At 44.4% G+C, this 576716-nt stretch overlaps 3 protein-coding genes across 3 annotated transcripts; 1 reads left to right on the forward strand and 2 right to left on the reverse strand.

The window, feature by feature from the left end:
- Positions 1-2978: 2978 nt before the first annotated feature.
- CAPZA3 (capping actin protein of muscle Z-line subunit alpha 3) lies at positions 2979-3863 on the reverse strand. The gene has a single exon (XM_074983735.1). It carries the CDS (start codon positions 3861-3863, stop codon positions 2979-2981), a length of 885 nt encoding a protein of 294 aa, XP_074839836.1.
- A 2248-nt stretch (positions 3864-6111) lies between these two features.
- Positions 6112-120050, forward strand: PLCZ1 (phospholipase C zeta 1). Its single transcript, XM_074998916.1, has 13 exons — positions 6112-6240; positions 8467-8625; positions 13321-13555; positions 55756-55957; positions 59544-59688; positions 65284-65436; positions 80201-80428; positions 90078-90234; positions 91921-92037; positions 107679-107851; positions 114659-114791; positions 116957-117106; positions 119968-120050. The coding sequence occupies exons 1-13, from the start codon at positions 6112-6114 to the stop codon at positions 120048-120050; spliced, it is 2064 nt and encodes a 687-aa protein (XP_074855017.1).
- A 4878-nt stretch (positions 120051-124928) lies between these two features.
- On the reverse strand, positions 124929-469038 carry PIK3C2G (phosphatidylinositol-4-phosphate 3-kinase catalytic subunit type 2 gamma). The gene is made up of 32 exons (XM_074983736.1): positions 468370-469038; positions 463881-463963; positions 459915-460072; positions 456809-456920; positions 436385-436487; positions 427521-427591; positions 422646-422709; positions 402813-402935; positions 387086-387119; positions 374648-374843; positions 363574-363696; positions 351326-351457; positions 337882-337996; positions 335052-335182; positions 329705-329893; positions 307791-307884; positions 306300-306394; positions 266161-266341; positions 261272-261379; positions 258439-258531; positions 253182-253311; positions 251686-251822; positions 240946-241115; positions 208361-208517; positions 195579-195688; positions 185609-185801; positions 184945-185066; positions 180421-180529; positions 168694-168769; positions 159837-159931; positions 131109-131234; positions 124929-125081 (listed from the first exon to the last, which is right to left on the reverse strand). Exons 1-32 carry the CDS (start codon positions 469036-469038, stop codon positions 124929-124931), a joined length of 4452 nt encoding a protein of 1483 aa, XP_074839837.1.
- Positions 469039-576716: the final 107678 nt, after the last annotated feature.

Here is a 576716-nt window from a genome sequence, read left to right on the forward strand (position 1 = left end):
GTAGTGTAAATGCTCATAAAGTTATTTCGAAATAACAGCTGTTATCAAAATAACTTTGCTGTGTGGCTGTAGCCCAGATGTGCCTGGTTACATGATGTGTGGTATTTATACTTTACCTTCTGGGATGTTATGTCTAAAACACTTTTCTTCAGGGCTTGTCTGGTTTCTATGGCATTCCATTTGTTGGATGTAACCCTGTCTTCCTTCTATTCTGCCTGGAGCCTAGACAGTCTTCATGGCTCTATTTATAAATTGCTGCTACTTTTTCCAACTTCTCACTCATTTCCTCATCTGCATTCTTCTCCTTTTCATCGCGATCTGCAAGTCCCTGAAACCTGTTGTTTAACTGCCAAACAAAGGCTTTCTGTATTTCAAGGGATTTTAGTTTGTTGGTGTCATGATGTCTATGTCCCTTGTTTGATGGACCATGCTTCTCAATTTTAGCTTGATGGAGGCTGTCACAAAATGGTGGTCACTGCCAATATCTGCACTCCTCGCTTTCCCATCTGTCATTAAACATTGCTATTTGATGATGAATGGCAATCTGGTTCTTATCTCTGCCATTTAGAGAACACTATGTAAACACGCTCATTTATACTGCAGAAATCAACAAGCCTCTCTGTTTTTATTCATGGTGCCACATCCATGTCTGCCCATTGCTCTGTTGCTATTTGTGTTGTCCTTACTGACATTCACGTCCCCCATGACAACAGTTAGGTCATGGCATGGTATTTTCTCCAACTCCTATAATGTAAGGTAGACTTTGCCCTTCATCACTGTCATTTTTGGGGTGACACAGGGTGATGTTATTATGTTTCCCTTTCTATCTGGCTCTCGTAAGTTTGATGATGATGATGAATTTCCACTCAAGCAGGGAATGCTCCACTTTCTCTTCAAAAAGATAGCAACAGCTTCGTGGCATTGTCCATCATCCTGTCCAAACTACAGCAAAGTTTCTCCCAAGGCTATTGTTAATCTTCCAGGTCCTACCCATCTGTTCTTGCTGACACCCAGGATGCCTAAATTGTAACAGCTCATCTCTGCTGTGACCTCAACCAGCTTTCCTGCTTCCTACATTGTCTGTACATTACAAAAACAAGTTTGTTTTTTGTCTTGGCATACAACACTTCAATCTTTGGGCCAATAGCTTCCTTTCAGCTTTCACTACTGGCAGTCATATGGGTCATTTATTCCTGAAGAGCATCACACGTAATAACGGTCAATTTTCCCATTGCTGTTTCCATAACAATTGTTTATGCGACAGTGTTGTTATCCTTGTGCCTAACACCTAATCTGGAGGGCCAAGGTGTCTGTTTTGTCTGGCCCCTCCCCTCAGACCAATTGCCATGGCTGAACTTGCCAGGAGCAACACCCCCTCCCACCACCGACGTAGACCTGGGGATCATTAGGGTATGCAAGCACCCATGAAAAGGCCTGGACACCAGAGGACAGCTCTCCTATAATGACAGGTATTAAAGCTTCTTCTTTTCTACTCAGACACAACACTGGTGGGACCTCACATAGTTTTAACACTGGCTATAATAGATTTATGCCTCGTTTCCATGTCTCAATTTAGCTTATGTGACTGCATTATGAATGTCTCTTATTTAGATAAACACTGATATATCAGAACAAAATTCAAAGATTGAACTTCTTGAGTGTCAATGAAATTCTGAAAATCTCATACTTGTACCTTAATATTCTTATTCTATAAGTATTACCAGTTGTTCCAAAATGAAATAAATATATAATGTGAGATTAAGTTCAGCTGTTTTCATTTAGAAACATGAGTCAATTTAATACTGGTGAAAAATACTGGTAAAAAATATCGGATCAGAAAATCAGAGGTGGAAAAAGTACCCCAAAAGTTACTTGAGTAAAAGTACAGCTGCTTTGAGGGGGGAGGTAGGCATGTACTTTGGTACAAGTCACCAGTGTCCCTCTGGAACATTACTTGAGTAGAAGTGCATACATGCACACGCATGCACACACACAAACACAGCACATCTTTATTCTACTCAAGTATCCAGAAGTGAAACCAGCTGCACTTTTAGGCTACGTCTACACGTGAAGCCAACATCGAAATAGCTTATTTCGATGTAGCAACATCGAAATAGGCTATTTCGATGAATAACGTCTACACGTCCTCCAGGGCTGGCAACGTCGATGTTCAACTTCGACGTTGCGCGGCACCACATCGAAATAGGCGCTGCGAGGGTACGTCTACACGCCAAAGTAGCACACATCGAAATAAGGGTGCCAGGCACAGCTGCAGACAGGGTCACAGGGTGGACTCAACAGCAAGCCGCTCCCTTAAAGGGCCCCTCCCAGACACAGTTGCACTAAACAACACAAGATACACAGAGCTGACAACTGGTTGCAGACCCTGTGCCTGCAGCATGGATCCCCAGCTGCCGCAGCAGCAGCCAGAAGCCCTGGGCTAAGGGCTGCTGCCCACGGTGACCATAGAGCCCCGCAGGGGCTGGAGAGAGAGCATCTCTCAACCCCCCAGCTGATGGCCACCATGGAGGACCCGGCAATTTCGACGTTGCGGGATGCGGATCGTCTACACGGTCCGTACTTCGACGTTGAACGTCGAAGTAGGGCGCTATTCCGATCCCCTCATGAGGTTAGCAACTTCGACGTCTCGCCGCCTAACATCGAAGTTAACTTCGAAATAGCGCCCGACGCGTGTAGCTGCGACGGGCGCTATTTCGAAGTTAGTGCCACTACTTCGAAGTAGCGTGCACGTGTAGACACAGCTATGCTCAAGTAAAGTTTTGGGCACTTTTTCCACCTCTGCAGAAAATTGATCAATCTAGATCGGTACCAGCTGAATAAGAAAAAGTTGAGAAAAAGACTGCCTTAAGAAAGCTTCAAAGTGGCAACCTTATGGAAAGGGGCTTAATATTTCCCATAGTCACCCAGAAATAAGCCAAACAACTAAATAAATCCAGTTTCCACCGTGATTATTAGTTTTATTTCAGTAAACCCAGCAGCATCTCATGAGTGGAAATATTGGCTTTCATGCTTGGATTGGTCAGCAGTTTATTCCAATTAATTACAGTGCGAGTAAGTGGGAGCTGCCTTCGTAGCATTTTTCTCCAAATTTCATCTGTCAAAGCTTGGAAGTTTTCCAGAACTGCAATGTGAAACTTGTTCTCTTCTGTTTCTATAAGTTTCACAAAATCTATGGCCAACTGTGCTGGATCAATTACATGCAAGGTCTCTTCCACAGTCTTGCAGACTGTCATGTGGAGATTAGCATCTTTAAAGTAGTGCACTTGCACATTAATGGTCCCTGTAACCTGGGTAATAACTGGAATCTGGGAAAAAGTCCATTCACCTTTCCAAAGGCTATTCCAGAAGCCCAAAGGTTTGTACTGATGAACTGCAATACAGACCACAAATATCTGCCTGTTTTTCAAGGTTTTTCTAAACACATTGCAGTCCCCCAAAGGAAAGTGATTATTCATGTATGCCTTTAGAGCACTGTTTAGAGCTGTTCTCCATAACTCTGCTTCATCCCACACTACCCTATGAAGTTTAAATTTGTTTGATATTCCACTGAAGTGATCAAATTTGAAAGAAATTTTGTTTTTAGGGTCCAAAAAGCGATTTCCTCCCAGATCATTGTAGCGAGTCACCAGAACGTTGACTCCTTCTATTCTGACTGAAGTAAAATTATTCTTATTGTGATGGGCACAGACTTGGGCTGCCTCTTGCCTCATCAGGTCATCGTCCTGGACTAGGATACGGAGATCTTCAAAAACACTGTAGAATTCACCTGGAGGTGCCTGATGCAGTAGTCGGCATATGACCCACACTTTCTCTTCTTTAGACAAATCACATTTGTTGGGCATTATGTTTTATTCCTATGATGGTGAAATTGAACCTGAAATGAAAGCATGAATACTATGCTAATGTGGAAATTTTATTAAAAAGCATTTTAGACTTTAGCCCTTTTGAATTACTGATGAAGTGCTACTCTGTGCAGCGCTGGGGGCGGGGAGGATGGCACTGAGGGCTAGCTGCCTACAGCCTGTCAAGTCACAAGGCCAAGGCCAGACGAACCTGAAGATGTCACAGCAAAAAAAGTTCTTGATAACATTAATAACGTGTTTGTGTGCTTTAATGCTGCATTTGGAAAGATGGACAAGTATTAGTGAGATCTCAATAATTACTGAATTATAAAATAATAATATAATATAATACAATATAATATAATTCAGTAGAATCAGCACTTCAAGAAAAATTGTCACAGTGGAAAATAGCTGCTGGCAGTACAGGAAAAAACTACTTCTATAAAGCTATGGCAATGCTTATATTGTCATAAGAACAGCCATACTGGGTCAGATCTAAGGTGTACCCAGCCCAGTATCCTGTCTGCCAACAGCAGCCAATGCTAGGTGCCCCAGAGGGAGTGGACTGCACAGGTAATGATCAAGCAATCTCTCTTCTGCCACCCATCTCCAGTATCTGACAGAGGCTAGAGACACCATTCCTTACCCATCTTGGCTAACAGCCATTAATGGACATAACCTCCATGAATTTATCTAGCTCTTTTTTAAACCCTGTTATAGTCTCAGCCTTCACAGCCTCCTCTGGCAAGGAGTTCCACAGGTTGACTGCGCTGTGTGAAGAACTTCCTTTTATTTGTTTTAAATCTGCTACCCATTAATTTCATTTGGTGTCCTCTAGTTCTGATATTACAGAAGATGGCTGAATCCACAACTTAGGATACCAGAATAAAAAATGGGGAGCTTCAACATGAATGTTTGAGATAAGCAGAAACATAGATGTACTAAAGCAGATACAACACATTTGATAAAGCAACAATGAAATAAAGACTGGAAAATAATTGATAATAATTCTAACAGGGACCTAAAAATGCAAAACAGGTGAAAGAAGAACAGACTGAAAGATCTCTAGATACATCTACAGCAGTGGTTCCCAAAGCTTTATTCGTCCACTACTACATTCAGAGGGACTTGTTTTGAAATCAACAAAGGGCCCATGAAGTGCATATACTAGCTCCAGACTATGTACCACCCATGACCTCACATGCAGCAGGACTACAGCCACTATGGACCTTGGGACAGGGTATGTTGGGGGAGGGCCAGATTTGTGCCCCTAGAAAGGATGGCACTTCGAGTAGAAGGTACAGGCTGTATCATGCAACATGCCTGTCTGCAGGCCTCAGAGAGCAAGAGTGGGAACTTCCATTCCTGTGGTACAACCAAGTTCCTATCCATGTGTTATGGCTTAAACCCCATAAACATAAACACTAGCTAGCCATAAGAGCCCTAACACCTGCATTTAGATGCAGGAACCAAAGAGAGCAGTAACCAGGGCAATCTTGGCTACAGCCCCATAAGAATGTTAAAAGTGTTGTCGAGCCAGAAAGTGCACACCCACTAAACTGCTAAGAGGTAAAAACACTGTAAGGTCCCGCCCCCAGCTAAGTTTCAATCAGGGGTCTCTCAGCCTCAAAAACACCCTGGACCTTTCCCCCCTGCTGGAGCAACATCTGCTGTGGCCCAGACGTGAGGCACTCCAGGATTCAAACTCCCTGTTGCAGAAAGGGACATAAGCATGCTAAATAGCCCTTTATCCATATAGATAGATACACACACACACAAAGTAAATAAGTTTAATAGAGTACTATTATCCCTAACCAGCTCTGTGATAAAGCCAGTCCCATTCATCCCGTCCCGCCTTGGCCTTGTGAGTTGACAAGTTGTAGGCAGCTGGCCCTCAGTGCCATCCTCCCCACCCCCAGCGCTGGGCAGAGCAGCAATCCCATCAGTAATTCAAAAGGTCCCAGGGCTCTCGCCTTACTGCGGCAGCAAGCTCTTGCAACTGCCAGGTGCCAGAGCAATTGCTCTCCTTTTTTTCCCTCCTCCCCGACCTTGGCAGGCCTGCTCACGAGCCACACTTGGGGAATTCCTGAGCCAAGGCACATGAAATGGGGAAAACAAGTGACTTTGTCAGGAACGTGAGTGGTTCAGGAGGTAAGACAATAGCTCTTCCCCCACCCCCGCTGCAAGTGACCCTGGACCGTAGCTGGCTAGGGGAGGGGAGGAGCAGAGGGGCTAGGAAGTGGGCTGCATGGCAGGGGATGGACCCCGCGGCGAGACGTGGGCTGACGAGGCGCTGCCAGCTTTACCCACGGGGACGGTTGGGAAGAGCTCCGGGGCAGGGAACAGTCAGAAGACTGACCCACGTGGTCAGGAGCCCGTAAGTCAACACGCGACGGAACCCTCTTCCCCAGAAGGTTCCAGCCCCTGGGCTGGTACGCGACTACGGCAGGTGAATTGGGCCACTCGTGGGTGACAGCGTGAGCGCGAGAAGAGCTACGTCACCTTTCTCGCGGCTCTGCCAGCAGCAGGTCTGTGGTACCCACCACCAGAAGGGAGGGGCCGGGGAAGCGACTCTCCCGCGTCATTAGCCTCAGGTGTGTGCCACGTGATCCGCCCCTTTGTGGCGTCACAGGCCCCGCGTGCCGGGCAGGCGCTAGCGCGCCGTCCTCGGCGTTGCTTGTCAGCAGTCGGGCGGGAAGGGGCGGGATTCCCGCGCGCTGGGGGAGGGTGGGGACTAGGCTCCCTGAGGGTGCCGGCCCCGGGGGATGCCGCGCTGGGAGCTGCTGCTGACGCCATCGCAGTGACGGGAGCCTGGAGCGGCGCAGAGCGATGCAGAGCCCGTCATGGAGGCCAAATATCCTTATCATCGCCTCACCCCCGCCGCGCGGTCAGAGCGCGACACTCCCCCCCTCCCACTACTGCCGGGACAGGGCTGAGAGGGGAGCCCACCCCCGCGAGAGAGATCCAGGAGCCTCCCCACTTGTCAGGAGACCCCACACACGCTGTACATAGAGTGTAGGAACAGCCCGTCTTCCCCCACATCTCCCGTCATCCCTTCTGAGACTTGAACACCCATGAAGCTCTTCTATCCCCTCCGTTAACAACCCCAGATCTTCTTCCTTGTCACTGAGCTTTGTGAGTGCCCGACCCCATCAGTTGGTTCACACTTGCCTCGCTATTGCAGCTGAACTACTGCACCTCCTCAGCCTTTACTCCACTGCCCTACTTTATTCCATGCATTTTCCTTCCCTTTTCACATTTACTACCACTGTCAGTCTTAAGTCTTCTCTTCCCGCATATTGTCTGGTTTATGCTATTTCATGTCTATTATTTCCAGAGCCCTACCACATTCACAGTCCATTTTTGTCAATTTCGTGGTTATGAGGTTTTAAAAATCACCAATTTCATGAGACCCCTATTGAAATCTGCATGCATCTGATGACGCGCGTCTTTATCCACGAAAGCTTATGCTCCAAAATATCTGTTAGTCTATGAGGTGCCATAGGATGTCTTGCTGTTCTCAAAGATACAGACTAACACGGCTACCTCTCTGATACTGTTTAAATGTGATATTTCATAGGGTGTTTTAATTCTTGGAGTCCTGACCCAGAAAGGAGTTGTGTGGCAGTTGCAAGGTTTTTGGAGTAGGGGTTGTGTACTGTTATCCATACTTACGCACTGCTGCAACTGGTGGCATTCCCTTCAGAGGTGAGCAGATGGAAATGGAGCATCTTTTGGTCAGGAGCCCAGTTTTAAAGGCAGAGTGGCTGCCAGCAGCACTGCAGAAATAAAGATGGTATGGTGTGGTATTGCCAACCTGACTTACGCACTTCTGTCCACAGAGCTAGTCCCTTAGCAATTGCCACTCTCTGGCTGCCCAGATCTGAAGGCAGCAGCACGCTTACTTTTGTGGCACTGCTGGTAGGGCATTGCCTTTAGAACTGATTACCACTTTCTAGCCTTCCAGCTTTGAAGGAAGCACAGAAATAAGAATAGCAATATCATGACCCTCCAAAATAATTTGGAGACCCCTTTAATCAGTGCTTTTTTTTCCTACAAGAAAAGGTGCTGGAACTCAAGTCTGATGATTCCTCTTAGGAGTTAGGGTGTTCAGTCTTAATGCCCCAGTTCCCATGCTGCTTGGGACTGGTGGGGACTCCTATCCTGGTCCCTGTGCTGCTGCAGAACCAGCGGTGAAAATTTTTCTGATGTTCTAATGGACAAAGGGTGCCAGAACTCCATTCCTGTGTTCTGACAGAGAAAAAGCCATGCCTGTAATTCTGTTTTGTATCGGGACCCCCAATTTGAAAGACACTGATGTCCCCCATGTGAAATCTGTGTAGTATAGGGTGAAAGCACACAAAAGACCAGATTTCACAGCCCATCACGCGTTTTTCATGGTCGTGAATTTAGAAGGAACCATGTTCCTTTTTACCTATTTTCCCTTTAAACTGTCGTTCTTCCTCCAGTGCTCCTCTAACCTAGATTGTAATAAAATAAATAACAGAAATATTTTTCTGTTAATTGTTTGGAATGAAAGACAGAAGAAGCATAGTATGTTTGGCTTAAAAACAAGTATGTTTTCCCATAAAAGATACTTTAGTGGGTTATATATTTCCTTAACATATTTCTCTTTACATGGTTTTTGTCCATCATTCAGGATGAGTTTAGAATGGGAAGGATTAATTTAGAGAAGACGTTGAAATTACTTGTTAAGCTGAACGTCCCTTTTGACTATGTTCATGTAAAATACATTTTTAAGGTGAGAAAATAGCCAAGTATTAATGTAAGTATATTCAGAATGACAAGACAACTAAGGGCTATTTGAGGCTACAGGGATAGTTTTGTTAGATGTGCCAAATTAATGGCTGAGTGCAGAGCTGACCCTACCAATGCTGGTGTCCTGTGCAGCCCAGCACTGGCACGTGTGCGCGCGCAAGGGACATGGGGAGGATGCTGCAGGGCAGAAGCTGTGGGGGAGGAGAGGGCAGAATTAGGGTTGCTGACTCCCCTGGGCTGGAAGCCATTGCCACAAATAGTCTTAGGTCCATCCATTTGGGAGAATTAGTATTCCTAGGCAGGAGCCCAAAAGTTCACCTGACAGCCCTAGGTGAGTAGGCAGGAAGTGCAGGTGCTGTGAGCACGGGCTGAAGGAGCAGAAGCCAGCCATGCAGCTGGTCGGAAAGAAGTGGTGCTTTGAAGGGGAAACAGGTGCTTCTCTCATGCTGCCAACTGTGCAGCTGCCCTCTAGTCCAGAGTCTTCAGTCCTGTGTTCATTCCGCTTGCTGTTATCTGGTGAGTAAGGGTTGGAAGCAGCCCACGAGGGTGGTGGGGGGTGGGAGCCCAGCTGGGGGTTGGGCCAGCTGTAGTAGCTGGTGCAGAAGCTGTGGGTTGTGGGAGGGGCACTGGAACCCATCCACGGTACCAAGCTCTGTGAAGACTCATTAAATTTGGGGCAGTTTGGTGCTTCAAATTTCATAGTGCCGTATGCCACTGAATGTTTTTTGTGTTGGTAGGAATGGCCTTGGACGAGTGGCAGAAAGCCTGTATTTTTCTGTAGCATGGGTATTTCATAGGCAGCAACAATACAGTCTTTCTTACTGCCTCCTCAGCATGTTTTGGGTTAGATTGCCCCTAGGTGGTAGGAGGAGAATTCAGTCTTCATAACTTTAATGAAACTAAGAAGTGTATTGGTTTTATGACATTTACAGCTTACTAGAAGGAACTGGATTAACTACCAAATTTATTTAACACAAGCCACTAATCAACAACCAGGTCACAAAGGGTTTACTACAGTGTTTGGCTTTCAAACACTCTTAGGTTTCAAAATATATTTTACTAGTAGGCTCTATCAATCAGATATGTGTTCATTGTCATTACAAGAATAATGATTTCAAATGGAATGTGCATAGTTTTAAAATAGCACTGATATGTCTCTAGTTTTAAAATATACTGAAGGGCAGGTAGATTTCTTTGTAGAACAGTAGGTAGTATCATATTCTAAAGAGAGTGACCTGACTCTTTTGGAGAATGATCCACACTGAACCTACTGAAAAAAATCTCTTCCTATTCCTCTGTTTTCCTACTCTGAATTTTTTTCTAGAAATAATGTGATTATTCTTTTTGTAAAGTGGGCATTTTGTAGAACAGAAAATTCATGACAATATTGGTTTACAATCATGCAAAGTGTGTTTATGAGATAAGTGTGCTGTTGCATTTCACTTTTTTTAAGGTGTTAGTTTTGATGTATAAGGTCATATGTGGCTTGGCTCATGTCTGCCTGAAGACTGACTTCTCAAATCAGAAAACTAATATGATAGTTCAGGTTAATTAAGGTGTTCAAGATAACAATCTGCAAATTTAAAAAGAAAGACTGAAGGCAGGGCACTTTTGATGGAGGATTTTCAAGTCTGGAATTCACTTCCTGGTGCAGTTTGACAAAGCTGGAGTCTGCTCACCCCTTGGACCAAGGCTCACCCCTGCTTTGACCCTCTTGAGTATTAGCAGATTTTTGTGTTTATTATTTTATGTGCTTTCTGTTACATTATTTTTGGAGAGAAATTTTAGGTGAATGACTGCAGACTGAAAAAAAAAAGAATTATTACTTGAGGGAGTGGTCTGTTTAGAATAGGAACAATCTAATTGGGTGCAGTACCATTGCATATTCAGTGCTGTTTAGAAGAGAGTTGAAGGGCTGTGACTAAACAGTTCATTCTGTATGAGAGGGCGTGTACGCAGATCTTCTACCAAGATGCAGCTTTTCTTTTTCTTTTTTAACTTTAATTTCTTTTTCTGTCATACTATTTTAGGTAGTATAAGAAAATGGGGAGATTACAGTTTGCTAAAGAATAACACATTTTCTGGAGCTTTTTCATTTCAACTGGAAATTCTTTTGTTAAACTTACTACTTTTTCTGAATAGCAAAGAGGTGAAGTGTATTAATAAAACTGAAGATATAATAAGGAGGTAGAGACATACATAGAAATCTATACTTTGCAGTGATGTTATAGCCATGTCAGTCACAGGATATTAGAGAGATATGTTGGGAAAGATAATATATTTTATTGGAACAATGTTTGGTGGCGAAATAGACAAACTTTTGAGCTTACATATATCTGAAGAAGAATTTTTTTTGTAACATTGAAAGCTTGTATTTCTCTCACAATGGAAATTGATCCAGTAAAAGATGTTACCTCACCGATCTTGTCTCTTTAGTATAAATTTGCAGTAGTCTAGGTTGGTTCTTACGTGGTGGCCCCCATTAGTGTAGTTTCCAAATGCTTCTGTGAAGCTAGGAAGTCTGGTTTTTTTTCCCGTTTCATGGATGGGAAATGGAGGCAAAGAGAATTTATTCTGCTTGCCCAAAGTCACATGGAAGGTCTGTGGCAAAGCCAGGAACTGAACCTGGATCTTTTGAGTCCAATTGGACTTAAAACCCAGAGCATTATCCAAATTTTTGAGGTTGTAATTTTGCAATTTCTCAATCAGTGCTAAATGTTACTAGTTTCTTGTATCAAGTTTTCTTTGTTATTTTAGTAAATCTGTTATAGAATTTCTTTTGAACAGTCACCATTCAAGCAATCAGTAATTATATGCTAGTTATATACTACCTGATTATCTTTAGAAGGCCTCAAAATACTTTTCTGTTGCATTGACTTGGGTTACTTAATACAATTTTTTAGTTTTATAAGTTTGCAGTTTTAGAAATCTATTTCACTAATGACTAGATTACCAGCTCCTTCCTGAGTAAAGCAATATTGAATCTTTCATCTCGAGGACATTGTTTCAAATCTTTCACAGATTGGTAGTGAATAAAAATCTTCATCAAATGATAGCTGGGCATTTTCCCTGTCAGGCTAGTTTTCACTAGACACTAACCACCATAGCTGACATGATATTAGGCACTAATTATTGTCATCCATGGTCATCTCAGGACCTAGGAAATTAATAATACTAAATATCTTTCCATACTATGGTGCTCTTTGGAGAAGAGAGCTGAAGCAGATTGATGGAGAGTAGTGCAATTCAATTTTTATTTATATTTCCTGTGCTGTTTTTGTTTTGCAAATAAACAGACCTTGTTCAGTCACAAAGTACATTATAGCACCTATTATGAATAATCAATTTAAAAAATTAAAGAGAAAAAACCTACACTGGGAAAACCGAATTCCATATATTTAGAAAATTTTTAAAGGAATAATTTTGGTGAGTCTTTGAAAAATATTTATGCTATAGATACTCAGAGTTGTCTTCATTCTAGTTTTTATTTCTACCTCTTTTTTCACCCTTATTTTCTAGTGGCTTATGACAATCAACCATTGAAATGAATCCATATTCTAACATCTGGAAAGCTCCATTTACAGAGAGTGTATAATTAAGAAATTCTAAAGGCTTATCTACACTAGCTCCCTCCTTCAAAGGGGGCATGCCAATCAGCCCAATCAGAGAATAGCAACGAGGTACCGTGTTGCATGTACAGCGCCTCATTAGCATAATTCCCGCCACATGAACTTCAAAGTTGCTAACGTCGAAGTGACAGAAAGCAGTGTAGCCATGGGCACTTTGAAGTCCCCATGCAATTTTGAAATTCCCTTACTCCCAAAACGTTTTGGGAGTAAGGGAACTTCGCAGTTGCGCAGGACTTCGAAGTGCCCATGGTTACACTGCTTTCTGCGACTTCGAAGTTAGCAGCTTTGAAGTTTGCGCAGTGGGAATTATGCTAATGAGGCACTGCATATGCAGCATTGCACCTTATTGCTATTATCTGATTGGGCTTTTTTACTTCCCTCCTTCAAAGGAGGAGGCTAGTGTAGATGAGTCCTAAGTGTATGAATAGTTGGTCAAAACTTAAATGATCTTAATCTCTTAAAAGTTCAGCAAAGTCATATATTTAAACTTGCAAAAAACAATTTAGATGTGATTGCCATAGGAATTTGATCTTATGATGATTTGGTCATACTTAACTCACTTATTTGAGGAATATGTACTCTTCCTAATTTTAAAATAGAACTTTTACAGTATTTACAGAATGATTTAAAATAGTAACTTGATGCGCAAGCATGTGTTTATTTTTTCACTATCATGATAAACTTTCTTTGTGGTACAGCATTATCAAATTAAAATACATATTTCTGTATAAGATTTTGTGAATTCATGCATTTTAATCTAATTCATAGAATATGTAGAAATATTTTGCAATTGACAATATGCAATTTATATTATACAATACAATGTAAACTTAATTGCATAAAATAACAGAGTTTTGAAGAGGCAAGGCAAAGATTCTGAAATTTGCTATCTGCATCATCAGTTAGAATAGAATAGTATTGCATCATGTCCATGCACTGGAAAACTTGGCTCAATGTTTTAACTGATATAGTGGTTCTTAACGATACACTTTTACATTTTAATGCCGTAATTTTCATATATATTTGCACGCAATCATTTCTGTTTTCAGAAAACAAGTAGTCAGCGGAAGAGTGGAACTATAACTATAGAAGAATTCAGGGTAATTTATCGAACCCTTGCACACAGAAGTGAAGTCCTTGAACTCTTCAACAGTTATTCTCCAAACCGCAAAATTCTGCCTGAAACAAACCTGATCGAATTTCTCAGAAAAGAACAGTTTGAAATGAATGCTGATGAAGCAATGGCCTCTGAACTCATTGCACAGTATGAACCCATTGAAGAAGGTACACTGTATCTTTAACATAATGTTGGATTCTCAGATTTTGTTACTGTTACTATTTATGTATGTATGCATATTCATTTTAAATACTTATCTGATGATAGCATTGTTATGAAAACTTATGAAAAACTGTCAACTGGGTAACGTGTCTGCTTCACAAAGAGAGAATTTGAGATCTTTTAGCACATGGACAGAATATCAGCTGTTTTTCAAGTTCAGATCCTTAAACTACTATGTATATATTATAAGCAACATTTAGTAAATTTACCATAAATTTATACAGGAGATGACTGTAATATAGTGCATGCAATTTCCTGTAGGTAGGTGATTCAGATTTTAGTATTGTACCCTGAACAGATATAAAAGTTGTATGGGGTCTCCTGTGTTGTAGTATTTTATGTAAAACCATGCAAAGTGACTAGTTAAAGCCCTGAATATTTTGTTAGGCTGCTGAGAAATGTGAAAGAGCCTTTGCTGTGCTGGGCTGGCAAACTGTGACACTTACTGGTGATTAATAAAGCAAAATGAGCTTTGGTTGCTTAGTTCAATAATGCACTAAAGAGGTGAAAAATAAAAACTGTGTATCCTAAGTCATATAGCCTCAAATAATATTCCTCTTCAACATTAGATTACAAGAGAAAAATAAATATTTTAAAAATGAATTTGAAGTGTGTAAAAAGTAAAATGAAGATTTGAATCATTACTTATTCTGTAGCTTGAGACCTTTTTAATTTGTCTTGATAAAATGTGATGACTAAGGACAATAAGTATGAAAGCAAAAATAGAACTAAATTGTATATAAATTACTTTAGCTTAAGAGATCTGTTTCACCACCATATTACAGTAAAATGAAGGCTTTTTTGTGAGTTCTATTATTTTACTCTTAATAAAAGAATTTGATTTTGTTGTGTTACTTGTAAGTCAGTTTTTATTAGTCTGTTGTTATCAGTGAAGTACAAGATAGGGTAGAGCTTACAAGTCTGAATAATACTAAATTTTGATACATTACATCAACAAAGTCATTGTTCAAGTTTGAATTTATTACTTTTAGAATAGTAGTAACTGCCTTTCAAATAGTTTCAAGCATACTTTTGTAGTGGGTACTTCTGTGATTTGAGTGTTGTAAGGTTAATTTACACATAAGACTCACAAGTTGAGTTGAGTGCTTTTGGCAACTAAACAAAATTGATACAATCAAAATCCTGTATACCATGCAACAAGCTGAATCTAAATTCTTCATTAAAGGTCCAGGCCATGTGCAAACTCATGTAGTACCTAGAGATGCTAAGATCTCATCTGGGGTGAGTGAAGTCTCTGCTCCACAGGCTAGGGTGAGAGCCAGTTGGCCTTTAGCTCATGTGGTAGAGTGCAGGACTTTAGCCCTTGTACTCATAGGTTCTATCCCTAGTGCTAGCAACCCAGGTGTGTCAGCATTACAATGGGTGCATTGGCTGGGAAGAACTGCTGGAAGGTCTCAGAAGCTTGGGATGTGCTTCCTCAGTCCAGGGATGCATGTAGTACTCACAGACAGTGAGATCTCATCTGGGGTGAGTGAAGTCTCTGCTCTACAGCCTAGGCTCAGAGCTAGCTGGCCTTCAGCTTGTGGTGGAGGGCAGGGCTTTAGACCCTGTGCTCACAGGTTCTATTCCTGGTGCCAGCAACTCAGGTCAGTCAGCATTACACTCAGTAAACTGTGTATTTGCATTTTCAGGTTACTCTGCAACTATGACAACTAGAAATATATGTACTAATTGAAACAAAAACAAAGCTTAGACTCTGAAGCATAATTCTTTGAGGGAAGGGGAATTACACAGCAAATGCTATGGGCACTGAAAACACACCCCCCTGAATATAATCTGTGTATTTTATAAAGCATAGCCACAACAATAAAAGTTAATTAATAATTAATTACATTGTTTTCATTGTATTGACAATACATCTGTTTGAACTCTTCTTATGGGATGTTCCATTAAGAGAACTGCTAGTGTTTGCTATCTAATGTATTTGATTGCTCAGTATTCTGAATGCAAAATGGATCATAACATAAGAATGGCTACATTGGGTCTGACCAGATTTCCATCTAGTCCAGTATCCTATCTGCTGACTGTAGCCAGTGCCAAGTGTCCCAAAAGGAATGAACAGAACAGCTAATCATCAGGAGATCCATCCCCTATTGTCCACTCCCAGCTTCTGGTAAGCAGAGGCTGGACACTGTGTAACAGGGTTGGACTTGCTGCTGTAGCACCTCCTGCTGGTTACTTTGGGAATTAGCTCACTCATCAGCAGGGCATCCCCTTCAGGCTGATGTGTCATCTGTAACCTGAGAAAGATTCTCACCAGCAATCACAGCGTACACCACAATTATACAAATCCTGGAATGTTTCCTTGCAGTAAACCACCCTGCCAACTTTGTCCAGATATTTATTGTGGGGATACCATCACTGGACCTAACCATGTTAGTTACAAGATCAAAGGCATATTCTCATGCAATTGCAGAAACATTATGTATGGTATTATGTGCTAACAATGCCCTGACACCATGTACATTGGACAGACTGGGCAAACCTTCACCAAAGAATAAATAGACACAGAGCAGACATCAAGAAACTCAATACGCATAACCCTGTCAGTGAACACTTCAGTGGAGTGGGCCATTGTGTTAAAGACCTGAGAACCTCTGTCCTGCATCACAGAGAACAGCAAATTAGAGCATGAGGCTTCTGAGTTAGAGTACATGTTCAAATTTGACACACTAACACGTGGTATGAACAGAGACATCAACTAGTTCACGCATCACAAAGACTGCTTCCTATTTTTTATGCTTGTTATTATCTCAGGCAGGACAATTGACATACCTCCACCTCTCACTTCCTTCCTTCTATCCTATTTGATTTGACTGTTTTTATTGCATTTTTTTTTTGGTCCTGTGAACTTATATAAGCCAGTCTGTATTAGAAATAAAATTGATCTGAAGAAGTGGGTCTGTCCCACGAAAGCTCATCACAGAATAAATAATTTTGTTAGTTTTTAAAGTGTTACATTTATGCTGGTTTGCTTTGCGTCATCTGTGGCCACTCTACTCTTTCTTCCTGCTCTGGTCTGGATCCATGGTGTCCTCTTTGTGACATTGCCTTCTGGCAGTCCCCACTAGCCATCTCTAGCCCTCTTCTGGGTGGTATTAGCAGTCCTTCCTCCATACACGCACCATTGTGTCTAGTGTCACCTCAGGGGCAAGCCACATTCCATAATGGCCACTCCTTGGTGGAAAGGAGTGGTGTGAGAGAGAAGAGAGAGAACTTAGGCCCATCAACTACTCTGAGTCCCAGCCCAGGGACCCTGTGATGTCAGCCTTGTTCTCTCTTCTCCTACTGTACTGCCTCCTGTTTCCTGGGCCACTTCCCCTGTGACCCCTTGCACCCTACTGGCCAGCTGTCGGGCAGGTATCATGTTGGAGCCTCTTCCTAGCTCTTAGCTTGTCCAGCATTGCTCTGAATAAGGTGCTTCTCCTCTGCAGGGAGCCCATCCCTCACCCTCCATGGTCAGAACCCAACTGAGCAGCTTCTTGTATACTGGGCTGCTACAGCAAGCTGGTCTCCGATTGGCCAGAGCTCTGTGCAAGCTCCCTCCAGCCAGCTTTAACCCCCTCCCTGCAGGAGTGGGGCAGTCACCCCATTATATGCACCATCAATATTCTGATCAAAATTCATTTTAAAAGCACCCAAAAATGTTTACTTAGTTGGATTGTTCAGTTAGCTGAATACCTCCCAACTCTTATGGAAGTGAATTGCTTGTGCAATATAAACCACAATATAAATGCTCTTTACTTTTGTGGTGTGAAATTAGTTTTAAAGACTAATTTAAAAAAAAAAGTAGAGATTTTTTTAATTGAGGGCTAATCCAGGATGGATACTTAGAAAAAATTAACAATTAATATAGTAAGACACATTGGTCCTCTTAAAGTGCACTTTTACACCCAAAAATGTTTTTGTAAATATAGCATGGATACTAAATTTATTATGCCTTAGTGACTCCTGATTAATTTTTCTCAATTACATGTAGAAGAAAGTTTGTGAAAAAGCCAGCAGTGCAAACTCAGCCTGGAATTTGAAGCTTAGTCTGGGTTCCTTCTAGCAAATGCGTAACCATGGCTATGTCTACACTTGCCCCCTTCTTCCAAGGGGCATGGTAATCAGGGTGATGGGAAATTACTAATGAAGTGATGTAATGAATATGCAGCACTTCATTAGGCAAATTCTGCCCCGTGGCAACTTCGAAGTGTCAAACTTCAAAGAGCCAACATGCATGTAGCTGCAGACACTTTGAAGCAAAGGAGAAGTAGCGCAGGCATGCTGGCAATTCGAAGTTTGACACTTCGAAGTTGTCTCGGGGGAGAATTTGCCTAATCAAGTGCTGCATAGTCATTGCAGTACTTCCTTAGTAATCTGCCATCACACTGATTACCATGCCCCCTTTGAAGAAGGGGGCAAGTGTAGACATAGCCCATTAGTGATAAAGATTCTATTGTTGAAATTCTGACTCCTTAGTTATACTTGTGTGACTTGACTGTTATCAGATTATTTTCAATAACACTTGTCTTCAGTGTGATTTCATAATTTTTTTCTTGTTTCTTAGGCTATGCAATATGGGTTGGACTAAAGCTTGTGCATAGTTTTGTTTGTGGGTTTTTATTTTATTAAAAATATATATATAGGTCTACTAAAATAAATGTTTTAGCATAAACATTGTCATATTATTTTTTGCATACTCTTTTCGTCCTCTTTTAAGTCCTGACATTTTTTTCTTAGTTCCATTTTGTTTTTCCTTTCTCTGTATGTCCCCTATTCTTTGATATTCTTCTTGCCCAGTGTCACTTCCCTTCCAGTTTTGAGCCATCCACTGGAAATAAAGGGAAAAGAATGGGTAATTAGAAGTCCCATTAGTTCTTCACACTGCCGCTCAACTCAATGGCTGTCTACACTTGGCCATTATTTTGAAATGGCCATGCTTAATGGCCAAATTGAAGAATACTAATGAGGCACTGAAATGAATATTCATCACCTCATTAGCATGCTGCTGGCTGCGGCACTTTGAAAGTTCTGCGTTTCGATTGTGCGTGGGTTGTCTACGTGGGGATCCTTTTCCACTGACAGGAATAAGGGGATTTTGACATTTGCAGGGCCCTTTCGAAAAGGACCCCCATGTAGATGAGCCAAATGTGATTGAAACACAGCACTTTCGAAGTGCCATGGCCGGCAGCATGCCAATGAGGTGCTGAATATTAATTTCAGCACCCCATTAGTATTTTCTGATTTGGCCATTAGCATGGCATTTTCGAAGTTTTCCCCTAGTGTAGACATAGCCAATGAGCGATGAAGTACTTATGTGGAGATGGAAGATCTTTAGGTGTCCCTCATCCCTTTCTGATTAAACATACTGCCCTGGGTATAGCATCTGAGAAGACCATGGATTTGTTTTGCATGTGACAGCCCACCTATTTCTGCTACAGTTTAGAAGGTGAAGGCTGCCTTGAGTGATGTAGCTTCTTTAGTGAGCTTCATTACTCTATGTGACAAGAGGCAAAATATGCAACTCAGCTGAGAAAGTGACATTGGAGCTGTGCAGCTCTGTATGGGAGCTGAAGTTCACACGTATCTCTTGCAATTAATCTATGTGGGCTGCCATCTGCTAGGAGATAGTTCTCCCAGCCTGAAGGGCAGAGTCTGTCACTGTGATATAGGATTGGAACTTAAACATCATTAACAAATATGATGAACAAGTAGTCCTGTAGCACCTTAGAGACTAACAAATTAATTAGGTCAGGAACTTTCATGGGTGAGACCTACTTAGCTCATGGCCTAATACGTTTGTTAGTCTCTAAGGTGTTGCAGGACTACTTGCTATTTGTGAAGCTGCGGACTAACACAGCTACCCCTTCTGAAAACATGAAGAAAGAAGTCATACAACACAGGTCCTTCAAAATGAAATAGTTATTCTATGTATAATAATGTTCACATTTGATTGTCTTTTTCTCACTAAGGTATTTTGGTGGCTTCATTTTCAAAAATACTAATCTGCTAGACTGCATCAGAATTTTTATTTTTATCTTACAAGACTGAAGCTTATGAGCACAGAGCAGTTTATATGCTACATGTGAACTGTAGTCTCTGAACATTTTAGCCACGTCTACACGAGGAGGTAAAATCAATTTTAGATACACAAATCCAGCTACAAGAATTGTGTAGCTAGTGTCAACTTATTTAAAATTGATTTTTGTCACCATCCATGCAGTGGGATGTTGATAGGAGAAACTCTCCCATTGACTTCCCATACTCCTCGCAACTGCCAGGCGTGCTGAGGTCAATGACTGCATCCTGACAGTTCGATTTAGCGCATCCCCTCTAGGCCCACTGAATTGAAACCTGGAAGATTGATCACCAGCACATTGATATTCCCATAAGAGCCGATGTACCTTCTACAACACTTTCCAGAACTGTTGAGAGCATGTTCTTCCATCCTTCTGTTATGCCAATAGTCGTATTCCCTTCAGCTGTGTCTACACATGCAAAAAACTTCTAAATAAATGGCCCATTTTCGAAAGAACGGGAGGAGCGTCCACACATGTAAACCCATCTTTCAAAAGAAAATCAAAAGAATGGGATGCAGACTTCAAAATCCGAACCCCGATCCCGTATCGGGAAGATCACTCCCTTTCGAAATAATAAATTGAAAGAGTACACGTGTAGATGCTCCACAGTCCGCTCTTTCGAAATACAGGCCCGCCATGGCGGTGATCAGCTGGAGCACAGGGCTGCTCCAGCTGGCAGCAGCAGGGCTCTATGGTCCCTGCGTTCAGCTGCCTTAAAGCCGCATGCACGTAGGAAACCCGTGGCAGGAAGCTGAGAGCGGGCTAGAAGCAGCCTGTACACACGCTCCAGCCTGATGCTCCAGTGCCCACATGGCAAGCAGCCAGCCCCCCTGCGAGCCCCACGCCCCCCCCAAAGCCCCCACAAGGCTCCCAGGACTCCCAGGGAGAGGAAAAAAAAAGGGCCCCCTACTAGACGGAGAGGGAGCTCCAGGCCCTCCTCGGCCTCTGGCAGGACGAGAAGGTCCTGCGCCACATGGGCATGAAGTGGCGCAATACCGCAGCCTTCGGCTGCCTGGCAATGGGCCTCCACACCAGGGGCCACCTGGAGTGCACTGCGGAGCAGGTACGCTCCAAAGTAAAAGAGCTGCACCAGGGATATGCCCAGGCCAGGGACCAGGCTGGATGTTCTGGGGCAGGACCAGCGACTTGCCCCTTCTACAGGGAGCTACAGAGCATCCTGGGGCTCCAGGAGAGTTAACCCCCATGGCTTTCCTGGACATCTCTGGGGAGGAGCTGCAGCTGGAGGAGGAGGAGGAGGAAAAGCAGCCCGGATTGGGGACCCAGGAAGGCGAGGGGACCACAGACTGGTCCAGTGAGAAGGGGGAGCTGACCATAGTGATTCCCTCCCGCTCCTCCAGCTGGGCGACCAAGGGCTGGACTTCTCTGGACGTCACTGAGGGACCCTCAGGTACATCCAGGGAGGGGCACTCACCTACTCCACAGGGTGGGGGCAACACAACGGCTAGGTGCCCGCGCATGGAACTGGTGGTCCCGGGCTGCACACAAGCCAGCCCCCACATGGGATGTGGCACCCCGCAGTGCCACACCAGCAACGCCCAGCACCCGCCCCCAGTGGACAGTGCCATAAGCCGCACAGGGAGAGACCCCTGGAATCACACCCAGGCTGGGAGACCCAGTCCCGGGGGCAGGGTTGGTCAGTGCTTCCTGGAGGGGTCAGTGTCCCTTGGGGGGGCGGGGACCCCATGGGGTGCGCTCGGGCAGGTAGGCCACAGACGGGTCCCCTCCGTCCGGGGCACACTACTGACATGCTCTTCTCCTCTCCACACAGCTGCACCATCCGTGGGCCAGGAGAGCCCCACGCCATCCCTTCTCCCGGAGAGCCCACCCACAGCTGTCGGAAGTGTCCGGACTCCACCCCAGGCAGCGTGCCATCGGGGCCGTGGCTGGAGGGCCCCCCACTGGGCCGAGGAAGACCCAGTCACCCAGCGCCAGGCCGAGGTGGCTGAGGAATGCCTCCAGCTCACCCGGGCCGACATGGAGTGGTGGAGGGTGGCCTAGGATAGACTGCTGGACACACTTGAGCGCATTGGCCACACCATGCGGGAGCACACGGCCACTGTGGCCCGCCTCCTGGCCCCCCCAGCATCTCCCCCTGCTGGCCCTGCCCCCTCTACCCCCACCGAGCCTGCCCCTTCTGCACCCACTGATCCTGCCCGCTCCGCCCCTACCAGGCCCACCCGCCAGCAATATTTGCTGGTGCTACCAGCACCCTCCCCCCCCGCCAGGGACCCTGCACCCAGGGGGGCAGGGGCTCCAGGGGCCAACGGGGTTTGCGGCTCACCACCCCTGCCCCGGAATGAGTACCTTGCCCCCCTCCGAGTTAGGTTCCCCCCGACCCCTCTGAGTTAGGTTTCCCCCTGTACATGTTTATGAACACACAGTTTTATAAACGTTTCTTTATTATTCACCACTCCGTGCTGTGCTCCTCGGTGGCTGGTGGGTGGTGGATGTATGGGTGTGGTGCTAGTGGGGGTGGGGGTGGCAGGGATGGTGGGTGATGGATGTGCGTGGGATGTGCGCGTGCGTGCGGGTCAGAGGTGGCCATCAGCAAAGGCCTGCCTGAGGGCCTCCCAAATGTGATGGCCGTCCCGGTGGGCCTGGCGGATGGGGGCGGCACCTGGCTACTCATAGACAGCGCCAGCTGGAGGGCCCCCCCGGGGACATAGGCATCCCCCTTTCCCTCCACAATGAAGTGGAGGACGTAACAGGCGGCCACCACCTGGGGCACGTTGGGGACCCTGACCTCCAGCCACGTGAGGAGGCACCTCCAGCGCCCCATTAGGCGCCTGAAGGCCCACTCCACCACATTGCAGGCATGGTTGAGGTGCTCATTGAACACCTCCTGGGTGGGGTCGAGGTGTCCCGTGTAGGGCCTCATGAGCCACAGCTGCAGGGGGTACGCCGCATCTGCCACCATGCAGAGAGTCATGGTGACGTCCTCTGCCACGAGGATCTCACTCTGGGGGACAAAGGTGCTGGCCCCCATGTGGTAGCAGAGGCCGGAGTTCTGGAAGACCCGGGCATCGTGGGTGCAGCCAGCCCAGCCCACATAGAGGTCGGTGAACCAGCCCCTTGTGTCCACCAGGGCCTGCAGCACCACCCAATGGTAGCCCTTCCTGTTCATGTACTGGCTGGCGCAGTGTGTTGGGGCGCGGATGGGGATGCGTGTGCCATCCAAAGTGCTGATGCATTTCAGGAAGCCCAGGTCCTGGAAGCTGGCGACGGTGTTGTCCACATCCCCCAGGCGGACGACCCTATGGAGCAGCATCGCGTTGATGGCCCTGAAGACCTTCAGAGGGGGAAGGGGGACACGTGCTCTAGTGTGGGTGTGGCGGCCATTGCCCCCCACCTTGGGCCCATTCTGCCCCCCTCCCGTCCGGCCCCTGGCCCGTGCAGCCCCTGCCCTCTCCCGTCCAGCCCCTGCCCCATCTGGCCCCTTGCAGGGGAGGGTTCCCCTTGCCCCTGCCCCCTGCCCACCCGGCCCCACCTTACCTCTGTAAGTACAGCCCTGATGGTGGCCTTGACCACCCCGAACTGCTGTCCCATGGAGCGGTAGGAGTCTGGGGTGGCCAGCTTCCAAATGGCAATAGCAAACCGTTTCTCCAGGGTGAGGGCTGGCTGCATGCAGGTGTCAGAGTGCGGGGGCGAGTCAGTGGCAGATCTCCTCGAAGGTCTGCCTTGACATGCAGTAGTTCTGCAGCCACCTTTCCTTGCCCCACTCCCCCAGCACCACGTGCTCCCAACAGTCGGTGCTGCTGGGGTGGGTCCAGAGGCATCAGGGCACCCGGGGGAGTGCCCGGCGGTGCCCTGGTGGGGGGAGCCCCATGGCCCTGGGGGGACCATGCAGCCACCCAAAGAGCTCAGGTGCAGCTGCGGCGATGGTGCACAGCACTGCCAGCAGGGGGTCCATGAAGAGGGCGTCCTCCTGCAGGAGCTGTCACTGGGCCTCCATGGTGGGCACGAGTGGGCTCTGCCGTGCTGGGACAGGCTGGGCAGCACTCGGCTTGTGTGGAGGGGAGGGCGGAGGGAGGGGCCCTTTAAAGGAGGCGGCTGGCTGCAGCTCTGGAAGGGCTTCTTGGCCATGCGACCCCGTCCGCAGCATTTCCTGCCTCCCTTCTTTTGAAAGAGGGCTTGGAGCCGTGTGGACGCTCTCTTTCAAAAGACCTTGATGGCACTTCAAAAGAGCAGATTGGAATGCCGATCTGAAAAATGGTGGCGGGTGCTCCCTTTCAATGGCCACTTTTTTGAACGCCAAACTTCGATTTTCGCCCTTTCGAATGGGCGCTTATGTGTAGACACAGCTTTCTTGTGTGGCTTGCTTTGTTTATGAGCCAGCTGGCCTTTTCAACTTGGAGCTACTCTTGGCTCTGTATTAGTGTTGCACCCCTTCCAGCTACTAAAGGTTCTCTGAACTGTTGCTTCCTTACCTGAAGCACTGCTGACAGCAAGCTGAGGAAAATCAAAGCACAGAGATAGGACCGGAGAAGAGTCAATATTCCCAGATAGGGCAATATGGAGCTTGACTCCACCCTTCTTATTGTCTTGGCATAGAACTCCCTTGAGGCCTGCCTGGTAATAAGAAACAGAGATATTTTTGATTCTGTATTAAATATTTCTCACTGTCCATTAGAAGTGAAAAAATTAAGGTTTTCTTTCAAAACAGAAATCTTGGCCGTGTCTACACAGACAAAAACTTCAAAGTGGCCATGCAAATGGCCATTTTGAAGATTACTAATGAGGCACTGAAATGCATATTCAGAGCCTCATTAGCATGCTGCCGGCTGCGGCTCTTCAAAATTACTGCCTTTCACTCCCATGCGGCTCATCCAGGTGGGGGTCCTTTTCGAAAGGACCCCACCAACTTCAAAATTCCCTTATTTCCACGAGCTCATAGGAATAAGGGGATTTCAAAGTTGTCGGGGTCCTTTTGAAAAAGACCCCCCTCTGGACAAGCAGCGCGGGAGTGAAACGCAGCAATTTCGAAGAACTGTGGCTGGTGACATGCTAATGAGGCGCTGAATATGCATTTCAGCGCCTCATTAGTAATCTTTGAAATTACCATTTGCATAGCCATTTTGAAGTTTTTTGTCAGTGTAGATGTAGCCCTTATGTTGAAATTAGTCATCTTATATTGGCTGCGATGTAATGTGTTAATATTATATTAAATGAAATTGTGTGTATAAAATGTTAGATTGTGTTTGTAAAACTATTTTAGTGAATAATAGGGCAAAAACATTAACAATAGTTTGGTCTGACTACCCAAGAACCTTCATGTCATTAGAATTTATTCTTGTCATTATGCAATATATTTCTATAGTTTCAGAGGGGTAGTTGTGTTAGTCTGTAACTTCGCAAATAATAAGCAGTCCTGTAGCACCTTTGAGCAGTGGTTCCCAAACCTTTTCAGTAACACAGCACACTTCAATGAGACAAAAAATTCCACGGTACACCCACTTTTTCAGTTGACTGGATTGCTCATAAACATCATATGTACTATGGTTACAGTCTTACTAGAGAGGTTTGCAACATAGCACTGCATACAACAAGCTAAACAAGAATCAAATGGGATGTTGAGTAATCAAATAATCGTTGAAAATTTCAGGGGTTACATAATTACTCGCAGATTGGGGGATGAGGTGGCTCCAGAGAGCAGGCTCTTGCCTCCGCCAGCCCTTTGGAGCTGTGATGCAGCATTTAAACTGTGTCCCAGCTCCAACAAGCTCCCACCCATCCTTCCTCCTTGCCTTGCCAGAGCCACTGTGAGGGGAAATTGCTGAACTCTGTGCTACCTGGAACTCAAGCAGCCTTGCTACTTGAGCCCCAGCAGGCATTGGGTCATCAATTTCCCCCTTGCAGTGGTCCTGCAAAGAGAGGAAATAGACCAAATTTCATGGCACACTTGCATAGTTCTCACAACACATTAGTGTTTCATGCACACCAGTTGAAAACCATAGCACTAGTAACATATTTATTAGGTCTTGAGCTTTTGGGAATAAAGTCTTCTTCCTTCTGTAGATGAAGCAGTGGGTTTTACCCATGACAGCTCATGATGCAATACATTTGTTAATCTCTAAGGTGCCACAGGAAAGCTTGTTATTTTTGAAGCCACAGACTAACACGGCTACCCACTGAGACTGAAGAAGTGGATTTTACCCACGAAAGCTGATGACCTAATAAATTTGTTAGTCTCTGAGGCAGTGTTTCTTAAACTATGTTCTGTGGAACGCTGGTGAACAATTCGCAGGTGTGCCATTCGCATTCAGAAAAATAATTCAAATTATATATTTTCTGTTATTAAAACCAGATACAATGTTACTTATTTATTGATTTTGCTGGAGATGTTGCTTTTGGGGTTTTTTTTTTTTTTTTGGTCTGACAATTATTTTTGAAGAAAATTTTTGTAGGTTTTCTGCATTAAAATATTGTTTTGGTGTTCCGTGGTTTCAAAAAGTTTAAGAAACACGCTTCAGGTGCCACAGCACTGCTTGTTATTATATGTGTTTATCCCTGTGATGTCTAGTTTTAGTTTTAATTTTAAATACTAAACCAAATACCTTTTTATTCATCTGTGAGGAAGTTATCTTAATAACATGAAATAATCTTATTTAATGAACATCACTGTGGCTCATGCTTCTGTTATCAAGAGATAATCCCACTCAGAATTATTTAATCAAAAATTCCAAATATGATAGACATGATAGCTAACTCACATGTGTTGTATTATTGGTCCATTTTGTGCAAGTGGACTAAATTCTATACAGAATATTCTTAATCAGAGTGCTCTGTTGGAGTCCTGTGTCAGCTTAACTTTATTACAGTAAGTGAAAAGTGCAGATTTTGACACTGGAGTGATTGGTTCTCCATTAGTAATAGCCATTTTCTGATAATCTTGATAGCTTTGATATGTTAAAGTGAAAACAATAATACTGTAGTGACCAGGCTCTATATATCTACACTTCATACACTATCTGTGAATGTTAATGTCTATGAAGGTAAGAGACTTTCTGAATATATGTAAGTATGCATCTGATGAAGTGGGTCTTTGCCCATGAAAGCTTATGCTCCAAAGTATCTGTTAGTCTATAAGGTGCCACAGGACTTCTTGTTGTTCTCGAAGATACAAACTAACATGGCTACCTCTCTGACAGATAATTCTAAGTTTACTAATTGTATGAACAAGCTCATATGTATGGGTTGTTTATTTCATTAACAGTAAGTTCTCAAAAATTGCTTTCACCATTCCAATTTCAGGCATTAAAATACAATATGATTAAGTGATAGGGTGTGCAAAGCACAGTTCCCTCTTACTTTTTTCCATCTGTATGCAGAATAAATTTGTTGTGTTCATTGAAGCATGTGCAGATGTGTACGACCTATAGAAATGTGCTGCCGGTTGTAGGCTGTCAGCTAATCAGCTGCACCTGAACTGGTAATTGCCCAACCACTCAGCTTTCAGAGAACACTGGTGCCAAAGCTTGCGACTTTTAGGAAGTGCTTCATCATGAATGGGAGACTCATACCTGACTGCTGTCCCACCCATTAACATCCACATTTGACCTCTGCTCTCTACAAGCCCTTTGTTATCTCTCATTTATAGTTAAAAAATCAAATAAAAATAGCAACGAAGGGTCCTGTGGCACCTTATAGACTAACAGAAAAGTTTTGAGCATGAGCTTTCGTGAGCACAGAAAGCTCATGCTCAAAACTTTTCTTGTTAGTCTATAAGGTGCCACAGGACCCTTCGTTGCTGTTACAAATCCAGACTAACACGGCTACCCCTCCGATACTTGGCAAATAAAAATATTGATTCATAATGTGAGATTAAAGAAAATGAGTCCTACATGCCTTTAAGATCTGTATTTTTCATGTATTCTCCTTTCTCCAGGATTGGCTTGGATGGGATTTGAGGGGTAAGATGTGGATCAATGAATGCTTATTGTTATTATTTGTCAAATGCTAGCATGCCAAAGTTCAAGTTTGGGAGACTGTTATGTTGAGCATTACACAGAAACTTTGAAAAACACAATACTTACTCTGAAGATCTTACAAATTCATATTTTGTAGTGATAGCAGAAGAGTAGCACCTTTACATTTTTAGCAACTAACAGTTTGTGCAGAATTTAGCTATCCAGCGGTTACCTGCAGGTGAAATTTCATCATTAGTTTACCCTGAGAAGGTCTGCTCTTTTTGCAAAAGGTGTTATATGTATATCAAATGGTAAATATAACCTTTAGAAGGTTTGTTGATAATGCTAAAGGCAAACAGCAACAAAGAAAGTAAAATCTATTTTCTTACAGAAGTGGTGAAAACAAAGTATTACTTTGCTTTTAGAATGCAAGTTGTAGTTTGTCATAGTGCCATCAAATTTAATTTTCCAGAGTTCTAGTCTGATAGTATTTTAATCTTTCGAATATTAGTTGTTACTTTCAGTAATTATTTGAAAGCGGCTCTTAAGGATTAATGTAGCGGAGAGATAACAACCATCTCTTTGACGAGATTGAAAGGATTCTATAAAGCATTTGTCAGTCCATCTAGAATTCCCAATAAACAGCTTATCCATCCAGATGATTGGCAGTTTTGGCACACTCCCAATTATAAGTACTAAACTTCTGAAGTGCTGGCTACAGATATTCAGAAAAATATGTCAGTCTAGTTATTGTTGGTTACCAATACTTTTAATGCAAGTTCTGTGAGAGATACCATAGCACTGTGTACTTTTTTTCAACCAGAGAAATATATCTGAAATGCAAACAATAAAACAAATAGCATTCTAACTCAGAGGCCGTGTCTACACTAGCCAAAAACTTCGAAATCGTCATGCAAATGGCCATTTCGAAGTTTACTAATGAAGTGCTGAAATACATATTCAGCACCTCATTGGCATGTGGGCAGCCTCAGCATTTCGAAATTTACGCGGCTCACCGCCGCACTGCTCATCCAGACAGGGTTCCTTTTTGAAAGGACCCCGGCTACTTTGAAGTCCCCTTATTCCTATGAGCAGATGTAGATGTAGCCATAGCCAACCATTACAGTTCCTGTCTTCTACCACATGCAGGCTATGGCTACATTAGAGAGTTTTGTCAACACTGTGCATTTACACACAAAGTGCCTTTTATTTCCAGTGTACCGACAAAACCCAGCACTTTCCCTGACAGGATTCTGCCTCTCTGCTACAAGGCATAACACCTTCTCTGACAGATTTCTGGCAATAAACCAGCTGTATAAACACGCACAGGGGGTCTCTTTTGACCCACAGTTGTCTGCTGTGCTTCTGGGTGCCTGTTTTGTCAAGAGAACAGCTGGGCAGTCTGGCTGCTCTGTTGACAGAACTGAGCTCTATCTTGGTTGCTTTGTGTATGGCTGCACTCTGTCAACAGTAGTTTTGTCATGAAATCTCTTCGGACAGTGACTTTTGTTGACAGAATGCTTCAGTGTAACTGTCTGCCTTAGAGGCAGACTGTTATTTGGGGGACTTGAGTAGGATTTGGTGAAGCAAGGGAAAAGAGCCTACTTTTCCATCATCAAAATGCCAGAGGGATTTAATACAGCATAGAATTGGAAGTGGTTTCTTTTCTCCTTATTCCTAGACAAATTTCAGAAGAGATACTGGTTTTCATAGGGGCTACCTCTACGTTAGTGAGATCTTTTGCAAAAGCTGGGGCCCTTTTTTTAAAGATCCTGTGGAGCATCTACACATGACTTGTTTATCTCATTTTTTGAGGAAATTTGTTACATATAATTAGTATATTTTAGTACTCCCTTAGGTGTAATTTAGAGTAATTAAAATGCTTAGATAGTTACCCTGGGTGATGGGTAATTTGTCCCTCATATATGAGGTGGCTATTCTCAATAATGATCACCACATGTGGTGATTTTTATATATCAGAGAATGGTGCATTACAGAAACTTGCTTTATCTGCAAGTTTAAAAAGAGGCTGATGGTAGGAAGGGACCTCATGCAACTTCTAGAGCAGGTCAGAAGCCCCATGTTGGCACCAGCATCCTCTACAGATCCTCAAGCTCCGTAGTGTCTTTCAGAGCCAGTTTAGGATGTTGCTCCCAGCTTAAAGTTTGATGCTTACCCGGTGAGGTAGAGGGCTCATTCTCCTTCCTAGGTCGGGTGACCCACATTTCCCTATGCTGAATATGGGACACCTGGTAAAATTACTTGTATTCAAGAGAATACAAAGGCAATCCAATCAGAACTATGTAGTACAAACATTCAAATTAATATAAAATTGACTGAGCCCCTATTAAATAGAACTGCGTAGCTGGAGTCTACACCTCAAACATCCTCTCTCATACACAGGGATTGGGGTGGCCAACCAAACTGAACCAACCCCAGGCTTCTCTATCCCTGGCTGGGCCTCTGGGATGACATATCTCACTTGGTGCCACATTTTCTTGAGGCGTTATATGGGGGCCATGCAGAGTCACAGGCTCCTCTCCCATCCCCACATTTCTGCTAGGGTTTGTACCAGAACAAGGCCAGCAACAGCCTTTTGGCACTGTGCAGGAGGGAAGAGACGGGAGCTGCTTCCAGCTGAAGGACGGATGGGGGAGTAGGGATGACTTGGCCCATGTCTTTGCAGAGATTATCTCTTCCCCCACTCCACTCAAAGCCATCCCATCCATGGACAAATCAGGGTGGCTGCCACACACTGCACACTTTTCAGGACACGGTGGTGGCTGCCCCGCTTGTCCTATGGAGCGGGAAGGATTATAGGGTCTGGTGCAGTGGCAGTAGCAGGGTTCCCATCCCCTGCCCACCACTCATCACACGGACTGCAGGAGCTGGTGCAGCCCTCAGCTCCACTCCGTCACACTGCACCACCTCTCCTGGCTCGCTACACGCAGCTTCTCAGTGGCAACAGGAAGTCCAGTGTTCTGGCCCAGGGTGCTCCGCTTCCCGTCACCACAGAGAAGTGAGGTGCAGCTGTCTGGGAGGGCAGCACAGCAGGCTGGAATGGCGTGGAGCAGGCTGCTGGGCCACTCCAGCTCTAGCCATCTGCATGGTGAATGGGACCCCTGCTTCTGCGCCAAGCTCCCATAATTATCTGGGCAGCATTACTCTGGGGATGGGATAAGGGTTGGGGCAAGGCGAGGAAAGAGTGGAGTGGGGAAGGGAAGAGAGGGGAGGAGCAGGACCCACAGTACAGGGGGGTGGGAGAGGGATTGTCCCAGGCCCACACCCTCTTGGGATGGCCCTGCCTCCACGCCCCCCCCCACCCCCAGGGCTAGAAGTAGCTTGTCCCTTCCTGCTCATAGAAAGGCAGCCAGTGCTTCCAAATGGCTGCTGAGAACCAACATAACCCTGCCATGCATCTCCTGTCCCCTGGCTACAGCATAGTCAGGAAGGGGTTAAGCCCTGACCATGCACTGTGTATCAGGCCCCAGGGAATAGCAGAGTTTCAAAGAACCCGGCCACAGAAGTGCATTATCAGGGGAGGGTGCGTAGGGACAAAGCACTGCCTGAGGCGGGGTCTAGGGTGGGAGCAGAGGGTGAACAGGGGCAGTGGCTGGCCCTGCCTAGTTTCTGCCTGGGAGGCTGCTGTGGAGTCTGCAGGGTCAGGGCACAAACAGGTTGATAATATCTTCCTGCCATTCCACAGCCTAGCTGGGGAGCAAAAAGCTTCCCTGTGCCAGCACTGTGTGGGGCTTTTGCACATGCGGGGCTTGGCTCCTCCTGGCTACTGTCCAGTGTGTCTTCAGCTGTCCGTGGCTACGAGCCCAGCCAGAGGGGAAGGAAGGAGCTGATTGCTGGCGAGCTGAATGATGACCAGGGGCTGGTTCTCAGCACACTGCAGGAAGCAGGATGCGCCCTACTTGAAGGAAGAGGGAGGAGCAGCAGGGCTGAGGATATGAAGGGCACAGCAAGGAGAGGAGACTGAGAGGGAGATCATGTAAAGAGTTGATGAGTGGGCAGCAGAGGTGACGTGTAACCAGCCACACCACTTGCCCACACTCACCAGCCACAACAGCAAGCAGCCTATACTGGTTGGATATGGGACGTGGAGTGTGTGTGCGTGTGGACAGGAGGGAGGCTGCTGGCCAAGAGGAGGCACATAGCAGGGACTGTACTAATAGACCAGCAGGGGCAGCAGCTGGCCCCCTCACACTGCAGCTTTACCCAGCCTCTAGCCATTCATGCCCACCCACATTGTCAGCCACTGGAGCACCACCATTCACTGCTGGTAGGTGGGAAGGCGGCGGGTGAGCAAGGATCCAGCCAGCAGTAGGAGCCACTAATATTGATAGGAGGGGAGAGACAGGAAATACGGGACCATTTGCCCACTTTTAAGAAAAAGTAGGGACATCTACAGGAGGGTGAAATACGAGACTGTCTCTTTAAAAATGGGACATCTGCTCACCCTGTTTCTAGGGCCTTCCAAGGAGGAGATCCCACAACATGGACCAAGTCCATTCTGGGACTCATAGAGATTCCTTTTTGTCTTCTAATGGCAGTGGTGAATGGCATCATAATTTTTCCAGCATGCACAATGGACCCTTTAACCATTCATTCCCTGCTACTTCAACAAAATCAGCTGGATGCTGGATGCTGACTCCGGTACTGACACCATAAGCATTGGTCCTGACTACCTCTATGCTATTGGCATACCAACTGGCATCAGACCTGCTCTGCCCCTCTATTCCTGATTCCCCCATCATTCAGGCGCATTCAGCAGCTTCTCCTGCAGTGCTCTCAGCACCATCTGGTCTTCTTGCCTAGTAGTTTGTTCATTGTCACCATATTCTTTTTTGCATGAGAGCTAGAACTGTGGCCAACATCTTTCTGGTACCAAGGGACCCATCAATGCAGGTGCTGTCTTTGGCACTGATGATGTCTTTGCTGCAGCCCTCATCTTCATGATCAGTATTGATTTTGGAGCTGGCTCATCATTTGCCCCAGTACCCAGTGGACCTGCAATGTCTCTTTTGGTATTGAAGCACCAACTGCTCATTCATTCCTGGTACCCCAGCCATCACTATGTTGGTTTACAGATGAGGGTGGTAGTCTGATTATATTGTCAGGGCGGTTCTTCTGCTTCCCATGGGACATCCAGGGCTCATTAAGATTGAGTTTGGTGTCATCTTCTCCTTCTCCTTCACCTTCAAAAGAAAAATTCCTAGGACCACCATCACTACTCAGATTGGCACCATTCCCTCAGTAGGGATAGGGGCCCTGGCATAATGCTTACTGGACACCAATGCTTTACACCTATGTCCAGTGAATGCCTGGGGCATTCCATACTCTTCAGGATTGTTCTTTGCTGCAATTCAGGGGAAGGTTTCCCATTCTGGCTGCTGTTTCTCTTACTGAGCCATGCCTATAACAGGTATAATTTGAGATCACAGAATCACAGGGCTGGAAGGGACCTCAGGAGGTCATCGAGTCCAGCCCCCTGCTTCAAGCAGAATCAACCCCCACTAAGTCATCCCAGCCAGGACCTTGTCCAGCTGGGACTTAAAAATCTCAAGGGATGGAGAATCCACCACCTCTCTAGGCAACGCATTCCAATGCTTCACCACCCGGCTGGTGAAGTAGTTTTTCCTAATATCTAACCTACACCTCTCCCTCTTCAACTTCAGACTATTACTCCTTGTTCTGCCATCTGAAACCACTGAGAACAGTTTCTCACCCTCCTTTTTAGAGCTCCCCTTCAGGAAGTTGAAGGCTGCTATTAAATCACCTCTAAGTCTTCTCTTCTGTAAAATAAACAAGCCCAAATCCCTCAGCCTGTCCTCATAGGTCTTGTGCTCCAGACCCTTAATCATTTTTGTTGCCCTTTGCTGAACCTGCTTCAGCAAATCCACATCCTTTTTATACTGGGGGGCCCAAAACTGGACACAATATTCCAGATGTGGCCTCACCAGTGCCGAATAAAGAGGAATAACTACTTCTCTAGATCTGCTCGAAATGCTCCTCCTCGTGCACCCTAGTATGCCATTAGCCTTCTTGGCTACAAGGGCACACTGTTTACTCATATCCAGCCTTTCATCCACCATAGCCCCTAGGTTCCTTTCCATCGTACTGCTGCTGAGCCAGTCGATCCCCAGCCTGTAACAATGTTTGGGATACTTCCGCCCCAGGGGCAGGACTCTACACTTCTCCTTATTGAACCGCATCAGATTTCTTTTGGCCCAGTCCTCCAATTTATCCAGGTCCCTCTGGATTCTCTCTCTACCCTCCAACGAATCTACCTCTCCCACTAGTTGTGTGTCATCTGCAAACTTGCTGAGGGTGCAATCCAGTCCCTCATCCAGGTCATTAATAAAGAAGTTGAATAACACTGGCCCCAGAACCGAGCCTTGCGGCACTCCGCTTGAAACAGACCGCCATCCAGATATTGAGCCCTTGACCACTACCCATTGGGCCTGACCATCAAGCCAGCTTTCTATCCATCTTATAGTCCAAGGATCGAATCCATATTTCCTTAACTTATGGACAAGAATGTTGTGGGAGACTGTATAAAAAGCCTTGCTGAAGTTGAGGTATACCACATCCACTGACTTCTCCATGTCCACAGAGTTTGTTACCTCGTCATAGAAGCTAATCAGATTGGTCAGGCAGGACTTGCCCCTGGTGAATCCATGTTGGCTACTTTTGATCACTTTCCCCTCTTCCAGGTGCTCCAAAATGGATTCCTTGAGGATTCCCTCCATTATTTTCCCAGGGATTGAGGTAAGGCTGGTGGGTCTATAGTTCCCTGGATTGTCCTTCTTTCCTTTTTTAAAGATGGGCCCTATGTTTGCCTTCTTCCAGTCACCCGGTATCTCCCCTGGTCTCCAAGTCTTAAAGGATAATGGCCCAAGGTTCAGCAATGACCTGTGCCAATTCCCTCAGTATCCTGGGGTGCATTAAATCCAGACCCATGGACTTGTGCACATCTAGTTTTTCTGGATAGCTCAGAACTTGATCATTCCTCCTGAGCTGTTTCAGACTGATCCTCTGCCTGCATGAAAACCTACAGTCTGCCTGTATGTTTGAGTTCTTTCTGGAGGCCCCTATTTGTATCAGACTCTTTCTCACCTGTGCTCGGGGATTTTAAATCATATGAGGAACTTCTGGGACATAGGGCTTCTACCTTGGACATTCAGTCTGAGTCATGCAGGAGACTGTGCATAAGTTGTTGCATATTCCTCAGCCACCAACTCCAGGGAGGGTAGTTGTCCTGATAGACAAAGCTCTCTTGGAGCCTGTAAAGTCTACAATTTCTTTCCCATTTATAGCTAAGAATCCTGAGAAATAGTACTGTTGTCCCATGCAGGGCTCTGAGGGCTTCTATTCTGTTGTGGTAAAACCAGTAAGCAACAGATTTAGATAGGGGAGATATAAATTCTCTCCCAGGAAAGAAAGAATGCAAGAGGCTAAGGTTGTTAGGTAGAAAAATTTGCACAACTTTATCATTATTGCTGTGTATTGCAAATATTATTGCCTAAAAATAATTTCCTTAATTTGTACACTATGTCCAAATTTACAGATAAGTTGCCAGAATACTCCATGGTAGAGTTTTATGCATTCATTTCAAAGGGCCATTTGGTGGCTAACACTTAGTTGCAGTCAGCCCTGAACATGGTGGATACTTCTTCCAGAATAATGGCATCAGCTGTGATTATAGAGGATTTACCATTCAGTGGTTGGTTGTTTTTGGAGAAAACTCGTGAGATAGTACATTTATATAAGGATTCTGACTCTGCTTTATGTTCAGTGGGAATTTATACCCCAGCCACCAGGAGGCATGATTATGGTGATTAACAGCATCAGTATTACTCACAAATGTTTTTCTGGCAGTAGTTCTTCTATCATGACTCCTCTAGGGAAGGAGGAAACGAAAGCAGAGAGGGGTGGCCTTCTGGGTACAATTTTAGCCAGCTAGCTAGTCCTCCTCCATCATCAAGCAAGCGGCAATTTTGACATTCAGATCCAGGAGAGCATTCCAGTTTAGTGTCTCCATATCTTTCATTCATATGTCACTTTTATGGATCTTGGAATGCAGTAACCCAGGCAAAGAGGATCATAAACACCATCAAAGTGGGTTACACCCTCCATTTCCTCTGCTTCCCTTCTCCCCATTCTAGTTATAATGGGGCATACAAATCACTGTAATTGTGAGTTCAGCTGTAACAAGTATGTGGCAGTACATAAGATATCACAATAAATATAGTAAAAATGTCAAGGGGAAAAGGTACAAAAAGGGGAAATAGATTAAATTAGTCAAAACAGAACAGAAAGCCTACTGATCTAACTGAAGAATTGTGTTAAAACTGTGTTTGGTAAATAAGAAAATGTGGATGGAAAATTAATGTACTAAAACTGGGTTGTCAGAAAATGTCTAGCTGTTGAACAAAATAACGAGGGAATGGGCTATTCCACTCACTGCTCCCTTTTTTTGTCCAGGAGAAAATAAGATCAGACAGAGGCTACTGAAGCAAGCTTCACTATCATAGTGGCCCCCACTGTTATTCAGGCTTATCTGACCTCAAAACTGTGGTAACTGGTCTCTGTTTTCCAGATAATGCCAGGAAATATACATGGTGAGACACATCACCTTTGTCTGATAAATGTTTGGTATACACAAGAGTGCTTCCATCCAAAAATCCTTGTTGGGTCTGAAGCACACATCAAAACCTTGCAATAATCTAGAAGCAGTTTAGATACCAATAGTTGCCCAAAATCTGAGGTGGCGTTGAGTGATTCTGCAGCAGAGTTCTGGTGATCAGACTTTCTCCTGGCCTCTGGGGAGTTAGGTGTTAGTATCCTGGCTCATGAAAACCCTCTCAAACTTCTTCCAAGTTTTTCCAAAGCGCACACACTAACTTAATTTTTTATATGTAATTCAACACACACTACTTATAATATGAGGTTGGCAACAACAGCCAACAAACTAACAACAGCCAAGAACCTATAACTTCTGCTCATCAGGAAGGCAGCTCCTAGCAAAAAAACTTACAAATACAGGAACCCAGGCTCTAGATCCATCGTTCAAAGCCCTTCTCATGAATCTGTCCTTATAGTAACACACTACAGTTGTTTTGTGTGCCTAAGCCAGGCCACATTATTCCTATATGGTGTCCTAGATGTCATTTTATGGGGCTCACGGGCACAAAATGGATGTGAATTATGTTAAATCCACTTCTCTCATAACACTGCCCTCCTTGAAGGTCTCATAATATGAAGACCTTCTCTTATAATGATTTTATTAATGTTATTAATGAGGCAGCTCATCATGGGTTCAAGGATTTCAACTGAGACTGATCAGTAACCTTCTTGCAGGTGCCCTTAAATTTTGTCTCTGATCTTGCCTTGTTAGTGGACAAACTCAATATAATCTCCCACTGGAAAAGGATCCTTAAAAATGTAAAATCTGCAGCCAGTTGGTTTTCTTTACTAACCAGCACATTAGAACCAGGAATAAGAATGCACAAGATATTTGTGAGTTATGTTAAATCCAGTTCTCTCATAACACGCTCACTCTTCCCTGAGACCCCAGACTTTCAGCATTCTAATCCTGAGAGCTATCCTTATGAAACTAAGCCAGAAAGAGGAACCCGGCTAACATTATCCCCTGTGCCAACTCTAAGACGAATCTGAAACACCTCCAGTTTTGAAATAGGATTGGATCATAACGGCAACGAAAACAGTTCTAGCCCATCTGAATTCACTTAGTGTGACATCCTGTCTCCTCAGTATTCACCAATGCCATATAATTAGGATGTTTTGTACGAAGTATGCCCTGCGAGGTATCATTCTACAAATCTTGGTCTGTTGGACATTAATATCTCATTGGATTGTATGTGCTATTGTAGTATGTGACATTTTGACGTTTGGCTATGTATGTTACTAAAACATGTTGCAAGTTTGAAAACACCCACCAACAGCCTTCCAGGTACAATAGTAAAAAGGCCAAACAATATTAATGGCTTACTGAGAAAAGGCACACAAGCACAAGAATTGCCAAAGGAGATCTCTAGTTTCCTGCAGCCCTAGGATTCTATGATTCTAAATGTGTACAATAGAAAGCTCTCAAAGAGAGATCTATACAGTGGGAACTGTTTGACCCAGGTCACAGCAAAAGAGCTTTCCAGTAAGTGTGAAGATGATATAAAAAGGGGGAAATGACACCATGAGGGTATCTCACTTTCCTTACAACAATACATCTGGAAACACCTGAGGAAAAAAGACTAACAGGGGTACAGTGATGGTCTCAGGCTAAAGGGATTTCCACCCTGTGTATGGAAACCTGGGAAACAGAAGCTGCAAAGCCAAGGCAGTTTGGGCATTAAGAATCTGCCAGCCTGTTTATTACTCAGTGTGAGACTCTATTATTTCATATCCTACCTATCTAGTATGTTAAGCTCAGTCTGTGGTTTGCTGTCATATAGAATCACTTAAAATCTATATTTCTGTAGCTAATAAACTTATTTTATGTTTTACTCTAAAACAGTGAGCTTTGGCTGGTGTGCTAGAGGAAAATCTCTGTTTGGTTACCCCCCAGTGTACATTGTTCTCTTCACATTGAGGGAGAAGAGGAAAGGGTATTAAATCCATACACTGACCATATTTAACCAGGGCCAGATGGTACTGCTCTGGATTCCCAGTCTGGGAAGTTGGTAGACAGCCTGTGTGTAACTCATTCAATGCTGATGAACAGTTTAATTATTCCTTGGATGTGAGACAATACTTGACGTTTTACTTGGAAAGCGCTAAGCCATTTTGTTCATCACATCTTCTTGTTTCCTTTGTGGATCACATAAAAGGTCAAGCAGTCTCTGTGCAGATGATTTCTAAGTGGATAGCATTGAGCACCATGAATGAGATGGCTCAGATTTTGCCTCAGTAGAACTTGAGAGCCCTCCCATTGAGGTTCCAAGTGACTCTGATCACATTTTTCAGCGACATTTCAGTATTGGACATTTGCAGGGCTGCTACTTGGTCTCCCATGCATCCTTTTAACCAGCGTTATAATGTTACAACTGTGTCCAGGTCACACACACATTTTGAGAAGGCAGTCTCGCAGTCACTCTTCTATCAGGCTCTAAGCCCCACCACTTTCTAATACTGCTTGAGAATCACCTGAGAGGAATACATGTCTGCCACCACTTAAAAGGATCATAGGACTGGGGAACCCATAAGGTTAGAAGGCTCTGCACAGGGCATCCAGTTTAACCCCTTTCCAAGAATAAAGATTTCTTGCACCTAAACTGTCCAAGATAGTTGGCTATCTAACCTCCCTTTGAAAATGCTCAGCAAAGGCACTTCCATGATCTTCCTAGTCAGCCAGCTTCATTATTCTTTTGCTCTTACAGCTAGGGATTTTTTCCTAAATTCCCAGCCATTCACCCCAAATGGGCCCTCACTTGTAAAGCTGACAGATCCTAGTCAATGGCAGGTAGGATTGAACATTGAACTTTAGGGGCTAAATTTAGAGCTAAATGCCAATTGCCCTTTAGCTTAGGCTGTAGTGCAGAGGTCACACTCCCTTCTCAGTGGTGGTGGTGCCTTTGGTGTACGAGATTGAATTAAAATCTGCTATGCTGTAGTTTGAACCCACTGCCTCTTGTCCTGCCCTGTGTGGCAAGAGCAAACAATTTTCTCCCTCTTATGGTATTCTTCAAATATTTGAAGACCACTAGCTCGCATGTCTCTTTTCCAGACTAAACGTATCCAGCTCCCTCAGCCTTTGCACATATAGCTTACATTCCATTCTTTGATCATTTTTGTCACTCACAGGGATATCTGCCTCATCACTATAAGGCCTTTCACAAGTTTCTGAAGTAGCTATTACTTCTTCTTCAAGTGTTTGCTCATGTCCATTCCAGATTGCATATGTGCGGGTGCATGCCCAGTCACCAGATCCTTTTTTGCCCTAGCCAGCAGCCACAGGGTCGGTGAGGCATCCCCTGGAGTGGTGCTGATATGGCAACCGATATATGCACCACCCAACTCCCCCACATCCCTCCTGCTCAGTTCCTTCTCCTGTCGCTGTCGGTCATTGAAGCTCTTGCTTTCTTTAGCTAGTAGCCTATTTTGTTGTAAATAGTTCTGGAAGAAGTGTAAATAGTTTTAGTGCTTAATAGTTAGTCTCAGTGTTTTAACTAATAGCTGAGATGGGGCTTTCCGTCCCCCTTAATGCCTTGGCTCTGGGGAATGCCTGGTTCCCTAGGCTTTAAGACTTGTTCAAACTGCAGCAAATGTAAGTTCAAAAGTGACCCCCATTCAGCCTCTTTGATTTACTTGGGGGAAGGACACTTGTGTGATCACTTTCCAATTTGTAAGGCTTTTAAGACTAGAACTTTGAAAGATAGGGCCCGGCCCCTTCAAGTCGTCTTAATGGAGGCAGTTCTTAAGCCTCAAGAGTCTCCAGCAGGAACGGAGAGTGGAGCCTCTCAGGTGCAAAGTGCACCGGCACTGCCAACCACGGTGCCACCTAAGGACTCCCAGCACTGAGAGCAGCTACAGGCACCATCACCTTCTCGGTGCCATAGGAGTCAATCTCTGGTGCCGATGAAGAGGAGGAGGCATGAGAGGCATCGCTCACCAGAGTCAAAGTGAAGTGGCTGCAAGTCCAAGGCTCCAGCTCTGCAGTGCCGAAGGGCAGGAGGCATATCCTTTGAAGCTGGTGCAGAGTGGGACCCCACAGGTGCTGGACTTACCCTCAACACCAGAGGCGTTTCAAGCAGCACAAGGAATTCCGCAGATGATGGTGCTGGCTCCCCCTCCATCTATGGAGGACAGGCACTGTAGCACTAAAATGGAGCAATCTGGGCTCATGGATGTGATAGTGGCACCAACGCCTGCACTCACATCGATTTTGATGCCAGCACCGACACCATAGTCAGTACTGACCACTCCAGTGCCAACCCAGCAGACCATGGGTCAGTTTCAGGTGCCCTATACTCCAGTACCAGCACCATCCTCAGCTTACATGATTTCGGCACTGACTCCAATGGCCCCGCCGTGGTCATCTGCTTCTGAATTGGCATTGGAGTCAGACTCCTTTTACTTAAGCTCCAAACAGAGCGGGAGCTTGAGAAGGTCACACCATAGTTGTCACAGTCACCGTAGTCGTTGCACGGACGATACGTGTTGGCTGCTGGCTTCACAGCAGTGGCCCTTCTGGACTCCGTGGGAATTTCATCAGGCACAGGGCCAGGCTGTTGGAGTGTCTTTAAGGGTGCCAGAGGCCCCACTGATCACATGCTCGGCACCATTAGCATCACTGGGCGACCCATCACCAGAACAAAGACAGGAAGCGTTGGTCATTGTGGAGCTGCCTGCTTCTACTTTGTCAGCGTCGACCTTGGCACCATCGTCGGCGCAGTCCCGGTGGGACTGGACCCCTTTGGTGCTGGTGCCTTCTGTAATTGTACTCCAGTGCTGATGGGGCAGGCACCAGCCCAGGCACTGCCACAGACTCAAATGCAGGGAGTGGTAAGAGCACCGTTTCTGCCTCCTGTGGTGGGGTGTTCTGGCCAGCCAGTGCCTATGCCAGCTTTGCCTATGGTGTCTCCCGTTTTGTCCATAATTTACATGGGAGGCCAAGTGCCTGAACAGGTCACTAGTGCCCTTCCTTTCCAAATGGACGTGCAAGGGATATCATCTTCTCCCTCCCCAGATGAGGCAGTGGCATGCTCATTGGCCTCACTTTATTGGAGAATGGCAGGGCTTTGCAACAGCTCCTTAGGAGAGTGGCCCAAAACCTGGGGGTGCAAGAGGAGTAGGACCTCGTCACAGACATTTTGTCCTCCTCAGACCCCACCAGGATGGCTCTGCCCATAAACAAAGCAATTGCCACTATGGCTAAAATGGTTTGGCAGACCCCTGCTTCTGCCCTTCCTACGGCCCGTAGGAATGAGAGACGGTACTTTGTCCCATCCCAGGGCAATGAACATTTGTTCATGCACCCCCCACCTGACTCTCTGGTAGTGGACACTGCTAACCATACTGAGAGCCAAGGGTTCCAGGGCCCCTCTGTGAAAAATAGAGAAGCTAAACACTTGGACCTGTATGGGAAGAAGGACTATTCAACAGGAGGGTTGCAATTAAGAATTGCTAACCAGCAGGCTCTGGTTAGCAGGTATGCTTATAATACAGAGAGCTCCCTGTCTAGGTTCTCTGAGATGGTGCCACCTGAAGCCAAGAAGGACTTCACAGCCATGGTGGAGAACAAATTGATTTCAAGGGCAGCCCTGCAGGCAGCATTGGATGCTGCCACGAGGGTTATGGCCTCTGGAGTGGCGATGCACAGGGGAACTTGGTTGTAGGTTTCTGGCCTGCCTTGTGATGTCCAGCAGATGATCCAGGACCTTCCTTTTGATGGCTCTGCCCTATTTTCAGATAAGACAGATAAAAGACTACATAGTCTGAAAGATGCTAAGGCCACCCTACACTCCTTGGGCCTGCACACACCTGCAAACCAATGCAGGCATTTTAACTCCTGTCTTCAGCAAAGACAGTTTCCACAGCCACAAAGGGATGGCAGTAGAAGGCAGAAAAGGAAGGGTAGGCACCATTCAGGCCAACAATCTCAAGGCCACCAAACCAGCCCACAGAAACCCAAGCCTCAGTTGTGACGGAATGGTTGGGAGCATTGAGTCGATCTCACCTGCTCCAGAATCCCCACTTTTTTCATTTTGTCTATCCCCCTTTTACCACCCATGGTGCAGCATCACCACAGACCGGTGAGTCCGGTGTATGGTAGAGAGGGGATATGCTATTCAGTTCTCTTCCTACCCCACTTCCCAACCCTCTTACCTGTCTCTTTTCAGGGACCCCTCTCATGAGATCCTGTTATGGCAAGAATTGTAATCCCTCCTGGGTTCTGGGGACATAGAAGAAATTCCTCCCAGGTTCAAGGTACAGGGGTTTTGTTCACAGTATTTCCTAATTTTGAAACCAAAGTGGGGCTTGAGACCCATCCTGGACCTAAGAGGTCTCAATGAGTTCATGAAAAAGATAAAATTTCATATGATATCCCTGGGTCTCATACTCCCGATGCTGGAGCTGGGGAATTTGTTCGTGGCTGTTGACTTACAGGACACATATTTCCATATTTCAATCTACCCTCCTCACAGGAGGTTTCTCAGGTTCATGGCAGACGGAAGCCATTGTGAGTTCATAGTCCTGCCTTTTGGTCTGTCTGCAGCCCCAAAGGTCTTCACCAAATGCATGTCAGTAGTAGCAGCGCACCTACATAGGCAAGGAGTACAGCTTTTCCTGCACCTGGATGACTGGCTAGTCAAGGGTCGTTCCAGGGAGCAGGTGATCCAGCATGTACAGTTTATCCATCAAACCTTTGTAAGCCTAGGTCTCTTGATCAATGAGGCAGAGTCGGTGATGGTCCCAACTCAGCAGGTCCTTTACAAATCATGAGTGGTGTCTCCATCTGGAGGTCATTCGTGCTATTTTCCAGAAGTTGGGGTATACCCAGGTGGATCTGTTAGCATCCCACCTCAATGAGAAGTGCGGGACGTTTTGCTCCTACTGCAATCAGAGCCCGGGGTCTTGGGCAGACGCCTTCACTTTCCCTTGGTTGGGCAGGCTGATGTGTGCATTTCCGCTGACTCTGCTAGTTCACAGGGTCCTCCTCAAGATTCAGTCAGAAGGTGCATTGATCATCTTGGTGGCACCAGCATGGGCCCATCAGCACTGGTACTCGACCCACGAGCACCTGTCATTCTGCAAGCCAATGACATGGCCAATCTGACCAGACCTGCTGATGCAGCAAGAGGGGAGACTGCAACATCCCAATCTCCAGGCGCTCTACCTCACAGAATGGATGCTCCGTGGCTGAGGTACCGGAACCTGGCCTGTTTGGATCCCATAAAAGTATTGTTAAAAAGTAGAAAACCCTCCACAAGGATGATTTATTTGGCTAAGTGGAAAAGGTTTTCGGTGTGGGTGTCTCACAAAGGGCTATCTCCCTTGCAAGTCCCCATCCCATTGATTTTAGATCACCTATGGTGTCTGGTACAGGAGTCCTTGTCCCTCTTCTCCGTTAGGGTGCACTTAGCTGCTATCTCAGCCTTTCACCTGGGTCATGGAACATCTTCTGTGTTCTCAGACCCTGTAGTCAAAAAGTTTCTAAAAGGTTGAGAAAGACTCAAGCCCCAGGTTTGGGCACCACTGCCCCCATGGGATCTCAATTTGGTGTTAGCCAAGCTCATGGGGGACCCTTTGAACCCCTGGCTCCCTGCTATTTCTGAGTTACATAACAGTGTTTTTGGTGGCAATCACCTCAGGCAGGAGGGTATCTGAGTTGAGGGCACTTTCAGTGGGCTCCTGGTATACAGTATTTCACAAGGATAAGGTTAGGCTGAGACCTCACCCCGTGTTTTTACCTAAGGTGGTCTCCATGTTTCATGTTAACTAAAACATTTCCCTAATGGTATTTTACCCAAAGCCCTATGCCTCCCTAAGGGAACAATGTTTACATGCCTTGGACGTTAGAAGGGCACTGGCCTTCTATATGTATAGGACTAGGCCCTTTACAAGAATGCAGCAACTCTTTGTGGCAGTTGCCAATAGGATGAAGGCCTTTCCAGTCTCCTCCCAGCAGATTTCCTCCTGGATAGTAATGTGTACCAAGGTGTGTTAAAAGCTCGCAGGGGTTTCTCTCCTCTGGTTAGGGCACACTCCAGGAGAGCGCAGGCGTCATCTGTGGTGTATTTGGTGCAGGTGCCTATCCAGGACATCTGTGGGATGGACTCCTGGTCCTCAATTCATACATTTACAGCACATTATGCTTTGATGCAGCACACACGGGAAGAGGCTGTGGTGGGAAGGGCTGCCCTGCAGTCCGTTAGGGGCTCCAACCCCACCTCCTAGGCATTGGCTTGTATTCACCCAACTTGGAATGGACATGAGCAATGACTTGAAGAAAAGACAGTTACCTGTTCTGTAACTGGTGTTCTTTGAGATGTGTTGCTCACATCCATTCCAGAACCCTCCCACCTTTCCCACTGTCAGAGTAGCCGGCAAGAAGGAAGTGAGCAGGTGGCGGGTCGGGCAGTGCATGTATGGGCCACCATACTGGTGCCACTCCAGGGGATGCTGCACCAACCCTATGGCTGCTCGCTAGGGCAAAAAGCTTGCGGTGACTGGGAATGCACCCGCACACACCCAACTTGGAATGGACATGAGCAACACAACTCGAAAAACACCGGTTACAGAACAGGTAACTGTCTTGTGTCATGCATTGTCTTAGCCATAATCTCACTGGTATGAGCACCCAGAAGTGCTCCTTCCTATTCCTTATGCATCACGTTCACAAGCACACCGGAACCCATGGGCAGCATATTGCCAGCAATTCTCCAAAACTTTGAACACCGCTTCTCAAAGTGATACCTTTCCTTCTTTAGGACATCTGTATCTCAGGATGAAATTTTTGAGAAGCAGGAAGCTGGAGCTGATGAAGAGGTATCTCTTCCTTTCAGTAATCTCAGCTCCAGATAAAACAATTACACTCCTCTCCTCCATCCCTAGTGGATGATTTTAAATAGTTTCAGAACCAGGTTCAAGAGAATTGCTCAATGGTTGCAGATCCTTCTCGAGGTTACAGAACCACATCGTAAGCTGCTTGACATCCTCTGTACAGCTTCATCTGTCTTCATAAGCCTGTCAATGAAGCAGTTCTGGATCCTGTAAGGGATATATGGCACATGCTAGCTACAGTTCCACTTAGAACATGTATACAAACTACTTTGTCTCAACAGATGGCTCAGAGTTTCTTTTCTCTCCTAATTCTTTGATGTTCATTGCTATTAATGTAGGCATAATTTATCATGTTAAATTTATTTCCTATGAGAAAGATCATAAGTGCTGGGACCTATTTGGTTAAAAACCTTATTTGTTGACCTCTTTGCAATTCAGAGTTGCCAGTTACCAGGTGTTAATGCCTAAATAGCGATATAAATTACTCTAAACTGAATTATTTTGTGAAGCATTCAGAGGCTGAGCATACAGAGGAAATCCAGGCAATTATTGCAGAGGGCCAGCTGCTCACCAGACCATTGCTACAAGCCTCCTTGATGCTGCTGATACAGCCAACTATTCAATCTCAGCATCAGTAGTTATGAGCAGGACTTCCTAGCTTCTGCTCTTGGGCTTTCTTAAGGAGGTACCAAATATCTCCCCTTTGACAGTTTCAAGATGTTTGCTGACAGTACTGATAAACCTTTGTGCACATTAAAGGACTCCAGGGCTACTTTGCATTCTCTTGGGTTTGACATACCTTTCTGTTAGAGAAGGTTGAACAAATCAAAGATGGCTCAGAGATCCCACCCTGGTCAGTTCCCCACCACCTGGAGATCGTGTGAAATGCAACAAAAAAGAGAAGGAAACCTTCGAGTGAGTCTCCAGTGTTAGAACCTTCCACCTCCACGTACCAGTTCTGGTGTAGTGGTTGAGGGTAGGAGTTACCATCCCCATCCTTACTAGCTGGATAACTTCATCTCCTTTCAGTGACCACTTTTACCACTTGAGAAGCTCTTGAACGTTTATCACTACAGACAAGTGGGTTTTGGAGGTGATCTCCACAGAGTACTTTATCCATTGTTTTCTTTTCCACTGACCAACCCCCTTCTGGACATTCCTTTGAAAAGAAATGCATTTTCTCTGTATATGAGTGTTCTTGAACCAGATCTTTTGCCACACAAATTCCAGGTACTTCACAGAGCCAAAAAATAATGGCAGTTAGAGACTCACCCTAGGTTTGAGCCTCAAAACTTATGTGAAGGCTCAAAAATTCAACATGGTGACAGTTGCAACAATAATGCTATCATGGCATCAAGGAGATTGGTTCTCAGCCTTCAGCCTTCAGGATAAATGTTTTCATATTGTGACCCATCCATTCCACAAGTGATTCCTACGTTCTACTGTCAGTCAGGACCACTTCCAGCACAAGGTGCTCCTCTTTGGATTTTGAACTGCACAGCATGAGTGACAACTTTGTACTAAAAAGGTAAGTAACCATTTTATATTAGATTTCAAAAGCTGCCCCCCATGTACTAAATACTCAAATTTTTCCCCCTGTAAAAATTTCACTACAAAATTTTATGCCATCCATAAATATATTCTGCACATATGAATTCATCCACATCTTCAATCATTATAGAGGACTGCTTAGGTATTCTACCAGTACTAGTACAAAATCACATTTTGTATTAACCCTGTTTACCAAATTGCTCTCCTGATTACAAAAGATCCCTTTTTTTTTACAAAGTTATGTGGGGTCTTGGTACCTTACCTGGGATCTGAAAAAAGATCACCTCCCCTGCAAAACTTCTATGTATTTCTAGGTGATATTTTATTATGGTACCCTTCAAGAACAACTGCTACATAGGTATGGAAAACAAGCACCAAAAAACAATGCAAAAACATGGATTTGCAAACTTTCATCAAGAGCAATTTCAGTATAGTACAAACAATTTTACATGCAGTAATGAATAGTGACACTGAATTAAGGAAAATTAGGAAGCTTCAAGAATATTTAAAAGATTTAAGCAAAACAAAGTTACGGTAAAGTAATTTTTAAATTACTGGGGATTGTAGATTTATACATATTTATATCAACATGGGCATGACTGCGTGAGAACACTACTGGCAACTTTAGCCACAGGGAAAAGCAGCCAGAAAAGCTACACACACACATAAATTCAGAAAATAACAGATTTACCAACTTGAATGACTTTTTATTATTTCAGTAGAGATGTACAGTAGTTCTTACAAGAAAGATTAACAATATATATAGTTTTATGTGTGTGTGTGTGTGTGTGTGTGTGTGTGTATAAATGGCTTAACAACAATAATATGGAGCAAAATTGTGGGGATTGTAAAAATGAAAAAATATATGAATCAACAATGCAGGTCAGGTATTGAAGAGATAAAACGGAATGCTTTGCTAGTGTTCATAAAGCATGAGTTTCATCCATCATGTGTAACACAAGCAGGATAATTACTCAACTTCACTTGGTACTCTGTTCAGGTTTGGGCATCATATTTTTAAAAAGACACTGCTGAGAGTTCATCAGACAGGAATAATATAAAAAAGATTTAAAAAAACAAAATTTGTGACAGAATTATATGAGGCTTGGTTCCCCCCATCAGCTAGTGACAGATAAATTAAGAAAACTACCTAGAAATAGCTAACGAAAAACAGGAAAGCTATGAAGAGGGCAGATCAGTTATTCACAATAGTGAAAGTGGAACAAGAAGTAATGGTCATTCTGCAGTTGTCAACATGCAAGCTGACAGGTATGCTTGTACAGAGCTCCATTATAATGAGTGGAGTGACACATCAGCACAGCTGCTTGACCACATCCTGTCAGTTACAGGATTGGGATCCAAAGCTACTTCTAGAAAAATACGTTAGGTATTAAGAAAAACTTTTGAATTGTAAGAATAGTTGGATAAGGGGATGGCAATAGTTTTGTGGAATCACTATAGCTGGAGATATGCAAGCCCAACCCAGCCAAGGGATTTATTATATATAATTAAATTCAGGCTATCACACCTCAGGAGTCTCTTTCTAAACCAAATGATTCTAATAATTTATGGCGAACTCTTCCTGTTTCAAAACACCCAGTAGCCTTTAAACAATATCTCAGATTTTAAAGCAGATATCACTCAGTGGTTCTAGAAAGGATAGTCGCAACAGCAAATCCTATAGTAAAAGAAAAGGATGCATTTATGGGAGCCAGATAGTACAAGACAAGTGGATGAAAAGAGGAAAAAAGAAACACAAACTTGCTCCAACTCATAATGAATCTTTCATCATAAAATTCCAGAATATCCCAAGGATAAAATAGATTGGTGATATTTTAAAGAGAAGGGTGTAAAACTGGTGGTTTTCAACAAAAGATGACACACAGGGGTTCTTTAGTAAATCTGGGAGCAATAGCTTTCTTATGCTGGGCAGAGCTGCATCAGAAATTATATTTCACGGAAATGAAGGCCAGAAGGGACCGTTAGATCATCTAATCTGATCTTCTGTGTATCATAAGCCATTACATTTCACCCAAATATGTTGAACCCAATGACTTTATTTAACTAAATCATTTAAGTTCTCAGGAGTTTAAATTGTGTGCCATGAGCAGAGGAAATAACAGAGGGTTGCCATCTGTGCCTAAGATTCCTGCAATGGCAAAGAGTTGATTATGTGAAGCATGTGTAAATGGTTAGCAAGTGAGCCACCTTTCATGCTGCAAAGGAACCATGTAAGATCTTTGACAATTTTTGTTTACTACCTCATGTGAGCAAAACATGTCTGTTAAGTGATTATAATTAATTGTGATTAATTGTGCAATTAATCATGCTGTTAATAACAGAATGCCATGCATTTAAATATTATGGCTGTTTTCTACATTTTAAAATATATTGATTTCAATCACAACATAGAATGCAAAGAGATATGCTCACCTGATATTTACTTTTGATTATTTACACTATAAAACAAGATAGTATTTTTCAGTTCACCTCATACAAATATTGTAGTGCAATCTTTTTATCATGAAAGTTGACCTTACAAAAGTGCAGGTATGTGCAAAAATAGCTGCATTCAAAAGTAAACAGTGTATAACTCTAGAGACTAAAAGTCCACTCAGTCCGACTTCTTGTTCAGGCAATCTTTCCACATTTGCAGGAGATACTGCTGCCAGCTTCTTGTTTAAAATGCCATCTGAGAGTGAGAACAGGCACTCATATGGCTTCACTGTAGCTAGCACTGCAAAATATTTACATACCAGATGTGTTAAAGATTCATATGTCCCTTCATGCTTCAACAACAATTACAGAGGACACATTCATGGTGATGATGGGTTCTGCTTGATAATAATTCAAAACATTGTGGAACAATGTTTGTTCATCATCTGAGTCAGATGTCACTAGTAGAACGCTGATTTTATTTATTTATTTATTGGGGTACAAATCCTATAGTTTCCTCACTGGAGCATTGCTCCACACCTTGTCTGTCTCTGATTTTGGAAGGCACTTCATATTGTTAAGTCTTGAGTTGAGTGCTGTAGTGAATTTTAGAAATTTCAACTTAGTATCTTCTTTGCATTTTCTCAAATCTGCAGTGAAATTATTCTTAAAATGAAAAATATGAGCTAGGACATCATTAGTATTCCCTGTAACTGAGCACTTCAGCAGCTGTACAGGAAAGATTCAGGTGCAGCCGAGCTGATTAGCAGAGCACCCAGCCACCCCCAGGGTGAAGCATGTGTATCTGTTGGTCGTGGTGCACATCCCAAAATTTATTCTACCCATGGTTGGAAAAATTAGAGGGAACCCTGGTCATTATGCAAGACTGCTATATCATGAAGTATGTGGAAGAATGGGGTAACAGAGCAGAAGGCATACAATTCTTCCCCAAGGAATTCAGTCACAAATTTAATTCATGTGTTAAAGAGTGTCATGTGCATGGGAGCATTTTCTCTGGAATGGTGGCTGAAGCATGATGTGGCTTAGAAATATTTAGCATATCAGCACATAAATACCGTGCTATGCAAGCTACAAAAATGCAATGTGAACACCTAGTCTCATTTTCATATGACCTAGTGAGTAAGAAGGGGACAGGTTTATCTTGTTTGTCTTCCCAATTGGCTGAACATGAAGTAGGATTGAGTGAAATTTTAGTCTCTAAAATTTTACATTGTTTTGTTTTTAAGAGCAGCTGTGTAACAAAAAAAAAATTCTAGATTTGTAAGGTGCACTTTCATTATAAAGAGATTGCATTATCGTACTCATATGAGATGAATTGAAAAATTATTTCTTTTATAATTTTTACGGTGCAAGTACTTGCTGTGAAGATCATAATAAAAATGAGCACTATGTTCTTTGCATTCTGTGTTGTAATTGAAATCAGTACACATGAACATTTAGAAAAACAAATAGGTAATAAATTTCAATTGACATTTAATAGTTTAAGTGTGATTAAAACTGTGATTAATTACAATTTATTTTTAATAACTATTAATTTTTGAGTTAATTCCATGAATTATCTGTGATTAATCAGCATCCCTAGGCAAAACATATCATCCAAGTATCTAAAATAGAGGATGCTCTGTACCACCTCAAAGCCTCAGTCTACGACAGCCAATAGCCCATATCTAGCTGTGTCTGAGCTCTGATTCTTCTGAGGAAGCTAAACCCCTACCTGCCAGATTATAAATGTGCATCAAGGTTAAAAAATCTTCCTTACCTCAACAGGCAACCCTTTGCAATCCTGAAGCATGGGATTAGATTATAGTCACCAACTATACAGAACTACAAGGCTACGTCTACACGTGCAGCCAACATCGAAATAGCTTATTTCGATGTTGCGACATCGAAATAGTCTATTTCGATGAATAACGTCTACACGTCCTCCAGGGCCAGCAACGTCGATGTTCAACTTCGACGTTGCTCAGCCCAACATCGAAATAGGCGCAGCGAGGGAACGTCTACACGTCAAAGTAGCACACATCGAAATAGGGATGCCAGGCACAGCTGCAGACAGGGTCACAGGGTGGACTCAACAGCCAGCCGCTCCCTTAAAGGGCCCCTCCCAGACACAGTTGCACTAAACAACACAAGATACACAGAGCTGACAACTGGTTGCAGACCCTGTGCCTGCAGCATAGATCCCCAGCTGCCGCAGCAGCAGCCAGAAGCCCTGGGCTAAGGGCTGCTGCCCACGGTGACCATAGAGCCCCGCAGGGGCTGGAGAGAGAGCGTCTCTCAACCCCCCAGCTGATGGCCGCCATTGAGGACCCGGCAATTTCGACATTGCGGGACGCGGATCATCTACACGGTCCCTACTTCGACGTTGAACGTCGAAGTAGGGCGCTATTCCTATCTCCTCATGAGGTTAGCGACTTCGACGTCTCGCCGCCTAACGTCGAAGTTAACTTTGAAATAGCGCCCGATGCGTGTAGACGCGACGGGCGCTATTTCGAAGTTGGTGCCGCTACTTTGAAGTAGCGTGCACGTGTAGACGCAGCTCAAGTGTTATAAGTAGGTTGAGGTCAACATAGAACCCTATTCTTCACAAAGCCCATGAAAAAACGGAATTAAAAGGGGGACCCATAGATGTATAGACACCAGGGCCTGATGGGACTACCTTGAGCATCTAACAGCTTCCCTACATACACTGGCCACAGAGGCTTTCCCACAAAATGGATTAAAGCATATATTTCAGAAAAATATCTCATCTTTTTATTATTACTTATTATCTATTTGTAATAAGGCAAATAATGAATCTTCTCTTAGAATCCCCATGTGATGATGAGTCTACCACCTTCCCAGTTAAACTGTTCCAATGTTCGATCACCCTCATCATTTTTCAAGGCTGAATGTTTTCAGCTCCCACTTCTCTCCTGTTGGATCTTGTAATGGCTTTGCTGGCAAGACGGAAAAGATGATTACCATTAGACACCATTTCCCATGCACAACTATCAGTTCACTGCTCAATTTTTTTTTTAATAAGGTGAGGTACCTGAGACTCATGTGATAAGGCTTGTTTCCCAGATGTTGGGCATCCTTTGAGCTCTCTTCAGTATTCCCATATCCTCCCTGAAGTGTGGGTATCAGAAGTGGACACACTGTTCTTGTAGTGGTTTTACCAATTCTGTGTGCATAGGCAAGATCACTTCTTTACATTTATTTGCCATTCCTTTTTTATGCATCTAAGGATTGCATTAGCCCTGACTGACACAGCTCTCGTAGAAGTAATTATCCATTATGACCCCTTTTTCTGAATCACTGCTTTGCAAGATAGAGTCTTCAGCCTGTAGGTTTAAACCTACATGATTTATTCCCAGGTTTAACCAATTTGGGTCTGTATGGATCTCACTTCTCTTCATCCAGAAGGGCTAGCACTAATAGGATGCTCCTGGTAGGTATAGGTCGTACACATTGACCAAGACCATGATGTCAGCCCTGAGAGACTGTAACTGTATCATATAAATAATAGTAATAATGCTTACAATCAAATGTTGATATCCTGTATAGAAGGCCCCAGTGTTTCCCATAATATAAAAATATTAAAGAGAAAACATGACAGATGTATCAGCATAGAATTCATGCAATTACAGCTTGTGTTTTATAGATTTGAAAGGCTTTAGATAAGTTTCCACCAGGCAACATAAATACTTACTTCACAAATCAGAACTTAATAATGCCTTGGGAAATATGAAGTCCAATTGACTAATGTGCCAAGTGTCTCCAATTGCCACTGATTTTAATTAAAGTTACACAATTAGCTCGTCTAACAAAATTGATGTGTGATGGTACTTAGGCAGAACACATTGACAGAGCACTTTAGTCTGTACTTCAATTTTGTCAAACATGGCATTTAGAGGAAAAAAATCTCTCTTCTATAGTATCTCTCAATTGGTATAATAAAAACATTTATTTCAAATAGTTTGGATTTGTCTTTCTCTTAATTCATTTCCAGAGAATTAACTGTCATTATGGATTGGGGGATTTTGTGATTTGCCTTCTGACTTATTTTTTACTTAACAGGAAACTAAGTATTTTACACAGTTCCCTGAACTGTAAAAATCATACAAAATCATCTGCAATAACTGCTTTACAGAGAAGAAATTCAGTGCTTTTTTGTTTAAAATATACTTTTTCCTCAGGTTCTACATTGTCCAGCCCATCTCAGATCATCAACTTCTACTACCTGAGGCTTTACCTCAAAAGTTGTCATACGTGAAGATCTAATGTACCCATTCAGTGGCCTGTGCAGCCGAAGAAGATCTGACAAGTTCTGGGCTTGCACAATATCATTTTACACATCAGCAGGGGTGCAGAAGCAATTTTTATAGTGGGGTTGCTGAGATCCATTGAACCAAACTTTACGCCCTGTAGATAAATAATAGAAAACACTTTAAGCAGGGGTCCAGCAGCACCCTCTGCAGCCCTAGTTTGAGCACCTATGTACATCATTCTCGGGCTATGTCTACACTAGGCAAAGTAAGTCAGCCGCGGATACGCAATTCTTGCTACAGCAATTGCGTATCTCGAATCAACCTATTTTTGCTTGGCTTAGTTGGCCATTTTTAGTGAAGAAGATCGATGGGAGAGTTTCTTCTGTAGACCTCCCTTACTTTTTGAGTCTCAGCAGGAATACAGGGATTGCTCGCGACCCGTGAGAGGTTGAGTCTGTGCGACCCTACCAGCTGTGCAAAATCGAACCCTGGAAGATGAACGCTAAGCAGGTCAATCTTCCAGGCTAGTGTAGACACATCCTTAATCTATATTAAGTGCCAAGTAGTGTTTATAAAGTGTAAACACATTTTAAAACACTACTCATTTGTCTAGTTTATACAAGTGCTAAAGCTGAAAAAATACTTGGTATTCCTTTTTTGTAGCTTTAATCAGTGTGATCACTGTGGATTCTTATTCTGATAGAATACTTCTAATCATCAACCATATTACGGTTTGGGCATTGCTTCCCTAACACGTGGTTCTTTATTCTTTAGCCTGGAACTAACCTGAAGAGGTCAGGCAAATGCTTTTTTTTGCAATTTGGTGGACCTAGGTTCACCATTTTACAGTATTTTCATCCTCTTTTACATAGGCCTTGGAAAACACAGGTAGATTACAATCAGAAGTTTGTGATCTCACAGACCTGTTGAAAATAGACTATGTTAAAAAGTATAGTGCTGCATTTTTCAGATTTTTTGATAGTATGGACTGACTTGCTGCAGGCTTAACTGTGTGATGGGACTGGCACCAGACCATGTAGTTGTTCAGACCAGTTGTTCAGAAACTCTGTATTAATGGACTTCTGGGAGTGAAAAGGTGTCATTTGCCACCAGCATAATGCAGACTGAGATGTTACATGTTACATTTAGTTGCCATCTAATGGGATCACCTGTCATGACATCAGTTTTAAATAATATATTTAATGCCCTTGTTATTCTAGCTTTTGGGGAGCAGTAAGTATATTTTGCTACAATTTTGGAAATTTTGTAAGTGCAATATATAATGCATCTTTGATAGTGTTATGATCTGAGGTAGTTTGGCAAAGAGAGTATTAATTAATTCCCCTGTTGTTACAATGTATGATCAGAGTTTACTAATTTCTCTTTTCAAAGTTTAGGAAGAACCATCTTCTAGTGCAATTCTAGACTGAATCAGTATCATTCAAGCCTTCTCTGACTGACACTTTGTAGAACTTCTTCCTGAGCTCATCACAGACCAGGACATTAATTTCTTATTTTGGATTTGTAAACATATTACCCACACCCCAAAAATTTACAGTAATATTTTTCTATCTATTGGAGTACTATTTTTTAAAAATGTGATCAGAGAATTTTACACAGCTTTGGTTACTGATGTACATAGAATTACAAAATCAGACCTCATTCAAATCTTTCTTTCATCATTTGGAACTTTAGTCCAGGACTGCAAGGCCGTGTCTACACTAGCCAAAAACTTCGAAATGGGCATGCAAATGGCCATTTCGAAGTTTACTAATGAAGCACTGAAATACATATTCAGCGCCTCATTAGCATACCGTTGGCCGCAGCACTTCGAAATTGATGCAGCTCACTGCTGCGCAGCTCATCCAGACGGGGCTCCTTTTCAAAAGGACCCCGGGAACTTTGAAGTCCCCTTATTCCCATCTGCTCATAGGAATAAGGGGACGTCGAAGTAGCTGGGTTCCTTTAGAAAAGGAGCCCTGCCTGGACAAGCTGCGCGGTGGCGAGCCACGTCAATTTCGAAGTGCTGCGGCCAATGGCATGCTAATGAGGTGCTGAATATATATTTCAGCACTACATTAGTAAACTTCAACAGGGCCATTTGCATGGCCACTTAGAAGTTTTTGGCTAGTGTAGACACGGCTCAAGAGTTTGATGTCTGTCTTCATATTTCTGATTAATTTAAAAACTAAAAGAAATAGTTGTGGTGCATGACCTTTAAGACATTCAGAGCAGAACATTTTAAAAAATATTAGTGCCAGGAAAATTACATATCTAGAAATGTCATTTAAGTTGACTGCTGCAAATGTAACTTTTTTGCTTTCTTTATTTTCACTTCTAGTGAAGAAAAGAAAACAGATGTCATTTGAAGGATTTTTAAGATACATGAACTCCAACGACTGTTTGATATTTAAAAAAGATCACAGAACTGTTTACCAGAATATGAGCTTCCCATTACGTGATTATTTTATTTCTTCTTCTCATAACACTTACCTCATATCTGACCAACTAATAGGACCAAGTCACCTTTGGGGTTATTCAAGGTATTTAAGTACTTATTTCTGCAATTGTAAGCAAATTATTTTACAAAGTATCTCAAGCTACACATTTATCAAGTTTTTCATGTATGTGTGTTTAGTAATAAGGAATAACAGATTGTATCTAAAATAATGATGGAAACTAGAATAACATTACTTGAATATGACCTAGTGAAATTTTATTTTGTGAGCACACATTCTGATTTATTTGCCATCCCATCTGTTTATCCTCTAAAAGCTATCCAAACCAAAGTTTTTCATTGGCTTCACATATGCTACAGTCTCTTTCAGCAAATAATGACATCTGCAGGACATTGTGCTGTATGTTACTACATTGCAGTATTTAATCTCCACATCAACGAAGACATATAATTAATCTTCTATTCACTCAAACAAATATGCAATCAAATTCTGGATGCAGCTGAGGAGGTGTGGGGCCCATCTCTATGCAGGGCTATGTCTTAGTGTACACAGGAAGAGCAGTTATAATCAATTCCAGCTTGTTTGGTACCCAAATGAGCCATTCATCAAATAGAGCTTGATAGGATGCTCTGGCCATGCCTCCTCACCACCTCCCAATCTGGAGTCTGGATAGGAGTGCAGAAGCCAGGTACATTGGCCGGGGACACCATTGTGAAGAGAAATGTGGCAGGTTCAGGAAGATGAGAGAAATGGAATGAGGAGAAGAAAATGGAGGGAGAAATTGGGATTTGTGAAACAGTATGCAGGGAGGTTCAGGAGACATGAATGTGGAATACAGGAGTCTAATAACACTCCAGTCTCTTTGTACTGCTGTGGTAAAACAAAGTAAACACAACTTAGCTGACCAGTTTTCCTGGGCTGCTTTCCACTGCTCCAGAATGGGGTAAGCAGTTAGAACACACTTGTATAACTGGAGCTAAGACTTAAATGTTTAAAAAAAGTTTTAAGGTAGACAGTATGGCCACATCTACCCTCCAGAAATTTTTCGAAAGAAGCCCTTCCGGAAGATCTCTTCCTAAAGAACCTCTTTCAAAAGAGTGCATCCACGCACAAAAAAAGCAGATCAAAAGGGTGATCTGCTCTTTTGAAAGAGAGCGTTCACTCAGCCCCTGCTCTTTTGAAAGAACAGGTCAGGTATCAAAAAAATCAGGTGTCATGAGGACTGCTCTTTCGAGGGAAAGGCCCTGCAGAGCGTCCACACGTTTTAATTCAAAAGAAACTTTTGACAGACGGCATTCTTCCTGAAACGGGAGTAGAAGAGCGCTTTCAAAAAGAATGCTTCATTCTTTTGATTTAATTTCTAAAGAACGCTTCTTGTGTGCAGATACTCTGTGGGATCTTTTGAAAGAGCCCCCTTCTTTTGAAAACTCTTTCAAAAGAACTTGCTAGCGTAGACGCAGCCTATTGCTATATTTAATCTAGCAATCCTTCAAAAGAAGTTTTCTTGGAAGATCTCTTCTGAAAAAGCTTCTTTTGAAAGACTATGTATACACACCAAAAAGCAGACTGAAAGATCGAGCCACTCTTTTGGTACAGAGCGGCCACACAGCCCCCTCTCTTTTGAAAGAATGGATCAGGAATTGAAAAATCCAGAGCCATGAGGACTGCTTTTTTGAAAACAGGGCCCCCAGGATATCCATACACATTTTTTTCTGAAAGAACCTTTTGGAAAAAAGGTGCTCTTCCTCATCTGGGAGAGGAAGATGGTTGTTGGGAAAAAGTGCTGCATTCTTCTGATTTAACTTCGAAAGAGCGCATTTTGTGTATAGACGGTCCCCGGGTGTTTTCTGAAAAGGTCCAGCTTTCTCAAAAATACTTGCTAGTGTAGACACAGCTTACATAACTTCAAAACACTAGAAATATCACATGGCAAAAATATCACATGGCAGCATTCCTGTAGTTTAATATTTAGTGTTCATGTATTCTAGTTTAACAAGGAAATTCCTAGACAAAAATCACATTAGAATGGTGTTAAGTTTGAGAATACATATTAGTATGTTATGGTAAAATACATTACATGGATGGTGTAATTATCTCAAATCAAAAATTATAAACCAAAGAAATTCAGAATTACACTTAAACTTAAAAAAAATCCAGACATATTAAGATATGAAAGTGCACAGTCAGGGCACCCAAACTTTTCCTCTTCTTTTTAGTGAAACCAAGAAGAGACAAAAACTAATGTCTTTAGAAATTAGTTTAATCTACTCTACACCACAGAATCTAAAATGCCTCAGTCACAATGGGTGCATCTACACTAGCCAGCTACTTCGAAGTAGCTGGCACAACATTGAAATAGTACGTGTTGTGTCTACACCTGCCGTGAGCTATTTCGATGTTGAAATAGACATTAGGCAGCGAGATGTCGAAATTGCTATTCCTATCTGAAGATGGGAATAGCGCCCTACTTTGATGTTCAACATCAAAGTAGGGCGTGTGTAGACGATCCGCGTCCTGCTTCGTCGAAATAGTGGGGTCCTCTATGGCGGCCATTAGCTGAGGGGTTGAGAGATGCTCTGTCCAGCCCCTGCAGGGCTCTATGGTCGCCATATGCAGCAGCCCTTAGCCCAGGTCTCCTGGCTGCTGCTGCTGCTGCTGCTATAGCTGCGGGTCCATGCTGCATGCACGGGGTCTGCAAGTGGTTGTTGGCTCTGTGGATCTCGTGCTGTGCAGGCCGAGTGTGTCTGGGAGGGGCCCTCTAAGGGGGCAACTTGGGGCTTTGCTGGCCCCTTATTTCGATGGGGAGTGCTCATGTGTGTGGACGCTCTGCATTTCCTTCTGGGGCGGCTCCTTTTGATGTTCCCTGCCACTACTTTGACATTGAACATCGAAGGCACCAGCCCTGGAGGACGTGTAGACGATATGCGTCAAAGTAGCCTATTTCAATGTTCTTACGTCAAAATAGGCTACTTCGACGTAGTGTGCTAGTGTAGACTTAGCCAATGAAATGGTTATTGAATGGCACTGCTATAGACTATGGTCCTGCCTTTCTTCACTTTGTGGTGTGCTGTACATTCTTGGTAAAACCGGCAGGAAGCAGTCTCTGTATTCCTCAGCATGCAGGTATGATAACACTGTCTGTCTCTTCCATGTAATGCTCAGAGTTAAGGGAAGGCCTCCTCATGCCCTCATTATCTGTGTAAACACCAGGCCCATTCTGGCCCATTGTAAGCTTTATTACTGGTGGTTTTATACTTTATGTTCATAATCTAGCTTGAATTTATTCAAACATACAATCTACAATACTATTGTAAATAAAACTTCAAACATTTCCAATTTTTGCCAGATAGTCGTTGTTCAAGAAAAAGTTCTACTTAAATTAAAACTTTGGCCATATTTTATCTGTTAGGGGTTCATATTCATAGACTCTATTTTTCCCCAAGAGGCTCTGATAAAGCTTATTACAAGCCCAAGACAGATGAGAGAAAATATACCTCAATGTCTTTATCCATATCATTCTATCAGAATTTTCTTTTCTTTTATGATAATTTAGATATGCTAATATTTTTATAATAACTCAGACTATGTTATTTATAATCAGGTTGAGAACAAAATGCTTATGAATATGGTATCTCCTTTCTGATTGTTTTTTTTTGTTTTATTTTTAAAGTGCTCTGATGAAAGGATGCCGTTGTTTGGAAATTGATTGCTGGGATGGATCACATAATGATCCTATTGTATATCATGGTCACACTTTAACAAGCAAAATTACATTTAAAACTGTCATGGAAGTGATCGAAAAGTATGCCTTTGTGGTATGTACATATATTTGCTCTACTGTAATAACTGTTAATATTGATTATCACACTAGTAATTTAGGGTGCCCTGGAAAAAATAAGATGGACAGTGCTTGAGGTGAGGGGTTCTGTAGCAACAAACTAGATTAAAAAAACCTGCAATACTTCTTAGCTCTGTAACATTTTAAATGAAAGGCAGTCTTGTTTAGCTGACAGTCACTATAGTATAAACTTTGTGGACTCAACCCAGAAGACCTTGCTCAGCATATTCAGGCAAAGTTTGTATTTAAAGTCAAGTAAAAATTTAGCATGAGCAAGGACTGATATGTATTGAGTAAAGATTTTAAGAGCTGATCCAATAAAGTTTCTTCTCTTTTTTGTGTGTTTTTATGTCTTTGCTCATACTTTGGTGACAACAGTTCTGTCTTCTGTGGTGTTGAAGCCTGCAATATGGAGATAAAAGTATTAGATGGGAAGATTAGTTTGAATCTTCGTATATTTTCAGTTTCCTCTGATAATATCCCACCAATTTTAAAAGCAAGTTCTGAAAAAAGCTGTCCTGTCTTATCTGTCAGATGACATATTATAATGTTGTGCTTTCTGCCTATCAGTAGCAGAACAAATGGAAGTTAAAGTTCTTTTGACACTGACCCATTCTTCTATATTGCTGCTGGGCAACACCTTCCCATGAAATCAAGTGAATGGTCCTGAAAGGTCCTTTAGGATAAATATTTGATTTAGGCTGGTTTGAATTATACCAAATAATCACTCTCTCTTTCTCCCTCTGTAAAAATAAACACAATTCAAAACGGCCTAACTCAAGCTGTATAAAAACAAGCAGCCCTGTAGCACCTTAGAGACTAACAAATTTATTAGGTCATGTTAGTTTAGGTGTGTATACATACACACACACACCTTGTGCCTTTTCAAAGCGAAGTCGCCTAATGTCTCTAAAGCAGAGTTTCTCAAGCAGGTGTATGAATACCCTTGGAAATGCTCTGAGATCTTCCAGGGGGGTACATCAACTCATCTAGATACCTGCCTACTTCTACAACAGGATACATAAAAAAAAAACAAGGAAAGTCAGTACAATCTAAAAGTTCATTCAGACAATGACTTGTTTCTGCTGCTTCATATACCTTACGCTGAAATATAAGTACAATATTTCTATTCCAATGCATTTGATTACAAGATGGTAGAAAGTCAGCAAGTTTTCAGTAGCAGTCTTCTGTGATATTTTGCATGTTTTCGTAGGTATGTAACTTTTAAGTGAGGTGTAATTTGGTTGTATGTAAAGCAGATGTGACACAGATTACCTTAGGACCATGTTTCTCAAACAGTGGTACCTATGCCTTTAAGGGTACATGAGAGAAGTCCGGGGTACTTAATTTTTCGTTTTTTTTAAAAGGAGTACTTTATAAAAAAATTGAGAAACACTGCTGTAAAGAACTTAATAAGTCTCTGATTTTTAAAAGCTGTTTTATACAAAACTGTGCCCTTTTTTCATTGCTATAAATATTTTCAATGCGTTGTTTTGCAAAATACAGAAGCTTGTATGTTACTGCAAAGTAGATCTGTCCTAACAGGAAATAGTTGTAATCAGCTGAGAAAATGGCTTCTGAATCCTATGTGATGATGATCTCTGTTATCATGCTGTTCATAAATTTCAGTAGGTTTATCATTTTTCCTCTTTCATGTTAGAGCATTGTTATGAGTAAGGAGTGACTGCAGGGTGCTGCAAAGTGGGCAGTATAATTATGTAATAAGACGGAATACTATGCAACATACAAAGTCTCAGCCCATGATCAGAGCATTAGAATGCAATGCCATCTGACCATATTTAACTGACAGTTTCATCTTGAAATCTAGATACTTTAAGAAAACATAAGCTAAAAGTAATGTCACAAACCTCACCTGTCCCTGCATCCTCATACCCTCACAAAATTGGGTGACTGGGCAACAAAATGGTAGTGAATGATGGAGTCTGAATTAGCTGTTACCACTGAAGAGAGAGATCTTGTGAGTCATTGTGGCTAGTTCTCTGAAAACATCCACTCACTGTGCAGCAGCACTCAAAAAAAGCAAACAGTGCTGGAAATAATTAAGGAAGAAATACATAAATCAGAAAATATCATCTTGCCTCTGTATAAATCCATGGTATCCCCACTACTTGAATTCTGTGTGCAGATGTGGTCACCTCCTCTCAAAAAAAGATGTTAGAATTGGAAAACATTCAAAAAAGGGTATCAAATTGATTATAGGTATGGAAAGAAGAGATTACTAAAACTGGAATTTTTCAGATTATAAAGAAATGATTAAGAGGGGATATGACAGAGGTCTATAAACTCATGACTGGTGTGGATAAAGTAAACATGGAAAAAAACATTTACACCTATCCATAGCACAAAAACTGGAGTTCAAAAGATGAAATTAATAGACAGAATGTGTCAAACAAAAAAGAGGAAGTATTTCTTCACACAACACACAGTCAATGGCTACATCTACACGTGAAGCCAACATCGAAATAGCTTATTTCGATGTAGCAACATCGAAATAGGCTATTTCGATGAATAACGTCTACACGTCCTCCAGGGCTGGCAACGTCGATGTTCAACTTCGACGTTGCGCGGCACCACATCGAAATAGGCGCTGCGAGGGTACGTCTACACGCCAAAGTAGCACACATCGAAATAAGGGTGCCAGGCACAGCTGCAGAGAGGGTCACAGGGCGGACTCAACAGCAAGCCGCTCCCTTAAAGGGCCCCTCCCAGACACAGTTGCACTAAACAACACAAGATACACAGAGCCGACAACTGGTTGCAGACCCTGTGCCTGCAGCATGGATCCCCAGCTGCCGCAGCAGCAGCCAGAAGCCCTGGGCTAAGGGCTGCTGCCCACAGTGACCATAGAGCCCCGCAGGGGCTGGAGAGAGAGCATCTCTCAACCCCCCAGCTGATGGCCGCCATGGAGGACCCGGCAATTTCGACGTTGCGGGACATGGATCGTCTACACGGTCCCTACTTCGACGTTGAACGTCGAAGTAGGGCGCTATTCCGATCCCCTCATGAGGTTAGCGACTTCGACGTCTCGCCGCCTAACGTCGAAGTTAACTTCGAAATAGCGCCAGATGCGTGTAGCCGCGACAGGTGCTATTTCGAAGTTAGTGCCGCTACTTCGAAGTAGAGTGCATGTGTAGACACAGCTAATCTGTGCAGCTCCCTATAGAGGATGTTGTAAAGGTCAACACTTTAACCATTTTAAAAAAGAACTACATCGGGGTGGCCAACGCTTTTCACGGCAATGTTTTACATGTTCTGGGGGCCAAACACAAAATAGCCCCAAACCCACCTCTATCCCCATGTTAAACTTTTCTCAGCCCCAAACCCACCGTCATCCACACGTTTAACTCCTCTCAGCTTCAAACCCAGGTTTAACTCCTCTCAGCCCCTAACCTGCCACCCCATTCCCAGGCTTAACCCCTCTCAGTACCAAACCCAAGATTTACTTACCTCAGACAACGCCCGCCGTCCACCGCCGCTTCTTTGCAGTGGCCACCAACTCCTCCTCAGTGCAGCTGCATGGCTCCCCCAGCTCTCCTACTTCTCCCTCACCTGCAGTGTTGGCGCCTCCCTGCCCTGCCGCTCTGAAATAATGGCACTCAGTTTCATTGGTTTAATGGCTGGATCTCTCCTGCCAGCTGTTAAACTAAATAAATTGACTTACATTATTTCAGCGTGGCAGGGCGGGGAGCCGGAGGAGGAGTGAGTGGCGGCAGCATTCAGAGCCACATGCTACTCTGGAGCTGCAGGTTGCCAACCCCATACCCCACGCTCACTTTGATAGCTTGGATAAAATGACACTGCTGCTGGCTTTGTGGGCTGGAGGAAAAGACTTTGTGAGCAGAGTTCTGGCCCACAGGCCACTTGTTGGCTATCCCTGAACTAGATAAATTCATGGATGTTATGTCCATCAATGGCTGTTATCCAGGATGGGCAAGGATGGTGTTCCTAGACTCTGTTTGGCAGGGCTAGGAATGGCCAAGTGGGTAATTATTTGATGATTACCGGTACTCTTTAACACCTCTGGGGCATCAAGTTTTGGCCACTGCTGGTCTGACCCAGTACACCCATTCTTATTTTCTTATGTTCAATTATTGTGGTCCACTTTTTCCTATTTTTCAATGATATTTTTCTCTCCCTTCCTGCTTTGTAAAATACCCCCACAATCAAAGTGAGAAACCTACTAACCATAAAATGATCTGAAATATAGAAAGAAAAATTGAAAAACAGAAATATTATTTTCTCTAGTCTCTCTCAGTTATAGTAACCATATATGTTACATTTAACATAATTTATAAAATACTATTTTTATCCCTCTAAAAGATGGTAGCTAGTGAAATACCTTTGCTTAAAAGATGTCAGGTATATCTTCCAGATACCAATGTCTAGGCCAAATTAAAATTCTTTTTAGGCTTCAGGGACCTAGAAATAGCAGTTTATTTTGTTTTTCTTGTATTGCTTTCCCCTTGTTTCTCATTACTAAGAATATTTGCATCTAGACAGGATCATTATTTCTAAGGAATTCATCCATTCCTCTTCACTTTAAGTAATAATTATCTAGCAGCAGGCCCTAATAATTCCCAGAGCAACTTGTGATATTACTTTCAGGTCACAAAAGAATGATTTTTCAGGTGGGTAGTGATGAATAGCCCTGAAGAAATGAAGAATATTTATCTTCAAAAATGCTGGAACAAAGGAATAACAAATAGTATAGAAAACAAAGCACTGAAATAGTACAAGTGTATAAATGAATGTTGACTTTTTTAGATGTCAGCAGCTTTGAAAACCTCTGCTGAATTTAGCCTAAATAGTCTTCCATGCTTTAGTATATTTCTTCAGGTATGTTTTTGCTTTGTTTCTGGTTCACATAATGACCTTTTGCATCTCAATCTTCTTATCTGTTGAGAAGCTCTGTGGTGGTGACAGACAGTAGCTTGCCTGTAGCTGTCTTGGCATACTGAATTGAACACTGCTGAATTGTTTTGGCTGAATTTCTTACATGCTCAACAAACACTGTTCCTGCTACCATCTTTTAGGTTCTTAGCTGTTTTAAGAGCATTTTTCTGTCATCTTTCTCCACACTTAACATTAATAGGTACATAATAGAACTCTGGTAAATTTGGTTGTCAGCTACTAATCCTGGACAAATAAACTTCATTATGCCCTATTTTGCAAGGTCAGAGCATAATCATTTAGAATTGTTCCTGATAAAATACTGTGATCAGGTTAACCAATATTCATTTGGCTTCCCTTGTCATAGTGTTTCCTCTGGTTATGTCTACATTGAAAGTTATCCCTGTTTCTAATGGCCCTGATATTAACTTTAAACTTGAAAATTACTCATCTAGATTCCACTTTTAGATTTCCTTTTCCTTAAACATTACTGAGCTCAATGCTGCTGTGTTATTAATCTGGAATAACTAACCACTATTTTGAATATTTTAAAATTAATAAAAATACAAATACCCATGTGCTTCATTGTAAGATATATTGCACATCCAGTAATTCTGATTTTTAATGATTAATTATTATGGCCTTGAAATTGTATTTTCAGGCATCTGACTACCCTCTTGTACTGTCTTTGGAGAATCACTGCAGCCCTAAGCAACAAGAAGTAATGGCAGACTATATGGAAACTATTCTAGGTGATAAACTTCTCACTACAATAGTCACTGATCTGTTTCCTACAGATCTACCTTCCCCGGAGGTAACAATCTTAGTTTTCTCTCTGTTAAAAATAGGAACTAATTCGGGCTTTATGCAATTGTTGTGATAATCTCTTGAGGCATTTATGAAAACTGATGTGTTTGGTGTTTAAAGCATCTTTGTGCTTTGGCTGGTAAAACAAAAATAATTACATATAATAGAAATAATGAAAAAGAAAAGGTATAAAAACCATATCATGCAGGTTGATATGTTCTTGTTAAGAAAATGATGTTTCATATAACAACTTGAAATGTATAGCTGAAAAAACATAATCAGTATTTCATAATGTTTGGACCTTCCAGTTCAGACATTCATAATTTAGTATTTTCCTTAGGCTTTGGACACATTAAACCTTTTATTTCGTATGCAAATGTAATTAATTAAAACTGTTTGCTGCAAGTTTATTTTAAAAGTTCTGACTTGTGGGCAGCTCCATAATGTTCCACATTTTTATTATTACGTTTATTATAGAAGCACCTAGAACAGTGATTCCCAGCCTTTTCACTAGTGAGGACCCCCAATCATGGCTCAAACCATTCACAGACTCCCATCAAAACCAATTCTAGCCATTATGTACACTTCATTAAATGAAAAAGGAAACCACCACATAGATTTTAAGACAGCAATTAATATTATTGGAAGATATTTAACTTAAAATAATACTTTATTGCAACTTTGCAATTTATTTAAAACTTATTTTAGATGATCGTTTTTATTTATTTTTTATTTTTTTATGGATCTCCTGCAATACCTGAGTGGGCCCCCAGGCTGGTAACCACTAACCCAGAGGCACTAACCAAAATGAGGTCCCTGTTATGGCAGGCACTGCATAAAACACATAGGGGCAGACTGTGGAGCCTATATTCACATTGCTAAATCATGAGCATTCCGATTGAAATTAATGAGAGTTCTTGTTAAGCAAATTACAATTATATACAAGTAAGAGTATGACAACTTGGCCCTTAGGAAGAAACAGTCCTTTCCCTGAAGCGTTCACATCTAAATAGACAAGACAGACAGTGGGAGAAAGGGAGTCTTATTAGGCCCAGTTTACAGATTGGAAATATAGTCACAGAAGTTACTTCTACACTAAAAAGTTTTGTTGACAAATGACAAAACTGGTGGAGCATCCACACTAAAAATGAGTTCTGTTGACTTTAAATTGACAAAATGTGGCACTTTTGGCAACAGCCTGCTGCCTGTCCCCCATGAAGCAGAACACCTTTCTCTACAGAATTGGTCAACAAAATTCTGTGTGTACACTCTGAGGCTCCCTCTGTTGACAGACAGAGCTTCTGGGTCACTGGGCAGCCTTATCTGCTGTGCTTCTGGGTGGCTGTTCTGTTGCTTTTTTGATCTGCTTTCCTGTCTGGCTGCAATCCGTCAACAGAAGTCTTTTTCTCGACAGATTGCTCTAGTGTAGACATAGCTGGAGAAATTAAGTGGTTTACCCTACTTTATACTATCAATCTGTGCTGCAGCCAAGAACTGGCTCTCTTTTGAGTCTGAGGCTGGTGTCCTAACTATAAAACCATTCTCAGTGTGCTTAACCTCAGGCTATATCGTCAACTGGTGGATTGTGATTCCTAGGGTGGGTCACTAATCACGTTTGGGGGAGGAGGGAGAGTTATAAAGCATTGGAAATTTTACTGCACTTTCATGCAAGGAAATTCTCACTCCTCTACTCCCTGCAAACCTTTGCCATTTGAGATGAAGTATCCCTTGAAACACAAATACACAAATACTTTCATTTTTGAAGAGATTTGACCTTTGTATTTGCTGCAGGCTTACCATCATAGTATTCTTGACTGTATTTGATTTTGAAACCATAGGAAAAAAAAGCACCATTTACATTGGGTGCTCTGCGCTGCCTCAGAGTTTCTCAATGAACAAACATCCTTTATTAGTCTTGGTGCTGCCTAGGAATTCTTTTCTCTACAGCAAGAATTGAATCAGTTAAAGGGCCTCTAAAATAAAGTCGTCTATATGGAGTGCCCTTCATAGGCTGATTACTTTGTGTTGCGGGGAGTTATCTTGCTTTGGTCAACCTATAAAGCTACTCTCTAAATAGAACATTATGGGGGTTCCATATTTGTTTTCCTGAAATGTTTCCTTATCAACTATCTCAGTTTGCATATAAAAAGATTCCCCGCCTCTACACCAAATGCTGGAATTTGCAGATTCAGCCTTTAATCTGAGTCAAGGTGAGTTCTTTTTTTTTTTTGTGTTTCACCAAAAGGAGTCAAAATTTTTCATGGCAAATTAAATCGCAAGTGTTACCTTTGTAATCCCATTGTCTTCCAATTCTGTCCTCAGTGACACCTGAACAATTTCAATGCCTGTGATTAAGTCACACAAATGGAACTTAGTAAATAATTCTCATGATGGTGAACAAGTAGGACTGAAATCAACTCACTATCATTAGCTAGGTTCATTAACGCAAAAAGCAACAAAAAGCTATTTTGAAACTTTGCCCATTAGCTATGTCTCTGAATGTAGACAGAACAAATCTGCTGAATAATAAAATGCATTTTTAGATATTTTCTTTTAAAACTAGAACCACTTTTTGGGCCACTTCAAAAGCCTTTATGTTGGCTTCAATAGGCTTTGCATCATACCTGTTAAGTCTTTGAAACTATTTATCAAGTGTCCAACATGTAAGTGGGCCAGATTCTCAGCTCAGCTAGGGAAGTGATATGACCACAGTTCCTGGATTTAGAATTAACTCAGTGGAGGATTATGTCAACTGCGGTAAAACAATGTAGCTGGTTCCTACACCAGCTCCTTACCACCCTGCTTCCTAGGTGTGGGGAACTAGCTGGTGGATTGGAGTCTGGCCTCTGATCCTTATTAATCCATGGTCAGTTGTTATAGCTTATAGGGTTCTCTGGGCAGAGGAGAAAACTTGGGCCTGTGTAGTTAATTTGTGTAATTGAGCAAAGGCACTCTTCTTCAGACATTACTGTCTTCCATTTTGGAAAGCATAAAATATTTATTTTGAATGAATTGTTTAAAATGTAGGGTTAATTAAAATTGGTAATAACTGCTTAGATACATATACTAGAGTATGCAGAATGGGTAAAAAATCATTCATGAAATGGCTTAGTTGGTGTTATTGGACTTATATTGATGATGAGCTTTGTCCAATATACTTGAGAACTAACTTTGAAATGTTTGCTATAAACCCCTCATCCTATCAAGTGGGAACTCATTCCTTTCCTTTTAAATTTTTCAGTTACTACAGTAGCAGAGTTTAGAAAGATTAATGGTTAAATTAATAATAAATGTGTTAATATAGCTATTTTGTAGTTAAATTTACATACTATTTGGGAGGGACACATTGAATTCCCTCTCCTTTCTTGCAAATACTCTGTGTAACCTACATAAACTAAAAGGTAAACATATCTTTTTTTATTTTGTATTTTTTGAAACAAAGAGAAAACAGGCAAGAAGAGTAATGTTGCTTGTAAGGAAACGGTTATGATGGTTTAATTTGATAGGGTTACAGGGTCGTAAGATTTCTTTTTAAAATTTTAGTCAGCAGGGTGAGTACATCAATATGCATTTATTTCATCTAAAGTGTTAGCTATCATCTGTTGGCCTTTAGCACTTCACATGTTGTGTAGTTTCTCAAATTCTTTTCTAGATATTCATTAGAAAACAGTGCCATATTACCGTAGTTCTCAAACTTTTTACCCTGGTGCCTATTTCTGTCAAATTAAATGAGCTGGCTCCCCACTTCCATGTATGCTAGAGACAATATTAATTTCCATCAACTGCTAATGAAATACTAAAATATGAAATTATGCCATTTACAAAAGTGTTACTTTAAGATGTTTCAGGGACTGGATGAGCACGTGCAAGGAAGTCATTGGGGAGGAGAATGGAAATCTGGGTTGTCGGGAATTGGGTGTAGTGTCCTGGAGTGGCTTATGTTGTCTTCCTCTGCTTCCACATACCTCCACATCAGTGTCCATCAAGGGCATCATTTCAGGTTTCGATGCAGGGGAATAGAGGTGACAGCCATGCTGGGTCCCATAGCAATGTGGGAGGAGGTCAGACTCTATGCCCTCAGAAGGCTAAGGAAGGGCTACTCATAAGCTGGTGGAGTGGCAGAGATGCACAGTGCTGCTCCAGCCCCTGTGAATTGCTCCTTGTGGCAGTTCAAAGAACCAGGAGATCGCAGCTGCCCTTGAAGGGCTGGCTTAGGAGCAATTTCCTAGCTTGATCTCTGCTGTCATGTGTATGTGTGTGTACAGGGGCTGGGCTTCCCCCTTCCCTTTGTGTGTGTGTGTGTCCAGGCACGCCCCCCCCCCGTGTGTATGTGCTCACACCTGTTTTAAAAACACCTCTGTTAGTAACTGATGGGTGAAATGCCATGGTGGCACACATCTGAGCAAGCACACATGACCTCAGTGCTGGTGCACAAGAGAAAGCTCACTCCAGTCATGGATGAAAAGTATTAGTCGGAAGAGTACTCCAGCCTCAACCCCCTGCCTCCTGAAGGCCCTCCCCCACTCCATCCCTCTGTCATGAACTCCCACACTCCACCCAATTTCCTACATGTACTGTTTTATCGCAGCACCCCCCACTCCAAGTGCAGGGGAAGGGTTGTGATAGTACATGATCAGTAAGAAATTTGTAACTTTCACCTCGGTTAGGAATAAATACAAAGAATTGGAAGGAGGTTCCAATCTGAGTGTTTCTCTAAGGATTTGAGAGCACAACCATCACCTCCATGACATTCACTGAAGGTACCCCAGTCTGAGAGACTCTTCTATCTTCAGCAATGTTAAAAAGCAGCCCTTTTTTATGCTGGTACACATTGTTACAGCATATTGGCACCCTTTTTTCAGAGCACTCTGGACAGGGATCCTGCAGCTGCAAGAATGGCTTAGCACCCCAGTGGGCTCCCAGCTGTAAGGCTGCAGGGTCCCCCTGCCCCTGGCTGGGGCATGAGCACCGGCATCTCTTTTTATTACAGAAAACATACTGTAAAAAAGTAAACAGGAGCTAAGATTACTTACCAGTTGGAAGAAAGGGATAGTATGAGACACACAGCTATAAAATGGCTGTCTGTTTACAGCAAGGATTTGTTGCTTCTGCATAGCAATGAGTAGCAAAGCTGTTCTGGGGAAAAAGTCCTTAGAATTCAAAAGTGCATTTGCTATCCTGCTGAGGAATCAACATTTGTGTGTGAGGCCTGGTCTATACAAGGGAACAAAGTCGATCCCAGATACACAATTCTAGCTATGCCATTAACATCGTTAGCATTGATGTACCAGGATTGACTTTATTTCCAAGTGTAGATCGGGGTCTTTGGGCTTGTGCCAATGTCCCTGCTCCATGCAATAGCATGGAGCACCAGGGTTGATGGGTGAGCCCAGAGAAACGGATTTTGCCTCATGTTCACAGACATGGCAAAATTGAACTCCCGAGGATGATCGCAGCACATCAATCATGCAGTAAGTATAGACCTATTAATCTGACCCAGTCCACTGTAGAGGAAAGAGCCTCTCAGACGAGTGTGAAGCGGAACTAAATGGAAGAATAGATGTCCCATCCTGGGGTGCTGTCATTCCCTGCAAAATTGGAGAGTTAAGCAATGTTTGTTTTGTGACAGCAGGGAAAGATCCCAGCAGGTGATCATTCTTTAGCTCTGCTGCTTTTTCACTGAAGCCTTCTTTAGGTGATAGAGCAAAGAGTAGCCAGCTTGAGGTGGGAGAAGGGGAGTGTATAGAAGAGTGAAGTAGCTTTTCAATAAGATTGGCTCAGGGCAGGTGAGGTATGATAGGGGAGCTTCAGAGAAAAAGCAGAGCCAGAGATGCATAAATAAAGAGTCCTGCATTCCTCACACTCTTGGGTAGAAGGGAGGCTGGAACCAATGTCCTATAATAGCAGGGTTCAGGGGGTGGGGCTGTTCTGTCATGCCTCTCTCAAATAATACTCCAGGTGCACATGAAACTTTTGACTGTCCTCCATTTTGTCATCCTTACCTCTCTACCGCCCAGGCAGCCTGCTGCTGCTCCCTCTGCTTCACTCCACATACCAGGATGACACATAGCAGCATGCTAGGTGCATGGGAAAGACGTCAGTCGGAGTGTAACCAAGCAGACATAAAGCTTGGTGGTTTGCATTGCAGTGGTTTGCATTTTCTTATTCTTGAGTTTATAAATAAAAAAAAAGAGTTTGAGGCCCTTCCAAAACTCTGTTTAGGTCCCACCATTGTTGTCAGACTGAACAGTTAGCCAGCTTTAACCCACTACGTAGAGCTTGCTTTCATTGTTGGTGAACAGTGTTCCAGTGTTTAAAAATCAGTAGATAGACCCAAAACAAAATTGAACACAACTCTTGTGCCATAGAGCTCTCTTGAATTACATATTTTTCTCCTTTGATATTATTGATATAGAACTGTTCATGAATTGGCAAACAATGATTGTGATTCACTTTGGAAAAGAAAGAATGAAAAACAGTGTGTAATGTTTTGTGTCTTATTTAACACACACACACACACACACACACACAAATTAAAGACATTTCATTTTTTATTAGAAGCATTCTCTCCATCTTCTCCTATTGAGAGAGAAGGCTTCCAGGCATTTTCCGAGAAGCAATGACTAGTCCTTGGCTCAGTAACTGGTAATCTTGCTGATCATTGCCCTGACTTTAACATCCATTTTAGGGAACACTAATGGAAAAGCTATACAAAAATACCTCTGATAATATCTAGAAAAGGCTCTCTTTTTGAGCCCTGACTTCTTGATTTTAGATCAGAGTATGATAGGCATACTTAGTGGTTGATGGTAACTTTTTAGTGATGGAAATATTAAGAATCCATGCTTATTTTATGTAGATATCTCAGTAGGCAATAGTTGTTGTTGACATCTTTACAAACCCTAACAAAGCCAGACTGAGTAATATTAGCTTGGGTCTGTTCTTCTCCTGGTGTTGGTCCAGAGAGTAATACTGCTTCAACAATCCTCTGCTGTTGGATGCTACTGTAATCTGTTCTGATCTCTTCCCTCGCATCCCCCAACCACACTAGTTTACTTGACATTTAAGGAGCTAATAAGATCTTTTTGGGTCCAATATCAGCCATATGCAACAACACTCAGCTCTCCTCCATTTCATCGACTCAGAAATGCACGGCAATTCATCCTTCCTAACAGATATCTGAGATTGAGACTTTAATGTCAGGCATAGCAGGACGAGGAGGAGGATCATAATCACTGCCTGTTGCCATGGCAGCAGCAATCAAGAATGAGTTTGCCACTGCTGACCAGCCTCACAATAGGAACAAAATGCTAGAATTAGGAATATTCACAGGAGGCTTATTTTCATTGATTTTTTTTTAGAAACCTCTACACAGGCACTAAAAGTAAATTTATAAAGAATGTTTCCAGTATACTCATATACACGTCCTTTCCTCCTTGAAATCTAAATATAAACTTGGTTAAAACATAGAAAAAACATGGCTCTCTTTCTCAGGAGCTTTGATTAAAATAAGTTTCCCTCTGCCTTGCTCCTTTCCCCTACTCTCTTTCTTTCCAGTTCTATTTGGTACACAAGCACAATTAAAAATGGTGCCATTAAGAAAATGTCTGGTATAATCTCTTGAAACAGCTTCCATTAGTTTGTCTCCTGTGCATTCAAAGAAAGTCATTAGCCAAAAGGCACATGGAGATCTTAAATATTTTCCTAAGATTATGCAAATATTCTTTCAAAATCAAGATATACGTCTTGTGACAGGGTTACTGCCCTGAGTCATGTTCTCCCTTTCTTTCTCAGCAATATCTTAAAATATCCCTGATCCAGCTCCAGTTTAGTTGACCAGAAATGTCTTTGAGAAGAAAGCGATCTCAAATGCAAAGTCCTAATAGCAAAAGTCCTTTCTTCTAGTGTGTCCTGGATGGAGTTGGGTGGTGGTTTTCCATTCCTCCTCCACACCTGGGAAAGGAGGAGCTGCATCATTCTTTTTCCTCTGGAAATGGGGAGCATTTTGTAAGAAAATGGGATCTGACATAACTCACAGTGATCTTGGACACTTTGTCTCTCAAAAGCTGGAAGCAAGGATACCACATCGGAATAATCTGGCCTTACTTAAGCAAAGAGATCAACCCCCACCCCACAGCAAGCTTCAGTTTTACAGACTCAGGTGGATAAAATGAAAGGACAGGTTCATGAGAAGGAAAGGAAATGTGGAAAACTGTCTTTGATTCTAGTTGTCTCTGTTTGTAAGGTCTCCTGGTCCCCCACTCCCAAAAAGCTGCTTTAGTGATAAGGAGAATAATGGATTGTTATTGGACATTGCTAGGGAAATTGTTGGCCTATGAGGGGCTATTATGAGTTATGTGCTTTGTCACCAGAAAATCTGTGAAGAGTTTAGTGAGGAAATGTGCTTTGGAGCAATCCAAAACTTGTCTGTGGACAGGAATGTAGCACGGGGAGCATCAACCTTTCCAAGGTGGAGTGCCAAAATTTGACCTTTTGACCTCTATGTATGATCCCAGTGCCGGTGATACTTTTTAAAGTCAGCAATAGTCCTACTTACAACAGCTTAATTGATAAAGAAATGAAGATGCAGGGCTTTATCATTTAGGTGGTGGTTGGTAGCATCAGCTGGTCTTTTCTTAATCCACAGGCAGCATGGCTTTGAGTAAACTCTCAGCTGCATGGGGGAGGAGGGGCGGGACTGAGCTCCCACCTTGTGTGCCAATGAAAATCGGCTCATGTGCCTCTCTTGGCACCAGTGCTGGGGGTTGCTGACCCCTGAGCTAGCACCCAAATTTCTCAGCAGCTGGAAAAAAGAGGTACACCTAGAAAGCTGGTTGTTGATTCCTCAAATCCATTTCAGACTTTAGGTAAATGTAGGCATTTGAATTGTGCTAACCCTATTGGTACAGCATATATGTGTATGTGAGTTTAAGGCATAATAAAAAGTAGTTTCAGGTAAAAACACTCTTGTTTGTGCCAATCACTTATTAGACAGAGGATCTGTGTCCCCCACTCATGTACCCTGGCATCACTTGGATAGAGACAATTATGTTACTGCTGCTTTGGGTTCTAAAAACGCTGAGTAACCATGGAAGTTGCAAATTCATTGGTAAAGAGACCCTCTCTATTTCTTTTCAGAGAATCTTTTGTGGCAGTCTTTCCTTCCCATGGAATCTCTTGATTGGTTTAATTGATGGATTCCACACAATGGAAGTGGGGCCTTATCCCTACCCTGCATCATAAGATTTCTAGTCCAATGTCCCTTAAGGAATAATAAACTGTTTTCCCTGCCCTAGAGGATACATTATCCCACACCAGGATCATTTTCTTTGCCCCAGAACTTGCCTTAGCCATTTCCCAGGCCCTCCTTGATTCCAGAATTACTGCAATGGGGTGGCCTGGTATTAAAGAATGAGAATAACTGGTTACACTATTATTTTCAAAAAGGGTTATTTTAATTTGAGTGATTGCTCTTGTGAATTCTGATGTGCACATGTTTGTGTGCTGCATGCATGGTTATAGAAAGATTTTTTCCCCAGTGGTACTGGTTGGGTCGGCTGTAGCACCTCTGTGCCAATGTCATCAACGTTGTCTATAAATACCCCTGCCAACCTGACACCCCACTCAGCTTCTTTTTTTCACCTACTGATATTTGTTGGAGCTTCTATCACTGCTTCACAGTGGATGGCACTCCCTAGTAAGGGATTTGTTGTTGGTTAATCAGTAGCTGATTGCTGCTGATAGCCGTTGTTAATCTTTGAGGGTTTTTTCCCTTCACTTCGTGGATCCACTTGCTATACACCATCAACAACCAAAACCTGTGGCAACTGACTCACTAACTACCTGCCAAAGAAGAAATCAGGAAGAAAAGATGGCTATGGATTGGACATACCCTCAGAAAACCAACCACCACCATCACAAGGCAAGCATTAAGTTGGAACCCACAAGGGAAAAGGAAAAGAGGGTGCCCAAGAAACACCTGGCTTAGAGACCAGAAAGCAGACACTAAATTGATGGGATATACCTGGTCAGAACTGGAAAAGATTGCCCAAGACAAGGGATGCTGGCAAATGGTTGTTGATGGCCTGTGCTCCAAGATGTAGGGGGAAGAGGCTTAGTTAGTGGTGCCCCCGTGTGTGCGGTGGCCACAGGGTTTTAAGCAGTGTGAGAGATGGGGGAAGCCCATGCTCAAGGGTGACCTTCACTCTGCTTGTCTCAAGTGCTTAGGGGAGAGTCACCTGCAGGACAAGTGTTCTATTTGTAGATCATTCAAACTTAGGACAAAGAAAGAGAGGGATAAGAGACTGCAGATGATCCTTATGGAATCAACTCTACAATCCCAAGAGCTGACTTCTCTTTCATTGGTGCAGAGTGCATTGGCCTCAGTGTGTGACACCTTGGCACCTGGGCCAGACATTAAGCATCAGCACAACTCCCAGGCATTGAAGACTGTCCCCGGCACTGGTCACACTCCCTGGTGCAGAAAACAGGAGCTTGACACTGCTCCCATTTCCCAGTGTCAAAGAAGAAGTGTGTGGAGAGAGGCCACTCCCTCGCTGGAGGCCAAATAAGGTCCTGGAGGCACCACCTTCCATCAAGACCATGGCGGCTGCACACCCAGTACCAAGCTTGGCACCTTTGACTCCAGGCCCACAAGTGGGTCCATTGAGTCCAGCATTAGAGTATTCCCCAGCACCCATGATTTAGGAGGACTCAGACCTTCCTAACACAGCAGATACCTTCAAGTCTGCCAGGTACTTGGTCAAATTGATGATTCCATCTGGTTCACTCTGTCCAGGCTTGGACCCTCTCATGAACTCTCCTCTAGACACACCCGCCCTTTTGGCGATCCTCCACTACGAACTCAGGGACCTGGAAGAGTGTCTTCGACCAATTCCAGCACCAGTTTATTCTGCAGAGTTGGAACACATGTTTATGGTACTGACTATGTCACCTGTCCCAGCACCAGTGCCAACACCAGCACCAAATGTGGTACTGGCACTGGTCATGGCACTTGCAACAGCATCTGTGCTGGCACCATCTTCCTTGCTGGCTGGTGTGATTGGCACAGGGTAGTCCGCCTCCACACTGCAAGATACATAAGAGGCATTGCTAACAGTTCCACAAGAGGTGGGAAGGCTGGCGGCACTGGAAGTCCCTCCTGTGGCACCAGGGTTTAGTGTGGCTTATCTGTCTTTGGCACTGTCAGCTACCACACATAGGGGCAAGCTAGAAGCCATGACATTTAGGAGCCGATCATGTAGGCACTGTTCACCAGCACCATCTGGCACTGCTCCACCTTGGTCTGCTTTGGAATATACCTCTGACTCCAAGGTGGACTCCATGATGCCACGCAGCCCCAAGTACCAGTCCAGGTCATGGCACCATTCCAGGCACTGTTCTCGTTGCTATCCTCAGGAACCTCCTCTGGCCCCAGTGCAGACCTAGCCGCCACAATGGCAGGCACTGGTACAGTAGTCATTTTGGACTCCCTGGACCTATCAACAGGTGCAGGTCCAGGATACACCTTCGGGGCCCCTTCAGTGGCACCTTAGGGGTGGGAGGCCCCTTCAGATGCTGCCGGGTCTCTGGCCCTAGAACCCATCCAACAGACCACCAGTTCTCCTGTTGCCTCTTTGCAAAGGGTGACCCAGCCCTTGGCTCAACCACTCCCTGAGCTTAAAGAGCAGGACAGTATCCCTCCCCTGCTGGCTTTGTCCTTGTCCTCAGTGGACAATGTAATGGTGGGTATGTCCCTCTCACCATCATCTATGGAGAAAAAGGCCCACCAGGACCTCCTTTGTAGAGTGGCACAGGGACTTAACTTCCCTGCCAAGGAATAGGTGGAGGAAGTAGAACCTATACTGGATGTGTTGTCCTCAGATGGCCTGGCTTGTGTCACCCTATCACCCATTAAGACCATCACAGCCTCATTGAAGGTCCTGCGGCAAACCACAACTTTTATCCCCCCCACAGCTATGAGGGTTGAGAAGTGGTACTTTGTGCTTCAGTATGGGTAGAACATCTGCATACCGACTCTCTGTCAGGGTCACTGGTGGTCAGTGCTGGTTGATTTGTTTCCTAACAATTTGGGAAATATGAAGGGAAGGAGTTAGTATCAACCAGTTGTAAAGATACCCTGGAGGCAGAGGATTTCTACCCTATTTTAAAATAAAAGGCAGAATCCTAATTTTAAAATTGAGGGATACGTAAGATTTTCAAAGCCAAAGACGTTTTTTACCTTTGTGTAACCCTGAGGCTGGATCCCTCAGGGGAAAGGGTGCAAAGTCAGGGTAGGGTGGAAGTGGTGGTGGTGAGAATGGGCAGAACTTGGGGAATATGCATGGATACCTTTCCCCAGGCCACTGGGACTCCTGGGCTGTATTGTGGAAATGTTTGGGCTGTAGATGGCCCACGGGCTCTGATTTTGAGACCCCCTGGTTTAAGTGTTGAGCCAGGCCTAGATTATTCTTGATCTTCATCCCCATCCTCAGTGCTTAGTGCTTAGTGTTACCACTTCTTTTTTCTTGTTTTCCTCCCAACTCATGAGTGCAATATTCCCCCCCTCCTCCCTGAAGACTACCTGCAAGATAGGACTCATATTTTCGGCTTACGATTTCTGAATTCAGTGGAGGCCATTGGGTGCTAAGCACTTTTAGAAATTGGAGGAATTCATGCCAGTACATAAATGGGAGCCAAGTTATTTGAAAACTCTGGCTCCAGATGGGATTGTGAGTGCCTTTGAAAAATCTGTCCCTAAATGTAATTTCCTAAGTACTTTGTATCTATTATGAAAGTTGTGATTGTATTAGCAACATAATGCTGCATTCTTCTCTGAGCTAATGAACATTCGCTGGGGAAAAAAAGCCATACATAAAGAAAAGGCCCTTGGGATAACCCTAGTGTCCTTGCCAAAATTCCATCTTTCATTTAGTAAAATTTATGCAAATATTCTGCTTCATGGTTGTCTGAAGAAATGGTGCTATAGCTTTCTCACATTCACTACTTTGTCTGTATATTACTTATTGGCTATATCTACACTAGCCCCAAACTTCGAAATGGCCATGTAAATGGCCATTTTGAAGTCTACTAATGAAGTGCTGAAATACATATTCAGCGCCTCATTAGCATGTGGGTGGCCGCGGCACTTTGAAATTGATGCGGCTCACCGCCGCTCAGCTCGTCCTGACGGGGCTCCTTTTCGAAAGGACCCCAGCTATTTCGAAGTCCCCTTATTCCTATGAGCAGATGGGAATAAGGGGACTTCGAAGTCGGTGGGGTCCTTTCAAAAAGGAGCCCCGTCGGGATGAGCCGCGTGGTGGCGAGCTGCATCAATTTTGAAGTGCTGCGGCTGCGCACATGCTAATGAGGCGCTGAATATGTATTTCAGCACTTCGTTAGTAAACTTTGAAATGGCCACTTACTTGGCCATTTTGAAGTTTGGGGCTAGTGTAGACACGACCATTTACTTAACAGAAACGTGCTTGTAAGGTTGTTCTACAGTGCTCTATTACTCAATGAAATTGTTTCCTGTTTTAACTGCAGACTTACTCGCCATACCTACTAATAGATACTCTTGTCTCAAACGTAGCTCTTTTTAACTGTACAGTGATTTCAAAAAGGGAAATGTATAACAATCACTAAGCTGCATAATGATTTTTGATAGTTACATTTTTCACATTACATTTTTTTACAGTTTGGCATCTCATCAAGTAAGGTGCTGTCATTTACTTAGAAATGAGTTGTAGCCTGCTTACAAAATTATAGCTCACTAATGCCATCTTTGTGGTCTGATAATGGTTATTAAACTTGACTAAATGTGTGAATTTTGTACATCTGTAGAAATTCAGTGATCTGAAGTTCTGTCTACTTTTTCTGTCAGGAATATAGTTATCAATTTTTAGGTATTGTGTACTTTTAAAACTTACACTTACCCTAGGTGTCAATAGATTCCTAAATTTATAGCAGCATCTGATCCATAGACCACAACAAGAACTGCAGATAAACATATATCTGCAGATTTGCTGGGATCAAGAATCTAATCTCTATTAAGTTAACTTTACTGAAGATATACAGTCAAAAATGAGGTTGTACTACACTTATAAGAAAATAAGTAATGGGATGATGATAGGTTGATATACAGGGCAGCAGTGTACTGTGGAAATAGGACACCAAAATGCCTGCCTTCCTTAGTTAAAACCACTTCCATAGGTGTAGTCACATAGAAGCATTGTTCTCATATGTATGCACATTTTTGTTTATGAAAACAAGGCAATACTTCATGAACAATGTCACCATCTATTCTCACTTTTGTGTTCAAAACACTTCTCGTGCTGCCATTGATAGTCTGCCTCTACATTCTCGCTGACTTAGTATCAGTATGGAGAAAGTTTCTTGCTTATCGTGTTACGTGGCAATAACGTTCTTTTGGTAGGTAGGGTTGAATATTTATTTCTTCTTACACCACTTTTATTCCTTGTTCCAGCACTTGTATGTTTTTCATAATGGCAACATTTATATTGTTGCCTTTCTTTTGCTTTGTTTTGTTTTTTACATTGTCACAAAAGCCAACTTGATTGGTAAGATATTTGGTTGTTCATTATTCTATGGTGCTTATTTGGAACATCACTCTACGTCTTCAACAGCCTTAATTCTAAAAAGAATTACATCTATAAGATACATTTTGAAAGTAGGTGTTTTAATATTTTGATATGAAAGTGTTTTACTAAATGCATTACGATTGCTTTCTACTGTTTTACCTGTTTGCACAGGAATTAAAATTCAAAATATTGGTTAAAAATAAGAAAGTTGGAACACTTGAAGAAACTGTTCAAAGGAGAGGTCTTGACAGTCATGGTGAGGTAGGGGAATTTGTAGAAGAGATAGGGCAATCTGAAGATGATGAAACTGATGAAGGCAGGCCCTCAGCACCAACATCTCCTCTGATAAAAAGAAGTGCAAGTAGGAGATCTCCACCAACCCAGCGAAAAAAGTCTAAGGTAAAAGTTTGCTGTCTCATAGGAAATCAGGAGGCAACCAGAGAGGTTATTTTCTTTAGTTGGTTGAAATCTGTTTGAAAGCAGCTTATGATAGCAAAGTAAGCAAAATTTAAATGGGAGGCTTTAATCACAAATGAGTGTTAAAACAAAATATCTAAAATAGTATTTGTCGTCTCATGGCTGCCTTCACTTCCTCATTCCTCCACTCAAGATACAGCATATTTTGGAATCCAAGTCAAATTCAGTCCTTCCTGGTTCTTGCATGCCAAACTCTACTTTTCCTGTATTTTTCCATTCTGAACATTGTCCTCACCTGCTAGAGTTGGGGTTGGGAACCTTTTTTGGTCAATGGCCACTGACCCACAGAAAATCAGTTGGGGGCCACACAAGTGAGAAACAACCCTCCTGCCCTGCTCCCCCCCCCGCACGCCCCCCCCCCCCCCAGAAAAACCCTTCACTGATGTGGTCCCTGACTGAAAAACAAAACTGAAAACGAACAAAAAAGAAATAGGAAAGGAGACATTCCCCTCACACAACAGCCGGGATGGGTGGGTCGAACAGGGCTAGTACATATTATGGGCCCCTCTAGGCTCTGGGTTGGGGCCAAAATGAGGGGTTCAGTGTGGGAGGGGGCTGCCACAAAGCAGACTTGTGGGGTGGGTTCTGGGCAGGAGGGTGAGTGTAGCAGTGGGCTGGGGATTGAGGGTGCAGTGGGAGGTGTGCAGGAGCAGGCTGTGGATGGGGTTCTGGGTGGGACAGGGAAAGGAGACTGGGGGGTTTGGTCAGGAAGGGTTGCAAGAGTGGGCTGGGTGTGCAGGGTCAGGGTAGGAGGAAGGGCGCAGGAGGGTTTGGGGAAAGGGATCTGGGCTGGAGGAAGCAGAAGCAGGGTGGAGGTGGGGAGTCTAGGGATGCAGAGTGCAGGATGGGGATGGGATAGAGCTCTGGGCAGGAGGGAGCATGCAGGAGTGGTCTAGGTGAATGGAGTCTGGGTGAGGGGGGCATGCTTACCTGTGCAGCACCCTAGGGATGTGCATGCCCCCTTCCCATTCCGGGTGCTGCCTGCCACTGTTCTGATTGGCCAAAATTCCAGCCAATCAGACCGACGGGATAAAGCCCCCATGCTGTGCTGCTGCTGCTCCTCCCTCTCTCCCTCCCACTCCCCCTCCCTCTCCCCTGGCTGGGGGAACAGAAGCAAGTGGCAATGGCACTGCATGGAGCTGCTTCCTGACCCCCACCCCTGGCAGAGCTCATGGGCTGGAGCCAGCCCTAGCTTGCCTGACTCTGGTCTATGAGGCTCAGGTCTGTACATCCCCTCACCCAGGGAAGGGATCCCTGAGACTTGGGGGCCAGATCCAGGCATGTCAGGGCTGGGGGTCTCCCACCCCTGTGCTAGAGGCTCCAAAGGCAATATTCAATGCTGTTGACATTGCACTGATTATGCCAATTCTCCTTAAGGGAATGTCCTTGAGGAGAATTGGGAGAATAACATTTTCAGACACACAGAAGAACATAATTTGTTGTGCAAAAGTCAAAATGGTTTCTTTAAAGGGAAATCATGTCTCACTAACCTGTAAGAATTATTTGAAAAGGTCAAAGCAGATCCAATGGATATAGTGTACTTAGATTTCCAGAAAGCTTTTGACAAGGTCCCTTATGAAAGGCTCTTGCATAAATTAAGTTGTTATGGGATAAGAGGGAAGTTCCTTTCATGGATTGAGAACTGATTAAGATCCAGGAAACAAAGGGTAGGAATAAGTGGTAAATTTTCAGAATGGGGAGGAGTAACTAGTGACATTCCCCAAGGAATAGTCCTGGACTAATCCTATTCAACTTTTTCATAAAATGCTCTGGAGAAGGGGGTAAACAGTGAGGTGGCAAAGTTTGCAGATGACACTAAACTGCTCAGAAGAGTTAAAACCAAAGCAGACTGTGAAGAACTTCAAAAGGATCTCACCAAACTGAGTGATTGGGCAACAAAATGTCAAATGAAATTTAATGTAGATAAATGTAACGTAATGCACATTGGAAAAAATAATCCCAACTATACATACAATATGATGGGGGCTAATTTAACTACAACTAATCAGGAAAGAGATCTTGGAGTCATCGTGAATAGTTCTCTGAAAACATCTACGCAATGTGCAGTGGCAGTCAAAAAAAACACACAAAACAAAACAAAAAAAAACAAAAAAAAAACACTCAACCAACCAACCAGGATGTTAGGAATCATGAAAAAAGGGATAGAGAATAAGATGGAGAATATCTTATTGCCCTTATATAAAGCCATGTTATGCACACATCTTGAACATTGTGTACAGAAGAGGTTGCCTCCTCTCAATATCTATATCTATATCTATAGCTATATATATATGTAAAGAGAGAGAGAGAGAGAGAGAGAGAGCAGCTAAAATGATAGGGCTTTGGAACGGGTCTCATATGAAGAGAGATTAGAGACTAGGACTTTTCATCTTAGACCAGAGAAGACTAACAGGGGCTATCATAGACGTATATCAAATTATGAGTGGAGAGGAGAAAGTGAGCAAGGAAAAATTATTTACTTTTTCCCATAAAATAAGAACTAGGGGACTCTAAATGAAATTAATGGGCAGCAGGTTTAAAACAAATAAAAGGAAATTTTTCCTCACACAGCGCACAGTCAAAATATGGATCTCCTTGCCAGAGGAGGCATGAGAGCTAGGACTATAACAGGGTTTTACAAAGAGCTAGATAAATTCATGGAGGTTAGGTCCATTAATTGCTGTTAACCAGGATGGGTAAGGAATGGTGTCCCTAGCCTCTGTTTGTCAGAAGCTGGAGATGGATGGCAGAAGAAAGATTGTTACCAATTTGGTTCACTCCCTTTGGGGCACCTGGTATTGGCTACTGTGAGCAGACAGGATACTGGGCTAGATGGACTTTTGCTCTAACCCAGTATGGCCATTCTTATTGTCTGTATGCCTTTTAATGAGGGCAGGGAAAGGGATAGTTCCACTCACATCTGTCCCTGTTTATACCTCCCCCCACCATTCCCAGTCAGACCAAACAATTTTTCCAAACAATTTTAAAGAACCTCATTCACCTAATTTTCTGCCTTCTGTTTTTATGCACAGGACTAGGTAGGGTTGGGGCTTCAATAAAAAGTAATTTTGGTCCTTAAGCTAGACAGGAGTTTTGCTTTCTCATTTATCAACATACCAAAAAGAATGTTAAAAGAGCCTCTACTCTTAAAGGTGACACTCGAAATGGCTTGTAACACCATGTTTACTTCCACTGATTTTATGCTGTGTTCTCAGTTAACAAACAAGATAGACATATAGACTCAAAGAGTATACAGCTGTAAGAGACCATTGCAGTCATCTTGTCTGACTTTGTGCAGGCCACAAAATCTCACCCACCCACTCTCGTAATAGACCCATCACCTCAGCTAATTTAAAATGTGCGAGTGTCCTATGCCCCGGCTGCAAAACAAGGAAATAAACCCCACAACCTAGAGTCTCAATCAATTTGACCTCATAGGGGAAAGAAATTCCTTCTTGACCCCAAATATGGTGATCAGTTGGACTCTGAGCATTTTGGGAAGACCCACCACCTGGACGTTTGGGAAAAAATTCTCTGCAGTAACTCAGCCCTCGCCCCCAGCATCTAATATCCCATCTCTGGTTACCGGCAGTTGCAGATGGATCACATGCCATTCTAGGCAGTCTCATCTCATCTCCTCCATAAACTTATGAGGCTCTGTCTTGATCATTCTTTGTCATGGAAATCTGCAGCTTCATGAGGTACGGAACTGCTGGTTTCTCCTATTTCCAGGACTCAGAGATAGTCAAGAGTACGCCACACCTTCTGAGCTGCACTGAGATTACTGCCCAGATTTCCAGTGCTGTGCACAGAGGCAAAAGTTTCCTTGGCATCTCTCCCTCTCTCTCTCACATTGTTTGTTTAATCCGATATTTTGTCACCTTCTTTCTCTCCCTCCAGCTTGGATTCTTCCAGCCAGGGTGTGGGTCTTCAAGGGAGGACTCTGAAGAAAGCCTGAAATTCCTCTAGTTCAGTATTAGATCCCTAGCAAGTCTTTAAAAGAGCGTGCTCTATGCTGAGGTACCACACTTTAGCACTGATAAGACCAGGATGCCTGGTAAGGACAAGTGAAGGTATCAGAGGTCTACTCCCTCCAATTCTCAGCCTTAAGACCCTTGTAAAGCTTCAGGGTCACAGCCAAGGAAAGCCAGTTTTCATTCTTTCTGACAGTACGGAGGCCAAGCAAGGCCAATTTCTTGTCCCATTGGGTTAAGAGGAGCAGAATGTATCATGCATCAAATCAAAACATATACTTGGAATCCTCGATTGACAGGCAAATTGGCTGTCATACATGGAGTCTATCAGAGTGGTCTCTAGCCAGGGGAGATCCAGCCTAGCCCAGCCCAGCCCAGCCCAGTCCAGCAGAACATGCCTATGAGGATTATGGTTGCCAAGGGAAAGTGTGCTGCTCTACCAGGGTTTTGAATCTGGGCCAGGTCTGCTGATGTATTCTCCCTGTGCTGCAGTGACATCCTGATATAGACTGTTCCCTTCAGTCCCTCACATAGGAAAATGAAATTGGATGGGGGCCATGCAATTTTAATTGCCCAAAATTGTATCCATCAGCATTCGAACCCTGACTTTTTAATGCTTTCTAACAAAATCCATATCTCTGTCTCAAGGCTCCATTACTCATGGAGTAAGATCTGGAGTTGTATTGTTTTCTGCTTTCTTCTTCAATTTTACAATGTAAAATCAATATTTTTTATAGAATCTAATATTCCATGTGGTAGTATGTTACAGCCCTAGGGGATGATCATTTTAAAGAGTGAATTTTCATTTTTTAGGATTTTTTTTAGTACCACTTTGGAACTATTGTCTGTTTTCAAAAGAAATGTAACATTATACTACTTACTACTTTTTTATGCGCCATGGAATTATTTGAAATACGCTGGATTTGATTAATCTCTCCTCTTGGTGCAAATTAGGTGTAACTTCACTGAAATCAATGAGAGACAGCAGCATAAAACTTACCAGAGGAGATCTGAATGCAAAATTCTATCAAAGATGTTTCGAAATGCTCAGCAGTAGCATTTTACTTTTAGTATGTTTTTCTGTTGCAAAGGAGTTAGAGATGAAACCAAGATGAAATCATTTTGGTTATTGACCCACCAGTGCAGTCTCATTCCCTACAATTTTATAGTGTTTTATTTTAAATGTCCAAATGACAAGGCATACCCCTTTTTCCGCAGACCAGCAGTTCTCAGCTGGGGGCCTGTGATCCCTGGGGATCTCTGAGTTGTTTCAGGGAGTCTGCAACATTTCTGGATGAAGCCTGAAGTCCTGAGACCTGGTGCACTGCATGGGCCTGAAGTCTACAGCTGTGGGGCTGAAGCTGGGACCTGCAGGGTTGAAGTCTGGACTCACAGCTGCCTCCACTTGGGGAGGGAGAGGCCACAAGACTGAAGCCCTGAAGCCATGTTGGCTGAAGCCCTGAGCTGTGGTGCTCCTGCAGGGCAGAAGAAGGGAGCTGCAGGGCTGGACGCAGGAGCCATCAGCCCTGTGCCCTGAGCAGGGTTAAACCTGTGAGCTGGGAGCCACTGTGCCCCCTTGGGACTAGAACCCCAAACCCATAGGCAGAGCTGAGGATGTAGAGGCCATGTTGTTGCTGGCCCCCAAATTGCAGTGGCTGACCCAGAAATGAGCAGTCTTTGGGAAGCTCCTCACTCCCCCTTTCCAAGACCAGCATCTCATGAAGTGAGTCTGTGCTCACGAAAGCTCATGCTCAGAACTTTTCTGTTAGTCTACAAGGTGCCACAGGACCCTTCGTTGCTGTTACAGATCCAGACTAACAGGGCTACCCCTCCGATACTTCACTCCCCCTTCTCTGTCCCAGCACCCACTCCTGCCCCTGCCCCTGCCCCTGCACACTCTGCTCCCTGGCCAGGTTGGAGAGTGGAAGCCAGAGCTAAGCAGCGTAGGGTGGTTGGTGCCATGGACCTGGTACCTGTGGTGTCAGTTGCAACTGCTCCTCAGCTTCCTGCCACCTTTGATTGAACAGCCAGTGGAAGCTGTTAGGGTTGGTGCTGGAGTCCTTGAGGCGGGTGGCTGTGCCCAGGAGCTGGCAGTGCAGCACCAGGGCTGGTGGCTGGCACCCTTAAATAAAACACAAAAATCTGAGGGGTGCTGCAGCACCCACCCCTATTTCCCTTGCCTATGTTGCTATCCTTCTCCCTGCAACCTGAGTTACCCCTGCCCTTAACTACCCTGCCTGCATCTTGAATGATTTACATATTTTTTCAGCTGCCTCTCCCCTTTGTGTTACAATTTTTGGTTGCCCTTCTCAATCCAGACAGGCTGGGTGGCCTGCTGAGATGAATCAGAGGGTGGAAGCAGTGTTCCTCTTCCAGTGAGGGCGTCATTGAGAAGAGCTAACTTGAGCTCCACTGGGCCCCGTCCTCCCAAATAGGGGTCAAGCTATGGCTATGCCTGATGTCTCTTATTCCATCAAATGGACAGAGCCCCAAGGCACCCACCCTATGTCATGGGGCTCTGGAGTTTTTATAATATGCTAGGGAGTGGGGGGCAGGTCATGAAGAAAAAGGTTGAGGACCCTTGCCATAGACTAATACATTGTCAGATAATTTTCCATTACCTCTTTCCTGAATTTTCCTTTTTCACTTGTATTCCATTATTCCTACCACATTGCACAACTTAAATTATTGCTTTTGCATATCACTTTGTGCATCTTTCAGGTATTGTAGACTGCTGCTGTGATAACCACTGTTATTATTTACCTAAGCTTTAACACACACACATATACACACACACTTCTAAAAGGTGTTTCTTACAGATAATAAACTCTCATAGCATCTTCCATGTGAGTTGCTATTCTGCTCATTGATAAATTCCTTCCCTGTGTACTGAGCTTGCTCCGTTTTGTCAATATACTTCTAGTTCAGCTGCTCAGAACAGAATGTGATAGTCCAGTGAATTTGATTGTTTCAAGTATCTGAAGGAAGAAATCTTAGGAAACAAGAACTTCCACAGATGTGGTAAAAAGTAATGGATCTTTCCTCTCTTGCACCACAGTGGTTGCAAAATTACACCCACCAAAACTAATCTGAACCATAAACATATTTAATGCAGAATGCCTTCATGTAAGGTGAGAATCTTGTACTTCTCCCTTTGAAGAGGACTATCAACATAAGTAGTAGAAAAGACAACTTGAACGCAGAATGGCCTGGCAGCGTGTGTATGAGCCTTAATGACTTTTCATCTCTCATAGACTTCAGACTCTTCAATCAAGCAGCATAAAAGCACTATAAACCATGATCCAACACATGACTAATGCAAGCTCTTATTGTCTAGTGAGGGAAATTAAGATCTTTTATGTTTCTTAATTACAGATCTCTTATAATTTCTTTCAAACAGGGGAACCAGAACTATGCAAGAGACTGACTGGTATGATCCATATTCATTTTTCTGTTTTCATTCACAGTATGGGATTTAATTGACCATGAAAATGACATTCAGGACTGTGACCTCCTCAACCATTTGACACACAAATAGAGAAGTCCAGAAAAAAGGCTTTTATCCACTTGTGCTGATGAGAAGACTGTGCCCAGTACCCATAGTTATGGAGTATGCTATGGTTATCCATGATTATGCCACTTTCAGGCTGAATTTTTGCAGTGCATGATAAGTCTGAGATAGTTTACACACTCAGAAAATATCCGACTAATTCAGAAAAAGCATGCCTCCAAAGAAGTGTCAAGTTCACCCGGTCAGTCACTATGTTGACTCCCCACTCAATAGTGCATCCAGGTCAAGGTGATGGTCCTACATTTGAAAGGTCTTCTGGATTGGATCTGTGTTGCCTGAAGAACTTCTCTCTCTGTGACCAGAACATGCTATGTTACTTGCATTACCAAAGAGCAGTTTAGCTGGCAACCACACTAAGTCTTGAGATTGATGGGGCTAGACTTTTATTGGTCTACAGAATTCTTTTCTTTTTCAAGATCAAAATGACCTCAGAACTCCAATCTACAAGATATGGCTTTTGTGATTTTTATCACAGGTGTCATGATCTCTTAAAACCAGGAGATGTGAATACATCACACTAATCTTCAATTTTTTAAAAAAATAATGTTAAGTTTCTAGTCCTCTTGTTTGCAGAGAAATGCTAGGACATTTGAATGGAAAAAATTGCAATCAAACAGAAGGCAGATAGAAAGAACTCCAAATATTTTTTTTCAAAAGCTCATCATTTTAAAGCCAGTATCATAATTTCAGGATGGCAGGGGTGACTAATGATTTTTAAACAATCCTCTACACATCAATTCACCAGCTTTCCATACCAATAAAAATATTAACAATAAAGAAGCAGCTTATAACTTATACCATTGGCTAGAACTGAGAAGGAAAGGGCAGACTCATGATTCAGTTTTATTTTTTTAAAATGCATAAGATTCTCAGGTATCACAGTGCTAGATGAACATTGAATTATAGACAGGCAGATACAATTTCAGCTGCACAGAACTGCATGGGAAATAATTATTATATCCCTGTTTCTGTGCTTGGTAAGTAAACTGATGTTGTTTTTCATTATTTTGTTCATTTATACACATTATTTGTATGCAATCGGTATTTTGTATTTACTAAATAAAATACAACTAGGGTCCTACCAAATTCATAGCTGTGAAAAATGCATCAATGATTGAGAAATCTGGTCTCCCCTGTGCAACATGGTCCTCTGTGTGCTTTTGCCTTATACGGCACAGATGTTATGGGGGCATCCAGCATTTCTTAAATTGGGGGTCCTGACACAAGAAGGAGTTGCAAGAAACCCACAAAAGTATTCTAAGGGGTGTTGGAATGTTGCCAACTTTACTTCTATACTATCTTTAGAGCTGGGCAATCAGAGTGTAATGGCTGTTGGTCCCATGCCCAGATTTGAAGGCAGTACCACCTGGGCAATAGCAGAAAAGTTAGGGAGCAATACCATACCATGCCACCCTTGGCTCTGCGCTTCTGTCTTCAGAGCTGGACAGTGGCTGCTGATTGAGGGGCAAGCTTTGAAGGCAGCAGAACAGAAGTAAGGGTGGCAACAGCATATCCTGCTGCCCTTAGTTCTGTGCTGCTGCTGCTGCTGCTGGCAGCATCTCTGCCTTTGTCAGCTGGGCTCCCAGCCAGCAGCCTCTGTTCTCCAGCTCCCCAACTCCAAAGGCAGTGCTGCCGCCAGCAGCACAGATCTAAGGGTCAGCTGTACCACCACCCTCCCTACAATAATTTTGCAACTGCTTGCCCTCAACTCCTTTTTTGGTTGGAACCTCTACAATCACAACAACATGATAGCTCAGATTTAAATGCCTGAAATCATGATATTTATTATTTTAAAAATCCTATGACCACAAAATTGACCAAAATGGAGCATGAAGTTGGTAGGGCCCTAAATATAATTCACTGCCTGCTCTGGCCTGATGCATTTAGAGATTCATGTGGCTTCTCTCATTTTAGCTTCTTTATGCATAAATTATTGAAAGTTATTTTCTGTATTGGCAGCAACAGTAATTAAATACAGGAAAATATTAAAATATATATTCCTCAATTCCTCATGTTATACCGATAGGTGAAGAAGGTAAAGCTGGCCATGGAGCTCTCAGAACTTGTGATTTACACCAAAGCTGAAAAGTTTAAAAGCTTTGAGCATTCAAAAGAGAATCAGAAGTTCTATGAAATGAATTCAATTGGAGAGGTAAAAGCACGAAAACTTGCCAAACAGACAGGTAATTTCTTTTTCTTTAATCAGATCAAAGTTGTACTATTGCCACAGTTCATTGCTTAGCTGTCAGAACAATCAGTAAACATTATGAAACACATAGGCTCTGCTTTATTGGTTTGTTTTATAGACAGTTTTAGACATATTCTGGCAATAGAGTTGCAGATCTGTATTTGTTGCTTTATTAAGTGAAATGAAATAGTTTTTTTCTAAATAAAAATATGTAGTTCCATATTCTTTTAAATTCATATTGCCTCATAAAAACAAACATAATAAAAGAACCATATGAATACATTCTGTTTAATTGCAAACAATAATGGGAGTGTTTGTACCAAAAGGTTCTGAATAATTTTATCATCTGTACTTGAACATACATGGAACACATTTTTACTATAATGAGCTATATTCTCCCTTTGATGTTCTTGTACACTCCAATTGCACCTTAATAACTGCATGTTCAGTTAAAGGGTCACGGATCCCCAAAGCATACAGCCAGGCTGAATTAGGTAGAATTACCGTTCTAACCTGGTCTGCATCATTCTGGCCCCTAAGCACCATTTACTATAGCCTCAGGCTGGTTTAAGTTGAGCCAGGTGCCAGTAGACCTCTGGGAATGTTAGGACAGTTAGATATCACTGTTCTCAAGCAACGTTCCCTCTAATCTTTTCCATCCATATCTGGATTTTTTTCCATCAATGTGCAGAGTATTTTTTTGTGCTCAAAGGTATGTGTGAATGGGCACCACCCACAGAAACACAAAAACACACGAGTGCACAGCTTAGTGGGAACACTGTTCACAAGAAAGAAGTTTGGCATAGATGCTTCTCTGGCAGTTCCAGGCCACCTAAGAATCCCCCTGCACTGTGCAGATCCTTCAGTGCCTGGTAAGTTTAGAAAAGTGGTGCCAGACTGCCCTTACGGAGCACAGCGCATGCCCTTAAGTTGTTAGCGTCATGATCCTGAAGAAATGAAGTTCTGTTATTAATTACTACATAAGAAGAGCCCCAACTAGTCACTATAAACTTCGCCCTCCCTGTCAGTGTGCTTTAGGCCTGTTCAAGAGGTGTATGTGTCTAGGAGTGAGATGTCCTAGCTTGGTAACCGTTGAATAACTGGCCTTTCTCGAAATACTGTGAACAAGATTATCCCTTAACTGTTGTAGGTTTCGTGGTATAGACACTTTTTCATTGGGCCAGATTAGTCATTTGTTGTATGTAGGGCATGAGACTGCAATCAAAAGGGAACAACTCCTAACTAATACCAATGAGGGCTAGAATTTACCTAGAGAGCACTTGTAGTAGTGATTTCTTAGCACATCTGTTTCCAGTCCTCCCCATTCCTGAGAAGGTTTTGCATATTTTTAGTGTAAAACATACACATTAACCCAGATCATCACCAATAAACAGAGTGAAATATCTTCCAGAAGAAAACATATAGTTCACTGCATTCTTAGGAATAGTTACTAATACTCTAGTACCAAATTATATGGATTTTAAATATGAATTTAGTCTTTTTTAAAGTAGTGCGCATACTTAGGTAACATTAGGGAAACATTTTAAGGAAATACAAACATCACTATTCTGTTAATTGTATCAGGACTAAAAAACACATAATCTTATTATTTCTTTGAAACATGATCTGTTTGCGAGTACTTTGTAGTGATGCATCTTAACATTTTTATGCTCTTTTTCAGCTAATGAATTTGTTTTGCATACTGCCAGATTTATTACAAGAATTTATCCCAAAGGGACCAGAACTTCCTCTTCTAATTATAATCCTCAAGAATTCTGGAATGTGGGATGCCAGATGGGTACGTATTAGAATCCAGTGTGTGCTATTTAGAGTCCGGCACAGACTATTTAGATATATATTTTTGCAAATTGTTTGTCGAATTATTGCATATCACATAACATTTAGGTAGCTATTTTCCACATAATCCTAAGTATTACTACATGAGTTTCCACATAATCCTAAATATTACTACATTATGTTAAACTCAATATATGACTGTGGCCTTGCCTGCCATTATTAAGGATTTAGGACACGGATTTAGGACAGTAATACTTTTTCAATCAGTTTATTTTAATGACTCTAATCTCAATACAAACATCCCATAGTTATTGCAGTTGTAGGGTAGCAGTAGATCTTCAATTCACTTTTTCTGCTTTGAAGGGTTTGTAATTTCTAACAATTTCTCCCTTTTAATGTCAAAACAAAAAAAACAGTCCAATAGCACCTTAAAGGCCAACAAAATAATTTATTAGGTGATGAGTTTTTGTGGGACAGACCCACTTCTTCAGATCATAGCCATACCAGAACAGACTCTGTTCTGTTCTGTTCTGTTCTGTTCTGGTATGGCTATGATCTGAAGAAGTGGGTCTGTCCCACGAAAGCTCATCACCTAATAAATTATTTTGTTAGTCTTTAAAGTGCTACTGGACTGCTTTTTTGTTTTGATAGGATATAGACTAACATGGCTATCTCTCTGCCCCTTTTAATGGTTTGTCAATTCTCATTTCTCTGGTTTTTTTTCTCTTTTTTGTGCATTTAAAATCATTAATAAAATCATTTACTAAATCCGTTACTTTCTTCAACATTACGTGAAACTGAGAAAACTTTTTCACAGCTATGTTGGCTCTTATTCTCACTGTGCACTGCCGAAAATGCATTCAATTTAAAGAGGCAGTCACTTTCCCAGAACCATTTTTTAATTTATCATTTACATTTTTAATAGTTTGTATTTTCCACAGTTACTTTCTCAGTATATTATAACTACAAAACTTAAAAAAGGAGCAGTATGAACAAAGCTTCAGTTATAACAGAGCCCCATTCCTGTGCTGGGTCTCTGGCTGGAACCAAGACAGAAATTAGTATAGTTGATTTTGGTCCATGCCATCGCACAGGCTTGTATGTGATATATTTTTGTCTTCAGATTGTTATAGGTATATTAGTGGTGTTACCAATTCCATCTCAAAGTTGTCTGGCCAGGTTTCATCTCTAGTTGGTCTTCATTTCATTCTTGCCATGCTGTTAGGGGTTGACATACCTGAGATTGTAACTGACTGATACACTTCTAGTGCAACCTGGATTTTCATTACAGACCAGTTAAGTTTGTTTCTTAAGTGGTTTGGCAATAACGTTCTCAGTTTTGCACCTCTCTGGCCCACCATGTCAGAGGCTGATTAAATTTGCTTCTCATTGATAAGTCACCTATATCTCAATCACCATTTTCTGTGGGATAGATCCATCTGTTGGATCTGAACCTTTCTTAGTCCAAAAATCTTTTAACCTTTCTAACTAGATCCTGAAGATTTATACTTCTGAATCATTTTTTCTAAAGGGTTGGATCCCACAGGTTGATCCCTTATATATGGAGACTTTGGACTATGTAGCAGGGTCTCTGGTGGTCTGGATGGCTTTGCACTTAGCATCCACTCAGTTGTGAGGTGATAGCAGGGGAGCCATGGTCCACCCATTCCACTGGACTGTGACCCAGAGCCCAAGAAGCGTCAGCAGCATTGACCCTCTGAGTTGCTGCGTAGCACTTCTTCCTCTGCTTCTGATATCAGATAAGGAAAAATAAAAAAGGAAAACAATCTGTCAGCACCAACTGAGCTCACCAGAAAGTTGTGGTACTTCAGGGAGGTGTCTCGAGCTGCTTTTGTCAGGAGCCTGCAGGGTAGGTCAATACTCCTCTCTGAGCTGCGTTGCCTCCTTTTAAACCCTATCTCCAGTTGGCCCATGATCTGCAAGATGAGAGAGGTGGTGCTAGCAGGGCCCAGTATTATCCTTTAACCTCTTCTATCCCAGTGGGATTTCTGTATCCTGTCAGAGGCTTCTTGATAGAAGTATAAAAATAAAAAGCTGAAGAGGATGGCTCAGTCCCTTTTGCTTTATCTCTTGACTCTACCTTTGAAGAAGCATAGTTAAGTGCAGAAGATATGGGGACAGGTTGCTAATTTTTTGTATATGTGGATTCCAAGCCTTTCAGACCCACATAGATGCCCTCAAATAATCATTTAGCTGTGTTGGTTTCACCAGATATGACTCTGAATTCTAAGGCTCAGTTATCAAAGCTCCACTCAGGAGGTCTTCCACAACTGTGTCTTTTTCTTCCTTGGTTTCACCAGCATTATGACTTGAGTGTCACCCTGGAAACTCCTAAGTACAAGTGACCTTTGACAATACTTCCAATTCAGGTACAGTGAGCACCCAGTCTTTTGAGGGTTATGAGACTTTGAGGCCTTCCTTGTGTAGTACCCGGAGACGGAGACCTCATACTAGGGTGAGTGAAGTCTCTGCTCTACAGTGCTGTCTGAGGGCCAGGCAGCCTTTAGCTCATGCAGTAGAGCAGCAGGCTTTAGCCTCTCTGATTGAAGGTTCAGTCCCTGCTGATAACCCGGGTCTGGTAGCATTATACTTGAACTTGACCTAAGCTGTGTAATATATGTATAGATCATGAAGGCCTCTTCCTAGAGTCTGTATGGTGATGGTAACTGATGTGTCTGGTAAGCCAGGAGACATTTTGCCTTTCAACTTAATGGGCCAGGCCTGCAGTCAAATTACCACAAAAGACTGTGGTTTCTGGCATTTTCCATCCCTTAGTGGCTTAGAAAATCAGTGGCAGTCTTTCTTCCTAGAGAGCCTTGAATCTGAAGGTAGAAAAGATAATACCAATAAACCTTGAGTAAATAAATCATACCTCTTTTACCTTTGGATAGAAGCCATCACAATGGCTTCAGTGTCATCTCTTGACATTGGCATCAATAATCCTTTTATCCCTTCTTTTTTTAGTGAAGACTTGGTCTGAGTTCTCAGTTTAAGAGAAATCATGGACTATTAATTTCTGTCAGAGCTTCCTACATAAAGTTCTTACCGCTTGTGTGGGAAACGAATACACATGCTCTCTTTTCATCTGTCTACAATTCCTTGGCTTTTTATCAAAAGCTTTGTACTGGTTGCTGTGTATTTTAGAGAATGCATTCACCTCTACCCTGATCTAATGAGTGATTCCTCAGTGTGAAAAGATTTGAGTAATCACCACGTTCATGTTATTTGGTCCCTAGATCACATTTTGGGGTGGAGGATGTCATGTTCTGGGGTTCAACTGGCACCAGTAAGGTGTTATATCATTACTTGCCCTGTAATCCTGGATGTCTTAAATGCTCTGAGGCTCTGGCTCACAGCCTGCACACTAGCAAACAAGGATGTAGATTACGTCTTAAATTTCTCTATTCTGTACATCCTCAGATCAGCAGTTCTGACTCCACAGCATGCCTGCAGCACAGCAACCTCACCTGACTTCTACCATCTTTGGTTGCTACTTGAAGGGTGACTGCAACACACATTCCTAATCTTGAATTTATCCAATATGTTTTGCCCTGAAGTGTTCTGTTCATCTGTGCCCTAGAAATGGGACAGAAATGATGGATAGAAATGTTAAGGTTTGAATAGACAAAAGCACATCACAGGTTATTAATTTAAAAGGGGGAATAAACATCTGCCTTTAAGCACTACATGAACTTATAAAAATAAAACAAGTTTAGTAATAAAAGGACATCTATTTGGTGTCATGTAAAGTTAGAAAGGGTAAACAAACACAAGTAAAAGTCCCCTTTCTAATGACTAAGACCTAGCTACAATGTTTGTTTGCAGTCCTTATCAGTCTTCTGTTTACAGGAGACTGCAATCCCCTGGGTTGAAAGACCCATCTTTCTTTTTCTCCCGTGCCTTGCACTTATCCTCTCTTATCATATCTTCCTAGATTTACAGTTTTGTTCTCAGACACATGATGACCTCCTGTTCCTCTTATCCTGTGGACTTCCCAAACTTATTCATTTATATGTAAATTCTAGCACCTATTCATAACTTTCTGTACATATCCTGTGTGTACATCATGCAAAAATATCAGTGATCATCAAGTTATTAGTTTTCCATTTAGATGCAGATTATGACATCGGTATGTTAGGTTTAGTGAGCATCTCCCAACAAGAGGTGTTGACCCAGAGTTGTCAACTGCAAGTGGGCTTCTGTGTCACAAAGGATAAACCTAGAGAAAAAGTCCATCTCAGCCCACTCCCCATTTATGTTATATATTTGCAGCAAGCTTTCTTCCCATATAATAAGTAGGAGATAATAATTTCAGTAGGCGTTGGATCAGACCCTTAGCTGTTGTCAGAAGAATGGACTTCAAAGTGATGATTTATCACTTCCAGAATCAGCAATTGTTTGTTGTAGCTGAGATATACAAAGCAGACAATGGTTTAATTGGGACAAATTATAGTGATATACAGAATGTTTTTAGATTAAGCAATGAAAAGTCAAATTAGGAAGAGAATTTTATAACAGGAAGCAGAGCATTTCTCCAGTTACAAAGACGATGAATACTCAATTTTCTTACATTCATAGATTTTGTAAATTTTTCTGTAAGATCAATTTCCCAGCATGGAAAAAGGTTATCTTTTATTAACTAACATGCTGGTGATTTAATATTCTAATAAGTCACAAATGCCAAGTGACTTCTTTAATCCAAGTTCTTTCACTCCTTCCCCGCCCTCCGCTCCAAATACTGGAGATTATTTGTTCTCAATGTGATATCTTTGAGCAAACAGAATCCAACTAGCAAAATTTAAGAAGTGGCCTGTTTCAGTATTTTTAGAGGTAGGTTTTTGACTGTGTAATTGACCTGCTTCAACTGTGTTCACATCTGCAATGACCACAAAGGGAGTTGCAAGTAGAAAGAAAAGAAGTCTGTTTCTGCTGAGTCACAATGGCTACGGCTATACTAGAAACATCTGTTGATAGGTATTTCTGTCGGAAGAGATCTTCCAACAAAACATCTGTCAACAGAGTGTAGCCATACACTAAAGTGGTTGTAAGAATGATCTAGTCTGTTGACAGAGTGGCCGGACTGCCTGGCCACTCTTTCAACAACACAGCCAACCAGAAGCAGAGCAGACAGGCCTGCCCAGTGTCCTGGATGCCCTGTCTGTTGACAGAAGGTCCCACAGAGCATCCCCACAGCATTTTTGTTGAGAGGCTCTGTTGACAAAGAAGCTGTTCCTCATCTGGGAGAGGCAGAAGGTTGTCAGCGAAAGTGCTTTTTGTTGACACTCTGTCAACAAAACACATTTTATGTGTGGACAAGTGGCGAGTTTTGTTGAAGCAACTCACTAGTGTAGCCATAGCCAATGTGTAGTGGGGCAGTGAGCTTGAGTGACAGGGGTTTTGAGTGATTTTCATCGATTGATCCTAAACATCCTAAAAAACATGTAGATGGCTGAACTCTAACCCATGTGGGTGACATGGGACAAACATATCTGTAATAAAATATTTCACCTTTGTTTGATGAGGGTGCCCCTCTTTGCTAGGTCCTTTCAAACATTTAGAACTTTTGGTGAGGCGTGGATTCATCTATGAATCACTCCAGCTACTCTGAACATGTATTAGCTTGTACAGAACATCACTATCATGGAAAAATGTAGTTAATGGGAGCATGACATAAAACTAAGATGCCTAAAAGGAACTCTTAAGTCCAACACTGGCTGCCTGTCCAGCACTGGCTCCTCAAGGCACCTCTTTACCTTTGGGCAGTAGTTTATTCTTATATTTGGTGCAGACTGATAGGACACGCACACACACACAGAAGCTGCTCACTGGGCCTATCCACCAACCCGAGTTCAGGCCAATTCAGTTTGCAGTAGCTGTCCTTGCCTTTTTCTGCAGCTTTGTGTGAGTTCTTTGTGAAGCATAGAAAGGCAATGTCCTACTCCTGAGGAGAGCCAGCAGCTGGATCAGGTTTCCTGAGAGCTCTCTGGGTGGATGGTGTGGCAAAGGAGGGGCCAGCTTCTCTTGCCTGCCCATCCTCAGCCAATCAAAGTTTCCAGGGCAAGGCTAGCCATCAAGCACCACTGTTGTTCTGTGGAGTTCTAGTGAGTGTAGGTTATAGAGCAAAAATTATTATAATAATCCAAAAATTATCATGGGTAAAGACTGGATTTTTCAAAGTTGATACATACATTGTATGTTGTATTGTACTAACTACTGCTCATCTGTCCACCTTAAGAGGGAAGTGACACTGTCTTGTCAATAAGATGCTAGATTGCAGTACTAATAATCCTATACATTGGGAAAAAATCCTAAAAATTAGAATTGCATGTTTTTAACAAAACATGGAAGCCAGTAAGAACTGTGAGCCTGATTCTCTGCCACCTTGCATCTTGTCAGGTCCCACCCTTGGGCTGCCACGCTCCCAACAGCCACATCCCGACTGCCGGGAACTGCTTGTATGCACAAGTCTCCTGGCCAGAATGTCTATTGCCCTAACCCTGAGGCTGAAAGATATACTGTATAGAGTTAAAACAAAACAGCAGTCATGTAGCACTTTAAAGACTAACAACATAAATTATAAATTATTTTGTTAGTCTTTAAAGTGCTGCATGACTGTTGTTTTGTTTTGATAGAATATAGCCTAACATGGCTACCTCTCTGTTAATGTATAGAGTTATAATGCACCTAGGATTCCCCTCACAAAGGAAAATTGTAAGGATCTGCCAGGTTGATGACAAAGCAGCCTGATTAGCTTCACTACTGCTAGAATATACCCCAATTTAATTTATGAGGGATTATAGCCAAGAAGCCATATTAACAGAATCATCATTTCATCAAGGTTATTTTTTTTGGACAATCATCATCAAAATAATTATTTCTCATTCACTAAATCTGCCTGCAGGAGATTAAAAAGGTACTGTGAACATGAAGTTTAATCAATTTAAAAAAAAAAAAAGACAGATAGTGTTAACAGCTTCAGTGGCTACAGCTGCTTCTCAATCTCCCTGCTAATGTCTGTGGATTATCATCTTATTTTCCCAACATCTGTGTTAGCTACCCTCACAAAGATGAGGATAATAATGAAACTGACCATAGACTACATGCTGTCAAAATCACAGAGTAACTGAAACATTTTTTTTTCCTCGAGCCTTTCAGGTTCAACAAAATTAGGTGTTACAAGAAACAATAGCAGGCAAAATAATTTTAGGCAGAAGTTTATTTTCAAATTGACATGTTCCATTGAATACACAAAACAGTAACTTAGATTTTTGTTATAATAGTTCATTATAGATGGTTGTTTATTCTTCTCATGCAATACTCTTTCCCATAGAAAAAGGATCCTCATGGAAACCCATTTTCAGCTATAATTGTTTAATGGGCAATGAATAATTTATAATAATTAAATGTTTTTGCTGTAGGGTTATTTACACTTGTAATTAGGAAAAATGACAGTAATTAGAAAAATTAAAATGACCAAGTGCTTTAATTCTTCTCTTAAAAAATTCTTTGTAGCTATAAAATTTAATTGGTCCAGATTCTTCTTCTGATATTGCCTGTGCCCACACTTCGTCCCAAGTCCTACAAGCAGTTTACATGGGAACAACTTCTCACAAGAGGGCCGTGTCTACACTAGCCCCAAACTTCGAAATGGCTATGTAAATGGCTATGTAAATGGCCATTTCGAAGTTTACTAACGAAGCGCCGAAATACATATTCTGCGCCTCATTAGCATGTGGGTGGCCGCAGCACTTCGAAATTGACGCGGCTTGCCGCCATGCGGCTCGTCCCGACAGGGCTGCTTTTCCAAAGGACCCCGCCTACTTCGAAATCCCCTTATTCCTGTGAGCAGATGGGAATAAGGGGACTTCAAAGTAGGCGGGGTCCTTTCGAAAGGGAGCCCCATCAGGACGAGCCGCGTGGCGGCGAGCCGCGTCAATTTCAAAGCGCCGTGGCCGCCCGCATGCTAATGAGGGGCAGAATATGTATTTCGGCGCTTCGTTAGTAAACTTCGAAATGGCCATTTGAATGGCCATTTCGAAGTTTGGGGCTAGTGTAGACGTAGCCGAGTAGGCCCATTCAATTCTGTCAGACACCTCTTGTTTGTAATCATTATAGGTACTGCTTAATTTGCAGTTGAATTGTTGATGGGACTCAAGTGGTTAGGTGCTGGCGAGCAAGCAATTTTTTTACTTTCCTAACTGAGGTGGTAAGTCAAGAGGTGCTAGTTCTGTGAACAGCCAAGTCTAGATGGGCCGGAGCTCAGCACTGGCAAGCCCTGGCCCAAATAAAGCGCTGTATCTAAACTAAGTGTTGACAGGATGAGATCTTTTGCTTTGAAATGCTTCGTCAATGAGCACAGACAGTAGAAGGAGTGGTAGAGCAGAGTATAGGGTTCTTCGTAGTGAAACTGAGTTCCAAAGATGGAACAATCTTTATGGTTTAGAACTGTGTGCCTGCCTTTCTGAGTAGAGGGGGGATTAAAGTATTTCTCTGAAGTGTGCCCAAGCTATTAATACGGGAGACAATTCCAAGGTCTCTAAATCTTTGTGATTAACAAGAGTGCTGGTGTTTGAGTGACTCCTGAGCGACTAAGAAGTATAGCTGCAGAGATGGAAAGCTTCCTTATCTTTCTCTGTAGAGGACTGATCATATGAACTATGATTTGGCAGTCTTGTGACAGATAGCACACAAAAGCAAGTGTGTCAACAACTGAAAAAACATATTGGGTGTGAGACTCATTTCACTAATGCTGCATTTATACTACATTCCCCTTTTGAAAGAGGAATGCAAATGAGTGAGATCAGAAGTGCAAATGGACATGGGTTTACATATCTTGCACCTCATTTGCATATTCTCCCACGATCTTACTTCTGAAACAGCCTTTTCTGGAAGCAAAAACAGGCATGTTGATGGTGTTCCTTTGAAAATAAACCCTTTTTCAAAAGAACCCTTATTCCTGAAACAAAATAGGAAGGAGGGTTCTTTCAAAAATGGGGCTTATTTTTGAAGGAACACCATTTGCATGGCTGGTTTTGCTTCTGTAAAAGGCTGTTCCAGAAGTGAAACCATGGGAGAATATGCAAATGAGGTGCAAGATATATAAATCTGCATCTCATTTGCATTTTTGATCTCACTCATTTGCATTCCTCTTTCAAAAGGGGAATGTTGTCTAGATGCAGCCTCAGACTGCCATGATACCACTCTGGCAGTGTAAAGGGATCATTGAGGATCAGACCCAATTTTTTCCTTGCCATATATAAACAATGCACCCTTGTCATACACTGAAAAAGTTTATTGCATGTTACCAATTCAAATGCTGTTTGTTCTCTAAACCTTGTAGATGACTTCTTAACTCTTCTTTTCTTTTCCTACCTTCAATTCATTCCTTTTTTTAGGATAGACTGGCCTCCCAGCTTTGTTGGATTGCTTGTACAGTATCACGTCAGGTTGTAGGCATTGCAACCTAGTGGTTAGAGCAGGAGCCAGGCCAAATTGTCAGAATGGAGTTGAATGGTAGAACTGGCGTTATGGACAGGAGACAAGTTGATGGTCAGCCAGAAATCAGGCCAGAATGAGAACTGTGGTCAAGAGACAAGCCAGAGATCACAGCTCAGTGTTAGGGATGGAGTGTCTGGAGGGAAGCAGAGACTCAGCTTAGCACAATACCGGGTGCAGATTAGAGCAAGGACTGGTACAAGAAATAAACCTGTCTTAGCTGCTGGCATAGAGTGCATTGAGTGGCCACTGTGCTGCTACGGCTACAAGGGTGCCTAGTGATTGACATCCTTTCCCGTCCAGTCAGGGAGCACAGTCACATAGTGTGAGTTTACTGGGCCCACCCAAGATCCTCTCTTTGTCAGGTAACAATGCCAAGAGCCATCTGAATTCCTAACACATAATTGTATATTTACTTACTATTCACTGAAAGCTTTTAATTAAAAAAAATATGTTATTTGCTGCCCATGAACTTGTTCTGCCATCACTTAGGTCTAACATTGCTCATTTGACATGTCTTTGATATCTGGGAGATTTGCTCCCAGAAGTTGTCTTTTGGGAACAGAACTGTACCTTAGTGCACCTTGATTATTTCAAATTGTGTCCACTGAATGCCATATGAGCTTCTTGCAGCATCAGACGTTTGAAGGCTGCCAGGGAAAACCACCTTTCAAGCTTTGTTTTAAGGAAAACTTAAGGGTGAAATCCTCTTAGCTGCCTGAGATTAAGTCTTCTAATTGCACAAAAACTCTGAAAAGACCAGCTCTAGGCTCCCTAAGAAACTTCAGTGCCCACTGTGAAGGCCTGTGTGGTGAGGTCATCCTCTGAGTCAGAGACTAATCCATCTGAAGCAAGCTCCTCGGTAGCTTGGTATGGCTGGTAATACCAACAGTCTTTTGGTACTGAATGGGACAGCTAAGCCACAAGTTTAACTGACGAAAGTGTAAAAGCACTAGAAGCTGCTGAAGTTGTTCCTACACTCAGACTCTGTGTGTGGATAGGTTGGTAGCATTGATGTGATTCTTTTCCTAAAATTTCTTCTTCTAGAGGAATAGTACAAAATAGTGCTACAAAATAGTAAAAATCCTTCAGGCTTTAGAAACAACTCAGATTTAGTTTAGTGTGGCTAGAAATCACATTACAGAAAATTATTTCAAAGTTCCATCTTCAAGGTCAGAAAAGTCAGGAAAAGAGACTGCACAACGTTTAATCTCTCCTGGCTAAGATACGTATCAAGCCAATGCCACTGGGGAAAAGAGCACAGAGGTTTTTAATTTAGGTACTGCCAAATTCCCTGACATCTAAGGCCGAAAATTTAACATGGCAATATTTTTTTTCAAAATTGCATCTCTACGTATACTCTGTCATACTTGTTTTAGACCAGCCAAGTATGAAAACAGACAAGCTCTCTGAAGTACACAGTAGATAGCTTTCCCTTTCTCCACCCCTGCCCCCTGCTGCCCCAATAAGGTTATAGCTGTCCCAGTCCCCATTCTGGCCCCTGGATATCCCCTTGAGGTTATCCAGTACAATGGCCCCTGCTAGCAGACCCCTCCCTTTCCATTGTATGAGGAACAGTTGCATTCTAGGCATATCCCATTGTCCTGGCAAAACCAAACACTTACCTTGCTTTAAGTTATGATAAGAGGAAGCTGCCTTCCAAATTTTGTGGTTTTAGCTTTTGCCCTTTAAGACTTCTTGAACAAACAGACAGATGGACACATAGTCAGACAGACAGACTCACTGACAAACTCCCTGCCTTGGACTGGAGCAGGTGCCACAGGTATTCACAAACTGCTTAGTGGCAATTATTTCATCGCTTTGAAGATGAACAGCTGGCTGATCATAGACAGCATACTGGAAGGAATCCATGGATATATTATGCCACTTTTGGTGTGCTACGCCCCTGATAAACTATTCAATGTCACAGATTTTCCTGGAAAGTGCAGTACGTTGAAATCCTGACAGGCACGACTCAACTCAAAACCTTCTTTTAATTGAACTCTAGTTAGGGTTCAGGGCATTTTACATCTGGTAGGAATTGCCAGAGCTGGCAAGTATCTGTGAGGATGATGTCGATGGAGGGCTCATAAAGGGGATCACTCACCATGGTGGTCACACAGTGGCTGGGCAGGGTGAGGCAGATTCTTTTTTTCCAAGCACCTCCCTAAGGGCAGCCACTCGGATGCTGCAATTGTCTGCCCTTTCTGTGACTCAGTCCTCTGGCTAGGTGACATGTTTTGTGCTCTTTCTTCTTGGGGTATAAAAACATCCAGCAATGGGGCGGTCCCCTGGGCTAAGTGAATGGATTCCAGGTCTTTCCCAGGCTTGAAGTCTCAGTGACCTGACCCTTCTGTCTTCAGAGATGCCTCTCCTTTGGACTCTTTGTTTTGGGAGGTGGGGGGTTAGCTCCACTGTGTTGCCCCCTAGGTGTTGGTGGGGAACTCAGCTCACCCTGTCCTGGAAATGGGTTTTAATCCAGGGCTCAGGGTTAGCAGCCATGTGCTGTACCACTAAAGTGCTATACAGCTGCAACCCCAGACTGCTCCATACCAGACCCCTCTTTCTCAACAGATAAAATGAAGGCATTACATACCTGGAATCAAAGATAAAGTCTCAGAGCTTCTGAGACTCACCAGCCCCTTTATGTTTGGCAACATTCTGTACAGCTGAGCCTCAGATAGCAAGAGCTTCTTCTGATGGGCTCAACATGCAGGTCACTTCACTCCCAGTGTTTGCTGCCTTCCTGAGAGAGGCTGCTTTCCTTCTGAACTATTGCTCCAAGCCATGCTTACTTTGCAGGTGAAGCTACCCGGGTGCGTTATCCCTTCTCCACTTCTGTGGGGTTTGCACACTCTAGTACAGGCCCTGAGCAGCTGCAACGTTTAACTATCCACAGTGTATGTCCACATCAAACAAATTCAGTGGACCCTGAAGTCTCTGTGTTCTCAAGCCTTAGGGAGATCCATGCCATCTTGGTGCTTAACTACAAAGCTGTTGATGTTCTGAAGAAAGTTCAGAATAGAGTAATAGAAATGATTGGGAGGCTGGAGGAACTGACTTAAGAGGAAGCATGTGAATAGTCTACAAATGTTTAAAACAAGCAGGGGTGAGCAAACTTTTTATGTCGGGCTCCACTTTCTGTCTCCCTAACCTGTCTAATGTAATCCAAACTGTTGGAAATTTTGGTTACGTTCATATTAATAAAACCCTTTCAGCAGGTGTAAGAAAATATGTCTGTAGAATGTAAAAACTTTATTATTCAGGATACAAATGTGAATATACGTACATAAAACCAGAAACATATTTAAATATTTTTAATGAGAACGATGAGCCTGACATCCAGCAGCTGACTGTGCTGTGCCCCCCTCTTATGAAATTTCCCCCCCCCCGGGGGTCTGCTCCCCACTTTATGCACCCCTGGTTTAAAGCACACACCCAGGGCGAGAAGACTGCCTTAGTACTGTTTATGTTCTTGTTGCTATTCCATAACCAGATCTTTATTTCAGGTACATGTAACTACTTGAAAATATTCGTTAAAAACAATGTTCTCTAATATTTTAAACGTTTTGATGCCATAGTTTTCCTTTCACATTCTGTCCACTTTAGATGTGCTCGAGAATTTTTTGCACCATTTCCTATAGATCTTCAGAACTGCTGCGATAGTTCATGCTGACCTGTTTCCCTTTGCAATTGAGAACTGACTAAAGGTGACCGTACACATTTGGTTCAACAGATGATTAGAGAAAGGCAGTGGAGTCCACATGTTCTTACTCCCCTTGATGACTTTTGGTTTAGTTTCAGTATTGCCAGGGCATCTGTCATGTGATGGCACATTTAGAAAAAAAAATGAAGAATCAGGGAGGACAATAGTAACTTGTTTTCTTTCTTCAATCCAGTCAGTTATGGTGGGAATTTTTCAGGTACTATTCATAGACAGGCACAATCAAATTATAGACATGACAGGACAGGCCAAGCTGGCCAGTCACATTGCTGGTATTTCCACAGAATGATTAGGAAATAAAAGCTGAGCATGTACGTGTATTGTAAAACAATAATCTCCAGCTGAAATATCTCAGTTACACACACATACCCTTATTAACTTTAATGGCTAAATTAAGGCTCTTATCCTCAGTACACTTTTGATTTTTAATTTGAAGCAAAAATACAAAGAAAAATACAGTACTGATGCTCTGGAGTATCAATTCACAATAAAATTGCTCTGTATTGTATCACAGTAGTAAGGTACTTATAGTGAGCCACCATCAAATATTCCCTATTGCTTGTTATGCTTGTTAAATCAGGTTTGCTGTTCAGCAGTTTATGAAGCTGGCAACAATCTCATTGTCTGCTATCAAGTAGTTTGTTTCATGATGCAGAAGTTACAAAAACCTTTACATTTTTAGTGCTATTTGAAGCCGTCACTGATTCGCTTCAGATGCACACTTTAAACTATACCATAGCTAAAGATGTGCTGACCTACTTTTTGGGATAACTCTTTGGCAGTGGAAGTTCCAGTTTGTTCATTGCTGGCACTGGATTCTTGCTTTGAAAATTTGAATCCTGGCATGAAAGAATTAAATGAACTCTAGGTTTCTCGCAGTACACATTACTAGGGCGACCACATCTCCCTGTCCCAAATATGGGACAGGGAGATACGGGGTGTGGAGGGGCAGCTCCTCCAAGCCCCGGGGAGTTGAGAAGGAGGAGGCAGTCCCCAGTACTCCTCAGGAGCCTGGGGAAGCAGCCGCCGCCGGTGCTTCCCGAGCCCTGGAGCAGCGGCAGGGACACGGCAGCCACCCAAGTTCCCCCTGCTTCCCCAAGGCTCGGGGAACAGACTCCCACCAGCAGCTGTACAGCTGTTTGCAGAAAAGGTCAGCGGTGGGAGGCCCAAATATGGGACAATTAGTCCCTTTTAAAAAATAAGTAGGGACGCCTTTGTGGCGTCCCAAATACGGGACTATCCCACCTAATAAGGGAAGGATGGTCACCCTACGCATTACAAACAAGAGGATTGTTGGTAAATATCTCTACAGAAATCAAAAGTGAACAGGTTAAATTATGAAAAAGATTTTGTAAAGAAGAAAGATCCAAACTTCCTGTAATTTCTCTTTGAGACAAAGAATTTTGAAATTTGCTGCATATTGATTCAGTAGGTTGTACTCTCTCACAGAACACAGAATAAGTTTCTCTTCCTGAATTATTATTAGAAGTATTTAAAGCTATTTCATTTTTTTTGCTGCCAGGGCATCAAGTAAGTGCCTCTTTATCACTATGTTGTTTAATACATGTCATATTAGTGTGTTACTTATTTGACTTGTGAATTTTCCATGACGACAGCGAACAGAAAACTCCAAAATGCTGGAACAGACACATTTTCATTAAACAGGTCTGTTGCGGTTGTGGCTTTATCTCATGAATTATAATATCTTGCTAAGAAGTGTGCTGTTTTATTTCCCCATTGCAAGTTCATCAAACAGAAAATGTTCTGAGCTGCTGGGAAGAGAAAAATTTGACAGGTGTGAACTAATAAAAATCAGCATTTTAAGCTCTGAGGATGTATTTTGTTCACATAGCAATTAAAAAGTGTATGCAACCATTCCTCACCATGCACAAGCATATTTGCAATGCAATTTTTTAATTTAACTTCCACCTTCTTGGTCATCCAGGCCGTATTGTGCCGTATTGTGCCAAAAGTGACACTATTGCTGATTAAATTGGTACAATTGCCATGTTAGCCCACAATCGTGTCGCTTCCTCTTCCTCTTCCACAGCAGAACTTCACTCCATTTATAGATGCAGTGTGGATGATAGAAAAAGAATGTGGAAGTATGTCCCTAAGTTTGCATTTGTAAGCTATATCGAAAGTACGGTATGCAGTGCAATAGAGGAACAGAGAGTAACTCTCTGAAGTTCACACACTGGAACTCATAGTGCCTGGATAATCCCTGAGTGCCTGCTACCAAGTTGAAAAAATGTTATGTCCCACTTGTGAAGACAACAGCATCTTGCATGTGACAGTTAATTATTATTTCATTTTTACTATCTATTTAGACATACAACTAAAGTTAAATGAATTCTAACATGTTAACACCTAAAGGCTTCAAAATATGATTTTTCTTACAGTGGCTTTAAATTTCCAGACACCTGGACTACAAATGGACCTGCAAAATGGAAAATTTTTGGACAATGGTGGTTGTGGCTATCTTCTAAAACCAGAATTCATGAGAGGTACCACTACTGACTTCAATCCATATAATGTAGCAGGAGACAACACTCCACTAACTCTTTTAATAAGGGTAAGCATGGTTTATTGGGAATCTCATTTATAACTTATGGAAATATCTTTTATTTAATTAGCTGAACTGTATCAACTGATTCTCCTTCATATTTATTATTGGTACATTTTATTTTTTTCTTCAAAAGCTCATTTTGCTGTAATCTTGTTGGTTAACATAGAAGTGTAAAGTTCTTAAGTGGCATAGTATCATTGGACTCTATTCAATACTGCCCATATGGTTTCCTACTTTCATTTCACATCATTTGGATTAAAGACACTTCTTTCCCTTGAAAAGGTAAAATGTTTGAGGAAACAAACGACTTGTACAAAATAGTGTCTAAAACCATAAACCTAGCTTGTACTGAGGTAGATATCTGATTACCTTATGAAATGAATGAGCTGCACTTGTATAAAGTTATGTTTACATCTTTAGTATACAGTGCCGTTGTTGTACACTGAGGCTGTTCTACACTAGCAAGTTCTTTCGAAAGATCCCACGGAGGGGATACACACAAAAAAGTGCTGAGGGCTGACTGCCCTTGGTCCTGCCCCTTCTTCCTTTGGCTCTCTGCACAGAGCTGCCCTTCCATACCTTGCCTCAGGGTCTGTGGTGCCTGTTAGCTCCAACGGTGACCACCTGGCACCTCTGGAATGACTGAGAAATGATAGACAGATTAGCAACTACTTTGAAGACACAAGCTGTAAAGCCAAGGGGTGGCCCTAAACCTAGAAGTGAGATGGAGAATTTTATTAGTTTGTTCTGTGGAGTAACCTGAAGTGCTTGGTACACTCCAAGGCTACGTCTACACTAGCATGCTACATCGAAGTAGCCTATGTTGATGTAAGGACTTCGAAATAGGCTACTTTGATGCGTATCATCTATACATCCTCCAGGGCTGGTGTCGTCGACATTTAACGCTGAAGTAGTGACGGAGAACGTTGAAAGGAGCTGCCCCAGAAGGAAATGCAGAGCATCCACACACACATATGCTCTCTGTCAAAATAAGGGGCCAGCGAACCCCCAAGCCACTCCCTTAAAGGGCCCCTTCCAGACACACTCAGCCTGCACAGCACGAGATCCACAGAGCCGACAACTGGTTGCAGACCCTGTGCACGTAGCATGGACCCCCAGCTGTAGCAGCAGCAGAAGCAGCAGCAGCCAGAAGCCCTGGGCTAAGGGCTGCTGCACGCGGTGACCATAGAGACCCGCAGGGGCTGGACAGAGTGTCTCTCAACCCCTCAGCTGATGGCCACCATGGAGGACCCTGCTATTTTGAAGTAGCGGGACGCAGATCGTCTACACACGCCCTGCTTCAAAGTTGAATGTTGAAGTAGGGCGCTATTCCCATCTTTGGATGGGAATAGCGATTTCGATGTCTCGCCGCCTAAAGTTGATTTCAACATCGAAATAGCACATGGCACATGTAGACGCGACGCGTGCTATTTCGACGTTGTGCCAGCTACTTCGAAGTAGCTGGCTAGTGTAGACGCACCCCAAGTGTTTGGTACACTGCCAACCATTGCAAATAGACAATGTGCAGCCATCAATATTTACATTTATCTTAAGGAGACTGGGTCTTCTTTCAACTATGATTTATAAATTTACACTGAGCTAAAAACTGATGAAGTAAAACAGGCTTTTATGGTCACAGCAAGGGCAGGATGAAGCACTATAAGCACTAATTTGTCATTTGCTCTTCATTAAATATTAGGTATATCACATATACTATGATAACATTAATTTGGTAAAGACTGACTTGTAAAGATTTGGATGGCATCCTCTGTGCTTTACTGTCACACAAATCTGGGCTTTCATTTGAAAAAGCTCTTACAATAGATATTATTATGAAAGAGTCAGTTTCTTCTTTTTAACTCCAAATAGAAACTTTCAAATTCTCGATCATTAGAAAAGTAGTTCCACAGTGAAAAGGTATCTCTGACCATACTGTATACTACTTATTTAAATGCTACTGAATTAGCATAGAATTAATGGATCATTGATGTTTCATTTCTGTCAGTGAAATGAACTGCAGGAATAAAACATTAATTAGATAGGGATTGTAGCCTGATTACACAATGTGTGTGCCTTATTCAGCACATCGTACTAGCTTAGTTGTGAGCACACTGATTACATGATGGACATGAATTAATGATTTCAATCTCTCATGCGTATACATTAATTATATTATTCGTTATTTATCTAGCATTACAGGAGATGAGGTGAAAACCTGGGCTGTGGTCTAGTGGTGAGACAGGATGATCAGTAGCATAAATGAAGTAAGGGTGCATGGAAGAGTGAGCACTCACAAGCAGAAATTTAGGCTGATAGTAGAGTTTAAGAATGATCAGGCTAGGTAGTGGGACATGCAAGGCAGCAGTGACATTTCAGAGATGCCGTGATAGAGCGGAGTGATGGACTGGAGGCTTCACAAGATAGAAGTGATAAGGTTAGAGTGTGGGGAAGCCGGCAACACTGGGGCTGTGGTTATACTAGCCCCCTTCTTTCGGAGGGGGCATGGTAGTGAGGCACTTCAGCAGATGCTAACGAGGTGCTGCCATGAATATGCAGTGCCTCATTAACATAATGGTGTCCACGCGTGCTTCAAAAGTGCTGTGTAGAAGGGGGCCTTTGGAAAGGACCCCCTGATTTTGAAAGCCCTACTTCTCAGAACCAAATGGGAAGAAGAGGCTTTCGAAGTCAGGGGGTCCTTTTGAAAGGCCTCCGGCTACATGGGCAGCGTGCATTTCAAAAGCAGCACTATTGAAGAGCGTGCAGCTGCCATGATGCTAATGAGGTGCTGCATATTCATGGAAGCACCTCATTAGCATCTGACGAAGTGCCTCATTACCATGCCCCTTCTGAAAGGAGGGGCTAGTGTGGGCCACAGCCTGAAAGATAGGAGAGATGGCGGTTAGAGAAAGGAAATTCAGCAGCATGAGTCAAAGACAAAACCGACAATAAGAAAAGAGAGTGAATTAATTACCAGGCTCATAAATGGGGGAAACCAGCTTGCTATTTGCACAAGGCACAAGTAAACTAAAGAAACAATGTCCCCTTTATGAAGGTTATTCTCAGGTGCTTCATTAGCCAAGAGAAAAGCTGAACGGGGATTAATGTGAGCTTGTGGAAATTTACTAAACCCTGTGCATTGCTCTGTCCATGTGGCTGAGTTGCTTCCAGCCTAACTCCCACGTTTCCTGTATCCCATCTGCCAACAGTGGCCAGTGCCAGGTGCCCCAGAAGGGGTGGACTTAAGATGATCAAGCAACTTGCCTCTTGCCATCCACTCCAGCCTTTGACAAACAGGGGCCAGGGACACTATTCCTACCCGCTGGCTATTAGCCTTTTATGGACCTAAGCTCCATGAATTTATCTCGCTCTTCTTTGAACTCTGTTATAGTCCTAGCCTTCACCACCTTCTCTGGCAAGGAGTTCCAAAGGTTGACTGTGCGCTGTGTGAAAAAGGACTTCTTTTTAATAGTTTTAAACCTGCTACCCATTAATTTCCTTTGGGCCTTGTTGACCCTTGCCCCCAAATTTGAAGGGGGCATGTTAATTAGGGCGATGGGAGATTACTAATGAAGCACTGCGGTGAATATGCAGCACTTCATTAGGCTAATTTTCCCCTGCAGCAATGTCGCAGCATCAGACTTTGAAGTGGTGGCATGCACGTAGCCATGGGCACTTCAAAGTGCCTGCACTACTTCGAACTGCCTTTACTCCACAAAATTTTGAGGAGTAAAGGCACTTCGAAGTAGTGTGGGCACTTCAAAGTGCCTGCAGCTACATGTATGCTGGCACTTCAAAGTCTGACGCTTCGAAGTTGGCACGGGAGAATTAGCGTAATAAAATGCTGCATATTCACTGCAGCACTTCATTAGTAATCCCCCATTGCCCTGATTAACATGCCCCCTTCGAAGCTGGGGGCAAGTATAGATCCAGCCTTGGTGTCCTCTAGTTCTTATATTACAGGAACAAGTAAATAACTTTTCTCTATTCACACTCTCCACACCACTCATGATTTTATATACCTCTATCTTATCCCCCCTCAGTCTCCTCTTTTCTAAACTGAAAGGTCCCAGTTTCTTTATTTGCTCCTCGTATGGGACCTATTCCACACCCCCAATCATTTTAGTTGCCCTTTTCTGAACCTGTTCTAGTGTCAAAATATCTTTTTTGAGGTGAGGAGACTATGTTTGTACACAGTATTCAAGATGTGGGCTTACCATAGTTTTTATACAGGGGAAGTAGGATATTCTTTTTCTTATTTTCTATCCCTTTTTAAATAATTCCTAATATCCTATTTGCTTTTTTGACTGCCACTGCACACTGTGTGGATGTTTTCAGAGAACTATCCACAATAATCTCAAGATCTCTTTCCTGATTAGTTGTAGCTAAATTAGCCCCCATCCTATTGTATGTATACTTGTTTTTTCACAATGTGCGTTACTTTACACTTATCCACATTAAATTTAATTTGCCATTTTATTGCCCTATCACTCAGCTTGGTGAGATATTTTTGAAGTTCTTCACAGTTTGCTTTCGTCTTGACTATTTTAAACAGTTTAGTATCATCCACAAACTTTACCACCTCACTACTTACCCCTTTCTCTAGATCACTTATGAATAAGTTGACTTCGACGGGTCCTAGGACTGACACTTGGGGAACACCACTCATTACCCTTCTCCATTCAGAAGACTCCTGAAGGCCTGCTCCACCACATTTCAGGCCTGGTTGAGGAGCATGTTAAATGCATAAGCAAAGGCAGCAGTGGGTATGCAGCATCCACCACCATGCAGATGAGCATGGTCACATCCCCCACCCTGATCTCTTAATGACAGACATATGTCCCAGCCTCCATGAGGAGGTAGAGCTTGGAATTACGGAACACACAGGCCTTGTGTGTCCATTCTGTCCAGCCTACATAAATGTCAATGAAGCAGGCCTTGCTGTCCACTAGTGCCTGGAGTCCTACTGAGTGGTAGCCTTTTCTGTCGATGTACATTCTGGTGCTGTGTTCTGATGTGCAGGTGTGGTAAGCGTCCTATCTGAGGCACCCAAGCAATTTGGGAAGTTGAGCACAGCGAATCCCATGATGGCTGTGTCCACATTCCCCACACAGATGACCCTGTGCAGCAGCATTGCTTTGATGGCACATAAAACCTGCATGGGAGGGAGGGCATGCAATCTCATGACGGTCTGATGGGGCGTGCCTGGGACATAGCCTCCCCCGACTCTTCTCTCCCCATCCCCTCCTGGCCATCACCCCCCCCCCCGGGCACCTTCTCCGTGCCCCCTTCCAGCCACCTCCCCCCTGTCCTTCTCCCACTGCTCTCCCAGCTGCCAAGTGTCCCCCTTGGCTGAGATCCACCTTACCCGTCCTTATACTGGGTACATGAACTGAGCATGCCTAACGTCCATTATGACAACCCCAATTGTGGTCTTGCCCATGCCAAACTGGTGCCCCACAGACCAGTGGCTGTCCAGGGTGGCCAGTTTCCAGAGGACGATTGTCCCCTATTTGTCAAGGTATAGGGTGGGCCTCATGAGGGTGTCCCATGCCTCAAAGTGGGGGCGAGCCTGCAACAGAGCTCCTGGAACTTCTGCTTGCTCATTCAGAAATTCTGTCGCCATTGGGCATTGTCCCAGTCACCCAGCACCAGTCACAGCTGCTGAGATGTCCCCAGAGGTGCTAAGCAGGTTGGGGTGGGCGCTAGTGAGATCCCGGGTCAAGTAGCTCCAGGGTCCCAGTGGGAGAGATCACCCACATGAGGAGCTGGAGGATGGCAGTGAGCAATGTGCAGAGGTGGCCGACCAAGGCATGGAGGATGACTAGCTAAACGACAAGGAGCTGCTGCTGGGGGTCCATCGGGACAGGCTTCCATGCACCATCCTGTCCATGCTGGGGGGCTTCAGGGCTTGTGACAGCTCAGTGGGCCTGAGTGAGTGCAGGGCGGGGATGTTTGGGAGGAGCCCTTTAATTGAGTGGCTAGCTGTGGGCCCTGGAAGGGCTTGGCAGCTATGCCACCCGCTCCCTGGCATTTCCTGGCCTGTTCTTTCCCAAGAGTGGCCGTGGGTGTGTGGAACCTCCCTTTCGAAAGGGCAGATCGAAAGCTTAAAAGCCTTTTGTGTGTAGATGTGCTCTTTCGAAGGATGGTCTTCCAGAGGATATCATCCGAAAGATCATCTCTCAAACGAGCGCTGTAGTGTAGACGTACCTTATGAGTCTAGAATGAACCTTAGGTGACTTGAGGTGTCTAAAAGCAGATGAAACCCTCAGAGAGGTTACTAACATTTGACTGCAGAGGTGAAGGAACTGAAATGGTACAGGGTAATCTCGCTTATGTGCACCCTCTGACATCAAATGCTAATGTCACTCTTCTGCAGCCTCAATGGATGCATCTTGGGTAGCAGTTTCATGAATCAGATGACAGGGATTAGCAAACCCATTAGCGGGAATTCACATAGGTTATCATTAATTAAACAGCAACTTTCCATAGCTAATGATTGAATGAGATCTGCTTAAAGTGCTTGAACTTTGATAAAAAACCAAAACCAAGAATCACATTATTTTCCAGGAATATTATTTGGCTGTGTAGCTTTTAAGATAATTAAACTGAGAAACAAATTAGCCAGGAACTGAATTAATTTTGAGGCATGGTTTCAATTACATTTCAGCTGGTATATAGTCTTTTGAATAAATTCCTATGCAGCTCCTACTTCATATGCTATATTGTACTGAGCAATTGTTGACTGTACAGCTTAATGCTAAAATTACATTTTCTAGCCCAGATGTGGTCTTATGTATTATTTTTATTTTACAGATTATTAGTGGTTATCAGTTACCACCTAGTAACCTCTCCAGGACGAATAAAGCTGATCCTTTAGTCCAGATAGAAATTCACGGTGTTCCAGAAGATCAAATAAAACAACAGACTTGTGTCATAAAAGGCAATGGTAAGCACAACATAGTCTAATGTCTACACATCATTTCAATAATGTTTTTGCAGAATAGCGTTCTATCATATAGAAGATGTTTCTCCAGTAATTCACTCCAGAGTAAGAAGGTGTGCTGCAGTGACTAACTGCAAAAGTGGGCACTAGGCGTAAAGACTGCTCAACAAAAATAACAAGCATGGCAAACTGTGTCCCAAGAAGATTAATCTGAAAGAGGAAAGTAAATGTGAAGGTTGAAAGTAGATTTTTTTTCTTGAACCCACCTTTAAGTAACCAGAATGTTTGTATGACCAATGATGGATTATCAGTCACAGAGACTGAAGTCTACTGTTTACACATAAAACTGATAACACATGGACAGCTTCCCCTGGCTTAACCTTACCTATTCCATTGTGCTGCAACCTGGCCTGACATGGAGGAACTATCTCCACCAGTCACAGTGTAGTTCCTCAGTGCAGAAAGAAGTGACTCAGTGAAAGTAGTGCTGGTGCAGAGCTGGCTCAGGAGACCAGCTGGCAGACTCTATGTTCACAGACTAGTGCGTACATACCATCTTAGTTCCTGGGAGCTCAATATAAGTGGGGTCAGCACAAACTATACCCACCAAAGTACATGTCTGTGTGCTCTTCACACGTCATCTGGTGGAGCTTATGCAGCATTGTCTCTGTGTGGAAATAGTCCTCGTTGCTGAGCAGAAGACAGGTGTCACTAAGGGAGAACCACAAAGCAGGTTTTTTTTTCTTTTTGCGTTCACTATGGCTGTGGTCACACACAGCCAACACTTTGAAATGGCCACATTAAAGGCCAAATTGAAGAATACTAATGAGGCTCTGAAATGAATATTCAGCAGCTCATTAGCATGCTGCTGGCTGTGGCCCTTGAAAAGTGCCACTTTCGAATGTGCACAGTTCGGCTACACGGGGGGTCCTTTTTGAAAGGACCACGCATGTCCTCAGCTGAGGGGAAGAAGGGGATTTCGAAATGCATGGGGGCCTTTCGAAAAGGACACCCGTATAGCTGAGTCACTCCTGTTTGAAAGCGGCACTTTCCAAGCACCGTGGCTGGCAGCATGCTAATGAGGCACTGAATATGCATGTAAGAGCCTCATTAGTATTCTTCGATTTGGCCATTAGGATGGCCATTTCTGTGTTTTGGCCAAGTGTGGCTGGAGCCTATGAGTCCTTTGTTAGAAGCAGCATCCGTTCCTGCTGCCCCATAACACTGGGTTGTTACAGCACATTGACGTACCATGTTGGGGCAGACCATTCTCACAATGCAGTACCCTATCAATGCTTCCCAATCGATTTGGTGTACTCTGTGTTGAATGCTAATGAAGAATTTTCTTCTGGGAACCACTAATTCTTTGGAGTGAAGCAAGTAGCTGCCTCTTACTTTTTAACAGTTGCATTTTATTCCCCTTTTCTTCTTTTTCTATAAGGCAGCTTTCTTAGTAACCATTGTCTCAATAAGGAGAGCAGGATACATGATCACTGTGATTTCTGATTCTCCCTGTAAGTTTATTCATTGAAACAAGAACTCATTCTGTGCCCCAGTTTATCTCCTTTGTACCCTCGTTTGTCTAGTGCTTGCCTCAATCCCAAAGCAATAAAAGAGAAACGTTGGCACAGTCTTGAGATTACTAGGGCTAGAACAAATTTTATTTGACCACCACCTCTAAACCAGGAACTCATAGTCCCTTTTTGTTCTCTTCAGTACAAGTGGCTCCGTCTTCTGATTTGGATTGATCAGTGTGTAGGTAACGCATGACAAATGTTTATAAAAAGTGCCCAGAGGGTCTAGTCTTGTTGTAGCTCACTCCCCTTGCAGAGAGGGACACTAGCTTTGCTGACTGAAGACTGGAAAAAGTAAGAACTGCTTTTTGGTTGTCTTTACTCCCGACTCTACAAAAAAGGTCTGAGCCTGCACCAGTGCAGCTAGGGGGAATTGTGCTATTGAGTTCAATGGGCACAGAATCATGCACAGAATCATGCACAGAAGGAGGTGCAGCCACCAAAGAGCAGTGGAAAGCATAGCTCAAAAATGAATGGCAAGAAATGAAGTTCTCAGTCTTTTTCCAATCAGTTGATGTGTTTGTATAGGATGCTGTATGTATTACAGTTGTTTTCTCTTTCTCTTTCCACCCTGTTCTGCCCCACCCCCTGCAGCTCTGTGCCCTAGGTGGAATGAAAGTTTTACTTTTAACATTCAAGTTCCAGAACTGGCATTAATACGCTTCTCTGTGCGAGATCAGATATCGCTGGCTGCAAACGAGTTCCTTGGCCAATATACTTTACCGCTTCTGAGCATGCATAAAGGTATTATTACTTCCACCAAATGCAAACTACATACTACAGAACAAAAATCTACCAAAGCATAAGCTTTTACTATTTGCCTATTATATGCTGTAGGCTTATTACACATGAAAAAATTGTTATTAGAAGCAACAGATGTGGAGTGGCATTCATCACGTTTATGGGGCATTGTTAGCTATGACGATTAGAGTCTCAGTGAATGCTGACCTACAGTACTGAAGCTGAAGAAAATATTACTTATGGGCAGTGGTACCTATGGCAGTATTAATCCTCTTACATTATACATAGCATCCATTCAGAGTGTGTTATAGCACCAGCTGTTAGGAGGCATGACTGTGAAAAGAACAGTCAGTCAAGACCAGTATAAAGGCACCAGATTGCCCATGTTTTACTCAGTCCAGAACCTATAAAAGCAAGAGGGGGTAGGCAATAAAGACTCAGGCAAACTCTTTTTGTGACTTTTCATAATGGACACAGATGGAATAATTACTGGTAATTTCCCTTTGTTATATTAGTATATCTCCTTCTTTCCTATCTGATGAATAAAATCCAAACAAATATCAGATGTAGAAGCCACTATTTCAGGAAGAGGTTGGCTTACCTAAACTGGTTGCTTATTGCATTTGATTTCCAAAATAACTTCTTACAAACACACAGCCCTAACCTGCGCTGGGGAATTAATGTGTATAGATTTGCCTGCTATGCTTTGCTTCCCTACAGACGTCATCCATCAATGCCTCAGTACTCTCTTGTTGAAGATCCATCTTGTTAAATGATTTTCAAGGCACATTGGGAAGGAGCTATAGGCCCTTTGGTAACCCAGATGGATACAGTCTATGAGCCAAACTGATATAATTGTTACACAGATTTCAACTTTTCTGTGGCTATAAAACACCGAGAACTTCTGATTGATAAAAAATTCCTTCTTTTGGGACAGATAAAATGTCAACAAAGTTATAAACATCAAGAACACAAGTCATTTTCTTGGCAGCAGATAAGAGTTCAGATCAAAATTAGGCAATTCAATGTGCTGATTAATGTTATTCATTTATATGTGTAGCCTGCCCAGCTCCCTGAAAGGTGGGAAAAAATCTACATAAACAGAAAAGTAATCAAAACAGAAAAGGCTGTGCTTTACATCACCATTAAATTTGGCCCAAACAATAAGTCTTGCAGTTCTTTCTGAAGGCTGTGCTTGGGTTCAGAATGAGTTCCGAAGTTAGGGACAATCAGCTGTTAAGTCTATCAGGTGATTTCACCCCTCTTTTTGGAAAAAAGAGAAAGAGGTACAATAAAATTTTCACAAGTGATTTAGTGACTCTAGAACCTCAAATCCATTTTTACTTATGTGTCTATGACTATCTCTACACTACCCCAGATGATCAACCTGCTCGGGATCGATCTTCCAGGGTTTGATTTTGCGTGTCTGGTAGGGACATGCAAAATCAACCTACCGGGGTTGGCATTTGAGCCCTGTATTCCTCACTTCTCACGAGGACTCGGGGAGGGTGAAGGGAGAAACTCTTCCATCACCCTTCTTCAGTGAGGATAGCCAGCTAAGTCGATTACAGATATATCACTTTTAGCTACACAATTGCCAGAGCTGGAACTGTGTATCTGAAATTGACTTACTTTCTCTGGTGCAGACATAGTTTAAGGGCTAGGCTACATTACTGTACTATATTGGTACAACTGTATCATTGCTCCTTTGCCATTGTATTGAATTGGACATGGTACATCAATAGGAGAGATCTTTCCTGTCAGCATAATTACTCCACTTTTCCCAATGACATAGCATGTTGTGGACATCACTGTAAGTCAATGTAACTCACATACTCAGGGTTAAGTGCTTTTTCATACCACTGGGCAATGTAAGTTACATGGACAGTGGTGGTAACATAGACAAATCCTAAATTATAGAACTTTTGAAAATATGACAGCAATGCGTGAAAATGTTACTTGCAATGTTTGAGGCTGCAAACCACTGAGGTAGCAGTGGGCAGCTTTGGTTTTATATCAGTCCTAGTGATTTCCTTTCCCCCCCTCCACTTACTTCCTTTTGGCTAGTAAGTTATAAAGCTGATTATGAAGTCTTTCCCTGGGTTGGAAAAGAGGAGATCAGAGAAAAAAGATGTTGTTGTTTGCAGAACACTTACTATTTTACAAGCTAAATCTGCACACCTATTTCTTCATCTGTTTGAATGTACATAATATTTTGTGAAACTGCAAGAAACCAGTTCTAAATTTCCTTTGTGCATATAAAATGAAGCCAAATAATGGATCTTAAATATGGTTGCGAAACTTTGCTTAAGTTTATTTGTAGATATTTTTGGATTGCCAATGGGCCATTTTTAACAGGGCTAGGAAACCTTCCACTTCTATTTCTCACCTCATTTTGTTAGCTCACTACTATTGCAGCATAGTTTCTTTTACCAGAACATTGTCATTCTTCCCTCACAGGTTAATCAATATGGGATGTTCTAAAAGTAATCTTATGGATACCAAGTGCACCCTTTCCAAATCCTTGCCAGTCCTGTAGCAGAAGTCTGTAGGGCCATGTAAATCACAACTTACACATCAGTGAAGGTGTTGAAGCTACGCTAACATTAGTTGTGTTTATCACCACTGAATGCCAGGAGAATTAAAATGCTAGAAAGTTTAGAGAACCATTGTATTAACACGTGTTACTGTATATATCTGTATGTATGTATTTTGATTTACTTGAATGAAAGGATTTGTTTAGACAACTATAAATGATACTTCAGTTGTATAGTAAATATGTCCACTATTGTTTTTTTCAATTAAAACACCATAAAGTCTACATTTGTATTTAATAAATCAATTTAACGTTATTACATTTACAGGTTATCGCCACATTCCTCTGTATTCCAAGCTTGGTGACAGACTTGATCCTGCATCGCTCTTTGTGTATATTTGGTACTATTAATGATGGCATTAGCAGCACTCCTAAGCTGGCATATTCCCCAATAAAAAGCAACCATCATGTAGCATGTAAACAACAGCGAGTGTCCTGATTTTCAGAGGTGCTGAGTATCTGCCGTTTCAGTTGAAATCAGTTGAAATATTTGTGTGCTACTTAATGCTACTCAAAATGAATAAAAGTTGTAGAATTGGACCATGTAGTAATTTAGAAGAAATCACACACAATTAACTTTTGCAGCATATTTTCTTAAATCTAGTCAATATTTTGAGATTTGCTATAAATTGCAAATAACCATAATGATAACTAATTGTTGCATAATAAGGAAGTAGCATTTTAATATTTTTGATCTAAAATTTCGAAGGGACCAAAATTATGGGCAAAATAGTGTAGCCTTTTCCATTTGCACTGAGAAACTTTTTCTCATTCCATGTTAATCTGTTCAAGAAAAACAAAAACAGGAAACATATGCACACAGTTAAAACATAGTATTTTAAATACACAATGGGTCAGTTTCTGATCTATAGTGTATCAGTAGCCAGTGTAGAAATTATCAAAGCTTGAGTGATAATCTAGACCAGGGGTGAGCAAACTTTTTACATCTGGCCTCACTTTTTGTCCCTGCAATTAGCAGGGCCCCAGCAACTTGTTAATGTAATCCAAACTGACAGAAATTTCAGTTATGTTCATTAAAAAATTTTTTTTCAGCACAGGTAAGAAAGTGAGTATGTAAATGTAAAAACTTTATTAATGGGTATGTAAATATGAATACACAAATATAAAAACAGTAACATATTTCAACATTTTTAATGAGATGGATGAGCCAGAGACCCAGCAGACGATCACGTCGTGCCCTATTTAGGAAATATCACACTTCCTCAAGGGAACCTGCCCTCTCCACTTTGCTCACCCCGACCTAGACAATGTGCAGTGTTGCTAACATCAGGATCTCAAAACAGTAACCACCTCCTAGATACTGCTGTGGGCATCTTCCCCCAGGACAGCCCTTGCCCACACATCAAGAGATTGTGTTCTCTCACTCTTCTTATAAAACAGATTTTTGTGCTATGTGGACATAAGGCTCTATCTGCACAGAACTCACTGCAGGTCTGGGGCCAAGCCTTGATAACTTACCAAACTGTTGTACAATTGCACATTCATACTTATATCAATGCTTATCTTTACAGTTGGATTTTTATTGTTATTTTTAGATGTTGTTTTTATTAATGATCCCTTTACACAAAATGTGTATTTTTATCATATGGAAAATTATACTCCTCTGTATATATCATAAAGCAAAGATTTGAAAATCTTACAGGAAATTGGAAAATTGCCAACATTTATTTAGTTCAAAAGCAAATTAAAGAAACATAGACAGTAAATTGAAAAGAATTAGAATCACTATTGAACTTTGTAGTCAGGATAATTTGATAACTAAAAGTTGGATATGATGTGTCTTTTGTATTTTTAGAGAGAGAAATCAGTTACTTCTTTATCTTAGAATACCTATAATGTAAAAACTTGGCCTTGTTGTGATTTGTAGTGTTTCTGTATGTATCACAGCCAATATCTTTTTTCCTAAGGTAAATATTGTATGGCTTTTCTTCAGCACTGAGGAAGCATGCTCGTGTTTTTTACTTAAGAAGGTTCTTTCTCCTTACTGAGACATTATAATTTCCCCAGGCAACATGGTGGCTGTGTTCCAAGTACTGATCAGCACTGACATAACCAATCTGTTTGGGGCTGAGAAGAATGCTGGTTTATTTGGATTCATGACATTCTTAAATGACACTCATACTTCCACTTCTACAGCTTTATACACCATAAGCTGCTTAAGCCTGATTTGTGTGTCGTCTAACTTTTGTCCGTTGAGAGAAAAATAAAATTCCCCACAGCTCTGGGCATTATATTCCTCTGTCAGCCAATTTTACAACATTCAGGGTAACTCTCAACTCTAGCCAGATACATATTATAATAGTAATATTTACTTTGGAGCAAATAATAAATTAACACTTTTTTACTGTTATAGTTTTGACCTTGATTCTGGAAATAAGAGCCTAACTTTACTCATATGGGGATCATGTAGGCTATTGATGTTAGTGCAAGTCAGGGAGTTTAATGGGACTTAACGTGTGAGTGAGTGTGACTTGTCCTGCATTGGGCAAAAACATCTTGAAGGAAAAAGCTCATGAACTACTTCCACTGAACATAATGGGACTAGTCACCTGCATGAAGTTAAGCATGTGTATAAGACTACATAGGACTGGAGCCTGTGTATGTGTTGTGTAGTTCTTTGATGCAGCACAAACGTATGATGGGGTAACACTACTGAACGTATATTCCTAATAATATGATCTTACTCAAATTAATCTTTCAGCACAGCAACGATTTATTATATATTCAGGTCAAATATAGTGTTCATTTACATTTTATTTTTGGAAATGTTTAAAAGTTTATGGGGAGCACTGGATTATTTTTCACACTATATGGCTACATCTACACTTAGGAAAAACTTCAAGATGGCCATGCTAATGGCCAAATCGGAGAATACTAATGAGGCGCTGAAATGAATATTCAGCACCTCATTGGCATGCTGCTGGCTGTGGTGCTTCAAAAGTGCCATGTTTTGCTCACATGCGGCTCGTCTGCATGGGGGTCCTTGATAGGGTTGAAAGTTTATTCTCGTTTAGTCTCTTTTAAACTTTGAATTTTAAGCTTAACAAGGTAACATATTAACACTGATTTTATTGATTAAACTCTTTAATTGAATATATGCCTCCTGTTTTAGAGTTTAGTGAATTTAGTAAGTAAGTAAGAGACAGTTTGCTATTGTGTCTATGTTAACGAGATGGTGTTGAAGGCTGGTGTTAATGAGATGGTGTTGAAGGCTGAGGCCTTAATTGTTCAATTTACAGTACCTTTTACTCTGCTTTTCTCTGAGAGTCCTTGTAAGAATTGTTTACGTGTGAAAGTGGTATGTCTGTGTTGAGCTAAAGGTGTGAAGGTTACCCCCAGAGCCAAATGGTCAAGGAAGTAGGGGCGAAGCGTAGGTGAAGACACACTCCCTGGCATCAGAGAAGGACCATCAGTGCATACCCCAGTCAAGAAGTGATCAGACTGGCAGATTGACGACTCTAAAGCATGAAGCAGGCACCCATAAGGACAATCGATTACAGGATGAGCCTTTCGGAGATGTTTTGAGAACTATTGGTATTGGAAAGATAACACACCAGTCACAGACTGACAGCAAACCTCAATGGAGGAAAGGATTATAAAAGCATAACATCCTGTTTGAAAGGACACTGCAAACTTCAAAGTCCCCTTATTCCATCTCAGCTGATAGGAATAAGGGGATTTCAATGTTTGCAGGGTCCTTTTGAAAAGGACCCCCCTGTAGCTGAGCTGTGCATGAGTGAAACGCAGCACTTTTGAAGTGCCGCAACTGGCAGCATGCTAATAAGGTGCTGAATATTCATTTCAGTGCCTCATTAGTATTCTCTGGTTTGGCCATTAGCGTGGCTGTTTCAAAGTTTTTCCTAAGTGTAGATACGGCCTATAACATTTATCTATTTTCAGATATTTTGCCAGAATGTATTTCCAAGTATTGTGCCAGAATAAACCCAGTGAGATAAACTAGAATGAACCTAGTGAGATAAACTACATGGTCTTAAAGATACACAATAATATGCCACATCAGGAAGTTGGAGCTTAAAAACATAGGGTGTATACCAGCAATGTAGTTTTAAATTCTTGCACCTTTTCGGGTTTTAAATTCTGCACAAATAATTAAATTTTAAATGTGAAATGAGCAAGAATTAAATGTGATGTGTGCTAGAAGTTTAAAATAGAAGCTGTCATTCTACTATGATCTCTCAGGTGAACATCCTATCGTTCTGGGACATATTGGCTGGATCTACGTGAGCCCCTGCCTTTTGAAAGGGGCATGTTAATGAGCAGGTTCAAAACATGCTAATGAGGCGCTACAATGAATATGCAGCACCTCCTTAGCATAATGGAGGCCGCAGTGATTTGAAAGTGCGGCTTTTCGAATTGTATGCCACCTGTGGAGACGGGACCTTCCAAAAGGACCCCCCCAGTTTTCAAAAGCCCTTCTTCCTAACACCAGATAGGAAGAAGGGCTTTTGAAAACTGGGGAGGTCCTTTCAGAAGGTCCCGTCTCCATGGGCGGTGCACAATTCGAAAAGCCGCACTTTCGAATAGCCGCAGCTGCCATTATGCTAATGAGGTGCTGCATATTCATTGCAGCATCTCATTAGCATCTTCTGAAAGCTCATTAACATGCCCCTTTTGAAAGGAAGGGGCTCGTGTAGACACAGGGATTTAGAATGAATATAACTATCTGGACATCAAAATAGTTACAATTGGGTGAATCCAGCCCAGCACACTCATTGTGAGTATGATCCAAAGCCCGCTAATATGGATGGGAAGCTAACATTGACTTAAATGGATTATAAATCAGGCTCTAGCATTGCAGGTTTAGGATACATGAAACAAATCTAGCAGTATACAAACAGCAGTGATCAGTAGGAACAAAAACGTTGCTTGTTGCCATAAGAAATGTTATGCAAGATAGTGGACACTGTATTCTGTAAATGAGATGAGATAGCTGATTAGGCCTTTTTTACACTTACGTTAATCAGTACTTGGTGCAGGTTAAAGTAGTAGTTCTAAGAAGACAGTTAAATGCCAATGGACCATGACCAAGTAATTTTCTTGTGATTAGTAGTTCAATATATATGGTTAGCAGATTATGCGTGTTATATTCTCCAAGGCAAATATTTCGGCTGCTATGCCAAAATTGCCCATGAGGAAAGGGAAAAAGAAATGTTAATGAATGAATATTTCCGCTGTCTAAGGCAATGTTCAAATTATACTGTTCCCCAATGGGTACCACGTTTCTTCATTTAATGAGACAGTGTTCAGTTGAATGTTGATAGCTCCCACAAATAGTCCTTTACTTTTCACGATAAGCTGTAACACACGTCCTTGGAGCTCTGTGACTGCATCATACACTACCTGCAATCATACATGGGAAAGCAAATGAAGTACAAGCAAACTGAATATTTTTGAAACCAAGAGCACTTTTTTTTGTTTCACTTATATCTAAAGGTTACTCCCACCTGAAAGTAACTGACAAACAGGAAGCATCTTAAGTTACAAGACAAGTCATGCTCAAGTCAATGGAATTACACCAGTAATATGTTTAACCTTCAAAACAAAACAGCAGAAATGTCACACTTTAACCTTATGTATTCAAAATTTAAAAAAATCCCAAAATAGAACAAAATGCTTGTTGGTTTAGGGTACTGAAGTTTAAAGACTGAGCATTTACAAGAAAGTTTAATATCAGTTTAAAATACCACCATAAATTCAACTAGTAAAATTAAAAAAAAACTATGCAAACTACTAAAGTATTAGATATTTTAAAAATCCTCTAGTTTTTAAAGGGTTCTTTTTTCATGAATCATGCAGTTTGTCATCAGAACAAAGAATTTCTCTGTTTAACAGCTGATCCAACATGCACTTACACAATAATCAAAAGTATTCTTCCCTCACTTCTATATTTACTTGCAAATAAATCTCTATTGTATAAGTATTTGTTTAAAATTATTTTTCTATTCAGTAGAACTTGCAAAATATTTCATAACTGTTCAAGGCAAACAAACACACAACCAAACCACTTAACCCCTGCCCCCACCTCCAGAATAGAGATGGGGTAACATTCCTTTGAAAACAGCCTGCATAAATGTTACGCTCGGGATACACAAATCCTCATGACACATTTACATGAACATATAGTTGGCAGCGAGCTGGGTTGTGCATATCCCACAAATGTGCCTGACATAGGGTGTGTCTACATGTGCACAGTACTTCGAAAAGCCCGGCCCTCTTTCAAAAGAGTGAAGTGAGCGTCTACACGTACCATGTACTCTTTCGATGTGAAATTGAAGGAACACAGCCCAGACATCGAAAGCTGGACCCCGATCCCGTATGGGAAAAGCGCCGCCCATCGAAAAACAACATTGAAAGAAGGCACGTGTAGATATGCCATGGCCCGCTCTTTCGAAACAGGAGTCCTCCATGACGGTGCCCAGTCCGAGCGCGGAGACGCCCTGCCCCACCAAGCGGAGCTCTATGACCTGCGTGTCCAGTCACTCTAAAAGCTGCATGGACCCAGAAACCTCGTGGCAGGAAGCTGAGAGAGGGCAAGCTGCAAAAGCACGAGCTCCAGGCAGCACACCCTCTCAGCCGCACCCAACCACAGCGACAGGCACATGGCCAGTGCCCGGCAGTCCCCCAAGCCCCAGGGTCCCTCCTCAGAGACCCCACAGGGCTCCCAGGGGTCTGTCCCTGAAAAAAAGAAAAGGGCCCCCTCCTGGATGGACCATGAACTGAGAGACCTTCTGGGTCTCTGGAGGGAAGATGAGGTCCTCTGGGAGATGGGGGTAAAGTGGAGGAATGCCGCTGCCTTCGCCTACCTTGCCCGGGCACTGACCAGCCAAGGCCACCTGGCGCGGACCCTGGAGCAAAGTTAAAGAGCTCCAGCAGGGCTATGCCCGGGTCTGGGACGAGGCCAAGCACTCAGGGCAGGCCCCACCACCTGCCCCTACTACAGGGAGCTCCATAGCATCCTGCAGCCCCGGGACAGCTCCCCACCGAAAGCAGTCCTGGACAGCTCGGCAGACCAGCCTGAGCTGGAGGAGCTGCAGGACCCAGGACCAGCCAGCCCAAGCCAGGGGGCAGACACCACACAGGACTGGTCCAGCGAGGAGGGCGACCTCGTCATTGATGTCCCCTCGCGGTCATGCAGCCAGGCCACAGGGAGCCGGGTATCCCTGGAGATCCTCGAGGTCCCCCCCAGTAAGTGCACAGTGGGGCCAGCACCCCTGTGGGCAGGGCAGGGGTGGCACACCTGCCAGTGGCCTGGGCACAGGCCTGGAGGCCCAGGGCCACACACCCCCTTCAGCCACAGCCTGGAACACACCTGCTGCACCTGCCAGCGCCACCCAGCACCCAGACCCGTGGACAGTTCCAGGCACCCAGTTGCCCAGTGGGATGCCCATTGGGCAGCCCACACCTCGGGATGGTTCCACCCAGGGGGGAAGCCCGTGTGCACTTGATGCCACAGGGGTTCCATGCCTACCATGTCCAGGCCCTGGGAGGGTTGGGGGAGGCAGGGCCCCAGGGGGACAGGGTCCCGGGTGGAACCGGGGACAAGGTCCTGCTTGGAGACTGACATGCTATCCATCACCCCTTGCAGGTGCAGCAAGTGAGGGCCCACGCTGTCCATTGGCATCAGTGATCCCCGAGAGCCCCCCGGAGGCATCAGACAAGGGCCAGGCACCCTCAGCAGCAGTGTTACACCAGGTGCACAGCTGGAGGTCGCAGCGGTGCCTGGTGGATGACCCCCGCCAACCTCCGCCAGGCAGAGCTTATGGAGCACTGGCTCCAGCTGGAGGAGTCTGACCTGGTGTTACAGAGGGAGGCCTGGGACTGGCTCATATCCTGCCTGGACACCATCCATGGGACTTTGCAGGAGCACGTGGACAATGTGGCCCCGCTCCTGGCCCTCCGCACCCACCCCCAGCTGCCCAATCCCCTGAGCCCCCCACAGAATCCCCCCCAGAAAGGTCCCACCCAGGGTCCCCTGCCCACCCCCACCAGGGTCCTCCACCCCACCTCACACAGAAGCCTCCCCGCCGTCCCACCACGCCCATACCTTCCAGTGCTCCCTGCCCTGTCCCAGCCCTGCTGTGGCACCTGCTCCTGGGGTGAAAGGGATCTTGGGGCTGACATGGCTCTTGGCCCACCACCCCCTTGCCTGAGTGACCCTCACAAGTCTGACCCCTTCCCCACCCCGCCTCCGAGTTCATGCCCACCACCCAGCTACATACCCCCCCACACACATTGTACATAGTTGACTTTTACACCACAGTTTTTTCCAGTTTATTATTGATAAAGGTTTATATTGTGCACCACTGGGAATAGTGATTTTGACGACTCACTGCCTAACATCGATTTCAACGTCGAAATAGCACATGGCGCATGTAGACGCGACGCATGCTATTTCGATGTTGTGCCGGCTACTTTGAAGTAGCTGGCTAGTGTAGACACACCCCTTGTGATAGCTTTAACAGGGACCAGTTCTTTCATTCAGAAGACTTCAGAGGCTTCTGTTTTGACCAGCTCCTGCATGGAAGTGAGGAAGGGCCCCAAGGACAGATAGCTTCTTGCACCTGTTCTTTGCCATGCATATCCAAGCAGATACCACTCACCATCTAGTTCATAATTTTTTCATGTCCCTTTCACTGTGGAAAATAAAGAAACTTAGGAATGGCTTTTAGACAGAATAGAAGCAAGCACAGAAACACAGTAAGAGGTCATGTAATTTAATACGAATATAATTTGATTACTGATGCCGCAGTAATGTGACGGTACTAATATGTCATGGTTAAAATACAAAAATTACAACCCTAATTCTTTAATTTGCAAGCTGCACAGCTGAGGAACCTTTTCATTACTGATGCTTTGTACACGAAAGTGTTTGGAGGATGAGATCTCTCACTCCTGGGGCCAAGAGAAACTGCAGGTGTTGAGGAATGACAGTTTACAGGGGCCAACTATAGTTTACATTACTTTCAATCACTCCCGGGCTGTGTCTACACTAGCCCCAAACTTCGAAATGGCCAAGCAAATGGCCATTTCGATGTTTACTAATGAAGCACTGAAATACATATTCAGCACTTCATTAGCATGCGGGCGGCCGCGGCACTTCGAAATTGATGCGCCTCGCCGCCGCGCGGCTCGTCCCAACAGGGCTCCTTTTCGAAAGGACCCCGCCTACTTCAAAGTCCCCTTATTCCCATCAGCTCATGGGAATAAGGGGACTTCAAAGTAGGCGGGGTCCTTTCGAAAAGGAGCCCCGTCAGGATGAGCTGCGCAGAGGCGAGGCGCGTCAATTTCGAAGTGCCGCGGCCGCCCGCATGCTAATGAAGCGCTGAATATGCATTTCAGTGCTTCATTAGTAAACTTCGAAATGGCCATTGGCATGGCCATTTCGAAGTTTGGGGCTAGTGTAGACGTAGCCCCTATGAGTTGGGGCTCAGAAAGCACTGCAAATTCAGAGGAAACAAGAAATATATAATTAATGTGTATGTGGGAAAAGGTTGAAGGATGTGGGTTGGATACACAGTATGGGGTTACAGTTATCAACTGCCAAAATCTCGTACTCTATCCTCTTCAATTTTCAAATCACTGCTTAATAATAATTCTTGCCACTTATGCATTCAAAGCAAACAGAAGTGGAGTGCTCAAGGACAGAAAGCAAATCAGTGAGAGCTGTTAGAAAATTCAGGTGTTCCTGACTCCAAAGGCCATGCTGACATATGAGGCATCTAATGACATTTAATCTCCAGCAAGGGGCAATTTTTCCTCTTGCCTGAGCAATGGCACAGTTTCTAGATTTTCTGTCAATAGCCAAACTGCATATTTGCCTATATTCTTACGGAAAAAAAAAGATAAATTGAGAGCAAACATGAGCCCACAATTTACACAATACACAGCTGATGCTACACATTTTGCTATAGTCTTGGGACCTTGAAGGGGAACTTATGCAACAGGTCCTCCTTCTTTTCACTTTTTGGATGTGAGGGCTTTGAAACTTCATGGCTGGGAAATCTAAAGGTTCTTCAGGTTTACTTCCTTTTGATCCCTTAGTGACACCATGCAGTTCCTTCCATGAAGAGGCTGGGACTTCTGGGCCATATCTATTTATTCCTTTCCCTGTTTTATCGGCCTAGCTATGCATCTCTTTTCTCCATATTCTTTGTCCTCATCCTCTCTTTAAAGCATCTTTCTAAACCAAGATTATATTGGTTTTAAAGCAAAAATGTACAAAATTCAAAAGCATCAGCAAAAAATGTGCCAGAATAACAGTGACTCTAAAACACATAATCTGTTTTGCTTTACTGTCACAGTCTTCCAGATCTTCGCAGTCTCATACATGAGGAAAAACCAAAACAAAAATAAGGGTTACAGTTTTCTGCAGAGAGTTATACGAAGTGCAAAACTATAATCAAATCTACCTAGGAGACCACATTTCAGTTTTCTCAGCCTCCAACAAAGAGCAGAATTAAAAGTGCAATTTTCTTCCATCTCTTTGGCTTAAATATAAGCTTGTGAATTCTTACTAAAAGAATTGATGTAGTACTTGATTAAGCCTCCTGGACAGTAAGTAACTTAAAAGAAGGCTGACTTGTGTTTTTGTTGTTTTTTTCCCTGGAGGCTCACAAAAAAATAACCCCTGCTTCTACCTCTGTCCAGCACCTATGGACATGGAGAATGCATGCAGCACTGCATCATGTGGGGTGGAATAATCACAGGTGTTCTTAAACAGTGTAAGAAACTTCATTTCAAACCACAGGTCCCCATCAAGGTCAGCTCAGTTCTTCCTTATGAACGAGGCTGAATACCATGCAGATAGGTCCCCTAGTCTTTCATTATTGTGTCCATCCGACACTCGGTCATTCTTGCCATTCCCACATCAGTTTGCTGTCATGTGTGTTTCATTTACAGCATTCATGGAGCTGTTGTAGATGGATACTAGCATAATACTTAACCCATGCTGACATTTAGAATAGGGAAAGCTAGTTTGTCCTCTCCTTTGTGCAGGTGCATAGGAATTATTAGAGTCATCAATATGTTGCTTAACATTACAGGTATGAATGTGAATAAAGCATTAAACTTAATGTTAGTGCAATGGATATTGATCCTTAGTGGTCTAACATGGAATGATAAAGTAGAAAATTGAACAGCACTAGTTAGCCAACTATCTTCCTAAAGAGAGAGATGGAAGGAAACTGCAGTATCCCTGAAAACTGCAAACAAAATGGTCGACCATCAGTGTTTACACTTCAGCTTTGGATTTGTGCCCACTTCTTAATTGTACCAGCTACTGCAGCTCTCAAAGCTCTATTGCTATTTCAGCAAATGACTTGGACAAGAAGAACCAGAAATGCTGGAAGAAAAGAGGGCAGCACTCACGATTTCATTATACGTAGGGTCAGTGCTTTTTGGAACGGCTTTTGTTTTCCTCTGGCTGACTTCATCAGGGTCTGGTAAAAGATAAAATTCAGCATGTGCAGTTGGGGCAGAGCCATCTGGGAGATGCTGTAGAACAAAAGGTTTATAAATATGAATGTCTGTGTTTCTCTCAAGGAAAACAAATAGAGATGTACCAAATTAAAGCCCACACGAGGAGACTTACTACACTGACCAAGTTATATTGGTATAAGATGGAGTGCTAACCAATTTATACAACAGATGGACACACTACTTCAATCCCATATTATGCTGGGAAAAACTAATTGAAAAAAATAAAAACAAAACTCACCACACTTCAGCCTTGTAGTGGAAAAATCCTTATGCATCAATCCACTTTAACTCATGTGAAACTGGCATACGATATAGCCCTTACATTTCTCAAAGCAATGCATGGAAACTGTTAGCCAGACAGCTCCTACTGACTTTAACCCCTAAAAATGAGCCAGGTTCAGTGTTGATATGGGGACAGTTGACTGTTTTTAAGCATGTTTCATAGGGGATGCTAGCACAGAATCCAGGAGCATTTTCATCTGCAGTAAGGGCAGGAAAGGATACTCATATAAATCCTCTCCCACAGCGGGGCTCACAGTCCCCGTGGGCCCTGGAGCGAGGTGTGTGTGTGTGGGGTGGGCAGCTCCACACCTGGAAGGGGTGGGGCAAACTGCAGAAGGCGCAGGACTTAGGACAGTCAGCGGCACTGTCTTCTCTTGTACCACGCAGAACAATGCTGCTCATACTTCAAAGGGGCCTGGAGCTCTGGCCACTGTCACCACCAAAGTAGCAGTGGCAGCAGCTGGAGCTTCTGGCCCCTTTGAATCACTGGGTCCTGGGGTAACTACCATCCTCTGTTGGCAGGCCTGCTCTCCCACCTCCTACCACAGCTGGAAACTCTCTTTTGTCACCCATTGATACAGATATCTTGACGGTTGGGCAAGAAATCAGCAAGGACAGGAAAGGGCCAAATGAGAGAGAATGGTTGTGGAGCACAAGAAGGAAACTACTGCTGGAAATATGGCTAGAGGAGAGGTTGTAATTCGGCCCTTAGAAAAGGAGATGGAGATTGCAGATAGTTAGGGTTGGTTGTCTGGGAGAAAGTCTGGTCTATATTAGATTGTTAAGGAGTCTGATGGAGAGAAGAGCACAGACTAGGAGTTGAAAATGAAAGTGACCAATGAATATAGGAACCAGATCAGATCAGTGGGCCATTTAGAAGAGCATACTAGCTCTGAAGCCCCTACTTGACATTTCACAGGAAGACACAAGAAATCCATAAGTGAACAATTGCGGAATAGGGCAAAGTTTCTTCCTATTCGGCTAGCGTTGGCTTATGTTTGTGCACAGCAGTGCCTGTTTTCCTCACTTATAGGCTCTCCCAAACTATGGACCATCAAAACGCTGACAACACAGCATGTAACTTAGGCAGCACCTCATGTAACATAACAGTGAGGGTGTTTTTTTCAAAACATCAGCAATGTTGAAGGTATTTTGAGTCTTTTAGAAATAAATATGCTGCTCAGTCTGCAAGCACCAGAAAGGCATGGGCACTTAGGGACAGAAAGTGAAATGAAACTCCATGTAAACAAACCAAAGAATCAAAAAGAATTGTCTGAGTGGATGAGCTCAGATCATTATTTTGGCAGCACATTCATCTCTATATTCCTCACTTCATCTTCTCCTGCCTCATTAGAAAGTGCTTGCTCTGATTTTCATAATTCACAGTAGGGCTCTAGAAATTTTAGGTTTTCCTACAATAACAACAACAGATCTTGTAAATGGAGGTGCTACAGGCATCCCAGCAATGTTACATCTATACAGAATGGGAGGAGTGTGCACCTATGTATATATAAATTAGTTGGCAACACAAAGTGTCTGTTTTTTTATTCCTTGAAATGATCCCTCACAGTGTAAGACTCGGGCAACCATATAGCTTAAAGTTAATGCAGTTACTTATAGCACACTGTTGGCATTATACAAATCATCAACATCTCCTCCACTCTGCCAAGAGTTTAGGAAATGAAGTGAAAAAGATTGTAATCAATTTTAAATACACAAGAAATTCAGATAGGAAGGATGCAATTATGCAAATAGGACTTCACTAAGGCAATGAGGCAAACAGACAGTTGTATAGTACAGAGTATTGCATTGTTAAATTGACACAGAATTAGGCTTCATACAACCCAGTGAAAAGCCCCCCTCCAGGGGTTTAAGGACTGTCATCATATTTAAAAATCTGATCATACTAGCACCTGCCAAAGTAAACTCAGCAGTCTTCCTCCCACTAACTGGTCAGGAACAAAACAATCTAGCTTTGAACATTAGTCCAGTGTGCACAGGCTCTGACAAGCATTCCCTGTAAGCTGAGTGCTTGGGCAGCTGCCCAGGAGATATTCTTCAGATGCCACCCAGCTGGTTAGCAGAGCACCCACGGCTGGCGGTATATGCTTTTGTTGGTGGTGTACATCTGCCCATGTCTTGGTGCACATAAAAATTTTATTCCACCCTGGATGGAAAAAAATTAGAGAGAACACTGGTTCTGACCCTCACTTCACCCTTTCCTCAGCGAAGAAAAGCAGATGAGCGTTTCAGCGCGCACTGAAGCGTCAACATAATTCAGATCAAAAGGGAGAGTGGATTCCAAAATGCCGGGTCCCACACAGAGAATGCTCCGGCAGCAGCTCCCTCTCTTTGCAACTGGGAAGGGAGGAGGAGATCCACCTCAAGTCAAAATAGTAAGAGAGAGAGGGAGCTGGGCTAGTCTATACGCTATCAAAACAAAAAGCAGTCAAGTAGCACTTTAAAGACTAGCAAAATAATTTATTAGGTGATGAGCTTTAGTGGGACAGACCCACTTCTTCAGGCCCTCAACCTTGATTACTGCTTTTGGTTCTCTGTGCCTTAAACATTGAGTCTGTTCTGGTGTGGCTGTAGTCTGAAGAAGTGGGTCTGTCCCACGGAAGCTCACTCAAGTCAAAAGGAGCAGCTTCTACCCGTCCAGAAACCGAGTCGGCATTCAGAGTGCTCATGTCACAGGGTGAAAAATTCTATAGTCACAAAATGAAGTATTATGTTCTGCCTTAGCTCCAGTGGCTGAGTTAAGTAAAGTTGGGTAATTAATTGATTTTCCTGATAAGTAGAGTTGGGTGATTAATTGATTTTTGGTTTGGCCTGAAAAATCAGAGAAGATATTTTGTTGTGAGAAAGAGACAAACACCCTCTCCCACACCCCACCACCACAATGGGTAGAATAGCGGTTGGGGCACCTGCCTGGAAGATACAAGACCCATGTGCAAATGCACATCCAGAAGAAGGGTCTGGAGGGGAGACCTTCCTCCTACCACATACAATGCCCTACCCACCAGGCTGTAGACTCTTCTTTTCTTAGGCTCTCCGCTGACACAATCCCACCAAGGTATAGGCTTCGCTCTCAGACCTTTCCTGTTGAAGATACTTAAATATCCATTAGGTCAGGAGGAGAGAATGAGAATGATCTATAGCCTGGTGATTAAGGCACTAATTTGGGTAATAGGAGATGTGAATTTATTCCTTCTTTCTGACTGATTCAGAAGAGAGTTTGAAATTACATCTCCCAGGTGAACGCCATAGCGATCAGGAAGATGTGATGGAGGCGTCAGGAGGGCAATATGACCCACAAAGCAGCTACACTAACAGGCCCCACATTTTGTTGGTGCTGTTGATTCTACAACTAGCCTTTGAAAGGACTCACCTAAGCCAGCATCTGGGTTCAGTGAATCATAGACAACTTTAACATTCCCAAAGAGCCCTGTTTAGGGATGACTGGTCCACATAATTTACTACAGTTGTCTTTGAAAAACATGATATTCAGACATGAATTTATCTTTGGACATACAGAACTGAATACAGAACTGAAGCACAAATCTGAAGAACAGACAATGCTGAATGACAAACAGGTCAAAACTAATGTGAACACATTGGAGATAGGATCTGAATGTTCATTTTGTACTAGATTGGAAAATCCTTGTATAATCTCTGTTGCATGAGGTATTTGGGATGGCTTTTCTCAATTTGCACAGGAACTCGATATTGCCTTATGAAGAACCTGTTTCAATGAGTGATTTCAGGAGACAAGGCGCACAATCAGACCTGACAAGACTACAAAAGAGGCTGAAGTTTCTTCATTCAAAATCATTATTGTCAGACACACCGTCCTACTACAGGGAACTACAGGGAAATTTTGTCAATTTGAGATCTCAGTGGGATTAACATGATAGAACTCTCAATAAATCTTTTTGAAGTTGAGCAATCATCTGAACAGGGGGAAAAGGACATAGCACAAGCAAGTATTACCTTCCTAAGAACATTGTGCACCACTGCTAGCTTTTTATGACATTGCATCTAGTAGCAAACAGTCTGATTCTCCTCTGCCTTCCTCCTGACTCAGAAAGTCCCAGTATAACTCCATCACTAGTGGAACATAAAGTTCAAGTAAATGAGAGGCATATCAGACCATATTGCCAGTCTCAGTCACTCCAAAGTATCTCTGCTAGAGACTGTCTAGTAACGACTACAGCAGAAAGGGATCTAGAGATTATAGTGGACCACAGGCTTAAATATGAGTCAACAGTGTGATGCTGTTGCAAAAAAAGCAAACATGATTCTGGGATGCATTAACAGGTGTGTTGTGAACAAGACACGAGAAGTCATTCTTCCGCTCTACTCTGCGCTGGTTAGGCCTCAGCTGGAGTATTGTGTCCAGTTCTGGGCACCGCAGTTCAAAAAAGATGTGGAGAAACTAGGGAGGGTCCAGAAAAGAGCGACAAGAATGATTAAAAGTCTAGAGAATGTGACCTATGAAGAAAGTTTGAAAGAATTGGGCTCGTTTAGTTTGGAAAAGAGAAGATTGAGGGGGGACATGATAGTGGTTTTCAGGTATCTAAAAGGGGGTCATAAGGAGGAGGGAGAAAACTTGTTCTTCTTGGCCTCTGAGGATAGAACAAGAGGCAATGGACTTAAACTGCAGCAAGGGAGGTTTAGGTTGGATATTAGTAAAAAGTTCCTAACTGTCAGGGTGGTCAAACAGTGGAATAAATTGCCAAGGGATGTTGTGGAATCTCCATCGCTGGAGATGTTTAAGAACAGGTTAGATAGATGTGTATCAGGGATGGTTTAGATTGTACTTGGTCCTGCCATTGGGGCAGAGGGCTGGACTCAATGGCCTCTCGAGGTCCCTTCCAGTCCTAGTGTTCTATGATTCTATGTAAATCCAGTATAAACATTGGGTCACATTTTCAAACACCCAAGGAATCAAACTGGATGTATTTGCATGGAGGCCCCATTGGATTAGAAATAGTGGATGTAAAATGTCATTTGACTCTCCCTTTACAACATTTTCCACCGACTCCTTTGTTGGATTAGGAGCAACTAAAATATCAAAAGGAAGTCGGCAGCTATTTTCACAATTCTGCTTGTTTTGGAACTTGCTGTGGTGTATTAAGCAGTTGGAAAATTTTTAATGCACACTGAAATCTTTGGTCAGTTTCTTTCACACACTGACCATCGCAGGGTCAAACTGGCAGATCACTTTGTCAAAAAGAAGTGCAAGAAGTCATTTGGAAGTTCCAATGTAAAGCTTCTGATATTAGCAGATCAAAATGCCTGGTTTCTGTCCTGGGCCAAGGCTGTGGGAAGTGCTGCATATACCTGTGGGATATTTGATTACATGGACCACATGGCTGCGGGTACCCCATTGCATGGCTGGAGCCGCTTTGCAGCATGCAGACGTGGCTGCCCCATCACGTGGCAGGAGCCACTTTGCTGTGCGCAGCTGGAGGTACCGGTGGCTCTGGTGGAGGAGGTGGCAGCTCCTCTGGGCTGCACCATTGGTAAGTCCTTAACTTACCTGGTGGAGCAGGGAGTTTGGGGACCAGGTTGGGTGGGTGTTGGGATGGGGAATGTGGGGGGAGCTGCAGGCCAGTGGGTGTTGGGAGCGGGCTGGGTGGGGGGGTGTTGGGGAAGCTGCGGGGGGGGGGTGTTGGGAGTGGGCAGGGCCGGGGGTGCAGGGAGGGCTAAGGGTCTGGGGGGAACTCAGCAATGGGGTAGTGAGTGGTGTCAGGGAGGACTGAACTGGTCTGATCCTCCCTGCTGTGTGTCATTTCTTCTTGCTCACATGGTTCTCCGCAAGCCCTGAGCAGGGGCAGCAGCAGCAGCAGCCAACAGGCGCTGGGCAGGCAGTGTGGACCCCCAAGCATGACAGTGGGTGGGTGGACTGAGCAGCTTCTGCCCACTCATTCTGCATGAGATGAGGGTCTGGGATACTTTGGTCCCTGGATTATTCTGGGTAATCCAAATGGCGTATGAACCATGATTTGGTCTCTGGCATCCAAGGGAGCATGACTCCTTACGTCACCCCAGGGAAGACAATCCTATCAGAAAATTCCCCACTGCCTGGTGGGTAGGTTCGGGAGATCCAGAGGCTATGGGAGTAAACCCAGGCAGAAAATCTGGAGTGGGGACCCTAAGGTGGTTAGCAGGGAGGATTCGGCAAACCTGCTTTCCAGGATCTTCTTGCAGTCACCTCAGTTCCAAACGTACTGACTTCTGTCTTTCCTTTTTATTCAATGGGGGCGACCGAGACGGGGGCAGGACTGCTTGGGCAACACACTTGCTCCACATACTAGTCTAGGCAATGCAGTGTGTAAGAGGGCACCAAATGGAGAGGACACTCCATCCTTGCTGATAGCATGGAAACAACATGGGCAGTGGCCATTACGGGTTATAAGCCCTCCTCAACTGGCAAAGAGGAGGATGCCACGGGTCACTTTCGTTGGTGGGAGGAGTCATTGCACTCCACTGGTCAGCTACTGCCCACCACAAACCGGGCAACTCTGAGTCAATAAGGGGCGGACCCACCACAGCTGCCTTCCTCATTGGGTGCATGGAGATAGACCAATAATCGAAAAGTAAATGTAAATGATGTATCTGTCAAAAAACAAAATAATAACTCAACTAGCCTTCAGCTTGGTAGCTGGAATGTGCGGACCACGTGTCAGGGACTAGAATCTGCCTGTGACCTTACAAATGCTAACTCAATATGCAAAACAGCAGTCATAGATCAACAGCTACGCAAACAGAATGTCAACATTGCTGCTCTCTAGGAAACCAGGTTAGCAGATGCTGGGTCAGTGAAAGAAACCAACTGCACTTTCTTCTGGAAGGGCTTACATTCAGGGGAACACCGCTTCTATGGAGTTGGATTTGCTGTTTGGAACAATCTGCTGAAATCTACAAATATGCCTATAGCTGAATTGGAATGTATTATATCCCTGAAGATCTGCACCGAGTCAAGGATATGTCCACATCATCAGTGCTTATGCACCCATGTTGGCGTTGTGCACTGAAAACAAGGACCTCTGCCTGCCATCCCCTTAAAGCCCCCCACTCCCACAGGCCTGTCCTCAGGCACAGAGAGAGAGAGCACCAGCATTGAGGCTGTGGCCAGTGCACGGGCTGCAGTCCTGGCCACTGTGCTCCAGTGGCTCCAGCTGGCCAGTCTGCTAGCCACCCTCCCAGAGGCCGTCCTCAGGGCGCAATGTTCCCAGATGGTCCCACAGGTCACCCGCTGTTTGTGGAGCTTCCCCACAAGCAGCGACTGGTGTGATCAGCTGGTGCTGGAGGACTGGGGAGACGACCGGTAGCTACAGAACTTCCAGATTACCGAGGGGACATTCCTGGAACTGTGCCACTGGCTTGCCCCAGTCTTCCAGCACCAGGACACCTGCATGAGGCTGGCACTCCCCCTACAGAAAAGGGTTGCCATCGCCCTTTGGCAGTTCAGGGTGGGCAAGGCCACTGTCGGGGCCATCCTCATTGAGGTAAGCTATGGCTGGGTCACACCCACACTGCACGCGGGGAGCAGGGGCACCAGCAAGGGGCACTATCGGGGAGTGGTAGGGCATCTCCCACCGGGGATAGGGGTGGGGAGTGGTGGGGCATACCCCACCAGGGACAGGGGTCGGAAGTGGTGTGGGGTGGGTGTGCAGGTTGCAGCCCAGGCCACACTGATGACTGTGCTCCCTCACTGCCCCACAGGTCGTCCGTGCCATCAACAAGGTGCTCCAGTGGCAGCCGATCCGCGTCGGAGACCTGGATGATGCCACGTGGGGCTTCCAGGAGCTGGGCTTCCCCAACTGCTTCAGGGACCTGGACAGCACCCACATCACCATCAGGGCCCCAGAGCACAGTCGTGGGGCCTATGTGAATTGGAAGCCCAAAGCCACCCCATGGTCCTGCAGGTGCTTGTTGATGCCAATGGCTGGTTCCAGGACATCTGTGTGGGCTGGTCCGGCTGCATCCATGATGCCAGGGTTTTCAGGAACTCGGGACTGGGATGCTGCATAGCTGAGGGGACCTTCCTCCTGCAGCCAGATCTGCCCATTGGGACACAACAATGCTGCCATGTATTGTGGCAGATGTGGCCTACCCACCACAGGCCTGGCTCATGAGGCCATACATGGGGCACATCCAGCCAAGCCAGGACCGTTTTAACGAGCAGCTGAACCAGGCCCGTGATACTGTGGAGCGGGCGTTTGGCTGCCTCAAGGGGCGCTTCAGGTGCCTCCACATGAGGCTGGAGGTGGGCCTGGCCAATGTCCCGGCAGTGAGTGGGGCCTGCTTCACCCTGCATAACCTTGTGGTGGCCAAGAACAAGTCCTACTTGCAGGGGTGGGCTGCCCAGCTGGGGCATGGGTACAAGCAGCCCCTGCCGCCCTGTGTCACCTGGCCCAGCAGGACGGGGTGCAGCTTCAGGAAGCCCTGTGCCATGCCTTTGAGTGGGGCTTATGGTGATCCCCCCACCCACCCTGCACACACACCACCACCATCCTGCATGCACACACACACACACACACACTGCACACTCCCCCCCACCACACACGCATGGGGAACATGGGGTAGAACACAAAAATAAACATTTAATATAGATAACAAAGTTGAGTCGTTTTTTAAACAACTATTTACAGGGGGGTGGAACAGGTAATGGGGGTGGGGAGTAACTATTTACAGGGGTGGAGCAGCCCCGGGTGGGCTCCCAGGGAGGGGGGGCAGCATTAGTCCTCCCAGGGGCTCGATGGGCATGGTCCCTGTTGCCCACGCCCTGCCTGTCCCCGCCCCCCCGTGTCCGGGAGCCCCATCGGGGCTGGTGCCATGGGCAGGTAGGGGAGCACCTGGGGTAAGGCCTCTTTGGGTGTACAGGGTCAGCACAGGGGGAGCGGGGGGGGGCGGAAGCCACAGCCTCCCCCTGGCCGGCCCTCGCCAGTGGCATGTGGACCAGCTGAACGAGGTCAGCTGGGGGCAGGTGGGTCGGGACCAGGACAGCGAGGTTGGGCATTTGGGACGGGGGTTCACTGCGGGTGGTGGGGTTGGAGGGCGGACCGGGGAGTGGGGGGAGGTTGGAGGCAAGGAGGCCGAGCAAGGGACAGGGGAGGTCAGAGGTGGGGAGGTGGGGGTCGGGCAGGTAATGGGTGGTTGGGGGACGGTGGGGTGGGGCAGGAGAGGCGGCTGCAGGAGTGGGTGTTGATGGGGCGGTGGTTGGGGCCAGGCGGCCAGCTATGGCCTGCATCAGCCACTCCCACAGTATGCTGGAAAGGTCCTGCAGCGCTGCGGTGTGTGCAGCCTCCCCCTTGTCATCTTCCCCACCCAGGTGGTGCCAGCGGATGGCCCAGCGGTGGGCCCACGCAGGGACAGCACAGGGTCTGTGTTGCTCCCCCTCGCCCTCGGTGGTGGGGCTGGTCTGGCTGCTGGCTACAGGAGCTTTGGAGACAAAAGAGGAGAGCAGGAGGGGGCATGAGTCCCAAGCACTGAACCTTGTTCCCCCACTGCCGGGTGTCCTGTGATGCACATGTCCTGAGGTTCCCTGAGCGGGTGCCAAGGGCACGGGCTGCCCCACGCTGCTCCCCCAGGTCCCTCCACAGCCAGCCAGCCTGTGGTGCTGTCCCACCCCCGTGGTGCTGAGCGCTGCTCATCAGCCCCCCGGCTGGGCCTGGGGAATGCAGCTGCCTGGAGTCCACAGGCCCCTGGAGGTGGCTGGTGTGTGGGTCACCTACCTGTGGGTCCCTCCAGGAAGCTGGGCAAGGTACAGGTGGATGGGGCCCAGCTGGAAGGACCGGATGGGATGTTGATGATGAGGGCCCCTTTGCTTGAGCCCTCACCATCGCTGGTGGTGTCCAGCCTCCATGGGCGCCTGGTGCCGGGCGTGGGTCCAGGACAGTCCTCCCCTTCTGTCTTCATCTCAGGCTCCTGCTCTGATGCCAGGACCACTGTGTCCAGCAGCACGGCCAGGGGTCCCACCTCCTTGGGCCCAAGGAGGCGGTCCACGTCTTTATAGTAGGGGCAGCTGGTGGGTGCTGCCCCTGATCTGCTGGCCATGTCCCGGGCCCTGCAGTATCCCTGGCACAGCTCCTTCACCTTGGACCTCACCTGGTCTGGGGTCCAGGTGGGGTGACCCCACCCGGTGAGGCTTGTGGTGAGACACTGGAACGCCCCTGCGTTCCTGCGCCTGACCCCCATCTGGTGCAAGACCTCCTTGTCTGCCCAGAGGGCAAGGCAATCCTGCACCTCAGTGTCAGTGAAGGAGGGGGCCTGGCACTTGGGGGGGCTGGCTCCCCTCCTGGGAGGGCTGCCCGGTTTCTTTGGGAGGGCCCGCGGGTGGGTGGGGGTAAGAGGCATTGGCCATTGTGCTGAGGAGGGGGTTCGGCTGGCCAGAGAGTGGTTGCAGGGAGCTGGCTGTGCAGCAGCCTGGGCTCCCCGCTGCCTGCACACTCTCAGCTTTCCCGCCTGAGGGTTTCTGGGAGCCTGCATCCTGAAACATGGCTGGATGCTGGAGCCATAGAGCTCCGCTTGTGTTGGGAGTGGCACTGCTGCCTGCCAGGTGATCTTGGCAATGGAGGACTGCCTCTTTCGAAAGAGTGGGCTACGGGGCATCTACACTTGCTCTCTTTTGAAATAATCTTTCGAAGGAGGGCGCTCTTCCCATCCCAGGAAGGGAGGACCAACTTCAAAAGAACGGGGGGAGTTCTTTCGAAGTTCATTTTAAAAGAGCACCGTGCGTGTAGACGCTCCACGGGTTCTTTCAAAAGAACTCGGTCTCCTGATCTGGATTTCGAACGTACTTGCCAGTTTAGATGCACCCTATATAACAAAGGAATGCAATAAGCCAAAAATCAATACCCCCAATACCAGAGATGCGCTGAAATGCTCTGTCTTTGCAGATGATCTCACTCAGAAAATGGAACACAAATCTGACCAACAAACCATTCATGAAACATGGTCCATGCTGAGAGATGCAATATATGAATGTGCCAGATCTGCCTTTGGAACATTTAAATTCTCTAACAAAGACTGGATTGATGAAAATGCTGACATTCTCAGGCCTCTTCTTGAAGAAAAACACAAGGCACATCTGAATAATAGAAACAGCCCATCTCAAAGTGTTAGAGATCAACTTTGACATGGAAGATCTGTTTGTCAGAGAGAATCCAGGTGGTGTGCAAGCAAGTATTGGGCTGATCTATGTTATAACACCTGCAAAAACTCTCAGATCAAGTGCATCCAGAAACACAATGTGGCTTCAGGGCTGGCAGGTCAACAATGGACATGATCTTCTCACTTTGACAACTACAGGAAAAATGCAGAGAACAAGGATAGCTGTTATTCATAGAATCTGTGGACTTAACAATGGTGTTTGACGCACTTAGTAATCAGGACTATACAGAGAATTAACCAAGATTGGCTGCCCACCTACCCTATTCAAGCTCATAACACCCTTTCACAAAAACACCCTTTCACAAAAACATGAAAGCAACAGTGCAATATGATGGATCTACATCAGAACCATTTGTGATGAACAGTGGAGCCAAACAAGGGTGTGTTCTTGCCCCTATCTTCTTCAGCATATTCTTTTCAGTTCTACTAAATTGCGCATTTCAAAACTTACGCAGTGTGGTATTTCTCCACACAAGATTAGATGGCTCTCTCTATATCCTGGACAGGTGAAAACTAAGGTCAAGAAAGTCCTCATTAGGGAACTCCTCTTCGCAGATGATGCAGCTCTCGTTGCTTATAATGAAGGCACACTACAGTCACTGATGGATTCTCTATCCACAACCTGCAAGTTGTATTCCCTTGACATAAACATGAAGAAAACTGTTGTATTCATCCAAGGTATACTTCAGTGACCCAATGTCATTCTGGATAACAACCATTAGATGTGGTTCAACAATTCTGTTACCTTGGATCTACTGTCACCACAAACCTATCCATGGAAGAAGAACTGAACATCAGAGTTGGAAAGGCAGTGACTATTTTTGGCAGACCTATGAAACAAGCATGGAACAATCCTAAGCTGACAGTGAAAACAAAGATACTAATCTACCAGGCATGTGTATTGAGTATCCTGCTTTATGGTTCTGAGGCATGGATCACCTACTTGAACCAGAAGAAAAAATTGAACAGCTTCCATGTTCGCAGCCTCCACGGAATTATGAATATCAACTGGCAAGATAAAGTTTCAAATGCAGATGTCATATCAAAATCTGGCATACCCAGCCTCACAGAGATCCTCAACAGCGGAAGACTACAATGGCTTGGTTATGTTACAAGAATGGGTGACGAACATCTTCCCAAAGAAATGTGCTCTGGTGAACTGTCATGTGGGTTGCGAACAAGAGGAAGATCAAAGCTTAGATTCAAGGATACATGCAAAAATGTCATGAAAAAATTCAACATCAATCCAAAATCCTGGGAATCTACACCATCAGATCAAAAGAACTGGCAATGATTGCTGTGACTGGGCACATCATCTTTTGATAGTATATGTGTGGGCCACACAAAAGAACTTTGTCTTAGAAGGAAACACTCTCAGACTCAACAATTCAGAAATAGACTGACATGCGGTTTTTGCAATCGACCGTGCAAATCCAATATTGGCAGATAAGCCATGAGAGAAGCTGCAGACTCAAACACTCACCAGCACTGCTAACCACTGTCTCTTGAGATGAAAAGGGGCCATAACTATAATTATTTGATTCCACACATTAACTGTTTGGTGTAGTCTTCAAAGCTTGAGTTTGTAAGTAAGCACCACATAAAAACCATGGCTTTGGACTTGATTATTCTCTAGTTGAAATGTGAAGTAACTTCTTTAACCCATTTCACATGACTTAGACACTTAGGGATTTAACTGTCAATGATGGTCCACAAGCCTCCTTTGAAAATGGACCCTGGGCAACTTTTGAAAATGTGAACTTACTCCAGTTTTAAATTGGAGCAAAATTTGGACCAAAGCTTGCCTGCAGAAAAATACAAAGGCTATAGACTTGTTAATGTATGCAATCAAATTCCCAACAGATCTTTTCACAGCCTAGATTACAGAGAGACACCAGACATTTTTGACTTGCTAATAGCCAAAGGTTAGTACTAGATTTAAAAGCTGTCTCTTTGTGTTTCCTTGGTAATACAGAAAAACTACTATTGTTCAGTTATTTGACATAAAATTACCTGACTACTTGATGCAGAGATGGCCAGTGTATGCAAGACATTGTCCAAAAAGTTCTGGATGCACTGATAAATCCATCTAATTTATATGTCACAGCAAGATCTAAAATAAGCAGAATCCTGAAAATAGTAACCATCCTTCTTTTGATATGTCAGTTTTTCCTAAAACCACAATGGAGGTGGTGGAAATGTAATAAAGGGAGAGTAAACAACTTTCCAGATATACTATTGCTAATCCAGTGGAGCCTCCATAGGCAACAAACGCATCCAATTTGATTTTGAATTCTGTGTGTCTTCATTGCAGTTTCTAAAATGGCACGCTCTGGTGCAAAGCTGCTGCTAAGGAAGATGATAATGGATCAATGGTGTAAAAACAGTAGCATACCAGGTACAACCTCAGATGCAGCATTTCAAGACCATTTAAGCTTTGTGCCAAAAAGTTGGCAAACTCCAGGTGCCAGTCAAAGGAAAAGAGATACTTCTTTCCACATCCCTAATTTAGTATTAAAAACATGTTTCACAAAATATGCCCTCTGTAGCCAAGATCCATAATTCAGTCCAAGTTGGATTTCCAAAACTCAAAGTTGTAATTGGCACATTTTTACAGAAATCCACATGGACAGGTTGTGGATTTGCATAATTCAATACGGGTTGTGCCTCTCTTGTCCAGCACCCTCAGGACCTGATCAGTGCCAGTTGAGAGAATTTGCTTGACAATCGGAGGTCAATATTTTCGAGCACGTTGCCCACACTTCCACTGCTTACTGGACTAGAAGACTTTAGGTGGTAAATTACAGCTAAATAACATCACAGAACACTGAGACACAGGATTGGTATCTGTGAACACACTTTAGGGGACCATGGGAAACTCGGTGACACCCATGATAAGTAGTCATCTGCCTACCTAAATCATGCTGGATTGCAGTTTGCCAGATGAGAGAGTCCTGGATTAGAGAGGTTCAATCTATACTAAACCCACTAGTTACGTTTTGGGAAAAGAGAGAACAACTGCATTTGGATAGCCTGTTGCTTCCCCTTATGACTTGCTGACTGCCCTACACTCCTTTATGATGGATTTTTTTTACACTAAAAAAGCCATTAGGGTTTCTTCTAAATTTGGCATATTTAAGAGCACCGAAATTCAGGCTGAGAGTATCATTCCTGAGTCTCTTTATCTTGTGAATCTAAAGGAAAAAAATATGAAAATAAAAGCTAGCTATGAGCAGACACGGTATCTTTGTTTGACAGCACCTCTTCTTCAATGGAATGCTTTCTTCTGGCAGTTAGTCCTCAAGTCGAACACTCCTTCACTTTTTGGCCCCAGCCTAAAAGCTGTTGATGCACCATCTCCCGGTATTCCAACTGCCTTCCATCTCTGGATGAAAAACTCTGATGGTTCTTGAACTAAAGCACGTTAAAATAAAACTATGGTAAAAATCCATACTCACAGCATCCAGGTCATCAGAAAAATAGAACAGGCTGAATGTCTCTAGTCCGGTACTTTCCAGTCCGGCAACATGGGTAGTCCAGCATGATTTTAGTTAGCTGGATGTCCACTTATCATGGAGTCAGCCAAATTTTCCAATGTCCCATAAGGTTTGTTTACAGTCACTAGGCCTAGCTCTCAGTGTTCTGGACTGTTATTTAGATGTAATGTACTCCTCAATGTCTTCTAAGAGTCCAGTAAGCAGTGGAAGTTTTGGTAATGCTGCTAGATAATATTGATGTCCCATGGTTTGGCAAAGTCTCTCTCAGTCAGGTCATGAGAATGCTGAATTAGAGAGGTTCAAGCTCTATCTAAAACCTGATTAAATTAAATCCTAGTGATAAATGCAGAGGCTTCATGAAAAGTGTTAAATACACACACCACTTAATTTTTCTTAGTAACAAAGCCCAGTTTATACGCAACTGAGTTAATTCTAAATTTACAGCCCTAAGAAAAGAAAAAGTACATTACATCAACCAAAGTGTTAAAATCAAGCCTGGATTAATAAGCCCCAGAGGATAACATGCTAAGAACACTGCAAATTAGAGGAGGTGGTCTTATTAAATAAGGACTACGATATTTTTTTTTCAGATTTGTACATCGCAATGCACCAAATGCTTCCTGCTCCCCTCTGACAATATATTTTCTCTTTCCTGTTAATTTAAAATCATGGTGCAGTAATAGACTTGGAAAAATACATGATAAAATCATTTCAAATTGTTTAACAGAAATATTAGAAAAAATCACTTTAAAAGTAATTACTGTAATAAGTGATAATTAGAATACTAGTCCATTCTGTTTTCTTTCGGGCGGGGGATCTTAGAGCATAAGGGGACCATTTGTTGAGGTGCTAAACAAAACCATTGTGCTGATTGCATGAAATGAGGTATTGTTCCAGTAAATGTTGCTTTCTTTTATAAAACTGTAAACATGGTTTACTGCTTTCTCTTTGTTCCCTATGACTGTTTGTTCCCTCTTTTGTTTGCTTTTCTGCCTGTAAGTTTCTTTCCCTTCCTTTGATTGTTAGCAACTCCACTGCTTGTGTTTTCTTTTATGAATAAAGAGAGAAGACACATGTGATGATGGAGCTCAGAGGCACACATGGGCAGCAGGTAATGGAGGCTGGGGTAAAATAAGCCTTGCAAAACCTCTGCTTATGCTCCCTGCTACAGCCACAGTACCAGGTTGCGGCAGGGCTCAGAGCTCTCTGGAAGGCCTGGGTCAAGGCTTGGTCCTTGCTGGCCGGTGGGTCCTCTACACTGCTCTGAGAACTAGTGGTCTGGCAGGAGTTGGGGCTGTGCCAGCAGACTGGCCAGCAAGAAGGAGAGGAGGGATTCAAGGTGGAAAGGATGGAACAGGGTAGGGTCTTGGGCACAAGAGGAAGAATGGGGGGCGGGTAACTTCCCCAAATGGGAGGTGAATGCACTGCCCATGCTGCCACAGGCATTTTCACTTGCTTGAGCAGCATGGGGAAAGGGGAATGTCATTCCCAAAAGAGAGCAGCAAAACCAAGAGAGCTGCGGGCTTGGGGTTGTAAGACTGACAGATGCAGATTGGCTTAATTCAGTGTTGGAATTCTGAAAGCAATTCTCTTAGCAGTTACTTCCTCTTCTTTAGAAAAAAAAATGATGCTGGAGATGAAGGTGGGAGAGCAAAACTCCCATTGCCTTTGCACCTGTTCTGATGATCGTGAGGTGCATTGTCATGTTGCTGATCTGTATCCCAAAACTGGATTTATGTGTGGTGTGCAGGGAGATACAGGTCAGATTTGCCCTTGGAAGCTTTCCTGGTATAGCTACACAGCTTTACGAGCAAAGCTTTCCTAATGTGGACACAGCTTTACTGGCAAAACCATGCTTATTCCAGCCCTCTCCCACAGCTGAAATGAGCTAGCCTGGCAAAACTGCACTTTGTGTTTACAGCAGGGGCTTTTGCAAGCACAGCTAGGCTGGCCCAGGGTCGCATCTCTTCACACCTTTGCATGATGAAGCTATGAGGACAAAAACATGTAGAGCATGTGTGGTCTCAATGCTTGCAAACCATGAAGTTCGAATATACTTCACTTGCCAAAGAATGGAATTGTTCACGGGGGCATTCTCCTAGGGCACGTCTACACGGGCAAGTTTCTGCCAGTGAAATGAAGTGAAGTTACAACATCGCTCAGAACGTGCTGCAGGGAAACCACCGTTGGGTGTTCATACTATCCTGGTGCTTGTGCAATAGTGAGCTCAAACTTGCAGTGGCATTGAGTGTGGGGCACTTTGGGCAGCTATCCCACTCTGCATCTCTCCCTCTTCTGCTCAAGATGTTGTGCGAAGGTGGTGGGTGTTTGATCTTGGCATCCTGTAACAGGTGATTGATAGACAATGGCTTACTCCTCAACACATAGCCTCAAAAAACTCCCTGTTTGCAACACTGAAGGTAGGGAATTTGCATTCACCTCCCCGCAGCAGCCTGAGGAAAAATCACTTCATGATTTATTGTTCGAAAATGCAATTTATCGCTGGCACATTGTTCAACAAGTACTCAGAGTCCCCAGGTTTCCCATCTGTCACATCTCCCCCCCAAGAGAAGTTACATACATTCTTGGCCCACAATAATACACAAACCACTCATTTAATACAAAGGACTCCAAAGATACTTAAACTTAATTTAGCAAGATCTGCCAACGAAGAGGGAGAACAATTTCCTACAAAATTACAGAAAATTGCCAGGTCTGTCACAGGGATCAGGAGTGAAAAAAGTATTAAATAGAGAGCTGCACTGAGAAGGACATGTACAGTATACTAAAAGTGGGAGTGAGGAGAAAAATGTTTCTGCTTCTTCTCTCCAGTAGTTGCATCTATGCCTGAATCTCCTGCTGCATTGTCACTGCTGTGCACAAACTGGTGTGGTGGTGCATACACCCTGTAGTGGGAAAGCAGAAAACCTGCTTTACTGTGCAGAAACTTGCCAGTGTGGACAGAACCCTACAAAGCAAATTGAGACAGTAACCAGACTTCCCACGTATGCTACGCCTACACAAGAGGATGTTCCTGGCAAAATTTGGCTTTTGTTGGGAAAAACCACTGAGCATCTACATGCAAAATGTGCTTTGTTGACAGTTTGTCAACAAAACCTGGCACAGCCACTGGCAGTGTTATACCTCTCCTGGTTCAGGCATAACTCCCCGCTCTCCAGTGTTCTGTCAAAAACACAGCTGTGGAGGTGCTCTGGGGCCCTGTGGCTGACAGACAGGGCTTCCAGTTCACTGGGCACTCCTGTTTGCAGAGCTTCTGGTCAGCCGTTCTGTTAAGAGAGGGCTGGGCAGTCTGGCTGCTCTCTGTCGACAGAGTGGGTTGCTCTTTGGATCTCCTTTTATATGTAGATGCAATCTGTTGACAGAAGTTTTGCCAGGAAATCCCTTCCAACAGTGACTTCTGTCGACAAATTATTCTTGTGTAGATGTAGCCTTAGACTCTGGAATAAAGACATCATTGAGCAATTTGTTACTTCGGCACAGGTCTAGTCTAGTAAACACCCTCATTCATAGCAATGAGACAAAAACAGGGATAGATCCTGCACTGATATCAAAACCTTATTTTGGTTAACAAGGGATGACTGGGATGGACTTTATTAGGCCCAAATCCAGGGTCTTAAGGTGGGGAGTTGGATGAGATTGAAGACTCATGGGTTTTGAATAGTTCTCTACAATTTTTATTTTAGAAGACTGGGAAGAAGCCCCTCTATCTTGTATCATTGTTGTGCAGTGGGATATTCATTTACGACTCAGAACAATGTCTATGAGACTTGTCGAGGTAGATTTTCTCTAGATTGGGGCATTAATCTACAGTATGTGAATGTGTGAGCACACATATGCATATCTACAGATTTTACTCTTCTCCCTCCCTTGAACAGAACATAATGGCAGAAAACACCCCAAAGAAAACCTTACTGTTTTATGTTTCTTTTCAGCTCACTGTCACTGACCCTCAGATGGAGGAAAGGAAGATCAGTTTCTGAGACAAGAAAATGCTTACAAATGCTGCTGTTTCATTTCTGTCCTATGGGCCCACAGATATTTTCTTTTCTTCTTATCTGGGTACAGATGGAAACTGAATATAAAAACACAACAATGCAAGAAGCAGAAGCAGCAGAATCTTTATTTGACCCTTTAATCAACCTTTTTTGTCTTCCGCTTTTGTTAATCAATACATTTTGATTTATTCAAATTTAGATTCCAGAGTCCACAGCTGCCTTGTCCAATCTAGTTTTAAATGTCTCAAAGTATGGAGATTCCTCCACTTGGTTTGCTTGTCTGTTCCACAGCCTGATACCAATCACAATGAATAAGTATTTTCTGAGATGAAGCCTGAAATTTACTTTCTTTAATTACATCTTACCACTTCTAGTTATGCCCTAATTAACATTCTGAATAATTCCTCTCAATCCCCACTGTGGGTTGCCTTTAAAGTATTTTCAAACTTTTGTGCCAATTAGTCCATTTTTAACAGAGCTGCATTTGGCTACTAAGATTACTTCTCATTAAGTAGTCCTGGCAATAGCCCTACTTATCATTGATTCTCAATTTCCTCCAGTTTTACAGCATATTTCTGTTAATATAGCACTTATATCTAGGGCAGGCGGTGGCAGTCTTCAGCATGTGACACATGGGAGCTGCACTGGCTGGGAACAGCAAACTTCAGCCACTGGCCCAGTGGATGATCAACATAAACAAAACGGCTTGTGGGTTGTGTCCCACCAACAGATTATACTCATGGGCTGCATGCTGAAGGGTGCTGACCCTTGATCTAGAGCTATTCGGAAAAATATTGTCCAAATTTTTTTCAACAAAAAAAATTAAAAACATTAATTTCAACCAAAAATTCTGAGGACATTTTTAAATGAAAAAAAAAAGAATTTTTGAATAAATTTCAGTATGGAAAATTTTGAGAATTTTTTTTAAATTTTTGATTTGGAAAACTGGACATTTTTTGAAAATGCTGTGATTCTATTTTTACATTATTTATACACTATTTCATGGTGAGTCTTATCAAGTGTGAAATGCAGCTGAAACATTATATTTTTGTCATGTACTAACTTTAAAAAAATATTTAAGGGCAGCCTTTACTTAGTATTGATTGAAATATCTTTTCTAAATGAAACAGTTGACACTTGAGTTCATTACCAAAGAGTTCCAAGTCATGATGGTAACGATATTTCTGTATCCCTTTAATGCTTGAGATCAGTATTCCCCATGTGCCATTACGGTAAAGCAATTGTTTGTCCAAACCGATTCTGATTGCATGAGCTTCTGTCTAGATATCTTTAGATATCTTGGTATTACTATTCAGTCTTCACTAGTGTTTTTGTTTTTCCAGTTTAATATGAAGTGCAAATTCTATCTCAGTGACTTTTCCATCCTCCACACATGATCAGTAATATTAAGTGAGGTCTTTCAACAAATGTTAGTTATTCACTGAATGATTTATTCAAAATTAGCTTTCAAACAATAAAGGTGGGCCAGTACTGCCCAAACATTTGATTAATAAGGCATTTGTCAATAACAGTACAATTAACTGAATGATGCATTTGCCAATACCTCTCGGCAGCTCTATTAAACAAATTGGGACCTAACACCAATCTCTGTGGCGCCCTGTCCTCATCTTGAAACATTGCTGATCAAAGTTTTCTTTTCCTTATAGCTCTTCAGCCAATTTTCAGGCCAAAGAAAAGTGCTCCTATCCAAGCTAATTTGCACTCCCTTTAAACCTCCATTCTCCAAAAAGCCAACTTCTCTGTACATTTGCATCAGTGCAGGAATACTACTGGCATTTCTTTTGGCTTTTAAGTTGCCTTACTCTGGAAGTCTGAACTATTATTTCTCCTCCTTTCAAACTACTGGTCTCATTCTCTCACCAACATTTTTCTCTCTCTACAAGGCTTTTGTTCAGTTCTAAAAGAGTTTTTATCCCATTCATTTTCCATACCAATCTTTGGGCATTTTGCCATTCTGCCTCCTGTGCATGGTACTTCCTCCCTCTTTGAGTTGGCCAGCCAATGACATGTTTTTCATTCAAATGCCTCTGTTATGAAAAACTGGAGATAATAGTCATGAAATGTAGCCATGAATTTTACAGATATATGGCCCTGTGTTTACTTGCTTATTGTTGGGTTTCTGGTGGCTTGGGTCTGCAGTAACTACAATAAGTGGTGTAGATCACTGATGTTTAACAAACAAGTGTCACAGCCTTTGAAGTGTTGTCTGTGTACAAACTGGGCACAACATCACCCATGGCAAGAGGAGCACCATGTGGACACAGAGGACAGATTTACCTGGTTTTAAAAAGATACATGCTCTGAAGTCCACGGACATGAAAGAGACAGGCTATGTAGAGAAACAGACTATAACTCAGGTCCCAGAAAATCAAAGATACTAGGGATAAGTCAGCCTTATCTATGTCCTAAGGGGAACACTATATTTAGATTAGATGATATGCATGTAGGTCACTTGGTTACATTAACCGTTTTCTCTCTTAATGTTATATTCCTATAGGGAAATAATTCATAGTTTATTCTGAAGAAGCTGTTCAGTATCACTGCACTTACCTATTGTCCATACCTCTGAAGGAAAGTCTACAACACTGGGCCTTCAATCCATCTGTTTTTTTTTTCTATTTTTATCAGATGTCAGTTATGGGCCCCTGCAGAGGCAGAGCCGTTCTAAAAGTCAGGATTCTGCTCTGAGGGAAAGTAAGGGTGCTAGACCTTTCACTTGAAAGGGATGCTCCGGGAGAGACTGAGTGGAGTCAAAGGTCGAGTGAATGCAGTAACCATGACAGCTTCTCTCCCAGGAGATCCATAAGAAGTGAGTTTGTAGTCTGGAAAAAGCTGGAATAAAAAATAAAAAAAAGAACCAAAACATTCCCCTGACCATTAAGTCACACTCTCTAGGTTCTATCAAAACAAAAAGCACTCAAGTATCACTTTAAAGACTAGCAAAATAGTTTATTAGGTGAGCTTTCGTGAGACAGACCCACTTCTTCAGACCATAGCCAGACCAGAACAGACTCAATATTTAAGACACAGAGAACCAAAAACAGTAAGCAAGGAGGACGAATCAGAAAAAGATAATCAAGGTGAGCAAATCAGAGAGTGGAGGGGTTGGGGGGAAGATCAAGAATTAGACTGAGCCAAGTATGCAGACGAGCCCCTATAGTGACTCTAGGTTCTACCGTGCATCCCATCTTCTTTGTTTCTCTCTCTCTGAACCCAACCCTGTAATCAGCCCCATCCATGCAGGACTGGGGTCCCAGATTACAATCACTTCAGTGACAAGAACTGCATTTTTCTTTTGGTCCTGATGCTATATTATGAATGAAGCGTAAACATCAAAACAAGAAGAAGGACAAAGACCAGAACTGTGCAAGAGGGAATTCTCACTCCCCTCCCCACCACTAATTTAGTGCGCCTCTCTAATTGACTTCAACGTGCTTTTGGACCAGGTCCTTACTGCACTGCACAGAGGAACTTTTATGTGGTTTAAATTTCATAGAGTTGTGGTTTAAGGATAATTTCCTTCTTTCCCTCCTTCCCAAACCAGTTTATTCTCATTCCATCTACCCTCTTTTGCAGGGATTTGCATGGGGATGGATGGCCCAGGGCAAGAGTACAAAGAGGCTGGATGTCTGAATGCACCTAAACTGATTACTAATCTGTCATCCCACTTATTGCCCATCACAGCACCACTAATGATTGGCAGTGCGAAAGCCTACCAAGGGCCAGAGTTTCATGAAACCAACAGCGCTTTCAAAAAGGGAAGTTTGGGGCTGCTTTGTGATGTATTTTGTTTTTTTAACTCTTAAAATTCCTTTTCTGCCCAGGCAAACTTATTCAGAATTCATCACACACACACACACCCCTTTCTGAACTAGAAAAACATTTTACATTTATTGGCAAAAGACTCAGAGATCACTCAGCAATGCTTTTGCCATCAATTTTCTCTCCTCAGGCACCCTGTTATGTTCACTAGCAGTGGTAGACCAAGCTCAAAATGTTCAGTGGTTTGGTTCAAGTAAGGACCGAAAACTTTAGCTGCTTCTTAGACTATGGTCTCAGAGAAAGCCAGGTCATGTCTGGAAGATATGCTGGTCAATAGGCAGTATTCTTATCTGTTACTAATCATGGAGCTGACATTCCCGTATCATGCAAGAGCACTCTCTGCATGAAGAAAAAATAATGGAATATATTAAATAAACCTTTTCTGAACTTCTGAAATGGGTTGGTTCGGCTAACATAGATGTTTGCACATGTACAGGTAAATTGACAACTGAGGCAGTTGTCAGGTGAATTTCAGGTTCCTGACTATCCCACCCGCTCTGTGAAAATCCATGCTTCGTGATTTACTGTCTTCTTACACATGCAAGTTCTGTTTTGGAGCAGTGTGTTTAGATATGAATATATTAACATAGACTGGTCATGTTCACAATCTATATGGGGACAATTTCTTTTTCATTTGTGTTTTAAAACAGAAAGGCAAATGGTGGAAGGACAGCTTGGCAGGTCAGGACGCTTCCCCACCAATGTCTAGAGCACACTAAAGATGGATGGAAGATCTAGAGCACCCTAAGGACAGAAGGTGTCTTTTGCTAGATGGGAGCTTGGAGCTTGCTCTCCCCACTCTCCCTCCCAGCTGTGAGGTGCATTCAGCACCCTACATGATCATCTGGTTTAGTTGTCATGAGGGAAATACACAGAGTAGCACCATTAAGCCTTTCACCACCCTGGACACTCCCTGCACTTACATGGAGATCTCTTCCAGCAGAAAGCAGGATTTCTGGCACAGGACTACTCGACAGAAAGATGCAGCCTGAGATTAGTTCTTATTCCTGGAAGGCAAGTCCTTTCAGATGCCGGAGCAAACTCCCTTTCATTGAGCTCTGTCTCCCACTCCAGAGTCAGGAACTATCTGTCAGCCGTTGTGGTGCTGCCCCTCTCTGTCTGCTGCTGTACCCTGTCTCTGAGGCAATCTCTACCTGTCTCTCTCACTCTCCTTCCCATTGCTGCCCGAACTCCTTCTATACTTCCCTTCCCCCTCCCAAGGTTTACTTCTTTATTCATAGCCTTCCAACTTCACCAGACCTCTGCACTAATGTGGTGTTACCAACCTTAGGCTGTCAAATATAATAAATTGGGGCCTCCCAATGTTTATGTTTACAAAATCATAAGATTTCAAAAATAAAACTTTTTGAGTCTTCTTTGATCTTCTGGCTTTCACACCTTTAAGGACAATGTTTTTAAGCTTTTCTTGCCTACTATGAGAGCTAGAAATGTACTTTTTATTTAATAAAAGCTGAGAATCTGCTGCATTCACATGATGATTGGGATTAAAAAAACAACATTTAATACTGATCATGAGTCATTCAATAAAATCATGAGAGTTGGCAGTACTGTTAACATGTCAGTCAACACTAATTTAACAAATCTTCACTTCTCTCTCACTGTTTATTCAGAATGTTTAAGCAGAAATGTGCCCAAGCATTTGGAATCAATTCTACAGCTGTTTGCATGCATTGCTGCTCAAATCATCTTATTAGTCAAGCTGTTGGGGAAGATGCAGGAATTCCCATGGTGAAACTATGGCCACAGTAAACTAGGAGATTAGAGGAGATTAATGGTTCCTTCTAGTCTTAAAGTCTGTTAAACTAGTTCACTCTGCAGTTATTCTTCAAAGCATATTTCAATAGACTCTTTTCAGGAAGGTCTTAAAGAACTTCTTTCACTGATGATTGAAATATTTCTTGTATTAGGGGACAACAAGACGCATCTTGATGCAGAACTAAATTCTTCAGAGATTAGGCAAAAGACACATACTTTTATTTCTCCAACCTTTGTAGGTATTACAAAAGTTGGTAAATAAAGTATCACGGGCTGAACTTCCACAGTAATAGAGTTGTTAATCCTTACCTCTGCTAACAAAGCCAGGTTTCCACAAACCAGATCAACTATACTCAAACACTTCTTTGCTTTCTCCTGTGCTACCACATATGTCTGTGGCAATCATCTTTTAAAAATCTGCAAAGTTACTGCATACCTTCTTTAAAACACAACTCTGTGATGAAACCTACAGAACACTTGCCAATGGCTATAAAAATGGTAGCTTCACAGATACCCTGCTCTTCCACAACCATTTCTTTTTCTCCACCCATTGTCTCTTCTTATATGATTGATCAACAAGCTCTTTGGGGCAGGACAGGCTTCGTGTGTGTGTGTGTGTGTGTGTGTGTGTAGGACCTAGCAAAATGTGGCCCTGATTCCCAAATGAAGTGTCTAGGATCTATCACAATGCAAATAATAATTGATAATGAATATTTCCTTCTATGATTCAAATTCATCCACTGAAACTTCAGTGAGTTCAACAAAGTTAAAGCAAGAATGAGTGTGGTCCATTTAAAGGTTAGAGCAAGAATGAGTTTGGCCCAATTAAATTATTTAAACCTTTGAAAGCATCAGATACACCATTTTAAAGGATAAATTAAAGGGGGGGGTGAACTAGTGTAAGCATTTACTATAAATTATTCAATAAAACAATGTGGCAAATTAATTTCTGCACAGATGAACCACTAAACTACTGTAATGAGTAAGACAATGAGAAGGACCTGAAATAGATTTAATGTGTTGAATAAAATATGAACTCAGGGTACTTTTTATCTTTGTTCACCTCAAAATGAGATAGATTGAGCTAGGGATTGGAAGGTTGAAGAGATTATTAATGGAATAAAGAATTTCTTCTAGGTCATTAACCTGAAGGCCGCCCAGCATGACAGTGGCCCAGAGTAGCTACCATGTCACGACTCCTTGGCAACTTTTGTTAAATGAGTATGAAGGGCATAAATGTTCACATTAAAATGATCACAGGCCAAGGTTTCCAGAATTAGTTGCCTTAAATCAGCTTCTGATAATCCATTGTTGGATGCCTAGTTTTTGACAGTGATGAGCAACCACCACTCCCACAGAAATGGTCTCTTGCACTTGCATAAGCTTACTTATTCAGCTGCCTAAAAATGTTTTCAGGAGCTCAACTTTAAGTACCTACTTTCAAAAATCATTTGACAATTGACATATTTATTGACAATAGACTGAACCAAACCCACAGTTCATGAACACCTGCACATGGCTGCTTAGACCCATTGGAGGTCTCATTTAAACAGACCATTGTAGTTACAAAGGCCAGGAGATTGGACATTAATTTCATTAAAAAGTCCAAGTATTTGAAAGTATGGAAACACAAGAGTTAAGTCACATCAGGTAGTTTTAACACCATCCCTGTTCATCTGTAAACCATTCATGCAAGTTCATCAGAAAAACTTACACTTACAAACCACATGCTAACACTATATTTTGCCCACAACTGATACATGCAAGTAGGTACTCTAAATAACCACAGATGTTTAAGATGTACCACCCAACCAATCACTACCTTATATGAAACAGACACATATGCAACCTCTCAGCATAGTACAGAAAAAAATTCAATGCACGCAGTAATACCAAGAACCTAATCATTTGACCAAAATTCCCTCCACAAGCTTTACTTGCTGCTCAGCCTGAAGAAAATGCCTCATTCCCCAAAGGACTTTACATTGTACACTAAGGCTACATCTACACAAGAAGCAGCTGTTGACTGAAATGACTGTCTGAAGGGATGTCCTAGCAAAACTTCTGTTGACAGATGGTATCTACACAGAAAATCAGATTGCAAAAGCAATCTGCCCTGTTGACAGAGAGCAGCCAGACTGCCTGTCCCTTTCTTGACAGCTGACAGGAGCCTCTGCAAACAGGGCTGTCCAGTGCCCTATCTATCGACAAAAGGGCACTGAGTGTCTACATGGCTGTTTTGTCAACAGGAAACTGCCGACAAAGGTGTTATACCTGAATGAGGAGAGGTATAATGATGCCAGTAGATGTGCCAAATTTTGTTGACAGACTGTCAACAAAGCACATTTTGCATGTAGGTGCTGTGTGTTTTTTCTGACAAAGGCCCAGTTTTGCCGGAGAAATCCTCTTGTGTAGACGCAGCCTAAAGTTAAAAAGCTTGGTCTTTCTCTGAATAATGTGACAAGCACCTTCTAGAATCTCAGCTTTCAGGGTGGTATATGGAAAGATAAAGACTTTATACATGAAAATGAATACAATGAATGGAAAATCAGAAGCTTGGAGAATTCATAGACTATATTTACACTTGGCATTTAGGAAACTTGCATGGTATTTCAAAATATTTTTTGAAATAGCGGGCATGCTATTTTGGCATCCCTCTACCCTTCACTGCAGGAGGGGTAAAGGATCCCTTGAAATAGCCCAGCCCTTGAAATTTGGTACTTTGTAGACAGAGGCAAATCCAGATATAGCCTATTTTGAAATTGACTTGAAATAGGATACACTATTTGCGTAGTGCAAATTGCATGTCTTATTTCAAGTAAAGGAAGGGCACAGTGTAAATACAGCCATAGAGAATAGTAAGAAATACCTAAGCTTCATATGACTCATGTAACTAACCAGCCAGCTAGTCTTGTTTTATACAGGCTGATACTTGTGAGCAGTCTTCAAACTGAGTTCCATTTAGAATGAGTCATTGTAATTCAATCTGGAACTGAAAAAGGCCCGAATGAACACAGCAAGGTTTGCTGTCCAAAACAAACATCACAGTTTCCTAGTCAAACAAAGACAGTGAAAGGATCTTCTGGTCACTCCATTACCTGACATTGAAAGAGCAGTTGGGGGATTCAAGAACCTATGTAGGCTGTTAATATCAAAGAGCAGACCAACCTCCTTAGCAAAGGCACATTGTGCCCTCACAAGATCTACAGCAACCAGCATCACCTGAAGCTTGTCAGGACAGAATCTTGCCAGGTTACTCCTACCACAACCAGACTAGTGGAAAACAGATGTACCATCAAGATCTGCTGAGAGAGAGAAGTAGAGCCGAGCACTGACGCTGTATTGATGGCACCACAGCCTAACTCAGTGCCTTCTCCAGTAACTTCACCAAGGGAGTCATTTCAGAAAAACTGTGAGGGAGTGGAGATTTTTGTCAGAAAATAGAACATAATATGTGATTATAGTCTGGGAGAGGAGGCGAATGCAGAAGAGAGATCAAAGAATAATTGAAGAGAGCACTATGCTCACTTGTCCAAGAGCAAATGATGTTCCTATGCTCCATGTGTATTTTGAAGAGGAGAGCTGACATAACTCTAGAATCCCATGTAAAAGAAATCTACGGGGACATAAACAAGGTCTCCAGCTGGGACCTTACCAAGAAAGTGACAGAGCCACTGACATGTGACTCCAACCACTTCTGGCACGACTGAAAAACTCAGAGTCAGTAAAACCAAAAGCTGCTGAAAGAGCCGTCTTGAACATTTAATCTTTGTGCATTGGCAGTAGGAGTTCATCACTGGCTATGAAATTAATGATGCTAGTTTCTGTACTACACCCTTCCCTCAAACTCGGTTGCAAATGATCAAAGGAAGACAACTTATGCTAAATGAAATGCATTGTCATGCAACCTTCTGCAAAATGTATTAATCAGCAAAAGCCATTGTGGAGATTAATATTAGCACAGCACTCTGCTAACATAAAGCCTTATGTGAGACCTCAGTTACGATAAAAGGACTTACAATATTTCTCATATGTTTCAACAAGATTGTCAGGTGGGTGCTCTCATAAGATATAACTAACTGCACTTCAGGTTTCTGGTCAGTAGACTTAGCACCTGAAATAAGCAAAACAAATGAATTCCCAGTTAATGAACATATTAAGGAAAATGCATAGCTAAAGCTTTAAAATAGTATTTCAAATACAGTAACATGTGGAACAAAATATTTCCTGTTGAAGGCAGGTCTTGAATTAGAAAACACAAGAAGTGAGCTTTTTACAAATATTAGAGAAATGGCTTGAATGTACCATTTATTCTTTCATTACATACTTGAAACATTGCTCCACTAAGAGTGAAATTTTAAATTTTCTGTTTGTTATCAGTCTGAATTTCAGCTGGAATGTCATGACAAAGTTTTCCATACCCTAGAAGTATTTTATAAAAAAATTAATAACATTGAGCTGCTGTTTTTGTGATTTTACTACCTATTTTAAAAATATTACAAAGGTTTTTAATTTCTTTCAGTTTGCAATGAAAAGGCATGCAAATCAGTGCAGAATTTTGCTCACATTTATAGACACACAAGAGTTTGCAGAAAGATTCCAAAACAGTTGTAGATTCATGACAGCTAAAGATTCTAGGTATAAAGTAATGCAAAAGATTACTGTATTTTTGCCAGTTACAGGCCTGATCTCATGGTCCTGATAGTTTGCACAGATTCTGATTTATATGCAGTTAGAGTCTGATTCTGTTCACACTAAAGCCAGTGAAATTTGATCACCTCAAATGAAGCACTGTCAGGTTTTTAAACTTAACCGTGACACGGCATGTTTTCTTAGTTCTTTTAGACTGAGCCAAATGTCTTCACTGCCAAAAAGTTGTGGGTTATTTTTTTTAAATGTGGGATAGCAAATGCAGGTGAGCTGTCGTGCTGTAATGTCTACTGGAGAGACACGGGCAACTTTTACCATGTCATAGTTACGTCAAGGTCAACATTTTGCCTCCCACTTGTGGTTGACCTCATGTTGCTTGAAGTAAAAATGACAGTCTTTTGTCTCCACTGGGGCTCTGCAGAGAGCTAGCTAACCCTTGTTACTTATCCTACTGTGAAAAACCAAACCACCTTCAAACTCTGTGTAAATGACTTTAACTTTACTGAAACAAGTAGAGTTTCATTTTAGTAACGTTAGGACTGAATTTGATCCGTTATATCCATTTACTAAAATGACAAACAAGTGAGACAAAATAAAACAAACAAACCAAAAAAAAAAAGGGTCTTCTAGCACTTTAAAGACTAACAAAGTGAATTATTAGGTGATGAGCTTTCGTGGGACAGACCCACTTCTGAACACAGCTCATCACCTAATAAATCATATTGCAAGTCTTTAAAGTGCCACAGGTCAGCTTTTTTGTTTTGTGATGATGCAGACTGACATGGCTACCTCTCTGTGAAAAAAGTGAGAGCTTGCTCCTATTACAATTTATTTGTTTTGTTGTAATGCCTATGAGCTCCAGCCCTGGGCAAGTATCCCGCTGTGCTCAGTGCTGTACAAACCTGAAAGAGACAGTCACAACCCTGAAAGCATCCAATCTAAGAATCAGCCAAGAGGCAACAGATGGATACAGACAGATAGGGGAGCAAGAGAAAAAATGAGACAAAACTATCTAATGCGACAAGACACGCAGCAGGTAGGGAAGGGGTAGAACACACAAGCAGAGTGAAAAATGGGATGGCAGCAACTGTCGTGTTTGGTCTGCCACTTCGGGGGTTGGAGTGTTACTTAGGAGAGGAGCTGCGAAAGGAAAAGAAAATTGAGGACATGACGAGTGACAAGAATAGGGCAGAAGAGAAGTAGGACATGTGAGGAGTGAAGCTGAGAGGAAAAGACTGAGAAAAGAGGAGGGAGGGCTGGAGCAAACAACCAGTCAACACAGAGCAGAGAAAATCCAAGTGCTTTGTACACGTTTGACCAGAACATACAACGGCCCCAGCTTTGGCTGCTCCTATTCCTAATGGCTGGAGTAGCTGGCTGGTTACACTCTATGGCTCTCCCTCAATGCCACAGGATGGGAGTGGTGACAGCATCTAGGTCCTAGCACCATGAGACTGGGAAGGTGTTGGCAGGAGGGATTACCCTGGTTGGCTCCACTATAACCACTCCTTCCCCAGGGTAGCAATCCCTATTTTGTGTGTATCTGTTACTACCAGTCTGTGGTGGGTTCCTCTCTGGAGATTATACACACACCCTCCATGTGGCCTGAATCCTACTGTACCCAGACTGACCGAGTCTCTGGTGGCCAATTCTGAAAGGGCACTGGGGAAGGGATGGCCTTAGTTGGGCGACAGTTTAGCATTTCTCCTACTAGAGCAGACGTTAACCACCTCATGCCAATGCAACTATTCAAGTATGAGTGAAGTTCTGTTCTGCTGACATGATTAGCAATAAAAGCATCTGGCAAAGAGTGTAGCCTCTGACGTGTCGTAGGAATCTACCACTTCGTGATGCACCTGCTTTAATCTCATTGTATTTTCAAAAATGATTTAGACACTTATGAGCCTGAGTCCCATTAAATTTCTGAGAGATTCAGGAGCCTGTATAATTTTTGAGCGTGAGTTGTAGGCTTCTGAATGAGTTAGGCATTTTTGAGCAGCAGGCCTAGATAGCATTGAAAATCTGGGCCTTTATTTCTCTCTGTCTCAATTCCCCATTTTTGTAATTGGCCTTATCTTATTTGGCAAAATATTTTGAGGCTTAATACATAAATATTTGGGATGTGCTTAGATATTCTGAGGATGGCAGTAATTAATTAGATGGTACAAATAGTTTCATAATTTTGAGAAAGTTCAGATTCAAATCTGAACTTCATAGTTTTTCTGCAAATTTACAGAGAACCCAAACCCCAGATGTGCATGTTCCTGAATTAGTGATTTTTTTTTTTAATCTAAAAAAAGGGTGCTGTTTAAATAGAAAGATGAGCATCTTTGAGATGGCCTATGCCACCACACAATGTAAGGAAAAGCTTTCCTAAGTACTTATGACCAGAAAACACCACAGAATATGTTAAAACCTGCCTAAGTATTAAGTAAAGATGTGGCCTTCCCGCTGCTGTAGTAATTAGCACATCAGTTTTTTTTACAAATAATTTTATAAGCTGACCACATTTTTAGGACTTTCAACACTAGAACAATTGTATTTTAACAATCTCCTCCAATTCTCTTCCAGTGATGTATAGAGACTAGGCTAGCATCACTAGGATTTTCTTAAACAGTGACAGGAAGGGAAGGAAAAACATCCAATTAATTGCAGATTTTCATTGGTTCGGTATTTCTCTTGGGTAATTAGAAACACATGGAAAATGGTTAAATAATTTTCCATGACTAGCCACGAAAACTGTGCTCAAGCAGATGTAGCAATACAGAGGATGGAACACTTGAGCATGAAGCCCAGTGTCATACCAGGGAGCTGTGTTTGAACATAAGGGTATAGTACTCATGGAAGGGTCCACTGACATTATGAATTGCAAGAGGTCAATTTAAGCAGTATGGAAAGCGCATCCCATCTCAGAGTTTAAATTACAGTGTACAAATTGAGTTGAGCATTATGCCCTGCCCCACCCCTTTTTATCTGTTCTATTAACACTAGCCTGTGAAACTTCCCATCCTTTGAAGGAATTCTTCATTTGCAATCAACATTTTTATATGCAAGAGATAAATATATTAAGTGTGTAACCACGTTGAGGACAATGAAGTACCTCAGGGGAAATGCATATATAAACCCCATGAAAATCTGAGGCCTGAAACAGACACCATAGAGATGAGCGTGGCTATTTCAAACAATATTTGCCCGTTTTCTTTTTGCCTGCAAGGCACTGAAGGGGGGTCCTTTGAGGCATTAATCCTTCAACTTCCATCTTCTACAATCAGCAATAGCAGTCAGATGTCATCAGAGGTATTTAGCCATCAGGTCATTATTTACACTCTCCTGCATTCAGTGCTAAATTGTGCTCCGATTGAATTTGATGGGCATTTTGCCATTTTCTTTTATGATACCAGAATTTGGACCTAAACTATAATGGAACGCACCTGCTCCAGTACCCAATCTGCATACGCAGTAACTGGCGGACCTGCATGCTTAGACTTGACTTTATTAAAAGGTGGTATGCTCTGTCTGTTCTTGCTTATAAACAAGGGCCAAACATTTGTCTAAGGAGAGACACAGTTAGAACTTCCCTAGGGTTGCATATAAAGAGGACACCCCTGAGAAGGAGTGTCTCTGTAACAGTATCTACCAACTTCACGTTGTATTAGTGTACAATATACACTCATTGGCTATGTTTACACTAGCCCAAATCTTCGAAATGGCCGTGCTAATGGCCATTTCAAAGATTACTAATGAGGTGTGGAAATACATATTCAGCACCTCATTAGCATTCTGCCAGCCGCGGCTCTTCGAAATTGCCATGTTTCACTGCCGCTGATAGGAATAAGGGGATCTGCTGATAGAATAAAGGGATTTTGAAGTTTCTGGGGTCCTTTTGAAAAAGGAGCCCCATGTGGATTAGCCACATGGCAGTGAAACTCGGCAATTTTGAAGAGCTGTGGCCGGTGGCATGCTAATGAGGCACTGAATATGTATTTCAGCAGATAGGCATAAGGGCATTTCGAACTTCTCAGGGTCCTTTCGAAAAGGAGACCCATCTGGACGAGCCATGCGGCTGCAAAACATGGCAATTTTGAAGAGCTGCGGTTGGCGGCATGCTAATTAGGTGCTGAATACATATTTCAGCGCCTAATTAGTAATCTTTGAAACTGCATGGCCATTTTGAAGATTTGGACTAGTGTAGACACGGCCTTTGTAACACATTAATACAACATGAGTTGGTAGATATTGATATAGAGACACTCCCTCTCAGGGGCGTCTGCTTTTTTGAAAGGTCAAGTATGGTAACCCTAATGCTATTGACTTCAATGGTATCAAAATTTAACTTCTACAAATTGACCCTATGTTCACTGAAGTCAATGAAAAAATCTCCAATGAATGCCCAAAGCATAGCCTCAAGGCTGCATAGAGATCACAGGTCCTGTGAGTATGACTTGTGAAAGTTCCTTCTCTGGGATTTCAGGGAACGGCTTAGGTCAGATGCTGGCTTCTTTAGTGTTGATGGCTAAAAAAGAAAGCAAACTAGTTTATTTTGAAATTAATTGCACCTTCAGGGTGAATGCAGTGTTGCCAGTTTTGTGTTTCTCTTATTTATTTGGATAGCCATTTTTAAAAGCAAATTACAACCCTACTTTATGCTCTCTGCAGTGTTTCTGGAATCACCCTTTTAACACAAACCATGCATTGTAGTTGCTGTGTTATGTTTGAATTGAGAAAGTAAGGCTATTGATGAAGAGATATTGATCAAATCTCCTTGAGGGAAACTGCCCTTGAAGAATACTTAATTTCTATGCATCAAAGGATTGCAAAGTGCTGTGCAACCACTAACTAAATGAGTTTCTCAGCACACCTTGAAGGTAGGCAAGTCTTAGCCTATTTTCTACATCACAACTTCCCTCTCAAGATCTATTTTAAAGGCTGATGGAAACAGTTTGAGTGGATTGGGGTAGAATACCAAAATGACCAACTGCTCTACTGACAGTTCGGTAGAGAATTATAATCCTTCTGTCCTTGACTCTTGTAAGATTAGCCCTTAGCAAGCTCTTTCCTGGCTTTGGCTTCGTAAGACACCACGAGATACTGATAGTCTGCAGAGGATGACATACTCAGAATACAGCAACAAACATAAGCTCAACTGAAGTAAAGAGAGTTGTTATGTATCACAAGGAGTAGTACAACAGTCTGGTCTCCCTAGGGGTGACTCCTGCATTAGGCCCAAGGAGGTGGTATGCATATGTCTCCATTCAATGAGGCTAGCTCTTCTTTAAAAAAGAGGGAGGTCCTAATTCTCCACTGGTATAAATGAACACAGCCCTACCGACATCAATGGTTCTGTGCCTAATTGTGTTAATACAGACCTTGGCCTATATGGGAAACATTAAAAATGACAGAAACAGTTTCATTTCATCAGTGTGCATGGTTGAATTGTCTGGGACTGTAATATTTTTCAGGAGATGTCATTCAATCACAGAAGAATGAACATCACCTCATATTCATCCAAATTGTTTCGATAGAAATGTTTCCACAAACTAACATTTTTTTAATATCTTTTCCCCTGAAATAATAGGCTAAGAGTAGCAGGAAGCTGACAATAGTGAGTGTATTTCAGAATGCATCCCAGGGGATGTGTATTAACAACAAAGTAAGAGTGGCACGGCTTTTTAATTTTTTCATTGCTAGAAACACAGCACAAAGTCATATATCTTCAATTTTATTTTGCTGTCTGTGAAAAGTGTAAATTACCTGCAATCCAAAAATTAAAGTGATGTAAGTGAAGAATGGTGTCAACCAAAATTCATAATCTGCTTCTTACAGAATGTTGTTTTTATTTTATATTCATTCTGACTAAGAGATAGGGCTGAAGGACAAGCTACTGAGTTCTCACTTAGGCAAAACTCTTATAAAAGCCAAGTGGAGTTTTGCCAGAATAGAGAGACAGAGAAAATAGATGCTTGAATCATCTTATATATACAATAAATGAAGAAAATCTCTGGGAAGGGGAGGGAAGAGCGAAGTCACAGAAATCTCCTAACAGAATTTCCCTCCTTGTGTGTCATCACTCCACTAAATGGATAGCCTTTATTTCTCGAGAATATGCTCAGGGCCCACCTGAGTGGTTATATAGATGGTCCACAGGTAATTTGCAGTACTGGGTTCCCTGCACCTCCACAGACTCATCGTGTGATGTTAGCGTCTTAGTCCCTCATCTGTAAAATGGGGGTAACACTAGTTCCTTACCTCTCAGGAATGAGGAAGATAAATACATTTAAGGTTGCTAGGTACTGCAGTAAAAGAAGCCATAGAGAGATATACAGTAGTGCCTCACTTTACGTGAGGGTTGCGTTCCCATGCTCCCTCACTTAACTGGAATTTCCCATAAATCGGGGGCAGCTTTTTTCCCCCAGCAGAATGCATGTTCTGCAGCTGGGGAAGCAGCAGGTACACCTGGAGCTCCTTTTGAAAGGTAAGTCCTGAGGTTGGGGGCAGGGGTCAGCTGGGGAGGGTTAAGCCTGGCGGTGGGTTGGGGCTATGGGAGGTGGGCAGAGGGGTTAAGCCTGTGGTGGGTTAGTGCTGCAGAGGGTGCTGGGGGAGGGGACTTGAGCCAGAGCTGCACATGGGGGTGGGCAGTTGAACTGGGGCAGAGGGAGTTGAGCTAGAGCCATGAGGGCAGGGGCAGTTGAATGGGGGGACTGAGCTAGAGCCATGTGCTGGGGCAGTGAGCTGGAGCTGTGCTCAAGTGGTGACCCACACTGAGGGGGTTTGAACCAGAGCAGGGGGGTGGTGAGCCAGAGCTGCGTGTGGGGTGGAGGGTTGAGCTGGAGCCACATGCAGGTGGTGAGCCAACAGCAGGTTTGAACTGGGTCCGAGGGGGTTGAGCTGGAGCTCTGTGTGAGGGATAGACCTTCAGGGACATAGTGGCTGTGTCTACACTAGAGAGTTTTGTTGAGAGAAAGGACCTCTTCAGAAGGACTATGTCTCCACTAGATGCAGCTGTCAACAGAAATTACTTTTGACAGGGAAACCTTGCCAGAATCTCTGTCGGCACATGGTTGCTACACACAATCTGCTTTTTGTCAACAGAGAGCTGCCAGACTGCACAGCCCTCTGGTGCCAGAAAGCAGAACGGCAGCTCTGCAAAGGGGGCTCTCAAGCAACCGGAAGCCCTCTCTGTCGACAGCAGTGCCTACATCGCACTTCTGTCGACACTATGCTGTCGAGAGATTGTTATGCCTCAATTTTTTGAGGAATTATACCGTTGAGGCAAATGCGGAGTTCTGTTGAGAATCTGTCGACTGAATGCTTTAACAATGCTTTAAATGCGTAGATGATCCCTGAATTATGTCGACGGAAGGGTCCGTCTGTTGACAGAACTCCCTAGTGTAGACCCAGCCAAAGGTAGACACTTCTGTCCACAGAGAGGATTTTTGGCTGCCTGGTAACCTTCTTTGCAGAGCTGCCATTCAGCCTTCTGGCACCAGAGGGCAGCGCAGCCTGGCAGCTCTCTGTCGACAGATATTCCATCGAGATTTCCCTGTCCCCAGACACTTCTAGTGTAGACATAGCCAGTGGGACTTAGCCACAAAAGCTTATTACCTAATAAATAAAATTGTTAGTATTTAAAGTGATACAGGACTGCTTGTTTATTGTGAAGCTACAAACTAACACAGCTACCTCTCTGAGATTAAATAGTCGTACATATTAGTGCTATTTTCCTAAATAATAATGCCTAAACACAAGATTAACCAATATTCTGTTACTTATGTGCCTCACTCATTGTGGAACACCCTTCCTGACAGGACCTTGCTAGTACATATTATTCTCTCCATGTCTTAAAACAGGCATTATACTTCAAATCCTCCTTTGTCATACCTCAAATCCTTCTTCTTAGGATTGTTATATCAAAAGGGATTTTAAGAAAAAAGGGTACCTGGAATAGTTTTAGTTCTGATGAAAAGATCACTAGAAATAATGAAACTGGCAGGGGAGGTGATAACAAAGTCAATTGAGTCTGCAGATTGTATGCTAAATATATTTATATGAACCTCTACAAGTCAGGCAATAAAAGTGAGCTGAATTACTTACTGGCCAGCATACTCACATTTCCAAACAAAACCCACATTTATCACTGGGTTCAGTTAGACCTGTTTCTGCAGCATAGCATTCAGAGTTACCAAGACCAATCTTCTCAAAACTTATCAAAATTAATAATTTACATGCCTGGGTTAGCAAGGATGGATTCCTCCAGCCAGTTGGTTTTGGATCCATCGAGGAAAAAGCTGAGGACGTGCTCATTCTGAAATCAAACAACAACACCTATTTGTTACATGCTGTGTCTGGGTGGGGCCTGAGCTCAGTATTACAACCTTGGCCCTTAAGGGCAATGGGCTTGTCTGTCTCTTACACATGCAACAGAAGAAGCAGGAAAGGAGAGCCTCTTCCTTCCCATTGCTTGGATGTTGCTCCATGAATCCAAACGCATATTTGCACCCCTGAGTGGGGGTTTAATCACAGCCCTGACCAAATGTGTAAAAACTGAGCTTGACAGCATGCCCCAGTGAGGCTCCATGCTGCCCCTTTTGGGGTCAAAGAAGCACACTTGAGGGAGCTGCACCTTGACTCCATGCGCCATCCTGTCCAGTAGTAGCTGGATGACTCAGGGTCACTATGGGTATGTCTACACAGCAGCCTTAGTTTGAAATAATGCTGCTATACACTAAATGTGTTTTGAAATAGCACTTAGCCATTTTGAAATACAGCGTCTACACACATAGAGCCTATTTTGAAATGAAGCCATTGGATGCACTGTGGCTTATTTCAATAGGCACTATTCCCTTTCTATACAGCCTGTATTTTGAAACAGCTGTTTCAAAATAACAAGAAGTCTTGTGGCACCTTGTAGACTAACAGATAGTTTGGAGAATAAGCTTTCATGAGCAAAGACCTGCTTCATCAGACGCATGAGTGGGGGGGTGGTGGTTTCAGAGGGGTATTTAAAGAGTGGGGTCCCAGTAAGAGGGAAGGCCAGAGCTGACAAGGTCTATTCAGCAAGGTGGAAATGGCCCAGTATGAACAGTACTTATCAAAAGAGGAAAACAGAAGTCAGATCAGACAGGTAGATGTGAGCCTTTGCCAGATTCTAACAGGGAGCTATTAGCACCCAAAGCACAGAAACTGCCTTTGTAATTTGTAGTTTCTCTGCTTTGGGTGCTAATAGTGCCCCATTAGACTCTAACAAACGCTCATATCCTCCTGTCTGATCTAACTTGTTTTTTCCTCTGGTGATATGTAATGTTGATACTGGGCCATTTCCACCTTGCTGAATAGACCTTGTCAGCTATGGCCCTCCATCTTACTGGGACCCCACTCTTTAAACACCCCTCTGAAACCACCCCGCCACTCATGCATCTGATGAAGCAGGTCTTTGCCCACAAAAGCTTATGCTTGTTAGCCGGAGGCCAGGTAATGTGCGGTGAGGTACTCCCCTGGGTCCTAAGCAACCCAGCTTTTTACTGTTAGAGCAGGCAGCTCCTAGCACTCTCACCCACGGCCAGGCTGTAGTAACCAAATGGTTAAAGTTCTTTTGTTGTGCCGGCTGTGTTGCAGTGACAAAAGGGTTAACAGCAGGGTCAGGCTCAGAGCTTAACTAGTTACAAGTTTATTAAGCTACAGTTATAAGCGGAGGGTTACAAAAGGCTATTGTTTACTTCTTATTTGCTAGCAAAGTACAGGTGTTAACAAGTTACGTTACAATCCAATACAAAGATATCTGTTACCATCTAACACAATGATATCTTGACACTAGTTACAGAGCTCTAATTCTTTAGCTGTGCACAAAAAAAGTCAGAGACCTAACATGGGTGTATCTTACCCTCTCTGCGTCTCTCGATACCAGTGTAGCCAAGCCGGATCGGTCACTCAATTCCGCGGAAAGACGAATACGAGGTTGGGCATCCCCAGCTGTGGACCTCGGGAGGCAATCACCTGACCCGACCAGCAGGTAGTTGGTGGAATGCACTCAAAGTTAGAGTTCTGATGGACCCATCTTTTATACCCCTTCTGGGTTACGTATTCTCTTTCTTATCTATGGTGCCAGATCATACTGGTCTGTCTTTGTGACGCCAGTTTGTTACAAGGGCATTTCTTACTTAGTTTGCACTTGTAAGACAAGAGATAAGCAATTTAGGAGTACAGGACATTCTTTTGTGCGGGCGGGGCACGTCCCCTTCTGGGTGATTGTGTGTGTGCATCATATTGATCAATGCCAGCTGGGGTGATTTCTGAGGGTCCCCCCCCGCCTTGTTGACAGTCTGGCCTGTTAGCCTTCCATCTGTACTTTCTGCTTCTCAGGGTCACGATAAGCTAGCACATCTGGGCCTCAAGGAGGGCATCAAAGACTGTGCTGTCAGCAGCCATTTCCGTGCCCTGTGTGCTCCTCGGTCGGGGGGGGGCAGCGAGCAAGCTGGCTTGTAAGGGGGAGACTTTGTCTGGCTACAACGCTCCAAACTATCTGCTAGTCTATAAGGTGCCACAAGACTTCTTGTTGTTCTTGAAGCTAAGACTAACACGGCTACCTCTCTGATACTATTTCAAAATAGGTGCTGTTCCTCATAGAATGATTTTACCAACTTTGAAATAAGCCAACCACTATTTCTAAACTATTTCAAAATAGTGGTTGCACAGCAGACGTTAGGATAGGTCTTTTGAAATAACGTTGCTTATAGCTATGTCTTTGCTCCATCCTTTCAGCATGCCTCACAACTGCAAGACCAAAACATGGCTTCAGGTTACTGTTTTTAGTTGGTATCAGTCCTGAAAAAAAACCAACCATCTCTTGCACACCGTCCTGTGGAGAAGATATGGTGCAGAAGATCTTGCACCAGTCCTCTTCATGCAGGGTGAAATTCACCTTAGGCACAGGACTTAAGTGATGCAAATGCCTTCTGTTGGCTCTCCATATCCTCTCATTCTAACAACGCTAACAAATGGTTAGCTTCCTGAGTGACCTCAGATATGCAAATGGCAAGATGGGGATCATTTTTCACCACATTGTTTAGAGACCTCCCCGCCCCACCCGGCCTCTTGCACTAGATTACAGATTTTATTTGTGTTAACTGACCGGCAGTGCTCTAGTAAACAGATGTAAAAGGTAGATGAATTCAGTTTTAGAACATTAAAGAAATAAACCATATCTCCTGGTTTCAAACATTCTGCAGTGCGATAGAAATGTAAATTCCAAAATGAAGACTTATAAAGGTTCTGAATCAAAGCTGGATAGTAATTGCATTTTATTAGCTTTTTCATAAAGCAGCATGTCAGATTGTCTACGCTTTAATGTGGTTAGACTACCCACATTTATATCAGTTGTTACCAGCACTGACGCTATTACAAACTGGATAGTGCACAAGAGCCTTTTCCGATTCCAGCATACAAATGTCATCAGCGTTTTATAGGCCAAGAAAAATAAGAGGTCTCTTATCAACTGGATGTCCTGCTTCAATTTGACATAATGCAGCAAGAGATAAAAATTGGAAAAGACGGGTTTAGTGACAAATGTCGCTCCTAGAGCAATTAACATCTGGGATTAGCAGACAGAAGAACACGGAGCATATGCTCAGCATTCAGCTATGATTTAATAATTTGGATTTATTTGACATTTGTTTATGCTATCTATTTTTCATTTTGCTGCCCTGAGCCCCTCTCCAACTCCTGCTAAAAATGTCTCTTTTCTTGATTCAAGTAGGCAAAGAAATGGTTAGCAAGAAAGTGCCAATACTCCAGATAAAGCCAAGTACTGACAAATAAAAGGTAACTTTCATCTTCTGGGAATATCACACATATGAACATGTACATTGCTCTAGATAGCTCTCCACACATGCACAAGCAAAGAAGAGTCCCCTGGGAATAACCCTGCGGTTTCACTAAATGCTTGTGCATGTGTTGGGAGAATCAATGTGCAAAGAAGTATATTTTTGGCAGCTCAGCCATTATTTAACAGTATAAAAAAGAAAGCAGAGAAATGTAAGTAGCCATCCTGTTTTCGAACACTTGAGAGCACAGCTATGAGGAGACTGAAGGAAGAATACATGAACACATTTGAAAGGGAAATAAAAATTCCACACTGAGCAGCTTGTCTTTCTGCTTTCCTCTGCTTGCTGCTTCAACACTAGGTGGGTAGATTTATATTGGTGACCTACTAAAACTACTGAGTGGGAAGAGAAGAGGGTTATTTCAGGTTACCATAATTGCACATTCTCATTTTCAGTAGCACCTGAACTGTCATTTAGAAGCACATGGTAAATGATGCAAACTCCCATGACAAGCATAAACATAATGAGCATGTTCATCTCTGGTGTCTCATTATTGATTTCGAGGCATGAACTTTGCTCTGTGTGTGCGTGTGTGTGTGAGAGAGAGAGACAGAGCGAGAACAAAGATGTACCCTGAAGGGTAATAACACAAATAGGGAGAAAAGAAGGTTAGTGTTGGCAAATGAAAAGGGAAAAGAAGTGCCTGAGACCCAAGACCAAAGGGCAGATTGGTCAGCCTACAATGAGCTATCTGAAAACACTTCCAAAGCCAAGGGAAAGATCTCCAAAATGCTTGTTATAATGTGCAGACCATCACTACTTGGGATAAAGCGACAGCTTGGCAACATGAGTGGAGGCTAGGATCTGAAGTATCAGGAGCATATTTACGTGCTACAGAACATGCTCATTTACCCTCCTACTCAACAAAGAATTTAAACACATGCTAGGTTCACCCTATTCCACAAGACACAAACCCCTGGTTAATTTTAGGAACGTGCTTACCTCCCATTAAAGTCAATATAAATGGGACTTAAACATGCATGTAGTGCTGTATCAGAGACAGCACATATTAAATGAATACAAACAATATGTTTTGTAAATGGCTGAGTGCCTGCATTCTATTACAGATTAACTGATGGTTATCTGATGTTTGGTGTTGGTCAAATGCTTACTCAGTATATTTCCCAGTGAACAACTAGACATCCTAGAAAGACACATCATCATGAGTGACAGCAACTGGTCCTCTGCAGTCAATTTCAGTAAAGGCAAGCAGTGAAATGCCCATGAACCCTCAAGTACTCTTTCACAAAGAGAAATGTTTTCCCCATGTCAGTAAATTCAGTTTAAGTCCCTTAAAACAAAGCCTTTACTATAAATGTGGGGCAAATCTCTAATAAAATATAATCTGTAAGGTTTATTTGCTGATGTTCAGGTGGTTGAGTCAAAAAGTCAAATATTCTTTTGGGGAATCATACCTGAGTATGTGGGGGGTGTCTCTTTGGAAATCATCAACATGCTCAGCTGTTGAAACTGAAAGGACCAAATTTCTGCTCTCAGGTATGCTAAGCTAAATAGAGAACTCCTAATTCTGCCGACTCTGGTGTATATATTCTGGACCTACGCTAGTGTACTTTGGCCATGCATTTCTACTGCAGCCTAAGCAAAAATTATCTTAGGACCTGGGCAAATCATAGTTACATTTCTAGCCAGCAATAATTTCAGTAGGAAAAGACTTAACAGATCTGTTTTTTCAGCTGTCTACCTATCTTTTATACTTGTGGTAGAGCAGGTCTAGAGCCAGAGAACTCCCAAGCTTCTGTTACAGTTCAACAGGCCAGAGAAGTGGCAAGAAAGAAATTAATCAGAAAAAGCTGACCATGCTGCAGCTGTTATGTCCTCAGGAAATGACAGGAGAAGATAGGAGACCATATTGGCTCTGCTTGTTTGCAATGTGTACCGGAAAAGTGAAAATTTAAGGAAGTCACATACTTCAGACCCTCATGAGCTACATCTACACGTGAAGCCTACATCGAAGTAGCCTATTTCGATGTGGCGACATCGAAATAGGCTATTTCGATGAATAACGTCTGCACGTCCTCCAGGGCTGGCAACGTCGATGTTCAACATCGACGTTGCACAGCACCACATCGAAATAGGTGCAGCGAGGGAACGTCTACACCCCACAGTAGCACACATAGAAATAGGGGTGCCAGGCACAGCTGCAGACAGGGTCACAGGGTGGGCTAGAGCTTCCGGGGCAACAGCTAGCCGCTCCCTTAAAGGGCCCCTCCCAGACGCACTCAGCCTGCACAGCACGCGGTCTGAGGAGCCATAGGCACACAGACCTCGGGCGACGCAGTCATGGACCCCCAGCAGCAGCAGCAGCAGCAGCAGCAGCAGCAGCAGCAGCAGCAGCAGCAGCCAGAGGTCCACCCAGCCGCCCCTGCAGGAGCAGGGCTTGCCCTGCTCCATGCCATGCGGGAGGCAGCTGAGCACCTCCTTGCCACACAGGAAGAGGAGCAGCCCGCAGGGGAGGAGGACTCAACCCCCAACCCTGCAGCACCCCGACCCCACCCGCCCAGCCTCACACGCCGGCAGCTGTGGAGCTACCCCACCAGCACCGACTGGTGGGAGCAGCTGGTGCTTGGGGAGTGGGACGACGACCGCTGGCTCAGGAACTTTAGAATGAGCCGGCAGACATTTCTGGAGCTATGCCAGTGGCTCACCCCCGCACTCAGGCACCAGGACACCGCCATGCGGTGTGCCCTCCCTGTGGAGAAACGGGTCGGCATCGCTGTCTGGAAGCTGGCCACTCCAGACAGCTACCGATCCATGGGACAGCAGTTTGGCATCGGCAAGGCCACCGTCGGGGCTGGCCTCGTGGAGGTAAGAGGACCCACGGGGGGAGTGGGGGGAGGCAGCCCTGGCAGGGCAGGGGGCCCCGGGCAGGGCAGGGCAGGGGAGGGCAAGGCAGGGGAGGGGAGGGGAGGGCAGGGGAGGGCAGGGGGGCCCGGGCAGGGCAGGGGAGGGCAGGGCAGGGCAGGGCAGGGCAGGGCAGGGGAGGGGAGGGACACACACACCCTGCTCACCCCTCATTGGTGCTCTCCTATGTGCTTCCCCTGCAGGTTGTGCGCGCCATCAAAGCCATGCTCCTCCACAGGCTCGTGAGGCTGGGGGACCCGGATGTGACCATCGCGGGCTTTGCCACCCTGGGCTTCCCCAATTGCTTCGGGGCTCTGGATGGGACTCACATCCCCATCCATGCCCCGGTGCACAGTGGAGGACGCTACATAAACCGGAAGGGCTACCACTCAGTGGTCCTCCAGGCCTTGGTGGACAGCCGGGGCCTTTTCCAGGACATTTATGTGGGCTGGCCTGGCAGCACCCACGACGCCCGGGTTTTCCGGAACTCGGGCCTGTGCCGCCGGCTGGAGGCGGGGACCTACATCCCCCAGCGGGAGATCCCTCTGGGGGACACCACCATGCCCCTCTGCGTCATCGCAGATGCGGCATACCCACTCCGGCCCTGGCTCATGCACCCGTACACGGGCCATCTGTCAGCCAGCCAGGAGCGCTTCAACCAGCGCCTGAACCATGCGCGCCAGGTGGTGGAGTGCTCATTTGGCCGCCTCAAAGGGTGCTGGAGATGTCTCTTCACCCGCCTGGATGTGGGCCCCACCAACATCCCCCAGACTGTGGGTGCGTGCAGCGCCCTACACAATCTGGTGGAGAGCAAGGGGGAGGCCTTTTTTCAGGGCTGGGCTGTGGAGGCCGGCAGGGCTGACGTGCAGCCACCCGCTGCCCCCAGTCGCCAGGTGGACCCCGAAGGGACCCGGGTCCGGGAGGCCCTGTGGGCCCACTTCGATGAGGCCGCGGGGTGAACGCTGGCAGGCCCCCCACTGCCCCCCCATCCTCCACAACACTCCCTGCCCCTACACCCACACCACGGAGCACCCAACAGCACACCCCCCCCACTTTTCCTACACAAATAAAAGCAGACACTTGTTTGTGAAATCAAACTGGTTTACTTTCAACTCTGTTCTATAACTAACTAATACAAACTATATACAGGAACTTCTAACTAACTTAAATATGAAAAGTGTACGTATATATTAACAAAAAAAACCAGGGATAACAAGGAAGGGGAGAACTATTTACATGGGGGGGACTGGGCAAACGGGGGGCACAAATAAATAAATACCAACTATATACAAGGGGGGGGCCACGTCCTGGACCCCATGCCCCTATAGTCCGGCACTGGGGGTGGGCGGCTGGGAGCCCCGCCTTGGCCGCAGCCCTGTCCGGGGCTGGCTGGGGGCCGGGCGGACCGGCAGATACGTCCGGCGAGTGTCAGCTGGCCCCAGGTCTCCCTTGGCGGAACGGCCCTCGGTGGCGGGTGGCGGGGCGACGGCGGATGGTGCGGCGACGAGTGGAGCAGCGGGTGGCGCGGCGGGTGGAGCACTCAGGGCAGGCGCAGCGGCGGCCGGCGCAGCATGGGGGGCCAGGTAGTCAGCTATGTAGTTGAATGTCTCCATGTAGGCCCCCCGTGCCTCTTGGCGCCAGGCCAGCGCCCGCTCCTGGAGGTGGAGGCGGCGTTGCTCCACCAAAAGGCGCTGCTCCGCGAACCTCCACCTGCCGGCGGTGGAGGGCCAGCAGCTGGGGCTCCATCGCTGGCGGCTGGTGCTGGGTCCGCCGTCTTGCCCGCTGTGGGGCCGGTCGGTCCTCCGCTGAGGGGCTGGCCTGGAGCGATGGCCCCGGAGGGGATGCTGGGACCACGGAAGCCTCGCTGGCGCTCTCCGGTCCTTCCGATGGTACAGCTGCGGAACACAGGAGGGGGGGAAGAAGAGTGGAGACAGGCGTTAGTGTGGGCCCCGAGCCGTGGCCCTTGTCCCCCCACCCCTGTGCTGCAGGTTCCCCATCCCCGTCCCCAGGAGATGCTGCTGTGATGGGGTTCAAGGGTCCCCCCGCACTGCATCCCATCCCCTGGCGGGAGTGACTCTCACTTCACTCAGCAGGGTCTCTGACAGGAGAGGTTTCTTAGGCAACAGATGCCCAGTTTCTCCCAGAAGTGACAGTACAGCAGTCAGAGACAGTCCTTCCAACCCGTCCTGGGGAGAAGACCCCGAGGGGTGCCCCTCTGGGGTGTAGCTTTCCCCCTCCTCAGGCTGGCTGCCTTCCAGCTCTCCCTTCCCCTAGCCTCTACCTGCGGCCCCTGATTCAAAGCCAGCTTGGCTCCTCCCTCCTCTTTGTCCAGGGCAGAGGTGTAACCTGCCAGTTGCAGCCCCAGGATCATCCTTAGCCACTGGGAGCTATTCAGCTGGTTGCTCATATCTAGCCTGAGACTCGCATTTGCACTCCCCACACTCCATCACATGCTGCTGCTGCTGCGGCTGCTGCTGCTGCTGCTGCGGGGTGTCCCACCCCCTCCTCCTGGGGGACCCTAGAGGTTCCGCTCCCCCCAGCCCCGGGGATGGGGCATGGCACTGTTGTGCTGGGGGCGGGCAGGGGCTGATGCACTCCTGTGAGGGACATGGCACTGCTGTCCTTGGGGCCATGGCCATCTGGGCATGTGGAGGGCCCTGGCCACATTTCTATTACCCCCGCCCCTCAACCCCGGGGGTGTACACCAGGGGGAGTACATACCTGACGGTCCACTCCCATGGTCGGGGGACACCCAGGGGATGGATGCCCGGCTGCTGCTCCGGGATGGCAGGAGGATGTGCAGGCCGGTGTCAGTAGAGGAGGAGTCCCCCTCCTCCTCCTCCTCCTCCTGCTCCGGTGCCCCGGGGGTGGGCTCCAGGGGGTGCCCCTGGGGTGCGGGGCTTACCTCCGGGGTGGACTCCGGCTCCGGGGCCTGCTGGGGCTCCTCAGCCGAGGTATCAAGCGTGGCCGGAGAGGAGGAGGTGTGCCGGGGGCCCAGGATGTCCCTGAGCTCCCTGTAAAAGGGGCAAGTGACGGAGGTGGCCCTAGATCGGCCGGCCGCATCCCGGGCCCGGGTGTAACCCTGCTGCAGCTCCTTCACTTTACTGCGTACATGATCCGGAGTGCAGGCAGGGTGACCCCGGGCAGCCAGGCCCTCAGCCAGCCGAGCGAACGCATCCGCGTTCCGCCTCTTGCTCCCCATTACCTGGAGCACCTTCTCCTCGCTCCAGAGCCCCAGCAGGTCACGAAGCTTGGCCTCTGTCCAGGAGGGGCCCTGCTGCTGCTTCCCGGCCTGGCTGCCAGCCTGGGAGCCCTGGCTGCCCTGGCTCCCCTTGGGGGGGGGTCCCCTGGGGGAGCTGGGGGGACTGCCGTGCGGCCATCACAGCTGGGGTGTGTGTCTGTGGCGCTCAGAGACGAGCAGGCTGGCCACGTGTCTGGGCTGCCGCCTGCATGTTCTCTCAGCTTCCTGCACAGTAAGGGAGGGGGTGGGGACCTTTAAGGGGCCACTCCACGTGGCCACCATTGAGCTGAGGGGCTGGAGAGAGCGTCTCTCAACCCTATAGCTGATGGCCGCCATGGAGGACCCCGCAATTTCGATGCTGCGGGACGCGCAACGACTACACGGTCCCTACTTCGACGTTGAACATCGAAGTAGGGCGCTATTCCCATCCCCTCATGGGGTTAGTGGCTTCGACGTCTCGCCGCCTAACGTCGATGTTAACATCGAAATAGCGCCCAACATGTGTAGCCGTGACGGGCGCTATTTCGAAGTTAGTGCCGCTACTTCGAAGTAGCGTGCATGTGTAGACATGGCTCTTATGTCCATCAGATTTGAGTGACCCTGTGAAATAAACACTGGAACCATTTTCTGATTGCACTTATATTGGTATAAACCCAGAACAGCTCCAGTGGCATCATTAGGTTATTCTGGATTTACATCACTGTGCACATGAGGGAAGAATTTGGCCCTGAAGATTATACAACCTTCTGCTGTATTTATCAGGGATTTCTTCACTCAAGTAAAAGAAAGATATAAAACATTAAATGTCCCTTAATTACTCTGATATTGCAAAGCATTAGTCAGACTAGCAAAATTACAGACATCATTCTGAAGCATAGCAAGGTCTTAAAGTGGGTATGTATGTAATTTACAACCATTTCTATTTCCATCCATCCTAAAGCACCTTTATGTTGCCAGAACGAAATAAAAACACTTTAGTATAAATGAAAATCATGCCCTCTATGTTTCATCGTAATAAATTCACATCTGATGTCAGCAGCATGATTCCAGTGAAATCAATGGACTTTTATGTGCTTACACTTGTTCTGAATTTGGCCTGATGTTTTAGAAATACCTGTGGGTAGAACTGCACACAGGCAAAACACACAAAGCCCATAAATTTCACCATCCCCACAGTTAAGGGAGCATAGTTTTTCTAACTGAATTTTCTACTAACAAAAACTTTTATGCATGGACTCAGTGGGACAAATCAGATAAGTTTAAAGTCTCTTTGTTTTAGAATGCACACCATTGAGTCTTGGATTGATTATCAGCACATGGTATCCAAAACTTAACGGCGTGCATTCTAAAACAAAGAAACTTTAACACCAGTTTACGAAGGGAGACATCGAATTGTAATTTATTGTCAAGTTTGATACACGTTACCCTGGACTCAACAAAGATATCAATTACCTCATGCATTACAAGGACAATTGCCCCACCTTTGATATTCGCAGTGACCACAGGCATCCCACTTAACTTAATAGACACTTACAGAGGCTTTTTTTTCTTCCCCCTTTCCACTCCCACTTCTTTCTGCCCTATCTAGCTGATTGGTCAGTTTTTATTTAATTTTTTTCTACCTTTTCTTTTAAATTCTCTTTATCTCAGTTCCTACGTCTCAGTTACTCCAGATCTGAAAAAGTGAGTCTGCCACACAAAAGCTCATCACCTAATAATATTTTTAGTCTTTAAGGTGTCACAGGACTGCTTTATTTTGTTTCATTTCTTTTAGTGAGGGCTTCTGAGGTACCCTTGTTGAGCTCTTATGAGTTATTTTTCAGTTTCTTTGTTGTCTGTGAGTGATTAGTCCTGTAAAATGCACGCAGCAATGGCTGGAACTGTCATTTTATTTAGGCTGTGGCAATTTGGGATATGTTTGGTTGAACACTGCTAAAAACAATATATTCTGTTGTATGGAAAATAAGCACATACATTAGAGAGTTTGAGGGATCCATTCAATAACTGCTTCATGTAGAGATTCAAGTCTTTCATTCTTTTGTGTTCAAGATCTGTAAAAGGTAAATGCCACCAGTGGGGAAACCTGCAAGAAAGCACATGCAGACATTTTATTTCTACCGCAATTTATTTCTCCTGAAAAAATGACACTGTTTACTCTACATTACATAGGAACAGCAAGGCATCTCTAAGATTTTGTTTTAATTATCATTTTTATTCCATCTAAGGCAAGGGGCTGTGATCCAGGGGAGAGGGCACTAGAGCTGGTTTCCTGAAACCCAAGTTCTACTCCTTCTTCTGTTATTGACTTCCTGTGTGACCTTGGGCAAGCTCCTTCAGCTTTGTATCTCTCTTTCCCATCCTTTGCCTGTTTATTTCATTGTAAAGGCCAGATTTTTAAAGGGCACCTGTCTACATCTTTAGATGCTTATATGTTAGTAACAGTGGTTCACCATTCCCAGACCAGGTGGACTGTGGTGGGCTATGCCTGTGGATGCTCCATGTAACAAACTATCTTGCTGCTTGCCAGCAGATTACCCTGATGAGCCATGTGCCAGAGGTTGCTGACCCTTGGTCTGTAATACAATACTACAGTTTCTCATAACAGTGAATGACAAACGAGTATTAAAGAAATTTTGCAGTATGCACCAGTAGATCTTTGCTTCCTCTCTCGTCCCCACCCATCCATTTCTTGTGCCTATTTTGATTATAAGCTCTCCAGAAAATGTTCTGCCTTCTGTTAAGTGTATGGTACAAGGCTTATCACAATGAATCCCTCCATCCCCATCGTGGCCTCTAGGGGCTACCATAAGAAATTACAAGCAGTCCTGTGGCACCTTAGAGACTAACAAGTTTATTGAGCCATGAGCTTTTGAGAGTAAAACCCGCTTCTTCAGCTAAAATTGGGCATCTTCACTGGAAGAAGCGGGTTTTACCCAAGAAACCTCATGACTTAATAAATTTGTTACTCTCTAAGGTGCCACAGGACTGCTTGTTATCATAAATCAACTAAAATGTGAAAACATAATAATAGACAATACTCATTTTTTGAATTGTCATTAACATTAATTTTAGTTTGGTTTAATAAGTAAAACATCTAGTAATCTTCTATGTAATAATCCTGTACCAACTTCAAATTTTATAGTCATTGAAGATACCTAATATTTTAAATATCTTTTCAATTGAGTGTGTTACCAAAGATATATTTAAATAATTAAATGCCATCCCCTTCTGTACAAGTGAAGCATGGCTCAAGCAGTCACAAGATCACCTTTCTAACAGTGCACCCGCTGGGTTGTATTAACCTTGAACGGGAAGGACTATTTCTCTCACAAGATGAGTGATTATACTGTTGGTCTATAAAGAGGCATCTGTGCTAAATTGTGATCTGTGCTAAATTTCGGTTTTGAGATCTGGATTACTAATATTAAAATGAGATTGTTAAACTAATATTATGCTTTGCATCCTCTCATCTACTTGATTCAGAAGAGTAAAAGTTTCAATTTGATTTCATTTTCTCCCTGCCTCTGGAGGCATTTAACAATAACTCATTTACATTCTCTCTTTTTTCCAGTATAACCCTGTTTATCTTAAGATCTCAGGAGGGGCCTGAAAGCTTCAGATGAGTGAAGTGCCAGCCACCTGTCTAACACAGTGAAATGGGACTTGGACAGACTTTTGAAAGCCTGATGATCATATCTTTGCTTTGATCAGGCTGTACCCAATTCCAGAGTTTGGTGAAAAGCTGCCATTGACTAGAAAGGGATGTTGAGAACTCACCTCCCATTAATCATCATCTGCTATTCACTGGTGTAGCAAGTATTGAACAGCACTGAAATTCAGGCCCAGTCTGTCATTTGTCTTCCATATAATCTCTAGGGTTAACAATATTCATGATAAAAATCTTTCCAAAATTAAAAATCTTTTTTTTTCTCATACAGCTTCAAACTGATATTATAGGCACTGTATGGAACAGGGCTTTTTCCTTCCTTTGAAGCACATGGCATTGGTCAAAGCTGGAGGCATGTGCCACATAGGCAGGCTAGTGTTCTGATCAGCCATGGCAGTTCCAAAGATAAGACCACAGTAAGGAAATAATTTGGCATCTCAATTATTAAAATCAAAGCTGGAATGTACGAGGAACCTCCAACTGGAAAACATCAGTTTTTTAAAAATCTGTTTAACTTAAAAGAACAACGTTCTACAGAAAAATTCTAAAGACAATCATACTTAGGGGAACAAGGGCTTGTGGTGGCAAGTTATTGCTGAGACTGAATTTTGGCAGTACTGTTATGAAGCTCATAAATGGGTTTAGAATGAGGTATTGACCTTCTGAGATTTCAGAAAACCCATTCTTGTAAAGAAAAAACCTTACAAGTACTTTAAAAATATATTTTAAAATGTTTTACGTGAATAATATCTGCTATTATTTTAAAAAGTCACCTTACAGACTTTGATAGATTTGTATAATTTTAAAAACTCCTTTCACCACTTTTAAAGGTTTTGCTCATGAAGAACAGGGAGAAACAGGTGCTTTTGCAATTTTATTTTATCATTCAGTAATTAGAACTATGAATAGGCCCAAATGAAAACTGTGATTCAATCACCCTTGAACCTGGGAGAAATTCAATTCCATTTAGAGACCCACTGCCACAGCACAAAAGGGGCGACTGCCCAAAAGCCTGTCATTTCAAAATGGCCTGGGTCCCCCGGTGGCTCCTACTGTTGCTGTGGTGGTAGCCAGACTCTGGGCCCTTTAAATCATTGCTGGAACCCTGTGTGGTGCTGAGTGCTGCAGAAGGAGAGGAATTACATAGTATGGGAGGCACTGGGGGCCGGCTATTCCCAGCCCCACTCCTTCCTTTCTGGGAATGTAGAACTGGACCCCCCCGCATACCTTGCCTCTGGGCCCAGCAATTCTTCCCCCCTCGCCTTACCCAGTTAGAATATTACTACTGGCTTTCTAATGATAAAGGGCCAATCAAAACTCTTGATCAGAGCAATGAGAAACTGACGGATGTGAATCTTTCTCTAGAATTTGGGGAAGACAGAATTTGCACATAAGATTTGTGTCTTTTGCCCATCTTGTCAAAACCATGATGATTTTGGCCTACTGACTTCAGTTCAAACATCAGAGGCCTGTGAATTTTTCAAGCCCACCTTAGCGTGAGTTGGATGGCACATGGGATCAAATTAACGGCTCATTTTGGTGACCAAATATTTGCATTTCCTTAGGTAGAGAGAAGAAAATTCCATGGTGTGGGGTAGCATGACTGATAAAGGGATGATGACTGCTTTGATTTCAGTGGTGTTAATATTGGTGAGTAACATAATATGTGATGTCACTGACATGTCCTGAACCCATAAATATGGATAAAGGACACACTTTCTCACACAACACGCAATTAGGTTCTAGAACTCATTGACCCAGGAAGTCCTTGAGGGCAAGAACTTATTAGCTATTTTTATCCTACAGTGCTCTTTCAAAAGACGATCTTCCGGAAGGTATTGCCCAGAAGATTGTCTTTCAACAGAATGGCTCTTGGAGCTTCTACACACATTTTCTTTTGAAAGAATCTTTCGAAAGAGAGCACTCTTCCTGTTACAGGACTAGTGGAATGCTTTCAAAAGCAGCACCACATTCTTTCAATTTACTTTCAACAAAGTGCATCTTGTGGTAGATGCTCCGCTTGCTCTTTCGAAAGAGGGCTGGATTTTCTGAATGTACTTCCTAGTGTAGATGCAGCTATTTAGATCTTACACGGAGCTCAAGAATACCTAGAATCATCATTATACAATTTTTGCAAGAGATGTTAAATTTCATGGTTCAGGGATCAAGCCATTCCTTGTCAGAAGCCAGGAGGAGACCTAATTTTGTGGGGGAGGGGCGATGAGGAAAAACATTATCCTATGTCTGTCTACTTCAGGGTTGTTACACGTTCCTGAGAAGCAGCTGGTCCCCGCCACTCTCAAGAACAGGATCCTGGATTAGACTAACGTTGCTCTAACCCAGTATGCAAAATCCTGTCTTGCTATCTAACTATTTTTGCTAAGAATTTTGCAAAATAGCTGATGTAAAATAAATCTGATTTAAGGTCCCATTACATACCTAAAGAAGTCAGTGACTGTTCTTTTTACTTAAGAAATAAAAAAGGATGAGTCCCTAAACTCCCCAAACCCATTCTCCAAAAACAAAGGCTAAGCCATTTCTTGCTAAATCAGCCCACTCCCAAGAATACATCTGCCATAAATATGCCTTGAAAAATAACTGATAAAAATAAAGCCTGTACCACATGTGGCACAACTAGAATATAGAAAAGTCTGGCTGCCACAACAGACTATGATAAATTTTCCCTCGATCCTATGACACATGAGAAATGTTAGAGTATCGTACAGGCAGAATCTGTATTGCTGGCAAATATAATAACCATATGTTCTTCAAATTTTTGTATTTAGTGAGAACCATTTAGCAGAATACTGAGGACTAATGTGCTATCTTACTCTGGGAGGGCATGTGATGGAAATTGCTTCTGTAGATGGCTGTGAAGTTTGGAAAACTGTTCGAATGATTTTTCCACAAAGGTGACCACCTGGCAGGCTTGCATCACTTGGACTAAATAGAGCTGCATGGGGAAAAACAGAAATAGTTAGAGGGAGGTTGATGCCAGAAGGGTGCATGCAAAACTACAGGGCGATTTTAACAAAGAAAAGCCTTTCCCTCCAAGTGCCTGAAGGTATAATTGATAATTTATAGACAGAACTGTATGCAGAAGAACTGGTCTGGACTGTGTGCAGGTCAAACACTGAAATATCACCACTGAATGAGAAAGCCTACAATGCTTTATTCAAGCAGCATACAACAGTTTTTATCAGGCTCCCTAATTTTGTGCTGTGCTTTCCTTGCAGGTGCTATAATTAGCTTGTGACTTATTTTTCACTAGAGGACTGAAACCATTCTCCTGAATGGCTCCCTGCTAATAGCTCTCGGCCGGGTTTTATTTCCCTCCAGAATCTCATTGCTTAGGGGACCACTGCTCATTCCATGATCCTGTCCTTGTGGCACAGCCGCTTTGTATATAATGGAGGCAGAAGAGTACATAAACTAGAGGAAGAACAATTTTAAAGACAAAGCAAAAGGAGGGCTGTTGGGGAGTGAAATACATACAGACTCAGGCTTTTTGCTGTACCCCAAAATGGTTGCTCGGGCAATTGACCTCCCTGCATCCAGCATATTGGATTCCTGAGGAGCACATTGTGAAGCTGCAGACTTGGCAGAGCCCGTGGCTAACATCTGTGTGAGCGTATGGATCAGGTTATTGAGCTTGACAGGGAAGCACTCTACGCTTTCCTTTATTTTCCTGAGAAAACAAAACAAAAAAGAAGCTCAAGTGTAAACACTTTTCTTCATGCATCTATTTCTCTCTCTCTCTCACACAAACACATTCATCACTGTTTGCAGCACTACAATTTACCCAGCAATTGAGCCCAGTTTGGAGAGCTTACTCCATTGATCTCCAAACTCCTAGGTCTGGCTGTGTTATCAGGAAAGCACACAACACACCCAGTAGGCTAACACCCTGGGTAACCTGCTTGACATATCTCAGTTTCTCATGATAGTTACCTGCTTGGGAGAGAAGAGGCACACACAATACCTCCATGCATGCTGAGAAGCAACAATTGCTATGCCTTTAAAAATGGTTCAATATGTCTGTCCTCCAGCTGGTACAGGAAACTGTCCCTGGCATATCCCCTTTGGATAGTCTAACCTCACAATGACACAACAGTAGCTGTGCTCAGGCAGTATCAGCATCAAGGCTGAGATTCTCAAAGAGGATCTAGAGATTCCCCTGTAGGAGGCTATGTTGCTAAATCCGCTAGTAGACTTTCAAATGCTCAACCCATGAACCTATTTGCCCATTGTGTAGCTATATAAGCTTCAATGTTGTCTTTCTCCATTTATTGCCATGTAAGATAAGCCAGGACACAGTTCTTGTTTCCTTGAGCTTTGGGATCGTTCAGGGAGAAGCTTTTCTTCTTGGTGGTCACCTGATAATGAGTAGGACATCTTCATGGAGAAATGCACTATAGACAAATAAGCATCACCACTTCTTCAGATCAAATATAAATTCTGTTTGGAAAATGGCTCTTGCAAAATCATATTGCCACTGGACCTTGAAGGGGAAAAGGAACTACCTCTAAAATCCAGTTGTCCTGTTATATCCAATTACTAACTCAATTCATTTTCACTATTACATTGAGCTTCCTTTCTCTTCCCCTACTTATGTAGTCTTTGGAATCAGCTTTCTGAAATATCTAGGATAGCTGTTGATATTATGGAGTGCCAACCATTTAGGCTTAACTGCACAGCCGCCCTCTAAAGTGTGAGGCTAATGTTTACACTGCAGAGCTATTTTGGGATATTTCTGACATATCCTAAAGTAGCTACTCTGGGTATATGAAACACACCTGGTATTTCAAAATTTTTTTTGAAATATCAGGCACACTATCCTGGCATCCCTCCACCTGTCATTGCAGGACGCGTAAGGGATGCCTTGAAATAGTGCAGTATTTTGACATTTGGTGCTCTATAGACGAAACAAATGCCGAAATAGCTTATTTTGAAATTAACTCAAAATAGGATACACAATTTTTGTAGTGCAAATTGAGCATCTTATTTTGAGTTAAGGGTGCAGTGAAAAGATAGCCTGAGTCCCATAGCTCCCCCAACTGTAGACCCTAATTAGGATTCAAAGGCATATTTAAATCTACTGCTAATCACCTAAACACATGCTTAATTTTAACCATCTGTTTAAGTCCTATTTACTGAAGAATTCAGCACACGATTAAAGTTAAGCATGTGCTTAGGTCATATTAGGAATAGTCACATTTTTCAGAACTCAGACATAAATTTGCATGACCTCTGACGGAGGCTGAAGACTCCAGTATCTTTCACAAATGCAGCCATACTCACAAGAAGAGACCTATAATAATCACCTACCCCCTTGGGAAAAAAAAATTCATGAAGAATTCATTCAAAATGTTGTGCAATTTATCATGTAAAAATTAGCCACACTAAACTCAGTAAGGATGCAAAAGTGAAGATACATATTTTTTCTTAATGTACTATGAGGAAAATAATCTGCCAATAAAGCAGGATAATTATCAACTTAATAAGCTTTCCTGAAAGAGGCAAACAGCCCATTTTATAAATGACACAATTTAGGAGTCTAATGCAAAATAAGGAAATAAATCTTAATTTAGGATATTATCGGAAAATCAATGCAGTGTTGATTAGTTGGGCCATTTCCAAGGTTGTAAAACTTTCTTTTGTTCCTAGGGAAAAGAATATTATATTTAAGATGTAGTTTAATCACTTGATAAATCACTGAAATGCATTTTGGGTTGTGAAATTGGTAGCTCTACCATACTACAGAAAATCAGCCAGAAAAATCAGAATATTACTGGGAAAGAACCATGGTAATTTTACAACTAACCATTATTCAGTTTAATCTAAGATGTACGAAACATGCCTTTGCTTACAGTGTAAAACCAACTTGGTATTCAGGCAGTATTACTGTTGCAGAACAGCTTGTATCAGAGGGCCATAATTCAGGCAAATTCATCTCTTTAATGGTTTGTTGTTCTTTCTATGGGTCCATTAAACCTCTCAAATTATTTCAACCTGTAAATTGCTAACCACATATATATACTTCATACCTAAACTGAAAAAATAGATAATTACATTATTAAATACTTAAACGGGTACTACTGACTTAATTTTGACAAAAAATACATATACAGAAAAATACAGCATCTCATCTCATGTACACATTAAAAACAATGTACTGGATGGTCTTTTTGGTCTTCTGTTGGTGTGTCTCTTCTCTGCAAGAGGCAAACAATCTTGTACTCTGATCAGGCAATTGGCTCTGTGCTGGTGACCTCATCACTCACATGTAATCAGTGAGGCTCTTTGGGTCTGCAAGGCTCTGCCTGCACAGATGAATATACTGGACCAGGTATGGAAACAGTGACAGGGATCACATATAAAGTGCTAACAAATGTGAAAATGAAACTAAAAAAAGTAAACAAAAGAGAAGGCTGATTTTAGCTGTAGTAATCGTGGACCTATAACTGACTGTAGTGGGTCAGGATGGCTGCCCACTGATTCGGAAGTGGAAGACGCCTTCTGGGTGCCTTAATGGATTAAGCCTGGCCCTGCCCCGTCACCTGACCGGAAGTCAGGGGACAGGACCAGGACTATAAAACCACAGCTTGAGGCCTCATTCGGGACCAGCCTCCAGAGGGGCGAGAGGTCAGCTTGGTGCTCCCAGCCTGGCGGGGCTGAGGACCTGCCGAGAGTGCAGGCTGGATTAGATCCCAGGATCCTGTCTGATCCTGGAACCTCGGGAAGCTCCAAAGGACCCACCTGATCCTGAGGAGCAGCTGCAACTTCAACCCTGGCATGCACCTAGAGTGAAGCTGAGGCAGACGGATTTGCAAGCTGTGGAGGCCTGGACTGGACCACCAGCACCTGTACCAGTTGGGGAACCCCTTGAAAGCCCAACTAGACACCCAGGTATGCCTGGAGAGGGAGGATGGAGCTGGCCCAGGGGATAGAGAGGGCTGCTAAAGGTCTGTGGGTCAGCCTGTTGCGGTGTGGATTCCCCACTGACCCACACAGCAAGTGGTAGGAGACTATTGTGTGCTGCCCACCCTGAGCTAGGGCCTGGGCCGCTCTGAAACTGTTGTGTTTGTTTTCTGCCCCACTCTGCACTCAGGCCTGGGCTGCTGTGAACTGGTGTTTGCTGCCCTGCCCTGCGCTCAGGCCTGGGCTCATTTCGGAAAGGCATGAGCTGATTTCCCCCAGCATCTGCCTGAGATAAAGCAGGGGACTGTGAACTGTTGCCTCTCACCCACCTGAGGCCAGGTGGGAAACTTCCCCTGAACTAGTGACTGGGGGGTTGTTTGGGACATGTGGCCCTGGGGTGGGATGACCACCCACTGACCTGGAAGGGGAGGACCACTTCTGGGAGCTCGGACCCTGTCACACCAACACAGAATTTTCAGTTTCCATTAACAGTGCTCCGTTAGCAGTCAGGGTAGTTTCTGGTCTGCTTTTCAGAAAAGTGAGTTGAGTTTTCAGTGTAATTCACAAGTACCAATTTTATGCCTCCCAATGGCTGAATTAAATCTGGATTTTATACGTGGTTCACAGTGGTTCACAGTGCTCCTAAAGAACTGATAAGCTGATAAACTCGTATACAAGTCAAGGTGCACAGAGACTTAGGCAGCTGTTCTCTGAAGTGGGGATGGGCAAATAAAGTTTGGCCCACATCTCCCTCTGTAACTAGTGATTTGCCGGGGGTGGGGGGGGCGTTAATTTTTGAGTGGACAATAGGGGAAACCCAAATGGGAATGGATATTTGGAAGATGGGTGCCCAGTCTTTTCTGCAAACCAGGACCTCTTTATGGAGTCTCACTACACAGGAACCCAAAATCTCTAGCCATAACTGTAAATCTTGGCTTTAATGTATAAAGTAAGAATCCCTCAACCCAGATTCCAGCCTACTTTAGTGTTACGCTTGCAACCATTATTGAAGGTTTGAAAAGTTCCAGGACGCTGTTTATATCCAGCTGGGAAAGGACCTGCCACCACAGATTAAAATCAGCAAGACTGTTCTCATGGCATTGTGAGATATGAATTTGGAAGTGAAATCCCACACAAGATTGTTTTTGGAGATTCCTTCATATAGTCTGGGTATTCCAATGTGCATTTGCAAACAGCAGCTTAGCTGATAGGCACCCCAAAACACGCAATCATGCTTCCCTTGAGGAGGAAATCTGAACTACTGAACATGTGAAGTTCCTCCTGGACTCCATTGAGAAATTATGGTTGGATCTGTAGAGGACCTGAAAGAGGTCACATGGCCTGTGACAGAACAACAGATTTACCTTCAAGTGCAGTCAGGCAGTTTGGAGAGAAAAACACTACCTGGATCCTCAACATCTGTCAAAAGTTTTAAGTGTGTTTTAATAGCTGTACCATATCAAAGATCAGATCCTGACTTTTCTCCCAGCCCCAGACAGCAATGTTATAGTTTTCCCTATAAGTAGAGGTCTGCAATAAGCCTGACAGGCCTGCTGCGTGGAAGGCAAAAGGGAAGACTACACATGCGTGCGTGTTGAGGAGAAAACTCATTTGCAGGTTCTTCCAACCTATCTCAGCAATTTGCTTATCCTGTCAATTCTGCTGCTTCACACACCCTTTACTTACTTGGCCCTGCCTTTTGAGAATTAGTCTGTCAGGTGCAGAGCTATCTTAGCCTCTTACTACCATGTAACCATCAGATGGGATGTGGGGTCCATTAGAAAGAAAAACTGAGTTGGTCTGCTTCCCACAGAGAGCATATAGGATCTTAGACAGGAATTCATTTGGGGCAATAATCTTCCTGCTGTCCAGGGCCTGGCACAGAGCAGTGACTACTACCAATAAGGTGAATGATTTCTGTCTTCTGGCCTTCCCTAGAATGAAGAGCAGGATATCTCTATGCTGCCTGTCATTTCACAATGGATGCTGCTTGGCAGGGGAGTGTGAGACGTTTGCTTTTGTTCCCTTGCGATGCACACAGTGTGATCATTACCTGCTGCTGCAAATCATATGCAAGCACACTTTGAGATGACAGTTTGTCTGTGTTCTTTCAGATGTCAACAACCTCCACTGGTGTTTCAGCTACTTGGGGGATGGGTTACTGAGAGATATGCTGCCAATTGGGTAATGGAGTTCCTCATGGCAGGGGATTTGTGTTATGAGGGTGGTCTAGTTTTGTGGTAGTTGATGCTGTGGTTTGGAATCTACAGGCATGACCCATTCTACAATTGGTTCATAGCATAATAAATTATTCTGTTAATAAATAAAGCAAATAGATACATCAACTAACACCTCCTTAACATCTCCCCTGCTGTCAAGCTTTTGAAGGTATGCATTACTAATTTTCTGATAATCTTCAGATCCGCTGTTCAGCTCTCTTCCATGGGCAGCAGCAGTGAAGTTCCTTGTGTACAGCAATCAATTCAAACTCTTCACTCATAGCACGGAGCCAATTTTAATCTATTTAAAGCCAGAATAACTGTAAATCATTTTAAGAACACTTTTTAAAATACCACACAACTTCATGGTGGAACTGGAGGGCCAAAGCTTTTTGAAGTAAACCACAGAAGGAGCTCAATTGCCAAGGGTAGGCAGGGTTCCCTGTTCCATGGATAATATGTTTTCTGGCTAGAGAAGAGCTAGGGAAGGGGAAGAGTGAAATGGAGTTTCAAGGCTGAAACTGAATCTAGGGCAGGGATGCACAACAGGCAATTGTTTCACATGGCTATGGTCCTACAGAAGAGGTAAGCTAACAATGCCACTCAAATGCCACTGTGTTTTACAGGAGAGTAACCCTCCTCAAATCTGTTATTGGGGAAATGGTCTGCTGGTCAGCTCATAATTGTACAGTGACCCAATGTTGGGGATCATAAGTCATCTTCAAATGAAAATGGTGTGCAGATGCTAGCAGAGATTACAGAATGGGTCTTAAATGAAGAACCAGAGGAGTATCAACTCCTAAAACATAGAACACTTTACAATTCTGGAAGGCCTTGATAGGTTAGACTCCAGCCTCTAGAAACATTAGTCTATTGGCTCAAAATATGAAAGAACAAGAAAATGAGCTTAACAGTAGGAATATCCATCCCAAGAATATGTAGGATAGCCTTAGTCATGTTCTGATTTTTCTTAAAACTGTTCTTAAATAAAAAAAGATGCAATGTTTGGTGTTGTTGGCAAAGCTGAACAGCTCAGGTAGTTGGTAAAACACTTTCTTTATACTGGAGTAACACCGTTAATACTGTACTGACTGCCATTAAAAAAAGTTCGGCTTTGCCAACAGCTACTACATACCATGGTACCTGAGAGGTCACAATATTGCCCCATATTCAGAGCAGGAAATAACTGTTGGCTTGTTGACTTTTTAAAATGACAATTATTTCTGATATTGAGATTATTGTTGAGTGTTTCTGCCCTGTGTCGCCCCTTGTACAGGTAGTGGGATGTGCCTCAGTTTCCCAGGGCTCTCTAAGAACTGCACATTTTTCAAAAGATGTAAGAGAATTCCCTTTCTGTGGTTCTACTATATTAAATACAAATAAACGTTTCTCTCTCAGGCTCTAGCATTCTACAGCTATCTTCCTTGGGGTCTGCGATCTCTTTAGATTTGCTCTCCCTTATGGGAGCTTCTTTCTGTGAGCACTTCTCTGCAGCTGAGCCCTGGTAGCCTCTTATCAGGCTCAGGTGTTCCTTATTCAATTAACTGCCTAGATAGGCTCATTCCATTTACATTAAGTCTCCCAAGATACTATTGCTTCAGGGTCCTCTTAAAGGGGCCAGCAATCCTATGACAGGTACTCTTTAAGAATAATGAACATTGATTGAAGCAGTCAAGAAAATACAGACAAAACAAAGTATGGAGTCCAGGGGGTCTGATTAGATAGACTAGGAATGCATGCATAGGATGTGACTGCAGCTCATGCAGATATACTCAAAACTAGCTTTATTCTATCCAGCTCTGGCAGTGCAGCATTAAAGATCAAGTGATTAGTCACATTTCTGGGTGGGCTTATACAGCCCTACACTGAAGCCCATGCTGACACACGGTATCTGAGTTCAGGCATGCAACCCAGGCTTGCAGTCTGGTTATGCCCTGAGAGAGAGAGTGAGAACTTCCAATTGCTACCTCTGACTAGCTACATTACACTGGACAAAATTACTTAGCTTATGTGAAAAATGGTTACAATACCTATGTACCACTGTCTCCATCATCACCAGCTGCATAGGATGTTGTGAAAAAAACAATTATTGAAGTACTTTCAGAACCTTGTTCAAAGCATTTATTATTATTATTATTATTATTATTATTATTATTATTATTATTAACTAGAAATAATAATATATGGTGCCATCAAACTACAGAACTGAAAGTTTCTATGGATGGATTCCCATTTCCATTCTGACTTTTTGTACAAGGGCAGTACCCATATAGAATTGTGGAAGAAATCTGTTGAAGAAGAAACAGGATCAATGTAATCAGCACACTATGTTGCCTGTTCTCATAAGCCACAGCCTAGCAGGCACGTTAAGAGTACAAGGGACCATGCTGAGAACACTTAAACAAGGATTCTGGTCTGCACAACACTTGACAGGCAGAACGAGACAAGTCAGAAGTTGAAGCAGGTCTAGAAGCAGGTTATGGTATCCTATCTGCATTAAAATTTACAAACATTTTTTAAAATGTTAACATGCTAAACCACAGTTAGAAACTAACATAGGGACAAACAGACAGTGAGTTAGCTGGTTCCATGACACTTATTTAAACAGAGGAAATGAGACCATTTTCTTGGAGTAATGCACACAGTGCAAACAAAACTCATCTACATTAAAAGTGAGAAAACATGCACTTGAGCAAAATTGTACATCTCCAGGGTTTTAAGATCTTGTCTGACAATAATTCTCACAATCAGACCTTTGTTTCAAGGCACCGGAAGCATGCAGCTCTATTCTGAGGAAATCATTAAGGACTTTATTCCCTGTTTGAGGCATGGATGTAATGCATCATTACTGTTAACAAGGCTTGTTTTCACTCTGTGCTTGCAGTATACAAGACTGCAGCTTGACAATACTTTAAATTGAGAGGGGACAGGACTGAGTAGGGATTAGAGGAGGTGGAATCAACATTTGTCTTAAATGTCATGCAGAAATTAAAAGCAAATGGAACAGTGGAAATCAAAGGGTAAAGGGGGAAATAAGGAAAACCTATGGGTTAAAACGAGGACCTGGGACTTGACTATATTCTAAAATAATGGAATCATTTAATTTTGGAAATTCCTAACTACTCTAGGTTGTACCCAAAGGTTTTGTATGCCCATCCAAACATTTCCATATATTGGGGGGTCAACTGTTTCCATGTTCTACTCTTGACATTCCATAAAGACAAGCCTTGAGGTGCAGGTTTGGATGATTCCAGAGAGAGTTTAAGAGCAGCAATGCATTTGATTTGATTGCTTGGACGCAGGCCCATCTCTAATTTATGGGAAGTTTAATTTTGCCCTTGGTTGTATTCAGAGGTGCTGGGTAATACTCAGGGGTCCTCTTTCCTGAGAGCAGGAATGTACAGGCTGTGACTGTGTCAGCTTTTCCCAGGCTGGGCCTCTACTGTCAACAAAGGCACCAGTTGTGGTGGGGGTTTCTGTGTGGTGGAAGTTTGTCCAGAATAAAATGGATTGAAAACCTCAAACTTGTTTTGTATAGACTGCTAAGTAGCCCTTCACCTTCAGTCCTTACCAATCTGTGCTGAATGCAAACAGTGGGATAGAAATAAAAAGCTTCTTGTTATGCTAATACCAATCAAGCTCTAAATGATTATTAATAATACCTAGGCCTTATACAGCTCTTTTCCTCTGTAGACTTCAAAATGCTGAAGAAAATGAAAATATCTTTCCCCATTTTACAGATGGAGAAATGGAGGCATGGAAAGATAAAGTGACTTGCCTAAGGTTACTCAGCAAAGCTAGGACTAGAAACAAGATCTCCTGAGTTCCAGCCCAGGGCTTCAGCAACAAGGCTACATTACTTCCCACATTTTTCAGAAACATTTTACAAAAACCAACACAAAAAGCAATTCTTCCGGAACTCAAATAAGCAGCTCTTTGAACAAGGAGATTCAAAGATCTGCTGGAAGTGTTTGCAGTCCAAATCCTGGGGCACTGTCACAGTGCACTAGAGTGAAGCTGACAAAAAATATACCAGGGCATTTACAGTATGCAAGCTGAATGAAAAATGCAAGCAATGTAAGGACTGAAAAATCAGTTAAATATAAACAAGTCTTTTTCATAACCAAAGGAGTTATTAGTGATATGCATAATGAAGAGAGTTGTTTGCATGTTTCTGTTTGGAGACAAGTTAACCCTTCATTTAATTTATTCATTTAAATTGACTAACTTCGTAGATAAATTAAGCCTATGATTTTTAATTTGGAAGCATCTCTTTAAGCACAAAAGAGGGGAAAAAATTACAGAATTGTTTTCTGTGTTTTTACCTGGTGAAGTAGCTAGTGGCTTGGAGATCTGAGTCCTGTGGACAAAGGTTTTCATACACATACTTCAGATCCTGGATGCTGTTCAGCTCAGGCAACCCTGCATGCAGCATCTATGAGCAAATAGGATTGAGCCAGTAAAAGCACTGAAAACAACTGAAATGAAATAGGGCTAGCTGGAAAAAATAGAGGTACAGGGAAAGAACTCTCTCTATTTACAAATTACAAACCTCTCCTAATTTGGGCAATTTCTGTCTCTGGGTATAAAACTCAACACCCTGATTAGAAGAATGAAATTATTTCTCGACTCTTCAAATTGGTGTGCCAGAAGAGGACATATTCAAATTTATTCTGGACCTCAGGAATCTAGTTCCTTGGCTATGTCTACACGTGCCCCAAACTTCGAAATGGCCACGCAAATGGCCATTTCGAAGTTTACTAATGAAGCGCTGAAATGCATATTCAGCGCTTCATTAGCATGCGGGCGGCACCGGCACTTCGAAATTGACGCGGCTTGCCGCCGCGCGTCTCGTCCAGACGGGGCTCCTTTTCGAAAGGACCCCGCCTACTTCAAAGTCCCCTTATTCCCATCAGCTCATGGGAATAAGGGGACTTCGAAGTAGGCGGGGTCCTTTCGAAAAGGAGCCCCGTCTGGATGAGACGCGCGGCGGCAAGCTGCGTCAATTTCGAAGTGCCGGTGCCGCCCGCATGCTAATGAAGCGCTGAATATGCATTTCAGCGCTTCATTAGTAAACTTCGAAATGACCATTTGCGTGGCCATTTCGAAGTTTGGGGCATGTGTAGACATGGCCCTTGTGTCGTACCCAGAGGCATTGAGAACTGATCTGGCGTGAATGAAGTCTCTGCTTTACAGCCTCACCTGAGAGCTAGCTGGCCTTTAGCTCATGTGGTCGAGTACAGAGCTTTAGACCGTCTGCTTGCAGGTTCTATTTCTAGGTCCAGCAGCCTGGGGCTACGTCTACACGTGCACCCAACTTCGAAATAGCTTATTTCGATGTTGCGACATCGAAATAGGCTATTTCGATGAATAACGTCTACACGTCCTCCAGGGCTGGCAACGTCGATGTTCAACTTCGACGTTGCTCAGCCCAACATCGAAATAGGCACAACGAGGGAACGTCTACACGGCAAAGTAGCACACATCGAAATAAGGGAGCCAGGCACAGCTGCAGACAGGGTCACGGGGCGGACTCAACAGCAAGCCGCTCCCTTAAAGGGCCCCTCCCAGACACACTTTCATTAAACAGTGAAAGATACACAGAGCCAACAACTAGTTGCAGACCCTGTATATGCAGCACGGACCCCCAGCTGCAGCAGCAGCAGCCAGAAGCCCTGGGCTAAGGGCTGCTGCCCACGGTGACCACAGAGCCCCGCAAGGGCTGGAGAGAGAGTATCTCTCAACCCCCCAGCTGATGGCCGCCATGGAGGACCCCGCTATTTCGATGTTGCGGGACGCGGATCGTCTACACGTCCCTACTTCGATGTTGAACGTCGAAGTAGGGCGCTATTCCCATCCGCTCATGGGGTTAGCGACTTCGACGTCTCGCCGCCTAACGTCGATTTCAACTTCGAAATAGCGCCCAACACGTGTAGACGTGACGGGCGCTATTTCGAAGTTACTGCCGCTACTTCGAAGTAGTGTGCACGTGTAGACGCAGCCTGGGTCTGTCAGGCTACGTCTACACGTGCACCCAACTTCGAAATAGCTTATTTCGATGTTGCGACATCGAAATAGGCTATTTCGATGAATAACGTCTACACGTCCTCCAGGGCTGGCAACGTCGATGTTCAACTTCGACGTTGCTCAGCCCAACATCGAAATAGGCACAGCGAGGGAACGTCTACACGCCAAAGTAGCACACATCGAAATAAGGGAGCCAGGCACAGCTGCAGACAGGGTCACGGGGCGGACTCAACAGCAAGCCGCTCCCTTAAAGGGCCCCTCCCAGACACACTTTCATTAAACAGTGCAAGATACACAGAGCCAACAACTAGTTGCAGACCCTGTATATGCAGCACGGACCCCCAGCTGCAGCAGCAGCAGCCAGAAGCCCTGGGCTAAGGGCTGCTGCCCACGGTGACCACAGAGCCCCGCAAGGGCTGGAGAGAGAGTATCTCTCAACCCCCCAGCTGATGGCCGCCATGGAGGACCCCGCTATTTCGATGTTGCGGGACGCGGATCGTCTACACGTCCCTACTTCGATGTTGAACGTCGAAGTAGGGCGCTATTCCCATCCGCTCATGGGGTTAGCGACTTCGACGTCTCGCCGCCTAACGTCGATTTCAACTTCGAAATAGCGCCCAACACGTGTAGACGTGACGGGCGCTATTTCGAAGTTACTGCCGCTACTTCGAAGTAGCGTGCACGTGTAGACGCAGCCTCAGTGTTACACTTGCAAAGGGATCCCTTTTTCAGGAGTCCCCGTACTCTGGACTACTCAACCATGGGAGAGCAATCTAAGTCAGGCAGCTTCAGCTTAGTGAGTAAGATAGCTGAAGTTGATGTACTTAAACTTATTTATGGTGGCATCTTCACTGCAGTGTGTCAAGTTGAGATGCTCTTCCATCATCTCCCCTTGTGCTTTGTGTTGAGGTGGAGCACAGCAGTAGATGGAATAGTGATAAGCAGTCAATTTATCGTGTGTACTAGCTGCAATAAATCAACGCCTGCTGAACTGATCACTTCTTTGTTGATCTGGCCTATTGTGAAGACATATCCTCAGTATACACAGGAACATTACTTTTACCTTCAGCATCCTCAAGTCAGCACAGGGCATCCAACCACAGGTCTCAAAACAGGCTGAAAACACCACCTTCAGCGGTGATAAGTGTCTCCCACCTACCAAACTCAACACTAAAATCAGAATGGAAATGCTTCCTTTTACCTTACAAGTACTCCTTACACATGCAGGGATACCAGTATAAATATTGTACCCCAATGCCACACTATTTCAAATGCATGTACCTATCTGCAAGAAACCGTTTTTGTTAATGGACCAGTTTTCTTTGCAATATCCCAGTTACATTTAGCCTCTCTGGGTCTTGGTTTCCCAGTCCAGGGGGAGAGTCCAATTGTAGTTGCTTGCATCTATAGCAGTATCAGTAGGCTTCAATGTGTTGCATATAGGTTTGAATATGACAAGTGCTAAGCATTAGTATTAGATGAAAGATGCTTCCTAATGCAAAATCTCAGTTCCTCCCATTCTTATTTATGTAATACCGAGAGTTAAACGTATTATCAGGGCAGTGCAATGAGAAGAGGACAGCTAAGTATGTTCAGTGTGTCCAGAACACCTGTCCGTAGCACCTTAGACTGTTAAAAAAATAAAAGTTTCTAATAATCTTTTAAAAACTATTGACTGCACTTTCTCCACACTGAATTGAGATGCTGGACTGTGTGTAACACAAAGGGTCTGTCTACACTAGCCGGCTACTTCGAAGTAGCTGGCACAACGCTGAGATAGCACACGTTGCATCTACGTGCGTTGTGCGCTATTTCGATGTGGAAATTGATGTTAGGCGGTGAGACGTCAAAATCGCTTTTCCTATCCGAAGATGGCAATACCTTCCTACTTCGACGTTCAACGTCGAAGTAGGGCGTGTGTAGACGATCCGTGTTCCGCTACATTGAAATAGTGGGGTCCTCCATGGTGGCCATCAGCTGAGGGGTTGAGAGATGCTCTGCCCAGCCCCTGCGGGGCTCTGTGGTCACCGTGTGCAGCAGCCATTAGCCCAGGTCTTCTGGCTGCTGCTGCAGCTGGGGATCCATGCTGCATGCACGGGGTCTGCAACTGGTTGTTGGCTCCGCGGACCTTGTGCTGTGCAGGCTGAGTGTGTCTGGGAGGAGATCTTTAAGGGAGCGGCTTACTGTTGCCCCAGAAGGGCTAGTCCAGCCTGTGACCCTGTGCACAGGCTTTGCTGGCCCCTTATTTCGACGGGGAGCGCTTGTGTGTATGGATGCTCCGTGTTTCCTTCCAGGGTGGCTCCTTTCGATGTTCCCCGTTGCTACTTTGACGTTGAATGTTGACAGCACCAGCCCCGGAGGATGTGTAGACGATATGTGTTGATGTAGCCTATTTCGATGTTCTTACTTCAAAATAGGCTACTTCGACGTAGGCTACGTCTACACGTGCACCCAACTTCGAAATAGCTTATTTCGATGTTGCGACATCGAAATAGACTATTTCGATGAATAACGTCTACACGTCCTCCAGGGCTGGCAACGTCGATGTTCAACTTCGACGTTGCTCAGCCCAACATCGAAATAGGCACAGCGAGGGAACGTCTACACGCCAAAGTAGCACACATCGAAATAAGGGAGCCAGGCACAGCTGCAGACAGGGTCACGGGGCGGACTCAACAGCAAGTCGCTCCCTTAAAGGGCCCCTCCCAGACACACTTTCATTAAACAGTGCAAGATACACAGAGCCAACAACTAGTTGCAGACCCTGTATATGCAGCACGGACCCCCAGCTGCAGCAGCAGCAGCCAGAAGCCCTGGGCTAAGGGCTGCTGCCCACGGTGACCACAGAGCCCCGCAAGGGCTGGAGAGAGAGTATCTCTCAACCCCCCAGCTGATGGCCGCCATGGAGGACCCCGCTATTTCGATGTTGCGGGACGCGGATCGTCTACACGTCCCTACTTCGATGTTGAACGTCGAAGTAGGGCGCTATTCCCATCCCCTCATGGGGTTAGCGACTTCGACGTCTCGCCGCCTAACGTCGATTTCAACTTCGAAATAGCGCCCGACGCGTGTAGACGTGACGGGCGCTATTTCGAAGTTAGTGCCGCTACTTCGAAGTAGCGTGCACGTGTAGACGCAGCTGTAGTGTGCAAGTGTAGACATAGCCAAAGGGATCTTTCCCACCCATTGCTCAGAAAAATATAAATATGACTTTACCACAGCTGCTTGCGTGTGTACATTCTGCAATGAACTATATTTCCCATGCAGACAAAAGTGCCTATCTATCTCAGAAGATTAAAGCACATGAAAGGGAAACATTGCTTTTGTTGTAAGTTTACTGATAAGGGGAAAGCAAAAGGAGGAAAGAAGAGGGACACTTACACTTATTTCTTTCCATTTTTTTTCTATATTTTTAAATCAATGTCTTTGTATTTTGGGTTCTTTTCTTTTCACCACCATAAATAAGATGCTGCCTAATGTCTCAGGCTTTGTCTAGATCACTGCTGGAGCTCTGACAGCTTGAAGGCTAGTTATATAGAGGAGACAGAAAAATCACTGAGATGAATTCTAATGGTTTAATTTCCAAGAGACATTTACAAACACAAAGAGGATACAGGAACACAAGATTGAAAGGGACCTTCTGGGTCTTCTGTCCCCTGCTGTCCCAGGCAACCCTATCAGATAATTCTGGTTATAATTTCTCAAGATCCATTTTAAAACCAGCTTGTGTCTTCTATGCCATTGGGAGGCACTTCCAGAATTTCACTCTTCTGATGGTTATAACAGGTCCCTCTAACTTCGAGGCTAAATTTGCTCATGGCCAGTTTATATCCATTTGTTCTTATGCAAACATCATCCATTAGCTTAAATAACTCTTCTTCTTTTTTGGTGTTTATCCCCTGACATATTTCTTAAGTGCAATCATGTCTCCTCCCAGACTTTGTTTTCAGGATTAAACAAGACAAGCTTTTCCAGTTTCCAGTTACAAGTTAGGCAGTCCATTCCCTGATCATCCTAGGAGTTGAATGTTAGTAACTTCTCTGCACCTTTTCCAGTTTGAGTTTATCTTTCTTAACAATGGGCAAGGCATAATAATAATATTTGGCACTTACATACACCTTCAAGCAGTTTACAAAGGATTATTGGTACATATATCCCCATTCTTCAGGTGGGATAACTATGGTACAGAGAGATGAAGTGTCTTGCTCAATGTCATACTACAAGTCAATGCCAGAGGTTGAAACAAAAGCCAGATTTCTTGTGGTTTCTAGTTTGGTGCCCTAACTACCTTATAGAAGAAGCAAGTGGCATGGCTTGGACTCCGTATTACGGGGACATGAGAAAGAAGAGCCCAAGTGCAGGAGAAGCAAATGATTGTGTGGATAGGACTGGCTTCTCTGCATTGCTCTGTTGGCTACTGTTCTCTGAGGCAGCCTGGCTCCTTGAGGATTATCCAGAACCTCCATCATTCATTCATTGTGCAGATTTATGTCCTCTTGTATCTCAGGGTACAAAGAGGTTTTTTAATAAAATGGTGCTAGAGACTGCTCAGACAAGATCTGGCCATTTTCCAGCTGGTTGCTCTAGTAGTAAGATGAGGGCCTGAAATGTAAGTCCACATATCACAGGCCTGGTGCGAGGCTTGAGGCCTATGCCACAATAGCAAAGACTTTGCTAATGTAAAGCTGAAGTGAAGTGAAGCTGTGAACAAGAGGCAGACCCCTGCTCACAGACATTCCCAAGAATAAGGGTAATATTAGAGAAACACTCATATCTAAGAGATGCTAAGCACAGGTCGTAAACACATGCCAGTAGGGTCATAACAGAACGTTTCATTAAGAAACATCCTGGTACCAATGCACACCCCACAGATAACAGGAACATATCAAACCAGGTTCATGACAGGGTCCAAAATGACGGCATGATAGATAGTACACACCCCCATGCATAGAGTAATGGGCAGTATCTAGGTAACATCAGAGATTGACAGCCTGATACATCAGGAGTGATATGTAAATTGTTTGTTCCTGTGTATAAAGATGTACTCCAAGGGAGTTGTCTCTGTCAAGCCTGGGGGGCAATGAATGATTCTATCACTCACTGAGCCGAGTCCATTATAATGGCATACATATGCATAGTGGTTCAGCAGAGTCTGCTGAAAACTGTTACTGTATTTTGTTTGAAAATACACCTGGCTTGGGTACCTTCATACCGTACATGATTTTGTGATCTTTGGGGGCTCTCTCGGAGTCTGCTACATTAGCCATCTGTGCAGGGCTAACGTGATATACAGGGAGGAGCATACACACATGGTCAAACAGTTAACATAATTGAACAGAGCAGGAAATCTGTCAGGACACCACACCGATGACTTCTAAATTAACACAGCCTCAAGTGCACGTTTGGTTATCCAACTAGCAGTGGTTACAGCACTTGGCCCTCACAGGCATTTTAGTTATCTGATGGAACTCGAAGCAAGCCTGAGCCACAAACATTTGGACCTGGATTTCTGATCCCCCAAAGTATGGTAGTATAAGGATCTGCTCATAGTGAAAAGGAAGTGAAGGGCCTGTGGTAACGATGAGCATAGGTTTGGATGGCAAATACCTCTAAGGCTGTAGGCATTCACATCCAGGGTTGTGGGCTAAGCCCATCTCTAGATGAAATAATAAATTATATTAACACTGATAAAATTTTTCACACAGATCTCAAAGCCTTGATGAAGATGGGCAGGTTTCAGTATCCCTGTTTTGCAGATGATATTTCTGATGCATGCCCAAGGACACAGAGTGACTCAGTGGCAGGGAATCTATATCTCCTGTCTCCTAGTAATGACTCCTTCTCTTGCTTACTCACATTTTAGCAGAGAGAAAATTTGTTAGGCTTCCTTGGAGACTTCTCTATATAGACCTGTGGTTGAAAATTCTGTATGGAAAACCCTTAAGGCTGTAACGGTTTTTACAAGGTTTTTTAACTAGTTAAGCTGCTCATGCAGATGCCCTCTGTTATACTTCACACTCATTTTTAAGGAGGAAAGCTGATGAATTACAGGCTTTTATGAACTGACCTCTGCCAGCAATGCTCTTGGGCCTCCCACAGATGTTTTTACTTTTCAGAGTGATGGGAACCCCGTGGCTTATTTCTTTCTCTGGAGCATATACCGGTACTGCTGATACCTGGAAACATGCTGCTCACCACCATGAGAATGTGGCATTAACTACACCCTGGGCCAAAACATCTTGTGGTGCATAATCACAGTTTGCTGGAACCCACTAGCAGTTACTTACTATTCAAAGCAGAGATAGTTTACAGCCCCCCATCAAGCATGGCACATTGTGAAACCAGGCTTATATAACAGCAGATTGAACATTTTTTTAACAACAACCTTATACAGACATCTCAGAGAGCAGAGCTCAGACAGAGAGATGAAGACATGATGAAGATTTTCAGACAGGCACAAAACTTTCTATCCTGGAAGCTTGAGACTGCTTTTTCTGCATAAAATGAATATGAGCTGGTTAGTTAATCTTTTCCTTTCTTCTGTCATTTGGTATTTTGCACTAAAGTGAGCCCAAAGTAGATCTTTCCCAGAGTCTATTTAATTTTCTAAAAATTACTCTTTTTTTACTACGTGTGATCGAGGAGTGTGCCCTTAAGAGTAGGGGGCGCACACGACATGGCCCTTTAAATGTCTGAAAGGCTCAGTTGTATACACAAGGACTCAGGAGATATTGGGAGAAAGGAAACATGCCTAGGAATAAGAAGTGTTCTGGAGGAAATACTGTTACTGTTTCTTTAAGGGCCAGGTACTTGCAGAGAGGAGAATAGGAGGGTCCCCTCAGTCCACTGTTTCCCCATCCAGTTGGGAATGATCTGGGAGAAGTGGAGCAGCGTAGATGCTGACTCCTCCTTTCTAGCAGAGCAGGCACTAGGAATACTAGCAGGGAAGTATTAGCTTGCTGAGCAGTCTGAAACCTAAAGACCAAGGAAAAGGGGCCAGTTGAGGGAGAAGACAGCAAAGGCCTTCCAGCTTGGTAACTCATAAATTAGCTCAGGAGGGGAAAGTGACTGAGAAAACTCAGCTTCTGGGAAGAGAGCTGGGAGGACTCCTGATTAAGGAGAAAATCAGGAACTAATGAATACAGCCCATATACCAAGAAGACTCTTGGTTAAGAAAGGTATGAAAGGAGTAAACCAGAGAAGACACTTAAAAAAGTTCCAGAGGCAGGTAATATTTACAGATGGAGGAAAGATGGGTCTCTTGAAGAAAGGAGCCAGAGACAGCTTGTTGGACTGCACGGCCATTTGCACTGGAAGAAATCTGCTCATAGAGATTGTGCAGTCTCCACCCCTGGAGATTTTTAAGAACAGGTAAGACAAATACCTGTGAGGGATAGTCAAGATCAGGGGTGGGCAATAAAGAAAGCTGCCCCCTGCCAGGGCTAGTGTGTGCCAGGCTGCTGCCACTATGTTCTTGAGGTTCCATAAGGACAAATGCAGAGTGCTGCTCTTGGGACAGAAGAATCCCAAATGTTGTTACAGCCTGGGGACCGACTGGCTAAGTAGGAGTGCAGCAGAAAAAGGACATGAGGATTACAGTGGATGAGAGGCTGGATATGAGTTAACAGTGTGCCCTTGTAGCCATATTGGCATATTGGGCTGCATTAGGAGGAGCATTACCAGCAGATCTAGAGAAGTTATTATTCCCCTCTATTCAGTACTGGTGAGTCCACATCTGAAGTATTGTGTCCAGTTCTGCCTCCACCCCAGTATAGAAAGGACGTGGATGCATTGGAGAGGGTCCAGCAGAGGGCAACAAAAGTGATTAGGGGGCTGGAGCATATGGCCTATGAGGAGCGGCTGATGGATTTGGGCTTATTTCGTTTGCAGGAGAGAAAAGTGAGGGGTGATTTGATAGCAGCCCTTAACTCCCTGGTGGAGGGCTCTAACAAGGATGACGAGAGGCTATTCTCAGTCGTGGTGGATGGCAGAACAACGAACAATGGTCTGAAGTTACAGGAGGAGAGGTGTAGGTTGGATATTAGGAAAAACTGTTTCACTAGAAGAGTGGTGGAGCACTGGAATGCTACAGTTTTTTAAGTCCTCACTTGACAAAGTCCTGGTTGGGATGATTTAGTTGGGGTTGATCCTGCTTTAGGCAAGGGCTGGACCAAATGACGTCCTGAGGTCCCTTCCAGCCCTAGGGTTCTATGATTCTGTATTTACCTGTGCCTCTGCACATGCCAGCTGATCACAGCTTTTGTTGGCCACATATCACCAGTCGCGTCCGCTGGGAGAAGCAGGAAGTGGTGTAGACCGGAACACCACTTTCTGCTGCTCAATGAACTGCAGGCAATGAAAACCACAGGCAGGTATTTGCCCACCCCAGTCTAGGTAATGCTTAGTCCTGTCATGAGTGCACAGGACTGGACTAGATGACCCCTTCTAGCCCTATAATTCTGGCTGTCTATGAGTCATGCACTTCCTATATGGCATCCCATTGCATTCAACAATTCTAGCTTCAAAATTGCTCTAAAATGGGAGACACATGGCATATTCTACATAATATAGTTTTCATTTTGGCAATAGCAGTGCAGTTTTGCGGCACATCAGAGGGTGCTCAGAGAGGTAAGATTTGGGGATCCCATGCTGGGCACAAACAATCCTTGGTGCCATGCCGCACAGCATTGTGAATTCCCCTGGAATACCATGACATAACAAGAATGTGTGGAGAAGACAGCGGAACCACCTGCTGCTACCACTATCATTTCTCCTCTCTTTGACTATAAGGGATGCAAAATTGTATGGCTTTACTAGCAGTTGTGTAGCTGAGCTACAACCATTCCACAGATTTGGCAGAAGATTCCATTGCTCCTTCCCTAGAGCAGTCCTGCAGTGCACGAAGCAGCTGCTTGCTCTTTGTAGCAGGCCTTTGGTATGGGCTTTGCTATGAGCTAAAAGTGCCTACAAACATTAATTAATAGAAGTCTCAAAGCACCTCTCTGAACCTCAGTAACATTATACAAGGTACTGGTAACAATCCCTTCTCTCTGCTGGAAAGGCCTCCCTTGGTGCAGTCAAGGAGTATATTAGCCTTTTTTATGGCTGCATATAATCATCCTGCAATCAACCAATACATTCAGGTTCTTCAACTCCTTTGTCACTCTCAACTGATACATCCCCACCACAAATTCTTGTTGGTAATCCCTGAAAGCACAATCCAGCACCTTGCAATAATAAATTTCTCCCCATTTCTATCATTTCAGGTATCATTCTATCAGTTATGCCAATCTTTGTCCAGTGGCAGGATAGCTTGACTTTGTCTCATCTGCAAATCTTATTGGCACCCTCCTCTTTTTTTGCCAAGGCCATTAATGAAAATGTCAGATAAGACTGGTCCTCAAACCAATACCTGAGCAACTCACTAATAACTTACAGCCTCACAGTTCCCCTCTTAGGATGATTCTTTTTAGTCTCTGTTTTAACCAGTTCCTTGTACAATGTACAATTATCCTATTACTCTACCTCTTCTCCAGTTTAAGTAATAATTTCCCCTATGGAACCGTAGCAAGTGCCTTACTGAAATCCAGGTAGATTAGATCTTTTGTCTAAAAATCAGTTATTGTCTCAAAGAAGATCAGATTGATCTAGCACTGTCTATCTTTTGTAAAATCATTTTGAATTTTATCTCAGTTCCTCCCTTACTGCTATGTCCTAAACTACTTTCTCTTTCAAAATTTGTTCCAATATCTCGCATACAATTGAGATCAAACAGGTAATTTCCCACATCATGCACTCCAACCCTTTAAAATAAACAGGAACTATATTAGCAATTCTCCAGTCATGGGGTACAACCCTTGATTTTACAGATTCATTAAAAACCCTTAATATTGGGCTTGCCATTTCAAGTGCCAGTCCCATTAACATTATTGGCTGGAGATTATGTGAGCTCTCCAATGCAATCCTACTAAGCTGCCTGAGTTTGACTTCCATCTTCAGATGTGGTAATTTCTATCACCATATCCTCACTGCCATTTGCCACCCTGCCACTACCCCTAAGCTCTTCATTAGCCTCATTAAAGACTGAGGCAAAGTGTTTATTTAGGTTTTGGGTTACGCCTAGGTAATCTTTAATTTCTGTCCCATCCTCAGTATTTAGCAGTCCCTCTCCTTTCCTTGTTGTCTTCTTAACAAGCAGGGACACTTGACTTCTGCAACTGGTTGAAATGTTGCAAAAATTCCAATTTAAAAAAAATTGGGTAAAACTTTAATAAGTGCAAAACCAAAAAAAAAAAAAAAATTCTCACAACAGAGAGGGGACAATTGTGTTTTGCATGCACAAAAGTGGCATTCTGAATGAAGCTACTAATATTTTGATGAAAAAAATATTCCTGGAAATTCAACAATACTCTAAATCACAGACTTGGAATAACAATTATTTTTCAATTTTGAGTAACAATATGCAGGTGTAATTATAAGCATTTTTCAACTTTTAAAAATTTACATGTTCAGAGTTGCGTGAAATTATTTAATGATAGTAGGCATTGTTATGAACATTAAAGCTTTATAACTGCTGGCAAACTGCACACATTATGGATGCATCTACTCTGGGAACTTCGAAGTTAGGAGCTACTTTGAAGTAGCCTGCAGGGCGCCTACACACATTTTCCTATGCTTCACAGTTAACCTTGAAGTAAGGCAGCCCAACTTCCAAGTCCTCACTCTATTCTCAGGAATGGAGTAGTGTAGGATGTGTGTAGACGCTCAACTTTGAAGTCTGTTACTTTGAAGTTGTACTTCAAAGTAAGCAACTTTGAAGTTGTTCTGTAATGTAGACATGGCCTACATGTCAAAATACACAAAGTAAATATTCAAATGCTAGTAACTTCTCAAGGAGCATTTTCTTACTTTGCCTTAATATACAATTAACTCATTAGAACTATTTTTTCATTAATTCCCGGGTTTACCATGAAATTCACATTTACCACTAGAAATCTAGTCCATCTAAGCCTAGCTAAAGGATGAAAGGAAAGCAAAAGGGATTGTTTTTATTTATTGGTTACATCCCAGACCTTCTTACCATCTCCAGTAGATTCAAGAACAACTGGCTGTGCTTCCTGATTATATTATAAACTCGACAGCAAAGCTCCACAAACTCTTGGAAGCGCTGTGGGTTTTTTCCACCTTCTGTGATGAAATACTCCATCTCCGAAGTAAAAATAAAAGGGGCTCGATCCCTTGAAAAAACAAGATGCAATGAAAAATGACAAACCTTAACAGACAGTTAATCCCTGTTAATATTTGTTTTCCTACTATTTCCTTTCTCATTATTTCTTCCCTCCCTTCTTTTAAAGTGGAAAACACCATACCAGAACACTTAGGTACAGATGAAAACTTAGTGCAAATGGTGGGGAAGCCATCAAATGAACATTCTTTTTTAAAATTTATTTTTAACCCTCACTGCTTTAGTTTCATGACTCCCTGCCTGAGAATAATGGTCCTGATTTTTGAAGCATATTTGCTCCTGGTACTGAAATATTTATACCTGTACTTGAACAGAGCAGGATATAAATACAACTCCCTACCAGGCAAAACAATGTATTTGAAATACACAAAATCCCCCTAAGACGTAGGGTGCAGCTCTGCTTTTGAGTATACAACTGTAAAGGGTTGGTTCTAATCTCAGCTGCATCAGACTAAATCCAGATAAATATTGGCTTCTATCTAGTGACTCTGGATTTAGATTGATATAAATTGCCATCAGAATCTGGGTGCTTTTTTAATAACTTGTGGATTTGTGGTTATACTATGGTATTGCAAAAGAAAACGTATTAACGTGACTCTGGCTAAAAATTCTCCTCTTGACAGCTTGAGCTTCAATAGAGTCTGGTACACTGTTCCACTTCATTGCTGAGAGAACTACTGCAGGATTTTATTCCACATATCTATGTATGCAGATATTCATAAACAGGTCACAGAGCCACCACCCAGGCAAGAGAGACAGTAGATTAGATTTAACCCTGAACTAGAGGTGAGCCTCAGACAACATCCAGGATCTATATATCTCCAAATCTTTGGGAGATTTGAAGTCTAGATACATATTTTACAGTTTGGAGCCCTCTCTAGTTAAACATTCACTCAGGAGGAGTCTGACCACATTCCAATTGCTGATTCTTCTCCATATCTTCCCCCCAGTATTCCCCAATCCATTATTAGTCTCTTCAATCTCCTGCAGACACATGCTCTTTGTGTAGCTACTGTGATGAAGTTAAGTTGCACTGGATGCTCCTGCAGAGGCTTAAGAATTCACCCAGGCCAGACAGGCAGCCTGCCTATTACCCTTCCTTTCCCTTCCTTTCCCTTCCGGCAGTCTCTGGATTAAAGTCTCCTATGACCCATCCTCTACCTTTAAAACCTGGCCACATACAGGTGACGTGCAACAGGAAAGAACCCACTTTGTTAAGGTTTAAATCAAAAGCAAATACATTTTAATGTACTGTCATGGATGTTCATTGTGTTATACCAGTAGTGAAACTGAGTGCATAATAATCTCTCTTATTTCCATTTTTTTCTGTGTTTTGTAAGGAGCTGTTTGAGAACATCACTATTACCTTTTGGTATTCCATGGCTTTGTGCTCTCTCTCTCTGGAGATTCTGGCTATGTCTACACGTGAAGCCAACATCGAAATAGGCTATTTCGATGAATAACGTCTACATGTCCTCCAGGGCTGGCAACGTCGATGTTCAACTTCGATGTTGCGCGGCACCACATCGAAATAGGCGCTGCGAGGGTACGTCTACACGCCAAAGTAGCACACATCGAAATAAGGGTGCCAGGCACAGCTGCAGACAGGGTCACAGGGTGGACTCAACAGCAAGCCGCTCCCTTAAAGGGCCCCTCCCAGACACAGTTGCACTAAACAGCACAAGATACACAGAGCCGACAACTGGTTGCAGACCCTGTGCCTGCAGCATGGATCCCCAGCTGCCGCAGCAGCAGCCAGAAGCCCTGGGCTAAGGGCTGCTGCCCACGGTGACCATAGAGCCCCGCAGGGGCTGGAGAGAGAGCATCTCTCAACCCCCCAGCTGATGGCCGCCATGGAGGACCCGGCAATTTCGACGTTGCGGGACGCGGATCGTCTACACGGTCCCTACTTCGACGTTGAACGTCGAAGTAGGGCGCTATTCTGATCCCCTCATGAGGTTAGCGACTTCGACGTCTCGCCGCCTAACATCGAAGTTAACTTCGAAATAGCGCCCGACGCGTGTAGCTGCGACGGGCGCTATTTCGAAGTTAGTGCCACTACTTCGAAGTAGAGTGCACGTGTAGACACAGCTTATATGTCTCAATCAGATATTATAAAAGCATGTCTTTTAGGGTATGTCTACACTACAGAGTTATTCTGGAATAGTTTTTTCTGGAGTTATTATTCCAAAATAGGATATTCCAGAATAATGCATCCACACTACAGGGAAGCCCTGGAATAAACAAAACTTATTTCAAAATAGTGTGTCCACACACAGTAGAGCCTATTTCAGATTACAGCCCCTGGAAGCACTCTGGGGCTATGTCTACACAGCTATGTTATTTTAGAATAGAATAAGCTATTTCAGAATAATTTATTTTGAAATAGCCCCTATTCCTTGTGGCTAAGGCTACACTGTGGAAATAAGTTATGCAATTTGTATTTCACAAAGTGTGAAACTTATTTTGAGACATCTGATTTCAAAGCCAGTGCAGGCTACAGTGCACCAGGGTTCAAAATAAGTGCTTATTTCGATCTTCTTGATAACCCTCAGGTTACCAGGAACAAAATACAGCGTTTGAAATAGCCTTGCTATTTGAAGCATCCTGTCTGGCCATGCAGTTTTTTCTCAGGATGCAAATGTATCCCAAAATAGAAACAATAGTGTAGCTTTAGCCTGTCTGTACAGCCCCTATTTTGGAATATATATTTTGGAATAAGTGCTATTCATTGTAGAATGAAGTTTACAGAATTTGAAATAAGCCATCCACTATTTCAAAATAGTAGTTTTGCATTGTAGATGCTCGCAAAGTTATTTTGGAATAGCACCCGTTATTCTGAAGCAACTTTGCTGTGTAGACACACCCTTACTCAGCTCAGTAAATAATTTTTTTCCAACCCAGTCTTTAATCTATCATTCAGCTTTTCTTAGGCTGAATCTACACTAGCTCCCTAATTCGAAGGGAGCATGGTAAGTAAGGTGTCGGAGTTTATTAATGAAGTGCTGCGCTGCATATGCTGCACTTCATTAAGCAAATTCCCCCTCATGGGAACTCTGAAGTAAACAGAGTAGTTTCAGGGAGTTGTTATTAATGGTTCTCAATCCTGCTGGAAAGGTATAACAAGTGGGGTTCCACAGTGGTCTGTATTGGGACCAGTTCTGTTCAATATCTTCATCAACAATTTAGATATTGGCATAGAAAGTACACTTATTAAGTTTGCAGATGATACCAAGCTGGGAGGGGTAGCAACTGCTTTGAAGGATAGGGTCAAAATTCAAAATGTTCTGGAAAATTGGAGAAATGGTCTGAAGTAAACAGGATGAAGTTTAATAAAGACAAATGCAAAGTGCTTCACTTAGGATGGAACAATCAGTTTCACACATACCGAATGGGAAGCGACTGTCTAGGAAAGAGTATGGCAGAAAGGGATCTAGTGGTTATAGTGGACCACAAGTTAAATATGAGTCACCAGTGTGATGCTGTTGCAAAAAAACCAAACATGATTCTGGGATGCATTAACAGGTGTGTTGTGAACAAGACATGAGAAATCATTCTTCCGCTCTACTCTGCACTGGTTAGGCCTCAGCTGGAGTATTGTGTCCAGTTCTGGGCGCCGCATTTCAAGAAAGATGTGCAGAAATTGGAAAGGTCCAGAAAAGAGCAACAAGAACAATCAAAGGTCTAGAGAACATGACCTATGAAGAAAGGCTGAAAGAACTGGGCTTGTTTAGTTTGGAAAAAAAAGATTAAGGGAGGATATGATAATGGTTTTCAAGTATCATAAGGAGGAGGAAGAAAACTTGTTCTTTTTGGCTTCTGAGGATAGAACAAGAAGCATGGCGGGGGGGGAGGGGAATTTGCTTAATGAAGTGCTGCGTATGCAGCACAGCACTTCATTAATAACCTCCCAACACCCTACTTACCATGCTCCCTTCGAAGTATGGAGCTAGTGTAGAGAAGCCCTTAGAGACACGAGTTCCCCTGCTTAGCATGAACACTTTTCTATGGCTACATCTGCACTAGAGAATTTTATTGACAAAATGCGGCACTTCTGCCAACTGCATTCTGCCTCTCCACAATGAAGAATGATGCCTTTGTTGACAGTTTCTGTCAACAAAAAAAAACATATGAATTCTCCAGGGGGGCCCCCCTCTGGTGACAGTTGGGCATTGAGTTCACTGGGCAGCCCTGTTTTCTGAGCTTCCAGTTGGCTGTTCTTTCAGGAGAGCAGCTGGGCAGTAGGGCCACTCTCTGTTGAGAGTGGATCACATTTTTGATCTGCATTTAAGTGTGGATGTGATCTGTTGACAGAAGTTTTGCCAGAAGATCTCTTCCAACAGTAATTCCTGTTGTCAGATTACTGTAGTGTAGATGTAGCCTGTGATATTAACCACTACATATTCCTATCTTATTGCAGAAGGAGATGTGAACCAACAACACTCACTGAAGTCAGCCAGGAAGGCAGTAGAATCATAGAACACTAAAACTGGAAGGGTCCACTAGAGGCCATCAAGTCCTGTCCCCTGCCCTCACAGCAGGACCAAGCACCATCTATATCATCCCTGTTAAATATTTGTCAAACCTGTTCTTAAATATATCCCATGATGGAGATTCTACAACTACCCTAGGCAATTTATTCTATTATTTAACCACCCTGTCAGTTAGGAATTTTTTTCTTAATGTCCAGTCTAAACCTCCCTTGCTGCATTTTAAGTCCATCGCTTCATGTACTATTTTCAGAGGCCAAGGAGAATAAATTTGCTCCCTTCTACATGTAATATCCTCTCATATCTCCTCTTCTCCTTTCCAAACTAAACAAACCCAATTATTTTAATCTCTCTTATATCATATTTTCTAGCCCTTTAATCATTTTAGTTGTTCTTCTCTGGACCCTCTCCAATTTCTCTACATCTTTTTTAAAATGTGGGGCCCAGAACTAGACACAGCATTCCAGCTGAGGCCTAATCAGTGCAGAGTAAAGCAGAAGAATGACTTCTCATGTCTTGTTCACAACGCTCCTGTTAATGCATCCCAGAATCATGGTTTTTTTTTTTTTTTTTGGCAACAACCTCACACGGTTGACTTATACTCAGTTTGTGGTCTACTATGATCCCTAGATGCCTAATAACAGAGCCAAGCCTGAAAAACTGATCATTTTCACCTAAGATTAGAGATGGGTCCAATCCCAAAACCTAGATTTCAGTACTCTTCCATCTTTGACAGTGTGTGTAAACCAAACCCCAGTCTCAGATTTCCTGTTTATAAGTTGTCTAGTCTGCAGATGTAAAATTCCATGCTCTGTCCACTGTGATCTGTATGCTGAGGTTTGTATCCATCCACATCAAGGAATAAGATATTATGTGGAAACAGTTATTCTAAAGCACGGTCAAAGCTCTCATGTTAAACCAGCATCACAGTTATTTGAGCTGAAATCAGGAACTGTGAGAAACAGTACATTTAGTGGAAGACACCGTTTGGGGTACAGCATGACACTGACGAAGAGCATTAAGTTATTTTCGTGGGCTTTGTTTGAGTCTGTGACTAGTATTTGGCAGCTCTTATTTTCAGCAGTAGCTATGTTGTAAGATGTTTTGAAACAGTTTACAGGGTTCTTAAATGTCTCAGTTTCCCTCAAGTCTGTCTTCTAAGGTGTTGGACCTTCCCTCTTACAGTTACCTGCCACTGTGGGACTGTGGGTGGCTGTGGGTGCTCTGCTACTCAGCTGGGCAGCACCTGAATCTCTCCTGGGGGGATGCCCAAGTGCTCAGTTTACAGGAAACACTGTCCACCACCCAGCAACTCACCAGAAGGCACTGGGCTAACTTTTGTAACAGCTCTATGGTCCATTTGGATATAACTCTGCAAGGGACAGTGTTTCTATGCAGTCAGCTACACAGACGTGAACATGAGACACCACCTGCTACTGTTAGTATGAGATCCAGATTGCCACAGTTTCAGGGTGATTGCATGTGTTTTAACCCTTTGCAGTCCCCCATTAAAAGTTTCTGGCTCCCTGATGTCATGCCTCTTCAATGAAATCCACTTCTCTTTCCCTCCTGATAGGGACTTTAAGGTGTCTCAGTTCCCTGCCATACACATTGATATCCGCACCAAGTCAGTTTGCCTCTGTGCATGGCTTTCTCTCCTCCAAGGGCTATGAACAGCGTATTGCCTGCACTAAGTTACTGCATGGCTCTTTCTAAGGAGACACATTTATTATTAAGACAAAAGCATTACAGAGAAAACAACAGGCAGATTTAAAACAGACACTAAAATGTCACAAGTTACTCATCAGCCCCATAGGACCCTCATAGGCCAGAGTGTTTCCAAACCTTCTGCAAGAGTTGGAGTCCCCTTGAACAGAAAGTCTTATCATTTGCTGGATCAGCAAGAAAGTTCCGAGTCAGTTAAAATGCAGCTATTTTAGTCCAGAAGACACTTTAAATCAACACCCACTGTTTTTTGTTCTTAAGGGAGCTACAAGCAACCCTTGCCCACACACGCCTCCTCCACAGCTGCATATAATCCCTGGCCCCCAGTGATACAAAGACCATTCATAACCTTAATACAATATGTTCCTCCAAAGATATTTCACAATTTCAATATGTGTCACTCAGATCTTAAGTCATAATGTATCACCACCACAGCGTGCCCAAAAACTAAGGACTCCTTATCATCCCCAGTATGTACACCAACGAGGCCTCCCAGGTTAATCTCCACTAAGCCTGTGTATCTTCAATTAAATCTGTGGGGTTTCATGGGTTTAACAGAAGAGAGTTGGCACTCCAGCATGCTGCAGATTTACTTCTTATTTTGTTTTTGTGCTGCATTTTTGGAGCAGATTCACAAGTAGTAAATCTGGCTTTGACTATGCCTCCAGTGTGTAAGGCTGGACAAGCCTTATTTCTAAGGGAGCACAAAAAGTGATTAAGCCATTGCACCATATTATGGCCTCTGTCCTACAAGGGAAGCATCATCTTTAGTGTAAATCTCTGTGAACATTTGGTGTAACTTGGCCTGGACCATGTACCCTATAGCATATAATCAAAATCAATGAAGCTACCTTATCAGGCCCTTTCTTCAGTGCAAACTGTGCCCCAGGTGGGATGAGAGGCGTTTTAGAGTGGAACACTTTCAATGAAGAAGGGAATGCACACACTGAGAGCAAGCAGGGTTTTATACAGTACTGGGATTTCAGAGGTTACATTCTGTTATAACTATAACCTAATGTTTACTAAATTAATCCCAGGAAAAGCAAATACAGTGACGAATGTCTTTGTGTATTGATGTTAGATCTTCCAAATTTTCATGGGAAGGTTTTTTAGTTTCCCTCCAGAGGCTATGAATGTTTGGATGATATGACACGGGAGGCAGGGAGGGTTAAGGAGAATATTTACTCGGATCACAACATTGGCTGGAAACTGGCTTTATCCTGTAGATACAGAACAGTAAGATCCCTGGGGTTTACTGACCCAAGGGATGAAATAAGCTGATAATGAAGTTTATGAGGTCAGCAAAGATTCAAGCTTTCCCTGTTCTGAATCCCACGGTATGGAACATGTTGTTCCACTGAGAAAGATGTCTCAACTTCCTCCTTTATTTAGTAATTGGAGCACATGAGACAAACAGCAAGTGACCTTTTCTCTGATTCAACCTGAATTTATCATTGTGTTGTTACAGGAAAGTTTGTTCTACTCATGCCACAAGAAATGTGGTGAGCAGCCGGTCAAATAAAGATCCAAACTTTAGATACAGTTCAATTGCTGATATGAACATTGAAGAGAACAAGCATGAGAAACCACACAGAACTGTTCCTTGTTTAAAATCAGTTCCTTCATCCATTCAGCCACCCACATATACACATGGGGTTTTGTAAAATCATCTGGGCTGAGTCATGAATAAGTAGTGGCACTCAGCAGGAGTAACTGGAACTCAGATGCAATCAATGGAAAAGTAAATATTTCAGTTAGTGTCTGAATGGGCATTATCTTTTATTTTTCTGAAAAACCTAAAGCTTCTTTAAATAATGCACAGCAGTTTTGGTTATTTGATTCAGTTGCTTATTTCTGCAGGTTTGGCAGGGAAGGACAAATTTTGCATGTCTTGTTGAGATAGGCTGTGAACAACTATAGAGTAAAATTTGTCTAAAGCAACCACTCAAAAAGGTAGACAAAAATCAGCTGTACTGCAGAGGTCATCTGCTCTCGGAGAACTATATGGCATTTAGTAAGTTTGAGGTTAAGTTGGAGGAATGAGACAGGTCCCTGACTCAGAACAGTAGTCTTTTATAGAAGGGTATGTTCATAATGAGCGGTGTAAAAATATTTTTGAGTGATCTCCTAGGTGAATAGCAGGTCTAAGCCATGTGTACAATACAAGCATTATCCAAATATGCCATAACTCCATAAGTAGGTACAGAATTAATGAACCAGATCATCTACCGTTCAAAAGTTAAAATGAAAAAAAAAATTATAAACAAAATATTCAGTGTTACTATGGTTTTTATTCTTAAATCTAGACCAGTTCAAATAAAATCCAGGCTGGTGGATCCTGTAAAGTAATAATCAAATGCAAAGATGGTTACAGGATGTGTTCAGAAGCAAAGAAAATTTTGGTCTGATCCAAAGTGTACTGAATTCAATAGAGAGACTCCCACTATCTACTTTAGGCCTTTCAGGGTTCTTACTAAGGAGTTGCTAAACAAGAATAAAAAGTAGGATGCCCTATGAGCTTAGGACGGAAAAAAAAAGAAGTTACACAAAGCCACTGGTGTGCTGCTCCTGGCTCATTGAAGTTATGACCACATGTGAATTTCAGTAGCTCATGACTCACGTAGATCAGTGAACAAGCAGGTATGGTTAGTGAAAAGTTAAGCAAGGCCGGAGGGAAATTTGCAGCATTGTATGCAGTTGTAACCAGTAGTGAACCTCACACAGCACTAGGACAGGTAAAGTGAGGTTTCTTTGGGGATCCTCCACACCATGCAGGTTTGAGTGCATACCACCTCTTAACTATGCCCTGTACAGGGCTGGTGCCACAGTCTACAGTAAGCACAGTGAATATGTATGTCACCAACAAAGTCATGGTCATATCCTTTATATTAATTGCATGCGTTTGACCTGTTACAGCTTGAAAATATATACTTAATGCAATAACTAGGAGTGGTGCAACACAGTTCAATAAAGTGCACAGTTTGCCCTAAATTCAGTGTAAACTTTCAAAGAGGCCAGCCATTCAATTCTGTATTTTGCTAGTAGATAGCCAAAAGCTAAAGCTTTGTTCCCTTGGCCATCCTGAACCATCTTTGACCAGCATCAGTCCGTTTTGTGATCACTTCCCCCTGTGTGATTAATAAGGTGGTAGGGCTGTAGAGAAGACTTTAAAAGCCAGAGACTAGGTGAACCAAGGGAAGCTGCAAACAGGGAAATTGGGAGTTTGTGGAAGGGAGATATAATGTAATTGCTATGGTTGGGAGAAGGCACATCACCAGTGCCAATGCTGCTCCTGTATCAAGACAGAAAACCTACCTTGGATGCTTCTACCCAGCTCCTGGTGTGGATTTTCAGAGAATGTGGCCTGCAATGCAAAGCCAGCCTGTGGGAGGGGTAAGAGAACCATCCAACGTGAAAGGTGCCTGCAGGTGAAAGCAGGTAGAAGAGCGACAACAGGAAATGGAAAGCTTGAGTAGAGTCCATCTTCATGAAGAACTCCTTGAGAATATTGATGCAGGGAAATCCAAGGCTGAGGAAGCTATTCAGCTACAGAGGACTGCTGTCACATCACTAGTGGAGGAGGATATGATTATCACTGGGAGGACACTAGCTGCTGGGTACTTCTGGCAACAGGCAATGCTCCACCTCTACTCCCAACCAACCCACCATGGTGGTTAAAAATGATATGCTGCTTGGCTATGAGCAATGTGAAACCATCCCCTCCCCCAAAGGTAGAGGAATAGAAAACATATACTCCCAAGGCAGGAAAGGTCTGGGGCCACCACGCCCAGGAGGCAATGTAGGGTACTGGTGGTTAGTGACTGTGATGGGCACAGAGGCAGGGTATATGGCAAGTGACCACTCTGGCATAACCAGGTGATCTTCAATGATCTGCAAATCAAAAAACAGTCCTATGAAAAGTAGAAACTAGGTCAAATTACAAAGGATGAATATAAACAAATATCACAAGTTGTAGGGTCAAAATTAAAAAGCCACGGCACAAAACGAGATCAAACTACCTAGAGACATAACAATTAATGTGAAAACATTATACAAATACATTAGACACAAGAGGAAGACCAAGGACTGGGTTGTCTAAACATCTAGAATATAATAAGGTGATTAGTGACCATCAGCACGAACAAATCATACCAAACCAACCTGAGAGCTTTCATCAACAGGGTAACAAACTTTGTGGATGGAGGGAAGCTGTAGGTGTGATATATCTTAACTTCAGTAAATCTTTTCATACTGTCTCACACGTCCTTTACATAATCAAACTAGGGAAATATAGCCTAGATCAGGGGTGGGCAATAATTTTGTAGGAGGGAGCAATCCACAACTTTTGTAAGTGGTCAAGGGCCACACTCTTCCATGATATTAATGGAGGAGATGCAGGGTCTGGGATGGAGGCTGGGTACAGAAGGAGCTTGGGGTAAGAGACTGGGTTGCAGGATCTGGGAGGGAGTTTGGGTGGAGGAGGGTGTTGTGACCTGGGGTAGCAGTGCAAGAGGGAGTGCAGGGGGTTGGGTTGTGACTTGGGGCAAGAGATTGGGGTGTGTAGGCAGGGTCTGGAAGAGGGTATGGGTTGAGGAGAGGATTGTGACCTGGAGCAGGATGTGGGAAGTGATGCAGGGGATATGTGTAGGTCCTGGGAGGAGGGTTGGAGTGGAAGAGTGGGGTTTGCAAAAAAAAAAATCATTCTGGGATGCATTAGCTGGTGTATTGTAAGCAAGACACAAAAAATAATTCTGTGCAGACTGGGCCTCAACTGGAATATTGTCAAGTATTGGTTGGAGTGGTAGCTGTGTTAGTCTGGCTTATTTATACCTGGCTCTGCAGATTTCAAAGACCAGCATCTGATGAAGTGAGTCTGTGCTCACGAAAGCTCATGCTCAAAACTTCTGTTAGTCTATGAGGTGCCATAGGACCCTTCGTAACTGGAATATTGTGTCAACATTCTGGAAACCACATTTCAGGAAAGATGTAGACAATGTTGAGAAAGTCCAGAGAAGGGAAACACGAACCCAAACGATTGAGGCGACAGGGCGTATGATGGAAGACTGAAAAAAACTGAGTTTGTTCACTCTGGAGAAGAGAGGACTGAGCAGGTGTGGGGAATGATAAGAGTTTTAAAGTCTATAAAAGTTTGTTACAAGGAGGAGGGAAAAGAATTGTTCTTCTTAACTTCTGAGGACAAGAAGCAATGGGATTAATTTGCAGCAAGGGAGGTATAGGTTGGACATTAGGGAAAATACTTCCTACACCTCTCAGGGTGGTTAATCTCCAGAATAAATTGCCTAGGAGGTTGTGCAATCTCCATCACTGGAGATTTACGAGCAGTTTAGACAAATACCTGTGAGGGATGGCCTAGGTAATGCTTAATCTTGCTATGAGTGCTGTGGACTGGATTAGATGACCTACCAATGTCCTGTCCAGGTCTATAACTCCATGATTCTATACTCTTGCCCCCCACAGAAATAAATGGCATTTTTGCCATTGACTTCAATATGACCAAAGCTGCCAGTTATATTGTCTGTGGCTCATTGTAAATTTACAGTCAATTGACTCTTCTGTTTATTAAAGCAGACATGACAGAAGCATAGGACTTCCAGACAGCTCAGAGCTTGTTTGTTTTTCAGACTCTTGCAAAATAAAAAGCAGACCCATACATTGTTGATGCTTCTTTTTGCCCAGCTGTCCAAGGTTTATATATGTATCCCTATAGGCCTAAACAGAGCACTCCATATCTCAAACACCAAGTAACAATTGCATATAAAATGCATTAGAAGAGACAAATGATTGAACAAGTTTTGAGCAGCCTGCCACCTAAAATTAACCAGAGTTTATTTCTCCAGAGAGATTTCTCCCAGCATTTTTTAAACCTTTATTTATTGCAACAGACAGTTGGGAGGCTTGAATACGCAGACCTCAGGGTGAAGTGCTTTTGAGGTCAGTGAGGCCCAGGGATCCACAAAAGGACATAGGAATTGTGACACTGATTGTCACAGCAACTAACTCTTAGGTGCCTACAAAACCACCGAGACAGCCATCCAATCTTCAGAGCCTGCGTGAGTCACCGAGGCTCTGTGTACAATGAATGGGGAGACATAGTGGAAAAGGTGCCATAGAAAGAAAGCTAGAAAATCCAGCAAGCTAGGTGTCTCCCTGTCTCAACTAGCCAATGGGGGATGCTGCTGAGGACATGTGTCCTAACTCTCTCAGGGGGAAAAGGCACTTAAATCCAGGCTGCAGAGTAACATCTATCTCCACTAGGCCATACAAACCAGGGGAAGATAGCTGTTCCTCCACGCAACTCACATGCAAGGCATGATCCAGTTGGCTTGCTCTGCCGTCACCAAATGCCATGCAGACTGGCGAGGTGTAGGTGGCAACTTGCCCTTATTATCTTTAGCCCAGTGCTTAAGATGCATGCAGGGCTGTGTCAGATCCATGGATTGAGTCCCACCTCAGACCAATGAGGAGAAAGGAGCTGAACACAAATCCGCCATCTTGCAGGAAAACGCCCTATCCACTAGGCCATAGAATGATTCTCTCTCTTCTTCTGGCCCAATTAATAGTTAATTGTTCAATAATACAATTAAGAGTCCATCTCTTCAGAATGTCCCAGAGCCCAGTAGTTAGAGCACTCATTCGAACGGTGGAATATTCCTGTTCAATTTTTTTTCTCATGAGGTTGGGCGAGGGGTGGGAATTCGGGGGAACTCTCTGACTTGGCCAAAATTCAAGGAAGCATTTATCTCACTGGTCTGGCCTATTCAACAAAATGTCTGAATATGGCAGTAAACTATCATGAATCAGAACTTAATCATGGTTAACTGACAGGATGCAGAGCATGCTACAAACCCTCTAATACGCTTGGTTAAACTGTGCTAAGATGGAGTACAGCTAACACAATTGCTGAAAACAGTGTTTATACATAGTTCCATTTCACAGCATAAACCAAGCCTCTTATGGTATCTTTTGCTTTAGGGACTTATCGGCCGTTTCTACGAATGCTACTTTCTCCGAAAGTGGCATAATAATAAAAGGTCGGAAATATGCTAATGAGGCTTGGATGCAAATTCCCCGCACCTCATTAGCATAAGGTCACACGATTTGGAGTCTGGAAGATGCTCTTCTGGACTCCAAAACAATGTGTAGAAGCGCGGCCCCCCAGGGGGTCTTCCGGAAGGAAGTCCTCCTTCCGGAGGCCCCTTCTTCCCAAAAATTTTCCCGAAGAAGGGGTCTCTTTAGAAATGGATCTAGAATAGTCTCTTCTAATAAGGAAGTTGACAACGGACTTGGCACGGCAAGAAGGGGTTGTGGTTTAAAAGATCTGTGGCTGATTTTTCAGCTGTCAACCCCTCTGAGCTATTATCTGACCACAAAGTTTTAACAAGGAATTCACTTCTCTCAGAGATGTTCATCCACTTGCACATTAAAAAGGGATCAAGCCTTAAAACTAGCTGTCTAACTGACTAACTAACAAAACCACACCTTATAAAACATGCATTATGATCTAAACATTTGGAAGCCTAGAATGATTTTAAATGGTCTGAATTTCTGAGGTGCTAGCAAGTAGCTATCAGACCTTTTATTTGGGTGATTTAACATAGATTTGACTAGGTAACTTGGACACATGTTTTAAAATGTTGGCCGCAGTTTTCTTGATACCATAAATAACTGCTTTCTAAAAGCATCTCATTTTTCAGGTGGCAAGGAGTTTATTACCCGCTGTGTTTGATATAATATGTAGAGGTGAGTGGAAGAGTTCAGCTGGCGAACAGTGATCACTGCATAAATATTTTCTATATTCTGTAAGAATGATTTCCCCAGGAATAATAGTGCTGATGAACTTTCAAACTGCAAATTTTAAACTATGAGAAAAACAGTTTAAAATAAGCTACATGGGATGGAAATAAACAAACACACATAAATAAAACAGAATTTCAGCTGATGGACAATTCACTTACAGAAAGATGTTCTAAAAAGAAGATAGCAGATGTATAGAATATCTGTTTATCACTAAGAAAAAAAAGAAAGTAAAACCAAGATGACTAAATAGCAATGTACTGGAATTCCTTAGGGTACAGCTGGAAATTTTGCACAAGTGATGTGTATCTAATCCATCTACAAAACATTGGAGCACATTTTCCAAAGAAGGATAAAAGACAAATGAATGAAGAAGAAATAATGTTATGAAGATCAAGCTATATTTTTTAAATGCACTAGACCAGTGCTGCTCAACCATTTTAATACCAGGGACCAGGGCTTGCTGCCTTACTAAACTGTCCTGGACTACTTAAGAGAGAAAAGAAAAATAACAGCGTTTCACTGGTATTCCTTACTGTTTTTTCTTGTCAGGCTTTTTTTTTTCGTATCATTGCATTTGACGTGTTTCTTGCTTATTAACACACAAGCACTGCTCCAGTCCTATTTGTTAAAATAAAGACCAGTTCAATCATTTATGTGATAAGAAAATGTTAACCTGACTTTTAAATATGGTTTCAATGACGGATACCAATAATTTTATCTACATATTTTGTATACTTCCTTTTGTATATTGAAGATAATTCAATCAACTTCATTTTAAAAATTAATAATAAAATAATCAGACTGAGTCACTCCCCTACTGTTAATAAGATGTTTGTTCCTATCTCGTAGATACAATTTCACTTTGAGGATAAATGTTGGACAAAGACAGTAGAAACATCTTGCTACTGTTGAGCTGCTTGTGGTATTTGGTTCTTGTTACAGCCATTGCTGAAAATCCAGCTTTGCAGAGGTACGTGGGAGCAGGAGCAAAGTTTTGACAGCAAATTCACTGAGTTATAGGTATTTACTTCTGATTCAGATTCAGAAGACAGTTAGGCCTCATCTACATGGGCAGCTTCTGTTGACAAAACTGGGCTTTCATTGACAAAACTTGCTGAGCATCTACACAGTTAAAGCACTCTGTCAAGAGTTTGTCAACAAAACTCAGCTGTTCAGCTGGCAGTGTTACACCTCTCCCCAATCAGGTATAATGCTTCTGTTGACAGAGGTTTGTCGACAGAGTGACCGTGTAGACACTTCTGTCAACAGAGATGGCATCTGGTTTCCCCAACAGCGAGGTTGCAGAGCTCCTGGTCAGCCTTTATGTCGAGAGAGGGTAGGTCAGTCTGGCTGCTCTCTGTCAATAGAGCGGCTCGCTCTTTCAAGCTGCTTTCATGTGTAGATGTGACCTGTTGACAAAGGTACTGCTGAGGTTCCTCTGTTAACAGTGACCTCTGTCCATAAATGCTGCCCGTGTAGACGTAGCCATAGAGTCACTTCTTGAAACTATAACTTCAGACCTCATTATTTGACCATTATAGCACTTGGTCTTCCCATGACAATAACAGAGATTTTCCATTTTCGAGAGAAGAACGTATCACAAACACATTGTTTTTCTTTCCATGGATCAGAGTTTGATGGAAATAGTCCTCAAACTTTTGAAGAGTTGATTTTAACTGGGGCACAAGAGGCAGATCCACATCTTCCTGGTCATTGATAGCCAGAAATGCAAAACATGGGAACTTGGTCTAACAGTTGTGCCAGACTTTCTCTGTCAAAACTTGAGCTTTTAAGACTATGATCCTGTCAGCCAATACAGACCCACTTGATATGCTCTTCCAAATACGCAAATCTGGCAAGCCATTGTAAATCCTGAAAGTATTTTGCCAGAAGAGAATTTTTTAAGACAGAAAGACTTCAAGTTCACAGCACAGTTCATACACTCAGTTGAATACTTTGCCATGGGATAACCACGTCACTTCAGCATGTAAGAGGAAGTGATGGTATTTGGAACCCATTTCTTCACACGCTGTAGTACAGATAAAAGAATTGAATACATTTGCTTTCACAAAATTCACAATTTTAACATCTAAGCCAAGAACATCAATTTCTTGTCTGCCAAGACCTCTCGATGAATAAAGCAGTGTGTTTCTTGAGCAGCTGGTGCAAATTTCATCACCCACACCACTACAAGTAAATATCTGCCTATCATTATGGCTGCAAATTCCAGCGCAGTGGTACCACTGAAGTCCATTTTGGGCATTCTGAATCCTCACTTGTGACAAACCCATACTTAGTATAAGAACAATTGTGCTTTTGATTAAAGGCTGAATGTTTCCTTTTCGAACCCACTTTCCTTATTACATTCAGAGCCAGTAATATCTGTATGTTCTCCTGAACTTTTCTTAGTTCGGAAAAATTGACCCAGAGGTAATTGGGTTAATAATGAAATTGTCTAGTTTAGCAAAGTAAAACTGTTTACTAGAACTAAAATTTTGCTCATCACTTTCTGTTATATATAGCAATCCCTCCCCAACTGTGAGTCTCTCAACTGTGATATTTGAGTACATGAGTCTTTTTCTGCATACCTGCTCTGCAAACTGCCTTGAGAATACACAAGTCAACAGGAGCAGTCACAACCCAAACATTTGCATGGGTAGTCACCACCAGACTGTCTTTCAGACTCTCATGAGAAGGGCAGATGTGCCCAGATGTGAGAGCCACTTCCCTCTCCCTTCTTCTTTGTGCACCTGCGGGGGCATTCAGTTATAAAAACTTGTACTTTGTCTTTATGCTTTGCACATTACACTATTTGTGCATATTTTGTATTTCATTTTGTGTGCCACTCAGTGATAATTAATTGAATAATGAATAGAATACAGTGATTAATTGAATGATGAATTAAATAAGTAATTTAAAAATGCCCCCAAAGCATGTGAGCAGTGAAAGTGTTTCCAATATTGCCAAGAGGGCAAGAAGTGTGATGTTTTTGGAAAATGCATTAAATTTTCTTGAAAAGCTTGCCCAAAGTGAAAGTAAATTTCTGTTGGGAGTTTCCTTGATGTTAATGGATCTACAACTTGTACAATAAGGAAAAATGAGGATGCTACTGGGGCGAGTATTGTGAGTGACACCAACATCTTGCATGCCAAGTAAACCACTCATAGAAAAAATGGGAAAGCCGTTGAATGTTTGGATGGAGGACCAGAACCAGAAAAATATGCATCTGACATATGTCATTCATAATAAAGCCAAATGTCTCATTGAAAGTGTAGGGAAGAGAGATGCAGAAAAGTTTCAGGACAACAATGGCTGGTTTGATAAGTTTAAAAAGCACTATAACCTGAATAATGTGGAGTTTGCGGGGGAGGCGGCATCACCCAATCATGATGCAGTGGCTCAGTTTCCTGACTACATCAAGAAACTGATTGAGGAGAAGGGCTATTTGCCAGAACAATTTTTCAGCGCAGACAAGACTGGCCTCTCTCAGAAGCGTATGCCCAGACACACATTTCTTTCAATGCAAGAGAGACTGGCTCCAGGTTTTAAGGCAATAAAGGACAGGCTAACTCTTCTGTTTTGTGCAAATGCTTCAGGTGACTGCAGGATAAAATCTTTGCTGAGCCCTTAACCTGTGTGCTCTTAAGAGGAAAAATAAAAACCATCTTTCTGTTTTTGGGTGAGCTAATAGAAAAGTATGGATAACTGCTGCACTGTTTTTGGACTGGTTTCACAATGGCTTTTTTCATGAAGTTGAACATTACCTAACCAAAAAAAAAGATGCATTTGAAGTGTTGTTGATTCTAGATAATGCACCCAGTCATCTGGACACATTACTGTTGTCTCACCCTAACAATGAAGTTGTCTTCTTCCCCACAACACCACCTCATTCCTTTAACCCATGGCTCACGGTGTATGAAAACATTCAAGAGTTATTACACTATACACGTGTGACCACATCAAAGAGATCATTGAAAAAAATCCATGGTTTGTGGTGAAACATGCATGGAAAGATACACCCTCACACTTGCAATAACCATAATAAAAAAATCCCTGTATGACATAAAATAGTCTACCCTCAATGCTGTATGGGGCAAACTTTGGAAGGAGGCAGTGAACAATTTTACTGGTGTTCCTGCAGTTGAGGATGAAATTTAAAAAATTGCAGCGACTGCAAAATGTTTGGCAGTAAAGGCTTTGATGATATGAAGTCTCATGAAGTTGCAGACCTGCCTGACTCATACTCTCAGGAATTAACAGAGAAAGTCCTGCTAGAACTTGTAGTGACATACAGTGATGACAAATGTGAAGATCAGGAGGATTTGGGACCAAAAAATGCACTGGACTTTTAGCTAAACTTAATGATTTTTTGCTCCGAGCTCCAAGCCTGAGTGATCATGTATTGGAAATCGATCCCATCATGGAACAAAGCCAGACCTTCAGACAAAGCTTTAACAATGTGCTATGAACAGAATGAGAGCTACAAAAAGACCTTCATAATTAGATGAGTCAGCCAACACTTCATGCTTTCTTCAAGAAGGCGGAGAAAGGCACGCCACAAGAGCTCTCCCCTCAACTATCCTGCACTGGCTTCAAAAAACACCTCAAGTGACTGCTAAATTGGCTCAAGCCTCGCCTAACAGTGGCACACATCACTTATGAAGGACATCATCTCACGATTAAAGGTATATGTACTGTACATAAAATTTGATGTATTCTCTACTTAGTATTTAAGATGTGTAAAATGTCATTTACATTCACTTTAGTTAGTGTGCTGCCTTTCTTCTTTGATTTTAGAGGACATAAAAATATTTTAAGGGCTTCCATACATTCCTTCCCAATTGCAGTTCTTGTGACTCTTATTTTTCCCATAGGGCCTTATGTTCCTCTATCATGAATTCCTTTACCGTGGTGTTTTTCAAGAATGCAACCTTTGTGGTTGGAGAGGGATTTCTGTACTTCCTTCCAACAAATGCACGTGAATGTGTTTTGCATATCAGTATTATGGCAACCCATATCAACCCAGTCACTTTATTAATTATATTTAATGTTCAGAAATGATTGAATATAGTGTTGTTAAGTATCTTTATCTATTCTGTTCTATTTACTTTATTTTAATACACGCACAAAAACTTTATATTTAATTAATAATATTCCATGGGGGGGACTGGCCAGGTGGCTGCCACAGATTGGTGCCAGACCAGAGACTGGTCATTGAGAAACACTGCACTAGAGTAGGTGAGAAAGTGTAACCCCTCTAGAATGTCACAACAGAGTGCTCTCCTCACTGCCGGATGGCGTCACACCCACCAACAGAGGGGACAAAGAGGGCAGTTGCTCTAGGACCCACTGATTCAAAAGGGTCCAGAGTTCCCAGCCACCTGCCCCCCCACTGCAGGAGCAGTGGAAGCTGGAGCCATAGGTCCTTTAAACTGCTATGGGAGCTCTGAGGGCTGAAAGGGGGAGGGAGAACAGTGCAGCACGCTCCAGGTGGTGCTGAGGGTTGGCTGCCCCAGTCCCAGCACTTCTACTCTAGGCCCCACCTCTCTGGGAGCACACAGCCAGCCCCCCCCCGACCTTGCCCAGGGGCCTAAGTCTGTCAGCCACTCTGCGCAGCATCACATCCTGGCAGTTCTGGGGATTAACTCAGTCAGACCTATGCCCCTTCCAGCAGTTATACCCCTTCATTTTCTCCACTGGCGCTCTTGTCTTGCTCTCAGGAGATATAGCTGTTCTCCTCATGACCCAGTCCTGCAGGAAGATCACTACTGTAGTTTCCCCTTCTGAATGGGCGCATGTGTGGGGAGAGATGCACCTCAAGGTGCCTGCACTCTGGCAGTCTCAGGCAGTCTTCAGCTTCATTGCCTCACAGGGCCACTCCTACAATGGCTGGTAGGGAAACCAGGTCGACCCTTTATTTAGATGAACTCTACATGGCAGTAAAGCCCATTCTCTCTACCTAGCTGCCTTTCCCTGAGCCACTTTCACCCCACAACCACTTTCATACCTCCTGCCTTCTCCACCTGTCGGTTTGCCATTCTCTTCACTCCATCCACCCAAGGAGTAACTTTAGGCCACATGTCTCTGTAGCCCTCCAAACACTCCTCCTTTCTTGCAGGGAGTGACTGCCATCTTCTCCTGGCTGCCATCTCTGCTTCCAGTTTCCTGTCTTTTAAAGACACCCCACATCTCTCACAGGAGAGCTTCTCTGTGATTAGCTGCCTTCAGACCAAAGTTCTCCACCTACAGCCTAATTCAGCTCCTGTAGACCCAGTGTGGGGAACATACCCATCAAAAACACCAAAGCTGTACATGGGATGAAATAGTGGAGGGGTGGTTTGGGTTGCAATTAAAATGGTGAGACAGCACACAAGATATATAATTTTTTTCCATCTGTTATTTACTGTTGATCGTCATGTGGAACTTCCTGTTTCCGAAGGTGTTTTTATAAGAATTCACAGGTGGTCTTAAAAAGGAGAAAAGTCTCTGAAAACGAAGATATGGAGTCACTGAAACTCCTGTTCAGAACACCACTGGAACTGGAAGGAACTCCACTGGTGATTCCAAAGGTGATAAATAACAACACACTGTAGCCCAGATAATTACTACTGAGAATATACAACAACCTCCTCAAAACACCAACTGTTCCTAAAGACTGGAAAGTAGTTAATGCAGTGGTTGAGCTTCAAAAAAGAGCCAAAGGGATACTGGGAATTACAGACCAGTGAGCTTCACCTCAGTTCCAGGGAACTCAATTGAGCGTGTAATTAAGGAGAAAGTAGAACATTACACTTGGATAAATAAAATCTGATAGGGTCAAACCAACACAGCTTCTGTACAGGAAAATATGTGCTGCTCTAAACTCTGAGGATACTTTGCAGGTATAATAAATAAAATCATAGATACAAAACAGACCAGGGGATACACATTTATTCTAATTTCAAAAAGCGTTTGATGAGTTCTCTCCATATTAAAGAAAATAATTAAACAAGGGTAAAGTATTATGGAGGATTAATAACTTGGAAGGCAGAGACAACGTGGTAACATAAAATTAGCTTTCAAAGTGGAGAAAGGTAAGAGTGTTCTCATGCCAGTACCGGAACTCATATTGCTTAGTATTTGAGGCCTAAATTTCCAAGGTGACTATGAGTGTTGTATGTCTACACTGAGACATTTAAAAGGGCTGATTTACTCGAGCACATGTTCTCTGAAATTCATGCCTCTTTAAGGTGTCCCATGTTGGCCTATCCAAAAGCTGACACTGCCCCAAATGATTTTGGAAAATCGAGGCTCTAATTCTGTGAAGACGTATGTGGATGTTTGGTCTCATTAACATCAGTGAAACCACTCAGGTACTGTACTTAAATTTACAAATATGATGTTTTTCCATGTCTCAGGCCTTTGTTTACTTCATCATCATCATCATCATCATCTTCATCATCATCACCATCATCATCAGTAACCATAGGCTCAGCGCCCGTTGGTGTCTGATGCCTCTCTCACTACTTCCTTCCATCTTTCCCTGTCTAGTGCAGAGCAGCTTAGTTTCTGTAGACTAGCTCTGCACCAATCTACTATATCATCTATCCATTCTCTGTGGGGTCTGCCTCTCCAATTCAAACCGTCCATTATGCTGAATACCAAGGTCTTGATTTTTCATTCATCATTCATTCTGCAAATATGCCCAAATAGTTGTAGCTTCCGTTTTATAACCTTGTGCAGCAGGTTCTCTTTTGGCTGTATCTTTCTACACAATTCCTCATGGGTGGCCTTCTGCACCCATTCTATTCTCAGAATCTTTCTACAACAACTCCTTTGGAATGCCAATATTTTTCTCTTCGAATCTTTCGGTATCACCCATGTCTCACATCTGTACCACATGCTGCTGAATACACACATTTTCAAGACGCTCAGCTTCATTTGTAAGCTAATTGCTTTGCATTTCCAGATTTTATCCATTGCCTTCAAACTTGCTCTTGCTTTTGCTGTTCTAGAAGCTATTTCCTTCTTACAGTCCAGATCATACGTTATGTTGCTCCCCAGATATGTGAACTTCTCTACATTTTCTGGTTCAATACCATCGACACTGATCTTCCTTCCTATTTCCTTATCTTCAAATACCATTGTTTTTGTTTTATTGATGGTTATAATCAGTCCGTACCCCTTCGCTTCTTCGTTTAACACCTGCACCGTTTTCGCTAGCTTCTCCTCATTTTCCTCAATGATAACTGTATCATCTGCAAACCTCAAGTTGTTAATTCTTTTCCCATGCACAGATATCCCTTCTACCTCTTCCTTGATCTTCTCCATCGCCCTCTCCAAATGTGCGATGAAGATACTTGGCAACATCGGATCTCCTTGTCTCATACCTCTACTTGTTTTAAACCAACTTCCCAACTCCACGCATGTTCTCACTGCTGCCTCCGCATTATCATTGATACCCTTCAACAACCATATCAGTCTGCTATCCACTCCATATGACTCCAACACCGCCCAAATCACTTTCTGATCTATATTGTCAAATGCCTTTTGAAAATTGACGAAGCAAGTGTATATGTTCTTGTTCTTTCATTGAACTTTTTCCGATAATCAGTCTTAGTGCCAATATCTGCTGTATGGTACTTCTATCTTTCCTGAAACCTGCTTGCTCGTCTGCCATATTTTTTTTCTATCTGTGATCTTAGTCTCTCAGTATCATCACCACCTTTCCTAGATGACTCGTTAGGGCAATCATTCTGTAGTTCTTGCACTTCAATGTACTTCCTTTCTTGGGTATTGTCACTAGCACAGATCTTGTCGATTCCTTAGGTGCCTTCCCTTCTTTCCATGCTATATTACAGGGAAAGACAGGGAAAGAAGGGAGGAGGTGTTGCCTTGTATATTAAAAATGTACACACTTGGACAGAGGTGGAGATGGACGTAGGAGATGGATGGGTTGATGTCTCTGGGTTAGACTCAGAGGAGTAAAAAACAAGGATGAGGTCCTACTAGGCGTCTACTACAGGCCCCCTAGCCAGGTGGAAGAGGTGGATGAGGCTTTCTTTAAACAGCTAACAAAATCATCCAGGGCCCAGAATTTGGTGGTGTTGGGGGACTTCAACTATCCAGGTATATGTTGGGAAACTAATACAGCAGGGGACAGACTGTCCAATAAATTCTTGGATTGCATTGCAGACAACTTTTTATTCCAAAAGGTTGAAAAAGCTACTGGGGGGAAGCTGTTCTAGATTTAATTTTAACAAATACAGAGGAAATTATTGAGAATTTGAAAGTGGAAGGATGCTTGGGTGAAAGTGATCATGAAATCATAGAATTCACAATTCTAAGGAAGGGTAGAGGGGAAAACAGTACAATAGAGATAATGGATTTCTGGAAGGCACATTTTGGTAAACTCAGACAGCTGGTAGGTAAGGTCCCATGGGAAGCTATACTGAGGGGAAAAACGGCTGAGGAGAGTTGGCAGTTTTTCAAAGGGACATTATTAAGGGCCCAAAAGCAAGCTATCCTGCTGCGTAGGAAAGATAGAAAACATGGCAAAAGACTGCCTTGGCTTAACCAGGAGATCTTGCATGATCTCAAAATAAAAAAGGAATCGTATAAGAAATGGAAACTAGGACAAATTACAAAAGACGAATATAGGCAAACAACACGAGCATGCAGGAGCAAGATTAGAAAGGCTAAGGCACAAAATGAGCTCAAACTAGCTACAAGCATAAAGGGAAACAAGAAGGCTTTTTACAAATACACTGGCAACAAGAGGAAAACCAAGGAGAGGGTAGGGCCATTGGTCAGTGAGGAGGGAGAAACAGTAACAGGGAATTTGGAAATGGCAGAGATGTTTAATGATTTCTTTGTTTCAGTCTTCACTGAGAAATCTGAAGGAATGCCTGACATAGAGAATGCTAGTGAAAAAGGGGTAGGTTTAGAAGTTGAAATAAGAAAAGAACAAATTAAAATTTACTTAGAAAAATTAGATGTCTGCAAATCACCAGGGCCTGATGAAATGCATCCTAGAATCCTCAAGGAGCTGATAGAAGAGGTATCTGAGCCTTTAGCAATCATTTTTGGAAAATCGTGGGAGATGGGAGAGATTCAAGAAGACTGGAAAAGGGCAAATATAGTACCCATTTATAAAAAGGGGAACAAGAATAACCCGGGAAACTACAGGCCAGTCAGCTTAACTTCTGTGCCAGGAAAGATAATGGAGCAGGTAATTAAAGAAATCATCTGCAAGCATTTGGAAGGTGGTAAGGTGATAGGGAACAGCCAGCATGGTTTTGTTAAAAACAGATCATGTCAAACCAATCTAATAGCTTTCTTTGATAGAATAACGAGCCTTGTGGATAAGGGAAAAGCGATGGATGTGGTATACCTAGACTTCAGTAAAGCATTTGACACGGTCTCACATAATATACTTATCAATAAACTATGCAAATACAACTTAGATGGGGCTGCTATAAGGTGGGTGAACAACTGCCTGGATAACCGTACCCAGAGAGTAGTTATTAATGGTTCTCAATCCTGCTGGAAAAGTATAACTAGTGGGGTTCTGCAGCGGTCTGTTTTAGGACTGGTTCTGTTCAATATCTTCATTAACGACATAGACATTGACATAGAAAGTACACTTATTAAATTTGCAGATGATACCAAGCTGGGAGGGGTTGCAACTTCTTTGGAGGATAGGGTCATAATTCAAAAGGATCTGGATAAACTGGAGAAATGGGCTGAGGTAAACAGGATGAAGTTTAATAAAGACAAATGCAAAGTGCTCCCCTTAGGAAGGAACAATCAGTGTCACACATACAGAATGGGAAAGGACTGCCTAGGAATGAGTACAGCAGAAAGGGATCTGGGGGTTATAGTGGACCACAAGCTAAATATGAGTCAACAGTGTGATGCTGTTGCAAAAAAAGCAAACATGATTCTAGGATGCATTAACAGGTGTGTTGTGAACAAGACGCGACAAGTCATTCTCCTGCTCTACTCTGCTCTGGTTAGGCCTCAGCTGGAGTATTGTGAACAGTTCTGGGCACCGCAGTTCAGGAAGGATGTGGAGAAATTGGAGAGGGTCCAGAGGAGAGCAATGAGAATGATCAAAGGTCTAGAGATCATGACCTATGAAGAAAGGCTGAAAGAATTGGGCTTGTTTAGTTTGGAAAAGAGAAGATTGAGGAGTGACATTATAGCAGTTTTCAGGTATCTAAAAGGGTGTCATAAGGCAGAGGGAGGGAACTTGTTCTTCCTTGCCTCTGAGGATAGAACAAGAGGCAATAGACTTAAATTGCAGCAGGGGAGGTTCAGGTTGGACATTAGGAAGAAGTTCCTAACTGTCAGGGTGATCAAACACTGGAACGAATTGCCAAGGGAGGTGGTAGAATCTCCACCACTGGAGATATTTAAGAAGAGGTTAGTAGATGGCTTTCAGGGATGGTCTAGAAAGTGCTTGGTCCTGCCATGAGGGCAGGGGGCTGGACTTGAAGGCCTCTCAAGGTCCCTTCCAGTCGTACTCTTCTATGATTCTATGATTACATAGTGTATTTCCTGAATCATACTTTCTCTGCTGTATTTGATCATCTCTCCCGTGATCTTATCATTTTCAGGGCTCTTTTTGTTCTTTAGTTATTTCACTGCCTTTTCTACTTCCTCCTTTGAAATATTGGTCTCGCTTTTGGTGCTCAGTGGAGATATCTCTTTCAGTGCTTCATTCAGACCCTCTGAGACACTCGGGTCCAACTGTGATTTGTATAGATCGGTGCAATATCTCATCCATTGCTGCACAATCTTCTCCCTGTTCATGAGCACTCCTTTGTTCTCATCTTTGATCGCCATGTGCTTTGGTTGCAATTTCCTATTGATATTCCTAATTGTCTTATACACCTCCCTGGTCTTACATTCGCCGTAATACCTCTCTATATCTTCACATTGCTCCTCTAACCATTTCTCCTTATCCTTTCTGGCTGCTTTCTTTATGTCACCCTATATTGGTGTTCTGCCGTCTCAGAAACATCTCTTCTGATCTTCAACACTCTCTTCTCTTGAACCAACTTGCGTCTCCTGGGTAATCCACTTCTTATTGATCTTTTCTTCTTCTGGAACAGTCTGCTCAATTGCGTCTTCTATAGCAATGGTTATCCCTGCGACTCTCTTATCTAGGTCTTTCTCTTTGGTGATAATCTTCTCTTCAAGCATTGCTCTGTATACATTCCCTGTTTCTTACTCACATAGCCTCGCCACGTCTCTTCTTTTGTTAAACTGTGTCTTACATTTTCTTTTGAGTTTTATCTTGATGTTTGTGATCACTAGATTGTGGTCTGAGTCTATATCCACTCCCTGGAAAGTTTGGCACTGGTGTACTGATGTTATCCATCTTCTTCGTATCAAAATCATATCTATCATATTCTTGGACTTCCCATCATTCTATTGCCACGTCCACTTCCTACAGTCCCTTTGTTGGAATCTTGTGTTGCACATCACTATCTCATACTCTGTAGCAAACTCCAGTAGTTTCTCACCTTGTTCGTTTCTTTGTCCATATCCAAACCTTCCCATGACTCTCTCCCAACCTTCGTTATCTGTTACAACCTTCATATTCTAATCTCCTCCAATGATCAACGCATCTTTCTTCGGTATCTCCTCCACGGTCTTTGTCAAGTCTTTGTAGAATAGCCCAATCTCTTCCTCCGTACTGTCCTACGTGGGTGCGTACACCTGAATGACTGAGGTGTTAAACGGTTTTGCTTTGAATCTCGCTACCATCATTCTTGCACTCACCGGTTTGTATCGTAATAATGCTCTCCTAGTTGTTTTGCTAAGAAGGAATCCAACTCCTGCTTCATGCTTTGTTTCATTTCCTGACCAAATGCTTTGCAACCGCATATCTCTCCTGATGCTGTCCAAGAATATCACATTGGTATCGCTCCATCTTCTTCTGAAGCAGCTCTAATTTTCCAGTTGCCCATAGTGTTTGGACGTTCCATGTTCCAATGGATAGCATATGTGTTAGTTGTAATTTTCTTTCGGTAGCCAACTTATCGACCCAATCCCAAACGCTCGTTTGGTATCACGGTCCTTGTTTATCCAGGCAACGTCCAAGCTGGCATCTTTTATCATTTAGTTGTACTGGCATCAGATTTCATTCATAGTGTTGTTTGATGGTCAGCGCATTGACACACATCTGACCAACTCTCCTCACTCATCCAGGCTTGGGACTGGCATGTGGCTCATAGAGGTTTCATGGCAGAGTTCTTTGCTTACTTGGAGGCTGACAAATGCGGCAAGTGGGGGAAGGTGGCTGGTCACTTTAAACTCTGTAGGTTATGAGTACTAAGATAAGTAATTCCAGATATACACAAAATAGGAGAATGGCAGTATGGTACAAGATAGAATGCAGTTTGGATAAAGGCAAGCTAATAAACAGAACTGGCCAAATTTTTCTCATGAATTTTTTTTCATCTGTAAATAGGTTTGCATTGAGAACAAAATGTTTCAAAGAAAATTTTCATTTTTAACATTTTTTCCATCTAAATCAAAATATAAATGAAAATTTTAAGATCCCCTGTTTTGAACCATTTTACAAAGAAAAATATTAAAGGAATAACTGATATTTTAGAATTTTCAACTTTTCTTCATTGAAGCTGTGTTCCTCCACAGTTTTTGATTGCTCTCCAAGCTTTTGCCAGTTCAGAAGCAGTCAGAAAGCACTGAAAAGGTTACTTTCTCTTTTAGAGTAATGCTTTCAATTACAAAATAACTCATTATTAAGTGTTAAGATAAAAACCAAAATGTTATTTTTATAAATGAAGTGGCATTCCCCGCACCACACATTCTTATTCTTTTCAAACTGGAAAAACAGAAAAACACTAAAAAGGGTTGGGAAAAACACTCTTACTTTTGATGGAAAATTCTAAAAAGGGTTCTTCAAACAGCCCTCAGTCAGCCTTTGGAACTCTTTCCTAGAAGATGATGCGAAGGCCAAGATTATAACTGGGTTCAAAAATTCGTTAGATGGATAGGTCCATCAATGCCTTTTAGACAAGATGGCTAGGATGCTGCCTCTGTTTACAAAACGTTAGGAATAGGCTACAGAGGATGAATCACCTGAGGATTACCTGTTCTGTTCATTGCCTCTGACTCATCAGGCTTTGGCCCCTGTTGGAAGACAGATATTGGGCTACGTGGACCTTTGTTCTTACCCAGAATAGCCATCCTTTCTTTGACCAGCTCTAGTACTAAACATTGTCAAAAACCAGAACAAAAAGAATACACAATGGCTGTATCTACACAAGCCCTCTCCTTTTGGAAGAGGCATATTAATGAGGGAGTTAAAGAGATGCCAATGAAGCGCTCCATGAATATGAAGTACCTCATTAGTATAATAACGGCTGTGGCAATTCAGAAGTGCTGCTTTCAAATTGTGTGTCGCCCGCGTAGCTGGGGGCCTTTCCAGTCTACCCCCAGGACTTTGAAAGCTCCTTCTTCCCATTTGTTTTGGGCAGAAGGGGCTTTCAAAGACTGGGGGACGGGTTGTTTCAAAAGGCCAAACAGGCAGCATGCAATGTGAAAGCAGCACTTTCGAATTGCCATGGCCACCATTATGCTAATGAGGTGCTGCATATTCATGGCAGTGCCTCATTAGCATCTTTTGAACTCCCTCATTAACATGCCCCTTCTGAAAGAAGGGGGCTCGTGTAGACACAGCCAACAGGAAAAGCCTAATTTAATATATAGGAAACACAAAGCGGCCTTTGAGGATGAGGTCAGTGAAGGCACATGGGCAGGGACTGGGAGCAATTAACAGCCCTTTATGTATTATATATCTATGTCATGACATAGACACATAATGGAGTATAACCTGGATTACCTCATCTCAAAACAGATAGCAGTGATTGGAAAAAATAAAGCGAAAGGTGCTGGAAAGGCATGAGAAGTATACCTAAGACTGCTAAATCTAGGATTGTATCAGCTAGCGCAGGATTTGGATAAATCCTTTATTGCCTAATTCACCAAAGCAGAAGTGCTCACGAGGATTGGTTGGAACCAAAAACAAACAAACCAAAACCAAAAAGTCAGTCAGTCCCTTCTTCTTACACTGCCTGATAACTTCCCAATGTTCTGTGAAACTCAGCTCAATGTGGCAGGCTAAAACCACCTCTGCACAGGAATCCAGGAATGACACACAAGCCCACCTGCAATACATTATATACCAAGTGCTCGAATGGCTCCAGCCAGTGAAGCACTAAAAGCCCTGGAATATTCCTCAGCTATTCTAGCGCTAAACATATTCAACTGCGGAGTCAGAATTGATGGGGCTATACTGGGGAATGTGTGATTCTGTAGTGTGGACTCTTGGACTATGTCTAGACTCCAGACTTACGTCAGGAGACCAGAGGTCTCGGCAGAAGTCTGTCGTGTCAGGAGCATTCTGCTGACATTCCTGTCTTCCTTGTTCCACAGGGAAGAAGGGTTGTCTTGGCAGAGAGGGTTTTCCTGACATTTTGCCCCATGTGGATGGGCCAAATGTCAGGAAAGCCTCTCTCGATGGAACTGCCAGCAAGAGATACGCAACTGTGGTGTGCAAATTGTGTACCTTGTGCCAACAGTTCTCAGTAATCTACACCCAGCCTTGGAGATAGGCTCGTCTAACATTCAACCACATGTGTGCAAACCAGGATGTAGATACACACTGCAGTTTACACTTACCCAAAGAGAAAACCCCTTCTGACCTTCACTGGGACAGTGAGTACAGGCCTAGCTCACACTGAGAATACACGATTCCCAATACTGCTACAGGGCAGGCAATTTGGAACAAATAAAGAATAAATACTTATTCAGATTATTTGAATCCTGTGGTGTTCATTGCCTGAAGGGCCACAGAGTTGAATACTGTGGCTAAGTTAAAGAAAAGAATGCAATTTTATTACCATGACCAAAAAACACTACACAGCTTTGTAAGCTCAAATACAATATAATGAAATCATATGCTTTGGTCTGGCCATCACCAATGGGACTCAGAAAAGTAATTTTCTTCTGAAGCATAGCATTATACTGTTTGCTGGATGAAGCAATATGTCTCTTTTCCGACCCTTCTGAACACAGTACTTGCTAGACAATGCTAGTGGCAAGATCATTATTATTTAATACTTCTGCTGCATAATGGGCGTGTATACCACTTTAGTGATCAGACAAACAAACAATAAGAACTTTAAGGCAGGAATGTTCTCTTAAGGGGAGTTTTGCTACTGATTTTAATGGGTGCAGCATTGGGCTCTAAATGGAGAGCCTCTGCACAAAATTTAATGGTGAGAATACTAGAGTGGGACAGTTACCTGATCCCTTTCCATTGTCAAATCCTGTTTGTTATATTTCCAAAATAAATGTTTTCTCATGTTGGTCTGAATTGTATTGCTGTTGAAGGATTATTTTCAGAGTCAAGTGTGGACTGAGTTGAAGAAGCCACTGCCCTGCATAACATTACATAGATCTTCAGGCTATAAGAAATATTAGTTTATTTACAGCTAAAAAGTACTCTTACTTTTTTTCAAACATGTGAACTGCTTCAGATCAGTGTGTGGAAAAGGAATGCAAATAGCATCAAGTGTTCAGTTTGTGATGAAAATCTGCTACCCTTGCTCCCTTTTATCTTACATGCACTGCATTTGATGAAGAGCACACAGTGCTCGTAGTAACAGAGAGGTAGCCATGTTAGTCATGTCTGTTACAGCTATCTTTCTCAGTTCTGCTCAGTGCATGTGAGGACAAGGATTAAGCACATTGCTCCCTAATGTTTCCAGCCTGTAGAAAATATGTTCTATTCTTACTAAGTACACATGAATGAGTCACAAATTATTGCTAGCTGTATAGCTTTAGCATCTCTTGAAAACAGAGCAAAATATGTGTATGGATGTAAAGGAATAAAATAGCTGCTATTTACATAAATGACTCATTTTAAATCATGCTTCTGAATTTATCAAATCAGTATAATCCAATTACATTACTTCATAATAAATATAGCATTCCTTGTAATACTTTGGGTGCTATGCCTCCTGAAAAATTTCAGGGACCAAATCTCTCTCTCTTAAATCATTTTCCCCTCAGGCAAAAGTACCATTAAAGTACACTTCAGAAAGACTCTAATGGCAACTTTGGCTGAGTAACAGATGCAGCACTTGACCTGTCTGTTTTGTGACTCTACTGCACATTATTCTTTCCACAGAAAATATATGTAAGATTAAGTGAGTCCCTTGAATGACTGACAATGCTTTTGAGCATTGCAAATAAATCTTTTGACTGAACATTTCAAAACTAATTAGCTCATCAGCTTCCTCCATACCAATGTGCCTACACTTTTTCTGACTAGTATGCTGGAAGACCAAAAAAAAAAAAAAAATCAAGCTGATTCATTCCAGGATGGATTCAGGTAATCATGAGAACAAGTGAAAGAAGGACTTTGCACGTTATTCAGGTTGTCAGAGCTAGGGTCAATGCCCTCTGGCAGACTCAAACCAGGGACTGCTAGAGCTTAGGGAACATGCCTCCCAACTTGAGCTGAAGACTAGCTGCCTCTCAGCTTAGGTGATAGAGGATGCTTATTCCTACTATGTGAAGTGGACTAGATGTCACTACACAGGGCACTTAACCATACATAGGTGTGTGGGTTACACTAGGAAGATATTTTTATCCATCATATATACTGCTATATGGTTTGTCTTATGTTTGGGGTGCAATGAACATTTATGCACACTTCCAATTATCATAGTCAAGAAGGGAACTAGAATAGGTTGTGTTAAGTACTTCACTTATCCACAGACTATGTATCACCTTGACAGAAGTGAGGGTGTCCACACCATATCTCAGCTCTGACTAGCTCTCATCAATACTTGTGGTGTAAATCATGGGCACATTGAAAACAATGGCAAAACTCCCATTGATATCCAGGGGGCCAGGATTTCTGTCTATGGGTGAGAATGTAGTCGATCCTGCATGCCAAGTCTATCCTTGGTCTCCATGCTGGAAGTGACAAGAAGGAAATCAACTATATCTAGCTACAATATTGGATTTGTACTGTCAACGCCTGCCCATTAGAAAAAGAAATGAGACTAAGAATCAGTCACCAGATGGTAACTACTACAGGTCACTGCTGAATTGGAACAGATTCAGACTATTGACCTAAAGGAGAAAAATCTCCTCATCCCATTACTAATCCTTTTAGCCTTTTCCTGATAAGGGCTTTAAGAATGCTAAAACATGCTACCTATCACACCTCTAGAGATCTCAGGAGAGAGGGGGAAAGCAAGGACTCATTTACAATCTTCACGGATGTTTCAGAATACTGAAGTTCTATCAGAACAGTGCTTAAACTTTATAATTAACTTTATTGTAAGTACCAACCTTTTTATGTTTCCAAATTTTTGTGCATGACCCAAAATCTTTCCGAAATCTATATGGAACATGTGTCCAGTGTTTGTCAGCATGATATTGTCATTGTGTCGGTCACAGACTCCCAGAATGAAGGTAACAACACACCACGCAGCACAGGAATGAAAGAAATTTGTTATTGCCTAATAAATCAAAACACAAAGAGGAAATACAGTAAACTTCTTCATATCTGACATCCTATTACCCAGAACTCTTAAATAATGGGCATTTTAACCATAAGTAAATTTTAGTTATATTTTCCATAAGAACCGTACAGTGAAAGTAAATACAGCAAATACAGTGTAATTTTACAGTGCACGATACTACTGTTTTTGGTAAATAAAGTACTCTGCATACACTTTTGTTTGTTTTTTTAATATCTTATCTTGTTTTTCGTTAGTGTTATGCATTGCCATGTATATCTCTCTATTATCCAGAATATTTGAATATCTGGCAACCTTGCGGACCCATGACTACCAGATATGAAAGAGTTTACTGTGTAAAGTAATGTGGCTTTTGAATTACTAACAGGAAAATGAAGCCCCACAAGCTCTTGTGAACTTGCTTAAAGTTGAATACAGTCCTAAGTGTTTGCAGGTTGAGGACCTAAACTACTAGTATGGGAACTGCTGTAGTACAACTGACCAATGGCTCACCTCTGCTATGTCTACACTAGAGAGTTATTTCAAGATAACAGCTGTTATTCTGAAATAACTTTGCTAGCATCTAGACTACGAACGTGCTATTTCAAAATAAATTCAAAATAGCTGGTGCATTATTTTGAAATCAGTAACCCTCCTTTCAGGAGGAATAACACCTACTTCGAAATAGAGGTTTCAAAATTGGGGTGCGTCTGCACTAGTCAGCTACATCGAAGTAGCTGGCACAATGTCGAAATAGCACGTGTCGTGTCTACACACATTGTGCGCTATTTTGATGTTGAAATGGATGTTAGGCGGTGAGACGTCGAAATCGCTATTCCTATCTGAAGATGGGAATAAGCGCCCTACTTCAAAGTTGAAGTAGGGTGCGTGTAGATTATCTGCATCTCGCTACATCGAAATAGTGGGGTCCTCCATGGCGGCCATCAGCTGAGGGGTTGAGAGATGCTCTGCCCAATCCCTGCGGGGCTCTGTGGTCGCCATGTGCAGCAGCCCTTAGCCCAGGGCTTCTGGCTGCTGCTGCTGCAGCAGGGGGTCCATGCTGTGTGCACGGGGTCTGCAACCGGTTGTCAGCTCTGCAGACCTTGTGCTGTGTAGGCCAAGTGTGTCTGGGAGGGGCCCTTTAAAGAAGTGGCTTGCTGTTGCCCCAGAAGGGCTAGTCCAGCCTGTGACCCCATCTGCAGGCTTTGCTGGCCCATTATTTCTACAGGGAATGCTTGTGTGTGTAGATGCTCCACACTTCCTTCTGGGGCGGCTCCTTTCGACGTTCCCCATCGCTACTTTGACGTTGAACATCGACGGCACCAGCACCAGAGGATGTGTAGACAGTACGTGTTGAAGTAGCTTATTTCGATGTTCTTACTTCGAAATAGGCTACGTCGATGTAGAGCGATTTTGTAGATGTAGCCAGGTGCTATGAAGATACAGAATAATGCTGTTCCTAAATAAGCCATAATGGCACCCAAATGGCACTATTTCCCTCTGAAAGAACTGCATCTACACAGCAGCTTTTGCCTCTGGAAGGGGATCTTCCAGAAGCAAGATCTTGTGGGAATATACAAATGAGGCATGAGATAGTTTAATCCGTGTCTCATTTGCATCTTCCATTGTGCTCATTACCATGCCCCTTCTGGAAGGGAGGGCCACTGTAGATGCGGCCTTAGTGTGTAGCTATGTTACTTCAAAATAAGATATTTGAAAATAAGTGTATTGAAATATCTTATTTGGAAATACCTCTATCCTTAGGTAGTCGTCATATCTTGTTCAGTGATTAATGTTGGATAGTTTTTTTGCATTTAGGTGGAATCTGTCACCCATGAACTCCATGAACTAATTAATGAAGCCTCACAACATCCCTGAGCAAGGAACCTAACCTTCATTTTACAGCAGGGTAAACTCAAATACAGTAAGGGTAAGTGCACTCCCCAGAGTTTTGGAGATTCAATGGCAGAACTAGAAACACATAATAAAGAGTGCTGATTCCCAAACACCTGGGCTAACTGCAAGATACTCAGTAAAGCTGTGTCTACACTATAGTGTTCTGTTGACAGAAATCACTGTCGACAGATATTTCCTGACAGAACCTCTGTCTGCAGAATATGCCCACGCCTAATACAGGCTCCCCCTCTACCAACAGAGGGCCATTGGGAGCATCTACACTATTTTTTTGTCAACAGATTCTTGACAGAATGTATTTGTAGTGTGGACGCTTCCTAGTTGTGTCGACAGAAGGTCTCTTCTGTCGACAGAACTCCGTAGCGAAGACTCAGTTGTAGAGTATATAGTCAGCTAGTGCCCAGCACAAGTTTAAAGTATCAGTGTAGACTGTGAGGCACAGTTTAGGCAACTAGAGCACAGCCAATATGAGGAGTACCTGATTACATACTCCACACCCCACATACTCCATACTCTGTTCCCCCAAATCACATTGTCTAGGTTTACACTACAGAGTTCTGTTGACAGAAGAGGCCTTCTGTTGACAAAACTAGGGAGCATCCACGCTACAAATGTGTTCCGTGGAGAATCTGTCGAAAGAATGCAGCAGTTTTCCCGGCAGAGTTCTGTCTTGACTGTATGAGGCACATTGTCTCTGTCAACAGAGAGGGCTTCTGGTTCACTTGGCTGCCCTGTTTGCAAAATTTCCTGTTGGCTGTTATGTTGACAGAGGGCTGGGCAGTCTGGCCGCTCTCTGTTGACAGAAGGGTGCATCTACACTAGCCGGCTACTTCGAAGTAGCCGGCACAACGTTGAAATAGTACCTGTCATGTCTACACGAGCCGTGTGCTATTTCGACATTGAAATCGATGTTAGGCGGCGAGACATCGAAATCGCTATTCCCATCCAAAGATGGGAAGAACGCCCTACTTCGACCATGAACGTTGAAGTAGCGTGTGTGTGTAGACAATCCGTGTCCTGCTACTTCGAAATAGTGGGGTCCTCCATGGTGGCCGTCAGCTGAGGGGTTGAGATGCTCTGTCCAGCCACTGCGGGGCTTTATGGTTCCTGCGCGCAGCAGCCTTTAAAGCACCATGGACCTGGATTTCCTGTGGGAGGAAGCTGAGAGCATGCAGGCAGCAGCACACGCACACGCTAGCCCTGCACACTTTCCAGAGGCCCCAATCTGCACTGCCACCAGCCATGGCATCAAGCCAGCCCCCATAGCATCCCCCAGGCTCCCTTCCTGAGGGGACTGAAGCACCCCCAGCAGCCAAGCAGGGAGCCAAAAAGAGGTGGGGCCCCTCCTGGTTGGAGGCCAAGCTCCGAGACCTGCTGGGGCTCTGGAGTGAAGAGGAGGTACTCCATGTGATGGAGAGCAAGTGGCAGAATGCAGAAGTGTTTGCCCAACTGGCTGAGGGCCTGTCCACCCAGGGTCACCCTGAGCACACTCCAGATCACGTCTGGAGTAAGGTGAAGGAGTTGCGGCAGGGGTACACCCAGGCCTGGGACTTGGCCAGCTGGTCTGGGGCCACCCCCGCTGCTTGCCCCTATTACAGGGAGCTCAGGGCCATCCTGGGTCCCCAGGACACCTCCTCCCCACCAGCCACCCTTGACACCATGGCTGACAAGCCCCAGCAGGCCTCGGAGCTGGAGTCCAGCCTGGAGGCCAGCCCTGCACCCCAGGGCCCACCCGAGGAGCCCCCTCTCGGAACAGCGGAGGAGGGGTCCAGCAGCAAGGAGCGGGGGCTCCTCATCGACCTCCCCTCCCGAAGCACCAGCTGGGCGTCCGCCCACCAGGCTTCCCCCGACCGTGGCAACGGACGGTCAGGTATGTACCCCACAGGGCACACACCCATGGACCACAGGGTGGGGGCACCAGACGTGACCGGGAGCCTCACGCACCCCCAGCGGACCCCAACCCGCAACCGCCGAGCCACATCCTGGACCCGGGACAGCGGCACAGCCATCAGTGCCCATCAACACCTGCACCCATGGACAGCACTGTGCCCTAACCCCAGGGGCGGGGGGACCATGCAATGGGCACGGCCAACAGGGCCATCACATCCACCGATGGGGATGGAGACCCAGCACCCAAGAGCGGGGGCGGGGGGAACAGGCCACAGGCCAGGGCATGGTACTAACAGCCTTCCCCTCCCTCTCTGCAGCTGCACCATCCGACGCCCCAGGCAGCTAGGCACCCTCTGGCATCCCTGACAGCCTGCCAGAGGTCAGCCACCACCAGCGCCTGGAGACACCGCCAAGGCCAGCAGGATGGTCATGACACCGCCGGATCCAGCATATGGCCCCTGTGAACCCCCAGTTCCTGGCAGGTCTCTGGCGTCAGATGGAGGTGGCGGAGGAAAGACTCCGCTTTGACAGGGAGTAGTCCACCCAGCGGTGGGCAGCATGGGAGGATTTCATGGGGGTGTTCCAGGACATAGCCGGGTCGATCTGGGAGGCTGTTGCCCGGCTCCTGACCCCCACTACCCCCGGGCCACCCTCCCTGCCGCTCCACCCGATGCCCCCCCGCCATGCCACCTGCCACCCCAACTGCCTCACCACCTGCCACCCCTCCTTCCGCCCCACCCACCTCGCCACCTGCTCACCCACCTGCTGCCCCACCTGCCAGCTCCCCAGGACCAGAGCCCACTGGGGCTGAAGACTGGCCAGTGGGGGCATCCTGGCCGCACTTGCCGATTCTCCCAGCACCCAGCCAGCTGTGCCAGGGGTCGCGCGCCTCTACCCCTACCCTGGACTGATGGGCCAATGGCTGAGCCATCTGCTGGGCCCCCATTTGCACTAGTTGTCCCCCTTGTATATAGTTGTCCCCCATGTATATAGTTGTTCCCCTCTGTATATTGGTTGCAGTTTCTGTTGTGCACAAAACAAAGTTAGCAGCTTTAAAAAAAATGGTTTTATTTTCCAAAGAACTGGAGTGTGTGCTTATTCGGGGGGTGGCATACCGGTGTTGGGTGCGGTGTGTGGGCAGTGCAGGTTGTGTGTGTGGGGGTCCTCTGGGAAGGCCAGGGAGGTGCTCAGGGGTCTCCCTGATTGAAGTGGGCCCGCAGGGCCTCGTGGACCCGTACCCCCTCACAGTGGGCCTGGCGGCTGGGTGAAGCCCGTGCCGGCGTTGACTGCCCACTCGTGGATGAAGGCCTCCCCCTTACTCTCCACAATGTTGTGGAGTGTGCAGCACGTGCCCACAACCTGGGGGATGTTCTGGAGGCTGACATCCAGGCAGACAAGGAGGCACTGCCAGCGGCCCTTCAGACAGCCAAAGGTCCTCTCCACCACCTGGCGGGCATGGTTCAGGTGGGCTTTGAACCACTCCTGGCTGGTGTTGAGGTGGCCGGTATACAGGCTCATGAGCCAGGGCTGGAGAGGGTAGGCCGCATCTGCTATGAGGCAGAGGGGCACGGTGGTGTCCCCCAGAGGGATCTCCCTCTGGGGGATGTAGGTCCCCGCCTCCAGCTGGCGGCACAGGCCTGTTCCTAAAAACACAGGCGTCGTGTGTGCAGCCAGCCCAGCCCACGTACACCTCCTAGAAACGGCCCTGACTGTCCACCATGGCCTGTAGGAATACGGAGTGGTAGCCCCTGTGGTTTATGTATCTTTCTCCGCTGTGGTCCAGGGCACGGATGGGGATGTGGGTCCCGTCCAGGGCCCCGAAGCAGTTCAGGAACCCCATGGTGGCGAATCCGGCAATGGCTGCGTCCAGGTCCCCGAGTCGGATGATCCTCTGGAGCAGCATGGCATTGAGCACACGGACCGCCTGTGGGGAGGGAACGCAGGCGCCCATGAGGGTGTGCAAGGTGCCCCAGGGCCCTCCCCCAGGCCCCCTCCTGGGCACCTCCCTGGGTACCCCCTGCTCAGCCCCTCACTCCCCAGTGCCCCTTCCTCCCCAGCCCCCCACACGGCCCTTCCCTCCCCAGCCCCACACCTGGCCCCTCTGCCTCCCAGTGGGTGCGTACCCGGGCGTCCTTACCTCCATGACGACGGCCCCGACCGTGGCCTTTCCCACTCCAAACTGGTGTCCCACGGAGCAATAGCTGTCTGGAGTAGTCAGCTTCCAGACGGCTATTGCAATCCTCCCTCTCAACGAGGAGGGTGCGCTGCATCTGGGTGTCCTGGTGCCTCAGTGCTGCAGTGAGCCACTGGCAGAGCTCCAGGAAGTTCTGCTGGCACATGCAGAATTTCCGCAGCCACATGTTGTCATCCCACTCCCGCATGATGAGCTGCTCTCACCACTCGGAGCTGGTGGGGTAGCTCCGTAGGCAGGGGAGCACCCAGCGGGGGAGGAAGAGGGGAGGCCGGTGGTCAGGGGCGTCCCCGTCTGCCCCAGGGAGGGCTCCTCTGGCAGGAACCACTGGATGGCCTCCCGGGCAGCACCTAGCAAGGTGCTTGCCCCCTGGATGACTACCTGGAGGGCCTCCTCTTCCTGCTGCTGCTGCTGCTGCTGCTGTTGCTGCTGGGGGTCCATAGTTGCTGTGACTTGGTCTGCGAGAGTGTGGAGAGTACTCTGCAGACCTCGTGCTGTGCAGGCTGGGTGTGTCTGGGAGGGGCCCTTTAAAGGAGTGACTTGCTGTTGAACTGGAAGGGCTAGTCCAGCCTGTGACCCGGTCCGCGGGCTTTCCTGGCCCCTTATTTCGACGGGGAGCGCTTGTGTGTGTGTGGACGCTCCACCTTTCTTTCTGGGGCGGCTCCTTTCGCCATTCCCCGTCACTACTTTGATATTGAACATGGACGGCATCATCCCTGGAGGACGTGTAGACGATACGCGTCGAAGTAGCCTATTTTCATGGCCTTACTTCGAAATAGGCTACTTCGACGTAGTGTGCTAGTGTAGACGTAGCCAAGATGTTACCAGGGGGAGCCTGTATTAGGCATAGGCGTGTTCTGTAGACAGAGGTTCTGTCAGGAAATATCTGTTGACAGTGACTTCTGTTGACAGAACTCTGTTGTGTAGACACAGCTATTACGAGTGGATGCATTCTGACAATAGCGGTTCTGTTGGAAAATATCTGTCGACAGTGACTTCTTTCAACAGAATGCTGTAGTGTAGACACAGCTATAGTGGTCTCCCCTACAGGCGAAGGCTCTAGTAGCTAGGAAAGGCACCAGTAATGGGGAAAAGCTCTGGCAGTGGGTGGAGGAGTCGCAACAAGGAAAGACTTTGGCAGGTCTCTGCTGGCTAGAGCCTTTACCTACACAGGGAAAGATTCTGGCAGTGGGAAAAAGCTCCGGCAGAGAGAAGGCAGCAGGGAAAGGCCGCATTGTGATGTGTTGTACACTATCAGAAATGGTGTGTAATATATACAGTGCATTATGGACTGATCCAAAGCTCCCCACTGACTTCAGTGAGCCTTGCACCAACACTTCTACTTTCCTCCAATCTCCCTCAAATGAACATGTCCAACCCATCCCACCTGCCAAAGACCATATCCCAGAGAAGAGGAGGGAGTGGGAAGAGCTCTTTCCAGCTCTCGCTGGTCATCAGATTTATACAAAACGTGAGGAATTATCACCAAGGGAGGTTTTATTGCAGTGTAAAAACCACTGAGAGTATTCTTATTTGTGAGGGTCTGAATTGCCTGTGAATATTAAGCTTTTTATTTCAATAATAATGTGAGGCATTTATACACAGAAGCTATAAAATTTAATTTACAATTATTAAGTTCTTGGTCAAAACCTCAGTGCACACAGTTCTGTGCCACCTTTATACTATACCAGCCAATATAAATAATTGAGTCCTGAGGACATTAATTTAATAGTATGGTGCCAAATCTAGTGACTGATGTTGATGGGCGAATGCATACAGTACGGTAAACTCTTTCATATCACAGCCCCAGGACTGGGAGGTTGCTGGATACAAAAATATTGTGGATAATTGAGAGGGATCCTTTTGCCACCTGTTCTTTGACAGTGGGACCACATTACAGCAGTGTTCCCCTTCCCAAAGCCCTTGGCAGCCTGGTTCCCAGAGTGCTGCCTCTGCTCAGTTAGCCCACTCTGCACTTCCTACCAGAGGTCAGCAGCTCAGGCCCTGGCCCATGCTGCAGTGTGGGGGGGCTAGCTCCCTGTGCTTTGGTCACCTGTTCCACCACCCTCTTGCTCAGGGCAGGACAGGATCCCTTTGCTGCCTGCAAGCAGCAGAGCTGCCCAGAAGAAGAAACCTAGTCACTGGGATAGTGCCTACTGGCAGTGCCGGTTAGTTGAGAGTACCAATTGATTGAATGCTGGTTAAAACAGAGTTTACTGTAATTAAACCTCTGCAGAAGAACTCAGGATGCCTCGATTCTATCCTGATTGTGTATGGCTGTATTACACCATTTTTAGTGACACAGCTGTGTCGACATAGCCATGTCAGAAAGGCCACGTCTACACAGCGTGCTGCTGCTGCCAGAGTCATGCAAATGAAGGCACTCTACAATGCATATGAGGCACTCATTTACAAATTGCGCACCTCATTTGCATAATCTTGCATAATTGATGTCCCGGCAGAGGCTGCTGTCACCACAAAACAAGCTGTGTAGACGGGTTTTTCTCGGCCAAAACCCTCCTTATCAACAGCCCTTTATCCCTCATTTTTTTCAGGGATAAGGATCTGTTGACACAGAAGGTTTTCAGCAGCAACGAAGGGTCCTGTGGCACCTTATAGACTAACAGAAAAGTTTAGAGCATGAGCTTTCGTGAGTTAACTCACTTCTTCAGATGCTGGTCCTGGAAATCTGCAAGGCCAGGTATAAATAGGCCAGAGCAAGGCTGGGGATAACAAGGTTATCTCAGTCAGGAAGGCTGAGTTGTATTGTCATCAGTAGATCTGGAGGTGTGAACTCCAAGAGAGGGGAAGCTGCTTTTGTATTTAGCCAGCCATTCACAGTCTTTGTTTAATCCTGAGCTGAGGGTATTGAATTTGCAGATGAATTGTAGCTCAGCAATTTATCTTTGGAGTCTGGTCTTGAAATTTCTTTACTGCAGGATAGCTACTTTTAAATCTGCTACTGTGTGTCCTGGGAGATTGAAGTGCTCTCCTATGGGTTTTTGTATATTGCCATTTCTGATGTCTGATTTGTGTGCATTTATTCTTTTACGTAGAGAGAAGGTTTTCACTGACAGATACCTGTCTACATGGCTTGCATTGTTGAGTGCCGTCATTTGCACAACCCTGACGGCAGCAGCACGCTGTGTAGACATAGCCAAAATATCAGGCAGTGTAAACACTATTGGCACTTCTGCTGACAAAAAACATCCATCTCCCATGAGCAGCGTTTGCTTTGTTGGCAGAAGAGCATGCCTGCTGACAGAGCACTGCTTCTAGTAGTACTTGTCATGGCAAAGATTTTGTGTTTGTGGGGGCAGGAGGGGCAGTGTGAGGAGGTAAGCACCTGTTTCTGGAAAAGGCACTGTTGATCAATTTCCAATGTATACAAAGCCTTAGTCACTAGGTGACCTTGAAGATAATGCTTCACCTTTCTGTTCCTGTGTTTGCCCAACTGTAAAATGAGGATAATACAGCTTACTCACCCTGAGTTCAGCACCCAAGTGCAAAGTGTTAATAGCAAGAGAAAAGAGATGGTGAGAGGGGGATACACACAATTATACAAACATCCTGTACAAACAGAACTGACTATATATCATTTGTTTTAAAAATGAGCATAATGCGCAGCAACTTCTTAGATCACCCCATGTTACCTGATATACTAACAAAACCAGATATTCAACTGAAAATTGATGGCTGTCTCGATTTTTAATTAAAAGCCAGCAGCATCTTTACTGTAAATGTCTAATACTTATTTCTGAGAGTTTAGGTTGAATATTTTGATAAATACCCATGAAACATCCTCCCCCACATCACATTCTGGCAAAAATGTATACATTGATGCCTACAATCAGGCATCAAACTAGATGTCCCATCTTCAGAGCTGCCGAGCATCTGGAGCTCTTCAACTTGGGCCAAACATTGGTTACTAATCTACTGCAGGCATGGGGATGTGTTCAAAATTTCCCAGGACAAAAAATTTTTCAAAGCCTCTTTGTGAATCTCAGGACTTTCTTCATCTAAAAGGAATGAGCAAAAGTTACTTTATGGCTTCTTCCTTTTAAGAGGGAAACCTCTGCTCCTGCAAATACAGTTTCCCCAGTTTTTTGGCTTATGTGTAATCTGATGTGTAACACCCTGGTACATGAAAATCTATGCATTGCACAGCATCCTATAACGTAAAATGACAAGCATGACATGACACACGATATCACCAGGAGAATTCAGTGAAATCTAGCTTTTTAAAACGGTAACATTTGCAAGCACACTGTATATCATTTTATATATAACATACCACATCTCACTATCTGCATAAACATAATGTAGGCTCAGTATTTATTCAATTAATTTTGTTTTCAACTTCTTCTTACGTCATTTTTGTATCTCAAAGGGTTATTTTTTTTTGTTTTATGTTTCTTATTGTTGAAAAAACCTGCTGTACTGAATCTGGTCCTTAGCAATATTCTTAAAGAACCAGATGTGCCATTTAAGGACACTCTGTGGTACATGCACATCTTCATTTGCTTTCTTCATGTGTAAAACAAACCATTCATGCAATGTTGCAGTACAATATACCTCTTGATAACTCGATTCCAAAGGATGATGATGACTGAACCATTTTTTAATAGTGTTTTCCTTCAATGGTCCTATTAGTCCAGATTCCCTGTGGATCTTGGCCAGTGTTATAGCATCTGGCACCATCTGCACTAATCCTAATCAGAGGGAGAAGGAGTTCACATGAAAAGATGACAATTTATAAAAAGGCTGTTTATTAATCTGCATTGCACTGTATCATACCACTCCATGGAGAGAAAATTATATACACATTTCAATTAACTGTAAAAGTCCACACAGTATTGGAGGGGCTAGAAAAGGAGGAGTGGGAGTGACTCTTTTCCCTGTCTCATAAAACAAGAACAAAGGGCTATTCAATGAAATTAAAGGTAGCAAATTAAAAACTGATCAATGGAAATGCATTTCCACGCACTGCATAAGTAGACTGTGGGAATTTCAGTGCCAAAGAACATTGTGGACCCCAAAAACTTAGCAAGATTCAAAGTCTTGTGAGGATAAAGACATCAAAGACTATGAGGTACTGGTTATGGGGGCCAGAGAAATACATCAGATAGACAGACATCAGAGAATCTATTCTTGTACCACCACCACCCTCCCCGTCTCCTTTAAAATATCAATTTAAAGTTAGTGTAATGGAGGGCCCATAATTATAGCATCTTTTTTCCAGATACAATACTTTATGCTTACTTTGTTGAAGGGAAACCCTTCTGGTTCTGCCTTGGTCACAGATGGAAATTATGAAGAGGATCCCTTTTCGGTTTCCATCCATCACCTAGCAAACCACTGAAAGTACCATGGTTCCTGCAGACCTCCCATTCCCCAAGCCTTTTCTGCAGTGTGGCTCTGCAGGTCAGAAGTATTGTATTTTTCATTTCTGTGTTGGGTGTGTCAAGATTGTATAGTACTAGAATTATTTTCAGCAAAAGGTTTAGAGAGTCAATAAAAACATCTTTGTCACCAGGAAATTTCTTTAGGAAGTAATTGGCGTTCTTGCTATGGCGTTATTATAACAACCATGAAAAAAATGAATGAATAAATCTTTCATATGAATCAAACTTGCCTTATCCAGCATAAAAAGACAAGAGTGGGGGATTTGGGGAACTTAATTTTTTGACAGCCAGCATCTAAATAAGGGTTAGATTTGCAAAAAAAACTCAGAGCTCCCACTGCAACACTTCAGATGAGGTTTTGAAAAGTCCTTATTTGGTGCTGGAATGGGAGATCTTTTGGAGAGCCAGAGACCAGTGTGGATGCTAAGGCTTTAAACTTGGACCTGGGATGTTACAAAACATCACAAGATTGGGTTGTATTGCATCTTAAGGAAGAAAAAAAAAGTTAACCTTTCTAAATCTACAAAGATTTTTGGGTCCAAATTAAGTGACGTTCTGAGTATTCTTTTCCAGTTCTCTCACGGGGAGAAGTACTGAAGGGAGGAGTGCTCTGTATCAGTGTTTTACATGAGATATGAGTAGTGGATCTTTTCTAATTACACTAACCTTGGCCTTTTCCTGTAGATAAACACCTATAAATGATCATTCGCATGTTGAGTCCCTCCTGGAGCCAAATCCTGTCCATCATATGTGCAATCTGCAAAACCAGCATATCCTGACGTAGATCATCTCCCACCTGTGAAACAGGCACATGAAATCTGAGTTTCTCCTTGAATCCCAAAGAGAGACACCTTCCTACCTCTTTTGGACTTTTTTCCAGGCAAAACCCAGCTACAGCTTTTATCTCCCTTGTCCAACACCCTCGGGACCTAAATGGTCCTGGACGAGGAGATTTGCTGGATGAGTGAAAGTCAGGCCAGCTGCCTGGCGGGGGGACCCCCACTTCTGCAGGGCTTCCACCAGGGCTGCCAGGCTGCCTCCTCCATGCAGAAGGGGCTTCTGAGGTTGTGGGGTTGCTGGTGGTGCTCAGTGACCAGCTGGCTCCCAGCCATAGGGCTGATGGCATTCCCTGTGCCCTGGCAGGGGTTTCTGCAGCTGGGGCTGCTGGCAGTACTCTGCCCCAGTTGGTCCCACTCATAGGACTGCTGACGTTCTCCCGATACTGGCCAGGATCCCCACGGCTGGTTGCCAGCAGGGCTCCGCGGCCCAGCTGGCTCTCAACTGCTTAGGTGTCTGGGTTACCTGGCCCCTGGCTTCCTGTTGCAGGGCTGCTGGGGTTATCAGGCAGGGGTCCTTCGCTAGCCTCTGGTCCAGCAACATCCATTGTCCTGCCAGACGAGGGATGTTGCCGGATGAGAGAATGCTGGATAAGGGAGTTTTAACCTGTACCTTCATTTCATAATAAACCCCTGCACATTTGCTCAAAGTCTTGATAAGGTATCAAATGGAAGAAAGATGGGATGACTTACACAGAATACAAGTGTTTTGACAGCCACACTAGTGATACCATATGCCCTTTACGTGCTGCAGCTTTACTGTTTGTTACTCATGCCGTCAGGGGGTTGGATCTTTATTAAGTTAAATTTCAAAATCCATCCAACAGCAAATCCCTTTTCAGGAACGAGAGTACAAGTATTTGGCCTGACACCACACATCACAACTCAATATTTGTAGCAGGCAACAGGGCAACTTTATTACAAGTATAAATCATTTCCCTGACATGATGCATCTACAGTTTCAAACAGTGAAGCATTGCTGACTGCTCTCCAAATGGAGTCTGTTGAACAACAATCTTAGCAAAATCGGACTTTGAGTCTTGTAATTAATGAAGGGATTGTTTCCTACCATGGCTGGGTAAATGGCCTGTAAAACAAAAATGTCACCTTTCACCCTTTCCCCCTAGATGTCTAAATTGCGTCTGGATTTTACTGGTCTGTTTTCAAGCCTTCCTCAGGAAAGTCTTTCCTAACTTGTTAGCTTTAGTTACTTCATAATGATTTGTTCCTGTATAATGTTCCTTTCCAGAAGCATCCTACTCTATAGACATTTAATGAGGAGACATCAATTCCCCTCTATTTTTCTTTTTAAATCTACTTCCCTTTTGTTTACAGCTAATTTTGATTCCAGTTAATTATGCTCAGCATCCAGACCTGAAGGGAATTCCTCCTGTGTTTGCTCACCACTATTTAAAACAATGGGTACCATTTTATTTAAGCATCATCTATTACAAATACAGAAGCACATTATGAGCCAAATTATGACTGCTGCTACACTGTTATTAAGGGGACTTTAAAACACTACTGGAATCACTGCTGGCGTTTATTGTCCCAGAGGTTAAAACTGAGTGGGATGAGAATGCACCTCCTTCTCTTTCTACTTTAAGCCACTGGTTTGTGATGTAAACAGTGCCAATTATAACATTTTTTCTAAAGGTAACAAAGGCGGATGAATGTGCTTCCCCCTGTGTGGTGAGAGATGATATTCCCATTCCTGGGCCATACAGGCATAACATGCAAATTTCACCGAGGTTGTGTCTTAGGCTGCATCTACACTATGAGATAAATTCAAATTTAATTCAGTTAGCTCGATTTTACCTTGTGACTGTCTTCACTGTAGAGACCAATGCCTTGATTTTGGGTGCACTAATCTTGAGATTACAAAATCACAGTTACCTGATGGGTATAGTGTCAAGCTCGAATTCAGAAGTTTAATTAAAGGCCAGTGTGGAAGCGCTACATCTTAAAAGCTAATTTATTAGCTTCCAGAGGCATCCTGTATGGAACCCATAATGCCCCTCTCAGTGCTCCGCTCTGGCTGGTGCTCTCCAGTAACAGGAAGCCTGTGAATTTCCAAGTGGGAGCAGCGAGCCTTCAGCTGTGGGCTCATGTTACTCTGAGAGCCTGAGAATTGTCTTTCTTTCTTTCTTTGCTATTAGCACTGCGAGTGTATCTACCCATTCAAATAGCTCCTGCATGGACTGGTACACTTGTCATTTTCTTCTGCGCTGCCTGGCACCAGCCCCTGACCCACCAAACCACGTGTCAACAAGATTGTGCTGGTGGTCGTGTTTGCATAATATGCTAAGAAACTTTACCTTTGTACGAACCCCCTTCTTTCCCCCACAGGCACCCCACAGTCTGGGTCTTTCCTGTGCTCAGCCACATCACATGGGTAGCCCCCAACCCAATAAAAGGATATGCCTGCCGTTCGGTGCTGCCAGTGCTGCCAGTCTTGCATTTAGGGCTCCAAGGGTGGAAAAGACATTATGGGCTTTGCTGCCCTGGTGTTTAAGACACTGGGAGCCTTCCTGCTACCGTGGGGAAGTCTCTCCCAGCAGTTAAGATACTGGGGGCTTTGCTGCTGCTGTGGGGAAGGACCACTTCAACTGGCCCCCCCAGTGAATCCTCTCCCTTGGCCCATACTAGGGCTTGCTGCCACTGGGGAAAAGTCTACCCTGGCAGCTAAGAAATTTGGGGTTTGGTTGCTGCTGTGAGGAAGGACCACTTCAACTGGCTCCTTACTGCACCCCCCACTTTACCCATACAGGGCTTGCTGCCGCTGAGGGGAAATAAAAATTCTTTTTTCCTGAACTTTTCTATCCTCTTTCTTCTCACTTTATAAAACAGTTCAAGCACATGCATTATCATCAGGGTTCACACGCACTAATGGGAGGTGGGATACTCAGTGGATGGCCAGTTGAGAACACAGTAATTTCATGGAAACCTTAAAGTGCACCGGAAAACCAAAGACTCTTCCCAATACATACATAATGAACGGGGGAAACCAAAAATTCCTTTTCCATAAACTCTTCTATCCTCTTCCTTCTCACTGTAAAAAACAGTCCTGGCCCCTGCATTACTTTCCAGGATCACGGGCCTGCAATGATGGGAGGTGGGACGCTCAGTGGATGACCAGTTGAGAATAAGGTCACTGCACCCATGTTGGCAATGTAATGTGGGGTGAAAACAAAAATTATTTTTTCCCAAACTTTTCTACCTTCTTTCTAACTTTGAGGGTCCCTGTGTTATTTCCAGAGATCTGCAGATTTTCAGGGATTTGGAGGAATGAGGAAAACATAATGGCCGTGTCTACACTAGCCAAAAACTTCGAAATGGGCATGCAAATGGCCATTTCAAAGTTTACTAATGAAGCGCTGAAACACATATTCAGCGCCTCATTAGCATGTGGGCGGCCACGGCACTTAGAAATTGACGCAGCTCGCCGCCATGCGGCTCATCCAGACGGGGCTCCTTTTCAAAAGGGCCCCAGCTACTTCGAAGTCCCCTTATTCCTATGAGCAGATGGGAATAAGGAGACTTTGAAGTAGCCGGGGTCCTTTCGAAAAGGAGCCCCGTCTGGACGAGCCACGCGGTGGCGAGCCACATCAATTTCGAAGTGCCACGGCTGCCCACAGGCTAATGAGGCGCTGAATATGTATTTCAGCGCTTCATTAGTAAACTTCAAAATGGCCATTTGCATGCCCATTTCGAAGTTTTTGGCTAGTGTACACGTAGCCAATGTGGGAAGATGACGTCAAGACCAGCGAGCACACACCGAATGCTACAGGGATGGGGAAACTGTGGGATGGCTTCCCACAATGTACTACTGCAACAGTCGATGTTAGCCAGTGTGTGTATGGCAGCAATGACTCGACTTAGTGAGGAGCATGTGGGAAGTGAGGATGGTCAAATACAACTTTTAAATTCTAGAATTAGAAATTTGATATAAATAAATTTGAATGTATCTCATAGTGTAGACATAGCCATAGTGTGACATTTTTAAGCTTCAATTTTTCTGATTATGGCCCTTTAAAATTTCTAAGAAGTACCCCTTAACCCATTGCTTGGAGAGAGCAACCATTGTGTGCTCTTCAGATTGCTGTGGTCCATACAGACAGCTTTCTCTCTCTCACACACACTATGTTTTCTCATTAAGGTTTTAGTTGTGTTGCTTCTCTTAATCTGAAACAAAAGTAACTTTAGATCGAAGCATATGCTTTTGCCCTTTGTGCATGGAAACCTGACAATGCTGGGCACAATTCCAAACACAATCATGCAATGATGCCAGCAGTGAATCCATCCTAGTGCTTATGGATACTATTACTTGGGTTGTGCACCTTCTCTATCCTTCCGCAAGAAGATTGTCTTGGGGCAGCTCATGGCCCTACAGGTATGCTGCACTTAGCAACCCCTCTGGGTTCTTTCAAACAAATACTCTAATTAGATTGGCTGAAAACATGTAGTTCACCTCCCAGTGATTTAACCAGAATTTTCCTAAGTTGGGAGTCCAGGGCTTTCCCTCCTCTAGCCTGAAGCCATCCCCACACCTCCTGTTCACCCTGAACTCTCACACCCAACCAAGTCCTCTTCCCTACACATGGATCTGACTTCAGCTCTAATGGGGTGTTTGGGTGAGAAGGGATCCTCAATCATGACTTTTTGCAAGATTCTTGGCCCTTTTTCTTTAAACACACAGGAACAGGATTTCCTGCCAAGCACCACTCATTCCCAGGGCTGCTTCTTCTCTACCACCGTCTCCTGCGCCTTCCTAATGTGCAACCTAAACCTCCCTTGCTGCAGTTTAAGCCCATTGCTCCTTGTTCTATCCTCAGAGGCCAAGAAGAACAAGTTTTCTCCCTCCTTCTTATGATACCCTTTTAGATACCTGAAAACCGCTATCATGTCCCCGCTCAATCTTCTTTTTTCCAAACTAAACAAGCCCAATGTGTTTAGCCTTTCTTCATAGGTCATGTTCTCTAGACCTTTGATCATTCTTGTTGCTCTTTTCTGGACCCTTTCCAATTTCTCCATGTCTTTCTTTTACATATAAAATAAATTGGGGGTAATTAGTCTGAATAACCTACCTTAAAAATAACGTTGATGTTTCTATTCAGTGTATCTGTACTGATGAAGGAGATTTTCAATGGACAAGCATTGGATGTGAAATATGAACATGCCTTTAGAAACAAAAATGATACACACATAAAATATAGTATATTAGAGGCTAAGAGCAGTAGAACATGTCCATGGGAAGATGTAGTGTCTTAAAATAATTATCAGCAGCACAGGTAACAGAAATACTCTTTGATTTGAGAGACCGTTGAACTGGTTCAAAATATAAGTATCACTACTTCCTTTGACATTTTGCCCATCTCTACCTGAAATGCTCAGGTAATCTCTACCATTTTGCAAAATTTTCCCTGGGCCTTTTAGTGCTACAGTTTGGCTGGGACTGGAAAGACCAAAGCGATTCAAAGCAGATCCTTTCAAAAGCTACAATGCCATTGTGAACACTGTGATCTAAAGTTTTTGGTTTTGGTTTTTTTTTTTTTTTTGGTTTTATTTTGTCAGTGGGGGGGTCTGATCCTGCAATCCATATGGAGGAAAATCATCCATTAATTTTAATGGGTCTCAGCCTAGGTGAGAAGTTCAGCAAATTTCAGTCATCGCAATCCCCTTTATCTGGAGCCTGTCTTAAACCCTGACCATTGTCATCATATAGCATCTGGCACCTGATGATCTCAAAAGGCCTTTAAAACCATTAATGAACTAAGCTTTGAAACCCCTTCCCCCCAGCAACAGTGAGTGAGGTGAGTATTACCTTCACTACAATGAAAGGAGAAAAACTGAGAAAGACAAAGAATTGACCTGGTTTTCAGAAATAATAAGCATCCCACAGCTCCCATTAAAATCAGTGCTGGGCATATTTAATGGTGAAAAATTTGCAGAAAAATTATAATATAGCCAGTCATATATCACTTTTCATTCAAGGATCTCAAAGTTATGTTAGAAACATTTTTGAAGGCTTATTGCACCATGCAAAGTATGAGAACTATATATTATACTGCATTATAAATGAATAAATTTGAGGCACAGATGGTGAAATCCTGACCACAGTGAAATCAACACAAGATTTGCTCCCATGGGCAAGGATTTCACACAAAGGCCATGTCTACACTAGCCCCAAACTTCGAAATGGCCACGCAAATGGCTATTTCGATGTTTATTAATGAAGCACTGAAATGCATATTCAGTGCTTCATTAGCATGCGGGCGGCCACGGCACTTTGAAATTGATGCGCCTCGCTGCCGCGTGGCTCGTCCCGATGGGGCTCCTTTTCGAAAGGACTCCGCCTACTTCGAAGTCCCCTTATTCCCATGAGCTGATGGGAATAAGGGGACTTCGAAGTAGGCGGAGTCCTTTCGAAAAGGAGCCCCATCGGGACGAGCCGTGTGGCGGCGAGGCGCGTCAATTTTGAAGTGCCATGGCCACCCGCATTCTAATGAAGCGCTGAATATGCATTTCAGCGCTTCATTAGTAAACATCGAAATGGCCATTTGCGTGGCCATTTCGAAGTTTGGGGCTAGTGTAGATGTAGCCAAAGTGACTGAAGGATTCTGCCAAAGGCTCATGTGCAATAATGCTTCAGAAGCAGGACTGAAAGAGGATTGTGGATGCTTGGCTCTTAGTTTAACCAGCAGACAATACTGCAGTGAATTATGGTTGGCTTATTAGGAGTATTCTGCAAATGTTAGAATTCATTAAATATGACATGTATTTCAGTCTAGTGGCTGCAGACAAAGAACAATTGATACAAGAAAATGAACTCACACCCCTCAATCTAGACAGTCAGGTGTGGTTTGAATAGCTCACTGGATAGTTGGATATCTCCCCAATAGCCATTATTCCCAGCAAGTATCAAAACAGTGAGAAACCATAAGCTTCAAAATTCTTCATTCTCATTGGCATACAGTCTACGTAGGAATTACTGGGAGAGCTACAGGTCAAAGGGAGTTGAAGGGCTTGGTTCCTCATAAGATCAGCATTGTATGTTATATGCCACAGAGCAAAATTTTAGCACAAAGTGATGTAATTATAAAGCTGTAACTTAAAAGGCCCTGAGATGTGTGCATACTGTATTTTCCTTGTGCCTGGGTATTCCTTCCCCCAGCCAGCCACTGGAGGCAAGGTGGGAAGGGGGAGGGAGGCTCCCTGCCCTCAGAAGGGGCAGGACCAAGGGTGGAAGGGGCGGGGCTTCGGGCAGACAGCCCAGCCCCCCCTCCATGTGTCGAGCAGCAACACAGTGCTCTGAGGCATTTCAAAGGGGCTCAGTGCTCCAGGCATTGACAATGCTATTGCAGCAGTGGCTGGAGCTCCAGGCCCCTTTGAAATGACAGGTCTGGGGGTTTGGCCACTCCCTCTATCGGCGGGCCTTCCACTGAATCCTCTGGTGTGACAACTGCATGTCACAATGTTGTTCAAACATGAATGACACATGCCTGGCAGTCTGGTAAATGAAATCAAACAATACACAAGTGTCCTTTATTCATCAGCAGTTTTTTATAAAGATGAGTCACAGGTGAGCACAGGCAGCTGGGTCTGCAAACATCGACCATGCAAAATCGCACAGGTTCAATGGGAGAAGGAGCCGTGGAAGAACTAAGCTCCCCTCACCTCAGAAAGCTTGCATGCCCCAAGGAGGAAAAGCTGTCAGCAAGAATCTGCACTGCTGGGGCAGCAGTCAGGTGCTGTTTTTGGGGAGGAGGGCTGCCTATGTGGCCCCTATCTATAGACAACACTTAAAGGGGATACATATAAGTAAAGATTTGCAGGATCATGCCATATTTCATGCAACACTTCCTTCCCTAGTACTCATTACACTGAAAATAAAATAATTGAGAGAGTAAATGCACTTACATCTGCATCTATGCCTCGTACAATAAGTGCAGGATTCAGGGGAAGTCGGCAAACATTTACCTCCTGGAAAAACTGCTTGAGTTTGTTGATTTCCATCTTTAGCACCTCCTGCAAGACATCAGTCATTATGACAACATGAAACAACATCACAGCAGTTTTTTAATTATCAACTCTCTTGCTATATTTTAATAAGACAGTGAATCAAATTTCTGGTCTTAGTAACATCAATGAAGCCTCAGAAGAGCTCACGGGAGGGCATCAGTGCTCAGTAATTGAGACTATGAATTGTGATCATGGTCTGCTTCTGTGCTCTTCTCACCTACGGTGTTCTCATCAGGGGCTTTTTAGCTGTGCACTTGATGTTCTGAACAGTGTTTCGTCCTACAACATTTTTTCTACCCAAGTTCACAATGGGTGGTTTATTGCTTCAGAGTTGTTGCCGTGTCTCCCCTTCCTAAGTGTGGGTATGCCAATTACAAGGGCTTGTTTTTTCTGACTTAACATCCTCTTGATTGTCTCTGAGGCCTGGCAGAAGTACCAAACAAGGTGTCAGACACATCTACTGCTTTTTTCTTACAATGACAAACAATCTCTTTTGCTTGGGCAAATCACTATGCCTTTTGACTTCAAATTTCTTTTCAGAGTGGCTTTCTGGCTTTGGTTTTGTGTTGGATTGGAGCTTCATTTTTGCTTTTTCTTGGCAGGATTTTAGGTGTGAAGGCGAATGCAAATACCAAGGCAGCAGTGGCAGAGACCCAAGAACTAAAGGAGACCAGGGCAATGACTGGATGTGGAAGCTGCGGTATGTGTATGATCCTAGTGCAGGTACTTGAAAAGTAATTCATTTAAGAACATAAGAACATAAGAACATAAGAATGGCCATACTGGGTCAGACCAAAGGTCCATCAAGCCCAGCATCCCATCTGCCGACGGTGGCCAATGCCAGGTGCCCCAGAGAAGGAGAACAGAAGACAATGATCAAGTGATTTATCTACTGCCATCCATCTCCTGCCCTTGTTATGAAGGCTAGGGCACCATACTTTATCCCTGGCTAATAGCCATTTATGGACCTAACCTGCAAAAATTTATCAAGCTCTTTTTTAAACCCTAATAGAGTCCTGGCCTTCACAGCCTCCTCGGGCAAGGAGTTCCACAGGTTGACTGTGCGCTGTGTGAAGAAAAATTTCCTTTTATTAGTTTTGAACCTACTACCCATCAATTTCATTTGGTGTCCCCTAGTTCTTGTATTATGGGAAAAGGTAAATAATTTTTCTATATTCACTTTCTCCACACCATTCATGATTTTATATACCTCTATCATATCGCCCCTCAATCGCCTTTTTTCCAAACTGAAAAGTCCCAGTCTCTCTAGCCTCTCCCCATATGGGACCCTTTCCAAGCCCCTAATCATCTTAGTCGCCCTTTTCTGAACCTTTTCTAATGCCAATATATCTTTTTTGAGGTGAGGAGACCACATCTGCACGCAGTACTCGAGATGTGGGCGTACCATAGTTTTATATAGGGGAAGTATGATATCTTTTGTCTTATTATCGATCCCTTTTTTAATAATTCCTAACATCCTATTTGCCTTACTAACTGCCGCTGCACACTGCGTGGATGTCTTCAGAGAACTATCCACTATAACTCCAAGATCCCTTTCCTGATCTGTCGTAGCTAAATTTGACCCCATCATGCAGTACGTGTAATTTGGGTTATTTTTTCCAACATGCATTACCTTACACTTACCCACATTAAATTTCATTTGCCATTTTGCTGCCCAATCACTCAGTTTGCTGAGATCTTTTTGTAGTTCTTCACAATCCCTTTTGCTTTTGACTGTCCTGAACAACTTGGTGTCATCTGCAAACTTTGCCACCTCACTGCTTACCTCATTTTCTAGATCATTGATGAACAAGTTGAACAGGATCGGTCCCAGGACTGACCCCTGGGGAACACCACTAGTTACCCCCCTCCATTGTGAAAATTTACCATTTATTCCAACCCTTTGTTTTCTGTCTTTTAACCAATTCCCGATCCATGAAAGGACCTTTCCTCCTATCCCATGACCACCTAATTTACATAAAAGCCTTTGGTGTGGGACCGTGTCAAAGGCTTTCTGGAAATCTAGGTATATTATGTCCACTGGGTGCCCCTTGTCCGCATGTTTATTAACCCCTTCAAAGAATTCTAATAGATTAGACAGACACGACTTCCCTCTGCAGAAACCATGCTGACTTTTGCCCAACAATTCATGCTCTTCTATGTGCCTTGCAATTTTACTCTTTACTAGTGTTTCTACTAATTTGCCTGGTACTGATGTTAAACTTATCGGTCTATAATTGCCAGGATCTCCTCTAGAGCCTTTTTTAAATATTGGTGTTATATTGGCCGTCTTCCAATTTGGATGAAGTGCTAGTTGGTCAGGATTTCCAGCTGCCGAAAATGATTTTTATGAATAGTATAGAAAAAAATAGTGGACAACAAAATGTGTCATGGACATTTTCTTAATTAATACAATGGTGGCTCAAAAAGACAAAAGCGAACAATATTCAGTATTTTTGTTCAGCCATCACAACAGCAACTCTATTATGCTTGTTTGAAGTCCTTACTAGCCACATCAGCATCCTCCAAGTTCTCCAGTTTGCGATCATACATTGCAGCAGCCCCACTCTCAACCACTGCTTTAGGAATTTTTCTAGGTCCATTTCTGATAGTCAGTAATCCTTCCAGCATAGGAGTGGACAATTTATTCCTTATATTTAAGTGAGTACTCTGCTGTGACTTATTGGCAGGGCACCTGCAGGAGGCTGCTATGCCTGGCCCTCTGTACCCAGTCCGCTCCCTTCCCTGCAGCTGTGGGGAGCCCAGTAGAGTATCCGCTGCACACTTGCTCACCAAAATTTCCTGCTATGCTGATGCTAGTGATGCCCAAGAGGAGTTCAAAGCCAGAGATGGAGAAGAGCCATTCCTGACAGCTGGCAGCACGTCAGAGGGAACTGCTGCCAGGATCATTCCCCTCTCTACTCCATCCTGGGAATGGTAGACTATCAGGAGCTACCCCATAACACAGAGCTTGCCCTAGACTCCTCAGCTGAGTGAGACACGATTGCTACCTATAAACACATCTGAGGGAAAACTACAGGGAGGGAGAGGAGTTATTTAAGTTAAGGACTAATGTAGACACAAGACCAAATGGATATAAACTGGCCATCAACAATTTAGTCTTGAAATTAGGTAATGTTGTCATCATGAGAGGAGTGAAGTTCTGGAACAGCCTTCCAAGGGGAGCCTGGTCTTGAGAAAGTTATGTCAGGGACGGAATGATGAGGCAGCCTGAAATGGCAAGTAATTTATCTGCAACTGAGAGCAGCAAATACCTTCAATGGCTGGTGATGGGACACTTGATGGAGAGGGCTCTGAGTTAAGACAGAGAATTCTTTTTGAGGTATCTGGCTGATGGGTCTTGCCCACATGCTCAGAGTCTAACTAATTGGCATATTTGGGCTTGAGACAGAATTTTTCTCCAAGACAGATTAGCAGAGACTCTGTTTTTTTTTTTCTTTTTGCCTTCCTATGCAGCATGGATCACGGGTCACTTGCAGGTTTAAATTAATGTAAATGGTGGATTCTCTATAACCTGAAATCTTCAAGTCACAATTTGAGGACTTCAGTAATTCAGCCAGAGGTTAGGGGTCTGTTAGTAGAATGGGTGGGTAAAATTCCGTGGCGCACAATGTACAGGAGCCTAGGCTCGATGCCCAAGTCCCTTCTTATTTTAAAGTCTACGAGCCTATGTTTTCTGTCTCTGTTTTCTATTTTTAAAATCCTTGAGGCCTAATGAGAGGCAAGACAGAGTCAAGGCTTTGACAACATGTAGTGTTAGGTCTTATTTTATTTGGCTCTCTGGTCTGTGTGGTTGAGATTGCATCAAGAAAGTGTTTAGACATCAGCTAAGTACCAATAAGGGCTACTTCAGTAATCAAGTGGGCTAAATTTAGAATTTGCCTGAGCTATACACAAACTGGACATGCTGGGTAAGAAGCTGCCAAGTCCTTCGCAACAGGGAACACATCTTCTATCTATTAATAGGCCCAACAGGGGAGATGTACACTGGCTACTAGATGTTGAGCACTTGCAGCTCCCATTGGTTTTCTTGGAAACTGAGAATGCTCAGTATCCCAAAGGGAGCACTTAGCATCTGCAAGAGAGCTAAGACATTTTTAAAGAGAGAGTAAACTTGAGACACTTGAGGACTCCCTGCTATAAGCAAAGCAAATTCAAAAGACAAATATTTTCAGAAGTGTTTTAGGCTTTGGGCTATACCTTGGTTAATTAACTGATGGCTTTCTAGATGTTATCTTTGGTCACCTTTAATGATGTGGCTCAAAGGGTTATGTTACTTTGACATGCACGTGAGCCAAGATATTAACATGGCTCAGGGACTATATTATTTATTTAAAAACGTGTTACAGTGGTGCTTGTTAAAATACTTACAAATGCCTTTACATATGCTTAATGTTATTATGGGATGCTTGGCACCCACTATGCTAAGTATATAGACTACCACAAATATTGAGAGGTTTATTTGTTTGCCAAGGCAAAATGGGAGACTGGCTAGATACTCGCTGTATATGATTAAAAAGCTTAACCTTGGGATTTATGCACATACTAATAAGAGGGTACAGACCATGTTCCTTGAACACAAGGAGAAAAAAAAAACAATAAACATGACCTTAGAAACTTAGGGGGAGAGGGGTATTTGGTTCAAAACACAGAGTATTTCCTACAAAAAAGGGCAATTTAGGAGAGATGCGTAATAGCTTCAGAATTAAAAGTTGTTTGCATAAAACTTAGATGGGAGAGAGGAAGAAAAGAAATTCTTAACAAACCTGTTTTTTGGGGTCACTGGCAGCCTTGACTTTTTTCGCTATATCTCCCAGAATTTTGATAAGTTTCCCTTCCTTACAAAACTCATCATTTAAGGTTTTTCCTGCACAGAATTGGACAGCAGCCAGTAGTTTCTGATACCAGCTTTTGAAATGAGCTTCATTCACTGCATCCTTCACAAGCCTGAAGGGAGAAGGAAGAAAGTAATTGTATACCTAAAACTGATTTCTTTTATACCACCTCTAGCAAGAACAATAAATGTACTCAAGATGAATCTCTATTTGGTGGCTGTGGGCAGTTTAACAGGAGAGAATGAAAACAAGGTTATTTATTTGTTGGCAGTAGTCAAGTTCCATCAAATACCTAATGAGATTCCAAAGCTGTGTCTACACTGCAGAGTTCTGTCCCTGTCAACAGATATTTCCTGACAGAACGTCTGTCTACAGAACATATCCACACATAATAGAGGCTCCCCATGTCAACACGCTCTGTCGACAGAGAGTGGCCAGACTGCCGAGCCCTCTGTCGACAGAAGAGCCAAATGGAAGTTTTGCAAACAGGGCAGCCCAGTGAACTGGAAGCCTTCTCTTTCAATAGAGGGCCTCCAAGAGCGTCTACATTATATTTTATCAACAGAATCTGTCAACAGAGGTGCTATGCTTATACAATCAAGACAGAACTCTACTGGAAAATGGCTGTGTGCTGTCAACAGATTCTCAACAGAACACATTTGTAGTGTAGACACGCCTTAGTTTTGTCAACAGAAGGCCTCTTCTTTGGACAGAACTCTGTAGTGTACACTGAGCTCAAGAGTGTAGGGCTAGGAACCTACAATTTCTTTTTGCCATTCACAGAACAGTTCCTGACTTGCTTCTGATTTCTAAAATAAACATTTGTCAGAATAATGTCCTGTCTATTGCCTTTTGCTCAGTTTTATGCATGCATACTTATTTCCCAGCCCAATAACTTCACACTTGCAGACAGAAGTTACATCCAGTGGGTACATTTAACAGTTTGTATTGGTCTTAAAGATGCTGCCAGTTTCAGCTGTATTCACCATTTTTAAGTACAGGAAGTAGTCCCAAAGTTGATAAAAGGTCTAATCCCTGAATTCTGTGAAGGGCATCCACTGTAACTGTCTCTTCTTTGCCAAAGGTGGGTTCAGACTAAAAACCAGTTATGAGTCTGAACTTTGGTGAAGCTTTATGGCTGTGTCTACACTAGGCCCCTTCAAAGAAGGGGGCATGGTAATCAGCCTGAGCAGAGAACACTAATGAAGTGCTGTGATGGATATGCAGCACCTCATTAGGCTCATTCTCCCTGCAGCAACTTTGAAGCCTTTGGGAGTATGGGCACTTCGAAGTTGTGGGGGTACTTCAAAGTGCCCACGGCTACATGGTGTGCTGGCACTTTGAAGTTTGCAACTTCATACTTGCTGTGGGTAGAATTAGCTTAATGAGGTGCTGCATATTCATCACAGCACTTCTTTAGTATTGTCCGCTCAGGATAATTACCATGCCCACTTCAAAGAAGGAGGCTAGTGTAGACACAGCCTATGTGACATTGTTAACACACATTGATTACGGAGTGGAGGGGAGGAACAGGTATATTCATCTTTTGAGCCTCATTTAATTTTCTCCTCCATCCATAGCCCTGACTTCGTGGAGAGAAAGGGATGTGTTTTTCAACTGAAGTTGTTCAACTCCTTCCCCCCGCCTTTAACATCCAAGAGGAAACAGTTCATCACCTTTAAGATTATTTGAGCTAGTGTAGGTGTATGATAGTTTGACTGAATAAAAAAAACAAAACAAAACATAACACCTTTTTGTCAGCCCCTGTAGATATAGAGCTTATGTGTCATCAACTTTGTGCCCAATGCCTAATTCAGCCTTCTCCCCGTCCTTAAGTAGCACTAGGCCACCCCACGCTTCTTAATCCACCCACAATCCCACTCTCCAAACACCCCACTCTGCTAGTAACCCTGCCTGTTCCCCAGGCTAGCTTCCTCAGCTGTCTTGGCCACTGAATTGTATGAACAGTGTTTGCTATTAGAGGTTGTTAACCTGAAATTTAGACAGTTTGTCAAGGGTTAAAGGAAACAACATATATACACACATATCAACCTCACAGACGTTAGCAGACAAAATATTGTATTGCACAGATAATAGAGCATATGTTGGCATTCCCTACACAACTTAACTCTGCCTTTTTTGTGAGTGTATTACAATAAGGCTACTATGGCCAAGCATATATATATTTTATGCCTGAAATCTGTATTCACATTTACCCAAATAAAGGTAGAGTATAAGGATTTTACATATTTTTCCCTGCTAACTTTTTTTTTGTTTTCTTTGTTGCCTTTTATAAAGGCAATTATGTCCCTGGAGTTTTCGCTGACACCCAGACAAAGTTACAATTCAATATAGAATAATATTACTTGCTGGTTTCTGAGAAACCTTCCCAATGCCATAAAGAATCTGAATTTTTACAAGTTTGTAAGCACTGCAAACATGTAAAGTATCTCTAGCATCTCCTCGTAATGCTTAGACATGGAAGGGAGGAGATATTAGAACTACGTTTGTCATCTTCTCTTCCTCTCAGAGTTGGAAATGATGCTTACAACAGCCCGTTGTAAACAATTTTATCCTGGGCTGAAAGAGAATATGAACTGTCAGTGTCTTGTGGGAGATAAATTCTGGCATACAGACAGACTTGACACTTTCAGTGGCAGAACTGCTGCTGCCATCTCTGCTCACTCTAACAGCTCATGCATGAATGACTGATGTTAGCTGGAGTCGCTGAGCTTCAAAAGCTGTGTGACTTTGCACAGTTGTAACAAGAATAGCTATTTCTTAAAACTCACTGTCCGTTTATGAAGTGAAACCATTCTAGCTCAGTTCTAGCTGACCTGATCATGATCAATGTTTTTCGAACATGACCGTTCCTGGCACAGTTCAAGCTGTTATGCTGGCTAAGAATTTCAACCTGTCTTAATTTCAGCAATGTAAAGAAGTAAACGTGTCTTTTCTAGCTTATCCAACTCACAAGAGGTGAAATTCACCCTTCTCACAAAATCAAGGTAAATAGGTAAATGTGCAAGTAATAATCCTGGGCTGAAGCAAGGTACTATTTATTCCAGCAGGTATGCTCTTCGGAGCTGTTCCTGCCTTGGATCATGTCCTCGATGTATGTCCCCCTGAATCTGTAAAATCCCAAGGGGCTGTTCCTACACACTATGCACTTGGATATTCAGAGTGGGTATACATCCCTCATCACATGATGTACAAAGGCTTCTCTGCCTCACTGCACTGCCAGGGCCACAAAGCTATGTCTACATGGCAGGCCCTATTTCGGGGTATAAGGGTATCCTGAAGTAGCTGCCCTCATCCATGTAATGCACCCATTGGCTTGAAACAGTTTTTGAGATAACGGGCATGCTACTTCGGTATCCCTGTAAACCTCATTGCATAAAGAGTACAGGGATGCCTCGAAATAGGGCTTTCTTTTTGCATGTGGTGCCATTTAGACAGCGCCACATGCCAAAATAGCCTACTTTGAAATCTACTCGAAACAAGCTATGCGGTTTGCGTAATATCACATGGTGGTAAAGGGACTATCTTCCACCACCCCTTTGCAACAATATTTCTTGTATGTTGTATGTTGTGCATTCTTTCGCAACATTTTGTTAAAAAAAAATGTGTTCCACTGTGTGGGGTTAGGTCACTGCATGTGGAAAGTGCAGACACGGCACCGTGATGAAAGTGTTCTATAAAGTAGACCATGGTGCTTCGGTTCTCAGTAGTGAATGTTTCAATTTATAGAAGTATTGTTCACATTTCCTGTAGCAACAGAAAATGATATCGGCTCAGAGATAACGTGAATATATACCTATTACATACAAAAAAAGGTTTAAAGAGAATGTTGTTTTGCAAAGTCAATCATTCAAAAGTTAGGAAATGCCATAATTCAGGAGGCCTGTTCAACCTTTGATTTCAGCTCTCCATGGCTATGTCTGCACTACAGAGTTTTATAGACAAAACTTGTGTTTTGTCTGCAAAACTCACAGAGCATCTACACACAAAATGTCAACTGAGACTGTCGACAGAAAGCTGCGAAGATGCTCTGGGGGCCCTCTAGCTTACAAAGTGGATCAAAACATTGATCCGCTTTTATGTGTAGATGCCATCTGTTGACAGAAGTTTTGTCGGAACATCTCTTCCAACAGCAACTTCTGTAGACAGATGCTTCTAGTGTAGACATAGTCATAGAATCTTTAATTACATGATTACATACAATTTTTTTACCACCAAATATGCTGTCAGTAATGGTGAGCTTTAGTTCCCTCAGCTAAACCTGGGGCAAGCTGGCTCTTCCTTCAGCCTGATTAATGAGCCCAGCTGGGTGACTGCAGAATCACTTAACTGACTGGCTGGCCTGATTGGATATAAGAAGCCAAGAGATCTGCATTTTAAGCTCAGGTCTCTGACACCTGCATCATTCCTTACCCAGGAGAATAGGTGCTATCATAGTGTATTTTGTTTTTTCCTCATTGTTCAAGGACCTTATTTACTGCACACTATTCAAATTCTGTACTGAAGAAAGAATTATTAATTTTCTCACAGGTGTTTGGTATAGTGCTCATCACTATAGTATGTAAGTGCTTTACAAACATTCATTCATTTTTCTTCCAAAATGCCTGTGAGGTAAGGTATTATTCCCATTTTACTAAGTGAAAACAGAGGCTAAGAGGCTTTAACTCACAGAAGTGTCTGATAATTTTGGATGGCCTATTTGAGATGCCTAAGGCCTGTTTTCTTTTTCGCACAAATTAGCATTTTAGAGCAATTCATTTGTTCAGATCACAGTTCCCATTGACTTCATTTGCAATTATGAATGCTCGACACTTTCGCAAATCTCAGATGCCTCAAGTGAGGCACACAGAAAATGAGAAACACACAAGTACTGAATGTGTTTGGTTTCAGTGACTTGCCTTACTTCCCGTAGGAACTTCATGGCAGACATAGGGACAGAAACCAGTTCTCCAGCATAACATTCAACTGTCTTAACTAAGAGACTCTCATGTCTCCTTTTGCAGCCCCCCATACTTTTGTTACAACCAATGCACACATTCCAACTAATGCAGCAAATGCCCTTCTTTTCAGACATGTAACCGCTGCTTACTTTCTGAGTACTGCCCATCCTTGGCACTGAAGGATGAAGAGGCCATATGAGGAAAAAAAAATGAAAACCAAAAATAAAAATCAATCTATTTGATTCATATTTAGTTTGGTTCTGGCCAAGCTCCAGAAGAAGTAAACTCTAAAAATTGTAGCACATTCACATGCTTGAGAAGTGTTTCCTTTAAGTTGAAAAAAAGGAGGAGGTTAGGACCAGATACCAGCTACTCAGACATAAGCCAGAGGCAGGGAGATGGACATGGAAGGGAGGGAAAGAGTGAGAATTTTGATATTTGTGTTTAGTAAGCCCAAGCTGTGCAGCAGGGTGGAGAAGCTGTCATGATCGTGCCCTCTACTTCTGCAACAGCTGAAGGCCAGAACTGGAGGAGCACACATGGTGCAAAGTTTCAGCACATGGCAGTTGCTGAAATGGAGTGTGCTCCTCCCTGTAGGATTGCTTCAGAAAGATTCATCCACCCCAGTGCTCTGCTGAGCAAATACATCCAGGAACTGCAGCCCAGGCCAGGCAACTTTGTGCCACTCACTCCTCACAGATGTGCTTTTAAAAAGCCAGTGTATTGACTGTACTTTGCAAAATGATTGGAATTAACTAGCTTTGACTTCCATGTTAATTTTATAACAACAAAACAAAAGCAATCACAAGGTGGATATCCAAGGTCATCCTTTCATGCGATGACTCATTCTGGCTTTCGCTGTAGCGCTTGCTCTGCAATTGAACAAATAAGCAATTGCGTCTTCACTGTTGCCTGGCCCACACATTCCTGCCACCCCCCATCCATTGTGCTCTGTGAACCCAGCAGAGATAGGAGCAGCTGTGCTTTATGAGATCACAGGATTAACATAATTTTCAAGACATGAATGGCACTTCCAGGACAAGACTGGACACACTAATAGCTGCTGTCCTGGTAGTAATGCACTTTAATTAGATTGACTCAAAGTCAGGCATTGCAAAGCAAGGAAAAAACCATATTCAGCCTCTGATGTTTGCTACAGAATGCTGTATATTAGACTTAACCCTGACATCTTGCTTATATTCCAAGCTTGCAACCATGGAACATAGGGGTCTGTGGACCAGTAACAGGAAAACTGCTTGAGCTCTCCTCCTATGAATGGCTCTTCCCCAGTCTCCACATCTCTGTTTTAGATACTTGACTTTAACCAGAACAGGATAGGAGGTTTTAGATTCACTCCCAGCAGATCCTGGGCTGGGGACTGTCACAAGAAGAGGAAAGATCTGACTTGAAGTTCAAAGATGTGGTAAAGGAGAACAAAGGGCTTGTCTACACTTGCCCCCAACTTTGAAGGGGGCATGTTAATCAGGGTGATGGGAGATTACTAATGGAGTGCTGTGGTGAATATGCAGCACTTCATTAGGCTAATTCTCCCCCATGGCAACTTCAAAGTGTCAAATTTCTAAGTGCTGGCATGCATGTAGCCATGGGCACTTCGAAGTGTCTTTACTCGCCACTGCCATGGGGGAGACTTAGCCTAATGATGTGCTGTGTATTCACTGCAGCACCTCATTAGTAATCTCCCACCACCGTGATTAGCATGCCCCCTTTGAAGTTGGGGGCAAGCGTAGATAAGCCCAAGGATTCCCCAATAGCACGTTATGGGGTTGCAGGCCCTTAACTGCTGGGGGAGACAAAAGAGACGCTATTTACTTTAAATTCATAAGTGGGGCATATTTGGTAAAACTTCTTAGAGTCATAGTCAGTGCTAAGGAGAAATCAATGTTTCTGTTTAATAAGCTGTTTTGATGTACTTATCCATACATTCACTGCATATATTACCACGTGCATATACAGTAAAATATGACAAACACATTTTCAAAACTGACTCGTGATTTTGAATGTCTCAGTCCATGAGAACTTAAAAAGACTTGAGTACATTCCTTCTCTAAAAAAATCAGCCTTTAAGGTGTCCCAGGGTAGGTCTACTCAGCAGAGTTATTTTGAAATATCTATTCTAGTGTATACACAATGCACCTGCTATTTCAAAATATGAGGAATAGCACCTCTTTTGAAATATGCCATAGTGCATCTGATGGCTTTATTTTGAAACAGGCTCTATATGTGTAGACACTGTATTTCAGAATAGCTAAGTTCTATTTCAAAATGCACTTTTGGCTACAGCTTCATTAAATTCCTCTTTTGGAGGAGGAATATAAATGAGTACGATTGAAAATGCAATTGTGTTTAGGGAAGAGACTTTTCCAAAAGCAAAAACAGCTGTGTAGAGAGGACTCCTTCAGAAAAAACCCAGTTTTCGAAAGAACCAAATTAGGAAGAAGGGTTCTTTTGAAAATGAGTTTTAATTCTGAAGGAACCCCATCAACATGGCTGTTTTTGCTTTTGGAAAAGTCTCTTCCAGACAAGTGATCAAGTGAGATTATGCAAATGAAGTGTAAGATTTGTAAATCAGTGCTTCATTTGCATTTTCCATCTTCCTCATTTGCATTCCTCCTCCAAAAGGAGAATGTAGTGTAGCCATAGCCTTTAGCTGTGTCTACACTTGCATTCCTCTTTCAAAGGAGGCATGCAAATAAACGAAATAAAAATGGAAATGAGGAACTTATTTACATATCTGGAGACTTATTTGTATATTCTCCTTTCAAAAGAGCTTCTTTCAAAAGAAAAAAAGCAGGGTCGAAAGTAAACCTTTCTTCTTTTGAAAGTAAACCTCATCTTCGAAAGAACCCTTCTTCCTATTTTGTTTCAGATATGTAAATCAGTGCCTCATTTATATTTTTGCAAAAGCAACGAGGGGTCCTGTGGCACCTTATAGACTAACAGAAATGTATGAGCATTCTGTTAGTCTATAAGGTGCCACAGGACCCCTCGTTGTTCTTGCAGATCCAGACTAACACAGTTACCCCTCTGATACTTGACACCATTTATGTTTTTGATTTCCTTCATTTGCATGCCTCTTTCAAAAGAGGAATGTAAGTGTAGACACAGCTTTTTTGTGTAGCCGTATTATTTCAAAATAAACTATTTTGGAATAGCCTTTTGAAAATGAGACAGCTGTGTAGACACTCCCCCCAGACGGGGCACTTGAAAACCAAGGCACCCAACATCACTAGTCACTTTGAATATTTTCAGCATGCTCATATCCAGGTTTTATTGCATTACTCCTGTTTTCTGATCCTTTGGTTTACTCAAGCGGAGGCAGGCAGAGCGTGAGAAGGAAAAGACATTGCTGCAGGACTCTGTGGGTTAGTATAGGAATACATTATTGTAAATGACTGTCACACAGTCCCCTGTATTTGTCAATAGGTTAGCATGCAAAATGGGTGATTCTACAGAGGCATATCGCCCTGTGTCTACAGTAGACACCTGCTTTGGAATTCACAGGCCTTCCTGCAACGCACTCATTATATCTCAAGACAGCAGGTTATGGCATGTGTACAAAACATGTGAAAGAACAATCTGAATTTTAATGAGACTCCTGGTGAAAATATTTTAGGCTGCAAATATGCACTAAGGAGAGTCAGGTGTGAAGGTGGCTGGCCAATGGGGATGAGCACAAGATCTGAGCATTGTTAAATCCACTGCAGGTTGCTCCCAGACATTAGAATCAGGGATGTGACAAATAAATCACAGAAATGTAATACCTTCAGCACATCTGTGAAGGGCTGTGAGGAAGAGTGGGCAACTCACTGCTATTAATTATCCAGTTGCAAGTAAAATATTTAAGATTATACTCTTATTTTTATTCTCTCCTGGAGCAAGTTTAGATTCCACAAGCTAATTACAATTCTGCACATCCAGCCAAAGAAAACAGGAATAGTCCCTTTGGTAATAGTATCAAGATAACATACATTATATATAATCTATAGCTTCTAAAAGATTCTTGATGGTCTTTACAAATACACCCCTCTGCTGACATATCTACATGTGTATCTCTAGACATACAGAATAGGCATGGAATAGGCCAAATTTGTCTCACTTGTTAATAGGCTTTCTGGTGGTGTGACTCTGCCAATTCAGAGAGAAGGAAAGGGGAGTCGTGCCCACTTATTTTGAAAGGCAAAAATATACAATTTTTATTCTCTGTGGACCTATCCCCTGCCTCTTACAAAAAGTTAGTATCCAACTCCCCAGGTAATGCTTCCAGAAGAGAAAAAGCACTGGAAATGATCACAATAGGTTAAGGTGGGACCACACACATAGGGAGGAAAAATATGGTTCAGTAGAAGGCAAGGCCATGAGAAGACCATTTCCCAGATGAACCAAAAGTGGCTTATGCCCAGAGTGGTGCACCAACATTCTGTATACAGCTATTGGAATGTAGCAGGCAGCTGAGCAACAGAGGAGAAAGACAAACCTAAACAGTCTAAACTACTGAGACTCATATAACATCTAACATTTTGAGGACCATCATGCATTAGCCGGTGAATTACTATATGTCCCCTATCTTTTTCATTTCTACCTTCTACATTATCTACCTCAGGTAGGTACAATGTTCATGATAAAAGTGACTAGAAATTAAAGTTTGTATTGGTATACATTTTGTTTTCCTTAGACTTCAGAGTCAACTGATATGGACAAGTCAGCTCTCTCAAAGCATGAGGTGGCTGGCCAGTGGGGACAAGCCCAAGGTCTGAGTATTGTTGGATCCACTGCATGTTGCTCACAGACGTTCGAATCAGAGATAAGACAAATTATTCACAGAAATGTAATGCTTCCAGCACATCTGAGAAGGGCTGTGAGAAAGAGTGGACAACTCACTGCTACTAATTACCTTCTGTGTTATTCACCTGAGGTAGGCAGGAGGCATTATCAGGCATTACCTATACATTTAGGAAAACACGAGTGCACCATTCCATGTGTGGGAGATTATTCAATTACACAAAAGAGCTAAAAACTTCTTTGTTTTCAAATGAGAATGTAAACCATGCATGATGGAGTCACAAGAGAAGGGACAGAAAAAGGTTTCTAGGTTGTTTGTCTTTACTTTCCCAGTTTAGACGTCAGCCCTTTTTTTACAGGGAATGGAAAGAATTAATGTTGACTTGATGAGGCAATTTGGCTAACCCTCTACTAAATGCTGATGCATTAGCTGAAAGTTTTAAAAATTAAATAAAATTTAAACATGTAATTTTAAATGTTTAAAATGAGTATTTTAAAATGTTTAGGTGAATCATGGTGGAGTATGAAATATGTGTAACAGTGAACAGCAACAGTATACATTTGGTACTATACGCCCCTCAGACAATGGAACTGCTATCAGTTTAACTTGCTGGTTTTCATATGCTAGAACAGTACTCTTTTGTCCATGTTTCAAAATACTGTTTTTGAATGTTTAACCAACCAAATATATGGGTTTCCGCTGAAATTTTGCTTTAAAATTATCATGATATTTTTAATCATAGTAGGCTAATTTGTTTAAAATATAACCTAGAATAGATGCCTACACATCATTGACTTTTTAACAGTGAAACATTGTTGCACACTAGATATTAGATGTAATAGCTATTCTGCAGGCAAATGAAATTTAATCAGCAGTCATCAATCCTCAGCAAAACAGACACAGCAGAATGATAATATTGGCAAACCATCATTGCACTAGTAAGTCAATACTTTTTAAAAAAATCAACATGACATAACTGGATTAGTAACAGACAGAAAGCTGTGCTAGTCCATATACTATCAAAACAAAAAAAGCAGTCCAGTAGCTCTTTAAAGACTAACAAAATAACTTATTAGGTGATGAGCTTTTGTGGGACAGACCCACTTCTTCAGACTGTAGCCATACCAAAACAGACTCAATATTTGAGGCACAGAGGACCTAAAATAGTAACTAAGGTTGACAAATCAGAAAAATATTATCTAGGTGAGCAAATCAGAGAATAGAGGGGCAGAAGGGCGGCGGGGGGAGTCAAGAATTAGATTAAGCCAAGTATGCAAAACAGCCCCCACAATGACCCAAAAAATTCCCATCCTAGTTCAAACCATGTACCAATGCGTCAAACCTGAATATAAAAGAGAGTTCAGCAGCCTCTCCCCTCAAAGCGCCGTGAAAATTCCTCTTCAGCAAGACACAAACTTTCAGGTCATTAACAGGATGCTCACTCCATTAAAGTGGTGACTGACCAGCTTGTGAATCAGGAGTGTCTCTTTGTGTGTTCTATGTCCATTAATTCTTTGTCTAAGAGAATTTGAAGTCTGTCCAATACACAAATCATCTGGGCATTGTTGGCCCATGATGGCACATAGGGGCTACGTCTACACTAGCCAAAAACTTCGAAATGGCCATGCAAATGGCCATTTCGAAGTTTACTAATGAAGTGCCGAAATACATATTCAGTGCCTCATTAGCATGCGGGTGGCCACGGCATTTTGAAATTGACGCGGCTCGTCCAGATGGGGCTCCTTTTCTAAAGGACCCCGGCTACTTCAAAGTCCCCTTATTCCTGTCTGCTCATAGGAATGAGGGGACTTCGAAGTAGTTGGGGTCCTTTTGAAAAGGAGCCCCCTCTGGACGAGCCGTGCGGTGGCGAGCTGCATCAATTTTGAAGTGCCGCGGCTGCCCGCATGCTAATGAGGCACTGAATATGTATGTCAGTGCTTCATTAGTAAACTTCGAAATGACCATTTGCATGGCCATTTCGAAGTTTTTGGCTAGCGTAGACACGGCCATGATGTTAGTTGAGGAACATGAGAATGTGCCCGTGATTCTGTGAATAACCTGGTTAGGTCCAGTGATGGTATCTCCGGAATAGATATGTGGACAAAGTTGGCACTGGGCTTTGTGACTGGCTTAGGTATTGGATTAGGTAGCTGGATTAGGTATTGTCTCACACCAAACTCTACATTCAATCATTCCTGAATTTTGTAGGAGCTGAGAAGCTGAATCAGGATTCAAGTTCAACTAAAGGATCTATCTTAATAAAGTGCAAGAACAAAATGCTAGGGATGATCAGCCTAAGCTATTTCCAGTGGCCTCGACCTTTAAAATCTGCAGAACCAACTCGCAAACAACAGAACCATTAGGAGTCACAAAAGCAAAAATATGTCTAGAACACAAAAGTGTCTAGCAAGTTTGCTACATTTAACATCTTGGAAGCTGAATAAGGATTTGATGGAGTAAAATTGTACTGAGTTCACTAAGAATTGGTTCTAACTATGTAATTGCCACTCACATCTTAACATATAAGTGCTTAGAATCATAGAATCCTAGGGCTGGAAGGGACCATAGAAAGTCATTAGTTCAGCCTCCTGCCTCAAGCAGGATCAACCCCAACTAAATCATCCCAACCAGACTTTGTCAAGCTGGGAGTTAAAAACCTCTAAGAATGGAGATTCCACCACCTCTCTAGGTGACGAATTCCAGTTCTTTACCACCTTCCTGCTGAAATAGTTTCTGCTAATATCCAGCCTACACCTCTCCTTCTCCAAGACCAGCATCTGATGAAGTGAGTCTGTGCTCACGAAAGCTCATGCTCAAAACTTTTCTGTTAGTCTATAAGGTGCCACAGGACCCTTCGTTGCTGTTACAGATCCAGACTAACACGGCTACCCCTCCGATACTTGACCTCTACTTCTGTAACTTCAGACCATTGCTCCTTGTTCTGTCATCTGCCACTACAGCCTTTCTCCATCCGCTTTACAGCCTTCCTTCAGGAGTTTGGAGGCTGCTATCAAATCACCTCTAACACTTCTCTTCGGTAAACTAAATAACCCCAGATCCCTCAGCCTCTCCTCTCAGTTCATGTGCTCCAGCTCCCTAATCATTTCCGTTGCCCTCCACTGGACCTGCTCCAATGCAGTCACATCCTTTCTGTACTGAGGGGGCCACAACTGGACACAATACTCCAGATGTGCCCTCACTGGTGCCAAATAGAGCGGAATAATAACTCCTCTAGATCTACTGGAAATGCTTCTTCTAATTCACCCCAATATGCTGTTAAGCCTCCTTGTCTACATGGGTGCATTGTTGACTCATATCTAACTCTCATCCACTGTAATCTCCAGGTCCTTTTCTGCTGCACTGCTACTTTGCCAGTCAGTCCCCAGCCTGTAACAATGCTTGGGATTCTTCCACCCCAAGTGCAGGACTCTGCACTTGTCCTTGATGAACCTCATCAGATTTTTTTTGGCCCAATTCTCCAATTTACCTAGGTCACTCTGGGCTCTATCCCTACCCTCCACACCCTATCCCTTTCAAATGAACATTCCCCTTGGGGGCAAATGCCACATTATTGTCAGACTGTTATGCAATGCCTCACTCAGGCAAGCTTGAGAGCTACAAATCACATATTGCTGTGAATCTTGGAGAGAAAAACAAGGCATCCAGTTCAGGTACATCTGAAAGAACTATTTTTTCTTCATGTACAAATGCACTATGGACTTGTAAGGAATGACTGCGAGTTTGTGTGGGGTGCTTCTCAGTTCACCAGTGGAATATACAGACTCGGCACAAGCAACTTCGGTGGAGTGAATTTGACGTGTAGAGAGGCAGTGGCTACTCTGCTTTGAAGCCATATAAATAAAAGGCTAAGCTCAACCTGGCGTAAGTATGCATAGCTCCACAGAAGTCAATGGAGTTGTTCTGCTTTACACTGTGTCTGAATTTGACCACAGTCATAAGTGTAATGCATTGAGAGAAGGAGTGCACAGATGTACCTTCCTTCCCTTTCCATTGTTTGAGTAGTACTTGTCAAATAAAATGGCTATGGATAATTTCTAGAATTTTCCATTACCTTCATAGCTGGAAAAAACTCCTTTCCGACATTTATCCGCGAGGTAGCCATGTTAGTCTGTATCTTCAAAAAATAACAGAAATCCTGTGGCACCTTATAGACTAACAGATATTTTAGAGCATATCAAACAAATGTATGACACAAAGCTGATTCTGAACAGTTCTGTATGCATAGACCAATCAAGATCTATAGAAAACAACAGAATTAACCTTGATTTACACTTACAGACTCTGGTTAACTTTCCTTTAAAGGGTTGTACTTTTGACATTAATACTAAACAAGCTTCTCTTTAAAAACATTAAAATTAATGTTCTAGAAGAATATTATGGCCTTGGGTCACTCATCTGAGAAACAGTGCCAGATTTCAGTCATATAATCAGAAAAAGAACCTGCAAGTCATTTACAGTCCTAGAACCTTAGTGTTTCTTCTGTTCTGACCCCACCGTGCCACTTCTCACCTGTGTTTTTTGATTAATTTTAGAGTGTTTAAAATACAAGCTCAAACATTAGTCAAAGGAATTCAGACATGAGAACAGAAAATGGCTATACAGACTGCTACCCTTTCTATTTTCATTGCATTTGCGTAGCAGTGTTTCCTGTTTCAGTGAGTTACAATCTTTCTGATAAAACCTAATGAAGATCTATGTATGTATGTACGTATATCATTAACACACTACTGTCAATACTACAAGAGGGGATTTTGGAAGCCATCTAGAGCAGGATATAGAGCTGAATAGAAACCGAGGTATTGCTTTATGTCGATACCTCTTCCGCATGCCTATCCGGAAGAACTTACTTTCTGGGACCTCATTTGCTAAGGTGACTGAGTGACTTACGCAAGAGAGCAAAAGATCTAGCAGAACCCTGGGAGACTGCACTTAAAACTACTTCCCCATGTACACACTCTCTGCCTACTCCATACCTCTGGAGCATTAGGTGCCTGCACCATCTGCTTCCCCATGTTACCAGCTGTTTCTGCCTGTACTGAAATATCTTCTTGAATCTCTGGAGTTCATGGGAGATGAGACCATCTGCTTGCCCACACACTGGCCAACTAGTGGCCCTGCCAACCTTTTTTTGCCAATTTATAGAAAAGGGAGATGAGACAAAGATGTCTAATCAGATCATAGTCTAAAGAACGTAAGGGTCACACTGCTGGCACTCCCTTGTGGTCAGCTGTGGCATAGCAGCTCTCCCATACACAAAGTGCCTCCTGCTGATGGTTGCTCTGCTTCTGATTCAGTTTCTCTCTTCCCCTTCCTGCTCCATCCAGGCCACTTCACCCTACAGGGCAGTGCATGAACAAAATGCAAGGGGAATTACCACAAATAAGTTGGGTTCACAGGAAGAAGGGAATGAGTCCCTCCTCATTTCAAGGTGTATCAGAAGCAGAGTTGGCTTTCCCATCCCTCCGGGAAGGACCCCTGGGCAGTGGTTGTCTGGAAAGTTCCCGCCTTAGGTTATCCCTTTCCTCAGGAACTGAAGGTCTGTTCTCTTCCTTGGTCTGCCAACAATGAGCTGCTCTGCTCCCCTTTTAATCTCCTCACCCATTCTGCACATGCCTTACTGGGGTGGCAGTGCAGAGCTGCTTGAGACCGAAACAGCTGCTTAACCTCATGCTGTCCAGAGTGAGATTTGTATACCCCATCACAGAGATATATAATGAGTCTTCAGCATTTACTGCTGTAGGTATTGCAATAATCATGTCATCTCACTGTCTTAACAGAACTGCAAGGTCCTCTGTTCAGAGTAGTCATTTCATATTCAGGTGTAAGCACAGCAGGAACTCCTCTGCACCCTGAAGTTATTTAAAGGTGCACTACTAGTCGCTTTGGCAATGTATCTCTTGCAGATGGTTTGGGTTCTCTTAGACTTTTTCTCAGTCTCATGAATTCTGAAAGCAGTACCTGAGTTATGGTGATAGTGCTCAACACTTCCAGATAATTTGTTGTGGCCTTTTCTGTGCCACACTGATTCCTTTTGTCTAGGTTAGTGTTTCTCAACCAAGGAAATGTGTACCTTTGGGGAGTCACTAAGGTCTACCGGGGGTATATAGATTCATCTAGGTATGTGCCTAGTTTTACAACAGGCTACATAAAAAGAAAAGCATTAGCAAAGTCAGTGCAATCTAAAAGTTCATTCACACAATGACTTGTTTCTACTGCTTCATATGCCTTACATTGAAATGTAAGTTCCATATTAATATTCCAGTTCATTTATTTGATAATAACATGGTAAAAAGTCACAAATTTTCAGTAGTAGTCTTCTGTGATTTTTTTGAATGTTTTTGTAAGTAAGCAGTTTTTAAGTGAGTTGTAACTTGTTGGTCTGCAAAACAAATCTAACTCTTGCAAAGTAATCTGAACACAGTGAATGGTATTTGTTTTAAGACCTCAGATAACCTGAGGACCATGTTTATCCACTGGTGGTATACATACTGTTAGGGGTATGAGAGCAAAGTTTGGGATATTTATAATTTTTTTTTCCAAAAAAGGGGTAATTTTTTTTTAAAATGGTTGAGAAACACTGGTCTAGGTTTTTGCTATTCTTTTGCTTGTGTGCAAAAGCCTTGGTACAGCTACAGTAATGAGACCAAAAGCCATATAACCCACTAAGAAATGGAAGTCCTGAACGCCAAATCATAGAAAGCTTTGAACTTAAGGTTAGTGAAGGACCCTGACTGCCAGAAATCTAATTTTGAGAGACCTTTCATCCCACAAAGAAACTTACACAGAGAAGGGCCTGAAGGTTCTTTACAACATAAAGTTATCTAGCAAAACTCATTTGCTTGCAGGGAATTGCACACAGAGTGAATCAAATTTTTCAATAATGGAGTCTCTAGGCTCCCAGTAACACTGTTTCTTCTCTTCATGATTCCAACTCTTTTAAAAGAGAAATCTCTTCAAACTGCAGCTCTCTTTATGCACGAGGCTACTGTGCAGCTCTCCTCAGACAAGGTGATAGCTATCCTCTCTTCTGATTAAATTGGGGAGTTTATGAAAGCCAGCCCTTGTCAACTCGTTTCTGCAGGGGCAGGTTATAAGAAAAGAATTCACACTGCACAGAGCCCTGTTACCTGCATACCCCACTTCTTTATTTCCATTTCTCTTTTTTTATTCCTCTTTTCTTCCCCTTTTGTTCTTTCCTTCTTCTTGGCTGCATCAACACAGCATTCCCTTTTTCGGAGGAGGAATGCAAATGAAGGAGATTGAAAATGCAAATGAAGTGCTGATTTACAAATCTTGTGCTTCATTTGCATAATCTTGCATGATTGCAGTTCTGGAAGAGACTTTTCCGAAAGCAAAAACAGCCATGTGGATGGGTTTCCTTCTGGTAAAAAACCATTTTTGAAAGAACCCTTCTTATTTGTTTCAGGAAGATGGGTTCTTTTGAAAATGGGGGTTTATTCCGAAGGAACCCCATCTACACGGCTGTTTTTGCTTTCAGAAAAGTCTCTTCCAGAAGCATGAACATGTGAGATTATGCAAGTGAAGTACAAGATTTGTAAATCAGTGCTTCATTTGCATTTTCAGTCTCCCTCATTTGCATTCCTGCTCCGAAAGTGGAATGCTGTGTAGATACGGCTCTCATGTTCTGTTGCTTTTTTGGCATCGTATTTTAGTTTTTCCTTTTATCCTGTCTTGGAGCTCCTTACATTTTCACCACCAGTTTGCCACCAAATATTTGCGTTACTAAAGAGAAGAGGTGATCAGCAGCTAAACTGAAACAACCAAGAAGACTTAGCTTAACCTCCCATAAGTAAATGTTTTGTTGCTCTTTTTAAAGGGTCCAGGGTTATTTTCACAGTTGGATTCTGCATCTTCTTACCCAGAACAAAGAAAGGTAGACTTAGCCTTTAGGCATAAGAGAAATTTGGCAGCTTGGGTTTGCAGGGGTTCATGCAAACAAGTTTTTCTTTTCATGTGGGCAGCCACCTTTCACTTTTTTGCTTGGAGTTTTGGAGATCCTAAGCTTGGAAGCAGCATTAAGTTTCATCTGGGTTTGCAGAACAATTACAGCTTGGCTGGGATTTGTTCAGAAGTGGGAACAAGTTCAAGTAAACTGTTGACTAATGTGGACTCGGTTTGAGAATTCTCAACAGAATCCATACCAGAAATGCATCACCTACTGGTGAGATTTGTAAGCCACATCTTGCACAGCTCTACTCAGGAGAGGATGGCTGACCCTGTGGCTAATAGATTTTAAGGCCCAGAGAGAAGATGATAGGAACTCAAGTTGGAAGATATGAGCTGTCGTCCTGTCTTTGCTGCTGAGTTGCTGTGTGACTTTGGGAAAATCATTAAACCTCTTTGTGCCTGTTTCTCCATCTGGAAAATGGAGAAAGTACTTTCATAGCTCAAAGGAGTCTTAAGAAACTTACTTTAAAGTTGTTTGTGAGTTGCTCTGAGACTATAAAGGTGAATACCAGAGTCCCAGTTCTATGTTAATAAAATAAGATTACTACTCTCCTTCCCTTGTCCTCCTGAGCTATACCCATAAAGCCAGTACCCATGTATTCCACAGGGGAAAGCAGCAGCTCATGCTAAGAGAGAGAGGAGAGAGTTCTTGTGACAAAGGTCTCAGATCTGAATCTCAGATTCAGAGTCAAATGTGAGGATGTTGAGAAAGCATTAGGGCAGAAGCAGGGACACATGGGCAGTGGGCAAAGCTGCTGCTTGTGGAGACAGGCTCCCCAGCCTGTGGCTTTGCCCACCCTCCAACCTTGCTCCTTCTAGGTCCTGCCCCCTCCTCACTGTCCCACACTGTCTGCTTCTTTTTGCTTACCCGTTCCAGTCAAATCCTTCAACCCAAATGTAGAAAATGAGTTTTGGAAAAAAAAACGAAACAAAAAACAAAACAAAACCACACACACACTCTTCTACCATTTCTAAGAAAATGGAGCATGTTTGCCATTGCATGCCAGATTGTGAAGACTGGACATGCAGAAGATACATAATTAAAAGCACTAAATTTGGGAATACAGTGAAAGTAGCTTTTGATTTATTCAAATAATCTCATTATGAAACTTTATGCTTTCAGCGTAGTTGCATTTTTTACATACAGCCATATGAATGATGTCATGGGCAGAATGGAACATTGAAGAAATTTCTTTTTAAAAGCCTCCATTTTGGTGATTTAATTTTCTTCCTATGGATGAATACTATTTTTTAATGCCAGATAATATAAAAATAGACTGCTGTTCACCTATGCAGAATTGACTGCAGTTACTTTTCTCTCCTCATATGAAGGAGGGAAAATTCAAATGTGCTTCCATTTGATTTCATCCTGTAGTTATTTCCAGGTTTGAGCACAGGTCCTCTGCCTCAGCTTCCCCATAACATCTTCCCGCTCAGCTTCATTTTTGCTAAAGTTACAGCAACAGTTCAGCAAAGTAAAGGTTCATTCTAGGGACATTATAGAAAGTGAAACGTGAGGCTCCATCTACAGGTCCACTGTCTCAACTTCCCCATGACATCCTCCCACTCAGCTTCATCTTTGCTAAATCTACAGCAATATTTACTTTTCTGAATTTGTGAAAATCTGGTCTCTGAGGAGCTCCCTATGAAACAGTATGCTGGGAAGTAGAACTGAAAATTGGGAATGGGCAAAGGCAGTTATAGAATTTGGCCTCCATTACAACTTACAGACACCACAGTGATGGAGACCCACAGATGGGGAAGCAACAGTGATGCTCCTGATGCCAGTTGGTGAATATGGTCTGGAGTCACAAGAACAAAAAGTTTCTATATGGCAACAGAGGTCTAATGCAGCCAGTGCCCTCAGCTCATTGGCTTAGACTTGCAACAATCAATCATTCAAAGGCTTATAGTTCAGTTCACAGACTCTTAGAAGTCTGGCTGCTATCTGAACTACTTAGATCTGCACACATTGCTGGGCATTGCAAGACCAGGCATCTTCTGTATCTTCCATTTCTATCAGACAAAGGCTACATCTACACTTAGTAAAAAGTTCAAAATGGCCATGCTAATGGGCAAATCGAAGAATACTAATAAGGTGCTGAAGTGTATATTCAGCGCCTTGTTAGCATGCCACTGGCCACAGCATTTTGAAAGTGCTGCAGTTCGCTCACCCGGGGCTCGTCTACATGGGGGTCCTTTTCAAAAGGACCCTGCCAACATTGAAGTCTCCTTTTTGCTGTTAGCTTGTAGTGGAAAGGGATCCCTCAAAAGAAAGGCAAAATAGGCAGACTCCAGATTTGTTTGATTGCTTCTGGACAATTGTAATATAGGTGGATTCCTTTTACAGAAAATAATGCTTTCTCTGGCTTTTGTATGCCTGATCCTGGGCTTCAGGATCTGCATTATCCCAGAAGACCAAAGCTGTTGTGGCAGTTCATTAATCAAAATATGGATTTTGATGTAGTGTGGATTTAACCTGCTGCTTTGAAAATTGGGACCTAGACTTGAACTGACTGGCAGCTAGTGTCGGGAATCACATACAACATTAAAAACCCATAATAGCCTGGATTTATGGGGAATGTGTGCAGCCACATTTTGTACCAGTCATTCCTGTTGGATCATATTCACTTTCAGTTTTAGATACAGTGAGTTACAATAATTGAGCTTGGAGATGACAAGTGGATGGACTCCTGTGATCAGGTCCTCAACCAGGAGTAAAGGGAGAAGTTTCCCAGCAAACAGGAGGTCAAAGAAGGCATTTTTGAAAACTTATTTTATCTGGCCATCTGAGCTTAGTGAAGAGTCAAAACAAGACCTGGAGGTGCTGCACCACTTTGTTTAATACATTTGATGGAAGATAGTGACAAATTCTTGGCCAGTTCCTCAAAGTGTTGCACATTTCCTGCCAACGTTATTTAAATCTTGCCTTGGTTCCGCTTGAGTCAGTTGCTCCCTATCCAAGAGCTAATTTCCTGTAGGCATTTCTGATCAGGACAAAGATATCATAACAGCAGACCCTCTTAAAGTGTGTTGGTGCTTCCAATTACAGCCCCATAGAGAAAAAACACAACACTCAGGAGGAAAACCAATCTTTCTTCCTCACAATTCACCGAATATTTGGTACAGATTTCTTTGGTATGAATTCATTGCAGGTGAATAAGAGTTGACCTAACTCTTTGCATACTATGTCTAAACCAGTTTATCCATAGTTAATTTCAGCACAGATTACAAAGTGATTCATTTTTTAGTCATTCCCCTGCCAATACGCTGAAAAAATTCCTCTTCAAATTCATCATGCACAAAAATAAGTCCCAACTGAATAAAGAGTCCTTAAATCTGTCACACTTCAGCCCTACATCTTCCAGGCCTTTTAAAGGCATCAGCTCCACAAATCAGAGAAGAGCAGCTCAGTCAAGGAGTTTTCAGAATATTTTTAGCAGGAAGTGATAAAATAGAATCCCCATAACTCCTTATTTGATGGAGGGAGGGAGGGTGGAACTGTAAAGATTTCTTCTGTAATTGGAAACCTGGACTGATAGAATTGAAGTGTGATTACATATGCAGGAGCAGGGACACACAAAGGCATAAGTAGCAGCATATGCAATTGCTTTATTGATGACACTCCAGAAGCAAAAGTCATCAATATTTCTGGGGAACAGAATCATAGAATACTAGAACTGGAAGAACCCTTGGGAGATCATCGAGTCCAGTCCCCTGCACTCATGTCAGATAGTGGTGCTGACAGTGACCACAGGCTCAGTACCAGATGTATGTGGGGAGCTGGCTCCCTGTCCCAGAAGGAGTGGAGCATTGGGTGGAAGGTGTGAGCCCAAGGGCTGTTGGTCCTTGGCGCCACTTGCAGCATGGTTCAGGGCCCCGCCCCAGCTCTCAAAAGCCACACAGAGCAGCAGATTGATGCTTCTGAGGCATTTCAAAGGGGACCTATGAATTTGCTCCCTTTGCCTCCCAATTGGTGGGCCTGATGATGGTACTAAGCACCATCTAGACTGGGGTGAGCAAACTTTTATGTCGGGCCTCACTTTTTGGCCCTGCAATAGCCAGCTCCCCCCGCAATCTGTGGGAGAGCCTCAGGAAGGGATGCAGGGAGGTGCTCAGGAAGGATGTGAGATGCCTGGGAAGGGGGCACTAGGACACTTCAGAGGGTTCGCTGAAAGGGGAAGTGTGCTTGGGGAGATGACCCCAGGAAGATACTTTATCAAGCTGGGAACATGCCAGCTACCTCCACTGCTTGAGTCAGGACCTCTGTGCATTCTGATTGGCCCAGCGGTGGGGTGTGAGACATGCCCTTGGTGACAGCAGCAGCAGAGGCCATGGGGAAGCAAGCAGCGGGCTGGCAAAGCAGCAGAAGCTGTGGTGGGAGAGAGCTGATTGCGTTGTACCCCCTCCTTACAAAATGTCACACCCCCTACTTTCCACATCCCTGCTCTAGACCATCCTTGTCTCCTCTTAAAAATCTTCAGTGATGGAGATTAGTGACACCCAAAGGTTAAACCCTGAAAGGACCTTTGTGACTGGAATATTAGTATAGAGGAGTATCAGAGGGGTAGCCGTGTTAGTCTGGATCTGTAGCAGCAACGAAGGGTCCTGTGGCACCTTGTAGACTAACAGAAAAGTTTAGAGCATGAGCTTTCGTGAGTTAACTGAAGTGGATCTGAAGAAGTGAGTTAACTCACGAAAGCTCATGCTCTAAACTTTTCTGTTAGTCTATAAGGTGCCACAGGACCCTTCGTTGCTAGTATACAGGAGTACAACTTACTCAGGAAGGATGGGGATGGTAAACGGGGAGCAGATGTTGCCTTAAATATCAAAAATATGCCCACCTGGACTGAGGTGGAGATGGATATAGGAGACAGATATGTTAAGAGTCTCTGGGTTAAGTTTAAAGGGGTAAAAACCAGGGGTGACATAGTGATAGGTGTCTACTGCAGACCACTTAGCCAGGTAGAAGAGGTGGATGAAACTTTCTGTAAACATACATGTTTACATATCCTCATGGTTTACATGAGCATATCCTCATGGCAGGACCAAGCACCATATAAATCATCTCTGCTAGATATTTATCCAAACTGTATGAAAATATCTCCAATCCCGGATAGTCGACAACCACCTGAGGCAATTTATTCCAGTACTTAACCACCCTGATGACAGTTAGGAACTTTTTTTCCTAATGACCAACCTAAAACTCCCTTGCAGCAATCTAAAGAATTTAAAGAAGCCTCATACTACAAGAGACTATACCGTATGCTTTATACATTACCCTACACAAGGTAGAAAATGAAGATGGTATTTTTCTTATGTTCCATTTCACTATCACATGTGTCAGACACAGTGTTTCAATAGTTTTAAATCTCTTTGTGTCTGTTGGTTAATTTTTCTTCAGCTCAAAACTGGAGGAAAATCAGCTTAATCATGCTCTTCTTTGCCAAGCTATTAATGTATGCAACTTAACTGAGACATTTTATATGGCAAAATTTGCATACATTAAAAAATTAAATATATCACACATTTAGTAGCTAGTGCTGTTCAAAAAGCAAAAGAAACAAATCACCAAACAGTTTTCTTGCACTCTTCAATGTTGCTTTTTAGCATTTTTTTCCTCCCACAAATAGAAGTGATGAATTTGGTTCACAATGAGTACTGGCTGATACACAGTAAAACCTCCGAATTACAAGCATCTCTGGAATAGAGGTTGTTCATAACTCTGAACAAAAGGTTCTTTCAAAAGTTTGCCATGGAACATTGATTTAATACAGCTTTGAAACTTTTCTATGCAGAAGAAAAATGCTGCTTTTACTCATCTTAATTTAATGAAATGAACACAGAAGTTGTTTCCTTCCCTTGTCCAATCTTTTTTAAACTTTCCCTTCCCTTCATTTTTTTCAGTATTTTATGTTTAACACATTACTATACTGCATTTACTCCTTTTTTTTGGGGTGGGGGTGGACCTTGGGGGTGGGAGTGGTGTGCTGTCCCTCTTGCTGCCTGATTGAGCACTTCTGGTTACGAATGAGGTGAATGGTTAACTGGTTAGTTCTTAATTCTGGTATTTGTAATTCTGAGGTTTTACTGTATCTGTTAGTATTTGTGAGCATTTGGAAAACTCTTGGCATTCAAAAAAGTGTTTCAAAATGCCAAGGGCTTTGAATTTTTTCACAAAACTCGTATCTGAAACTTCCTACAAACATTACATTTTTATTCTGTCAACTTTAGAGCCAGCCAAAATGCTGCTCCTCTTTCTCCTGCTTTCCAGCACTGTTGCTCACTTACAAAGTAAATAAGATACAAATAAAATAAAATGCTGCTATTTTTCAGGTTTTCACTGAGAACTTAAAAGCTGAAGCTGTTTTAGGTGTATTTTGACAACCCCATGTCTCCAAAAAATTCACAACTATCCCAATTAGTTGAAAAATAGCTTTGGTCTAAAATCTGTAAATAGAACATTTTCAGCCAGCTGTTCCTATTCCACTACTCCAAATGTGTCAGTCATTTAGCAAAGGTGTGAAATCATGTTAAACATTATGGCTACGTCTACACGTGAAGCCAACATCGAAATAGGCTATTTCGATGAATAACGTCTACACGTCCTCCAGGGCTGGCAACGTCGATGTTCAACTTCGACGTTGCGCGGCACCACATCAAAATAGGCGCTGCGAGGATACGTCTACACGCCAAAGTAGCACACATCGAAATAAGGGTGCCAGGCACAGCTGCAGACAGGGTCACAGGGCGGACTCAACAGCAAGCCGCTCCCTTAAAGGGCCCCTCCCAGACACAGTTGCACTAAACAACACAAGATACACAGAGCTGACAACTGGTTGCAGACCCTGTGCCTGCAGCATGGATCCCCAGCTGCCGCAGAAGCAGCCAGAAGCCCTGGGCTAAGGGCTGCTGCCCACGGTGACCATAGAGCCCCGCAGGGGCTGGAGAGAGAGCATCTCTCAACCCCCCAGCTGATGGCCGCCATGGAGGACCCGGCAATTTCGACGTTGCGAGACGCGGATCGTCTACACTGTCCCTACTTCGACGTTGAACGTCGAAGTAGGGCGCTATTCCTATCTCCTCATGAGGTTAGCGACTTCGACGTCTCGCCGCCTAACGTCGAAGTTAACTTCGACATAGCGCCCGACGAGTGTAGACGTGACGGGCGCTATTTCGAAGTTGGTGCCGCTACTTCGAAGTAGCGTGCACGTGTAGACGCAGCCCATGTAATGTATGTTAAACATTATGTAATATGTAAGTTAAATGTGTGTAAGTCTACCACTATTGATTCTTAACTTTAAGTGGGCACTTAAGTATGGTCCTAAATTGGGATACTTTCCTAAACTGTGAGACTTAGGTGATCAACCACATAATGACTACTAGTGAATAGTCACAGCCTGTAGCACACGATAAACTCGGAACCAGCAATATGTTCAAACTACTACTTATAAGAAACCACTCAAAATTAGAATCAGTTTGAAAACAATTCTTTAGGGTAAGTTCATATAAAATGTTACCCATAACGAACAGTTCAAATGGCTCTAGTTTAGGTACAAAACATGGTAAACAATTCTTAGAAAATCAAGCCTACTCCCAGGGCAATCTAACTCTCTGGTCACTTTTTTGTTATATAAACATTAAGCATCTTCTAATACTCGTATCATTTTATGTAAAATAATTCTAATGTATGAATAACAGCACCATTCCCAGGATATAATAAAATAATTTCTAACAAACAGAAGTAAAACTGGGCTTACAGGCAACATTAACATTACAGCAATAATATCCCTTTAGCCATGGTATCTGGTGGGTTTAAAAGAACAGTTTTGCCAGCAATATCCTCACATTAAGCTCTCTCTGGTCCTGCAACATCCATGGTCCAGCATGATTTTAGTTACCCAGATGTCCACTTTTCACGGACGTGGCCAAGTTTCCTGTGTTTCCACAAAGTTTGTTTACAGACAGCAGTCCTGGCTCTCAGTGTTCTGTGCTGTTATTTGGCTGTAATTTACCCCTAAATGTCTTCTAAGAGCACAGTAAGTAGTGGAAGTCATGATAATGCTGCTAGACAGTATTGACCTCCTGTGGTTCAGCAAATTTTCTTGTTCAGCACCAGTCAGGTCTTGAGAGTGCCAAACTAGAGAGGTTCAGCTTATAATTACAAATTCAAGACCTGATTTGGTTAGGTGCATCATGCTCTTTCATTAGAAACACTATCACCTTCTCTGGTGGCATCTAATTTTTTGTGACTTCTGCTCTGTGGTCTCCATCACCGACGACCCTCGTCACTCCCTGTATTGCAGTCTTCTTCTGGTCACGGCCTTCCAGCTGTGTCCTGCTCTGTTGTTTCCCCCTGCCCCTTTAGGGGGAATCAACAGCCTATTTTTCACCTATATTTTTCACTCAACCAAACTGCAATCTCTGTTTTGAGTCACTTGCCCTAGTGGCTAATGGTGGCCTTTCACTGGACACACCCCTCAGTGGCAAATGGGGGCATGAGATGATCCAGGCCCCCTCAGACCCTTTGGGCAGCAGCCACCTGCTGTCCATCCTCCAATTGCTTTTCTGCCTCTTTTCCCTGGGCCACTTCCCTGGTCACCCTATTACCTTCCTCTCCTCCATAGAACATTCACTATCACCACTTTGACTGCATAGTTTTCAAAGAAGGGTTTAACAGAAGATGTAAAGTTGTAATGTTGTGTGAGAGACAATGATGGGTGAATATAGTCCAAGCAGCTGTTTCTTTGTGTTGAATCTGCCTATTACACCCATGAGACTTAATAGGCATATAACTCTTCTACTGTCTTAAGCATTTGAATCTCAGAAATCTGAAATTAGGTTAATTGACAACTAATGATGGTGATGTTAATGTCATTTCTGAATCTAGGCCATCTAATCCAGGGGAATTTTAGCCTAAGTAGGAGAACAACCCCAATGCAAAGGCAAAGTGCAGATGAGCTGCCAAAACGGTGCAGTCATTTACTCATAATTGTTACTGATATCCTGAATTCATGGTGATTATTTTCTTCCACAGAACATCTCCAGGCTTCTGTTCGTTCACAAACAATATCAGAACTGTGCAGGAGGAAGAGTAGGATGATGAGTGAACAAATGCCTTTTTAAAGCCATCTCCTCCCAAAAGCACCAAGACTTTCTGCTAAACTCTGCCCATCCCAAAAACAAAATCCTGGCTCTCAGAGCTGTTCCACACAGGGAAACAGCTAATCAATCCAGACTGAAATTTCAGAGACTTAAGTACTGATCACCAGAGTAACACAGAAGAGACCATGTCAGAACAAAGAATAAGTTAAATTAATTTTAATATTTAACATTCAGGACATCCAAAGAGTCAATACGCCTACCTCTTCAATTAAGGTATCAGTATTCACAGTAGGTTTGCCCTAACACTATTAGATCTTCCAGCAAAACCACAGAAATTGTAGATTTGTCATTCCCAGTTTTCTGAATGTCAAAAGTAAAATCCAGAGAACAAATCTTTACAGGTAACTTGTTCTTCTCTTTTCCAAGTAAACTATTCCCCTGGGAGGAAAAACAACTCCATGTCTTAATTTGGAACTGGAAAAAATAGGTACAATATCACAACAAAACCAGTAATAAAATAATATAATGAAAGAGTGACGAAAAAAACCTGAGACATTTTGATAAAGGCACCTTCAAAATCCCATACTGACATCCTTATTTCTAATAGCTCCTGCTTTTGTTCCATTAATTCAGGTTTGGTGCACAGATTGTATCTGTTGTGATTATCAAATAAAGTATGCGTCATAGGCCTAAAGAAAATTTCACACTGCAATCTATTTAAAATCTACTTGTCCATTACCTCCTGGAAACCTAAAGTCTATAGTAAATCAAACTATTTGCTATGGTATATAATGGCTGCTCATTGTAGGTCCAGAAGTGCAGACAAGTATAATGAGTGGTAACTTGTCTTTTACTTATGAAACAGATGGTTATATGGTTATAATGTTCTTTGTGCTAAAGAATGTCTGCTAACTTAGGTCTCATCCGGAAGGGATACTCTTTTGGCTTAGATTTCTTGCAAAAAGGGTTAATGTGTAAATTTGAAAGTGAAAAGTGTTTTAAATTAAAGGACAATAAAATTAATAAAGGGTTACAATGTCTCTTCATAAATTATATTTCAAACTGTGAACTACTCACTTACAGCATGATTTAAATTGCATATTCATAAAGATGCCTACACATAAGCTTGTAGAACATTTCCATTGAAAGGGTTCATTGTAACTTTGCCATTTTTATTCATCTAATTAAAATAGAAAAGGTGTGAGTCCAGGAGATATGTTTTTTTTTCTGGAAGGTTTTGCATCAGAAGAGTTGAAGTTGTTTCAAGGATGAAAGGGGGAAATTCATTTTTTCCACTAAAAATTATCACTTGTCTTTAAAGAGCTCTACACATCTTTCCCTGAGATAGAGAAATACTTTGTGGTGTTCTGTCAACACTGATTGTAATATGTCAACAATTTACAATATTTTGCGTATGCACATTGGCTCCAAACAGTCTGTCAACATTCTGTTGGCTCTGTACATTGTCGAATAGTTTAGGGGAGTTTGTGACATGTGCCGTGCATTTCTACAGTTAGGGAAAATGTTACAAGAAGGAAACAGGGTTTCAAGACTCTTTCTATATGAAGATATAGGCAGTGCCTTTTTTGTAAAAAAAAAAAAAAATCTCTAACTCAGCCAGCTTCCCCCTCCCACCTCAGCCAATCCTATGGCTGGGGCTGCTGAGGTGCAGGTATGAATGGAAGAAAACCAGAGCTTTTGTTTCATTGATCAAATATATTGCACATTACAAGGGCTATGTCTACACTAGCACACTATGTCGAAGTAGCCTATTTCGAAGTAAGGACATCGAAATAGGCTACTTCAATGTGTATCATCTACACTTCCTCCAGGGCTGGTGCCATCGACATTCCGTGTTGAAGTAGTGACGGGGAACATCGAAAGGAGTTGCCCTGTTAGGAAATGTGGAGCATCCACACATACAAGTGCTCCCCATCAAAATAAGGGGCTAGCAAAGCCCCAAGCCACTCCCTTAAAGGGCCCCTCCCAGACACACTTGCCCTGCACAGCACGAAATCCACAGAGCCAACAACCAGTTGCAGGCCCTGTGCACACAGCATGGACCCCCAGCTGCAGCAGCAGCAGCCAGAAGCCCTGGGCTAAGGGCTGCTGCATGCAGTGACAATAGAGCCCCCCGGGGCTGGACAGAGCGTCTCTCAACCCCTCAGCTGATGGCCGCCATGGAGGACCCCTCTACTTTGAAGTAGCAGGACGTGGATCGTCTACACATGCCTTACTTCGACATTGAACGTCGAAGTAGGGCACTATTCCCATTTTTGGATGGGAATAGCGATTTCGATGTCTTACCAGCTAACGTTGATTTCAAAGTTGAAATAGCACATGGGACATGTAGACGCGACACGTGCCATTTTGACATTGTGCTGGCTACTTTGAAGTATCTGGCTAGTGTAGATACACCCAAGGTGTTGTAGCTAAGCACATTGTTGAACATGATGAATATCCTTCTTTCTTTGTTTTACTATTTTTAAAAGTGTAAGAAATGCCATACTCAAAGCAAGAATTATGTGTGTCAACGTTACAAAGTGAAGCACTCAGATATGACCACAGTTACCAGTGTGAGTTCATGAAATAAAAGACTGCCATAATACAGATTCAGAAGGGGACAAAATCAATAAATTAATTATTAAAATTATTCAAAAAGAATTGGGCTTATGTGTTTGTGTTTTCTGATTTTTTTGGTACATAAAATTCTGGACAGATGGCTTTCAAAATATTATTTTTCTTGAACCAGTGAATGTTTTGTTCAGAAAACTCTCCGTCAACCTCCCTTAGTGGAGATGCCACACAAGTCTGAATTAAGGTATGTTGAATCCATCTACATAATTAACGCAGCTGGAATTCCGTAACTTAATTCTACCTTTCCCAGTTGTGTAGACCTGCCCTAAGTAGCCAAAAGTATTACTTAGTGTTGCAGGAAAGAATAAACCCTTTTAAGACAGAATGGCTCCAGCTCACATGTACTTCATTAAACCTGAGGGGGCCTGATGGAGGATAGGAGTCCCTTTAAGTACAGTAGGAAGACACAGAAGAGAGGGGCAGCTCAGGAAACTGTGGCAAAGGCAACAGGCTGGGGAAAGATTCCAACCAGCAAAAACTGGGACCCAGCTCTGGGATGGAGGGCTGGGTGACTCCTTTTTTATAAAGAAGAGAGAGAGACACTGAACAGGGCCTGGTGAGCCAATGTGTAACCACTGGATAGAATAAATTGAACTCCCAGCAAGAGGGGTTTCAATAATCTTTGGACTGGAGATGTGGACATTGTTTAAGAAACCCCTAGTGGAGGGAAACAAGCAAGGTACGAAAGCATGACCTCTGGCCCTGATGGGCCACTTAGGAGATAGCCAACACTTTCACATTCACAATAGATGTCTCTGTTTTGGTTGACATTTTCTCTTAGTCAAACAAAAATCTGAGAAGACTGATAAACCATAAGTTAAGTAATATAATAATCCCTCTACTTTCCAGGGCAATAATTCAATTCCAGAGCAAAAGGAAGATGAGAAGCAGATCACAAGGAGGTAATCTGATTACTGCCTTGAAACAGTGGGCTAATGGGATGATTGCTAATATAATTACAGATCAACCACAACCAACTCCAAATTACTGAGATTTAAAAGGTGATAGTGGCTTAGAGGTTCATGTTCAAATGCTTTGATCTGAATCTGTCCCTACAATTTTGGCTCTGGGTTATATCTGAAACAGGAAGAAGGTTCTTCAAGGGATCCCAGTTCAAATGAATCTGATGTCTTATGAGACTGGCTCATTAGGTTTTGGCACCATTGAAGCGACACCTGAACTCGAGCCATAATTTTGACTAAACCTTGAACCTAAACTTCAGCCTAAAATTACCCTGAATCTAACCAATACTTTCTTTTTGGTACAATTCTCTTATGCTGGCCCTAGTCCAATGAAGCTATTGAGAAGACACATAATATTAAAGGATTAGTCCCAAGTTTAAGGTTAGGTACGTGCTTAAGTGCATTGCTGGATCGGGGACATTGAGATAAATGTAATTAATGCAAAATATGGGTTTTGTGACTCAGGCTCTCTCTTACAAAATGGGTACTTAAAAGTTGTCTAAAGATGAGCTCACTTGCAAGCCTTTGACAGCCTGTATGAGTTTGTAGGAGAAAGAAAGTGAGTGGGGAAGGTGTGCTTCGGGTTGAAATACTTTTGGGACATGACAGAACCAAGACTCTGATTTTTTTCCTCTCCTGAGAATAGTGCAAGTAGAATAAGATGCGTGTAGATCAATACTAAGTGACAGTGAAAAATAGATTTCCCTTGACAAAAATATAAACCACTCTATCATGTATTTCATCCCAAATGTAAAGAGGCAAATTAAACAGCAAGCTAATGCTTTTGAAAAGAAAAGAACTGAGGGGCAATTCGCTGTTGCTGAAGAATTTAGCCAAGTGTCTTAAAAAAGGTCTTACTGATTCTATTCCACCTGACTCTGTTACACCTTGGAAAAGTTTTAGATACATTGTTCTTTACTTCCACAACAGAAAACTGGAGGCAGAGGGCAAAATTCTAGCCCCGTGAAGTAAACAGCATTACTGTAGAACCTCAGAGTTATAAACACCTCCGGAATTGAGATGATTTGTAACTCTGAAATGTTCATAAAACAAAGCCGTATGGTTGCTCTTTCAAAAGTTTATGCCTGCACATGGATTGAATACAGTGGTGAAACTTTACCATGCAGAAGAAAAATACTGCTGTTCCTTTTTATTGTTAGTTTACATTTAACACAGTACTGTACTGCTCCCCCTGACCTCATTTTGTCTCAGCCGCTGCCTGATTGTGTACTTCTGGTTCTGAATACTGTGTGTGATTGACAGGTCAGTTTGTATCTCTAGTGCTTGAGGGCTCTACTGTATTCCATTTAATTTCACTGAGGCAGGATTGTACCCCATATTCCTCTTTTCCTCATAGTGCTGTGCCTTTAGCTAGAGGTGTGCATGAAGGGGAAAAAAAAAGGCAACACTCTCCTCTTTTCGTGAACCAGAGTCACAATCTAGTTGAAGAATGTTACAAGCCAGAAAATTGTATACGTCAGCAATAAAATTGAGGATAGATAAGAAGCCACAATTGTACATTTAGCCTTAAGAAGAACTCTTCTTTTTGTGCTTTAAAAATACAAGAATCTTCCACTCTAGCAAAGTTTATAAATATTAATAATATTGCATGATGGTGAAACCAGTTCATAGATCTTATCTATAAGCAACAGTCTTAGAATAGTATTTCTACACTGCAGGTAGACACCCATGGCTGGCATGAGCCAGATGACTTGGACTCCCAGTGCTTGGGTTAAGAGGCTGTTTAATTGAAGTGTACACTTCTGGGCTTGTTCTGAAGCTCAAGTTAGGCGGGTCCCAGTGCTTGAGCTACTCATCGGTCTAACTCTGCAATTAAACAGGTCAGCAGCCTGAGGAACGAGTCAGCTCCTGCTTTTATTTTGCAGTACAGAGCTATCCCTAGTGCTCCCAACATTTTCCCCAATATTCAGCTCCACTTTGGAAAACGAGGATTTGTAGAAATCTGTTTCTAGCCACATGTTGACCCAGAAAACTGCTACAATCATATGACTCAGCTGCTACCAGTAAAAGCAACCAAAAGAAGAGATGTTCCATACAAGCAGGAAACTGACTAGCGGGTTGGTAGACAAAAAGGTGGATGAAACTTCAGAATGCCAAGTGCTGAGTGAAAGCTGGATAAAAATCTTGGGTAAAAATTATGCATGTAAGAGTAGCAGGAATAAAAGGGGTAACTTTCTGGAGGCAGCAGGTGCTATCAGGGTTTACTGAACGTGTTCTCCTTTTTGAGGTAGGAGCTACTGACCATAATGCTAACCTAACCTAACCTAGTTCCATTCTTCCCAACACAGCTCCAAAGCTCTGTATAGATTGCAGGGATCTGTTGGCAGAAGTTTGGTTCGGAAGATATTTTGTGACAAAGCTTCTGTCAAGTGTATCCAGACAGCGAGGTGCATCAAAAGAGTGATCTGCTCTGTTAACAGAGAGTGGTCAGACAGCCCGGCTGCTCTCTAGACAAAACCACCACCTGGAACAACATCTGCCATGGTTGCTGGTCACCCTGCCCTTCTGGAAGCCAGTGCCAGAGCCCTGTGGAGACAGGCACTTAAAGGGACCCCTCTGGACAGCTGGTCCCTGACCCTTCTGTCGACTCACCTACCCCTGTGAGGGACAGCAGAGCTTTCCTAGCACCCGCTGTGCTTGCACTGCCTTCGGGGGAGACACAGCCAGTCCCTGAACTTTCTGACAGCTGACCTCTTCCTTACTGAGGGCGAACCTGAGAGCAGCTTCAGGGATGGTGTCCTTGCTGCAGGACTTACACACCAGCACCTGCCCCCCACCCCACAGGGTGCACAGGCAGATCTGGAGGCACTGCCCCAGTTTGGACGGGTGGAACTAGCTAGTTATGGGGTGGTGCGATGGCTAGCAGTGACTCCAGAACTTTTTCACGCAGAAGGCCACTTTTCTGGATCTTTGTGCCTGGCCCACCCAGGCCCTCCAGAGACTTGAGACCTAGTGGCAGCCTGCCATCCCCCTGGAGTAGTGGGTCACAAACATCCTCTGGAAGTTTGCCATCCCCAGCAGCTACTGCTCCGTGGGCAATCAGTTCAGCATGGAGAAGTCCACTATTGGGGCTCGACTCGTGGAAGTAAAATACCCTCAGGCTGCAGTCCCCACTCAGGGCTGTGTGTGTCCTGCTAAAGGGGGGCCCTTAGGAAGTGGGGTTGGGGGTAGTCCTGTCACCTGGGGACCATGCCATCCCACCCTCATGCAGCCCTGCTGCTAGGAGTTGGCATCAAAGTGGGGGGAGCTCCTGAAGAGCTCAGGGGGAGGTCACGGGAGAGGGCCAGGGACCCCCACGTGGCCCACGTACTCCCTTCCCCAGTTTCCGTCGTGTGTGTTTCCTCACCTCCCTCTGCAGATTGTGACAGCCATCAGTATGATCCTGCTGTGGAGGGTCATCCATCTGGGAGATCTGGATTATGTTGCAGCCAAACTCACTACCCTAGGCTTCCCAAAATGCATCAGTGCAATTGATGGGACCCACATCCTGATCCACGCCTCAGAGCACAGTGTGGTCAAGTACATCAACTGCAAGGACTACTTCTCCATGGTGCTGCAGGCCCTGGTCAACCACTGTGGACAGTTCACAGACGTTCACATCTGGTGGGGGGGTCAGGCATGTGACCCCACATGTTCTGCAACTTCAGCCTTGTGCCAGAGGCTGTAGGTGGGCAAATTTGTCCCCCGTCTTGAGCTGGCAGTTGGGGATGGGTAGATGCCACTCTGCATCATGAGGGACATGGCATATGACCTCATGCCCTGGCTGACCAAGCCCTATACCAGCCAGCTGAACCCCAGCTGGGAACTATTCAATGTGCTCCTGAACCACGCCAAGATGCAGGCTGATGGATAAATCTTATCAATCTACTTTTTTATTCAGTAATTACTTTAAATTATAGCTTGAAGTACTGGTGAAAAGACTAGAAGTATTAATTCCAAATTTAATGTGTAGAAATCAATCTCAGGAGGTCAATGCAAGGGAATCAATATACATGGATTGTTTAAATCTTTTACTGTGTAGCTAATGGTTAAATTAATAAGGCATAGACTGAGTGACAGTTTCATTTAACACAGGAAAAGCACATGATCGTGCTAAATTTACGGGGAGGAGAAGAGAGTGAAGAGCAGAGGTGGAAAAATTACCCCAAAATTACTTGGGTAAAAGTGCAGCTGTTTTGCAGAGGGAATGTACTTAGGTACAAGTTAACGATGTTCCATTGGAAAACTACATGAGTAAAAGTACACATAGGCACGTGACACATGTACACATCACATTTAGATTGTACTCAAGTATCCAGAATGTAAGCAGCTGCACTTTAACTCAAGTAACTTTTGGGGTATTTTTTCCACCTCTGGAAATGAGGAGTTTGTTCCCATGGGATACAGACCTCCAACCTCTGGTCCCTGACTGGAATTGGAACTTTGGTTCAGCTTTTCCTTTCATGAGAAAGGAGCAGATCAGCAAAATCCAAATACCACTTGCTCACACTTAGCCCAGCTGTCCCTCACTACGTCCTTCTCATGACCAAGGTGTGTTTGGGTTAAATCTGAACGACACTGAAATCTCATGTGCCAGATCACAAGGCTACTCACATTTGGCTTGGACTCTCCTGTGTGTACATGAACTAACAGTAGGGCAACCATATCTTCCTGTTCCAAATACGGGACAGGGAGATATGGTGGGGAGAGGCGGCTCCTCCAAGCCCCGGGGAGCCCAATGAAGCAGCAGCTGCCAGCACTTCCTGGGAGCTCTGGAAAGCAGCAGCTGCCCACATTCCCTCAGCTTCCCTGAGGCTGAGGGTGGGGGCAAATATGGGACTATGAGTCCCTTTAAAAAAAACAAAAGTTGGGATGCCTTTTTGGTGTCCCAAGTACGGGACTATCCCGCCCAATACGGGACGGATGGTCACCTTCACTAACAGAACGACAATGAAGGTCACTTTAACTCTGAATGGCTGTGTCTACACGTGCCCCAAACTTCAAAATGGCCATGCAAATGGCCATTTCGAAGTTTACTAATGAAGCGCTGAAATGCATATTCAGCGCTTCATTAGCATGCGGGCGGCAGCCGCGCTTCGAAATTGACGCTCCTTGCCGCTGTACGGCGCGTCCAGACAGGGCTCCTTTTCGAAAGGACGCTGCCTACTTCGAAGTCCCCTTATTCCCATGAGCTCTTATCCCCTTATTCCCATTTACTAGTGTAAATTGCCATAGCTCCACTGAAGTCAGAGGAGAGATGATGTTAGCTGATGCTCTTTTCCAGTGTAGCCTTCCCATGAGCTGATGGGAATAAGGGGACTTCGAAGTAGGCGGGGTCCTTTTGAAAAGGAGCCCCATCTGGATGCGCCGTGCGGCGGCAAGCCGCGTCAATTTCGAAGCGCCGCTGCCACCCGCATGCTAATGAAGCGCTGAATATGCATTTCAGCGCTTCATTAGTCAACTTCGAAATGGCCATTTGCGTGGCCATTTCGAAGTTTGGGGCGCGTGTAGACACGGCCACTAAGAACAGATAAGAGTTGAACCAGACAAGAATGATAATAAGGGTCATTATACCTGTTCTGCAGATGGAATACTAGGAAACAGAAAAATTAAATTATTTGTCCAAGGCCATACATAAACTCTGTGGTAGAAGTGACAAAGATGTCTTGTGGCCAAGAGTCTTAGCCATTTAAGCAAGAGGATCTTTCCTCTCTGCATGACATCACTCTTGGCTAACCAATCATTTCCAGCAGGACTCAGGAGTTCATCAAGTTGACAGAGATAGAAAGCAGATCACAAGGTGGAATGTGCACACTGTGGTTGGAGTAACTAAACAGATGAGAAAGCTGAAGAATCCCAAATGCTCCTAACATTTCACTTCCAACTGTGCCTGTTGTTTTAGACTGTTGGAGAACCTGGAAACCTCCCTAACATAATGAGGGAATTTTTAATTTCAAATAGGCAACTAAACCTGAAGCCCTCCCCAGTTCAGCAAACACTTGCTCACTTTTGGGACATTTTTTTTTTTTCTGAAGAGCCTCATGGTGAATGGTAATCTCCATCACTAAGAGACTTTTCAACACTTGGATGTTCATCACTGTGCACTCTGGCAGCAGCCAGTGTTGTACACTCTGAATTGATTTTATTTAGTTGTCTGGTTTTAGATTTCCATTAAGACAGAAAAATGAGAAATGCCAGACAAATAATCATTCCAGTGCAATATACTGTCTCTGACAACTGTAAATACCAGATGTTCCAGAAAGGTGTAAAACTCTCTATAAAATATGTGTGGAATAACACTCCACAGAGGAGGATACTTCAAGATATTGCAAAGTGGTAAGGTTTTATTGCAAATTAATCAAGACAGCGTACGACGAGAGAACGTACATTTTGGTATTTTTACAGAATAAAGCAAAATATAAGGTTCTTTTTCGATTACTTGCATAAGTATACAACATTTATTTTCATTTTAAAAATTGGATAAGAATCCTCCCTCCTTGATTAGGAAGTTACATGCCATGTTTTATCTCAGAGGATATTTTTATAGTGGCATAGGTCATCCTTGGACACATCCGTTAATATAGGATAATTGGCAACTCGTGGCTTATTACTTAAGAGAAGTGACCCTAGAGTCCTGAGAATCTTACAAATGTAAAACTTCAAAAGGCTGTTGGTAAACTATACCCCACATCTGCAACCAGCACATGACAGGGTAATCAAAACATTTAAAGCCTTTGCTCTCAGTGGTTGATATATCTCTAATTACTAACACACAGAGGCTACATCTACACTAGATGCATCTGTCTACAGAAGGTGCTGTTGAAAGCAGTGTTCTGACAAAACTTCTGTCAACAGATTGCATCTATGTGTAAAAGCACATCAACCTTTTGACCCACTCTGTCAACAAAAGGGCCCCAGGAACATCTATACAGCTTTTTTGTCAACAGTTTCTGTCAACAAAACACATTTTGTATGTAGATGTTCTATGATTTTTGTTGACAAAGCCTCAGTTTTGCCTACAAAACTCTCTAGTGTAGACATCCAGTGATAGGTAGTCCTTAAGAAGGAATCACGTCGTTTTATGATGTGAACAGGCTGCTGCTACTAGCTGGAATAAAGGGAGAACCATGATAATGCAAGCAATCTTTGCTGTGTTTTTTGTTTTGTTCTTTTCTTTTTGAATCTAACTACACAGAACTCTATTCTCCCAGGCTATGTCTATAGGCAGACTATTTCAGGATACCTTGGTATCAGGTCTTTGAAACACACCCGTTAATTCAAAATGTTTTTCAAATTAATGGGCACTCTATTTCAGCATCTCTGTACTCCTTATTGCAAGAGGAGCAGGGGATGCTTCAAAATAGCCCAGTATTTTGACAGTTGGCACTGTTTAGACAGTGCAAAATGCCAAAATAGCCCATTTTGAAATAAACTTGAAATAAGAGACACAATTTGCACAGTGTAAATTGTGTATCATATTTTGAGTTTAGGGTGCCATGTAGATGTAGCCCCAGATAGGGAATCTGTGCTGTACCTTTTCTGTGGATTGATTAGCTGGTGTATGCAGGGAAGATTATCTTCAGCAGATTATGTAAATGCTGATGATGGTTTGGTTGTGCACAAAGAGTTTGCAGAAGGAAAGGCAGTTCACAGATCTACATTACAAAGTGAAAAGTCAGTAGCAAGGCTACACTGGAAAAGAGCATCAGCTAACATCATCTCTCCTCTGACTTCAGTGGAGCTATGGCAATTTACACTAGCGATCTGCTTCATTGTGCTTGGGAGCCTTGTCAATGGGGAAATTCAGACTTCTACTGCTGCCGTCAATTTATTCAGCCTTCATTGTATATCATTATTTAAGTGAACTTCCCTCAGTGTAGTTACGTTACAAGATGAAATGGCAGAACTCTCAGTTAAACTGCATGCATGATCAGAATGGTGATGCCACAAAAAAAAGCACCTCCTTATTTGACAGATTTTCTGTCTATGTGTATTTTATCCATATGCGCTTGTTCTCTACCTTTTGTTCCTATTAGTATTTGCTGAGCTCAGACAGAATGATCTAGTCAGGGGCCAAAAACTTTTCTGAGGCAGAGTGCCAAAATTTGACCTTTTGACCTCTATGTACAGGCAAAGTGCCAGTGATACTTTTAAAAGTGACTAATAGTCCTAATTACAACAGCTTCATTAATAAATAAATAAAGTGCAGAGCTTGACTGTTTTGGCTTGTACACCTCCGTCCAGATGGGTTTTTTAAATATGTAAAGAAGTCCGGGATTTTAATACAGGTTGAACCTCTCTTATCCTGGATTCTGTGGTCTGGCTGAATCAGGGAGCTCCAGACACAGTGGTTGCTAGGCGATGGAGGATCAGCAGGTCTGGCAGCCAGGCCTAGTGACTGGGAGCAGAGCTGCCACCGGCACTGGATAGGAAGCCCCAGTGGGCTGGGGTGTGGAGCTACTGCTGGCCACAGGCTGGGAGCCACTCTGGATAGTTGCATGGGGGGAGGAGGGGTGGGGCTTAGCTCCCACCTGAGAGCCAAAGAAAATCAACTTGCGTGCTGCTCTTGGCAAGTGTGCCAGAGGTCGCTGACCCCGATCTAGATTCTCTGTCTGGCACTTCACCAACAGAATTATTTCATTTCAGCTGTACAGGCTTTGCTCTGAGGCATGCAATTCAATGGAACTACTGTGCTGACAAAAAGAACACAGCTTGACTGTCAGATCCCAGGATTTGCAGAGTGGTCAGAGAGACCACCCTTTTAATTAGAAACCACACTCCTGACTGTTTAGTGTGTAAAATAATGATCACCTCAGAAAAAGGTACAATGACAATTACACAAACTATCCAACCAGCAAAAGACAGCTGTGGTCAGATTATGATTTATTACACCTCCATAATCAATAACACAAATGGCTGGATGCTCTGATTCTTATTTTATGTTCACTGATTAGTACAAAAGTTTAACTTCAGACTGTACACGTTCCAACAGGCCTAATCTACTTTAGAAGATACCAAGCTAGGATTACTGCAGCTCATAACCTTAGGAACTGGTTCTAAAACACAACTATTAGTCTCTGTAATGTACTCTATCACTGAAAGCAGCCCTTTCCCCCCTCTACAGCCACATAACATATTGATTGGCCCATAGATGAGGACCTCTCCTCCAGGGCAAAGGCCTGAGCATGCCCCAGTGACAACTATCCCAGACACCATGCTTGGCAGTCTATTCATACAGATTTGTTCATTGCTGGATGGCATATCAGATCAGCACACATATGATAATACAAAATTTTGAGGAGTAAATGGACTTCAAAGTTGCCCAGGCACTTCGAAGTACCGGCGGGTGAGCCGTGGCTTGATGCGAGCTGGCACTTCGAAGTTTAACACTTCAAAGTTGCTTCTGGGGAGGGCGTGGGGGGGTGGGAATTTGCTTAATGAAGTGCTACGTATGCAGCGCAGCACTTCATTAATACACTCCCAACACTCTACTTACCATCCTCCTTTCCAAGTAGGAAGGTAGTGTAGACAAGCCCAGAGTGTTTTGAAAACAATGGATAAATCTCACTGTAACAATCAATGAAATGGGCAATCTGATGTATTAGAGGATCTTACCAGTACAGTCGATGAATCACTTGGATGCTCTGTAGAGAGCGGCACAGCAGAAGTTTCACAAGGGGGCTTTCAAGACTCCACTCAAACTTCATTATCTTAACAAATATAGAAGGGACATTCAGTCACATACTGCTTCTGTGGTATTCCCTTTAAAATCTCTCTCAAGGGCATTTTGTTTTACTGATTTATGCATTTATATTAAATGTGATAACCCAACAGGTGCAGAATATCTCCCCAAATGCAATGGGCAAAGCGAATCAGGACTTTCAGCGTGAATCATTTTTTGTGAGGCGAGTACAGGTGCAGAGTCTAGGTTCACTCTGATCCTGTAGTATGTGCACGAAGACACGCTGGCTTCACTGAATGCAAATGCCTAATGATTCCCTGCAATTAAAATAAATGTGTTTTTAAAAAAATCTGCAAAATTATAGCAACTAAAGGCCCAAACAAAGATTAGAGCCCTATTGCCCTAGGTTCTGTTCAGAAAAACTGTAACAGACATTCTTTGACACAAATAGCATAAATTCTACACAGAGAAACTGGAGAGACATGCCAGCATTACACAGCAAATTAGTGATACAGCTGAGAATAGCATCTAGACGTCCCAGGTCAAGTCCAGTGACAAAGCATCTAGACCACCCTTCCCCTTTGTTGTCACAGTTGCAAAATAGGGTACTTTGGGACTAATAATTATTGCAGTCCTCTAGGAACTTAATTATAAAAGATATATGATTGAAAGTAGTTCCTTCTGGGGTTTCCTTCCTGACTGCACTCCCACAAGCATCCTGGCCCCCCAGCATAATCTGAAGGATTCGAATGCCATAGAAGCTATGAGAGAGGCATTTATGAATGACTGTACAGAGGAGGACAATGTTTTGGGCCATCGTCTCTTCCTGGATACCAACAAAACACCCACTAAGATATGGTTGTTAATCCTTCATCAAAACATTGGAACAGTCTGTTCTATAGCTTATAAAGTGTTTTGGGATCATCTATGGGGAAAGAAAATGTATATAATGAAAGATTATTCAGTACTCAAATTGCTCTCTCTATTCAGTCCACATTGGCAGCACCTTTGCATCTGGGTATTTTGCATGGACATCGAAAAGTAAATAACTCATTGTGATGCCAAACACTACTTTTCTTGCAGAGAAGCCATACCACTCCCAGTCTGATTTGATGGTGTGTGCTATTGCGCACAACCCCTTTTCCTTTTTCCCCCAGATGGGGTGTGTGTGTGTCTGTGTGTATTTTTTTTCCCAGAGGCAAGGCCTCTTTGCAGGACACACAAAAATCCAATCAGCAATGCCTAAAAGCAAACCACATTCTCTTCAGGAGAGCACAATCTTTAACTCAAGCATAGCATCAGCTGATCTGACTTTCTGGCTTATTCTTCCACTAATGTATCAATCACACTGAAGGAATTAGAAGTATTTAATGAAGTCATTGATCTGGCTAGTGCACTTCCTTGGCTATCCATTTTTTCGTTACCTGAACGAGCTGTGGGAGATATTCTAACAATTCATCATTGGACAGATTTTCCATTTGTTGGATGGCAGTTCTACGAATGTCTTGATCTGGAAAACTAGTGCAAAACAAATAGAGGTCATTAGGCATTATTGAGCTGCTGATGATACAGTACAGTTCTCATGACTCTCAGCAATACAAAATGCTTAAGAAATGTGAGAGGAAGATCAATCTATTTTATAGTAGTGGGAATCAAAATCCTAGAGCTGATAAGTTAATTGCACAGATTGTTATGATATCTTACATTGAAAAAACATTTCACTGATCTCCATGTACCTTTTTTCACTCAAGTTAAAATGAGCAATTCATTTCCTTTAGTTATATACTAGGGTATGAAGCAAATTATGAGCTTTCCATAGCTCTTTTTCAGAACTGGCTAACACTCTGAAATTCCATTGTATGGGAAATCCAAAATTTCAAAATTTATTTTTGTGCTGAAATGAAATTAAAATACAAACATTAAAAAATTTTCATTTGATTTTTTTAAAATAACTGTGCTGATTCATGTGGATTTATATTTTATATATTATAATTTTTTTTATAATGCAATACAGAATGAAGAAATAGTCATATCAAAAGGAAAAATCAAAATGCTTTTTTCAATTTTTTTTCAAAAATGAAATTTTGTGGAAATTGACACTTTCTCTTGGAAAGTTTAGATTTTGATGAGACATTATTTTCCAATGGGAAAAAAAAAGTTCCACTGGAAAATTTTCAACAAAGAGTATACAGCTGGTCAAATGGTCTTCATGACCAAATGTTCTGGTGAAATATGACTTTTTGACCAAAGCCAGAAATTTTAGCAGAAAATTTTCCAGTTTTTCATTAAAAAACAAATTGAAAAATATAGTCAAAGAATTCAGCTTTTATTTTGAAAAACCAAAAATATTCTAACAGGGAATTTAAAAAAAAATAAAGTTATTTGAAATAACCTTGCAAATTATAGTTGTTCTTTTTGATAGCAACAGCAGATAGGAATGAGGGGATTTTGAAGTTCCCAGGGTACTTTCAAAAAGGACCCCAGTCTGGACAAGCCACGGCAATTTCGAAGTGCTGTGGCTGCCCGCATGCTAATGAGGCATTGAATATGTATTTCAGCGCTTCATTAGCAATCTTCGAAATGGCCATTTGTATGGCCATTTTAAAGTTTTGGGCTAGTGTAGACATGGCCAGAGTGTCTACACACAAAATGTGCTTTGTCGACATTTTGTCGACAAAACACAGCACATCCGCTAGCAGCGTTATGTAGTAGGCATCCTTCGATCCTGAGGGATCATGGGTTTGCGCCCCAGTTGGACTGATTCGAGCAGCGTCTTCTGTGGCTGTGCAATCCAGTCCGGGAGTGGCAGTCCTTTCCGCACTGTGAGCAGCAGTAGGCAGATGTCGCTCTGGTATCATGGGCACGGACCTTCCTGAGGGCTCTCCTGTCTTCTGCTTCCGTCACCAAGGTAGTTTCATACATAGCAAGAGCTTCCTTCACTCCCTGTTTCCAGGCATGCCTGCCTGAGGCAAGCGAATGACGGGTATTCACACTGAGAGAGAGAACTCTGAGGTCATGCTTGCATGTGTCCTTGCAGGGCAATTTAGGTCGCCCTTTCAGCCTCTTTCCAGACGCCAGTTCACCGAAGAGGAGGTCCTTTGGTATTCAGCCATCCGTCATGAGTGAGACATGGCCCAGCCAGCACATACGCCTCTGTTTGAGAAGGGTGAACATGGAGGCGGTGCCTGCCCTCTCAAGCACTGCACTATCGGGGACCTTGTCCTGCCATGAGATACCGAGTATGCGCCTAAGGTAGCACATGTGGAATGTGTTGAGCCTCTGCTCTTGTTTTGAGCGCAAAGTCCATGTTTCACTGGTGTACAGCAGCGTGCTCAAAACACAGGCTGTGTAGACCTGCGTCTTGGTGTGTACAGTGAGCTTATTGTTAGCCCATACTCTCTTCGTCAGCCTGGAGAACATTGTGGCAGCTTTTCCAATGCACTTTTTGATCTCATTATAAAGTGAAAAGTCGCTAACAAGGCTACACTGGAAAAGAGCATCAGCTAATATCATCTCTCCTCTGACTTCAGTGGAGCTATGGCAATTTACACTAGTGATCTGCTTCATTGTGCTTGGGAGCCTTGTCAATGGAGAAATTCAGACTTCTACTGCTGCCGTCAATTTATTCAGCCTTCATTGTATATCATTATTTAAGTGAACTTCCCTCAGTGTAGTTACGTTACAAGATGAAATGGCAGAACTCTCAGTTAAACTGCATGCATGATCAGAATGGTGATGCCACAAAAAAAGCACCTCCTTATTTGACAGATTTTCTGTCTATGTGTATTTTATCCATATGTGCTTGTTCTCTACCTTTTGTTCCTATTAGTATTTGCTGAGCTCAGACAGAATGATCTAGTCAGGGGCCAAAAACTTTTCTGAGGCAGAGTGCCAAAATTTGACCTTTTGACCTCTATGTACAGGCAAAGTGCCAGTGATACTTTTAAAAGTGACTAATAGTCCTAATTACAACAGCTTCATTAATAAATAAATAAAGTGCAGAGCTTGACTGTTTTGGCTGTACACCTCCGTCCAGATGGGTTTTTTAAATATGTAAAGAAGTCCGGGATTTTAATACAGGTTGAACCTCTCTTATCCTGGATTCTGTGGTCTGGCTGAATCAGGGAGCTCCAGACACAGTGGTTGCTAGGCGATGGAGGATCAGCAGGTCTGGCAGCCAGGCCTAGTGACTGGGAGCAGAGCTGCCACCGGCACTGGATAGGAAGCCCCAGTGGGCTGGGGTGTGGAGCTACTGCTGGCCACAGGCTGGGAGCCACTCTGGATAGTTGCATGGGAGGAGGAGGGGTGGGGCTTAGCTCCCGCCTGACAGCCAAAGAAAATCAACTTGCGTGCTGCTCTTGGCAAGTGTTCCAGAGGTCACTGACCCCGACCTAGATTCTCTGTCTGGCACATCACCAACAGAATTATTTCATTTCAGTTGTACAAGTTGCCCGAGATCGTCGAGCCTAGGTACATGAATTCATGGACAACTTCCAGTTCGTAGTCTAGCACGTTGATAGATGGATTGTTACCCATGTTTTGGCCCATCATCTGGGTCTTCTTTAAGCTGATTGTGAGGCCAAATTCCATACATGCATCCGCAAAGCGAGTTATGAGTGACTGCAGTTCCTGCTGAGTGTGAGCAGCAATAGCTGCATCGTCAGCAAAAAGGAACTCCTTTAGACACTTCGTAAGCACCCTGGTCTTCTCTCTAAGCCTCGACAGTTTGAAGAGGTTGCTGTCCATTCTCGTGTGGAGAGACATGCCCTCTGTAGCAGTTCCAAAGGCATATTTGAGCAAAACTGCAAAGAAGATGCCGAACAGTGTTGGATCCAGCACACACCCCTGCTTCACTCCGCTGAGAATCTCAAAGGGTTCGGATGTGAATCCGTCATATACGATGGTCCCCTTCATGCCTTCATGGAAGGCCCTAATAATGCTGAGCAGCATTGGGGGACAGCCGATCTTAGCCAGAATCATGAACAGACCTTTTCTGCTGATGAGGTCAAATGCCTTGGTCAGGTCGATGAAGGCAATATACAGAGGTTTGTTCTGCTCCCTGCACTTTTCTTGTAGTTGCCTAACAGAGAAAACCATGTCTATGGTGGACCGTTCAGCTTTGAACCCACACTGAGACTCAGGGTAGACTCTCTCCACAAGAACATTGAGCCTCTTCAGAACAATACGTGCAAATAGCTTCCCCGTGGTACTGAGAAGGGAGATGCCGTGATAGTTGTTACAATCGCTTTTGTCACCCTTGTTCTTGTAGACAGTAACGACGTTAGCATCCCTCATATCTTGCGGTATGCTGCCTTCTCTCCAGCATTGGCAAAGTATTCCATGCAGCTCTGAAACTAGGGTACCGTTGGCGCATTTGAGGATTTCTGAGGGAATACCATCTTTCCCTGGGGCTTTTCCAGAAGAGAGTGCTTTTAGCGCGTCGCTGAGTTCCTCCAAGGTGGGCTCAGCATCGAGTTCAGTCATGGTGGGCAGAGGCTCGATGGCATTCAGGGCTGTCTCTGTAACTACGGTCTCTCTGGCGTACAACTGTGAGTAGTGTTGCACCCAGCGTTCCATCTGCTTGGTTCTGTCTTTCAAGACCTCGCCTGTGGTTATACCCTATTCAGGTGTAACACCTCTTTGGACAGTGGTCTGTTGACAAAACAGCCATGTAGATGCTCTGGGGCCCCATTTTCAACAGACAGGGCTTCCAGTTCACCAGGTAGCCCTATTTCCAGAGCTTCCTGGTCAGCCGTTCTGTTGAGAGAGGGCTGGGCAGTCTGGTTGCTCTCTGTTGACCGTGTGGATTTCTCTTTCCATCTGCTTTTATGTGTAGATGTAATCTGTCGACAGAAGATTTACCAGGAAATCCCTTCTGAAATTGACTTCTGTTAACAGAGGTGTCTTGTGTAGACATAACCTTAATGTACAATGTAAAGTTCTTTGGGGAATGAGGCATTTTCTTCAGGCTGAGCAGCCAGTAATGTTTGTGGGGAGAATTTTGGTCAAATGATTAGGTTCTTGGTGTTACTGTGTGCATTGCTTTCTTTTTTTCTGTAATATGAGAAGTTGCATATGTGGTTGGTGGTTGGATGGTACGTCTTATAAATCTGTGGTTATTTAGGATACCTAACTTGTATGCATCAGCTACAGGAAAAATATAGTGGTAGCATGTGGTTTGTAAGTGTAAGTTTTTCTGATGAACTTGCATGAATGGTTTGCAGAAGAACAGGGATGGTGTTAAAGCTATCCAAGGTGACTTAACTCTGTGTTTCCATACTTTCAAATACTTGGACTTTTTTATGTGAAATACACTTAAAATGTCCTGGGCCTTGTAACTACAATGTTCTGTTTAAATTAGAGGAACAGCAGGCCCCGGATCTCGAGGACAGACCAGGCACGGGGTGGGGGTGCTTTCTGTTGCCCCGGAGTGGGTCTTGAGACCCCTCTCCAGTGTCCTGTGAAGGGCTGGGGGGTGTTTTCAGCAGCCTGCAACACATTTTTACAGTTCAGAGCATGGCTACTGTGGTGTGGTGACATGGAAGCACGTTGACAAAAGGGGCCATGGAGCATTTACACAGGTGTTTTCTCGACAGAACACTGAATGGGGAGAGGTATAATGCTGCTGGTGGATGTGTTGGGTTTTGTCAGAAACTACCTGACAGTGCATTTTGAGTGTAGATGCTTTGCTTTTTTCCAACAAAAGCCCAGTTTTGCCAGAAAAAGCCTCCTGTGCAGACATAGACTGGAAGTTTAAAGGCATTTGGTGTGTCACATCCCCCGGATTCTACCCCTATTTCAGAACCTAAGTCAGCAATGGACAATCTAGACTAATGAGTGGGCTGCGTGACTGCTCCTCCATCATCTCAATGGGCTGTGAGACTGTTGTAACCATGATGATCTTCCAGGATAGTTTTGCTAACTGCGCTTACATACCCAAAATTTGTGGGGTGTGCTGATTAAATAATAGTGCTTTAATTGGATACAGAGGGAATGCATGGCTTTTACAGTCAATGTTGTGTGCAGTCAGCACCTGCCTTACTTCATGTCCCCTTGCTTTACGTGCTTGTCATCTTAGTAACACCAGTACAAAACAAAAATGATCTGAACAGAAACCAATGCAATCTGGCAACCCTGTGCATGAGCAACAGTTAAAAAAACTAAATGTCTTGTGAGCCACGCGTAGAGCTCTGATGGGCCACAGGTTGACCTTGGGCTGCAGGATGCTCACTACTAACTCAAGTGCTTCAGGCTCCTTTGAAAAAAAATCTCAAAAAAGTCTTGTCCAGTTGGTGTTCTAGATATAAAAAGGATTGACTAGGCTGGGAGACTGAGCTGTTGTCTAATTCAATGAGAGTCCTTTTTGGGTTAGTCCAGGTGCATATGGGCAGAGGATAATGGTAGGAAGCACAGATATATTTTGTACTGCAGATCAACCAAGGACTTCCCTCTTCCAAGGTCAAGCAGGACATTCAGTACATTTGAAAATAAACAAAAACAAAATATGGAAGACACAACAAAATAGAAGCAATGGTCACTGGGAGCATAATAAAGTTTCCATAACCGAAAGAGGCTGAATAACTTGTATAGGCATTTTTCTGCAGAAGTGTACAGGTACCTTGGAATACTTTTATACACCATCACATTTGAAAAACCAAAAAACTCTGAAAACCCTACACTTTTGGTAATCAAATTGCTATGTGTGTTTAAAGAATTTTAAGAAATGGAATGACTATATTTGGGACCTGTCAGAAATTCCTGGCATCTGCGCGGCAGCGATATCCCATTTGTAGCACATCCATTCCAAACTCCTTTTTAATGAGGCCACTGTACTAAGTTTTCTAATATTTTGTTTCTCTTGATGGTGCATACAGGATGATGTTTTAATATAGTCTGTAACTGTGTAATTCTGACTGTGCCCTATTGAGGTGGGACAGAGGGAGGGGGTGTTTTATGAATAAATGATCATTTTTGTCCCAAACTGATCTGTTTTACAAGAGTTTATTATTTTTCAATTTCAGGCAACATACTCTGAATTTGAAGCTGCTATTCCAATTTTTTACATAGTTATTTAGAGTGAAATATGTTTGAGTGAAGGCCACAAATTTAAAAAAGCAAAAGCTCCAATCCCCTTATTATCCTATCATCAAACTATACAGTTACTCCAAAGTGTTGTGAGCCAAACTTGTGCATATAATGAGGGGTTTAGAAGTTCCCTTTCCACACTTTCCTGGTTCAACAGGTTACTGGAGAATGAAATATGTTCTGTACAGGCACCTCAGTGAAGTAGAAGGCCTTATTACTCAGTTACCACTTGTCCTCAGGAGTACTCAATTCCTGAATAAGTGAAATGTTATGATGACAAAATGTTTTGTTTTCCCCCAGCTGACGAAGAACAAGAAGCGTCCTTATCTGAACAAGTTTCAGAAAATCCAGCTACTAATGCTTTGTTTCCTTAATGCTAATTTGCTAAGACCTGTAGTGTGAAATGTGTCTATGTTTGTAAATTACTTTAAGGAGATATGTTTCATGGATGGTGTGCATACCACACTGAAAGGTGTGCATACCACAGTAAATATCTAGAAGTCAGCTTGCTTCAGCAAACACGGCCTCTGTATTGCTCTGTTACTGAACAGTTTCCTTCAGCTTGTAAATACAAAGGCCAATTGGAGGCCAAGCGGAACCTTTCCAAGGGAATGAGTAATAGACCAATCTCGTTAACCTCCTGACAACATATTCAATCCAAACAGCAACAATCATCCCTAGAATCTGAGGGCTGTTTGTGGTCATAGATAGAGAATTTAGTAGTGCTGATTCTTTTTCTGTTGATCTGTATTTCATGATTATTTTGATTAGCATAAACATTGAACATCCTTAGAAACATTAGCACCAGCATGAAAAACTCAATGGGTATGGTTACACTGAGGTCTTCCAGGCATAAGAGGCTGTAGACAAAGGGAGGGTTTCAAGGGCAGATCAACGTTTACACAGCTTTTTTTAATGTCGGCGGCAGCATCTGCCAGTGAGCGAATATGCAAATAAGTGGCCATCAGCCATTTGCTTACTGCTGCTGACAGTTTGGGTCAGTGTAACCACAGCCAATCAGTATAATGCAAAGCTTATATTGCATTATTTAGTTCTACTTCTTACCAAGTACTATGATTTGAGTCAGAAGCCCTATCAGAATCAGAAACCTGTCCTGTGCATTGCTAGAACCTGCAGTTTTTCCTGTCCACACAAACCATTGAGGTGAAGAGGGGTCCTTTAGTGAGGACTTGTTAACATGGTGAATTACTGCATGGTGAGCTGGTACAGTTCAGATTCACAGTCTGGTTTACTGAGCAAAAACTTGTCATGCAGATAAACCCCAAATCATCTACTGAAACTTAAAGAATTAAGTCAGGATTGATTTCAGTCAGCTCTAAGTTATTTCTCATCCTCCAATCACCTTGACAACCTTATTTGTATGATTAACTCCTTCCTCCTTCTTTTGGTCTATTTCTTCATTATCTTTTCATGTAGCACAGACTTTATGGCCAGGGTTCTGCCTTTCCATACATTAGTAACAAGAGTGAATATAGGCAGTGCTAGTGGTAAAACATAATACACAAATCAAATCTATCAAAACAAAAAGCAGTCAAGTAGCACTTTAAAGACTAGCAAAATAATTTATTAGGTGAGCTTTTGTGGGACAGACCCACTTCTTCAGACCATAGCCAGACCAGAACAGACTCAATATTTAAGGCACAGAGAATCAAAAACAGTAATCAAGGAGGACAAATCAGAAAAAAATTATCAAGGTGAGCAAATCAGAGAGTGTGGGGCGGGGGGAAGGTCAAGAATTAGATTAAGCCAAGTATGCAGATGAGCCCCTATAGTGACTCAGAAAATTCCCATCCCGGTTCAAACCAGTCCTCAACAACATTTTGCAGGTTAGGGGATTCCCAACAATCTTTCACTGATACCTCGAACCATTACTTACAGCCGTGGTTCCCACCCTCCTGTTTTCATTGTTCCATTTAACTTGCATTCCTGCTGTCTCTCAGTGAAGCTTGAAGATGTTTTCCAGGTGGCTGAACCACCATCCTTTGTTTGGAATTGAGGAACTCAAGTAACCTTTTCCCTAGTGCACCCCTCAAACCATTTGCGGACCCCCACCAAAGCCAATTTTAGCTGCTATGTACATTTCATTAAATGAAAAAGGAAACTATAACATAGATTTTTGGAAGGGCAGATCACTCTTTTGATCTGCTTTTGTGTGCGGACGTGCTCTTTTGAAAGAAGTTCCTTTGGAGGAGATCTTCCAGAAGGACTTCTGTTGAAAGATTGCTGTAGTGTAGATGTAGCTGATGTGCATAGGAAACATAGTTTGCTAAGGAGGTTCACAGATATTTACTGATGGTTTTGACTTGGATGGTGGGAGTTACAGTCAAGACACTAGGGCTACATCTAGACTGGAGCAATCTGTCAACAGAACTCTCTTTTGGAAGATATCTTCCACCAAAACACCTGTTAACAGAGTACGGCCAGACAGCTAAGTGGACCAAAAAAACCAATCTGCTCTGCTGACAGGGAGTGGCCAGACTGCCTGGATGGTCTCTCAAAAGAACAGCCCCCCTTGAACACCATCAGACAGGGTCACGTGCCTGGCAATCCCTTCCAGGAGCCCCGATGAGAGGCACCTTTAAAAGGTTCCCCCAGATGCCTATTCTCTGCCCATGCTGAGGGGTGCCTACTTCCAAGAGCAACACCTAGTAGGCATCCTTCAGTCTGCATAGACTATGGATCGCGCCCTTTAAAGTTTCAATTGAGGACTTCATTTACAGTGTCTATTGTGACTATAAAGACCCACACGAGAGTGACAGTCCTTGCTGCATCTCTTGCAGATGTAGTGGGTGTCTGGCAAGTCCTTATTGTGCTTTCTGTGTGCTCGCTTCTCCTCTGCTAGCTGTCTGATGTTCAACTCGCCCTTCTGAAGGCCCTTGTGTAACCCCTGCCTCCATCTGCTGCGGTCGTTTGCTAGATCTTCCCAGTTGTCCAGCTCGATGTCTACCTCTCTGAGGTCTCTCTTGCAGACATCTTTGTAACGCAACTGGGGGTGTCCGGGAGGTCTTTTGCCAGAGGCTAGCTCACCATACAGGATGTCTTTTGGAATCCTTCCATTGTTCATCCTGTGGACGTGGCCAAGCCAGCAGAGTCGACGCTGCCTGAGGAGGGTGTGCATGGTTGGGATTCCAGCTTGCTCGAGGACGGCAGTGTTGGTCACTCTGCCCTTCCGTGATATTCCAAGGATGCGCCTGAGGCAGCGCAAGTGGAAGACGTTCAGCCTCTTTTCTTGGCGGGCATACAGGGTCCAAGTCTCGCTACCATAAAGGAGGGTGCTGAGGATGCAGGCTCTGTAGACTTGCATTTTGGTGTGAGTGTACAGCTTGTTGTTATTCCACACTCTCTTGCTGAGTCTGGACAGAGTTGTGGCTGCTTTTCCGATCCTCCTATTTAGTTCAGTGTCCAACGACAGGGTGTCAGTGATGGTGGACCCGAGGTAAATGAACTCGTGGACAACCTCTAACGTATAGTTGTCAATGCTGATTGATGGGGATTCAGCAACATCCTGACCGAGTACGTTCGTCTTCTTTAGGCTGATGGTAAGCCCAAAGTCCTTGCATGCTTTGGAGAACCGATCCAGCAGTTTTTGAAGCTGGTCTTCTGTGTGAGACACTACAGCAGTATCGTCTGCGAACAGCATGTCTCTGATGAGGACTTCTCACACCTTCGACTTCGCTTTCAGCCTTGCAAGGTTAAACAGTTTCCCATCAGATCTTGTGTGCAGCAAGATGCCCTCTGTTGAAGATCCAAAGGCATGCTTCAGGAGGAGTGCGAAGAAGATCCCAAACAATGTCGGAGCAAGCATGCATCCTTGTTTGACGCCGCTCCTGATTCTGAAAGCATCCGATAATGTGCCGTCATATTGGATGGTTCCTCTCACGTTTTCGTGGAACGACTGGATCATCTTGAGTAACCGTGGAGGACAGCCTATCTTGTGGAGCAGTTTGAACAGACCATCCCTGCTGACCAAGTCAAAAGCCTTGGTCAAGTCGATGAAGGCTATGTAGAGTGGCTTTCTCTGCTCCCTGCACTTCTCCTGCAGCTGCCTTAGAGAGAAGACCATATCAACGGTAGACCTCTCTTTGCGGAATCCGCACTGCGTTTCGGGGTACACCCTCTCAGCAATCTTCTGGAGTCTGCCAAGGATGACGCGAGCGAACAGTTTACCAGTGACGCTTAGGAGGGAGATTCCACGGTAGTTGTTGCAGTCGCTTCTGTCTCCTTTGTTCTTATACAACGTTACAATGTTAGCGTCACGCATATCCTGTGGAACCTCACCCTCTTTCCAGCACAGGCACAGTAGCTCATGCAGGGGTTCCAGGAGTGTGTCCGCGGCACATTTGATTACCTCTGGTGGTATACCATCCTGACCAGGGGCCTTTCCAGCTGCAATGCTGTCGATGGCTGTCTTCATTTCATCCACAGTCGGCTCTTGGTCCAGTTCGTCCATTACTGGTAGGAGCTCGACGGCATCAAGGGCTGCATCAACCACAACGTTCTCGCGTGAGTACAGCTCGGAGTAGTGATCAACCCAGTGCTCCATCTGTTTGGCTTTGTCAGCGATGACTTCACCAGATTTGGATTTCAGAGGTGCCATCTTGTTCTGGGTGGGTCCTAATACCTTTTTCATACCCTCGTACATTCCTCTGAGATTACCAAAATCGGCACAGGTCTGAATGCTGCTGCATAGCTGGAGCCAGTGGTTGTTGGCACAGTGCCTGGCTGTCTGCTGTACTGTTCTTCTGGCCTCTCTAAGTGCTTGCTGGGTACTCTGGCTCGGTGAGCGTTTGTACTCCAGGAGTGCAGCGCGCTTCTTTTCAATGACTGGAATCATCTCATCGGAGTTAGCTTCGAACCAGTGGCTTTGATGTTTGAATCATATCATAGAATCACAGAATCATAGAATTCTAGGGCTGGCAGGCACCTCAGGAGGTCATCTAATCCAGCCCCCTGCCTAAAGCAGGATCAGCCCCAACTAAATCATCCCAGCCGGGACTTAAAAACCTCTAGGGATGGAGATTCCACCAGCTCTCTCAGTAACGCATTCCAGTGCTTCACTGCTCTGCTGGTGAAATAGGTTTTCCTAATATCCAAGCTAGACCTCTCCCTCTGTAACTTCAGACATTGCTCCTTGTTCTGCCACCTGTCACCACTGAGAATAGTTTATTTCCAGCCTCTTTAGAACGCCCCCTTCAGGCAGTAGAAGGTTGCTAATCACTTTTGTTGCCCTCTGCTGAACCCACACCAATGCATCCACATCCTTTCTATACCGGGGGCAGGGGTGTGTGTGTGTGTGTGTGCGCACACAGAACTGGATGCAATACTTCAGATGTGGCCTCAACAGTGCCAAGTAAAGGGGAATAACACCTTCTCTAGATCTGCTGGAAATGCTTCTGCTAATGCACCCCAATATGCCATTAGCCTTCCTGGCTACAAGGGCACTCTTCTGCCTCATATCCAGCCTCTCATCCACTATACTCCCCAGGTCCTTTACTGCTGCACTGCTACTTAGCGGGTTGGTCCCCAGCCTGTAACAGGGCTTGGGATTCTTCCATCCCAAGTGCAGGACTCTGCACTTCTCTGTGTTGAACCTCATCAGATTTATTTTGGACCAATCCTCTAATTTGTCTAGGTCACCCTGGACCCTATGCTTACCCTCCAATATATCTACCTGACCCCCTAACTTAGTGTCATCTGCAAATTTGCTGAGGGGGCAATCTACCCCCTCATCCAGGTCATTAATACAGATGTTGAACAGTACTGGCCCTAGAACCAATCCTTGGGGAACTCCACTTGAAACTGATTGTCAACCAGACATTGAGCCATTGACCACGACCCTTTGGGCCCATCCATGAAGCCAGCTTTCTATCCATCTTACAGTCCATGTATCCAACCCATACTTTCTTAACTTATGGGCAAGAACATTGTGGGAGACTGTATCAAAAGCCTTGCTGAAGTCAAGGTATATCACATCCATTGACTTCCCCATGTCCACAGAGCCAGTTACCTCATCATAGAAGCTATCAGATTGGTCAGTCACAACTCACCCTTGGTGAATCCATGTTTACTCTTCATCACTTTCCCCTCTTTCAAGTGCTCCTGAATGAATTCCTTGAGGATCCCATCCATGATTTTTCTGGGGACTGAGGTAAGGCTGACCAATCTATAGTTCGCTGGATTGTCCTTCTTTCCCTTTTTAAAGACGGGCACTACATTTGCCTTTTTTTTCCAGTCATCTGGGATCGTTCCTGATCTCCATGAGTTTTCAAAGACCATGATCAAAAGCTCTGCAGTGACATCTACTAATTCCCTCAGTACCCTTGGATGCATTAAATCCGGACCCATGGATTTGTGTACCACAAGCTTTTCTAAGTAGCTCTTAACCTGTTCTTTCCTCACCAAGGGTTGCCAAGAGACACAGTGCTTTCTAGCTAGTCATGGTGCTGGACCAGGCCCCAGGCTTGCACTGCCTGTATCCAGAGGTGCGTCAGCAACTGCTGTACTTCATCATGGCCATCTTCTTCTAGGAGGGTGAACTTGGCACCAATTTTAAGAAGCACGCTGTTGCTGCTGCACAGGACCACCTGTGCTTGCCCCACCCACCCGTGAGCACAGGCGCATCTGGAGGTAGTGCACCACTTCCAACTGGTGGGACCAGGTGGTCATGGGACACTGGGATGACCAGCAGTGGCTCCAGAACTTCTACATGTGGAAGGACACCTTCCTGGAGCTCTGTGCCTGCCTCCCACACCCTGGGGTTTATGACATGGGGTACTTACAGGGGGGATCCTTGCCCAGCTCTAGGGACACTCTGGAGGTGGCCAGGCTGGAGGGTCCCGACTGAAGGAAGATGACAAGGGTGCTGCCACTCACCTCAGACCCCATGTCTGCCTCTGGCTCCAGTGGGGGTTGGATCCTGGGGTGCTGTTCCTCCTCCTCAGGCTTCAGCTGTGGAGGGTGGGGGAGCTCCTCCACTGTGTCATCAGAGGCAGATGGAGGGGATGTGTCATCCATCCCCAGGAGCTTGTGCAGCTCTCTGTAGTAGGGACAGATTGCAAGTCCTGTCCCAGATCTCCAGCGGGCATCGGTGTAGCCCTGCTGGAGCTCTTTCACCTTGGCCCACACCTGCTCCATGGTGCAGTCAGGGTGGCACTTGGCTTTGGGGTTAAGGAGGGTCTCTTCCTCACCCCACAAGTCAAACAAGGCATGGACTTCCGCCCAGTTCAGGAGGGGCCCGATGCGTCCCGCCCTAGGGTGGCTCCTACGATTCCTCTGGCTGGTCCCCCAAAGGGCCAGGGGGTCGGGGGTCACCGGGGCCTGACTCTCTGCCATTGGAGAAGGGTCTGTTGAAAGGTGTGGCTCTGAGGACATGGGGATAAGCAGCGTGCTGCTCTGGTGCTCCAACGCTCTCAGCTTCCTGCCACTTGGTTTCCTGGGTTCCCTGCGGCTTTAAGAATGGTCAGAGACAGGGACCATAGAGCTCCACTTGCTGTGGACAGAGTGTCCCTGGGGCACCTGCACAGCTCCCTGGAGGCCTTTTCAGTTGACTGAAGCCGCCCCCCACCCCCCCGCCCCGGAACAGCCAGACTGACTTTCTGTCAACAGATCTCTGCTGACAGGGGTGTTCTTCCTCCTGGGGAATGGAATACTGCTGTCAACAAAAGTCCCATGTTCTGTTCATTTACTGTCAACAGAATGCCTTGGGAATGTGGACACTCCTTGGGTTTTGTCGACAAAACCCTCTAGAGTAGAGGTAGCCTGGGAGAGAGAGTGCTCCAGTGGGTACAGCCCTGTTTGTCCATTCTCCCTGCCCCCCACCAAAAAAATCCCTGACCTCTTCTGTCCCATTCTCACCAACCTGTTCTAGTTCAACCCCAACTCCTCATTCTTCTTCCATTCTCAGAGTCTGCCCAGTTCTAACTAGAACTAGTTATAAAATGGTTTTCTCAGCAATCCTATGCTCTACCAAGCTGTGTTCTAGTCCCAAAGTCCTGCAGCTGTACAGCCCAAGTCACTATCCAGTCCATAATTTGCTGAAAATTTTTGCATATCTGTTTTATATCAGCTACTTTCTCTCTCCACCCCACTGCACTCCTGAGAACAAACAAATGTCAGCTCTCCAATTCTGGCACATAGCTTGGACTGTGCTCAGGAACTATGTCTGTTTTCCTTCTGCTGTTATTTTCTGATTTTAGGTAAGCATCAAGGATTCCTAGCTGCAATACATTATATGACTGGAACTGCTTTGCAGGTATGTCCTAAAAAGTAGGGGGATATGACACTGGGGAGTGATCACCGGGTGCTGATATTTCAAGTACACTCAATTTTGTCATTTAGTTATTTTGTTTTTCATGTTACCTTTTGTGTTCATATCTACAAAGTATAACAAAACACATTATGTAACCTGAAAAGCAAAACAACCTGACAATTTTTAGGTACACCTGCCCTATATGTATACTGCCTATAAATATGACTGCCACATGCATGACAGCATATATAACACTGCATTTGGCTCTTCTCCTTCACCATGATAATTGTGCCTGTTTCTTTTCCCTGACTGATGTGTAATGCAGCCAAGTCAGAAGTTCAGATAAAATCTGGGCTTTCTTCCAAAGAGGGTAAGTAAGGGAAGTCAGTGATGGGAACGGAGGTGGAAAAGTGTAGGCCAGCAGTTAGCAGTGCAAAGGGAGGAGGGACCAGTTTTCGACTCTTTGCCTTGGAAAAATTTACATTTTTCATACAGTGGTTTGTAATCAACCTTCCCTGAAATTAGAGGTAAACTAAGAGCGTAAAATTTTATTCTGCATTCTACCCTCCTTCCTTCATTAAAGAGCTCAGCGATGGTTTTTAAATTGGTTTTTAAGGGCAAGCTTTTGGGAGGCCCTAAGAGTACTAGAGGCATGTACTGGATGCAAGGCTGGCACAAAATTTATCTGTGAAATGTAGCGTGAAAGTGTTTCCAGTTTATGAAAGTTCCCCTTTTCTACTGAATAAATGCCTAACTTATTATTAGTCTGCCTGGAGTAATGCTTGCAAAATAGAGAAGATATTGAGCAAAGGCAGAGACATGCCAGCACAACAAGATGGCTCCATAAAAACATATACTTAACTGACTTGTGAGCAGCTAATTTTAAAGCTAAACAAACCAGCAGAGAGAGTTGTATTCTGTGTTCTGAACACTGGGCTTGATCCTGAGTGGCCCAAAGCATCTGTAATTCTCACTAAATTGCATGGGATACGCAGACTTCTTGTTATTAAGCCAACTGGATGCTGTCTCCTGTGACTTCTTTTCCTTTCTCTTGCCCATTTGCAAAACTGAGCTTGGTGCTCAGGAAACATCCTTTAACCTGCTCTGAGAAGGCCAGGCCCTACTGCTAATGTAGCTTCTTTAACCCAAGGCTTTCAAAAGTGTCTAGAGATTTTTGGGTACCCACCCTGAGTTTCAGAAATTGCTGGTCATGTCCCCAAAGATATCTCAAATTGAGCACCCCAAAACTTCAGCATCCAAAACCTGAAACACCTAAAATTACTGGTCACTTTTTACAATCTTGACCTAGCAGTTCTTGGATGTTATTGAGAATAAATATGTTAAATAGAAACAGGTGTGGTGGCAATTTCTATGATGTCTCTGTCAGCCAACTCATTACAGGCACACAGTCACTGAACAATCATCAGATGGCAATGATGTCTGATTATCATGACACTGGACTACATCAGAAACAGCAATTCAGAGAGCAAAGAACCTATTATCAAGCCCTGAGCCTGCAAGTCTTCACAAAACAAGTTTTTAATTAAATAGAGAATACTTGTTAGTAGATCACATGATAAAACACACTCTGAGATGAGAGGCATGCCAATGAACACACCTCACCTTTTATTGGCATCTGAGAGATCCTTCTGCAGTTTAATCTCTAGTTAGAAAAACATTAGGAGGCCATTTTGTTTCTCTGAGAAATGAGGGGCAGAGGGTAAAAATTGGCAGAGCCAAGCATGATGCAGACCAAACAAGAGCAAGGCTTCCCAAACAGTTTAGTCAATGCACCTATAATCCAAACTGTTTGAATGTCATAGTGGGAATGTGAAACCAAGTTAGCAATAAAGCCACACTCTGACTTAACTGGTAATTATTTAATAGGTTAAAAAACAAGACACCAGCTGAACGCTGCATTCCAATCATCTGCCAAACTGGTCCTTTAAAAATGGTCATTAGAGAACGGTGTATTCCCTCTAATCTCCAAGGACATCTTCCCTACTGGTCTTGAACACGCATATAAAATAGTAGAGACATTGATGAAACAATAGAAGAAAAAGGAAAAGAATAAAGAAAAGAAATCTTCTCTTTGATCTCTGATCTCTTTTGTTAATGTGGTTGTGAAATGTAAACCAGAGTAAGCACATCTCCAGTGAGGGTACATAATTAGGGGAACCTCTCCCCTCTGACCCCAGGGACAATGATTTATTCTTGGCCAGCCATTCTGCAGGCTGCATTGGAAGACTCAGACATCTCCCAACCCTCCTATGGCAATCTCCAGAGCTGGATAGATGCTGAGTGGAGTGTATGTTGCATTTTGTAAGGTGGAAGGTGCAACTGTGCCTTCTCCAGGTATGCCTGAACAAGCTTTGATCTAGCTGTATAAAAGTTAGCTTTAGTAACTACATATTCACAGTTGCAGAGGCTATGACATGGCTGAGTATCTACCAAGGTTCTGGGTTGGATCATGCTCAGGAGGACAGACTGTACTGCCAACCCTGACACAGCAGCTAGACTAAGATTGTTAGTGAAGCTAGCTTTCATCTAGCCGGATCAAAGTCAGCTTGGGTGTGCCTGCATGTGCTTCACATTCAATATTGTAAACTGAAGTGAAGATATTCCATAAAAGTGTGGCATAGCAACTGTGCTCTGTGAAAGGCTGCCAGGCAAAGTGAGTCACAGTGCCTTTTGGAACACTTGATATTATTGTAAAACTACACAACATGCCCAATGCAAAACTCTATCTTCAAGCCATAATTCAGCCCTTTGTCTCTAGAAATGCCAACTCTAGGTTTAACCAGATCTAGTTAACTGGTTCTGTTTCTGAAACTTGGCATGTCCTCAAAATCACCATTAATAGTTCTGCCCATCTGGAGAAAGGACATCAATGTGGCACTTGTCATTGTATTTGTTCCAACACAAAATAAAAGGGTGCTCGGGTAAATCAGCAAAGCACTAAAATATAGCAATAATGGCAAACATGGTATGCAAATGTATGATGCTTGAGCACAGCCACAAAGGTTCATAAGTCTCTCCATGCACTAAGGACCTAATTCTGCAAGACCTTTGTATGTAGAACTCCCGCTAAATTTCAATAGGAGGCATCCACACATGTTGAGGGAGGCTTAGAACTTTGGATTCAAACCTAAGCCAGAGAAAGGGAAAGTAAGAAAAAAGCTGGAAAACAAAACATCTTTTAAATTTCCTTTCTAAAGACATAGTCTGTAGCTAGCAAATCAGTTTGTGAAGCAGGATTTCCAGGTTTAAAAATAGAAAGCTCAGCACCTGGACAAACAAGGGCTTGACAATGATCATTTTTGTAACCTCATTTTGTCCAACTGTGTGATGTTATAACATGCAGATTTCTTTTAAAAAACTGCCTACCCCAAAAGAACCTGAGAAAATGGATTTGCTGACACAAGTCCTTTGCACTGCACATTATTTATGTCACAGGTGGAAAGTATCCTCAAGCAGAGACACTTGCTGATGCACTGCAAGTCTATGACAGTGCAAAAGTAGAAGCCAGTTCTCAATTGCCCCAAAGTTTTAGATGTTTCTATTACAAAAAGAACAGCCAGTGGCAAAGGGCAGATTCAGATGCAGTCTTTGCTGTGGAACCTTGAGCTTGGAGCATGATTCAGCCCCTTCTCCATCACTCAATTTATGTCAGTACGGCACTGTTGAAGATGCCAGGTGTTATGTAAGTGCTAACTATCTGCCTGACCACCTCTTACAAGGAACTGAAGGACTCCAGCAAACAGCTAACTTCCCACCCAGAAAGGTAGGGCCAGTACATTCCAGTGAAGGTTAGAACAGGAGTTCCAGTCACTTCTTCACTTTGACACAAAGACAAAGCTGAAAACAGACAGCCAATGGACCACAGATGGGTCTTATAGGCCACATCTACACAAGCAAGTTCTTCCAGAAAAAAGCAGCACTCTTCCAGAAGACCCTGGGAGCATCTACACACAAAAGGCATTGTTCCAGAAGGAATTTGGAAGAAGGTGGTGCCTCCCAAATCTGGAAGAGTGCCCTCTTCTGGAAGAATCTTCCGAAGGAAGTGTGTGCAGATGTTCCATGACCCTTTCTTCAGGAAGAATGGTCCTTCATGGTGGTGGCCAGCTGGAGTGCAGAGACGTCCCTGCCAGCACCAGTGCGGCTCTATTATCTCTGCCACTGGCTGTTTTTAAAGCTGCAAGGACCCAGAAATCCCCTGGCAGGAAGCTGAGAGTGTGGTGGCAGCAGGCACATGCACCTCTGCCAGATACACTCCTCAGGCACCCCTTCAGTGAGCATGAGGACAGCAATGGCCAACAGCCAGCCCTCCCGCTCTGCCCAGGGAACCCTTAGGGAACCAGATGACTCCAGCCAGGACCCCACCTGGCCACAAAACAGAGGGCCCCTTCAGGGACAAAAGCAGAGTTCCAGGACCTCCTGGGCTCCGGAGGGATGAAGAGATGCTGCAGAACACCACAGGTCACCGGCAAAAAGTACTTGCCCTCGTGCCTCTCACCACTGACCAGGTCCAGTGCAAGGTGAAGGAGCTGAGGCAGTGCTACACCAGGGCCTGGGACAGCGCCGGACATTCAGGGCAGGCCCTTTCAATGTGCCCCTACCACAGGCAGCTGTTGGACCTCCTGGCAGGCAACGACTCCTTCCCACTCTGCAGCACTCTGGACACAGCAGACCTGGAGCTCCCAGCATTGGAGGGGGAGTCAAGTCCAGGCAGGGACCAGCCCAGACCCAACAGCCAGGGCAGCACAGCAGAGCCAGAGGTCCCATCCGGGATGAGTCCTCTGATGGCTCCCTCTTGATAGAAGCGCCCTCAGCCTCCGCCAGTCAGGCCACCTCCAGTTGGGCATCCCCGACCTCTTCAAGGGGCCCTCCAGTAAGTGCACGATGTGGTGCATGCCCTGGGGTGGTGCATCCAGGCCCATGGGAACACCAGCAGGTGGCACCCAGCACCCTCCCCCTGTGGACAGTGCTGCAAGCCACATGTGTGCCCTGGGGAACCCGGGGGGAGGTGAGTAGGCTGTGCCCATCACCCACCACTTGAACAGGGACTCCCCCATGTCTGAGCACATGACCATTGCCCACTAGCCAGTTGCAGCGGGGGGTGCATTACCATGGCCAGCACCACCCCCAAGGCATCATGGAGGCCAAGCATGGCACTGGCTACCATGCACAGAACAATGGGCACCACTATGAGGACATCCCTGGGATATGCCTGGCCCTCGGGTCAAGGGTGGGGGCAGCTGCCCATGGAGGGCATGGCAAGCAGGGCCAGGATTGGGAACTGACCCCCTGTATCCCCGCCTCTTACAGGTGCACCATCTGAGGGCCAGGAGAGCCCCAGAATACCCCCAGGACTCACCAGCCCCCATCCAGGCTGGAGAGCCACCAAGTCCTGCAGCCACAGCTGGATCAGCCCCACCAGCCACAGCCCCATGGGCCTGCTCCCGGAGGGCCCAATGCCAGTGTTGCGATGAGTGGGCCACAGCCTACACAGCTGCCCTCCGCCACCAGAGCACCCTGGTAGAGAGGCGGCTGGCAATGGACAAGGTTGACCGTGACACAGGGTGGGATGTGGTGGGTATGCTCGGCACCATGTGTGGAGCACTTGCGGAGCTGGCACCCCAGCCTCCTGCTCTCCCAGCTGCCTCCCCAACTGCACCTGCAGCCCCTGACATCCCTGAGGCCTTTGCTGCTCACTTCCTGGCAGGCCTCTCACCAGCCACCCTTCAGGGCCTCAGGGCCTGGCTTGTGGCCAAGGTGGGCCCTGTCAAGAAGCCTCGCCCCACAAGGCAGCCCTCCCTGATAAGGCTGAACTCTCACCCTCACAGTCCTACCTCCCCATGCTCCCAGCCCCTTCCGTGCCCCAACGGGGACTGCACATCCAGGGTAGGAGGGGCTCCCACGGGCTCCAGAGCTCTCACCCTTCCCTCCCATCCCTGGAATAGTTTTGCCCCATCCCCTTCCCCATCCTCCCTGCCCAAGTTGGAATGCCCACACTGTTTAATTAGCCCTCCATGGAAATAGTTATCACCCATACATCTGTAAACAGTTAACTCAGACTTTTATTGTTCATTTGTAGTAAAGTGTAATAATTTCTAAAACCCCGTGTCCCTGATTACTGGGGGGGACAGGGAGAGGTGGATGGGCAGGGGGATTGTGGGGGGTGGCCAGGTGAGGTAGGGCCCCCAGAGGCCTTCCCGGATGTAGACCCCATTGCGGTTGACCTGGTCAGGGGCCGTGGCAGGCTGCTCGCATCTGGGGGCAGTATCGGCCATCTTCTGTCTGGCCTCGATGAGGTCATGGAGGATGTTCTCCACCCTGATATCGAGGCACATGAGGAAGCGCCTACATCTCACCTTCAAGTGGCCAAAGGTGCACTTGATGGGATAGCATGCCTGAGAGAGCCAGCCACTGAAGAGCTCCTGGGAGGGGCTGAGGTGGCTGGTGTACTGCCGCAGAAGCGAGACCTGCAGGGGATATTCTGGGTTGTCCACCATGCAGAGGGGCATGGCAACATCCCTAATGGTGTGTTCCCGCTGGGGACATAGGTGCCAGCCTCCATCATGAGGTACAAATGAATATGCAGTGCCTCATTAGCATAATGGTGGCCGTGGCACTTTGAAAGTGCTGCTTTTGATGGCGCACGACTCGTGTACACAGGGTCCTTTCGAAAGGACCCTGCACACTTCAAAATCCCTTTATTCCTATAACCTAATAGCATCTCATTAGCATATCCTGAAGTGTCTCATTAGCATCCCCTTTCAAAAGGGGAGTGCTAGTGTAGACACAGCCTGTGTGTAGCAGTGTTATCTCAAAATAAGTTATTCTGAAATAGCTCTTCCAGAACAGCTTATTGAAAAAAAGCTGCTGTGTAGATGTACCCACACTGGGCAGCTCAGAGTGCTGAATTAATCAGCAGATTAGGAGTTTGTTTACTGTTATTTTCTGACCTTAATTTTCTCTTACCTGAAAGTCAGAAGCCCAAGTGCCTCCAAAGGGTTAGAAAAGTTCCATTCTCTCAAGACCAGGTACATTTCTGATATGCTCTTTCGATCCCAACTGGGGGCACTGCCCAGTACCAAAGGAAGGGAACTGTTTTCATTATTACAGTTGGAACGATAAAACCATAAAAATCTTCGCTCTTGCTCTGACAACCTGGAAAATACGATCCGAAATTCAGATTGAAATTAAAACCATCTAGAGACCTGTGTGGCAACAAACTATTGTAAAGAGGGGCACGGCCTTCTGGCTAAGCACTTGTTCTCCTTGGGATGGTATATCATTTTCTGCGCACTGAGCCTTACAGAGGAGCGATATTTGTAATCTGGATCTGTCAGCCTTGGGACATATAAAGCTGAACATGCAAAAGAGATGCAGATACAGCTATCTCATTTTGCCCAGTGCTCACTCTCTCTCTTTCTTGCTCTCTCTCTCCAGTGCTGTTTTTCAATGAGTGAAATTTTGGCTAGAGAAATTACTATTATATTCATTGCCTCGTCTACACCACCTCTAATTAACTGTGGTGACAACTGATTATAACCCAGCTAGTCAAATTTCATTCCCCCTCTTCCCACTACTGACCAACTCAGCTGACAGGATCCATATACACTCAAGGATATGAGATTTTAAAAAGGTATGTGTGTTCTCTCTCTCTCTCTCTCTCTCTCTCACACACACACACACACACACACACCATGATTGTCCTTGGTGCTTGCACTGGGTTAGCAAAAGAGGTCAAGTGGGAAGCAAGCTCTTCTCAAAGAACCAGTCTGGCCTGTGGTGCCTCACTATATTCACCTGGAGAATGGGCGTAGTGCTAGCCACCTCACAGAGATGGGTGAATGTCAAATTAAAATATGGCTTGGCTTCCCCCCAACATTGCAAAAATCAATAAACCAAGGAAAAGAACGTGAGGTTAATGTATACCATATATTCTTCAATGCACCAACAATTCATAATGCTTTTTCTTGTGTCATCAGACAAAGAGACTCATTACATTTTAGGGTTCAGTATTATCATCAATAAATGAACTTTACCAAGATAAAACTGCTAATGTAAACAGACCATCCTCATTTAAACTCAAAATCTAAAAACAACCCTTAAAATATATAATAGATACAAATAGACACAATTCATAATTAACATTATGCAGATTGCTAAGGCTCTGAAAGAGCATAGGAAGTGCCACATGGATCAGATCCATGATTCATCTATCTCGTCCAGCATCCTGTCATGGACCGTAACCAGCGTCAGAGGTTTCAGATGAAGATGCAATAATCTCCACTGTAGGTAGTAATGGGATAACCTTTCTTTGGGAGAATTTTCTCCTAGCTCCCTGTAGCCAGACAAAGTCTCCCCCTTACAAGCCAGCTTGCTCGCTGCCCCCACCACTGAGAAGCACACAGGGCACGGAAATGGCTGCTGACAGCACAGTCTTTGATGCCCTCATTGAGGCCCAGATGTGCTAGCTCATCGTGACCCTGAGAAGCAGAAAGTACAGATAGAAGGCTAACAGGCCAAACTGTCAACGAGAGGGGGGGCCCTCAAGAAATCACCCCAGCTGGCATTGATCGATATGATGTACACACACAACCATCCCAGAAGGGGAAGTGCCCCGCCCACACAAAAAGAATGTCCTGTACTCTCAAATTGCTTATCTCCTGTCTTACAAGTGCAAATTAAGTAAGAAATACCCTTGTAACAAACTGGCGTCACAAAAGACAGACCAGTATGATCTGGCACCATAGATAAGAAAGAGAATACGTAACCCAGAGGGGTATAAAAGATGGGTCCAGCAAAACTCTAACTTTGAGTGCAGTCCACCAACTACCTGCTGGTCGGGTCAGGTGATTGCCTCCCGAGGTCCACAACTGGGGATGCCCAACCTCGTATTCGTCTTTCCGCGGAATTGAGTGACCGATCCGGCTTGGCTACGCTGGTATCGAGAGACGCAGAGAGGGTAAGATACACCCATGCTAGGTCTCTGACTTTTTTGTGCACAGCTAAAGAATTAGAGCTCTGTAACTAGATGTCATTGTATCAAGATATCGTGTTAGATGGTAACAGATATCTCTGTATTGGATTGTAACGTAACTTGTTAACACCTGTACTTTGCTAGCATATAAGAAGTAAACAATAGCCTTTTGTAACCACATGCTTATAACTGTAGCTTAATAAACTTGTAACTAGTTAAGCTCTGAGCCTTACCCTGTTATCCTTTTGTCACTACAACACAGCCGGCACAACAAAAATAACTTTAACCGTTTGGTTACTACAGCCTGGCTGTGGGTGAGAGTGCTAGGAGTTGCCTGCTCTAACAGTAAAAAACTGGGTTGTTTAGGACCCAGGGGAGTACCTCACCGCACATTACCTGGCCACCAGCTAACACTCCCAAGAGTTGGAATCAAGCCCTGACATGAGTGCTTGCCTCAATTTCAAAACACTCTGCCCAGCCTCACGTAATTCACTACAATAACCTTTTCTTAGCCAAATAAATAGCTTATCCCTTTCTGAATTCTGCTAATTTTTTGCCTTCAGTAACATCTAATGCAATGAGTTCCATTGGTTTATTGTGCATTATGTGAAAAAAAGATTTCCTTCTATCAATTCTGAATTTGCTAGGCATTTGGAAAACACAGTACAAAAAAGACCTACAGTTCAGTGTTGTGAGGAAACATAATTTGCTTTCCTTGCCTCAGAAGTGTGTGAGGAGAATAAATTCATAATTGTACGAGCTGTTCCCACACTAGAATGACAGGGGGCACATAAGAGACATTTCACATACTGTCACTTTTTGGTAATAGTAATTTAAAGCAAATTATTATAATAAGTCCAAAAGTACATTTCAGTAGCTTCAGAAACAATTAGTGGCAGCATAATATACTGCAGCTCAGCTATTCACAGAGAGCTCACAATACCAGCAGCCATAAATTTTTGTGTTTGTGTTTAGAGGTTGTGTGTTGCACACATAGCCGAAGAGATAAAAGTTTAGCTTTTTGATGGTCTGTCATGTGTCCCTTTACACTTGAACAGCATTCAGAGAAACAGTGCAATTAAAGAACACCACTTGCATGTTGATTTGAAAGATTTTCTAGTTTTCCTACAGAATCTCCTGAACATGTCAGTCTGCACAGATTAAATCAGCTAAAACTTAAAAATGGCTAGATAAAAGACCAAAACACTAGATAAAATGCCTTCTTCTATCTACCCCACTCCTCTTTCGTGACAGGGCAGTTTTCTCTTTCTAATCTTGTTTTGCTGGGTTACTATCTTTTTTAACAGCTGTCTTTAAAGATTTGACAGGGTAAAGGGTTTAGATTTTTTTATCATAATAAAAGTTTATGTCTGAAAAAAATGTGCAGCCTAGGTGATAATGGAACTTTGCCCATATAGAGCATCCCAGCATTGTTGTGCTAATAAATAGATTTCTTGGACCAAAAAATTGGTAAGATGTTAACAAACCCTTCTCACTCTACAACATTAAGCAGTTAAGTGCAGTTTGGCCTATTCTGATTGCAACAACAGTCATAAAAAAATCATTGAACTTTTATTAATGGAATCAAAAACAAACAAACAAATAAAAACCAACCAACCAACCAAACAAAAAAAAAACTCCCCAAAACACCCAGTTAAAGCTTTTAGAGCTTTGGAGATGATTAGTACAGTTATCTCCCCGCTGCCCAAAACCAAACCAAAAAAAAAGAGAAAGAAAGGGAGATATGGACTATTTAAAATGACCCATCTGATCCTGGATCTCATAGTGAGTTTTCACAAGACTGTCCAAAGAGTTTGTATGGCCCAAGGCAGCAGGCTGACAGTGGGGCACAGACAATGGGCAGCGAATGATACATTCAGTTGAAGTAGGTGGGCCCAAGGCAACCACCTTGCTTGCCTTGCCCTATTGCCAGGCCTGAGTGTTCATGATCTCATCTGTAAATCTTATCAAAAGACTTCCCCATCCAGGAGCTGATGCTCCATGCTCCATAATGAAGCAACTTTGGTTCTCTACTAACTTGGAAGTAATGACTGCTTGTCGACTCATCAATGCCACTTCTCTCAGCCACTATGTTTTCCTCAAAAGCCTCTCATCCAAATACTGGCCAGCCCTAAACCTTCATAAGAACCTCCAGTGGCTGAAGACAAAGAAACTTAAATTCCATCCCATCTCTTTAGAAATGAGAAGAGAAGATAATAGTAAATAACCAGCAGTTTATTGTAGCTAACTGAAATTTATATCTTGTTATGTATCTTTCTCTCCACAAAAATAATATTAGTACAGAAAACCTCCTTCTTTACATGTGTACAACAAAACACTATTGGGCAACTTTGAAAGAAACTTTATATTACTTATTTATGACATTATTATGGCATTTGGAGCTTGTGATGAAGGAGTACCGAACAAATGTTAGTGACCTACACAATACGAGCCAGCAAGCACTGATACCACTAGCCCCACTGCAGTTCTTGCTATAATTGTTATTTTAGACCATATATAATGCTACTTGATAATATAACTCATATATGTCGAGGGTTACTAATCCACCTCAGTAGGTAATACAGCTTGTTTTGTTATAGTTATTTTTATATGCCTGCTGTGAATGCTAAATCCTGCATAATTGTGTCTCTGTTTACTGGGGAACATGATACAGATTGCTTTTGGAATGCTTATGTCACTTGGTGACTATGACGGCCGAATAGTGTAGCTTTATTGTTATTATTTACTGATGCCGGTTTTCATCCAGCCCAATTTTTTAAAATTGCTAATACTATTGCTACTGGAAAGTACATTGCTCAAGACAAATGTTTGTGCCTCAAATCAGCAGTTAGCTTCTCATACCAAGGAACCCAGAAAAGATAATAGAATAGAGACGAAGTGTTGTAAGCTATATAAAGGCATTGACAGATTCAGGGGCTTATTTTGGCTTCATTGCCATCTTTTCCTCTTATGTAGGAGTAATACTTCATCAAATGAATGAAACCAGGCTATACAGGTGGGAAATCTAGCTTTAAAAGGATTGAACACACTTAGAGTGATTGATGGTATTGTCACAAATAACAAATAATAAGGATTCCTGTAGCACCCCCAAGACTAACAATTTTATATGCTAGGTAATGAGCTTTCGTGGAGGAAGTGAGTCTTATGAAAGCTCATTATGTGAGTCTTATGAAAGCTCATTACATAATAAATGTGTTTATCTTTAAGGTGCTACAGGACAGCTTGTTATTTTTGAAGGAACAGAGTAACATGGCTACGTTTCTGATGGTCCTGTGTACAGAATGCCATATGGAAGCAGGAAGAATTTGGTGCACTTACAGCAAGAGAGAACGTTTCTGTGAAAGTCTTGCTATATGCTTCAAGCACTCTTTAGCTGGCTCTTCAAGGTCATCTCTTTTCTCTTCAGGCTGAGGTTTAATAAACTCCAAATTAGCTTCTGGAAAGTCAATCTAAAAATAAAATAAAAGATACCTTTATGTAGAAATGTGTATAAAAGGTGTCTCAGATTTCTGCATCTGATTGCTAGTGAATGGCACTTGAAATATGCAGAGGAGATATGAAAGGGAGACATGATAATTGCAAATGTGTTCATTGAATGAATGAATTTTGCTCAAAGCTATAGGGTGATAACTGTGACCCGACTGAAGTCAGTGAGAGTTTCGCCTTTGAACTGAATGGGTTCCAGGACTTCAGCCATTGTATCTGCGCCTCATTAGGCTTACAGGAAACTCCAAGTTAAGGCTTGCCCAGTGGTGCAGACAGCTGTCAGGGGTTCCAGGGCAAGGGGGGAGGGGGCCAAGCTCTGCACCCCGGAAAGGGCAGAACCAAGGGCAGAAGAGGTGGGGCCTTGACATTCCACCCTTGACACTGTCCCCCACCACTCTCACAGTCATGCACAGCAGCACTGCCATGGCTATTCAAAGGAGGTATGGTGCTCCGGGCCTCTTTGAAATTTTGGGCCAGGGAAGCACTTGTCCTCTTGCTCTCCCTCCCCACCTCATGCTCTGTTGATAGGCCTGGGCTTCCCCTGGCCTATTTTTATGCAGAGAGGGGCTTGAACTGCAAACTTTCAATCCAGAGCAGCACTTCTCCAGAGTACCGTGGAGGAGAATGGCTTCAGAGTCTGCATTTTGGTTTGGCCTGTAGGAGACAGGGACACAGCTGCAAGGTTCAGATCTAGATATTTATTATTAGTTTCTCCAAACCTGGGTGGCTTTCATACTGGGGGAATGAAACAAGGGTCAGCTCGGGCCTATTTTTAGCTTCATCAAGTTTTGGGGAAAAAAAAAAGTTTTTTTCTTTTCCCCCAAAGGTTCTGTTGTGTTTGAATCCATAATATCTTCAAAATTGTAATATGTATCTTAAGCTATTGCTTTTGCAGAGTCGTCTGGATAATCAGGAGATCAGGCTGTTTCTGGTATTTCCTTATTTCTGATTGGTCAAAGGCATAAAAACAGCCTCTTATGTTTTTCATCACTTTCACTTCTAGCGCTAGAACTGGGAAGTAGAGAATTTCATTCAACACCTGGGGGGAAAGCTGCTCATCAAACTTTTTCGAAGCTTAAGTGTTTTGGCTGTGAATGGTTGGTTACATGAAAAATTCAGTTTCTTAATCCAGTTCAATTTGCCTATTATAGAATTTACACCATAATATATTGAGACATTCACAGCCAGACCAGAAAAGGAGTCTCTCTGCATAGTCACTTTCACACGCTGTTAACAAAAAACCCAACAACCAACTGTCTCTCCTATAGCAGTATTTTTATGAATTATAGTGCACACCAGTCACATCTAAAGAGCTGGTGATTTTTAAAGGCAGTGTCTCCTCCTGTAAGATATTCAAAGATGGAATTGAGTATGGAGAGGGAGAGGAACAGAGTGGAGAGACAGATTTTAAATTAGTAGCTCTCCACTGCCTCTCCTTCCTTTTATTATTAATACACAGAAAGCTATTTTAAGGAGCCATCATTGACTGTAGTTTACCAACTTGAAACTCTTGCTCACTTATTCGTTAAAATTAGGGCATTTTTAGGCCTGACCCATTTATTCACATTAGTTGCCTTGTGCTTCCTGTGTTTTTTGAATATGAAAAATATTGGCTGTTCCTTTAAAATTATCAGTTTAGTCTGGGAACAGGTCAACTCAGGGGATAGTCAAAATGTGTTTTTAATATTAGGAGGCCTTGGTCTACATACACAGTTCAAAGTGACATCAGTGGGAGCCTGGCACTTGGTCATGGACTAAGGCTGTGTCTACACTAGCCCCAAACTTTGAAATGGCCACGCAAATGGCCATTTCGAAGTTTACTAATGAAGCACTGAAATGCATATTCAGCACTTCATTAGTATGCGGGCGGCCGCGGCACTTCAAAATTGACGCGCCTCGCCACCGCACGGCTCGTCCAGACAGGGCTCCTTTTTGAAAGGACCCCGCCTACTTTGAAGTCCCCTTATTCCCATCAGCTGAATAACAAAACAAAACAAAAACAAAAACAAAAAACAAAAAACAAGTCACAGCTGATGGGAATAAGGGTCAGCTGATGGGAATAAGGGTCAGCTGATGGGAAACAGTCAGCTGATGGGAATAAGGGGACTTCCAAGTAGGCGGGATCCTTTCAAAAAGGAGCCCCATCTGGACGAGCTGCGCGGCGGCGAGGCGCGTCAATTTCGAAGTGCTGCGGCCGCCCGCATACTAATGAAGCGCTGAATATGCATTTCAGCGCTTCATTAGTAAACTTCGAAATGGCCATTTGCGTGGCCATTTCAAAGTTTGGGGCACGTGTAGACACGGCCTAAGAGGTACACAGGCTACAAGTGAGACAAAAATGCAGCTGTGAGTCAGGTACCTAGTCAGCAGTTTGTGTCAAGGATATATTTTAAACATACAATAAAAAGTAATCTACTCAGTGCCTAACTCCCACAGGCCAAATATGATTTAGCAGGTCTGATATATAATTGCTGTTATATTGGACTTTATTCCCACCCCAACTAAAAAGGCGGAAAGCATACCAGCAGAGGTCTCTTTTCAAGCAGATAGAATGAAGCTGTGACTTTTAAGCTGTGGGATTAGGAAGCATCATGCAATCAATCATTTACCTCAGACTGTCTGACAAGCCCTTGCTTTGCTTTCTCAGAAAGCATTCCCTTACCTGCAGCGTTACTAGCCCTGGAAGACGAGTGTCACAAATGCCTGGTGCCATCATTGTTGTTGGAGGCTCACTGTACAATGCCATGCTAAGGAGCACAGTTCCATGAATGAACTTTCTGCAAATGTTAATATACATTGATATAATACAGCAATAGTACTGGAGATAAACCAGACAGGCTTGACTGAAATTTATATCAGAAGCACTGAAATCAATAGGTCCGGGCGTAAGTGTCTACATGGATAACAAATATTTGATAGCCGAAACTGTAGCCAAAAAGAGTAACACAATCCAATAGCTGGAAGTTCAAACTAGACAAATGTAGACTGGAAATAAATATATTTTTACTTAGGGAAATAATTATTCACTGGAACAACTTACCAAGGGCCAGGGTGGATTCTCTATCGCTGATACTTTTTAAAGCATGGTACGCTCTGGGAGTTATTTAGGGGAAGTTCTGTGATCTATGCTGCACAGGCGTACAGACCAGACCATCATAATGGTCTTTTCTGGGCTTGGATTCTATGACTCTATGAATGTGACAAGATGCAAATCATAAGGTGGTAGTTTAAATCTGGCCTAGGTCAGTAATATCTGAAAACTGCTGTTCTCACTAGCCAATCAAAAAGGGGTTTGGTTAGTTGTCAGCCCTTGTCTACTGGTTGGGATGATAATCCAGGGAGCCAGAAGACTCTAGTTTAGTTCTGTGCTCCAGCACAATCATTGTAGTTTGATCCTGGATAATCACAAGCTCTCTGTGCTTCAGTTCCCCATTTGTAAAATGGGGCTAGTATATCCTCTCTACCTCACAGGATACTATGATAAGGGGGCTGTATAGGTAATTAAAATGGATAGATAGAAAAAAATATACACCACCACCACTGGCCATATTTAAGCACCCTATTTAGTAGTCCAACTTTGGAGGAGCGAAGTAACATGAGAATTGAAGCACCCTTGGAAATGGTTGCTCTAGGAGGAAGGAAATTGAGTGGGGAGGCTTGCAGTAAGTGGTCAGTGGATAAAGAGAAGATTATGCACAAGGGTCTGCAACCTGAGGCTCCCACAGCTCTTTAAGGGCATCTTTGTGGCTCCCGACATTATAATTGAAAAGTGTAAAAAAGCAAAAGCAAAAACAAAAACAAAAAACCAAAAACCAAAAACCTCCTGATTATTTTTGATGAACAGTGAACATCGAAAAGCCCAAAAATGAACAACTCATACCTAGATAGCAAACAATATGTGATCTCAGAACGTTGGATAACTCCCCCTAGCATCCTTCAGAATGAGAGAGAGAGAGAGAGAGAGTGAAGGTTCAGGAGTGAAAGTGAGGAAGACAGTGGTACTAACACACACATGTAAAGCGTGAGGAAATAGAATATGTAAAAAGTTTGTGAACATCCTGCAGTAAACATGTATTGCATTACAAACCATTGTGTGTGTGCTGTTCTCAAATGCTGTTTCTACACATCAATAAATGGCCCAAAATATGCTAATGAGGCACAGATGTAAATTCTCTGCACCTCACTAGCATAAGGTCACATGATTTGGAGTCCAGAACACGTTCTTCCGGACACCAAAATAACATGTAGAAGCACAGCCCTCAGCGGGGTCTTCTGGAAGAAAGTCCATCTTCCAGAGGCAAATTGAACTGGGAAGATGGGACCTCCAAAAGTCCTCCTTCCGGAAGACCCCCCGGGGGCCGCATTGTTACATGCTATTTTGGAGCCCAGAAGAGCGTCTTCCGGACTCCAAATCATGTGACCTTATGGTAATGAGGTGCAGGGAATTTATATCTGCACCTCATTAGCATATTTCGGGCCATTTATTAGCATGCCACTTTTGGAGAAAGTGGCATGTGTAAAAATGGCCAAAATAGCGGTTACAAATATGCAGTTTGATGTTATTTATTAGTCATAGTCACATGCATTGTGGCTCTTGAATTATTGACTTTTTACCCAATTGGACAAAAATGGCTCTTCCTACTAATTTGGTTGCCAATCCCTGCTCTAGCATCTGTCTCAGCATTATATTCACAAACAAGAGTCTTTACAGAAACATGCCTGTACCACTTCTTTCAGATAAGAAAATTGCAGGTCAATATAATTCATTGAACACCTCATGAATACATTTCGAAAGACATAGTTGCAAGTCCTCATTTCAATTAATCTACTCACTTCAATTAGGATATAGTGTATCTATTTTGCATTTTAATTTACTCACATTTTGATGACTGGTGGGGTTAAGAGCAGGAATCAAATTATACAGTGCTTTTATAGTAAAAAAGAAAAAGAGGCGCCAGCTCCCTGCCCCTCTCTCTCCCAGCCCCCAGCTAATCACATGACCACTGAGGAGCTGGTACCCAGTACTAGCAAGTACCAGCACAAAAAAAAAAGCACTGAAATTATATATAAAAGAGCATATTCAATATTTTCTTACTCCTAAATAATTATTTTTAGTGATTGGAAATTTATATTAACATTAGCACTGAACAATCAATACAGCTGTGGGAATATTAACTAAATACCTTTCCACCAAGTAGAACATCAACAGAGTGAATAAGTAAGTATGGAACACAAACTTTGTAGCAGCAGCGAGGATATAAGAAGCACAAAGAACACATATGAGATTTCTGATCCCAGCATGAATTTGCAGCACTGACAAAAAAAAAAGGAATAACCTGAATCGCAATGTGAACTAAATGGCTGTTGTGTCACTGAGACCAGAAACATGAGAATCCTGCAGTGCCATCTTTGCAACCACCATTCAGAGTAAAAGTACAGATAGGTGTAATTTTGCTTTTTTATTTCCGAAGACATTTGGTATTGTTAGATGATTGTGCTATATAATTGAGAGCGCAAAATTCACAAGGATCAGAGATGTGATTTTCAAAAGTTTGTTTTGCAGCTGCAGGTGCAGGGAGAACAAAGCATGGTGATGTGAACAACAAGATAGTTGTGGGAAACCATTAGCAAAATATGAAGCCATTCACAGTTGGGTCACTAGTGTGAATCAGATCAGCAGTCACTAAAAGTATCAGAGAGATAGCTGTGTTAGTCTGTATCTTACTTTGTTCACACATGCTCATCACAGAACTAGAAGGGACCTCAGAAGATCATCAAGTCCAGTCCCCTACCCTCTTGGCAGGACCAAATCCCCATCCCCCCAGCTTTTATTTTAACCTCAGCTCCCTAAATGGCCCCCTCAGGATTGAGTTTACAACACTGAGATAAGCAGGCCAGTGCACAAACCACCAAGCTATCCCTCCCTTCAAAAACAACAAGAAGTCCTGTGGCACCTTATAAACTAACAGATATTTTGGAGCATAAGCTTTCCAGGGCAAAGACCCCCTTCGTCATATGGCATGAAAGCTTATGCTCCAAAATATCTGTTAGTCTATAAGGGCTTGTTTACACTAGCTCCCAACTGCGAAGGAAGCATGGTAAGTAGGGTGTTGGGAGATTATTAATGAAGTGCTGCGCTGCATATGCAACACTACATTAAGCTAATTCTCCCCCGTGGCAACTTCGTAGCAGCAAACTTTGAAGTGTCAGCTTGCGCGTAGCTGTGGCTAACACATTGGTACTTTGAAGGGCCCAGGCTACTTTGAAATTCCTTTACTCCTCGAGGAGCAAAGGGACTTTGAAGTACTGGTGGGTTAGCAGCAGCTACATGCAGTCTGGAACTTTGAAGTTCAGTCCTGCTGGAAAAGTATAACAAGTGGGGTTCCGCAGCAGTCTGTTTCAGGACCGGTTCTGTTCAATATCTTCACCAACGATTTAGATATTGGCATAGAAAGTATGGCTATTAAGTTTGCAGATGATACCAACCTGGGAGGGGTTACAACTGCTTTGGAGGATAGGGTCATAATTCAAAATGATCTGGATAAATTGGAGAAATGGTCTGAGGTAAACAGGGTGAAGTTTAATAAGGACAAATGCAAAGTGCTCCATGTGGGAAGGAACAATCAGTTTCAGACATACAGAATGGGGAGAGACTGTCTAGGAATGAGTACAGCAGAAAGGGATCTAGGGGTTATAGTGGAGCACAAGCTAAATATGAGTCAACAGTGTGATGCTGTTGCAAAAAAAGCAAACATGATTCTGGGATGCATTAACAGGTGTGTTGTGAACAAGACACAAGAAGTCTTGTGAGGGTAAGTTGGCCTCCGTGTCCATTCAGACCTTGACTGCTCAGCTAAGACTGTTAACAACAGTACCAATTAATTCTGACTATGGTGAGTTGTTACCTGCACACTGTCCTCTGGGAAATAGCTGAAGAGCAGTGATTCATTTCACAACGTTCATCCATGTGAACATCAGCTGGAAACACCTTATAAGCTGTGTCTACACGTGCACGCTACTTCAAAGTAGCGGCACTAACTTCAAAATAGCGCCCGTCACGGCTACACGCGTTGGGCGCTATTTCGAAGTTAACTTCGACTTTAGGCAGCGAGACGTCGAAGTCCCTAACCTCATGAGGGGATCGGAATAACGCCCTACTTCGACGTTCAACGTCGAAGTAGGGACCGTGTAGACAATCTGCGTCCCGCAACGTCGAAATTGCCGGGTCCTCCATGGCAGCCATCAACTGGGGGGTTGAGAGATGCTCTCTCTCCAGCCCCTGCGGGGCTCTATGGTCACTGTGTGCAGCAGCCCTTAGCCCAGGGCTTCTGGCTGCTGCTGCGGCAGCTGGGGATCCATGCTGCAGGCACAGGGTCTGCAACCAGTTGTCGGCTCTGTGTATCTTGTGTTGTTTAGTACAACTGTGTCTGGGAGGGGCCCTTTAAGGGAGCGGCTTGCTGTTGAGTCCGCCCTGTGACCCTGTCTGCAGCTGTGCCTGGCACCCTTATTTCGATGTGTGCTACTTTGGCGTGTAGACGTTCCCTCGCAGCGCCTATTTCGATGTGGTGCTGCGCAACGTCGAAGTTGAACATCGACGTTGCCAGCCCTGGAGGATGTGTAGACGTTATTCTTCGAAATAGCCTATTTCAATGTTGCTACATCGAAATAAGCTATTTCGATGTAGGCTTCACGTGTAGACGTAGCCATAGTGACTCCTTGGCTTAGCGGCAAACTTACAATCATAGAATCATAGAACACTAGGACTGGAAGGGACCTTGAGAGGCCATTGAGTCCAGCCCCTTGCCCTAATGGCAGGACCCAGTACTGTCTAAACCACCCCTGACAGACATCTATCTAACCTGTTCTTAAATATTCCAGTGATGGAGATTCCACAACCTCCCCTGGCAATTTATTCCAGAGTTTGACCACCCTGACAGTTAGGAACTTTTTCCTAATGTCCAACCTAAACCTCCCTTGCTGCAGTTTAAGTCCATTGCCTCTTGTTCTATCCTCAGAAATGAAAAAGAACAAGTTTTCTCCCTCCTCCTTATGACACCCTTTTAGATACCTGAAAACCGTTATCATGTCCCCCCTCAATTTTCTTTTTTCCCAAAGTAAACAAGCCAATTATTTCAGCCTTTCTTCATACGTCACGTTCTCTAGACCTTTGATCATTCTTGTTGCTCTTTTTTGGACACTTTCCAATTTCTCCACATCTTTCTTGAAATGCGGTGCCCAGAACCGAACACAATAGTCCAAGTGGGGCCTAACCAGCACAGATACATAGTCCCCTCAATCATGCAGAGGGAGATGGTTATATGCAACAAACAGTTTACTGTTCAGTTTTAGCTTGTGTTCCCTGTGCATGTGTGGTGGTGGTGGTGGGGTGTGTGTGTGTGCAGGGTGAGGGGGCCAAAGGCCTGGAAAAGGTCTTCCAATGCCCGCACCTCACACTGCTGGGCCTGGCAGCACAGGGCATCAGGGGGCTGTTCATAACCACACCCCGCCTTAGTGGCCCACCCCTGCATGAAAGGCTCATGCTTCACCTCCACGAGACTGTGCAGGCTGCAGCAGATCCCAACCACTACTGGGATACTAGGGAGGCCCACCTCCAGCCTGGTGTGGAGGTATCTAAAGTGCTCCTTCAGGTGGCCAAATGCCCTCTCAACCGTATTGCGGGACCGGTTCAGCTGCTCATTAAAAATATCCTGGCTAGGCTGCGTGAGCCCTGTGTATAGGCTCATCAGCCAAGCTTGCAGGGGGTAGGCTGCATCCGCCACAATTCAGGGTGGCATTGTGGTGTCCCCAACAGGGAGCTCCTGCCAGGGGATGAAGGTCCCCTCAGCCATGTGGCATCTCAGCCCCGAGTCCTTGAACATCCTGGCGTCGTGAGCATGGCCAGACCAGCCCAAGCAGATGTCCTGGAACCGACCGTTGGCATTGATCAGCGCCTGCAGGACCACAGAGTGGTAGCCCTTGTAGTTTACCTAGGCCTTACCACTGTGCTCTGGGGCTGGAATGGCAATGTGTGTGCCATTCAGGGACACAAAGCAGTTCGGGAAGCTCAACTCCTCCAAGCCCTGGATGGTGTTGTCCAGGTCCCCGACATGGATCAGCTGCCTCATGAGCACCCTGTTGATGTCCCAGATGACCTGCAGGGTGTGTAGGGGGGTGTGGTGTGCCCGTCCATCCCCAACCCCACTCCCACCCCTGCCTCCTGAAGGGTAGGCCTCTGTGGGGCGCCTGCCTCTTGCCCCCTGTGTGCCTGCCCATCCCCATACCCCATGGTGCACCTTGAAGGGGTGGCTCCTGCCCCCTGCATGTGGTGGGGGTGCGACATGGGCATGACTTATCTCCTTGAGGATGGCCCCAAAGATAGCTCTGCCCACCCCAAACTGGTGGCTGATGGATTGGTGACTGTCCGGGGTTGCCACGTTCCAGTGGGCGGTGGCCACCCTTTTCTGGAGTGGGAGCGCTGGCCTCATATGGGTGTCGTGGTGCTGGAGGACTGGGGCAAGCCAGTGACACAGCTCCAGGAATGTCCCCTTGGTCATCCTGAACTTCTGTAGCCACCAATCATCGCTCCAGTCCTCCAGCACCAGCCGGTTCCACCAGTTGCTGCTTGTGGGGAACCCTGTAAGTGGTGGATGACCTGGGGTACCAGGTGGGGACATTGTGCCCTGAGGATGGCCTCCAGGAGGGTGGCTAGCAGGGTGGCCACCTGGAGCCATTGATGCACGGCGGCCAGGACTGCACCCAGTGTGCTGGCCACAGTCTCGATGATGGGGGGGAGCTGCTTGGGGTCCACGGGGGCCCGGGATGCCTCCTCCGCTCCCTCTCCCTGTGTGCCTGAAGGCAGGTAGCTGGCCATCAGCATGTGCAGGCCAAGGCTTGGGGTGGGGGGGCCCTTTAAAGGGATGGCAGTGGGAGGCCCCGGAAGGGCTTGTCTGCCATGAGACCCTGCCCATGGCATTTCCTGCCCCTGTACTTTCAAAAGAGAGTCCTGGGATCTGTGGACACTCTCTTTCGAAAGTGTGGTGGGGGGCATTCAAAAAGGCAGGTCAAAACTTGGCTCCCCATTTGCCTGTGTGGATGCTCCGTTTTGAAAGCCATCCTTTCGAAATGGGGCTGTAGTGCAGATGCAGCCTAAGGATCTAAAAGAAGGGCTTGCCTGACCTCATATAAGATACCCAGTAACTGGCGGAAGAGGGCTGCACAAGAATACAGAAATCACTTATCATTTAAAGCCCTGTTTCCACTGGAACCACCCCCCTGAGAATTATGGCAAACTACAGTCACTGGACCCAAGTCTGGAGAGGGTAATTCTTTATGCACAGAAAAATGATGCAACTGTCAGGAAGAGCAGGTGGCATAGCACAATAGGATGATTCTGAAAAGGAAAAGGGCAACATCTAGAGGACTGATAGCCAACACCTTCACTAACAACATCTCACAATGTACACGAGAAAGCTCCCATAAAAATAAAATAGGGATGGAATGTGAACAAACTGCATTATATATTTGTTGCTCTTTTGTTTATTTTCACAGATCAGTGATAGGCAGGAACACCTTCAACTGCACATATTTCCAACTTTTGTTTGCAACAGAGGCTGAAGGAAACTGCCAGGCTTATTATATCACAAGACAAGACAATGGTTTCAGGACAGCTCAAGCTACATTAAGTTACAAGTTCAACCATGTGCCCTGAAGTCATATGGGGGACTTCACTCACAGAGACCAGCAAAGGAAAATAATGTTGACTGCTCTCTCTGATTTGGAAATACCACTTCAAAATGAGCTGTGTTGTTAGAAGCAGTGAACTCAGAGCAATGGTCGCTGTGGGAAACATTACCTCTCCCAAATTGTCCAAAATGATGAATTTCTGATATCTTAATTAGGTTTGGAACTCTAAACTATTTAGCCCAAGAGACAAATAGATTTCCCTGATGTTCAAGGATGAAACTTAGTGCTGTCATTGGAAATACTAAAATGCCTCTCGAGTTTAACAAGTGCTGCTGTTAAACTCCACCAGCCAGGTCCCTTTGGGGAATTATATTCTATATATGGACAATTGTCATACACAGGCAAGTAGGGTTATTGATCAGAAAAGCCAAGGGACGATGATCAGCAATTTTGTAATTTATATTTCCAGATGAAAACTATGCTAAAATGGGGTTAGGCTGACAGGGTATATCAATAGTTTAAGCAGAAAGTACATGACAAAAATGTTGTAATTATCCCTCAAACCAAACACAAAAAAAATCATATTTGTATTTAAACATTAAAAGAAACCCAAGCATGTTAAGGCATAAAAATGTACAATCAGGGCACCCAAACAACCTTAATTCTGCACTGTAGCAATACAATGAAATGTTCATTAATATATGTTAATATCTAGTCTTATCACAATGATAAGAGATATTCTTAGCAACCTAGGATAATGTATCACTGGTGTGTGTTTTTGTCAAAGCTCCTATTTACACCAGCAAACATTATGCCATTAGAGTCACTGTACAGTCACACTATGGAAGACAGGAGTAGAACTTAACTCATATTTCATTTCTATTTTTGCTTATCATATATCTATATTTCTGTATGACAGAATTCTTGTATTTTCTCCATGTCATTTCTGAACAAAAATTAAAGATTAAATGATTTGAGGTGTTCACTGTGGAAAACTTGTGAAGAGATATAGCTCCACACTCCACAGTATTGCTCCTTAATTTCCTGGACTAGAACAGTTCCAATCAGCCAATCAGATTCCTTTGTCAGAATCAACCGTGTCAAAACTTGCTCAAATCTAACTTCTGTTCTTTTTTTTGACTAAGTATTTGATCTTTTCGTAAACTGTTACTTTACTCCAATTGCAAAATATTCACATGTGGCTGTAACGGAACAGTAAAGCAGACTGAGTGTTCAGGCATTTTCAAGTTTCACTTTTCTGACTGAATTTCAGGTGTGCCTTTGTTTTTAAATTGGTCTATCAATTCAAATAATAGCGACTAACCAATTGTGTGGAGCTGTTAGCGAGTAACCAATTGTGGTTAGCTAGAGAAGGGAAAACACCTTTGCTTTTCTATTCTAGTAGTTTCCCCTAATTGTAAATGCCATTACTAACAGATTGGTGGATGTAGAACATGCAGATTCTAAATGATCCCTCCTCCTACACCAAGCTCTAATTTGTCCTTTGATGGGCCATTTGAGCGAGGATCTATAAAACACTGAAATGGCTGTAATAGAAAGTATCTTTGTATTTCCTTACTTATATGTACGTACTGGTTATGTAGCACCATGGAAAAATAAGGCTATATTTTTAATACAGAGGTAAAATTTTCAAAAGCACCAAAGTTACTTAGGGCAATGTCAGCAGCCAACCCTGCTGGGCCCAGAAAGAGCACTGTTATGCCGATCAGCACCAAACTGACACCCAATGCCCTAGAGGATGCACTAGCTAATTGTTCCTTTATCTGTCTTGCCTGCAGAGCCTAATCTGACAGGCATGCTCAGGGGAACTCTAATCTGCACGGAGGAGGAACTGTACCCCGTTCTCCCACCTCCCAGATGAAGGCCCCAATCATTTTCCGTGGTATTTTGGGGTAGGTGGTATGAAATACACAGACAGCCATTGGGCCAGAGAGTGAAAATGATTTTGTAGCACAGTGAGTATGGCACTTACCCGGAGGTAGGGCACTCTGCGTTCAAGTTGCTACTCTGTGTTGGGCAGAGTGGACATTGAAGCTATGCCCTGGATGAGTTCTCTAGCCACTAGACTTTGTATGCAAGGATGGGTTCCACCTACTTCTTACTTTTTTGTGCGAAAGGTGCCTAATTCAGGTCAGCCCTATCTCCAGGATAGAATTTATGGCGAAAATGCAAGGAAGGCTTTTACCTTCTACAGCATGGGGCACGGGCCACTTGTAAGTTTAAACTAGTGTAAGTAGTGAGTTCTCTGTAAACTAAAGTCTTTAAACCATGATTTGAGGACTTCAGTAGCTCAGCCAGAGAATAGGGCTTTATTACAGGAATGGGTGAATGAGGTTCCGTAGCCTGCAATGTACAGGAGATCAGACTAAATGATATGCTGGTCCTTCCTGGCTTCACAGTCTATGGCTGTTTCTACACATGCCACTTTCCTCCCAAAGTGGAATGCTAATGAACAGTCTGAAATATGCTAATGAGGTGTGGGTGCAAAGTCCTGGCACCTCATTAGCATAAGGTCACATGATTTGGAGTCTGGAAGACATTCTTCCAGACTCCAAAACAACATGTAGCAGCGCAGCCTCTGGGGAGTCTTCTGGAAGAAAGTCCTCCTTCCGGAGGCCTCTTTTTCCCCAAAATTTTTGGGAAGAATCATAGAATCATAGAATACTAGGACTGGAAGGGACCTAGAGAGCCCATCGAGTCCAGCCCCCTGCCCCCAATGGCAGGACCAAGTACTGCCTAAACCATCCAAGATAGACATCTATCTAACCTGTTCTTAAATATCTCCAGCAATGGAGATTCCACAACCTCCCTTGGCAATTTATTCCACTGTTTGACCACCCTGACAGTTAGGAACTTTTTCCTAATGTCCAACCTAAACCTCCCTTGCTGCAGTTTAAGTCCACTGCCTCTTGTTCTATCCTCAGAGACGAAAAAGAACAAGTTTTCTCCCTCCTCCTTATGACACCCTTTTAGATACCTGAAAACCACTATCATGTCGCCCCTCAATCTTCTCTTTTCCAAACTGAACAAGCCCAATTCTTTCAGCCTTTCTTCATAGGTCACATTCTCTAGACTTTTAATCATTCTTGTCGCTCTTTTCTGGACCCTCTCTAATTTCTCCACATCTTTCTTGAACTGCGGTGCCCCGAACTGGACACAATACTCCAGATGAGGCCTAATCAGCGCAGAGTAGAGCAGAAGAATGACTTCTCGTGTCTTGTTCACAACACACCTGTTAATGCTTCCCAGGATCATGTTTGTTTTTTTTGCAACAGCATCACACTTTTGACTCATATTAAGCTTGTGCTCCACTATAACCCCTAGATCCCTTTCTGCTGTAGTCATTCCTAGACAGTCTCTCCCCATTCTGTATGTGTGAAACTGATTGTTCCTTCCCAAGCGGAGCACTTTGCATTTGTCCTTATTAAACTTCACCCTGTTTACCTCAGACCATTTCTCCAATTTATCCAGATCCTTTTGAATTATGACCCTATCCTCCAAAGAAGTTGCAACCCCTCCCAACTTGGTATCATCTGCAAACATAATAAGTGTACTTTCTGTGCCAATATCTAAATCATTAATGAAGATATTGAACAGAACCAGTCCTGTGGAACCCCACTTGTTATACTTTTCCAGCAGGATTGAGAACCATTAAGAACTACTCTCTGGGTACGGTTATCCAGCCAGTTATGCACCCACCTTATAGTAGCCTCATCTAAATTGTATTTGCCGAGTTATTTTATAAGAATATAATGTGAGACCATACCAAATGCTTTACTAAAGTCTAGGTATACCTCATCTACCACTTCTCCCCTATCCACAAGGCTTGTTATCCTATCAAAGAAAGCTATTAGATTGGTTTGACATGATTTGTTCTTTACAAATCCATGCTGGCTGTTCCCTGTCACCTTACCACCTTGCAAGTGCTTGCAGATGATTTCTTTAATTACCTGCTCCATTATCTTTCCTGGCACAGAAGTTAAGCTGACTGGCTTGTAGTTTCCTGGGTTATTCTTACTCCCCTTTTTATAGAGGGGCACTATATCTTCCCTTTTCCAGTCTTCTGGAATCTCTCCTGTCTCCCATGATTTTCCAAAGATGATAGACAAAGGTTCAGATACCTCATCTGTCCTTGACTATTCTAGAATGCATTTCATCAGGCCCTGGTGACTTGCAGACATCTAATTTTGCTAAGTGATTTTTAACTTGTTCTTTTTTATTTCAACTTCTAACCCTACCCCTTTCCCACTAGCATGCACTATGTTGGGCATTCCTTCATCAGACTTCTCAGTGAAGAGCAAAATATAGAAGTCATTAAGCCTCTCTGCCACTCCCAAGTTCCCTGTTACTGTTTTTCCCTCCTCACTGAGCAATGGCCCTACCCTGTCCCTGGTCTTCCTCTTGTGTCTAATGTACTTATAAAAAGCCTTCTTGTTTCCCTTTATGCCTGTAGCTAGTTATACAGGGAAACAAAAAGGCTTTTTCTAAATAGATTAGAAACAAGAGGAAGACCAGGAACAGGGTAGGGAACAGCCTTCCAGAATACCCCCCTGGGGGCCATGCTTCTACACGTTGTTTTGGAGTCTGGAAGAATGTCTTCCAAACTCCAAATCACGTGACCTTATGCTAATGAGGCACCAAGAATTTGCACCCGCACCTCATTAGCATATTTCAGGCTGTTCATTAGCATGCTACTTTCGGAGGATAGCGTCATGTGTAGAAACAGCCAATGAGTTTAAAATATCTTCTGGTCTCAAGTCAAAAATAAAGTACAGCTTTGTCATTTCTGATTATTTCACCTGAGTTATGCAGAATTACAAAGGTATTTATCACCTACAAATATCATTAAAACAATGTTAAACTGAATATTGGGTACAAAAGGGAAAGTTAAAACATGAGAGGAGCTCCTCAACTATGGGGAAGAGGGAGAGAACAGAACTATTCATTGAGGTCTCAACTAGCAGTACCACTTTGGGAAGTAAGGTCTGGGTGAGGAACAGGAAAGCAGATTCAGAAAGTAAATAATCTGAATGAGAGGGTATGGAACAAGGCCCTTTACATAAATGGGGAATTTTCTAGGGTAAGCTGGTGGACAGAGAATCCCCATCCGAAGGGGTACAAGACAAAGGAGAATTTGAAATAACTCTTTATGGAAAGGAGAAACAATTACTCAAATGAGACTGTTTCAGTCCTTTTTGCCATAAAGTTCCATTTATATTCTAAAATAAGCATTCATTCATTCATTCATTCATATTTTTAGTCTTTAAGATACTACAGGACTGCTTTCTTTATTCTGTAAAACATTTATTTGTATGTTCCTTACAGGTGTCCTTGTCATGGAGAGTCTAACACTTAAAGAACACTATTTTTTAAAAAATGATTATATAAAAAAACCTTCTTACCGTTTTTGGTACAAGGGGGAACATGCCCAAGCCAGGATTTCTGAAGTTTTAGATACACTGTTTACTCCAAATAGTTTTATTGTCAATATTGTTTCATTAGGAAGAGATTGTATTAATAGAGGAAAGCTGATTCTGAAAGAAAAACACAATTTTAAGAAGTTTAATATACTTTAACACGGTTATTTGCAATTACTGTTTTTCAAGTTTATGGCATCCCACAACACACCTTACTGAGCAATAAACTGCTTGCTAACAACTCCTTAAGGGAAAATGCAACTGACAGATGTATTCAAAATGCTGACCAGATATAAGCATTCCCAACAGTTAACATGAGGTCACATTGCACAAGAAAAGGCATATAAAATCTTGTCTATCCAAATGATCATCCACTAGAGAAAAGCAAGGCAAGACTAGCTTTCTTGTGGTAAACAAAGTCCATCCTGCTAATAAGAAAATGCATTAGAATAAACACTAAGGCTGGATGTACACTAGCAAGATCTTTCAAAAGATTTTTTGAAAGAAGGGGGCTCTTTTGAAAGATCCCACATAGCACCTACACACAAAAAGCATTCTTTCAAAAGTAAATTGAAAGAATGCAGCACTCCTTTCAGAAGCACTCTTCCACTCCTGTTTTATGAAGAACGCCTTCTTTCGAAAGCTTCTTTCAAAAGAAAATGTGTGTAGGTGCTCCGCAGGGCCCTTCTTTCAAAAAAGCAGTCCTCATGGCATCTGATTTTTCGATCCTTGGCCCATTCTTTCAAAAAAGTGGGGATGTATGTACGCTCTCTTTTGAAAAAGCATATTAGTCTTCTGATACACTTTTTTGTGTGTGGATGCTCTCTTTCAAAAGAAGTTCTTTCAAAAGAGATCTCCTGGAATGTCTTATTTTGAAAGATCTCTGTAGTGTAGACATAGCCTGAATGAAAACTGGATTGTAAATTAGTGGAAATGGCTGAATTTTCTTTTCTGCCATATATACCCAGCTTTGATTGAGGGTGTGTGTCTTAAAATGAGTCATGATATGCTGCCATTCTCAAATGCATTCATATCACCAATGTATATTTTTTCTCCAATACCACTTAAAGGCAGATGTGGTTTTAGAAGTAATGAATGTCAATTTATTAGCAAGTAAAGTTGCAGTAGCTAGTGTCTATTTCAGGTTTCATTGGCTATTAACAAGTACATTGATTAAATTATTTATATAGGTTTTATGAACTGTTTTACAATTTCATTTCACATGAATTTTAATAACTGAGATATTTTCATACCTGCGTCACTAGTTCGGAGACCTACAAAATATATTTTCCTGAAGTGAAAGCATATATTCTAAAGCATATATTTCATTACCATTGAAAACGTTTGATACAAAGCCAGATTTTGCAAACATATATTGAGAATAATTACATTTTCTACATAAATAAAATCAATATTGAGAACACAGGGCTAAAAGAAATATTTTGGAGAGGTAAGACAAACACTTTAGAAAATGAAGATCTGAACCAACGTGAACATTAAAAGGTTACTAATCTAAATCAAGGAGGAAAATTCTTCAGCATTCTAGATGTTTTAATGATGTAGATACAAGTGTTCTCAAAGATCTGTGTAGTTATTCTGCAAATAAATGTCAGAATCTCCATGAAATAATTTAACAGTCAGGAAACATCAGGATTAGAACTAGCAGGGTTAAAATGGAGGGGTTATGTGGAACTTAAGGTGAAATTTCACTATCAGTTACATTGCTATTAATCTGACATAACTGATTTTAGAGGAGTTTCTCTGAAAGCATAATGGAATAACTTAGAGAAGAAGATGACTTCTACTAAGATCTCCAGATCTCTGCTGAGTCTGGCCCTGGTTTTGAAATTGCTAATGATCAACCCCAAACATTTAGGCTGTTTCTAGACAAGCAAGATCTTCCAAAAGAACGGCACCTTCTTCCAGAAGATCTAAGGAGCATCTACACAGGTAAGGTGCTCTTCTGGAAGAGATCTGGAAGAAGGCGCTCCCTCTTCCGGATTTTGTACTACACTGCAGAATCAGGAAGAGGGCCTTCTTCCGGAAGAATCTTCTGGAAAAAGGCATGTATAGATGTTCCCGGAACACTTCTTCTGAAAGAAGTGGTCCTCCATGGCAGTGGCCTGCTGGAGACGGGGGCCGCTCTAGGAGACCGCAGCAGGTGTCCGGGTCCTGCAGCTTTTAAAGCTGCAAGGACCCAGAGACCCTGTGGCAGGATGCTTGAGAGTGTGAGACAAGCAGCATATGCAGGGCTGCCTGCCACACATCTCCGAGGCCCCGCAGTGCCCAGCAAGCCCCAACCCGTAGAGACGGCCAGCACCCCGCACTGCTCAATGGAGCCCCAGGAACTCAGACAAGGGCAGCCAAGACCCTGACCAGGCCCCAAAATGGAGGACCCCCTCCTGGACTGAGTCAGACCTCCAGGACCTCCTGGGGCTCTGGCGCGATGAGGAGGTACTCCGGGACACCAGCAGGCACCGGAGGAATGCCCCAGCTTTGGCCCACCTCTCCCAGGGCTTGGCTGCCCATGGCCACCCCTCCCGGACACCAGAGCAAGTGCGGTGTAAGGTGAAGGAACTGTGGCAGGATTACATGTCGGCCCAGGACAGTGCCCACAGATCTGGTCATGCCCTTGCTAGCCGCCCCTTCTACTGGGAGCTCCTGGCTGCAGATGACACCTCTCCATACCATGCCACCATGGAAACAGATGCATCTGAGCCCCCTGCCGCACCAGAGGAGGAGGAGGAGGGACCCACCATTGTGGATGTCCCATCTGATGGTGAGTTCACATATGGGTCCCTTGTCATTGTGGTGCCCTCCACTGCCAGCAGCCAGGCCCCCTCCAGTTGGGCATCACCCACAATATACGAGGCCACCTTGGGTAAGTGTGCACCGTGGCAAACCACAGTAGGGGAAGGGGGACACTTGGGCCCCAGGGTGCACCCATGCCTGCGGGCAGCACCTGGCTCCCTCCCCCATGGAGCACCTGACGCATAGCTGCATTCAGACCGCCCCTCCCCCACGGCTGAGCCCCCCCCGCCCCCAGCCCACAAGCCTGTTGCTAGGTTGGGCCACCATGGACAGTGCCCCGGCCCCCGGCCTTATACTCCAGGGGCTGCCACAGCAAGTTCACACAGGCCTGCACAGTGGCCTCCCCTGGCACATGCCAATCTTGTCAGTCAGTGGAGAGGGTAACTTGCTGGGGAGACTGGGGCCATGCCACCCACGTCCCAGATGTGGCACTGACTCCCCCCCCCACCCCCACCCTCCTTCTCTTAACAGCAGCACCATCCGAGGGCCGGGGCAGCCGGACGAGGAGCCTGGGGCCTGCCACCCCCGTCCAGGCTGGAGGACCCAGCAGCCCACCAGCTGGGCCTGGACCAGTCCCCGTGGCGCGGTGGCCCCGGGTGTGCAGGACCAGGTGCATCTGTCACAAGGATGAGGTCGCAGCCTACACCATGGCCCTCCATCACCAGAACACCCTGGCCAAAAGGTGGCTGGCCCTCAACAAGGCCGAGCTGCAATGGAGGAGGGACATATGGGTGGAGGTGGTGGGGATGCTCCACACTGTGTGCGGGGCCCTACTGGGCCAGCACCCAGCCCTCCCTTGCTGCCCCCCGAGGCCCCTCACAGTCTCCCCCGCTGCCCCCAAACACCCGCCCCCAAGCTGGCTCCCCTGCTGGCCCCACAGCTGCTCCCATCCCCATAGCCCATGACCCTGAGGCCCTGGCCACCCTACTGCCCCTGGGCCTGCCTGACGCTGCTCTGAGGGACCTCGCAGCATGGCTTGTGGCCACAGTGGGCCCCTTGCAGTGTCCCCTGAGCCACGACCCGCCCTCTCCAGCCCCTCCACTGAGGCCAGGCCAGGTGCTGACCAGCCCTACCTGCCGGTACTTCCAGCGCCATCAGTGCTCCGCAGAGGACTGCGCACCCAGGGTGGGAGAGGCACCCGCGGGCACTGGGGCTCGCATCTTTCCACCCCATGCCTTGATTAGGGCCCCCACCATTCCTGCCCTAGTTCCCGTCCAAATTTAAGTGCCCCTGCCCCCTCACCCCCATGTATATATTTTGCTCTGTATGAGATTTTAGTTATTATTTTTATAATTCCCTATTTACTATCTACATGGTCACTGTTGTGAAAAATTGAGGGTTAAATACATGTTTACATTTTGCACCCCCTGTGTCCCTGATTACTGTTGGGGGGTGTGGGATGTGCGCATGGGTGTGTGTGTAGGGGGAGCCTGTGGGGACGGGTGCAGGGGTTAGTAGTTCCCTTGGCTGAATGGCTCCTGAAGTGCCTCCTGGATCCAGAGCCCGTCATGGTCGAGCTGCCTGTTGGGGGCCCCAGCGGGCTGCTGGTAGCAGGGGGCCGGCTCTGCCATCCAGCCCTGGGGCAGGGTCCCCTCACGTGCCTCGAGGTTGTGGAGAGCGCAGCAGGCAGCCATGACCTGCAGGATGTTCTCCACCCCCACACTGAGGCGCATGAGAAGACACCTGAACCGTGCCTTTAAACAGCCGAAAGCGAACTCGATGGGACACCGGGCTTGTGTGAGGTGGGCATTAAACAGCTCCTGGGAGGGTGTGAGGTGGCCCATGTATGGTCGCATCAACCAGGGCTTGAGTGGGTAGGCTTTGTTGCCCATGAGGCAGAGAGGCATCATGACGTCCCTGATGGTGTGCTCTCTGCACTTTATTATAAAGGACATAAAAGATTAAACGAGGAAAACATCTTCACAGATGCCAGGAGGCTTCTTCAGTCTTGTAACCAGGTGGAAAAAAATAACCCTCATATTACAAGATACAGATTCTCGACTTCTCTTTTGCTGGAGGCTTCACTTGGACTTTGTCATGATAAAATACACAACTCTACTGAAAGCAGGAATGTAAGAAAGCTATATCAAATGCAGACTTTAAGGCTGGCTAGATTATCATGTGACTGATGCTACAGATCAAATCCAAGACCTTATTGCTTAGCTTAAAGACCTTATTGTTAAAATTTCCAGTGATATAGGCTGCATACAGGACATGGGACATAACTGTGTTACTTATATATGATCTGTGTACCTGATTTTATCTGCTTCATATTATTCTGTCTGCTTATCTTGATTAAATAAAAAAGGACTGTTAGGAACAACAAACAGGAAATAAAACTACTGCCAGAGAAAAATCACCTCCACGTACCCAACATCCAGGGTGTTAAGAGAACAATGAGTGGACTATTAATTAGGACAATGCTATTTCTATGCAAATTATACAGTTGGTTTGCCAAGGCTAAGGGTCTAAGATCAATGGGACACTGAACTGTTAAAAACTGCATCTCTGGAGAGGGAATTCAGTGATCAGCCACTCATTGAGGGGACACGCAGAGAAACGGATACATAGGCCTTATGGCATAAGTCTGTGTTAGCGAGGCTTCCCCCAGCTGCCAGGGAAATTATAAGCTTTAATTTTCCAGATCTGAAGAAGTGGGTGTGTTCCACAAAAGCTCATCACTTAATAAATTATTTTGTTAGTTAGTGCCACAGGACTACTTTTTTGGTTTTGTGAAGACCAAAGCATGTAAGACACCTGTTGCTTTAGCTCTTTTATCTAACTGCAATGTATCTTCGTGTGCCTAAACAATACATTTGTTTTGAAGAAGATGTTTTGAGTCCCTTCAGTTAACTGCTTGTCACAGGCTCCTAGAGAAAAGCTTCTTGTAGTACCATACAGTTAGGAAAGTCGGGAGGGTTACAAGTGAGGGATCCAGTAAAAGAATGGTTTAACAGAAGGGCTCTACTCTTGAGAGACATGAAGGATGCAAAGGTATCACCTGAGAGGAACTGTTAGAGGCTCACAGCTTGCCCTGTAACTGTGATATGTTGCAAACTTTAACTGCTAGTGGTTTGAAAAAGGAGTTCAACTCCGATTATTGAGGTTGTAGCTCAAGCTTTAGAAGGTAGAGGGCAAACACAAAACCTTATTTTAGACCTTGGAGGAAATGAAATCCTTGACATAACTTTCAATTCAGATTAGCTAGGAGTAGATTGCATCTTGTTCAGATACGTAAATCACCATGAAACAGATAAACAGTGCAAGCAGATCACAAGACCCTATGGAGAATTAACAATTCAAGGCTTTAGACCCTGACCTGAATGTGTTCCATTCACATTATAAAGCTGCAGAATCATGGCCCAAGCCCAGCCCAGGGCTACAAAGACCCGCAATGACTTTCCCTGTATTGGCTGCTCCCACTGTGTTCTTTGTGCTCCCTGTGGCCATCTGGTTGGCACTCAGGCAACATGGAGAAATAAGCCATCTGAGTCAAAGGCAGATCATGCGGAAGGAAAAGGACAAGAAGTCTAATGGATGGGGACCCAATGGAGGGAGAGAAAATGTGAATGGGAGCTAAAGGGGATCTGGGAATGGCTGCACAAGGGTGAGTAGACTTTGGGTATGTACTCATAACCCAAAAGATCGACCTAGTCAGGGTTGATCTTCCAGGGTTTGATTTTGTGTGCCTAGTGGGGACACTCAAAATCAAACTATCAGGTGTTGACAATTGACTCCTGTACCCCTCAATCTCGTGATTGAGTCCAAACCATCTTAGACTGAGTGAAAAGACACTTCCGAAGTGACTGCACAAGACTAAGAATCAGGACAATTTCACTATATTATAGACTCTGCCACAGACTTTCTTTGTGTTTTTTTTATAAGACGAATCTACATGTGGTGACTTGCCAGTAAAACTGAAATAATACTTCAGAAGGAAATTACATGGCTTAATTCACTCTGGCTTGAGTTCATACATACTGGTGGCTTTCAACCTTTGCAGACTACTTTGTATCTTGCAAGAGTCTAATTTTTCTTGAGTGCCCCCCAATTTTCACCTCATTTAAAAACTATTTGCTGACAAAATCAGATATAAAAACACAGAAGTGTCACAGCACACTGGTACTGAAAAGTTGCTGACTTTCACACTTCTACTATATAAGTATAAACTGAATCAATTCGAGTGTAAATATGGTACTTATATTTTAGCGTTAAGTATATTGAGCAGTATAAATAAGTCATTGTTTCAAATTTTAATTTGTACTGGCTTAGCTAGTGCTTTTTATGGTAGCTTGTTTTAAAACTAGGCAAATATCTGTGAGCTGATACGCCTCCAGAAACCCTTTGCATACCCCCAGGGATGTATGTATCCCTGGGTGAGAGCAAAGGGCATTTATAGGGCCCTACCAAATTAATGGTCCATTTCGGTCAATTCCATGGATGTAGAATTTTAAAAATCATAACTGTTACACTTTTAGTTATTTAAATCAGAAATTTCCTAGTGCTGTAATTGTAGTTATTGTAGCAAGGATTGTGGTATAGCTTTCCTTACTATTGTACTGCTGCTGGTTAAGGTGTTATCTTAAGAGCTGGGTAGCTGGAGAGTGGCAGCTGCTGGCCAGGAGCTAAACTAAGCCACTGCCAGAAGCATCATGGAAGTGAGGATAGCTTGGTGTGGTACTGCCATCCTTATTTCTGCTCTGCTGCCTGAAGATCTGGAGCTTCAGTCAGTAGCAACCACTCTCCAGGTGGGCAGCTCTGAGAGCAGGAATGAAGAAGGGTGGCCTGGTGTGGCTTTGCCAATCTTATGCCTGTGCTGCTGTTGGTGGAGCTGGGTGCCCACCCAACAGCCGCTGCTCTCCAGTCGCTCAGCTCTTAAGGCAGCACAGAAGTAAGGGAGGCACTACAATGACTCCCTTAAAATAACCTTGTGCCCTCTCTGCAACGGCTTTCTGGTTCAGGACCCTCAGTTTGAGAAAGACTGGTCTCCACTGTGAAATCAGTATAGGACAGGGTAAAAGCACACAACAGACAGTTATCACAAAGCAAGACCAGATTTCACATCCCGTGATGTGTTTCCCATACCTGTGATTCTGATAGGATCCCACATACATATTCTGGCACCAGCTAATGTTAAAATAGCATGAGCACCTGGACGCCCTTTCCCTGACAACATCACACACTGGAACCTGCTACCTGAGCAGAACACATGTCACACTGAGCATTAATATGGCTCCAGATCTGCTCCCCTCCATTTGTTTCTCTGTTCCAATCATTTTGCTCTTTGGTTATTATTTTAGTTCAACTTTTAATTTCTAAATGCAGTACACAACTTGATTATCCCGCCACACTTGACGTTAACTGCACAATCTCCCTGAGCTGGAGAGTAACAGTAACAAAAAATAGCAATAGATATTGCTCCTTCTTATTAGATACCATTGTGCTGTGTGTATTTCACTTGTAAAATAAATTAAATTAAAAAAATCAAATCATGTTGCTTCTCATTTAGAAAACATCACAAGGGAAATTAAAGCAGCTTACTCTAATAGTGACTTGATATTTCTGTTTATTATTGTTATATTCAGATAGTCTACTGAGGCCCATTTGGCTAAGAGCTGTACAGACACCCTGTTTTTATATTTAAACACACCATTTTATCATAGAGTGCTGGGCTAAATTCAGAATTGAAACCAGAATTTATAAATTCCTACCGTCCTTAAAAAAAGTTTGGTTTACAGGAACTTCTGCTTTGAAATCCACGTTGCCAAATAAGTAATATGTTAGTGGATCCAGGACTATAAATTTGGACTGAAGATGTAAAATTGGGGGCTGGATTTCTAACAGTTCAGTATTCAGGAATGTTACGTCTGTTAAATTTATATTCTGATCCATTAACACCATAACAGTCACCTGCAAAATTCAGATCTAGATACAAGCTCAGATCCGTAGATATCAAGATTTGAGTTTTTGGAAACTCTGAATTTGTGAATATCAGCTAACTCAGCCTACCCTCCTTGGGCTGAATTTTAAAATAAACTGGGCCAATTTAATTTCCTTAGATTATAATCTCTTTGGGGTAGGAACTGTCTTTTTACACTCTTGGCACAGCATTTAGCATACCAGCCCCTGATTACAGCTCCTAGGGGCTACAAATAAAATAATTAATAAAAGGTGAAAGAATACCAAAAAAGTTCTGCATAGCTTTGAAACTCCTTGAAATTTGGGACAAGTTTTGATTTTGAGGTTTGGTATTTGCACATGAAACTCTGAAGGAATCTGTGGAAATCAAACTAAAATGCCTAAAAAGTAACCCTTGCAAATGGACTAGTGAGCTTCCTGCAGTTCTATGTTGCAGTTGTTCAATATATCTGCACACAGAAGACTCCACTGACTTGAAGGGGAAAATTAGAATAATTAGAAAATTCTATGTTTTCATCTGTCAGGCAGGCTGCAACATAACACTACCTTATTTCTAAAAATCCAGAATTTTGAAATAGAAACATCAAAATCCAAGAAAGAAGGAGTGCAAAAGCAAGAGTAAGCAGGCTGCTCCCAATGGCACATCTCACACACTTTACCCTAGGCTGGGTCTATATAGAATGAGTCCAAAGCAGTGGTGGGCAGCAAGCAGCTCACAGGCTGGATGTGGTTAGTCAGCGTTAGCCCCTGATGAGCCACTGGACATTTTATTTACTTGTGTCTGCTCACATCTCCTGTTGGCTGTGGTTTGATGTTTTGAGCCACTGGGAGATGGGGGTACCACTTCCTGCAACTCCCACTGGCTGGAAATGGCAAACCCCATGTCAGGGGAGCTGCAAGCGGCCATACTTGCAGATGCTCAGGGAAACAAAGTGTCCAGCAGTCTACCAGGTTCTAGAACTGATGAACTGCTTCCAGCCCATGGGCTACTTACTGCCCAACCCTGCTCGAAGAAGCAGTCTACCCAGCAAAGAGCAATCTGTGGCTGGCTCATGCTAGCTGACTGAGGCTTGCAGGACCTGGGCTGCAACATTGTTTTATTGCTGGGTAGACTTCCAGGCTCAGACTGGAGATGGAGGTCTGGGATAATCCCACATTGCAGGGTACTACAGCATGAGTTCCAGCCCAAATCCAGAGGTCTAAACAGCAATGCAACAGACCCACAACCAGAGCTTTGTGAATCTGAGTCAGCCGGCATGGGCCAACCACAGAGTTTTCTTTGCTGGGTAGACGTACCACCGGAGTCAGTCTATTGCTGTGCACCCTGAAAGACCCAGATTACATACTTCCCTACAGAACTTGCTTATGTGCAAGCAGCACCAGGGGACCCTATGGGAATTTAAAGCGATAGCTCATAATTTTAAGACAGTTCTCAAACTACCACACATGCATAGACATGTCTTTTTTTTTTTGAGGACCTCAGTGAGTGGCACTGTAGCCACTTAATACTGCTTTTCAGCTGGATAGCCAGCAAAAGAATTATGTTTTCCTGATTTCTATGTTCAGGTGGAACCACAAGTAGATGTTTGGTTTGTTTTTTGCTGAGAAGTTTCTTACTACATCAGATAGGTCTCTAATGTCTGGAATAAAAGTCTTTTACTGTAAATACAGATTGTTCTGGGATGCATATTAGAAAGATGACCACTTTTTAAGCAGTCAAGAATACCCACAAGAGACATATTCACCTCTTGCTTCCCAAGAAGTGCTTTCCTCATTACTTTTTTGAACTGACTGAAACTGAACTGCTGCTTATCAGAAATCTCTGGCAGATGACAAATCAAATCAGAATCAGCTTTATTTTAATAAATAAGGCCCTTATTTTGTTCTTTCTCCTTCAGCTACATCTGATTTGTATACCTGAACTTACATCAACAAATCATTCCAATTAAGCAATGATCTGACAAAGAAAATGGCATTCACACGGTGACAGCCATTGAAAATAAATAAAGAAAAAATTGTACACTGTAAAGAGAACAATTGGCCATATAAACCACTATTTGTACAGAGTCCCATAGAAAGCATTGGACTTCTCTCCTTTAGCCCTGAATGACAATTAATATTCAACATCAAAAATCAAGCAAAAGAAAAAAGTCATTCTGTAATCTGTCATTTTCTTACATTTAGGGGACAAGTTGCGGGCACTTACTTGACCTTATGACAGATGACTGCAAACCAAATTTTTGAGTAAAGAAGAACTTCAGTGGTCACCACTGAAAAAAATTAACATTTACCAACATTCACTATATTGTAATGTCTCAATCATTGTTTTGAACAAGTGATAACAGGACATAAACTCCTGAAAAGTTTAGCAGATATAAAATACAGAATGTAAGCTGGGCAGGCTGCCAATACTCTAACTGGAAATTTTGTTATCCATTAGTACAGTTACAGCAACAACAGGGCATGATGTGAGAGAAACAAAGAAAATCCGACTCTGGGTTAGCATCTCAACCTTATAGTAATTGAGTATGGAATCCACTTTGCTCCACATGACTTCCTCTTCCGACTTTCAAAACTGCTACTTCTCAGGGGTTTGTGGTTTTCTGCTAGGAAGCCTGATTGGCTTCATTACTTTCATCTGAGCATCTCCATGAGGGAAGGGAGAAACTAGGACTTAACTTTATCAAACCACATTCTCTTGCATAGAATAGGCTATGTCTACACTACAGCGATCTTTCGAAAGACGTTCTTCCAGAAGATCCCATCCAAAAAAACTTCTTTCAAAAGAGCACTTCCACATACAAAAAAGTGGCTCCAAAAAATAAGCTGCTCTTTCCATACAGCCCCGCTCTCCCAGAAAAAGAGGGTAGGGATCAAAAAAATCTGGCTCTATGAAGACCACTCTTTCAGGGAAAAAAAAAAAAAAGGCTTGAGAAGCATCTACACACTTTTTCTTCAAAGAAGCTTTCGAAAGATGGAGCTCTTCCTGATCCCGGAATGGAAGAGGCCTTCTGGAAGAAGAGCTGTGTTCTTTCGATTTCAGATCAAAAGACTTCATTTTGTGTGTAGACGCTCCGCATGTTCTTTTGAAAAAGGTCTGGATTTTTTGAAAGAACTTGCTCATGCAGACACAGCCATTGTGAGGTAACTGCTGGCTTTTTAATGGTTCTCTTTATACACAAAGAAGTGCATTTCACTTACTGATCCCTAGAATTCTTGAGATTCTATTTACATACCAGGGAATAGCCATGCACAGAGGGCCCACAACTTGTCCCCTAAATGTAAGATAATGACAGATTACAGAATATGTCCAGGAATCAATTTTTCTCCATTACACTTAGCATTGTGCTACCATACTGCTGTATTTAGAACATTATTGCTACCCGTGAAAGCAGCAGCATAATCTCTGAAAGACACCTTTACCATTTCCATTTTTTAGAATTTAAGAATGGTCACGTAAAATGAGGCAGATTAGCAACATTCAAATGAAGATTAAAACTTACTTTTCATTCCAGTTTGCCAAGAAAAAAAAAGACTTTTTCACTGGTATATTTTTGGAGTTCTTCATTTGATAGATTTTCTTCCCAGCATAAGTTAAAGAACAGGAAAAAGAGAAAACTTTGTAGCTACAAAGAAAAAGAAATGTAGACGATTAATTATAATTTAGCATATTTTATAGCTGAAATTTGTGGTTAGCTATTCAGAATGCTGAAAGGTTCATTCATGTAGATAGAAGCGAACTAATAAGAATGATGCTAGTGTTTTAATAAAAGAATATTATTCCGTTATTGTTAGAGTAGAGAATCGTTAGTCAGGATTCAGTCTGATCCCAGCTATGTTTCTGACCAAGTCAGATTCTTTATTGCTTTAATTAATGATATCACCACTGACTTCAAAGTGGAAAGGATTGGGTATCCACGATATAACATTGGGCAACAGTAAACCTCCTTGTGCCACATTCCACATCTCTAAGGAGACGATAGTGCTTACAGAGATGTGTAGTGACTACTGCATGTGTATTTATTATTAAGAAAAGAAATATTATTTGGAAATGAAATTGATCTGAAGAAGTGGGCTTGCCCCATGAAATCTCATCACCCAATAAATAATTTTGTGAGTCTATAAAGTGCTGCTTTTCTGATGCTTTGTTTTATTAAGAAAGTCAGTGACAGTGTTGGACACACATCTGCTTAGGCTTAGATTATAGTTGAACTTTAGGGTTCAAAACTGTTTCAGGGTGTGGTTTGGTTTCAGATTCAACGTCGCTGAGAGCGTACACAGTATCAGCCCCAAATTGTGAAATACTAGAATATCGACTCTTCTTGAAAGCTTTCCACTTTCTTGCAAAACATCCTCTTCTTCCAGTCTAATTCTGAAGAACTGTAGGCATAGCATAGAGCTAAGGTGTCAGATTTGAACAACAAATCTGAAGGGGTTAGGTAACTTGATGTTCCTATTTTTGCTTTCTTTATAAGTGTCCGAATATTAATTATTCTATTATATATGTTTCTGTTTAGCTGCACTGCGGTAGAGGTGGCGGGGGGGGGGGGCAAAGACAAGGGATCAGCGGAGTGAACTTCATGAAAAAAGGCTGTAATACCTAATTATAACTAATAGGAAAAGACGGTTACCTGTTCTGTAACTGGTGTTCTTCGAAATGTGTTGCTCATGACCATTCCAATTTGGGTGTGAGCTGGTTGCTTGCCCAGTTGCCAAAAGCTTTTTGCCCTAAGCCAGTAGCCCTAGGGTTGGTGTGGCACCCTCTGGAGACGTGCCCATATGGTGACCCATATATGCACAGGCCGGCCCACTCTGCCACTCCTTCTTGCCAGCTAGTCTGATGGTGGGGAAGGCGGGAGGGTTCTGGAATGGACATGAGCAACACATCTTGAAGAACACCAGTTACGGAACAGGTAACCGTCTTTTCTCCTTTAAGTGATTGCTCAATTGCATTCCAATTTGGGTGAATGCAAGCCAATGCCTAGGAGGTGGGGTTGGAGCCCCGAAAGGAGTGCAGAACAGCTATGCCCACTGCAGCGTCTTCCCATGAATGCTGTGAACATGTGAATGGAGGACCAAGTGGCCACCCTGCAGATGTCCTGGATAGGGACCTTGGCCAAGAATGCTGCAGAGGATGCCTGTGCCCTAGTGCAGCGAGCCCTTGTTGGGGGAAGGGGAACCCCCACCAGCTTGTAGCACTCTCTGATACAGGCCACTGTCCAGGAGGAGATCCACTGAGAGGAGACTGGGTGCCCCTTCATGCTGTCTGCCACTGCAACAAACAACTGCTGTGACTTCTGGAAGGGTTTGGTCCTGTCCATATAGAAGGCCAGTGCCCTCCAGACATCCAAAGCATGTAAATTCTGCTCCTTAGGGGAAGCATGGGGCTTTGGGTAAAACACCAGTAAGGTGATGTCTTGGTTAATATGGAAAGGGGAGACCACCTTAGGCAGAAATGCCGGGTGGGGTCTCAGCCTGACCTTGTCTTTGTGGAACACCGTATAAAGTCGGTCCACCATCAGGGCCCTGAGCTCTGACACCCTTCTGACTGAGGTAATGGCCACCAGGAATGCCACCTTGTAGGTAAGGAACAATATAGAACAGGAGGAGAGAGGTTCAAACGGGGGAGCCATAAGCTTAGACAAAACCAGATTGCGGTCCCATGTTGGCAGTGGGGCTCGAACTTCTGGTTTGACTCTTTCCATTCCCTTCATGAACCTTTTCACCACCAGGTCTGAGAAGACTGATGACCTCCCAGCCGCTGGGTGAAACTCCAAAATGGCTGCCAAGTGTACTTTCAGGGAGGATAGTGACAGCTCTGTCTGGCTTAGGGCCAGCAAGTAGTGTAGGACACGTGGTATTGGGGCCTCTCCCTGGGACAACCCCTTTTGAGTGGCCCATATGGTAAACCTTTTCCATTTGGCTACATATGTTACCCTTGTAGAGGTTTTCCAGATGTTCAACAATACCTCCCTGACAGGTCTGGAGCAGGCCAACTCGACCGGTCTCAGCCATGGAGCCTCCATGCTGTGAGATGCAGCGCCTGGAGACTGGGGTGCTGCTGTCTCCCCTTCTTCTGTGTCAGCAGGTCTGGGCACAGCGGAAGCACCTCCAGGGCGTGAGTGGACATCTCCAAGGCCGCGTCTACACGTGCATGCTACTTCGAAGTAGCGGCGCCAACTTCGAAATAGCGCCCGTCACAGCTACACGTGTTGGTCGCTATTTCGAAGTTGAAATCGACGTTAGGTGGCAAGACGTTGAAGTCGCTAACCCCATGAGGGGATGGGAATAGCGCCCTACTTCGACATTCAACGTCAAAGTAGGGCACGTGTAGACAATCTGCGTCCCGCAACATCGAAATAGTGGGGTCCACCATGGCAGCCATCAGCTGAGGGGTTGAGAGACGCTCTCTCTCCAGCCCCTGCGGGGCTCTATGGTCATCGTGCGCAGCAGCCCTTAGCCCAGGGCTTCTGGCTGCTGCTGCCACAGCTGGGGATCCATGCTGCATGCACAGGGTCTGCAACCAGTTGTCGGCTCTGTGGATCTTGTGTTGTTTAGTGCAACTGTGTCTGGGAGGGGCCCTTTAAGGGAGCGGCTTGCTGTTGAGTCCGCCCTGTGACACTGTCTGCAGCTGTTCCTGGCACCCTTATTTCGATGTGTGCTACTTTGGCATGTTGACGTTCCCTCGCAGCGCCTAGTTCGATGTGGTGCTGCCCAGCGTCGAAGTTGAATGTTGACGTTGCCAGCCCTGGAGGATATGTAGACGTTATTCATTGACATAGACTATTTCGATGTCGTTACATTGAAATAAGCTATTTCGATGTAGCGTGCATGTGTAGACGTAGCCCAAGAGGGTCAAGTACCAGTGTTGTCAAGCCCAGGCTGGGGCCACTAGGGTAACTGATGTTCAGTCCGACCAAATTTTCAACGGTGTTCAGTTGATGAGCGGTATCAGTGAGAAGGCATACAGCAATGGACCTGACCAACGAATGCTGAAGGCATCTGCCACAGAGCCTGGACTTTGGTTCTGGTAAGAGCAGAATGTCCTGCACTTCATGTTGAGATGAGTGGCAAAAAGGTCTACCTGTGGACATCCCCACCTCTGTAAAATTGAACTTAGTACTTCGGTGTGTAATGACCACTTGTGGTCCCTGAAGTACCTGCTGAGGCGGTCCACTAGGGAGTTGTGAGCCCCAGATAGGTAGAACGCCCTCAGGAGAATCTGCAGAAGTCCCAAAGCACGAGGGCCTCGAGACACAGGGGCAACGAGCGTGCACCCTCTTGTTTGTTTATATTGTACCTTGCCGCAGTGTTGTCTGTGCTGACTGTGACACACCGCCCCTTCAGTTTGCTCTGAGATGCTTTGCACACCAGCCAAACCACTCTGAGCTCCTGCACATTTATGTGGAGCTGAGTGTCAGTCTTGCTCCACAGAGCTTGAGTCTGTTGGTCCCCCAGGTGTGCTCCCCAGCCCAGGTCTGAGGCGTCTGTGACCAGAGAGAGGGAGGGTTGCAGGGGATTGAAGGGCACTCCCAGGCAGACCGACCCAGCTTCTAGCCACCAGTGTAATGCCATCAACACTCTTGGGGGGACTGTCACTAACTTGTCTATATTGTCAACATCTTTGTCTATGTTGTTCAACTTCTTTATTAATGACCTGGATGAGGGACAGGATTGCACCCTCAGCAAGTCTGTAGATGACACAAAACTAGGGGGAAAGGTAGATTCGTTGGAGGGTAGAGAGATAATCCAGAGAGACCTGGATAAATTGGAGGACTGGGCCAAAAGAAATCTGATGCGGTTCAATAAAGAGAAGTGTAGAGTCCTGCACCTGCAGCGGTAGAATCCCAAGCATTGTTACAGGCTGGGAACCGACTGGCTCAGCAGCAGTACAATGGAAAGGGACCTAGGGGTTATGGTGGATGAAAGGCTGGATATGAGTAAACAGTGTGCCCTTGTAGCCAAGAAGGCTAACGGCATACTAGGGTGTATTAGGAGGAGCATTTTGAGCAGATCTAGAGAAGTAGTTATTCCTCTTTATTCGGCACTGGTGAGGCCACATCTGGAATATTGTGTCCAGTTTTGGGCCCCCCAGTATAAAAAGGATGTGGATTTGCTGGAGCTGGTTCAGCGAAGGGCAACAAAAATGATTAACGGTCTGGAGCACAAGACCTATGAGGATAGGCTGAGGGATTTGGGCTTATTTAGTTTACAGAAGACAAGACTTAGAGGTGATTTGGTAGCAGCATTCAACTTCCTGAAGGGGAGCTCTAAAAAGGAGGGTGAGAAACTGTTTTCAGTGGTGTCAGATGGCAGAACAAGGAGTAATGGTCTGAAGTTGAAGAGGGAGAGGTGTAGGTTAGATATTAGGAAAAACTACTTCACCAGGCGGGTGGTGAAGCATTGGAATGCATTGCCTAGAGAGGTGGTGGATTCTCCATCCCTTGAGGTTTTTAAGTCCTGGCTGGACAAGCTCCTGGCTGGGATGACTTAGTGGAGGTTGATCCTGCTTGAAGCAAGGGGCTGGACTAGATGACCTCCTGAGGTCCCTTCCAGCCCTGTGATTCTGTGATTCTGTCGCTGACAGGTCTGAATACTGAGGCGAGCCACATCTGCAAGGGGCACATTCGTAACCTGGCATGCTGGGCTACGAATGTGCATGCCGCCATGCGGCCCAACAGTCTGAGGCATCCCCTGGACATTATGGTTGGGAACCTGATCAGGCCTTGGATGCAAGATGCCATGGCTTGGACCCTGCTGTGGGGCAGGAAGGCCCTGGCTTACTCTGCATCTAGTCAGGCGCCCACAAACTCCATGACCTGAGCTGGGGCTAGCACAGACTTCTCCTCATTCACTAGGAGGCCTAACGTGTCAAACGTTTCTCGTATCAGCTGTACATGTCTCATCACCTGTCTCTGTGACCAATCCCTGATCAACCAGTTATCTAGGTAGGGGAACAGGTGCACTCCCTGCCTGCATAAGAAGGCTACCACTACTGATATACATTTGGTAAAGACTCTCAGGGCTGAGGAGAGGCCGAACAGAAGGACTGTGAACTGGTAATGGTCATTCCCTAGCACAAACAGGGGTAACCTCCTATGGGGTGGATAAATTGCTATATGGAAATACACGTCTTGTAAATCGAGTGGCAGACCAGTCCCCTTGTTCCAGCATTGGGATAATTATGCCCAGGGATATCATACGAAACTTTATCTTTGTCACAAATTTGTTCAGGTTTTGCAGGTCCAAATTGGGCGTAGCTCCTCTTTCGCTTTCGAGATTAGGAAATAACGGGAATAAAATCCCTGTCCCCGGAATTCCTGGGGAACTTCCTCTATAGCCCCCTTTTGTAGGAGGGCCCCTACCTCCTGCCTGAGAACCATCTTGTGAGAGGAGTCCCTGAAGAGGGACAGGGAAGGAGAGTGGGAAGGGGGGTAGGAAGAAAACTGAATAGTATATCCCTTTTCTACTGTGCGAAGGACCCCTGGTCTGATGTTATGCTGCACCGTGCATGGTAGAATGGGGATAGGCAGGACAAAAATAAATACTGAGCTGGAGCTGTGGGGGTGGCCGGTGTGTCACTCCTGACTGCCCCATCAAAACTGGTGTTTAGACCCTGGTGGGGGTTTCTGGTGGCTCTGATCTTGTGTCTGGCGACCCTGACATCTTCTATTATGACGGCCCCTTCTTCTTTTACCATCCCAGTGTTGTTGTGTGGAACTGTCTGAATTGGGGCCTGGGGCTAAAATGTCTTCTCTGGGTTGCCGGTGTATATAGACCCAGTGAGCGTAGGGTGGTCTGTGAGTCCTTCATACTGTGAAGCCTCTTGTCGGTTTTTTCCAAAAATAGGGAGGAGCCCTCAAAAGGGAGGTCCTGGATGGACAGCTGCGTCTCCTGTGAGAGTCCCGAGACCTGAAGCCCTGCCCCGCTTCTCATGGCTATACCTGCATCAGCTGCATCTAGGGCGTCCTGTAGTGCTGCTCTGGATATGAGTCTCTGCTCCTACACCAGGGCCCTAAATTCTGACTTGGTGTCTGGCAGGAGCAGCTCAGTGAAACAGTCCATGTAGCTGGCCATATTGTACGCATACCTGCTAACCATGGCTTGCTGGTTAGCAATTCTCAACTGGAGGCCAACTGTAGAATAAACTTTCCTACCATACAGGTCTTATCTTTTGGCCTCTTTGTTTTTAGGGAAGGGCCCCGGACCCCCTGCCTCTCCCTACTGTTCACAGCATCCACAATAAGGGAGGCAGGGGGAGGAAGGGTGAACAGACATTCATTTCCCTAGGCTGGGACAAAATACCAGTGCTCATTTTTCCTACCCATGGGCAAGGCTGAGGCCACGATGTGCCACACTATCTTCGCTGTGTTGGCAATTGTCTTTATAATGTGCAGTGCCACGCTGGATGGTCTAGACATTGACAGGATATTTGTAACAGGGTCTATTTCATCCCTGACCTCTTCCACGTGCACCCCCAGACTCTGGGCCACCCTTCTCAGCAGCTGCTGGTATGCTCCTCCTTCTTCCAGTACCGGGGATTCAGAGGATCCAGCTAATGCCTCATTTGGGGAGGATGAGGACAAGGGCATCATGGCCTCCAAGCCCACCAGTGTAGTGGGGGGTGGGTTCCAGCACTGACATTTGAGTCCCTGACACTGTGATTTGTAGTGCCGTGCTCAGTGAGGTCTCTGGTATGGTGCCACTCTGCACCTAGGATGGCACCGGTTCTGTTGGTGCCAGCGCCCACTGCATCACAGTCTCCGGTGTCTGCACGTGCAGTGCCCACGCTTGGGTTGCCTCTGACTGTACCGGTACCGGTATTTGTGCCATCGTCGGTGCTGGTGGCGGTGCTGACGATTCTGCTTGTTTTCTCAGTGGGGCCCCCAAAGCAGCAGTCAGTGCCAATCTTGGCACCTGAGGAGTGCCGGAAGCCCTGAACAGGAGTCCTGCACCCCACCCCTGTGACTTGTGGATCACCCACAGGCCCGGAAGGGCCATTGTGGGGCACCTTGGGGGGCCTTTGACACTCCCCCTCTAAGGGGCATCGGAAGTGGTGTCGATGTCCATTGCGTTGAGATGACCTCGTACTCCCACTCTGGGGTGAGCTGGAGTAAAACGAGTCCAACTCTGATGTGGACTCTGACGCTGATGACCATGGTGGTACCGAGGGTCCCATAGCTCCTTCCAGTTCTTGTGAGCTCTGCACTGTCTGTGTGGCACTGAGGGAGGCAACCATTTGCTGGGGTCTCACCGACATCAGGAACCATGCCGGGGTCCCTAGAGCCTGACCGGGTGCCTGGAACTGGGGCGATGAAGCCTCCCGGTGCGGCGTCTGTAGCGGCATCGTAATTTGCAGGAAGCCTTGTGCAGCGCTAAAGGCCTCTGGCATTGAGGGCAGTCTGGGAGAGTGCGGGCTCCTGCCTTGCACTGGATTTAATGCCCACACTTCATGACCCCTGCCACAGTGCGATTTGGCGGACTCCCCTGAAGCTTGCCTTCACCTCCTTCTTTCTTGGGATCGACCCTGGTCCCGTCTTCTCTTTTTGCAAGGCACTAGGGACTGGCTCTTATGGTGCCAGCAGGTGCTAGGTGCCGAGTCCTGCTCTCAGTGCTGGGAACTTTCCGATGGCACCGATGGTGCTGGAGCACTCTGCGCTGACTATGCGGTGCTCTGAGTCCCGCTGGGGAAATGTCCGGGTGCAAGGCTGATTCCATTAGTAGAACCTTCAACCACTGAGCTCTATCTTTTAAAGTCCTAGGCTTGAAGGCCTTGCAAATAGAGCAGCACTCCCGGAGGTGGGCCTCACCAAGGCAACTCAAACATGCCTTATGTGGGTCACTTTTGGGCATTCATTTGCCACATTTTGAACAGTTTTTAAACCCCGGGGAGCCAGGCATCCCCTGGCGCCAAGGCACCGACGGGGGTTAAAGACCCACCTCTGCTCACTAGGTGCTAAGAAGAGCTATCTACCTATGAAAGATAACTATCTAAACTATTTACAACTAATTAAAATAATAAAGGCTACCAGGGAATGCTCAACAATGAGGGAGCTCCAGCAACCAACAGCACGGCGAGAAGGAACTGAGTAGTGGGTGGGCCAGGCAGTGCATATATGGGCAGCCATATGGGCGCCACTCCAGGGGGTGCTGCACTGACTCTAGGGCTCCTGGCTAGGGCAAAAAGCTTCTGGCAACTGGGCATGTACTGGTGCACACCCCAAATTGGAATGTACGTGAGCAGTCACTCGAAGAAGAATCATACCTTGTCCTAACATGACAATAATGACATTTATATATTACCTTGAAATTAATATATGCAATTGTAATATTGTGAAATAGAAGATAAACATGACAAGAGAGAGTCCTGGATTTTATTATTTAAATTGCAATAGCATACTGTAAGAATGCTTTATAAATATAGTCTCCACCCAAAGAATTAAAACTCTAAGGTGTCCTTGGAAAGACAGATACCTCACTTTAAATGCTGCAAATAGTTTAATTTAAGTCAATAGAACTGTTTACAGTGCATTAAGTTTAGCACATGATGAAGTCTTCGCAGGATCAGGGTTTAAATTAGGCATACAAAGTAGTAAGCACCAATAAAGTTAGAGAATAAGAGAGGGAAGAGATGGCAATAAACTCGAAGTATTTTGTATCATTCTATTGTTGTGTAACTTGAAAGGTTCTGTGCATTATCTATTTTGGGAAGAAAGTAAGTCTGGGAATAACAAATCAATAGCACAGAGGTGAAACTCTATGGCAGAAATCCAGACAGCAGAAGTCAGTTTTAAGGAGAAGGACAAAGATGCGGTTTGTCCTTTCCTAGAATTGGAAATATTCTGGGTATATTAGGAAGTGTGAAAAGGAGGATGCAGAAAAGGGGAAAATGTGAGACAGGCACAGAAAGGAAGAAACAAACATGAGAAGAATAGCATGAGAATAGTAGTGCAAGACCCTGAACAGCCAGAAACAAGGGCTGAGACGTGAGGGCCAGAATTATGCCGTGCCTTAGAAGTAAGAATGATACATTTAAATAGGAAAAGGGGCAGGGTGTCCCACAGAAAGGTAGGTTACAGAGCTGCAGTGGTAGGAAAGGAAGACTATTTTAGCTGCTGAATATTGGAAAGACTGGAGAGGGAGATTTAGAAAGAACAATGATTCTCATTGCTTCAGAAGTCTGTATCGAGCTGAAGCTCAAGTGATCAGTGGCCTGTAGTTTAAATGCAATTTCACATCTTAGTGGTCAAATCTTAAAATAAAATACTCTAGGAACAATGCATCCATCTGCAGAATTAGAACAGTGATTAGGCTTCTGTATGTTATCTTCAGTCATGCAAATTTTCTAATATTTTTATTAAACTGCTCATTATAACTAAATGCGACACAGTACATTCCTGAGCAAATATTCCAGTGCAAATGATCCCATTATGTTTTAATTAGCCATCTGAAATTCAAGGGAAAGTGGATGCCTAGGAAAAACATTAATAAAAATCTGGAAAACAGTATGTCCCCTTCCTTGTAACAATAACACTGCCAAACTGCAGCCATCTGACTCTTGCTTACCTGGGGATGGCAAGGGAAAGTGTTCACTTTACAGTGAAGGAGGAAAACCAGCCCTTTGAAGAGACACTTATTGAACAAATAAATAATGTTGCAGAGATGTTTTTTTAGTATTTTTCTGTTTCATTAAAGTTGTCTCCCTCTGTTTTTCTGTGTGGTTCTTAATGTACACGATATACTCTGGTCTATACAATTACAAACATATTTAAATATCATCTGTAAATAAAAAATGTGTGTCCTTGTAAAGGTCAAATTCAGACCTGATGTAAGCAGGTGCAGCTCCACTGACTCAGCAAGATGGCCTTGGACCAGAAACCATTCATTATGCAGGGCCCACATGCGCCCTGCCACATTCCAGTCTGTGGGCAGCTAGCACACCCCTCTCGCCAACCTTCTCTCTTGTCAGATATCTCTCTAACACACACCTGTCAGGGCTGCTTCCCACTCTGCCCCTGTCCTGGCACACTTATCTGCTGCAGGTACCTAGGTTGCCTCCTGAGTCTTCCACCTACCAGCTATTCTGACAGCCTCGCTGCACCTCTGGGTAAGGCAGGGGGTGGGGACTGCTCCATGCCTCAGAAGGGTAGGTCCTTGGGTCAAAGGGGTGGGGCCTCAGGCAGAAGGGGTGTGGCTCAAGGCAGGCATCCATCAGGGCTCCCTGGAGTGGGCAGTGTGGTGCTCTGGCAGTGATTTAAACAGCCCAGGGATCAAGTTGCCACTACTGCTGCAGTAGCAGAGGTGGTGGCCAGGACCCCGGGTCCTTTTGTATCACTGGGCCCCAAGACAGCTGCCCCTTTCCCCCACCACCAGGTCCTCTAACGAATAAAGAGGTGCAGTTTCAGGGAAAATAATACAGCTGCCTCTGTTTACACTACATCTGAATTTGACCCATGCTTTCATAAAAGCAACACAAAACATCTTTGTTCACATGCAGCAACCATGCAGTGCAACTACTAGCTATCATACGAGAGAAAGAAAGAAGTCTTTCCAAAGGAAACTAATGGCACGACCTACCTTTTCAGCCAGGCTGCTGGGATGTTGTGCACTGCATAAACAGTGAAGCTAAAGTGGGGATCTAGGTCAACAGCTGCACACGGAGGGCTTCTAAATATTTTTGTAGGCTGGAAATCTGTGTAAAAGCTGCTGCTGAAAACAGAGATGAGGTGGGAGATGGCTGCAGAGAGCTCTGTCACAGCATTTTCTATCAGGACTGGGGGAGGGGAATAAAGATAAAGTAAAGAATCATATTTACCATACATTATCAACTATGGCTTTGAAATCCCTCCTATTAAAATTTAATTAAAATGACAATCTACCAAGTGAAGTCAATTAGCCATCTATGCTTCTGAATATCTTCTTAGCTCATTTTCTGGTATATCAACAGTCTTTTCTTACAACGTCTTCAAACTAAGGCATTTACAAAGGAAGACTTTTTAAACAACTGTAAAGTCAATGTGCTTCAGACACATAATGTCACGCTCTTAATTCCCGCTCTGTGAGGATGCTTATCATATTTCTGTAGCTAAGCAACTATTTAGTTCAGGGGACCGACCTGGCAACATAATAGAAGAGTTGAGAACTCTAAATATGTTCTTTACTTGTTAAACCTGATTTGGAGCTCTGAGGACATGCAGACGTGGTTGTATGTAATTCTATGCAGCCCGGAAGAATACAATGAAAGGCTTAGAATACAAATTGCAAAATTGTTTACAGGAGTTACAGGGACATACAAGTGGCTTTGAGGATAGGAAAAGGGCCTAGAAAAAGTTGCAGGCAGCACAAAGGAAAACAGTAAAACAAGTAAAAACAATGCATGGGAAAATGGAGAGCAGTGCAAGTTGAATGTTAATACTATGTGATTATTGTCATATGACTTGTAGGACATGTAGGAATTTATTAATATATGGTACATTTGATTTCAGACATAAAAGAGATAATGGCTCCAATTCTCTATTGCTCTGCTTCTGTTCCCACTGACTTTTTAGCCACATTGGCATTCACCTTATTTTAGGGCAGCCTGAATCCCAGTGTAGGTTGGAAACCCCAAGTAGAATAGGGCTGGTGTGAAGGGCTTTATGTCAGTTTTTCTGGTGGTACCTGGAGTAGAGAGTATGTCATGAAGGACAGGAGACAGCCAGAGTGCAATGTGCTGGATATTCTTGGTTAATCTAGAGTGAGGATACTTTAAAATACATTTGGGTTGCCCATGACTTTCTCCCCACAGCCCTCCTAACTTCCCAGGTATGTGGATAACCAAGAATAGTCTTCTCCTATTTATAAACTAGTCTTCTGAAATGGTCAATAGTGGATTCTTCTGAGGAAGACCCAAGCTCCCATAATGTATCTATTTGTTTAATAGTGTAGCATAGGGGAAATGTATTTGACCCAAGATAATTTTCTGCCTGAAGTGAGAGGATCAATAATCATTTCAGTTATATTATAGTTACTGTACGTGCAGATACTATTGATACCAAGCTGGTCGGGGTTGCAACTGCTTTGGAGGATAGGGTCATAATTCAAAATGATCTGGATAAATTGGAGAAATGGTCTGAGGTAAACAGGATGAAGTTTAATAAGGACAAATGCAAAGTGCTCTACTTGAGAAGGAACAATCAGTTTCACACATACAGAATGGGGAGAGACTGTCTAGGAATGACTGCAGCAGAAAGGGATCTAGGGGTTATAGCAGACCACAAGCTAAATATGAGGCAACAGTGTGATGCTGTTGCAAAAAAAAGCAAACATGATTCTGGGAAGCATTAACAGGCGTGCTGTGAACAAAACACGAGAAGTCATTCTTCCGCTCTACTCTGCTCTGGTTAGGCCTCATCTGGAGTATTGTGTCCAGTTCTGGGCACTGCAGTTCAAGAAAGATGTGGAGAAATTAGAGAGGCTCCAGAAAAGAGCGACAAGAATGATTAAAAGTCTAGAGAATGTGACCTATGAAGAAAGGCTGAAAGAATTGGGCTTGTTTAGTTTGGAAAAGAGAAGATTGAGGGGCGACATGATAGCGGTTTTCAGGTATCTAAAAGGGTGTCTTAAGGAGGAGGGAGAAAACTTGTTCTTTTTGGCCTCTGAGGATAGAACAAGAGGCAATGGACTTAAACTGCAGCAAGGGAGGTTTAGGTTGGACATTAAAAAAAGTTCCTAACTGTCAGGGTGGTCAAACAATGGAATAAATTGCCAGGGGAGGTTGTGGAATCTCCATCACTGGAGATATTTAAGAACAGATTAGATAGATGTCTATCAGGGATGGTTTAGACAGTACTTGGTCCTGCCATTGGGGGCAGGGGGCTGGACTCGATGGCCTCTCGAGGTCCCTTCCAGTCCTAGTGTTCTATGATTCTGTGATTCTACGATTCTATTCAGATTCATACACATTTCTAAACCTTTCTGTGAGTTTTATAATTTTTCCATAATCTTAATAGGATAAATATGTTCATATTATAATTAGTATTTGATTCTTTCCCAACTCCATTAAGAGTATGCAATCTGGAATGTTTTTAAGTGAACTGTTACAGTTCCCAGTCTCATTTCAGTTGAAGTTGTTTATCTGACTATATTTTAAAGCACGTCACTGTGATTTTATCTTAGTATAACTGTGACCACTTGCTCATACAGGTCTTAAAAATTACAGAGATGGTACATTATAATTCCATTTGTTGTAGGAGAGCTGCAAAATGGACTGGGGAGACCTGATATGAATAGCAAGCAAGAAAGACGGTGCCAATCAGGTTGGCAGGTTGCAATCAGCCCTAAAAATATCTACAGAGGTCATACAAAATATACCAAATTCTATCATTCACAGGGTCAGTATGCTTCACAATTATTGCATCTTTCTTATCTCAGATGACCCATAAATTGAAACGAGAGGATAAAGTTTAACTGAACTACTGTTTCATTCTATGCTATTAATCTCTTTGCTTGTTCAAACACAAGTGTACACAGTTGAGTGGGTTAGTGTATAGTGTGCCATCTATAGTTCTGATTCAGCACTTTAAGTGCCTGATTTTAAGCATACAGAATGGTTAAATTCTTAAGGAGCCAATGTTAAGCTGAACTGGGAATTAACATATATGATGCCAACATGATTTGCCTTTTATTCCTAAAAAGATGCCTCCATATTACATTTTCAGAAAAGAATGGCTAAAATGTGGTGGGTGTGGGTGCGTTATTGTTGTTCTTTTTCTTTTTCTTTTGTAATGATGTTGTGAACAGCTTGTCTGGATCTGAATAAAGAGTAAATTTGTAGTTTGATAGGATAAAAAACTCTCTCACAATGTGCTTCAATCTAATTTTGTTGATACTTCTTTCTTTTGTTCTTTTTTGCCTGATCTCCATTTCCCAATTCATTTGTTTTAGTAGATTCTCTTCATTTACTTTCCTTCTGTACTGGGCCCTTTTCCTTTGCTCAAAGCCATTTGTATGTGCCTGTAACTCCCTGTAAACAATTCTGTAATTTCAAGATGAAGCCTTTCACTGTTTTCTGATAGGTTTCATAGAATTGCATAAACTATATCTATGTGTTCTAGGAGCTCTAAAACAGGTTTAATGAGAAAAGGGCATATTTAGAAATAAAGAAATTCATGATGGCTACGTCTGCACTAGTCCCTTTCTTTCAGAAAGGGCATGGCTTTGAGTGAGGTCAGAAGATGCTTCTGAGGTGTTGCCATGAATCTGAAAGTGCTGCTTTCGAATTGTGTGCTGCCTGTGTAGACGGGGGCCTTTCAAAAGGACCCCTAAGTATTCAGAAGCCTCTTATTCCTATTTGGTTTTAGGAATAAGGGGCTTTCAAAGACTGGGGGGCCCTTTCGAAAGGCCCCCGTCTACGTGGGTGGCATGCGATTCAAAAGCGGCACTTTCAAATCGCTGTGGCTGCCATTATGTCAAAGAGGCACTGGATATGCATGGCAGCGCCTCATTAGCATCTTCTGACCTCGCTCATTACCATGACCCTTCCAAGAGGAAGGGGCTCGTGTAGATGCAGCTTATATGAAGCGGACAACTCTCTTGTGCCAAAATAGCACACATAAATCTAAGAGATCTGAAATGGATTAATCTGAGTGAGAGTTTGTGAAAGTACATTCCAGAGCTGCCTGGATGTAATTATTTAGAGAAGACCATGGCTTTTCATTTGTCCAGAGTGCAATGTATCTGACAGGCAGCCCCTGTCTGCAGGCAGTCCCACTGAGGTCATTGGCTGCAAGATAAAGCTAAGAATAACTACAATTTCAGAACATTTTTCTCATATCTTTGTAAAACACAGTGAAAACATAGCTCAGAAGCATTTTAAAGTGCTGACTACGACCCTCAGTTTGTTGAAACATGCCCTTTGACATCTCAGTATTTCTTACATAATCCCACATTGAAAGCTGTAGGACACTTTTTCAGATTATATGTACAGAACAAAAAACTATGCTCATATGCTAATCACACCAGAGTAAGAAAGTACTTTTTTTTTTAAATGGCAAGTACTAGAAGAAACACATATGAGTCTCCAGATATTGGAATTCTCCATATATATTCTTATGCAGATTGAATCTGTTGAAGAAATAATGATGGCTCAGATTTAGTATAATAGAGCTAAAACATGTAACAGCGCTGGGACAATATGTACACATACACTACCCTTGCTATATCACCATGAAAACTTACTAATACATGCATAAAATACATTATTTCAATGACTGTGATAATGAATGTAAAATGCCATTTTTTTCACATGACAGAAAAATTACCCACACCAAGCAAGCTGGTAAATAGAACTTCAAAAGCCTATTATAGATTAGATTATACTGTGCACTATCCTAATTATGCTGCAGAGTAGATTTGATCGGTCTCTTTAAAGATGAACCTGAATGCAAAGTGCTCCATATAAATAAATAAATGGACCCTGGAGTATCTTCTGCTATGATTACTTAGACTTTTACTATATTTTTACGTAAAATGCAATAAAATTCCTAAAACAATATTCAGGCCAGAGTATAAATGGATGGTGTTCATTTTTAACTCCTGAAAGTAACACCTACACTTTTTTCTTGTGACACCAAAGTCCAGGGCTGCAATAGGTAGGGATGAGTACAGTGCAAAGCCATGGGAGCAGAAAAATGGGGTGGAAAAAGGGTTGAGGTGCAAATGTGCTTTCTTGGCCTGGGAGCTAAAATGTCTAGGTATGGCACTGCTAAAACCCACTGAGCTCCAATTTATTTTGTACTATGAGACCTCAATTTAAAATCCCTTTGCAGCTCTTGACTACTTCTACACTAGCCCCAAACTTTGGAATGGCCACGCAAATGGTCATTTCGAACTTTACCAATGAAGTGCTGAAATGCATATTCAGCGCTTCATTAGCATGCGGGCAGCCGTGGCGCTTCGAAATTGAAGAGAATATTATGCTCTGCTAGTCTTAACATGTGCATAATACAGGCTGTAAAAGGTCACCCAATAATTCCCATGCATTCATAACTTCTGCCTGGTCTAAAACCAACATTCAGTCTTAATTTAAAGACTTCTACTGATGGTGCAAACCATTTAGTCCCTAGGTAAATTGTACAAATGGTTAATTCTCTCACCATTAAAAAAGTGCATCCAATTTCTAATCTGAAACTATTTAGTTTAAGATCTCAGGCACTGTTATGTGGACATGCCCACTGGGAAATGGACTGAGACCATGCTTGATGAAATTCAGCTTATGCCATGCTCTCCAGAGAATGCATGAATCCTTGCACATATTCTCTTTACAGAGGAAATATCTCCTCCAGTAAGGAAGGAAAATTAAGTAAGCAACTTAGTAACTCCCAGTGTTGATCTTTACACCTCAGGCCCCCTTGGGAGGCATGATATTTTGTAAGGGGTTGGAGTGTGTGCAGTACAATTGGCTGCTGGTCTCAGGCTTACCCATCTCATTAAAAAATGTTGAACTATGTTTCTGTTTTTCTGTCTGTGTATTCACATTTATATACCAATTAATAAAGTTTTTACATGCTATATACTTATTTTTTCACACATACCAAAAGATTTTTTTTCTTCATATGAACATAACTGAATTTTTTATGAATTGTTTTTCGTATTAGACCTTCTGTAAAGGTGAGTATTTTGTTGTCGCAGTAGATCTTTTCAGCTCAATACATTTTAAATATGCCCTCTATAGTCTTGCATACACACTCCCTCGAGGAACTACAAGAACATTGTTTCAATGGCTGAATGGATTCTTGGGAGAAAAGCTTCATATTTTTGTGATACCTGACAGTGAATGTGGAGAACACAGTATTAAAACTGTATCTACGTAAGCATTTTAAGAAAAAGAGCAAGACCTTGAATACAATCTCTAAACCAATGAATTTCATCAAGACACAGATAAGGTTGTAGTGCCACTTAGAATACAGAAGTGATCACAAAAGGCGGAAATTAAAAAGGTGTGATACAGAAAGTCCTGAACACTAACAATATTCTGTTGAGAAACAGGCCAACATTTTCAGACAGAACTTTTTTCTGCAAAATTCACACTTTCAGAGACCCCAAAATGTTATCAGTTTGTGTTGCTTTCATCAAATTGTTCATTTTGAAAAAATAATAGAGTTGAAATATTCTGTTTCAACATTTTTGAAAAAAACTAAGCATTTTAATATTTTGGGTTAAAGTGATATTTGTTTGGAAACAGCCTTCAATTTTGTTAAGAATACAACTGCAATAAAAAAAGCCCAAAATAAAAAACAAAAAGTACTATTCAAGACAAAATATTTTTTGCTCAACTTTGTTTAATCAGGAGAAAAAGGTAAAAATGGGTTGAGAAAAAATGGTTTTTTTTTTAATTTTCAACTAAAAACCTGGAATTTTTCCACAGAAAATTTGAATAAAGCAAATATTTTGTTTCTTTCAAAAATCTTAGTGAAAAATAATTAATAGTTTCTGGTCAGTGTATACAAATAATTGTTAAATTCCAAAACAAATTTGCCAAACTTTACACCTTTAGAAATGCTATTAGAATTTGAATAAATCCTGAGGCAGTGAGGATATCTATTTTATATTCCGTCCATAATATGGCACCTGTAGCAGCACAGATGAAACCTATTCCCACTTGATTATCTCCTCTTTGTGTTGCACTGGTAGTCTTCAGGAATGTCATCGACCAAATACTGATTGAACATTAAGGCTGTGTATTTGGTCATATATAGCCTCAGGTAGCAATTATATCAGAAGGCTGCATACTCTAATACTGTATAAACTATTTTTATTAGCTCTTCTCAGAAGACTCACAGCATGAGTTTTGTATAAACTTCCTTCTGTCTGCCTGTAAGCCGCATCGACTCCTCCCCTACCCCGCAATGTCAAATCTTTATCAATTTGAATAATCCTATTCTGTATTTTATGGGAACACCCTGCTCTGCACATGGGTGGGAAGTCTAGAAATGATTATCTTTCCCCATCATAAGTGAAAATTAACAGATAAAAGTTGGATAAAAAATAGCATAAAAACAAAACAAACAGGCTCCCCTGGATTCAACCTTTCTGAATAATAAGATGCCGACAAATTCTGAGAGGATCTCACTGCATTCAGTAAAGTGCAGTTTCTAAGAATACATTACAGAATGGATTCTACATGTTTATGAAATTAAGGGTGTAGACAGAACAAACAAAAAAGCATTCATCTGAAAAAGACAGACACTTTTTGGGCACCAATAAAAGGCTATAGCCAAGCAGATAGGCAATAATTTGTTAGAGTTCCATAATGTTCCTCAATAAATCACAAGGATTTTCTCTGAGGAAACTGCTGATTCAGTAAAGCCCAAGCTTGCATGCACCCTTAGTAAGAAGAGTGGTTTAAATTCTTACCACAAGTGTGTTTTCAAGAGAGCATGCTAGAAGATGTATATCAGCGCAGGGTAGATGGTTAGTAGCAACTATTAATCCCTTTAACAGTTAGCATAACTAGAACTGAGAAGAGCTCATGGAATAAGCATCTTCTACAGACCATAGCTGCCTTCTGCCCATGGCACTGTCATGTTCATCTCTCTTGCTCTTGCAAAGGCTCTTGGCTGTTTCCTACCGCTGCAGGTGCCAGGGTACCCTTTACACCAGTGGTGTCCAAATGGAATTCAAAGATAGCCACGCTTATGGTTGTCATCTTCCCATATTTATAAGATTCTCCTGCTCCACCAAGCTCTAGCCCAGGGCCCTGTGGGTGGTGGGTGGGTGACCCCAGCCACCAACTCAGCCGGGATCCTCACCACAACACGCTGTGCTCACTGGGTACCTTCCCAGTTCCCTCACCCTGGGCTACTTCCTACCCTGTTCCCAATGCATTCCGCCATCTCTGCTCTGGCCATGCTTCCTCCAGCCACTCCTGCTGGTGACTGATCCTTGGGCAGTGCTCCTGCTGCTGCTGGTGCTTGGGTGGTTGCTGCCGCCACTGCCGCTGCCACTGTTGTTGCTGCTGCTTGGGTGGCTGTGGCTCCCAGGATCCCGCTGGAGCACCTTTCTCTCTGCTGGCCAGCCCCAAGTGCCAGGCTTCCCTAGCCTGTATACCTGGTCTACAGCTGGAGCATGTCCAGGAGGGCCTTGGGGTCAGGTATTTTTCCATCCAGTAGGCCTGGATCTCACCCCCCTGCTCAGCGTGGGGTTGGTATACCCCATCACAGGCTCCAAGACCCACATTCATCACAATGAGGTGTCCTATTTGCCACATATGGCAAGTGGTGAACATATTGGCCACCCCTGCCTCATACAAATGTGCAATCATTTATTTATTTTAAATGAATTTGAAAAATGCTATAATGGCCAGCCTGGAGTCAAAAATCCTATGTATATCTAGAATACAGGTACAATACAAATTGGTTAGCTGCTACAACCTACCCTGGCACTGATCCAGTCACCATACCTCACCCTGACCAGAACCACCTCTAAGAGATGGCAAATACAGAAAACTCTTCCAGAATATCCATTCCCACTCTGTTAGGAACAGGACAGTCCATACATGCAGTTACAGTGCATGATTCTAAATTATCTTAATCCAGTTTGGAAGCAGATTGAGCTAATTTGGAATAAAACACAGAGCTAATCTGGAGTAGTCAATCTGCTTTAAATGCACAGTTTACTTTCTTCAGGCCCAACTTCCATGTACAGACAAGTCCTAAGCATGAAGGACTTTTACATTCTTTGCACCTGTTCAGTTCGCAGAAACTAAGATCTTACTGCAACAAAGAGTGATGGATACAAAACATACAAAACATTTTTGTTACAGCATGCACACCTTTCTGAGCAAATGAATGGAGACCATTTAGTTAATTTATGTAAGATATCAATCACATAGCAAGGCAGTAACAATTTTCAGTCTGTCGTGTTTAAACATCACTGTGGACATAATCACCCCCGTGAGTCAGGGACAGCATAATTTTGGTGGGAAAGGGCTCTGTGAGGAAAAATCCCCTCAGACACATGAAGCTTCAAATTGTGATAGCCTGCCAGTTAGCAGCACTCCAACGGTTACTTTTTGACCTTTAGCTCCCCTGGCAACTTGAAAAGGTTCTATTAGATCATCCATATTCATGAATCATGGGTACCCTAGATTTGCATGCAGTGCTCTGATTGGGTGGGTCTGGAGAACTTCCAGAACCTTCCACCAAAGTGAGGACCTGTTTGAAGACTTTGCCTGCATGCTAATACTCTCATACATATTCATGAGAACATTCTATAAAAGCAGGGCTCGCAGCCCATTCTGCGGCCCTTGATGGGAAGGCGTGGTTCCACGGCATCTCCATCAGTCCCTAGGCTAGCCTGAAAAGGCGAAGAGCGAAGAGCTGAACGCTGCCAGAGCTGAACACTGCCACCTACCCGAGGTGCAAGATTGCACACCACTCGCCCGGAAGCGCAAGATTGCTCACCACCCATGCTCCTGTGGCAAGCAGCGACAGCGGCATCAGCAGCAAGCAGTGTCCCTGTGGGGAAGCTACAGCTGTCAAACCGGCCTGCACTTGTGCAGGTACTGTGTGGCTGGCTCAGCGAAACCCAGGGCCCGCCATCACACTCACCGGACCTGACCTGCTTACCGGACCTGACTCATTTGCCGGACGTGACACACCGATTGAGAGAAGTACACTCACTGACAGGCCTGCACTTTGCGTGGAGCCACAGACACCACATCCCCACTCCAGTCAGTGGCAACGAGACCCCAGCGGGGGAGCAAGGTTGATCCCCTTGCTGTGTCCCTGCCTGGCAGGGTAGGGGCAGTACCCGGGGGCCTGACCCCAAGGCCGGGCCTTGCTGGTCTCTGGCTGGATTCTAATTTAAAAAAGGACACTTAACAAGCCTGTTCAATCTAGAACTGTTATTATTATTATAATTGGTATTTATAGACATATTTATAGACAGGGTTTTTTAATGTTATTTAATTAGTTAAATTATTAGAATTGTTAGTAATAAATAAGATAAATGTATTAAATTATTTTAGTATATTAATTCTAGATATTAGTTGTTAATAATATTCACTTACGGAGGAATTGGTAGTCACTTGCTAGCAACTTATTACCAAAAATACACACTAAGGTGAAGGCGTGGCCTCCCTTCTTTCCTATTTTCTTCTCTGGCTCAATTGAGAGGGAAATCATCCATTGGCTATAATTAATATTTGGATCGGAGTAGTGACCTGATCCTGGTAGGGGTAAGAGGGGTAGCGCCCTCCCCCTCCTTTATTTTAGAAAAGACACAAATATATGTATATAGTTATTAATATTTATATATTTATTACTTTCCTTCAAACTTACCGCTATACAACAACCTACCTCTATACAACTTATCTCTATACAACTTCCTTCAAACCTACCTCAACAACAACCTACCTCTACAACACCCTACCTCTACACCTAATTTATTCAAAACCACGTCACTTTAGTGTTAACATGAACACCTTGTTTTTAACTCAAGTAAGTGTGTACTGTTGCTAAAATAAGAACGTGCAATAATATTCCATTCCCTCCTTAAGAATTAATAAATTTATTGTAAGTCATAGAATCATAGAATCATAGAACACTAGGACCGGAAGGGGCCTCGAGAGGCCATCAAGTCCAGTCCCCTGCCCCAACGGCAGGACCGACCACTATCTACACCATCCCTGATAGACATCTATCTAATCTGTTCTTAAATATCTCCAGCGAGGGAGATTCCACAACCTCCCTTGGCAACTTATTCCAGTACTTGACCACCCTGACAGATAGGAACTTTTTCCTAATATCCAACCTAAACTTCCCTTGCTGCAGCTTAAGTCCATTGCCTCTTGTTCTCTCCTCAGAGGCCAAGAAGAACAAGTTTTCTCCCTCCTCCTTATGACACCCTTTAAGATATCTGAAAACCGCTATCATGTCCCCCCTCAATCTTCTTTTTTCCAAGCTAAACAAGCCCAATTCTTTCAGCCTTTCTTCATAAGTCATGTTCTCCAGACCTTTTATCATTCTAGTTGCTCTTCTCTGGACCTTCTCTAATTTCTCCACATCTTTCTTGAATTGGGGTGCCCAGAACTGGACACAATATTCCAGCTGAGGCCTAACCAGCGCAGAGTAGAGCGGTTGAATGATTTCTTGTGTCTTGTTCACAACACACCTGCTAATGCATCCCAGAATCATGTTTGCTTTTTTTGCAACAGCATCACACTGTTGACTCATATTTAACTTGTGATCTACTAGAACCCCTAGATCCCTTTCTGCTGTACTCCTTCCTAGACAGTCTTTTCCCATTCTGTTTGGAAAAAATCCAGTTGTCTGTCTCGTTGCTCCTCCTAGCTCCTGCCTGCCCAAGGAGGGTTCAGTGGGGTCTGGGTCAACCGAGTGTGCACCCTGTCATAAGTCCGCGAAGGTGGGACCTGGGACCTAAAAGGTGGTAAGGGGTTGCTTTGTTGCATCCTCTTGCCACCCGAGGAAGGCCTAGCATTGCTGTCAAATTTGCGGTACTGCTAGAGAGCCTCCCTCAGCACAGTCACTACTAGTCTTGCTTGATTTGAACTGGAGGGAAATAAAGATGGATGGTTATTTGATGACATTACTATTTTACTAAATCGCTTAAATTATATCACAAGCATAACAGCACTAGAGTTTATTGAAGAGGGACAGAAACATCACAGATAAACCTACATTAATGGAGTCACGGCAGTGCTTAATTTCTCCGTTTATAAGAAAAGAATGGAGATCAAATACAACCTCGAAAACAGTCTCAATCCACTTTGCATTTTAAAATGCTCACGATAACTGACTATATTTTCTAAAATGAGAAAGAACAATGATCTTTTTATCTCTGAGATGAATTGGAGACAGTATAATGATCCAGATATGCAGGCTGAACCAGTTGTATTTACTTCACTTACACCAACAGGTTTATAGTTAATTAACATTAATTAACATTGAATAGAAATACACATTTTGCTAATTATTTGTGTTTTGTTTTAATGTTTAAAAGAAACATCTTTACCTCTGACTGGAGTTTCTACATTTTGAAGGGAATTCTAAAAAGACAAGAAAAAAAATCATGAATATGTATAATCAAGACACCAGCTTTTGTGGATAAGGGAAATGATGTATGTCAAGCACAGAGATTTCACATGGGAACTGCACAGAGGTAACCTAGTATTGGGGGATGTGGGGAAAGCATAGATCATGAGAGGAACATATTTGTTTTGGACTCAGGAGATCACTATTTGGTTCCTGTCTGTACTAAAAGCTTCCTATATGATGTTAGGCAAGTCATTTAGAGTATACCTACACAGATTCGGCCTTGTGGGACTTGCACAAAAATAGCTGTCTAGCCAAAGTGGATCTGACTGGAGCTTGGGCTCTGAAGCCTAGGGATCACAATATATTCTTTCACCTACCTTTGTGTGTCTTGCTTATTTCTAAAGTTATTCCACGTAGGCAAGCACCAGCAAATATAGCCCCACTAAGTTTTCAAAACAGGGTACCTAAGGCTACGTCTACATGTGAAGCCTACATCGAAATAGCTTATTTCGATGTAGTGACATCGAAATAGCGTCTACACATCCTCCAGGGCCGGCAACGTCGATGTTCAACTTCAACGTTGCGCAGCACCACATCGAAATAGGCGCCGTGAGGGAACGTCTACACACCCAAGTAGCAGACATCGAAATAGGGATGCCAGGCACAGCTGCAGCCAGGGTCACAGGGCGGACTAGCGCTTCCGGGGCAACAGCTAGCCGCTCCCTTAAAGGGCCCCTCCCAGACACACTCAGCCTGCACAGCACGCGGTCTGAGGAGCCAGAGGCACACAGACCCCGGGCGCCGCAGTCATGGACCCCCAGCAGTAGCAGCAGCAGCCAGAGGTCCACCCAGCCTTCCCGGCAGGAGCAGGGCTTGCCCTGCTCCATGCCATGCGGGAGGCAGCTGAGCACCTTCTTGCTACCCCGGAGGAGGAGCTGCCCCCAGGGCAGCAGGGCTCAACCCCCAACCCTGCAGCACCCCGCCCCCACCCCCGCCTCACACGCCGGCGGCTGTGGAGCTACCCCACCAGCACCGACTGGTGGGAGCGGCTGGTGCTTGGGGAGTGGGATGACGACCGCTGGCTCAGGAACTTCAGGATGAGCCGGCAGACATTTATGGAGCTGTGCCAGTGGCTCACCCCCGCACTCAGGCACCAGGACACCGCCATGCGGCATGCCCTCACAGTGGAGAAACGGGTCGGCATCGCTGTCTGGAAGCTGGCCACTCCCGACAGCTACCGATCCGTGGGACAGCAGTTTGGTGTCAGCAAGGCCACCGTCGGGGCTGTCCTCATGGAGGTAAGAGAACCCACGGGGGGAGGGCAGGGCAGGGGAGGGGGGCCCGGGCAGAGGAGGGCAGGGGAGGGGAGGGGAGGCCAGGGCAGGAGAGGGGAGGGGAGGGGAGGGCAGGGGAGGCCAGGGCGGGGGAGGGCAGAGGAGGGCCAGGCAGAGGAGGGCAGGGCAGGGCAGGGCAGGGCCATGCACACCCTGCTCACCCCTCATTGGGGCTGTCCCATGTGCTTTCTCTGCAGGTTGTGCGTGCCATCAACACCATGCTCCTGCACAGGCTCGTGAGGCTGGGGGACCCAGATGCCACCATCGTGGCCTTTGCCACCCTGGGCTTCCCCAACTGCTTCGGGGCTCTGGATGGGACTCACATCCCCATCCGCGCCCCGCATCACAGTGGAGGACGATACCTGAATCGCAAGGGCTACCATTCTGTGGTCCTCCAGGCCTTGGTGGACAGCCGGGGACGTTTCCAGGACATTTATGTGGGCTGGCCTGGCAGCACCCACGACGCCCGGGTTTTCCGGAACTCGGGCCTGTGCCGCCGGCTGGAGGCGGGGACCTACATCCCCCAGCGGGAGATCCCTCTGGGGGACACCACCATGCCCTTCTGCATCATCGCAGATGCGGCGTACCCCCTCCGCCCGTGGCTCATGCACCCCTACACGGGCCATCTCTCCGCTAGCCAGGAGTGCTTCAACGAGCGCCTGAACCACACGCGCCAGGTGGTGGAGCGCTCACTTGGCCACCTGAAGGGACGCTGGAGATCTCTCCTGGCCCGCCTGGATGCGGGCCCCAACAACATCCCCGATTGTGGGTGCCTGCTGCGCCCTGCACAATTTGGTGGAGAGCAAGGGGGAGACCTTTTTCCAGGGCTGGGCTGTGGAGGCCGGCAGGGCTGACGTCCAGCCACCTGCTGGCCCCAGTCGGCAGGTGGACCCCGAAGGGACCCGGGTCCGGGAGGCCCTGCGGGCCCACTTCGATGAAGAGGCCACGGGGTGAACTCTGCCCAGGCCCCCCACTGCCCGCCCCTTCCTCCACCACACTCCTGACCCAACGCCCACACCACGGAGCACCCAACCACCCCCCCCTCCCACTTTTCCTGGACAAATGACAGCACGCACTTGTGGCTGAACTTAAACTTCTTTTTCTTTGAGAAATTTTTTTTTTAACTATAAATATATAAAACAAGAACAAACTATATACAACATGTGGAAACAAAGTCATATGTACAAATAAAACAATCGTCACAAACAAGTGTCCTCATTAATAAAAAGAAAACCAGGGAGGATAAAGGGGAGAACTATTTACATGGCGGGGACGGGGCAAACGGGGGCCACAAACAAATAAGTTAAAACTATATACAAGGGGGGGGGGCACGTCCTGGGCCCCTCGCCCCTACAGTCCGGCACTAGGCGTGGGCAGCTGGGAGCCCTGCCGCGGCTGCAGCCCTGTCCGGGGCTGGCTGGGGGCGGGCCGGACCAGAAGATATGCCCGGCGAGTCTCAGCTGGCTGCAGGGGTCCCTCGGCGCTCTGGCCCTCGGCGGTGGGTGACGGGGCGACGGCGGACGGGACGGCAGCGGGCGGAGCAGCTGGTGGTGCGGCTGGTGGAGCAGGCACGGTGGGCGCTGCGGCAGCCGGCGCGGCATGGGGGGGCCAGGTAGTCCACCAGGTGGTTGAAAGTCTCCATGTAGGCCCCCCATGCCTCTTGGCGCCAGGCCAGCGCCCGCTCCTGCAGCTGCAGGTGCTGCTCCGCGACCTCCAGCTGCCGTCGGTGGATGGCCAGCAGCTGGGGGTCCATCGCCGTCGGGTGGTGGTGGTGCGGGGTCCGCCGTCTAGCCCGCCATGGGGCCGGTCAGTCCTCGGCCAAGGGGCTGGCCTGGAGTGATGGTCCTGGAGGGCTCTCCGGGACCACTGATGCCTCGCCGGCGCTCTCTTCCGGTCCTTCTGATGGTGCAGGTGCGGGACACAGGAGAGGAGGGGGGGAAGAAGAATGGAGACAGGCGTTAGTGTGGGCCCCGAGCCATGGCCTTTGTCCCCCCAGCCCTGTGCTGCAGGTTCCCCATCCCCGTCCCCGGGAGATGCTGCTGTGATGGATGGGGTCCAGGGGTCCCCCTGCACTGCACCCCCTCCCCTGGTGGGAGCGACTCTCACTTCACCCCGCAGGGTCTGAGAGCAGGAGAGGTTTCTTAGGCCACAGATGCCCAGTTTCTGCCAGGAGTGACAGAACCAGCTGTCGGAAGAGACAGTCCTTCCAACCCGTCGTGGGGAGAAGGCCCCAAGGGGGGCCCCTCTGGGATGCAGCTTTCCCCCTCCTCAGGCTGGCTGCCTTCCAGCTCTCCTTTCCCCTAGCCTCTACCTGTGGCCCCCGCCCTCCCTCCACAATTCCAAGCCAGCTCGGCTCCTCCCTCCTGTTTGTTCAGGGCAGAGGTGTCACCTGCCAGCTGTAGCGCCAGGATCCTCCTTTGCCCCTGGGAGCTATTCGGCTCTTGTTGCTCTTATGTAGCCTGAGTCTCCCTTTTGCACTCCCCCCACTCCATCACATGCTGCTGCTGCTGCTGCTGCTGCGGAGTGTCCCACCCTCTCCTCCCGGGGGCCCCTCGAGGTTCCGCTCCCCCCTGCCCCGGGGATGGGGCATGGCACTGTCGTGCATGGTGTGGGGGGGGGCAGGGGCTGATGCAGTGCTGTGAGGGCCATGGCTCTGCTGTCCTTGGGGCCATGGCCATGTGAGCATGTGGGGGGCCCTGGACACATATCTATTACCCCCCACCCCTCAAGCCCAGGGGTGTACACCAGAGGGGGGTACCTACCTGTCGGTCCGCTCCCACGGTCTGGAGATCCCCGGGGGGCGGAGGCCCGGCTGCTGCTCTGGGATGGCAGGAGGAGAATCTGCAGCCTGGATTCTGCGGAGGAGGAGCCCCCCTCCTCCTCCTCCTCCTCCTCCTCCTGCCACGATGTCCCAGGGATGGCCTCCGGGGGGGGCCCCCGGGGTGCGGGGCTTACCTCCGGGGCGGACTCTGGCTGCAGGGCCTGCTGGGGCTCGTCGGCCGAGGTATCAAGGGTGGCCGGAGGGGAGGAGGTGTGCCGGGGGCCCAGTATGTCCCTGAGCTCCCTGTAAAAGAGGCAAGTGACGGGGGCAGCCCCAGATCGACTGGCCGCATCCCGGGCCCGGGAGTAACCCTGCCGCAGCTCCTTCACCTTACTCCTGACGTGATCAGGAGTGCGGGCAGGGTGACCCTGGGCAGCCAGGCCGTCGGCCAGCCGAGCGAAAGCATCCGCATTCCGCCTCTTGCTCCCCATTACCTGGAGCACCTCCTCCTCGCTCCAGAGCACCAGCAGGTCTCGCAGCTCGGCCTCTGTCCAGGAGGGGCCCCGCTGCCGCTTCCCAGCCTGGCTGCCCTTCTGGCTGGGCTGGCTGCCCTGTCTCCCCTTGGGGGGGGTCCCCTGGGGGGGCTGCTGGGCAGCCATCGCAGCTGGGTGGGTGGCTGAGGAACGTGCAGGCTGGCCACGTGTCTGGACTGCCGCCTGCACGTTCCCTTAGCTTCCTGCACAGGAAGGGAGGGGGAGGGGACCTTTAAGGGGCCGCTCCATGCGGCCACCATTGAGCTGAGGGGCTGGAGAGAGCGTCTCTCAACCCCTCAGCTGATGGCCGCCATGGAGGACCCGGCAATTTCGACGTTGCGGGATACGCAACGACTACACGGTCCCTACTTCAACGTTGAACGTTGAACGTCGAAGTAGGGCGCTATTCCTATCCCCTCATGGGGTTAGAGACTTCGACGTCTCGCCACCTAACGTCGAAGTTAACTTCGAAATAGCGCCCGACGCGTGTAGCCGTGATGGGCACTATTTCGAAGTTAGTGCCGCTACTTCGAAGTAGCGTGCACGTGTAGACACGGCTTAAAAGTTTAGGTTCCCAGTTCCCAGATAGCTAAATCAGGAGCTTTATTTTCTACAGATGTTGAGCAGGCAACAACTGTCTTCCCTGGCAGCTGCCCAGTGCTCAGAATGTCTGAAAAATCAGACCAATTATTTAAGAGCATAAATAATTTAATAGACAATTCTTTAAAAGTTAATTTTAATCAGCTGTGCCACTGAGTCCTCACTTGCAATAAGCATCTTTAATAAATTCATATGTATCAAGATATCAATGCACTGCTGGCATATAAAGTTGAAACATACATAATGCCTATGTAAATTTAATACTGCAGCGTGGCATTGGTTCGTCTCTTAACAGCGCTCTGTTGGAACCTTCAGCCCATTGGAGAGTCAATTTTTCCCTTATATTTATTAATGCCTTTGCTGTTAATCAGGGAAGCCACATTTTAGTGGCCCCTGTGTTGAGCAGGATCCTTTTAAAAGCTGCATCTGATGAAGCGGGTCTTTGCCCATGAAAGCTTATACTCCAAAATATCTGTTAGTCTATAAGGTGCCACAAGACTTCTTGTTGCTTTTACAAGCTGTAATTCATTCAAAGCTGACCTACAAGCAGTACCAAGCAGCACTCATCTGGTTAATATGAATGTAAGTTGATTGTGTACCTGGTGGGAGAAAAAATAAACTAGCTTGAGATGTTTTCTCACAATCTTTACAGAGGGAAACAAATAAGAACTGAGACCTTTGCTTCATTTGTCTGAACTTTGTAAAATAAATAATCTTTTTGGAATAGACCTGATAATTTTAACAGAATATATCCCATTTCATATATAATGGATTAGCGTCTGTTTTGGCAGGATTTGTCTCCAAAGACTTTTTGTGAATCGCAGTTGAAGAGAGTATGAGAAATGTATGAAAAACATTTAATTGTACAGCAGGGCCTGGAATTTTCCTTGGATAGATTTTAAAAATTTCCAAGGTTAGAATGTCTGAATACATTAGGGAAATACCAGTTCATGTTGATTCCAGCTTCTTTCATAATCTTCCAACCACAGAACAGGAGCTTTCATGGCAAAGAGTTTGGTTTACATAAACATGCAGAGTTGGAAGAAATATAGACAACTATTATATATAAATATCGGTGGCATAGATAGAAGAAGAACAATATATGCAAAATACATTACCAAATGTAATTTACCTCCAAAGCAGCAAGCAGCCATGTCCCTGAGGGCAGTGTGTGCAGGCAGCCTGTCAATTGTCCGTGTAAAAGTATTCCATGTAATACCACAATACACAGTATGGTAACCATAGCTGTGTCTACACGTGCACGCTACTTTGAAGTAGCGGCACTAACTTCGAAATAGCGCCCGTCGCGGCTACACGCGTCGGGCGCTATTTCGAAGTTAACTTCGACGTTAGGCGGCGAGACGTCGAAGTCGCTAACCCCATGAGGGGATAGGAATAGCGCCCTACTTCGACGTTCAACGTCGAAGTAGGGACAGTGTAGACGATCCGCATCCCGCAACGTAGAAATTGCTGGGTCCTCCATGGCGGCCATCAGCTGGGGGGTTGAGAGATGCTCTCTCCAGCCCCTCAGCTCACTGGTGGCTGCGTGGAGCGGCCCCTTAAAGGTCCCCTCCCCCTCCCTGACTCTGCAGGAAGCTGAGGCAACGTGCAGGCTGCAGCCTGCACACGCGGGCAGCCTGCTGCACCCTCAGCCACCCACCCAGCAGCGATGGCTAGCCGGCAGCCCCCCCAGCGCCCCCAGGGGACCCCCCCCAAGAGGAGCCAGGGCAGCCAGCCTAGCCAGAGGGCCAGCCAGGCTGGGAAGCGGCAGCGGGGCCCCTCCTGGATGGAGGCCGAGCTGCGGGACCTGCTGGGGCTCTGGAGCGAGGAGGAGGTGCTCCAGGTAATGGGGAGCAAGAGGCGGAACGCGGATGCGTTCGCTCGGCTGGCCGATGGCCTGGCTGCCCGGGGTCACCCTGCCCGCACTCCTGATCATGTGAGGAGTAAGGTGAAGGAGCTGCGGCAGGGTTATGCCCGGGCCCGGGATGCGGCCAGCTGATCTGGGGCCGCCCCCGTCACTTGCCCCTTTTACAGGGAGCTCAGGGACATCCTGGGCTCCCGGCACACCTCCTCCCCTCCGGCCACCCTTGACACCTCGGCTGACGAGCCCGAGCAGGCCCCGCAGCCGGAGTCCGCCCCGGAGGCAAGCCCTGCACCCCGGGGGCCCCCCCCCGGAGGCCATCCCCGGGACATCGTGGCAGGAGGAGGAGGAGGAGGAGGAGGAGGGGGGCTCCTCCTCCGCAGAATCCAGCCTGCAGATCCTCCTCCTGCCATCCCAGAGCAGCAGCAGGGCCTCCGACCCCCGGTGATCTCCGGACCGTGGGAGCGGACCCACAGGTAGGTACCCCTCTCTGGTGAACACCCCTGGGATTGAGGGGCGGGGGTAACAGAGATGTGTCCAGGGCCCCCCACACGCTCACATGGCCATGGCCCCAAGGACACCAGGGCCATGGCCCTCACAGCACTGCAGCCGTCAGCCCCTGCCCCCCCCCACCTTGCATGACAGTGCCATGCCCCATCCCCGGGCCAGGGGGGAGCGGAACCTCGAGGGGCCCCCGGGCGGAGTGGGTGGGACACCCCGCAGCAGCAGCATGTGATGGAGTGGGGGGAGTGCCAAAGGGAGACTCAGGCTACATGTGAGCCACAAGAGCTGAAGAGCTCCCAGGGCCAAAGGAGGATCCTGGCGCTACAGCTGGCAGGTGACACCTCTGCCCTGAACAAACAGGAGGGAGGAGCCGAGCTGGCTTGGAATTGGGGGGCGAGGGCGGGGGCCACAGGTAGAGGCTAGGGGAAGGGAGAGCTGGTAGGCAGCCAGCCTGAGGAGGGGGAAAGCTGCATCCCAGAGGGGCTCCCCTTGGGGTCTTCTCCCCACGACGGGTTGGAATGACTGTCTCTTCCGACAGCTGGTGCTGTCACTCCTGCCAGAAAGTGGCCATCTGTGGCCTAAGAAACCTCTCCTGCTCTCAGACCCTGCAGGGTGAAGTGAGAGTCGCTCCCACCAGGGGACGGGATGCAGGGCAGGGGGACCCCTGAACCCCATCCATCACAGCAGCATCTCCCGGGGATGGGGATGGGGAACCTGCAGCACAGGGCGGGGGGGACAAAGGCCACGGCTCGGGGCCCACACTAACGCCTGTCTCCATTCTTCTTTCCCCCCTCCTCTCCTGTGTCCTGCACCTGCACCTGTACCCTCAGAAGGACCGGAAGAGAGTGCCGGCGAGGCCTCAGTTGTCCCGGAGAGCCCTCCGGGACCATCGCTCCAGGGCTGCCCCTCGGCCGAGGAACGACCGGCCCCGCGGAGGGCTAGACAGAGGACCCCGCATCTACTACCGCCGATGGCGACGGACCCCCAGCTGCTGGCCATCCTCTGCTGGCAGCTGGAGGTCTCGGAGCAGCACCTCCAGCTGCAGGAGCGGGCGCTGGCCTGGCGCCAGTAGGCATGGGGGGCCTATATGCAGACATTTAACCGGCTGGTGGACTACCTGGCCCCCCATGCCGCGCCGGCCGACCCATCGCCCGCCTTGCCCTCTCCTGCAGCCCCACCACCAGCTGCTCCGCCCATCGCCAGCCCGTCCGCCGTCGCCCCACCACCCACCTGCGAGGGCCAGAGCGCCAAGGGACCCCTGGAGCCACCTGAGACTCGCCGGCCCCGATACCTTCCGGTCCAGCCCGCTCCCACCCAGCCGCGGACCAGGCTGCGAGCGCGGCGGGGCTCCCGGCCGGGCACGCCCAGTGCCGGGCTATAGGGGCGAGGGGCCCGGGATGTGGCCCCCCCCTTGTATATAGTTGGACCCTGTTTTTTTGGTCCCCTCGTTTGCCCCGTCCCCCCCATGTAAATAGTTCCCCCCTTTCTCCTCCCTGGTTTTCTTTTTATTATTTATGGCACACAGTTGTTTCTTTGGATTGTTTTATTTGTGTACATATTGCTTTGGTTGAACGTTTGTACCTAGTTTTCCGTTTGTGCTTCACATATTTATTTACACCCAAAAAAAAAGGTTCGGCCAGAAAAAAAAAATTTACATTCAGCCACAAGTTCGTGCTGTCATTTGTCCAGGACAAGTGCGGGGGTGGGGCGGTGGGGTGCTCCATGGTGTGGGCGTTGGGGCAGGAGTGTGGGGGAGGAAGGGGCGGGCAGTAGGGGGCCTGGGCAGAGTTCACCCCGCGGCCTGTTGGTCGAAGTGGGCCCGCAGGGCCTCCCAGACCCGGGTCCCCTCGGGGTCCACCTGCCGACTGGGGCCAGCAGGTGGCTGGACGTGTGCCCTGCCAGCCTCCGTGGCCCAGCCCTACAGAAAGGTCTCCCCCTTGCTCTCCACGAGGTTGTGCAGGGCGCAGCAGGCACCCACAATCTGGGGGATGTTGTTGGGGCCCGCATCCAGGCGGGTCAGGAGACATCTCCAGCGTCCCTTGAGGCGGCCAAATGAGCGCTCCACCACCTGGCGCGCACGGTTCAGGCGCTCGTTGAAGCGCTCCTGGCTAGCGGAGAGATGGCCCGTGTAGGGGTGCATGAGCCACGGCCGGAGGGGGTATGCCGCATCTGCGATGACGCAGAAGGGCATGGTGGTGTCCCCCAGAGGGATCTCCCGCTGGGGGATGTAGGTCCCCACCTCCAGCCGGCGGCACAGGCCCGAGTTCCGGAAAACCCGGGCGTCGTGGGTGCTGCCAGGCCAGTCCACGTAAATGTCCTGGAAACGTCCCCGGCTCTCCACCAAGGCCTGGAGGACCACAGAATGGTAGCCCTTTCGATTGAGGTATCGTCCGCCACTGTGATGCAGGGCGCGGATGGGGATGTGTGTCCCATCCAGAGCCCCGAAGCAGTTGGGGAAGCCCAGGGTGGCAAAGGCGGCGACGGTGGCATCTGGGTCCCCCAGCCTCACGAGCCTGTGCAGGAGCATGGCGTTGATGGCACGCACAACCTGCAGAGAAAGCACATGGGACAGCCCCAATGAGGGGTGAGCAGGGTGTGCGTGGCCCTGCCCTGCTCTGGCCCCCCTGCTCTGGCCCCCCTGCACTGCCCTGGCCTGCCCTGCTCTGGCCCCCCTGCTCTGGCCCCCCGCCCTGCTCTGGCCCTGCCCTGCCCTGCCCTGCTCTGGCCCCCCTGCCCTGCCCTGCTCTGGCCCTGCCCTGGCCCCCCTGCCCTGGCCCCCCTGCCCTGCCCTGCTATGGCCCTGCCCTGGCCCCCCTGCCCTGCTCTGGCCCCCCTGCCCTGCCCTGGCCTCCCCCTGTGGGCTCTCTTACCTCCATGAAGACAGCCCCGACGGTGGCCTTTCCGACACCAAACTGCTGTCCCACGGATCGGTAGTTGTCCGGAGTGGCCAGCTTCCAGACAGCGATGCCGACCCGTTTCTGCACCGTGAGGGCATGCCGCATGGCAGTGTCCTGGTGCCTGAGTGCGGGGGTGAGCCACTGGCACAGCTCCAGGAATGTCTGCCGGCTCATCCTGAAGTTCCTGAGCCAGTGGTCGTCGTCCCACTCCCCAAGCACCAGCCGCTCCCACCAGTCGGTGCTGGTGGGGTAGCTCCACAGCCGCTGGCGTGTGAGGCAGGGGGTGGAGCGGGGTGCTGCAGGGGTAGGGGTTGAGCCCTGCTGCCCTGGGGGCAGCTCCTCCCCTGGGGCAAGGAGGTGCTCAGCTGCCTCCCACATGGCATGGGCCAGGGCAAGCCCTGCTCCAGCCGGGAGGGCTGGGTGGACCTCTAGCTGCTGCTGCTGCTGCTGCTGCTGGGGGTCCATGACTGCGGCGCCTGGGGTCTGTGTGCCTATGGCTCCTCAGACCGCGTGCTGTGCAGGCTGAGTGTATGTGGGAGGGGCCCTTTAAGGGAGCGGCTAGCTGTTGCCCCGGAAGCGCTAGTCCACCCGTTGACCCTGTCTGCAGCTGTGCCTGGCATCCCTATTTCGATGTGTGCTACTTGGGCGTGTAGACGTTCCCTCGCTGCGCCTATTTCGATGTTGGCTTGAGCAACGTCGAAGTTGAACATCGACGTTGCCGGCCCTGGAGGACGTGTAGACGCTATTCATCGAAATAGCCTATTTCGATGTCGCAACATCGAAATAAGGTACTTCGATGTAGGCTTCACGTGTAGACGTAGCCCATGTGAGAAACGAATTGGAACTATTAGTCTGGCATCTCTCTATTTGCTGATGTATATTCCTACTCCACAAGTAGCTATGCAAATTTCATTGAGTAATGGCACCAACAGTTTGTTTAATTGGGAAAAGGATGATCTTTGAACCAGGCTTTCACGAGACAGGGACTTATACCCATGTAACCTCACGGAAAACCTGCACTACTTTGGCTGCTATGTTGATGGGTACTACAAAACAGATACATTAGATATCTAAAGGATCCACAGAGTTCTCAGAATCAAGGGGAAAAAAATGTGTCACCAGTGGCCAACCTGCCAAACTGCACTATATTTTTATGGGGATAAAACTACTCATGACTTCAATCTGAGTTTTTCGTGGGAGAAGTTGGCCCATCATTACCTATCTGTCTGCTGAATATTGATTCAGGCTACAGATATAGAGATAGATATGATGAGCTAAGTTATATCTTCTGATTCATCCATACGTGTGCGCATGCACACACACACACACACGCACGCGGATTTTCCCAGCAGTGCTCAGGTCCTTCTGGGAGCTCAGGGCAGGGAATTGAGGAGGACTACAGGGCAGGGATTAGGGAGATGAGGGGTAGGGGTCTGAGGTGAGCTCCGAGGCCAGCTGGGGCTACACTGCCATGCTGTTGGTTCCTCCCCTGGGGAGGGCCATGGTAGCAGGTGCAGCCTTGGCCAGCCCCAACTGGTGGCTCCCTGGGGGAGGACTGTGGCAGCAGCTGCCCTAGCCATCAGCTTCTCCCTAGCAGTAGGGGTTCCAAAAGTGGGGCCACAGGCCAGTGAGGCCAATGTGGTAGCCTCCCCATCCAGCGCTGGGGTTAAGCCTGGGGGTAGGGCAGAGCGCTTTGGGCGGTGGCTTTGGGAAATCAGGAGTGACTTGCCCATGACCAGTAACATGCAGGCCCTCCGTCCCAGCTAGCTTTTCTCTTACAGGTGTGGATGCCTCACTGTGGTCACTCTGCAGTACAGTGGTTCCCTCATGCTTGCCGTTCCCCTGTGGTTCACTGCAGAGAATAACTGTTCCTGTTATCAGACTCCTCCCTTTCCATTTAATTGGAAGCAATCAAATTCCAGACCTTGGTATTTGGCATAATGGACAGTTTGAATAGGACAGGCAGATCCCACAGAGAATGGGTAGATGATACAGAGGATTGTTGCGGAGCTAGTTTACAGAAACTAAGTCACTCCGCACTGGACAGGGAAAGATGGAAGGAAATAGTGAGAGAAGCATCAGACACCAATGAGTGCTAAGCCCATGGTTGTTGATGATGATGATGGATTAAATTCCAGGCAAATCCCATTGTCCTCATACAACCAAACCCTGATGTTGCTTTAACTTACGATAAGAGGAAGCTGCCTGCCAAATTCAAAGGTCCTAGCTCTTCCTGTTTAGGAGGAGTTCTTGAACAAACAGAATAACAGATGGAGAGACAGATGAACATTTCTAAAATATATAGTAAGAAGATATATACACACATACTTTGCTCTGATTTATTATATTTATAATTGAGCTGCCTCTGGGAGAGAAGCAGCTCTTTATGTAGAAAAACCTGAACTTTTGAGGAGCTGCCCAATTCTAATTGACTATCCTAGCACTTGTTTCTGAAGCATAAGAAATAAGAAGCAGCAGCATTTGCTGGCACAGGAACAATTTGGTAGCTGATTTCAGCTATTTTTTGAAGTTAGCTGTTAATTAGCTCAGTCTTGTCAAAGAGGGAGGTACCGTCAGTCAAGGTCGTGGGTAACCTTCAGAAGAAGGTTTCAAGGGAAAGAAAGCTAGTTCTGCTATTCAACCCTGAAGGGAAATGCTGATAGAAGAGAAATCTCATCAACATGAAACTGCTTCTTGATAAAAGTTTGAAAGTGTTTTATCAGAATAGAATCTACAATACCTCTTTTTTAAAAATGTTCGGATGAGGCCATAACAGTGAGTAAACACCATCAGTAGCATTTATTGCTAGCTTTACAGTGGCACCTAGAGATTCTGGATGAGATCAGGCTTCCAGGATGATAAATGTGCGCAAATCAAGAGGCATCATTTGTTCTGAAGAACTTACAGTTTTAACCAGACAAGACAGAAAAAGTATTATTAGTATTACTGTGGCCTGTTTTCATTGTAGGGAACTTGGGCACAGAGAGATTATTTTACATGGTTAATGTTACAGAGGATGTCTCTCACAGAATTGTGAACTGAACCAATGCTGGGACTGAGTACAAAAGACGTCCACCACAGGGACACGTGGACTAAGGTTCTCACTACAGAACAAATCAATCCATGATTTGGGTTATCTCCCATAAGTACTGAATCATCAACCAATCCAATTATTTTTACAAACATGACTACCTGATATGCTGGGACAAACTAGTTTACCATGTTATAGGGCCATGTATGACCTTGAATAAAAGAAAAGTCCAAGTTTTCAATGAATTTCACACATAAACAGAAACTCAAGAATCATGTAAGATGACCTGCAATCATAGCTTCCTCCTCCCCTCCCCACTTTCATTTCTACATTTAGGATGCAGTCTGATTAGAGGTGTTCAAGGCAGGCCATGATTTGGATATTTCTGTCTCTGATTTCAAACAGAATGTGTGAAAACAATTTCTGACAAGTCAGGCAAGCATGACCTAAACTGAATGTAGATTGCTTCTTATGAGCTGAGTTCAAGAGTGCTGATGAAATAAAGGGAAGGTGACTTTCATAACCAGAACCTCTCTTCATCCAGGGGAAATTTATTTCTTAAACTTGTACCAATTTGAAATAATCCATCTCAAACTCTCTCCTTTTAATACTTTTTATTTCTTTTCTAAATGATCAGTTATCCCACAATTAGTCCTTTCCTCATCCCAAAGAACTGGATACCTCATCTGTTTATGAAGAGCATGACACTGAAGAAGATACTCTGCTCAAAGGGAAGATTTTTAACTCTGTCTCTGGGGATAGTAGATGGAATCTACAGATGAAAGGCAATAAACCTTGTCATAAAATGCTTTATTGTATTTATTTCTCTACTGAAGTTGTCATCTGAAATACCAGAAGAATATACTTGTGAATATTTTGATTTAAATGTAAACCACACCAGAAGATGTGTGGTATTTCACAGATCCATTTAAATAGGATGCATTTTAAATTTCTGTTGGGAGAGCACATCAGTGAAGCACCATGTGCATTTCCTTAACAACAATGAGCAGTAAACCAGAAGAAATTCTAGAAAAGAAATTAAAGGAAACCAATTGGTGTGATTCACTGTGAGAAAACTGAACATCGGGCTAGGAAATAACTTTTTTCTCAGTTCAAATTCCAGCTCATTTACTAACCCATTATGTACCCTTTGGTAAGTCCATTTCACCTCAGCCTCAGGTTTACTCAGATAGAAATGCTTGGAGAGAATGATGATTTTATTGGGGTTTGAAAGCATGGCTGACTGATGGGAAATGTGTGATACGCCATAAAAATCAGTGCCATGTTTCACTGTCATGCTGTGTGAAATGCTACAAAACAATTCAATTAGCTTTCCCTGGTCACAGCTTTGGGGGATCATCATAGTGTTCACAAACCAGCCAGCACGCCTATAAATTCTTTTTGGGTAGATGAGCAATTCTCCACACTCTCCTTCTAACCCATTTTTTCCTGCCTTAAGAAGATTGTTCTTATATCTATCACAAGATTTATGGGTGACAGCATTGTTCTGATATTTGATTATTTAACTAAGTGTACTGTGGAGGAGATAAAATGATAGATTAGGGATTAAACTAAACTCTAGACAAACCAAGAAAAATGGGACCAATCTTGCAGCCCCTTCCACATGAAAAGTCAGGTTGATTTTTAAGGACTGCAACATATAGACAACTTCTTGGAAGGCAGAGAAAAACGTAGCATTTAATTAAGCTTTTTAAAATGTTGAAAAGGAATTTCATTAATGTGAGAAAGCATTAGCATTACTAACCCACAGTGATTAATTGCCTGATTTTCAGCAGTGCAGAGTACCTGTCTTCCCCAGATGCTCGCTTAAAATGGAGCTTTGAGTGCTCAGAGTCTCTGCTAACCTAATCCAACACAACTTGCCCAACATCACACAAGAAGTCTCTGGCAAAGCTCGGAACATAAGCTGCCTTTCCGATGTCCAGGTTACCTAGAAAACCAACCTCGTACAGCTTTTCAGTCACACATTTCATTACTCACTATCTTTTCTCTTTTTATGCTGCCTCTTCCTAACATTCACCTCTGAGAAAATAAGGAGCAAGGCAGAACCTTGACTCCCTACCTTTATCGGTGAAGAAATGAATGTTGCCTACTTAAGGGCAGAGGGAACAGGCCATCAGCACTTCACACCAGCTTTATAAAGGTTTTAAGGCATTCTTTACCTGTGCTTTTCCCAGTGGCACTGAACAGAGTTTCTTGACTGCCTCGGTAATAGCCCTGGTTTCCACAGAACACAGAACACTGCAGATTGCTTTAGTTGCTTCAATCACTGTATCCACTTTATGCTGTTGATGACAAAGAGAAAAAAATTGTACTTTATTTAATAGAAATACCTCACAAAAAAACTTACCTCTAAATTAAACTGAGGTCATCCAAAAATAAGTCTGGTACAAAAGAAAGACGTAGTACATGAGCCCAGAAACTTGAAAGATCACTGAGTAGTAGCAAATTCTTCAAGGCAGCAAGCTCAAAACTCTACATGCTTTACATGAGTCCAGTTGGGCAGGGTGAAACTTCACTAATGAAGTATGTAAACAGCTAGGTATCATCTGCTTCAGGGTTTGGTTACTTACTTGAAAGAATTAGGCCAGTTTCTCCAAAGGTTTTGTCGATGTTCAGGAACACTCTGGCATAGTTAACCTGTGCTTCTATGGACTTATTCAACTGTGGACAACTAAGACTTGATTTTAAGGCAAAACATAGCAGTCTAGCTGAGTTTCATACACCTCCCCTGACAAATTCTGAACAAACAAGGTCAATGGGAATTTGAGCCAGATGAATTGGACACTTCAAAAGATTTTCATGAACCTGTAGTTATTCCCACTTTTTTGTCTTACTCAGATCAATCAGCCATTCTGCACAACCATGTTCCACCTTCCTAGAAGTACTGACTTCTTAGAATAATTACCCCTGACACATGGATAGGAAATCTGAGTATTTTGCAATCTGTTTTTATGCACAAATGTAGGAAAGGAGAAAGGAGGTGGCACAGACAACTCAAAATAGCAGATACTTTCCAAGCAAAAGTTTTAGGAGGATGGATCGCAAAAGAGCAGATTGATCCTGGGAAGAATGTGACAATAAAGACAAGGTAGAGACCCAGTTAATGGTGATGAGATTGAGTTGATGTTTGCGGCACTAGGAAATGAAGAGACTGGTAGAAGATGCAGTGGCAAGAAAGAAAAGAAGGGAAGCCAGTCCCTAAAGAAGAGAGGTAAAGGTGACAGAGATAACGAGATATTGGCATTTAAGAAAAAAGTGAGGATGATGTATAGGGAGCTGCAACACAACAACACAAGACAGATTTATTCCAAAACCAGGATGAGATAGGTCTATATGTCTGGGGACTCCATGCTCAGAAAAATCAACAGGTCTTTCACCAAACCAGATCCAGAGGACAGAAAGGTATGCTTTCTGCCATGAGCGAATATATGAGGTGTGGACATTAAGTTGATGACGATCCTGATGACAGCATGGCTAAATCCACTGATTGTGCTGCATGTTGGGACAAATGACACTGCTAGATTCCCAAGTGAATGAATGAAGGATAAGGACAATTGAAGGGGGTAAAGTGTTTAAATAGGTAGAAAGTAAAGATGATTTTTAGCTGAGTTCTTCTGGTGCCTGGGAAGAAGGATGAAAGCGTAACAAGAGGATCAGCAGATGGCTCAAGGATTGGTTCTCGAAGGGAGATTTTGGGCTGATTCACCAGTGAGCAATATTCACAGAAAAAAAAAAACCTCTCATCTTGTGGGCTTGAGTATAAACTTTTAGACTATTAAACTTTTGGGAACAAGTTTGGCATAATAGATAAAAAGGGATTTTAAGTAGGTGATTGAGAAAGTTAGGTGAGATTCATGAAATCTCCATGACTGGGCCACAATGCAGAGAAGGAGGAAAATCAGCCAAATGAATATCACAAAGTAAGAGTACTGACAGCAGACAAAAATTACAGCTATTGAGTGTAGTAACAGACAAGTAGTTGTTACAGTTAGTGAAAGACATATCTAAATCAGATAGAAAACTGAGTGAGGTCCTAGAGAAACAATAGAAATATTTGTGCAATATCATGAGGAGTGTTGCAAATAAAATGGAAGTATTGGAACCACTAGGGCAGGGTCTTGCACATATGCACAGGGTCTGACAGATCACCATATTTGCCGTCATGAAGGAAATTTCTCTAGCACCACAGACCCTGGAGATCATTCACCTTCCTCTGCAGCTTGACATAGGGATCACTTGTAGGTTTAAAACTATGTAAATGGTAAATTCTCTATAACTTGAAGTCTTGAAACCATGATTTGAGGAATGTAGTGACTCGTGCAAAGGGTAGAGGTCTATTACAGGAATTGCTTGGAGAGGTTCTGTGGCCTACAATGTGCAAGAAATCAGACAAGAATCTTGGTGATGTTGGTTCCTTCTGACCTTAAAGTCTATGAGCAAGTTAAACAGCTACTACAGGAAGTACAGAAACATGGGGAAAAGCATTCAGAATTAGAATGCTGGTATGGATAGGAATAAAGGTAAAGTTGGTAGGATAGTATTTTTCAACAATTACATGGGAAACTAAAAAAATAAGTTACAACAATACGGCCAAACCAGAATATGTTTGGGTCAAAACCACCTTAGGAAATAATTGTAAAACATGTTGAATTAGGATAATTTTAGGGGTTAGTTATAGCTCCCCAGTGTCACACATATGAGCTTTGTCTATACTTGCACAAAATATCTTTCAAAAGAATGGGAGAAGTGTTTACATGTGCAGCACCTTCTTTTGAAACAAAATTGAAAGGATGGGCTGCAGACGTTGAAATCCAAACTCGGATCCCATATCAGGAAGAGCATCCCCTTTTGAAAAACTACATCACAAGAGTACATGTATAGGTGCTTCACATCCTGCTTTTTCAAAAGAGGGGTCCGCCATGGCACCGGTCTACTGGAGCATGGGGCTGCTCCAGTGGGCAGCAGCAGGGCTCTATGATCCCTTTGTCCAGCCACCTTAAAGCAGCATCGACACAGAAACCCCATGGCAGGAAGCTGACAGCATGCTAGGAGCAGCCCCAGCACGAAATCCAGCAGCACACCCTCTGCACAGCGTGGGCGCAGCAGCAGGTGACGATAACCAGTAGCCAGCCACCGTGGGAGCCCCAGCCCCCGCCCCCCTCTGAGCCCTCGCAGGGCTCCCAGGGTTTCAGGGTAAGAAAAAATATGGCCCTCTCCTGGACTGAGAGGGAGCTGAGGCACCTCCTCTGGTTGTGGAAAGAGGAGGTGGTCCTCCACAAAATGGGAATGAAGCGGCAGAACACCGCAGCATTCACCCACCTGGCCCGAGGCCTCCTCAGCAGGGGCCACCTGGAGCATACTGCCAAGCAAGTACACTCAAAAGCAAAAGAACTTCAGCAGGGCTATGCCTGGGCCCAGGACCAGGCTGGCTGCTCTGATGCAGCCCCAGGTACCCGTCCCCACTTCTGGGAGCTCTGGGGCATCCTGTCATGGGACAGCTCCCCACCAACGGTGGTCCCCCATACATTGGTGGACAAGCTGCAGCTGGAAGGGGAGGAGCAGCCCGGACCAGGAACCCAGGACACTGATGTGAATACCGAATGGTTGAGCGAAGAGGGGGACCTCACAATCTACATTTCCTCCTGCTTGTCCAGCCAGGCGACCAGGAGCCAGGCATCCCTGGACTTTGCCAAGGGACCCTCTGCTACGTACCAGGGGGAACAGGGGATCACAGGGCTGACAGAGCTCATGGCCCACCACCCCAGCACTGGACTGAGCCCCCTGCCCCCTCCAGGTTCAGACCCCCCCATCCCGCTCCACACCATCTTTCCCCCGTACATAGTTGTAAGTATGTTCAGTTGTTCATAAATGTTTATTTTACATATACCCCCGTGTGCTGTGCCCCTCAGGGATGGATGGTGGGTTGTGGATATATGGGTGCGGTGCTGATGTAGATGGTGGTGAGAGTGGTGATGATGGTGTTGGGGATGGCAGGATGGTGGATGTGCATGGGGGATGGGCATGGGTGTGGGTCAGAGGTGGCCACCTGCAAAGGCCTGCCTGAGGGCCTCCCTAATGTGGAGGCTGTCTTGCTGGTCCTGGCAGATAGGGGCAGTGCCCGGCTGCGTGTAGGCAGGCCCCATTGCCTACCCCCTGACATAGACATCCCCCTTTCCTTCCACAATGTTGTGGAGGATGCAACAGGTGCCCACCATTCGGGGCACATTGAGGAACCTGACCTCCTACCCCTTAAGATGTCTGAAGGCCCACTCCATGAAATTGTGGGCGTGGCTGAGGTGCTGGTTGAATGCCCCCTGGTTGGGGTCGAGTTGTCCTGTATACAGCCTCAGGAGCCACAGCTAGAGAGGGTAGGCAATGTCTGCCACCATGCAGAGTGGCACGGTGGCACTCCCCCCGCACCAGGATCTCATGCTGGGGGACAAATGTGCTGGTCCCCATTCCTCAGCAGAGCCCAGGGTTCTGGAAGACCCAGACGTCATGGGTGCAGCTGGCCCGGCCCACATATATGTCCATGAACTGGCCCCTAGCATCCACCAGGGCTTGGAGGACCACCGAACTGTAGCCCTTTCGGTTTATGTATTGGCCGGCACTGTGTGCTGGGGCCCAGATGAGGATGTGCATGCCATCCAGGGCACCAAAGCAGCTTGGGAAGCCCAGGTCCTCAAAGCCCACAACAGTGGCATCCAGATCCTCCAGGCAGATGACCCTGTGCAGCAGCATCACACTGATGGCTCTGATGACTCACATGGGGTGGAAGGGGACATGTGCTCCCATGAAGGCACGGCAGTCCACCCACTGCCCCCAGTCTGCCCCCTGCCTGTCCCGTCCCAGGCTGCCCCTCATCACCTGCCCCCTGCAGCTGGGGGTTCTCCTCACCCTGGACTTCCTTCTGCTCATGGGGGGCATGTGACCCATGCCTGACTTAGCTCCATGAGTAAGGACCCAACAGTGGCCTTGCCCACCCCAAACTGTTGTCCCATGGAGCAGTAGGAGTCCAGGGTGGCCAGTTTCCAGATGGCCATTACAACCTGCTTCTGCAGGGAGACAGCGGACTGCATGCATGTGTCCTGGTACTGGCGTGTGGTGGCAAGCCAGTGGCAGATCTCATTGAAGGTTTGCCTCGACATGGGGAAGTTCCGCAGCCGCCATTCGTCATTCCACTCCTCAAGCACCAGACACTCCCACCAGTCGGTGCTGGTGAGGCAGGTCCTGGGGCGGGGAGCCCAATAGTGTTCTGGCCAGGGGATCCCATGGCCCTGGGGGCTCTGCTCAGCCACCCGAGTAGATGGGGGGTGGCTGTGGTGACAGTGCAGAGCACTGACAGCAGGGCCTCCATGATGAGGGTGTCCTCCTGCAGGAGGTGCTGCTGTGACTCCATCCTGGAGCATGAGTGGGCTCTGCTGGGCTGGGGACAGCTGGGCAGCACTCAGCTCATGCAAGGTGGAGGGAGGGGCCCTTTAAGGGAGTATTTGGCTGCGGCCCTGGAAGGGCTTGTCTACCATGGGACCTCACCCACGGCGTTTCTTGCCTCCCTTCTTTTGAAGGAGAGCTTGGAGCCACGTGGACACTCCCTTTCAAAAGACTGCAGCGGCCCTTTGAAAGGCCGGATTGACCCATTGATACGCTTTTAGCATGCAGTCACTCCCTTTCAACGGCCACTATTTTGACCTCTCCCTGTCCATTTTTGCCCTTTTGACGGTGTGCTCACGTGTAGACCCAGCTATGGAGATAAAGGTCTCTTTAAATATTGTTTGAAAGATAAGTACTGTTGGAAATTGTGTCATAATGGGAGACTTCCACCTACTGGTTATGGATTGAAGAATAAATGTCATTAATTACAGTAAATCCCATCTATTCCTGAAAGTGATACATGTCAGGTTCTTCACCAAACTGTCACTCAGTCAACACAAAGTGATATAATTTTATGTTAGACTTTGTTTTGGTAAGTCCTGAAGACATCATAGAAGGTCACAGGAAATAACTTGAATCAACTGATGATGAGTTGATTCAGTTTAAATTAAATGGAAGCATAATAAAAACCAGGTCATCAACTATGAATTTTCATGTCAGAAGGGCAGAGTTTGGGAAATGAAATGAATTAGACAAAGAAGTGAGCTAAAGGGCTCGTGAATTTACATCTGAAGGGTGCTTAGAACTTCTTCACATAATCTGTAAAACCTAACTGAAATTCGTTCACAAGCAAGGGAAAAAACCTGTAAGGAAAGGTGCCATACACAGATGAATAATCTCCTCAAAAAGGTTATTAGAAGTAAAGAGAGAGCCTACAGGGAATAGAAAATGGAGAGGATAAACAAAGAAAACTACATTGTGGAGATTAGAAAATGTAGGGATACAGAGAACTGCACAAACTCAAGAAGAAATAGCGCTTGCCAAGGAAATTAAAATTAATAATGAGAGGTTTATTAGTTTCATAAACAAAGAGAGAATAAGGATGAGGTTGGCTCGCTGCAGTTTGGATGGGAAGAAGATTAAAGATAATCTAAGTATGGCACAAAAACTAAATAAAGTGTCTCTGTTTTCAATAAGGATAATAATATAGAACATGTGCCTGGAGGCAATACAGCTCATGGAAATAAGTGTCTAGAAATAAAAACCTTTTCATCTGAGGACAAACAAAAACTTAAAGAGTTAATTGCATTCAAATCAGGTTAAAGGGATATTTTACATCTTAGAATACTGAAAGAATAAATATATGAAATTGCTGGTCTGAGATAATGATTTTTAATGCATCTGCATATGTCGAGGCATTAATGCCATATGTTTCCTAAGCAAACAAAGACTCGCCTGCTAAGATTTCTCTATGTCTGTGTACTGATAGCATTCCTTTTAGGGTGCAGCTACACCAGAAACTAACTGCAAAGTTAATTTCAAAGTTAGGCGCTACTTCAAAGTAGCCTTCAGAGAGTCTACACACTTTTTCCCTTACTGGAAGTTAACTTCGAAGCAAAGGAGCCCAGATTTGAAGTCCTTACTCCATTCCCAGGAATGGAGTAGTGCCCTACTTTGAAGTTTAACTTCAAAGTAACAGACTTTGAAGTTGAGCGTCTACACACACCCTACTTTGAAGTTAAACTTCGAAGTAGGGCACTACTCCATTCCTGGGAATGGAGTAAGGACTTCAAATTTGGGCTCCCTTGCTTTGAAGCTAACTTCCAAGTAAGAGACAGAGTGTGTAGACTCTCTGGCTATATCTACACTAGCCAAAAACTTCGAAATGGCCGTGCAAATGGCCATTTCGAAGCTTACTAATGAAGCGCTGAAATACATATTCAGCACCTCATTCACATGTGGGCGGCCGCGGCACTTCGAAATTGATGCGGCTCGCCACCGCGTGGCTCGTTCAGACGGGGCTCCTTTTCAAAAGGACCCCGCCTACTTCGAAGTCCCCTTATTCCCATCTGCTCATAGGAATAAGGGGACTTCGAAGTTGCTGGGGTCCTTTCGAAAAGGAGCCCCGTCTGGATGAGCCATGCCAATTTTGAAGTGCCGGGGCCTCCTGCATGCTAATGAGGTGCTGAATATGTATTTCAGCACTTCATTAGTAAACTTTGAAATGGCCATTTTTATGGCCATTTCAAAGTTTTTGGCTTGTGTAGACACGGCCTCTGAAGGCTACTTTGAAATAGCGCCTAACTTTGAAGTTATTTTTGTAGTCTAGACATGGCCTTAGTTTGCTAATGTGCTGATAAAATTGTTTTTGTAACTCATTCATTTCTATGACTACAGGAGGAAAAACTGCCCTAAGATGACCTTTTTTATTTTCAAACTGAACCTCTGAAACTGAATACTAATGAGAAGGCTAATATCTATCATTAATACAAATGAGTAAATATGTTGGAATCACTGTATCAATGGACTAATTCCAGTGGTTTAATTAGAGCAGGAACATATCAGGCATGCTTTCTCATGGAATTTTCAAAAATAAAATGAACACATCTTTTAAAAGAAAATATTGTCTTAGATTTGATGGGGAAAGAAGATGGATTATGTCTGTTTGTGTTTTCTAATAAACTTTGGATCTTCCTTCAGTCTAATCGACTCACCACTTTATAACCTGTTCCTTTATAAATTATTGCATTTTCCTGTCCTCCTCCTCCCCCTGCATCATTGTGGTTTTTTTCAGTTAAATGATTGCAGATTTTCCTCTCTGTATGAACAGGGTACATATAACCATAATGGCAGGATAGGCTAAAATGGGACAGCTGTGTTACCACTATAACAATGACACAGCCAGGGGATTATTTGGGCATTTTTACTGTATGGACCTGGAGAATATTACTATTTTTCTTTTTTCACATGTGGATATGGATTAGTAACACAAGGGACTTTATCTTACCCATACAGGAATTTTCAGAGTAATGCGTTATCATTACAGGCACACAAGGCTAATCCATGGAAAGGGTGATGGCTTTGCCTCCTCTGAAGGAACAGTATCTGAATGGTTTCACAAAATGTTGTGCATTCCTATAAAAATGGATGTTGAAAAGTTTTGAAGAATGTTTGCATTTCCATGATATAACACACCTTTATGCAAGAATCAAGAATTATAATTAGGGATGGTTTGCAGACTAGGCATTCCCAAGGCATGGTTCTTATTGCCTTAAAGAACACGGATATGAAAAAAATATTTTAAACTAGATATGACTGATGATAGATTTTTCTCTCATCATCTCTCCTTTCAGGGAGATATTTAATACCTGGAGAATCTTCCCTTTCCAAATATAGACATATCACATTGATTTAGCTTTAATGGACTGAACATAGAGAGACTCATTTTTCTACAGCTATTTTGGGAGGTTTGTTCTAAATGCCCTAAAGTTCAGGAGGAATTAAAGTCAACATAATGTACATGTTTTATGTACTAAAAATATTTAAATGCTATAACTTTTGGAGGCTATTTTGACTTTATCTTATTTCTATTATGAAAACACCACCTCATTGTGCAACACCCCCTTTACCAAAAGTTAAACAAAGTTTTTCAGAGGCTAAGAGAAAGTTTATTATAAATCACCAGAGATGATGCAGGTGTAAGAATGGCTGAGATTCAGGGCAATAATTCTGTGGAAATGCTCCACACACGCCAGGTCAAATTTAATCTCTTTTGACAAATATTCTGCACTTCTATCTTTCTGATTTTCATTTTGTAATAACAGCAACCACCATCAAGCTTGTAGGACATTTACCATACATTAATAATAGAGAGGACTACAGCTCTGCCATGGGCCTCACTGCAGGGTCAAGGATTCCATAACTGAAGTTTTTCAATAAATGTCCATTGTGACAGACCACCACCCATGCTTTATGAAAAATGGGTTCTGAATATAAATGCGCATAACTCAGAAATGCTTTGAACAAAAGATGGCTTGTGATCTGTCATTTTAATGTTATAACCAGCTGGATACATAAATCCTATTTTTGTGCAAAGAGCAGAACTTGGATCTGTATGCTGTCGTTATAGACCTGACCAAGGCGTTTGACACCGTCAACAGAGAAGCTCTGTGGATTATCCTGTGAAAACTCAGTTGCCCAAGATGATTCATTAACCTCATATGCCTGTTCCACGATGAAATGACTGGCTTTATTCTTTCAAATGGTGAGTCCTCAGATCCATTTGAGATATCCAATGGTGTGAAGCAAGGGTGCATGCTGGCCCCAGTGTTATTCAACCTCTTTTTCACATGCGTCTTCACCCACGCAGTTAGGGATCTGGACCATGGAGTCTACATAAAACACAGACTTAATGGGTCACTTTTCAGCCTTCGTTGTCTGAATGCTAAAACCAAAGTGCTTGAGAGGCTCATCCTTGAAGCTCTTTTTGCTGATGACTGTGCACTTATGGCACGCAAGAAATCTGACTCCAGCTCATTGTCAACAAGTTTGCTGATGCCGCTCGCCTCTTTGGTTTGACCATCAGCCTAGGAAAGACCGAGGTACTGTTTTAACCTGCTCCAGGATCTGCTGTTCTCCCCACTTAAATCTTTTTGAAGGAACAGAGTTAAAAACAGGAGAGGAGTTCAAGTACCTTGGCAGTGTGATAGCCAATGATGGCTCCCTTGACAAAGAAATCAACGACAGAATCTGCCAGGCCAGCTGGACACTACGACGTCTGAGAGCGCGAGTGTTGAATCCGTGCAATATCCGACAGTCCACTAAACTGAAAATGTACAAGGCTGTAGTCCTGACCAGTCTCCTGTATGGCTGTGAAACAGGGACCTTGTACAGAAAACATATAAAACTGCTGGAGCACTTCCACACATGCAGCCTGAGGTCAATACTGCATATTTGATGGCAGAACAGAGTTACGAACCTGGAAGTCCTGGCCAGAGCAAGAACCACAAGCATCGAAGCCATGATTCTGAAAGCTCAGCTTCGCTGGACAGGGCATGTCATATGAATGGAGGAGTCAAGAATCCCTAAGCAACTCCTCTACAGCGAACTCTCCCAGGGCAAAAGCAATCAAGGCAGGCGTCCGCAAGAGATATAAAGACTGAGTGAAGGCCAACACTGCTCATGCTGGTTTAAAACCAGATCAGCTAGAGCAGCATGCAAAAGACTGACCAGGCTGGCGTGCTCTCGTACAACACGCGTATGACAACTTTGGAAAGCAGCAACATGTACGCCTCATTGATGCTCATGAGAGGAAGAAAGCAACAGCAGCAGCTACACCAACAGAGCCAGGACAATTCCCTTGCCCCCACTGTGAACACCCATGCTGTTCAAAGCTTGGACTCCTCAGCCAATGAGCTTGGGCAAGCTCAAGACGTCATCGTCAGACACAACGGACTGCCTACATTGTCTGACTATTTGTGTTCCAAATATTTGTCTCTGTGAAGCCCTCAGTAGGAGATATGGCTATCCTATTGTAAAAGTACAGCTTGTGAGGAGATGGCTGTACTTAGCCGTCTTAATGGGTGTTAATCCACATCTGAGGAGCTTGTCTGTAAACATGCAATCCAGCAAACAGGCAGTAGGTGATGGCCTAACAAGGACTTGGACAGGTGACCTGCTGTTGTCAGTCTCCACCATGGAGTGTATTCTTACACAAAGACAACTATAGACTTTCGCCACAGGGGAAAGGTATGAAGAGAACCCTGAAGGTCCTCCATCTTTTGTCTTCAGCCTGCCTTGGAAATTGCCTCACACCCTAAACAAGACAGAGGACTTTACTGGACAGCCAGGTCAGGATAAGATTATATTAGGTGAAATCTTCACATCAGAAATTAAGGCAGCTGTTTAGAGAACTCAGCAGAATAGAATTAGCTATGTGTTTTCTCATTTGTTTGATACGGTAACTCATTTTGATCTGCTTTTCCTTATCTATAGCCACTTAAATCCTACTGTTTTGCTTAAAAAAATATCTTTTGTTTATAATCAAACCCAGTGTAAATTGCTATTACCTGAGAAGAGCTACCACTGTGCATATCTCCCTTTCATTGATAAAGAGGGCCTTACCTAATGAGCCATCCCTGTGTAAATTTTCTGCACACATAGGCTACGTCTACACTAGCCCCAAACTTCAAAATGGCCATGCAAATGGCCATTTCAAAGTTTACTAATGAAGCGCTGAAATACATATTCAGCACCTCATTCGCATGCGGGCAGCCACGGCACTTCGAAATTGACACGCCTCACCGCCGCGCGGCTTGTCCCAACGGGGCTCCTTTTCGAAAGGACCCCGCCTACTTCCAAGTCCCCTTATTCCCATCTGCTCACGGGGCTAGTGTAGACATGGCCATAGAGACACATATTTTTGGGGTTTTGATCCCTTCGGGGGGTTGATTCCCTGGATGCCATGACCCAGAGTTGTGGTTAAACAGTGTCTGCATTGCTCTGGGGGTGCGGTGGTAACCCCAACTCTGTATGTGGGCTGGGGGAGACTGGAAGATCTGGTTCAGCAAAACAGATGGGTGGTGGAGTCCCAGAGAGCAACAATGTGGTTGTCAATGGCATGATCAATACACCAGAGAACATCCTAAGGGATCTTCTCTGACAGCATTCCATCACTGCCGGGGCTTGGGGGATTTGAAGATGTGAGTATGTAAATGGCTGAAACCACTTAACTGAGAACCTGGAGATTTGCCACGATAAGCCAGACGTGGAGGGCTAGCATCGAAGTTCAGCAGAATATTGAGCCACGTGCTTAATGTTAAGCAAGCACTTAACTGCCATTGGCTTAAAATTCAGCATGTACCTGCATGCTCTACTGAACAGGGATGGACTTACTCTCCATACTTCCTGTACTGCTGCAGGCCAAACAGGAAATCTCTGGGAGGTCCAAATTTTGCCATTGCAAAATACAAGCTCCTGTAGTTTAAACTAATGGGAATTATTTTTATTTTGTATTCTGAGCAGAGGACCCTGGATGGTACTTTGAAATTCTGCATCCCAATCAACACTTTGGAAAATAGGTGTATTTTTAACATCTGTTAACTCATTGACAAAATTTAACTATAATGAAATTACGCTTGGGTAAACTACAGGTTGAACCTATCTCATTTGGCACGCTCGGGACCTGACCAGTGCTGGACAAGAGAATTTGCCAGATGATGGGAGAGCAATATTTTCTAGCACATTACTAACACTTCCACTGTTTACTGGGCTCTTAGAAGACATTTAGGGGTAAATTACAGCTAAATAACAGCACAGAACACTGACAGCCTGGAGTTCCTGGCTGGTGGCTGTAAACAAACTTTCCAGAAACACAGGAAACTTGGCCAAACCCTACGATACGTGGTCGTAAACTAAAATCATGCTGAATTACAGAGTTTGCCAGATGACAGAGTTCTGGATTAGAGAGGTGTAACCTGTACAAATATTTGTAGACTGCAGCAAATGATTGTGGGGTGTCCAGACTAGCCTTAGGTTTGATTAGCATTTGATTGCCAGGAATTCCAGGTAAAAATCTTAAGTGAAGAGTTGTCCCAGGATTTTATATGGATGCAGAAGTCTGCCTATGCAGTACACGTGAAGGGTATGGAGCTCGGAGTGCAGTTAATTATGCAGTACACGTGAAGGGTATGGAGCTCGGAGTGCAGTTAATTATGCAGTACACGTGAAGGGTATGGAGCTCGGAGTGCAGTTAATTATGCAGTACACGTGAAGGGTATGGAGCTTGGAGTGCAGTTAATTATCTGATAAATGTTTTGCATATCTCCTTTTCAGCTTTATTGCTTTGGCCCCGATCCTGCAAGCGTGCATATGCAATTAAACTTAATGCAAGTCTGAGAGGCTGCAGTGTTTGGAGCTCAGGCCACATTCCTGTGAGCTGTTAGACATGTTCTTAACTTCATAACCCCAAGTGGTTCCATTGAGTTCAATGGAACACTGCTCATATGTGTTAAATTAAACAAACGCCTATGTGTTTTCAACATCATGGCCTTAGTTTTAAATGACTGGGTAGTTTACATCCTGAATTGCTGATCTATGCTTCATGGTCGCCAAGACTTGGAATGCCAGGCTGGAGCTGCACTGCACACATCCCCCTGCACTAAAAGCAGCTCAGGCTGTAACTGCACTCTGCAAAGAAAAGTCTCAGGGAGTTTCACGCACATTTTTGCAGGAATTTTTTGGTTCCTTTTCATAATTTTCCATTCAAAATGGAAATATCCACTTAACAAAAATATCTTGAAACACTGCTATCTGCAAGTGGGAAATTCATAGCCTGAAACAGAATGGAGAATTTTGGTTATGGATTTTTGTTTCATTTTGTTTTTGGCACATAACATTTTGCAGGAGAATTCCTTACTTTTGCACAACTCGTTAAACTAGTAGGCATCCTTCAGTCTGCATAGACTATGGATCGCGCCCCTTAAAGTTTCAATTGAGGACTTCATTTACAGCATCTGTTGTGACTATGAAGACCCACACGAGAGTGACAGTCCTTGCTGCATTTCTTGCAGACGTAGTGGGTGTCCGGCAAGTCCTTATTGTGTTTTCTGTGCGCTCGCTTCTCCTCTGCTAGCTGTCTGATCTTCAACTCACCCTTCTGAAGGCCCTTGTGTAACCCCTGCCTCCATCTGCTGCGGTCGTCTGCTAGATCTTCCCAGTTGTCCAGCTCGATGTCTACCTCTCTGAGGTCTCTCTTGCAGACATCTTTGTAATGCAACTGGGGGCGTCCAGGAGGTCTTTTGCCAGAGGCTAGCTCACCATACAGGATGTCTTTTGGAATCCTTCCATCGTTCATCCTGTGGACGTGGCCAAGCCAGCAGAGTCGACGCTGCCTGAGGAGGGTGTGCATGGTTGGGATTCCCGCTTGCTCGAGGACGGCAGTGTTGGTCACTCTGTCCTTCCATGATATTCCAAGGGTGCGCCTGAGGGAGCGCAAGTGGAAGATGTTCAGCCTCTTTTCCTGGTGGGCATACAGGGTCCAAGACTTGCTGCCGTAAAGGAGGGTGCTGAGGATGCAGGCTCTGTAGACTTGCATTTTGGTGTGCGTGTACAGCTTGTTGTTATTCCACACTCTCTTGCTGAGTCTGGACAGAGTTGTGGCCGCTTTTCTGATCCTCCTATGTAGCTCAGTGTCCAACGACAGGGTGTCAGTGGTGGTGGACCCGAGGTAAACGAACTCGTGGACAACCTCTAACGTATAGTTGTCAATGCTGATTGATGGGGATTCAGCAACATCCTGACCGAGTACGTTCGTCTTCTTTAGGCTGATGGTAATCCCAAAGTCCTTGCATGCTTTGGAGAACTGATCCAGCAGTTTTTGAAGCTGGTCTTCTGTGTGAGACACTACAGCAGCATCGTCTGCGAACAGCATGTCTCTGATGAGGACTTCTCGCACCTTAGACTTAGCCTTCAGCCTTGCAAGGTTAAACAGTTTCCAATCAGATCTTGTGTGCAGCAAGATGCCCTCTGTTGAAGATCCAAAGGCATGTTTCAGGAGGAGTGCGAAGAAGATCCCAAACAATGTCGGAGCAAGCACGCATCCTGGTTTGACGCCGCTCCTGATTCTGAAAGCGTCCGATAATGCGCCGTCATATTAGATGGTTCCTCTCATGTCTTCATGGAACAACTGGATCATCTTGAGTAACCGTGGAGGACAGCCTATCTTGTGGAGCAGTTTGAACAGACCATCCCTGCTGACCAAGTCAAAAGCCTTGGTCAAGTCGATGAAGGCTATGTAGAGTGGCTTTCTCTGCTCCCTGCACTTCTCCTGCAGCTGCCTTAGAGAGAAGACCATATCAACGGTAGACCTCTCTGTGCGGAATCCACACTGTGATTCGGGGTACACCCTCTCAGCAATCTTCTGGAGTCTGCCAAGGATGACGCGAGCGAACAGTTTACCAGTGACGCTTAGGAGGGAGATTCCACGGCAGTTGTTGCAGTCGCTTCTGTCTCCTTTGTTCTTATACAACGTTACAATGTTAGCGTCACGCATATCCTGTGGAACCTCACCCTCTTTCCAGCACAGGCACAGTAGCTCATGCAGGGGTTCCAGGAGTGTGTCCGTGGCATATTTGATTACCTCTGGTGGTATGCAGTCCTGACCAGGGGCCTTTCCAGCTGCAATGCTGTCGATGGCTGTCTTCATTTCATCCACAGTCGGCTCTTGGTCCAGTTCATCCATTACTGGTAGGAGCTCGACGGCATCGAGGGCTGCGTCAACCACAACAATCTCACGTGAGTACAGCTCGGAGTAGTGCTCAACCCAGCGCTCCATCTGTTTGGCTTTGTCATTGATGACTTCACCAGATTTGGATTTCAGAGGTGCCATCTTGTTCTGGGTGGGTCCTAATACCTTCTTCATACCCTCGTACATTCCTCTGAGATTACCAAAGTCGGCACAGGTCTGAATGCTGCTGCATAGCTGGAGCCAGTGGTTGTTGGCACAGTGCCTGGCTGTCTACTGTACTGTTCTTCTGGCCTCTCTAAATACTTGCTGGGTACTCTGGCTCGGTGAGCGTTTGTACTCCAGGAGTGCAGCGCGCTTCTTTTCAATGACTGGAATCATCTCATCAGAGTTAGCTTCGAACCAGTCGTTCGTGTTTCTAGCTCTTCTTCCAAACACTGACGAGGCCATGTTGTAACCTGTATCCCTCAGATGTTGCCATTTGGCTGTCGCATCGATGCCCCCAGGGCCACTGCGCAGATTTTCCTGGAGGGTCTCTCTGAACTTTTCAGCTTTCTCTGAGTTTGCAGTCTTTCTGGCATCAATGCGGGGCCTTCCAGCAGGTTTAGAGCGGTACAGCTCCTTGGGTCTCAGCTTGAGCTTGGAGCAAACTAGCGAGTGATCTGTATCACAGTCAGCACTATGATAGCTGCGTGTCAGAAGGACGTTTTTGAGGTTATTACGCCTAGTGATGACCACGTCTAGTTGATGCCAGTGCTTCGGGCATGGGTGGCTCCACGACACTCTGTGCTGTGGCTTTGTTTGGAAGAATGTGTTTGTGATGCACAGATTGTGGCACGTGCAAAGTTCAAGGAGATGCTGTCCATTGTCATTCATTTTTCCCACACCGAAGTGTCCTAAGCAGGAAGGCCATGAGGCCCAGTCAGCTCCAACTCTTGCATTGAAGTCACCCAAGATATACAGTTGTTCACGAGCAGGTATTTGCGCTACAGCAGCACTGAGCACATCGTAGAACTTGTCTTTTACTTCTGGTGTGGCATACAGGGTTGGGGCACAAGCGCTGATCAGGTGGACAGGACTGGCGCAAGTTTGAAGCGTGATCCGAAGAAGTCTTTTTGATCCGCCCATCACTAAATCCACCATTTGTAGAAGGGTGTTTCTGACAGCAAAGCCAACACCATGCTCTCTGGGTTCTTCTTGGGCTTTACCATGCCAGAAAAAGGTGTAGTCCTTTTCCTTTAGAGATCCCGAATCTGTGAGTCACTTCTCTTGCAGTGCAGCGATATCAACTCTGAGCCTCTTCAGTTCCTCGTTGAAGACAGCTGTCTTTCGGTTGTCACTGATGGCCTGAAGATCTTCATTCAAGCCGGTTAGCATGGTCCGCACATTCCAGCAAGCAAGCTTGAATTGTTGATGTTTCTCATTTCTTGTTGATTTTCTTATTGGTTTGCCTGGTGCCCAAATTTCAGTCACTTGTCAGGTTCAGGAACCTTAAGCCTCACGCACCCAGCGAGGCAAGTGAACTGTGGCGGGACAGTACCCTATTGACTGGGGGCTGCCCAGCTTGAGGCGGGTGGTGACTGTCCAGTGACATGCGAGGATCCCTCCCACCGTCGAAGGCAACCCGGGGCGCTCGTTCTCTATGCCAATCGAGCAAGAGCTTATAACCGGTAACTGTTGCCTCCCGTGTTGATGCAACGCTGTTCAGCGATGCCGGAGTACCTCTCCGGGCGCGAGCCTGGGCATTTGTTATGGAGACTCTGGGCTGCCCAGACACCAGTGTCCCCCTCTCGGCTTTACTGATATAGTCCAAAGGAGAGGATAACCTCCATGTCTGGTACCAGCTCAGCTGCAGGAGTTGCTGGGACAGTGCCAGAAGTTGACACCGAACCGCCTTTGGACTCCACTCCGGATTTTCTGTCAGGGTTTACTCCCTTAGCCTCTCTCCTTCCCAGGATAACCCACAAGGCAGTGGGGTGTGGAGAATGTGGTTAAGGATCCTACTACTTCATACCTCCCTGTCACCATGTCACCACAGCTCCCTGAGGAGCCATGACCTCGTATCCCTGGGACCCTCCTCCCTAACTTTCGCCCCCCCCAGCTACCATCACCATAGGACCCTCCCCAACCCACTACCCCCCATCTACTCCCGTGTCTGCCCTCCTCACTGCACTGGCCCTTCTCCCCCCAGCTGCTCTCAGTGCCCCCAGGTCCACCTTCCCCCATCACTCTTCAGGCTCTTTTCTTCAGAGACTTCTTTTCCTGGTAGTGCTGCCTTGCAGGGCACAGGTGGAACACCATAACTGAAAAGGAAAACAAACACGGGGCTCCTCCCTCGGTGAACTCCCAGAGGCAAACTCTCTTCCCTGTTCGCTGCTCACCCCTTGTTCGCTGGGAGCTCTCTTCTTATAGGGAGAGCTGCTGGCTGGTCAGGCCTGGCTCAAAGCCTTGCCTCCAGTCTAGTAGCTTCAAGCTTCTGCATGAGTATATTCTGTGCTCTATCAAGGTCTTGTGCTCTCTTTCAGTTCCTAAATTATACATTAAAGAACTAATTCAGAAAAAAGGAGGAGGCTGCAGCACCTCCCAAAACTCAGCTCAACCTATTAGAAACTCAGTTCAACCTAAAAGCAGTCAGGTAGCACTTTAAAGACTAGCAAAATGGTTTATTAGGTGAGCTTTCGTGGGACAGACCCACTTCTTCAGACCATAGGCAGACCAGAACAGACTCAATATTTAAGGCACAGAGAACCAAAACCAGTAAGCAAGGAGGACAAATCAGAATTTGTCCTCCTTGTCCTCCTTGATTACTGTTTTTGGTTCTCTGTACCTTAAATATTGAGTCTGTTCTGGTCTGCCTATGGTCTGAAGAAGTGGGTCTGTCCCACGAAAGCTCACCTAATAAACCATTTTGCTAGTCTTTAAAGTGCGACCTGACTGCTTTTTGTTTTGATAGTGTATAGACTAGCACGGCTTCCTTTCTGTTACTTTCAGTTCGACCTATGATTTGTTTTAATTTCTTCCCTCCTTGATTATCTGCCATGTGAACATGCCTTTTCATATTAGATCCTGCCTATGGTTGGGAGTCAAAGGATCAAAATTAAGCTTTTTTGGTGGCATTTAAAGATCATTTGGAACCTGTCGAGTTTTATGTTTAGATCTGCTCCTGCAAACTCTTAAGATACATGCTGATTTTAAGCATGCAGTAGTCCTGCTGAAATTAGCATTGCCTGGCATCCAGTTTTTGACCAAAATGCCTGGCTAAAAGAGGGACCATGGTGCCTTAAGTCAGCACCACTGGCTGGCTTGTTAAAAGTCTGGTCAGCAGCATAACGGACTTATGGCAGATGCCCTGGCTGCCCTGGTTTCTCACAGCTCCTGGAAGTGGCTGGCATGTCCCTGTGCCCCTACATTCAGGGGCAGCCGGGAAGGAACTGCATGATGCTCCTGCCATACCACTGACTCCAAAATTCCCACTGGTTGTGGGCTAGTGGCAGTGGGCATGAGCAGAGCACACTGTGAAAAGCCTTCTGGTCATGCCTACGCCTGCTGAGAGCTGACTGCTTTTGGGAGCAGCACAGAGCCAGGTCAGGCAGGGAACCTGCCATAGCCCCAAAATGCTGCTGACTCAAAGACACTTGAGGCAAGTGCTACCCAGCTGCTGTCTGCACCCTGAATCCCATAACCCAGACATAATTCCCTCTTGTAACTTAAATCCCTTCCAGACCTCACACCCCCACCTGCAGACCAACCATCTGGCTCAGGTTGAAACATATTCTGCACCCTAATTCTCTTCCAGACCCTGCACCCTCATTTGCACCTCAACCCCAGCTCCAGGTCGGAACCCCCCATCACCTAAACACCCTGTCAGTGCCTGCACCCAGACTCCCAGTGAAAGTTAGAGTAAGAGTGAGGGTGAGGGAGAGGAAAAGACAGATGGAGAGGGGCTAGAAGAAGAGGGCCGCGGAGAAGAGATGGGACAGGAAGGGCTGCAGTCAGGGCAAGGGTGTTCCATTTTAGGCAGTTAGAAATTTGGCAACCTTAATATACATGTTTAAGTTTTTGTGGAATTGGGAGAAGGGCATCATTCACCTAAATTAAACTCAAATATTTAGTTGCTAACTCAAAATTAGCCCTAAATCCTTTTAACATTCCCCCAATCTAGAAAGTGATTACCTAGTATGTTGTAGTCTTATAGCATTTATTCCAATTTAGATGTCATTAATTTTAGTTAAAAATTTCCCCAACCTTTCCAAAACAAGTTAAACAGCTTAAATGAAGAGACCTCTTTAATTCAGTTTGAGGCAGATTAATCTAATAATTAGAGACTTATCACAAGTAAGATAATGCATTGCTGGCAAAACAGACTGAGAACAAATACCTCATTTTGCAATAGGTGTTCCACTTCATCTCTATATTTCATAATAACTGTAACAAGTCTCTTCCTGGAAATTAAAAAAAAAAAAGTCAATATTCAGTTAATGGTAGTCGAACAGAAAAAATGGGCTTTATTTTTACCTCATACTGTAAATAAAGAATAACTTCATTGGCCATAGTGATTTTACATTGGTGTCAATATGAATTCAGGATCAAGGCAAGTAATTACGTAGATTTCAAAGAATATTGGGCCTGATCCTTTACCACCCTCATGTACTCACTTATCCCTGTGCAAAGTATCTTTAAAATGCTACCACTCCAGTCTGGTGGCATTTTATATTTATTTTTACAAACATAAGCCCCAAGTTGAGCAACCCACTTAAGCATATGCTTAGCTTTAGGGAGTTGCTTAAGTCCCATTGACTTTGTGTGTTTAAAGTTAAGCATATGCTCCAATGCTTTCTTGTACAGAGATGGACTTAAGTGTTTTGCTGCCTACATCACAAAATAGTGTGGAAATCTATGGATAATTGAGCCTTATGTCAGCAAAACAATTGAAAATCAGTTCTGGATTTACTCGGAACTAGGTCACCAGTGTAAAAATGTATATTTTTAAAAAGAGACCCTGTTGAAGTAATAATACATTTGAATAATTACTTATATGTCTAATGTTTGCAATTAATTTTTTTCAGTTATTTCAGTTTCAATGATTGCCCTTACTTTCTAGCATTTATGCTACAGCTTTATTTTTCTACTCCATTCAGTTGCGACTTGGAAGACTGACATAACCCTCATTAAACTAATGTAGTATCTGTCCCCTGAATCTGCTTCTGCCTGAATCCTGTGATTTGTTTTGCTCATGTATATATTGTGTTAGAAACAAGCGATATACAACAGTTTTGCAACATAAGGCAAGAAAATGTGAGGACCACTCTCAGATCTGATTTCTACTCAAATCTGTACATGATAATGCAGGGTCATATACTGCATACATTACAGAATTCACTTTTTTAAATTTCCTGACAGCTGGACTTCTAGTGGTTACTGCCAGGTTTCCTTTCCAAAAAGGGATTTATTTAAAAACTGTTAAAAGACTGTATCTAACTACACTTATCAGATTAGTCAGGATGTTGTATTTAACTGCATCCTGATGTGAGGAACACAGGCCAAAATCAGCTTTGGTGTAAGTGAGTTTAACTCCACTGATGTCCAAGCATTTATATCAAGCTTGAATTTCACCCTGGGTGTTTCTTATAGTGAGGGATGGAAGTATAGCACCTACCAGTGGATATATACTGGTTTGTTTCGTTAGCTATCCACTTGCCTAAGAGCAATCTGGTGATTTGCAAGGATAAAAAACTGGCCCATTTTTTTCTCAATCATCCCAGGCCATCTAATAACAGTTAAAGAAGTCGTGTGTTCATTATTCTGTGTGGGAGCTAGGTAGAGGGTGCCTATCTTAACCAATTTGGGGCGTAGGACAAAGATGTTTCTTTCTGCCATACCATGACACAAATACAGGTTGAACCTCTCTAATCTGGAACTCTGTTGTCTGGCAAACTCTGTAATCTGGCATGATTTAGTTAGCTGGATGACCATTTAGCATGGGTGTGGCCAAGTTCCCCATAATCCCATAAAGTTTGTTTATAGCCACAAGTTCTTGGTCTCAGTATTCTGTGCGGTTGTTTAGCAGTGATTTAAACCTAAATGTCTTCTAAGAGCCCAGTAAGCAGGGGAAAAGTTGGCAATATGCTAGACAATACTGATCTGCCATCCTCAGGAAAATTCTTTTGTCCGGTACTGGTCAGGTCACAAGGGTGCTGGGCAAGAGGGGTTCAACCTGTATTACACTGTAGCATTTCATTATGATGAGGCTGCCTACACAAAAATTATTATTAAGAAGTGCAAAGGAGGTCATCTTGGAAATAAATCACTTTACAAGACTAATCTTCACTACTGAGTTACCTCCTGTTCTACCTCAAGTGTTGCCTCCAACTCAAGTCCCATACGTGCACAAAATTGTTTAACTCAGTTGTGTTAGTACTTCCAGTTTGAGTTGACGGAGTTAGAGGGAATAGAGGCTGTGGGCTGAATAAGCACAATTCCTCAGCTACTGACCAGTGTCCCTGCTAATTGTTTCCATCTGGGGCAGAATACATTTTGATATGTGCATCAAGGCTTGTGTAGTTGTGCTACTGGCTATGGGCACTCTGATAATCAGCGGGATGGTAGCTGATTCTCTCCTGGGTGGCTGTCCAAGCGCTCAGTTTACAGGGAACATTGCTACTAACTCAGTCATTCTGTGCAGATTGTTTGAAGTGTTGCCATTCTCACATGAACTTAGGGAACTCAGAAGGAGTTAGCTACATTCCACTTAACTCTGCAGCAAAGGCGTAATATAAAACAGGTCACTGCTGAATCTCCTTCTGGCAGCAGCAGCAGCAAAGGAAGCTTCTGTTTATACATGAGCAGGTTAAAAAACAATTCAGGATGAATACAGGAGGGGAAAAAGAAGGAGAAAGTAATCAAAAGTTTTGTTTTTATGGAGTGCTTTGATGACTAATGAAGATACACATCTCATAGAACTGGAAGAGACCTCAGGAAATCAAGTCCAGTCCCCTGCCCTCTTGGCAGGTCCAAGCACAATTTTTTTAACCTATTTGCCCCAGATCCCTAAATGGCCCCCTCCAGGGTTGAGCTCACAATCCCTTGCTTTGTTGGATCATTATACTTACTAATGTCAGCACTGCATTATCCTAAATAGCTTTGCAGTAACCAACCCCTGTGACAGGAAGAGAGGTTTGGGTAAACAGAGTTCAGATTTTACTGCTTCTAACATTTTGCAGAAGAAGTTTTTTGGCAAGGTTCGTAGAGACAGATACAGCTGGTTTGTTATGCTGGTATGGGGGCAAATCCTTAGGATGCTTAGAATGTGCAATTCTTACTGGAGAGAACAGGAGTTACACACACAGAGCAAGCAGTTAGCATCATTCATGATTTATCTCATTGAGAAGACTGGAAACTTTGTATCGCAAGTAACAAAGCTGTCCTCACTGGAGCTGGTCAAGAATTTTTCAACAAAACATTTTTCCATTGAAAAAAGTACAGATTTGTCATAAAAGAAACTCTTTGCAAATTGGAATTTTTTTTCCATCGCGCCCCAGTCATGCCAGCAAACCACAGGAAAAGCAGCAGACACACTGGTTGAGTTAAAAAATGTGGGCCACATCCCACATCTGTCAAAGATATAAAAATGTAGAGAATGTTTACAGGACACTAAATAGATCTTTTGAAACATCCCATAGTGCAAGGTGACCTTGCACAAGTGACCTCACCTCTCTGTACCTCATTTTCCCACCTGTAAAATGGGAAGTGTGATATATATCTTTCTTAATAAAGTACATGGAGACCTATGGATGAAAAACTCTACTGGAGTTAAACATTGTTATATAACAGCTAAATATTCCTTCCTCCTTCAAAGGGAGTACCATGAAAGTTAAGGAGGAGCTCTACCCCCACCCTCACTGGGTGTCCTTGATACTTCAGCTCTAATGCTGTATCAAACCCTATCCTAACTACCCTTGTTAAAACAGCACTTTCTATGAAGAGTGAAACCATTATCACAGTATTTATATCGGTATTTGGCTCTGAAAACTCTCTCTTTATGAGCAGCAGCATGAGAAAATTACAGCTTCTTCAGTTCAGTTAACTTGTGGGGAAAGAACATGGGGGATTTTTTTTCTCCCAAACTGCAACATTTTTAAGTTCTCATTTTACATAATTAGACTTCTAAGAACTAAACACTGTTATAAATTCAATATGATAATGGTTTTTCTCTGCAGAGCAATATCCTCTTGGATTTGTAGTGAGCTACTATTTAAACATGGCTAATTAAAATAAGGTTTAACATAGTTAAGACTCAATGTGCTTGTAAAGGTAATGGCAGAGAGCACTAGAGCCAGCTATATGGAAATTATAAGATACACAGAAAGTCATTTTGTTGCAACCTGGAGAAAGTATTTTTCTTTTATTTATGACATAAACTATAATGAAAATGTTACATAGATGCTCAACCGTCAGGGAGAAAGGAAGAGGACAGGGAGAAAATACAGTTCAATAAAACTGGCCATTCTGTCAACCAACCAGTGAGTATAGAAGGGGAAAAAATGAAATAAAATAAAATAAATAATAATAATAATAATAATAATAATAAAAACCAGTTGAGCTCATTTTCCTTTGCTCACTGCCTTCTCTATTTCCAGGCAGAATTTAGCCAGCACACAGGGTTAAAACAACCTGCTTCTGCATTACTTCTAATGAATACAAGAGCACAAGGAACCAGCTTTGCTTTTGATTTAGAAGACAGTAATTATGATAAGACTCTGATGCACAGACATGCCTTAATTGCTGGACCAGTTATATGGCCTGGTTCAGGTTTCTGTCTCACGACATAACAGCATCTATTGACTTCAGGAGTTACTGTCCGAAGCACCTTCAATAGCATCATGACCACTAACACGATGCAACACTGACTCAGTACTGTAAGGTACCCACATTCGTGAACTTAATGTTTGTGAATTCAATTATTTGCGAGAGGTTCTGGAGCAGGGAGCACCTACCATGCTTCCTGGGGCCCCGGGTAGGAGTGCTGGCAGCTGCCACTTCCCCGGGGCCCCAGGCAGGAGTGCTAGTGGCTGCCACAGCTTCCCTGAGGCTCTAGGGCTAAGAGTGCCAGCAGCTGCTGCCACTTCCCTGGAGCTCCAGGGCTGGGAGCTCTGCTTAGCTTGTAAGTGTTGATGAAATCACAGCCCCAGTTGCCAGGTTCTGACAGCTAATGTATACAGTTAAAGGCAACAACTCCATCTACTACTATTCTTACCTGGACACTTTCCAAATGCATGTACATTGTAGCAGCTGATTCACATTAAACTGACTTTGGTCATCTTCATGCTGTGGACAAAAGAACATAGAAAGAATTATATTATTGGTAGCATGAAGTATCCTAGGTGGTGTACATTTATCTGATGCTTCATAATGTCAGTATGTTCTTCCAGTATTTTTGGACCTGTGTTGAAAGCTGTTGAAATTTTCCTCTCCTTGTGTACATTTTATGGAGCCCTTTGATGCACTTTTGAAGCTTGGTCATACCACCAGCCTGATCTTTGAAAATCAGAAACCCATCTTGAGTTACATCATCATCATTCTGGAGGTCACAAGGAATAAGATTTGATTGCAAGCAGAGAAGGGTTGAAACCAGAACATTCCAGTCCAGTCCTATATTTGAGGAAGAGTTTTGCTCAGGTTATGGTTTCTCATGTAAGAGAGAAAAATAGGAGCCACTCGAAAAAATTCCTAAGTAGTCTTTGATTTCAAGCACACACATACTTCAGGGTGGTTTCAGCTGAGATTGTGTTTGGTGCCTACCTGTCACATTAAGCTTATATTTTTGTTTCTCCAGGTTCTTGCCTTTTTGATAGGGGAGAAATATCAACCCCTATCTTTACCTAACAGTATAGGTAGAAGACATTTTCCCAGAAAAGCCAGACCTGCACACTATACTAAGGATATCCCCCCGCACCCACCCATCTGCTGCTTGTTCCTTCCTTACACTGGGGCTCTGAGTCCAGTCAGGCCAATCGCTCCCCACTCCCATCCGAGGTATTCTTTCTTCCATACCAAGGAATGGCTTCCCACCTTCCATTGAACATTGTATTTTTAACCTCTTCCATTCAAGCCGGGCAGTTCCCAGCATGGTGCTGGCTGGTTGCAAACACCTGTGTTCTTCACAGGCAGCTCTCACTCACTGCTGAGTCCAGATCTCTTCTGACTATAGGACTATGCAGTATGCAAGTTAACTGAAACAACTTTATGTCTTTGGTGATAATTAAGCAAGAATACAAAGGCAACAAAACTAACAGTGGGGAAACCTGAGACCCAATATCTTAATGAAGCACCCAGGAACACCAAACAGTTAATCAAATTCATGGCCAAAAACAAGAAATAGGGTGGAAAGGAAAACAACTTGCAGGGGAAGTGGCGCATGGCAGTCTCACTCTCGGGCTGCATATGTGAATTAGACAAAGGCCTTGTCTACTCCTGCCAGGATATTGACACTGTGGAAATCAATCTCCTAGAAGTAAATTTAGCAGGCCTGGTAAAGACCCACTAAATTGACCTCTAAGTGTGCTCCCTTTTGCCCCGGAACTCCACCAGAGCAAAAAGAGTACGGTATGTTGACTCTAGCTATGTTATTCATGTAGCTGGATTTCCTTATCTTAGGTCAACATTATCCCTTAGTGCAGAGCAGGCCAAAGCTGATGAATATGGGTGTGTCATCTGGGTTTCTCTTTTTCTGGCCTGGTCTGGTCAGGATTACTCTCAGGACCAGGATAAAATCAATGTAGAGGTTGTTGGTAGACAGCTGCTGTTTCTAGTAATTTTTCCCCCAAAAGTCTTTTTAAAAGAACTCCAGAAGGGAGGGGTGTGTGTGTGTGTGTGTGTGTGTGTGTTGGGAGTGAGTGGGTGGGATAGCCAATTCCCTCATTATTTTGTTCATCAACTAGACCTAATTTTTGATACACCAATTTTGGTTTATTGGTTTCTAGTCTTTTGGTTATCAGTCATGATTTTAAGACAGCCATTGAATTATATCAGTAGAACTTTTTTGTTTGGACTAATTCACTCTCCTTTTGAATCATTTGTCCCTCAATATTTGTTGTTATAGGTCAGGAGTCTGCGACCGGCAGCTGTTTAGGGACTTTTTTGTGGCTCCCAGTGCTATAATTGTAAAGTTAAAAACAAAACGAAACAAAACAAAGCAAAACAACATAAGCCCTCCTGATTATATTCAATAAATGGTGAACATCTAAAAACCCAACAATGAACAACTTATATCTATGTAGCAAACAATATGTGATCTTGAAATATTGTATAACTCCCTCTAGCAACCTCCAGAGAGAGAGGTTTGGAGTGAAAGTGAGGAAGACAGTGATACAAATACACATGCAAAGTGCAAGAAAATAGAATATGTAATATTTTTTGGAATGTCCTGCGGTAAACATGTATCACATTTCAAATCATTGTGTGTGCGCTGTTTTTAAAATAGGGGTTACAAAAAATATGGTTTGATGTTATGTATTAAGGACTGTCTCATATTCACATTAATTGTGGCTCTTGAATTACTGAGTTTTTTAGCAAATTGGAAAAAATGGCTCTTCTTGATATTTTGGTTGCTGACCCCGTTATAAGTCATGGTGTTCTATGAACTTTCACTTCCTATAACTGACCTCACAGTTATGGTACATTTGTAGAAGGCCAGAATTAATGTGTATACATAGTTCAATTGCAACCCCCCAAAATAATAAAAACAAGAAGCCAAACCAAGAGTTACTGCTACCCTTTGTGCCAGATCACACCAGTCATTCAAATTTGGCCATGCCACTCCTGTGTACTGGGCCATTCTTATGATATGTACAGTACACCCAATATTGCCAGTCTCAGGGATTAAAAAATAATGAGCTAGGCCCACAAAAATCTCAAGCGGCTTTAAAATTACAAGATTTTAAAATAAAGCTGATTCAAGGTGTGGGTTTTTTTGCTTTTGTTTTTTGTTTTTTTTAAACTGGCCTTCTGTGTTTTCAGGCTTTGTGGGTCACATTAGCTGTGTCTACACATGCACACTACTTCGAAGTAGCGGCACTAACTTCGAAATAGCACCCGTTGCGGCTACATGCGTCGGGCGCTATTTCGAAGTTAACGTCGACGTTAGGCAGCGAGACGTCGAAGTCGCTAACCTCATGAGGGGATCGGAATAGCGCCCTACTTCGACGTTCAACGTCGAAGTAGGGACCGTGTAGACGATCCGCGTCCCGCAACGTCGAAATTGCCGGGTCCTCCATGGCGGCCATCAGCTGGGGGGTTGAGAGATGCTCTCTCTCCAGCCCCTGCGGGGCTCTATGGTCACCGTGGGCAGCAGCCCTTAGCCCAGGGCTTCTGGCTGCTGCTGCGGCAGCTGGGGATCCATGCCGCAGGCACAGGGTCTACAACCAGTTGTCGGCTCTATGTATCTTGTGTTGTTTAGTGCAACTGTGTCTGGGAGGGGCCCTTTAAGGGAGCGGCTTGCTGTTGAGTCCGCCCTGTGACCTTGTCTGCAGCTGTGCCTGGCACCCTTATTTCGATGTGTGCTACTTTGGCGTGTAGACGTTCCCTCGCAGCGCCTATTTCGATGTGGTGCCGCGCAACGTCGAAGTTGAACATCGCCCTGGAGGACGTGTAGACATTATTCTTCGATGTTGCTACATCGAAATAAGCTATTTCGATGTTGGCTTCACGTGTAGACGTAGCCATTGTCAGGCTTTTCTCCAAAACCATGAGGATTAGACACTTAGTTTTTGTGTACAAAAATAAGACAAAAACAATTGCTGGACTCCACGAGATGGGACTTGAAGAGAACCAGAAGACCAAATATTGCAAGTCTCCTTGCTTTATATCTTTGATTAGGACCCAACCAAATTCACAGCCATGAAAAACTCAACATGGACCATGACAACTGGTCTTTTGGGTGCTTTTTCTCTATGCTATACAGCTTTAACAGGAGAGATGAGTGTTTCTCAGATCTGGGGTCCTGACCTGAAAGGAGTTGCAGAGGGCTGCAAGGTTATTTTATCGGGGGAGGGGAGAGTAGTTTTACCTCCCTTATTTTTGCGCTGTCTTCAGAGCTGGGTGGCAGCTGTTGACCAGGAGCCCAGCACTAAAGGCCACACCCTGCCATCAATAAAGCAGAAGTAAGGGTGGCAATATCATACCATACCAACCTTACTTCTATGCTGCTCCTGGTGGCTGTGCCTTCAGAGCTAGGCAGATTGACAGAAGCAGCTTCCAACAGCAGAAATAAGGGCAGTTCTATCACAAGCCTCTACCTACAATAACATCACACCCCTTCCCACATCCTTTTTAGATTAGAACTCCCACAATTAGAGCATCACGAAATTCCAGTTTTAAAAAGCTGAATTAACAGTATTGATTATTTTAAAAATCCTATGTCCATGAAACTGATCAAAATGGGCCATGAAATTGGTAAAGCCCTAAATATGAGGGCACTCAGTGTGTTTGGGAAAGATCACTATAGGACTGGGTCCAAACAGAGAAAGCTTAATAGAGTAATAGCTTCATACAGTATAGCCTATTTAATTATAGCTTCCTCTGTGGTGGATACACTGGTTAACATTTCTGCCTGCAAGCAATGTTTTCTTTTCTTATGTGAGACCATTACTGTGAGCATTCCCAAAGGCTGGAGGATACATGCATGTCAGCTATCATCAAGGCCTGATCAATAATTTACTTGAATATATCATAAAAAGTCACCATCCCCAGTGAACACTTACTGTACATTGTTGATAGTTTGGTGAATTCTCTGAGACAACAAACATTTTCTAACATCCTAAGCACTGCTATTTTATCTACCAAGTCTACTATTAACTGCCTGAAATATCAAAGCTGAAAGATTGCTTTTGTTTGCTGGCAATAATTCTACCTGCTATTTGTAACTATGTCTGAGGTGTTGAATGCCAAGAGCTGTACTCGCTCTGCTTTTGGCCTGTGTAGTGCATTGCAGCCTAATTTAAACCTGTCAGACTAGAACAGTGAAGAATCAGGCTTTGTGCGTATTAATGAAACAGAGATTTTTGCTCTGCATCAAGATGAGGGATGATTCAATGTAGGAAAAGGCTTTCATATCATTTTATCACTCAAACACTTGGTCTACATGGAGACATCCTGACAGCAGCTTCATGCTAATAAGCACTCTCGCAATTGCAAATGGCTGCTTATTAACATATTCCTGAAGCTCATTAGCATAGCCATACAAGATCTCACTGCCGTCAAAGTTGCTGCCAGCAGTAAACAGGCTGTGTGGATGTGCCTCTGCCAGCAAAAATACCCACTGTCATCAGCCCCTTGTGTCTGAAAACTCTGACAGGGGGGTTTGCTGGCAGAGGCATGAAAGGCAGGAATATGGTAATGAGTGGCCATTTGCAATTGCGAGACTGCTCGTTAACATGAAGCTGCTGGCAGGACGTCTCTGTGTAGACCAAGCCATAGTTTCTTAAATGAACTCAAATTATTTTAAGAAACAAAAATATAAATCTCTTAATATAAATCAGTTACTAATGACTTCACTTTTTCTCAATATGTTGGTATTTTTGTTGTAAATACACAAGCATTAACATAACATTTCTACTATAACGTTACCAAGGTTAATGCTGGAACACTCCACTTAAGCAAAAAATTATCTTCAGAGTTGGTAGTATTTGCCTGAAAATTTCTCTATAGCCAGTGAGGATTCACTATTGATGGAAATTCATACCCCCAACTAGATGGTAGGTACATGAGATTGGCTTGCTAGGGAGAGAGAATAGCGAGTGTGAGCTGAGCACCACTCAGAGGAGCATTGAAGGTAGTCAAACAGGTGGCTACCTCTGCAGGCTTGGACTAAATTTTATGCTCTCTCATTTGGAGGTCTGTGTGTGCATAAAGTTAAACTCCACCAAGCGGTACATTGGTCACTCGCCACAGTTTATGTAGATGAATTTTGGAACCATTGTTCAAACAATACTTTTTAATATTCTTAGTCATATACATAGTATGGCAGCTGTGAAACACAAGATCAGATGACAAATAGTGTCCCGTCACCTACAGTATTTTACCATTTCACTTGTTTCATCATCTTGTATGATTACTGTAACTTCCCTACCCACCTAAAATATTTCATATTCTCAAAATCTCAAAATGTAGGATACATACAAGATGATGAATTTGTTTCTATTTCACATGCAAAATTCCTACTGATGTCAATGTGAGACTTTGTCCTGTGACAAACACTATCACTCTTGTTTATATTTTCATAAGGAAGGTGTTCTCTGGAACCATTTCCCTTTCTGTTCACTTTTAAAGAGTCAGGGTGGGAAAGCCAATGGATTTTTTCACCAGAACGGCTTGGAATTTTTAATCAACAATTTTGTTTCTATGATTTACCAGTTTTGTAATTAAGAAACACGTGTCACACATGTAGTACATTTCTGAATAACTTGCATCAAATTATTCACAATCTTCACTTCTGCAACTCCATGAAGGCTACGTCTACACGTGCACCCAACTTCGAAATAGCTTATTTCGATGTTGCGACATCGAAATAGTCTATTTCGATGAATAACGTCTACACGTCCTCCAGGGCTGGCAACGTCGATGTTCAACTTCGACGTTGCTCAGCCCAACATCGAAATAGGCACAGCGAGGGAACGTCTACACGCCAAAGTAGCACACATCGAAATAAGGGAGCCAGGCTCAGCTGCAGACAGGATCACGGGGCGGACTCAACAGCAAGTCGCTCCCTTAAAGGGCCCCTCCCAGACACACTTTCATTAAACAGTGCAAGATACACAGAGCCAACAACTAGTTGCAGACCCTGTATATGCAGCACGGACCCCCAGCTGCAGCAGCAGCAGCCAGAAGCCCTGGGCTAAGGGCTGCTGCCCACAGTGACCACAGAGCCCCGCAAGGGCTGGAGAGAGAGTATCTCTCAACCCCCCAGCTGATGGCCGCCATGGAGGACCCCGCTATTTCGATGTTGCGGGACGCGGATCGTCTACACGTCCCTACTTCGATGTTGAACGTCGAAGTAGGGCGCTATTCCCATCCGCTCATGGGGTTAGCGACTTCGACGTCTCGCCGCCTAACGTCGATTTCAACTTCGAAATAGCGCCCAACACGTGTAGACGTGACGGGCGCTATTTCGAAGTTACTGCCGCTACTTCGAAGTAGCGTGCACGTGTAGACGCAGCCGAAGAGATTATTTCAAAGGACAAAATTTGATTACTTAGTAGCTTTAAAGTGACAGATAAAATTTTCCACAGCTGCCTACTGCTTTCCTGGCAGCTCACCATACTTGGGGACCTTAGAGCACTTTAAAAAAATTAATTAAGTCTCAGCTCTTCTATGCAGCAAGAGAGTATTGTTATAGCAGGAGCACTGGATGGTGCTTTTGTATAGTCTTGCAAGTTTTTTATGACTGTGCTAATATATTTGTAGCCTTGGGAAGAAAATGCCATATTGTTCGGTTTGTAAAGCAATTCTCATGGGGCTCTATGACTAGCACAAGGAAGCTTTCTGTTTTCTAGTCTTTTTAAAAAAAAAAAAAGGAGTCAGCTCTTGGGCCAGGGGAGTTTGATGAAAGATGGGCACTGGTGATGTGGCTGAATTCCCTGAAAGAAGGAATTTGCATGTTTGTGACCACTGCTGTCCCAGAAGTGGCATAAAGGTAGAAATAAAGCAATTTGCTGTAAAAAAAGACTTGGTGTCACTGATTCCTCCTACAGTAGGAAGCGAAACAAGACATCTGCTACAGCAGTAGGGAGATAGTATCTGTGTGTGTGAGAGAGGAAGTGTGTTGTTTTCCCCACTCCACAAATGTTTCACAAACCATCAACTCATTTTGTTCGGACCACCTGACATCAGTGAGAAGACAGTTACTTTTGGCCACTAATGGTCTGAGCTAAATTTGAAAAAATGATGTGGTGATGAAAGACTCTGTTGAATATATTTCTGGTCTGCTGAAACATCAGGACTTCTGCTACCAACGGAATCTTAATTCTAAATATTTTCAACTGTTTGCAAAAACAACAAACAACAACTTTTCCAGACCCTGCTAATGCAAAGTGCAAATCTACTGTAGACAATAGCCCTGTTTCCTCTGCTTTTATATGTGAAAAGGTAAAGTCAAAAGAAAAAATATTTTAAAACATATTGGCTATGTCTACACTTGCATTACTCTTTTGAAAAAGGAATGTAAATGCGGGAAATCAAAAATGCAAATACAGCAATGATTTACATATCTTGCACTTCATTTGCATAATCTCTTTTCTGAAGAGATTCTTCTGAAAGGAAAAAAGCAGTGCAGAACGAGCTCTTTCAAAAATGAACCCCATCTTTGAAAGGACCCTTCTTCCTATTTTGTTTCAGAAAAGAAAAGAAACCCAAATTTGTATATTAGAAATCTGTTATCTCACCCAAATTTTCACAGAATTGGGCTGGTAGTCCCATTTACCTGCTTTAAGCAGATTTTTTATCTGTGGATAAAGGCACTCCATCTCCAGTCAAAATCACCTAAAACATCAAGGTCTCCTTTGTGCGTGAAGTTTGGTTTGGAACTAGTCCCAGGTTTCCCACAGGGAATAAAACTCATCTCTAGAAGCATGGATCAGTATCGTTTAAGCTTAGTATCTACTTGTAGGTAATTTAATCATAAAAAATATGAATGAGAATCTCTTCTGATATAAAGTGTGGCAAGTTTATATCATCAGCAGAAATTCTCTCTCTCACTCACACCCACACAATCAAATACTTAGAATTTCCGTAACCAGGATAGGATCTGGATCTGATTTATCTGGTGTAGTTCTTTAAATGACAAGCTGATATCATGACTGTAGTTCAACTCTAATAAAGATGAATTCTTCTAGCAAAGGTAACATTTGCTCTTCTCATGTTCAGGTACTCTCTGTGATTACCAAAAGATAAAGTAACCTTCACTAGAGAAAAGAAGCAGAAAGATTCATAATATGTTTCAAATGTAGTTCACCGTTAATGCATGTACATGCAGCAAAGCAAACAAGCCCTTTCTGATTTCATGAAAGGATAGAAAAGATATCACTTCCTCAGCTATACTTAAAGAAACAAGAAAAAATGACACACCGTCCGAGCCAAACTTTGCTGATAGCTGGTGCCTTTCTGTAGGCGAAGCTGGATGGAGGTGGTCGTCTTGTGCAGAATCTCATGGCTGCCCAAAGCACGGTCACTGCCATTTGGAAAGGGGAGTGGGGGAGGGGAGAAAGAGAAAACAAAATAATCATATACTCTCTACCTCTTATTTTTCTCTCACTAACACATACACTTTCCATTAGTCTTCAGCAGCTCACATGAAACATGCAAACAAGGCTGTATTACATGAACACTGCATTGCAGCTAGAAGGGCTGATGATGTTTTGGCCATGATGACCTAATTTTAAGGACTGGATGGAAAAGTGTCACTGTCGCTGAAGCTCTTGAAAAATCGATAAAGATGGAAATAAAAAATATATTTTCGCACCCAAAACCACATTCTCTGTTTAGAACCTGTTCCTATCTGTAGTTAAATCTCAAATTACAATGAATTTTATTGTACCTCAGACACAATTTATTTTATTGTACCTAGGACACAATGTATTTTATTTATATTAGTACCTAGAAACCCTAATAATGAACTAGGATCCCATTGTGGTAGGCACTGAACAGTTAGTATTAAAAAGGCTCCTGTCCCAAGATGTTTACAATCTAAGACAAGAAGCAACAGCTGGATATACAGAGTAAAGGTGGTTATGAAGGAAACAATGAAACCATACTGCCCACTGTGCAGATAACATGTATTATTTCTGTGTCTTAACTAAATAACACAATAGAATAACTCAATATACTAAATATAAATATAATAGAACATACTGGATGAAAAAGAATAGCTACATTTAATTGGTTTCTAGAGGCTTAATGAGTATGGGACCCAATCCTCAGGAGTTCCAAAGCTCACACTGTACAACTAAGAAGAGGCAAAGATGATTGTAGGTCAGCTTTAGATGTCCGGCAGACATAGCGTCAACCAGGGGCCCAGACAGTTACAGAGCTACTCTACCTGACCTGAAATGGTTCACTGGGGACTGGACTGCCTCGAGTACTTCAATAATTTGCATGTTAGCGGAGGGATCTCTCAGTCAGGAGAATCCCACAAGCTTTCTGTGCCTCTTTAGAGTAGCTTTCAGTCCTCTTAGCATTGGATGGATGCAGAGGAAACTTCCCCTGGGCTGAGTGTCTAGCCTGGTATTTCTAGTTTTTTGTGGAGTTAATATTATTCTTGTTGGTTATCCATTTTTTGAAAAAAAATCAGGTGGAATAATACAAAAGTAATTCCTAGTTAAAAGCCAGAAATTATCTTCTTCAAATTAAAAAAAAAAATGATATAACGACAACGCTTTTTTCAAGGACAGATTTATTATTGGAACAAGTTAATATGCACCATCAGTTACATCTTCAGTGCATGTTCTGTCAGATTCACATTGCTTCATTCAGGCACCTGGACATTACAGCCAGGAAGACTGATCTGTATTTACATTGCTTCTCAGCATGACAAGTTGTACCAGAGCTCCCTGGGCTAAGTAGAAGGAAACAGTCTTGTAGGTGCACTTTCCTATCTCTGGATGCCATTTCCAGTCCCTGCCATTATCTCTCTCCCCAAACCCACTCCCTCTCTGGGTTATCTGCGGCTTGATGACAAAAGATCCAAATTAAAATCTAAATAGTCATTAGTTCTGCTGCCACTCCCAGACACCACCAATGCTTGGTCCCTTCTCCTGGGCCCTGTAGGACTTCTCTCAACTTGCTGCTTCCTTTCACTAGGCACTCCAGCAATTTGTTTCTGGGGAACATCCTGCCCCTATCTCAGGCTTTCCCCAGCTGAGTCTACACTACTACACTCTTTGGCTACATCTAGACCTGCATTCCTCTTTCAAAAAGGAATGCAAATGAAGGAAATTAAAAATGCAGATGAAGCACTGATTTACATCTCACACTTAACTGGCATAATCTGTTTTTGAAAGAGCTTCTTTCCAAAGAAAGAAAGCAGTGTAGGTGGGGATCTTTTGAAAATAAACCTCATTTTTGAAAGAACTCTTATTCCTAATTTTTAGCGCTTCATTTGCATTTTCGGTTTCCTCGACTTGCATTCCTCTTTCAAAAGAGGAATACAAGTGTAGACATAGCCTTTGTGAGTCTCTGTCTCTTGTTGCAAGCCTTAACTCCAACCACTCCTACCCTGGGCCTATCCTAATCCCAGTGAGTACCTCAGCCTCTTTCCAAGGGACACTCGCCTTGTTCCTCCCTCTATGCTTTCACAATCTATTCAGAAAATACACTGCCTCTTTCACCATCATAGCTGGGTTAGTTTTTCAGATGAATCCCTCAAAATACCCAGCTGGGGTCACTAGTTAGCCCTATGTGATCAGCTCATCAGTGAGGCTGAGGGGCAGCTGCTAAACTACAGACAAGACTAAGCCTAGCTCACTTTGAAGGCTCAACCAACCTATGAGCAGGTTGCTTTCAGATATACCAGCCATCAGGGATGGTGTGGAATTGAGATGAGGGAGCAGGTGTAGCCATAGCTAAGAGAATTCTATTTGGAGGGGCTGAAATCACATTTATTGAGTTTAATCTGAAAAACACTTTCCTTATGAGTATATGACAGAAATACATGTTTAGAGAATGCACGTATATCAGAACTAGCAACTACTGTGCCTCACATGGGAGTGTCTAGTAGAAAAATGGTTAATTTTAAATCATTAAATAGCACAATACATGGCTGTCAGATATAATTATAAAGGATTCAGATTTCTGCAGGTTTCTGACTTCTGTGAGGAAATGCTCTACACCTATCCCACAGTGTAATTAGGAATACACAAGCTCCACATTTCCAGGCACAAAAGGTAAAATCACAGCAGTGGCATTTTGTGACAGGCACACTGATGGTCACGGAAGAGGAAACCTATTTCTATTTCACAGAATAAATACCTATACCATGGTCCTTTGAGAGTGTTTCCATACATTTTCAAGAGTACTTAATGTTAAAGGCATACTGTACAGATTCAGAAGTACGAAAGGCAGAGTGTCAAATCATGATCTGCCACACTTGAGTAAATAGATATAGTGGTCCACATTACCATTGGTCACAAATTTATCATGGACTGACATACTCTATAAATGGCCTGATCCTGAAGCAGTATAAAGCAGTGGTTCTTAACCTGAGGTGCACATACCCCTGGGGCCGGGTGATGCCCTTTCTGGGGGTGCGAGACATGCCCAATTTTTTTAGAAGGTAAATCAATGAAAACACAAATTAAGCACAGGCAGGTAAATACAACTACTTTGTTTAATCAAACCTATGTATTTATTAATTTTATACATTTTTAATGGTTACTGTAATATACAAACAAAAATTACTTTCAAGTTTTTTAGCTAATTGTACAAAAATTATCTCACTACAAAATACAGTGTACTGCCAACTTGCAGGCTATTGCTTGACGCATGCACAGATGGTGATGCGGCAGCGCAGTAGCTTTGTTTGAATTCACTTAGCTGCTAACTGTTAGCATGTCGGTTACAATTTACCTCCACAGCAGAACTCTGCAACAACTCCGGGTAGTACTTGCATATTTTTTTATGCCTACTGTACTATTGTTTGTGGTGACCAATAACAAAACTATTTTACTCATATTTAATATGCATTTAAAAGTGTATAGCTCCCACCATTCTCTATTTTTGGTTTTTGATTATGGGGTACAAAAACATATGATTTTTGATAAGGGGTGAGAGAATACATTTTGAGAACCAAAGGGGTGCAGGCTTCAGTAAAGTTTAAAAACCACTGGTATAAAGGGACAGCGGCATCCCACAAAACCTGCCCCCCCACCATGCATCTATTAGCCCACCTATAAAACAGAGGTGAAAATTAAGCATTTATCTTACACAGGTGCCACATGGATTAGTTTGTATTCGTACAGTTGTTTGGACAATATCAGAAACACAAAATCATTTTAAACGTAGCAAATTCTGGCAAATCCCCATTCTCCTTATTTGCACTACAATATCACCTACAGAATGCAACAGGGATTGCAGGGCCCATTTTACTAGGCATTGTGCAAACATAACGAGAGTCAGTCCATGCCTTTAAGAGCTTACACTCAAAATAGATGAGACAGACACAGAGAGAGTCATAAACAAGTGCCAAGGTCACAGAGCAGGTTAGCAGCAGAGCCAGGAAGAGATTCTAGGTCTCCTGACTCCCACTTCCATGCCCTATCCACTGCACTGCACTGGCATTGCCCAGCAAGACTCTTCATTTCAGTAATACACAGTTCTTTCTGCATTACTTCTGAATCCTTAGGCAGTCATTTAAATTTCATTTTCAAAATAACTCTCTGGAGCAGCATCACTATCTGAGAAGATTAATTTGCAATGACAAGAGAAAACGGAGGCTTGTTTTTATGAAGAATATATTCACCCTCCTCCCCAACAGCAGGCTTCTAATGATCCCAGACTACACAAATAGAACTCTGTCCTTTCTACAATTAATAGTTTAAACTTCACTTGAAGGTAAAACTAGCTTCTGTTCAGGCCCTGGGTCTCAGAGATTGGAAATACAAAAGGCCAAATAAAAAATTGTCATCAATAAGGTCACAAGCAAGAGTGAGAATGTAAATTATAGACAGGGATGAGAATCTAGGTTTTCTAGTCTACATGTCTGTTTGCTGTGCAGCAATAGGAGCAAGATAATTATACAAACATATATGGTAGAAGAATGAAGATGGAACTCAGAGCTAGTTTTACAGCAAAGTAAACCCTCATGCCTTCAAAAGACAGGAAACTTTGAAGTAATATTTACAAAAACTGCTTGACTAGGTTCATTTGCTGTTTGTGCATTGCAGTCTGTTCTTTATACTGACAACAACCAGATCAATACACACACTCGCACACCAAACTAATATCATTTATACAGCAAAATGGCAAGTTTTACTAGGTACTTTGGAATGCTCTGAGCAAGTGGCCTGTAGCTCTAGAGGCAAAAAGTTTGCATGGAAAATTGATGCATTACTGGTACTTAAACAAGAGCTGCTCTGGATTTGTTGCTGGCAGTGGGAGTCATGAATTATTCAACACAAGCTGCTTAACCCCCAATATAATTTATTTTTATGTGGCATCTTTCATAAAGGACATAATAAAACCGCTTTTCAGAGGCATCTATTCATAAGCTAAAGAAGAAAAAAAGCTAAAGACAATCTGAAGGCAAGATTTAAAGAAAGGGGATAATACGGTTGGTTTGGACAGGAAAGATCTTAAGCTACCCAAGATGGACAGGGCAAGAAATAAAAAGGTAGTAAAAAAAAACCACCCCAGTTTGATGGAATGAATTGAACAGGTAGTTAGAAGCTTTAGGGTATAGCTAAGGGGAAGCTGGAAGGTGTAATGCAGAGTTAGCTTTGATAAATGTGAACAATAGTGTAGTTGCAGTGGTGCAAGTGGCGGGGCCAACCTTAGTGACCTGAGCACACACCCGTCAAGATTGCTGATGTTTGTGGGCACACAGCCGTTCCTGCTTCTCAGGTCTTTGTGGATACACTTCTATTTTTCTGAGCACTAGCTCAGTCAGAGCAAGCACTTGTATGTCTACTCAGGATGGAAATTATCTATTGCAGCTCCCATGCAGACACACTCTTGCAGTGGGAAGGTCAGCTGAGTCCAAGGAGGGTTTTGAAAACCAGAAGAACAAAAGTGAATTATATTTGGAAATGCACAGGTAAGCGAGTGCATGAAGAATAGGATTTCCCACTTCTCTGAGCTGGAGATTTCTGGGCACATAGGCACTGATTCTGTCACTTCCCTGGAGATGCTCAGCCCCTGCTCCATCCCTTCACTCAAGGCCCTACCCTGCCTCCTCCTGCCCCTGCCCAACCCATTCCACTCCCTCTCAGGAGCGTGCTCCACTCTTGTCCCACCACCTCACACCCAGCGCTTCCTGCCCACTGCTGAACAGCCGATCACGGCAGGCAGAAAGCACTGGGAGGGAATGAGAGGAGCTGATCAGTAGAGCTGTCAGTGGGGAATAAGCACCTACCGCTTTCCCCACTTTTTTTCTACCCACAGAGTTGGCACCTGTGCCTAGAGCTATAGAAACACTTTTATATTATAAAAGGGCCAACTGCAATACAGGCTGAGCCTCTCTAATTTGACACTCTCTCATCTGGTAACATCTGTAATCTGGCAAAATTTAGTTAGCCAGATGACCATTTATGGCTGTGGCCAAGTTCCTCTTAGTCCCATAAAGATTTACTGCCACTAGTCCTGGCTCTCCGTGTTCTGTGTTGTTATTTAGTTCAAATTTTCCCCTAAATATCTTCTAAGAGCCCATTAAGCAGTGAAGTGTTCGTAATGCTGCTAGAAAACATTGACCTCCTGTGGTCTGGCAAGTTCTCTCATTTGGCAGTAGTCAAGTCCTGAGGGTGCCAGACTAGAGAAGTTCCACATGTACATTTAACTGGGCTGAATGAAATGCATAACCAAAGATGAGAGAAGAGAGAGGGACAAACTAAGGACTAATCGTAATGACGCTCTAGACATGGTGCAAGACAGAGTTGCTGACAAGAGAAAATGTAAGAAGGGTGGGAGGAAAATTGCATAGTTTGTGACAACTCAGTTTCTGACATAGGGTAATCTAAGTCAAAGATCAGAAATGGAGCATGGTTCCATGCCAGAATTTCACCAATCACCTGTGGGATGAACCAAAATCTTCAAATTTTCCTGAACTTTTGGGGAAATTTAAAATCCAGGTTTCTGCTATTGTTTATACAGAAAAAGCCATGGGGACATTCACAGATAATGGACACACACAAAGGAGGAGAATAATTGTTACATCTTCATTTTCATGGTAATGCTTTGTGCCAGACTCTTCCTAGCTAACACACAGTGGCTATGTCTACACTAAAGAATGTTGTCAACAAAACAGGGTTGTGTTGACAAAATCATAGAATCATAGAACCCTAGGGCTGGAAGGGACCTCAGCTGGTCATCGAGGCCAGGCCTCTGCCTAAAGCAGGATCAACCCCAGGCATGACTATTTCCAGCCAGGACTTAAAAACCTCTAGGTATGGAGATTCCATCACCTGTCTGGGTAACGTATTCCAGTGCTTCACCACCCTCCTGGTGAAACAGTTTTTCTAACTATCCAACCTATACCTCTCCCCCTGTAACTTCAGACATTGCTCCTTCTTCTGCCATCTATCATCACTGAGAACAGCCTCTCTCCATCCTCTTTAGAGCTCCCTGTCAGGAAGTTGAAAGCTGCTATCAAATTGCCCCTCAGTCTTCTCATCTGCAAGCTAAATAAGCCCAGACCTCTCAGCTTGTCCTCAAAGGTCACGTGCTCCAGCTCCTTAATCATCTTTGTTGGCCTCACAGAAGCATCCACAAACAAAACAAGCTTTGTTGTCAGTATGTCGACAAAACTTGGCACTTTCTTTAACAGCCTTCTGCCTCTTAATTACAAGGTAGAATGCCTTTGTCAACAGAATCTATCTACAAAAAAGCTATATGGACCTTTGGGGGGGGGCTCTGTTGATGGACAGGGCTTCCAGGTATCCAGGCAGCCCTGTTTGCTATACTTCCAGTTGGCTGCTCTATTGAGAAACCTGCCAGGCAGTCTGGCTGCTTACTGTCAACAGAGTGGATCAACAAAGCGATTGACTTTTGTGTGTCACCACAATCTGTCAACAAAAGTTTGTGACAGCAAAAACTGTGACACCAACTTCTGTCGACAGACCACTCTAGTGTAGATGTAGCCTAACATGTATTCTCTCTTTTCCCCTAACATTTCCATTCACTTAAAGCTAATTGAGTTCAAGCACCTTCAAGTATGTTAGGTTCTGCTACAGGGGGAATCAGATGCTCTATAAAATAGCTCAATCTGATAACAAATGGAAGCCTCTTACACAACTTAATTATGCCATCTGGATCCCTAACATCACAGTGTATGGCAAGTGCATTCTATGAGTTTTCTTTTTTTTGGCTTTCTGTTCAGGTTCTGTGGAACTGTAACAACAAGCAAAGAAACAGCAGCACATGGTACTTTTTACGGCTATGTGGTTTTCCTGAGGACTATGTTAATGAGGCCAAATGACAACTCTTTGAAACCACCTGTTACATAAAATGAAAACAAGACTTCACATCACAATTCACCCAGGAATTCAAGTGTATTGTCAAATTCTTCCTCAAACAATTACACAAGAAACTCTACAACCTCAACCCCCACGAATACACTCAGGGACCTTCAATATACTGCCCAAGATACAAGCACAGCTAGCAATGGTACTCTTACTGAAGGAACATGAAGACTCAAATAAAAACCGTCCTCAAAAAGGTCATTCACCACATAAAGGGTCAGTTGCCTCCAGGACACCACTAATGTACTCCAGAGACTCAGCAACTGTAACAACACCCTTCAGAATACCACCCATTTCATCTCCCTATAATGTCACCTCCCTAAAGACCACCTTCCCTCACGTGGATGGTATAGCTCTTCACCTGACATTCTAGAAGGCAGCACTCAGATACCCACCTCAAAACTCATCCTCCTTTTCACATCTTCAGCCACAGATGTTTTACATTCAACAACAGGCAACCACTTTGTTCAAACTATGGGAACAGCCATACTACTGATATGGCTACCCAACATGCCTACCTCTTCACATACCACATCATGGAAGAGCTTCTGACTCAGGGCAATCCAAAAACAATGATATACCCAAGAAACTTTATTAATATTTCCATCGTCTGGTCAAAAAGCCTGAATGCCCTTTTATCTTTCCACCACAACTTCAACCACCATCACCACCCACCCCTCAAACTTTCTCTAGGACAGTTCTGTGCCAGCATCAATATTCTGGACATCATAATCAGGTTCTTCAAAGGAAAGCTGTAGACAACTTTATTTAAGAATCTCCCAGATCACCACATCTGCCTTTAAAGGTCTAGTAACTATTGTAAATACACCAAGAAATCTGTTATCTACAGACAGGCAGTCAGGCAGCATCTACACTATGAGATAAATTTTAATTTAAGGCAGTTAGCTCAATATTATAATGTGACTGTCTTTACTTTAAATACCATTAGCTCAATTTAGGGAGCACTAATATCGAGATTACATAATCGCAGTTACTTGATGGGTATAGCATCAAGCTCGAATTCAGAAGTTCGATTAAAGACCAGTGTAGAAGCGCCATATCTTAAAATTGAATTTATTAGCTTCCAGAGGTGTCCTGTATTTAATCCACAATTCCCCTCTCACTGCTCCACTCAGGCCACTGCTCTCCAGGCACAGGAAAACCATGAATTTCAAAGCAGGAGCAGCAAGCCTTTGGCTGGGGACTCATGTTTGTATGAGAGCCTGAGAAATGTCTTTCTTTCTTTGCTATTAAGGCTATGAGCTCATCTACCCATTACAAATAGCCCCCGCAGGGAGTTTTTGGCTCCATCTCTACACTTATTTTCTTCTGCGCTGCCTCCTGCCAGTAGCTGTCCAGCCACACCATGTGGCAACAAGGCTGTGGTGGGGGACGTGCTTGCATAAGATGCTGAGAAACTTCTTCTCAGCAGTTTACATTTGTATGCGAACCCCTTTCCCTCCCCCACAGGCATGATGCAGCCCGGGTCTTTCCTGCCCTCAGCCGCATCACATGGGTAGCCTCCCACTCAATAAAAGGCCATGCCTGCCATTTGATGCTGACCATGCTGCCAGGCAGCACCATGTCATAGATTGCATGTGCTTACAGCTTCAAGGGTGGGAAAGATATTCGGTGGCTTGCAGCTGCCATGGGGAAATTTCCCCCAGCAGCTAAGATACTGGGGGAGAACCACTGCAACTGACCCCCCCCCACACTCACACACTGAACACTCCCTACTCCCCTACTGTCTCTTGCTGCCACTGGGGAAAAGTCTCCCCCAGAAGCTAAGATATTCGGGGACTTGCTGCCACTGTGGGGAAGTCTCCCTGGTGGCTAGAATACGTGCAGAGGACCACTTCAAGTGGGCCCCCACTGAACCCCCCATGCCCATAATGGGGCTTGCTGCCACCAGGGGAAATGTCCCCTGTTGGCTAAGATACTGGGGGGTTTGCTGCCGCCAGGGGGAAGTCTCCTCCAGTGGCTAAGATATTCAGGGAGGACCACCTCAATGGCATCCCATTGAACCCTCCCCCATGCCCATAGCATGGGACCACTGGACTTTGCTGCTGCTGTGGGGCAGTTTCCACTGGCAGCTAAGATAGTTGAGGGGAATACTTCAGCTACTTCAGCAGCTGCAGACCACCCCCCACTCCCATACCCTGCCAAAAATATTTTCAGGGGCTTGTTGTCTATTGCAGACACCTGCAGGTTTTATATTTTGGGTATAAACTCATTTTGCTAGTATCTGCTATCTGTCTTCAGGCTTTGACCCCCTCAGAACAGCAGGGGAAAGATGCCAGTTGAGATTTCTGTTTTCATTATAAGTTCAGTATATGATATTTCACTGACATCCCCTGTGTTGGCGATAGCTGTCCAGCGAAGGGAAAAGTCAAAAATTATTTTTTCCTAGACTTTTCTATCGTCTTTCTTCTAACTTTAGAGTACAATCCAGGCCCCTGTATTATTTTCAGGGATCACATGCAATGATGGGAGCAGGGACACTCAGTGCATGGCCAGCTGAGAACACAGTCCTTGCACAGAAGCCTTATAGTGCACCGGAAACCCAAAGACTCTCTCCATCAGCAACTCTCTTTTCTGAAAAAATTCCTACCTTTTCTTCCTTCAAGCTTTTCAGGGTCCCTGTATTATTTTCAAAAAAGTCAAAAACCATTTTTTCCTAGACTTTTCTATCCACTTTCTTCTAACTTTGAGGGTCCCTGTATTATTTTCTGGGATCGGACGCAATTACGGGAGGTGGGACACACAGTGGATGGCCAGGTGAGAATTCAGCTACAGAAGAAAGATTTCTGTAAACTTTTTGCCATCCATGTGGATGCCCTACTTTTCCTTCCTTTCAATGGGAAAAATGGATATTTGCTTAGCATGGGAGGGGAATGAGGAAAATGCAATGGGGGAAGATGATGTCAAAGACAAGCCAGTATACCCTGAATGCTATGGGGATGAGGGAACTGTGGGATAGGTTCTCACAATGCACTACTGCAATAGTCGATGTTTGTCAATTGGAGAGTGGCAGCAATGAGTCGACTCTGTGAGGAGCACGTGGGAAGTGAGAATGGTCAAATTTGAACTTACAAATTCCAGAATTACAAAATTGATATTAATATATTTGAATGTATCTCATAGTGTAGATGCAGCCTCAGATATCACACAATATATGCCAAGGAGAAAGTCCAGGAGACACATCTTAGTATACATAAAACTTTCATTGTTGAACAAGGACACTCCACCAGAGAAATGGACAGTAGCCTCAATTGAACCACACAAATACGTTGAGACCTTTTTTCAATAAAGGGAAAAAAAACCTTCTCCAACCACATGCCTCTGCTTGTAACTTGCCACCCCCCACTGGAACCTACAAGGGATATCAAACAATTGCTCCCCAGAGATGATGGAGAACACTTTCTGAGAGAAATTTGTCCTGCTACCCCATCTTCTGGCCTTCAAACAACCTCACCAGACTCACTATCAGAAGCAAGCTACCCACAGACCAGAACACACTGAAGTAGCAATAGACCCTGCCAGAACAACAGATGCACACCCTGCAAATATATTTCCACTGCTGCAATGATCAATACTCCCCAGAACATACCTTTCAAGTTCCATGGATCCTACACGTGCTTATTAATACATACCTATTTCAGTGTACTAAACGCCAAATGACAACTATGTGGATGAAGTCTTGTATGAAGTCATAATGAAAAAAGTATAAGATAAAAAATGACTTCCACTTGTACAACACCTTCAAAAGATGGACCCGATAACTAAAATTCACCATTTTGGTAGACACTAAAAATCAAGATCTGTAGGAAGATATTACATGTATGGCTTATTACAACAATCTTTGGCCCTCAAAATCCCCTCTTCCTCCTTCTCTCTTTTTTGCAGACCAGTTATTAGACCACATCACGTTGAATGGTCTCTTAACACTACATGTTAACAAATTATGCTATACTATCTGGTCTGCTTTGTATTCAGCTGTGACACTCTAAATACATAAATTCCTTTCCCAGGCCTGAAGAAGAGCTCTGTGTTTGTCAGTGTTTTTCAACCTATGGTCCATGGATCCTGAGTGTCCACAGACTACATCTAAGATTCCCAAAGGGATCCCTACTTCCAATCATAATCTTTTCAGGATCCATAAGTGAAAAAAAAAGGTTAAAAACTACTGGTGTTACTTGACAGCTTGTGTCTTTCATGAGCAGAAATTGGTTCAATAAAAGATATTCCCTTATCTACTGTTTCGGCAATATTCTTGACTAACACAGTTACAAAGAATACTGTAAACATGATTTGGAGAGTTTATTCTGGAATACATCTCAGAAGAATTTTGCAGAAGCATTTCTAATTTTACATCAATATTAACAAGGGAGTGAGGAAAAAACTGGATGCAGTCACAAACATCTCAGGTACAAGGTCAAACTGTGTATGTCTACACAGCAAGGTTATTCCGGAATAATTTATTCCAGATTTATTATTCCAAAATAAGCTGTTCCAGAATACTGGCTATGTCTACACTAGAGAGTTTTGTTGAGAAAACTCACGAGCTACTTACACCAGCAAGTTTGGATGACAAAACCCTGGTTTTGTCGACAAAACTGGTGGAACATTCACACACAAAATGTGTTTTTGTCAACACAACTCAGCACTTTTGCTGGCATCATTCTGCCTTTCAACTATGAGGCATAATGCTGCTGCTGACAGATTCTGTTGAGAAACAAGCTGTGTGGATGCTCTGGGGGGCCTTCTCTTGACAGACAGGGTATCTAGAACAGTGGGCAGCCCTGCCTGCTGTGCTTCTGGGTGCCTGTTTTGTTGAGGGAGCAGGTGGGCAGTCTGCCTGCTCTGCCGACAGATGTTAGCACTCTTCTGATTGCCTTTTGTGTGCGGCCACACTCTGCCAACAGAAATTGTGTCAGGAAATCTGTACACTGCAATGTAACCATAGCCTTGTAGTGTCCACACTGCAAATGCATTCTGTCGACTTCCTGTCAACAGAACTTGACACTTTTCTCAGCTCACTTCTGCTTCTCCCCCAGGAGGCAGAATGCCTCTGTTGACAGATTCTGTCAACAGAAAACAAGTGTGAACACACTGGGGATGCCTTTTGTTGACAGAACAGACCTCTGTGGTGCTGGCCACTTGGCCAGGGAGTATACCCTGTCCACTGCAATCACAGCTCTAGGCTCTCTGCCTCTGTCCATACTTAGAGCTGCAGGGATCTCCAGAAACCCCATGACAGGAAGGGTGAAGTGTGGCAGCAGCACAGTAGCTTTGATTGGTTCTGGTGTAAGTCCAGGGACTGCTCTGGCATCATGCTATCTGGACAGTGCAAACTCTGTCAAAGAAAGTGTGTGAGCCCTGTAGTAGCTATTCGGTTTCTCAATGAGGTAGGTAAGCCACAGCATGGGCAGGAAATGTGGATGGGGGGTCCCTTTAAAGGTGCACCTGGCTGGGGCTCCTGGAAGGGATTGCCAGTCATGAGACCCTTTCTGACGAAGTTCCAGGGTCTGTTCTGTTCAGACAGCAGCTGGGCTGTGTGGCCGCTCTCTGTCAACAGAGCAGATTGCTGTTTTGGTCCAATGTTGTGTGTGGATGCACTCTTTTGACAGTAGCTTTGTTGGAAGATCTCTTCTGACAGTAACTTCTGTTGACAGATCACGAGAGAGTAGACAAAGCTAATGGCTACGTGTCTACATTAGAGAGTTTTGTCAATAAAACCTGAGCTTTGTCAACAAAACTCCCAGAGTGTCTACACAAAACGCATTTTGTTGACAGTGTATCAACAAAACTAGGCATTTCTGCCAACAGCGTTCTGCCTCTCCGCAATGAGAAATAATGCCTTTGTTGACAGTTTCTGTTGACACAAAACCATTTAGATATTCTGGCAGGGCCCTCTGTTGACAGAGGGGTTTTCCTGCTCACCATGCAGCCCTGTTCGCTAAGCTTCCGGTTGGACATCTAGTCAATAGCCGGCCAGTCTGGCTGTTTTCTGTTGACAGAATGGATTGATCTTTCGATCCGCTTTTGTGTGTGGATGTGATTTGTCGAGACAAGTGTTGCTGGATGATGTCTTGCAACAGTAACTTCTGTCAACAGATCACTATAGTGCAAGCAGAGCCAATGTGTCTATACCACAAAAGGAAGCCCCAGACTGAGCAAAATTTGTTTTGAAATAGAGTCTGTTTTGTATTAGAGCCCCTGGAAGCACTGTTTTTTGGGGTGATATTCCAAAAGATCATGTCTGCACAGGAGAATCATTTTGGATTAAGCTATTCCTGAATAGTTTATTTTGAAATAGCCCCTATTCCCCATACACAGCCAGTATTCCAAAATAGCTTTTCAGAATAAGCTGTCTGCTATTTTGAAATTATTTTGAAATAGGAGTTGCATCATGCAGACGCTCACAAAATTTTTTTGAAATAACTTTGCTGCGTAGACATACCCACTGGTCCGTGAAGTAACTCCACAGACTTCAAACTAAGGTGTCCCAGGGATGATTTTGGCTTAGGGTTGAGATCTCATTTAGAGGACACTGATAATGATCAGGAAGAGCCAGGAAAAAGAACAAGATGAAATCACACCATTTCTTAGAATTACAGCAGTTGAGGCTGGAACTGCAGCCCAGTACTTTTTGCAATATGCTGAAGGAGCAAAGCAAGCAGCTGGGAACATTATTGACCTTCTTTCACTGTTAATGAGATGTACAGAGATCCTGCGAGTGCAGGAATTTAACAGTCCCCTATTGATGAATTCTTCCAAAAGTGAAAATAAAACTGTTTAGAACATGCTGTACAGTGCACTGAGACCCCAGTGAGCTCATCCCCAGTGCAATTACTTGTTATTTTCATTTTGTTAGCAATTAGCTTGAAATGAGAAAAAGCTCCCCCGCCAAAAGCCCAGTCTCTCTTATGCAACAGAGTGATCAAGTAACAAATATAGTTAATGGGCTTGATTTGCTTCTCACTTGTTCCACTCATACGCCAGCATAGCAATATTGTCTTGTTTTAGTCAGGGGTAAGCAACTGGAGGACCAAGCACAGTAAGACACAAATGACCTAAAACCTACATCATGGCTGGCCCAAGGGTTTTTGGCACCCTAGGAGAACTATGATTTTGGGGGCCTCCTAATCAATATGGGCAAAAATAAAAAAGTCTAGAATAATTTTTCATGTTTATTCACCTGGCATTCAAAATGAACAATGTAAAAATAAAAATAAATATTTTATTGATTTTTTCCTACTTTTCATTAATCCTAACACAATTATTCTGTACAGGGTAAACCACCCAGCAGCTGATACTTTAAAATGTTAACCATTTTCAGTTGTACACACTGTTTCTGGTCAGTGCTACAAATAGTTGAATTTCTAGTAGTAACTGTCTTCTTTCCAAAGGAACTGGTTTTTTTGAAGCTAAGAAAATCCTTATTCCTTCATGCTGACAAATGTTTGTTTTTAAGTTGTAACCCTTTTGCACTGTGATCATTGATTTGTGTAAACATTGAGAACTTTTATTTTTGTAGTTTTGCTTTTGCAAATTGGGCAATAAGTTGTTTGAGAAAAAGTTTTGAAGCTATTTCATGTTCTACTGAAATGATGGCCAATCCAATAAGTGGTACTTTCAGCATGGAAGAATGAAAATATGTCTTTATTAATTTTAACTTTAAAAAGCTGTGCTCTCTGTTAGCAACAGAAGCTGGAAAAATCAAGATCCTCTGAAGAGCAATGGAGATGCTGAAAACATTGTCTATGAGTCAGTGTTCAAAATAAACTTCAGTACATCTTGACATATAAGACATCTTGGAAGTCATAATGAAATTGCCTTCAGTTAACTGTATATATCTACTTATCTAAATATCTTTTGAATTTCATATTGTATTGCAGATTCTAGTTTCAAGCAATATCCTAATATATATTCTGAAATCTTATTTTGAAAGCTGTGCTCATTGGAAGCCAAATATTGACTCAAGTGCTGTATCAGCTCAAATGGTTCTTTAACTGATTAGACTGAAATGCAGAAGTTTACACTTGAATTTTTGTTTTGGATCCTGAACCGACTCATCTTCTGCCTCATATGCGAATTGTGGTTTCTTTCTCTGAATATGTACTAATTCTGGTTCAAAGTCTGTTGGTAGTTCAAAATCCTCTGCAAGCTCATAAGCATGTACTAGATTCTCTTCAAACACTTCATGACTTCTACAGTCCTTCAGAAACTTCTTGGTCTGTTACAGATGTGGCATAGCAGAATGTAAGTTTAAGTCCTTTGCCTGAAGTTACCGGTAGAGTTAATCTCAAACATGATATCAAAATACAAATTTGAATTTGCAAAGGACAAGTGCAATAGCTTCTGCATTTACCTGTGCCTTATTGTCAGATGATCCTGTTAGGGTAGCATCATCACAAATTTCAGTTAGTGCATCACAGATATTTCCAAGCTCATATCGAAAAAGCTTCAAGGCATTAATGTGGCTCTTCCATTTTGTTGATTATATGATTTCAGTATTAGAGAATGGACATGGGCATGAAAAACTTCCCAACATTGTGCTGAACTTAAAAAAAAAAAGAAATAAAACTACACAGATATGGGTTGCATGAGGTCAAGGAAATTAACTGCCTCCAAACAGCATCTTGCAGCATCGACAGCCAAATTCAGAGAATGGGTATGGCAAGGAACAAAATAAAAATAAGTGAGGATTCATTTCTATTATTCTGGTTTTAGACCATTTTCTTTACCTTTAACAGTACTCCCATTGTCATAGCATTGGCCACGTAAGTTCTCAATAGATGACATTCCTTTGAGCTCTTGTTGAATGCATTCAGTCATAAAAGCATTAGTCATCTCTGTCAATAGTACAAACCCCCAAAAATGTTCCTGTATGATCAGTTCAGCATTATCTTCAACTGCAGATTTTGACACATCTATAAAGACACGATCATTTTCATCTGTTTGATACAATTCACACCTGGTGTACAGTCCAGGATTACTGAAAGTATTTTGGAGAACGGGCAGCTTCTAAGATTTTCTCTTTGTTATTATTATTATTTGCTAGCAGTTGAATCAGGTCATTCTGCAGCATTTTTCCAAGCTAATATACATGCGTTTCATGGTCAATTATTTTACACAGTTGTTCCTTCTAAATCAAAGTTAGGTATCTAATACATTTTAAGAAGTTTCCATTAATTGCCCTATATAATTTTGCATCTGTTCCGCAGAATGTCAAATTTTGCCCACTTTGAACCCTCATTAAAGCAATCAGATGCTCCAATATTTACTATATACCTCTTGCATCCTTCTCTCTTGGTTACATGTAGATTTTCTTCCTTTTCATTTTTTCATTTTTTTTTCAGTTTTGTGCAGGACTTCTTCATGAGAAGACAGAATTGAAAAAATATTTCTTAAACCCTTTATATCATTTTCAGTAAAAGTGAGGTACCACTTACATGCTTGCTAAAGTGCTTGTAGCAGAAGCAAAACACTGATGCCATGTCTACACTACATTTTCGAAAGAATGTGTCCACACACAAAAAAGCAGATCAAAAGAGTGATCTGCTCTTTCGAAAGTGAGCATCCACACAGCCCCGACTCTTTTGAAAGAACAGGCTGGGGATCACAAATGAAGATTGCCCTTTTGAAAGAAGGGCGCTGCGGAGTGTTTACACGTGCTTTCTTTCGAAAGAAGCTTTTGAAAGGGGGTGCTATTCCTGAAATAGAAAAGAAAGAGTGATTTCAAAAGGAGCACCACATTCTATCGATTCATTTTCGAAAGAACGTTTTTGTGTGTAGATGCTCCATGGGCTCTTTTGAGAAAGCCCCCTTCTTTTGAAAAATCTTTTGAAAGAACTTGCTAGTGTAGACATAGCCTGAGTCTTTTGACACTGACTGTTGCAACCACAGTTAATGTATTTCTTCCCCAGAGGTGAGTTTCCTCTTGTAGTGGTGTGCAGAAAGTTTTCTTTTATTTCCATCTCCTGGAAAGTGAAATTCCTGAACTTGTTTAGGTCCACGTTTTTGTTTTGAATTTGTAATAGACAATCATCATACCTAGGTCATGTAGCAGGATTTCTGTACTATAACTATCTACCTTCTACTTCCTCACCAAATTTTTTTAACTTCAGCCTAGGTACATGTCTGCAGACGAATGTGTTTCTTCAGCTTGAGTGGTAGTTTGATGCTGTGAGCTGCCTCCATCAGGAAATAAACTTGCCTCCATCTTGTTTTTGTAAACTGCTTCCATCTTCTGATTGTCAAATCGAAGATACTTGAGAGAGGAAATGTTTTGCTTTACTTGTTCTTTTATCTGCTCAGCTTTCCTTTCAGAATATTGAGCTCTCAAGGGTTTCTTTTTATCTGCCATGATGTTCATTTTTTGAAAAAAGTTAAGCAACTGTTTTAACTAAATTATGAAAATAGGGAACAATGGTAGTAAAGTAGAATAAAATTTATGTTAAACTAAAAGATAAATGAATCAAAATGATTACCAAGAATGACTAAATGTGGAGTAAATGATGCATGGAAAGAGAAAAATTATGAATTTAAGATACTACGGGACCCTAGAACATGTAGCTGTCTATCTATTAAAACCTTACCTGGTGAGTTTCTGTGCATGTGATGACACCATAGTAACATAAGTTTGGTACATTTTAATTTATGTTATCATTTCAACATTCACTTAAAGCTATTTGAAAATTAAACAGAAGGCCAGAATTTCTATGATTACTGAACATTCTCACCATGAAAATGGAAAGGAATATATGTGTTAAGTGGTATTTTTTTTAACATTATCAGTCAGATTTTCAAAAATTAGGGCTTTACTGTCACTTTAACAATAACAGTCTACAATAAATACATAATCTTAATCTTACCAAGTACTTGTGATTCTCCTTTTACAATCTTGTTAAAACCTGTTACCAATTTTTTCAAGTCTACCACAATACAAATTCTTAGTGGCACAGAGTCTTCAAGATCACACCTCACAATATTGTAGAACAGTTGTTGCAGATCACTGATTGCCCTTCTCTATGCATCGAGCAACCCTTGACTCACCTGTGTGACTAGCCAACACAGGCCTACTGAGATGACTGAACTAGCAGACCCCACCACCAAGCAGCAAACCTACGTGGCGCTTTTTGAAGTATGCTCTGACACACTTTAACTGTATTTACAGGCAAAACCATGCTTCACAACGTGAAATAAATATTATAACTTCTGACATGGCTCTTTTACAATTACAATATTTTATACTTTTTGCTTATAAGAGATACCATATTATTAATATTTTTAATTAGAGAAAAAAATCATGTCTGTCTAATTTGGCACCCCTTAAAGCCTGACACCTTAGGCCTATGCCTAGTTTGCCTATTTGGTTGGGTTGGTCTTACCTACATGCTGAGTTGCAAAATATAAATTCATCAGAGATGTGTGAAATTAGTTATTGGCAGTGCTTTTTTTGTTTAAAAAAGGAAAAAGAGAGAGAAGCCTGTACTCAGCCCTCCTCCTACCGAATCCCATGGCAGGGGCTAGCAAGGTGCTGGTATTCAGTACCAGCATGTACTGGCACAAAAAACTCTCACAACTACAGCACATGTGTATGTCATCACTTAACTTCAAGCAGTTTCTAAGTTCAAAAGTTCCTGTTGAGCGATACCTAAACAGGCCTCTTTCTGCCATGTATGTTCTCTCTTCCCAGTGTGACATTTAGCAACAGCTGGGTGTCTTCGCTTACTTTATTCCTACTGAAGTATGTTAGTCCTGAAGAAACACCAATTTAGGCAACTTTTCATACTTCCCATGTATTCAGCTGTATACATCTTTGAAGAGCTACACAAATATTAATTAACGCATCCTCTTAATTCCCGGGGAATAAGAAGCTGGTAACATTATCCCCATTTTCTGAATGGAGAAACAGAGGCAGGTCAGCTGAACGCAACCTCAGAATTAGAAACAAAGAGATGCTGATGAAGGAATGGAGGCAAACAGAAAGATGAAATAACTTGTAGTCAATGCAGGGAACAAATAGAAGAGCTGAGATTGAAGTTCAGGAGTTTCTAGCTTCTCGCCCCACGCTTACTTTTCTAGACCACATTGCCTTCTTGTTACCCCACAGTACAAACACAAATTGAGAAAGGAAAGAACCAAACTCCATGGCTTGAAGAAGGTGGGATCTAAGATTTGTGACATCTTATCATTGCTTTTTCATCTCTCACTTTGGATGTGCTTTATTGACAAATGTAGTACATCAGAATTCTGGTGCATAACTGATGTGATTTAACACATAATCAATAACATTTCTTAATGTGAGCAGACTTACTTTTGCAAAAATTCATCAGACCCATAAACGCTTAGAAAATATTCTTCCTGGACTGGGTATTGACTTGTGCAATGGAGAATCTCTACAATTAAGTTGCAGACCATACACCTAGCTGTAAACAACGACAAGACGAAAAATTAACAGCAGTTTGGTAGAGAGTTGCTAGATGCGTTGCTGAGCAGAGAAAATGGGAGTCACAATGTGATTGCTAACTTCAGCTGCAGTATAGCTCCATCTAGAGGAATCAGAATGAACCACATGTTTTTCCCCCCTGGGCTTCACATGCTCTGAGGAGGATTGGGGTGTCATTCATACAATCCTAGCAAGTCACAGAACTCACCCATTTTGAAAGAAGCAGGAGAGTCTGTCAGCAATCTAGAATTATAAACTTATCAATTCTAAATTACATGTGGCAGAACTATAAAGGTAGTTTTCCCCTGAAACATATAAAATCAGATTTTTTTGCCTATCGAAATGTGTGTGTACTTTCCTCAAATGTAAATGATGAAGGCTCTGGTTCAGCACAAGACCCAAGGATACATCAGAGGTGTATTTGATACCAACCAGATTCATTTCATGTAACCTTACACTGTAGCAGCTTGCATGGGCAGTGGATGAAGCCCCCCTGCCAGTGGCTTTGCCCACATCCCACCCCTCCTTTCCCCAGGCTGGGCCCCTGCTCTAACCAAGCCAAACCCTCTTTCCATTGTCTCCCTCTTCTCTTCCCCCTCCCAAACCACTCACCCCTTTCCAGCCAAATCCCTGAACTTCAAAGTAGCCAATGATAGCTGCCTCCCTGCCCCCCCCCCCGACTCTTTTACAATTTCTTTCTGAAGAAAATGGAGCATGTTTTCAACTGAATTCCAGATTGGTAAAACTGGAGACACAGAAGGTAGCTAATTAAAAGCACAAAATTTTGGAATAAAAAACTTGTCAGCCACAGATTTTTTTTTAAATATACCCTGAAGTTTGTCAGAGATTTATTTGCAAAAACTGTTTAGTAAGGGCAAGTCAGCTGGCCTGCTGAATACAACATTAAGTAATCTGGAATTCACAGTGCAACTCTTTCCTGTTTTACATTTTCTTAATCAGTATTCCTAAACTGATTTGATATTTTAAAGGTACCTTTAAGCCTTATAAAGTATCATTCCAGACTACTACACGTTTAACAAATTGAAACAAGGACATTATTTTAAATTAACCAGTTGGAGTGATTTAGTGTGTTCACACAAAAGTTCATTGCTTTTAGAAAACAGGAACATAAATTTATTTTATGTCATCTCTGTAACCATAGATATGTTTATGGAAGTTCACCATAAGTTTGTTAATGTATTTCCAAAGATTTTAGGCATAACGAAGGATTTTATACCTTACTAAGGTAATGATTTGTTGGAGGGCTCTCTTAAAACTAGTTCATCGAACAGTCAGAAGTAAAGAGAGGGAACTCATTTGTCCAGTCTTCTGGAAGAAAAGGGACACTGTTCCTTTTAAGGAATGTCTTTGACAGGGAATGCAGGGGCGGGGAATGGAAGAAGAAAGGTTATAGTGTGGATGGATAGAGAGGACAGGAAAACTTTAAAAGCAATTTTTGTGCTAATTAAATTAAGATGTGTATTTCTGATAAGGGTAGTCTTTTGAATGACATTTAAAAGAAACTATATGTCTGAAGAGCCAAGGGATTTAGGGATTAAGATGAATACTCAGATTATGCATCTAAAATTTTATGAAAGGTTTTTTAGAGATATGATGTTATAATCTTCAGCAACTAACTAATGAAATGTTCAAAGCAAATTTTAAACTAAGGTTCTGTAAACATATTACCATAATGCACAACTGGTTTTACCAGTAAATTCAAAAAATGACAGTATACACCTCTGTGTTGGCACATGCCCTGTTAAATTGCTTAATTACCACTTAATGGTTTTTCATGGGTTCAAAGTTATGCTAATAAGTTAGGGAACCTGGAACGCTTTTCACTTTTAAGTCATTGAATTCTGCTCTCCCTCCTCTCTCCCAGAAAACTCACAAGGCTGCAACAGCCTTCTGTGGGAGCCTACAGGAATGGTCAGGATAGGAATAGGAAGAGGCAAGAGGTTGCACAGTAAGACCCTGGGGGTGTAATGCCATTCCTTGACTCTTTTGCCCACCACCTGTGGTAGCTGGTCACAGCAATGATATGAAGATTTGTGAAACTAACCCATGGTAATATAATTTAGTAGTTACATTCCTCCATACACCTATTCCAAAATTTTAGCACACTTTCCATCACAGAGATGTTTTTTCTTCCCTCCCCCAACCATTTTTGAGGCGCTCTTCCAAAATCAGAGATAATGTATATAGGAACAAATCATAATATAGCTAATCAAATTTTCCTTTATGTAAGCAACTTGCCCTTCTGCTCCAGATCACTGGTGTCTCAAGTCCTTCTAACAGTGGCTCATATCTGGTTCTTCAATATACCTATAAACAATATACCTAGTCTGTGCAATGCAGCACACAGGGGAAATAATTCCTTCCAAACTTCTGTGACAATTTGATTGCCCACAGCGAACAATACAAACAACTGAAGCTGAGGTGTATTTTTATTTCAATTTTTCGTTCATGCCCTTTCTTTGCTGATACAAACATTAAAATTATCATTTTAAAGTTTAACATACCATTTGCGCTTTAGTGACCTCTTGGAGAGCAGACACAACAAATACACAGATAAACTGAAGGCCTTAAAAACAAAAGTGACCAGATTCACATTCATGGGTTGGCTACTTTGTATTGCCTTAGTAGAGGTATGACACAGCTGTGAGCTTGGCTTAACCAACCCGTTAAATTAACTAGCGCAAAGAAGCCAGATTATATTGGTGAATCTGGATCAAAAATCTTTAAGCTGCTCCTATGTAGATCAGGCCCATAAACATCAATTGTTTTTTATGCAAAATTGATGCTTTCTTCTATATTTCTCAGGAAAAAAAATTGGCATTTTCAATTAAAAAAATAAACAAACAGACAAACAAACAAAAACAGTCCCAACTCACAAAGATGAGAAAAAATGAGTATTTTGGTAGAACTGAAGAACTGAAGTGGGGAAGGCTAAAAAACACAAAGCACTTACCACTTGGTATAAGATGCAGTGGTGGCGATGAGCAGTTTGTGAAAATGGTAACTCTCTGTTTTGATTTACGAAGGATCTCATCTGATAATGTTGTTGTGACACTCCAAATCTTCCCAGTATTTGTCTTCAAATCACAAGCAGGATATGCATCTCTTATTCTGGAGACAACATATGGTAAAATTATATATTTCAGCTCTCCTTTCACTTGAGACAAAATGACCACTATTTGTCAAAACCAATTCAGGTAGAACTTCTTTAGTCCAGTACTCTTTGGTTCGCCAACATCCGTGATCTTACGTGATTTTAGTTAGATGGAAGACCACTTATCATGACGTAACCAAGTTCCCCGTGGTCCCACCAGGTTTGCTCACAGCCACCAGTCCAGTTTACCAGTGGTTCTCTAATTTAATAAACATGATACAGGCAGAATTTAGCACAGCAGGATGTCTGGCAGAAGTAGAATTGTTAATAGCACCAATGTACCCTTCATCATTGTATACATTTTTTTCTTAATATCTAATTATACTACAGATTGAATCTCTCTAGTCCAGCACTTTTGGGACCTGACCAGTGATGGACAAGAGAATTTCCCAAACCACATTATTGTCTAGCAGCATTACCAACACTTCCACTGCTTACTGGGCTCTTAGAAGACATTAGGGGTAAATTACTGGTAAATAACAGCATAGAAAACTGAAAGTCAGGACTGGTGGCTGTAAACAAACTTTATGGGACCATGGGAGGCTTAGCCACACCCATGATAAGTGTATGTCCAGCTTACTAAAATCATGCCAGACTACGGATGTTGCCAGACTTGAGTAGTTCAACCCGTACATGTGCTAGATTTATATTAGAAACAGAAGTCATTATGCTATAAAGACCATTTTGGTGACCATGTAATAGTACTTGCCTGTCTAGCTGTGTTTGTTGATAATGTTCATACCACAGTTTCCATGCTCACAAGCTTCACTCCTGTAAGCTACCTCCATAAAGAAGACAAAGACTGAATGCTGGAGATGTAATTATCCTCTCATCCCTCCCCCAAGTCAGGGCAGAAGTAAGGCATCTTGGCAGCATGGTGAAAAAAGTGTATTGCTTGCTGCCCATGTCATACTTGTTCTGGATATAAATCCAGGACTCTCATTTCCAGGGGCTTCATCCTGCAAGAAGCTGAGCATTCCCCTGAGGTCCAGTGCATACTCAGCTCCTGATGAAGTCAGTAGGAGTTGAAGAAATTCCAACTTTACAGGATTAAACAATTTAGCATCTCTCACCAGTGCCATATTAATTTGCAAAAAAGATTCTGGAACTATTTGTTGAAGAACATTTGCTAAAGCTTTGTCCATAATTGTACCAAGAATCATGAGAACGAGATTGTGGAAACAGCTTTAAAGTGGGTACGTGTAGAGGGAAATGTTTCAATTATGGGTTTCCAACTGTATGACTATTACCTAGACAAAAACATGGTTTCAATTTGATTTACACAGCTGTAAGTATACATGATGGAGAGTCTGAATTATATATGCTGCCCCTGATTTATAAGGTACCGAGATTCCTTGAGGACATGGAAGAAATGCAGTAAGACTGAATGGGTTAGTTGTGTGCCAAACCTATTTGAGATATTTCTTGGTCCATTCCTTGGTGTGACATTATCTCCTGAGGATGTTTTTATCTTTCCATAAGACAAAAAGGATGAGTTAACTCTGACCCAAAGCAAGAGATGGCCAAAATAGAAATAACTTGATTTCTATTCATCTTCCTAACACTGTAAATAAACTATTTAATTCAGAAAATCAATTGGAGGCTTTTACTGTAAATGGAGTGGAAAGTTAAATCTGCAGTGTTTGGACAGAACAATCTGAGTATCTGACAGGAAAGTATCTCATGTGGACTAGGTCTTCATAAATCTGAAGTGATTAGAACTGGGCTTTTGAAGTCAGATGATAAACTATGGAAAATGCAAAGTACAGAAATCACTGCAGGAGCATTTTGGGGGGATGGACTCCCCCCGTGAAGCTAAATATACATTTAGCTAACGATAAAGCCATTAATACAAATTAGAAAGATATATTCAATGCAGATAGGTCTTGACTGGTCTTACAAACATCTAATTCATTAATATCTAAATTTAAATGGAATATTATATATTTAAAATACCTATAATGGGTCTTTTTGAGAATAATATAGTCACATACAATTTTAAGGACTTTATCATAATAAATACCAAGACCAGGATTCAATTGCAGTTGCATTGGCCACTTTCAATCTTGTATTTTTTCATGTTCTTTGGATTTTAAAATGAAATTTCTACAGTTCTTTTAAAGAGGACTGAAAAGATGAAAAAAATAAATTCTATTCTATGAGACTGTAATAGCCCTGCTCTTATCTCCCAGCAGGGTTGGAACCTAGGATCTATAGATCTCTCCCACTAACAATAAGGTAACAGAGAGAAAGCCATGCTAGTCTGTATACTATGAAAACAAAAAAGCAGTCCAGTAGCACTTTAAAGACTAACAAAATAATTTATTAGGTGATGAGCTTTCATGGAACAAACCCACTTCTTCAGATCATAGCCATACCAGAACAGACTCAATATTTAAGGCACACAGAACCAAAAATAGTCATCAAGGTTGACAAATCAGAAAAATATTATCAAGGTGAGCGAATCAGAGAGCAGAGGGGCGGAAGGTGGGGGGTGGGGAGTCAAGAATTAGATTAAGCCAAGTATGATCTTTAATGGAGTGGGCTATTCTGTTAATGACCTGAAGGTTTGTGTCTTACTGAAGAGGAATTTTCACAACAGATTGGAAGGAGAGGATGCTGAACTCTCTTTTATATTCAAATTCAACACTTTAACACATGGTTTGAACTGGGATGGGAATTTTTTAGGTCATTATAGGGGCTCTTTTGCATACTTGGTTTAATCTAATTCTTGACTCCCCACACACACTTTCTGCCCCTCTGCTCTCTGATTTGCTCACCTTGATAATATTTTTCTGATTTGTCAACCTTGATTACTATTTTTGGTTCTCTGTGCCTTAAATATTGAGTCTGTTCTGGTATGGCTATGATCTGAAGAAGTGGGTTTGTCCCACAAAAGCTCATCACCTAATAAATTATTTTGTTAGTCTTTAAAGTGCTACTGGACTGCTTTTTTTTAATAATAAGGTAGTTCTTGGAAGCAATAACAGCCTGTTATCCTATAAGTCTTAGGAACAGCTAATAGAGTGGAATTAACAGTTTGCCAGTTGGCTACACAATTGTCTCTGAACAGAAGTGGAATGTTAGGATTTTGAGGTTCTGTCTCCATAACTGGGAGAGGAGTGATCTTATGGTAATGAATGGCTTGTGCTCAGTAATCAAGGGAGCAGATGAAATTTGAACTCATGACATTTGGGCTTCTAGCACTGTGCTCCTTCACTTAAGCCAAAGGATATTTTACTGAGGGAAAATGGATGAACAGAAAGGCAGCTAACTGCAGGCATGACAACATATATTGTGCAGATGAACTGTTTAGAAAATTAAGGAATAAGCGCCAATTCTGTTCTACTATTGATGTGCAGATGGTAATTATCCAAAACTTTGTAACTGGGCCAAAACAGAGTTTTCATAAGGACAGCAAAAAGCACTTCTCCAATACCAGGGGTATCTCTTACTCCAAACCCGAGAGCCATTAGAGCTGGTCAAAGAAGTGGCATAAAATATCTTTTACATTGAATATATTGAAAAACTTCAACTTGGAAGAGGTCAATTTCTTTGTTAATAACAAAGAGGGAAGCAAGGAGAGAAAAAAAATTATACTATATATGATTGTTCATATTCATCTCTAAACCAAAATTAATAGTTTTCCCATGTTTAAAAGACATGGGAATTATGGTATTGTACAGAAACGTAGAATACTTCATCCAATTAATATTAGTGAGATAAATGTCATAGTTGGTTGAATAAAGTTTTTTCATTACTTACGTCTTCACTCCATTGCAAAAGGAGGCAATACTTTCATTACTCTCTTGATCTGCTTCAGCCAACTGGATAGACCAACCTGTAATCTAAAAATACCAAAATTAAACCAGAAGAAATAAAGCTCACTTTATTTGCATAATGAAAACTGAATCATCTGTGGAGTTCTCAAGCTGATCTTGTAATAGGTTCCACAAGGGCTAATTTCACACAATTTCACTTACTTAGATGGGACTCCAGAAGGATATTTGACTCACTGGACTCCACTGAAGTGTCAGAAAGCTGTACTGGTAACTCAACAACGCACAATGTCCATTGAATAATTTTGTTTAAATTGATAAAATATTAAGATTTGTCATCTTCTGCATGGAACACACGTTTCAAAAGTTTCCTTGGGGTCTGTGATTACAGTCCGTCAGGCTCAGGGTTCAAGGTGGTCGAACTTGGTGATTAGAGCCATAGCCCAGAACAAGTACAGACGTCAAAGAATCAAAACCAAGCTAAGGGCAGAGTTCAAACTAAGTGCTGGGGACAGGCTGTATGGCAGAACAGAGATCAGATTCAGTAGACAAGCCACATCAGGATTCTATTTGGAGTCAGATGCAGGTCAAAGGTCAAGATGGAGTCAGATGCAGTTTCAAGTCAGAATCTGGGGCCTAGGAAGCAGCTGCCAGGCTGGAACAAGTCAGCAGTATGGTTGGAGTAGGGCATGGACAAGGATGAAGCAGTAGGGAGCAAGTCAAGGACAAGGTTTGGGAAGGAAGGGATCAAAGGAAAGTTGGAAGCCTAGGAAGTCCAACTGTTCAGAAGCATAAAAGCTCCTGTCTGAGCACTGCTCTTTCATAGACTAACTAGACGCTCTGATGGGGTCAGTAACCTGAGTCTTAGAGGGCCTTGATTTGACCGCTGAAGCATACCTGAATGCTGACTCACTGCAGGCTCTGCATTAGGGATGAGACCATGTAGCTGAGATGCTGATTGTAATGCCTCTTAATGAAGTTTCCAGCCACTTCCCATTTTTAGGACCTGTTTTCAGTTGCTTAGAACTTGGCCAGAATTTAAAAATTGAGGCTGAAATTTGCCATGACATTTGTGTGCCTCACCCTGATTTTCCCCCACAACAGTTTCAGCCAAAATGGTGTAATTCAGTGTTTCCCAACGTGTGGTCATGTACTGCTGGTGGCACGCAAAAGGATTTTAAGTGGCACGTAGCAGAAAAAAATGATTAAAAATCAGAAAATAAGCATTCGGCAGTACTGGGAGAGAGGTATAAGCTGATAGGGCTGAAGTGCCAAAGGGGGTACATGAATGATTTAAGTTTGGGAAATACCGGCTACGTCTACACGTGCACACTACATCGAAATAGCTTACTTCAATGTAGCGACATCGAAATAGTCTATTTTGATGAATAACGTCTACGTGTCCTCCAGGGCTGGCAACGTCGACGTTCAACTTCGACGTTGGGCAGCACCACATCGAAATAGGCGCTGCGAGGGAATGTCTACACGCCAAGTAGCACACATCGAAATAAGGGTGCCAGGCACAGCTGCAGACAGGGTCACAGGGAGGACTCAACAGCAAGCTGCTCCCTTAAAGGGCCCCTCCCAGACACAGTTGCACTAAACAACACAAGATCCACAGAGCCGACAACTGGTTGCAGACCCTGCGCATGCAGCATGGATCCCCAGCTGCAGCAGCAGCAGCCAGAAGCCCTGGGCTAAGGGCTGCTGCATACGGTGACCATAGAGCCCTGCAGGGGCTGGAGAGAGAGCGTCTCTCAACCCCTCAGCTGATGGCCGCCATGGCGGACCCCGCTATTTCGATGTTGCGGGACGCAGATCGTCTACACGTGCCCTACTTCGACATTCAACGTCGAAGTAGGGCGCTATTCCCATCCCCTCATGGGGTTAGCGACTTCGATGTCTCACCACCTAACGTCAATTTCAACTTCGAAATAGTGCCCAACACGTGTAGCCGTGACGGGCGCTATTTCAAAGTTGGCACCGCTACTTCGAAGTAGCGTGCACATTTAGACGTGGCCACTGATTGCAATTATTTCCAAGAAGGAATTAGAGAAAATATATTTTTCCATGATAAAACATTCTCAGAACTGTTTCTTTGAGAAACAGCTTTCATGACTCTGTGCTTTCAATCAGGCACTTGAAATGAGACAGGGAGGTGGTCTTTCTGCCACAGATGTGCCCTTTGCTTTCCCCTGAGAAATCTGCCCATATTTGGCCAAGTTAAATGCTTTTGAAAAATCTCAGTTTGCCCAAGCAGAGTTCAACAGCTCATGTATCTGAGGATTTCAAGCCCAATGAGTATGGGCTAGCTCCTTACACAATCCACATGTGACCAGAGTGCATATGTGTGCTTCTTACAAATTGAATGAGAATGTCCAACTCTGAGAACGCAAGAGCAAAGATAGATTTCCTAGTAATCACTGCTCCTAGCTGCAACCACCATTTGCAATGTGCTTCATGAACCTCCTGGATAAAAGCACCAATAAATTAGAAAACATTATTTCACCCTTTTAAAAACCACCATCAAACCTCTATGCAGTCACCAAAGGCTGTCTGTCTGAGGAGGAATATATTTTCTCTAGTTTGTTAACACCAGAGAGAGGCTCAAAGCACAAACTCCAGACTTTGGTGTGTTTCTTAGCTTTGTAGAGTAGTTGAAATGGGAGTCTGGTATGAGATCTATAATAAAAATCAGTTTTATTCCCTGAGATTTCATTCTACAAGGTGTTCAGCACCTTCTGCTTTCAGTAAAGTCAAAAGAGAGTCAGCACTTTGCAGCATCATGCCATAGCTATCTGAAAAGGGCCACTTTAAAGTGAGTTGAAGTACTTCTCCTCTAATATCTTTGGGTACTTCCTGCAATATTTCAGAGACTGAGCAAGAAATGGCTGGAGGGTCACTACTTTGAGGAAAGAAAATGTGACAGCTTGTAAAAGAAAGGGTGGAGAGCGGAGGGCACTATCCCAGAGAGGGAAATGGAAACCTGGAAGACAAGGTAGTTAACACCCAATCCCTGTATATTGCAGAATGGAGCACTGAACACTTAAAGAAAGTCAGGAGAAAGAGAAAACTCTTGGTTCAGAACAGGCAGCAAGAGCCCAAGAGTATAATCAAGGGATCTGACTTTTGGAGACCTGTTCACTTACAGTAAAGGATATTTATTTCAAAAATAGACATATATAAAAACAAGCCAAGCAGGGTCAAAATAGGCCATTGTGCCAAATCTCAGGATTACAACAAGTCAGTTTGAGCAGGCATAGAGATAGTAGAATTGGGTTTACAGCAAAACAGATTCAGCACAATGCTCTACTAGTATAGATTTTTTGTTACCTTTGTAAAAAGGCTGGAGAGAGCCCAGAGTAGTACTCTGCTCTACTTTTTGCTGTGCTGCAGTAACAGTCCATTGATCCAAACAATGTTAGTGGTCCAAAATCACACTACAGACTATAATATACTCCACTGGAGCATTTTGGACCATAAACCAGGTCATCAGCTTGTTCAATGTGGCCTAGGTCCATAAGAGTCAGGGGGGCTAAACCATTTGCACTGCCAGAAAAAACTGGCTCCATTAGGAAATGAAGTAGTCATTTTATTGGGCAGATGGGAGAGATATGTCCACAAATTTAAATATAATTTGGTAATCTACAGATAAGATCGGGACAGAGCTGGCCAACATAAAATTCTTACACATTTGACTAAACAGTTTCCTTTTCCTTCTAAAGTGGTTTTTATGGACTGCTTCATTTTCTTCTGACTGAAAAAAAAAAGAGTAACAGAGAGGTAGCCGTGTTAGGCTGTATTCTAACAAAAAAAACAGCAGTCATATAGCACTTTAAAGACTGATTTATTTATTCATAAATCATTTTGTTAGTCTTTAAAGTGCTACATGACTGCTGTTTTGTTTGAAAACAGAAAGAAATTATTTAATTAGAGGTGTTTCAACAAAGGAAGAACAACTTAGAAGCTTTCCTAACAACTAATCATGAAGAAGAGTCAACGGCACTATTTGTTTATAAGGGCATCTTTCTCTTTAACACATAAAGGTATTGCATGAGAAATTGAGCACCAAGAAAAATTAATATTTGCTACTTGATACTCTGCTGCCTCACATTGTGAGCAGTTATTTAGGACCTGTTCCAAAAAGCACATTAAAATCAGCAGAACTCTTTCAATTGATGTGAATTTTCCTGATCCAAAGGCCCCAGCATGCAGAATGAGTCTCATTTTTGCACCTACTCGAGAGCCCCACCAATCTCTGGATATCCAGTTTTTATCTATGGGTCTGCACCTGTGGATATGGAGGAGGCTATCCAGAGATCCTTTCTGTAAATAAAGATGCAGATACCAATTTTGTATCCATGCAGGGCTCTAGCTCACTTCACATACATGTGGGTAAGTACAAAAGATGCAAAGCCAATTACAGTCAAAACCACAATCTTTAAGTCTTTCAGCCATACAAATTAGACATGTACCTCTGTGCTGTCTTCAGAGCTGTTCACAGAAATGTTGGGCCAGGCAGATCCCGTGGTCAGTTCTCTAGGAGGGCTTTTATCTTTAATTCCTTTTCCACTTGCACTGACATCTGAGAAAATGGGACATTGATAGTCTATATGCTCAAAGCCGATGTAGAAATTCAGTTTTTTATGATCTTTCTCCACATCTGACCCAAATTCATCAGCAGTTGGGCATAAGCTATTTCTTCCATGGGGGGAGCCGTAGTCATAAAGTGTTTTGAGGGAGCATGAGGGATAGAAATTCTCAGTAGAGAAGTCATTGCATCCTGATAGCAAAGAAGGTCTGAAGCCAATTGGTGGTGGTTCTCTGACTTGCTGCCAGTGGGAGGTGGGGCTTCCAAAGTAAAAGTCCCTGTGAGTAACCTGTTGTGGATTTGCTTCACATAAATGTTCTGCTGAATCGAAATCAAAGACATCTGACGGGAAAAACTCATTTTCTTCAGGGTCACGTGAATATGCTGGAGCATGAAAGGGTATTTTACTGCTGTTGTCATCAACTATTCGATCAAGTCCTAGAATGACTTGGCTCTCAGGACTGGAATGATAAATAGAGGAAGATGCTTGGTCCACAGATTGTCCTTCATGTGACTCATCTTTCATCAAAGGAATTTTCCAAAAGTAAGCCATGCTTCTTCATGCCATGAATCTCATTAACACTCAGGGGAGATCTGTCACTGTTTCTCAAAGTCAGAATGATTAACGCTGCAGCCTTTGTTCTTTAAATTCACTGTAACAAAACAGAATAAAGCTAGCTAAAATGAATGTGAGGCATTGTAAACTGTACATGTAAATGACATTCATTTTCAAGTTCTTTCCTTAGCAGGTAAGATCCTCTCACTTATATGGTACCAAGATTAAAACCCACCATCTGAAACAGATGTAGAAATTATCCTTGGTTTCTGGACTGCTGAATAATAGTTATAGTTATTAGAACCAAAGATGCCTATTTTGGCAATTGACAAATAAGTTATTTTAAAGTCCTTATTTTTCACAATTGCATAGCATATTTTATCCAAGGATCTCAAACCTCTTTCACAAAACACCTCAGAAGTTGGTCAATAAGGGGGAAGATTTTTCAAAGGTACCAAAGAGTTGGTTGTCTCTTTTTTGTGCCTTTGAAAACCTCCTGTAATATGGTAAACCACGAACCCTACTTGCTAGATGCCAGTTGCAAACACATATCAGGGTTGGAGAGACCTCAGGGCTCTGCAAAACCCATGTCTTTATTCACCAGAGATTGCCCTGTCACCAATGCAAAATTATATACACTCTTTACAGGTTTTTTTCTTCTCAAAGGCACAGTCAGTCTTCAGCTAGGAGGCCTCCAGCTTCCTCCTTCATTGATCTCTCCGTCCCTCCTTCCCATCACCCTATGGCCCCTTCCCAGCCTTTATAGCCTTGGTTCATCAGGGTGGCATGTGCCGCCAATATTCAAGCAGGCATCAGGCCTTGTCAGCAGCCCCAGTCTGTTCCCATTGACTGGAGCTGACAGGGCAGGGGATAATTAGCTGCTCTTGCACCAGCACCTTGCTACACTCCCCTTATAATGTCCATTTTACAGATACATATTTGGAAGCACAAAGAGGGTAAGTGACTTAGCCAAGGTAGTACAACAAGTCCATGGACCTAGTACCATACTACTCTGTAGACACTAAATATAATCTATCATCTCAATCCAGGCAAATATAAGTAAACCCACTTGGCCTTTTTTCCAGTGTGACATGCCATTAGAAAGAGACCAGAAACAAGACCTGTAAACATATTCATACCTGTAAGTACATATATGTGTCCATAAAGAGTTGTGTGGTTATACTGACTATATGCATATTTTCAGTCCTAGGGATGGAGAGGGGGCACAGTGGCAAAAGCAACAAATTTCAAAACTTCAGAACACAAATGGCAGGGAAGAGCAGCCACCACAAGCCACACAATTATCTTCCCTACTTTTTCAGGCAGAAGAAATAAAACCCATTTGATCTAATAATTTGATGACTATCTATCTATCTATCTATCTATACACACACACACACACACACACACACACACACAACCATCCTTTCAGAGCTGAAATACTATTGAAATGAAAAGATCTCTTGTAAATTGCTGAGGCTGAAAACCACAAACGGTTTTTTCCCCACTATACTGCTAAAATCTATAATTCATTACCTTAGATAATACTATGCATAGAAAATCTATATTGCAGTAGAGGAATTCAGCAAAACTTTTTTTATTTTTATTTTGATGAAACTCTGTCTTGACTCAGATTAATCACCCATAATCAGAGGGAACAGGAGAATGAAAATTGGGTTGCTTTATGTAGAAATCTCCACCCTGCCAGAGCTTCAGAGTTAGTTGTACCTTTTCAATTGCTCTTTCTTTGGACAGCCTTTTCAAGGGCTCCTATCGGCATAGTTAGGGTGACACAGTGTCAGTGCAGATGCTGAGCTCCTTACATTAGCAGTTGACTGGGTGCCCACTTCCCTCTGGGAGCCCTGATGTTCCCCAGAGTCCTGATTCACCTCATCCTGCCAGGAGCATGGCAGCTGACTGATCTCTGGGAGTGACCTTATTGCTGAAGGCGAGAGGCCACAGAGGACAGCTGGGCTCTGACGGGGACCTTTGCAGAGCTGAGAGGTCTGGTCACATGATCCCTCTTCAGTCAGTGAGGTCCTCCTGGTAAGGATCTGTGTAATTACTAATCAGTGTAATTACTGTGGGGCTGGCAATCAGCCTAAAATAGATTGGCTTTAGATTGTGAGGCAGACATGCTCTACATCTTGAAGAAAATCATAGACTTAGATAGGCTGATTCAGCCCTGGTAGTATCTCCTAAATTTTCTGGCGGAATGTTTTACAGTCTGTTTGCCTGCAGACCTTGCATCTGCCTCCTGGCTGAGAATTTTGTCAGTTTCCAAGATACTTTTTATGGATTTCTCACCTGAAGGGCCCTGGTTCAGTCCTAAGATGGGGGATGGCAAGGAGGGCGAAAGTGGTTACGCCCTTTCCTAAGCCCCTCTCCCTGGATAGAAACACAAGAAAAGACCTTGACACCTATTATTTCCAGTTAATAATCTGTGTTTGTAAATGTCTAAAGCTGGTGATTTTAGGTTCCTGCAGATATTCAACATTCACATGACTGATTTACCATCTTGTACCCACGTATCAGATATCATGCTAGTTATCAAATAGTAACCAAATCAAACGGACAAAGGTTCACATATATCCTTGGCTATGTCTACACTAAAGTGATTTGTCTACAGAAGTTAGTGTCTAAAGATATCTGCTGACAAAACTTCTGTCAACAGATTGTGGCCACACATGAAAGCAGATCATTTGTTCTCCCTTTTTCCATTTTTCTTCCCACAAAATACACCTACTTTGAAGTGTGTATAAATGTGTGTAAAAAGTGCAGTATAAAAATACTACAAATACTTTAAGCTCTCAAACATTTCCTTTTTTTCTCTATGCAATATGACAATGTAAACAATAATGCACCATGGCATAAAGGTTTAAAGGCATGTCCTTGTGATGATCACCATAATTCCTTGATGGCTTTGTCTCTCTCAAGCCCAATGTAGCTACCAGGAACCTGTGCAATAAAGGCTTTATAACCATACCCCATGCAGCACATATTCTCCCTCATAGATAGATAGACAGATAGATAGATAGATAGATAGATACACACACACACATATGGCTACAGCTACATACAATGTTTCTGTGCTGCTCAGGAGTGTAATGTTAACAAATTCTGCAATGTTGGAACCAGCTATAGGTGCTGTGCTAGAGTCTGGAGAGGGTATAAGCAATGTACGTCTGCATTCCTGCTGTTCTCCTTGGTCAGACAGTCCCTATGGGACTGTTGTAATCTTAGTTGAGCTAGAGCCAACCTGAGGATGCTGGGTGTGAGAAACTCTGCAGTAGAGATGCTGCCAAATCAGGTTGGGAAATCAACTACCTGACAAACCTTTGCTGTAATGCAACAAGAAGTTCTTCATTACAGCACAGGACTTGACTCATTGGCTACGTCTACACGTGCACCCAACTTCGAAATAGCTTATTTCGATGTTGCGACATCGAAATAGGCTATTTCGATGAATAACGTCTACACGTCCTCCAGGGCTGGCAACGTCGATGTTCAACTTCGACGTTGCTCAGCCCAACATCGAAATAGGCACAGCGAGGGAACGTCTACACGCCAAAGTAGCACACATCGAAATAAGGGAGCCAGGCACAGCTGCAGACAGGGTCACGGGGCGGACTCAACAGCAAGTCGCTCCCTTAAAGGGCCCCTCCCAGACACAGTTTCATTAAACAGTGCAAGATACACAGAGCCAACAACTAGTTGCAGACCCTGTATATGCAGCACGGCTGCTGCCCACGGTGACCACAGAGCCCCGCAAGGGCTGGAGAGAGAGTATCTCTCAACCCCCCAGCTGATGGCCGCCATGGAGGACCCCGCTATTTCGATGTTGCGGGACGCGGATCGTCTACACGTCCCTACTTCGATGTTGAACGTCGAAGTAGGGCGCTATTCCCATCCGCTCATGGGGTTAGCGACTTCGACGTCTCGCCGCCTAACGTCGATTTCAACTTCGAAATAGCGCCCAACACGTGTAGACATGACGGGCGCTATTTCGAAGTTACTGCCGCTACTTCGAAGTAGCGTGCACGTGTAGACGCAGCCATTGTGTGCTAACACATTATGTATAAATGCTGTATATATACATACTGCATACTGACAGAGCAGACAATTGTTATATCAAGCCATTTATAATGGAATTTCAGCTTGCCATATCCTGGATCTTACTGAGGTCCTCCTTCCCGTGTTTTCAGGAGATATTTAGTTTCTGGTAGGATCAGGCTCAGTTTTGGCCTACACCTCCTCTTGCTTAACTCCTTGTTCAACGTTCCCTTGATAAGGCGGACAGGATCTGATCCTTCATTACTGCCACTGTAATTCATATTACAGTAACAGCACTGACCATGCCACATGTGCCAAAAATGTGAGCCAATTCCCCAAATAAGATTTTTTAAAAGGAGAAGTTTGGGGTTATTTTATACACCTTCTGGTTTTTGTGCTTCTGTGTTTTAAGCTGTGCAGTCGTGAGGACTGGACACTTCCTTGGCTTAGGTACATATCCAGAATTCACATAAAATAATGTGAGCCTCACACCTGATTGCCTCGCTCTAGAAACCAGGATTTTAGGGAGAAACTGCCCCCACCCCCATCAGAAATCATGGATCTGGTGATAAAAATTATCCCAATGGTGTGGCAACACTCACGTCCACAGAGTGCTAGGCACTGTTTAAACATGTTGAGATATTCTCCCTACTCTGAAGAGCTGATGGCAGAATCATAACATACATTGGAAACTCAGGCATTTTAAGCCCAATCCTCCAATTTTGCTTGGAGATAGGAAGGCAATATTAGGCATTTGGCACACCTATACACATATTTCTTACAGCCTCTTACCTTAAACGCATAGCTGGTTGGAAGCACATACGTCTTATTTCTTTGTAATTCACAGCCATACTCAGATGAGCCACATGGTTGCAGTTTGAAGGAGGCATGAACCTCTCATTCCTGTTTAACAAGTTTGGTTTGTTGATGACTCTTGCCCATTTCTTCCTTCAGGGAAATTTCAAAGGATGAGGAAGAAGAAATGGGTTGCCTTTTTGTCTGTTTTTCACATTATTCAGGTCACCCTAGTTGTAAAGGTATGGGTGAATAAACTTACACTGTTAAAGTTACTATGTAACACCATAAGAAAATGTCTTGCTACCTGAAAGGACTCGGAATTACTTCTATTACTGGAATTAGATTCAGAAGTTTCACTAATCTCCTCCTGCAGTCAGATCACACCCAACTTTTAGGGTAATCTATGTCCCTGTTATTACACACACTGAAATGATACAGGGAAGAGCGGATGCTTGGCACAAGAAGCCTGCCAGGATTGTGAGCAGCAATGGCATGAGGTGCACAATGCTTGGGTAGCAAATAGCCTGTCTCTGAGGTGGCTTCCTGCTGCACAGGGTGCAGTAGTGGGGAAGGGCTAAGCGGGGAGCCTTCCCTGTGCTTGGGTATTTCCCAATGACTGATGAAGTGAGAGCTTTGCAGTCTCATTATGTGCTGACCTGCTCCAAAGGAGCTGCAGGAGAAGAGACAATAGACTGCAGACTCATTATTATCATAGTGCCTTGCAGTCAAGAAGCACAGGAGCAGTTCCAGGCTAGTGCTGACAATGGGGTTAGCCTCCTCAAAGTGGTGCAAAGGGAAATCATAACCAAACCATGCAGCCCTGCACACCAGTCAGGATGTTTAGTCCCACAAAGTGGAGCCCATGCTGTTTCCCGTGAAAGGGACTGTGAGAGGTTGTCTGGGCCGCACTCCCTACCTGGGGTTCCTGGGGGGACTCTATGCCTCCACACTCTCTGTGTGGCAGACCTGCACCTTGAAGGTACAGACTGGTTTAGGCACATATCCAGAGTTCACACAAAACTGAGAGCTTAATCCGCTGCATGATTCTTACGTGCCCAAAAGTTTGTTTACAGAGGGTGAGTTTGCTAGTTAAAAACTAAATAGCATTTCAGTTTAAAAATAGTTGTGCAATACTGGACAAAGTAGGATAAAATTCTTAAGCTTAATAATTAATTATAGATAGCCTATATCTGAAAGCAACTGAATGGAATAAGAATTTGATAATGATTGTGGGGGAAAACTCTGCCCTACATTTGAGGTTGTAGCTGAAATCAATGGGAGCTGAAAGAAATTATCAAAGGGCAGAATTTAGTCTTTAGGTGCTAGGTAGTACACTAGTTCTTACATATTCCCCAAAACACTGAATTACATGATGCAAACCACAAACCCTTGTCTGGCATTTGTCTTGTATATATTATCAGTATTTAGAGAAAAGAATAACCACCAATTTTGGTGACTGTTTTCACAGATTTTGACATCATGTGGTGGTGTGTCAGTGCCAACCAGAGCTATGGTCAATGGCCAGCACTGGAGTTCATAATTATGAAGTGAAAATCAAGCGTAGCCTGGGTCAGTTTACCAGGAGATCAGAAGCAAGGAAGCAAACTGGAGAGCAGAACTACAAATCAATAGCCAAAGGCAGGCTGGGTCAGGATACCAAGAGGTCAGAGGCAGGAGACAAACCAGAGATCAGGGTCACAAGTCAAACCAAGCACTTGGAGTCCAATTGGGTAGACGCCAGGAAGCCAAGCAGAAATCAAAGAAAAACAGAATCATTCCTTTGATTTCGTTTTTCCTATTCGGTCTTAAATTTAAACAGGACCAAATATGAGCTGCAAGTGAGAGCTACTAAATGCCTTGCTTACCCTCTATAGTGAAATGCAGGCATGTTCTGCAGGTTTAACCCACCCAGTAATGCTTCCAGAAAAGCTGGGGCCCCTGTAACTTCCATGCAATGAAAGCAGGGCATCTGCCTAGATTAAGGCTGCGGGGAAAGGACTCTGAGCGTAAGCTGTCCACAGAGGAAATGAACTGCAGTATTTCTGCAACGTGTGGTGCCAGAAATATAATTAAACTCGGAGCTGACAAACATTTCCTCTGCTTTTTGCAATGGATTACACATGCTGCTGTTCTTGACTGCCACCTACTGTCACTGGCTCACAACTCTGATGCCAGGAACACGAACAAGTATAGAGAGTAATTTTTCATTTGAGCCTTTGGCAACCAGCAAAGCCCTCATGTCTGCCATGGTCCTTCTCAGATATGTACCTTGTCTGAAAATCAGCCTTTAAGGAAGAGTTGAGACACTGTTTTTTATGTGCTGTGTTACCACTTCTCTTGGATCAGTCACCTGAGGCACATGGTGCATATACTATTCAAAAGAGACTTGAATGGTATGTCTACACTGTAGTAAAATACCCGCAGTTGGCCCATGTCAGCTGACGTGTCCTTGTGGGACTTGGGCTATAGGGGTATAAAACTGCAGTATAGATGTCTGGGCCTGGGCTACAGCCAGGGGTCTGGGACACTCCCCCATTTTTTCCCCATTGACAAGCTCCAGCCCAAGTCCAGACGTTTACACTTCAGTTTAATTACCACAGATTGTGGGAGCCCAAGTCAACGGTCTTAGGCCAGACATGGGTTTTTTATTGCAACTTAGACACTGAAGTTAAGTCATGGGTTGGCAACCAAAACAGCAAGAAGAGCCATTTTTTCCAATTTGGTAAAAAACTCAATACTTCAAGAGCCACAATGCATGTGACTATGAGATAGTCCTTAATGAATGACGTCAAACCACACTTTTTGTAAGTCCTATTTTAAGTCCAGTGCACACACAATGATTAGTAATGGGACACGTTTATTGCAAGGCATTCCAAGACTTTTTACATATTCTATTTCCTTACACTTTACGTGTGTGTTTGTACCACTGTCTCCCTAACTTCACTCCCAAACTGTCCCTCTCATTGGAGGACACTAGGGGAAGTTATCTAATCATTCAAGACCATGTATGGTTTGCTACTTAGATACAAGTTGTTCATTTTGTGGCTTTTAGACATTCACTGTTTAATGAAAATAATCAGGACCTTTTTAATGTTGTTTTTTTTTTAATTTTGCAGTTATAGCATCGGGAGCCACAAAGAAGTCCTTAAAGACCCGTTTGTGGTTCCAGAGCCACGGGTTGCAGGCCCCTGCCCTAAGTGCCACTACTTGGATGCAGCAAGTGTCAGAGAGGTAGCCATGTTAGTCTGTATCTTCGAGAACAAGAAGAAGCCCTGTGGCACCTTAGATGCTACCATCAGATGCATCTGATGAAGCGGGTCTTTGCCCACAGAAGCTTATGCTCCAAAATATCTGTTAGTCTATAAGGTGCCACAGGACTTCTTGTTGTACTTATGCAGCTGTTACTTGGTATTTGCAAAGCCACGCAGACACCACATATTTGCTAGTGACAGCACAAAGAACACATCTGCCGTAAAGGAAAAGGATGAATTAAGGTATGCAACTCCAGCTACTTTAATTATCTGGAGTTGACACACTTAATTTGGGCTTCCACACTGTATCCACTGCAGGAGGTCAACAGCAGCATTTGCTCTCATTGACTTCCCTTGCTCCTAATGAAGGAAAGGAGGACCAACACTGACATGAATGCTCTGTGAGTTAGATTTAATGCATCCCTAGAAGCCACGCTAAATTGAACTCCAGAAGATCAACCATGGCAGTGTCAATCTTCTCATTAGTGAATCCACAGCCAAAGTTATATTACCAAGAAGTGGCCAATAGCCATGTTGGTCACTCTGGCAATGCTGCACTTTTCCCCCACTACTCTTATGTCTCTGTTTGGAGTATGAGCTTCTTAGGGCAGGGGTTGTGCTTTTCTCACTGGTACAGGCTTAGAAGAGTGTGGGAGCTACAGGGAAGACAAACAACAAGAAAAATACAAGTGATTGAGGAAGTGATTTATCACTCCCTGAAGTCAACGAGAGCATTTTGCATGAAGGGGAAACAGAGCTTTGGTTCCAACAGCTGCTTTTCACCCTCAACCACTCTAGTGAATAGCCACAACCTTCACTTTTCCATGATGTTGGCAAAGAAACAGAATTTGCATTTTTCACTTTATGACAAATTTTTTCCACATATTTCTTTCAAGCACAGATCTGCATACAGAATCAGCTACCAAAGGCACCTATTGTGTTTGAGCCAGATGGCTTTTCAAGGCCATACTCTGCATGCACAAAGTTCCTGAATTAATCATGACTGAATATTAAAGACAATGAATTTTAAAGCTTGATCTCTTAATAAAGGATAATAGCTCTTATTACACAGAGTTTTTGTTTTGGTAAAAATGATGACCACTTGAAAAGATCAAAGGGTTCAGAAAGTAAGCAATGAAATGCAAAGCAGAAAATCACCTTAAATATGGAGTTAAATTAATGCTGGCATGTCAGACACCAGACATTTTGCTTTTATTAAATGTAGATAATTTACTATTTAAGATCATGTTTCAGGAAGAGCTGGGCCCAAGCAACAAGTGTTTGATCAAGAGACACTTTCCAGAAATTCGAGAACATTTTGATCCAGAGCTCTGGTTTAGATCTACCTTGAATTCCAACCTGCTTTCATTTCTCTTACCTTGTATGGTTTTCTACTCTTGTTTTCTTATGCTGCTTCTTCCAGATTGCTCATTCCACTGTGTCTGCTCAACAGCTTCCTAGGAAATTCAGCTATGTCATTCTACAATACTCAGTAGGATTTGTTGACCTTCAGAACATTCCCCTTATCATGTACTGTACAAACACAAAACCATGATTTTGTGATAACAGCATATTGTAAAGAGCAGCTCCATAGCAACTGCTATAGACTTTTTTTCCATGCAAGATTTAATGGGGCCACTTCATCCTTGTCCTACAACCCCTTTGTGTTGGACTTGCTCGTGCAAAGGACAATAAAGTTTGCTTCAGAGGAATTTCCCCAGCATAGAGAGATTATCCATAGAGCATTGAGCAGTCTGCCACACTCAGCCTCTAACATGGCAGGAGCAACCACTGACCTTGGTTATTCCCAGATGTCAGATCAAGTTGTTTAGACATATGAAATTGGTTATTTCTTAAGGGAGCCCTGAGAGCATTCTATCCCATGCCAGGGCCTTGGATCCAGCAGCAGGGAGATGCAATGGTGACATAAAGCTACTTTTGACCCCTCCCGTCCTACATGAAATGAGCTAAAGTTTGCCTGAGATACAGGATCAGTCATTGAAACGTAGCAAAAAGGTGCACACACTTTTCCAATAGGGTACTGAGTCTGATTCTGCTCAGCTGGAGAGAGGCAAATCAGGAACAGCTCATTGTCTTTATCAGGTACAGACGTATTTCCCAAACTATATGTCATATGCAAGTTTTCCACACCTCAACTCTTGCATTTCTCTCCATTCTTGAATACTTATGTTAATTTCATTATCATCAATCATCAACCTCAGCCATCCTTAGCACGAAAGAAAAAGAACTTATTGTATTGAAGCATTGGGAATAACTACTTTATGTTCTAAAAATAAGATGCCATATGTAAATCAATAACATTTGCCCTTCAAGACTAGTGTCACATTGCATTACAACAAACTATCACGTTCTTTGGAAGAAATGGCTGCAGCAAACTTCTGATGACATGAGATGTAAATGTCATTTTGCCCACTGATTATGTCATTATTATGTCATTTGCCAGCTGATTATGTCATGGCTATTTTGAGAGGTTTCAGTATCGATAATATAGGATTTTATTAACAAATGAAAAATATTAAAGTGGCAGTAACAGTCATTACAAATGTAACAAATCAAAAACTTTAATAACATACAACCCTATTACAGATCGACAGGAAATGAAATATAAAGTGTGGCTTTATGTTTGCCACCAAAATCAGCTTCATTTTTTGTGCATGTTTTCATTTTCTGATCTTTGCAATTTTAGGTTGGGGTAGGTAACTTAATAACAGCAAATATGTTTGCAAGTCAAGACAACTTAGACAGAGACTGCTACATGCTGCAAAACATGGTTAAGTCGAGTCTTGGTACAAATTAGAATCAATAGTAGATTCTCTGCTGCATTCCTCTAATTTTTAATTTCAGTTGGCATTATGCAGACCTCATGTGCGTAACTTTGTTACAGGGCAACCTGTTATAACTACATTCTCCAACACACTAGTATTTGTAGCCTTTGAGATTGCAAAAACATCACAAGGTCAACCTTTTTTCACTTCTATACTGTATTCCATGTTGCTTTTCCATCAACATTTTTACTCCACCTTTTGTGTTAGCTACTCAAACTATAATTCCTTCAAAATTCCTCTGGAGGGCACTATTACCATAACTATACAATTAGCTTCAGACAGCTGTAATAGAGATAAACACTAAATACTCTTGTTGGCAGCAGGCAGAGTATCTGTTAACTAGATCAACTTCCCGGGTAATGCTCATTCTTCATTGCTGGATATGGGTAGAGAATTGTGAGGTAGAACTGAAAAGACTGACTGCTGTTAATTATTTTTGTTTTTGTTTAAGGGTATGATTTTTAATAAGCAACATCATTGGTGTTCTTTCTATTATAATACGATGAATCTCTCAAGGATATTAACACCAAATCCCATTCACAGTGCACAGCCTGAATAGACAGATGATATACTGGGGTGATAAAGAATCTGCCCCTCCCTGCCATTGTCTTTCTCTGCTCCAAAATCTTCCTCAATGGTCCTCACCCAAGCTTTGGAATTGAAGTGTCTCCGTAGTACCCATTTCTGGCTACTCTTGTACAGGGGAACTGCCTTAGATGGAAGATGATACAAAATATGAAAGTCAGGAAATTCCAAAGTTGAGGTTGACCATGCAAATTTAGTCATCTCTCTTGAGCAAGTGCATTACGCTGCAATGTGCTCACAAGCTGCTTTCTGCAGGGTTCTAAGTAGTAACATGCCATCATCAAAAAGTTCAGGCTTTTTATTTTTAAATGTTGATTGGAACCAATGGAAATCAAATTACACAATAGCCAGTTCTCTAACCAAATGATCTTGTTGCCTTTACTTTCTTCTTCACACCCTCTTATTCACCCGTTACATTATTTTGTTCCATCTCATTTCCAGTTGGAATACAAATTCTTTGGGTCATGGATTGTCCCTAGCTTTGTGCTTGTATAGGACCCAGCATAGCAAGGCTGTGATTCTGACTGAGGCTTTGGGTACTAGTATAGTACAGAAATATTATTATTATTAATTATTATTATTATTATTATTGTTGCCAGTTCAGGCTCCCGGAAGGACTCCTCCCTTTTTGGGTCAGTGGGCAGCTGTCCCGCCCCACTGCCACAAGTCCAAAACAACTCCCAAGTCCCTAGTTCAGGGGGGTTCCTACCTTGCCTCAGGTAGGTGAGAGGAAACAGTTCAATACCCCGGCCTTCCTTCCAGCAGGTGATGGGGAAAATTAGCTGTCACGTCATGGCCTAGCCGTAGGTCAGGGTGATACCAAGCCCACAGTATTTAGACAGCCCCCAGCCCTAGGTCAGGGTGGGGGAGCAAACAGCCAGAAGGAGCTCATGCCCCGGTGCAAGGCAGAACAGCAAAACCACAGTCTTTAGGTGGCCTCTGGCCCTAGCTCTGGGAAGGGCGGCACACATAAAATGAAGCCCAGGCCCCGGTGCAGGGTAGGGCAACAAACAGTTCAGGAAGCCGAGGCCCTAGCTCAGGGCAGGCCAACAACTCAGTCCACAGTTGCCACCAGGCACAGCAACTTCACCTGTGCTGACCGGTGACTGGGGGGAGACTGCCACTTGGCAAGTGGGTGGCAGGGGGACGCGGGCCCACCCGTTCCACCGTGTCCTGGCCCAGGAACTCTAGTTGCAGCAGTACAGCCTGCTCTGTGGGTCAGCAGGGAATCAGGGTGGCAACATGCTGACCCCTGGACCTTTCACAGTCTTCTTTGCAGCCTGGGCCAGCCCTGGTCTCCTCCCGCACCCCTCCCAGGCACATACCCAAAGTCCATCCAAAGTCTCGGGGCTCACAGGGTGTCAGGTCTGGCTGGGGTCTGGGTGGCCCAATTTGGGCCTATGCAGCCTATTGCTTCCTCCCTGCCTCAAACTGGCTTGGGGAGCAGGCTGCAGTGTATACTCTGGTCAGTCTTGAGGGTCCGGCTGGTCTTCTTCAGGCAGTCGGTTCTGCTGAGTTCCCTTGGGCATCAGGCTCAGCAAGGGCCCTTGTGGACCAACCCAGGAGTCAGCCTCCCTCAGCCAGTCCTCCACCTCCCAGGCTGGTTGCCCAGAGCTGTCCTCTGGTTCCCCTCAGGGCTGGCCCCTGGCAGAGTCCTCAGGCAGGGAGCGTAAAACTGTCATCTGGCTCCTCTGGAGGCTCAGTTCCAAAAGAGTCCTGAGCCTGGGCTTTTATAGGCTTGGCCCCACCTCCTGACTTCCGGTCAGGTGACTGGGAGGGGCCAGGCCCTTCTGGGTAGTGGGGTGGCCACTCTGCCCCACTACAGTAATAAACAATTTATACTAAGTCATTGAGCAAGTTACATGTTATAGCAAGGGATACATTTACCATAAAGCCAATACTTATTTCTCTCTAGGATACATCATGCACAGCTATGATGCTATTAAAATAATAAATGATTTCACTACCCCTTTTGGAATTAAGTTATTGATTCTAGTTGATAATTATTAAAAATGGTAGATTAAGGTTGAAATGAAACAAAGAGAATGCATCTACCTCCTCTATGTACCATTCCAGAATATTCCTTTTCGTAACATCTGTACTTCCATGCTGTGAATGCTAGCGTCTCAGAGACTTTCCCCTTCACCTCTGCCATCAGACAGCAACTGAAACATTTTCTTTTAGGGAAAAAGAGACTCAAAAAAGAATGACATGAACTTTTCAAATAGATGTAAGGGGAAGGGGATAAAATGGTAGGTCACATTTTGGATACACCAACCTTGACAGCGTCCTTTTAAAGTACTCCCATGGCAACATTAACTTTTGCAACCAAAGCTTGAGCAGCCGCTCACCCTTGGGCCCAGTCAGCTTGGCAGGATGACAGAGGTCAACATTTCACACGAATGAACAATTTCTTCAATGTATAAGGCAGGCATACAAGTCTTTCTCCTATTTGTCCTTTAAAGTTTAAACCAAGACAACTGCAAGAACTGTGCACAATGCAATTCCTTTAACTCTTGGAACTCAGGAAACGAGTTCTCTGCCTGATATTTTTAATTGAGGGACAAGAGCCACCAAAACCAGCTTCCATTTCTTCCCTCCCTTCTTTCGTGCACAAAAAGAAGCCTGATACTCTTTCATTGGGCTAACAGCCTGTTTTTTTTTTTCTCATCATTTTGACCAGAGCTTTATAGGAACTAACACATAGCTATCTACTTAGAATATATATTCGTACAATAGCCTGCATTTGAACTGGTTATGCAGAATGTCTGCAGTGGAGGTGAGCTGGTGAGGTTGGGGGTCGGAAGGAAAGATTAGAGTGTACAGTCCTCATTAAATTGGGATCAAAATAAAACTCAATATAGTAACAGTTGTTTTCTCATTGTTTTCTTGTGCATATTCAGTGCCTAGTCCCAAACATAGCACTACCAAACAGATATACCTCTAATGGATCAATTAGTTATTGTTCAGGCTGAGCTTGGTAGTACAGCTTTAGAGGGGGCACTAATTAAAAGTGGGATATTCCAGCACAAGACTGAAATAGCTGAGAATATTTCTAAAAAAATGTTATTTAAGGAGATCATGTCTTTGAAGGGGTTAGCCGGAGAGCAATGCTATCTTCTTTATTACAATCTATTCTTGATAGAAAAGATTAAGCATTCTGTACTAATGAAAGCAGTTCTGTATCCCTTTTAAGTTTTGTAGGCTCTTGAAGCTACTCAAGACAGTTGTTCTAATCCTGGGCAATTGCATTTTGTGACATTCTAAAAATGGTGTTTTTAATAGTGGAGGATAAAGACTGAATGAGAGCAGCACAACGCGGTGGGAGGAAAGAGGATTATTTATAAAGAGAAGTGGTTGCATCTTACGTAGAGAGAACAAGGTCCAATGAATAGGTACTGGGCTCTGAGGTTATGTCTAAATGGCAGGGATTTGTTGACAAAAGTTTGTGTCGGAAAATATTGTGCAACAAAACTCCTGTCAACAGATCACATCCAGACACCAAGGCACATTGAAAGAGTGATTCGCTCTTCCAACAGAGAGCATCCAGACAGCCTGGCCACTCTATAGGCAAAATGGCCACCCGTAACCATATCAGCCAGGGTTGCAGGTCACCAGTTCCTTCTAAGAGCCAGTGCCGGAGCCCTGCAGAGATGGGCATTTAGAGGGACCCCTCCAGCCAGCCATTCCCGGTCCCTGCAGAGATGGGCATTTAGAGGGACCCCTCCAGCCAGCCATTCCCGGTCCCTGCTTCAGACTCACCTACCCCTGCAAGGGACAGCAAAGCTCTTGCAGTGCTCGCTGTGCTTGCCTTGCGTTTGCAGGTGACGCAACTGGTCCCTGGGTATCATGCTGCCAGAGCTGCCCCTAGGATTGTAATGGCCCCACATGGACATGCTGCAGCGTGTGCTGAACTTACTTGCAGTTGCCTTCCTTTTCCCTCTGTGAGGTTGACCCTGAGATCATCTTGTGTGAGCTTGTTGCATCCTGCATAACATTCTGGAGGGGAAGGTGGAGGCCTTGAGAGGCAAGCCTACAAGCTGCCAAGCACAGCCGCCATCTGCCAGGCCCATCAGGATGGGTTGAGTATCCAGGAGGCCTGAAGGAGATCTTCTCCCAAGGAACTCAGTAACACCCCCAGGACAACCCCAGTGGGAGCCTCAGGCCCACAGCCCTAGCCTGTCCCCACCATGATCCCTCCCTTGTCCCCTTAACCCTTCCTGGAACCCTGCCCAAAAAAGGCAGACACTCATGTTGTGAATGATAACTGGGTTTTATGTGCAAACTATTTACAAAGTGAGGATGGTGGTGCAGGGGCGCCTTTCAGGTTGGATGTGGGGTAGGGCTTGGGACATAGGATGGGGGGCCTTTCAAGTAGGACATAGGCTGGGGAACATGGGGGCGAGGGAAGGCGGGCTGCAAACCTGAGGGGGAGTGGGACCCCTATTTGGTGTCGGTCTTGGGATCACCTACTGACACGAGTTTGAGGCATCTGTCCGGACTGGCCTGGGGCCGGGACCAGGGGGAGGTACGGACAAGGAGGGGCTGGGGCAGGATCTGGGTTGGTGGGGGGGGGAAGGGAGGGAGGCACAGCCTTCACCCAGGGGAGCAGGTGGAAGACTAAGGTACCTTGTGGGAGGGCAGGCAGCAGGGGCAGCAGCGGGAGGCTGGGCCAACATGTCCCGACAGATGGCTGTGATTGAGTCCCATTCCAGATGGTCCCACACCCGCGACTGCCACTCCACATCCTGCTGGACTTGGTGGGCCATGGTGCACTGTACGTCCTTGAGGACAGCAACATGCTACTGCTTGATGTTCTCATGCACCCTCCATATCCTCCTCCATCTCCAGGGGTGATCTGGGGGTGTAGTTGGGTTCAGACCCAGCCCTCAGTTGGTGCAGGTCCAGCTCTATGAAACACAAGGAGAAGAGACAGTCAGTCACTCATGCAACACAGCCCCTGAGGCCATGCCTCCCACTGTGAGCAGTGACCGACACCCCTCAGGCCAAGGGACAGGACGTTCCAGGGTCAAAGTCACGTGTGGCCTGAACAGTGGCCCCTGCTGCACAGGGACTCCAAGCTTTCTCTGGGACTATGCTGGCCACTCTTGCCCCCACTCTCCCAGTCAATGGGCTTGAGGCCAAGGCAGGTGTCCAGCTACAGAAGTGTCCCTCATGGGTGGTGGGGGACCGGGAGCAGCCTGGCCCTCCTTGCAGCTCGCTCACCCACCTCTCACTCGCAGGCACTGCCCATGGGAGTGGATACTGCCAAACACATGCTGTCATGCCCATGTGCTTCACTTTGCGGTGTGCACTCCTTGGTGTGTCTGGGGTCAGGCCAGCACTCTTGTAGCTAGCCTGCTTCCAGCCATGGCAGGTGCTGGGAGGGTCCCCCCGGGGCCTGATGCTTGTTGGACCTCCTGCAAGCCTGGCAGCAAAATGCTGCCCAGGCCCTGGGGCTGTCTGCTGGATCCAGGGGGAGCACAACACCGCTGCATGTGGTTCCACGTGCTGGGACTGCAGTGTGGAGTCCCACCTGAGCCAGCCCACCATATCTGCACTCTGGGCTGTGTGATAAACAGGGCACTCACCAGAGGAACCCCTTGCCAAGCATGGAGAAGGTCCATGAGGCATACTGGCTGCCAGGGATCAGGTCCAGTACAATGACCAGGCTGCTGGTCCCCGAATCTGGTGCTGCCCCTCCGGTGGCTGGTTGTCCTCTTTGGGCTCCTGTTTGACAAGGGGAGGCAGGGGTCAAGCCCCTAGTCCAGGCTGAGGCCATGGGATAATGTGCTCCCCCTGCCTCCCCCAGCATGCAGTGCAGCTCAACATAGTAGAGGCAGGATAGGGGTTCTGCCTCTGAGCTTCCTGCAGTATTATGGACCCACTCATACCTCTGCAGCAACTGCTTGACTTTGGCACACACCTGTCCAAGGGTGCAGCGGGGATGGCCCTATTTTGCCAGGGCCTCTGTCATCTGGCTGTAAATGCTGGCATTGCTGTGCCTGGCTCTGGGGTCCTGGAGTTTCCTCCTCTGCCCACAAGTCCAGCAGGGCCTGGATCTCGGCCCTGCTCCAGGATGAGACACACCTCTTGGAGCCCTAAAGAGGACCCTGGGAACCCTGAGGATGCTCCCTCAAGGGCCATGGGGGATGCCCAGGTGTTTGGCATTCTGCCATCTCAAGAAGGTGCAACTGTGACGGAGTGGGGGAGAGCTGAGTGCTGTGTGGCTGCTCTCATACTCTCAGCTTCCTGCCATAGTAGTTCCTGGCCTCCATGTGGCTTTAAGAAGGGCTGGAAGCAGGGACCTTAGAGTGCTGATTGCTGTGGACAGGGCGTCCACTGGGTCATGTGCTTTTGGTCCTCGAGGCATTTTCTGTCCACAGCAGGCCCCCCAAAACACTCAGACCCTCTTTTTGTTGACAGATCTCTCTCAATAGAGGTGTTCGTCCTCAAGGCAAGCAGGGTACAGCTGTCAAAAAAACCCACTTACCATCAACAGAACACTTTGCAATCCAGCCATGTCCTAGGTTTTGTCAGCAAAACGGCTATTTTATTAACAAAACCCTGCTGTCTAGACATAGCCCAACTGTGAACTCCTAAGTTGTCTTCCTTCCTTTGCTACTTACCTGCTGTGTGACCTTGGACAAATCTTTTTATCATCTTTGTGCTTCTATTTTCCCTCCTTTCCCTTTGCCTATTTTGTCTACCTATGTTGCAAATTCCCTGGGGCAGAGAGTTCTTTTACCGAATTTTAATAGTGCCTGGTACTATAAATTCTCACTCACTTTTGGGAATTCTGAGCATTACTGTAAAACAAACAAATAAAATAATCCTAATCTGGTATAATTTGAGTCAAATTGATAGAAGATATTGTCCTACTAATAGTGTCTGTGGGTGCTGACACTGTGATCTTATTTTCTGTTGAAGATTGATTATGACAACCAGAGAGGCATTTTCCAAGATTGTGTTAGAAGATTTTTAATATCTTATGGCCCAGACTCAAAGAGAAAAATCATTAGGGAAATTTTTCTAATTCCAGCCAAGAACATTATTTTACTTGTCTGAATATTGTAGCTTCATCTCTTCACGGCTGAAAAAATACATCACGACACAGCTGATCTCTCAAATATTTCTACCAGGGTGGGAAGAGAAAAAAAGGAGACCAGGAAGAGGAAGAAGAAAAGGCAATGGGGTGAAGAAATGTGGTTGGGTGAGTGTAAGAGACAAGGAAAAAGAAATGAGAAGTGGAAAAAAATAGGAAGGGGGAACCCAGAGAAAATAAGTAAAATGAGAAGATGACAACCTAGGCAGAAATGCAGTGGAAGAAAAACAGAATAAAAATGGAGGTGGCAAAAAGAAATGCCACAGAAGTAGAAAAACACAGAAAAGTAGGAAAGAGCTAACTATAAATAATGGAAGTGGAGTACAAAAGAGAATAAGTAAAGCAAGCCTATTCCTCTTCTGGGGATACTTTAATTCTCCATTATGTGGCAGCTTGGGACCTACATTTAGTGGATCAGATTTCCAGAAAATTAAGAATCTGAAGACTAGAATGTGCTCTGAATAACTGTTACAAGTTGACTTGCAATGCCTTTAGGCTTTCTCTAGGCTAGCTGAATTTCCCTCTTCTACCTCATTGTTTTAATATTAATGGTGAACTTACTTTATCTCTTTGACTGCATCAGAGAATCTCTATTCTCTTTTCCCCCCATGTCAAACCTTCAATTTGCTTTTTAAAGGACAACTCTAGCCAGCACCTCTGTTTAAACAATCAGAAAGAAGGTCAGTGTAAGAGGGTCAGCCCCCCTCCTACATGACCTCTCATGGTCCTGGGTGGATCTGCAACACCCTGACTCAGTTTGACTTATTAAAGACCCAAGGAGGAAAAGGATAAGCTTTCCCAAGTCCATTGACAGCCCTTCTTGGGGTCTGGTTTGAACAACATAGAAAGATCTTCCAATAAACCTTTAAACTGGGCACAGCACTCACTCTGTGAGGTACTATCTCCTTCTCCGTTCTCTAAATCTTGGGATAAATCACAAGGCCTGGCAATCCTTCTTTGCCTTCCCCCTAAAAGGAAAACAAACTTCCAGCTGGGTCTCTCTACCCAGACCCAACTTCCCTCTTCAGGGACCACTGCAGATGTTTCTCTGTAGGTCCCTCTTTGGCTGTCCACAAGTCTCTGTTCTTCTACCTCAGATGCCTTGTTTAGTGTCATGGTCATGTGACTTGATTCATTCCTCCACCTAGTGAAGCAAATCAACAGTGTTACAAGTGGGCTGAGACCTGTCTCCCCTTAGAAATGTCAATCAAACGATGACAGTAATATAGTGAAAACGGAGCTAATGGTTGCTGTAGCATGGCACAGCCATCTCTCTCTTCCACTGGCTGCAGCCCAACTGGAACTATATTTCCTGCCCCACCTTGGTGCGTCTGGCACAGGTGAGGAGAGTACAGTGGTCTCTGTCCCTCCCAAAATGAGGAAGACCACTGTGTCTTACTACAATATTATGATGATGATGTACCTTCATTCTAAATTTTGCATGTGTTGATTGATTTGTTTATTTTGGAGCATTTTTGTCCCCAGACATCAGCTCTCCTTTACCTCTAGCTTGCTTTAAAATGTACTCTTGTTCTTAGATATTAGCCCATTTCGTATTCGCTTGGAATTTTGTACTTGGCCCTTTCATTTCTCTAGGAATATGTTGCTTTTATTTTAAACTCTTCCCAGAGCACACATCTGCAAAACACAGAAGTATCTGATGGCTATTTCATTATGTGTCACTGTCTAAATGGCACCACATGTTGAAATAAAGCCCTATTTCAAGGCACGTCTGCACGCCTCATGCGATGAGGTGTACAGGCTGCCAGAAGAGCAGGCTCATTCTCTTAAAAACTGTTTTGAGATGGGGTATGTTGCTTAGACACGGGCAGCTATTTTGAGATACCATGGTCCACCATGTAGGCATAGCCTGGCAGAGTAAGGAATAGAATCCATGTCTCCAGTGTTCCACCCCAGTGCCCCAGGCACCAGTGTTGCCTCAATCTTACGGTAACATTTTTGTGTCCTTCATATGCCTTTGTATGAAAGATTGCATTATTAAAAACTTTCAAAAGCATGATTGGAGCTTTTTTTTTAACAAAATTTTTATAATTTCCATGTCTTCCTATCTCTTTTTTTTTAATCGCAATCAAGAGTTCTTACAGATGGAGCAGAAGAGGTGGAGGTAAGTATTGCAAATATTGGTCAGATGGCTTGTGATTTGCAAGAACTATAATCAAGCATAGTGGGAAGTCATTCTCCATTTTATCTGAACTGTTGAAGTATGGGAAGAATTTAATAAAAATAATTCATGTTGGCCCCTCCAAATATTCAGAAATCAGGTTCTGTTCACATATGTACCAAATGTTTCACAGTGATGTAACTGTCTGAATCCTTACAAAATGGAATTTAGAACTCTCATAAGAAAGAGCTTTCATGTGAGATTTAAAGTACTTCCAATCTCCAGCAAGGCAGATCAAAATTGATTCCTGTTAAGTCGATTTCTCTCACAAATCCATGAATCAAAGTTAAAGAGATTCATGCCTGCTTCCTCCATGGCCAAATTTCACTCAAGAAATTGAACAATAGATGGAACAACAGAACTCAAAGTTCAGGGAACAAGATTTCTTCTTTTAAAATTGGCTTGTAAGATAAATCCACATTTAAAATCAGGAGAGGGTTCCTGTCACCATAGAGGAGTGTACAAAAGGGTAGAACATGAGGAGATCCAGTCACTGGCTGACTCAGGTACACAATAGGTACAGGCCTCACTTCGGAGTGAAAAAGGGGCTCTGAACTAAGGGATTATTTGTATTTTAAGTAGAAAATCATATCCTGGTTTTAGAAGAAAAACAATATGGTTTACAAAGGATAGACTTGTCAGTCTGTAGCTTCACAAAATATAAGCAGTCCTGTAGCGCCTTAAAGCCTTAAAGATTAACAAACAAATAATAAACAACACATAAACAAATAACAAATAACTAATAAATGAATGTATCAGTCTTTCAGGTGCTACAGGACTGCTTATTTTTATCTAGTATACAACAACTATGAGAACCATGTATGTTAATGATATACAAAATAACCATCTGCCAGAGTCTAGCAGACGGAGTAGTGAAATATATATATATAGAGAGAGAGAGGGAGAGGGAGAGAGATTTTTTTTTCTGAATTTTCAAGTGGGCAGAGAACGCTCAGCTAACCTGAAGCTTCTCTCTCTTTCTGAAAAAGAGAAGGAAAACCACTTCTGGTGTGTTCATACTTTAAGCACACCAGGAAGAGAAGTCTGATGAAGTTAATGGATAGTCAGACAGAGAGGGGGGAAATGTTGCAGAAAGTCTGTAGGTTATTTGTGGACGTAAAGAAAAATTTAAGCTCATTGGGAACTTGTCAGGAAAAAGAATTGCACACTCAGAACATGCTGATTCATCAATACAATGTTTTGTGGAAACTTATAAACTTTGACTGAAACTTTCTCAGGAAGTTCTTGGGTCCTGGATGGATTTTAAGTGCATGCACAGAATCTAGCACTTTGGAGCCCTAGTGTTGTGTGTATCCAGCTGCTAACAGAGGGGTGGCCAACCAGTTAGAGTCAAAGAGCACAACAGCTGTGGATAGAGTGCAAAGAGCCAATAATGATATACTTATTTTATCTATTATATTACATATTTATGTTATCTATTATATGATATTATCTATTATAAATCAATAGATAAAAATACATGGCTCAATACCCTCCCCCATCTTCCACAGCCAGACACCCCCAGCTCCATACTCTAACTCAATCCTCTCCCTTACCCCATGGGGTGTGTGAGCAGAGTAGCAATAAGCCCTCCTGGTTTGTGGCTTCATTTCATTGCTCAAAGAGCTGTGTGTGTCTTAAGAACTATGGGTTGCCCACCTCTGGTCTAGGATAATTGGCCCGTTCATGGGACTGGAGCTTCTGGATGGTACTGTTGTATAAATGCACAGTAATATTTGGATTTCTATAGAAATCCTGTGTATTCAGTGAATAAACAGGAGTGTGCAGGAGTTAATGTCAAGTTCTCAGATGAAGGGAACAATGAAGAGGTCACCATGAGATTCCTAGAAGGGAGCTTGCTCTGAAGAATAAGGATGTGCTATCACTATCTGAATGCCTAACTAAAAGGTATAACTAATTTAGTCAGTCTGAGAAATAATCCCAATAAAATTTCCAAAAATAAAATTCAGAATAAAGCAAGGAAGAGATTCACCATTTTCACAATATACTCCTAAACATTTGGCAAAAAAAGACTTTTCTACATTAAGTGCATTCACTTCTTCCAGAGGCTATTGAACCAAGCTAAATCTGGACTTTAATGAAATCATTGGTTTATTACATTTGTATAACTAACTAATCCTACCCAGAAAGACAGTGATGGAAATAGATGGAGTTACTGTAAGGTCAATGCATAACTAGTTGGAAAATTGTTTGCAGAGAGTAATCATCAGTGGTTCATATTCAAGTTGCAAAAGCGTATCAAGTGGGATCCCACAGGGATCAGTTCTGGGTCTGGTTCTGTCCAATATATTCATCAATAATTTAGATAATGGCATACAGAGTACACTTATAAATTCTGTCAACAATATCAAACATAGAGGGGTTGCAAATTCTTTGGAGGACAGGAATAACATTATAAAGTGTCTAGACAAACTGGAGAAATAGTCTGAAGTAATGAAATAAGGACATACGGTAAGTAATCCACTCAAAGAACAATCAGTTGCGTGCATACAAAATGGGACATGACTGTCTGGGAAAGAGTACTGCAAAAATAGATACAGGGGTCATAGTGGACCAAAAGTTAAATACGACTGCAAAAAAAGGCAAACATTGCTTCCAGATGTATTAGCAGGAGTATCTTGTACGCAACACACAAGAACTAATTTTTCTGCTCATCTTCAGGCTAACTGAATCTCTGTTGGTGTATTTTCTCCTGTTCTAGTCCTTACATTTCAGGAAGGACATGGACAAATTTGTAGGTAGTCCAGAAAAGAGCGAAAAAAAGATTAAAGTTATAGAAAACATGAGGAAAGATTGAGAAAAATACTTTGGTTAATCTGGAGAAGATTGAGAAGGGACATGATGACAGTTTTTAAGTACAAAAAGGTTATGAAGGGAGAATATTGTTCTTGCTGAACTCTGAGCATAAGATAAGAAGCAATGGGTTTAAAATGCAGCCAGGTTGGTTTCAGTTAGATATTAGGAGCAGCTTCCTGACAGGGTGGATAAGCACTGAAATAAATTGCCTAGGGAAGTTGAGGAATCTCCATCACTGGAAATTTTAATAGCAGATTAAACAAACACTTATCAGGGAAAGTTTAGCTAATTTTTAGTCCTGCCTTGAGTGCACTGGGCTGAATTAGACCTCCTGAGGTTCCTTCTACTGCTTCTATTCTATGATTCTGTGAAAATGGCTTGTTCAGCAAAGGTCAGATACGATTATAATTTTCAAACATTTAAACTGTCTCTTCATCTGAGTTTGGAGAGGAAGATTTAAGATGATTTACACTCCCTCCTCATGTTGGAAACCTAGTTTTCTAATATACCCCATTTATGTCAATGCTTTTCCATGATCCCCAGAAAAATAAAATAATAATTGCTCTGAATAACCTCATAAAGGATTTTGTCAAATATATTTCATTTAGGGAAAGAAATAGTTTATCAGTTCATACTTAAAGTTCAAGCAACCTTCAAGCTATCTCCCTCATTTCAGTAATATCCAACCCTTGGCTTTCATCCCAAGTAACCTCAAGTTTGTCATTTTTATTTGAATTGCTTTCATGTCTAGTTTTCTGTTAGAATCACTCTTTTACAGAAGCTACAGACAACTACTTAGTCCCTTCAACATGCTCATTTAGAGCAATTTAATTTCAATTTCCAGTGTGCCATTCATCCCGAAAAGTTGGTATCCTAACCTCCATCTCAGACATAGTATGTTATTATGTCTCATATTCAACATTAATCCTTCCTTCTAATTCTTTAATCATCTCAAAAGCAGCATGAGGTGCAACTTCAGAGGATGACTCTCCTAACACATTTCTGGCTGCTTGTCACAATTTAGGAATTGAGAAACCACAACTGAAAAATAACTGCCTGCAATTACTTTCCGTGAAATATCAACTCCAGATAATATCAAACAATGTACAAAAGGCTCTTATAATAAATCTCGCCCTCTTGCCCTAAGCTTTCTTACATTGCAGAGGAATCTCAGGATCAAAAAGGATCATGGCACAAAACATTAGAAAGTTAGGGTATGTCAGCACTGGAAAAAAAAATCAGTGGCTGGCCTGGGTCAGCTGACTTGGGCTCAGGTGACTTGTGTCGGAAAGTTGCAATGTAGATGTTTGGACTGAAGTTGAAACCCTAGTTGTGAGCCTCCTTCAAGCAAGAAGGGCCCAGAACTGGGGTCCAACCTGAGCCCGTGCACCAACCATGCAGTTTTATGGCCCCATAGCCTGAACTCCGTGAGCTAAAGTCAGCTGAGCTGGGGAGTTCTTTTATGGCAGCATAGACACACCCTTAGTGCCGCAGGATGATTTCTTACATAAAATATTAGAAATAAAATTTAAAAAAGCCTAGGGATCCCTGAGAAAAGTAGCTTTGTACTTCTCAGCTACCTCAATCCACTTACTGTGAATTGTTATTATATGTATCACAGTAGCATCTAGAGGCCCCAGCTAAAATGAGGGCCTTGCAGCCACTGTCTATGTGCTTAATAGGACACAGATTTTGCTCTGAAGAGCTTACAGTCTTATAACCCCAGAGGCACTGAAACCACTGACAAGGGCAAGTGAAGTGTCTGCTCTACAGTTTTAGCTGAGAGCCAGCTGGTTTTTAGTTCATTCTCATGTCCCATCCTCAGGTTTAAGGAGGTCCATTCCCTCCTGCTGACAACCCAGGTCCATTGGCCTTACACAGGGAACACACACAAAACGTGGGTGGGGAAAGACACATGGTGATGTGACAAGATAAGCAAACAGAACAGTGGAAGAGGAGGGAATAGAACCCAGTCTGCTGTTTTTCTTCCCACCTGCCCCGATTATTCAGGATGAGTAAGAACTACTTTCAGAGTAAGTTGCATTGCTTTGAGTGGGGATGCTGATAGACTAACATAGTACATGGAATGAGAGAAGGTGGCCCAGATCTTCAGTGCTCTTTACCTGATTTTTGCCTTCAACTTTCTCCATCATCCCTTGTTCATGTAGTCTTTGGATAAAATCCCAGAACTGACACATGAGTGATTTGTCATCTTTACACCCTATCAATAGGGTATAAAAATAAGTTAAACTGGTTGAGATTACATTGTTGAGGCTAAACAAAATAGGGATCAAATCCAAGCTGACAGCTACAAGAATTTTATTAGTTTGAAGGGGTAGAAAAAACTATGAAAAAACTCTAATCCAAAAACCAATAAAGCACTTTGCCAAATGTGATGTTATCTGAGGCTCGTCGTATTAAAGAAAGTTCTATTAAATCCCCGCTTTCAAGTGCAGCATCAAAACCACTCCGTTTAAATGATATTTCTGTCAGGTTTTTTTCTTAACCTTCATGAAAAATTTACTGTACCATGATTAGAATTACTTGAATAATACATAACTTGCTTTAAATTCAAGTTATTACAGGCACTTGTAAAATGCTATTTGATTTGATTTTTTTTCCTCCCACACCTTAAGCAAAATATGTGACAATTTTGTTTCATCTTGGGTAGCACATATACGAGCTAAACCATTCCTATGGGATTCTCAATTGCTAGCTAATCCAAAGCAGTTTCTATTAGAATGACATAGGATGGAGTTAATGGACCCAAGAGTTTTGTTTTGTTTTGTTTTTAAAATCAGATTTTTTTTTTAAAAAATGAGGGATGTGGGAAGAGCCTCAGCATACAGTGACCCAACTCATACATCATCTATAACTGCCACAGTTGGATATATACCTTATTAACTGTTACAGTCAACTTAGAGTGATTTTGCATCTTGCTTTCTGTGGGTCTAACAATACGACAATGCACAGCTTTGAGGATCTAAGCTTTTTTCTTAAAGGAAAATATAAAGACATCACTGTTACCCATAATTTTTAAACGTTCCTTTTGAATAATTTCATCTTATTCCCTGAAGTAGAAACAAGAATTTCTGTTCTTACTTAAAACTGGGGATAGGACAAGAATGGTGTATTTTGTTTTTCTAAAACTGAAAACTTGAAAACTTGAGATCTGGCTTCCAATTTACCTGTACCATCAAAGTTATGGGGAAATGGTGGGATACATTTTGTTCCCCCTTTCTGGGGAAAGTGGATACATCACTGGATCCAAGGGTTAGTTTCATTCTGAAAGAAACAAAAAAATAAAATAAAAAAACCCCACTTTCTTGTCCTAATTTGGGGCGGGCAAAAAGCCAGATGCGGTTCACCATAGCCGTGTCTACACGTGCACGCTACTTCGAAGTAGCGGCACTAACTTCGAAATAGCGCCCGTCATGGCTACACGCGTCGGGCGCTATTTCGAAGTTAACTTCGATGTTAGGCGGCGAGACGTCAAAGTCGCTAACCCCATGAGGGGATAGGAATAGCGCCCTACTTCGACGTTCAACGTCGAAGTAGGGACCGTGTAGTTGTTGCGCGTCCCGCAATGTCGAAATTGCCAGGTCCTCCATGGTGGCCATCAGCTGAGGGGTTGAGAGACGCTCTCTCCAGCCCCTCAGCTCAATGGTGGCTGCATGGAGTGGCCCCTCAAAGGTCCCCTCCCCCTCCCTGCCTCTGCAGGAAGCTGAGGGAACGTGCAGGCGGCAGCCCACACACACAGCCAGCCTGCACGTCCCTCAGCCACCCACCCAGCTGCGATGGCTGCCCGGCAGCACCCCCAGGGGACCCCCCCCAAGGGGAGACAGGGCAGCCAGCCCAGCCAGGCGGGCAGCCAGGCTGGCAAGCGGCAGCGGGGCGCCTCCTGGACGGAGGCCGAGCTGTGGGACCTGCTGGGGCTCTGGAGCGAGGAGGAGGTGCTCCAGGTAATGGGGAGCAAGAGGCGGAACGCGGATGCGTTCGCTCGGCTGGCCGACAACCTGGCTGCCCGGGGTCACCCTGCCCACATGCCCGATCACGTCAGGAGTAAGGTGAAGGAGCTGCAGCAGGGTTAGACCCGGGCCCAGGATGCGGCCAGCCGATCTGGGGCCACCCCCGTCACTTGCCCCTTTTACAGGGAGCTCAGGGACATCCTGGGCCCCCGGCACACCTCCTCCCCTCTGGCCACCCTTGATACCTCGGCCGATGAGCCCCAGCAGGCCCTGCAGCCGGAGTCCGCCCTGGAGGTAAGCCCCGCACCCCGGGGGGCCCCCCCGGAGCCCACCCCCGGGACATCGCGGCAGGAAGAGGAGGAGGAGGAGGAGGAGGAGGAGGGGGGCTCCTCCTCTGCAGAATCCGGGCTGCAGATCCTCCTCCTGCCATCCCGGAGCAGCAGCCGGGCCTCCGCCCCCCGGGGATCTCCAGACCGTGGGAGCGGACCGACAGGTAGGTACCCCTCTCTGGTGTACACCCCTGGGCTTGAGGGGCGGGGGGTAATAGATATGTGTCCAGGGCCCCCCATATGCTCACATGGCCATGGCCCCAAGGACAGCAGGGCCATGGCCCTCACAGCACTGCATCCATCAGCCCCTGCCCCCCCGACCCCGCACGACAGTGCCATGCCCCATCCCCGGGCCAGGGGGGAGCGGAACCTCGAGTGGCCCCCGGGAGGAGGGTGTGGGACACCCCGCAGCAGCAGCATGTGATGGAGTGGGGGGAGTGCAAAAAGGAGACTCAGGCTACATATGAGCAACAAGAGCCGAATAGCTCCCAGGGGCACAGGAGGATCCTGGGGCTACAGCTGGCAGGTGACACCTCTGCCCTGAACAAAGAGAAGGGAGGAGCCGAGCTGGCTTGGAATTGCGGGGGGAGGGCGGGAGCCACAGGTAGAGGCTAGGGGAAGGGAGAGCTGGAAGGCAGCCAGCCTGAGGAGGGGGAAAGCTGCATCCCAGAGGGGCTCCCCTTGGGGTCTTCTCCCCATGACGGGTTGGAAGGACTGTCTCTTCCGACAGCTGGTGCTGTCACTTCTGGGAGAAACTGGGCATCTGTGGCCTAAGAAACCTCTCCTGCTGTGAGACCCTGCGGGTGAAGTGAGAGTCGCTCTCACCAGGGGACGGGGTGCAGGGCAGAGGGACCCCTGAACCCCATCCATCACAGCAGCATCTCCCGGGGACGGGGATGGGGAACCTGCAGCACAGGGCTGGGGGGACAAAGGCCACGGCTCGGGGCCCACACTAACGCCTGTCTCCATTCTTCTTCCCCCCCTCCTGTCCTGTGTCCCGCACCTGCACCATCAGAAGGACCGGAAGAGAGCGCCGGCGAGGCCTCAGTGGTCCCGGAGAGCCCTCCGGGACCATCGGTCCAGGCCAGCCCCTCAGCCGAGGACCAAACGGCCCCACGGCGGGCTAGACGGTGGACTCCGCACCACCACCACCCGACAGCGACAGACCCCCAGCTGCTGGCCATCCACCGACGGCAGCTGGAGGTCGCGGAGCAGCAGCTGCAGCTGCAGGAGCGGGCGCTGGCCTGGTGCCAGGAGACACGGGGGGCCTACATGGAGACTTTTAACCGCCTGGTGGACTACCTGGCCCCCCATGCCACGCCAGCCGCTGCAGCGCCCGCCCTGCCTGCTCCACCATCCCCACCACCAGCTGCTCCGCCCATCGCCGTCCCGTCCGCCATCGCCCCGCCACCCACCGCGGAGGGCCGGAGCACCGAGGGACCCCTGGAGCCACCTGAGACTCGCTGGGCATCATATCTTCCGGTCCGGCCCGCCCCCAGCCAGCCCCGGACAGGGCTGCGACCGCGGCGGGGCTCCCAGCCGGCCACGCCCAGTGCCGGGCTATAGGGGCGAGGGGCCCGGGACGTGGCCCCCCCCCTTGTATATAGTTTAAAGTTATTATTTGGTGCCCCCCGTTTGCCCCATCCCCCCCATGTAAATAGTTCTCCCCTTTATCCTCCCTGGTTTTCTTTTTATTCATGAGGACACTTCCTTCTTAGTATTGTTTTATTTTTGTACATATTAGTTTGTTTCCACATGTTTGTATATAGTTTGTTCTTGTTTCATATATTTACAGTTAAAAAAAAGTTCTGAAAGAAAAAGAAGTTTAAGTTCAGCCACAAGTGCGTGCTGTCATTTGTCCAGGAAAAGTGGGAGGGGGGTGCGGTGGGGTGCTCCATGGTGTGGGCGTTGGGGCAGGAGTGTGGTGGAGGAAGGGGCGGGCAGTGGGGGGCCTGGGCAGAGTTCACCCTGCGGCCTCATCATTGAAGTGGGCCCACAGGGCCTCCCGGACCCGGGTCCCTTCGGGGTCCACCTGCCGATTGGGGGCAGCAGGTGGCTGGACGTCTGCCCTGCCGGCCTCCGCAGCCCAGCCCTGGAAAAAGGTGTCCCCCTTGCTCTCCACCAAATTGTGCAGGGCGCAGCAGGCACCCACAATCTGGGGGATGTTGTTGGGGCCCGCATGCAGGCGGGTCAGGAGACATCTCCAGTGTCCCTTCAGGCGGCCAAATGAGCGCTCCACCACCTGGCGCGCACGGTTCAGGCGCTCGTTGAAGTGCTCCTGGTTAGCGGAGAGATGGCCCGTGTACGGGTGCATGAGCCACGGCCGGAGGGGGTATGCCGCATCTGCGATGACGCAGAAGGGCATGGTGGTGTCCCCCAGAGGGATCTCCCACTGGGGGATGTAGGTCCCCGCCTCCAGCCGGCGGCACAGGCCCGAGTTCCGGAAAACCCGGGCGTCGTGGGTGCTGCCAGGCCAGCCCACATAAATGTCCTGGAAACATCCCCAGCTGTCCACCAAGGCCTGGAGGACGACAGAATGGTAGCCCTTGCGATTCAGGTATCGTCCTCCACTGTGATGTGGGGCGCGGATGGGCATGTGAGTCCCATCCAGAGCCCCGAAGCACTTGGGGAAGCCCAGGGTGGCAAAGGCCACGAAGGTGGCATCTGGGTCCCCCAGCCTCACGAGCCTGTGCAGGAGCATGGTGTTGATGGCACACACAACCTGCAGAGAAAGCACATGGGACAGCACCAATGAGGGGTGAGCAGGGTGTGCGTGGCCCTGCCCTGCCCTCCTCTGCCCGGGCCACCCTCCCCTGCCCTGCCCTCCCCCCCGTGGGTTCTCTTACCTCCATGAGGACAGCCCCGACGGTGGCCTTGCCGACACCAAACTGCTGTCCCACGGATCGGTAGCTGTCGGGAGTGGCCAGCTTCCAGACAGCGATGCCGACCCGTTTCTGCACTGTGAGGGCACGCCGCATGGCCGTGTCCTGGTGCCTGAGTGCAGGGGTGAGCCACTGGCACAGCTCCATAAATGTCTGCCGGCTCATCCTGAAGTTCCTGAGCCAGCGGTCGTCGTCCCACTCCCCAAGCACCAGCCGCTCCCACCAGTTGGTGCTGGTGGGGTAGCTCCACAGCTGCCGGCGTGTGAGGCCGGGGGGGAGGGGTGCTGCAGGGGTAGGGGTTGAGCCCTGCTGCCCTGGGGGCAGCTCCTCCTCCGGGGTAGCAAAGAGGTGCTCAGCTGCCTCCCGCATGGCATGGAGCAGGGCAAGCCCTGCTCCTGCCGGGAGGGCTGGGTGGACCTCTGGCTGCTGCTGCTGCTGCTGGGGGTCCATGACTGCGGCGCCCGGGGTCTGTGTGCCTATGGCTCCTCAGACCGCGTGCTGTGCAGGCTGAGTGTGTCTGGGAGGGGCCCTTTAAGGGAGCGGCTAGCTGTTGCCCCGGAAGCGCTAGTCCGCCCTGTGAGCCTGTCTGCACCTGTGCCTGGCATCCCTATTTCGATGTGTGCTACTTTGGCGTGTAGACGTTCCCTCGCTGCGCCTATTTCGATGTTGGGCTGCGCAACGTCGAAGTTGAACATCGACGTTGCCAGCCCTGGAGGACGTGTAGACGCTATTCATCGAAATAGCCTATTTCGATGTCGCTACACCGAAATTAGCTATTTCGTTGTAGCGTGCACGTGTAGACGTAGCCCATGGTTAGTGCCTGGTGGGCCACCCGCACTTTATCTGTTTGCTGCTCCCCATGTACACCTTCCTGCTTTGCACCCATTCCTGTTGGCCACTGATTGCCACTCCCAGACAATGGAAGCTGTGGGAAGTGGTGCCCAAATCAGTCCAAAACTATCAAAGAACATAATAGGTTGACTCATGACTAATCTCTACTTGAAACCCTTTCAATTTCATAACTCAGTCAGTTCTGTAGAAAAATGTGAACATACAGATATGTTTTGACCATGTAAGGAGAAAATATCCCATGAGCAGCTAATTTAATATTAGATCAAACAAACAAGAATGGAAATTACAATGTTTTTGTTGACTATTTTAACAGTCAGGGAAGGCACAGGGACTTTAACATATTTCTAGGACTCTTTGTAGTATCACTCTTTATAACTTCTGCCAGTCATTATGGAATACTTGGATTTGAAGGGGGTATGGGGGGGTAAGGAGGAGCCATGAAATGTCTAACTGATGTACCCAAGAGGAGTTGATTAAAATGATAAAAGAAGAATGCTTTCATTATCATTTGTATTATTTCTTCTGAAAACGTCTCAAATGTAAAAACCTCTGAAAGTTAAGCCATCTAAAGAACTTGTCCTTATGAGAACTAACATCTCAGCTTGCTGTACAATGAAATATGCTGTGCTTCCTAATGATTTTTGATAATTCTCAAAAGAAAAGAAACTGTTCAGGTTGAAGGCCTGCAATAAAACTTTTGGAAAATAAAACCAGACATTGAAAAAGCAACACTAAATTGGCACTTAGAAATGGTTTCTTTCAGAAGCATGGCAAGTGTCCTTCTAGAAGGGTTCACTCACCACTGGTGCACCCCATCATGGCTGGGCCTTGGGTTGCAGGGGTTTTCTAGCACCTCTTGTCAATGGTTGCTTTGACCCTGATATGGTCTCTGTTCTTCAGATTCATCCATACAAATCATGTGGTGTTTCAGTACCACTCTTCCAGAGTCAATCAAAAGTTCAACAGACAGTCCAATGTCTTTACAAAAGATGTTTGGACCTGACTCAGAGCCCCATGATGCTTGCACACTTCTCTGAGGGCACTAAGTCATCAATATCCCATTCTCAGAGGCCTCCTTTTCCCCATAGCTCATAGGAGAATTATGATCCTCCCACTACAATGGGTCCAGAGACCCTATAGGTATTAATGAAGGTCTGCTCTGTAAGATTGCTTGCTATTGCTTCTCTGGACCTCTCCCTACCACAATGTGTCACAGCTGGCTTCCCTCACAGGCACTCCAAGTTCACCACTCTTGAGGCTAGGATTAGGAGGGTTCTCCCCCAGAATCTCCCCACCCTACAATCCAAATTACAGACAAATCAACTTCTTCCCTTCATGGGCCTGGATACTTAAGCTTCTCTGCACCTCAGTTTAATACTCCCCAGGCCTCTCCCCCTAGAAAGCCAGATCATGGCCTGTGTCAGTGTTTCTCATCAGTGGAGCTTGCTCTGCCCCTAGCAACTGCTCTGTCTCTCTCTTAATTTCCTCACAGATTTCTCTATCCAGAAGATGACCAACTCTCACTCAGGTTTCCTTCTTGACCCTCCTGGTCTCTCCAATCTCTAATCCCAGAGAGCAAATGAAAAGTCATATTCTTCATATTAAACCCAGCATAGATTAATCTTTAATTAGGCCTGATCCAGTTTCCTGTTGTGCCAGCTGGGTTAACTGGCCTCTCAGGCCCACATTAGCCCCTCAGACTCAGGATGACACGCATAGCCTTTCACAATCCCTCACTCACATTGTAGTGCTAGTCAGAGTTTACTGTAAGATGTGTGCAATGCGGCAAAATCCAAAAGTTACATGAAAATCTAGATATAGTGCCTAAATGTCTTCTCTTTAAACAATGACTGGGAAGAGGCTACTGAGCTGTTAGAATTTTGCAATGCTGTAACTACTGTGGGTATCTCCTCTACCAGTCAAGGGCTCAAAATACTACAGTTGGAGTCCTTTTCACTAGACTTCAAAGGACACCAAAAATGGGACCATCGTGGATAACCATAGCAATATGCATTTACTGCAACTGCTCTGTACCTAGTGATAGTGTTTCTAAGTCCAACAAAAATTTAGGTTCTGGGGCTGCTCACTTCCAAAAATCTTCTTTTAACTTGTGTATTATCCTCAGACGATTTTTAAAAAGGCAAAAGGACACTCAACCAAGATTCAAAGTGACAGCTTGCTGTTACACCAGATCCAAGAAGTCAGTGAATCAAAAGGAGTTGACAGAGGTAGCTTGTCTGTGGAGGTGTGTATAAGAGGCATCAAGTGGTAAGGGAAAACAAAGACAGAACAGTCACTGGTGAAAGCTCTATCTTATTTATGGAAGAGAGGGTTGAAGTTTGTGTGGCATGACAACTCACATCCGATAGCTTAAAGGGCAAGGTAAATGCCCTAAAAAAATGAAATATGTACACTTACATCCTTGCGTTTGTGTGTGGATTCCCAGGTACAAAAATAAGAAGGAAAAAAGAAAATTGTAAAAAGTTCTGCTCGATGGAGAATGCATTTTCAACTGCAATTTAAGCCAAAGTGAAATAGACAGACATGGCAGAGCTGTAGTGGGGTGATGCTTGCATCAGTTTATGGTATTTTCTGGGCTGGGGGTGGAGGGGTGGAAAAAAGAATATGGTTTCCAAGAGCTGTGATGTGAGCTAGACCAAGTGTAGAGAAAGAGGGATTGTGAGGAAAAAAAATGAATGGATGAAAACTATTAACTAGAAGTAATGCTGAAGCTATTGGTTGGGTGTTCCTTTCTCCCTCATCTACGAGCAGGAAGGGCTGGTAAATGTGCATGTATGCATATTCACTGAGCCTTCATATAATCTGAAGCCTATCATACTTTTATATCTCACGCAGTCATGGCACAAAAGTCTACACAGGTTTTGGGCTCTTTCGTTGAGATGAGTACACATTCATCTTATGGGCTCCAGGCATTCTACCCACAGCTCTATAAAATAGAGTTACATTACTTCACCAGCAAATAGAGATCTGTGTTTGTCACTTAGGCTATGTCTACACTTGGCCGCTTCTTTGAAGAGAGCATGGTAATCAGGCTGATTGGATATTACTAATGAAGTGCTGCAATGCGTATGCAGCACCTTCATAAGGTTAATTCTCCCTCTCAGCAACTTCAAAGTGCCAAATTTCAAAGTGCCAGCATGCCATGTAGCCACGGGCACTTTGAAGTGCTTGCACTACTTCAAAGCGCCTTTACTCCCCAAAATCTTGCTACTCAGTGAACATATTGTGCAACTCTTCTTTCAATTGTGGAAGCCAGCATGACAAATGCTGTCAATTTTTTTCAGCTATTCAGCAGAAAAAAATGGCTGTCTTGCAAAAGCTATTTAGGCATCTGTGGGTCACATTCTCAGCTGGTATAAGAACAACTCCATTGCCAAAAGACCTATGCTAATCAACACAAGATGCACATGTGAAAGTGTTCTGGAAAAAAGTGAAAGATGAATCCTAGAGCAATTTACCATCATAGCAGATATTTTGATTCTCAAGTCAAGGCCATCTCTGAGTTGCAATTATGATGATATATTTTCTTACAGGTGCGCAAGTTAAAGACAACTGTGTGTTTATTTGGAATGTGCAAACTTACTTTGGCTGATTTGGAACTCACTTGAACATAGTAGTTCAGAACCATGACTTGGATCGAAATATTGCTTGCCTTGTTCTAGGGACTTAAAATCAGGAAATAAGACAATAACAATAAGATTAAAAGTAAGAGCAGAATGAGAAACAAATTCAGACAGAATATAGGGGAAAAAGTGTGGAAAATGGGAAACAGATTCTAGCAGGAGAAAAGACCTACCTTTTTATAGAGAGGACACTTGATACAGTCTAAATTCTAGGTGAATTCTGGTAGAACTAAAACACAGAAGTTTCATATTCACTAGTAAAAATGCATTTAAACAAAAAAATTCAGGCATTTACTTGGAAAAAAATGGCTTAAATTGACAGATAAAAAGTAACCTGTAAAATTAATGTTGAGAATCTCTCAAAGACTACATCTGCACTTGTAACTGAGGATGTGATTTTCAGCTCACATTGATGTGCCTGCGCTAACCTGAGCTATGCACCGTGGATAGTGCAGGCTGCCTAAGTACAATCCAACTGAGATTCCTTTGGTACTTACAGAGGCAGCTAGCATGGGACTGTTCTAACCTATTGTTTTGCGTATGTTTTTAGCATTCCAGCTCAAAGTGTTGACTTCACCAAGAGTATAATAAAATATCAACCTCTACAAACATCACTAATAGAAAATTTCAGACTCCCTGCAGGAATAAGAATAAGGTTAACTTCACAACAGTTTGTCTGACCGATGGGAAGAATTAAGTCAAATTCTGAAGTTGGCTCACATGTGAAAAATACTAATATTATTCAACATGCCCAGTAGACTTCAGATCATATTAAAAAATCCTGGCCCAATCTTTTGCCCTTGCATGAAGATATATTATGTAAAATACTTGGACTGGTCTTTTGCTCATCTGGACATGTCTATGAGGTTGAATGGCAATCTATATTTTCACGAAGCCACAAGAGCTAAGAAAGTTGGGTTCACAGATTGACATAAATCTTGAGAATCCTTACTCACATTAGTATTGACACAGACCTACTCTGAACATGACTGAGTCCATAAAACACTGCTGTCTAGTAGCAATGGCGTGCATATCATTCTGTTAAAAAGAGCATACCTTCTGTACCAAAACAGTAGCGCTCAGTACTGGGAAAATGTCAACCCTTATAGCTTCAATAACATAACTTCCATTTGACAAACCTGTGAGATATAAGTGGTATGTGTTTAATCTTGCCATATATGATGTAATATGTGTATGGGCATATGTGCATGAAAATTTAAAACATCTTGCTATGATGCTCAAAAGTCATTTGGTAATTATATTCTTAGCACAGGAATGGACGAAATTAGTAGAGTATCTAGGTTGGTGTAAATGCTCCATAGGTTACAGGAGCTGGTCAGCAGTAAACAAGCCATGCAAATGTCTCATTTTAAAGGTAGCAATGCAAATAGAGCAGTGCATTGTGAATGCCTGATGGAAGCAATTCCACCTTACTAAATGTGAAGCCTCTTCTGCAAAACATACAGCCTGGGCCTTACTCTTGTCAGCTGCCACCAGCAAGGTAAATATATATGACCTGATTTCCAAAAGCTCTAACATGGCAGCAGCTCCCACAGAGACCAAAAGAAGTTTTTGGGTTTCAAGTACTTTTGAAAGTCTGACCTCTTCCTTTAGATGCCTCATTGGAAAGTTTTTGACGCAGTTTCTAAATCTATAACTTACAACGTGATCTGCGGCCCCCTTTAGAACAAAGGTCTCTGGCCAAGATTAACAAAACAGGTGCCTAAATGTAGGTTCTTAAAATCCTTTAAAATGTTGATCCCCAAAAGTTCTGAGCCCCTGATAACTCCCAGTGTAACTGACAAGAGCTTCTAGGTTGCAGCTGGGGGTAGGGGAAACCCCTGGACTGCCGTCTGGATCCAAACCATAGCTTGCCTGGATCCCTCCACCAGGGCTCTCCTCCCTGGCAGGCAGCCTGCAGCAAGTGGGGAGTGTGTAGTACCAAGCCTTAGAGGCCGCAGTCAGGCAAGCCAAGGCCAGATCCAGCTCATGGGATCTGCATACTGTGGGGAGGAATCAGCAGCAGTGCTGGTGCCACCATCACTGCTCCCCCCGCAGCACCCAGCGGCCTGGAAAGGCTTTTTCCCGGCCTCTCACAGGCTCTGTCCCTCCCCCACTGTTCTGATTGGCCAGAATTCCATTCTTGTTTCAATCCCAGACGCCCAGAAGAATTAATCAGGCCTGCGAAAAGCCTTGAACCTCAGTCCCTCCTTCTGCACTCCCTTGCCCCTGGTGCTGGAGTGTGAGGAGAGTGCAGTGTTTCAGTCAGGGGCTGCATCAGTGATGCTTCTCACTTGTGTGTGGCCCCAAACTGATTTTTCTGTGGGTCTGTAGCCTCCAACCCAGAAAAGGTTCCCTGTTGTAGGTACTCAGCACTTTTAGAAATCAGGCCACTTATTCTGGGATCTAACTTTAGATGCCGACTTTTTAAACATCTTAGGCTGCGTCTACATTATGAGATAAATTTGAGTTTAAGGCAGTTAGTTCGATATTGCCATGTGACTGTCCTCACTGTAAATACCATTAGCTCAATTTAGGGAGCACTAATCTCGAAATTACAAAATCACTGTTACCTGATAGGTCTGGCATTAACTTTAAATTCTGAAGTTCAATTGAAGGCAAGCATGGAAGCGCCACATCTTAAAATTGAATTTATTATCCTCCAGCGGCGTCCTGTATGTAACCCACAATGCCCCTCACTGCTCTGCTCTGGCCGCTGCTCTCCAGTAACAGGAAGACCGTGAAGTTCCAAGCGGGAGCAGCCTTCAGCTGTGGGCTCATGTCAGTAAGAGAGGCTGAGAAATGTGTCTCTTTCTTTCTTTGCTATTAGTGCTGTGAGCACATCTGCCCATTCAAATAGCCTCTGAAGGGAGTTTGTGTCTCTGTCTCTACAGTTATTTTTTCTGCACTGCCTCATGCCAGCTGCTGCACTGCCATACCAGGTGTTAACAAGGCTGCTGTGGGTGTCATGCTTGCATAAATGGCCAAGAAACTTCTTCTCAGTGGTTTACATTTGTGTGTGAATCCCCTTCCCCCCCCAGAAACATGAGCTGTTCCCCGCAGCCAATGAGATTTGAGGCTTCCCCATCATCTTATTATACTTACAGTGATAGTCTTTCTGTGTTGTTCTGTTTTGCTCCAAAACTACCTTACCAAAGGTTCTTCGTGGGACATCTTTTACAGAACATACATGATTTAAAGCGTTATCGTCCACTGTATTATTTTCTCTCATGTAAACATTTTGCCAGTGGGTCTAATTTCACAGCAATATAGTGAGGGGGGAAACCAATAATTCTTTTTTCGTAGACTTTTCTATCCTTTCTTACTTTAAAATACAGTCTGGGTCCTGTATTATTTTCAGGGATCACATACAATGATGGGAGATGGGACACTCAGTGGAAGGCCAGATGAGAATACAGTTGCTGCACCCATGTTGGCAATATAATGTGGGGGGGGGGCAAAAATTCTTTTTTCTTAGACTTTTCTATCCTCTTTCTTCTAACTTTGAGAGTCCCTGCACTATTTCCAGGGAGGAAATTAGGGGAATGAGGGGAATGCAATGTGGGGAGATGATGTCAAGACCAGTGAGCGTACCCAGAATGCTACAGGGATGAGGGAACTGTGTGATAGCTTCCCACAATGCACGACTGCAATAGTCGATGTTAGACAATTTGAGTGTGGCAGCAATGACTTGACTTTGTGAGGAATGTGGGAAGTGAAGATGGGCAAATTCAAACTTATAAATTCCAGAATTACAAAATCAATATTGATAAATTTGAATTTATCTCGTAGTGTAGACATAGTCTTAGTCTACCAAAGACAACCTATAGGGACCACAAATAGCGTAGAGTGAAAATGAGGTCCAACAAATACCTGTGTCCTCAAATAAGTATGACTATTGTAAGTCTGGTTTGTCTGACTGACTGATAAAATCAGTCTTTGGTATTATTAATAGATCCCTTCGTTTTTTGTTAAATTGGTGTACAAATGAACACCAAACTTTGCAGTGGTGGTTCTGCGTGACAGTGACATCAGTAGACCACCACCCTATCTGCATGGATGAAAAGGCATATTTTACTATCATCTTTGTTCATTTCAATGATCTTAACATGACTAAAAGCCCTTTTAAACATTCATTACAGGTTAGAAAGCATTTGAAGCTTGTGTTAGTTGGTTGAGTTGTAGTCTAGTTTTCTGTCTAGTGCAAGAATGGACTTTCAGTCACATTAAGAACATGAATTGTGCTAGCATGACAGAAACACACACACTTTTTGCCCACAAGATATAACACAAGAGCTACTTCTCTTGTGGCACCCAATATGACTGACTAGCCTAACACAAGTGTATGCATTTACAGCTGAAACATACAGGCTATAATAATGCAGACAACGGATCAAATTATTCCTTGGTGCAAATCCACTTTATGAGAAGTAACAATAGGGGTAATTTGGCCATTAGGCTTCCGGTGCTCTGTTCTGGATGTGGCTATTACTGTACTCCTGGCACAAACCCAGAGCAGTCATCAGTACATGGACTACCAGTGCCATTTAGAATCCTAGCACAAAGAAAAACACTTTGCTAATATAACAATAAATGTTTAAAGCCCACTCCTATAACATTACTCATACAGAGCCAGCTTCATGAACAAATATAAAATTAGCAAGATGTTAGATTTTGCATGATGAAAAATAGACTTCCATAACAGCTATGATAAACATTGCTATTTTACTTCATATAATTGCCTTTAGCAACTGGGGTTTGTGGGTTTTTTTGTATTTTTTGTGGGGGGTTTTTGCATGTACTTATTAAAATATTCATTTTTTTAAGAGAAGGTGAATTTAAAAGTGTCACAGAGAGATAAGGCAAAAGGTAGGAACTATAAGTTTGGATTAATGTACACTATAAAATACTGAAAGAAATTTAGCCTGTGTGTAAATTGGGTTTCTGAGACTCACTGAATCTGAACTCTGGCTTTCCTGCTATGATATTCAAACTTGACTGGCAGAGGGAGCAATCATAAGATTCCAAGATTTGTCTCCGCTTGTTCAGCTTCCCTTTGCAGTCTGATCCTGCTATTTCTTTGTGTGTATTCTTCTTTCTCTTCTAAACATACTTTTGGGAAAAAATTAGGTTGAGGCAGCAGTGGATTTGTAGAAAATATCTTAAAACGCTAAATAAAATATGAACAACTGGTTAGTGTCCCTATCAATATATAAAGACCTGGGAAGAGTTTCAGGTTACCAAATATTGTCACCAGAGAAAAATCATTTGGAATGCAGAGGTGGGAAACAAAGCCTCCTCCCTTCCGCTTATACATATATGTACAATGCAACACAATCTGGATCAATGTTAAGTCCCAGTGCATGCTGGCTCCCAAATGCAAAAGGAAAGACTTAGGCCATGGCTACACAAGCCCCCGTCTTTGGAAAGGAGTGTGCTAATGAACCACTTCAGCAGATGCTAATGAGGGGCTACCATGAATATGCAGCACCTCATTAGCATAATGGTGGCCGCACGTGTTTCAAAAGTGCTGCTTTGGAAACGCACACTGCCCATGTAGCCAGCGGCCTTTCGAAAGGACTCCTGGGCTTCAAAACCCCTTCTTCCCAAAAAGAAGGGGCTTTTAAGGTCTGGGGGGTCCTTTCAAAAGGCCCCCCTCTACACAGACAGCGTGTGTTTCGAAGGTGGCACTTTTGAAAAGCGTGCAGCCACCATTATGCTAATGAGGTACTGTATATTCATGGCAACCCCTCATTAGCATCTTCCGAAGGGGCTCATTAGCATGCCCCTTTTGAAAGGTGCGTGTTAGTGTTGCCATGGCTTTAGAGAAAGTAACAGGCTATGTCTACACTAGAAGCATATGTTGACAGAAGTTACTTTCCACAGATTTTTGGTACACATAACCAGGGCTGCCTAGCAAGTGGAAGCCCTCTCTGTCGACAAAAATGGCTACACTACGCGTCGGTCAACAGTGTTCTGTCTCGTCAACAAAAGACCCCTCCTGTCGACAAAACTCTCTAGTGTAGACACAGCCCCAGTGTTCATCAACCTCCTGCCAAAGATACAACAAATTAGCATGTAAAGCCTTGTCTCTAAGGAATGGCAGGTAACAGCCTTAGACATGTTGAACCTCTCTAGTCCAGCACCCTCAGAACCTAATCAATACTAAACCAGAGAATTTGCCAGACCATTGGAGGTCAGTATTGTCTAGCAGCATTACTAGGCTCTCAGAATGGGTAAATTAGAGCTAAATAACATCATAGAACACTGAGAGCCGAGACTGGTGGCTGTAAACAAACTTTATGGGACCATGGGAAATTTGGTCACACCCATGATAAGTGGACATCCAGCTAACTAAAATCATGCCAGACCATGGATGTTGCCAAACTAGAGAAGTTTAATGTATAGAAAACTTTTGCTGCCAGCCTTTTCTTTTCAGGCCTTGATGTTAGAAGCATGGTTTTTGCCTGGAGATAACCAATGAGCATGAGCTATATGGAGTTAAAAGCCCAGCAAAGATAAAGTACTTTAATTTTACCATAAAGTAAGCCTGGTAAGGGCATAATGCTGACCCCACCTTGTTTTCACAGTGTTTTTATCTCACCATTGCTCATGCCCATTAGCTACCCTGAGATGAAGATTATACCTCTTCTCAGCTGGGAAGAGAAGGTTTAAGTCACTATTGCTTACATGGCCTTGGCACAGGGGATTGGCAACCTGCAGCTCTGGAGTCACATGCGGCTGTTTAAGGAGTCAGTTGCAGCTCTGGATGCTGCTGCTGCTGAAATAAAGGAACTCAATTTAATTGGTTTAACAGCTGGAAGAAGGGATCCAGCCATTAAACCAATTAAATTTAATTCCATTATTTTAGCAGTGGCAGGGCAGGGAACTGCCTGCACTGCAGGTGGAGGAAGTGCTAAGCCCGCAGGAGAGCTGAGGGGAGGGGCAGCCAAGTCTGCCCCTGGCTGGAGCTGCGTAGCCCTACTGAGAATGGAGCAAGGGCCACAGAGGAGCAGCAGCAGCTCACACAGCTGGAGGAGCTTGTCAGCTGAGGTGGGTTAATCCTGTGAGGAGGGGTGGGGCTGAGAGGGGTTAAAACTGTGGATAGGAGGGAGGGATTGCAGGATGGAGGATTAATCTTGGGGATAGTGGGGCAGATTTGGAGGCAGAGGTGGGTAAAGCCTGGAGATGGGAGCAGGTTTGGAACCCAAGGTAGGTAGAGACTGGGAATGGGGGAAGGCATGGAGGGTTGAGGCAAACATTGCTCCTCCCTGCTTAAGGGCTTATCCCCAGGTGCAGCATTCTCCTTGTCCTCATTTGCTCTCCAATCCTGGGATGAAAGTAATTTAAACGTTCCAACTGGTACAACTCATTGTGTATGTGCTGTTCTTACAAGAGCAGTTACAAAAAGTACGGTTTGACTGTCTTGCTATTTTGGTTGCAGACCCCTGCTTTAGTAGAACATAATATGAAATGATTTCATAGGAAAAAATCCTGTAGCTTTAAGGGTAAAAATAAGGGACATGGTGAGCCTACTAAAATTAAAGGAAGTTTGGCCATTAATTTCAATGAGGTCAGGATTTCACCCCATAAATGTTGTTATCAACAACAACTTTTTAAATTTCACTGGGTGTTGGGAGGTTTCAGCACTCAGAATTTTGCAGGATGAAGCTTTTTTGCAGGACGTAAAAATCTTTTGAAATAAAACAAATTGAATGAGAGTATATAAAACCTAAGGAATTTGGGAGCACATTTGAAATCTTTTGTGTTTTCAAAAGCCTAAACATTGTAACAATGCCTGTAAATTACAAATGTGCAAATACTCCGTGTGCTGGAGATTGTTCTGTGTCAGTCTTTGGTACCTAAGTGCCACCCCGCAGTCACCCTGGCATCAGAGAACCCCACAATCTTTAATGTATTTCTCCTCAGCAAGATGTCTCAGTGTACTACCCCTACTTTACAGATGAAGAACAGAGGTGCAGAAAGATAAATGACTGCTACAAGGTCACACAGCACTTCTGTGGTGGAACAGGGAATTGGAGCCCTGGTCTATGGCCTAAACTGATATAGAAGCTCTGCTTAAATTCTTAGCTTTTCTACTCTCCCCCCAGTCACTCCTGAACATAATACAATAGGCTGTTACCTCTGAATGATGGACCTCACTTAAGGACATGAGATCTACTTACCTATCTAGCTCAGGTGCATGTGCATAATCTACCAATAAATTCAATCCTACCCTTTTAAGCACTAAGTAAAGCAAAGTTTAAAGGGTGAAATGGGATGCAGGAAAAGCCTTCTCAATTTGCAAAGCTAAATGAACACTTTTGAGGAAACAATATTGTGGAGTAAGGTATTGCTGAGATACCTTTGAATGGTCTGGGAATCAAGAATCTCTTTGATGCCCTAGCTCTGCCTGATTTACAACCTAATAACTCTGTTTCCAAAAATAAAGCAAAGTTGTTATTTAATGGCTGAAATACACCCACTTTCTCCAAATACCAGTAATAATTTAAATTCATGTCTTTTTGCATTATGCACATGGCCCAATTTAATATAACAGTATTTCCAGCATTTGCTATTTCTGAGGCATGTGTCTTCATGGTATATCCTATTTTACGACAAATGCTAGAAATAACTACCTGGCATTCCACTGCTGTGAACTGGCAATTAAAAATAGGTCTTACAATAAGCATGAGAGAACCTAAGAGTTTCCCTGACAAGTTTTATGACAGATTAGACTAACAGAGCACCTAATTTTCCTATTTCCCTTTTCCTTCTAACATGCTCTCTCTTTGCCTAATAGGAGATGTGCTGCTCCAAGTTGAAGTGACTTCCATGTTTACAAACAATGCAAAAACCCCACAGGTTTAATACTGTTAGTTCTGTTTGCTTACATCCTTCAATAGCTTTAAAGATAAATAGCAAAATTCCCATAATGCTGAAAACCCCAGATATCCTATGATCTCAGATACTGGTGCCCTTACAGCGGGATTATCCTGCTACATTGACTCTGTTCTCAAATCCTATGCTGTCAGCACTCCTATCTATCTCCAAGATACCACTGATTTCCTGAGGAAACTACAGAACATCAGTAATCTTCCTGAAAACACCATCCTCAGCACCACGGATGGAGAAGCTTTTTACACCAGTATTCCACATGAGGATGGACTACAAGCTATTGGGAACATCTTCCCCAATGATTCCATGGCATATCTGGTGGCTGAGCTATGTGATTTTTCCCTCACCCATGACTATTTCCAGTCTGGGGACAATTTATACCTTAAAGTCAACAGCACTGGTATGCACTCCCACATGGCCCACAATATGCAAACTCTTCTATGGCTGATCCAGGAAAATGTTTCCTTAGCTCCTCTCTCTCACTACTCCTCCTCTGCTTATACTACATTGATGACATCACCAAATGGACCTATGGTAAGGAGACCATTGAAGAATTCCACAGGGATTTCAACAATTTCTACCCCACTGTTAACCTCAGCCTGGGCCATTCCACACAAAAGATACATTTCCTGGACCCTACCATACAAATCAATGATAGTCACTTAACCACCACTGTATATTGGAAAACCACTGACCACTAAAATTCTTACATATATGATTCCAACTTCTACCCAAGACACATCACACCATCCATTGTTTACAGCCAAACCCTAAGATTCAACTGTGTCTGCTCCAATCCCACCAGGGCCATGTCTACACGTGTCCCAAACTTCGAAGTGGCCACGCAAATGGCCATTTCGAAGTTTACTAATGAAGCGCTGAAATGCATATTCGGCGCTTCATTAGCATGCGGGCGGCCGCGGCACTTCGAAATTGACACGCCTCACTGCCGCGCGTCTCGTCCAGACGGGGCTCCTTTTCGAAAGGACCCCGCCTACTTTGAAGTCCCCTTATTCCCATCAGCTGAATATGCATTTCCGCGCTTCATTAGTAAACTTCGAAATGGCCATTTGCGTGGCCACTTCGAAGTTTGGGACGCATGTAGACGTAGCCCAGGAGAGACAAAAACCTACTAGATCTTTATCAAGTATTTGAAAACCTAATTTCCCACCTTGGGAAGTAAAGCTACAGTTTGACAGAGCCAGACAAGTACCCAGAAGTTGCCTATTTCATAATAGGCCCAACAAGGAAAATAACAAAACACCATCACATATGGCTCAAAGCCTAAACCCCTCCAGTGCATCGTTGACAAATTACAGCTTATACTGGAAGATGATCCCTCACTTTCACAGGCCTTGGGTAACAGGTCAGTCACCTCCTACAGACAGCTTCCCAACCTCAAGACAAAAAGAAGTTACTCACTTTGTGCAGTAACAATGGTTCTTCGAGATGTGTCCCTCTGTGGGTGCTCCACTCTGGGTGTCAGTGCATCCTCATGCTGATGCTCAGAGATTCTATAGCTATGGTTTCCCACACCACGCATGCACAGTAGTGCCGCCTTGTGCTATCAGGCACACAAACCCCTTTGTTCCTTGTCTACCGTAGTAGAACAGGATGCTCCAAAGCAGGTGGGAGGGAAGTGGAGCACCCACAGTGGACACACATCTTGAAGAACCATCATTACTGCACAAGGTGAGTATCTTCTTCTTCTTCTTTAGGTAGTGTTCCCCTGGGTACTCCACTCTGGGTGACTATATAGCAGTAGTCACAATTTGTGGGTGGGTCTGGAGCCCTGCAACAATTATAGTCAACAGGACTGCTTGATGTACTTGAATGGAGAAAGCAATGGAAGATGAACGTGAATAGTGCTGTGCAAATGTGTTGCTGGAAGAGCAAGTAACTGCCTGGCATATGTCTGTAAGGGGTATGTTCTTGAGAAAGGTGGTGGTAAAAGATACAGCCTTGGTAGAATGGGTGGTGACAGCACCCAGAAGCTCTTTTTGGTGAAACGTGTAGCATGTGTGAATACAGGTAGAGATCCACTTGGACGGCTGTTGAGATGAAATGGGCAGGCCCTTGGGTTTCTCTGAAAAGGATAGGAAGAGCCTAGGAGACATGAACCAAGGCTTTGTGAGATCAGCATAAAAGGTCAATGCCTGACAAACATTAAGAGTGTGCCATACCTCATGAACAGGGTCAGAGTGTGGCTTTGGGAAGAACACAGGTAAGTGGATAGGTTCGTAGATGTGCAATGGAGAGGGAACCTTAGAGAGAAACTTAGGATGAGGGCAAAGGGTGACTCTTATCCTTGGTAAATACTGTATAAGTACGTTCAGCTATAAGAGCAGCAAGTTCCCCAGCCCTCTTGGCTGATATGTTGGTGACTAACACAAGATCTTCATGGATAGATGGAGTCAGGAACATGTTATCAGAGCCGCGTCTACACGTGCACACTACTTCGAAGTAGCGGGGCCAACTTCGAAATAGCGCCCGTCACGGCTACATGTGTTGGGCGCTATTTCGAAGTTAACTTCGATGTTAGGCGGCGAGACGTCAAAGTCGCTAACCCTGTGAGGGGATGGGAATAGCGCCCTACTTCGACGTTCAACGTCGAAGTAGGGAACGTGTAGATGATCCGTGTCCCACAACATCGAAATAGCGGGGTCCTCCATGGCGGCCATCAGCTGAGGGGTTGAGAGATGCTCTCTCTCCAGCCCCTGCGGGGCTCTATGGTCACCGTGTGCAGCAGCCCTTAGCCCAGGACTTCTGGCTGCTGCTGCGGCAGCTGGGGATCCATGCTGCATGCACAGGGTCTGCAACTAGTTGTCAGCTCTGTGTATCTTGTGCTGTTTAGTGCAAGTGTGTCTGGGAGGGGCCCTTTAAGGGAGCGGCTTGCTGTTGAGTCCGCCCTGTGACCCTGTCTGCAGCTGTTCCTGGCACCCTTATTTCGATGTGTGCTACTTTGGCATGTAGATGTTCCCTCGCAGCACCTATTTTGATGTGGTGCTGCCCAACGTCGACGTTCAACGTCGACGTTGCCAGCCCTGGAGGACGTGTAGACGCTATTCATCGAAGTAAGCTATTTCGATGTAGCGTACACGTGTAGACGTAGCCCAGGAGTTCAAAGGGTGGTTTCATGAGGCAGTTGAGTACATGGTTAAGGTCCCAGATAGGGACCTAAGGACATACTGATGGAAAGTTGTTTGGCAGACCTGCCAGAAAATATTTGATGATGGAAAGGGTGAGGAAGGAAATCCCATTCTTTGCTCCATGGAACACTGCCAATGCCGTGGCATGGACCCAGACAGTACTGAATGAGAGGCCTGATTCACGCAGGCACAGCAGGTATTCCACAAGAACAGGAAGGGGAGCAAATGAGAAGGTATAGAACGATTAGAGCCCAACCACTGAGAGAGCCATGTCCACATGTAGAGCTAGAATTTGAGGGTGAACTCCTGTCTGCTGTTAACAACAACCCTCTTTGCCCCTTCAGAGCATGAGATGTCAGCTTTCTGGAACCATGAAAGTGCCACACATGGAGGTGCAGCTGGAATGGATCTGGCTGAAGTCCTGAGACAGAAGGCTGTGGCAAGGAGGAAAGGGATACAGCGTATCAGCTGACAGATGTTACAAGCAAGAATACCCAGTTTGTCTCAGCCATGCTGGGGCTATCAGGATGAGGTGAGCATGATCCAGTCTGACCTTGGCCAGAAGCTTGTGAATCAAGGGAAGGGGAAGAAATGCGTAAAGAAGGGGCACATCCCATTTGAGGTAGAAGGCATCCCCGAGGGAGTCTCTTTCTCCAAAGCCACTCTGGAGCAATACTGATGACACTTTCTGTTGACTCAGGTTGTGGACAGGTCTATGCAAGGCTGGCCTCAAAGCTGGAACACGTGGTTGTGGGCCATTGTGTCAATTTCCCATTCATGGTGATTGCTGAACGAGCAACTGAGGGTGTCCATGGTCACGTTCAGTATCCCGGGGAGAAATGTGGCCACCGGAGTGATGTGGTGTGGAAGGCACCAAGTCCACAGGAACCAAATCCCACCCTGACAGTTGATATGCAGGTGGTGGTGTCCATGAGGATGTTGGCTGACCTGCATATGAGGTGTCATTGGAAATGCCAGCAGGAGTAGTGGACTGCTCTGAGTTCCAGGTGGTTTATGCCATAAAAGATAGGCATCTGTAGTAAGGATAATAGATGGGGGCAGTTGGTGGAAAGGCACCCCAGTGATAACTTTATCCAGACATGTCCACCACTGAAGGGAGCCAAGAATGCATTGTGGTATAGCCACGGATTTGGACAGTGGGTCCCTGGCCATGGTCTAGCATGTGGCCAGCCAGGACTGAAGGCACATGTGAAGTCTGGCCAGCTTGACCACATACATGGTGGCAGACATGTGACCCAGCAGCTTGAGGCATATGTGCACTGTGGTGGCAGGAGACATTTGCACCACCAAGATGAGATCGTGCAGGGCCTGTAATCTTTCAAGCAGGAGAGTGGTCCCGGTGGTGGTAGTGTTTATGTGAGCCATGATGAACTCTTGGGATTTCATGAGTTGAATTGTGGACTTCTCATAGTTTATGTAGAAGCCCAAGATGAGCAGGAGGTCTGTGGTGACCGTCACTATGCAAAGGGTCTCCAGGAATGATGGCTTTTTTTTTGAGACAGTCATCCAGATAGGGGAAGATAATTACCCAGTGAAGACACAGATGGCTGGCCATGCCTATCATAGTCTTGGAGAATACCCTGGGTGTCGTGGAGACACCCCAACAGGAGGACCCCATATTGATAGTGGTAGGACCCCACCATAAAAAAAGGAAGTATTGGATTGTGGATGTGGAAATAGGCATCTTATAGGTTGAGAGCTGAGAGACAGTCATTTCTGTCCAGTGCCAGGATAATGGTCATGAGAGTCACTATCTTGAACCGTCAACATAGAATATGGTTGTTGAACTTCCAGAGGTTGAGGATGGGCCTCCACTCCCTGTTTTTCTTCTGGGTTAGGAAGTACATGGAGTGAAACCCGAAACTCTGTGGGGACTGGCACAATGGCACTCAGACAGAGGAGGTGCTTTATTTCTTGCTAAAGGAGATGCTTGTGAGAGAGGTCCCTGAAGAGGGATGCAGTAGGTGAGTGGGTGGTGGGGTAGAGGTAAATGAGATAAAATACCCCCAGGCCACGAGCTCCAGACCCACTTGTCTGAGGTAATGGTAGCCCAACAATGGAAAAAAGGATGGAGGTAGTGGCGGAATGGATGGCAAACACACTGTGCAACAGCTGAGGCAGAAAGATCCCTCAGGCTCCTGACCACACCTTCAAAACTGCTGTGTAGGCCATTGAGGGTGGGACGCTGCAGGCTGTTGGTGCAATTGTTGCTGAGGTCTTCATTGCTGTGATGTGTGCTGCTGGCAATGTTCAAAGCTTTGCGGTTGCTGCTGAGCTGCTCCTGTGGTCTTTGTCAGGGAGAGTACCCGGCCTGCTTGAATTGGGGGTGGAGGGGGTTACATCCCCAGGGTATGAAATGTATTGTGAGAATCCTCCACAGAGCAAAGGACCTTAATTGTCTTCTCTGCAAACATATGAGGTTTCTCAAAGGGAAGGTCTTCCACTTTCTGCTGCAGGTGCTTGGGGACTCCCAAGGGCTGGAGCCACGACATGCACCTCATGGTCATGGTGGAGGCAGTGACCCTAGCCACCATGTCTGCTATGTCCATCGTAGACTGGAGTGCAGTACAGACAATGATTTCCACTTCATGTAATACATTCGTGTGGGCTTGGCGCTGTTGCTCAGGTAAGGAAGGAACCAACTTCTGCAGCCCAGGGTGGTTCAGGTGATCATAGTTGGCCAGTATGGCCGCACAGTTCACCACCTGCAGGAGTATTGGGTCAGGGGAATAAACTCTGTGCCCCACGATGTCCCATTTCTTACTTGTCTTGCCCTGAGGAATGGAATGACAGGATTTAGTTTTGTTGTGGATGGCATCCACCACTAATGACTTTGGCTGCAGATGGGGGAATGGAAACTCTGGCTACGTCTACACGTGAAGCCTACATCAAAGTAGCCTATTTCGATGTGGCGACATCGAAATAGGCTATTTCGATGAATAGTGTCTACACGTCCTCCAGGGCCAGCAACGTCGATGTTCAACTTCGACGTTGCGCAGCCCAACATCGAAATAGGCGCAGCGAGGGAATGTCTACATGCCCAAGTAGCACACATCGAAATAGGGATGCCAGGCACAGCTGCAGACAGGGTCACAGGGCGGACTAGCGCTTCCGGGGCAACAGCCAGCCGCTCCATTAAAGGGCCCCTCCCAGACACACTCAGCCTGCACAGCACGCGGTCTGAGGAGCCATAGGCACACAGACCCCGGGCGCCGCAGTCATGGACCCCCAGCAGCAGCAGCAGCAGCAGCAGCAGCAGCAGCAGCAGCAGCTAGAGGTCCACCCAGCCCTCCCGGCAGGAGCAGTGCTCGCCCTGCTCCATGCCATGTGGGAGGCAGCTGAGCACCTCCTTGCCCCAGGGGAGGAGATGCCCCCAGGGCAGCAGGGCTCAACCCCTACCCCTGCAGCACCCCGCTCCACCCCCCGCCTCACACGCCGGTGGCTGTGGAGCTACCCCACCAGCACCGACTGGTGGGAGCGGCTGGTGCTTGGGGAGTTGGACTACGACCACTGGCTCAGGAACTTCAGGATGACCCGGCAGACATTCCTGGAGCTGTGCCAGTGGCTCACCCCCACACTCAGGCACCAGGACACGGCCATGCGGCGTGCCCTCACAGTGCAGAAACGGGTCGGCATCGCTGTCTGGAAGCTGGCCACTCTGGACAGCTACCGATTTGTGGGACAGCAGTTTGGTGTCGGCAAGGCCACCGTCGGGGCTGTCTTCATGGAGGTAAGCGAACCCACGGGGGGAGGCCAGGGCAGGGGGGCCAGGGCAGGGGGGCCAGAGCAGGGCAGGGCAGGGCAGGGCAGGGCAGGGGAGGGGAGCCAGGGCAGGGCAGGGCATGGCAGGGCAGGGACATGCACACCCTGCTCACCCCTCATTGGTGCTGTCCCATGTGCTTTCTCTGCAGGTTGTGCGTGCCATCAACGCCATGCTCCTGCACAGGCTCGTGAGGCTGGGGGACCCAGATGCCACCATCGCGGCGTTTGCCACCCTGGGCTTCCCCAACTGCTTCGGGGCTCTGGATGGGACTCACATCCCCATCCGCGCCCCGCATCACAGTGGGGGACGATATCTCAATCGAAAGGGCTACCATTCTGTCGTCCTGCAGGCCTTGGTGGACAGCCGGGGATGTTTCCAGGACATTTACGTGGGCTGGCCTGGCAGCACCCACGACGCCCGGGTTTTCCGGAACTCGGGCCTGTGCCGCCGGCTGGAGGCGGGGACCTACATCCCCCAGCGGGAGATCCCTCTGGGGGACACCACCATGCCCTTCTGCGTCATCGCAGATGCGGCATACCCCCTCCGCCCGTGGCTCATGCACCCCTACACGGGCCATCTCTCCGCTAGCCAGGAGCGCTTCAACGAGCGCCTGAACCGTGCGCGCCAGGTGGTGGAGCACTCATTTGGCTGCCTGAAGGGACGCTGGAGATGTCTCCTGACCCGCGTGCATGCGGGCCCCAACAACATCCCCCAGATTGTGGGTGCTTGCTGCGCCCTGCACAATTTGGTGGAGAGCAAGGGGGACACCTTTCTCCAGGGCTGGGCTGCGGAGGCTGGCAGGGCACACATCCAGCCACCTGCTGCCCCCAGTTGGCAGGTGGACCCCGAGGGGACCCGGGTCCGGGAGGCCCTGCGGGCCCACTTCAATGAACAGGCTGCGGGGTGAACTCTGCCCAGGCCCCCTACTGCCCGCCCCTTCCTCCCCCACACTCCTGCCCCAACGCCCACACCATGGAGCACCCCACCACCACCCCCTCCCACTTGTCCTGGACAAATGACAGCACGCACTTGTGGCTGAACTTATTTTTTTTTTTCTTTCCGAAACTTTTTTTTTTCTTTCCAAAATTTTTTTTTTGATGTAAATAAATATATGTGAACCACAAACAGAAAACGAGGTACAAGCATTCAAGAAAAGCAATATGTACAAAAATAAAACAATCCAAAGAAACAACTGTCTGCCATAAATAATAAAAAGAAAACCAGGGTGGATAAAGGGGAGAACTATTTACATGGGGGGGCGGGGCAAACGGGGGGACAAAAAAAACAGGGTCCAACTATATACAAGGGGGGGGCCACGTCCCGGGCCCCTCGCCCCTATAGCCCGGCACTGGGCGTGGCCGGCCGGGAACCCCGCCGCGCTTGAAGCCTGGTTCGTGGCTGGGTGGGAGCGGGGTGGACCGGAAGGTATGGGGGCCAGCGAGTGTCAGGTGGCTCCAGGGGTCCCTCGGTGCTCCGGCCCTCGCCGGTGGGTGGCGGGGCGACGGGGGACGGGCCGGCGATGGGCGGAGCAGCTGGTGGTGGGGCTGCAGGAGCAGGCAGGGCGGGCGATGTTTCGGCCGGCGCGGCATGGGGGGCCAGGTAGTCCACCAGGTGGTTAAATGTGTCCATGTAGGCCCCCCATGCCTCCTGGCACAAGGCCAGCGCCCGCTCCTGCAGCTGGAGGTGCTGCTCCGCGACCTCCAGCTGCCGACGGTGGATGGCCAGCAGCTGGGGGTCCGTCGCCATCGGCGGTTGGAGGCGCGGCGTCCGCCGTCTAGCCCGCCGTGGGGCCGGTCGGTCCTCGGCCGAGGGGCTGCCCTGGAGCGGTGGTCCCGGAGGGCTCTCCGGGACGACTGATGCCTCACCGGCGCTCTCTTCCGGTCCTTCTGATGGTGCAGGTGCAGGACACAGGAGAGGAGGGGGGGAAGAAAAATGGAGACAGGCATTTGTGTGGGCCCCGAGCCGTGGCCTTTGTCCCCCCAGCCCTGTGCTGCAGGTTCCCCATCCCCGTCCCCGGGAGATGCTGCTGTGATGGATGGGGTTCAGGGGTCCCCCTGCCCTGCACCCTGTCCCCTGGTGGGAGCGACTCTCACTTCACCCCGCAGGGTCTGAGAGCAGGAGAGGTTTCTTAGGCCACAGATGCCCAGTTTCTGCCAGGAGTGACAGCACCAGCTGTTGGAAGAGACAGTCCTTCCAACCCGTCGTGGGGAGAAGACCCCAAGGGGGGCCCCTCTGGGATGCAGCTTTCCCCCTCCTCTGGCTGGCTGCCTACCAGCTCTCCCTTCCCCTAGCCTCTACCTGTGGCCCCCGCCCTCACCCCCCAATTCCAAGCCAGCTCGGCTCCTCCCTCCTCTTTGTTCAGGGCAGAGGTGTCACCTGCCAGCTGTAGCCCCAGGATCCTCCTTTGCCCCTGGGAGCTATTCGGCTCTTGCTGCTCATATGTAGCCTGAGTCTCCCTTTGGCACTCCCCCCACTCCATCACATGCTGCTGCTGCGGGGTGTCCCACCCCCTCCTCCCGGGGGCCCCTCGAGGTTCTGCTCCCTCCTGGCCCGGGGTTGGGGCATGGCACTGTCATGCGGGGTCGGGGGGGGGGGCAGGGGCTGATGGATGCAGTGCTGTGAGGGCCATGGCCCTGGTGTCCTTGGGGCCATGGCCATGTGAGCATGTGGGGGGCCCTGGACACATATCTCTTACCCCCGCCCCTCAAGCCCAGGGGTGTCCACCAGAGAGGGGTACCTACCTGTCGGTCCGCTCCCACGGTCCGGAGATCCCCGGGGGGCGGAGGCCCTGCTGCTGCTCCGGGATGGCAGGAGGAGGATCTGCAGGCTGGATTCTGTGGAGGAGGAGCCCCCCTCCTCCTCCTCCTCCTCCTCCTGCCGCGATGTCCCAGGGGTGGCCTCCGGGGGGGGCCGCCGGGGTGTGGGGCTTGCCTCCGGGGCGGACTCCGTCTGCAGAGCCTGCTGGGGCTCGTCAGCCGAGGTGTCAAGGGTGGCCGGAGGGGAGGGGGTGTGCCGGGAGCCCAGGATGTCCCTGAGCTCCCTGTAAAAGGGGCAAGTGATGGGGGCGGCCCCAGATCGGCTGGCCGCATCCCGGGCCCGGGAGTAACCCTGCCGCAGCTCCTTGACCTTACTCCTGACGTGGTCAGGAGTGCGGGCAGGGTGACCCCGGGCAGCCAGGCCATCGGCCAGCCGAGCGAATGCATCCACGTTCCGCCTCTTGCTCCCCATTACCTGGAGCACTTCCTCCTCGCTCCAGAGCCCCAGCAGGTCCCGCAGCTCGGCCTCCGTCCAGGAGGGGCCTCGCTGCCGCTTGCCAGCCTGGCTGCCCCTCTGGCTGGGCTGGCTGCCCTGGCTCCCTTTGGAGGGGGTCCCCTGGGGGTGCTGGGGGGGCTGCCGGGCAGCCATCGCAGCTGGCTGGGTCGCTGAGGGTGGTGCAGGCTAGCCGCGTGTGCAGGCTGCAGCCTGCACGTTCCCTCAGCTTCCTGCAGAGGCAGGGAGGGGGAGGGGACCTTTAAGGGGCCGCTCCACGCGGCCACCAGTGAGCTGAGGGGCTGGAGAGAGCGTCTCTCAACCCCCCAGCTGATGGCCGCCATGGAGGACCCGGCAATTTCGACGTTGCGGGACGCGGATCGTCTACACGGTCCCTACTTCGATGTTGAACGTCGAAGTAGGGCGCTATTCCGATCCCCTCATGAGGTTAGTGACTTCGACGTCTCGCCGCCTAACGTCGAAGTTAACTTCGAAATAGCGCCCGACGCGTGTAGCCGCGACGGGCGCTATTTCGAAGTTAGTGCCGCTACTTCGAAGTAGCGTGCACGTGTAGACACAGCTCATGTGTGGCAAATACCACAAGAAGGTGCTATGACGCATGTGCTGCATGGGAAACCACAGCTATAGAAGAATCTCCAAGTGCTGGCGTGAGGACACACCAATATCCAGAGCAGATTGCCCACCAGGAGACTCAGAGTGGAGTACCCAATGGGATGCTACTTGAAGAAGAATTACCAGCAGCCACACACCTTATCACAGAAACACCATACTCAGGAACCAACGCCTGCAACAACCCCCATTGCTAACTCTGTCCACATACCTATACAAGTGACACCATCACAGTCCCTAACTATGTCAGCCATGCCATTAAGGGATTATACACCTGCACATCCACTAATGTGATATGTGTCACCATATGTGTCTCTCTGCAATGTGCATTGAACCAACAGGACAGTCTCTTCACCAAAGGATGAATGGACATAAATCCAACATCAGGAATTGGAATACACGTAAACCTACAGGGTAACACTTTAACCTCCCTGGACATTCAATAGTGGATTTAAATGTAGCCATTCTTTTACAAAAGACTTTTACACAAGGTTACAGAGGCAGACATCTGAATTCTATATAAACACTGGATTCTATTTTTCTAGTCCCTTTTTCATTTGAAGAAGTGGGTCTTACCCATGAAAGCTCTACCTGATAAATTTGTTAGTCTCTAAGGTGCTACAGGACTGCTTGCTATTTGTGAAATGACGTTTTAAGTTAGCTAAAAGTAGAGCCAAGAAAAGGGAATAATGGGAAGGGCCAAACAGCACTTTTTTTTCTTTTTCTTCTCTACGGCTATGTCTACATGTGAAACCTACTTCGAAGTAGCTTATTTCGATGTAGCGACTATTTCGATGAATAACGTCTACACGTCCTCCAGGGCTGGCAACGTCGATGTTCAACTTCGACGTTGCACAGCACCACATTGAAATAGGCGCTGCGAGGGAACGTCTACACGCCAAAGTAGCACACATCAAAATAGGGATGCCAGGCACAGCTGCAGACAGGGTCACAGGGCGGACTAGCGCTTCCAGGGCAACAGCTAGCCGCTCCCTTAAAGGGCCCCTCCCAGACACACTCAGCCTGCACAGCACGCGGTCTGAGGAGCCATAGGCACACAGACCCCGGGCGACGCAGGCATGGACCCCCAGCAGCAGCAGCAGCAGCAGCCAGAGGTCCACCCAGCCCTCCCGGCAGGAGCAGTGCTCGCCTTGCTCCATGCCATGTGGGAGGCAGCTGAGCACCTCCTTGCTACACCGGAGGAGGAGCTGCCCCCAGGGCAGTAGGGCTGAACCCCCAACCCTGCAGCACCCCGCCCCCGCCCCCGCCTCACACGCCGCCGCCTGTGGAGCTACACCACCAGCACCGACTGGTGGGAGCGGCTGGTGCTTGAGGAGTGGGACGATGACCTCTGGCTCAGGAACTTCAGGATGAGCCGGCAGACATTTATGGAGCTGTGCCAGTGGCTCACCCCCACACTCAGGCACCAGGACACTGCCATGCGGCGTGCCCTCCCTGTGGAGAAACGGGTCGGCATCGCTGTCTGGAAGCTGGCCACTCCAGACAGCTACCGATCCGTGGGACAGCAGTTTGGCATCAGCAAGGCCACCGTCGGGGCTGTCCTTATGGAGGTAAGAGGACCCACAGGGGGGGAGGGCAGGGGGGCCCTGACAGGGCAGGGCAGGGCAGGGCAGGGCTGGGCAAGGCAGGGCAGGGCTGGGCCATGCACACCCTGCTCACCCCTCATTGGTGCTCTCCCATGTGCTTCCCCTGCAGGTCGTACGCGCCATCCATGCCATGCTCCTCCACGGGCTCGTGAGGCTGGGGGACCCAGATGCCACCATCGCGAGCTTTGCCATGCTGGGCTTCCCCAATTGCTTCGGGGCTCTGGATGGGACTCACATCCCCATCCACGCCCCGGAGCACAGTGGAGGACGGTACATCAACCGCAAGGGCTACCACTCAGTGGTCCTCCAGGCCTTGGTGGACAGCCGGGGCCATTTCCAGGACGTTTATGTGGGCTGGCCTGGCAGCACCCACGACGCCCGGGTTTTCCGGAACTCGGGCCTGTGCCGCTGGCTGGAGGCAGGGACCTACATCCCCCAGCGGGAGATCCCTGTGGGGGACACCACCATGCCCCTCTGCGTCATCGCAGATGCGGCATACCCCCTCCGGCCGTGGCTCATGCACCCGTACACGGGCCATCTCTCCGCCAGCCAGGAGCGCTTCAACCAGAGCCTGAACCACGCGTGCCAGGTGGTGGAGCGCTCATTTGGCCGCCTCAAAGGGCACTGGAGATGTCTCCTGACCCGCCTGGATGCGGGCCCCACCAACATCCCCCAGATTGTGGGTGCCTGCTGCGCCCTACACAATCTGGTGGAGAGCAAGGGGGAGGCCTTTTTTCGGGGCTGGGCTGTGGAGGCCGGCAGGGCCGACGTGCAGCCACCCACTGCCCCCAGTCGCCAGGTGGACCCCGAAGGGACCCGGGTCCAGGAGGCCCTGCGGGCCCACTTCGAGGAGGCCGTGGGGTGAACTCCGCCAGGCCCCCCACTTCCCCCCGCTTCCTCCACAACACTCCCTGCCCCTACGCCCACACCATGGAGCTCCCAACAGCACCCCCCCAACACTTCTCCTGTACAAATGACAGCACGCACTTGTGGCTAAAATTAAACTGGTTTTTCTTTTAGAACTGTTTTTTTTGTAACTATAATTAAAACAAGAACAAACTATATATAAGACGTCTTTAACAAAAGTAATCTGTACAAATGAAACAATAATAATAAAAAAGTTTGCATATAATAATATGGGTCTGTTGTTCAATAAAAAGAAAACCAGGGATGATAAGGAAGGGGAGAATTATTTACATGGGAGGGGACAGGGCAAAGGGGGGCACAAATATAAATGAAACTGTCCATCATAGTCCTTTTGTGGAAATTAACTATATACAAGGGTGGGGGGGGCACGTCCGGGGCCCCACGCCCCTAAAGTCCGGCACTGGGGGTGGGCGGCCGGGAGCCCCGCCTTGGCTGCAGCCCTGTCCGGGGCTGGCTGGGGGCCGGGCGGACCGGAAGATACGTCCGGCGAGTCTCAGCTGGCCCCAGGAGTCCCTCGGTGGTCCAGCCCTCGGTGGCAGGTGGCGGGGTGACGGTGGACGGCGCAGCGATGAGCGGAGCAGCAGGTGGCGCGGCGGGTGGAGCAGGCAGGGTGGGGAACTGCGGCGGACGGCGCAGCACGGGGGGCCAGGTAGTCCACGAGACGGTTGAATGTCTCCATGTAGGCCCCCCATGCCTCTTGGCGCCAGGCCAGCGCCCGCTCCTTCAGGTGGAGGCAGCACTGCTCCACCTGCAGATGCTGCTCCACGACCTCCAGCTGCCGACGATGGATGGCCAGCAGCTGGGGGTCCGTTGCTGCCGTGTGGTGTTGCGGGGTCCGCCGTCTTGCCCGCCGTGGGGCCGGTCGGTCCTCCGCCGAGGGGCTGGCCTGAAGCGATGGCCCCGGATGGGATTCCGGGACCACTGAAGCCTCACCGGCGCTCTCCGGTCCTTCCGATGGTGCAGCTGCAGAACAGAGGAGGGGGGGAAGAAGAGTGGAGACAGATGTTAGTGTGGGCCCCGAGCCATGGCCCTTGTCCCCTCACCCCTGTGCTGCAGGTTCCCCATCCCCGTCCCCGGGAGATGCTGCTGTGATGGGGTTCACGGGTCCCCCTGCACTGCACCCCGTCCCCTGGCGGGAGTGACTCACTTCACTCAGCAGGGTCTGACAGGAGAGGTTTCTTAGGCCACAGATGCCCAGTTTCTCCCAGGAGTGACAGTACAGCAGTCAGAGACAGTCCTTCCAACCCGTCGTGGGGAGAAGACCCCAAGGGGTGCCCCTCTGGGGTGTAGCTTTCCCCCTCCTCAGGCTGGCTGCCTTCCGGCTCTCCCTTCCCCTAGCCTCTACCTGCGCCCCCCCCCGATTCAAAGCCAGCTCGGCTCCTCCCCCCTCTTTGTTCAGGGCAGGGGTGTCACCTGCCAGTTGTAGCCCCAGGATCATCCTTTGCCCCTGGGAAATATTCAGCTTGCTGCTCATATCTAGCCTGAGTCTCGCATTTGCACTCCCCCCACTCCATCACATGCTGCTGCGGCTGCTGCTGCTGCGGGGTATCCCACCCCCTCCTCCCGGGGGACCCTAGAGGTTCCGCTTCCCCCTGCCCCGGGGATGGGTGGGGGGAGAAGGGGCTGATGCCCTCCTGTGAGGGACATTGTACTGCTGTCCTTGGGGTCATGGCCATCTGGGCATGTGGAGGGCCCTGGCCACATGTCTATTATCCCCACTCCTCAACCCCGGGGGTGTACACTTGGGGGGTACATACCTGTAGGTCCACTACCACAGTCCGGGGACACCCGGGGGGCGGACGCCCGGCTGCTGCTCTGGGAGGGGAGGATGATGTGCAGCCCCGTCTCAGCGGAGGAGGAGTCCCCCTCCTCCTCCTCCTCCTGCTACTGCGATGGCCTGGGGGTGGGCTCCGGGGGGGCCCCCGGGGTGTGGGGCTTACCTCCGGGGCGGACTCCAGCTCCGGGGCCTGCTGGGGCTCCTCAGCCAAGGTGTCAAGAGTGGCCGGAGGGGAGGAGGTGTGCCGGGAGCCCAGGATGTCCCTGAGCTCCCTGTAAAAGGGGCAAGTGATGGGGGCGGCCCCAGATCAGCCGGCCACATCCCGGGCCCGGGTGTAACCCTGCCGCAGCTCTTTCACTTTACTCCAGACATGGTCCAGAGTGTGGGCAGGGTGACCCCGGGCGGCCAGGCCCTCGGCCAGCTGAGCGAACACATCCGCATTCCGCCTCTCGCTCCCCATTACCTGAAGCACCTCCTCCTCGCTCCAGAGCCCCAGCAGGTCCCGAAGCTTGGCCTCCGTCCAGGAGGGGCCTCGCTGCCGCTTCCCAGCCTGGCTGCCCTGGCTGCCCTGGCTCCCCTTGGGGGGAGTCCCCTGGGGGCACTTGGGGGGGGCTGCTGTGCGGCCATGAGGTTGGTTGGGGGTTGTTGGGGCTGCTCAAGAGCGTGCAGGCTGGCTGCATGTCTGGGCTGCCACCTGCACACGCTCTCAGCTTCCTGCACAGAAAGGGAGGGGGAGGGGACCTTTAAGGGGCCGCTCCACTCAGCCACCATTGAGCTGAGGGGCTGGAGAGAGCGTCTCTCAACCCCTCAGCTGATGGCCGCCATGGAGGACCCCGCAATTTCGATGTTGCGGGATGCGCAACGACTACATGGTCCCTACTTCCTCATGGGGTTAGCGGCTTCGACGTCTCGCCGCCTAACGTTGATGTTAACTTCGAAATAGCGCCCGACATGTGTAGCTGTGACGGGCGCTATTTCGAAGTTGGCGCCGCTACTTCGAAGTAGCGTGCATGTGTAGACACGGCTTACATGTGTGTAAATACAGTGCTGTTAACCAAATTACTTAATGGGCAATGGTGTGCATGGAGGAAGAATATGACATCTATTTCTTCTTTAATATGGCAATGTAAAAAGAAACATTAAAATCAAATTTAGGTTGGTCAAAATATACAATAAGAAAATAGGGGAGGAAAGCGAATATGAGCTTTTTCACCAATTGACAAACAGTGATTTCTTTCTGCTTCTATTGGCTTTTATATGCACCAAGAGTATGTTTTTCAAATCAATATGGGTTTATATAATTTTCATGGAGGGTTTTGTTTGTGTGAATTTTAAATTAATCTTGCACTAGTCAAATTTGCGGTCCGCTGGGGCTTCTTCCCAGGCGGGGGGTCTCCGCTGGCGTGAGGGCCCTGGCAGGTCTGGGAAGTCCGGGTAGTCCCCCTTGGGCATCTGGATTTGGGGTTGTTGGGAGCCGCTGGGGGCTTGCTCCTCCAGCCTGGCCGGGCGGCGACATGCCCTCTGCCCTGGGCGCCGGGGAGCTCGGGCAGGCGCGTCCTCCCTGCCCGGAGGCCCAGCCTTTAATGAGCCCTGAGCCCCGCCCTGGGCTCTTCTAGCCCTGGGCTCTGCCCTCTGAGGGGCGGGGCTCTGGCCTTCTGGCTCCGGACCCGCCCACCAGGGCCTCTGCGCATCCTCCTCGGCCTCTGAGTTGGCAGAGGGCCATACCAACTCACTACACAGCTGAATACAGCCATGTTGGGGTTTCCAATGGTCCAAAAAATAAAAAGTCAGAAGTTTCTGAGGAAATCACATACTTTCAGCAAAAATTTGCATGCTATCAAAGAGCTCAGTTTAACCTCAACAGTAATTTTGATGGAAAAACTTCAGCTAAATATAACATTTTTATACATATGGATAGTCAGAAATTATTTTTGAAGAGTCAAATGTCAGTGTTTTCAATTAAAATGGAACTAATGTCATTTGTTTATTAAAATTCTACAAAGAATAATTACCACTATTTGAGAAGTGCATTTGTTGCAGCACCACACATTACAACACCACTTACTAGATCCTCATCTGATTTGAACTACAGAGAAGTATTAACCTCACCATTTTATACAAGTGATGAATCTCATCCCCCAATATTATGCAGCAAACGTAAGAAAAAAACCATCTATGCCTCTGTATGCATTCATAGTTCTGTTCCCAGGTGATGTAGTCAGCTAGCTGTAAACTTATCCCATTTTACATTTCCCATGAGTATTCCCCATTGTCCTGTCTCTGCTGAGTTGAAAATAATAACCTGATTTGGTAGTATCTGTACTGCTAAGAACTGATAACTATACAATTAGTTTGAAGCATGATCACAGTAAGGCTTAATGTTAACTAATATTTTGTTCATACATACTAATGAACCCAGTCATGTTTATCAAGTTCATTGTATCTCATGGGCATTGCACCAGGTTAACCTAACACAGTATAGTAATGTTAATCTTTTACAGCTCATTCACTGTATCAAGCTGCAAGATAGCAGTCTAGTTCAAGTAACAGGCCAAGGGTTATACTTCAAGCATATTACAAGACAGCTGAATACTGTATTAGCTAATTCAAAAATGAATTCAATGTAGTAACAGGAAAGAGGCACAACACTGGCACAATTATTGTAGGTCCATCACAAGGTTTTAAGTTTTTAGAAAATAGAGGGGCGATAAATTTAAACATGAATAAAAAGTATAACTTAAAAACCAAAAACATTAGTTTATGTATTCTTTAGAAAGTTGGGTAACCCAAATAACAGTATTATGCTAGCATATGAGAATCAGAGTTGTGTAGCTTACAAAGAGAACGTGACCAGTGTGAAAAAGGTAAACAAAGGGATTTCGAAGAAGGGATGGAAGAGAGCCCTCCTATGGCATTTGATTATTCTGTCTACCAATGCAGGTCTCTTCTCCACTTTATGATTTCTAAGCTTTCCTCAGTGTATATTTTAAATGTCTGAAATTGTATTATTTTCCCGACTTCAATTGGAGTTTAAGAAACAGATACACTGTAGATGATAAAAGAGGAAAGCATTATCAACTCAATGAAATCTGGGAATACAGATATGTAAGTAAAAAGGAAACGTTCAGTCAAATGCGATCAGGTTATTTTTTATTATGGGTTTGGTGTGGGACTTCTCAGGCTGCCTAATGTACTTCCCTGGACACTGTGGCTATATCTACACTAGCCCCAAACTTCGAAATGGCCACGTAAATGGCCATTTCGAAGTTTTCTAATGAGGCGCTGAAATGCATATTCAGCACTTCATTAGCATGCGGGTGACCGTGGCACTTCAAAATTGACGCGCCTCGCCGTCGCGCGGCTTGTCCCGACAGGGCTCCTTTTCGAAAGGACCCTGCCTACTTCGAAGTCCCCTTATTCCCATCAGCTGAAGCACTGAAATGCATATTCAGCTGATGGGAATAAGGGGACTTTGAAGTAGGCGGGGTCCTTTCGAAAAGGAGCCCCGTCGGGACGAGCGGCACGGCGGCGAGGCGTGTCAATTTCAAAGTGCTGCGGCCGCCCGCATGCTAATGAAGCGCTGAATATGCATTTCAGCACTTAATTAGTAAACATCAAAATGGCCATTTGCGTGGCCATTTAAAAGTTTGGGGCTAGTGTAGACACAGCCTGTCACTTTTAAACTGAATCCCAGAGAAGTAATTCTTTGTGCTTTAATCCAATGTTTTTAGTTCTTCTGTAACACCCGGCAACCAAGTACGCTTTATCATGTATATCTTTAAATTTATGTTAATAAATCACCTTTTTTTTAAAGGCAATGACTAGATTCCTGTGTCCCGGAGAAGGGTCTGTGTATGTATGCCTAAGGCTGAAGGGTCAGCTATCAGAGAATGTATTTTAGGGTTTTATTTTTCTCTATTTGTTTTCAAGTTCTCTCCTAAGGAAGGATTAAGACCTTTGCATTATCCCACAGGGAAACATCCCAATTGGGTCTTCCTGGGTTCTAAAGAGGCATTTTCTCATTTGGGTGGTGGCAGTTACCTCTAATGATCAGAAAATCTGTGACCTTGGGAAGCTTTTAAGCAGAAGCCTATAGAATCAAGGTATTTTTGAGGTCTTGTGCAGGCTCCCACCTTCTGCACTCTGGGGTTGTGTCTACACTATGAGATAAAAGTCAGTTAGCTGGATTTTTCCAAGTGCTTGGCCTCACTGTAAATTCCATTAGCTCAATTTATGGGTCACTAAAATCAACATAATACACTCATCCCTCGTTAAACAAGTACTTTACTAACAAGTACTTGCTTAAACATGGGACATGTTTATTTACCATTGTTCACTCATAGATGCAGGCTACTCCCCACCCCCGGCTCCAACTTGCCCTAGTCTGACCCTCTGGCAGCCGTGTGGCCTCAACCCGGCAACCTGACACTTCCCCGCTGCTGGCTCCACAGCAACCTAACCCACACACCCCCACCCCACCGCTGGCCCTGCAGCAACCTGACCTATGCCCCTCCACGGCAGCCTGATCCCCCCACTGTACCTCTGCCAGCCCCGTGGCAGGCTGACCCCTTTCCACTGCCCCATGGCAGCCTGATCCCCCCTGCCAGCCCTGCAGACTGGCCCAGTGGCAGCCTGACCACCGCCTCTCCTCCCTGCCAACCCAATAGACCTAATCCGCCACCCTGACCCCCCCCCACCCCGCTGGACCACACACCCAACCATCAGGGGCCTGAACCCTCCCACCTGTTCCATGGACCCAAGCAGCAACCAGGTTTTAATCCTCCCTCCCACTCATGGCCCCAAACTGTCCCCAGCCTTTAATCCTCTCCAACCCCCACAACCCAAGGTTCACTTACCTTTCAAAAGCAGTGCCACCTGCTGCCACTCTTTCGCCCAGCTCTGTGAACCAATCAGAGACTTGTACATATATGTAATGGTTATTTAGTGTCCCTCTTACAAGTTTTCGCCTACGAGCACAAAGTGGGGAACTAATTGTATTCATAGAGCGAGGGATGAGTGTATTGAAATCCTAAAATAGTAGTAGCCTGACAGTGTAGCGTTCAGTTCAAATTTAAAATTACGAATCAAGGGAAGTAAGAATGCACCATGTCTTTAAACCAAATTCATTAGCCTCCACTGATGTCTCATATGTGCTCCACAATTCTCCACTCTGGCCTCTTACATCTCCACTGCTCTCAGGTGTGGAGGAATTGGACAACAGGAAGACCAATACAATTTGGCACCTGGAAACCCCATGGCTGTAGAGTCATGATAGGCTGAAAAATCTTTCTTTATCTTTGCTAGTAGCACAGCTGTGGGATCTGTGGTTGTGTGTATATCCCTGCTAACTCCCTTTTTTTTTTCTGCACTGCCTGGCACCAGCTGCTGGTCCCCCCCATACCATGTGTCAGCGAGGCTGTGGGTGGGGGTTGTACCTGTCTGGATGAGAAACTTCTTTTCAGCCAGTTACTTGTTGTCCTGACCCCCACATCCCCTCCCTTCCCTCCCGCTGGAGGCACCACGCAGTCTCAAACATTCCCACCCCCAACTGCACCACATGGCTTGACCCTGAACCAATAAAAGGATGTGCTGTGCAAGGTGCCAGGCAGATTGCACATGGTGAGGGTCACAATTTTTGGGGGCTGGCTCTTGCCAGGGGTCTTTTAGCCACCCTGAGCCATACATGTTTCAATTAAGGCAATGCAGTAGCTATACAATTACAACAGTTGTCGAAGTAAGGCTTGCAGAAAGGAATATTCTTGTCCTAAGGGTCTTCTTTTGCAGGTCCAAACCTAGCTGTAGCCTGGGGTCTTTTAGTTGCCCTGAGCCATAACTGTTTCAATGTTTCATTCAAGTTTCAGTGTCTCAAATGTCTACATAAACATAAGATCTTCTTTCATAGGAGGCCTAAATCCAGCTTCAAGCTCCTGAAAGGGTTTCTGTGGGTGGTCACAATTTTCATGGCTGTCAAAAGTCTACTGTCTTTTAGCCACACTGAGACATTACTGATGATTCATTTGAGTTTCAGTGTAGCCTCTGTGTCTACTTAGAGTCCTCTTTCCCTGGAGGCCTAAATCAATATCCAAGCCCAGAATAAAGCCTAGCTATGCTGTTCATAGGGGCAGGTGGTGGGTTTCCCTGGGCAGTCACTGTTTTCGGGGCTGCAACGAAGGGTCCTGTGGCACCTTATAGACTAACAGAAAAGTTTAGAGCATGAGCTTTCGTGAGTTAACTCACTTCTTCAGATGCTGGTCCTGGAAATCTGCAAGGCCAGGTATAAATAGGCCAGAGCAAGGCTGGGGATAACGAGGTTAGCTCAGTCAGGCAGGCTGAGTTGTATTGTCATCAGTAGATCTGGACGTGTGAACTCCAAGAGAGGGGAAGCTGCTTTTGTATTTAGCCAGCCATTCACAGTCTTTGTTTAATCCTGAGCTGAGGGTATTGAATTTGCAGATGAATTGTAGCTCAGCAATTTCTCTTTGGAGTCTGTTCTTGAAATTTCTTTGCTGCAGGATAGCTACTTTTAAATCTGCTACTGTGTGTCCTGGGAGATTGAAGTGCTCTCCTATGGGTTTTTGTATATTGCCATTTCTGATGTCTGATTTGTGTGCATTTATTCTTTTACGTAGAGACTATCCAGTTTGTCCGATGTATATGGCAGGGGGGCATTGCTGGCACATGATGGCATAAATTACATTGGTAGATGTGCAGCTGAATGAGCCCACGATGGTGTGGCTGATCAGGTTAGGTCCTGTAATGATGTTGCTGGTGTGTATATGTGGGCAGAGCTGGCAACGAGGTTTGTTGCATGGATGGGTCCCTGAGATAGAGTGACTGTGGTGCGGTGTATAGTTGCTTGTTAGGATTTGTTTTAGGTTGGCAGGTTGTCTGTGAGCAATGATAGGTCTGCCTCCCAAGGCCTGTGAAAGTGTGGGATCATTGTCCAGGATGGGTTGTAGATCCCTGATGGTGTGCTGTAGAGGTTTTAGCTGAGGACTGTAGCTGATGGCTAGTGGTGTTCTCTTGGTTTCTCTCTTGGGCTTGTCCTGTAGTAGGAGGCTTCATGGCACACGTCTGGCTCTGTTGATTTGTTTTCTCACTTCCTCAGGTGGGTATTGCAGTCTCAAGAATGCTTGATGCAGATCCTGTAAGTGTTTGTCTCTGTCGGAGGGGTTGGAACAAATGCGGTTATATCTAAGTGCTTGGCTGTAAATGATGGATCATGTGGTGTGTCTGGGATGGAAGCTGGAGGCATGAAGGTAGGCGTAGCGGTCAGTGGGTTTACGGTACAGGGTGGTACTGATGTGTCCATTGTGTATAAGCACGGTAGTGTCAAGGAAGTGGATCTCCTGTGTAGATTGGTCCAGGCTGAGCTTGATGTTGGGGTGGAAGTCGTTGAAGTCCCGGTGGAATTCCTCCAGAGTCTCCTTCCCATGGGTCCAGATGATGAAGATGTCGTCAATGTAGCGTAAATAGAGCCGGGGTGTTAGTGGACGAGAGTTGAGGAAGCGTTGTTCTAGGTCAGCCATGAAAATATTGGCATATTGAGGGGCCATGTGGGTACCCATAGCTGTGCCGCTGATTTGAAGGTATATATTGTCACCGAATCTGAAATAGTTGTGTGTGAGTATAAAGTTGAAGAGCTCAGCCACCAGATGTGCTTTAGCATCATCAGGGATACTGTTCCGGACAGCATTTATTCCATCTTCGTGTGGGATGTTGGTATACAGAGCCTCTACATCCATGGTTGCTAGGATAGTGTTTTCTGGTAGGTCACCAACGTATTGCAGTCTTCTCAGGAAGTCAGTGGTGTCGCAGAGGTAGCTGGGGGTGTTGGTGACATAGGGTCTGAGGAGAGAGTCCACATAACCAGACATTCCTTCAGTGAGAGTGCCAATACCGGAGATGATGGGGCATCCAGGATTTCCAGGCTTGTGGATCTTGGGTAGTAAGTAGAATAACCCTGGACGGGGCTCTAGAGGTGTGTTGGTGTAGATCTGTTCTTGTGCTTGTGTAGGGAGTGTCCTGAGCAGATGGTGTAGTTTTTTAGTGTATTCCTCGGTGGGGTCTGAGGAAAGCAGCCTGTAAAATCTGGTATTGGAGAGTTGTCTGGAAGCCTCCTTCTGGTAGTCAGACCTGTCCATGATGACAGTAGCTCCTCCTTTATCTGCTTCTTTGATTATAATGTCAGGGTTGCTTCTGAGGCTGTGGATGGCATTGGATGTTTTCGGGGCTGTGAGACGTCATGATTTTTCAGGTGCTGGCTACAGCAGGGAGTGTTTTAGTCGCCCCGAGCCATACATGTTTCAATGGAGGCAATGCAGTAGCTATACAAGTACCACAGTTGTCCAAGTAAGGCTTGCAGTGGGAAATATTCTTGTCCTAATGGTCTTCTTTTGCAGCTTTACACTATGTCTACATTACAGCATAAAGTTGATTTTAAAGCACTTCACTCTGTTTTGCAATGTGACTGTCTTAACCACGAATACTATTAGATCATATTTAAGGTGCCCTAATGTCAGCATTATTGTGTCGATCATCCGATGTGGTGTAATGCCAAGTTCAAATTTAAAAGGTCAGATTAATGCTAGTGAGGAAACAGTGCCACATTAAATTGATTTTATTGGCTTCCAAAGGTGTCCCGCAGGTATATCCTGGTGTAAGTTCTGTCCACTTTCACCACTTACGGCCACTTTAGAGAGCCCCAGCATGGATCTATCAGGAGAGTCCGGGTCTCACTTTGGCTAGCAGGCTAACCTCTGCCCCACCACACCACATGGTGGCTGGGTTGTGGGGGTTGTGCTTGTAGGAGAGGCCAAGAAACTTATTTTCTGTGATGCACATTTGCACAGGGTAGCCCACCTCTCCCACAGGTGCCATGCAGCTGGTGGGCTAGTCACAGCCCCACCACACCACATGCCAGCTGTGCAGTGTGGACCATGCTTCCAGACATGAAGGCATCTGTGCTTTACATTTTGCAGGACTCACCAAGTGCCAGGGAGCTGGTTCCTCCCGTGACAAAGATTTTCAGGGTCTGACTGGCCCCTGTAAGGCAACCCATGCCAGAGGGAGTTAGTGTATGGGTGGATGGCTAATAAGAAATCAGGTGACTGCACCATGTCAACAGGAGCCTCAGCGGGCTCCTGCTTATGTTGGAAAGCCAGCCCCTCACTGATCTTATTTTTGGGTCTGGCCCCCCTGCCTAGGCACACAAGATGGGGGGTGGGGAGGAGCTGGCCACAAGGAAGGCAGCGTAAATTTTCAGGGTTGCCCCTCCCTGCGCCACCTAGGCATACCACTCCAGTGCTCTTCCTTCCCAAAGTGCATGGCTCAGGGGGAGTCACAATCTCAGCAGTGGCCTGCTTGCTTCAGTTTTACTGGGGGAACACTGAGGTACCCGTTGACATGATTCCATCCCTGTCTTCTTCATGTGGTCTGGTTTTAATCCACTGTTATCGCAAATAAAAAAAAAAGGTTTCCCTGCTTTGTGAAAGTAGTTCTTTCACTGGGGGAAATCTGAGGTACTTGTTGACATGGCACTGTCAGTTGTGTGGTCTCATTGCACATTTTTGAAGAGTGCTTCAGCTTCTGAAGCCCATAACCTGTTTGGCTTTGTTTTCCTTGGTATTTCCTCATTTCCTTCACTATGAATAATATTAAATCTTTCCCTATTCACTTGGATCCAGATTCTTCCAGTGTTTGGTGTACTTTCATGGAGGGGAAACTACTTGAGCAACCTGTTCACATGGTTCAGTCATGGTTTTCTTTCCCCTTGGATTCACTACTTTTCCTTCTTTCCTGCTGAAAAATGGCTGTTTGCTTTCAGCAGGAGGGGGATGAGGGCAATGCAGTCTGGGAAGATGACAGTGGGTGCTCTTAGGACACATTTGGTTAAAAGGTCCATAATGAAGAGGACTCAAACAATTTCTCTCATTGGGGAGACAGACTCCTGAAAAGTGGCTTTTGTTTTCAAAGGGAGGAGAACGAGGGCAGTGAAATGTGGGAAGATGACATAACATACCCAAAACACTTTCAGGGCATTTTTTTTCTTGGAGCATCAGAAAAAAAACACACCCAGAATGCAATGGGGCAGAGGGAACTGTGGGATTGGTTCCCACAATGCACTTATGCAACAGTCAGACTCTGATGATTTAGTGGGGATGCACTAAGTCGACTTTGTAGGGAGGTGCAGATACTCAACTTCCACTTTATAAAACCCAGTTTTAGAAAGTCAACTTTAATAAATTCAACTTTATTTCATAGACTTATTGTCAGAGTGGGGATCAGTCTTGACATACTCTTAATTTTAAGCTGTTTGGTTGCAAAAATGCACGTACTGATTTCAAAGAAGCAATGTTTCATTATTCACAAATGGTTCCAAGTGCTGACCTATAACCAACCAAGATTCAATAACTAGCAGTGTGTAAAATTCCCCGTAAAGTTTGGCAGCAGAGGTCAATCTGAATTACAAAAATAATATCCAGAGCAGACACTGCTTACAAATTACCCAACGCGCTACCAAATCTGACTTGTGGATGGCACAGAGACCAAGAAAGAAGCTTGAAATGATATTGGCTTGCAGTTATGTCATTTAAGTGCCACTCTGGTTGATGGAGAAAGATGGAAGATGGATCTGAAACAAGAAGAAGTTCATTTCTGAGTTCCCAGTGTTTAAATTGTGTCAAGACTGAGCCCCAGCACCTCTAGATTTGGCAGTTCATACTTCCAGCTCTTCTGCATATAGTGCTTCATTTATGTACATAAAAATGTTGATGGTGCCCTAGCACCTCTTTCATTACAAATTAAGCACTGTGGACTCCCTAGTAAGCACTTACTATTTAAGACAGACAGTGGTGCCATATATTAGAGCAAAGTAAAGGCCAGTCACAATTTTAGGAAATAACTATAGTTAGACTTCAGCAGATATAACTTCATCTTCCCCACAGCAAGATGCCAGAGATGTGCCAAAGAATAGCCTAACTTTTGTGTCAAGTGTACTTAACACACAAAATTGATATAATGGAAATCCAAATCGCTCACATTCTACTTTTCCAAAATGTTCATGTATCGAGGAGCATCTGCATAAAACTCCTGTTGGAACATGGCACTTATAAATCAACAACAAACAAGAGTACATATGGCCATTGGCACTGCAGCTGGTCAAAACTTTCTGTGCACTTACGTGAAAAGTCTGGGCTCCAAACATAAAGCTAAGAATGTGCCTTTGAAGTTATAATACCTGTCTTTTCACCTGAGACTTTTGCCTCTGTGGTATGAAGAAAAATACTTAGCCTTGCTCCCGTTATCTTTAGATATAGCTGTTTCAATGCTTCAGTGCATCATTCCCTCCTGTCTTTTTCCCGAATGTCATTCCATTTTAGAGTGAGTCAAAATTTCTTCATAAAGGCTTTTTTCACAACTTATTAACAAAAAACACATACACAAAAGATGTTTCCCATTTCTTTGTGTGTTCCAATATTCACAAATTTTACCAAATACGAACTATTTTTGCTTTTTGGAAAACTGAATATTTGTGTGTTGATTTTGGTTGAAAGACTAAACAATTTTTAAGAAAAAATGAGAATGAAAAATTTGCCTTTTGAACTTTCACAGAAAATAGTCACATTTTTTTGTCCATCTGCACTAAATTCTTTTCGTTTTGTAGGCATTATATAAAGTCTATATTTTCTCTCCTATGTCATTATCAGAACATTTTAAAGCACACAAGTCTTATTTAAAATACTTCATGCATTTGCACTTTATGATCATAGGTCTGAGACTGCTTTAGAAGACTAAATGAACCCTTTTGCACAAAACTTATAAAATGCCTTCTCTCTTTAAGGTTTAAGAGACAATAATGACAGGAAATAACAATAGTAGTAAATGACAGTCTTAAAAGCTGCTACTCTGCCATTAACAAAAAAGTAAAGGTTCATTTAAAATAACATGGATATTTTAATCTTACGGACAGGTGTCATATTTATACCATTAGAAACAATGCTTTTCTGTTTATCCACAGAATAAATTACAATAAAATGAGTGCTTTGTTAGATTGAATCCTGGATCTTTGTCCTCCCTGAAGGCACTGTTAAGAAGAGACCCTCAATTGCTGCGGTGGCTGTGCTGAGGTAGAAACCACAGTTATATCTGAGGACATTTATACGAACAAATGAAAGGTTACTATATAGTCAGGGCTGTCTTTAGGGAGGCATGGGAGCAGAGGCAACCTTATCCCCCCATCTCAGACTCCACCCTATCCCACCTCCTCTCAGGACTACTCTCCTTTACTTCTCCCCTCTCCTTTCCCCAGTTCCTGTCCCCTGCTTCATCCTGCCCCCTGCTCTGCCCTCTCCTGTCTCCCTTTCACTCCATTCCTGAAGCCCTCTCTCCCAAGTGACTTGATCCAGGGGAATTACTGGGGCAGCTAGCACAGAGCAGCAGCAGAAGTTTGGCCTCCTCTCCCACATTCACCATGGTGGCAGGAGCTGTGGGAAGCAGAGTGACACAGCTGCCTGCTCCACTCTGCACCCATCTCCCAGCCAGGTTACTGCATTTCACTGTGGGGAGGGACAGAGCAGCTCTACATACAGTAATTATATTTGGCCACTACTGATTGAACCTGGAAGGTGCTCAGGTAATACAGTGACAAGGGTGGTTTAAGAACTTATATACAGGGGAAGAGACTTGAATAAAGAAACAGAGAAGAAAAACTGACCACCTAAGCAATAATGTAGTCATCCACGCCCAGAAAGTCAACTCTGATCTGCAGAAATCCATGAGAGATTTCTCCATCAGTACCCCCTCTGCTCATTTCCTTTGTAAGAATGATTTTGTTTTGCTTGGTTCAGCAGTCATGTTTCATTCATGCAAAGACAATTTTCTGTCAGCATCAGAACCAAAGGCCTGTTCTGTTAGAATATCAAAGGCCAAGTGGTGAAACAGCACTTCATGCTTCTAAGACACTTGTGATGGAGTAAGTGGTAATTTAATTGTGTGTCACTCAGGAAGCAGGGATTAAAGTATTGCCTGTAAACAGTAATGTTATAAATTAACAAAATGACAAAATTAACATAAAAGGTTTGTACAGCCACAATTACAAGTACAGCCTGTCATTGGTATGCCTACAACTTCCTTTGAGAAGAATATAAATACCTCAATGGAATTCAAAAGTTTTGGGCCTCTTCACAAAAAGCTGTCTGCTATTCAGTCCTTCAGGCTAGGCCTGCCCACAACCATCACAGTGACCTTCTGGGAAGCAAAGGGCCCTTCCCTTTAGGACTTTTTAATTAATTAGGATGACATATTATGAAATGAAATAATTATAAAACAAGAGAAAGAATAACAAATGGCACCAGTGCTATTCCATAAACACTATCTCCAATAAACAAGTCAAATAAGCTACCCTAGCAAACCTACTACCTGTACTGGAAGAAGACATAGCTGCAAGAGAAACAGAAATTTAAAGGGGAATTTTTCAGCTAGAAATCTTGCTGCCCTCTTAGCTGAAACCAGATTACAAGGCAGAGTGGAGCACCTACTCCAAGGCTAAGTCTAGATATCAGAGCTATTTTGGGATACCTTGGTCTATACCCATCTATAAAATGCACTTGTTCATTTGAAATATTTTTCAAACCAATGTGCATGCTATTCTGGCATCCCTGCACACCTTGTCACAGGAGGAGTAAGGAATGTGGTCAGCTCCAAATGCTGCAAAATTAATTTGAAATACGATACACATCTCGTTTAATTTGGCTTATCAGAAAGGTGATGAAAGCTTGCTCTATTGTTCTGCTTACCGTTTGAGAATGGACACAAATAAGACTGACTTTGTTGGAAACAAAGTCTGGACACTGTGTATGAAGCAAGCAGGAGGGTTTATTACACACAGTGCTGGTGGGATGTCACTTTGTATATTAGTGATCACCATCAGACAATAGGTTGCAATTGATTATACAGATTATTGATGGGCAGGGGGAAACTGTGGCATGGGTGTCACCCAAGCCTGGATAGATCCTAGCAGCAAGACGAAATGAGCCAATAACCTAAAAGGGTTACATAGCATCCCCACTCATTGCTTATAGAACATTTTATCTCTAATACAGGTGGTTTCCTTAACAAGTTATTAAAACAAAGCAAACATGAAATAACATCTATGTATCTAACTGGATGTATGATGTGTCTACAAGAGTAATGATGGCGCCTTCACATGGTCACATCCAGGGGTGCTTATTTACAAGATTAAAGCGAAAACAACAGTAACCGCATATAGCAATAACACATTTTTTTTGAGTACCAGCCTGGCATAGCGGAGGAGAGGCTGCCACATCTCGGTTCCCATATACAGGGCCTCTCCCTGGAATGTGGTTGCTGGGGCAACTATCCCTCCCTTCAAACTCCAACGCCCTGTCCAAGCTGGGATAACCTTCCTTGGTTTTTGTGAGTTACATGAGGGGGGCCCAGTGGAGTAGCTTTCCACTTACTCTAACTGGGTTTCTGTATTATAGGATTATAGGCCTACTCCAGACTTTAAGATTAGAATAGGGGGTCTGTAGCACAAAGCATGGCTTGCCCTAGAAATTTTCACCCTACAGACTTATGCCTTGATAAACATCCATCTCTATGCTAGGGATGAAATAGCTACATTTTTAATAATATTCCTCATTTTTAATTTGTTTAAATATCAGCTGGAACTTCAGCTAGTCAAATGTTTGAATATCTAGGGTTTTTTTGGTTTTGGTTTTGGTTTTGGTTTTGGTTTTGGTTTTTTTGGTGGCAGATGGGAACTAGATGCCTGCAGAATGGAAACAAATTGGATTTTTCATTAAATCATCTTTCAATCAGCTCTGAGATAGAGTAAACATGTATCCCAATGATGATTTCCAGTGATATGCACTAATGAGTAAACCTAACTCCTGTCATGACAAACACATTAATTTGCAAGTAGGTTCTGAAAAAATACTTTCAATGGAACAACCTATGTAGACCTAGTGAGGTACAATACCTAGTGTGTTGTATTTTGGAGCTGACTGCATTTCAGTGGTACAGGCTGAACCTCTTCCACTGCTTTCTAGGCTCTTGGAAGACATTTAGGGGTAAATTAGAGCTAAATAACAGCACAGAACACTGGGAGCCAAGACTGGTGATGTAAACAAACTTTATGGGACCCCAGGAAACTTAGTAGGTGGTCGTCCAGCTAACTAAAATCATTACAGAGTTTTCCAGATGAGAGACATCCAGATTAGAGAGATTCAACCTGTAGTGACCCATTTGGGGTTACTATGGTGACCCACTGGAAGCCACTACAGGTTGCACGCTGTGTTAGTGTTTCAATTAGATCTCAGATGGTTCCGTGTGTCCCCACTCACTTACTCCTGGCACAGCTGAGAAACAAACAGTTAAGTGACCACTTCTCTGGGTTCTGAAAACTCTGGGTAAGAGCATCACTCACATGAGCATCACTCACCAGCTTGATGTCTAGTTTTGTCCTTTTTGCCATTTATACCAGCAAAAAAAAAAATTACCCATTCATATGGGCTACCGCTACACTAGAGCGCTACTTTGAAGTAGCGACATTGAAACACACTACTTCGACACGTAGCATCTACACAGCTGCGGGGGCTGGCGCAGTCAATGTGCAACATTAAAATAGTGATGCGGCCCGTTGAAAGGACAGCAAATGGGAGCATCCACACACACAAGTGTCTCCTTTCAAAATAAGGGGCCACAAAAGCCTGAGGACAGGGTCACAGGTTGGAGAAGCACTTCTGGGCAACAGTGAGCTGCACCTTTGAACGGCCCCTCCCAGACACACTCAGTCTGCACAGTACAAGGCCTGTGAAACTGCTCCAAGCCATGGACCCAAAGCAGCAGCAGCAGCAGCAGCAGCTGCTCAACCTCCTGCAGGTTGCCACCTGAGAAGCAGGTGCCCTGCTAAGCACCACATGGATGGCTGCCCAGAAGCTCCTGGTAGGGGAGCCATCCGCAGGGGCAGAAGGGGATGCCCCAGACCATCGGGCCCTCCTGTCTCCCCCAACATTATGTTCTCCTCCGGCTCTGGAGCCAATCCCACCAGCACCGAGTGGTGGAACCAACTGGTCATGAGGGAGAGGGACGATGACCAGTAGGTGCTGAATTTCCTCATGTGGTGGCAGACATTCCTGGAGCTCTGCCAGTGGCTGACCCCACACTCTGAGGCACCAGGACACCTGGATGCGGCGCGCCCTCACTGTGGAGAAGAGGGTCATGACTGCTGTCTGGAAACTGGCCACTCCAGATAGCTACTGCTCTGGGAGCCACCAATTTGGTGTGGGCAAGGCCACAGTTGGGGCCATCATGATGAAGGTAAGGAGGCCTGGGCACACGCACACTGGGGGGTGGTCGGCCAGGGAGGGAGGCCCAGGGGAGGAGTGGGGACTAGGGAAAGGAGGGCAGGGAGGGGCCCCCGGATAGGGAGCCCGGGGTGTGGGGGTTGGGCACACCCTGGTCACCCTCATGGGTGCCTATGTCCCCTCCCCACAGGTGGTGCACATGCTGAACGCCCTGCTGCTCCAGAAGGTCATCCAAGTTGGTGACCTGGATGCATCTGTCACGGGCTTTGCCGCCATCGGGTTCCCCAATTGCTTCAGGGCCCACGATGTGAATCACATCCCTACCCATGCCCTGGAGCACAGTGGTGGATATTTTATAAACAGGAAGGGCTACCACTCAGTGGTCCTGCAGGCTATGGTGAACAGCCGGGGCCAGTTCCAGGACGTGTATGTGGGCTGAATCGGCTGCACCCACAATGCTCATGTGGCAACTCAGGCCTCTGCCGCCAGCTGGACGCGAGGACCTACATCCCCCACAGGGAGATCCTGCTGGGAGACATCATTGTGCCCCTGTGCCTCATGGCAGATGTGGCCTACCCACTCCAGCCCTGGCCCATGAGTCCCTACAGCCAGGAGCACTACAATGCCCAGCTGAACCATGCCCAGCAGGTGTTTGAGCAGGCCTTTGGGTGCCTCAAGGGCCGTTGACACTACCTCCTGGCCTGCCTGGATGTCAGCCTTCCCAATGTCCCACAGGTTGTGGGTGCATGCTGCACGCTCCACAACCTTGTGGAGGGCAAGGGGAAGGCCTTTGTGTGGGGGTGGGCGGTCGAGGCCGGAATGGGCTACCCCAGCTGGTTGCTGCCCCTAGCCACCAGGCCCACCAGGAGGGGGTCTGGGTCCAGGAGGCCCTGCGGCAATATTTTGATGGAGGGCCCCAGTGACAGCTGCCTCAGCCACCCCCAGCAGGCCTCCTGCACACTGCCACCTCACCCTCACACTGCCCCGACCACAATCACACATTACACAGGGATTTGTCAAAAATAAAAGTTGAAGTATTGGTAACTAATAGAACAGGTTGACAATGATTTCGGAACAACAATTATCACAACTATATACATGGGGGATAACTATATACGGCAGGTGGGGGCAAGTGGATGGGCTGACCATTGGCCCATCACACCGGGGTGGTGATGGATGGGTGCAAACCCCCCCCGGGTCCAGGACGCAGGCCCCCACCTTGTCTGGGGTCCCCAGTGAGGGTGGCTGGGAGGTGGGAGGACTGGGAGGTATGGCCAGGGCAGATCCTAGGCCCAGTGATCAGCCCCAGCAGGCTCCTGCCCTCAGGGGCTGGCAGTTGGGGCAGCAGGTGGGGCAGCAGGGAGGGTGGTGGGGGGTGGCAGCTGGCCCACTAGCTCCTCAAAGGAGGCGGCCACCCTGTTAGAAGTGGCCATAAAGGCCCCCCAGGCCTCCTGGTGCCAGGCAGCCTCCCACTCCTTGAAAAGCGGCCACCACTCCATGATGTCTGCCCATTGCTGGAGGGCAGCACCTACCTTGGGTTCCATGCTGGTTCACTCCTGGCCCTGGCGGGGGTGAGCCCATCCCAGTGCCGACAGTGTCCCTGGGTAGTCGCAGTCCATGGAACCAGGAGGGCTGTCCAGGGCCACAGTTGGTGCCATGCTCTCCTGGCCCTTGGATGGTGCAGCTGCAGAAACAAGGGAAAGAGAGAGGAAGGCTGTGAGTACTGAGCCCTGCCCCGTGTCCCACACCCCCCATCTCCCCATGGGTGTTGGGTTCCCATCTCCTGTCCCACCTCTGTGAGTGTGGTGTCCCTGTGGGTGGCCCCTTCATGTAGTCTGCCCACCCACCCCTCCTCCCAAGGGCTGGGCATGGCACTGTCCATGGGTGCGGGTGCTGATGGGCACTGGCAGCTATGCCACCATCCCAGGGCTGGGGTCTGCCTGGGCCCTGGTGAGCTGGGGTCTGTTGGAGGTGCGGGGAGCCCCCGGTCACGTATGGTTCCCCTGCCCCATGCCCCAGGGGCGTGTGCTCTGTGAGGTATGTACCTGAGGGTCCACTGCCATGGTCGGGGGAAAGGCCATTGGGTGGATGCCCAGCTGGAGCTGCAAGAGGGAAGGTCCATGACCAGATCCTGCTCCTCACTGGACCACTCAGATGGTTCCATGGCTGGCTTTGGCTCTGGCCCTGGAGGCGCAGGTCTGGCCTCTGGTCCCGAGTCCAGCTCCACATCCTGCTGGGGCTCCTCAGCCACGGTGTCAAGGATGGCAGTGGGAAGGAGGCGTGCCAGGGGCCCATGATGTCCCTGATCTCCTGGTAATAGGGGCAAGCAGTGAAGGCGGGCTCTGACCGGCTGGCTGAGTTCTGCACCCAGCTGTAACCCTGCTGTAACTCCTTTACCTTACTCCTGACATGGTCAGGAGTGTGGGCAGGATGGCCTGGACGGTTAGGCCCTTGACCAGCTGGGTGAACGCATCCGTGTTCTGCTGCTTGCTCCCCATTACATGGCTCACCGCTTCCTCACCCTAGAGCCTCAGCAGGTCGCAGAGCTTGGAGTCAGTCCGAGAGGGACCCCGCTTCCTGACCTGCCTGCTGGAGGCTGGAGAGCCCTGTGATGGCTCGGAGTGGGAGCTCTGGGAGCACTCAGGGGGCTGGCTGGCTGTCATCACTGCACTCTGGGACATGTAGGGGCACTTCGTGGCACAACTGCTGCCTGCACGATCTCAGCTTCCTGCTACAGGGTTTCTGGGTCCGTGCAGCTTTAAGAGCGCAAAAATCATAGTGCCCTCTAGGGGCTGGACAGCATGTCTCCGTATCCCAGCTGATTGTTGCTGTGGCAGACCCCGTTATTTCAAAGTAGTGGGATGCAGATCGTCTTCACACATCCTACTTCGACATTAGATGTCAAAGTGTGGTGCTATTCCCATCTTCTCATAGGAATAGCAGTTTCAACATCTCCACACCTAACGTTGATTTCAACTTCGAAGTAGTGCACGGCTCGTGTGGACGTGGCGTGCACTATCTCAACATGGTGCCTGCTACTTTGAAGTAGCGCTCTAGTGTAGAGGCACCTTTGGAGAAGCTGGCTCTGGATAAGCAGCCCACGTAACGTAGCCCTTTCACTGTCCTGGTTTATAGAGCTTTATGCTCTTGCAGTGTATGTTTTGTGACTGTTGCAAACAAAATTCAAATGTGTAAATTGAATGTTACTTTTTATGAATACTTAAAACATAATCACATCTTCTTTATGGGTCTTCTGCTAGTTTAGTCACATTAACATTCCCTCTTATGAATTCACAGTGCAAAGAAAATGCAGCTAACATGTCACAATAAACTTCTTGTTTGAAACCCTATAGAAAAAAGGGAGAATATTTGCCTAATACCTGGGAAAATATAGTTTATGATAAAAGATATCTACCAGAGGCTGTAAAATGGTCATAAAATAAAATTGGAATTTTTATCAAAATCACTGTTAATACCTTAGGGCTCTTGTATCTCTGCATAGTTTATCCTGAGAGATTTAGTGGTGGAGTTTTATGTTAACAAGCTGAAAGTTATAGCAGACTTGTCAGCAATATTACCTTTTTTGTCAGGGTGAGTTACACGTCTATATATCGTTCTATTTAAATAGCAGAATACTAACCCCCAAAAAGTGCAATATCAAACACCATAGGCAATAGCAGGGTGGCTACAAATACATTCATCATCTCTACAAAAAGTTCAGTTTAAACTCACTGCCAGGGGATGCTGTAAAGCTGAAGGCTATGGTTACACTAATGCGAACCACCAGCAGCAGTATGCAAATGAGTGGTCTCAAAAATGCAAATGGACACTCATTTGCATATTCGCTCACCAGCAGATGCTGTTGCCAGTGCAAAAAAGCTGTGTAAATGTGGTTCTGCCAGCAAACCTCCCACCTTTGTCGGCAGCCTCTTATGCCTGATTTTTTCCAAGCATAAGAGGCTGCCAACAAAGGGAGGGGGTATGCCAGCAGATCCACATTTGCACAGCTTTTTTTTGTGTTGGCACCAGTATCTGCTGGCGAGCTACTATGCAACTGAGCAGCCATTTGCATTTTTGAGACTGCCTATTTACATACTGTTGCCAGCAGTTCTCATCATTTTAACCATAGTCAAAAGGTATAACTGGGTTAAAAAGTATTAGTCTATGGAAAACAAACCCATCAACAGCAATTAGCCAGGGTAATCAGGGACACACCACCATACTCTTGCTATCTGAAGTCTCAAACTGCTAGAAGCTTGGATTAAGCAACTAGGGACTAATCACTCAATCAATTGCCCTGTTCTGAAATACCTGGAATCTGCCATTGTCAGAAGACAGCATACTAGGCTAGTCAGAGCATTGATCTTAACCAATACAGCCCTTCGTAGGGCTCGGGTTTGTTTTTTTTTTTTTTTTTTTTCTCAAACAGAAGTGTATTGTGACAATGGGGTTGAGCCATGTTTCCCACTTGGATTCTCAAGTCTTCAAGGCTATGTGTACACTAGAGAGTTCCATCAACAAAACCCCGGTTTTGTTGACAAAACCCAAGGAGTGTCCACACTAAAAATGTGTTCTGTCGACTTATGTCAAAAGAACTTGGCACTTTTGTCAACAGCCTTCTGGCTCTCCACCATGAGGCAGAACACCTTTCTTGACAGAATCTATTGACAAAAAAGCCATGTGAAGGCTCTGGGGGGCCTTCCGTTGACATATAGGGCTTCCGGGTCACTAGGCAAGAGAGTGGGTCTGTCAACAGAGCGGATCATGGATCATGTGTGTGGCTGCAATCTGTTGATGGTTTTGACAGAAGATATCTTCCAAGAGTAACTTCTGTTGACAGATCACTGTGGTGTAGATTTAGCCCAGAGGGGCATCTGATACTTGTCTTCACAGAAAGGGAAAAATTATTTACACTTATAATCTTTTTTTTTCTGTAATGGAACAGAAGACAGAAGACAGACACAGATGCTGTTAACAGTGCAGCAAAAATAATTCAGTGTTGTAGAGACCTCACCACCAGTAACAAGCAGGGCTTACAATGACAAGCTAAATGCACAGACTTTGGAATGACACTTATCTGCTTTACCTTGCAAAAGCTTATACCCCCTTTCAGACACAAATGCAGTTACATTAATGCTAGCAATAGTACAAGGTTAGTGTAGACAAGCCTCAGGAGGCCAAATAATTAGGTTGATTTAAGACTGAGTAGAAAAGAGCCAGAATCTTGCAGTTTAAGCTACTAGCATCCACTTTACAGCATGATATAAGTGTGTGGACAAGTGAAGACATAAGCTATGAATAAACTAAACCAAGTGACTCACTGTTGATGATGAGATCTGTTTCCGCAGTAAGAACAGAAATGCTGGGTTCTGAGTTATCCTAATCCCCTTGAATCTGCACATGCCTTTAATTAGGAGTGGACATAAGTTAGTCAGGACTCTGAGAATGAGAAAGGCTCTATAAAATGAATTCTAAGCCCATTTTTAACTCCCAACTGAGCACCACCTACCGGGTTAAATATTTCAGGTTAAAATATCCAGATTATAAGAGTTCTGTAGAATAAATCAAACATAAATGGAATTACATATCCCATGGCTCCAGACAGCCTGATGATTTTGGCTTGGTTACAGTCAGACTAGGACTGCCTCTAAAAGGATTCGATGAAGCCTATTATCTGAGGATTTGTGGCTGCTTGTTTGTAATGGGACCACAGCCAGCTGGGTAATATATTTATAAGTAGGCACAGACTAGGATGGGTCTATTTGGTGCCAGCTGACTGCATGCCACCCATGAATAATGCCATCTGGAAGCAGGCTAGCAACTTTTGAGAAACATTTCTCAAAAAACCCCTGTGAGCTGTTCTATAGATCTCTGCCTATCCAGCAGCATTATAGGATAGAAGCTGTTAAGAAAGGGTAAGCTGGGGAAAATGTATTTCTCCATACATCATCTGCGCAGGATGTCGATAGTTCCATTAGGACTTCCATAAGGATGCATGCCTGTAGATTTGATTTTTATTTCTTTCTTTCAGTGTGAACTGTAAGGAAGAGCTGCTAATTCAGCATCTATCTATATGTTGCTCGGGGGATGCCTTTGGATTTCTTTCTTTCAGCAGGTATATGGCTGTTTGCATCCAAAACAGCAGGGAAGCAATTAAGTGGTCTCAGTACGTGACTAAGGGTAAGAGAAGTTTGGGGAAAATATTTCTTAAAATGTTCAATATTCATGTAAGTTTAGGTCATAGGAAGGTGTGCTAGGCTGTGGGCAGGAAAGTGCATCTTTAAAAAAAAAAGGCATGGGAAAATGGTGGGTACAGACACACCTGAAAGAGAAAACCTGCTAAAAAACACAAAAGGATATAGACTGTTTGATGTGAAGAAAGAGAAGTTACTCACCTTTGTGCAGTAAAAATGGTTCTTCAAGATGTGTGCCTGTGGGTGCTCCACCTTAGGTGTCAGGCTCGCCCTGATGCCACAGATCGGAGATCTTGATAGCTGTTTTCAGACAGATGACGCATGCGCAGCTCCGCTGCTCCTCTTTGTGCTCTTTTCATCATGTGCATGGTCCGGTCTGATCCAGTTTCTTGGAACTGCTCCAGATCTGAAACATAAAGCACAAACAAGAATCCAAAACAGGGAGGAAGGGCGGGTGGTGGAGCATCCACAGGGACACACCTCAAAGAACCATCATTACTGCATGAAGGTGAGTAACTTCTCTCTTCTTTGAGTGTTCCCGTGGGTGCTCCACCTTAGGTGACAGAGGAGCAGTACTCCCTCCCCCATGAAACTAGGAGGTGGGTACCGGATTCAGGTCTTGTCCAGGACAGACAGCTCCACTGTGGACAAAGAGGTATCCTCAGTCATCTGTTGGTAGACGGCGTAGTGCTTCACGAATGTGTTGTAGGATTCCCAGGTCACCATCCTGCAGGTATCTTGAAAGGGGACTCCTCCGAAGAATGCTGTTGACACTGCCATCAGTCTAGTAGAATGTGCCCTCAGTTGGCATGGCAAGGACACATCCCTAAGTGAGTAGCAGGTTGTGATCCATGATGTGATGAGGTTAGAAAGTCTTTGTGAAGAAATTGCCTTGCCTTTGGAGTGATGGGCCATGGACACCATCAGCCTCTTGGTCTTCTGAAAGGGCTTGGTCCTGTCGATGTAGAAGGCCAAGGCTCTTCTGATGTCAAAGGAGTGCAGCTGCACTTCTCGTGCTAAGGCATGCGGTTTAGGGAAAAATGCAGGCAGCACTATTGGTTCATTGATGTGAAAATCTGAGGTGACTTTGGGAATGAAGCAGGGATGCAGCCTGAGTGTCACCCCGTCCTTGTTGAAAATTGTGCATGGTGGGGTTGTCATAAGGCCCAATAACTCGCTCACCCTTCAGGTCAACGTGACTGCAAGAAGGAAGGCTGTCTTTTGCACTAGCAGTTTGAGCAGAGTTGTGGCCAAGGGTTCAAATGGGCCTCTCGACAATATCTCCTAGACCAAGTCCAAACTCCATGGGAATGCTACCCGCAACCTCGGTGGATATATATTCGCCTGCACCTTAAGGAATCATACTGTCACTGGGTGAGCGAAGACTGATGTGCTGTCAACCACATGTCTGAAGACTAATATGGCAGCCAAGTGTACCTTTAATGATGCCAGCAGTAATCCTTGCCTCTTCAGGTAGGTGGACCACCCTACCACAGGGGTGGCGGAACCAGTGTCAGATGTATAGAGAGGAAGGGGCTTCTACTCCCGAAACTTCCTCACACAAAGAAGTCCAGTGGGTGAAGACCCATTCTGGACCTCCGCAATTTGAACTGTTATCTACGGAAACAGCGATTCAAAATGGTCACATTGACTTCCATAATTCCTGAGCTCGAACACAGAGATTGGTTCACAGTTCTTGACCTTTAAGATGCTTACTTTCACATGACTATTTACCCCACACACAGGCGATTCCTTTGGTTTGTAGTGGGGGAGGACCATTTTCAGAACCGAGCACTACCCTTTGGCCTAGCTACAGCTCCCAGGGTATTTTCAAAGACTCGTGTGGTGGTGGCAGCCCATCTTCACCACCTGGATGTCATCATTTTTCCATATGTAGATGACTGCCTCTTTAAGGGACTCTCCCAGGCGGAGGTTCACACGATGATTCAGCTCACCAAGTCCAGCTTTCTTTCCTTGGACATACTGATAAACAAACAAAAGTTGACCATAGAGCCAACCCAAGACATAGAGTTTATTGGGGTGAGACTGAACTCTACGACTGCCCATGTGTATCTGCCACTTCAGCGCTTTTGAGCCATCCAGGACCTTGTTCACATGGTGTCAATGGGTCCACAAGTGCAGATCATAACATGCTTTCGGCTCATGGGTCACATGGCCGCCACTACTTATGTGGTGCAAACTGCACGTCTGTGTTTCTGATGCTTCCAACACTACATAGCGACTGTACATGGACCAGTACATTGAAACCTGCACAAATGGGTGACAGTACCAACCGATGTTCATGAATCTTTATGATGGTGGACAGTACCAGGCAATTTATTGGCAGGAGTCCCTTTCCAGTGCCCACAGCCCAAGGCACTCATGACTACAGACTCCTCCTGGTTGGGTTGGGGAAAGCATCTCAACGGACGATCTGTGCAAGGGTGATGGCCCATAGCAGAATCGACCCTACACATAAATCTATTAGAGCTCAGAACAGTGCACAATGTGGAGGACCTATGTTCAGAACAATGAAGGCAGTGCTCATTCAGAGTAAACGGGAAAACACATTAAAGACTTACCATGAAAAATGGCTATGATGCGCGACATGGTGCTCCTCTAAACAACTACTACCAAGCGAAGCACAAATCCATTCGACACTTGACTATTTACTAGAGGGGTCCCTGAAGAGGGACAGGGTTCTTGGGGTTGGGGGTAATGCTTCGAAATGGTATCATGTAACCCGCAGACACTATTTCCAGCACCCATCTGTCTGTTGCAATTCTGGACCATTGGTTGAAGTACAGTTGTAGATGGTGGAGAAGCAGTGTCGGAGAAAGGGATGGAGCTACTGGCTGGTGGAGTGGTTCATCTCTTGATGATGACGCCATGAAACTTGCTGCCTCAGCTGTTGCTATTGCTCCTGGCCATGAGACTGCGTATGTCTGCATCTGGGCAGTCTCTGAGAGGGCCTGGGCTGCTCATACTGCTGAGGCTGGTGCTGTCTTTGAAAAGGTTGGGAGTACCTCCTCTGATATAGGCCATATCATCTACATCCCCATTGTTCTAAGTTTCTACCAGATGTTGTTGGCCACCTCTATGATAGCATTGCCCAGTGGGATAGCAATTTTGGTGGAGACAGTGGGACCAAATTCCTCGGCAACCCTTGTGTCTTCTCAGGCAATTCTGCCATCTAGATCCACTGGGAGCTTGCCACCCTCCAGAACAAGTCCTGGAACTCACAGAGATTGTCTAGGGGAGACACATCATCCAGGATTACCGCTTTGTCAGGCGAGGATGAAGGTGGATTGTGCAGTGAGGAAGCTCTGGAAGGAAAGTCCTTATCTGAAAATTGAGCCTCTGCCTCTTCAGATAGAGGCGGTGGAGATAGTGGCTGGACATTTAACAGTGGTGGTGGCACTGGAGAGGGGCTAGGAGACCAGGAAGTCATTGAAAGTCTCTCTCTTGGATATTCCATTGGTTCCTGCATGTACCGCTTGGAACGTCAATGCTGCTCATAGTCCCGAGACCTTGCGCAACATAAATAGTGGTGATGGCGTGGATCAGGCAAATGGCGCCCATAGTCACGTTCATAAGATGAATGGGAATGAGAGCACCTGACATACTGAGGCAGTGACCTGGACCAATGATTAGTCCATCGCCCTCTGGTTTCTGCCTTATGCAAGTGGGGAGATCACAGTCCCAACACTGGAGATGGTGACCTCATATGGCGTGGAGGTGAAGAGACTCTAAATGGTGAAGGAACGGAGTAGCATCCTGGAGAAATCTGCGAGGTGACAGAAAAAGGTGCTACAGGACGTTGAAACGAGGAATCTTGATGATGTCCATAAGATGATTTGGTGCTCGCTTTACCATGCTTTGTTGATGACATCGGCACCAATGAAATGCTGAGGTGCTGGGAGTGCTGGGAGTATTGGTGCTGGTGAAGTGTCCCATGGTGCCATGGTTGCCGGTGCCGATGTTGACTGACGCGATGTCGAGGCTGTTGCTGCCGAAGCTGTTGTTGCCGAGGTTGTCGGTGCCATGGTTGTCGGTGCCGCTGCTCACACTTTTGTCAGTGCTGCTGTCGGTGCTGTTAGTGCCAGGGTCATCGGTGCCACCTTAGTATGGTTGGGGTTCATGCAATGCCTGGATCTGCTCCGCGTCAGGGATGAAGGCTTCCTCTTGCTCTTGGCCTTCTTGTGAGCACCAGAGACCTTCTCAGAGCCTGCTGCAGTCTCACTTGTTGCACCTGCAGGCAAACTGGGAAGCGATTGAACAGGGGAGACTCGGGGACTTTTGTGCATGACCACTTCAGTAGATAAAGCTCTATGCTTGTGATGGCCTTTTGGGATGGCTCACCAGTTTCAAACGGAACAGGTTGCAAAGCCTTCTCAAACAGAAGCATACAAAGATGCATCTCCCTGTCTCTGTGGGCCTACGCAGTCAACTTAGAACAATGGGGGCACTTTGCAGGCACATGCCCTTTCCCCAAGCAGCAAATGCAGTGGGAATACCCATCAAAGGCAGGCATTGCCTCATGGCAAGACTCACACTTCTTAAACCCAGGCATATTCACAGTTGTTCAAATGCAACAAGTCAACAGATGAGGAGTCCTTGCTCCGATAATAACTTCACAAACAATCGATGTGGAACTAAGCATCAGCCAAATGGTGGCCTAATGCTAAGGCAGTCAATTAAGCAATGATAAAACAGCTGTCAAAAGTAAATTATACCAATTAAACAATAATGGAAAGGCAGGAGAAATTAAAGCAAGGAGAGAGAGAGTTGAAGCTCCATCTGCAGCCGTTGGCAACTGAGAGGAACTGGATCAGACCGGATCATGCATGTGATGAAAAAAGTGCAAAGAGAAGCTATGGAGCCGTGCATGCACGGTCTGGCAGAAACAGTTAACAAGATCCCTGAGCTGTGGCACCAGGGTGAGCCTGACACCTAAGGTGGAGCACCCATAGGGATACTCGAAGAAAAATTTCATGATCTGGAAAAACAAAATAGACGTGTGCTGCTTATAACCAGGAACAAAGTAAACTTCACACCAGAGTGTTACCCAGCATTTTGCTAGCTTTCCACCCTCCCTCCCACCCCTTCCCCGTGAATCACGAGTGAAACCTCAGAACTATTAACATCTCTTGTGAAAAGGTGTCCCCACCAGCTCTCTCGAACCCAGGCTGATTAGCCCTTTCAGTGAACATTCAGTGCATGTAATCCACCAGAACATTGCCACATAGTACAGCTATGATCATTTCTTCCTTGAGTTCCAGGTACAACACAGAAAAGTAGCTGGTGAACAGAGGCCCCTTCCTGAGTCAGACTTACATACTGCTTGCTTTCTTCCCTGGATTCCCAAGAGGGTGAGCTAATTACTCCATTACAGGTTCCCTACAGGTGTGAGTGATCATTTTGACTCTTCTAAAACCAATCAAATTCCTTCTATTGTAACCACTACTGGTGCCATGGGTGATCTGAGTGACCAGGGGACTGGCCTCAAAAGGGCTCTATTTGTAGCTGCTTAAGAGTACCCTGTCACACCTTTTCCTTGTTCCTTGAGGCCTCTTTCTCAAATACTAAGTACTTGACTCTTCCTATAAGAACTGATGGCGTCACAATCCAATCAGGCTGTTGCTGAAATTGAAAATAGAAAAAGGGTTCTCACATTTTTCACAGCATTGAACCCAACGGTAAGAGAGTTAGTTATTTGGAAATCTGCTTTTCCATTCTACAAACAACAGCCCTACTCCCACAAACGTTTACATATGTGCTTACCTTTAAGCATGGAAGTAACCCCATTGAAGACAAGCAGCTGCTTGTTTTTTGCAGGATGAGAACCTTAAATTTCTCTGAAATTGCAACCAAACATAGCACTTTTTATGGCCTATCCTAAAGCATTCTCTAATATTACCACTTTTTGATAAATAAGTGCCTCTTTCCAATCCAGAAACATCTATATTTCCTTGGCTGCCGTTCCTGGATAGCTTTCAAAGCACTGCACAAGAAAATTGTTCTATACAATGCTACTATACTGTGCTACTAACATTTTATAACCTATTCATAAAAGGCAGAAACATTCTTTAAACTACTATATTATAATAATTCCTTCACCTGTCACCTGTGAGTTATTTTTTCACAAAATAAACTTTGGGTTTCTAAAATGGCTAAAGAGATTCCCAATCATTTTCCCCATCATCTTTATCCACACAGTCATTTTAAAAGCAGCAGCATTCCTGTACAGAAGTTGTAGGAAGCAGAAACATGGCTGATGTCATACCCCAAATAAATTAAGGATACAGGATATATGTGCAAAAATGAAGCCATCCATACTCATGAGTAATACTTTACTTCTCAAGTAATCAACAGAACCAAGACTGATACAACAGGTTGACTCTCTCTAATCTGGAATTCTCTTATCCGGTAGCATCTGTAATCCTACATGACTTTAGTTAGCAGGACAACCACTTATCCTGGGTGTGGCCAAGTCTCCTGTGGTCCCTTAAGGTTTGTTTACAGCCACTAGTCCAGTGTTCTGTGCTGTTATTTAGCTGTAATTCAGCCTTAAATGTCTTCTAAGAGCCCAGTGAGCAGTGGAAGTGTTGGTAATGCTCCTAGACAATATTGACCTCCCATGGGTCTGCACAGTCTCTTGTTTGGCACTGGTCAGGTCCCGAGGGTGCCAAACTAAAGAATTCAAACTGTACTGAATGTGAGTAAAAACGGCAGAATCTGGCCCTAAGTGAACTGAAAACATTTTCAGCTTACATGCTACAAAATTAGTTCATCTGCAAGCAATTTAATTTAGTTATTTGAAAAAGCTTAGAAGGGTGCTGCATGGTGTTAGATATCTGAGACCTATCACAAAATCAATCAGATCATACTGGAGACCAGCTGTGCATCAAGAAGATTGCTTTTATCTAAGTGATAAAAACCTTGTAGAGTGTGAACAATAGTGGGCATAAAATGTAATATTTTAATGAATGACATAAAAGAGGGAAAGAATGAGCAGGAGAAATGGCAATTTAGTCAAAAGATGAGCTGGGAGAAAAAAAGCCTCCAAACATGACATTTTACAGTAAGTGGATTTTGCAGTGAGCAGAAATTCAAGGGGGAATAAAATATTCTCTCTATACTAACTGATCCACTTGGGGCAACTCGCAAATCACCTCCATGTACCTACAGCACAACTTGACAGAACAAAACAAAATGTGAACACATTTTGGACCATAGTCAGACCTGGTGTGAGTGGGTGAAACACCATTAATTTCAATGAGGATGCAAAATTGGCCTTTTTTACTGTAATCTACATCAATAGAGAAAAGCATAAAATATAAAGGCAGTTACGTGCCTAATGGTTTATTTCTTTTATGAGGCTCCTAGCAGGACATTAACTTCAAATTATGTCTTTGAGGAGCCATCTAACATGGCATTAATGATGGATAGCAACCCAATAAATAAAATGATTGTTATTACTACCACTTAAAGTTGGCCTACCAGCATCAAGTACTATCATTTTAATGTCTGGCAAGTTAGGAGCTGTTTAGGAATTTCACAATTCATGACACTTCTTCTCCACAAGCATTAGTATTATTTTGTTCAAATGGTTTAAAACATTCCTATTTTCCATTTCAATGCTTAAATGTTGTTTTCTCATTCCAGGGGTTGTACATGTCCTGGAACTGCATGAATATCCTTCCCAAACACAGTCCAAAAAAACCTACCAATTCATCTGGGGGAAAAAAAAAAAAAAAAGAGAGACCAATTTCAAAGTGATTATGAACCAGCTTTCCATGGAGTTTGAAAAAAATTAGAGCCATAGTCCACCCCCAACCACTTTTTGTTTCTAAATTTCTTTGCACATCCCTGCATGGTTTCTTCAAATACCACCACGCTAATGTATCCTGCTTAGTCAGTGAGTAGCAGCATTTGGAGGGGAAGGGATCTTGCACCAAAAAGGAGACCAACCCTGCATCTAAATTTCCTCACTGTAAACACCAAAACTCAGGTATTACATACATAATTGCCAATCTGATTCAATTACTTGTAATTACTTCAAAAATCTGTACCCAAATTTTAACATTCTCAAATGTCAAGCTGTTTGGATTTGGCCCATTATAGTTGGATATATTTTCCATCTAAGCCCACGTCTGCCTTTTTTTTTGCCTACCCAGAAGGACAACCTAAGTCAGTAGTGACAGCTGTGTTCAGCTCTCACTTACATCTGATCAACTGTACTGACTTTGCAGACATTTCATGAGCTTAAACAATAGGCAGAACTCAGCCCTCAATAAAGAGCATCTGTCTACTAGAGCTAGTTGGACACACTTTGGAAGGAAGAAGGTGGTCATTCAACATAATGTCCCTGGACTTCAAACTATTAAAAACTATTCCAGGCAAAATGTTACTCAAACAGAGCTCTTGTCCATAATCATCCTGAAAATACGAGCATTGGGTGAAATCACCTCTACTTCAGTTGTCAAAAGCTTGAAATGAAAAGAGTCTCACTTACTGGTACTATGGTAATATCTCAGTGCACATTTGGGTCTCAAATATTCATCATTCAGTTACCGCCTTTTATTTCTACCCTTCCAGGCTTTGCTTCTCCCCCGTTTATAGTTGATTTTCCTGTTTGTCATCTTGTCATGTGAAATATTGCTGGGCAAAATTTTGCATGATAGAATATGGGCGTTTTTAGGACCGGTTGAAAAATAGTTTTGAATAGGACTAGTGCCACAGAATAATGCCAGCCTCACGGCTGTGGTTGTGGAGGCTAACTTTGCCCACAAAAGACATGGGCACCAGCAGTGCAAGGTTTCTGAAATCTTTTCCATGCGTGTCTTTCAATCTTTACCCAGAGGAAGCTCCTCCCCTGAGGAGATGATAATTCAAGTTTCCATACCCAGTTATGTCTTAGCATCTGAAGCAACACTGTCAGCAGGATGGGTACAAGTGCTAAGGAGTCTGGTTTTGTTTTGGATATTTGCCTCCTGGGAACTGGAATGAAACTGCAAACTCATTTCACACAGACTACTGAATAGTGTCACTGAACAGTCCATTGCTCAGGACTACTGAGCACACTATGATTATTGCTGCCAATCGGGTAAGAGTGGCACACATGACCAAGTCTATGAAAAACAGCCTGTTAGCTTTTATACCTGTCTTCTCCTCCCCTCCCCCACTCTTCAGTCTCATCTACTAGTTATGGCTTGTTGTTTATACTGCAAGCTTCTTGTAACAGGGCCTGTCGTTTAGCATACATTTGTGCAATACAGGTACCACGGTTGAGGCTGCTAGGTGTTACTGCAACATAAAAGTTATTGGAGGACAATGAGTTTTAGGACTGTCAAAAACAGTAACCTAAAGATAAATGTCTCCATATGTCATTACCATCCGAGCCATCCAGTCCCCTCACAGTCACTTCACCTCTAAAACTAACCCCAAACTCATGAAAAAGCATTACTCTTCCTGTCTGCAACAGGAAAAGCTTATGAACTTCAAAAGGAGAAAAAGTTACAGAGTAAATCTACGGGGTCTAGGGAGGGCCAAATTGGGCTCATAATTAAATGTAAGTTTTCTCAGCTTTTTCTGTACGGGATCCCTTTACCCAGACATGCACTTCTGAAGTTAATTGAGTGAGGGATCTCACAAGGTCTGCAGTCATCCTCACTTAAACATCACATTAGCTAAAAGCATACAAAAGTATGCCGATTCAAAGAACTATGGTTGTGTTTAAAGACAGTGCTATGTATTCTTCATCTAGCCACTGTAGTTTACTTGCATTTCATATGTTCTGCCATACATGTGACTGTGCAGACATTTATTGTAGAATGTCTGGTTTTCTAGTTGACATAAAACCCCCAAAACATTTTAAGACTCAAATATACATTTTATATAAAACATTTAACTGGAAAATATTTAAACTAGTGAAAATGAATAAAATGCTGTTCTGAATGTATGCATAAAGAAACTTACTCAGCATTTGGGGTCACATCCAGTTCAAAAACTAAAGACTGCACATTTACTATAAATGCTACTAATGTGTATACGTCGCTGCCCTCTACTGGACAGAACAAGAACTGCTTGACTGTGTCTTTTATCGTTATTGCCTCTCGTTTAGGTCAGGTTGTATAAACTTTTGCAACAAGAGGGCCTATTTCTGCTATTGCTATGGCATTCCAAACCTCTTGGTACGTATCACAATGAATTCCTTGAAGTCCTAAATAAGTGAGATATTACGCTATGTTTGGCAACATATGCTTTTAATAAAGTAAGGGAAGAAATTCACATCTTGTAGAACAGGGGTGTGCAGAGGTAGAGGGCAATATTTTCTAAAGGGGTGCAGTGCGATCAACTCCCACTTCCCTGCCTCCTGTGGCATCCACTGCCTCCCCAAACCTCTTTTTCCTTCCCCATGGCCTCTGCCACTGCTTTTGCTAATGGAACATCCCTCCCTCCCACCGCTGGGCCAATCAGAATGTTCTGAGGCCCTAAGACAAGTGGCAGAGGCAGCTGGTGAGTTCCTGGCTTAATGAGGTACCCTCCTGGGGTCCCCCTTGGGGTCCTCCCCCGAGCACTCCTCCTTCTTCGGAGCAACCCCTGGAGCTTCACAGTGACCCTTTTCTTGAGCATCCCACCCCCTTCGTGAGCACCCCCCTCCCATATCCTTTCCTGTACAGATTGGGGGCCACAGCTAATTGGAGGGCCAAAATGGGGGGCAGAACCTAAAAAGTTTGCTCACCCTTGTTTTAGACTGCTGCAATAAGCAAATCCATAAGTTACCTAAAATGTGAACAGCCTTTTGCTTACAGAGAGTGTGATCTCCCTCTCTCTCTTCTCTGCTTCAAAACTCAGCTTATAGTCACTGGATGGGCACAGTTATGGAAAAGTGGCACAAACAGTTCTAGCTTATGCAGATAACCAATATTGAAATACCATTGCTAAAGAAAAGTTATTATGCACAGGTAGGAATACAACTAGAATTTACTGGGTTCAACACAAGATGCATAAAAGCTAGCATTGGTTTTCACCTGCTTCCTTCATCCCCCATTTTCACTACTCTCTTTGCTTCAGCAGCACCCTCAAAAACACACATACTTTTCACCACCCTGTTAGAGATTTCCCCTCACGATCTGAAACAACCTAATTTTCCAGACAGAACCCTTTATCCCAAACAGAAACAAACCTGTATTACAGAAAGCAGTGAAAATGATCATTTGATTAATTTTGCCTCTGTCTGCTTGGAGAGTATCTTGAAGTGGATTTTGATCTTTGAGCTTATTATATTAAAATATGTGGATTGATCACGTGTATTTGATATCCAGAATTCAAGCTCCATCTTTGAGTCGCAATTGGGCAGATAAATCACCAGGGTATTATTTTCATTCCTTGAGTAGATTGGCATGCAAATCGTGTCAGTGCAGGAACATGAGCGTACAAAGGCAAAATTTAATTTTCATGAATACTTGTGTATTCAACTTTGAATTTCCTTTCCATGAATATTTTTGTGACTTAAATTCATTCACAGGTTAATGAAAGTCAAACACTAGAGAAATACAAGCACGGCTAAGCCTAATTCTTTAAAACACTCAGTTAATTTTAGAATTATCATTTTTGGTTTTTGCCCAGTTCTGATTTTTATTTAAACAGTTCAACTCTCAAATTTCTGTTAACCACCACATTTAGACTGTGACCTTGCAAACACTTAGACATCCATTTGACTTTTTTTGCACAAGAATAAATTGAATTAATTATATATGTAAATTTAAGTATATGCACAAATCTTGTCAGACTGGTGCCTTAGCATATATCTCTTGCTTTTTATTCTTTTTACTTCTCTTTCTAGTTTTATTTTCTTTCTAGGAAAAATGTACTGTCCATTTTCCTCTAATCAAATTCTCTTAAGACACAATAGGAAGAAAAGTTATTTGTACTGGTCTGTTTGGCCCATTTGCATTTCAAATGAAATGGAAACCTAAAATAAAGTGGTATACACAAGAACAGAAAAATCCTCAAAGAAAATGAGTCAAAACTCTTTGGCTATGTCTACACTACAGCCATCTGTCAACAGAAGTTACTGTTGGAAGCTGTCTTCTGTCAAAACTTCCATGTATAGATTGCGACCAGACAGTAAAGCAGATGGAAGAAGTGATCCAGTCTGTCAACAGAGAGCAGCCATATTGCCCAGCCGCTCTCTCAACAGAACAGCCAACTGGAACTATAGCAGACAGGGCTGCCTGTTGACCCAGAAGTCCGAGGGCCCCCAGCAGCCTCCACACAGCTTTTTTTGTCAACAGATTCTGTTGAGAAAGGCATTCTGCCTCATGGGGGAGAGGCAGAAGGATGTCGATAAAGGTGCTGCATTCTGTCGATTTACTGTTGACAGAATGCATTTTAGTGTGGGTGCTCCATGGCTGGGTCTACACTAGAGAGTTTTGTTGGCAGAAGGTACCTTCTGTCAACATACCTCGGGGAGCGGCTACACACTTGAAGCCTTTTGTCGACGAAGTCTTGACAGAATGCTGTGTTTTCCTCAACAGTATTATCCCTCAAAAATTTGAGGCATAACAATCTCTGGACAGATAACTGTCAACAAAAGGGCAGTTTAGACACTTTTGTCAACAGGGAGGGCTTCTGTTTGCCTGGCACGCCTCTTTGCAGAGCTGCCATTCTGCTTTCCGGCACCAGAGGACAGTGCAGTCTGGCAGTTCTCTGTCGACAGAGTAAGTTGTGTGTAGATGCAATCTGAACAAGAAGTCTTGTGGCACCTTATCGATTAACAGATATTTTGGAGCATAAACTTTCATGGGCAAAGACCCACTTCGTCAGATCCATGAGTGGAGGGGGGGAAGGTTCAGAGGGGTATTTAAAGAATGGGGTCCCAGAAAAAGAGAGGGCCAGAGCTGACAAGGTCTATTCAGCAAGGTGGAAATCCCCATCAGAAATAGAGAGAAAAGAAGTGCTTTAGAGAAATGTTTAACTAGGAATTTATCCCCTAACAGGCAACTAACATTGTTCAAAAGTCTGACACACTCCCAAGAGGCATTTTCTCTTTATGCAAATAATGGCTGAGGAAATGAGGAAATGCAATATGACATGAAGTCTTCATACATTAGGTAAGATCATCATCCTACAGATGCCAACACGCAGATTATTTTCAGGAAGAGAAAAATCAGTAGAAATCTGTCGGAAGGAGCATAAATACACTGGGGGGGAGTGGGAGAAAGCACCTCCATAGGCCAGGAATAGGAAGACATATTTTTCTGGCTGACAGGATTAGCAATCAGATGTGTCTCATGCTCATGCTAAGACAAACAGGATCCATGTTTAATAAAAGAACTTCCTGATGGGCAGCATTCATGCTGAAATGGTGTAAGCCACAGACTTAAAACAAGTTGCTCAATGAAGCAGAACTTTGGAGATATGAACACTAAAGTAACAAACTAATCCATCAACTGCACAAAGGTCTGCCGTCAGAATTGCCAGGCCCCTGGGCAAGGGCAATGATAGCCTGACTCGAGGTTCCCAGAAGGGGCGTGGCTGGGGATATCCTGCCTTCTGCCATCCCTTCAGCCCTAGCTAGCCATACCACCTGGGGCTCTGGTGGTGATTAAGAAGGACCTTGGGCTCTGGCTGCTGCTGCTGCTTCAGGGGTAGCAGTGGCTCTTTTAAATCACCACCCCAAGCCCCACATTGGCAGCTCTGACTGCACACCTCATCTGGTACGCAGTCAGGCAATAGCAAAGACAAAAAAAAAAGCAAGTACTATATGATCAACCAAAATGGCAAGCAGCAGACGTGCAAATGTGTCACATTTCAATAGACACAAAGCTAGAGGTATTTTTTAAAAAGTCAAGAATGGAGTTAGCCTCAACAACACAGCAGTTGAATATGATAGCCAGAAACCAAGCACCACTGACATTTGGAAAAGCCAGGAAAAATAAAGCAATTTGCAAAAGAAGCCAAAGAAAGCAGAGAAGAAAAAGCAGGTGTATTGTATGCAAAGCTGTTGCTGCTCATTTTGTTAAGGCAATGCATTTATGGTTTGCATGAGAGAGATCAAAAGGCACTCCTGTAAGTGGTATGGTAGATACAGAAAAGGCAAAGTTACTTGACCAAGAAAGGTATCCAGATAAAGGACCATTTTAAAGCAAGCAAAGAATGACTGTCAGATCAAACGTGGGCTCAGAATATATCATTTGGCAATGGAAGGAGAGTCTCTGCCAGCTAACTAGAATGCCTGTGGCAAATTTAAAAACACTTTCAAATACCTTATTGAATAATAGGTTCACTGTAAGCTGTGTGCTTGGGTGGTCACCCAAGAGAGATTCAGGTGCTACCCAGTTGATAGTATACAGCCCACAGCATCTATAGCCAGCACCATGTGTTTCTATTGGTGGTACATGTCTGCACATACCTTGATGCACATAACAATTTATTCTGCACATGGATGGAAAAAATTAAAGGGAGCAACACAAATGTACCCTGGACCATAAGATTAACTATGACAAGATAGGCCTATGCTGGCTCCTGCTTCCAAACAAGACTGCATCAGAAAGTCCAGAAACAGTATCAAAGAATTTCAAATGAAGCAATGATCATGTCACACTGATGACTGCTACTAACAGAAGTGGGAATTTTGTCTGCCATCAGTGTTTATTCACAAAAGTGTGAAACCTCATTTCTTTACATACATCACCATGCCAACTCTATCCATTCATTATTAAAGCCAGTGAAAGGCCATAGACACATTACCGGCGAGCTCCCAGCTCCTTGCATGGATTTATTTATTTATTTATTTATTTATTTATTTTGTGGAGTGTTCTTGTTATTTCTTTCCAACTCCTTGGAAAAAAGGAGGTTTAGGAGGAGGTTGCCGTCAGGGAAGAAATTCCAAGTGATTTCTTTCCTGGAAAAGGGGGATTTTGTACACTTGGTGGTGGCAGCTACTAATTCATTTCAAGGAAGACTGAAGTCAGAAAAAGCGTTTCTGTCTCTGGAAACTGCAGAGACAGGGTCTAGCAGCATTTTATTTGACTAGCCTGCCCCATTACCTGCACTCAGAGTGCCAGGGTGGGGAATCAGCCAGAACTGAGGTTGAATCTCAGTTTGCTCCAGATATATAGCCAAGGGTAGTAGTAGCAGCTGTGACCTGTCATGAAGATGAATTGGAACAAAATGTGGTTGTGATTATCAGAACTTTAACCAATGGGCCATCAAAAGATCAAGTGGCTTTTGACCCTACTGTGCAGGAAAAGCAAATTTCAGACTAACGCTGTAAGACGGGCCATGTAAGACAATAGAACTGATGCAATAAACTCCTAAGTGGCTCCTGTGTTGTGCTGAGCACACTCATATTTGCTACATTCAAAAATGTGGTCCTTTACAAAGCCGCTACTACACCTATAATCTCTGGAGTTCAGCCTTTCTATAGCTGTCATTTAATGGCCGTGTATACATGAGCCCAAAACTTCGAAATGGGCATGCAAATGGCCATTGGGAAGTTTACTAATGAAGTGCTGAAATGCATATTCAGGCCCTCATTAGCATGCCGGCAGCAGCAGCACTTCAAAATTACCGTGGCTCACTGCCGCATGGCTCGTCCAGACGGGGCTCCTTTTTGAAAGGACCCTGGCAACTTTGAAATCCCCTTATTCCTAGCTGCTGCTTTGAGCTAGTGTAGACGTAGCCAATATGTTGTTTTCACTATCCCATGTTAATATTTTCCTTCACATTGGTTTAGTATACCGCAATATTTTGGTAGTGGAGCAACTAAAATTTAATCACATCATGCAAAAATAACATACTAAAGCTGTTCTATATTTCATGAGATAGCCATGTTAAATACACAGGGCCTGATTCTCTCTTCACTTACCATAATCATAATATCAGAGGGGTAGCCGTGTTAGTCTGGATCTGTAGAGCAACGAAGGGTCCTGTGGCACCTTATAGACTAACAGAAAAGTTTAGAGCATGAGCTTTCGTGAGTTAACTCACTTCTTCAGATGCTGGTTTCTTCAACCAGATTCTTCAACCAGCATCTGAAGAAGTGAGTTAACTCACGAAAGCTCATGCTCTAAACTTTTCTGTTAGTCTATAAGGTGCCACAGGACCCTTTGTTGCTCCACATAATCATAATGTGAGAGTAACGGTGCTAAAATCAATAGAATTACTCCATTGTAAATTTGCCCTATGCAAGAACTGATGAGGCCTGTAGTTTAAAAAAGCATTCTTAAAACAAGACAATACTTCTGGTTAGAACTATTTTCATAATCTGAATTCCAATTATTCTTTCAAGGACTGATGGATCATTTTTTCTAAGTCTATTAGGGACGAGTTGTTGCTGTTTGGAATTAATCGAGGGTGGTGTATTGCAGCTCAGGGGACATGATCATACTCCTAACCATAAGATAGGATGTATATTTCTTTCTCTATGCATAGTAGTAATTCCCTACAACACTAATTAGAGGGAGCCAGAGAGATAAACTGGAAGGAAAAAAAAAAAAAACCTTGAAATTCTTGCTCAATGAAGCATTATTTGATTGATGCCTATCTATTCTAAAGTCCCTCTGCTATTATCACAGTTCATTTACATGTTTATAAGATCCTTTAATTTGAGGATCTTAAAGCTCTCCAAATACATAGGCTATGTCTACACAAGAGGGTTATTCCGACAAAACTGGGCTTTTTTGAGAAAACCCATGGACAATCTACACATAAAGAGAAGTTACTCACCTGTAGTAACGATGGTTCTTTGAGATGTGTCCCCGTGGGTGCTCCACAATAGGTGTCGGGCTCGCCCGGCGTCGCAGATTGGAATTCTTCTAGCAGTTTCTATTGGATCGCGTATGTGCCGCTGTGCGCCGCTCCCTTGTGCGCCCTCAGTCATGTGCGTGATCCTGTCCCCGCCAGTTCCTTGACCAACTGCCTCGGATGCTCCTGAAAAACACCAGACGGAGATCCGAAGCGGGGAGGATGGGCGGGTGGTGGAGCACCCCCGGTGACACATCTCGAAGAACCATTGTTACTACAGGTGAGTAACTTCTCTTTCTTCTTCGAGTGGTCCCCGTGGGTGCTCCACAATAGGTGACTACCCAGCAGTAACCCAAGTAAGGAGGTGGGTAATCAATTCATGTGCAGCTTGCCCCCAAGAGGACTGCTGTCGACAGACGGGTACCCTCATCGAAAACCCGATGCAGGGCGTAATGTTTGGCGAAGGTGTCATAGGATGACCAGGTCGCCGCTCTACAGATGTCTTTTCATGCAATGCACTTGAAGAAGGCTGTTGATGCCGCCACCGCCCTGGTGGAGTGAGCCCTAGGCGGGGCCAGCAAAGGGGTCTTTCAAAGCTCATAGCACATTTTTATACAGGACACAATGTGCTTTGAAATTCTCTGGGAAGAGAGGCCTTCCCCTTTTGACCTGGGAGCGAGAGACACCAGAAGCCTGTCCATTTTCCGGAAGGACTTAGTTCTGTCTATGTAAAAGGCCAACGCCCTTCTCACATCTAGGAGATGTAGGCGCACCTCCTTGCTGGAGCTGTGAGGCTTTGGGTAAAACGAGGGTAAAACTATTGGTTCGTTAAGATGGAACTCCGAGGAAACTTTTGGAACGAAGGCTGGGTGTAACCGTAAGATTACCACCTCCTTTGAGAATACTGTACAGGGCGGCGTTGCCATCACTGCTGCGAGCTCACTCACCCCGCAGGCTGACGTAATCGCAAGAAGGAAGGTTGTTTTCATAGTAAGGAGTTGGAGGGGTACCGTGGCTAATGGTTCACAGGGTGGTCCCGATAACGCGCTGAGCACCAAGTCCAAACTCCACGACGGTGGTAGCGGTTTTCGAAGGGGGTACAGGTTTACCAGCCCCTTCAAGAACCTTGTGACAATAGGGTGGGCGAATATGGTGGGCCCTTCCTCTTTATACCGAAAAGTTGATATAGTGGCGAGGTGGACCTTTAGCGAGGATAGAGAAAGCCCGTCTCGTCTGAGGTCCAATAGGTATTCTAGTATTACAGTTATAGGAACGTCAAGGGGAGCTAACTGTTTGGAGGAACACCAGGCTGTAAAGCACGTCCATTTCTGTTCGTAAGTCCTCCTGGTAGAGGTCCTTCGGCTACACTCTATAGCTGCGTCTACACGTGCACGCTACTTCGAAGTAGCGGCACTAACTTCGAAATAGCGCCCGTCACGTCTACACGCGTCGGGCGCTATTTCGAAGTTGAAATCGACGTTAGGCGGCGAGACGTCGAAGTCGCTAACCCCATGAGGGGATGGGAATAGCGCCCTACTTCGACGTTCAACATCGAAGTAGGGACGTGTAGACGATCCGCGTCCCGCAACATCGAAATAGCGGGGTCCTCCATGGCGGCCATCAGCTGGGGGGTTGAGAGATACTCTCTCTCCAGCCCTTGCGGGGCTCTGTGGTCACCGTGGGCAGCAGCCCTTAGCCCAGGGCTTCTGGCTGCTGCTGCTGCAGCTGGGGGTCCGTGCTGCATATACAGGGTCTGCAACTAGTTGTTGGCTCTGTGTATCTTGCACTGTTTAATGAAAGTGTGTCTGGGAGGGGCCCTTTAAGGGAGCGACTTGCTGTTGAGTCCGCCCCGTGACCCTGTCTGCAGCTGTGCCTGGCTCCCTTATTTCGATGTGTGCTACTTTGCCGTGTAGACGTTCCCTCGCTGTGCCTATTTCGATGTTGGGCTGAGCAACGTCGAAGTTGAACATCGACGTTGCCAGCCCTGGAGGACGTGTAGACGTTATTCATCGAAATAGCCTATTTCGATGTCGCAACATCGAAATAAGCTATTTCGAAGTTGGGTGCACGTGTAGACGTAGCCTAAGACTTGTCTTACTCCCTCCATACACGTGCTCTCTAATGCGCTGAGCCATGGATTAACCATGCTTGTAGGCGTAGTCCTTGAGGGTGTGGGTGCACTATGGACCCGTGAGCCTGCATGAGTAAGTCCGGCGCCACCGGTCGGGGGAGTGGTGGACGATCCGACATGCGCAGAAGCAAGGGAAACCATTGTTGCCGGTCCCAAGTTGGAACTATGAGTATCATGCGAGCTCACTCCCTTCTGGCTTTCTGCAGAACCTTGTGGATAAGCGTTGTGGGGGGAAACGCGTAGAGTAGAGGGCCCTTCCATGAAATCATGAATGCGTTCCCCAGGGACCCCCGCCCTATTCCCGCTCTGGAGCAGTACTTGGGACACTTCTTGTTGTACTGGGTGGCAAACAAATCGACTTGGGGAAACTCCCATGTACGAAATATGCGCCATAGCAGGTCGGAGCGGATCTGCCATTCGTGTGTGAGTGCGAAGCACCTGCTCAGCTGATCTGCCTTCACGTTGTGGGCGCCCGGCAAGTACGAAGCTTTCAACATTATGTTGTTGGCGATGCACCAGTTCCACAATTGGACTGCTTCCGCGCATAACGCACGGGATCGTGCCCCTCCTTGTCGATTGATGTAGAACATAGTGGAGGTATTGTCGGTATTGATCCTGACTACTTTGCCGTGCAGGTATTCCCGAAAATGTCTGCACGCATTGAACACTGCTCTGAGCTCCAGTATGTTTATGTGCAGTGTCTGTTCTGCAGGAGACCATAGCCCTTGCGTCACCTTGCTGCCAATGTGCGCTCCCCATCCTATGTGGGAGGCGTCGGTTGTAAGAAAAATAGAAATTTGTGGTTGGTGGAAGGGCACCCTCACTAGCAGGTTCTTGGGATTTTCCCACCATGCTAGCGATCTGCGCACCTCCGTCATGGGCGACACTACCCTGTGGACAGTGTGGGATGCCGGTTTGTAAACACTCACCAGCCAATGCTGCAGGCTTCGCATGTGTAACCTGGCATTCTGTACCACAAACGTTGCTGCCGCCATGTGCCCCAACAGTTGCAGGCACGTTAGGACTGGCACCACAGGGCTGTACATCATGACTTGCACCAGGGAGTTGATGGTGCGGAAGCGGGCGTCGGGCAGGTATACTCTTGATGCGATAGAGTTTATGCGTGCCCCCATGAACTCTATATCTTGCGTGGGTTCGGTCTTTGACTTTGCGAGGTTGATAACTAGGCCCAGCGAAGTAAACGTGTTCACGGTGACGCGTATCATGCATAGGACCTCTGCCTTTGAGGCCTCTTTCAGTAGGCAGTCGTCCAGATATGGAAAAAATAAACACCCCCTGTCTGTGCAGGTAGGCTGATACCACTGCCAGGGTTTTGGTAAAGACTCTGGGTGCCGAGGATAGGCCGAACGGAAGAACCCTGTACTGGAAATGTTCCCCGCCGACCATGAAGCGGAGGAAGCATCTGTGTGCCGGGTGGATTGTTATATGAAAGCAAGCGTCTTGTAAGTTGAGGGCTGCAAACCAGTCTCCATCGTCCAGTGCCGTAAGTATGGAGGCAACTGTAATCATCCGAAAGCGCTGCTTGCACAAGTAACAGTTGAGGCCCCGTAGATCCAAAATCGGCCTCCAGCCTCCTGTTTTCTTCTCTGTTAGGAAGTAGCGTGAGTAAAAACCTTTCCTTTGGAATTGTTCCGGCACTCTTTCCACTGCCCCTATGAACATGAGGTGATCTACTTCCTGCTTCAGCCTTGCCTCATGGGCAGCGTCCCTAAGATGAGGCCGGGTGGGAGGTTTCGTCGGTGGAAGTGACTGGAAGGGGATCGTGTAACCCGTGGCTATAATTTCTAGCACCCATTTGTCTGTTGTGATCTTTTGCCATTGGGAGAGGAACGGTTTGAGGCGATGATGGAACATGAGATGAGAATGGCATTGAGCGATGGTGTTGATAGTGCAGTCCTCGACATACCCATCAAACTTGCTGTTTCTGGGCTTGCCCCGAGGGTGTATGGCTTTGTTGAGAATGTCGCCTGGGGGCCCTGTACAGCTGTTGCTGTTGATGGCACCCTTGGTCATAGCCTTGCTGATATTGTGCGCGCTGTGGTTGGTAAGTGTAGCGTCTTTGCTGAGGATAGAATTTCTTTTTCTTGTATGGGGGAGTATAAATACCCAAGGTCTTAAGTGTGGCCCTCGAGTCTTTGCTGGAGTGGAGGACCGAGTTGGTTGAGTCTGCAAACAGCTTTTGCTTGTCAAAAGGAAGATCCACGATCTTCGCCTGTAGGTCTCTGGGGATACCGGACGTCTGGAGCCAGGATTCCCTACACATTACCACTGCTGTGGCTGTTGAACGTGCTGCTCTGTCCACCATATCCAGGGCAATCTGGACTCCCGTCCATGATGCCGCATAGCCCTCTTGGACAATCGCCTTTAACACTGGCTTCTTGTCCTCTGGAAGTGAATCCATGAGAGGAGTGAGTCTAGAGTAATTGTCAAAGTTATGGTTTGATAGATGTGCCGCGTAATTTGCCATTCTCAATAATAGGATAGAGGAAGAGTAGACCTTCCTGTCGAACAGCTCTAATTTCTTAGCATCTTTATCCGACCCCCCTGATTTGTACTGAGATGTCTTCGACCTCTGCTGGGACGATTCGACCACCAAAGAATTGGGTTGTGGGTGGCTAAACAGGAACTCCATGCCCTTGGCTGGGATGAAGTACTTCTCATCTGCTCTCTTGTTCATAGGCGGAATAGAGGCCAGAGTCTGCCATATGTTAGTGGCTGACTCCATAATGGCTTCGTCCAGCGGGATAGCGATTTTAGATGAATCTGGGGGTCTCAAATTTTTCAGGAGTTTATGGTGCTTCTCCTGCACCTCTGCTATTTGAATGTGCTGCATGAATGCTACTCTTTTGAACAGCTCCTGGAATTGTTTAAGGTCATCCAGAGGGGAGACATCCCTGGGGGCAATGGCCTCATCTGGGGAGGATGAGGAGGAACCGCTGGGGTAAGCCTCCCCCAAATCCTCTGGCTCCTGAGTTCGGTGGTATACTTGCTCCCTGGTGGGCTGTGAAGGGATGTCTCGGGACTCTGGACCTAATTCCCCCTGGGACAACTGCGTTCCCGTCCCAGACCGACAGTGTACACGGGAGTATTGACGAGTAGTAGGAGAGGACCTGCCACTGGATCTAGACCTGCGGTGTCTGTGTTCAGCATGATGAGGATGACCATAGCAACATGGGCAAGGGCCTGGTGATGGAGACCTGGACCATGATCGGGGAGTGTACCCATGATGTCTGGGAGAGCGGGATCTCCGTGACGACATTGATAGTGGTGAAGCTGGTTTGTGGTAGTACTCAAGGGGATCCATGCCCAAAAATGGTGAAGGTGGCCTGAGCCACGGCGAAATTGGTTGGAGGAACGGAGAGGTAGGCCCGAAATAAGCCGGTGGAGTTGCCTCCTGGCGGTGCGGCGTGTGTATCTCGGGAGGGGAGCTGGGTGATAAGGGCTTCGCAGCCCCGCCTGGAGATGGACTAAGGTGCCGGGTTTTAGCTCTAGCCTTGCCCCTCCCCTGCAGGGTGGGCGCCACCCCCTCCCGTGCCGGGGATCTCAGCCCCGTTGTCGGCGCCGCGCTCAGCACCGTCAACAGTGGTGCCGCGCGGGTAGCTTCCTCCGGCGCCAGTAAGCCCCGTGCTGGGTGCCCCTGCGCCGTCAGCGCTGAGGGAGCCGGTGCCACTTGCGGCAGCACCTCCGATTCTGGTGCTTGCTGTGCTGGCACTCGCGGTGCCTTCTGTGCCGCCTGCTGTATAGTCGGAGGCCCAGCCTCGGCCACGTGCACTGCTGCGCTGCCGCTTTCATCAGCTCGCGGCTGGGGGCTCTGCGTTCTGCCCATCCTGCTCGCTGGGACCGCCGGCAAGGATCGAGCTGGGGAGAGTTTCCTCCTCTTCTGCACAGAGGGGGTCAAAGAGGCTGCCTTCATTTTATGCGACCCAGAGGGCCCTTCTGTGTGAGGCTTCTCCGGAGGCTCAGGGTGGAGGGCTTTATCAAAAAAGATCATTTTGAGCCTCATTTCTCTGTCCTTCCTGGCCCTGGCTGTAAGCTTAGTGCAGTGGGAACACTTCTGGGTAACATGAGACTCCCCCAGGCAACGAATGCATTCACTATGCCCATCTGAGGCCGGCACAGCCTTGTGGCATGACTCACACTTCTTAAACCTGGAGGAAGCCATCGCGGTGAGTCTTTACTGTTAATAGGGTACTTAGCCACTAATGAGTGCTTTCTAACCCAAAATAACATTCACGGCCTTCAGGGTAGCGGACGGCTTAACAGCCTATTGTCCGCCCCTCTCTCCTTCGTTCCTCTTCTCTCTGCTATTTAATATGCTCTTCTCTTTCTTTTTTTTTTTTTTTTTGTATAATAGTGACAAACTACGAACTAACACATAAAAACAACTATCTTATCTGTCTCAGGCTTTAGCCGGAGCGGATTCCGTCTGCAGCCGATGGCAGTTGAGAAGGAACTGGCGGGGACAGGATTGCGCACATGACTGAGGGCGCACAAGGGAGCGGCGCGCATCGGCGCATGCGCGATCCAATAGAAACTGCTAGAAGAATTCCGATCTGCGGTGCCGGGCGAGCCCGACACCTATTGTGGAGCACCCACGGGGACCACTCAAAGAAGAAAATGTGCTTTGCCGACAGACTGTTGACAAAATGTGCGACATCTGCTGATAGCATTGTGCCTCTCCACATTCAAAAATGCCTTTGGCAACAGTTTCCTGTTGACATAAAAGTGGTGGAGATGCTCTGGGAGCCCTCTGTTGATGGAAAGGGCTTCTGGTTCAGCAGGCAGCTTTGTTTCCTCAGTTTCTAGTTGGCTGTTCTGTTGAGAGAGCATCCAGGCAGCATGGCTGCTCTCTGTTGACAAAGCAGATTACTCCTTTGATCTGTCAACTGCAGTTGCACCATAAGATCTCTTTCAACAGTAACTTCTGTCAACAGATGCTTCGCATGTAGATGTAGTCACACTGTAAGCCTTTAGCATTGAGCAGATTAGAACTCAGACCTCTCCAGATGCCTATGTGGGTGCATTTGCCACTAGAGCCTGCTGCCCATCTTGTAGTAAGAGAACACTAAAGCCACCTTAATTATTTGCAACTGATGCCATTTTCAGGGCTGATTCCTAAAATTGAAACTTGTGACAGACAAACCTCAGGAAATTTTCAAAGCTGTGTAAACACCCAAGATCTGACAAGTTTATTCAAAATTATTCAGTTTGAAAAAAACACAAACTTGTACTGATTAGTTACATGAACCCTAATTCAAGATAATGCAGGCCTGGTAAGCTATTTTACAGCAACATTTTCAAAATGTAGCCACTGATTTTGTGTATCTCATTTTAATGCCTAACTTGAGATACCTTGGGACTGATTGTTACAGTTTCTATTGATTTCAGTTGGAACTTTTAGGGTGTGTCTATGCAACAAAGTTACTTTGGCCACTATTCTAAAATAACTGTGAGTGTCCACACATTGCAACTGGTACTTCAAAATAATTTCAAAATAGCACACAGCAGCTATGTCTACACTAGCCAAAACCTTCGAAATGGCCATGTAAATGGCCATTTCAAAGTTTACTAGTGAAGTGCTGAAATACATATTCAGTGCCTCATTAGCATGCGGGCGGCCGCGGCACTTCGAAATTGGTGTGGCTCGTCCAGATGGGGCTCCTTTTCGAAAGGACCCTGGCAACTTCGAAATCCCCTTATTCCCATCTGCTCATAGGAATAAGGGGACTTCAAAGTAGGTGGGGTCCTTTCGAAAAGCAGCCCCATCTGGAGGAGCTGCGTGGTGGCGAGCCGCGTCAATTTCTAAGTGCCTCAGCCACCCGCATGCTAATGAGGCGCTGAATATGTATTTCAGCGCTTCATTAGTAAACTTCCAAATGGCTATTTGCATAGCCATTTCTTAAAGTTTTTGGCTAGTGTAGACACGGCCAGCTTATTTCAAATTTGGTAAATTCTACAAGGAATAGCACCTATTTCAAAATAGATATTTCTGAATAGGGGCTGTGTAGACAAGGAAAAGGGGCTATTTCGAAACAAGCTATAGGGTGTCCAAGGGCTTTAATCCAAAATATTCTCCATTGTGCGTAGATGATCTATTTCGAAACAGCTGAGCACCATTTTCATTCACATTTTGCGTACAGATAAGCTATTTTGAAATAAGCTATTTGGAAAATTTCTTCTGTAACAGCTTATTTTGAAACAGCGCTGCTGTGTAGACATAGCCTAAGTGTACAACAATTCAGAACATTTGGGCCTAACTGGCTATGGTTACATTACAGTGATCTGTGCACAGAAATCATTGTTGAAAGAGATTTCCTGACAATGCTTCTGTCGACAGAGAGAGGCCACTCACAAAAGCCAATTGGAAGTGCTCTGCTCTGTCAACAGAGAGGCTGGACTGCCCAGCTGCTCTCTCAACAAAACAGGCACCCTGAAGAATAGCGGACAGGCCTGCCCATTGTCTTGGATGCCCTGTCTGTCAACAGAAGCCCCCCACCCCCCACCCGAGCATCCACACAGCTATTTTGTCAACAGAACCTGACAGACTGTTGACAAAACCTGGGACAGTACACAGGACAGCTGATAAGCCACTGGTGGAGGAGGAGATAGATCAGGGTGGACACTGGCAGCTTGTTACTTCTGGCAGTAGGCAGTGTTCCACCCCTGCTCAGAACCCTCCCACCGTGGTACTAGGAAACCATTATGCTGTACTTGATACAGGAGACAAAGAATCGCCCCGTACAGCAGAGGAAAAGCCTCATACCCCAAGGCTGGGAAGTCTGCTGCCACCACTGCAAGGAGGAAACGTAGAGTAGTGGTGGTGGGGACTCTCTTCTGAGGGGAACGGAGGCACCCATCTGTCGCTCTGACGTTTCATCTTGGGAGGTGTGCTGCCTGCCAGGGGCCCGTA

This window comes from Carettochelys insculpta, chromosome 1, assembly GCF_033958435.1.
Source record: "Carettochelys insculpta isolate YL-2023 chromosome 1, ASM3395843v1, whole genome shotgun sequence".
Lineage (NCBI taxonomy): Eukaryota > Metazoa > Chordata > Testudines > Carettochelyidae > Carettochelys > Carettochelys insculpta.

Excerpts from the sequence above, each read along its gene's own strand:
- PLCZ1 (XM_074998916.1), top strand. The coding sequence starts at position 6,112 with ATGGCAGGGGATGGACCCCGCGGCGAGACGTGGGCTGACGAGGCGCTG. Across the intron at positions 6,241-8,466 it reads ACCCACGTGGTCAGGAGCCC|TGGGTTATATATTTCCTTAA; the intron begins GTAAGTCAACAC and ends AAGATACTTTAG. Across the intron at positions 65,437-80,200 it reads CAGATCTACCTTCCCCGGAG|GAATTAAAATTCAAAATATT; the intron begins GTAACAATCTTA and ends CTGTTTGCACAG.
- CAPZA3 (XM_074983735.1), bottom strand. The coding sequence starts at position 3,863 with ATGCCCAACAAATGTGATTTGTCTAAAGAAGAGAAAGTGTGGGTCATA.
- PIK3C2G (XM_074983736.1), bottom strand. The coding sequence starts at position 469,038 with ATGGCTTACTTTTGGAAAATTCCTTTGATGAAAGATGAGTCACATGAA. Across the intron at positions 185,802-195,578 it reads GCCACTAGCTACTTCACCAG|GAAAATAAAGGAAAGCGTAG; the intron begins GTAAAAACACAG and ends TTGTTTTCTCAG. Across the intron at positions 159,932-168,693 it reads ATCCATCCTTGCTAACCCAG|GTGCTAAGTCTACTGACCAG; the intron begins GCATGTAAATTA and ends TGCTTATTTCAG.